This window comes from Anopheles coluzzii, chromosome 2, assembly GCF_943734685.1.
Source record: "Anopheles coluzzii chromosome 2, AcolN3, whole genome shotgun sequence".
NCBI lineage: Eukaryota > Metazoa > Arthropoda > Insecta > Diptera > Culicidae > Anopheles > Anopheles coluzzii.
This window is the reverse complement of record NC_064670.1, coordinates 9,862,117-10,373,338: the sequence shown is the minus strand read 5'-3', so window position 1 is coordinate 10,373,338 and position 511,222 is coordinate 9,862,117. Positions and strand designations below refer to the sequence as shown.

The 511,222-nt window shown below is 48.7% G+C and overlaps 32 protein-coding genes across 115 annotated transcripts; 15 read left to right on the top strand and 17 right to left on the bottom strand.

Moving 5' to 3' along the window:
• The first annotated feature begins 40,981 nt into the window (after positions 1 to 40,981).
• Positions 40,982 to 43,221, top strand: LOC120948013 (60S ribosomal protein L13). Its single transcript, XM_040363963.2, has 3 exons — positions 40,982 to 41,105; positions 41,585 to 41,858; positions 42,512 to 43,221. The coding sequence occupies exons 2-3, from the start codon at positions 41,616 to 41,618 to the stop codon at positions 42,920 to 42,922; spliced, it is 654 nt and encodes a 217-aa protein (XP_040219897.1). The 5' UTR covers positions 40,982 to 41,105; positions 41,585 to 41,615; the 3' UTR covers positions 42,923 to 43,221.
• A 275-nt stretch (positions 43,222 to 43,496) lies between these two features.
• On the bottom strand, positions 43,497 to 46,722 carry LOC120948012 (glycylpeptide N-tetradecanoyltransferase). The gene is made up of 2 exons (XM_040363962.2): positions 45,066 to 46,722; positions 43,497 to 44,995 (listed from the first exon to the last, which is right to left on the bottom strand). The coding sequence occupies exons 1-2, from the start codon at positions 46,158 to 46,160 to the stop codon at positions 44,423 to 44,425; spliced, it is 1,668 nt and encodes a 555-aa protein (XP_040219896.1). The 5' UTR covers positions 46,161 to 46,722; the 3' UTR covers positions 43,497 to 44,422.
• A 300-nt stretch (positions 46,723 to 47,022) lies between these two features.
• Positions 47,023 to 48,812, top strand: LOC120953832 (NKAP family protein CG6066). Its single transcript, XM_040374127.2, has one exon. The coding sequence runs from the start codon at positions 47,101 to 47,103 to the stop codon at positions 48,772 to 48,774; it is 1,674 nt and encodes a 557-aa protein (XP_040230061.2). The 5' UTR covers positions 47,023 to 47,100; the 3' UTR covers positions 48,775 to 48,812.
• A 226-nt stretch (positions 48,813 to 49,038) lies between these two features.
• On the bottom strand, positions 49,039 to 54,660 carry LOC120953831 (transmembrane GTPase Marf). The gene is made up of 9 exons (XM_040374126.2): positions 54,223 to 54,660; positions 52,630 to 53,572; positions 52,251 to 52,543; positions 51,948 to 52,178; positions 51,770 to 51,877; positions 50,501 to 51,424; positions 50,264 to 50,410; positions 49,993 to 50,189; positions 49,039 to 49,916 (listed from the first exon to the last, which is right to left on the bottom strand). Exons 2-9 carry the CDS (start codon positions 52,847 to 52,849, stop codon positions 49,715 to 49,717), a joined length of 2,322 nt encoding a protein of 773 aa, XP_040230060.2. The 5' UTR covers positions 52,850 to 53,572; positions 54,223 to 54,660; the 3' UTR covers positions 49,039 to 49,714.
• A 130-nt stretch (positions 54,661 to 54,790) lies between these two features.
• Positions 54,791 to 55,975, top strand: LOC120953834 (tRNA-uridine aminocarboxypropyltransferase 2). The gene is made up of 2 exons (XM_040374131.2): positions 54,791 to 55,059; positions 55,131 to 55,975. Exons 1-2 carry the CDS (start codon positions 54,965 to 54,967, stop codon positions 55,831 to 55,833), a joined length of 798 nt encoding a protein of 265 aa, XP_040230065.1. The 5' UTR covers positions 54,791 to 54,964; the 3' UTR covers positions 55,834 to 55,975.
• A 1,313-nt stretch (positions 55,976 to 57,288) lies between these two features.
• LOC120953833 (synaptotagmin-11) lies at positions 57,289 to 65,811 on the bottom strand. 2 transcript variants are annotated; one of them, XM_040374128.2, is made up of 3 exons: positions 65,143 to 65,811; positions 59,540 to 60,260; positions 57,289 to 58,963 (listed from the first exon to the last, which is right to left on the bottom strand). In XM_040374128.2, the coding sequence occupies exons 1-3, from the start codon at positions 65,180 to 65,182 to the stop codon at positions 58,282 to 58,284; spliced, it is 1,443 nt and encodes a 480-aa protein (XP_040230062.2). In that variant the 5' UTR covers positions 65,183 to 65,811; the 3' UTR covers positions 57,289 to 58,281. The 2 variants fall into 2 exon arrangements, with proteins under 2 accessions (XP_040230062.2, XP_040230064.2); XM_040374130.2 differs by having other exon boundaries at positions 59,540 to 60,239.
• Positions 65,812 to 66,812: 1,001 nt separating this feature from the next.
• On the bottom strand, positions 66,813 to 73,084 carry LOC120953868 (tropomyosin-1). 2 transcript variants are annotated; one of them, XM_040374247.2, is made up of 5 exons: positions 72,950 to 73,084; positions 70,763 to 71,215; positions 70,478 to 70,697; positions 70,220 to 70,397; positions 66,813 to 67,793 (listed from the first exon to the last, which is right to left on the bottom strand). In XM_040374247.2, exons 2-5 carry the CDS (start codon positions 71,134 to 71,136, stop codon positions 67,711 to 67,713), a joined length of 855 nt encoding a protein of 284 aa, XP_040230181.1. In that variant the 5' UTR covers positions 71,137 to 71,215; positions 72,950 to 73,084; the 3' UTR covers positions 66,813 to 67,710. The 2 variants fall into 2 exon arrangements, with proteins under 2 accessions (XP_040230181.1, XP_049463678.1); XM_049607721.1 differs by lacking the exon at positions 66,813 to 67,793 and adding an exon at positions 69,332 to 69,449.
• A 2,332-nt stretch (positions 73,085 to 75,416) lies between these two features.
• LOC120953867 (modular serine protease-like) lies at positions 75,417 to 77,741 on the top strand. The gene is made up of 4 exons (XM_040374246.2): positions 75,417 to 75,503; positions 75,599 to 75,908; positions 75,985 to 76,532; positions 76,595 to 77,741. Exons 1-4 carry the CDS (start codon positions 75,428 to 75,430, stop codon positions 77,674 to 77,676), a joined length of 2,016 nt encoding a protein of 671 aa, XP_040230180.1. The 5' UTR covers positions 75,417 to 75,427; the 3' UTR covers positions 77,677 to 77,741.
• Positions 77,742 to 78,253: 512 nt separating this feature from the next.
• LOC120953866 (tropomyosin-2) lies at positions 78,254 to 122,682 on the bottom strand. Of its 33 annotated transcripts, none has more exons than XM_040374240.2 (9): positions 122,559 to 122,682; positions 117,867 to 118,193; positions 100,919 to 101,052; positions 100,394 to 100,511; positions 91,504 to 91,574; positions 91,142 to 91,217; positions 89,336 to 89,398; positions 86,314 to 86,383; positions 78,254 to 78,849 (listed from the first exon to the last, which is right to left on the bottom strand). In XM_040374240.2, exons 2-9 carry the CDS (start codon positions 118,104 to 118,106, stop codon positions 78,767 to 78,769), a joined length of 855 nt encoding a protein of 284 aa, XP_040230174.1. In that variant the 5' UTR covers positions 118,107 to 118,193; positions 122,559 to 122,682; the 3' UTR covers positions 78,254 to 78,766. The 33 variants fall into 33 exon arrangements, with proteins under 33 accessions (XP_040230174.1, XP_040230171.1, XP_040230157.2 ...); XM_040374237.2 differs by lacking the exons at positions 89,336 to 89,398; positions 91,504 to 91,574; positions 100,394 to 100,511 and adding exons at positions 90,328 to 90,390; positions 93,519 to 93,589; positions 99,197 to 99,314; XM_040374236.2 differs by lacking the exons at positions 78,254 to 78,849; positions 89,336 to 89,398 and adding exons at positions 79,781 to 80,929; positions 90,328 to 90,390.
• A 7,987-nt stretch (positions 122,683 to 130,669) lies between these two features.
• Positions 130,670 to 132,315, bottom strand: LOC120952543 (putative peptidyl-tRNA hydrolase PTRHD1). The gene is made up of 2 exons (XM_040371932.2): positions 131,758 to 132,315; positions 130,670 to 131,057 (listed from the first exon to the last, which is right to left on the bottom strand). The coding sequence occupies exons 1-2, from the start codon at positions 131,941 to 131,943 to the stop codon at positions 130,887 to 130,889; spliced, it is 357 nt and encodes a 118-aa protein (XP_040227866.2). The 5' UTR covers positions 131,944 to 132,315; the 3' UTR covers positions 130,670 to 130,886.
• A 527-nt stretch (positions 132,316 to 132,842) lies between these two features.
• Positions 132,843 to 134,647, bottom strand: LOC120948623 (mortality factor 4-like protein 1). Its single transcript, XM_040365180.2, has 3 exons — positions 134,459 to 134,647; positions 134,286 to 134,403; positions 132,843 to 134,220 (listed from the first exon to the last, which is right to left on the bottom strand). The coding sequence occupies exons 1-3, from the start codon at positions 134,484 to 134,486 to the stop codon at positions 133,086 to 133,088; spliced, it is 1,281 nt and encodes a 426-aa protein (XP_040221114.2). The 5' UTR covers positions 134,487 to 134,647; the 3' UTR covers positions 132,843 to 133,085.
• A 413-nt stretch (positions 134,648 to 135,060) lies between these two features.
• Positions 135,061 to 140,173, top strand: LOC120948622 (centrosome-associated zinc finger protein CP190). Of its 4 annotated transcripts, none has more exons than XM_040365176.2 (3): positions 135,061 to 135,222; positions 135,808 to 138,261; positions 138,347 to 140,173. In XM_040365176.2, exons 2-3 carry the CDS (start codon positions 135,858 to 135,860, stop codon positions 139,630 to 139,632), a joined length of 3,690 nt encoding a protein of 1,229 aa, XP_040221110.2. In that variant the 5' UTR covers positions 135,061 to 135,222; positions 135,808 to 135,857; the 3' UTR covers positions 139,633 to 140,173. The 4 variants fall into 4 exon arrangements, with proteins under 4 accessions (XP_040221110.2, XP_040221112.2, XP_040221113.2 ...); XM_040365178.2 differs by lacking the exon at positions 135,061 to 135,222 and adding an exon at positions 135,229 to 135,351; XM_040365179.2 differs by lacking the exon at positions 135,061 to 135,222 and adding an exon at positions 135,380 to 135,624.
• Positions 140,174 to 140,587: 414 nt separating this feature from the next.
• On the top strand, positions 140,588 to 142,252 carry LOC120952319 (aurora kinase C). The gene is made up of 2 exons (XM_040371595.2): positions 140,588 to 141,343; positions 141,432 to 142,252. The coding sequence occupies exons 1-2, from the start codon at positions 140,804 to 140,806 to the stop codon at positions 142,104 to 142,106; spliced, it is 1,215 nt and encodes a 404-aa protein (XP_040227529.1). The 5' UTR covers positions 140,588 to 140,803; the 3' UTR covers positions 142,107 to 142,252.
• A 27-nt stretch (positions 142,253 to 142,279) lies between these two features.
• LOC120952320 (uncharacterized) lies at positions 142,280 to 143,544 on the bottom strand. Its single transcript, XM_040371596.2, has 3 exons — positions 143,297 to 143,544; positions 142,855 to 143,215; positions 142,280 to 142,786 (listed from the first exon to the last, which is right to left on the bottom strand). Exons 2-3 carry the CDS (start codon positions 143,198 to 143,200, stop codon positions 142,374 to 142,376), a joined length of 759 nt encoding a protein of 252 aa, XP_040227530.2. The 5' UTR covers positions 143,201 to 143,215; positions 143,297 to 143,544; the 3' UTR covers positions 142,280 to 142,373.
• Positions 143,545 to 144,226: 682 nt separating this feature from the next.
• On the top strand, positions 144,227 to 147,014 carry LOC120953656 (ATPase family AAA domain-containing protein 3A homolog). Its single transcript, XM_040373793.2, has 3 exons — positions 144,227 to 144,618; positions 144,695 to 145,994; positions 146,068 to 147,014. Exons 1-3 carry the CDS (start codon positions 144,399 to 144,401, stop codon positions 146,339 to 146,341), a joined length of 1,794 nt encoding a protein of 597 aa, XP_040229727.1. The 5' UTR covers positions 144,227 to 144,398; the 3' UTR covers positions 146,342 to 147,014.
• A 109-nt stretch (positions 147,015 to 147,123) lies between these two features.
• Positions 147,124 to 165,869, bottom strand: LOC120953654 (neprilysin-2). Of its 7 annotated transcripts, none has more exons than XM_049607717.1 (8): positions 156,651 to 156,794; positions 152,651 to 153,815; positions 151,410 to 151,540; positions 150,412 to 150,549; positions 150,076 to 150,321; positions 149,787 to 150,001; positions 148,731 to 149,700; positions 147,124 to 148,647 (listed from the first exon to the last, which is right to left on the bottom strand). In XM_049607717.1, the coding sequence occupies exons 2-8, from the start codon at positions 152,737 to 152,739 to the stop codon at positions 148,058 to 148,060; spliced, it is 2,379 nt and encodes a 792-aa protein (XP_049463674.1). In that variant the 5' UTR covers positions 152,740 to 153,815; positions 156,651 to 156,794; the 3' UTR covers positions 147,124 to 148,057. The 7 variants fall into 7 exon arrangements, with proteins under 7 accessions (XP_049463674.1, XP_049463675.1, XP_049463676.1 ...); XM_049607718.1 differs by having other exon boundaries at positions 152,651 to 153,181; XM_049607719.1 differs by having other exon boundaries at positions 152,651 to 152,992.
• Positions 165,870 to 169,958: 4,089 nt separating this feature from the next.
• Positions 169,959 to 178,967, top strand: LOC120947326 (serine/threonine-protein kinase PAK 1). Its single transcript, XM_040362548.2, has one exon. The coding sequence runs from the start codon at positions 170,725 to 170,727 to the stop codon at positions 172,318 to 172,320; it is 1,596 nt and encodes a 531-aa protein (XP_040218482.1). The 5' UTR covers positions 169,959 to 170,724; the 3' UTR covers positions 172,321 to 178,967.
• On the bottom strand, positions 178,749 to 180,679 carry LOC120947327 (methionine synthase reductase-like). Its single transcript, XM_040362549.2, has 3 exons — positions 180,531 to 180,679; positions 180,066 to 180,464; positions 178,749 to 179,994 (listed from the first exon to the last, which is right to left on the bottom strand). The coding sequence occupies exons 1-3, from the start codon at positions 180,618 to 180,620 to the stop codon at positions 179,137 to 179,139; spliced, it is 1,347 nt and encodes a 448-aa protein (XP_040218483.2). The 5' UTR covers positions 180,621 to 180,679; the 3' UTR covers positions 178,749 to 179,136.
• Positions 180,680 to 180,933: 254 nt separating this feature from the next.
• On the top strand, positions 180,934 to 182,240 carry LOC120950665 (coiled-coil domain-containing protein 137). Its single transcript, XM_040368890.2, has 3 exons — positions 180,934 to 181,195; positions 181,269 to 181,866; positions 181,939 to 182,240. Exons 1-3 carry the CDS (start codon positions 181,101 to 181,103, stop codon positions 182,161 to 182,163), a joined length of 918 nt encoding a protein of 305 aa, XP_040224824.2. The 5' UTR covers positions 180,934 to 181,100; the 3' UTR covers positions 182,164 to 182,240.
• Positions 182,241 to 182,301: 61 nt separating this feature from the next.
• On the bottom strand, positions 182,302 to 184,381 carry LOC120950664 (methionine synthase reductase). The gene is made up of 3 exons (XM_040368889.2): positions 183,845 to 184,381; positions 183,625 to 183,765; positions 182,302 to 183,551 (listed from the first exon to the last, which is right to left on the bottom strand). The coding sequence occupies exons 1-3, from the start codon at positions 183,938 to 183,940 to the stop codon at positions 182,427 to 182,429; spliced, it is 1,362 nt and encodes a 453-aa protein (XP_040224823.1). The 5' UTR covers positions 183,941 to 184,381; the 3' UTR covers positions 182,302 to 182,426.
• Positions 184,382 to 190,376: 5,995 nt separating this feature from the next.
• Positions 190,377 to 196,907, top strand: LOC120947749 (uncharacterized). Its single transcript, XM_040363382.2, has 3 exons — positions 190,377 to 191,337; positions 194,876 to 194,970; positions 195,080 to 196,907. The coding sequence occupies exons 2-3, from the start codon at positions 194,913 to 194,915 to the stop codon at positions 196,039 to 196,041; spliced, it is 1,020 nt and encodes a 339-aa protein (XP_040219316.2). The 5' UTR covers positions 190,377 to 191,337; positions 194,876 to 194,912; the 3' UTR covers positions 196,042 to 196,907.
• A 1,231-nt stretch (positions 196,908 to 198,138) lies between these two features.
• Positions 198,139 to 329,508, bottom strand: LOC120947747 (trithorax group protein osa). Of its 13 annotated transcripts, none has more exons than XM_049607702.1 (19): positions 329,126 to 329,359; positions 327,087 to 328,447; positions 311,801 to 311,863; positions 308,844 to 311,205; positions 291,329 to 291,697; positions 288,909 to 289,088; positions 217,428 to 217,623; positions 214,651 to 216,453; positions 214,350 to 214,534; positions 212,252 to 212,305; positions 211,203 to 211,403; positions 210,770 to 210,986; positions 210,424 to 210,687; positions 209,808 to 209,930; positions 209,298 to 209,475; positions 208,650 to 209,067; positions 208,445 to 208,544; positions 208,131 to 208,363; positions 198,139 to 207,796 (listed from the first exon to the last, which is right to left on the bottom strand). In XM_049607702.1, exons 4-19 carry the CDS (start codon positions 310,191 to 310,193, stop codon positions 203,612 to 203,614), a joined length of 10,056 nt encoding a protein of 3,351 aa, XP_049463659.1. In that variant the 5' UTR covers positions 310,194 to 311,205; positions 311,801 to 311,863; positions 327,087 to 328,447; positions 329,126 to 329,359; the 3' UTR covers positions 198,139 to 203,611. The 13 variants fall into 13 exon arrangements, with proteins under 13 accessions (XP_049463659.1, XP_049463667.1, XP_049463666.1 ...); XM_049607710.1 differs by having other exon boundaries at positions 208,445 to 208,526; XM_049607709.1 differs by having other exon boundaries at positions 208,650 to 209,055.
• Positions 329,509 to 329,768: 260 nt separating this feature from the next.
• LOC120947746 (katanin p60 ATPase-containing subunit A-like 1) lies at positions 329,769 to 351,341 on the bottom strand. Of its 3 annotated transcripts, XM_040363370.2 has the most exons (4): positions 350,418 to 351,341; positions 335,453 to 335,542; positions 332,392 to 332,714; positions 329,769 to 332,312 (listed from the first exon to the last, which is right to left on the bottom strand). In XM_040363370.2, the coding sequence occupies exons 3-4, from the start codon at positions 332,572 to 332,574 to the stop codon at positions 330,774 to 330,776; spliced, it is 1,722 nt and encodes a 573-aa protein (XP_040219304.2). In that variant the 5' UTR covers positions 332,575 to 332,714; positions 335,453 to 335,542; positions 350,418 to 351,341; the 3' UTR covers positions 329,769 to 330,773. The 3 variants fall into 3 exon arrangements, with proteins under 3 accessions (XP_040219304.2, XP_040219305.2, XP_040219306.2); XM_040363371.2 differs by lacking the exon at positions 335,453 to 335,542; XM_040363372.2 differs by lacking the exons at positions 335,453 to 335,542; positions 350,418 to 351,341 and adding an exon at positions 335,300 to 335,421.
• Positions 351,342 to 352,084: 743 nt separating this feature from the next.
• On the top strand, positions 352,085 to 383,635 carry LOC120952893 (uncharacterized). Of its 4 annotated transcripts, none has more exons than XM_040372460.2 (8): positions 352,085 to 352,211; positions 354,481 to 354,876; positions 375,656 to 375,812; positions 375,904 to 378,722; positions 380,030 to 380,146; positions 380,232 to 380,397; positions 380,477 to 380,658; positions 380,741 to 383,635. In XM_040372460.2, the coding sequence occupies exons 4-8, from the start codon at positions 375,972 to 375,974 to the stop codon at positions 380,954 to 380,956; spliced, it is 3,432 nt and encodes a 1,143-aa protein (XP_040228394.2). In that variant the 5' UTR covers positions 352,085 to 352,211; positions 354,481 to 354,876; positions 375,656 to 375,812; positions 375,904 to 375,971; the 3' UTR covers positions 380,957 to 383,635. The 4 variants fall into 4 exon arrangements, with proteins under 4 accessions (XP_040228394.2, XP_040228393.2, XP_040228395.2 ...); XM_040372459.2 differs by having other exon boundaries at positions 352,086 to 352,211; positions 354,477 to 354,876; XM_040372461.2 differs by lacking the exons at positions 352,085 to 352,211; positions 354,481 to 354,876 and adding an exon at positions 364,386 to 365,928.
• A 1,219-nt stretch (positions 383,636 to 384,854) lies between these two features.
• LOC120952891 (uncharacterized) lies at positions 384,855 to 427,749 on the top strand. Of its 8 annotated transcripts, XM_049606408.1 has the most exons (11): positions 384,855 to 385,014; positions 387,582 to 387,770; positions 388,608 to 389,160; positions 400,345 to 400,432; positions 409,136 to 409,309; positions 413,062 to 417,626; positions 422,078 to 424,288; positions 424,546 to 424,893; positions 424,953 to 425,050; positions 426,485 to 426,864; positions 427,109 to 427,749. In XM_049606408.1, exons 2-11 carry the CDS (start codon positions 387,711 to 387,713, stop codon positions 427,374 to 427,376), a joined length of 8,745 nt encoding a protein of 2,914 aa, XP_049462365.1. In that variant the 5' UTR covers positions 384,855 to 385,014; positions 387,582 to 387,710; the 3' UTR covers positions 427,377 to 427,749. The 8 variants fall into 8 exon arrangements, 7 of the variants coding, with proteins under 7 accessions (XP_049462365.1, XP_040228388.2, XP_040228387.2 ...); XM_040372453.2 differs by lacking the exon at positions 384,855 to 385,014 and having other exon boundaries at positions 386,798 to 387,770; positions 422,435 to 424,288; XM_040372451.2 differs by lacking the exon at positions 384,855 to 385,014 and having other exon boundaries at positions 386,798 to 387,770.
• Positions 403,563 to 405,701, bottom strand: LOC125906647 (zinc finger protein 358-like). The gene has a single exon (XM_049606409.1). It carries the CDS (start codon positions 405,510 to 405,512, stop codon positions 403,779 to 403,781), a length of 1,734 nt encoding a protein of 577 aa, XP_049462366.1. The 5' UTR covers positions 405,513 to 405,701; the 3' UTR covers positions 403,563 to 403,778.
• LOC125906648 (zinc finger protein 134-like) lies at positions 405,868 to 407,782 on the bottom strand. The gene has a single exon (XM_049606410.1). The coding sequence runs from the start codon at positions 407,667 to 407,669 to the stop codon at positions 406,455 to 406,457; it is 1,215 nt and encodes a 404-aa protein (XP_049462367.1). The 5' UTR covers positions 407,670 to 407,782; the 3' UTR covers positions 405,868 to 406,454.
• Positions 427,750 to 429,017: 1,268 nt separating the features above from the next.
• Positions 429,018 to 446,815, bottom strand: LOC120952975 (E3 ubiquitin-protein ligase hyd). 6 transcript variants are annotated; one of them, XM_040372591.2, is made up of 18 exons: positions 446,705 to 446,815; positions 444,768 to 445,512; positions 443,368 to 444,174; positions 442,304 to 442,683; positions 441,033 to 442,218; positions 438,232 to 440,947; positions 437,668 to 438,157; positions 437,064 to 437,542; positions 436,803 to 436,995; positions 436,584 to 436,676; positions 434,526 to 435,745; positions 434,126 to 434,453; positions 433,872 to 434,056; positions 431,868 to 433,519; positions 431,547 to 431,753; positions 431,302 to 431,449; positions 430,988 to 431,218; positions 429,018 to 430,891 (listed from the first exon to the last, which is right to left on the bottom strand). In XM_040372591.2, exons 2-18 carry the CDS (start codon positions 444,827 to 444,829, stop codon positions 430,679 to 430,681), a joined length of 10,590 nt encoding a protein of 3,529 aa, XP_040228525.2. In that variant the 5' UTR covers positions 444,830 to 445,512; positions 446,705 to 446,815; the 3' UTR covers positions 429,018 to 430,678. The 6 variants fall into 6 exon arrangements, with proteins under 6 accessions (XP_040228525.2, XP_040228520.2, XP_040228523.2 ...); XM_040372586.2 differs by having other exon boundaries at positions 434,126 to 435,745; XM_040372589.2 differs by having other exon boundaries at positions 434,126 to 435,745; positions 436,584 to 436,673.
• Positions 446,816 to 447,973: 1,158 nt separating this feature from the next.
• Positions 447,974 to 469,278, top strand: LOC120949408 (uncharacterized). 4 transcript variants are annotated; one of them, XM_049605299.1, is made up of 6 exons: positions 447,974 to 448,137; positions 449,481 to 449,594; positions 456,946 to 457,139; positions 457,695 to 458,050; positions 465,355 to 465,624; positions 466,269 to 469,278. In XM_049605299.1, exons 4-6 carry the CDS (start codon positions 457,810 to 457,812, stop codon positions 466,355 to 466,357), a joined length of 600 nt encoding a protein of 199 aa, XP_049461256.1. In that variant the 5' UTR covers positions 447,974 to 448,137; positions 449,481 to 449,594; positions 456,946 to 457,139; positions 457,695 to 457,809; the 3' UTR covers positions 466,358 to 469,278. The 4 variants fall into 4 exon arrangements, with proteins under 4 accessions (XP_049461256.1, XP_040222600.2, XP_040222601.1 ...); XM_049605300.1 differs by lacking the exon at positions 447,974 to 448,137 and adding an exon at positions 448,145 to 449,413; XM_040366666.2 differs by lacking the exon at positions 449,481 to 449,594.
• Positions 469,279 to 470,767: 1,489 nt separating this feature from the next.
• LOC120948750 (protein Mpv17) lies at positions 470,768 to 472,603 on the top strand. The gene is made up of 2 exons (XM_040365445.2): positions 470,768 to 471,301; positions 471,392 to 472,603. The coding sequence occupies exons 1-2, from the start codon at positions 471,116 to 471,118 to the stop codon at positions 471,827 to 471,829; spliced, it is 624 nt and encodes a 207-aa protein (XP_040221379.2). The 5' UTR covers positions 470,768 to 471,115; the 3' UTR covers positions 471,830 to 472,603.
• A 5-nt stretch (positions 472,604 to 472,608) lies between these two features.
• LOC120948749 (ATP-binding cassette sub-family C member 4-like) lies at positions 472,609 to 478,446 on the bottom strand. Of its 3 annotated transcripts, none has more exons than XM_040365442.2 (8): positions 478,117 to 478,446; positions 477,172 to 477,486; positions 476,915 to 477,097; positions 476,452 to 476,834; positions 475,328 to 476,315; positions 475,046 to 475,256; positions 474,084 to 474,972; positions 472,609 to 473,996 (listed from the first exon to the last, which is right to left on the bottom strand). In XM_040365442.2, the coding sequence occupies exons 2-8, from the start codon at positions 477,354 to 477,356 to the stop codon at positions 472,756 to 472,758; spliced, it is 4,080 nt and encodes a 1,359-aa protein (XP_040221376.2). In that variant the 5' UTR covers positions 477,357 to 477,486; positions 478,117 to 478,446; the 3' UTR covers positions 472,609 to 472,755. The 3 variants fall into 3 exon arrangements, with proteins under 3 accessions (XP_040221376.2, XP_040221377.2, XP_040221378.2); XM_040365443.2 differs by having other exon boundaries at positions 478,150 to 478,446; XM_040365444.2 differs by lacking the exons at positions 477,172 to 477,486; positions 478,117 to 478,446 and having other exon boundaries at positions 476,452 to 476,829; positions 476,915 to 477,020.
• Positions 478,447 to 480,362: 1,916 nt separating this feature from the next.
• LOC120948437 (ATP-binding cassette sub-family C member 4-like) lies at positions 480,363 to 492,982 on the top strand. 7 transcript variants are annotated; one of them, XM_049607611.1, is made up of 8 exons: positions 480,672 to 481,352; positions 481,444 to 482,237; positions 483,273 to 483,803; positions 488,236 to 488,403; positions 488,483 to 490,528; positions 490,594 to 490,752; positions 490,837 to 492,117; positions 492,189 to 492,982. In XM_049607611.1, exons 3-8 carry the CDS (start codon positions 483,619 to 483,621, stop codon positions 492,463 to 492,465), a joined length of 4,116 nt encoding a protein of 1,371 aa, XP_049463568.1. In that variant the 5' UTR covers positions 480,672 to 481,352; positions 481,444 to 482,237; positions 483,273 to 483,618; the 3' UTR covers positions 492,466 to 492,982. The 7 variants fall into 7 exon arrangements, with proteins under 7 accessions (XP_040220685.2, XP_040220684.2, XP_040220687.2 ...); XM_040364751.2 differs by lacking the exons at positions 480,672 to 481,352; positions 481,444 to 482,237 and adding an exon at positions 480,363 to 480,462; XM_040364750.2 differs by lacking the exons at positions 480,672 to 481,352; positions 481,444 to 482,237 and adding an exon at positions 480,372 to 480,546.
• Positions 492,983 to 511,222: the final 18,240 nt, after the last annotated feature.

Genomic DNA, 511,222 nt, shown 5'->3' with positions numbered 1-511,222 from the left:
GAGCGGCCCCAGATGATTCTGAAGTGAGCGGTTTCGGGAACGGGTGACTGGTGAGAGCGCGTGAGCCGTGTCACGGAACGAGTTTTTCCAACCGTGAACGCCGGTGACTGGAAAGAGGTGACTGATTAAGCCGATAACGCCGTAGTGCGCGTTTGGTTCGAAGGTTTCGCTTTATTTTTAGAACCGGCATGAGCGCGTGAACGTGACACGGCCGTTCCCTTGCTAGACACCCGCATCTGTCGGTTTCGCTACTGTCACTGCAGACAGTGTGTGTGTCCTTTAATGCGCACGATGCTCACAGGTGAATGACATGCTCGCATTAGAGGAACAAAATAAATGTTAAGCCGTAATCTCTCTCAAACATTTTGAATGTAAACAAACCGATGAAAATAAGCATTTTATCCGTTCATGTATGCCTTAAACTCTCTGTTAAGTCCTTCTTATGCAATGAAGGTAGCATTATTTTGAGCCAATAGCTTTATCATAAATTGCCAAACGTTTGGCTTAACGTATCTTTAAACTAAACCAAACAAACTGAAGCCTTTGAGTTGCTTTAAAGCAACGATCGCTGGACTGGTCTTGTCTTGTTACTGTGCAATGCCTTAATCTCCGATTTAGACTGAAATAAACAAACACGGTAAAAAGAAGACCATGAACCTCCTGTTTTACCACCTGACGAGACCCGATCATCGATTGCAATCACGAGCAGCTATACTGCTATACTTTCAACAACTTATACAATAAATCATTTGCATACTCATTAAACGCCAACCATAGTGTCCCGTTTAATTCGCATTATTCGCCAACTGCTGCCAGCATCGCCCCACCGCTTTTATATCTTCCAGCACCGTGCTGTACGGGGGGGGGCACGTTTCGTGCGCGGTGAACAATTTCTCACCGACGACACCATAATTCCGTTCTTCGGGTTAGGAGGGTTAGAGGCGTCATAAATTCTCGATGCTGACGATTGCTAAACTTCATCGCTTGAAGCTTTTTTTTTATTTCGGTTTTTGTTACTTTACCACACCACGCTCATCATAGCCATAATCTTGCGCGCGCTGCATTGCATTCGTGGAAGGGCCTCATCTCAAGCAGCACCAAGTGAACCAAAAAAGGCTAACAAACCCCCCTAAGCCATTGCACACCGCAGCGTACTCGATCAAATGAGACTGCGCAGCACTTTTTTCGTTTTTTTGTTTGGTTAGTTTTGCGTTGCTATTTACAGGGCCCTGGGCAAGGGCAAAGACGAGCATGCAATAGAAAAAAGCACACAAAAGTTAAGGGAAAAAAAGTTACGAGTTTGGTGGAAAAACTCGACACCACCGCAAGCTTCTCCACCATACTCTCCGGATGCTCCACCGCAACATCATCGGCTGTGAGGATCGTGACATAATCTTAGCATAAATCATAGTGCACTATCATCTCCCGCGCTAGAGCTAGAAGTAGATGAAACTTTGTGCAACAACGACGACAAACCGTCGGGCACGGGAAAATGAGAAAACGACGACGACGACGACTTTTGCTAGTCGGCGATCTGGCGGCTTTGGTCCGTCCTCATCTCACCTCCAGCCACACAGCGCGATCGGGCGTATCGTCGGGCGAGAGCAAGAGAAGAAAAAAACTCCAACCAACCCAAACCAAAGGTTGAGTTGTGCGGTGGTGCGACCTCGCGTTAACTTCTTGGCAATTTCCATAATTATCCCGCCACGACGGAAGGGAGCGGCCATACCCGCTGCGGCTCGAATCATCACCATCGGGTCAGTGGGAAAAGCTGGTACTAGGGACGGTGGCGGAAAGGTGCATTACAAGGGAGGAAGCAATATGTGTGCCATTTGTGGTACAATTTTGGAGCAAAGTTTAGTGAAAAATGCACCGCAAATGCCACATTTTGTAGAGAAAAAAAGGGACTGTATTTTCAGCCCGCAGTTGGATATATTTTACGTTCGTTTTAACGTGAAATAAAAGTTTATATTTTGTTTTATTGTGAAAGAATACGTGTAAAAGTTATTCAGAAGGAAAAATGTGTTTATTTCGTTTCGATTGTCTTAAAAGCGACAATTTTGCTAGGCAAATTGCCTACATTTAGGCGACTTTTATGACATTTTTGGCGAATAAATTGCTTAAATATCGTCATTTTGCTTTAATCCTAACACAACAATCAGTGCAATTGCGCTACAAAACACTTCTACCCGCCGAAGGGTTAGACTGAAGCATCATCTTCTTCCAACCACCAACCAAACATGGCGTGATAAAGTGATGTGCAGATAAAAATTTAAATACGACACGTTGCATCATCGCACAAACGCACCGCAACCACGCCATCGAACGGTTGCTTAGGATGCGTGCACAGTGTGTGCTGCTAGCGGCCCGATGCAAGATGCAGTCAGCTGCATTGGCCCCTGGGAGGAAGACAGTGTGTGTCTTGTCGACACGTAAGCGCACCCACAAACTCTCCCCACCATATTTTTTTTTTTTGCTATTGTCACGCTATCGCTTTTGTGTGCGCGATTGTGCCGAGTTGTTGATCGTGCCGAGATGCTGCTGCAACGAAAAGCAACGCCACCAGCATCTCGCATGGCATCTCGCCTGGCGCATGCGGTACAGCCATTCCCACCAAAGCGTGAACGTGAAAAACTTTACCACGCAGCAGAACGCAAAAAAGTGGGCGAAAGTGGGGAAAAAAACACACAACGAGCACACTACGAACGCCCAAAGCTTTGCCAACATTTTAACGAGTTCGCGCACCGCACGGCGATGACATATTTTAATTTTCCACCAGCTCTTTTCATGCCTTCGAAACGCCACTAATCCGCACGCTGCCCCGAGAAACACGAGCTGAAAAGGGGGCGAGAGGGGGGGGGGAGAACCGAGCGGGCACAAAAGTTGAAAGTTTAACCATAAAACATATTTTATGCTTGTTTCTCAAACATTTGCCACTTTGCACTCGCGAGCCCTTTTTGCATTCAATTGCGCACCGCTGGTGCTGGTGGCTGGAAAATGAGTACCCCACTTCCACGTTCTCCTGTGCACTCCGTAGGGCAGGGCGACCGAGAAAATCGCGCCAAGCCAAAGTGCGATTGTCCACAAGTGCCGCGCACCAGTGACACAAACAACTTTATGCAACAGAGTCTCAATTGACGCCTCTCCCCCCCTCCCCCCCTCCCCCTCTTGTTTTGCTGTTGTTTGGGTAATGTTGTTGTTGTTTGCGACCAAAAACCACCAATGATTGTTTCGTCTGCTCTTTGATGTTTAAAGATTACTCCCGCTCCCGTTGCCGTGTGGAGCTCTAGGGGGACCGCATGCTTTTGGCGCTGACAGGGAAAAAATGCACGTGAAGTGCATTCACTTTCATCCATCTGTACGGCGCCAACACAACGCAGGGCGGTCTGTCAACAAAACCAACCGAGTGGGAGTGCATTTCCCGTAAAAGCGTGATCGATTTATTATTATGCTCTGTTGCAACACATGCACAATGTGTGTTGAGTTGGTAGGACGCTAGAAAAGAGGCACGGCTGTGGGGGACGATGTGTTCACACTTTGCCTTATTGCTGATGGCTTATGTGATGTGTGACGATCGGTTCTACCCTTACAACACTGTACTTTTGTCCACAAAGTGTTTAAAAGCAACAAATTGCAATCAATAATTGAGTTATTTAATGTATAATTTACCACACTTTTCACAATCATCGTCGAACAAACGATTAATTCCTATTAAGTGGTTCATCCCATTTTGGCGTTCTACTTGCGAGCGTTTCAACACATCGCAGACGTGCCAACAACATCCAATGCATCCCACATCCTCCTCAAATCAAGTGATAAATGTTCATTGTGCTTTATCACGCCATCTGTCTCCCCTTTCTGTCCATCTATCCTCCACACAAAAATAAAACTGTAACCGTTCTTTCCCCATTCGCTATCGTTTCCACTCAACCGACTCGACGGAACCGATGATGGAACGCACAACCCCAAAGATTGGGGCAAATATGTTGCAATGGGTCTGTGTTTGTGTGTGGTAATGGTTAGAATTTAAACAATTAAACCACGCTTTCCATTATGTGCCCACACTGCTTTCGCTTCATTTCCAATTGGTCCAGGCAACGACTACCGCCAATGAGCCTGCAACCGCCAGATATGGCTTTACCCGCTCGAAAGCGGACCTATCAACCGGCCAACCGGCCCTGGCCAGACATAATCAATGGTTTTGTATGGATGGCAATAATTACATTATGAAATTATGATGCGCATGAGATAGGCACGCTAGTTTTGCTGCATTTTGTAATGCACGCTGCAACAAATCAGCTATTTTGTGGCAAAAGCGTCAGGTCAGCCCAGCGCTGCACAGCGATATCAATCAAAAAAGGTTGGATGGTAGCCAGTCAGTCAACCGGTCAGTGGCGGGAAGCCAGTTTGGCCAGCGATTTCGTCGATGCCTGTATGATCCCATTCCGAAGCACTGCCACTGCCATGCACTGTTGCATCGCGGTTGGATTACATTTTATGTTTTAACGACCTTTCCGGTTTCCGGTAAATGCCGGTTATCTACCTTCCCTCATGTGTATCAAAACCCGCTCGATCCCAACCAATGGTTGGATGTAGATTCTTTATGTGCCGTTGATTATGTTGCGTCCGTGCAGGCCGGCAGTCAGACAGGGGGGCAGATGGAAAGCTTTAGAGGTGCTTTGGATGGATGTAAATTACCTACACCTACCCACCCAGCAGCAGCATCGCTAATCCATCCATTTGCTACCTACGAATAGAGGCATTGCACACATATTAAATTGATGCAATTGGGTACTAATGCAACATTTTCACCAACACCGAACCGGCTCGCTAACAAATTCAATTTAGTGTGGGATCAATTTGCAGCGTGCTGTATGGAAATTTACAGCACTTGTAATACATTCATCACATGCACACACATCGAGATTGCAATTGCTTGCAAGCCACAAACTATCAGCTCGTTATCAACGGCAAGCTTTGCAGTAGAATTGCTTCTCCGCTTTTCTTTTTTCACTGGCACCGCACGTTTGGTCACGCGCATTTCAATGTTAATTTGGCTCCGTTGGCTTCCTGCCGGCCGCCGCCGCCGTACGCAATCATGGGCAGTTAATTTTCCCGGCCGCACGCATGAAGCGCACGAGGCAAACGCATGTTTGTAATTGCCCCCAGTGCCACCGCGGAGTCGATGAGCGCGCTTTTCCCCACAGACCGCTCCACAGGAGCGCAGCGGCGGAGCCAAACAAACAAACAAGCAAGTCACAGCATCAAAATCCACCCCACAACGGTGCACAATTTAAGGCGTATCGGAACCAGCCTGAACCAATAACGCCAGTAATTACACCACGCCGGGTGAGCTGAAACGTAATGTTTACCCCATTTGCCGGGGTACAGTGTTGTACCGGTGAAAACGCAGGCGAAAGATCACAATTTGTCTCGCCTCGTGCAGGATCTTGCCGCTCGGTGGGAAAGTGAACGCACTAACCTACCAATAAACATGTGTATGGGCATGCAAGTGTAATGATTATTGATCCAAACTGTTCATTTATCAAACAGCTTCACCGAATCTGTGCTCAGGGCACATCACGTGGAAGGTGAAAGTTAAAAAGGTGATTAAAAGTTTGGTCGGTAGTTCCCAATTTTCCCTTTTTTCATTGCCCCCGAAAAACAAAACACGACATCGATTGGACTGTTTTTCTGAAAACAAAAGCACCCGTGACAGGCAATGGTTCCGACAGTGATTGTCACTGGAAGTAGTTTGCACAAATTGCAAACAACTCGTGTCGATTGAAAATTCTCATAAAACATGACGCTAAACAGTTGATACAACTAGCATGTTTCATCAAGTAATTTGTTGCTTCAAAATTGCTTTTACACTGTAATATCCTTTACATTTAAAACAAGCTCTTAATGCTTAAGCATAAGTCTAACTTTGAAAATATATGGAAGTACTCCTTTATTCGATCAAGTTTATCATTCAATTACTCCTATTCGATTTAATTTATCGCCTAGCTTACTTGTGGTTTAAAAAGTTTAGCAAAAATAGTCACTAGCAGCCATGCGAGAAGCACCTTCCTGCCCTTGACAAGCTATTTTGCCAAACATGACAAATTAGTCAGCATTATGTTCCTATCATGGCCACACGCCTATTATATATAGTGCGGATCAACACTATCAGACGAAATTTTCATTACGGTGCTTCACCGTCTAATTTATCATCCAACGCACACAAACTTTGATCACACCAGCAAAAAAACATGATCCAACATAGCATCTTTCCTCTTCATTATTGCTACATCATCATCCTCCAGTGTAGGGTGCAAAATCCCATCATCCCACCGCTAAACAACACGCTACATCCAACGAGTGTTGATTTTACGGGCAATGTGAGCCACATTTTAGTTCGTGGGATATCTTTTTCTGTGTTACGCGAAAGGTCAACCGTTTGAGCTTAGAAACGAGATGAAAGGAAAACACTACACCTTCAACAATGTAATCTGCGCCCAAAATTAAACGATACGACATTGTTCGCTCCCCCCGCTACCCAATGGCGGCGGTGCCTAAAGAAAGCTAATTTTATCAAAATCTACACCACAGCTCCTCACGCTCCGCGCAGCAGTGCGTCCTTCACAGTGACATTCGATGCGTGCTTCAATCGACATCCGATGCCTAAGCTCTGCCAAGCAGCAAGCATCTTCCTCACTGTTAGCCACGGTCGGCGCTTCGCATCTGTCATTATTCCAGCACCGCGAGACTCGCGACTGTCACACGTGTGCAAGGCTTGTGGCGGCGGCGTGTGGAAAATAGTGCATTCGAGTTTAATTAGTTTTCATCTTCCACGCCACGCAAGGCTTCCCCGAATGCGTGCCACGGCGATGCACGATGTGAAACTTTTACAGCCCAGCAGATTTTGGACGAGTCTTTTTTTGCCATGTATAATACAAAAAAAGGCTTCATACACACACATGGCTACTGCCACACACGCTCAAAGCTAGGGCGAATCGGAAACGAAGTTAATCCCCTTAGGAAGCGAATTTTTTGAACCACTCGGCACACTCGAGCACTCCATCGGAAGTAGTTTTGCGCTACGAGCAGCTATGGCATATTCAGCAGAGAACAGCCAAACGGTCGTTGAAGGACGCGTCAGAAGATAGAAAAAAAAGTACGCGTGAGAACCGTTGCGTACGAAGCGTTGCGGTTCTATACTCAAAGCCAACCGGATATGTATGCATCATGTGCTGTCGATGCTGATCTGGCAATTTGTCGGCCGGCAGACGGACGGAATGCCGGCGCGGACGTGCGAGATTTGTAGCAATCTTTATTAAATCTTTTATCTAGATTCCAAAATTCCGTTCAAGCGTTTTAGCTTGCCTCTCGGCTCGCTGGTCGTTTAGTCTGTGGTGCCTGTTTTTGTTTCAAACTCACCCAATTTACTTTCCAGTTTATTGGAGCGATTGAAAAATTTGCTGACAGACCGGTTCGGATTCGCGGTCCTAGTCCGTGCTGCTTCTTTGCCCCATTTCTATTACATGGTACCGCGTGCTGCAGCAGGGCCAGCAGAACCGTTTTGGATGGAAGTGGCTTAAAGTTAAGCCAAGAATCACTCGAATCACTACCGTACGGCCATCGTTTGTAGCTGAAAGCGGTCTTTTGCGCTCGCTTACCAAATGGTAGCCGATTAATTGGTCGGTTGTCTTCTCAATCTCTGCCAGCCGATAATTGGTTGTGCCTCGACTGCACACACACACACCCCGTCTCACCCGATCGGGACGAGCGAAAAGGACGCGTCTGCAGTAACGCTTCCGCTTTCTTTCACATCCGGAATCGTTGCTCCACCGTGTGCAGAGCCATGGGCAGTGGGATACCAGCCAGCAGCCAGGCGGTGAAAGATGTGTGCCAGTGTAAATCGAATACCTTACGCTGCCAGCCACCATCGGTAATTAGAGCTGTGCTTCTCCGTTTCCCATGTACCTTTTCAAAGAAGGTTTGGTCGATTGATTAAATGTGTTATCCCAGTTATCCGTCGTTCTTGGCCACTTCTTCACTCCAGTCCCTGCAGGTTACATCACAATGAGAAGTAGGGTTTTAGCTTTAAGCTCTTTTCTTTAAGCTACAAGCACAAACTGGTGTAAGCATACTGAAATGGAGCTTAGAGATGTGTAACGTAATCGTAGATAGTTGGCAAAGATTCGTAATTGTTCGTCACAGAATTACCAAGGTAGGAAATTGCCACCTTATGTCACATGAATTAGAGAACATTTGAAAAGCATTTTAGATAACATTAAAACCCTTTAAGATGTTTTCAAAATCAATTCATTCTATTCTGAATTAACAGTTATCTTAAAAACTCCACAAAAAACCTTCAAAAAGTATTCAAAAATAACAATTTAATAGAAAGAACAATTTCTCTCAAATAAAATTTTTCATCACATGATGATGTTTCTTGCGATCGAAGAAAGTTTCCTTCTTATCAAAACATGTTCAATTAGGAGCGGCACAAGCATTAACAAGGTTCCGGCCTTAAGTAAACAACATCGCAAAACTCCAACCACAACAGCAACAATAACAACGGCACTGGCCACAACTAAGTGCTTATTGTTACAGCGCAAACGCCGCATCTGGTGCAGCATTGCAAAACTTCAACAATCAACAATTTGCACAAAACGTTTATCTTAGCTTTCCTGCGTAAAGCCAATATCACTGCGGCTCGTTGCCGAAGCTCGGGTGGATAAGTTGCGCCCCAAGTCGCTGGTGGCTTGTGTACCGCCAGGTGTACTTACGGAGAGGCAGTTAGTTTTTGTTTTACTTTCACCGGCTGTGGCATAATTTTTGATAGCCACTGGCCAGGGCGCTATCCATCTCCCTGCCCGCGGGGCCATTGCGCTACCCAAGTGCCGATGGTGTACGTTTTATTGATACTAAAAGTAATAGAGAAACCGTGAAGGAAGTGAGTGAAATTCGCTCCAATAACGAATGGATGGCTTCTGCTAGCGGTATCTGGTGGCCGGCAGTTGTAGCTTTGTGTTGTGTTGGTGTAGTTGGTCCCACTTCCTGCAGGATAAACGTAGCAACCACTGACTCGCTGATCGTTACTGTTACTTTCTTAACGCCTATGTATTCAGCTTCACCACGAACAAGTTTCGTGCTGTTGTTGCTCATCTGCCGCATAATTCATCAACGCAGCGCCGGAATGCCCGGCCGAAGCAGCATTACCGGTGTGAAAAAGCATTACGGTACACGGCGAGGGAAATTAAATGAAGAACAACTACCAAACCCAGGGGTAGTGGGGTACTGTACAGCGTGGATGCTGTAAAATTCTTCGTTGCCCATTTCTACTGCTAATACAACCACTACTACCAAGTACCAAACCAACGGGGTGGTGCAGCGAGGAGTGGCGCCGGTGCCGGCACACGCGGTGCCGAACTTTTACTGCAGCGAAACTTCACCGACGAATACCAACGCTCGCAGGGTGCGTTTCTGTGTGCACTTCGAAACCACACCGATCCATCAGCGTGTTGTGCGCCCACCCGGCCAGTAGATGGAAGGAAGCTGGAGAGCAGCAGAGCTACACACAAAAAAAGAGCCAATAGCAAACGCCACGTTACATCAGGCAGGGCCGGTAAGGTAATTAAATTTAATATTTGAAACCATTATCTCAGCCGTCCATTTTAGCATAAAAACTGTATCATACCATTTTTGATGGCAGAAAAAGCGACAAGGCAAGGGGAAGGTTAGAAGTGCAGGTGCGAGGGTGTTGGACCTATTTCTACTTCTTCTTTTTCTTCCTAGCCCTGCCAGCTCTACCCTCGGCCTGAACCATCGGTTTTGCTCGCGCATGGCGTACTTTTCTTCCAACTCACGTTTGGGGAGCAGATTTTCCAACCCTCTTCCCCTCAGCCCGGTAGGAGAATGTTAGCGATTTAGACTTGAAGTTTTTGCTAGCTGGCTGGCCGTTTTTCTTTTCCCTTCGCTCTCTTATCGCTGTTGCGTTTTATCTTTCTTATTCAACTCGGTCGACCGCTTTTCTCTTCAGCACACTCGCTGCGGTGCAAAACGGTGCCCCATTTCGACCAGGGATTCGAGACGAGAGAGTTGAAAGTAAATCATCATAGCATCCACCATGCATGTTGCATCATCATCGCCTGCCTCGTATGCACCATTACGCGTTGGCGTACCTTTTCCGCTGCGCTGCGTGTCGGAAAAGTTGCGCCAAAGGGTTGAGGTGAGAAATTGAAAATAAATCAGAAAACCGTTTAAGAAACCATTTCTTGCGCGTCTGCAATACTCGACAGGAGAAACTGAAATTGCAAAATAGCGGTGTATCAAAGTGCCTTAGGAAGGCTAGACTTTGGATAAACTAAGAATATCAAAACCCCAAAAACTGCATAAGCGATAGTTGTTCTATTGTTTCATCCTCTGTATGTAAATTTATAATCTTTTAGTTGAGAAAGTGTATCAGCTCAAACAAGTAACTGGTAACCATATTTCAAAGCTCATTGTTCACCAGAACAGTGCTACATCCTCTTAGTGTTTGCACCTCACTAAAAGATGCTTTCAGAACTACTGCACTGTTTATTGATTTAGCACTTCAAAAGTCCATTTATAAGCTACCAAATTTCCACAGACACAGACGTACCTTCTTTCCGGAAGGGGAGGGGACAAGAAGAGGCCTGTGCCATCCTTTCTTCAAGTGGCATCCCTACGACTGTCGACAACGAAAACTTTACCGTCCAAACAACACGGACGCCGATCATGAAATCATCTATACGGGACATGCTAATGAAGTTCGAACTATCGAAGGCAAGATTCCACCCAGGCACCCAGGGGGTGATGCTGTGGCGCCAGTCCCGTCCCCTCCTGTGCACTGGACGGCAATCGCAATCGATACCCGCACCAGCCGTTATCTCCAAATATCTACACCCAGCAGGACCTATCCCCCAGCTCAACCGAGCTCAACACCTGAAACCGAGCGCTCGGTTGCTACCTATAGCTCGGTTGTGATTTCCCAACCCTAGACTCACTGATGCATGTCTGATTGAGTGGTATTTTGCATACTTTCGCATCAGCTAGCGATGGAGCGTAGGTGGGTAGAGCGTACCTTTCCCGATGTTTTGTGGATGCGGCTGCTGCAGTCGAATAAATGCATGGGATGGATGGGAAAATAGGACATAAACATCAACACAGTGCATCAACCATCATCACCACCAACACCGGCGCTCGGTCGTTTGCTCTGGTCCGTTCGGTATCGTCTCATGCAAAAGGACAGAGCAAGCCGTCTCCGTATCCTTTCATTATGTTGATGTTTGTCTCTGCGGTGCGCCTACAGTGTGCCGGAGCGTCGTTAGCAAATCGAGAAAGCATAACAATTCAATTCGATTCGGAAGAGGCTTTGCTGCAACGAACGACAAAAGCTCAAGGTACGAGCGCTCGGCAGAAACAATCACGAACTCGTACGAAATGTCGAATGCACTTAAGAAGAGGTGCGTTATCGTGCCCAATGCCCAATGTGCACGAATATGCAGCATGCATTCAAGAGCAGAAGACGATTAACGGGTCATAGGCACTCGGCAGATTAGATTGCATTCTAAATTCCTTCCTAGAACCGAACGGAAGTATCAGCCACTGGTCGTTCACACTAATCAGTGGCCGAGAAAGAAAGAGAGAGAGAGAGAGTGACTGATTGGATCGATTGATTCGGTCGAACTATGGGGATAATCCTCTGCAGAACCTCCCCTCTACCAGGCCGGGACGTGAGTGTTAACGATTAGCACGTGATATTTGTCTGCCGCAAACTCAAGTACGTGCATCGAGCTTTTTATTTCGAATTTTGCTCCTCTTCCTAGAAAGGCATGTTTCGTGCGGCTGCAAACCAGGACCAACTTTCCAACTGCACGCGACGCACTTGAAAGTGGAACCACCGGCCACCGCGAGCGCCACAGACGAGTGGAAAGAAAGCAGCCGTCCCCACCGGCACGCTCATCGGTCCCTCGGCTCGAGAGATGGGACGTCTCTCGTTTGTGGTTACGCATTTCATTTCATTTCATTTATTTTCATTTCATTTTTTTTTGCGCGTAATGCGGTCAATTGCATACTGTGGTCGGGTGCTGTAATTAAAATCGTTCCGCTTCCGTTGCACCCGCAAGTGGAAACCGCACAGCAATACTCCACTTTACGTTGCCATAAAGTTTGTTGGTTTTTTTTTGTGAAACAAGGTTTTTTTGTTTTGCTCAATTTGTGGTGATGACAATCAATTTAAAAACACACACACACACACAGTATTTAAAACTTATTTCCCATAGCCCACCGCCTGAGTAAGCGAAAGGCCATTTCATTTCCCCAAACAAGGCCCCCTGATGAGTTCTGGCGGGGAAGAATTATTAATTCCCCTTTCAATATCGAACCCAACGCCCACTGGAAAGTAGCCGCCTACCGGCAAAATGAGCACAGTTCATGCAGCCATTTATTTCAATGCGGCTCATCATTATTTTTCACTTCCACTTGCCGGGCACGTGTTTGACTTTTGCATCATTGAACATAATTTGTGCACCGCCCTCATCTGCTCTGGTGCAATACATAGTATCCTGGGGCACAGTTTTTTTTTGTTTCTTTCGCTATACTTTCATCCACCATTTTGTAAGAGAGCTTGTTCAATGTTTGTTTGTCAGTGTTCGTTGTGACCTTCACGGTACGATCGATCAAATATTAAAAGAACGGTTCCATAATTTACGCTCACCGGTAATTGCACAGCCCTCGGTCCCACCTAGCAGCAGCTGCAGCAGCGTGAGATTGACTGAGCCGCCGTGTGCCGTGTCTACACTGTATCCGGTAGCGGTTTTCATCCAGACCGAACAATCTCCTGCCCTACCAGGGTCGTTAGCAGTGGCCAATGCAGTTGCCGAAGAAAGCTGTGAAATTTCACGTACGACCGAGAAAGATTTAATGTGAACGGTTTCGGCAAATAGTGGATCGTTGTTAGCAGACCTTACCCGTGGTAAAAGGTGACTGTAACACTGCCTGGGAGATTATCACGGGGATGATTGAAGGAGAGCGAAATTGCTGCTGCGAGATGGCCAAAGAAGTTGCGTGGTTATTTAAACCTAATATTTGCTGAAAGTTAGTTTTAATATCAAAAATATTTTAAGTTGGCTTAAGCATGCATACTGTTAAGTAAATGGTAATGCTCTAACACTTCCGCAAGCTAAATATCATGTTTTAAAAACATTTATTTTTGAGCCGGTCTCGTAGTACAGTCGTCAACTCGTACGACTTAACAACATGCCCGTCATGGGTTCGATCCCCAAATAGACCGTGCCGCCATACGTAGGATTGACTATCCTGCTATGAGGGGAAATCAATTAGTCACTGAAAGCCAAAGCCCACTAGTGGTACAGGCAGGACTTGACCGACAACGGTTGTTGAGCCAAAGAAGAAGAAGAAAAAAAAACATTTATTTCAGTACCTTACTATGCCGGATGCGACCAAAAACATAAAGGGCAAAGAAGGGCTTTTTTAAATTAATTGAATCACAAAAACTCATGAAACGGAAAGTAAGGCACTTAATTTCAACTACACGCTCCACCCCATCCATCCATCCCACTTTAATTATCGCAAGCAATTAGCTCAAACTGCAGTTTCATCACTGTAAAGCAACAGTATAGATTCACTAAGATAAAACCAATCCCGACGACGGACTTGTACGACTAAACAAAAAATAAATGCCACCCCAACAAATAGAGCCATTAAATTTGATGAGTTCATCAAAAGTAAAACATAATTAATCATACAGCACCTTCGAGCGGTCGGTCGCTCCCAAACCCCCAAATGCCCCTGTTGCAGATGAGACAGCAATAACTGGCCGGAAATCAAGTACACAGGATCATGTTCGTGCTATCACTGCAGCCCAGATCTAATAGCGCAAGGGAAGAGAGGCTACCAATACCGGTAACCGCTCGCGGTGTAATGTTTTGCGCGCCCTCCCCTGTAAAGCGATCTTTCATCTTCAGCGCCCGGTGGTTCTGCTGTGCTGGCCAGCTGTCCAGCCCACAACAGCCGCACCAAACCCACTGTATCTCCGATCGCTCGGTGTTTCATCAGCATCCGATTAAACGCAAACCGGTGGGTGGGCAAAACGACCCCGCGAAACATTTTACCCCGGGCTGGCGTGTTCTGTGGGGCGTGTTCGTGCGTGATGTGAAGTGGCCTACATTTTCGGGGCTGATGGCTAATGCTATCGTGCCCTATCGCACCCACTGCCCTTCCAGTGCGTCCGGTTAGACGTTGCGAACGCCCGACAGCCTCGCCACTCTCACGATCGTACTGCTAACGTAGGGGATGCTTACTTAGTTTACTTCTCGCCTACCTTACCAATCGTAATGAGGTAACAATTGGTGGGGGGGGGAGTCCGGCGGGTTTCAAGTTCAGCTGCAGTGGAATTGTTGGTTACGCTTCGCACTGGCAAACGTTCATCTCTTCTCGCTCATCTCAGGCTCATTTGCACAAATTTGTAGACACTTCTTTCACACGCTACGTTGCTAGCCGCACACCAAACGCCGAGATGAGGGAAGGCGTTTGAGCATAATCATTGGTACACCCTCCCTTCTAAGGGGATCTTTGGGCTTCTTTTAGAGCCCTTTCTGTTGTTGCACTGGTACTCGTACCGTCTCGTACCATCTGTTGGTGTTGCCTCATCGCGATAACTATTTCGAGATTTCAATGAAATGCGCGTGCAGTGCCTTATGGGGATGGTGTAGTTTCTACCCTTATTTCTATTGCTGTTGGTACTTCATTTTGTTCCCCTGCCACAGCTGCTTCGTACAAATTGTGGGCAATGACCAATGAGTATCATCATCTAGATGTACCTTGAGTAAGCAATCGAACAAGACATTCAAAATGAATCGAGAATCTTGTCTCGTGTCTAACATGTTTAGTTTTGAAACTACACAAAAAGTTTCTTGAAGTTAGTTTTGACTTTAAAATATCTTATGAATTTTCTATATTCTAGAGATATTTCTATATTCTTTTAAATCTATTGCCTGCCTTACAGTGTTTTGCTTAAAAACTAACTAGTCCACCACACCATCTATTTTCCGCTCTATAATAATCGAAACCATCAACCCCATCACTATTTACAACCACGGCACTTTGTGGGGGATTACACGGTTCCTCCCCGAAATTGCATCCTCCATCACGCACGCCGCATCGAACGGGCGGACCTATTTCTCATGGCCCAAAACACGATTCACATCTGGACGGAAATTGCACACTTTCCTGCCCATTGCCCACAATTCACAGCCCCAGCTGGCGTGGAGCAAACCCCATTTTCGCGAACCTCAATCGAGTACATCTGAATCTTACCCTCAATCACTCGCGATGCCATATCGCACCAGTTCGTTTGCCGAAACTCCGTACATTGTACAATGCGCTACAATCAGCCGATCTCCAAACCGAATCCATAGCGGGCTAATAAAAAAAAGGAACGATCCAGCTTAGACCCTTCAAACGCGTGTGGTTGGCCCACATTTTTATCCCGCAAAGTGAACGAAACCTTATTTTAAAATTTCTATTCTCTATCCGCTCAGAGTTACTATTAGCAGTGAAAAACAGTAGCACGAAAGCAAAAATCATTTGTCAAACGAGGCCAACACTTTACGGGCTACATTTTAATTAAAGCCTCCACGTGTGGTATTATCGCTTACGGGGGAGACCGGATTAATAAGCCTAAGCCCTTATGCTTGTCGTTCCAATTTTCCGTTTCTTTTCAATGCACAATCGACCAGGGGCAGTTGGCGTTTTGCAAATCGTTTTTTGTTTCCTTCCCCACACAAACATTCGATTTACAACGTGACCAACCATTAACGATGTCCGATCATCGGTGGATTAGCATCGAACCACCCACCACCCCGTTGGAAAATGGTACTGGGTACTTAGGGTAGAGTGAGAGCAAGGCAACACTCGCGCTAAAGTGGCAAAAGTTTCGCAAAACATGCACACACACACACACACACACACACATAGTTCGTGTCCACCGAGCGCCGGTGTGCCGCGTGATTGATTTATCTCGTAATAATTGTTTCGCTCTATCTATCGGTACACCAGGCCGATATTAGCGCGTCGTCATCGTAACCGTCGTGACAAAACGAGGGGGAACCGAAAGTTCTCACACCTCTCACTTCCCGGTGTAGTGCCAGGGTGGGCATAGGGATGGATTTTGGACCGAAAGACAGCAACAACAGTAACAAACCATAAAATAAAAGCCTTGTTTGCTGTGAAGTAGATTAATGAAATTTGTCCATCAAAAGGCTTCGCCCAGCTGACCTGTTCCAGTCCCCCCAAGGGGCCCCACGGGTTCGAATTGGTTCGGATACGCTTACAGGTCAATAATGGGCTTTGTTGCGCTTTGTGGAGCGTTTTGACGGCGCCTGACAAAAGTGCCTGACGACCGTAGCGTACCGCGCACCACAAGAGAGAGAATAAAGACACGAAAAAACAACCACACCAAGGACAAAAAAACGCGGAAAGAGTTGTGATTTATGGAACTCGGCGCATAATGACACCTTTCCCGCTCGCGAAGGTTTTTGGCGCACGCGCGCGCGCTCGCCTTTCCAGCATGGAAATAAATGGATTTGCCCGAGCCAGCGGTTGGGTGGTTGGGTGGCAACGACGTTGCAAATGATAATTTCATGCCTGTTAGCTGCTTGCTCGCGCAAGCTGCGCCGGGCGCCCTCCAGGGATATGGAAGGCCGGCTTAGAAAGTGCACGACGTGGTGCGCTGGCGCATTAGGGCTGGTTTTGCTATTTAAATAAGTGCAGAAGAAGCAAAAAACGACTGCTAGAAACACACAGCGCCATTGATCGTAATCGAAATCCGGAAGCCTAATGCAAACATTCATTTTTCTTTTGAATCACACCGTTTATTAGCGGGCACGGGACAAGATTGTCGGTGTGTTTTTTTTTGCCTCTCCATCCTCATCTGTGTATTAATTTAGCTTCAACGGCAGCTTACTAGCATGTGGAAGGGGCATGTTTCAAGGCAGTTGAAGCTTTTGCATGCTGCTTCCGATTGCATAAGCAAGACGACTTAAAAGGCATACAAATGAACGCTTATTCTGCTTATAAATCCAGCATCTAATCAATCGATTAATCAATCCTAGAAACAATGATGCATAAAGCCATTTTTAACCTACATACCACCGCAAATTGATTTTAAAATCATTAAACACTTCATCTTCACCTGCTGCCGGTCCTAGCTGCTAAGCAAACAATATAATCAGCAGCGCAAGGCCTCCCACAAATCACCCAATTGAACCCAATCTTCCACTTTAATCCTTCACGTAATGGGTTCTACCCCTCCGCAATCAACTCATTAAATTACGATCCAAGAAGCACCACATCGCTCATTATCGCTAGCTCTAGCAGGTCTAAGTTCTATTGAAACGCAACACAAACTACACGCAATTGACACACTGGCGAGAAAGATTAGCCGTTTCGGGTCTAATTAAATTTCAAACGCAATTCCTCGTCGCACCCAGTAGCCAGCGTTACCTAACAACTGTTAGAAGTTCCATTCCATTTAAAACACTTGACTGGGGAGAGTAGGAGTTAGCAACTTTTCCCATTTCCTCTCTATTGCTCTGGCACTTCTAGCCGCTTGAAATCGATCCCGAGCTCATTAATCGTCATCAAACGACCGTTTTTGGGGTAAGGGAATAGGGCGGCTTTGAAGAGCATCGATTGATGTCAATTACTACGTGCAGCGGGAATAGCGATTTGGCTTTTAGGATTGCCATATCATCGATTGCCAACAAGAGCCAACAGTTTGCATAACACTTACAGAGCCCAATCGATTGAATAGCACACCGCTACATTGCTTAATCATTGCAAACTTTAATGGTTCGAATTTGAATTGTGCTGTGAGTATGCTCCTGTAAAAGTTGTTGCACCTTGCAGTGGAGGCGAAAGAACTCCGTTGGAGCCAAAGCCTCTCAAAACTATATCAACACCTTGCAATCGTGTGGTCGTGGCGGGTCAACAGCAGCAATGCAATCATATTGTTTTGATTCTCATGTTCGAACCGAATGAACGTCTCCCAGCTGTAGCGGCACTGTTACAGCTCAGCCACAACTCAAGCACCAAAACACCTCTTGGACCCGATCTGGGAGTATTTAACGCCGTACTGCTCGACTGTTAATTAGAAGCTCCTTGCACGCAAAGGCACAGGTGGCGCACTATGGGGCGCATCGCTGCAAAGTACTCACAAAAGCAAACTATCAATCCATCAGCTTTCCTTCTCGATTGTGGTTTAGCTTTCGCTTTTTTTATTGTTTCGGTTTCATCTAACGAAAACATTTGTTTTTATTTTTCCACTACCCTCGCGCGGCCCATCCATCTCCGTCCGTCGTATTGCATAACCAGCGCGTGAGCGCGTGGTAAACTGATTATGTTTGTAGTCTCTACCACACACCCAAACCGTACTAACTGCACCCACAGCCAGACAGACAGAGAGACGCAGCTCTTGGTGGTGCTTTTGTGTATACTTTCCTTTGGTAATGGTAGTAGCAGTCGGTGCCGGACAACATGATGGATGTTAGGGAGGAAGTGATAGATTTACGGCAATGATTGCAGATGCAGCTTACAGTGCTATGAGAGCGTTCCCCTACGGTCGGTGTTAGTTACAGGCATTGTTTGTTTGGCTAAAGTTTTCTATCCGCGAAATTCACAAACGCAAATAGTAGTAGAGAAGTAGACAGCAAACTGGCTCAGAACTCCAAATGCAGCAACGGTTAAGAATTGTTTGAATTATTCGCGTGTTTAGCTGTTATTTAGGCATGGTGAGGCATTCTATGCAATGATATTGGATTAACACACTCAACATCGGGTTTGATAAGGCCGTATCCCAATACATAAATTTCCAACAGAATGGAATGTTGGAATTCCTTTATTTACACAATTGTGTGGCTCTTTGTTGGCAATGCTCTTTACAATAATTTAGAATATTCATTTAAATATTTACTATTCAAAATGCATTTCTATGCTCAAATTCAAACGAGTTTTATCACACACCCATTTATTGTCTATTATTCATTTTAATGGAGAAATTCCTAATACAAATCGCTTCAATCAAACAATAAACGGTGAAAGCCCACCGGGGGTACACCCCACCCTATCGCGCGCTGCCTTATCCAGCAGACGTCTCGTGAATCGTATCGTTCAACATTAATGTAGCCACGCCAATGACAACATACACACACACACACGCATATACAAGATGGACAACCCAATCGCAAGATACATTTCCATCAGCAGCCACAATCGATGCATCTGTGGGGAACGGCTTTCCAACCATAATCGTCCCTTCATCCACCATAAACCGATCCCGCACGACGCACCCGACCGGTCCCAGTCTGCGCGCCGCATGTCCGGCTGCTTCTTGCATCATAAATCCATTCATTTATAATTGTCCCTTTTGTTCGGGAGGGGTGCGCGTGGGCTTGTATCACTTAAGTGAATGATTCCCTCAATCAGACACCGACCACACAAACAGGGCAACACAACGCCCGCAACCTGCTGGACGAGAGATGGATTGTCCTATTCCCCCGTGTCCATTTTACACGAATTCCTTTACAAATGACAATTTTGATCCCACAGCCTCAGCACAGGGAGGACGGGTGTAGTGCGCGCAAGCCTCCAAAGGGCACTTTACTGTTAATTAATTCGCACCCGGGCCCTCCCCCTCGAGTAGAACAAAGGCGCACAGTGGAATGGATGCGTTTCAGTGCGCATCGAGACAGTTGATTTCAATTTGGATGCTGTTGTTTAGCAAAACTTCAACTAGCCACTCGTTGGGGGAGCTGGGGGACTTCCACGCGAATCAATCGGGTTTAGTTACTCTACTGCGAATCACCTCAGCTCAATTGCTGCAACTATTCAATCAAGCGTCTGCTTCATCAAATAGCCTTGGCACCCGGGAGTATAGAGAGTTGTGCTACCGAGAACGGGTGCATTGTACACTTCCCCATTCACCCAGCTCACGCATTAACCGCGTTCGAACCTTGTGCAGACTGGGGCACGTATAATTCAATTGCCCAAAATCACTCACCCCACTGCTTGGAGGGGGAGCGACAATTGTAGGCAGCAGCAAAGGCAGCATTTTTCGCTCCACAGCCAGGAGCGGAACCGGCAGCTGTGTAGTGCTTGTGCCGCGAAATTGTGCGTGTGAATTATGCGCATGAAAATTACGCCCCTACGTGCGTACCATTTGCATACGTGATTGTACGCATCGTTTTCAAATTTGATTGCAGACAACAGAATGATTATGGCTGGCTTGTTAATATGTGTGGTGTTGTGAGAGTCATTGCCATTAATGCACTAAATCGTCGGGTCAGTTTCGTATAGTTTACAGCTACTTAGCATCAACTTGTATTGGTAAAGTAAAAATTACTTAAGAAAAGCGTAAAAAAGCCTTGAGATTTCATGTTCCACTTTGCAGCTGTCGATGATGAACTGAAACATTTCGTTTTCTAATTACAAATCAATTAAGATTTATCAGGTCAATAAAAATACACTCTTACGGAAATCCGCGTCCCAATCACGGACGATACGCCGCCTTCCATTGGACATGTCCATAAGCAAAGCATAGCGGAAAAAGAAGTGCCCAAGACTGAACATGGTGCTATTTTTATGTGTTTTTTTCTTTATGCGGAAGCTTGAATTACGAATACGAATCTGTCCACTGCCCTTCCGTTCCGTTTCCACGAACAAACTCAATCGTACAAGAGCAAACCGGGATCGTCCTGGACCTCCTACACGACCGGAACCGTTTGAGTTAGAACGTAACTCGTGAGGGTAAAACAAAAAAACCGCCAACGCATAAACCGTTCAACGACGACAACTAACGGTTCCCCCCTTTACGACTAACCGGGAGCTAAGAATGCTTCACATCCGCTGCCCGATCCGCGACAGCTCTACTGCACAAGAACAGCGACCGTGCTCAATGTTTGTAACGAAACGTGGCAAACAAAAAATGAATCCTTTTTTTTACGTGAAAAATGTTTCCGATTTCGCTTTCGCTTGCTCGATTCGTCCTCTCCCCGTGCTCCACACATTACAAACCGTGGGGTCGCACGTGGTCGCTTTTGCGGAAATGCCCATTCGTGCTCTGTGCAAATGCATCCAAGTGACCCGTTTCCTTTTTTGTTTTTTTTTTTTTTTTGCAGTTCATCTTTTTTACCATCTCGCGATCAGCTGCATTGACACATACGGTCGCTTGCCGCATGAACGGTTTTTGACTTCCGGGTTTTGGGCGAAAAACTTTAACCATTAGTGCACGGAGCAACGGGCGCAATCACGCCCCGCCACAGGCACAGAATGTTACGTGGAACAATGGGAGAATCGATCGAAAAACAACCCGTAGAAATGAGCTATTAAATAGTGTTAAAGTTTTGGCAAAATTAAACATAAATATGTATCGTATGCATTGCTGCATTGTTTCCCAAATCTCAATCCAACAAATCCCTAGAAAAAAACTTAAGTACAATTTACAGCTGCTTAAACTAAAGGCCCTACAAACTCCACTGTGCGATAAAGCAAGCATAAAAAAGGAACTGCTCCCATTGAAAATCGGAAGCAATTGCCGGGAGCCTTTTTTGTGTTCCCGCCACTACATCCATCTATCTTTGCCATGTCCGTTTTTTCTCTCTTTCTTTCTTTCCATAACACTTTACCATGACTGCACCTGTTCTAAATACCTTTCGATGACCCCAACACCACCCGCCAGTGCAAAAACTTTTAATCCACTGTTGCAGTATCCGATTCCGATTCCTTCTCGAATTCCGGCAGGCAACCGGTACACCACGCGGACGCAAAAGTGAAAGATGGGAATGGTGCGAGGAGTGGAAAAGTTTTCAAGTTGTCGCTTGATTTATTCAAATCGACTTTTGCACAATCTTTGACCGTTGCTTTTGATTGTGGTTTAGTCTTGCGCGGTGCACAAGTGCTGGATTTTTTTATCGATCCATATCTGTTGAAGTATTTAGCAGAGATGAATATCTACGCTGCTTGTAAAACAAATTCTATGACAATAGGGTTATCTCAACGTCATAGCAGTGAACAAAAATGTTCAAACTGAAAAAAACACTACAAAATAATTACACTTCCAGCTCTCTGTAAAAGAGGGCAGACAATGTACAACAAAGACTAGTGAAAAGGCTGTATGATTTTAATTATTCATCCTGCAGCAAACAAGAACAAAGTGCAAATAATACATCCTGCACGCTTCACCAATTATCCATGCCATCGATAAGAGCATGAAACCATACGAAAGCGAAACACCGAACCTACCCCTCCATCCAAACGCTGTCCAGATTTGGGCAGCCACACTGACGACCTGAAAAGATCTCATCCATTGCGCTAAATTCAGATGTGCATATAAAAAAATAGAAGCTGCCAAAAGTGATGAGATTATTGAATCTGCCACCTCCACAAAAACGTCTGCACCCACGTCTCCAGCCTGTTGTCCCTTCGTGCGGTGGAAATCGCATGCTGTAACTTCTTTATCCTCACGGTCACTTCCTACCGTTGCCAATTCCAACGCCGTACAGCAATCGTAAAAAAATCGGTAAAAAATCAAATAACGAATGATCACATAATCCCTCTGTCCAGGCACAATTTAGTACCGGTGGTCCTCACCCTCTCTCTCTCTCTCCTATCTCCCATTGTCCGCAGCAGTTCGATTGATAGACAAATAAATCCTTATCCACCCTAGCGAAACCCACCGATTCGGACAGTGAATCGAAAGAGCAAAACATTATTCTTATTTCAGCTCGCCACATCGTTTCACTGGTATCGGTTTGATGGCCATTTTGCACCAAAGTTTGTCCGGCTTTGGTTGTCCGACCACGGTTGTCGTACACCATCGAACTCGCTGTGCTCTGCTCCGGAGTGCCCTCGTCCTTGATGATCTTGTTTGTCAGCCGGAAAGAAATCATAAACCGACCTCCTCCCCGTCCAGTAGTAAAAGCTCAACGAAAGCCACATAATCAGAGAAACCGGGCGCAAACGATTTGTGTGATTTATTTTCAATTGTTTCTACCCAATGTTGCCCAGCGCCGGAGCACCAACCAACCAAAGGACCGGGTGATTTTTGCGTTGTTACTCGAGTGGAAAAATTCCAAACCGTAGCATTGGAGCAGCCCTATGTGCTCCCCCGGATCTCGGAAAGTTGACAAACGTTAACGAACTGAACCGCATTGACCCGTACGCCACAGATTCGTCTTCTGCATGTTCCAGTAGCACCGGCCAGAGACGGATCGGCCACTTAACCGGCCACCGAGCAGTATAACGATGATCGAAGAAATAGAGCATGTGTGTGTGTGAGCAAGTGAGGAGGAGCCTGCATCTGCCAACGGGAACGAGATGCGGGACCAATCTCGTCCGACACCAGATGACAAATTCTGTCCGGCTTCTAATGAGATTACCAACCGTGTGAGGGAAGGGTTTCTTCCAATTTTTGGAACACAGCTTTTTTCCTCTCTCTCTTACACTCACACACACATATCCTGTACGAATTATACCAAAGGGACACTGTTCCGTCGAAGAGCTCCTCGTATTGTAAGGAGAGTTATCCTTCCAGTAGGGGGCGAGTGAGGCAACCGAGATCAAAAATGGGAAACACCGACAACGAATGTCAATTTTAATTTAATTCAAATACTATCCTACTGGTACGGCAAATAAGGTCCAATGTTTTTGGAACGCCACATGCTCTCGACACACGCATCGGCCACCCCAAGCCAGACTATCAAACGGCCGGTCGTCGGTGTGACACAAGTGTTTATAATCGTCTCTTTCCCTTCATCGTTCTCAAGAGACGATGGCCTCTGGGTCTCTAATGCGGGACTAATTAATTAATCCTTTTGACTGGGTTTCGCTTCACCGCAGCAGCACAAACGGGCATGGGGGAGGGTTTTGTGAATGCTTAAACACTTCTCCGGATAAGAAGCTCTGTGCCGTGATGTGCAAAATGCTGCAAATGTTGTTTCCCCGGTCTAGGTCAAGAATAGGCAGAGAGGACAGGCCGTGGAGAGTTGCCAGAAAATAGTGGAATCAAATTCTATTTCGTCGAAATCATGGAAAGTCATTCCACTCGAATCACTAGCGTGTCGTTTGTAAGAAAACAGTTCTCCTCAGTCCCCGGGTTTCATCCAACATTCCCTCGTACGAGCTATACAGTTGGCGAAGACCATGAAGTGAAAACGGATTTGATCGTTCTGACTCTCCGCCCGAATCGGTATTGTCTGTCTGTCACTCACTCTCTCTCTCTCTCTCTCTCTCTCTCTCTCTCTCTCTCTCTCTCTCTCTATCTCTTTCTCCATTGACGTGTAATCTCACTCCACTCCCGGACGCTAGATGGCCAACTTTGGGATTCATGCCACCGCTCCACTTTGCTTGCTTGCTGCTGCTCCTCTGACGCAATCATTCCATTACGGTACGTCGGTACGTCGAAATGTCATCGGTTAGGTAGGAAAAGAAGAGCGATGCTTTCTCTCGGTACTTGTCGTTTGTCGGGCAGGGGGGAGGTGAAACGGAACAACGGCACGAATCATACACGCTCGAAGGACGCCCGTATGGACGCGTATCGATATCGTGTCATCGTAGCAGAAATGGTAAAAAGTTCTAGCGCTGCTCGCCGAATGTATGGAACCAAAGGCTTTCACCTTTCCTCTGAGACGAATGCTGTGACGGATGAGGGGATTCTTTTCCCCACATTTCCAGCCCTGCTTGACTAAAGAACGTAACGGAACGTGACAGAAGCATCCTCCTTACTTGACAGCTGATTTTTGCTGGTACGATCAAAACCTTACAGAGCATCGTATCGATTACAGCCCCGACAGAGGATGACATCAAAATACGTTTGCTGGGAAAGTTTGGCAAGATACTTTTCCCGCTTTTTTTTTGCTGATTTATCTTCACTTGTCAACTCTGCCTGTATGCGTACCCCGTGTGTGTGTAGAAATGGAATATTGCTTGATCGACAAATGTTTGATATAGCTGGTGTAGTTTTGCTAACCAAGGCTACGCAACTTTGGTCCCAACTCCAATTTAGTCCAATTTCAATTGATTTCATTTCATTTCATTTGATCTTCCCGTTCAACTCCTTCCACGTGCTTGATACATTTTTTTGCACTCAAATATATGTTTCCATCCCGACGTTATGCGGCTCATATCACAACTTATCAATCAACGTAATATATGCTGATGTAGTCGTGCTACAACTGTGAAACGAATCGTTACGCCAGCGACAAGTCGGCATCAACAACAAACAAAAAAAAACCGGGAAAAGAGTGCCACCTCATCAACCCACCTCTAAGGACACGTCAATCATTTGCCGATGCCAATCCCTTCGCAACCATTTGCAATGAATTATGTCACAGCTGACTGAGCTTGATGTCGCTGTTCTGCATTAACCTTTCCTCCAGGATGGCTGGGAATTGCGATGAGAGTGGCGCACATATGCGAGCAGGCCACCGGCAGGTGGGAGATGAGGTCGGCATTACCACAAAAGTCAAGCCACCCCGACGTCATGTTTTGCCGTTTTCCGGTATGACTTCAATCACGATAATGTCAAAACTTCCACTCGAAAGCTCATCCAGTGGCAACGGCTGGCAGCAGCAGTCTTGTGCCTTTTGTCGATGAAGACATCCGACAAACCGTAATCAATACCCCTGGTGTATCTTGTGCTCCCCAAGGGTCATCACGTGCAGTCACCGAGGGCGTACCGAGCGGCAGTATCGATCGGGCAAGGCGCACGGCTCGTTGGTATGTAGCAAAATCGAAGATCCATCTCGCTGGTTACGTGCCTAAGTTGTTCCATTTCCATGCCGCAAGATGCAACCCGAGAGGAAAGTCCTCAAGCGGGGGACACCGGGTACGGCAGGTCGATATTTGCTATTCCGTTTCTCTGCTAGTGCTTGGGAAGACTGAAATGAAGTGCACTTTACGTGTGTATGTGTGTGTGTGTGTGTGTGTGTGTGTGTGTGTGTGTGTGTGTGTGTGTGTGTGTGTGTGTGTGTGTGTGTGTGTGTGTGTGTGTGTGTGTGTGTGTGTGTGTGTGTGTGTGTGTGTGTGTGTGTGTGTGTGTGTGTGTGTGTGTGTGTGTGTGTGTGTGTGTGTGTGTGTGTGTGTGTGTGTGTGTGTGTGTGTGTGTGTGGCTCTATCTGATTGCAACGGATGGCAACAAAACGATTAGCTTCCTGTCCTCCAGTATCACCGACAGGAATAGTTCCAGTTGACCTCGAAACCTCTAACTCTAACTCTCTCTTTCTCTCTTTCCCGGAACAGGCCCCTACACATCCGAGAACTCGATCCATGCTCATCCATGAGCGAACCGATGCATGCCGGGCATCAAAAGCATGGTCGATTTCATTCTAATTTACGGCTACTTTGAGGTTATAAGCCACATGGGTCTGCCTGAAGTGTGCTCGGGGTGTCTTCACCTTTCTGATCGGCGGTTTTGCTCCAGAGCAGCAGTGTTGGTCGTACACTAGCACAACAGCAACGGGGACCCACGAGGGTAACCACATTCTTCTTTCCATCCTCGGTATCTTCGGGCACTGGGTGGTGCTTAATATGGGTGCAGTATGGCACAACATTGACACTGTGTGTGTGTATGTGTGTTCTAGTAGTGCCTGTGGCATTGAAAACCACAAACTAGGCTGAAGGGAAACATTGGTGAAAATTAATTTGCAAAAGATTGTAATTGATAGCTTAACGATTGGGCAAAGGCCTGGCAAAGGCTAAAAGACGACATTTTCCACCCAAAGAGCAAAGTATAAAGCCATCAAGTCAAACTGTGGCCAGACAAATAGTTTAAACATATTGATCAAATATAGCAACAACACTTATTTCTATTACTTTTAGTAGTTCTAAACGATTTCCTATCAGCAATCCTAGCGTAAACGATTATTGCAATCATGCACACCATTGTCAACATAATTTTCCACCATACTAAGCGAGTTAAATCCTTTCTGCTTGCACATCTGCACCCCGTAGCGCGATCTTAACGGTCCATTGAAGTAATTAAAAACAGCAACATTAGCCAATTAATGTGCCCATCGCTAACGCGGTACCCAAAATTAACTCGATTTATGTGTTCCACCAGCATTTTCCGGCGCTTTGGCACCTTCCCCTCCACCACGCACACACAGTTTAGCCGTAAATTTTCACAACCCTTCCACAGATGTAATCTCGTGATGTGCAAAAAAACAAAAAACAAACAAACCACTCATTCTGCACTTTAAGCTCAACCGATCCAGCTCCATTGATGGGCCGTTGCAGGGCCGCCCGAGGGTTTACACAAATCGTAAAACAGCACCAAACAACATTAGCACCAAAAACATTTTACACCGGATAATAACGATCCGAATGATCAGACTGTGAAAATGTTTTCCCCTTCGCTCCCGAGGCGGGCGGAGTTGGACGGACGGACGGCGGTGGGCTTTAACCAAACGCAGCCATTGCTTATCATCATAAATTAAAATCTAATTGCATCTAATTAATTTGATGTGTTCAGTGAACCATTCCGAACGGTCCGATAGGGTGTGCTGTGTGTTTTTTTGTTTACCTCCCCCGCGCACACTGGTTTGTTTTTTAATTAAACGTTTAAACAACATGTAGGATGACACGAATGAACTACGCAGCGGTACTCTAAATTAAATCACAACCCACAGTACAAAACCCACCACAACGATTAAAGGGAAAAAGCGGAAAGTCGCGGCACACCAACGGGTAGCAGTTTTAGTTTTCAAACATTACACGCCCCATCGAGCGGTGGTTGGAATTAATCGGCGGCACTAAACTCCAGCTAGCCTTACCCTTACAATTACCCGCCTCTATGGCGCCCCTTCATCGATAGACATTGATCCACTACAAGCCGCTGCTCACTCAAAACTAGCTGAAAATCGGTTCAAATCACTCGCACAATAGGTTCATAGTTTTTTTTTTGCGAAATCAGATTCATTTGGCCGTAGCTTTTGGTTTGCGGCCGAAATGGTAAAGCACCGGGGTTTAATGCACCGTTAAAATGGTACCTTTTTCACCCCCAGGATTCGGGCAGCTCGGTAGGGGCGATAATTCCGGATCGCGCCCGGTTCCAGTTGCTGGCCGTTGGGGGTTTAAATTAAGCGTTAACCGTTGAGTCATTTGTTTCGTGTACGCGTGTATTGTTTTACGATTTGCAAACGGCTAAAACGGTGCTACGAAAGGTAGGAAAGGTACGAAGAAAGACCATTTTGTGAGGGATTAATAGGATGATAAAACTTACCATGAAACATCACGAGTAGTAATATTTAGAAATTGTAGATAAACAGGATTTCAGTTACAGGCTTGTTCAAGCTACTCAATGTTCTTGATAACCTAAATGATATTGTATGTTTTTGTCGAATATACTAGAAAATAAAATTAAAGATCTCCTTGCTTTATCGCTTGCAGCATTTGAACTACTTTTACGATACCTTCTTTATCGTATTTGCATGCTAAAATCGCTCGCAACAATCAATTAGCCACTGTATACATTAATGCATCACTGATGCCCAAAGATCGCAGACAAAATGTGCTATGTATTGTTTTTTTTTTGTTCCTTTAACAACATGCTAATGACACCCGCTAAACATCGACACGTGATCAGCTCAATAATGCACGCGAGAACATTAACATTAACCGCTACCGCCATTAACATTCCCCCAAGCCATTCCAGCCTTCATCGCATCGCAGCCCCATGGGACACTTTCAGGAGCTATCGCTGACCACAGCGAGCCACCCTCAGCCGAAACCACTCCGACTCCAGACGGCGGTGTGTGTGTGTGCGTTTGTGTGCTTGTGATTTGCATACCGAATGCAAATGTCGCCAAACCTAGGCGGCACTGCAGCCAACGTAAGGCGCCCGGTCAACACTCGGACTAACTCGCACACTCAGCGGCAACTAATGGCTGACAGACTCATTACCCTCTGGCCGTTTTATGAACCGAAGCCCGTAAGTACACCACCGGTACAATTCAATTACAGCGTCGAAACCGAGACGCTATCCCATGCCGTGCTCCACTCCCATCTTGACGCGTTTGCCACGTCCTGCGGGCAGTGGGACTCCACACTCCAAGCGCTATAATTTTCATTATACCATCCGACCGACCGATTGCACAACGAAGATGAGCCACCAATGTCTCCGGTGTTTCGGTTCTGCACACCTAGCGCAAGACTAGGCGAAGACGCTCGCACACGGCGCAACACGCTGACCATCGTCACTCTTGCAGTGCCCGAAACGGCCCCCTTCCGATGGCATTCCGATTGCGCGAGGCGTTCCCAATTTGATAATAGACGATGGCTGCAGCAACAAAACGTGCACATTAAGTGCATCACTGCATCTGGCCATTCCGCCTGTGCTTTGATCGGCGCTTTTCCATCGGCCATCTATTTATGTATCTCGCTTACGGTCGGCTGAAGCGGTACAACAGCGATTGCTGTAATGCTGTATCCTGCCGATTGCTGCCCGTTCGAAGTACCGCGACCGAGAGTTGAGAATTGGCAGTAGAAAACCGAAACAAAGCTATTGCAAAATCGCAAAACGCCAGGCTGTAGAGAATGAAGCTAAATAAACGACTATGCGCGCGACGGTAGAGATCGTGAATCTGTGCATCCGTCTTGTCCTAGCAGTCAGTTTTGCCAAATCTGACGTAACATCGGAACACTGAGTCGCCCGTTTCGCTCGTTTGCTTTAATTAATTATGCAGACGGCTTCGCTTGTTCGCTTTTCGTTTCTTTTTCCTCCCTCCCCCATTACTTAGGACGCACAGATACACTCGTTAATCTGCCGATAGTTGGGCGGAACGGGGATAGGAAATTCCATTTCCACCGGTAAACGACGAACCCTGCCCCGGTGCAGGTAGAGGACGAGACCGAACGACGAAATCGATCGAACGACCCGGCGGCGCTGCATTTCGTGCAGTGAATATTTTATCAGCAAATCCATGAAAACGCAAACTGTTCATTATGACTTACTGCTTCTTCTTTTTCTTCTTTTTGTGTGCCCTTCTTTCGTACTCTCTCTCTCTCTCGTACCATCGATTCTCGGTGGAATTTTACGCGATCGAAACGAAGGGTTCAATCATACAATCACGTTTGATTGCCCCCCAGGGAGGGGGGAGGGGGGCAGGGGAGTTAGAAAGCACGGGTACTAATGCTAGGGAAGAAGTGAAGAGGGATGGGTACGATTAAAATTTCATCACCAAGCACGGCTTGCCGTACACTGTCTATGCTCCTATAATCTCCAGTTACATCTGATGGACGCGATGAGACATTTCGAAAAGCGGTATGATTTATTTTTTAACTCGTTAGAATATTTTCAACTTTTTTTGCCTCCCTCGGGAGTGAGCTCGGAACTCGGAAATGGACAGTTACAGCTTCATGTAATTGTAGCATCGGTTTAATAATAGTCTCATTTTATGTACGTTTTACGCCACATGAATGTCCAGAAAGTAAGGTTTCTGTTAATGCATGCTTCAATTGAGCATTTAATTATATTTTGTATGCGATTATAACTACTTTCCTAATATCTGCTGCCAATGTTACAAGAGCTATTCACTACCATAGCTATCGGGACGGTTCACGGCTAGAGGTTAACATTTTCCAATTATCTAGTTTGCAACACTTCAATAATAATTACAGACAATCATGACCCTTCTCTCAATACGGGGAAAACCCCACAAAGTTTGCCAATTTTCATTCGAAATTCGTAGCAATTAAAATTCAAAATGCCAATTCCATTGTGGTTGCATAGCATTGCCATTGCACCGCAACATTCCATCCAGCATCGGTCCGCAGCATCTCATGCAAAAAACAGCGCCAATCAAATCATTCCGTCCTCGGATCCCCAGACAACTGCACGCAACACACCGTTGGTATGGTGACCCCTTCGGATGCTTTGGGTGCACACTCGACAAACAAATTAAAATACATTTCATATTGTGCATCTGTTTTTCTTTATCGCTTTTGTTTGCTAAATTAATTTAGTACCAACTTAGCCTGCCAGTCAAGCTCGTGATGTGTAATTTACACGCTGAACGATTCGGTATCGATAAACTTTGGGCGTGCAATTATTGGTTTCGTGCATCTGTCCAGAAATATTGTTACTCGTCCAATGGGAACACGTTTATTTACACCACATCAAACACACCGGTTCGGATGGTTGAAAAGTTTGAGCTTTGCATAAAAGTAAACAGAAAGCAAATATTTCTCTCGCGCCCATTTTTCTCCGTCATTCCGTTGCGTTTGGTGGATGCAGCTTTGGTGGTGCAGGAGGAGAAGGGGGGGGGCAATTGAATTGCCAATTGCATACCGCAAATGCGCATCGAATCGATCGGCCACACGCATGGCCAACCATTCCCGCAGCCCGCATCGATTGCCGATGTCGTTCGATGGGCAAACAAAGTCACAATAAAACCGATCCGATCCGATGTCAATACTGTCAGTGGGCTAACACATTTGTCCCAATCTCCGTGGGTGTGCCCCCCAAGGTGGGGCGAAGGATGCGGGAACAACATAAAATAGCTAAATAAACAATCACTTCCGGGAGGTTTGGTTTGAGCGATGTGCAGATAGTGGCTGAGCACACGCGCAAAAAAAATGTATGCGGAAAATGTGCATTTTTCCAGCCGGACCGAAATGCCGCAAACAGTGGCAGCACCCGGGTTGGGAGCGGGATCTGGACCACCACACATAGATAACTGATTTGCGTGTGTTTGTTTGTTGTTGATTGGCAGGAATGGAGGCCGATATCTCGGTTGATGGATGAGACGATAGTTTTAAAATGTTATGCTCTCCACAACTATCTTTCCTGTGGCATTTGCACCATTCAACCTGCTCGGCTGTTCAGTGCGTAAATAAAGGGCATAACCAGCTGAACAAATAATGAGTTTGTACGTTGTTCCTATTGTATTTTTATGAACTTTTTCAATCCCCCACGGAATGGGTTCCGTGTCGATGTTTAATGCCGATGTCACTCAATTAGCTTAAAAACATGGCACGAAACGAAACGGATCGTTAACTCCTTTTTTGCCACTAAATGGCGAGGATTATTCCAAACGATGCTTTTCGGTGTTCTGCTATTATGTACGAATTTTGTCATTTTTGCCCTTAATTGGGGTACGGAAATACAACAAAAGCTTCCTTTAAATTTCATACTTCACAAAAGAAAACCTTGAAAGTTGTGAGAAAAATAGACATCTGCGAAGCGACTGTAATGTCCTGTTGACAAACGGATCTATTGTTATATTATAAAGAATACGAAAATGTGGCCCCTCCGCTCGACGACCAAAGTTTGATTATCCCTGTCGACCTTCTCTGTTTTTATTGCTCCTCGCCAGTGACTTCTTTTATTCTGCTTGAACCGACAGAGCTACCATTTACGAAACATCCAGCAACGAAAGTTTAGACGGAAATTGTCGTTGACATAATGGACCACCAAATCATGTCGCTCCATTCATGCTCTATCCTTTGAAAACTGTGGCTAAAAATACAGCTTCAAAACGGCTTCAGAAAAATTATTGTTTCACGAACAAAACGGGAGATTACAGTTGAAAAGGAAGGTTAAGATTTCCACTACCGTCACAAATATTCCTAGTTGGGGTTTTTGCTGGTACGATAGATTGGAAGGACACGCGATACAGAATGAATTGAAATGTTGCCAAAGACAGTTTGATTGATAGCATCTATCTCTATTTTTCATTATTTTAAGCATAGTATTTAAAAAAAATGATAAGAAGTTGCTTGTGTACCCTACCATTCTCGTCCATTCTAAATAAAAACCCTCTTTGCCACTACAATTAGGCATGCACGATGCAAAAAGCTTTTCGAAAGCATGTTCAAAGCCCTCACCACTTGTAGGAAGCGTCACGGAAAGAAGTAAACCATAAATTCCATACACACTGTGTCATCCGATACGTAGGCGCTTCCAGCAGAACTGACAATCCCGTCATCGTTGCTTCCTTCATGCTTGTCTTTCCTCCCCCCCAAGAGACGGCAATAGTGTACGCGTACCCTTTGCCCCTTACGGCATTGGCATATATGAGGCTTTAACGTAATAGCAATGTTAGTAATAACCATCGACATCGGCACCATATCTCGAGAGCAGACGACACAATGCTTCGCCCCTGGTACTGCTGCTGCTGCCAGACATGGGTACATTTACGGTGGAAAATTGCATCCACTTCCACCTCTAGCACGTGCGATGCATTCGCTGCAAGTGGTCGCCTTTCAGCCCACTTTTTCCGCAGCGATTTCAGCTACCAGCAATGAAATTCAATCAAACCGTCTCGTCGTGGCAATCAGAACGAATGTCCCCATACAGTACACCGTATGTAATTGGATCCTTACAATGTGCACTCGCAAGAAGTTGCATTACTACGGCAGATTGAAGCCTAATTGAACTGATCGGAAGAAAAATGCTCGCTGCACGTAGTGTGCGAAAAGCAATTGAATGCAATGACAGTGAAATAGCATCGTTACGGGATACTTTGCTTACTGACCTATCAATGACAACGTGATGTGTACGGTTGGTTACATCTCCGAGAAGCTGTATTCTTTGCTGTCTCCCTGGTTTCGCAGCCGTTGGGGTGAAAAGCTTGTTGAATGCTAACAAATCTATTTGTGGCCTCTTAAGCCGGGCTTATTGCAGTACGGATTGCATATCCACAGGCGTTCTCATTTCTTTGTATTTGCTTCGTGTTTCCACGATTGCAGAGGTTAGTAATAGCAGTTGAAAAAATAACTAAATATCAGAGTTGTGTTTGTCAATAGCAGCTTGTTTGTCTATTGGTGTCATAAATTTTAATCGATCATCGATCCAACTAGCAGACCTGCTCATCTACCAGAAATATAGACCCCTTGCGAAATGCATCACAAAAATACATCTAACGAACAAAAAAACGAAACCCACACTTACATCATTTCTCGCCTCTAGCCCGGTCTAACGAACCTCAGAGCCGATGGCGTCGCCTATAAATCTCCATTCTATCCACCAAAAGTGGTCGTAGTGGGGTGATTTTTCCTCCGAAACGTACAACAACCATCGCAAACAAGAAGCGCAGTCTCGCTCGGGGCATAGCTTCCGGGCAAAGGATGCTTATGGAGCATCGGGTATGGTTGGGCCCGACGACTCCGCGCACCTATCAACCGACCCGTCCGAAAGTTATGCCCGCTGGTCCTAATATTTATCATGATCGTGCACGTTGCTTGTCCGCGGGAAAATCGCAACCAAAACACATACACACGCTCTTAAGAAGAAGAGAAAAGCGTTCGTGGCTCGTGTGCCGGGGCGTGATTTGTGCGATAAAGCTTTTCCGTAGCCGAGTGCGCGCGCGCTCGATGCAACAACGTCGCCCGGTGAAGATAAATTTAATCGCTAATGAAGATGAATAGTGAGATACGGTACACGATTACCGTCGATTATGGGTGAACCGATACGCCGCCCGCGTATTCGACAGGATCGCCAGCGCTAGGCGGGAGAAAATTCAACGATGCTCGCTTAGAGGTGCCTATCGGTTGAAGCATGCCCGTCGGCAAACAACGTCGAGTATTACCAAACAATCCCCAACTCTGCTGGCGTTTCATTCAAGAGCGCGGTGCACATAGTAGTGTAGCATCTCCGTATAACCAGCCAAACCATGCTGCGCCAGCTCGTAAAGCACATGTTAAAATGTGGGCCATAAACAGGTGTAGTAAACTGTCATCGCTTTCCCAGCTTTGCGATGCAACAACGGGTTACAAAAAGTTAATGTTTCGTTTCGATACTCATGTTACGAAAGAGCTATATACTGCAGTTTTTGATCAACCGATGAGCAGAATTGCAAGTTATAAATTTGCAAAATAAAACAAAAATTGTTGTATCGCCTGCATATGGCAAGCCAAAACGCCTGATACTGTTGCAACTTTAATATCAGCAAAAGCAACAATAGCATTTTCCAGCTCCAGCCAGCTCCTCTCAGCATTCCGCACACAAAAAGACCTCCATCACGGTATCCTGTGCAATATTTATCTTCATCGAGGTCAGGATTACATCAGCCCAAGTCGTCGGGAGCTGCAATCCATCTCCTGGTTCGATGATCGATGATGGACCGCATTCTACCTCGCCATTAAGCTATGTGTTTTGGTGCAGAAGAGTTGCACAAATTATGCAATGGGATGCAACGACGGGCACACGACGTCTGGACGATCGTTAGTCATTGTTCGGAGCGAGTGGTAAGGATCGGATGCGATGCAAGCTCAGCGTTACGCAGTCATGCGTTATCATGCATCATGTGGTGGAAAGTGCACACGGAAACTGCAGCAGCCACCGCAAAAAGGTGTGAAATGAAGCCACTGATTAACACGTGCTTTCGAACACCGGCGAATGGATATTTTTCGAAATGTCAACGCTTAGGTATCGTCATACAGGTCACTATTACACCGCGAAAAGCAATTATCGAACACGTTGTGATGCAAAGGAAATGTGATTATGTGTGCCAGAAACATGATTTACTGCTATCTGAGATAAATGTTTACGTGTAGAAGTAATAACTCTGTCAAATATCTCTTTTTATAGCAAACATAAAAAAAATATTATTTTGGACAAACTGTAAAATTTGTTTCGTTTCCAAACTTTCATTTGTATCCAACCACTAACTACTAGCCCTTCGTCAGTTTAATGATACCACTAATAAGGGTGGTACTCCTACAGACTGCCTACTGGAAGTACCGCATGACGTCGCGTCGAAAGTGGTAGAAATTCGATCAGCTCTGATTAACTGGTACGCTTGTTGATGGGTTGGATTGAGGTTTGAAAATGATTCCTAACGCAGTAATCATCAAACAGCTCTCGCACGTGATACCACTGGAGCAAAACTTGAGTGAAAACTGATCCACAATGAGCTTTTGAAAATAAACTATTTTTAACGCACGAACTGTACGCGTAAATTGTCTACCCCTACCATTGAAATAGATTTTCACACCTTACGCTTTAAAACCATTCCTAAACCGCGTAAACCATCGACTACACATCATTAAAATAACTATTTAAACGGTTAAGGATATTCTGTCGTCATTACTCCTCAGATTCATCAACCGTGTTCAATGGAAAGGTTACTTGCTTACGTATGTACTGTCTTACACTTGCACCAGGCATGGTACAACGATGGTTGAACGATGGTTTGATTATCAGTCTTCCGTTGGCCAACCAGTAAACACTGGTGACATTTTACCATTTTTACATTTTTACACTGGCGTGCCAGCGATGACACCCGTCCTATCCGATTCCTGTCTGCATGCGAAGCAGGAAGTAACACACACAGAGAAAAAGGTTAATTCTATGCTCTTTTGCAGCCACAAGCCCTTTTGCCTCGCGAATGGAACATGCTGCGAACACGAGTGATAGGTGAAGCAAAAAAGAAGCAAATGCTTTTTCCATTTCACGCAATCGTTTTACCATCGTTCCTACCAAACGGTACGAAAAGGGTCCGCTGTACCTTGGCTTTACAACTAGCAGTACCGGCACCGTGAACGCGACGGGAGACACCAAAGCAATGAGAAAAGCACCATAAGAAGGTGTTCAAGGTTTGAAAACACCACTTACCGACAGAACGTAAGTAGGTCCTTATTCCAACAAAACGCGCCTCATGTTCATGCCGGTGACGAATGGCGGCTCGTAGAATTCATTTGACATTTGCTGTGCTTAGAGTCCTTCCCGCCAAGCCGACATTTTCAAAATTTAGATCATAAATTGTGAAACACTAAAATAGATTTGTTCCAGCTCATATATCAGTTAACTGTTCACGGTCAAATTCGAACGGCATCAGATGGACTTCGTTTTCTCACTCCCCCCGGACCAAAACAAACCTTCACCCGATTTCTAAATGCCAGACGTTTATTAGAATGAATCATTTAGTGCCGAAACGGACCAACGTACCATTTAGTAAACAAATACCTCTTAATAACCCTCAAGAGGTGCGTCATTGGGGGAGCGCAAGCAGCAAAACGTCCCAATGCATAAACAGCCGCTCAATTGCGCTCATCGTTGTGATGCTAAATAATCGACCGCAGCGCCACACAGCGATTCCTCAATTAAATCGTCCAAGCTGCATAGCTCTGTGTTCGGTGAGTGTTAATCGAACAGAGTTGTATCTTACGAAAGCGCGATGCTCTTCACTCGCTGTTGCTCGTTACCATCCATTTGCATGCAATAATAATGCCATAAAAATCAATATCCTCGCACTGGTCGACCGAAAGACAAAGTTTACCAGCACCCCGACTGCTAGGACGTCTAATAAAAGTACTTATAGTCGGCCCCACACGGCACCATCATCTATCGCCAGAACCGTTCAGCATTGCATCAAATGTTCCGCACGCGGCCAGACCCTTCACTAATTGGGGCCGTTTGCGCTGTTTGTGCAGGTTTAGCGAGCAACTGTGTACCGGGCAAGTCGTTGTATTTGACGAATGTATGGATGTGCTGCACACTTCATTACAAAATCGATGATTTTATCACACCGGTTACTGTGATGGTAATTGAACAAATCATCACATGTGGGGATCGACAAACGAATGAAAGTGTGATACGATTTTGTAACCACTGCTTTTTCGGGGTAAGATCTTTGCCAAAGATGCCCTACATTCGATGTTCGGGGCACTCACAGGGGCACTGCTGGACGCAGCAGAGATCGCACTCGCCCGGCTGAAGTGCTCCTCAAGATGACCAAAGCAATGCCCAATTCAAAGGGATTGTTCACCTCAACCTGCATTGGCACAATTGGGACACTGTTTGGGCAAGATCTTTGCGAGAAGTGGTACTTGAAGGTAAGCTGCAGACGAAGCATGAACTCTCAAAATAATGCCATTTATGTCTGCTGAGGGTAATTACTAACAGGAATCGTATGGGCTTTGAATTTGAATGATATTTAGAGTTATAACTGAATAGAGATTGTGTTCCTAATCTAAATGGTTAAAACTCTTCCAACGTTACTGGTGCATAGAAAACCTTCCTCTCACTAAACAAACAACGTTACTTGGCTTTTGTTCGTGACACTTGATTGGAGGAATTAAACAGTAATCTCAATTCCTTCCCCATACGCTTCCCGGGATGCCACATGCACTCGTTCTTCCTGAGTGCGCTGATCCTTTGCTACCTCTCACAGCGGTCGCTCCCGAAACGCCGCGCTCCATCGGAACAGCTGCGCTTGCAAGGCACCGCCAGCAAAACAACGATTGGATAATTTTCCCATGTCAATTACGTTCTTAATTTAATTGCGCGTCTACTGCACACGCAAAACTGTACAACGCGTTCCGCTGCACCGGCGGCACTGCTGCAAGCTATGCAACGGGCACGCAAGGGCCTCGGTCGGCAAAGGCGGGGTACATCTCGCTCCTCCAAAAGAATCACAGGCGTAAACGTAAACGTCCTGGGAGGTGCTGTCGTTGAAGTAACAACGGATGTCGGATAAGCTGGTGCGCGGCCCGGTACCCCAATGCCACACGCCGGATTGCACCGTCAGTAGTGGCACGTATCGGCAGCACAACCAGCTGTTTGCCGCTGGCGTTTGCTCAGATGACAACGCTTTCACGGCTTTCTTCGCCGTTTCGCCAGAGCGTGTGTGTCGTCGTATCGTACACCGGGAGCGATGTACAGATTCTGATGACTGGCTGACATTGGCTGGGTGGGTTAGGCAAACAGTGCCTCCAGCAGCGTGGCGTTCCGGATCACGCGACTAATTGGTGCGCCAGAACAAATGCACGCCATGCACTGTGTCTGCTGCAGTGCCGATAGGGAAGACAAGGAAAGGCTAGAAAAGGTTCCCATCCAGTGCAGTGTTATCTTTTCGTAAATCCTGTTCAACGGAGTCATCAGATTCCTCCAAATTCGTAATCAAGCCGCCCACATCGTTGGGATGATTATCGTAAAATTCTTAATACATCATATTGTTTTCTTCTCTCTTGCCCTAATACATCATTTATAAGCGTTCTCAATCAATTACGTACATTGTTACCGGTGTATGTTTAAACTTTCCTTCAAACGCACCATACTGCAATTTTAATTCCATCACCATGTACAGCTGATTGCATACTGTCAGGCGTTATTCTCTCGCGTAAACGTATAATGCGCAAATCGCTTCTTTCCGGCACGGTGTAGCGAATGCAGCTTGTTTTACGCTAAATTAAGTACCATCCAGCCAGTTTCAAACATTGTCCTTTGTGTTCCGTCATTCCTTCCCCGACAATCAACCCAAAAATCTCTTATCGTACGCTAGATTTACGCCCTGTAGCAGCTCACAGTATAATGGTGCCGCCTGTAGCTCAGCCCACCCCGTCCGCCTCACCGTGGCGTGCGGGAGAAATGCAAGTAATTGACTTTCATAACCCCTTCACAATGCTGTCGCCGGGAAAAGAAACGTACCCATCACAGCGCCGGCAACGGATGATACAGTTTAAGGATTTGCCCCCGCTGGCACGGGTAGGTAGGAGGAAACGCGCCGAATGCCCTGTTCCCCCTGAAGGAACGGACAACTTCCTGTTAAAACGAGCAGCACATTACGGGACGAAGTTCTACCCAGAAGTTGCCCCGTTAGTGTGAGGGTTTCGTGCTGAAGGCAAGTTCGGTCGTCATACTGCCAAGCTTACCGCACAAATCCTTACGCGAGAGCCGTAACGCAAGTGCCGGAATGATTAGGAGCGTATACGTACCTTCCCGGTGATCCGTGTCCTGTCCTAGCGGGTTCCTGAATTCAACTCTGCCATCCACAAAGTATCATCCTGTTGAATATTCATCCTCCTTCTGGACAGTTCTGGTTGATGAGCAATGAAAATTATTCATTTGCCTTGTTTACAGGCGCAAAGGAGTGCTCGATCCCAATGGTTTGAATGCACATGCTTTGCAACCGTTGGTGGCGGTGTGGGCCGAAACGTGCTCGAACCGTTGCTCATATCACGATTAGCGGGAGCCGTACAAGAATGTAACACTTTGAAACTCGTGTGTATATGTGAGGCCAAAGTTTGTTCAGACTAAAATGGGAATATTTTGGAATATTTTAAAACTTTAGCCTCAGCAACATAATTCATTCAAAAGGGCCCTGAAGGCTGTACTCACAACGTTTCAATTAATACATTTAGTAAATACATTACTCTTTTCGTAAATAGATTCATCGTTTCGATCTTCCTCTGCTTATTTTTCACATAAACCTTGGACTACCTTGGCCAATTACTGTGACTGATTGAAATATTCACATCATATATTGATAGTAATGCATTTTATATAAGGTTTGGTCCAAATAATTTTTCAAATGTATATTAAAGAATACGTTCGAATTCAAATGCACCACGAGCTATGCCTCTGTCTGGAGAACCGAAACCACAATCTATGACAAACACGTGTCAAACCGTTGAGCAGTCGTATATATCCATTTACACACAGGGCACTAATTTGGTAAAATAAATTAAGAGTTACTTTGGTTGATGGATCTAATAGCACCGACATATTTCACATCCCGCACCAACTTGACTGCAGACCATGTCAATTTCAATTTTAATGCCTCTAAATTAAATGGGTTCATTTAATAATAAACAAATTATACATACTAAAATAAGAACAAAAACCGTATGAAAAGAATAACATGAGTTATCAATTGGAACGAATCCACAAAAAAATCCCTTTTTTATTTTGTTTGTCTCACGAATCCACTGGTGCGGGTCAACTGCCAATTTAAATTACAAAACGCATTCAAAAACGCACACTCCCGATTCATTATTTTTCGCGCAAAATGATTGATGAGAATGTGTTTTTCGTTTCAAAAGCCATTAAAACAATTCAAACATTTAAAACATTCGTTCAACTTGCATTAAATTATTAAATCAAACAATTTTTCCAATATTTTTCAGCGCCAATAAACGCACTGTTTGCCTTCGCTCGTGCTGGCAGCACTGCTGTCACCCGTGCTTAAACGGAAGTACGAGAGCTGTCACGCGCCGTCACCAATTGTCAGAGAAAACAACTTTACCTCTCTCTTTTCCGGCCTTTATGGTGTTTGTCTGAACACATTTTTGTTGAGGTGCGAAGAATTTTATCAAATTTTACCGTAAAATCAACGCTGTTGTGTACTTTCGGTGGCTTAATCTGTGTTCGCTAGATTGCTCTGTCGAAATAGATGCTGTGCGCGTTGCTTCGTGGTTGGGAAAATGTGTAAAATTTGATATATGTAAACCGTGGCGCGACCGTTCCTATTGCCAGCGGCGCGTACCTTGCCGAATTCGTGGCGAGTGCGCTCAAATGATCTACGGTTCAGTGTGTTCAAGCTTACCCGACATAAATTACTGTTCTTTTAAATGTAATATAGCTTTGGAGAAGAAAGTTTCGATTGTAAATTGTAGTTTCTGTAATGTTTTGCACGGGGTGCGACTCTTGGCCCCAACAACGTAGCAATCGTGTGTGCATCCATTTTGACATACGCCATCCGATGCCAGCCAGCAGTGAATGTATCGCCTATGTTCGGTATCTCTTTTAACCATGTGTGTTTCACCTCCATTGCAGGCACACGGCAGACAACAAATAACCCGTCAAGATGGTGAAGGGTAATCATATGATTTCGAATGGCCACTTCCATAAGTACTGGCAGCGGCACATTCGCACCTGGTTCAACCAGCCGGCCCGCAAGTACCGCAGGAGGCAGAACCGCATCAAGAAGGCGAAGGCCGTCTTCCCCCGTCCGGCCAAGGGTCCGATCCGCCCGATCGTGCACTGCCCGTCGCAACGCTACAACACCAAGATCCGTGCGGGTCGTGGATTCACTCTCGCCGAGCTGAAGGTAAGGAAGGAGCGGAGTGTTGTGCATGCCGTAGCAGCCCTAGGTTACTTTTTGTTGTGTCTTTCAAGCCGATTCTGGCTGTATTTGGCACAAGCTAACCGTCGGGGCAAGATCGACCATAACTCGGGGGAGTGCTTGATCGGATGGTATGTGCCGGATAATGTGGGCATACTATTTAGGCAAAAGGACTCACAGTGAAAACACGCAAACCAATATGAAGCAAAACTTAAAGAAAATTAATTCCGACCAAGCTGCCCTAGGTTACTTACGATTGTGTCTTTCAAGCCGATTCTGGCTGTATTTGGCGCAAGCTAACCGTTGGGGCAAGAGCGACCATAACTCGGGGGAGTGCTTGATCGGATGGTATGTGCCGGATAAAGTGGGCATACTATTTAGGCAAAAGGACTCACAGTGCAAATGTAAATCAATCGTGAAACCAAACACATATGCCTCTATTGCCGCCTAGTAGAAATCTTCTTCCCATTCAATGGAAGGGATTTCGGCGGACAACGGAGGCTAGAGTACCACAAGCGACAAAACACAGATCGCTTTCAATCGCTGCTGTGAAGCACCACCGGGCCCATGTTACCCGCCATGTAAAAGTTCATCCATTGATTCTAACTTCAACTTTACCCCTTCCTTCTTGCTTGCAGGGTGCCGGTCTGACGAAGAAGTTCGCGCAAACGATCGGCATTGCGGTCGATCCGCGCCGTCAGAACAAATCGGTCGAGAGCCGCCAGGAGAACGTGCAGCGCCTGAAGGAGTACCGCAGCAAGCTGATCCTGTTCCCGATCCACCGCAACAAGAAGCCGCGCAAGGGCGAGGCCACCGCGGACGAGTGCAAGCTGGCCAAGCAGATGAAGCGCACGGTCATGCCGATCCGCAACACGCGCCCGAAGGTGACGCTGGAACCGATCACGGAAGCGCAGAAGAAGTTCAACGCGTTCCAGGCCCTGCGTCAGGCGCGTCTGAACGCGCGCTTCTTCGGCGCTCGCGCAAAGAAGGCGAAGGATGCGGCGGAGAACGAAAACAACCAGCCGGGCGCAGGAAAGGGCAAGAAGTAGAGAAAAACACTGGATGTGAGATGAGATGGGTGGAGCGTGCATCTGTTTTCCTTCCTCTAGCCTAGCTCTATTTCGTTTCTGCTCCCGCTCCGTCAACCGTCAAAATCATCATCTTGCTGTACTGTGCCGCCTGTGCACGCGTTTGGATCGTGTGCGCAGTTGCGCTGTGCTGTACAACGGGCGCGACACAGTTGTAACAACACACACTTCGGAGCGGAAAGGAGTGAAATCAAATAATAAAAAAAAACTATTCCCCTTACTCGCTGATGAGTGAATTTATTGCCGAGAAGGAGCAAACACATGGTGCGTTGTCGTGTACTTATTGAAGAATGGATAATGATGACAGTAGAGTCGTGTTAAATATCACAACCATGACCAATGTGTGCTGTTTTTGTACAGGCAACAATGAACTACGTTACTCTCAGTTTAGGAAATAGATAGTAACTCACTTGTAATGTGACTTGCTGGATGTAATAATCCAGCTTCGTGGCATTTCCTGTCCAAAAGAGGCCGATTCTTAGTATTTTCTATTTTCTTTCTCATTCACCTAGCAGCAAACGTACACTGGTCCATGTTTCTATGACAGAAAATGCTTTACCGTTCACTTTATTGACTGGATAATTCGTGAAATAACGAAAACACACATGCATTACGTTCTTCCGGGAGCCTTCCGGTGTGTGTGTATACCACTTCACCTTCACACTGTACAATCTGCATTCGTAATGCCTACTGCGTTAAAAATGAAGAAAAAAAATGAAAATTACAAACACTTTTGAACCTGCTACCGTCGCTGCGGTAACAGCGAAGGAAGCAATGGTAAAAAAAACTTAAGATAAAAAACGGAACATCTCTTCTGGGGGTTGTTTCCATTCCCTGCCGACACCAAGTAGAGTAGCGGATATGTCCTTTCCACCTCAACGTGTACGTATTATTATTGCATAGTGTTTGAAAAGAGGCAGCGTGCATACGTTGCTAAAGAAATATACGTAACCGAGCAATGGTAAAGCAAATTGCGGGTTCCCTGATTTGTTTTTTCGTCATGCTGTTTCGTTGACTGTTTGATTCAGCAAAGCGTTAGCAAAGGACTCGTACAGTCCGAACAAAACGCTACGATTATTCCACTGCCAAATGAGAACGCATTGTTTGGTGGACACCCCAGTTGGGAAAGAAATGGAGGCTGACAAAAGACGTAGCTTTACGGTGATGCATGCTGACAACAAAGGGATACACATCATTCAAAACGCCACAGCTTACTAACTCCACTACCACCACCACCAACACCACCACTACCGCAGCCCTACTACTATTCCCCCAATAATCCGGTAAGCGCTCGGGTGAAAAAAACAAAACGCTTCGAATGCTTTGGTTGCTCCATCGTACCAATCGGGGGTCCATTTTCGCAAATCATACAGCATACGGGAAAGTAAAGAAAAGAGAGAAAAGGTTCAACCTTTTCCACGCCTTCCCATTCCCCCAACCACGCCGCCCCTTTTCGGTCCCTTACAGCAGTATCAAACCGACGTCCTCCGGCTGCATGCTCGGGCAGCGCCAGTTGTACAAATAGTACTGCAAATTGCCGTCGCCGATGCCGAACTTGAGCGGCACCAGGAACTGCTTGTTGTCCATCAGGTCGAGCGCGTTAAACACGTCGAAGCCGAGGTTTTTGGCCGATATGAGCGCATCGTTCATGAGATCGAGCCAGGGCGTGCGGGTCGACACGTTGTAGAAGCTGTACGCGGCCTTCACGTACTTGTGCACCGCGTGATGCATCACGGTCGATGGCAGCGTGTAGTAGCTGACCATGTCCGTGATCGTGCCCGGTTTGGCCGGATCCTCCACCACGAAGCAGTCGATGATGCCGTTCTGGGGCAGGAACCAGTGGCGCATCTCCGCCTCGTCGAACACGGGGGTAAGGTTGAAGCGCTGCAGGTACGATTCGAGCAGCTTGTGTACCGCCTTTAGGTCCGTTTCCAACAGCTTCCGGAAGCCGGGCGTTTTCGGTTGATCCGGCAGTTTGTACAGCTTGATCGTTCGTTGCATCGTCATGTTGCGGGACAGGTAGGAGAATTTTACCTAAAACCAAACAAAAATGGGTCATTTGGGCCGTTTTGCTACTATACCGCATAATGCCTCTATACTGTACCTCGATCAGCTTCTTCGGATTCAACGAACGGTGCCAGTAGCGGCAGGAGGAGACGGGCTTCGGCAGCACCACGCCCGCCGTGTAGACGGCCTGGAAGATGCCGGTCAGATTGACGCGCCGCGTTATCTCCCGGATCAGCACCGGCGCTAACCGCTTCGAGCGCAGCTTCTTGTGCACGCACAGGAAGTTGATCTCCACCATGCGCTGCTCCTTCCGGTGCACATTCAGCGTGCCGGGGATGGCCGATATGAACCCAACGAGCCGGCCCGACTTGACCACCCGCACGCCGCAGTGCCACTCGCGCTTCCAGCCGGGCGGCTGCAGGGCCCACTGCAGAAACTCGGGCTGATAGTCGAACCGGAACATGGCGTCATCGTCCTCGACGTAGTTCTCGTTCAGCAGCGTGTACAGCTCCTTCAGCTGCAGCGGATCGTTCAGATTCATCGTGTCCCAGGTGAAGCCGTCCGGCAGCGCGTACGGTTCCGCCCGGATCTCGCTGATCGGTTTGTCCTCCTCGATCGGTTCGTTCGCCAGGATCTTCTCGTCCATGCGCGGCACCGGCTGCGTCGACCAGAACTTGTACGATTTGTGCAGCGCCTCTTCCGACGTTTTGGCCGGCTTCAGGGACCGCGTGCTCACCTTTAGACGCTCCAGCACCTCCCGCACGTTCATCAGCATATCGACCGCGTCCGGGTTCGAGGTGAACGGGCCACCCCCGTCACCTCCGTCACCATCGCCGCCTTCGGCAACCATTTCCGCATGCCCCGCCGCCTCCCCATTGACCTGTGGTGGTGGTGGTGGTTCCGCTGCACCCGCTCCAGACGAGGAAGCCACCGGACTCGGCTCAGCCGCGTTCGCTTTGTTCTTATTCTTTTTCTTGCTCTTCGACTTCCCACTGCCTGGTGGTGCCTGGTGTTCTTCCGTGCAGCCACCCGCCGACACCTCACCATTCGTCACAGGCACTGGTTTCTCTTCCTTGGCCGGTCCTTTTTGGTGTTTCTTTTTGCCGGTTTTGCTCACCTCACCACTTCCAGTGGCAGTGGTAGCAGCTGGTGCCGTTTCGCTGGCCAGCGCTTTACCAGTTTCATCACTCATCGCTGGTTTGGGGTCACCGCTGTTTTTCGTAGCAATAAAGATTCGTTGCCTTACGTTGCCGCAGCACGTTCTGCACTGCTCGAGCTCTTGCAATCACGCTAATGAAAACTTCCTGCACCGTACCGTTTGTCTAGCTTCTGCTGCCACTGGCCTGCTGTCTATACTTTCCCTGCAAGCCTTTGCTATCACGCGATCGATATCCGTACGGAACGGCTTCGAACAACCACCACCTCCTATCCGCGCTCCTTCTACTCCCTCCGGGATGACGATGATGATGATGACACAAGCCCTTCTGTTCGTGGTACGCACACATGCAACCCCGGACACTTTGCAACACAACCCGCTGACCCTCAAGGTAACAGCCGTTTTCCACTTGAGGTTGGCAGCGCGACGGTCGTGATTTGCTTCGAGGGCGCTGGGTGAAACTGAGGAAAATCGTTTCTGCTTCCGACCACACTTGACCGTACTCGAGCGATTACGACGGACGGCACACGACCGGGGAGCGCTTGTGCAAAAAATAGGCAGTCAAGTGTGTGCGTGACACAGGGCGAGCAGTGTTCGATTTTTTCCAACAAAAACACACACGCATTGTCAGGCCCGTTTGACACTCGGTCGTTAAAAAAAAAAGCTGTAAATAAATGTAATTAAAGGAAGTGAAAGGATTAATTTCACCTTTCATTATATTCCTTAAATTTTACTCAATTACATGATGTTGTTTTTATTATTATTATACCATAAATACATTAAATTCGTGTTGTCATCCACGCGACAATTTAAATACAGATGGAAATATACAATCAACCTCACCTGTCAATCGAAACTGTCAACAAATCGGCAACGGGTGGAAAATTGTTAAAAAAAATACCGAATGGAAACAAACACCACCCAAGGCGCGCGTCTCGTATTCACATTAGAAAAGTATTGATCAAGTTGTATAGATATGAAATCGAGAAGCCGCTCCCGCAGCCGCAGTAAGCGTGATAAGAAAAGAAGCAACCGAAAATCAAGCTCCCGTTCCAGCTCGACTTCCAGCAGCGACAGTAGCGCAAGCCCTACTAGCGACAGCCGTAGCAGCAGTGCCAGCAGCGACGCAAGGGACAGGCCTAGCAAAAGCCACAATGATCGCAGAAGAAGCGAGGACAAATCGTCCAGCAGAAGGCGATCACGATCGCCGAAGCGGACAGAAGACGTACCCAAAGTGCGCCGGGATGAAGCCTCGCTAAGAGAGCGCCATACCGACCGGAGGCGACAATCGAAAAGTCCCGACCAGAGGCAGCGCAAACGGAATGATTCGCGTTCGCCGCGAAGGCAACGCGAAGAAGACTATTATCGCAAACGCCGTTCACAGAGCCCTGCCCGGGAGGGTAGGAGGGCTCCATCGCGAGATAGCAGAAGAGAGGAGAAGAGCCGCCACGAGGAGGATTCACGTCGGCCGAAACCATCGAGGGAGGAAAATCGGCGTCATCGGTCCCGTACACCCCGGGACAGAAGGGATCGTTCCGGGGAACGGACGAGGCGTCCGGATGAACGAAGGAATGAAAACGATGATCGTGCTGGCAATGTGCGCCATCGGTCGCGTAGTCCTCGTGCGCGGCGAGCCTACTCCCGGACCGATCGCAGAGAACGCCCGGACGATGACGGTCAGCGCAGCGAATACGGTGGCAATCGTGGGCCACCGAACCGCTGGATGCACGACATGTACGAGTCGCACGATTCGGACCGCAACGTCGATAGAAGCTTCCGCCGGCCAAACCGTGACCCGGTCGATAACGATTTCATGGAATCGCGCCGGCTGCAGCGCGAGATAATTGGTACCGAGGGAGTGCCGGAGGCGTGGGGCGATTCACCGCCCGAAGGCAACAGCACGGACGAGGAGCTGCAACCTGCCAAGGGGGGCACCACGAAGCACAAGAAATCGAAAGCTAAGGGCAAGAAAAAATCCTCCAAACATCGGTCGAAAAAGGACAAGAAAAAGAAGAAATCGTCCAAAAAGTCCAAAAAGTCGTCCAAGAGCTCAAAGAAGAAGAAGAAACAGAAAGCGAAGAAAGCAAAGGTCGAATCGTCCTCCTCGTCGTCCGATCCTTCTTCCTCCTCCTCGGACTCGTCTTCATCGTCCGGCGAGGAGGACGAGGAGGTTTGGGTGGAAAAATCGGAAGCTACGGCCCGGGCGGCCGGCAAGGGTACTGGTTCTGGCGCACAGACGGCCGGCAGCTCGCAGGCCCGCTCCGCCGAGGAGGACGGGGACAATGTGGTCGGGCCGGTAAAGACGAGCGGCAACCTGAGCCAGAAAGACTTCGGACGCGCACTGCTGCCGGGCGAAGGTGCGGCCATGGCAGCGTACGTCACGGAGGGCAAACGTATCCCGCGCCGTGGTGAAATCGGTCTAACGTCGGACGAAATCGCAAACTTCGAGCAGGTCGGGTACGTGATGAGCGGCAGCCGGCACCGCCGCATGGAGGCCGTCCGTATACGTAAGGAAAATCAGATCTACTCGGCGGACGAAAAGCGAGCGCTGGCCATGTTCAGCAAGGAGGAGCGGCAGAAGCGGGAAAATAAAATCCTCACCCAGTTCAAGGAGATGATCAGCGCCAAGCTGTCGGAGAACAAAAAATGAACTGCCCCGAACTGAGAAGCATTGAAATAAACTCACTTAATTGTACAAAACAAAGACTTTCTGTGTTTTTTTTCTTCTTTTCTGTTGCTTGTCCAATTTATTTTGTAAAAAGTATCCTATCGATGCTATGCACGCGTCAACGGTCTATTTATAGCAGCAAACGTGTGATCACGTGCCGCATTGGTAGCTACGCTCGTCCGCTCTTCCGGTGTACCGCCACCGCGTCGCAAACTACATTTATTCACGTGAACACGGAGAGAACGATTCGATTTAGTTGTGTTATTTTTACATATCAAACAACGGGTTTGAAGAGTATAGATATTTGCTACTAATTCACAGTACATTAAATAGTATCATACAGCACGGGTGAAGTAGCGATGCTCTACCTGCTCCTTTCGCGTCTAGCGCACCACCTGTAACGCACCCCGTTGCGCAGCCATTGCGCCATCATCCTGCGAGCGCATCCCCTCACTAAAAGCGTTGCGTCGTTTCGCCTTGCTTCGTTCATTTGCCTATTGCCTACTATAGAAACAAACATTAAATATGCTGCACTCCTGCCGGAGGTGCTGTTAACAGAGGATATTGAGGACATTGCTTTGGGTTAGTACGATTACAGCCGAACCATTATTGCCCCTTTCTATGGCGCAAAAAGGAACGCACGTGTGCTACGGAACAATAGCTGCTCAACAACTAGGACTTGCTTTACAATGCTTCCAACGTTTCTGTGCTCGATTTTCCCAACCGAGATGAAAAAATGAAAAAAAAAAATCACATTCGTTTTGTTTTGTTTTGTGGGGAGCTTTTTTCTCCCCCTTCCTGAATCCATAAAAAATAGAACCAATACGGGTACGGGAAACATTTGTATCTAAACGGCAATTACACTGTTGCCCATCCACCGGCGCAAGGAGCTCAAGAAATAGGGGATAGTCAACGATTCTATCTAATTCGCCTTGATGTAGTTGCTGTCGAAGATTTCCAGCTCGTTCATGATGTAGTTCGCCTTGTTTTTCAGCAGCTTGATCTGTTTCTGGTTGGTTTCGATCACCCCGAGCGAGCTCTCGATCTGCTTCAGTTCCTCGTTCATCTCCGTGCTGGCCGTGTCCACCACCCGGCACAATCGTGCGAAAGTGCTGGACAGTTCCCTGAATAGAACATTAAAATAGAGAGCAATTTTAAAATAGGCAATAGATGAAGCAATGAATTTCGAGCGCTACTTACTGCTGCACCTGGTGACTGCAGTTGGCCGAGGTCAAATCAACGATCAGCTTCAGCTTGCGCGTTGCATGATCTACGTACTGGTTCTTGAAGTTGCGCTCCTTTGCCGTGTTCGTCCAGGACAATCGTTCGTACAGATACACGCTGCCGTATATTACACCGGCGCCGACTATCACACGCCAGCCGATGGTTTTCAACATCTTTAGGGGGAAAAATAAGCATGTAGTTTATGTTTCGGAACGTTAAATAATATAAAACACTACTAGAGACTTACCAATCCAGCCACCACCAGACCGAGTGTTCCCTGCGATCCTATCGAAGCGATGGCCACCTTCGAAATCACCGACAGTTGTTCGTTCGTGATCAGCTCGTTCTCCGGCATAAGACACATCGGTGAGGTTGGAGAAAGAACCTGTGACATCTAACGATGGGAGGGAGGGAAGAAGAAATTACCTTTCATTAACATGTTCTGTACAAGGCGGCCATTGTCCCCTCCATCAACTAAACTCACATTCATGTTGCTGTTCTGGCGATGGTGCGTGATCGCTTTCCGATTGCTGGCTCGGATCTTCCCATTGAACCGTGCGATCAGTGCCCGAATGCCCCACGAGAACCGGAACTCCAGGTCCTCCTGGAAATCGGCGCACAGATTCTGACAGTTGAGCGTGTACAGCATCTCGAACGGTTGCGTGCGCACGACCACCTGATGCTGCTGGGCGCTCATCTTCTCCGACGGTAGCAGCGCCGTCATGCGGCTCGTCATTTCGCGCTGCGCCGTCTCCACGTTCATCGCCAGCGCCGTGCTGAGCCGGGCGCGCAGGTTCGACCCCAGCCCGTTCTCCACGTGCGCATTGATTTCCTTCTTGTACACGTTCAGCACGAGCGGATCCGTGTGGAACGGCAGATTGAACTCGTCCACCAGCACGTTCAGTCGCCAGATTTCTTCGTTCAGCGCTTTCGCCACCTTCTGCTCGACCTCCTCGACCATCGTGTGGATCTTCATCTTCATCTCGCGCGTCACCTGCATCAGCGACGTCTCCGTGCTGGCGATCCGGTCCGTCAGGCGCTTCCTTTGCTCGAGCTTCTGGTTGCGCAGCACGTTCGCCCGCTCATAGATGCTGTCGAGCATCATGCGCATATCGCTCGCAATGTTTTTGCCGCGCGAGCTGTGCTGCTCGAACTTGGTCCGCACCGCACTCTTGGAAATGCATTCCTCGAACTTACGCTCAAAGTCCTGGAACTCGAAGTAGCGGTTCTGGAAGCCGTCGGCCAGCGCGCCCGCTATCGCTGGGAGGCCTTCCTGCTCCTTTAGCCGTGCCTGCAGCGTTTCGCGTGCCGAAACGAAGAACACACGCTCCTCCGCTTCCTTCGGTGTGGCGACCTTCAGTTCCTTCACCAGGAAATCTATGCACCGCTCCTGGTGTTGAGCTTTCACCTGAAGGAAGACATGAGCGCTCGGTCAGCGTTTGCAATTACTTTTGGGTATGCTTCTTCTAACACATGTAGTGGTGCAAAAAATATATAATTGTAGGTACGGGGAAACAGAAAGTTAACACACGCACAACACGCACACAGGGACAGAAAAGAATGAAAAGCGTGCATGGTCAACGCGTTCGTTTAAGAAGCGATAACAGTAACCGTGCATCGAAACGCATTTCATTACCTTTTCCAGCTCCTTCTTTAAATGTGTGTAGATGGGTTAGAAGAAAAATAAACGCACCGTGGAAGCAATGAGCGATGGAGCACATGGGTCAGATAGTCCCGCGTAACAAACACTTACCGATTCTTGAAACTCGGGCTCGGACGCTGACGCATCCCAGCGGTTGTTCAGCACAAAAATGTTCGGCTTCGATAGACGGGTGGACACTTCGTGAAAGAATGATTTTTCCTACAGATATAAAAATAGTTTTGAATTAATGTTTTGTACAATTGCCTCACGCGCACCGCAAAAACCCTACCGCCAGCGTCATGGTAGATTCGGCGTTTAGCACCAGCACGAACACGTCCGCATTCAGGCAATGGTTGTCGATCCAGTCGTCCAAGTTCGGCGACACGTCCACACCGGGCGAGTCGACAAACACGACGTCATCGCGCAGCAGGCTGCACCGTTCGCGCGGCCAGAATATTCGCACCAGCGAGCTTTCGCACAGCTTCTCCTGGCACAGTGCGTTGGCCAGCTGTTTCACGGACTGCAATTTGCACAAATAATAACCTTTTCAACCGCCGGACGATGATGGGGACCCATGCACCGGAATACTTACGGTCACGTTGAGCTTTTCATCGCTTCCCTCCTTCACCAGGTACGCTTCGTGACCATCGATGCCTTCCACCTGGCAGAAGCAGTTGGTCGTGTGGCCGATGCCGCTGGGAAGAATTTTATCGCGCAGCATCGCATTGATCACGGAGCTTTTGCCGTTCGAGGTGCGGCCGAAAAATGCCACCTTCATGTTATCGCGCGCCAGCACCTCCCGGATGCCTCGCACCTTAAGCACATAGCTTTTGAACTGTTCCGCTTCCGCCTTGTCGACGATCTCGGACGAGGCGGGTAGTTCAGCTGCGAGAAGGGAAGCGTAGAAGAAAAAAAAATATGGCAATTAAACTAAAACACGTCCCCCACATACCCTCGCTTTTCGCTCTCACCTTCGATGAAACCGGTCGTTTCGACGACATAATCATTGATCTCGACGAAAATATCGTTGATCTTCTTTTTCGCCCGCACGAAAATCTGTAGCGGCGACACGTCGGTCGCATTGTTGTGCAGCGTGCGGGCGTTCGGATCGATCAGGGCGGCCGTATCGTACATCGAGGCGTTTCCGTTGCCGGTCACCATCGACAGTGTGCGGTTCAGGTAGGTTGCCATGGGGTGGCACAAATCGGTACGCAAATTGGCGGGATTGGCAGTCCGAACGAAACGAAACGAGGGAGAGCGATCACGACACGTGACAATTGGGTACGGCTTTTAACGGGCAACAATTTTGCTAAATAAATACGTCTCCAATACGAATCAATTGCGCTTTAGTTTGCGCTTTGGTGATTTTTGTCACAATCTCTGATACCGATGCCGTTGTGCTACACACACACACACGCACAGACAAATACAAAAACCGTGTATATTTCTAATTCCCGCCTTCCGGTGGACCGCTTATCCTCTGCGCGAGTGTGTCAAGCGGTTCGATTGTGGCGCTAGGTTGAGGAAAAGGAAAAAGCGACAACAGGTTCGAAAGAATCAATCCTTCCTTTCCTTGCTTTCCACGTCCACCACACTTCGCAGCACAAGCAGGGAACGTATGAATGAACGGAGAGGGGTTGGTAGACGGATTCCAACCGAACGGAAATGATAGCCTACTGAGCACCGGTGTGTATGTGTTTTGTGGAAACTAAAGCCGGGAAAACAGCCGCATTCAAAGCCACTTTTGACGGCACAACACAAAAGGAGCCTTTGGAAGGAATCGCGGTAATGGGTGGGGGTTGTTTGTGACGTTCTTCACAGTGTGTGCACTCAACCTTATCTACACGTTCACACGGGAGGAACCACGTCTTGCTCTATCTCACGCTCGCTAACACTCTGGCATTAAGCAACGAACTGAAAATAAAAAGAGAAACCGAAAAAAACAGAACATAAGAAAAGGATCCGTACTGGGAAGTTTAAAGCACAGTCGCTGGGCATGGCGGGATATGGTGCACGGTCGTCGGTCGTAGAACTACTGTTGGCATACACACACACACACAAATTGGAAAAAAGAGGAGGAGGGAAATGCAAAACAATCGATAAAGAGCAACGGATAAAGCGGGGAAACGGATGAATGAAAATGCAGCCAGTAAAGATCGGACAAAAAGCACATAACGGTCAAGGTAAGCCAGGAGGCAAGCTAGTACGACGTAGGCATTGGGGGATGGCCCACGGCAGGCGTAACAAGATGATCTTTTTCGGGAACGATACATCGTAATTGCGCTCTCGCCGAACAGTTCTTTCCAAATAACTGTATGGCTCACTGAGTGTGTGTGGGTGGGTCGGATAATTAGCGGAAAGGCGTGAAGAATAACAGAACGCAAGCGGGACGCAAAAGGTAAAAGAAGAGCACGGTTTGTTTTTTTTCGTTTGTGGTTCGTTCCACCCGTGGTGCTGGGAGCTGATAAAGCACACGGCCCAATGAATGAAGGTGAGTGGTGCGCCGTTGTGTTTTCCCCGTGCCCCCTCCATCCCTCCTGTACCGTTCCGCTCCGGATACGAACCTGCTTTGATTCGGTCATACTACGACGGAAAGAGCAAGCGGCGCCCCAATTTGCTGCTGCTGCGGATGACGATGATGTTTCCTCACCGATGATGACGGAATGTCCTGGCAGGCTGCGTTTTTCTCTGCGCTAGAGCATGCTAGAAAACGCACACGGCGCACTTTTCGCTACCGTTCGGTGATGATTGTGTGCTGCCACTTGCCCGTCGCACCGAGGTCACACACAACGGGGGGAATGGCCGTTTCTTTACCCACAAAACTCACAAACAGCACAATGCACCACGGCAAAGGGGGACGATTCGCTGGGCAAATTGTTTGCTCCGATTGCTGCGTTTGTGAAATCGCGTGATGTAACTCGCCTTTTGAGCTGTCGGGGATAACGACGACGACAAAACGTCGCTGCAGAAGCACGAACACACACCGCACCGTTCTTCCAGTGCGTTCGCTGCTGTCAATTCACGGCGCTCGGACACACACACACACTCACGCACACACACTGACAGGCGCGAACTGTCAGGCGTGAGGGGGGTTTTTTCTGACACATGGCGGTTTTGTTTACATCTCTTCACGGGAACCGTGTGCGGCTGGTACTGGTACGGAGTGCGATTATCAATGGAACACACACCGTATCTGGCAACCTGTGATAAGTTTGTTTAGTGCGGACAAATTCCATTTAGTTCGGAAGCATTCAGTGATAAGTAGGGGAATTGTTTTGTAGCAAACAAAAGTGTAATCGAAGCGAAATGGCTGACGTTATGCTGGAGCTATCGGCCTGGGAAGATTTGGCCAACATTCCGGCAGACCCGCCTAGGATGAGGCCGCTGTGCAGCAAATGTTGGTAAGTTTGCAACAAATGGTTTGCTAAATGGATTGCTTAATGGATTGACTTCCACCGTTCGCCGCTTCCAGCCGGCCCGTGCAAGTGTGCTGGTGTGCCGCTTTACCCCCCGAGCCGCTGAATCCTGCCGGGCGCATCGTACTGCTGCAACATCCGGCCGAAGAGAAGCGATCGCTACGCACCGCCCCGATGCTGTCCGTTGGGCTCGCCCCCGGCAAGTGTCTCATTTACAAGGGCAAAAGGTTCCCCAATACCCGGCACGATGCGGAGCTGGAGGCGATCCTGGCCGACAAACGGTCGCTGCTGCTCTATCCCAGCGCCAGCTCGGTCCCGATCGAGCAAATCGATCCGGCGGGTGGGCCGTACAATTTGATCCTGCTCGATGGCACGTGGCCACAGGCGAAAGCTATCTACCACTGCTCGACCGCTCTGCATGGAATGCGCCAGGTGAAGCTGGTATCGTCCGGCACGAGTAGCTACATCATCCGCACCCAGCCGACCGAAGGCTGTCTCAGCACGCTGGAAACGGCTATCCAGGCGCTCAGCGCGCTCGAACGCGACGACCGATACCGGGAGCAGCTGCTCCAGCCGCTGCACGTGCTCTGCCAGTACCAGCTCGCCAACGGGGCAGTCACGCACCAGTCGAAAGAGTTCCTGATCCGCCACAACCAGTACCCGAAGCTGATCGGGCGGCGGTTGAATCGGTTGCTGAAGCACGCGGACAACTTTAAGGACGACCCATCGGACGGGACGGAACGGAAGCACTCGACGTAGAAATAGGGACAGAACTCTTTACCGCGGTAAATCCAGCATCAGAACACGATGATTTTACTTTTTTTTAAATCATTTTATTATACCACTTTGTATTGTACTGATTTCGTAACATAAAATAGAGCATAGCTTTATTATGTGTATATATACATTCACACAGAGCAGAACTATTGATGACCCATCTTTGTAATGTATGGTTTTGGGCGCCGTTGGGCGCTATGCAAACGCCGTTCTATCGCGCGCGTGCGCACGCCTTGCAGCATCTTAAATATTCAAATTCAAATTTAACAATGTTTGTTTTTGGTTGCTGTTGTTTGCTTTCTCGCATGTTAATATAATAGTGTCCCAATCTCTTAAGCTACTAAAACAACGCACTGAAGCAAACTGATCATACAGCTCCTGCGCGATACCGTCGAATTGTACGTACAATCGTCCATAGGGGTAGCTTCCGTTGGGCCTGCTTTTGAATCGTCGCTCGCTAGCAAACGGCCAGCAAACACCCACTTACATCTTTGGACTGTAAACTGAAATCACTGTTACCTTAAATTGAGACTCATCATTGCCACAAATATCTGCACCATCGCGCTGGGGCCACATTCTTGCGCATGCAATTTCGTTCCTCGCAGCCGGAACAGCCTTACAGCCAGTTCCAGAAAAGCTACAGCCATAAAATAATCACTAACGCACTACGATATTCACAGCATATTCTACGTTGTTTGATTTGCGCTTGCCAAAGGGGTTTTATTATATTGGATCAAAGAAATGGAATGTTTAAAGTCTATGCTTAAACAAAACAAAAACGACAAAGAAATTATCTCTAGGAGTCGGTTGAACCAAAATTCCAAAATATTTACAACGGCACCAGAGTACCGTTACGGGGCCTTAGCAGAACATGAACTGGAGGAGGGTTTAACATACTTGTTTTGTCTGCTCAGCTTTGTGGTAACTAACGTGAAGGTACTACCGACTATGTAAAAACAAAGAACAAATCACTGAAGCATTACTCTATGGCATAAGGAACACAACCAGGACCCGTCCAACGGATGGTTCCTGTGTAAGTACTAAAAAAAGGTTCTAATTACTGGCGGTTACTAACATCTACACTTACTTAGACCATCGTTTATCATCAAATCCCCGTTCCTATGGGCCCTATCCTTTCCCCTTTCTCGTATCATAATACATACATAAGCGCGGTTTCATCAACCATTTCCACCGCTCCAGCAACCCCCCCACACACACACACACATACACATCCCACTAACGCTAATGGTGTCCTTACTTGGGCTCTTTCATAAAGAACCATTCGTTCTCATAACCTGCTACGCCTAGGACCTAAGACAGGATGGGATCAGCGTAGAGTCTACCACTAAATATTGACCAATAGCCGGGCAGCATACGCCTCTATGGGGCAGCTTTATAGGGGCTTGTTTCTGTTTCTTTTTTTTTTCGCATATTTGCTTGCTTATGTTTGCCTGTTGTTACTGTCTATCATCATCTACGCGTAGCGAGTAAATATATGTTGAGTGGGTGTGTTTGGGTAGTTTCCAAAATGTTATGCCTATTTAGTAGTAGCATGGCTTTCTCTCCCCCGTTCTCTCGCTCTTTGCTTCACAACACTACGGCACCAAGTGCGAGAACTACACAGAAGCACACGTGAACGTAGTAGCAACGGGTGCAAGTGATGATGCATCGGTGGACGCAATCGGTGTGCATTGGATTCGATCAATGTTATGTCTCTCGTGTCTAATTTTGCTAACCCCCTTTTTTCTCGGCAGAAGCGAGGAGAGTGATCGGTTCGGAAAAGTGGGTGCAAATTCAACTTCTAGTTCAGTTGTACTCAGCAAGATCTCAGCAAGACCATGGGAATAGCGATTCCTGTACTTTAGATGTATGCCCTCAGCATGGATATACGTGCATCGTCATCGGATATAGAGGGTATCAGTTGGCTTGTATATATGTATATCGATAAATCTCTGTCCCGTTATATCCATCTCCATTTCTAAGCTCCTTCCTAGTGATAAAAATTGATGGTGGTGGTGGTGGTGGTGTGATGTGGATGCACTAGAAAACCCCCACGCAGAAAGCCTGGCGCTACAAACTACAGATGCACAGATAGTGGGCTTCATAACTATTGTAGGGGTGTAGATTCGTTACCAGATGAAATGTGTTAATTTGACGTGATTCATATGTTTGCCGCAACAAACGTGCCTGGCCTATGATGAGTTCTTGTGAATAAGGGCATAGCGTGATGCTTCTACACATTGTCTATCGTCTGCTCAAGAATGCTCAGTTCATTTCAGGGGTCACATTTAGTCATTGGGGGGGGAGAAAAGAGAGGGCCTGGTCAAAGTCATATAACAAGGTGGATCGAAGAGTGTTTTACGGAAACAAGATGACTGTTTGCGGTAACTTTCCGCTGCCTTTTGCATGCTCATAGCGCCCGCTGGCCACCTATTCCCGCAGCTTGTGCCAATCGGCAATCTGGCGGCGCGGTGAGTTGCACACCTCCTTCCAGTGGTTCAGAGCGGAACCGTTGCTGCGCGGTCCGCCCAGCTCGAGGCGCCCGATCACCTCGTTCTTGGTGACCCGGTCCCAGTCCAGCAGCATCAGCTCAAGCGAAACACCGTCCAGCGTGGCGCCGCCGGCCCCCTCGGTCGTCGGTATGTCGAACGCGAAGCTTTCGTTAAACACCGGGCTGAGCGTGCGCTTCTTCACGTGCGTCTTCTTCTTCGCGATGCGCTGCCCATTGTACAGCAGGTAGATCTTGACGTACGGGTCGGCCAGCCCGGTCACATCCATGCGCGGCAGGTTGCGTGCCTTCAGCAGTACGACGGTCAGCCGGGCGGCGGCCGGCTGCCAGCAGAGCGAAATCAGCAGCTCGCCACGGCCCTGCGCCCGGATCTTCAGACTGCGCGGTTGAATCTCGCGGCTCAGCGCTACCTGCTGGTTCTCGATCTGCTGCAGGTCGATACCGGACAGCGGGCAGACAACCTCACCAATAACGTCGTCCCGGCTGTAGCGATCGAAGCTCAGCACCACGAAGTGCAGCGACATGCCGGCCAGCTCGCTCAGCGTCAGTCCGTAGAAGGTAAAGTCCTCATCATACACCGGGTTGCGCGTGTTGCGTAGCACTCTGGGGAGGGGGGAGGTGAAATGGAGAAGAAAAACACACAGAGATAAGTGATAAGTTAGTGGGAAAACCCATTCCGACGATTACACCACCGCATCGGGCTGTTCCCATTTTCCCCATTTTACTGCTGCACAGAAGAGCCTCCGGCTGCAGATTATGGGTTTATTTTTGGAAAACATCTGCGCTTCCAACCAGCCAACCAACCAACCAGGAGAGTTGGAAGAAGGAGAAACGGAAAAGGAACGCTAAATGGATTACTTTTCAATTCCCGGCTCGGTTTCTGGGAAGGAAGGGAGAAAGCAAACTTTCTTCACATCTATATTTATCGTCCTCCGCAGGCGAAAAATGGTGGCGCAAGTTTTATTGCCACACGTGGTTTAGGGGACAACACTCGGCATGTCGACATTCAAACCAACTTCTATTGCCCAGCTCGAGATGACCTTCAGTATTGATTGTCTGTGGCCGCTTTTGTCCTTATCTCTTATAGAGCACATCTTCAAAGGTGTGTCATCATCCGGGGGAAACTCTCTCCAGCCACATTCTAAGCGTCAGCTTTGACAGCAGTGCTTTGCTACCTACCGAGTTTTCACCTTGTGCTGCTTGTCGGGCAGCAGCTGCAGCTTCACGTACGGATCGGTGGCCGTCTGCTTGCCGTTGGCGCTCCCGTTGCACAGCATCGTGCCGCCCCCGATCGTGCTCAGTTCGGCCGCCGCCGTACCGTGGTTCTTGCCGGGCAGACCGCGGCACCGCACCACCGACACGACCAGCGCGCTCCGGTCGGCCAGAAAGCGTAGCTTGAACACGATCGTACCGAGCTTGCCGTGCTCGGTGCCGTCCCCGTTCTCGCACGCGCTCGGATCGCCCAGCTCCGACACGTCCGGTGATTTCGGTTCCAGCTGCGCATTCTTCGGTATCAGCTCGTTCTCCTCGGTGTACTTGGTCGGTGGCACGATGCTGGTGGTGGTGGTGGTTGTGGCCAGCGTGGTCGTCGTCGTTGCTGCGGTCGTTCCGCCGGCGGCCGTCGTCTGGTCGGTCGGTGACTGGGCGGGCAGGTGGCCCGGCAGCGGCTTGATGCTGGTCGGCGACGGTGATTTCTTCAGATACTGGGGCGGCTGGCCGCTCGGCGAGCGGACCGCTTTCGGTGGCCGCGGTGGCTGGAACGGCAGCGAGGACGCCTCGTGGCCCGCCTTCTTGTGCTGGCGGCGGAAGCGCCGGGCACAGAAGCAGGCCGTCACGGCCAGTATGGCGGCTGCGGTGAGCCCGAGCACGGCTGGCACCACTGAAATGAGCACAACGTAATCTGGAATGAACGGCAACGTGCGATAAAGAGTAGATAGAGAGTGGGTGCTGTGCCGCGGTGGCACGACGGGTACCGGAAGGGGTTGGAATCGAGTGTGCAATAGAGGAAGGCCTGCCAAAGGTCACACTCAGGCTCGGGAATCCTTAGACGGCCATTCCAGATCGGGGCCGATTCGCGGGCCATAAAATTCGGTGCGAAAACATCCCCCCAAAGCATCGTAAACGTTCGTCAGAGCCAATCCATTGGTGTATCGGGGGGCCAATTGGCAGGTTCATTGTTTGATTCTGGGAAGCCCGCGTTTACTTCCAGACTGGCTTTCGGGGAAGGAAGGCAGCATTACAAGATCCCCCCGAAATGATGTGCCGCGAGCAGCCCATAAAGAAACCATTTACCGGGCAGAAGACGGTGGAGGGACTACTAAGTGACGATAAGTGGTGCGTCAAATTGAAAGCAACAGAATCCGCGGAATAGGCCCCCCGAGTAGGGGCGGGTTGATGGCATCGGGTTTTCCTGCGTCATATTTCAATGCGTACGTTGCTACGCGTTGCGAACCCTCGTAAAGCCGTAATGTGTGGCACCATTTCGCGAGGATGGTTTTCCCTTACTAACTAACAACAAATACAACTACAACAGTGTTGTGGATTGGAGTGTTTATTAAATTGAAATTATGATAAATTTACGCAAACGATTGGGCTTTAACAGCTAATTTCAGCTAAAAGTCATGAGCTTTTTCTCGCAGCATTAAAGCAAGGAGGTCTTACCACTTACTCAGCGCCCACCTGGTTTGCTAATTTTAAGCAGGAAAAAGCTCCCGGCTCGCGCCACCTTACGCAACGGATCATCTCATCCTGAGCTGTCCCGGGTGTGCTAATTTCGTTGGAAAGTCATTTTCCTTATCGGTTTTAGCCGACCGAGCAGGGTGGTTTAGATAAGTAGCAGCCATGCCAGTGGTGGTAAGTAATCCCGCAACTGGTCGATGCTGTAATATAACCATGTAATGGACAAGTACTTCCAGACCAAATTGCGTTGAACGAACGTACGCGGAGCGTGTGGTGGTCGTTATTAGAAAATGATACATAATTCCAACGTCTCCGACTGTGTGAAGGTGTTCTGTTAATTGCCAAAACAATTTTAATTGCAAATGTTGCCTTATCGTAACCCTCCAATCTAGACTTGTACGAGTTTTTTTTTTTTTCGTGTTTTCTATTTTACTCCCAGTGTGCTCAATGGTAATGGAAAAGCAATCGTTCATTTCATTCTTTCGAAGTAGAAAACGAAATAAAGTCGAAAACATACACATAGAACTGAAAGGTTTGTTTCTTCATTGCAATATGCTTTGGCGTTTTACGACTTTGGCGACCTTCTCTGCGCTTATCCCTGCGCTTTCTAGCCCAGCCGTGGTTGGGACTTGGGACGGGGCCGACCCACCAGTGAGCTCAGCAAAAATTCAACCAACTCACCTCCAACTCCAACTGGGAGCAATATAAAGGCATTCTACCGCGAGAAGCAGCAGCAGCAGTAGCAAAAACGAAAACGGCTTCCAGCGGCTCAAACGAACCAAGAAGCACAGCTTGCGTCCAATGTAACACGTGCTACGATCATCCAAGCTCCTCCGAGGAGCTGGCTCACACATTTTAGTGGCTCCCAAATGATATGGGGGTCGCCTTCTTTCTCTCTATGTCCCCGGCGCGATGCGTAAACGGTCGGCAACGGTCCTTAACTTTCACCAATCGATTGTTTATAAAATATTCAAAAAACATCTAGCATTTGGGTTTTCCACGCACCACCCAGGGATGCACCACAAGGGAGCGTAAACTGCGTATCCGGTGTGGAGTTGGGATAGCAATACAAGCGGTTGGATAGCTTATTTAACCTTTGTAGGACGTAACCAACGAAAAGCCAATGTTAATGTTAAAAGCCAACATAAATTGGACCCAATGTTGTATTTGGTGTGGTGCTAGAAAGCAAAAACACTTCTTGTAAATACTCTACTTCAGCTCCGAGTGAATGAAAACACATTCTACTGAAAATAGAATCAAATCCGAGCATTAAGACCCATCGCTGTCCTCCCTATGAAACACTCATTCAGCACAAGATTAGTCTGCAGATTTTGTAAGCTTATCTCCATTGCCATTGCCTTCGTGAAACGTACTTCAAAGAAGGATTTCATTTCAAATTATGAATTCATTCGCGTAGTGAAAGCTATTTCGGTGCGTTCTGTTTGTTCCCAAATACGAGCGCTCGTTCATGCAAATCCACTTTAATTGGATTATTGATGGGCTTGGGGACGATGGTGCGAGGCCGCTTTCCTTTTCGCCACAAACAAATCACCGATAAGGAAGGCACTAGCGATTGGTTAACAAGGTACATTATTTCGTTGTTTCGTGCTGGTGCTTTGTGAAGCTTTCTCAAGTGTTGAGAATCGACTTGACCACCGATCAGTTACAGAAAAGTGGCAGCATTTTTCAATTCCAAACGACTGCTGGATAATCCATTACGTCGCTTTAAGCAAACTCCTGTTAATCACTTCGGTAATAGCTGCAGCCAGTACCAGTTCCCTCGAAGTGGATGTTCGAGAAGCGGCAAGAGCTTGCCGATTCTTGCTGCCAGCCTTTCAAGAGCTTTGCGCTAATGGCGCACTTTAGGTCCATTTTCGTTCGGGCGGGTAATGATGGCCGAAACCATCAACGAACGCGTTGCCCTTTTTCGTCAGTGCAGTGGTGGGCTATGTTTGGACGTCAGACGTGTTGGTGGTCAACGGCTCTCGGGGGAGCGAATGAAGCAAACGACGGAAAAATAGACGCAAGCAGTTGGCACACAATATTACACGTTCGTGCACGGCACGAATAACTCTGTGGCGCTCAGGTGCGCCAACTTCCGACATCTTCATTGGAACTGCCTGCCTCATTGCAGAGATGCACACCCATCATCCGTGTCTCTTGAGATGTCCGCATTCGAAACGGCATTTGCTTATCTTTTTTGTTTTTGTTTTTTTCTCTCCCCTTTCGATAATGCTGGTTGGAAATTTCTACACGCCGTCGAGTGTAAGTGACAGGCGGACATGCAATGCAACGTGTCTTACAACCATTCCCCCAACAAGACGGTGCCCGCATTGTGTGCGTCCTTTCAGCATCCTCCTCCTCCTCCTCCTCCACGGGCTCGGGCGGCTCCCATGCTGCTGCCTTCGGAGCACTCGGAGAGGGCTTTGTCATCGAAGTTCAAGGAAAGGCCTCCATGGCCGGCGCGTGTCGAGAATCGGGTTTGCGGGTGCACACCACAGCCAAGGACGCAATGCAATGCTTTATACGAGCACAGCGGGTATGCTTACGGTTTTGCTGGCGGGAGTTATACGACCTCCCGGTCGCCCGGCAAGCTGGCAGGCAGGCAGGACTGCATTTTGCTGCGTCAAGTAATACCGAGACGCCAGCAGTGCCAATCGATAGGAACAGCTTCCTGAGTAAGACGCTTCCCCATGAGGATGAGTGGGAGAAGCTGTGATAGGGGAAAGAAAATAAGCTGACTGTTTTTTTGTCTTTGTTTGATATCTTCCCCTTATCGGGAGTGGATTCTGTCCAACACGGGTATGATTATTCCGCGTCCTGCATTCCGTACGTGACTTGCAGCCGGAATGTGTTTTATGAGAGTACCTGTGCTAGTTGACACTTTCGTGGTATTAGCTGGTAGCTCTTGCGCGGCGAAAACTATGACTGTTTCATGGTGAATCAAGGGCCAGGGCCAGCGAAAGGCAATACATTCAATCAATCCAGAGGGAAGAACGTAGATTAGATTACAGCACTATGGTGATGGTTGGTGTATTTCTGATAGTGTAGCGATTGAAGCTTCGAAACCATAAGCTTAAGTTATACACTTTTGGCTCAGACTACTAGATGCAATCTCCATAAATCTTAGACCATAAAGCTTTGGAGAAGTAAACGGCAACTGAAAACTCCTGTGGAATTGAGCAGCTAAGCGGGGATCTGATGGTAATATATTCTAAATTATAATCCTGTTATGTTGTGGTTGTGGCTGTCGTGCGGACATCCACTAAATACCTCGACATCATTGTACGAGGTAAACCTTGAACAGGTGCCAGAAGCCTTAATCTACAATCAATGGCAAAACGAAATCCAGAGTATCCTCAATGAGCAATGCAGCCTCTTGCCCAGCAAATGGAAATCTAATGATCCCAACTAATGCATCTACTAGGTCCACCGTCTCTTCAATCATGTTCCAGCGCCAGCTGTGGACTGCTTAATCGATATGTGTTTTTTTCTTGTTTTCTGATACTAATTTCTGGAACCAAATCAAAATCGTTCTCCCACTCTCCCACAGCAGAGCCGTCGTGTGGGACGCGTACGCTCTGTACGCTTCCCGGGATGACTCACGGGGTCAGGTGAATCAGGTGTTGCCAGCCAAGCGGGCACCGAGAAAATTGGTACCGCCGGACATCACGCAACTGCGGGCGACCGACTGTCGGGTGCATTGGCACCACCGCCAGTGATATGATCGGAAAGTGCAATGTTTGCACTCCTCACCGCCCTTCCACCCTCTTCTCGAGCTCCCCGATTGCGATTGTTAATGTCAGCTCATGGGAATGCCCGATGTTTGTACGATGTGCCATACACATCAAAGCAAGCATGTTTGCGTTTGTGTGCATGTATTGGTTCACCTTCAGTATGAGCCTGTTTGCAGAGACTCGTCTGCAGCTCCAGCTTTTTCCACACCAAATTCCTTCCATATATACATCCATATTTATATCTCCTGCATAGAACTCTACCTCCCCCACAGCCCCTCCTCACGCTGCTCGAACACACTCATTCCAACCACCTCGTTCCCGTCCGCGTGGGCAGAATGCCCTAGAATTGAAGTAGCCCTATATTACCAGTTTCCAGCGTGTTCATGTCCGGGCCGTGGTCGCCCATCTTGTTGATGATTCCGGACTCCACCGTTGTGCCGACGTGAGACAGGATTCAGACAGGAATACAAACTCCACCCACACAACCACACGGAGACACTTCACTGAACTTACAGGCAGAGATTACACAATTTGCTTAAAAATCCAGCCAGCAGTGGGATCTCTTCCGGGCACACACTGAAGCACACAAAAACACCCTCCAACGCACAAACACACTCACACGCGGACACGGAGGAAATAAATGCACGCGCGCGCCTACACACTCGCTTGAAAGGAGTTGTCCTACGAAGTGTTTTTTTAGCAAACGTCGACACTAACGTCCCACCTCGGTACCGAGTTTTGTTACACCTTCAAACTAGTGAACGAATAATGCTTGTGGCACCCAGTATTCAATGCGTAGCATTGTTGAATCCTTTTTGAAAGCACTGAACACTGATCAGAACGCAGCACCAGCACCAGCAGTCTGGGCAACAATTGGGATACTTGGGATGCGATGCGCTTGTACGGAACTCCGAACAATATGACCGCAATGTCGCACTTATGCTGAAGGTGTGAGCACCAACGTCAGGCAAATCGATAAAGCAAGCGGAACTGAAATGAGGCGCATGCGCTCTACACCGTTTTCACCATTCCGGTGGAAAACAAAACAATGGCCGGAGCTTTTAAGCTCTCCGGTTGCTGCTTGGTGTCGTCGTCGCCTACTAATTGCTTCAGTTTTGCGACTCCTACGCGGCTTTCGGAGCAACTGCTGATGCTGAGAGATGAGATGAACGATGCTGAGATGTGTAGAGATGAACGAGAGGAACAAAACATGAGAAAGAGAGAGAGAGTGAGAGAAAGAGAACCAGTTTGGAGCAATATACCCAAACGAAATGGAAAATATTCTGAAAAATAGGTCTGAACTTTTCTGGAAGTCTTCCAACTGTCACAATAGAAACTTGAAACGTCAGAGCAACACCTATCGCACACCTATACACTCAAAAAAAGAATGAAGTGCAAAGCTAATTTAGTTTAGCAAAAGTTTTTGTACTTTTTTTAAATTAGTTAAAAATTAATTAAAATTTGTATCATTTTATGCAAGCAAACAAAAATATTTGAAAATGCTCCAACACGTGCTAACGTGTCTGACCGTTCAAACTACCATGCGCTTCCATCGTTTAACGGGTTTTTTAAAGCGATCTCATGGAGTTGGACGCTCGATGTATTTGTTTCCTTTAATTATCCTTCTGAATTTCTCTTGTCCAAAGATTATCTTGTTCTCTCGGTTTCACCTTGAAACAACTTCACAAACTTTTCTTGGTAGTTAGATCCTTCGGGCTGTTGCGTCCAGCAAACACGTGACAACTCCGAGTTTCTGTTACAAAAAGTTTGCAATACAACGCGTAGTGACGTTAATGAACAATATAGTTGTACGGATTCTCAAACCCAACCAACGCTAACACATTTGTATGGCACGTCATACATCAAGAGCAGAATAAGAGCTCTCTTTTGTTCTGTCGTTAGGACTCATACTTACCGGGCCACGTGTTAAGAAGTCTCGTGTTTTATAGAATTTAAAAAGTCACACCTTTAGACAATCATCAATTACTATCCACAACTTCAACCATTTCTGGACAAAAGTAATGCACGTTTCTGGATGTTTTACTTAAAATTATTTACCGTCCTCGTAGTTTTATTCAAAAGATATAAATAATACATTTATCAAGAGAAAGTAGACGTTGGAAGATACGCATGCTTCACACATTGGTTGATGTTGTTTTACGACCTCGGATCTAAGACAGAGTGGATTAATGTATGTGTATGTGTGTGTATTTGTGTTTGTTTGTTGTACAAGATGGTCACCTCTGTTCACTGCCAACTGATTGGTTTGTTTGTGTGTGTGTTTGGTGCCAAACTTGCCTACAGGCCTAATGGACAAACCGCAAAACCACTCACGACCACCACCACCACTACTACCTGTGCGCTCCGACGCAAGGATGTATAGAAGCTTCCAAAAACAACGCTGGCGACTAGCAACAATGACAACAACATCATCAACAACAACAACAACATGATCTTTTGTAACCTTGCTTCTGGGATGGTCTCTTTTTGGGGTCTTTAGGAGGGGCTTCTCTTGCTCTCTGTTCTCTATAAATATGGTGCCTTGCTGGTGTTTCTGTTTTTTCTCTGTGGGCACCCGCCCCCCTCTGTACCATCTGGGACGGTGATGTTAGATGATCGCATTAAGTTAGATGTTCTAATGCACTCTTTCTCTCTCTCTCTCGCACTCGCTCGTTCCTTACATTCGCGGTGTAAATTTACTCTTTTGCTGCCTGACTGTCCTAAGCTAAGCTCGGTTCTCGTTTGCTTCGATCGCGAAAGTTCGTTCAAAAATGCCTTCCGATAGGTAAAGTAACAGAGTGTTAACAAGTGCAGGTGCTGTACGGTACGGGCACGGTAACGGTATACAGTCCAGGGTACCGGCGTTATACCATACCGATCGTAACACTCCGATCTTTTCCCCTCGAATTAGCCGGCCATAGATGGAAGCCGACCTTAGTAGCCGGCCAACTCGGCGAACGTGGAGTCCATCTCGTCGGCCAGGGACTTGTATCGGTCCTTGTTGACGCCCAGCTCATCTGTGAAGAAGTGAAGAAAAGGTCTGTTAGCACCACATCGCACAAGGAATGCAACCGTCTGCCAAATGGACATAACTTGAACGCCACAAAAAAAAACGAATGGACACTTTAAATACACAGACACCGATCGTCGCGGGAGCCTCTCTCTCTCTCTGGCCTGCACGGGAAGGGCTTGCGAACGATCTTGCGTCCCAGGACACGTAGTATAACACATTGCCCGATTGTCGCGTACGGACGATATTCGGTGTGGTCGATGGTGATTTGTCGCACGAAGGTCAAACGTATGAGTCAAACAATGGGGACAGCAGAACCAGTGAATGTGTTTACGTACATATGATAGTAAACTCGTTAGTACACCGAACAACACAAGCCAGTTCCAAAAAAAAAACAGGATGCAAACGGTAAGCGCATGTATGGTTAGAAAGCGGCGGTCTATGCACGCAATGCAGATCGAGGCGCATTTTGGATGGAATGGGGATCTAAAGCTATCCTGTCGGAAGGGTTTTTACCTCCCCCTGATGACCGGGGGAACTCGAGGCTCGATCAACATAAATGGATATTCGGGATTTGGTATGTAGTTTATGTGTACAACGAACGCACGCACGTACAGGTGAAACGGGATGGTAACGGACGTTTACAACACAACGTAACACAGAGTGGAATGCTTTGCTGAATGCTGAACAGTTACGGCCACAAAGAGAAGTCGCGTGTGTGAGTGTGTTTGTGTATGTGTGAGCTAGGTGGAAGATGTTCCGGGCGAACGGAAGATGACGATCAGAACATTGTATTGTGTGGATGTGCTTTTATGTTCTTTTTTTTTGCAAAGATGTGAAATGGAAACACATGTACACATGAACGAAACACCGAACGGAACCGGAAACGGACGAGCACATTTGAGGTGATCAATATATGTATATAGGTACAAATATGACGGACGTGCGGACTGGACAATGCAGACAATGCAGAAGATGTACAACGTCACAGCCGACACACACACACAGCCGGTGGATTGTAATGGATCAATCAACAAAAACAAAAGTGGTGAGTGTTTGTGGCGGTGAAAACAAAACTTTCAGAAAAAAAAACCAAATCGAAACGCATAGCAGAATCGTGTATGTAACGTGCGTTACACATAAATACCTAAAGGGTCGGATCGGATAGCATCGCACTACTATCACCGCGCACCAACGTGAAACGTGATGCGGGGAGTTTTTTGTTTCTGCGTGATCGTGGATCGTAGTATAGGTCGGGCACCGTTTAGGCACCGAACGACCACTTCAAAACGGCGACGCAGTAGCAGATGTAGCAGAAGGCACAGTCGAAGGATATCTTGTCGCTAGTGCGCGAACAGAGAGCTTTCGCGTTTCGTTAGCTGGACTTGGCTAGAGGAAGGAAGGCGGGAGGATGCAGGAGAGCTGTGAAGGAGAGAAGTGTGCGAGGGGAAAGCGAGCAGCAGTGGTACAGAAATGGGAGGAGTGGGGGAAGGAAGTTGGTAGGGTGTGGAAGGGTTTTGAGGCAAGCTGGTACGGGCAGGCAGTGACGCCCAACGTTAAGACGGAAGTTAGCGTGCAGTTTAGTATCCGGTAAGTTCGGCGAAGGTCGAATCCAGATCGTCGCAGATCGCCTTGTACTTCTCCTTTTCGTTCATCAGTTTGTCTGCAAGAGATTACAGAAAGGTAAGTTTGTTAGGATTTGCGTGGTTGTTCCCGAGGTCGTTTGCTGTTCCGGAAATGGTGGGCTGGACGGATGGTGGGCTGGACGGATGGTGGACTGACGTGGTGGAATGGTGGAGACACGGTTTTTGGGAAGTTTGATCATCACATCCCGGTGTCGGACGATCGTGCGCCGCAGAGATATGTTGATCTTCGCTCAGGTCGAGGAGTTGGAGATGGTGTGATTGGATTTCAATAGATCCAGCTAGCTCGGACCCCGCTATGGGGACAGACCAAGCTAACGGCTTCGGGGTTTATGTTTTATGTTTGTTTTTTGTTTTTTGGTTTATGGCAAACAGCAAAAGCACCCTTGGCGGCTATTTACAGCTCAGGTTATTCAAGTAAGCAAACAGCGAAGAGAGAAATAGAATAGTGTGTGTGTATGTGTGTGTGGTGTTGTCTGCGTTGTCTGTCTGTCTGGCATCTAACAGCTACTGTTACTGTAAAGCCTACGTAACAACATGTGTCAGTGTGATGGTACGTGTGCATCTGTTTGTGTTATCTCTGTGTATTATCAGTGACGCAGTACTCTTCGCCTCGAGGAACAACTATTAGACTACCCGTTGCCTATCCGTATAACACGTTTAGTGTGAGCACCAGAAGGTACGACGACGACGACGACCAACGCGATCGTACACGCGCAGATTGTATGGTTCGGGTATGGCTGTTGGTGGTGTATTAGATACAGGGGGTCGCGCAAGCTCTCGCACGTACCTTCTAGTCTGTCGACCTCCTTCTGGAGCTTCTTGACGTTCTTCTCCGCGTTCTCGGCGCGGGTCTCCGCCTCCTTCAGCTTGATCGTCAGGCTCTTCAGCTGGCGCTTGAACTCCTCCACTCTCTGGTTGGCCTTGTCTTCCGACACCTCCAGAGACTTCAGGGAGTTACCGACGACCTGTGGGAAGGGAACGGAAAGATACGAAGATTGATGTTACACTCAATGGCTTGTCCGGTTGCTTCGCTCCGCCTGCGTACCTTCAACTCCTCCTCCAGCTCCATGATCTTGGCCTCGCCGGACTTGACACGGTCCTCAGCCACTTCCAGCTCGTCTTCAACGAAGGCCAGCTTGCGGGACACCTCGTCGGACTTGGTATCGGCGTCTTCAGCGAGCATACGCGCCTCCTTCAGCTGGTTGGACAGCTGATCCATACGCTCCTCATCCTGCTGGGAACGGTTCTCCAACACTTTGCACATACTGCGAAGAGGCCCCGCGCACGTTAGTTAGCTGACCGCTGTCATCCCCAATTGCCCTGTGCTTACCGGTTGTTCTCATCAGCCGACTGGGTAGCCTCCAGCAGCTTGGACAGCGCGGCGGACGAACGTTCCTCAGACTTTTCCAGATCCTCCTCAACCTGCTGGACCTTGCGGGTCAGGGCGGCCACGTTCGCCTCGGTCGAGGTGAGCAGCTTGTCCTTCTCCTCGCTGTCCTTGGTGGCCTGCTCCAAGCTAGCCTTGAACTTCTCATGGTCCTGGGTGACCTGCTCCAGACGCTTGGTCAGGTCGGCGACCTCCTCCATGATCTTGTCGGCGCGCAGGTTCGCCTCCTTCGCCTGGTTCTCGCAGGTGTCGGCTTTGTCCTGCGCGTTATCCTTCTCGATCTTCATCGCCTGCATTTTCTTCTTGATCGCGTCCATTTTGGATGGTTTGTTTTAGCTAACCGCGGGCCACAGAAAATGAAATAGGAACAGGAGCTTTCCTTTTTGCAGGTGCTAGCTGTCGAAGTGAACAAATTGGCAAACGAACAGTTAGGAGATACAATGTTTCTTGCGGCTGAGTTCTGGAACGCAAGATGTAAAGTTGTAGGTCCTAACGTCTTGATCTACTTCTTAGCTACTGTTCGTCTCCATCAACTATATTGTTAATTAAACCTGCTCGTAATTGCCAAGGATTTTTCGCGCTTAACACTAAAACCTTGTAAAGTGAGCAAAAATACAGTTGCAATACATTGGCACCCAATTTTGCATGCCACAGTACCAGTAGAGCACATCAAGAGACGTACAAAATAGCAGGCCTATTGCTTGAAATCCATTGGCAATTCCTAATAATAGAACATTCGACTCTAGGCCTTCCAGCCATCCTACATTCGCATCCGTCCCTACGCCACGCACTACCCAACATTCCATACTCAACGCAACGCATTCCACGCCATTCCTCTGCTCCCACCCCGAGAAACCTGCTCTAGGCCACTGTTTATTTCAAGAAATTTTCATAAATGAGTAGGCCGCGGCGAACAATTGCCCTCGCTGCGTAACGGTATGGTGGTAGCCCCCAAATCCTTACCAAAACCGTGCAAGGAAGGTTGCAGCACAGTGGCGACAGCAGTAGGCGCGAGTGCGAGAGATCACGCATACGCATCAGGCGGCCTGCGCATCAGCGTTCGTGCGCGCATCTGTTCTAGTAAAAATAGCTCCCCGGCAGGAGTTAGTATATACCGTGGCAAACGGCTGAGGCTGAGGGGATGAGGCAGCCGCCCGACGGACCTTATAAGCTGAAGTGTAGCTGAATCGTGCGGCTGCCGGTACGGTATGCGCAAAATACGGACATGCGCAAAGCGCCCAACAGAAACGGCAGCCCTGCAGTACAAGCTCAGTGCAGAGAGTTGGCAAATTTTTGCCTCCGGTTATTAGACGGCATTGAATGATACGTGGATACATTGTCAATGTTCGATTACTCTTAGCAAAAGATGGTGGCACAAAACAGAGTTTTTCCGCTGCACAGCTAACCAGTAACAGGCGGTTACTCAATCATACCCAAACCCCAATGGAGACTATTTTTAGACGCGGGGGGCTGTTTTTTTTTACCCAATACACCCGCGATGAAATCAAATGTTTTTTCTTCCTCTTCCTCTTCTTCTTATTCTTCTTCTTGTTGTTGTGTGCCGTGCGCGAGATTTAGGCTAAATGGTTAATTATAACCGTTGCGTGTGAAAAAAACTGCTGCCGTTCCGCAGTAGCAGCGATTGGTCGGTCTGGCGCTATTTCGGGCCCACCGATCACCGACACACTATCTGACTGACCGGGGGCGCTTACACGGACACCTGTACGCGCACGAAATAGTTCACTGCTGATGCTGCCCTGGTAGAGGCCGTCACGTTAAGGAATGTCTCGTTTTTTTTTAATTGTTGTTGTAATTTTGCTTCATTTTTTTATCTAACCAAACACGTTTTTAATGGTTTAGGAAGGAGTTTTGCCGATGACTGCTAAATGGTTCCTACTACCAATTACTGTAACCGTACTAAGGATGCACTTTGGGCTGCACTTTTTCATACTATTCAATTTGGTATCACTGTAAAGCTTCATTTCCAAAACAAAAAAAAAACAAAAGATTATACACTTTTTCACCCTAATTGTAATACAAAACGTAAGGACTATCCTTCGCTGGCAAATCAAAACTTCCTTTCAAGCAAAAAAAAAAAAAAGTAGGAACAACAAAAACAACAAAACCAACCTGAGCGCTTTCACTCAAATCCTCGCAAGACTAAAAACACGATAGCACTGAGTAGCGCAATACGAGGAAAACTCCGATTGACCCTTACGCCGAGCGACGCACACAGCCGTGCGACCAGTCCCGGACGGTGCACGAAATGGCCTCGCGCACACACACACACACTCGCCATAGGAAAAGCGGGGAAAAGCGTGCGTGAAGCACGATCCCGCCGAGTCGGCTTTAGTTCACGGTGACGTCACGTTTTTGGCGCTTTTCCCCGCATTTTTGTTTCCCCGATGTGCTGGTGCGCGTGGGACGCACATTTTCCCCTTTGCGCAAATCTAGTGCGCGTGCAGTTCGCACGCGCATCCGCACCACGATCGGTTCTCTGAGATGTGTGTATGTGTGTTTGCAGGGGTGGCAACCACGAACCACGAACCACGACGGTTAGAAAAGGAGAAGCATTTTTCCTTTTTAGCGCAGCAATCGTAGTAGCCAGCAGCCACGACATGCCCCATGAACGAATTTTCTTACTGCGGCTGGTTGGTGTTTCCTTCGTGTGTGTGTGTGTGTGTGTGTGTGTGTGTGTGTGTGTGTGCTTTTTTTCTTTCTTTTCGTGCTGCTTTTTGCTACACTCTCGCGGTGCGCATCGATTCTAAATTTGAATCACCCGACACTGCGCGTTTTGAGTATTTTTTGCTTTCATTTCGTACAAAACGATTTTTCAACCCAATTTTTCAACAACTAACCAGTGCCTGGTAGAGAGACAGTGGTTCTTTTTCGTGCCTCACATCGCACAGGGCGTAAAAATCAACCGACAAAACAACAAACACCACCAAACACCTCTGGGTTCGCCTTCGTACGCCAAAAATATCCGAAGGAATATTAAATTTTCATCATCGGTTGGTGTCTTTTTTTTTGCTTCTCTCGCATTGCTTCGGCATAGAAAAGATGGTCAGTAAATTGACCTAAAAATTTAGATCACACGGCTGAACGCAATTCTGTTCTTAGAAGGCAAGGCAACCGAATAGCTGTACGCGCCGGCTGCATATTTACTCTTTTTCTGTATTATTTTTAAAAAGAAAAAAAGGTCACTAAGTTAGTCATACTTGCTTGTGATTTGGTGTGGTTTTGTTGTTGTTATTTTTTGCTTAATTCCCTCTTTATTGTAAACGTACAACAATGCTATTGCATTGTTGTTTAGTTTTTCATTCTTTAATCCAACGAGTTGTGTGTTTTATCATTTATTATTAGTTATTATTCATTTATTACTGTTTATAGGCAATCATATATGTATGTATAAACAATACTTGAAACAATTACAAATTCGAAAGAATCTAGGCTGTGCATTTCTCGTTTAATTTTCCGTTTTATTTACTTATTGATTGTAAATGATGCTTCAGCTATATTATACGATTCTTGAGCTTGTATTTTATTTCTTTCTTATTACTGTGTATTATTAAAGAGTTTTCTATACAACATGTTGTAGATTCTACTCTATATTTAAGCTTTTTGTTTTGAAAAACCGCATAAAATTTGTTATTTTTAATTTCTTGAGTTACTTATTGAATGAATTGGTTTTAAAAACAGAGATGAGCTGAACTTAGAAATGATCTAATTAAATTAAACTCATTGCTTTTTTATATAAATACACACAATACCTAGTGTGCACTAATACTTCCTGATTTCCTATTCTTTTTTCTTCTTCTTTTTCGTTTCGTTTTCGAGCTGAAAAAATGTGTTGTTTAAAGGTCTGAAAATCCTTCTGCTACCCTTATCATTTGTTCATCACTGAAGGTTTCTTCTGCCATGTTTATCTCTACGCGTCGGATTTTCGCTGGTAGAAAAAAAAACACACACACACTAAAATTAATATAAATACCATCCCCGAAATATCTTGCCAGCTCAGCCTTATTTTTAGCCTGACGCGCAAAAACAAAAAAAACCCTCAACCAAAACTACCCGCCTAATAAACTAATAAGTTTCTCCCTTTCGGCTGTTAGGCGTTTACATAGTGCGTACACTCGTCATGAATCAATTCATGCGTTCGTCATACTTACTACCCGTACAACCCGATGCGCCGTACGCACCAGAGCCTGCGCGTGTTCATTTAGCCGCTTCCCAATCCGCCTAGCCATTGACCTATGGCTCAGAACAATGTGATTCCGATTCGTCGTCGTCGTCGACTGCTCATCCGCGATTAGGGCGAAAAACAAAACCAACAGCAAAAGCAACAAAAACCTAAAAAACAGGTTCTCACGAAACACGCATACCACGGCACCGCGGTCGAAGCGATAGGCATCATACGCTATAGGCACTGCTGCGTCTAAAGCACACGCGATGATCAGAGACTGTGTAACCTTGGTTACGACCGGGCTGCTGCTGTGCGAATTGTTCCCCCTGTGCGAAATGTAACCAAACAACAGCAAAGCACCTTTCGCACAAAAACAAAACAAATTTCTACTACTCATTTTGGAACCGAAAACTTCGTCCAAACAAATGATTCGCAAACGAAAGTGGCCACTGTGTGCAGTGCTTTGTGTGGCTGTGGTACTACTTGCCGCGGGCGCAAACGGTGAGTGTAGCAAGCAAACGCATCCCCACTGTGCTGGGGATTCCCGGGTTCAACTCATTCTAACCTCCCCCCCCGAACGAATGCCCCTCAAGCAGCAGCGTCATCGTACAGGCGCGATCGTCGAAAAGTGTGCAACTACTACGAGTGGAAGTGTGCGAGCGGCCAGTGCATCGAGTCGCACCAGCAGTGCGATGGCGTGATCGACTGCAAGGACGGATCGGACGAAACGTCCGCCAGCTGTGCGTTCATCCGGTGCCCCAGCTACGCCTTCCGCTGCCAGTACGGGGCGTGCGTGGACGGCAATGCCCTGTGCAATGGGGTGCGGGAGTGTGCCGACCACTCGGACGAGCATGCCCACTGTCCGGGCAACAGTGGCACCATACTGGCGGCCCACGGGAACTGCTCGTAAGTGTGACTGGGTGCCAAAGTGCGAAATCTTCCCGCAAACTAACACTCCGAATGCCACTCCTTCTCTCTCCAGCAATACCGAGTTTTCCTGCCGCTCGAGCGAATGCATCCCGGCGGATCAGGTGTGCGACGGGCAGGAGGACTGCCCGGACGGGACGGACGAAACGCAGCCGCTCTGCAGCCTCGTGTTCTGTCCCTCGTTTTCGTTCCGCTGCAGCTACGGGGCGTGCATCGGCGGCTACTCCAAGTGTGACGGTGTGGTCGACTGTCGCGACGGGTCGGACGAGGATGAGCTGCTGTGTGGGCGACCGTTCCCCTCGACAACGCCACGCCCCGTGACGACGGCGCCGACTTCCTCGACGACGACCACATCGACCACAACGGTGGCGCCGGTGGTGAAGGTGACAGGACCGCCGGGATCGTGCGTCGTGCCAAGCGCTCCCCCGAATGGACGGTTCGTGCTGGACGAAACGGCCCAAACTGTGCCGATACTGGCGGGAGAGTTTATCGAAAACTACAACTCGGTGCATGTGGTGTGCGGGGACAAGTACACGCTGAAGGGTGCGGCCACCATCGTCTGTCTCGATGGCGAGTGGCTGGAACCGTTCCCGGTGTGCGAGAGTGAGTAGGCGTGCTTTGGAACTTCTTCTTCACTATCTAATCGTGCAATCCTTCGATTCCAGAATACTGTTCCGAAATTCCCATCAACGGCATCACGATCGAACCGTTCTGCGAGTACCAGCGGCGCCAGATCACCTGCAAGCGGCCCCTGCCGCCGACGACGCGCGTCCGGATCGGGTGCCGCGTCGGCTACCAGAAACCGCTCGAGCCCGTCAACGAAACGCTCAGCTGCGTGGACGGCTCGTGGGACGGTCCGGTGTTTCGCTGCGAGCCGGTCTGCGGCACACCGACGCCCGACGCGGAAGCGTACATCATCGGCGGCCGGAACGTGTCCATCGCCGAGGTGCCGTGGCATATGGCGATCTACAAAAACCTGCACGACGACACGCTGGACGATCTGCGGTCGCCCGACTGGCAGTACGTGTGCGGCGGCTCCATCCTGACCGAGCGGCTGGTCGTGACCGCCGCCCACTGCTTCTGGGCCACGGAAGGGTTCTTCGACAAGCGCTTCTTCCGGCTGGCGGCGGGCAAGTATCGGCGCGACATTGCCGCCATCGAGGCGCTCCCGGCGCAGTACTTCCACATCCACGAGATACTGACGCAGCCCCAGTACCAGGACTTTTCCGGCTACTACAATCTCGACATTGCGATCGTGGTGCTGAACGGGTTCATCTCCTTCCGCACCTACATCCGGCCGATCTGTCTCGAGCGGAATCTGCGCACGGAGAGCGAGAAGCGCATCCGGCCGGCCAGCGTTGGGCGGGTGGCCGGTTGGGGGTTTACCACGTCCACCGGGAACCTGAGCAGCGTGCTGAAGGTGATCGACATCGCGACGGTGGACTACGTGACGTGCAGGGAGTTTTCGCCCGTCGCTTACCGGCCCTTTCTGACGGGGGATAAGTTCTGTGCCGGCAGTCCCCGGACCGGGACGAGCGTGTGCCAGGGCGATAGTGGCGGGGGGTTTGCGCTGGGTAAGGAGGAGCCGGGTGGGGGCGATACGGTGTACTACCTGTACGGGCTGGTCAGCTCGGCGCCGCGGGCAGCGGACGGTGGGTGCGACAACAACAAGTACGTCGCGTTTACCGAGGTGCAAAACTACATTCCAATGATACTGGACGCGGAAAGTCGGTATCCCGTGATATAATGGGGAGAGTGGGGGGGAGAAAGGGAGAGAAAGTGATTAAAACCGCCCCCAAGGAGAAAAACTCATTTCGTTGGCGTTCGATCTTTATTTTTGTTTTGTTCTTCCTGGTCGTGAGCGACACATACATGTGAGGAGATTTAATTATACTTTTCTTCTTGTTTTTTTTTTGCTTTTTTGTTTGAGAATCGAGAGCGAGCAAAAACCGTTTTCATTTCGTTTCACCTACCACTTGCTTCACCACGGTGGGTATCACCTTTCTTGTCTTTTTTTATATATTGCGTTGCCAAATAAACGGCACCGCTTAATGCTTCCGCTCCTTCACAATGCACCTACTAACGAGCAAATCACAAAAGCTTGAGAAAAAATTAATCACCTAACATTTTGCCATTTTCTTATGAGTTAGATGTTCTTTTAAATTGTTCATCAAGCGCGCACGCAATACCTAGACACTCATAGAAAAGCATTTGATTTTTGCTGGACCACATTAAACGCTGCCCCATCCGTGGATTGTACGGTTTTTTGTTGTTGTGATTTATGTTTCCCGTTTTAGTGAAAAGAAATCATTTACACTTCTATCTCTCTCTCTCTCTCTCTCAAACACACACACACAAGCACACGCAAATAAATGCAACCTGGAATGATTTGTCTTTGTAACACGGATTGCTCGTCGGCAAGAAAAGAAAAACAGCAAAGACTGCAAATGGATTGAAACGTGTGCGCAAAATCAATACAACACGATCGCCCGCCACGATCGCAGCGCTAACGTAACATGAGGCATATTGTTTTACTTCCTTGGAAAACGTCGCGTTATATAATAAAGCGGAAAGTTTGTAATAATAGTTACAATATTCGTCCCTCCTCTTCCCCTCACTTGCTTTGCCATGCAATAAATATACCACAGCGTTTTTGGAATTGTTTTTTTTTTTGCTTCTAACCGGACACTGGCTAATAATAATGATCGTACTGGACACTACGAGGCGATGATGCGAATGAACTTTGTAGCTAGCAGATGACGGCGCAATCGGGAATGATTATGTTGAGGGAATGGTTAGCGAACAGCTTCTTCTTCTTCCAGGCAGTGCGTGTTTGGTTAGTATCCGGATAGGTCCGCAAACGTTAGGTCCAGTTCGGCAGCGATTGCTTTGTACTTTGATTTCTCTTTGTTCAGATCGTCTGCAAGTAGAGAAGTTGAAAGATCGGAACGAAATAGTGTGTGTATGTTAGTAAAGGTTAGTCGGGAGTTAATTGCTCAAAATGCGCAAATGTTTGAGTGAAGTCGAACAAAACACGATCCGCAAAGCGCCAACCGTCAGTGCGCATCAATTTGAATGTGCTATACGATTTGCATACTAACAGGCGTTTACTGTGGAATCGTTTTAGAGTCTTCGTTTTAGAACTTTGTGTTTCCTTTCGAATGTTAAAACGCGTAATTGATGACGATAACGAAATAGTTGATTCTAACACATAACATTCTGTCATACAGTATCATTAACAAATTACAAATTTCAGGCTTGATTCATCGGTATTGGCAAACTAATCTCTGGCGCCTGAAGTTATACAATGGTTTGTGCATTTTTTAAACATTATTTTATGTGACATTTTGTGTTACGACACTTAAACTATTTAACGGATATTGTACCATTGTACATTTAGGGCCGAAAATGATAACTACAGAAGAGAAAAATTATGCAACCAATAGAGAAAAATAATATTTCCTAAGTAATTGTAACCTATCTAAATGCAGTTTTCTTTCTAAGTATTAGAAACTACCTTATAAAGTACATACTTACAAAACAGAAAATTCCTAAAAAAAATGATCAACCAAAATAATAACAAAACAAAGAGAGAAACACAAAACACAGGTATCGTACACATAATAATCATATATTTTTATCAATAGATACATTCTAAACAAATAAACATCGCTGCCCAATTTTTTTATAAAATAAGAAGTGAAACAAAACCAAAAAAGAGAAGCAAAATTGCATGATTTTGTTTACTGCGAAGAGAAAGAAAAAAATAACAATCAGCTACCAACCAACAAGGCAAACCAAACAAACATACAGAAATGAAACAAACAGAAAAAAAACTCAAAACACGTGCCTTCCTCCAATCGAGTCATACCGTTTGTCGTAGCAGCTCTTTTCGTATAAGTACTCTTAGCTCTTTATTTTATTGGATTTCTCTCAGCGGTTTTACCTTTTTCTTTTCATTTTTTTTACAATAAAACATATCATAATACATCGAAATAAAGAAGATGTTCTTTGTGTGTAGGTGTGGAGGGTGTGGGTGAGATGATGTTGATTTTCTTCACCGTGTTTGTTTAGCATTGGCTATTATTTGAAAACTGTGTTGTTCTTCTTTTTATTCTCTTTATCGGGACGAAAACGGTGTTCCATTGCATTCCCGAATCGATCAATCTGCCACGCTGGCACCTACCGCACACCAAACCGGCAGCCACTAACGCTTCCGAATTGCTTAAATGTTGGATGATTTACTTTCTCGCATTTGGGTCTGTCTGTTCACAAACACAAACGGAAACGGCGATGATAACAAACGGTGGCGAATATATTGTACTCTTCACCTCCAGCGAAGCGGCATCCATCGCATCCTCATCGACCGGGAAAACACCGGAAACGGTAGAACACACGCGCCGTTCGCTTCTCTCTCTTTCTCTCTCACACACTCTTTCTTGTAATCGGAAACAGGGCACATACAACAGCAAAGAATGATCGTAGCACGTGCAAGGCAAGCAAAACACCACCATCGCTCCACGCACTGGTCGCGTGGGGCGGCGTGCGGAGTGTTTTCCAGTTTATCGGTCATCGTTCTCTCGCCCCTTATTCTCAGCAAATCATCCGGCAGCAGCAATAGCAGCTTCTGGTGGTGGTGGTGGTAGTGGTGTGGTGGTAGTAGCTGATCGAGGTTTCAAGAATCCAGCGAACGATTCCTTCCTCTGCTCTTCTTCTTCTGCTCGTTTCACGCTGGTCGCGGTTGATGTTAGTTCCCGCACCATCGTCGGTGGCTTCATCCCTTCTCCGCGGCAACCACCATCAGCCAGCCGGTGGTAATGGCGATGATGACGATGGGGACACGCCGACGGTACAGCCGTCGGTGGAAGCCGCGGCACAGGAAGGGAGGAAGCTTTACATCGGGACGGGGACGGCTTATTCCTTGAGGATGAGCTCGACGAAGGCGGTGTCGAGATCGTCTCCAATTTCCCTGTACTTCTCCTTCTCCATGACGAGTTCGTCTGCAGGAGCGGAGTGTTGTTCGGCCAAGGTTGATCGGATAGTAGTGACAGGATGGGACGATGTGAGGTTGTGATAGTAGTGACACAAACACACACAGATACACGTCGACGAAAGAAACAGAAATCGGAAATTCGGAACATAAGAATCAATGGTATCAAATGGATCTAGTTAGCAGCGGCGATGATCGTGTCGGGTGGGAGCCATCCCAATGTATGTGTTGTTGCTATGTTACCTAGCCTAGTGGCAAGCGAGACAGCTTTCACACACACACACACTCATTGGCGCTTTGGGGTGTTATCAGCAAGAGCGGTTACAGTGGCGGCAAAAAAGAGAGCTTTTCAAACACGCGCATCCGATTCCAATCGGACCGTGGTTCGTTCAGTATCCCAATCGGCCTGTTGTGGGGTCTTTTGCTCCCTATCCGGTGGTCAGTGTGCGATAGTTGGATACAGCTTTTTTTTTAATCGGTTTATTGTTACTGGATTATAATAAAAAAAATCTCGCGCATGTATTGTGCTTTCAAAAGAAAAGTAGCAAAAACAACAACAGCAAAAGATACAGAGGACAGGTTTTGTAGCGGGCGGACACACAAACACAAGCGCAAGGAGCGTACGGGTATTTTGGCATGGGGTGGGAGTTTAGCAAAAGCAGGAAGTGGTACCGGAAGAGCCAACTCAACAGCGGGCCGGGAGTGGGGGGAAAGGGTTATCGGGCAGTCTTCTTCTTTACGAGGCTGGTGCTTCCGGTGCCGGTTCTGCCGCTGGGGGAGCCGCTTCCTCTGCTGGTGCCGCTGCTGCTTCCGGTGCTGGGGCAGCCGCCTCTCCTTCCGCCGCTGGAGCAGCCGGCGCCTCTCCTTCCGCTGCCGGGGCTGCTGCTTCCGCCGGTGGGGCGGCCGCATCCGCACCACCCTCGGCCGGTGCCTCCGCTGGGGCCGCTGCTTCCGGTGCGGGAGCCGCCTCAGCCGGTGCCACCTCCTTGGCCGGGGACGACTTTGGCGTCGTGCCGGTGGACGAGCGGACGTACGGCACCTCGGCCGCCTCCGGTGGGAAGTGCTTGCGCAGCTCGAACGGACTCGGCGTGCGGGCCTTGGTCGGGCCGGCCGGGGCGCCCTCGCCGCCCGCTGCCGCAGCCTCACCCTCGCCGCCGGCAGCGGCAGCCGCTTCCTCCTTCGGTGCTGGCGGTGGTGGTGGTGGCGTCGGCAGCTTCGGCGGTGGTGGCGGCGTCTTCGGCTTCGGGCGGCGCTCCGTCCAGATCGGGTCGATGCCGGGGATGAGATCGACGAACGCAAAGTCCAGATCGTCGCCGATTTCGGCGTACCGGAGCTTCTCGACGATCAGCTCGTCTGCGCACACGCACGATGTTGTTGGCAGACGGTTGGTTTGATGCGTGCGTAAGCGTAAAGGAGAGTTTTCGGGGGGGTGGAGGGAAGAAATAGCACGATAGGTGGGCCACACGACCACACAAACACGTGGCGCGGCAGTGGCAGAAGAAGTGGATGGAGACGCCCAGTTTTTTATCGTTTTTTTAAATAAAGCAAAATAAGAAAATAAAAGCAAACACAACGTAAGCGAAAGTGCACAACAAAACATTCAAGAAAAGCGACAACAAATACAAATAATACAATCAAATTTAAAAAAACGCACACACACACACACAAACTCGGCAAAACAAATAGCGGGTGGGTTTGTTTTCTCGATTTACGATAAAATAATATATTATAAACACTCAAATACAATAAAGGGTTCTCTCGATTTTTTTGTTTTGTTTCTCCCACACATTGGACACACCTGCGGCGTTCCACTCGTGTGTATGTGTGTGAATGTGAATGTGGTGTTTGATTGTATATATGTGTGTTTGGGGTGTGTGTTGTGTCTTTATTCTGCAGATGTGTAACTCGGTGTTCGTTTGCCTCGAGCGACGATCGGCGTGTGTATGTGTATTTAGACGAGGAGTTCAGTTGATTTTATGCTCCCGCGGGAAGTTCGTCTTACAATCAACAACAATCGATCGAAAAAATAATACATTCACAAACACACACACATACACATTCACATCTCTTCCTGTGTTCCGTAAGCTTATGATCTAAACTAGCATTGAAGTATAAGAAAATTGAAACTCCTAAAGGCACGTTTTAACGGTCTTTTGCTGTGGCATTGCGCACATTCCTGGAATATTGTCTCTGCCGGAGACGGGGGCGGCAATTTCGTCATGCTCCTGGTCACACAACCCCCACTTTTCACGCTAACTAGCGATCAATTTTGCTCTCTAAAACAGGAAACCTAACATCCTAACATCGCGCTCGCGCCGCTTGTGGCTTGTTTCATCGTTTCGTTCGCGAGTGTTCATAATAAAAGTGTTGTTTGTTTGTGCCTTAGTTGCGCCTTAATTCATCTCTTCTGTCCTTTTCTATCCCCGGTAGGATGGTCCATTGGCAGCGCTTTGGACGATCGCTACCGGCGAGACCACCACCACCACTGGCGGACGCACTCCAAACATGCAAAACGCGAAGAACGTCGACGACTTCCCTTGCTGGGACGCGACGGTTTAACTCTAGTGTGTATTTCCGCGAGATCTTTCCGCTTTCGTGCGCGCACGTTGGTCGTTGGTGGCTCAAACGGTACTGTTAGGGTTTGATGGTTCGTATAAGCTAGAATAACATTACAAACAAGACGCGGTTAAGGGTGAATGAAATCAACCAACGTTGATGAACGTTGCCTGTTGTTGCTTGCTCGTTAATACACACACAACACGCACACACACACACTGTACGATGGTGCGGATGTGGGAATTACAAAAAAAATGAACAAACTTCTGCCCGTGTATCCGTTTGCGTCTTTCACACCAATTCGACGTTAAAAGACACCACACGATGATGAGAGTCAACTTCCTTTCATACGGATGATATACGGTTACGTGAAAGGTGAACCAAACGAAAGACTAAATTCTTCGCCGGAAGTGAATAAAACCCAAACTAAAAACGGGATACACTCCTTGCAATGTCGGAGTGTACATAAAACGCTACCTTTTCTTAAACGGTTTCGGCTAAGTTTCCTCCCCCCGTTCGTTTAAGCGTACGACACCACACAATCATGTTTCAAAACGGTGCTATTTCTTCAAAAAAAAAAAAGGTTTCAAAACACTTACTTTATTCCGGAATGCACTTAAACCGTTGGAATGTTTTCATCGATCTCGCTTCGTGCAATTTAAAAGAAGAAAGCAGCACGCTACTAAAAAAAATGCATCAAGTTCCATACTACTTCAATCAACACCGTGGGGGGGGGGGGGATGGTTTTCGAACCGGAAAACTTTTCTATGACGAGACGGTTTTAAATACGATCGCGAGTTTATGCTATCTAATATTTAAAAAAAAAATGGGGGATTCTCTATTGCTCCTATCATTGTATTGACGTACGCTGTGGCACAGAGTATGTGTTTGTGTGTGTATGTCTGCTGTAACCGCGTATATGCGTCGAACCATTTAGCTAAAATGCAACAAAAACAAAACTTAAAACAAGATATCGGGGAATGAATGATAAGTGGGGGAAGTACACGCGAACCCACACGCACGTGGACGTGACGGCGTTCTACAAAAACTGCCCTTTCTGACACAACCCGATTGCCAATATTCTATAAACAGATTGAAATTGATGCTTCTTTTTTTGTACAATTGCATTGGACACCTTTTCAAATGTATGTACGTGTTTGTGTTTGTTTGAATTAAACGATTGCCTATTTTTATACCGCTTTCAACCTATTTCCTACACTTGTTGCACTTTTTGATTCCAAACCAATGATTTGTATGTTTTCCGTTATTGTGCTTCTACTATTACTGCTACTACTACTAGCATTTAGCATTCCTAATTCCTTCCTGTTTCAATCTCCGCCATCAGCCGATCGGCTTCAATCTCTACCAATGAATTGCGCGGTAGCGTGGGGTGCCACACAAATGCGATGTGTTCTTGTGGAAGGTGGTGATAAAATTGATTCGTGCCGTGCCGTGCGTGTGGTTTGCTTATGTTTTTGTTGTTGTTGCGTTTTTCGATTCCTGTGTGATGGTGAACATTGGCAGACACACATCGATATGCACAACACGCATTGCATTTTTCCGACGTGCCAAATACATAGTTGTTGATCCCCCAAGAGTACGGTTTTCCGGTTTAGCGATCATCGGTAAATATCCCGACACTCTCTTCGCTCACTATCGCTCACACTATTTCTCTCTATCTCTCTGTCTTTTCTGCTTTCTTCAAATAATTATGCTCACTGCTCCAAACGCCTTACGTCGCCTTCGATTCAAACTACCTTTCCTCTCTCTCTCTCTCTCTTTCTTTCTGTTTCTCCAGGCAGCGCACAACCACTACTAGCCGCATTTGCCAGTGTGCAAGAAGGCCAGAGCCGCCTCTGATGCGCCTCTGATCTACATGTTCTGTATGTCGTGCAGGGTCGCTTCCATCTCCTCCTGAAGCATTTTGTTCTTGGCACGCTCGACCGTCAAATCGTCTGTGTGAGCGCGCGTGCACGTTGCGGTTGCACGAGCAGGTTGGGGAATTTATACGTGTTGTGGTTGTTGTTGGTGGCGGTTGTGTTGATCAATGTCGGGAGCATGTTGAACAGGAGAGTTAGGCGCAACCACACGCACACGTAATGCCGGCGGTGGACGCAATTAATTGATTTTGGCAGGTGAGCGCGCCGGGCCGGCCAGGGGCGCAAAACAACATACAGCAGGCACAACAATCGGGTAGCGGCATTATCGATTAGCAAAGGCATATATTTGGTTTGAGGCGCGCACACGCATCGCATTCAAAAAACGGGGTTAAACAAAAATGAACCAAAAAAGAAATGGAAAACGAAGAAAGAAAAAACACATCAAATTAAGTAAACAATAAAATAAATAGGAGGATTAATTAGGGGTAGGGTGTAGTTTGCTTGTGTGATGAAAGTCTGGATTTCACACTAAAGTAAAGAAAAGATGATTAAGCTAAGTAAACGTTTTAATTTGCAAAATTTGTAATTGAAGCTTCTTAATTGGAGGATCTTAACACAAGAATGTTTTTCAAGTCCTGTTATTTTTCAGTGCTTCCGATCCTAGATTATAGGAATAATTACACACTGTCACACACACATTTTACTAGCTGTTATTATTAAAAATTATTTAAAAAAAAATAAAAATACAACAACTTCAAGCAGTGTTTAGCTATAAAAAAACATCACATCAAAAACGATATTATATTATACATAATTGCAATTAGTGTACTTGATGCTGTGATCGTATGGATTTCAACAGACCCGATCGAGCTTTATGAGTATTGACAATTTCTTTTTTTTCTCTTTTCGATGACTTCAATGAAAGCATTAACCACATTGGACACACGGACAAACTTACCTTCGAGTCTGTCGACCTCCTTCTGCAGCTTCTGAACGGAACGTTCAGCGAATTCAGCGCGGGCCTCAGCCTACACATACACGGCGACAAAGGCAGGCAGCAGACGCATCCATTCGTGGTTGTCGAGCAACAACATCGTTGTAAAATTGAAGAGAAAAGAAGTGATATATTAATATTTTTACAATCGCAACACGTTTTCAAAAACATCGCGAGAAAAAGCTGAAGGTGGTCTGTTCTGTAACGAGAAACTTTGATCACAATTCAACTTTTTCCCCTACATGTCTACAAATAAGCAGATAGAAAAACAACAACTATTCTAATATTGGCATGCATTTAAGATCTAAAATTCCTGTTCTGTTTCTTGGATTTGGAATTCGGTTGATTATAAAAGAACTTCTTTTTTTCTTGGGGTACGTTGCTAGCATTAGTAATAGAGCATACAGAGGGACGAGAGTCATTAATATAGCCCTAGCTGCGCGCTCAAATATTGGCAGAAGCTTATATGGTAGCTTTTGGGGGGAAGGTTACAATGTCATTGGTTATTTTGGTGTGGAACAGAGGAAGGCGGCCAAAAATCCGAAGGCGTTGGGAAAAGCGGCTCCCATAAAAGCTGGATATAACAGAACACAATAACACGCACACACACACACGGGTTCGTTCGTAACACGGGTTTACACGGGTTTGAGTGTTAGGTAAACGGAAGAAAACCACCCCCTTACCTCACCGGTGCGCGCTTACACTTTTGGTTTTGGTCGTTATGTTGTTGGACGTTAGAGCCTAGTAGAAGTTGCAACCTTTTCCGCCAAAAACCCTGACCTGACTCGAATATCAAACTTACAACACACACACACCCTAACCTAAAATACCAACACATCCTGTTGATGCCTTCCTGCAACCTCTCTTAAGCTATGCCGTGTTTCGGCTGGTTAATAGAGACAAGTTGTTGCAATGCGATTACACTCTACAGTACACCTTGACTTTAAGGGGGAGCGAAAAGAAGACTGGATTAAGGGAAAAGCGAACCCCAACTACCCAAGATTGAATGAGGAAGCGGATCGATGAATTTTCTAGCGGGTCCACGAAGATCCGGATATCACACCACCTGATGAGAGCGCCGATTTTAGAGTAAGCATTCGCGAGGAGGCAAGTGAGACGAGACAGTCAACTCTTAAGGGGAAATGAAGAGAAGCGAACCTAGTCCGTGTAAAGCGATTGTCACCACCGTTGTAATAGAGATCGCGCAATGAAGAGAGAGAGAGAGAGAGAGACAATGGGTCCGTTGGGGACACACGAACCGGGAACAGGGGAAACAAAAACTTACGTTGGTTAGCTTATCATTCAGCTGATGGATCTTATCCTCAACGGAATCACGAGATGCCATTGCCTATCAATAGCGCGCGAACATCACAATCGAATGGAGTTGGAATGAAAAATGGAATAATTAAATGAAGGAGCGAACGGGATAGCTAGCCCAGAAGGTGAGGGTTTCTTTTTCTGGTGTTGGTCGAATATTTCCCGGTCGTTGGTCAGTGTCGGTCACTGCTTTATCTCGGTCCTTCCGGAACCGGATAAAGCGCATCCAAATGCTGTGGAGTTTGCTGAAGACACCTAAAACCCGCTGCCCAACAACAGATTCCGTATCTTCCTCTCACTCGTTCTCTTCGGAACAACATCATAATCAGCGGACTTCGGGTGGTCTTTGGAATAGGGGGAGAAAAACGGACACAGGGGAAGATGGAGACACGCACAAAGGGTGACACGTGGGACAAACATGGATGCGCGCGCACACACACACACACATATACGCACATATACATGTCACTGCGAAAGCATTTGGAGCATTGGTGTAAATAGAGCAGGGCTTTTTGGCTTCCTCCTAGAAGCAGCAGCAGCAGGTTAGGCATATTTAACCTTTCTCGCTGTTGATAAAAAAGAACAACCTTTTTTTGGTATATGCAACACAGCATATGTTCTAGGTGTATGTGTGTATGTTTGTTTGATAGGTGTATTTCTGTGTGTGTGTGTGTGTGTGGCAGGAAACATGTGTTTTTGAGAAAAGTGTAAAACATCCCTACTGTTTGTGTCAGTAAAATGAAAACACAAAAAAAATGCAACACATGCAGAACACACACGGCCCGACCCTGAGGAGCCAGCAACACAGCAACGCGTTATCTGGAGCATGTTTGGAAAGGGTGCGAAGGGCGCCACATTCTACCACCACATAGGCAAAGGAGGACATACAGAAACGGGGGAAACGATTGGACTGATTTTAATACGAGACAGATACAGAAGCGCGCCAGAAGGTTGTTCGTGTAGAGGGAAAAAATAGCAGAGGTCAGTCCTTTCCAAGTTCTGAAGGAAACAGATGCATCATCAGCATCACAATTACTCAACACACACACACACTCTGTACACACAAAATGTAAATGTAGCAAGTTGTGATGGTTTTCAAGACTCGTGGCACCCACCCGTATCAGGACGAAGGACAAAACACAGCAACGGCGACATAAACACAGTGGATAGGGGAGGAAGTTGCACAGGACGGACAAGGACACACACACATGGACGGACGAACAGCAGACAGCAGGAGTGGAACATTTCATCATCGAGCAAGTACCTCCAGCAGCGAGAAAGGTGTAAGTAAATGGGGTAGAGAGCGGGGGAATAGCGAAGAACTAGGGATGGGCACAGTACGGGGATGAGATATCCGTGCAGAGACAAAACAAAACTACGCCACTAAATGCTAGAGGTTCGCTGAAATGAGCAGAGCTACGTATGGGCATCTAACAACTGTGGGAGAGCTACAGAGAGGCCTGACACGAGGACACAAAATTAACCCTAACGGATTGGTACATTGTTTTGCAGAAGTAATGCTTAGTGCCAAATGCTAAAATGTAGAGTTTGTGGTACACAAGCGGGATGTGCCCGCGAGTTTCCACCGCTCTATCTCTCTCTCTCTAGAGAAAAAGAGAACGCTACACCTACTGCAAGAGAGAAAAAAAAGTCGTTTCATATCCTGTACCTCCTTGAGACGCTGATCCAACACTCTCACTTGGCCACCGTACGATTCCTCTCGTTGCGTTGCCTAAACACGGTCGTCCGTACGCAGCACCAGCAGCAACAGTGGCAGCACAACACCGGTCGATTGTCGATGATGATGATGATGGTGTGTTGGACACATTGTTGATGATGTCCCCATATTCCACACGCCCGCAGCACAACACACACGCGGTCAGTAAGTACATTTAAACAGGGCAGGCAGGCAGGCACGCACGAACGCACGGACGCACGAGGATCGCGTATTGCGCGTAATGGCGTGCGCACGTGTGTCCGTGATCAATCGATTATGTTCGATTTTTGTACATCGATTTTAGAATTGTTTGTTGATGCAGGGTTGCACAGGCAAGGTTGTTAATCGTTTTGTTTTGTTGTTTGTTTATTTTTGAGGGACAGGTTAGTAGTAGTAGGTTGGTCGGTTGTTTCCGAAACAGATGAGCACACGTCGAAGTGAGCAGCCAAAAGAAAACACAATGGATGAAAGTAATAAAAAGAGTTTTGATTAGAAAAACTGCTACACGAGAAACTGTAACTGTAAAATAGGTAATTTTGAATGTTGAAGAAGAAATTTAGAGTGTTCGGCTTTAAAATTCGCCTGTTAAAAGGGGCGGGACGGCAATGTCAACACGCCACAGTCAGCGTAACATCGTAAGAGAGAAGGGTGTTGTGAATGAAGGGGTAAGGGGGTAAAGTTAAACAAAATAAAATTGCAAACACACAAACCAAACGTTTCGGGGCATTTCGCTGTCTAGAATATAAAAGGAGGTTAAATGTCCATATTGTTGTCCGTAACTTCGTAGTCAACATATGCGGAAGGGAAAGAAAAACAGTAAAAACAAAAAAATCGAAAGCAAAAACACAACAAACACAACATCCACAACAACACACGCACGCGTTGCACAGAGCAAAAAAAAATACGAATAAACTATAGAACGGCGCTAAACAAATGGGCTGTACCTCCTTTAGACGGGTGGTGAGGGTCTTGATCTGGTTCTTGTACTCCTCCTCGCGTTGGTTAGCCTACGCATACCGAGGGAAAGTACACACAACCATCATTTTACCGACGCATCATCCCGGGGATCACACAGTTGGGGATATTATAGTGCAATTGACGAAGAGATTGGACGACGATACAACAAAGTCGATCGGCACATGTATTTTATGATATTTTTTTTTACAAAATATAGCAAATCCATAACAAAGGGGAAGCAGTCAAGATGTGGCACGGAGCAACAGAAGAAGTGGAGCAATGGTTGTAAAGAAATAAAAAATAAATTCCATTTAGACGGGGTGGTCTCAGCACCACAGGTGCGGCGGCAACAATTGCAGTGAAAATTGGGTCGCGCGGTGCAATTTTTGTGTCCGTCTTCAGTCAGTTTTGGGGTCCAGGAAAGGGAGTTTGTTTGGGGTATGGATATAGTCCCAATAGTACGTCAGTTGGTCTGGCGCAGGTTCGTTCGGGGTTTGACGATAAAGAATTCTGAACAAACTTGATCGTTGATGATCCACGTACAAATAGTTCAGTTTCATATGTAGGTATGGACAACCTTGATGAGAAATCTAAAAGCCGTGCTTCATACAAGATCATCAAACTCTTTATCATCAAACAACCACAACGAGGCACGTAGTATTAGGTCATGTCCAGCCGTCCAGTGTATGAAGGATCTCGCTCCAGATGGTAAACCATCCATCGAGAGTCCTTTTGTTTTCTATCCTGCCCTGAACCTGTCTCCGGTCGGCGGTTCAGGCCGGTGTTTGGGAACGGTCTTACCTTTTCTTCCGAGACTTCCAGCGACTTCAGGTTGTTACCGACCACGCGCAGCTCCTCCTCAAGCTCGACGATCTTGCTGCATGTTCGTACAGTTGTTCCGGGTGCGCACGTTCAAAAAGGGCAATACATGAGGGAATAATGAAAAGAAATAATTTTAGTACCGAGTTTTCGCTTTTTCCATCTTGTAATTGCTTTGCATGCTAGTTTTGTGTTAAGTTAAGCTTTAGTAAACACAGCACACTTTACAACAATGTCTTGTATGCAGGTTTTTTTTGTTTTGTTTTGTTTTTTGTTACACTACCCAGTACGAATCTCGGTACATGGGAGGGATATTGGGAATGCATCTTGTGTCCTATACAAACCTTTCGTTCATCTCGACCTTCTCCTCCGAGCGCTCGAGGTCCTGTTCCATGAGCACCAGTTTTCTGGCCACCTGATCCAGTTCAGCCACCAGTGCGTCGGGTGTCGGGAAAGCATCGCCAAGGGTTAGCACCGCCGTGGGCATTGTTATCGCAAGCACAAATCAACACACACACACAAGCGCACAGAGTCAATAATAAATGGTTGGATGATGAGGACCACAAGCACAGAGGTTTGTCGTGGTTTGGCGTTGTGATTGCCGTCCGTCCCGAAAATGGTTCCGAAGATGATTGGTTCGATTCATTGCCAAGAGCAGCCGAAATCGTCGTTTAAGACCCAGCAGGATTGGTTGTAGAGATGGTGTCCGGTGGCATCATCGAGTTTTTCGTGTTCGGTTTTTTGCGGCAGCATCGGAATGTGTGTGCGGGTTAGGTCGGTCGTAAGTCGCAGCATACATACAAAACGCACACGCGCAACGCATCCCCCCAAAAACGTGATCATCCACCGAGATCAGTGCGTTGTTGAGCAATTTGCAAACATACATACATTCACACATCCACACACAGAAATGCGCACAGAAAAACAAGCAAAATGCACACGCAAATCGATCAATCGTGTGTGAGTGATGCGGCGCAGTCAGTTTGGTAGCAGCCAGGGTAGGTAAAAGTAGACAAGAAAAAGGTGTTGAGGTTAGTACATCGGTATCGATAGGGTCAGGGGTATTCTCATCGCCCCTAGTATCCTCGCGCACCAAACACAAACGGCATGAAGGTGTGAGCGGCGTAACAATGCCACTGGCTTTGCGTCAAAGCAAAAGCAGACTACGCGACCGTAACCCGTGAAGGACACTGCGTGCTCAATACACACGTGAAGGATACGCATATCCACCTCCCCCCACCCGAGCCATTGATACGCAGTGATCCATTCGAGTTAAAGCGCGCGCTCTCTTTCCTTGGTACGATCGCAAACACTACAATGCATTGGAAACGCTTCACCTTCACACTGGTGATCGCGAGAAGGGGATGATAATACATGCTTTATATAACGATTACTTATTGCTAGATGAGAGATATGATGGTATCAAAAGGGTGTACATGAAGGAGAGGATACAATTAATGATTGTTGTGGGAGATTGGATAAATTCAAACAAAAACAAAAAAAAGTTAAAATTAAACAGCATCTTGTCTCAGGCGCAACGCATTGGACGCATCTGGAAGTCGGTGTTGCTTTGCGCCGAAACTAACAAGCCAAATAACACAACAAAATAAACACACAAAACAATAAAAAACAATAACGAAATAAAGCAACAAACCACGTTCAAAGGTATATTATACTCAGCGAGCAACACAACAGTTTACCTCCCAAAACTTCGGTGGCGGACTTGATTGAACATACAATTTAAGGGAAAATTTCCAGTAAGTGCACGAATATAGACATCGTCGGAGGGGGGAAAAAAGGCAGTAAGAAGTAAGAAGATGACCCAGTGCAGAGTGTAGTCCACCGGATCCGGTCAGCTTTCCAAAGGGGCAACCAATTAACAGCCTCCCACCTTTCACTCGGACAATAAACGTGATTTACTCGGCCAATCTCTCCTCCTCGAGAGGAGTTGTGGGTGCCAAGCCACGAACGGAGCTCTAATTTTGTAATCCACCCATAAAGCAGAGGGTGGAAGACCACCGCGAGCGATTTAGAGAGAGAGAGAGTGAGCGACGTAAACTGCTCCCTCCAAACAAACGATCATCGGAACCGATCCGCGAGTCGGTCCAGGCCGGACAGACGGGGACAGACGAGTTGGAAGGAAAGGGCACTTTTCACCACTGTAGAACCCGAAAATACAAACACAAACACACACACACACATTTCCTACCTTTGGGCTGTGTCGTAAACGGAGCAGAGGAAATGGAAGAACACCCGCTGCAGCAATAGCAGTAATGTGTTAATAACGCAAATAGCAATGCACTCGAGAGAGCAAACACACACACACACATAACACGAGGAAATGGGGCAAAGTACGTACGCTTCACCGGCTTCGGCGCGCTCTTCAGCACGCTCAAGATCCGCCTCAACCATGGCCAATTTACGGGCGACCTACACACACAGACGGAGACCCGGAAACGTAGACCCGCCGCCGCCGTCACCACCGTCGATCGAACGAGAAGATGATGCACAGAGGTGTGTGAGGGGGAGGCGGACGCAGCCGTCGTAGAACACAACAGCATAGTTTGGGGGGGGAGGAAAAGTAAGAGGTCTTAGTAAATTGTCATACTTTTTTGTTTCGTTTCGATTAACTCGAGCAGCGTTTTCATGCAATGTCATGCAACGGACACCCACACATTGTCCACCCGAGCGTCAGCAAAACACAACACACGAGGAGGGGGGGGGGGGAGAAGAGCAACTCGGGCGGATGTTGCAGGTTGTGTTAGTTGGGAAGAAGGCAACACACTTTCGGGTTAGAAATTGAAAACAGCCGCACGGTGTCGCCGGCTGAAACAAGGGACACGGGCATGCATCCTGCGCACGTGTAGCGCACCCATGTAAAATATAACTTTTTTGTCTTATTTTGACTATAACAAAAATCTCTCTTTTGCCGTAAAACGACGAATGAAATGCTATTAGAAAATGCCATTGCTCATCTTTTATCTCCGTTTTTGGGGCCCTTCCTAGAATGTGAATTCTGATTGTACAGCATTTTGTTCACCTTCACTCCATTTACATTCACATTCCAATGTCCTTTTCTAGGCTAGACGTTTGAAGAAACCTTTCATCGATTCAAACGCATTGCTCATAATGATAGTTGGCATTTTTACTCTTTAGTATTACACGAATTAATAATATTGTTATTATTCTGTACCATGATACGATGTGAAGTATTTTTTTATATTTATTTAATATTATTATGGCTTCGGCTGGATGTGGAGTAATTTTACTGATAATAGGATCCTTGCTATCAATTTCTTTTGGTAAAAATACTAATACACTGTTGTGTGCTAATTTCAATATTTCAATTAATATTCCACAATATGGGCTATGGACCGTGCATCACAACCAGGTGGACACGACAAACGGAACCAATTATTCGTTTCATATGCAAACTTATCAATCAATAATATTAATCCACTTAAACAGCCCGACCCAATCGCATTAAACTGGCCTGGCAAAGTTGTATTACGTAAACCTAAGCCCGTCGTGGGTTCAAGTCCCGTATGGGCTGAAGCACTTTTACGCAATTCTGACTGTCTTGCTGTGGCTAAACCAATTATGTCACTGCTACCAAATCCATTAGCAGCTATCGCAGGTTTATACCGGCTAAGGCGCTTGCACCAACTAAGAATGAAGTCACCATTATTCAATGTATAAACACGAATCTAATCACACGGCAGCAGCAAAAGCTGATGCAATAATTGAAAATCTAGCAAGATGTAGATTCACAGTAAAACAATACTAAAATTATACGAAAAGTCCATATGCCCGTTCAAATGGCCTATAACATAAAAGCCATAAAGGCCATAAATAAATAACTGTCATCTCAAATGAACAAAAATGTTTGTTCCTCACACTAACCAGGACCAAGGGCCAAACCTTAGAGGTCACAAGACACACAGACAAACTGGGTACTGCTTTAGCATTTTTTTCTAGCAAAAATTTGTAATTTACGGGTTTTTCGAGTCAATTTCCAATGTCAACAATATGTTGCATTGCTTGCGAGACATGTTTTCCAACAGATGTCAAATGTTGTATTTGCATCACAGCCATTTTTCAGTTCTTTCACATGATTTTCAACACATCACAAGCTGGACTGATTTTGACAGTGCTTTGTTATGTGTTGAAAATCAAGTGGAAGAATTGAAATTTCATTGTAATGCAAATGTACATGAGTTTCCAAGTCACTTTCCAACGTAAACATTGTTTTTCACCGCGTGCAAAAAGATATTCCACATCATGCTGATGTTTCATTTTTTCATCATAATAATTTTTAATTTCTTCAGCATGATTTTCAAAACAGCATGAATATAAGATCGATATGGAATAGCATTTCGTACGCGATGAAAAAGAATGTTTAAATTCCAAAGAGACTTGGAAAACCCTGGAACATGTGACAGCTGTTGAAAAACATCTTGCATGCAATGAAGAATGCTGTGCACATTGCAAATTGGCTTGGGAAACCCTGTAATGCAGTATTTATCTTTGATTTACTCACAACGAATTGCAAATAATTGAATATTATAACTCTTTGGCAAGATGTACCATAAATGAAGCGAGATGGAAGGACTGATATTTAAAGAATGATGTCATGGATGAGCCAAATCGGATTGGATCACATTGAGCAAAGGCTAACTAAGGAAAATAAATAGAAACACTGGGGAACTAGTTGAATCAAACTACCCAAAATATTGAGACCGACAGTTTGAGTGCCTCAGAAACCCCCATTAAACTCAAATAGAATTTACATAGATATGTTTTATCATTTGATCATGATCGCAATTCGAATTCGATAGAAATACCAAAGCTAGCTTTCGGACGGTAGGATCATTGGAATATATTGAACATGGAATGAAGGTAACGGTTGCTTGGCTATACTTTACATTTGTCAGAAATAACCATATATAATAAACACAGTATACACGAATGCTTTTATTATTGCTTTTCCATAAACAGACGGGACACACACACATGGGGATTGTACGCACGATTGCACAATACTTTCGATTTTGTATGCTACACACACACACGCAGTCGATAACACACAACGCATCGCTTCTTCGTCTCCGATATGATGGTTTTTAAAAATATTATATATTTCTTGAGTGTGTATGTAGAATTGCGTTTATATATTTTCATACAGCGCGCGTCATCAACATTAATGAATAGTGTTTGTTCCTTTATTAAGCTGCACTTTGACTTTCGGGGCTTTGCCTTTTTTTATCGCCCTCTCTCTTATCCGCGATTCGATTCGCACGACACACGCGATTGGTTACTTTTAGTAATAATATAATGAGTGTTAATGTTCTCTAGCTATTTCTTTTCTGCTTTAACCAATAACATCAATTGCTTCCTATAAATAAAGGATTCGTTTGTCGCGATCGAGCGCGATTTTATTCCGACGACTTCCGATTCCGATCAATTGCATTCGAAACAGTTCCTCTTTTGCTAGACACATTGTAGACTAAAAAGAGACTTTTCGTCGCTTGGTAATCATTTGCTGATGTTCAGTATTGCTTTCATTGCCGTACAAATCTAATCATTTTCCTTTGTTGAAATTAATAATATTGAGTGTTCTCATTATTTGTCGCATAATTGACGGACGGAACGCGATCGTTTAAAAAAAAAACCAACAAACAAACAGAACTTGTGAACAAATTTTAACGCATGACAATCTTTCTTCTTTATCTCGGTAAGCTGAGCGATATATATTGATCAAATTGAAAGGCACTACTACTACCCACACGTGTGTTAGATACGCTGCGAATATACGTTTTTTTTTATTATTGCATTTCTGTTATGAGTATGCGTTGCGTTCCTTTGAAAAAGTGTTGAAGTCCAAAAGGAAAATAAAAACAAAAATAAGCTAGAACAAATTTATATGGGTGTGTATGGATGCTTCGATATAAATGTGCTGTGTCCTGTGCTACTGAAACTGAATGCACAACAACCTCAACTCACTAGGCAAAAAGCCGAGCTGATTTCTGACCGACTTTTGCTGCATTGCTACAGTTCTCTCGTTCTCTCGCTAGTCACGTTTGCGTTAGTCCTACCGAAAGCACCGCTGATTTGTTTGAACAAGTTGGCATTATTATCAAGCCACAACAATCATTCAGGAAGGCACACGTTTTCTTCTTTTCAACGCTTCGTTTATATCGCCTTGCCGCCGGCCCGGTGGCCCCCTGGTTCTACCCCTTCGTTCACGCACCGTGCCGGATGGATGATGAGCAACAACATTTACTAAAAGGCTAGGCATTGCAATCGTGGTTTTGTTTACCGAGAGAGACTCCCTCCCCTTTGTTCTCCCCCTGGTGATGGTGGTGGTGCTGGTGTGTACAGCACACTTTTCCACCCGTTGTAACAAGGTGTCAAAACCGGTGCGCGCGCGAGGGGTGAAAATTCACAACCATCTCCAACGCGGCACCGTCGGACACGCAACTCCTCCCCTCTTCTAGGTCACCTTTTCTCCAACACCGAGTGAATTCATAACTACACTGCACACGGACATTAATGTTAGTTAGCATACAAAGGCAAGCGGGTCGACGAGAATCATCACCATCATTTTGAGTTTTAACGGGATTTTAGCTTTGTCTTGTTTTGTTGCTTTATGCTTTCTTTTTCTTTTTCTTGGGCAAACGCAATGACCACCATCCCCCCATTGAAACATTCCGACACCCGGGGGGTCGTCGTGTCCAGCTACTAAAGTAAGCTACCTTTATCTACGGTACACAATCACTTTCTTAGCGCTTCCATCATCATCGAGGAAAATGGTTTTTATTTAAATGGAAAAAATAACTCACAATGCGAAAAATGTTTTCTCCCAAAGAGTGGCGACGAACCACCATCATTGTTAGCCGGACAGTTCACATTGTTGCGTGAGCGAAAACCGCACCACTTTACAAAAGAAACATAATAAATGGGACTTGGTCGTTAAAGTTCTACTCTTTCTTTTCACATTCATCAATTTTGGCAAGATGTAGGCCGACGGAGAGCTTTGGAGACTCTGTCCTCGAAATTCGATACATAATTTGTTTGTTGGAAGACTCTTGATAAGAGAAACAAATGATAAGGGTGGCAAGAACAGAGGTTCTGGATAAAATTTTAATTCTAGCTATTATTTTCGGGTGATCAATTTAGGCGCTGCCGGACGTTAGTGTTGCATCGGTATTTACCAGCTCGTACATGTGTGCCTACGTGACATACATGTTTCGTCATTCTTTTTTTTAATTTCTCGTTTGTGATGTATTTAGAACGATTTAATAAAACACACTCTCGCACACTCCTGTACGAGCCCCTGGATACGTGATGATGATTCTCGACATTCGCTACCAGCACTCTCTAGCACCGAGGAGAGAACTGGTTCGCCGGAGACAAGTGCAAGATGTTATGACTCATGGGCCGAGAAAAGTATAGTTTAATGTAAAAACGAAAACAAGATCTTGATAGTTTTTGTTGTTGTTGTTCTTGTCCTCTCTCCAGCGTAACCAGCTCCAAGTGTGGCTACAGCAATGTGTTAGTAGTGTAGTAATACCCCCATGCTTCACCATCATGCCCCTTATCGACTCTATCCTTCATATCCTTTTTTTTATTTCCTTTCGCTGCCAGTTCTGGACCCTTTGACCGTTCATTCTCCCCTCTCCCTTTCCAATGCACAATGTGGTTCGGTTCGGTTTCGTTTTTCCTCACATTTTTTTTGTGCCACACTCAATCCACATACAATCATACAAGCACATACTCGCACACACACACACACAGTCTATCGTGGAGAACGAAGTGTCCCTTCCAGTTGGGTTCTTGTTCCCTTTTTCTCGAAGGAGCTCGTTCCACGGATGTTTTTGCCTCGCTCCTATCTTTCTTCCCCGCTGTTACAAGCATTTCACAAATCATTCCCCCCCCCCTTTCCCCAAACATGCACCAGTACACACACACACCCACACATATCAACCAAAAAAAACCCTAGCCTAGTTTTAGTCAAGTGATGTCTAGCGTATGCACCTCATCGTATTTCTTATCGGCCTCCTCAGCCATGAAGCGGGCCTCCTTCAGCTGGTTCTCAAGGGCGTCCATGCGCTCCTCATCGGCCAGGGCACGGTTCTCAAGAACCTTGCGAGCACTGCACGCGTTTCCGATACGAGTTTATGTGTGGATTTTTTTGTTTTGTTTCGTTTTTGTCATGGTGCGCCCATACATCCATACATGTGCCAAATTATTATCGTTTTTTTTTTTTAAATACATATCATTATATCACAGCAGAACGTATTAACAGTAAATTACAGGTTTTCGGATGGTGCGGGAGCGTTTTTTTCGTTTACATTTTTATAATAATTTTTAAACATAATCGACGATCGTTGACGGGGCATTTTTTTTGGGGGAGATAGGGTGGCGGTCGGTGAGTTTTCGTTGGCGGCGGGGGCACGTTATTTTGTCGGAGAGGCACACGAGTGAACGAGAGCAATATGCCAATATTTTGTTTTTAGGTTTAAAATTAAATTCAACAAACACAATTTGTTGGAATAAATAAACGAAAGCAGAAGAAAGAAAGAAAGAAAAGAAAAGAACCATTATAAGTAAAGCGAGGATCACGTTTTCTTGCGGACGCGGATCAACCGGCCAAGGGCTACCACAGAAGAATAGGCGCGCGCGTGAGAGTAACACATTGCGCGTGCGCAAATGAGACACGTTTTTTTCACCCCAAAGATACGCAATTAAGGAGAGAGGATGACTACTGCGCCTTCGCTCATCCTTTGTTCGGCTGCACCGAATGCAGCCGTAGGAGGAAACTAAAGAAGGAGAAGGACAACGTCGAGGAATGGCCCTAACTAGTTGATGACCACAGTGGCCACAAGGAATAATACACAGGTACGAAATATGCGAATTGAACATTGATTTAGAAAAACCAACCCAGCAATAGACATCAACGCAAAAGAAGAAACGAACAAAAACAAACAACCCAACGAGCGAACATCGTCCACCAAGGACGAGCAGAATACCAATGAACTAAAAAGGATTACTACAGCGTAATCCCTCCATACATTCGTAAGATCCTGAAGAAACCTGAATTCATAAATGAAGGAAACTTGGGTAGGAGGAAAAAGGGAGGAATGTTCGAATGGAGTGCGGGAATGATAATGATATGATACCATCGAAGGATGTCTACGGAGGGGATGGTGGGGTGAGTGCGATGTTGTGTACCTCTTCGTATTTTTTGTCTGCTTCCTCTGCTATTAGCTTGGCCTGGGCTAGCTGTGCCTCCAGTATGCCTACTCTATCGTCTTCCATGTTTGTACGATTTTCAAGCGCTTTCCGGATCCTGAAAAATGGGGTAGCGGTAGGGAAGGGATTGAAGGTGCAAATGAATGAGCAACGCTTGAACATGTCTCGAACAAACGATCTACGGGGAATATGCTGCACCTGTCTTCCACATGGGTGGCAAGGACACAAAAGGAAAGTTTGGGTGAAAGGGAAAAAGGAGGAAGGTCCTCAAACAGGTGAGATCCCCCCTCATCCCATGGAAATTCCCTTTTCCTTGTTTCGCGTTATCCTTCTCATTGCTTTTTTTTTCGCGCGTCTCGCCATTTTGTCCCTCCCCCCTCTTGGTTTCGTTGGCCTTTTGTGGTTTCCCGCGTGTACCAGAGAGTGGCGCGCCTTTGCTACCCCCTTTCGCTGGATATCGCTCTCCACTCGTCGTCCGCCACGCACAGAACCCAACCCACTTACCGTTCGCTCTCGTCGGCAGCGGCCGAAGCCTCTGACAGCTTAGCGGTGGCGGACGCCAAACGTTCTTCCGAACGTTCGAGATCCTCCTCCAGCAGCTGAATGCGACGGTTCAGAGCGGCGACTTCCGATTCGGCCTGCAAGGAAAGGGAGAAGAAAGAAGAGCACTCATTAGTATTTGTTTTAAGAGGGGTTTTTTTGTTTCAAAAGAAGAAAACAATGCTTATTTAGCTATCCGCAATCTCAGTTAAAAATGCCGTGAGTTAAGAACGTGATATTTGTTTCTATAATAACCTCAAATTTGAATATTCCAGTGTGCCTTGCATGTATCCTGTGTTTAACCGGAACTTGGACACGCAACATTTCACACAAAAACAAAAAACCCCATACTGCTAGGTGAAAGTACACCGCTCTCCCCCCAGGTCACAAAGTTGGATACATCCCCTTCCTCCCACCCCACAACCCTCAAATGACCTCTCTTCCATGTGTGGCAAGGCCGTGGCTTATTTTTATTTACATCGTTTCTCCATTTCTGGCTCCACTTTGCAACCAAATAAGGCAATGCCGCGCGCGCGTGCGAGAGAATCAACTGAAGGAAGAAGCCATGACAACAGGGGGGGGGGGGGGGTGAAGCGATGGGTTCCGTGTGGAGAGGGTACTTGTGGCCAGTACGATGTAGCCGATGAAAGGAGCATGATGTCATCGTCTTGCGTTTGGTTGGATAAAAAAAAAATACTGAACATACTTTTTAGACAGCATCCGTTCGCCAGCAGCCTTAATAAGCAACACGGCTGCGCTTGGCTGGCTCAGCACCTTTCAACAAGCAAATGTGTGAAAATTATTTAAATTCAGTGACACATTTATTTTTGGTGTCAGCCACCAGTATATGAATAATGAGTTCGCTTCACAAACACTTTGAAAAAAGCAGTTATCGAGATATCAGAGAGGCACACCGCATTACAAAGATAAGACACGTCTCGGGTGGAGTAATACTCGTGGCAGTAAGCATGCCATCATTAGCTCATATGCCCTCCATGTGATAAAATTGCATGTCTGTGTGTGTGTGTGTCACACAACCAAAGAACGTGACACATCAAATGAAGCTAGACACCGCGCTACATAATACAAAACAATTAAAAAAAACTGCACGGGTTTTTGCATGCAATGATGGCGCTCCCACCCACTCCACCGTACAAAAGCGCGGCTAAAACAGCATAATAATCACCAAGGGCCCTCTCAATGGCCATGCCATGCTGTGCTGCCCGCTGCGCTGGACACTCTGTAACAGATGAGTCAAGTTGGTTATAGAATTGGAAACAATTCCGAGCCAGGCCAGGTGTGCAGGAGGCAAACGAGATATCTGCCACCTCTAATGGGCACTGTTTCTTGCTTCTCCTTCACCAACTCTCTGTGCCCCGCTCGTTGGATGCATAATTCAATAGGCCAGCGAAAACTGCGCGAATAGCAACTGGACTCCTGGCAATGCTAGCGGAGGGGAGCAGATTTGTTTGTGCCTTTGTGCCCGTAACCCTGAAGAGAGCGACAAAAACCAACCGAGAAGCACACGCGCTGACATCATCATCCATCGCTCGGAACCGGCATTAACTGTCCTCCCCACCGACGAATTCCTTCCCCCCTTTGGTCGCTCGTGGCTGTGCTCCCCGGGACCTGCTGGATAGTACACATGTGTGCGGCATCGATTGGCAAAACCACACAGTTATGCTCAAGGTCAGCGTCGGTATAGGATCCCCTCCACGCGAGATTTCGACTCCACTGGTCTCCTTACGGAGCCAACTAAAGGGGGTTTGAAATAGAGGAAGAACGCTCGCAAGACACTTGTGACAAAAATGCCTCAGAATAAACGCACCAAACCGTGCTTTTAACTCCCGAGACCCTTCTTTTTATGCTGCCAACCCCTTTTGCAGTTCAAGCCCAACCGGCACGCACGCTGGTCAGCAAGTGTAGCGCAAAGCGCATTGTCACGCAAACAGGGCGTTGGTCGCGGCAAACGTGTGTACCACCGCTGGCACACATCTCCTCCATCCACGGTCCAGCCCATTCCACTGTGTGCCACTGTGGCACCACACCCTCCTCGCACCATGCTGTGCACGTCATTGGTCATTCGCGGGAGCGGGAGAGAGGGGAATTGGTATGCAGCACCCGAATCCACAGTCATAAACGGGATGAGCCCCGGGTTTGATGGGGCGCGATCAACAGTTCCGGTTGCATATTATGCTTTTCTCCTTCCTCCCCATTTTCGCCATTTTTTTTTTATTGATTCGACTTCCTCTCGATGACTCCCTCCCCCCCTTGAAGAGGCATGCAGCAAAGGGGTTTGTGGCTTTTCTTTCTTTGGGGTCCCAACAAACACACACACACACATAGAGCCATCGTCGTGTTTGTCTGCTTGCCGGTATCGCCAATTTACGCATACCAGTTCACAAGATGGGGTGAGACGATGGGCGTTTGTTGGTTAGGCCCACCCCGCCGGTCTTCCATGCAGGTGAGAGAGCGCAACACCGGCCCGCGGTAGAAAGAAGCAGTTCCTCATGACCCGCGTGTGTGTGTGTGTTGCAATAATACACAACGGGGTGAGCTCCTCACTGCAGTGGTGTTGGTGGTGGTGGTGGTCGTACAGTAGTTGCCGGGAGGTTATGTATATGCTGCTACATACCACCCCGGTTCGACGGTTTCGTGACTCAAGGGATGCGTCATTCGCCGTTGCCACCCTCCTTCTTGAGGGGGTGCCACAACACGTACACACACACACAGACGCAAACGTCTTTGCGATCGGTTGATTTATAAGGGTGGCGAATTCCACACCGGCAAAAATAAGGGAAAAAGAGATGATCTTGGGGATGGGGGGAGGCAATAAAGCGATCAACTCCATATTTAAGAGTCTGCAGAGGGACAATGGTTGGTCCGAGAAAGTGCGGGATCAATTCTCGATTGATGGGAGAGGGTGTGGTGCTGTGGATATTTCTCATGCAGTTTTCTTCCTCGGAAAGAAAGAGAAAGCACATTTTGGTACGAGTATTTAGGCAATAAACGATCATTTTAGTTAATGTTGTACTTCCGTTTTTTTTTCAAATGGTTACGAAAGTAGACATCATAACTATTGACGTAGCACTCATTTTCGCCTAGTTTTTCCTTTTCTCCTGTACTTTGGTGCTCACGTGGCAATGGGGTTCAGAATTGGGAACGATAAAGTGGCGCCAAAAATGCAGAAAAAAGTGAACCATTTCTCATACCTCAATCTTTTTGAATCATAATGCATTTGATCGGCAATTTTAGAATAACAAAACGTACGATATCATGATGAGCATGTTTGTGCGGGATGATGTAGATAGAATGCGCTGTTGCATATAATAGTTCGCTTCAACATTCCTAATACGCAATCGCGTATTAATTAACGGACCAGAGCAGTTAGGGTGAAATGATCATAAAAAACATAGCACAGAGAACGTTGAAAGATATGCGCGAAGAGTGAGGAAAAGAGAAAGAGCACTTCTGGCAAACCCATACCCTTCCCTCACGCACACACAAACAAAGGCAAAACATGATACGCATACTGACGCAAACATTCAATTATGCACTGTCTGTCCTTCTCGCTTTGTATGTCACTCTCTTTTGGTTTGATAAATTTGCTGCAATGATTTTGATAGCTGACTTACAAAAAAAGTTCGCTTAAGCGCAAGTTGGCACAGAAAATTAATGTTTTTAAATTGTTTTTTCGTGTGTGTTCCCTATTCTCCCTTTCGAAAGGAATGTGAAACCGAGCCCAACCAAACGCCAGATCTCGCGGCCCTTATTGGCGTGCTTCTGTGTGTATTAATGTCACCGGATGGTGTTGGCGGCGCAGCATGCGTTCGCTCGCTCTCGCACTATTTCTGTCTCTCTCTTGCTGGTTGCTTCCAGTGTCTGTTGTTCGTTCTAGCTGGAGTCTCTGAGCAGAGCAGGAGTCTTCTTCGCTTTCCAATCAATTTACGACCGGCTTGTGACCGCGCACGCACACAGAGATGCTATGGTGCAAGGTGGTTGTTTCTATGTTGTTTTCTTATTAATAGAAACAAACGATAGAATGAACCAATCAACCACCAACCTATGAGCCACCTCACAACAACAAGTGCCCATTCTTGAGCCTCCTACCCGTCTCCTTTGCCCTTTTTTCGGGTGCAACACACAATCCTGTTTGCGCGGCGTAGTGTGCGCGCGTCTGTCCGTCCACACACTACGCACACTTTACTGGGAGAAAACTTACTTCCTCGCGCCGCATCACTTCGTTCTGGAGCTTTTTGTGGAACTCCTCGCACTCATCCTTGTACTTCTCCATCTCCTCCTTCGTCTGGCGCATCTTCTTCTTCAGCACGTCGAGCAGATTGCCGGATTGCTGTTGCACGTTCGCCGCCATTGTTTTGTGCTGGTTGTTGGTGGTTATTTCTAGTATTTTCCGAGGTGTCGTCGTCGTTCACAATTGCAACACACACACGCTTTTTTACGCGCTTTTTTCTTCTTCTACTACTACTTCGCTTATCTTCCGGCGAGACGAGAGAAGAAGCGGGGGTGGGTGGGTGTGTGATAAGATGCAATCACCCTGCTGACACACACACACACACGCTATTCACACAAACACACACGTGCGCGCACTCACACACACACACTGCCGAAATAATACACGAATGTGACGGAGAATACACCTGCCTGCCTCTCTGCTTGTACTGCCTTGACGCCTTTGCTCTGCTTGCTACGCACTCTGTGGATTTAAGGTCGTAACGACGACGTTTGGATAAAATATTTTGCTTTCTTTGCTTGGCTTCGCACAACACCTCTTCTCTCGCTCTCTCTCTCTCTCTCTCTCTCTCTCTCTCTCTCTCTCTCTCACGCTGCGCGCGATAAAACAACGGGGGAATGGTGATGATGACGATGATTAGGGATAGAGCGCGGTACACACTTTTGCGCACACACACACACACGCTTGGTCTCACTGAATCACACACACACGCACACACACACAATCGTACTGTCGTGCGCACGGGGCGAATATTAGCAGATGATGGGGAAGAAAAAGCTTGCCTTCTAAAACCCGCAAGTGAAAGGGCAACAATCAGCGGAACTATTTGCCTGTGTGTGCTTAGTTACAATTTGACAAATACAAAAGAAAAATATTTTTGCTATATTTGCGCACTGTAGAGGAGGGAAAAAAGACGAGTTTGAAGCTACCTATTGCACACACTTCGAAAACACACACACATCCCGAATACCACTCTGAAATGTGTGTGTATGTGTGTTTTCAACGACACATCATGCAAAGAAGTTTACAGGGTTGGTTTCCGACACGATTGCAGTCGTTTTCCATCTAAACAATCTATTCTCCCCCTCCCCCACTCCCCTCTGTGTGAAATGCGACAAATTTTCCTTCTAATCTGTACTGATTCCCTACAAAAATCTACCAAAATCTCAACAGTTTCAATGATGACTAAAAGGGTGCCCCCGTAAGGTTCGATGTCAATTGTGTGTGTTGCTTATTCGCTCGCACGCTCCATCGCATACAATTCCCTAATATTCCCGCAGAAGCGATACACGCACACAGGCACACGCGCGCGCACAGACTACTCCCGCCGCAGAACACACACACACACATGTACGGGTTGCCACACCAACACACGCACGCACGCACATGACACGCTAGGAAAGATTTTTCATATCAATTTCCATTCTTTCCAATTGCAAAATGCCATCCGTTTTCCACAGTAGCGCAAAACACACACACACACACATGTATTTTCTTTTTCTTCCTTTATCGAGCGACAGGATCAAGGAGCCGCCTGTCCCCTTCCCCCTTGCTGTGTCACTTTATTCCAGACCAACTTGCACACCACCACTTTGCAGGGTTTCTACACACACACACACACACGAGCGCAACAAACGCCCAGAGAGCCCAGTGGACAGAGACAGGCAGGAAGAAGATTGCTCTTAGCGAAAGCGAAAGAAGAACAGTCCCACGCACCCAGCGCCAATTTGGGGGACTTTGCGGGCGTGAACAATTTCAATCGATTTCAACAGTTTTCTGTCTTGATCAGGCACTTTGGGCGCGCGGCGCTTGAGTGTTCGAGCGATAGCGGTGCACAAGAGACAAGCAAGCAAAAAAACTAGCTGTGCCTGCAATCGTGACGCGACACTAGCGCGAGAGCAGCAGCAGCACACCAAAACGTTACTCACTTCGATCGAAACCACTACTGAACTGAGTGGACTATGGGCTCTCGCACACCGCTGGAGCAGCCGCTGGAAAGGCTGCAAAGTAACGGCTGCACCAATACACAAACACGCAAATCCCCTCTCCCTGTCAGCGTGCACTGCGTGCGCTGGAACGAGCACGAAGCATATACGCTTCCAGTCAACGGGTCTCGCCCTCTCTCTCTCTCTCTCTCTCTCTCTCTCTCTCGGTCGCTCGGGTCTTTGCCGTTTGACGCGCTTACACCGACCGGGACCGGAAGAAGTACGCGGGGATGCATGCAGCCCCCGCCGGATGCAGGGCGTTTTGGCCCCAATGAGTGCCCCAAGATGGAGCAAGGCAAACGGATGCCACTTTTATGGCAAACTCCCCCTCCACACCTGCCCTCTCTCTCTCTCTGGTGGACGGTTGACCCAGGTGTCCTTAAAAGGACAATATGCCGTCGCCACCACCACCGCCGCCACTGGCCACACCGTGTGGCACCCTCCTCCCCCAAAAGGCGCACCATCGCCAGGCGGTGCCTTGACCTACAGGGCCTGTGTGCTGCTTTGCCGCGATTTGGGTACAGATTTTGGGCGACATGTCTTCAGACAGAATAAAGCAAAGAGAGAGAGAGAGACAGAGAGATCGATAGAGTAAGTGAGACAAACGAGGAATGTGTATCTGTGTGTGTGTGTGTTGTGTGTGTGTGTGTGTTGTGTGAGTGTGACATCACAGTTTGCTTTCATTACGCGTGAACTGGAAATGTCAAAACACACACACACATACACTTTCGCTCTCCCTCACTTTGTTGCGTATTTGCGTCTCTTCCAGTGGAATTTCGCCGAGGCTGTGCCTCTTTCTCTGCCCTTCGTGAGTGGTCAAACGGTCGGAGGAGCCGCTCGAGCCCACAAAACGATCCTGGAAGCGTTGTGTGCGTTCGAGAGCGACGGTCACAAGATGATTTTAAACTAACAAACCAAAACGCCCGTTGAGATCAATAGGAAACAATGGTGATAACAAAGCAATTGCAGGGTAAAATAATAGAACCTATTGCAACTGTGGGTTCATTCCAAGGCATTCAACAGGTTCAACCCTCTTTAAAACCCGAATGGGGGAGGGGGAGTAGTGTGCTTTCCGAACCTTATTCAATAGCAAAATTCAAAATCGAACATTGAACGCTCTTTCACGACACACAACAACAAAAATCGGTTCTGCCTGCTTTTAATTGTTACGATATGAATTTTGGGTGTAACGGCCAGCACACACACAGGCACCAGATCCTGCCTCGTGAAATCAAACAACCATGAACTCATACAGCCAATTCCGGTCACACAGAACGAACTACACACACACACACACACACACAACAGCGCGCGACGATTCACTGGACCGGAACACGCACCGTTCGAAAAAGACGAAAAAAAACACCCACAGCCATTGTAGGGAGGGAGGGTTGTTCTGCTTTTGTAGCGCCCTTCCCATCCGACCTTCGCTTGGAGCAGCCTGCGCGCAGATGACCCGTTGCAAATCGCCCCATGCAATGCAATGCATGTCATGCCTCCTCCTTTTATGCTACCATCCCCCGTGAAGCATAATGTTTGATCGCCACTGTGGGGCAGTGGCTGTATCGATCACTTCCAAACGGGAGGGGAACCGGGACTGTCCGTGCATGCCCAACCCAACGGAGCAGCAACGAGTAGAATAGAACGGAAGCGGAACCACCCCGTTTTTTTTTTAATTTATTTCGGTGGCGGACAGGTGCTGCCCTTACACACATTCCAGCGATGTCATTGTGTTGTTGCCAAAAGAATGGGGGGGGGGGGGGGGATGGAGCGCGCACAGAAGGTCTCGAGTATGGTGTGGTCCCAAAAAGACTCGACCCGACTCGCGCGCTTCCGAATTGCATTGTTGCGCAAGCCCTTCGCGCAATGTGTGCAAGGGTTGGGTGTGCGCATGATACTTCTGTGTTTGGTAGTTTTATTCTAGTAATCTAGTGGAACGATTTTATGCCCCAAGACTAGCACTGAAATCGGAGTCATCGGAGAAATACCACAACTTTGCATTGCTATTAGGGGGAGGAGGGAAAACAAACCACTAACAGCACCCTTCACAGCATGTGATTTGCGTGTGTCATTGAGAGATGCTCCGATCTATCGCTTTTCGCTTTCCTCAATTCACAGATCGACTTACACACCTCGGCGGGTGACCTCGACGACAGAGAGCTCGATGAGTTGGAGAGCACGTCGCCTCACACAGTAGGTACACAGGCGGTCACGTTTCGATACTTCAATTCAAGCTAATATATGTGGAGCAGCCACCTTCCCATTCGTTTGCCTCCTCCCAGTGACACATTCCTGGAGCAGGAACGGCCATAAAAAACACACACACAAAGTCGATCACAATCGATCGGTGGGGTAGGGGAGGGGAGTCTACGGGGGAAGATTCGTGTATCGAACCGATCGAATTACCGATTCACCGTGCGTTTCTCCCGTGGTTGCGCACTGCGCGAAACGACGGGATCGATCATTGACGCAAACCGACACCTACCGTTGGTGCGCCTCACCACTGCGCACTGGCATGCCTGATCATCAGCCGCAGCAGCAGCACCGTGTCGCCAAATACCATGAATAGGCACACGCACTGATTGGAAAAGGCAAAAGGTTTTTGATATAACAACCATCACCGCTGATTGGTTCTTCCTCATCAGCAGGTTAGTTCCTTCCCCGGAAGCTTTGCTTCCGCGACGCGTTGGAGGTGACAACGGTACCTCCGGTTTAGATATCGGCAGCGCTCGCAAAGGGAAACAGCAAGTCGGCGCACCAGTTGTGATGGTTCAGCGCAGACTGCATTAATCCAACACCGCACGCCAAGGCCGATACGCCATGGAGCGCAAATGAACTGGCCTACGAAACGGCTCCGGCGACCTATTGCTACCGGCAGAGTCATCCGGCAGAGGGGTGGGACAAAAGCAAGGATTAGGAAATCGTATCGAAAGCTGTTTCGAACTCCATTGGCCGGCTTGCGCCGTTGCATTGTCAACGCACGGAAATGAGGCGCGTTAGCGGGAAGATTTCACCTGTTTTAAGGACCTCACGAAACCAGATGTTCAATTGCGTGCCAAGCAGCCAGACCTCCAGAGCCTCAAACATCCTCGCCAATGTAATGGATGGCTTGCTCTGTCTCTCTGGCTTGGGGAAGGGGTTTGGTGGGAACGGTTGGGTAATGCCGCATAGCCCCAGAAGGGCAAACGAAGCCCAGAACCAACCGGGACGGAACGGGTTCTGCCTTGAAAGCGGGGTCGTCCACACGGAGGGTCGGTACAGTGAGGTACCACCACCGGGCAAACACACCATACAACACACGTCGTCCCAAGTTCCCAGGCATGCCACACACCGCTTACAACCGCGCACATCGCGCACGCTTCTCGGAGGGCCATTGGTGAATGGTGCCGGCGCGACACAGCATTGCACACAGCCAGACACACACACTACTACGGGCTGGTTGGGCCGTAAAGGAAAACGTAAAGATCAGTTCCTTAAATGGACAAAATCGCTCGCGGACTACAACCCCGCGGACGCTGAGGCAGCATGTCAGCAGCAGCAGCAGCAGTCGAACGTGTACCACACTACCACGGTCAGCTCCAAACGATGACTATGTTTGTCTTACCCTCCTTACCCTCCCCTCCTTCGCAGCATTGATCCGCGAGCGAGCGAGGGTATATCATAAAATCCAATGCCATCGTGCGCTCGACTTTCCGAAAACAAAGTATAATGAAAAGCAGTCGCGGCAAAGGCGCCAGCCCCGGACACGTAATCGATCCTTTTGGCCCTGTGCGCCGCCTCCCCATCTGTAGCCTTTTTCTTCTTTTCTAACTTCCAGCCTGCGGACTGTGTCGTTCGCCGTTCGCATGATTTGCCTGTCCACGTCCACGTGTATGAGTGTGTGCAGCAGCAATTACTTATTTTTCATGCAATCGCGGTAGCGGCAGCACGGCGAAGAGGCAGCAAGCAATTCGGCACACGCAAATGTAGGACACGATGTCTGCACCATCAACAAGAGAAGCTTCAAGGGTTTACCGAGAGAGAGAAAAAACAACAACAACAACCGAAACGTCAAACGGCACCAGCTTCGTCGACCGACCGCACGATGGCGCCACACGTGTGCGCACGGTGGAGCGTAATTTTTAAACGCATCGGCGAGCGATCGTTCGTGCGCCGTTGCGGCGACGACGGAGGAAAGACAGCGTGTTGTGGTCAGTTTTGTGTGGTAGCATGGAACAAGCATAGAACATGAGCATCGCTCCAAAACCAACCCAGTGTTTGTTTGCTGGAACGTATGTGTGTTATCGATTTTCAAATGTGAATTTACTCCCCCCAATAAAAAGAGGGCAAGCCAAGCGACACCGAACCCCCCATGGTGGGGTGGGGGGACAGATAGAAATCAGTGAAATGATTCAGAATTTTGCTACCAATAAACTAACAGTTTGTTGGTCTTTTCGTTCGCCCCCACCGCCCTCAAAAGCGTTGCGCATCGCTGGCAAGGGGCGTTCTCTTGCGCCCCCACCCGTACACTCGCACACGCACTGACAATAGCAGCAACAACAACAACAAAACGCTAAGCTGACCACTGACCGTCGTGGTACAATAGCGCCCGAGAGTCGAAGCAAAAAGGCGACGGGCGCAACCTTAATGAAATGTATAAATATTTACACGGTCTCGTTACTTTCGCGAAGCAATCAAAAACCAGTGTGCGCAAGCAAAGAGCTCCAGCGCCCCCTGCGGGCGTCCAAAGCTTCCGAAAATCTATTACGCTAAACGCAAGTGCGCAAGATGGTAGGGGGTAAGGTTGGTGGTAAATAAATCACGAAGAAGGTTGCTTCTTTCTCGCTGGGAGCCAGCTGATTTCGGCCACAATCTCGCGATGGCAGCTCTATCGAACATATTTAATTGCTGCGTGAAACCCTACACTGATAAACCTTTAGTCGATCTCGGCGTAACAGTATCGATCGATGGAAATTTGTTTGGCTTTGGCCGAATTTCGGCGCTCGATAATTTATCATAATTTGGATAATCTACATCGGTAGACAGCCCAACCGCACCTCCAGGCTCCGGTGCTATTTTTACAGCGCTGGAAGGAAAGGAAAAGGCGTAGGAAAGACGCATAGCTGCAGGCAGGGTTTGCCACACCGGAGCACCGAAATGGAGCGCATTTTGGAATGCATTTATACTTATGAGATAAGAAAACAAGACTAAACGAAGTACTCTTTTTAGCAGAGTGTTCCAAGAATGATGACACACAGTCGCGTCTAGAGCGCTGATAACACCCACCCCTTTATCTGTGCGGCCCTTTATCAATGAAAAATGCTGTGCGGTTGTTACCACGAATCAACCAATCGTGGGGAGCATATTTCATCTTTTATGGCAAACGGTTTATCGCAAATGGATGAGAAGAAATGCAACCCCTGCAATCGTAGAGTCAAATCTCAGTCCAGTTTTATCAAACAATCAGTAAAACTCAAACTCCCTGCTTCGCGTTGCATTGCTCGCTTTCCCCCTCCTTCCGTGCCGCAACAGCAACAACACTGTTAGTATAATAAACAAAAGGAAGTAGTAACATTCGCTACAATCATGAGGGTCGGTTAATGTAGATATAGATGCCCCACCCCTGCCATCGCTTCCTAAAGCCAAATTATTCCCGCAATCCACCTTCTTTTTGGCCGGGGTGGCCACAGTGGTGGGTGAAATCGAACTCCAACCAAAAAAAAAAAACGTAGCGAAAAGCGAGCTACGAGAACAACGAAGGAAGGAAAAAAACGGCTACGAAAATTGCCCCCTTACACCGAGGTTAGCAGCCGGCACCACCACGCATCGCCCACCTGTGCCGCCCGTGCGCCGTGCGTCTTGTGACCATGCCGGTGAGAAAGCGTGAGAAGGAAAGAGAAACAAGCAGACAAAGAAGAGGCAAGAGGCCAAAAACGTACGTGTGGCACGTAGCGCGGCGCGTAATCGCAATGGAAAACGCGGATTGCACCTCTCGGTCGGGGAACCGTTGGAGCTCCTCGCGGGGGGTGGGGTGGTTACACTTTTACGATCCCCAAAGGCAGCAGTATACACACACACCGACGGCCCAACACGTTTCTTTGTCGCTTAGGCGCTGAAAAATCTATCCTCACCAGCACCAACCCCTTCACCTGCGTATGGTGGCGCACCAGGGCGAAGGGGGAGGTGCAGCTAAGACCGTTCACGTTTGCTGCGCATCCGCGCACACGGTGTGTCTCGATCGAGGGTGGGTAAAAATGGTTTTGCGCCACGGTTTTTCTTTCGCGACGCGTCTGTCAGAATTCAGCTTAGCTGGGCAGGCAGCCGCAAGGCCATAGTCGCAAATGATGATATCATCGCCGTGCGCCATACCCGTACGCAATGAACAATTTAGCTCGTTCGCGCACACACATATCGTTCTAATCTCAGTGTACACACGGGAGTGTCCATAGACAGTGTGCGGTCTTTGCAGCACAGCATGATGCGTCATGAAGAAAAAGGTTTGATGGAAAATTTCATCCAACGCAATTGGTAGAAAGCGCAAGCGCCAAACCAAACGAAAACGGCACACACGATTCTACCCCCCCCCCCCCCCCCCCCCCCCATGGGGGGTCATGGAAAATTCAGCATTTTCGAAAAACCGGCCGCTCCCTTGTGCTCGTGCGGGAGTGCTAAAAATAGCTGCCTAGAAACCTGCGCACACATCGTACAGAAGAATCTTGGCCTGCCTGCCTGCCTGCTTGCTCGGAACATCCACCACCCCCGGGGAATGGCCATACTGCGGCGCTCTGACATCTTACATCGCTCCGTGCGCAACCTCGCACGCGCTTGTTTTCGTCAGGGAGAGCGAAACCTTACGGGCTAAAATATACCAAAGAAACACCGGGTGCCGGACCCGGGCTGTTTTGGGGCAGCGGGGGGTTGTGTTTTAAAACGTAGACAAATACAGGAAGGCATATTTACCCGCTTTAGCTGCGTTTTCATGATGTTGTGCAGCTCGTTCCGTATGATGTTGAACTTCATCATCGTGTCGGAGCTAAAGATGGACCGCCCGAACGCCAGCCCCGGATAGTCGGCGCAGCGCTTCTGCCTTCGGTGTTCCCGCTCCGCGATGACCTCGGTCCGCTCGCTCGTACACCGCAGCTTCGCCCATTCCGCCACGTCCGGATCGTTCTCGTCGTTCGGCTGCTGCTCCTTGTAGTCACCCGCCAGCCCGCCACCGTACTCGGCAGCCCCCAGCAGCCCCCCGATCACCGCATCCAGGTCGCCGCACGACGCGCCATCCCCCGATGCCCGCTGCTCTAACGCTGCCGCCGCCGCTGCCGCCGCCGCTGCCGATGATTTCGATTTTTTCCGCTTCCCTCCGTCCGCTCCGGTGCCGCCGCTGCTGCTGCTGATCTTCGATGAGGATTTCTTGCCGGTGGACGATGACTTCTTCTTGCCGCTGGCCGGTGGTGCTCCGCCGGCATCGTCCGACTGTGGGCTGCGCTTGCTGCGCTTCAGCTTCTTGCTGATCTGCTGCACCAGCTCCTTCCCGCTGGTAATCTGGTCCAGCTTCAGCTCTATGCTCTCCTCGTCGTCCGGCTCGGTCGTCCGGGACGGTGGCCCTGCTGGCAGGGCGGGTCGCCCGTCCGCATCGCCGGCCGCCTCGTCAAAGAGTATCACATGTTTTGGACTAACGCTGCTACGGTTGCTGCTGCTGCTGATGCTGCGATTGTTGTTCAGTCGGTCCTGTTCCGGTTCCGGGGTGTTTTCCTTGCTCGGTTCACCGCTCCACCGTGCCGCCCCGAGGGCTGTGATGCTGCTGTTCTCGATGTTACTATTTACAATGTCAGCTGTTGCTATTGCTGCTGTTGTTGTTGTTGGTGTTGTTGCTATTGCTTCTGTTCCAATATCGTACTCATCCAACAGCTCTGCATCGTTATCATCGGACCGAGTGGCAAACGACGTTGTCTTCTCGGTGGCCAGAGGGTTGTTGTTGTTGCTGCCATCATTGGCCGTCACTGCTCTGTCACCACTACCACCACCACCACCACCCGAAATCGACACGTTCAGGGACGATGCGGAAGATGAGAGTGACGACGAGGACAGCGAGTTGCTGCCACCGTCGAAGGCACCGCGCAGGGCCGCTATCACGTCCTCGGCCGGAACGGTCGACTGCCGCGTACCGCCGAAGCGGGGATGATGCTGGTGGCCCCGCTTGCGTCCACCCGCGCCATGGCCCGGGCCGGAGTTATTTTCGCACATAATACTTGCACCAACAACACTACCACCACCGTCGCCGTCGCCAGCTGCACCATTCACGACGTCTTGTTTATTTGCTGCCACAAATATGTCCGCCGGCCGACCAGCGCGATCCCATAGTGCTGCGTCAAACGTGCTGTCAACGAGTTTCAAAATGGAAGTTCGAAAGCCGTTGGGTGGCCGTTTTTTCGCGTTCGAAAGCGCATCCACCAGCTCATCGTCTCGGGTGCGGCTTTCAAGACGCAGCCGCGCCTCGGCATGCTTCGGCAATCTTCGTACAATTTCACCGCTTCTTCGCCGTCGCCGTGCTCCTGCTGCCCGCCCACCGCCGGCGGTTCCGCGTGTTCGGCGCGACTGCCGGTCCTTCTTCGGTTTGCCGCTGCCGCCGCCGGTGCGCAACTGTTTCGGGCGGCTGCAACAGTCCGGTGTCCGTTTCCGATTGCCGTACGAGATTATTCCGGCCATACTGGTACGATGCCGGTAGGTGTGCGAACCATAAATCCAGGGACCGGCCGGTTCCAAAGGCACACACACGCCCAACGACAGGGTGGTCGGTCTTTCTCCGGTCGACCGGGGCGCGCGTTTTCTGCTGCCGGCGTGTATGCGGTGCGCGGTACAACTATCTTGTGAATGGATCCCGATGCGCTTTCTTTCGCCTAACCCCACGCTGCTGCCCCAAAACCGCCCCGAGCGGATAGTAGTCATCGCTGCGACCCATTCTTAGTCTTCTTGGTAGTACGCTTCTTCCTGCTACCACACGACCGGCAACACACGGCAACACATTCCACAATGTTCTCTCCCCCGCCTACCCCCGGGAGAGTGAAAGAGTGAGTTGAAGACAACAGAAAAAAAGTACCAATTCATTCAAATATTTGCACCGGATCCGAGGATGTGACTCGCCGGTCGGAATGCGTTTGGCCCGCAAACGTTGCTGCTTCTCGTCTATTCGCCTGGCGATGGTACCGGCAATGGGACGACGATTGATAAAATTAGAGAATGATCGGCATCTGTGACGATAATGTCCACCGGTCGCCGGTCCTAAGCACGGGCGGGGCCAGTCTTTTCCACCCAAACCGTTTTGGGTTGGCAACCGCGTGGCAACCGACGCGCGACGAGATGCGCGCTCCTGGCGATGCCGCGCGCGCATGAGCGAACTGCGCGCACGGCGACCTCGTCTGCGCACGTGCAAATGCGCGCCGCACATCGCTTCGCTCCTCCTGCTTCTCTGCCGCATTATTGTGCGGCAAACAGCGGCTGTTACGAATTCATCTTCCCCAATCCCCCACGAGCTTGCGGGGATACGCATTCCGAGGGTTCGGTTTTCTTTCTTCAATCTGACCCTCCGCCGCACGTTGCAGTAAAAATAGACCAGTTCGACAGCGCCATATTTCCCGGTCAATTTGGGCTTCCGGCGCGCTACACACGATGAGCTCACACGATTGTGCAAAATTTCAACCCGCGGTGGTCATGAAATTAAACACTCATTTTTCATCTCCCGTCCTTGTCCGGTGGCCATACGTGATTTATGAACGAAAAAAAGGACTGAGGAGGTGCTTTCGATTAATTATGGTCCCGACAGCCGAGAGTCAGAACGTTACGCAACTGGTTAATCGGTTCGTATCAGTGTCACCGCGGGTGCAGTGTGTTGCATGAAAAATGCATCGAGAAAGGTTATTTTTAGAGCCGTCAAGCTTCCCAGACTTCCCACGACTCAGCGTCAGCACACGAATTGATGGCAACAGACACGAAAGACGATTAAAATGCGTTACGTGTGTTTCAAAATTAATCATCACCAGCTTGTACAGCCAACTTTATTATCTACTTCATTACCATGTGTGTACGAGTGTGTGTCTTCATTTTTGCTCTATTTTCTTGCTATTAGTTCCCCTGACATTCGCGCACTTACAAGCTATTGAGTTTCATAGATATCCTTCCCTTGTTTTTCGTGATGATTTTACTTCAGTTTTTCCTTGAACAGAAAAGAAGCAAAAACATACTCTCCCCAAATGAGATCATCATGGGGAAAAAAGCAATACGCTAGACACAAACTGTGTGCTGCGTAAAAAAGCCAAAAATAGCTCTACACTACGCGCGTACATTGCTCGCGCGCTTGGAATGCGCTGCGCGCTGTGCAACACACCGCTGCTTCTAATCACCAGGGAGGGTGGATGGGTGTGATTGTTTCTCAGGTGTTTTCTGTGTCTGGGGCGTAAAGAAAGGGCATCACATTACGCTGCCACTTTGGCACAGTTTGAATATAGTAGATTTAGGTCAACCCCAAAACATCGGTTTGCAATGGACATCCTGAGTGACCTAGAAACGGTGATTAGCGTGAAGGACAATGAGTACCCTTTACTCTTCCTGTATAGACTGAGATTGCGGATTGATCGTTTTCTATCGCATTTTTGTAAATATATAAAATAAAGTTTAATAAAAAATGCCACGCGGTACTTACGTTCTGCAGAGCCTTCTCCTTCTCCTCCAGCTTGGTGTTGACCTGCATCAGCGTCTCCTGGGTCACATCGAGATCGTTCTCGATCGCCTGGATCTTCTTCTGGAGCTGGCGGGCCTCCTCCTCGGCCTTCTCGGCGCGCAGGTTGGCATCGCGGGCCTGCTGCTCGCAGAGAAGGGCCCGATCCAGGGCATTGTCCTTCTCCAGCTTCATCGCCTGCATCTTCTTCTTGATCGCATCCATTTTGGGTTTTGTTTTTGCACGGTCACTTCACAAGCACTACGAAAAGAACACTACACACACACAGATACCGAATCGCACACGCGTAGCCTGCAATGGGGAAAAAGGGAGGGGGAGTTAGAAAGTTAGTACAACTCGACATCATTGCAACTACAGATGCATCCCATTTTCAACCAGCCCTAAAAATTCGTCCCTCAAAGTGCTGCGTTTTTGGGCCTAACTTCCGACGGAACCGGCGCATCATCGTAACAGATGGTCGACACTGGGAGTCTATTTTTTTCTTCTGTCCTCTTTGCAGCCTCAAACCCGCCATTGACATTGTGTAAATACGTTCATACGCGTCCAATAAGCGCCCCGTACCTGCAGCCCGAGAGCATAATCATCGCGATCGCGGGAGCTCAAACCGCAGCCGACACACGCAAATGCCCGCGCTTTGGTGGTGAAGGAGGGATTGGGATCATGGGGTAAGTATATGTGGCCGCACTGTGGTCGCAAAACGGTGCACCACAGCGGTGGTACAACTTGACACCATACACACGCGTGGCCTTCCGTTTGCCTTTTACAGAAGAAAATCAGACAAACGTGAATTTCAATTTAATCGCGTTATTATATCGAAAGCGCGAATGTGGTCAGTCATCAGGTGTGTGTGTGTGTGTGTGTATGTGTGAGTATGGCAAGTTTTGAGGGATCCCCTCCGCCGGTTCACGTAACGTTTAAAGGCCCACCCCTAGTCGATGGATTACTCAGACGGTTCAAAGAGCAACATATTTTGCCAACAAAAGGGGGGAAAGCTTATGGGGAGCTTTTGGTTTTGGCACTGGACGGCTCATAAAGTGTCGCAAACGAAACGACCGACCTAATTGGACGTTTGCCAACAGGGTGATATTTCTATTTTAACTCCGGTTAATATGCGACGATGCTCAGCGGACTTTAACTAGCGACAGATTGATGCCGATATTGTCCACTTTCTAGCTGAGAAGAGATTTTCTCCTCCAGCAAGGTACTGGATGATAGGTCAAAGTAAACGATACACATTATGTATGTTTTTCGAAGAACTGGTATCTACTAGTTAACGCCATTCCGTCCTGCGTTGGGACCAGCAGTGTGCTTACTTATAAGGAATAGGACCACATTCCCTACCCGTTTGGAATGTCTGCTGAAAAACAGCTGCCACACCAGCTGGATATACAATTTATTGTCTTGTACCATGTTCCGAAGCATCAATCTACACCACACACGACATCCAAAATCGGGTCTATCGGCTTGATGCACACAACCATTTGAACTCCATCGAATCCAGGGTCGAGCCGATGCTTATCTTACCACTGCGAACAGGTTTGACAATGCATATGAACCTCTCCTTGGTCGTGGTAGTGGAGCTCAATTTGATTGCACTCAGAAATGGAGAAAAGATCCTCCACTTCAAATCAACGCGCGAGTGTGCTCTATGAGTAAGATGTCGACCCGCCCGGCAGGGTGTGCAAAAAACCTGTCCCTACCTGTTGAGTTGATGCACACAACAGAAGAACGGTGGCAAGATAACACTCAGGAGACCTTGTGCGCCCGTGTGTGTGTGTGTCTGTTTGAGAAGGTCCCCATGATCACCTTAGGTCCCGCTTCTAGGTGAATGTCAACGGCATCGGATCGGTAAACCACAGCCGGCGTAATTGCGGCGTAAGATTTCACCCCACGTGGGGCTACTGTGAGGGTGAAATTTGAACATCTTGACACACATCTTCCACTCTTCTACTGCGTGTGTTTGCGTGTGGATGCACTGGAGAAGCTCGTTTCGCAGTCGCAAAGAAAGTGAAAGCAGTCGGGGAATGTAATGGTGGCGAAAAAAATAAAAATGTCTCCATTTGCAACTCCACAGTCCACAGTGACCTACCCTGTCCTACAGCGCAAAGAGAGGAACCTGTTTCCCTGATCACTTCCCTCCCCACTTCTCTCTTGGTAGAGGAGGGGGGAGAGGAGAAGGTACAAAAATGTTGGCCCAAATCCCCAACAACCACCACACCACAGCGGTGCAAAAAGGTTCGCCAAGGCCGTCCGGTGGTTCCCTTTGGGTATCCGGTTCGGCGGGATGTTAATTATTTAATCGTCTGTCGTTTCGAAGACGATAAGTGCATGTGCATGTTCCCACACACACACACATATATATGTCTGCCTGTATGTACAGTTGACGGCGCTCGTTGCAAGACGTTGAATCATCCGTCACGGCCAGAGGAGTGATAAGAATGCTTCGCTGTAGCGCGGCCCTGTTTGCGGTGGAATTTCAGCAGCAACCCCGAGCTCGGGACGGCTTCAGCAGAACGGCACGCACACCTGTCGCCGGTTTTGCTTGGAAGAGGGTTTTCCCGCAAGTAATGCGAAGAGGCGAGCAGGAATTGTCCAGACGCCCTTCAGCCAACCCGTGTGCATGATTGCAGGGAGAAGCCGTTGCACAAGATGTAGGCCATGATGGATAAAAAAACAGGTGATTGAGGGAACAAAGTTCAGCTTTGGTCATCAAACACAAAGCAGCAGAGGTTTACAAATCAATGGAGCAAACCCTTGAAGTTGCTTCTTTTATATGATATTGTACAAAAAAGAGCTAAATATTGTGCAGAATAAAGAACTGCCACTGCCATCATGTGTTGATCCGATCATGTTCGAGGCAGGAACCATTCATTCAGGCCCACCATCCAGGCAGGGTTTAAAAATAAGTCCACCGAGCTACAGATCGGAGTTTTCAAATCGTGCATAAACACACAACCACACACACACACACACACAGACGCATCTCGGCCATCGGGATCCCACAACATCGGGATCCGACCATTCGCCTGGGTTGCGATCGCCATAAACGTCGTGATCGGAGCGGACGCGTCCGAAAATAACGCAAAACCGCGCATCGCGCGCCGATGCTTTCGGGCCGTGCGCAGCTGCCTAGCGCAGTTGCCGTCCCCGCGAGAGGAAGAAGCATCATGCGCACAGCCCCGAAAATTCGTCCCCCACACACCCCAGTGCAGTCCTGTACACCCCTGCCGGTCCACAGGATCTGGTGCGCACGATCAGGCCTCCTGGTGCGCAAACGGACGAACTCGAACTCGGTGTTTCTAAAAATACCCAGCACACAGCTCCCGCACTACCCACGCGATCGGCGTTTTGCAGGACACATGTAAGGGTGGGGAGAGGCGGGGGGGGGAGGGCAATGGTGTGGCAGACATAGGGTGGAAGCTGGCAAACGCACCATTCCGCAAAGGTACGTGCGTGCGCGTGTGCCGCAACAAGAACGCAACACGAAAACCCCGAACGCTTCTTCTTCCCACTGGGGTTTTGTGCATTCCGGCAGAAGTTTTAAAAATATCACACAACGCGCGAAAGCTCAAGTGCGCGCGCGCACAGGGTTCGCTTCTTCTACCGCCACTTTGCCAACACATTACACAATCCGAGCCGTGGTCCGCGAACACGTAAAGGGGCTGACACATCGAGGCTGACCGTCGTATCGTCCGGTGGGTTTTCGCCGGATCGCCATCCTGCTTTGCGTCCGCACAACCTCACATGCACATGTGTACGCGACATTCCCTAACCCGATGACGCAGACGGGGAATAGGCTCGCAGTTCAGTTCGCTTTGGCACATTCCAACGCGGGTGGGGGTGGGTGGGTTTGGGGTGGGACGATGAGGAGTTCCAGTTTCGATCAGCTGTGGCTACACCTTTGTTTTTGCTAAAGTCTGCGTTTGAATTGTCACTAACGCCGCTGCTAGAACCGAGCGTTGCAGAGAGGATGCATCCGATGCACTTTGCCACACGCATACAGGGACGGTTAACTTCTCCCCCTCCTGTCTCTCACACACACACGCACACACACACAGTCGCAGATGATAAGTTGACGACCCCACAAACACTCTCGCTCTCTCACGTGGGGCCCTCCGCATGGGGCTGGACTGTTCGGGCCGGAGGCTGTTCTGTTCTGGAGAAGGTGACTCACACACAAACACTCGCACACGCACAGACTAAAGCCGTCCCAGTTCACCGTGACACCAGCTGACTTTGCCACCCAACTACCACCGGCTTAATCATTGTGGCTAAGCACTTTGCGTTGGCATTTAGATGCGATTTTAACATTCCTCCCGGGGCTGGAGAGCGTCCGTTGGTGTGGCTCTTTTTTTGGAACTATCCTACCGCCCGCTGGAGCCATTGTCTCGGGCCTCAAACATCCCTACCTTCACACCGAACTTACAAACTATCTCTTAGGCAGGTCGCAACAGCCAACCAATCAGTGCCAACCAATCAACCAGCAGTGCGACGAAAATCACCGACTCCACCAAAACCTTTCGAACAAAGCCACCAAAAAGCACCGTAAACGTTACCCACAAACCGCAGCAAACCGTTACCACCGGAAAAACCGATACTGCTCCCTGCTGCACAAGACAAGACAAAACAAAAACCCCGGAGGAGGACCTTACTTACACTTGAATCCGCGAGTTAAACAGTTTAAAGGCGAACTGAAAAACGTCGAAAAACCGTCCCCGATAGTGGCGCACGGTTGCGCACCCCGGCCCGGGCTTGGAGCCCGCACACCGGCGTACCGTGTGTGCGTACGCGCACCAACACAGCCGCACGGGCGCACTTCGGGCGCACGATCGTGCGCACGAAACGGCATCGTGCGCTTGTTGGCAGCCGCGGTCGGTGGTCAGGGTCCTTCCCGCAATAGCATTACCGTGTTGCCGACCGTGTTCCTACCAATGCAGCGACGAGGGGATGGGGAGAAGGAAGGGGATGCACGGAGCATCGGAGATGGACACCGCATATTCCCAGTGCGTGTATGCGTGTGCAATAAACGTGTAAAGTAAGGGCGCGTTCGGGTTCCGCACGCGCGATCGCTACTTGCTGGGGGAGGGAGGGGTACGCAAATCGTACCGCGAATGCGCAAAAGGTGAATTTGGTCCTCCCCACCACCGGAAGATGCATCCCTACTCTTGCGCATTTGTATGGTGGCCGGTTGGGCCGGTTGGTCCCCACCATCGTACGTTCGGTGGAAAGCTTCCACCACCACGGTGCCCGTTCGTGGTCTGGCGCTGTTTTGTTTGTTTTCTGGTTTGTTTGCTGCCGCCGTTTTTCACCCATTTTCCGACCCACTGGTCCCTACAGTGTGCGTGCGCGGTTCTCTATATTTAGAACGCGATGTGTGTGTGTGTGCGTGTGTTTCGGTACGGCTCGAGGAGGATCAGTTAGCTGTGTGTTTGGCTCCCGTTGCCTCACGATCGGTAGCGTGACGTCACGAATTTTGGGCAACCACCGAATTCGTACACCAAAACTGCTTTCTTTTGGGGGGTTATTGGGGGAGTGGTGGAGGAGGAAGGAAGGATGAAATTTAATTTCAATGAATCACACCGTCAACATCGACCTGTTGAGCTGCCGCTGTGGGTTCGACTTTCGACCTGCTCAGGATGAATCTTCATAAGGCTGAATGCGCTTAAAATGTTGCAATATGTACATTAATATTCCATTCAATGGTTTAAGTGAAAATACTCACTTCAGTTTCAGCTTAGTTTAGCCCAATTGTTTAATAGTGTCTGCTAGAGAAACTCATATTGTCAACTACAATGGCCGATCGATTTGGTTGGTTGGAACAATTTGTTATCGCAAATTAGTTGGAAAGAGCTACACCAATCATTTTCAATCCATTACTTACTTACTTATCTGGCGCTATAACCGCTTTGCGGTCTTGGCCTGCCTCAGGAGTGTCCGAAACCGCTCACGGTCTCGCGCCTTCGTCTGCCAGTCCGTTCGATTATTGCATTAATCCATTATTCCATTAATCCATTATTGCATTGAAATTGTAAGAAAGCTAAGTCTAAACTAAGTCTGTAGAGTTTCTCTTGATTCTTTGGCATATTTTCACGATTTTGGGGCCGTTTCCTGATAATTTTTAACACGTCGGACGATTCATTAACTGTCTTCCAAATATGTTTGAATCTGTTTGTTTTTTTTCTATTTTTAGATTGGTATCTGATTTGTTTTGTTCAACATTAACTTCAGACATACTGGGAAAATGCCGAAACAGCGGGGTGCTGTTTATACCGGTACCTTTTATCCAGAAATGACAGTTAAATACAAAACTGATGTTGCGTGCTGAGGAGGATATTTGAAACCCGTTATCAGAGCACATTCTTTGGCACAACAACCGTTGTCGGTCAAGGCCTGTCTAAACCACTAGTGGACTTGGCTTTCAGTGACTTACTGATTATCAATAGCAGGACAGGCAGTCCTACGTACGGTCCATTTGCGGCTTGAACCCGTGTTGAGCATGTTGTTAAGTTGTTGGTGTTGACGACTGTACCACGAGATCGGCTCCATCAGAGCACATTGTCATAATAAAAAATGCTACAATTCATGGAAAATTTCAAATATTATCATTTCAAAAAATTTTAGGTTAATAAAATTGGATAGATTTAATACATAAATTTTAAAAAATACTTCAATAACTTGTGATAAAACATATACTTTGACTCATTATCCGTAATATTCGAGTATCCGGGCGAGGTCGAGTCCTGATGAACCTCGGATGAACGGCGTTCCACTGTAATTGGTGGCACTAATTCAAAAACATTTGCTAAATAGAGTAATAAATTTGAGGAATGGAATTTCAAATAAAAAAAGGAAAAAAAAATTGAGAGAAAAATTCGTTAATATCGGACAAAAGTCTAAAATCCTTGAACACCCCTATAGAGGGTGTAGTAACTATATGCAACTAAACGGTTCATTTATATAGACGTGAAATATTCATTGCAAATGACAATTTAAACGCCTAAAGTTGCTGAAACTCCATCCAAAAGCTTATGATTCCCGTACTTTCGAACCGTCTTTACCAAAATGAGGCAAACCAGACAAAATGTTTTTTAAATGCGAATTCATGTTACTGGTGTAAAACAAAAACAAAACACAAATCGCACCCCAACGTCAGTCAGCTGTCGCATTAGCGGGGAGAGAAGACAGAGCACTACCGCCAAAGAAAGAAGAAAAAAAACCACAACAGTGGCCGGCGCCAACCAATTCATGCGAACACATTACAAGATGCAATGTAATGCAATGCCAAGCACAGCACACCTTATCGTCCCAGCCAACCAGCCACCCAGCCAGCCAGCCAGATGGGTTGGTGCGGAAGGGTAAGGTACGGTTTCACGTAGTACGACCGATCGTTTCGTCGACGCCAGTGTCTGGGAGGCGAACGGTACCAGTCAGTGTCATACACCACCATTCACGCTCCAACTGGCGGTCGTACAGAATCTCCACCGCCACAGCAAGTTCAGGCGTGACCATATTAGGCAAAAAAGCAGCTTAAAAACGTTCTATTTCGTATGGGCTGGAGCTGGTTGGCTGGCTGGCTGGCCAGCAGAAGGTGGTAGAGAGGTGCCTTCCGTTCCTGACTCATTTATTGCTTTTAATTACATTACGCTGAGTAAGAGTGGCGGAGCCGGTCGAGGTGAGGCACATCCGTCACCCGCAGAAGGACATCCTTGCATCATCGGATGGCCCTTAAGGTCGGGCGGCACTGGTTCGCATAGCCCGTTTCAGGGCGAGAGGAACAGATGGCTGAGAGCAATAAATTGCCCCACTTGCGGTTGCCATTTTTTGCTTTGTCTTGTTCCCAACACCTGGCGTAAATCTGTCGCAAAAGGCTAGCAGAGGTGCATTGGATCCCTTAAGTTAGTGCAAAACAGTAACAGCGTATGGAACGGAGTAGAATGAATGTGTTATCACAACTCGTTAAACCCTTGCTAGAAAGCATGAATATGGCGCGATCGTATGGCCGCCAACCTGCAACAAGAGTCCCAAGCCGCTGGGTGTTAATCGAGCATCTCACCTCCAACCGTGCATGATCATCACCTCCGATGGGTGTTATTGCGAGTGGCCGGAATTCTGCGTGCCATTAATTACCGCAATTAATCAATTATTCAACATGCAGCAGCAGCAGCAGGTTCGGCCACCGACATTAGCGCCTGCATCGTGCTGCACCGCTGCAAATGGTAGGTTGTCGGATCACGCTGGTTACCGCAGTGCCTATTGCCTTTTGGGTGCCATGCAATTTTGATGACTAAATTCAACCGTACAGGGCGCGATTTAGTAAGAGATTTCTCACCGAGCCGGCTGGTAGTTGTTGCTGTCACATTGGGCTATGTCATATCGTCGTTTCTCGTTTAGCCAAAAGTAATACCATCCAGGGGCGGTTCAAGCCTAGAATGGACCGTCCCCCCGCAGCAAGGATTGACTATCCGGCTGCGTGGTAATGTATAAAGTCTCGAAAGCCTGTATAGGCCGGCATGTTCGCGTAGGACGTTACGCCAAATAGAAGAAGAAGAAGAAGAAGAAGAAGAAGAAGAAGAAGAAGAAGAAGAAGAAGAAGAAGAAGAAGAAGAAGAAGAAGAAGAAAAAGAAGAAGAAGAAGACCATCCAACAGATCATTCCTGCATCCTGCAACCAAAAGAGTGCTGGGCCAACCGGCTGCCAAAAATAACGAAACAATCGCCTGTAAAGCTGTACTTTGCATATGAACCATTTTTCTCATTGTCCCTAACCCTGTGGCTTTAAAAAGAAAGGGCGGATTAAACGAGCTTGAAATAGCACTGCTTCTCGCCCTACACCCCGGAACGATCTTTCATCATTCGCGCGCGCACATACACGCGCTGTGTGTGCATCAATGAATCGCGAACCTTGCATATTGCATCGCGTGAATGCGACTGTTCGGTAGATTTTAGAATACTCTCGGACACACCGACATTGGCCGAGCTGGTGCAGCCAGTGAGAATTCTATTCTTACGCTGGCGCATGTTCACGATGCTTTGGTAGATTTCGTTATTCTAAAAACAACTCCTTCTTGTATATGTCACAATAATTTTACATTGTTTATTGAAAATAATTGAATTTTGAAGATGACCTTATTAGCTATATATTAGAATATAGGCATGAAAATTTAATTGTGGCAACAGTAACATTCTAGCCAAAAATGCAGTAGAATTTATTAAAAGCTTTGTACATTGAAATGAATACATCATAAGCTCCTCTGTAAGTACGGGCCCAGTCTATTTTAATCATAAAGTCCCGTAGGGCGTGATCGGGAGCGTACAAATAATTTTAAGAAGAAGATCGGGTGCATCAATTTTGCCTTTAATAAAATTTCCTACAAAAACTGCTTGTGCTAACTCTCTTCGCCTTTCGAAGGACTGCAGACTAGTCATGGGAAAATACCATTTTTTTTGAGGAGTCGGATCGATCCGACTCCAGCTCCCATCGGAGTCGTACTTGGAGTTACTCCGAACTGTTTTGGAGCCGGAGGGTGAGGGGTTTGAGAGTATAACGCACTCATCAAGAATTGTCTGAATGTTAATGGACAGTCATTTTGGGAATTTGCAATTGAAATGCCATCCTAAACTACTCACCCGGACTCTAACGAACTCGTTCGGACTCATCCAGACTCATCCATACTGCTCCAGACTGATCCGGAGCCGAACACGGTGATAATCTGGAGTCGGATTCATATTTTGCGCACCGGAGTCGAATTTGATCTACGACTCCACTCCGGATTACCCATCACTACTGCAGACCCAGAAGAAGTCGTCTAGTCTCATATGTCGGAGGCTGGTTGTTGGAGATGTTCCATCTTAAGAATCGTATAGCTGCATTCTTGTGAACTTTTTGTCAATACGCTCAATACTTGTGGACCAGTTTTTAGTGTGCGGAGATCATGTTACAACATTGAATTCAAGCATGAAACAGACTAAGGAGACGAACAGTTGTTTTAAACAGAAAGGAACATTCAAATCAGATGTCAGACGATTAATAAAACCAAGCTGCCGATATGCTTTGTCGATGACGTAAGACTACTTATTGATGGAAGGAAATTGACGAGTCTAGAATGGTACCTAGGTCCTTAATTTCTATGTTACGTGAGAGTGCATAAGAGTCAAGATTACCGCCTCTCAGAATAGCGTCCTTTCTGACGAGTGAAACTAATCACGCGAGTTCGCAGAGCACCAATTACTAAACTTGTGTAGGCTGAACTGGAGTATCCTGGAGGGCTGAGCTGGAGTGACTCCTATTTCTATCGCATGCTGATCGCTTTGTTAAGTTAACGCGACATTTGTCTAGCATGGAAATAGGTTAAGTTCAAAGGACATATTCTTAGAAAAATATCCCTCATAAGCACGATCAACGCGACTAGCGTTGAATATTAAAATACATCCAATGTTTAATCGATGACAATTGAGCAAACCTCATTGAAAACGGTGCACACCGCTGTCGTTACAATTTTGTAAACACTTCACACCTTCTGCACCTTCTTCTCCAACGATCCGATCGCAACCCCACCACCAAGCCAGCAGCAGCTCCACGCGATGAATCATTCGGCAGAAATTTAAATGCAAACTACCTTTTACGATGCTACAGAGTGTGTGCTGCACAGAGTGTGCTGCTCCCCCCCTGTACCGTAAAAGGAAATAGAGGCCTCGGAGCCTGATGGAATCGCACCAACCCCATCTCGAGCCATTACAGTTCGGGTGTTGCTGCTGCCAATTGTGCCACTGCGGTGCCATGGTGGTGGCACTTTTGTGCGTCCATAATTTCATCAGATCCCCCCACCCCGCCCTTTCAACCCATCCCCCCAACATACAGGCTCTACTCGTGACCGGGTGACGGATTCTCGCGTCGATATAGTGCTTCGCCAAACTGGAGCCACCTCACGGCCACACGGGGCAAACGAGATGCCTCTCGTCCACCTAGAGCATCCAGAGAGGGAGAAAAACCCCCCAGGGGTGGAAACAAGTACACACACGCACGAGGAAGCCCCCTGACCAGCCAAAAGGGAGAAAAGGAGCAACGCGTGTGTGAGAACGCGAGACGCAAGGACGACCGCATGTGCGCGTATTGTCGATGTCCATAAAGAACGAGTTGGGGGTTTTTATTTTTGTTCGTGTGTTCGAAGCTCAAACTGGTGGTTATTAATTTTCGCTCCACTCAAGCTCTGGTCCCCCTCCAGGCCGCCTCCCGCCTTCCTATCCACTGCCACTGTGCGCCGTTGAAAAACGCAGTGGCTATCGCGTACGAATCGCTGGGCAGAGCGGCCACTTTCCACGCTTATGGAAGATGCTTTTTCGATGCCGAGGTCCGTTCAATTATTACAACCGTATAGGGGAGGGGCACCCCGGCGAGGAAGGAAGGGAAGAAAGAAGGGGGGCAGGTCACTCAGGTGCTCCGGAGACCTCAGAAAGGTCGTTGTGGGCTGATTATGTCATCCGAGTGCGTATAGCAAGGACCATTTGTGTGGACATATGGGAGAAGAAGAAAAAAAATTGAAAACCAACCACCACAGCAGGGGGGCTGAACATATTTGCTCGACTTATGGGCACGTACCAGGCGCGTACACCATATTCAACCGATAGTGACATGATGATTATTAGCTAGCTGATTGGTCGCGGGAAGTTTGTCGGCCGTGTAGCTAACTTCATTTATGATCACTCCATCCCCCCCTTCCTCACTAATCGTATGAAAGCGGCAAAGCCCTTTTCTAGACGATCGAACCAGAGTGTGATCGATGTGTGACAAACTGAAGGTCCTTCGGACAAGTTTTGACTTTTGGGGCAGCCTGATGTGAGAAATAAATCCAATTACCAGCCCTTAAAGTGAATGCGATAATTTCCTTTTCGATGTATCGTGCAAATTGGGCAAGGTCTGCCGGATCATGAAAGAAACATGAAACATAATTCATACGCTTGATTGCAACGGCTGGGGCTTATAGCGGCTTGCACGATTGGGTCGGTGTTCAGATTTGTGTGCGCTATTTTGCAAGCTGCAATCAAATTAAGATAAACTTCTTTTTTCTTCTGCAAAATTAAGCGATGAGCAGAAACAGTTCAACACGGATTTTCAATTATATAACTTTGTCCGCCCGATCCCAATATCGTCCACCATGGCATATCGGCGCATGGGGTGGGTGATCATCTTGCGACCATAAAATCAACAAATAGCCGTAAAAATACCGACCATCCTACGCTTCTCGCGCATCAATTGTAAACAACCACCGCGCCAAACCACGGCCACGGGTATTATGTACGGCCATGTTCAGCTGCTCGACAGGCAAGTTGTACGGGTTTTCCATTCATCGTACAAAGACAAAGGTACGGAACATGAAAATCCGTTGCTGTTGTGTCAGTTTGTGGCGGTTTGTAGTTTTCGAAGCAGAAGCAGCAGTAAGCACTGCTCCCATTTATCCCGCAAGCGACACGAGCACACATTCTAAAACCCACCCACGGTACCAGGTTCGGTTCCATAAATAAAACTATCTCTCTTCGGTGCCCACCAGTGCAAAAGTAGGTCGAAGAGAGACAGAGGGAAATTTGGAAAATTGTCCGAACGCTCGTGCATTAAGCCGTGTGGTTAGCCAGTCTTCTGCAACGCAAATGGATGCACGTCTCTTCACCCCTCCGTACCCTCTCCCGGGCTAATGTTTGCTGTAATAAATTTGTCCACCCCCTCGGCATGATGTCATCATGAGCTGGCAGAGAAAAGTTGGTGCGAACCACAAATCTTGGATCCGATTTTGTTGACTTCTTATTCGATCCTTTGCTCATCCGTTTCGATTTTTGTGGCGATGGTTCAGGGATGATAGCGTACAGGGCACTGCCAAGGACTTGAAGGTGTCACCTGCCATCACACCAGCAAACCGTTCGATGGTGCAAATGGTGTAACACAAACAACCATAGTACAACATACCGTCTATTTCCTCCGCACTGCAGACCCTTACTAGCTAAGCAGTTTAAATTTCTTCATGTACTTTTGAACCTCCTCCTTGGGGTACGGTTTTAGCGCAATGCAGGTTGGTAGATTTTCGGGCTGCTCAACCCACACCTTATGCTTCACGTCGTTCTGCTGCAACACTTCGCCCAGGCTGACGAGTTTGCCCGCGTCCGGTGCCTGAAATGGAAAGCAAATGGAAACTGTTGATAAAGCAAAGGTGGAAAGTGCATGAGCAGCATTTAGGAGCATTTCTTTTGAAATCCATCCTCCCACAACGGACGATCCGAGACGCGGGGTGTACACTTCTCGTCCATTAAATTCATCGCTGCAAGTGTGTACACAACACGCCGCTGCTGACCGGCCTAGTGCTCTAGCGGTGGCATTCGTATCGCGATTTCCCAAAATAACCCCTTTTACATCGGGAGACGGCGAACGATGGCTATTGGCTAGTGGTAGCGTTCTTTGCTTCACTTCTCAACAGCCGGCCAACTTCAGGACGCATATTTTGTGTAGGTGTTAGAAATTCTCGTTCCGAAATCCGAAAATAGCTTTCACACGCTCAAATCTTGCACGCGCGTTTACGCCACAACCAATGCCGTTGTACGCCAGAGTGTAAGAAGTATTGAGCGTGTGTCCATTTGATGTGTAATCCGGTGAACTTTTCCCAGGAAGTTGCGAGCCTTTGCGAATGCTGCGTTTGCGTTCAGTATCGTTCAATATTATTATTGAATCAAAATAGCGTATCGCATCGCATATCAGCATCGCAATCATTCGGAGGGTATAAATTGAAACACATTTATAATATGTTTTTAAAAAATGATCGAAAATAATGAGTTTTCGGAGTATTTACCATACAGAGTGCTGCCAAATTGCTTACCTCGAGCACTACTTTATGCATATTGTCCAGGTCCTTAAAGTACTCTACCGTGTCCGGATCGGAAGCGTACAAGTGCCCGACGGCTGCAACGGCATGACAACACTGAGCAATGAGAGCGCCTTTTGGCCAGCTTTTTGCAATTTCTCCATTTACGATAACGTACTGCACTAGCTTGGCAGCGCACATTGTTCGCCAAAAAAAATGGTATAAAATCGAACAAATTGTTAATACACGTGCGAAGAAAAACAATAACCAGCCGGCAGTTTGATTTGTTTATGTTTGCCTTGCACAAAAAAACAGCTCCCACACAAGGTACCAAAGTGGGTATATGGACTAGGTGGGCTTATAGGTTTGGCGGGAAGGCCATATTGGACGAACGAATGACAGGAGGGGATTCGATTGTGATACGTAGTTTTTCACCCACACTACGACACATCAACCAAAACAGCCATTGGAATTCTCACGCATACATCAACAAATGATCGAATCCCCTCCTGTCATTTCGTTTTCATTTTTCTACAGCACGGCTGTCAAATTGTTCGGGATAAGCCCACCTGTATAATAAACCCACTTTGCAAGGTACATAGATCGATTGAAAGGTGTGCTGGGAGAAGTTTGACATTTCGAATAGGAAAAAAGCGCATTCAAACAAACCGTTGAACCGAGTTTTGTGTTTCCAAAACTATTTCACGTAATTTTGGTCAATTCAGTGCAGTAGCTCTTGCAATTAACCAAATGACTCATTTTTGGATATAAACATCATTGTGCTGTTGTTTATTGCCAATCTTTGATTTCACGAAATATTGTGGTTTAGCTTGGCTCTTTCATGAATACTTGTGCAAGTGCAAAGAGCGTCCGATCAGTGCGTCACGTTTTTATGCAGTTTAACATTTTGTTCAAATTGCCATTCGACCACTCGAGATGGTCAGTTCGTTCTTACTGAAAACTCATAACAAAAATGAAAGATCCCAACAAATAATTTAAAGAAAGCAACTCCAGCACTGCCAATACAGTGTCGTGTCGCTGCAGAGTGCCACGAAATTGCAAATGGAATTGTATACGTTGAGGAAATAGATTCAAGAAATAACTAACTCATTTTTTTTTTTTTTTTGAAAAATATAGTCCATTTGTTATTGTAATTCAGTTTCGAGTAATACCATCTGCCTTGTAAAGCGCTGTGTTACGCCATAAGATCCCTTACAAGGCCTTCCGATGATACTCGGGGCTAGTGTTCCATTATATATAGTCCATAGTCCATTTGTTATTGTAATTCAGTTTCGAGTAATACCATCTGCCTTGTAAAGCGCTGCGTTACGCCACAAGACCCCTTACAAGGCCTTCCGATGATACTCGGGGCTAGTGTTCACGTAGTGCTGCATGTTGAAAAGAGTGCTACTGTTTTTGACCAAATACTTTAAAAAGTCCTGCACATGGCCCAGCGAAGTTTGTATCGACTTTTCGTCTAACGATGTAAATGCCAGCATCGGTCCCAGCTTCACGAACAGCCGTAGCAGATGAACGGAGCCGTAAATTTTTGCCATCGGCACACCCGGATGGGCCTGTATCATTTCCGCGTACTGTGGCCGCTCGAATTTGTACAGCAGCTGGGAGCCGAGCATCACGTTAAAATACTCCACTATCCCATTGCCGATGTCGGCCACGGCCGTTTCCTTGGTAGCGGTCGTTACCTTGCTCTGCTTCTTGTACTGTACGTAGTTGTCCACTATCTCCTGCACCGTCACCTTAGCCGGCAGCTCGAGCAGCTTGTTCTGGCGCGAAATTGCGTCCCAGTCGTCCACCAGCCACACCTTCAGCTCGTCCGGAATTTTGATTTTCACCTCCACCTTCGATATGAACTGATCCTCCGACTCGACGTTCGACGAGTTTGTGTCGCTTCGGCCGCGTTTCTTCGCCTTCGAGCTGCCGGGCTCGCTGGACGATTCGTCTTTCGGTTTTTCCACCGCCTCCTTGCTTTCGGAAGATTTCACATCCTTGCCAGCGGCGGTGGATGTGGCGGCAGGTGGCTTATCCGTTGCGGCAGGTACGGCCGTCGAGGACGAGGTGGACGAGGAGCTGGAGCTGGGCGATGAAGAAACACTCGCACTGGTAGCCGATGTCTTCAGGGACGATCGATTTCGTCCTGTAGAGGAGGCGGGCGTCGTCGTGCTACCACCGGTAGAGGTAGTGCCCATCGGTGTTGTAGCTCCTGCAACGGGTGTGGTGGTGACGGACTGTACCGCTGTGTCTTTCTCTTTCGTCACTTCCTTCGACGGTGTGGATGCTCGCGAATCGCTGTCCTTGCCCTGGGTGCCGGTACCACCCTGTGCGTCCGACTTTTTACCCTTCGTGCTGCTCTTTTTGTTCTTTACCAGAGGGGAATGTAAGCGGTGGACTTCCTGCTGCCGCTGGCGGTTCGCTTCGTTGTACTTTAGGACGCGGCTCTCTGGAACCCACTCATCCCAGCTGCGTAACAGAATGCGTGTTAATAACCAATTCCACAAACACACACGATTGCAGCCAATACATACTTTTTGTTCCAGCCGGCATAGTGCACAAGGTATTTTACCTGCTTTTCCTTCATCATCGCACAACGCAGAAGCTTTGCTTCGTACAGCAGCGGGCCATGAAAGCAGAGTACCTTTTCACCTACAGAAGAAACAAACATTATGTGCCGGCTTAGCGGGGCCATTTATTCGCTTACCCTCTGTGAACTTAAACTTTGGGGGCATTTTCCCGTCGTCGTGTGCGCTTTTCTTCTCCAGTTGTGTGGATTTCGTTGAATTGTTTACACCGGAGTAAATTTCCAACAGCGGCAGCGCTCCCTCTCGGCTTGGGCTACTGCAAAAGCTGCAGTCCGAACTGTCACCGGCTCCGATCTAATTTGCTTTCGGTCACTCAAGCCGGCTTGAGCACGGGATCGAACGGGGATTTCCCCCGAGGAACGTACTAAAACGTCGTGAACCCTGCCTCAAGCCATTCCAGTTTTTTTGTCGCATTGTGAATTTTTGCTACCGCTCGGGATATCTAATATTGGTTTTCACTGTTTGCAGGTAAACTCATAGCATTACCGACACTCTTTTAATTATGAAATTTACACCAAAGCTCACCTCAAAACGAGCGAGTAAAGGACGGGTAGAGAAAATGAGCGAGATGCAGCTATTTTCGAACGTCAAAAACCCTCGCGCTGCAGGGCGATCAAATGCCGATTTCACCTTGGAAGCATTTGAAATGCCATGTTCAAACGGCATCCACCGAGGGCGTTCGGCGAAAATGAAAAAAAGCTCAACGCCGGTGAAAGCTTTCAGCGTCAAGCAGCGTCAGGCCGCCATATTGGTTTGCAGTAAATTTCGTCGGTTTTTGAAGGCAACTTTTGTGCGAGTTCTCGAAACAAAGCACAGTTTCGGTTTGGTGAAGTGCTGGCAGAACGGTGAAAAGCAGTTAAAAAGGACGCGCAGCGAACACAGTGTGCGTATCAATTAACGTATTTGGCGGAAGTGTAGCGATTAGTTTTAAAACCCCGTACGCATTTTTCCCGTACCCGTATCCCATTGATTGGTTGGCGTTGTTGGCATACATGGTGTTTGTGCGTGTGTGGTAGGTTGGTTTGTTGCGTGTGTCCATAGCAGGGCGCTACGCGGGTGGTGAAATTCTTTCTCGAACACCCTTTGGTCATCCGTTTTAAACCTGTTTTTTTCTCAACCGAATTTCACCCGATCACTACGCTACGGGATGGCGTTTCGGGGGAAGTGCACATGATGCGCACGGCGCACTATTTATGCTAATCATGCAGTGAAGTCCCGAAACAAATGCTCCCAATACGCTGTGACAGCGCTACGAGGCAAATATAGTTTGTTGATGTGCTGGAGGGTAAGGGGTGGGGGTGGTATGCTGCAAACGTAAACAAAACCTTTACGTGTTCGATATGTTGGCGGACCTTTAATCTGCACCAAACCATTAGCCGGATGATCACAATTCGCGTACAGCTGTTCGCAGTGGGGAATGGAAAGCGAACGCATTTTATGACCCTTTTTTATTTCCCTTTATTTTTAGTTGTGTGTGACTGATGTTACTGAACCCGCCGCGACGCTTGTAAAGTACAGATGAGCAAAATGACGAGATACGCGGAGGCCAAATCGGTGAAGGTGGACAACTGGGGCGTGTTCTTCCTGCAGAAGCTGCAAAACTTTTTCAACAAAACCGACCACTGCGACCTGACGCTCCAGTTCAACGACAACTCCCAGCTGAAGGTGCACCGGTTAGTGCTGTCCGCCTGCACCGACTACTTTAACCATCTCGAGAACGTGTGCGAGATGTACGACGACGTGCTGATCATGCCGATGGATCTGCAGGCGGACGTCATCGTCCCGATCGTGAACTTCATGTACACGGGCACGCTCGAGTTCCAGTACAACATGTACGACCGGCTGCTGAAAACGGCCACCGACATGAACATGACCGTGCTGCTGAAGCTGCTCGAGGCGCACCGCCAAACGTCGTCGCGCATCGTGAAGCAACCGGTGCTGCTCAATAAGCAGGCGCCACGGCCCCAGCGCGGTGGGCCCGTCTACCAGGGTAATCACGGTCAGCAGCGCGGCGGTCTGCCTGTTCAGCGGGGACCACCGTCCGGGCTGCCGGCAGTCGGTTCGAGACCACGGCTACCCTTGGCAAGGCAGCCGGTTCATTCGTATGGTGGCAAATCGATGGCGCACGCTGCTGCCGGTCCGAAAGACGCCAAGCCGGGCCCTTCGCGCTTCGACGACGGGGAAATGGGCGACGGGTTTGAGGGTTCGTTCGACGGAATTACGTACGAAACGAAACCCCTACTGACGGCGGACCAGGTGAAGAAGGAGGAGGAAACATCTCCGTTCGAGAAGCTGCGCAAAGGGTACACGAACGCGAACGTAGTGAAGCGACCGTCGAGCGGTTCGCTCACTTCCCCCCCGGCCAAGAAGCCCAACCTGGAGGAGGTGAAGGAGTTCACCGAGGCAGCCCGCATGCGCAGCCAGCTGACGACCGATGACGACGATTCGCCCGACTACGTGGACGACGATACGCACTTCAACGATGACGACGATGAGGATTACCAGCCGCCGGCCTCGGTTAAGGCGGCGCTGGCCAAGTCCGCCAACCAGCAGGGCGCCACCACGACCAAGCAGATCGTCATCAAGCAGGAATCGAAATCACCCGGCCAGGGCTCGAACGTGCTGAAGCAGATCACGGTGAAGGACGACTCGGGCAACGTGGACCACGCGAAGATCATATCGGAGGTGCTGAAAAAGTATCCCCATCTGGTGAAGAAGAACAAAAACATCAAGCTGAAGATCATGCAGAAACCTTCGCCGAACGCGGGCAACAACACGACGTCGGGCGCATCGTCCTCCAGCTCGGCCGCGCCCAAGATGGATATCCGTACGGCAACGCCGCTCAAGCAGGACCAATCGATGGTACGCCGGGCGACGGCAAACATCCGCAGCGATATGGCGAAAGGAGGATCATCCACCACCTCCCAGTCCTCCTCTTCCTCCACTGCCGCCACCAGCGGTAAACCTTCCGGCGGCGGTACGACCAAAACGATTGACGCCAAAACGATGCACGCACTGATAGCGAAGGGGGCGGAAAACACGACCGGACCGTGGCTGTGCCTGCGCTGCGGCATCAATGGGCGCCCGATCAGCATACCCAGCTACAAAGCGTTCTACAACCATCTGATCCACAAGCACAAGGAGCGCATCGATGTGCGGATCTGCGAGCACTGCGGGTTCAAGGCGCAGCAGCGCAACCCGCACCTGCTCTACCACTGGCACACGGTGCACAACATCAAGCCGGCGCTTCGGTTCCCGCGCTGCGGCGAGTGCGACCACGTCGCGATGACGGCGGACGATCTGGCGAAGCACGAGGAGGAGGTGCACGCGACCAGCGGCGGCGGCGACCTGCAGCAGTGCATCTACTGCAACAAGGTGTTCGCGAAGGAGATGGAACTGTACGACCACATGAAGGAGCAGCACAAGCAGCGGGCCATCGCGGACGGTGTGCTGGAGTTTACCGACGACGAGGACTACCAGACGGAGGAGGAGCTCACCTCGCCCCAGACCAAGACGTACGGGTCGGCGGCCGGCGATGGCAAGATCAAAATACTGTCCAACATCACGCTGCCCCCGGCGAAGGGCACGTACGGGGGGGCGGAGGGAAAGAGCGGCGCCGGTGGCTCGGCGCGCCCGATCACGCTCGAACCGTCGTCCGAGGCGGAAGCGCTCAGCAATGTGGCGTCCGGCATCGCCACCAGCCTTACGCTCGTCGGCGACAATGGGGTCGTGCTCGACGATCCGAACTACCAGAACCAGTACATCGAGGCGGAGCTGGCCAGCGTGCACGGGGAGCATGCGTCCGGTGGGGCGGCCGGCGATGGTATGCCGAAGCTGGTCACTGCCGATGGTACCGAGCTGCTGCTGACGCAGTCCCAGAAGGATGAAATCATCTCCCAGCTACAGAGCACTGGCGGATCAGGTAAGTGCGACCGGCGTGTGTGTTTATTGTGGCTGTGTGGCGGCGCGTATTGCAACTAATCTTCTCCTCCTGGTGTGCTTGACAGGCAACGACGTGGTGATGGTGTTGAATGAGGACAACTTTTCCGTCGGCTCCACGATACAGCTGGGCGAGGGCGTGCAGATCGTTGATACGGTCATGTACAGCCAGCAGGCGGCGGACGCCGGTTCCGAGCACAACGATAGCCAAAAGTCGGACGCGAAGGCGGCGGATGTGACCGCATCGGAGGATGAAAACTCGCAAGCCTCCGTTTCGCTGTCGGAAGACAAGCCGGTCGTCGACAAGGAGGTGTCGCTTGAGGAGGGTGACGATAGTCAAGCGTCCCGCCGGACGGACGCATCCGACAAGCCGGACGAGGTCGACGACGACGGCAACACGATGGACGACGACGTGGACATGTCCGGGGAGGTGACGTCCGAAACGAACGAAACGTTGCAGCAAGCGGTGAAGGACCAGCTGATGGAGATGGACGATGATGAGCTGCCGGACGCGGACACGTCGGCCGACGCTGCCGTGAAGGACGACGATCTGGACGATTCGGAAGACCGGCAGCAGTCGGACAAGTTGAAGCTGATCTCCGAGCTGGAGGGCGATTGGTCGGAGGATACTGCCGAGGAGCAACAACCGCCACCACCGGTGGCCGATGAGCCGGTGGAAAAGCCAGCCAAAAGGGAAAAGGCGACCGAGAAGAAATCCGTGGCTGCCGCCCCATTGGCTGGTAAATCGAGCGCCGCAGCAAAGCCGGAACCAGCCAAGAAAGCATCGTCGGAAACGGGTAAAAGCAAGGAAAAGGAATCGCTGGCCGATGCAGCACCAGACACGCAACAGAAAAAGGCCGTCGAGACGGAGAAGCTGTCCGGCAAGGAAATCGACAAGCTGCTGGACGATTGGAACAACGAGGCCAAACTGGACGAGCTTTCGAACGAGGCGGGAGATCTTGAGAAAGAGATCGAAAAGGTGACGACCGGTGGTAGTAGTGTTGCTGAGGCGGTGGCGGTCGAACCAACCGATGAAGAGGAACCAGACACCACAGCAAAACCCATCAAAACAGAATCAGAGCCGGAAGAGGAACAGGAGGAGAAGGGCGATGACGCATCGAAGGATGCTGCCAAGCAAAAGGAGAAGGTGACCAAATCGGACGACGAAAGGGAAACCGTATCGCCGAAGGGTAAGAAAAATGGCACAGCGACCGCTGCCAGCGAAAAGGTTGAAGCAACCAGTGAGCCGGGAGATGACGATGCCGGTGACGAAGACGATAAGGACAAATCGGCCTCCAAGTCGAAGGAAGTGAGTTCACTTTTAGGAGAATGGGATGAGGATGATGATCTGTAAAGGGGGGAGGAGTAAGTGGCGGTATCATTTAATTTAAATCGGATTTCCTTTCTACCTTTGTGGGGAACGGCGTACTGTGAGGTTCAGCCCGGATTCTAGGAAACAATTCTCCCTAGCAGGAATCAACAGTCTGCTATTAGAAAGTCTTTTTTTATTATTCTAGATTGATAACTGTATCACGTCAATAATTTTATTTCATTATTATTGATTGCGGGCATAATGTCAGCGAGCAAAAAACACAACCCCACTAATCAGAGATTGTACCTTTTCATGCATGCTCGTTTTAAAACTAATTACATTTTTATGTCTTTTAAGCAATGTGTTTAACTTGGCATATATAGTAATGACATTTGCGTAGAAAAAAAGAAACACGAGGCGCTTCACTGCGGAAGTTTAAAGGCGTATTTTAGCGTAATGAGTTAGTTTACTAGCTATACTAATGATAGAGGGTAATGGTTTGAGTATCAATATAAGTTAAATTCAAAATGTTTATGTGCGTAACTGCAAGAGATGCAATAAATACAACTATTTGTACTGTACACGTAATGTTAGTAATGCAAACCGTAATGTAATAGAATATTACCTATGCCGAGCTATTGCTTTTGTCATTTGGCTGAGAAATAATTAGGGGCCATTAACAGTTCTGGGCGCTTCTTTCATTTATTGCTTCGCACTCGTCGAACCCACAAAGGGCATGGCAAAAGGTTATGAACCTTACGTAAGGGCGAAAGGGCTTTTTTCAACCGTTTGGCGAAAGCTTTCTACCTTCGAATCCTGTTCGAAAAGGGCTTGGTCTAAAAAGTGTGTCGACATTTTTTTTTTGCTCAAGGTGCACACACCCGCGCGGTGTACGGGTCTATTGATCTCGGTACCGCCAAAATACATTTTAGATCACATTCCGAGCGCTCTAAAATTCCGCTCATGCTGCGAGCTGTCAGAATGAGCCGTTAAAAATTAAAGTTCCCACAGAGCACGAAGAACAACAGTTTGCATTGCACTTCTTCTTTTCGGTGTCGTATAAAAAGAAAGAGAAACGCTCCCGTCGGCATTCAGACGTTTATTGCGAGGGGTTATTTCATATTGTATCTAGTCTTTAGCGGTTTTTGCGCGCTTAATCCTTTTCCCAACCCCCTGTTGCGTATTTGTTTTTGCTGGCACAGTTTGCTCAAACATGGCGTGCAACAAAGAAAACCGTAAACTACTGAACGGACCGTCATCGGTAGCCGCGAGCACAGGCATTCCTTCCCATTCAGGGACGTTGCTGGTCAAAAAGGGTGCCGGTGTTGGAGGTCCAGCCGCAAACACGGCCGCAGGAAGGAGCAACAATGCTGCGAAGATGGTCGGGAAGGTAGCGGAAGGGGGAGGACAGCATATGGGAGGGTTCAAAGCACCTCAGCTGCCGGCACCTGTGGTGCGGCCAGCGGCCAGTAGCAGTAAACCAGTGCCCGAAAAGCAAATCACTCCAAAGACTGAGTCCGAACCGATGGATACGACGCCGGCCGATGATAGGCCGGATGCGGCAGAGCAGAAGCAAAGCGGCACGGACGGTAACCAACAGGCGCAACAGGCAAAACCGGCCAAAAAGGTGTGGACACTCAGCAATTTCGATATCGGCCGTCCGCTGGGTAGGGGCAAGTTTGGCAATGTCTATCTGGCCCGCGAAAAGGAAACCAAGTTCGTGATCGCGCTGAAGGTGTTGTTCAAAAAGCAGGTTGGTATCGCGCCCCGAGGCACGCTAAAACTGTTCCGTTGATGCTAAAAGCTCTCTTCTGTTTCTCTCTCTCTCCCCCATTGCTTAGGTGCACGCCCAGGGGATCGAGCATCAGGTGCGGAGAGAAATCGAAATACAGTCCCATCTGCGCCATCCGAACATACTGCGCATGTACGGCTACTTTCACGACGAATCGCGCATCTATCTCATCCTGGAGTATGCACCGGGCGGTACCCTGTTCAAGGAGCAGCAGCAGCAGCCGGGCAAACGGTTCCCCGAGAAACGGTGCGCCATCTACGTGTACTCGCTCGTGTCGGCGCTGATCTATCTGCACGAGCGCAATGTGATACATCGGGACATAAAGCCGGAAAACTTGCTGCTGGGGCATGGTGGTGAGTTGAAGATAGCCGATTTCGGTTGGTCCGTACACGAGCCCACGTCCTCCCGTACGACGCTGTGCGGTACGCTCGACTATCTGTCGCCCGAGATGGTGCAAGGTCAGCCGCACACCAAAACCGTTGATCTGTGGAGCTTGGGCGTGCTGGCGTACGAGCTGCTGTGCGGAAAGGCCCCGTTCCTGGCCACCACGTACGAGGAAACGTACCGTAAGATTATGAAGGTGCAGTACACGGTGCCGCCGGACGTGACGAAGGCGGCGTCTCATCTGATCTCGCGACTGCTCGTCAAAGATCCGGCCAGCCGTATGCCGCTGGAAAATGTGGCCATCCATCCGTGGATTCAGCTGCACGTGGACAAAAAGTGAGGGGGAGACTGCTGCTGTCGAGTGCCATTAATCGCTACGTTCGCCTTAAGTATTTTTGTAACATGCCTTTACCTTTTAGTCTTATAAATCTTTTAATTTTTCTTGTTAGCTGTAGTGGTGGTTTTAAATGGTTGTAATATAAGCAAAGAATATGAAAAAAAATGCAAAAAACGTTGTACAGTATAGATTAAAACTTGAAATTTCTTTATAAAATAAGTATTCCATAAACGTTCCTTAAGACACCTATGACTAGACTTCGCTTCCCGACTAGTTGCCCGGTGCCAGCTTCGCTAAGAACACTTGAAACTTGTCATTACACTCTTCCAGCATTTGTCGGCTCATGGCGAGGAATTTCTGGTCCGACTCCTCCTGGGCTTTGCTGTACAGACCGAACTGATAATCGATTAGCTTTTTCTGATTCCGAAACACTTCTTCCTCCGTTGCCGTCTTGTAGGGGTGAAGAAATGCTTTCGGCAGTTCGCCCTGACGCCTTCTACTGCGCTTCAATCGTTTCGGGACAGGTTGCGCTGTTTGCGGCTGGGGCGATGATTCGACAATAGTTTCCTCAACGACTTCCTCACTCGCAATCGGTGGATCTATTTCACATTCCACCTGCTCGATGGGTTCCATCTCCGTTTCGAGGAGAACCTCCTCTGCCTCCGTGGTTGAGCTACGTTCAACTGCAGGGAAGAGACAAATGTTGAGTAATGTCGTTCTGCAATTCATAACAACGATGCTGCTGCTGCACCTTTAGAAATGACGAGCTCGCACAGCTTCGTTGTCTGACTGGCGGCAGGTGGCTTTCCTTTCATCAGTACGTCTATTTCGTCGTAGTACGGGAATGGGTTAGTATCGACCAACGTGGGATCCTTCTGCAGGTCCACGTACTGTCGCTTCAGATTTTTCCAACGGTACTCTATCTGCTTTGGATCCTTGGTGCTGTAGCCCCGGTGCACCATCTCTTCATATACCAAGCGGAAGGCTTTGTCCTTTCGGAACGGTCGGCCGTTCATCGCTTTCAGGCTTTCCTGGCGGAGCATTATGTTCAGCATCTCGAGCGTCTCGTCGTAACTCCACATATTGCGCTTCGTCATCTTTGCTCGCTGATACTGTGAATTATTCAAACGGCCGTTAGTGATCTGCTAACGTGCGTCAGGCAGAACGACACCGCCAGAATTAAATAAAAATACCTGCGTTCAATCCAAATCCAGCCAAGGTGTGGAACGATGCACTTTTTCAACTCCGCTTGGATGTGTTTTGTTTTGCTTTCCCGACGCGCCCCCGTACAACATGGCGAGGGTTTTTGACGTTCGAATATCGCTGCATCTCGCTCATTTTCGCTACCTATCCTTTACTTGCCTACAGTGCTCGTTTCGAAGTGAGCTTTTGTGTCCCCTCTCGCACTTCACTTCGAACGCTTCGTTTACCTCTTTCCATATGCCTTTCGTTATGTTGGTGGCAATTTACGCGCCTCATCTACCGAGGAGTGTATGTTTTCACTCGTCGTGACATGTCATCTCTTTCGCGCATTTGGACGTGTGAAAAAAACATAAACAAACTTGGCGTTTAACTGCAGCCAACGCCGGATCAGCTGATGCAATAACGGAGCATGTATCAGTGAGACGGTAAATACACACATGAAATGTAGGATCCCGTGGGGATCAATGAGGGGGAGGAGGAGAAATGGTGGAGTATATTTATTTTTTGGTCTTTTAATGTTGTCCACCAACACAATCGCAGACCAGCGCGACCTTTCTAGCGGCCATCTTGTACACTCAAAACCCCTCACAACACCTTTCAAAAACATTCGCAAATGTTGCGTTGGCGAGCTCGTGTAAACCGGTTTTTGCCAGGCGGGCCGCGATGGCTCCGTTTACTTCGCAGGATTGAAGTCGAGTTCTAGGAAGCCACTATCAATTCGTTTCGATTGTATTGCAAGAACAACATAGTTTCTCGAAAATAACTTGTGATAAAAGCATTTCAAATCATTTTCTATTTTATTGGCCATTTGATGCATTATGTTTTTGCAATAAAAACACTGAAATAAATTTAAATTTGGCATTGGCCACCGTTGACAGCAGCAAGCTGACAGCTCCATTTGACAGATTCAAAGCAGGAGATAAAAAAAAAATATCGAACCGGAGCGAGGAGCACATTTTCCTGAGCACGGTTACAGAACGTTGCTAACCGAATTGTCTGCATCTCGTACAGTTGTTATCGTGCAGGCACAAAACCCCCCGAACGCATTACGTGTGCAGTGATAAACAGTGCAAGTCCAAACGTTCTGTCGCAATGTCGTGGTTGTTCGGGTATAAAAGTCAAGCTCCTCCGCAGGGCGGTGATGGTGGACCGGAACCGCCGGGACCGCCACCGTCGTCGGCCGGCAGCGCCGGTCAGATGGCGGGCGATGCCAATTTGACCAAGGCCGAACGGAAAGCCATGGAAGCGTATCGGTTCGATTCGTCGGCCCTGGAACGGGCGGCCGAAGCTGCACGCACCCTGGAGCGTTCGAGTAAGTACACCTTAATGTTGCGTAATCCTAATGCCAACACCCCCCACTTTATGCTGATGTTCCGTATCACCCGCAGAGCACGCCCGGGAAGCGCTGGAGCTGTCGAAAATGCAGGAAAACACTCGCCAGCAGGAGTATCTGGCAAAGGTGAAGGAGTACGAGGCTCACATAGAAGCGTCCAAGGTGGAGCATAAGCGCGTGGACCATGAGGAGCGTCGAAAGACGCTGGCAGAGGAAACCAAGCAACAGCAGCAACGCGCCCAGTACCAGGACCAGCTCGCTCGCAAACGGTACGAGGAGCAGCTGGCCCAGCAGCAGCGGGTGCAGGAGGAAAATCTACGCAAACAGGAGGAAAGCGTTGCGAAACAGGAGGCAATGCGCCGCAAGACCATCGAGCACGAGATGGAGCTGCGGGAGAAAAACAAGATGAAGCTGCTCGAGGCGGAACTGCGTGCTAAAGCGAAGGTGGATCGGGAAAACCGTGACCTAACGCTGGAGCAAATCCGCCTGAAGGCGGAAGAGAACCGCATCACCGTGATGGAGGGCATTAAGACGGCCGGGTCCGTCCTGGGGCAGGGTGCCACCGCACTGCTGACCGATTGGAACAAGGTGGTCACGACGGTCGGCGGCCTGTCGCTGCTCGCACTCGGCGTGTACACGGCCAAGGGGGCAACGGGCGTAACGGCACGGTATGTCGAGGCGCGGATAGGTAAACCGTCGCTGGTCAATGAAACGTCACGCTTTTCGCTGCTGGAGGCACTGAAACATCCCATCGAGACGGTGAAACGAATGAAGCACAAACCGACCGAAGCCCTGCAGGGCGTTGTCCTGCAGCCCAAGCTGGAGGAGCGGCTGCGAGACATTGCCATCGCGACGAAAAACACCAAAAACAACAAGGGCCTGTACCGGAACATTCTTATGCACGGTCCGCCCGGAACCGGTAAGACGATGTTCGCCAAGCGGCTCGCCACCCACTCCGGCATGGATTACGCCATCATGACGGGCGGCGACGTAGGACCGATGGGACGGGACGCGGTGACGGCCATCCACAAGGTGTTCGATTGGGCCAACACTAGCCGGCGCGGTTTGCTGCTGTTCATCGACGAGGCCGACGCTTTCCTGCGCAAACGATCGTCCGAACAGATCTCGGAAGACATGCGGTCCGCGCTGAACGCGTTCCTCTATCGTACCGGCGAGCAAAACCCGCGCTTCATGCTGGTACTGGCGTCCAACACGCCCGAACAGTTCGACTACGCCATCAACGATCGGTTGGATGAGATGGTAGAGTTTACCCTGCCCGGACTGGAAGAGCGGGAGCGTTTGGTACGTCTGTACTTTGACAAGTTCGTGCTACAACCAGCCGCGGAAGGCAAGAAGTAAGTGCCTGTTGTTGTATGATGATTCCAGCGCATAATCCAGCCACTGACCGTTTTTCTTTTTCTCTTCCAGACGCTTCAAGGTGGAACAGTGGGACTACAGTGCGGTGTGCAGCAAAATGGCTAAAATGTGCGAAGGCATGTCGGGTCGTGAAATCTCGAAGCTGGGCGTATCCTGGCAGGCGGCCTGCTACGCCTCGGAGGAAGGCGTCCTCACCGAGCAGATGGTGCTGGATCGGTGCGAAGCCGCCGTCCGGCAACATCGGCAGAAGATGGCCTGGCTTTCGGAGCAGGAAAAGCTCGACCACAAATCCATCACCGGTGGTAAAGGGTTTCTGACGCAGTAAAACGTTACCGGCGCGCTTACCGGAGTAAGTAGAAAGTTAACGATAATCGGTGGATGGATGGATTGGGCCCGGAACATCGGTTCGATTCCATTGCTTACCAATCTAGCATCGGCTCATTAAATGCCCTATCACTGCCAATGAGCTGACGGACGGGGATTGTGAAAGTGGGTGGAATCCAGCGGTTGATCGGTTGGGACGCACCACCAATGGGGCATATATTCCGTACTTTGTGCCATCCATCCATTCTGTGGGGGTTTTCGTTCGAGTGTAGGAGATTTATATTAAACTTCCTATGAACGAGCCCGCACTTTAATCCACTCAGACGCACCAGTTCGACAGGATGCATTTTGCCAAGAAGGGGCCGCTTTTACTGCACCTGCACGTCCGGTGGTTAGGAGCTGTCCGGCAAAACAAAGCAGCTACCCTTCTTGTGCGACTCCGAATGTGTTCGATAGTTCGTTAGTGATAAGACAAATGTTTTCCTTCCTCCCCTCTCACCCTTTTTCTGTGCGGTTGCCAGCTGGTAATGTGTTACAAACTGCCGTAAAATTGCAATTGTTATCTGTTACGGAGCTATAGTTATCCTTTTCTATTTTGTTCTTTCCTTTGGTTTACGAGAAGCTATGTTAACAAACATAAAACATGTATAAAATGGGGACGAGTTAATGATAAATTGTGTGTGTGTGTGTGCAATCGTTTTATCGCGAAAGAAAGGCAAATAATGTTCTCCGTTCGGTGTTTCTTAAACTTAAACTTTCCAGCCCCATATCACACAGCCGACGTATTGTTGTACAAAAACATTTGTTTATTTGTATTTATGACACAGTAATATCATAAAGCAATATTTGTATGTTGATAAAATGAAAGAACCCACGGTTCACTCTGCATGAGAATCTTTCTTAATAGTTTTGTATATCATCTACTTAAAAATAGCAAAGAGAAGAAACGTTTAAGGACTCGATCGCAGGGATGCCGGTATCCATCCCAATCCCACCCTCCCCCCGCAAGCAAACAACCTGCCGCCCGGATGATTTTGACCAAACAAAAAAAAAAAAAAAATACGCTTACTGATAACAATACCTGTTGTTCGATTTGTTTTGTCGTCCCCTATTTGCGACATAGAATGTGGCGAATTCAAAGGGAGGAGAATTTAAATTAATTTGTAACGATTCCGCGCTACACGGCGCTCACCGGGGCCCGTGTGCATGCATGATTTTTGCTTTGCTTGCCGCCATTTACACCTACGTATGTAAACTCGATGTAAACCCCACCGTCTATGAATAATGTTAAGCTCATCTGGGCCCAAACCCTTGCTAAAAACGGTCGTAGATAGTGTTCTTCTCTTGCAACAACAAAAAAAATAGAAGAGATTGTAGGTATATGTAATAGAAAGCCCGACGTGAGACGCCCCGAAACAATTGGGATGTGTCACTGTTGCGGGTTTTGTTTTCCTTCTTCTTCTGTAAGTCGCATTCGTTCACCTAAGAACGTGTGTTCGTGTGCTGTTGCTGCTGCTGCAGGAGTTAGTGCAAAACAGCGGACTAAATAAATTAAGTAACGAATCCGAGTAAGGTGGTGCGTGTTTGTTGTCCACACTGTTGTCCGCGGCTGCTGTTGCTCGGGTTCCTTTTGCACCACGTGGAACCGGCCCGTATCGAACGCTGTCGTCGTGACCGGTCCCATTTTGCCATGAGCGTTTGTCGTTGCGTTTGCTCTCTACCACACCTCGCACTTGTGCTCCGGATTCATCGGCGAGCCGACCGGGCAGTTAAAGTCCTTCGCAAACTCGTGCATGTTGCTCATCGGGCCGAGCACGCGGAACTGGCCGGGCGAGTGGACGCCCGTAGTAATGCGCATCTTCATCGTCTCCGGACGGTAGACCGAGCACCAGGTTTGGGCGGCCGACAGCCAGAACATCTGCTCGGGGCTTAGGTTCAGCCCGGGCAGGCGCTGTTCCGGGCCATTCTTTTCGGTCCACCTGCGGTACGCGTAGTACGCCTCCTTGATGCCCCCGTTGTCGGCAATGTTTTCGCCCTGCGTGTTGATACCGTTCAGGTTGAGCTTCACGTTCGGCTCGGTGTAGTTGCCGTACTGTTCGATGATGCAGCGAGCCTTCTCGAGGTAGGCCGTCTTGGTGTCCGACTGCCACCAGTCGACGAGATTGCCGTTCTTGTCGAACTGGCGGCCCTGGTCGTCGAAGCCGTGCGTGATCTCGTGCCCGATGACGAACCCAATCGCACCGTAGTTCATGTACTTCGGGCGATCGTACGAGAAGAACTGGCCCTGCAGAATACCGGCCGGGAACTCTGTACAAAAAAATGAGAGAGTGGGAGATTACGATTAGTGGCCCGGTTCGGTGGGTCCTTTTTACTCTTGTCCCACTACTTACGAATGCTGTTCTCGATCGACGAGTAGAAAGCGTTCACGATCGCCGGTCTGGAGTGGGTGATCCAGTCGGTTTTGTTGACCGCAATGCGCAGCTTCTTGAACGCTTTCGTCGTGCCGAACTTGTTCATGTACAGGATCGTGTTCAGATAGGTGCTGTCCGGCTGGAACTCAAGATCCTTGTAGTACTCGGCAATCTTCGCATCGTCCATCAGCTCGTCCGGATACCCGATGTGGGTGGCCATGGTGGAAACCTTCTCCAGCGCCGACACACGCGTCACCTCATCCATCCAGTCGACCTTCTTCAGAATGTCCACAAACACGCTCTTGATGTCGTTGACCATATCCAGCGCGGCACGCTTCGAGTCCTCGCGGAAGTACTTGCGAATGTACAGCGCACCGACCGAAATTGGCAAGCTGCCGGAGGTGATATCCACACACTCCTTCCACCGCGGTTCCTGCTCCTGCTTGCCGCTCAATGCAGTGCTGTACTGCAGCTGCCGTTTGCGCAGCTTCTCCGTCAGGAAGAAGGACGAAAAGCCACTGATGCGCCACATGACGTAGTTAGCCATCACGCGCTTCGGTGTGTTCTGGAGTAGCGGACCGAGCTGCTCCATGAACGTCGGCACACTCACAATGATTACCTCCTCCTCACCGATAACGATGCCCGTATCCTTCAGGATAGCGTTAAAGTACTCCAACCAATCGGTGTACGGATAGCGCTGCTGGAACTCCTTCACCGTCATCGGGTTGTAGAGGGCGGTAGCGTTACGACGCTTTTCGTTTGGCAGCGAAATGTTCGCCAGCGCCATCTCGAAGTTGAGCGAATCGAGCAGCTCCCGCTTGGCACGTTCCTCATCTGCGCCCAGGAGGACGGCCATGTCGACCATGTAGTTGTAGTAGGCGGAAACGATCGGGTTTTCCATGCCCTTTACCAGATACTCACGGCTAATGCCCAGGGAAGCTTGATCAGTCTGTAGGGGAAGGAAACGGCACAAACAAACGGAGACATTTAGAATCACTGAAATCGCTTGTGCTCGTGTCAGCTGTTCAACCGTACATCAATAATGCGACGAGTGGAGTTCTTCAGATCACTGCCGATGGAGAAATCGAAGAAGTAGTCCGTACTGTAGCCATTGTTGCGGAAATCTTTCACCGACTTCACCCACGACCAGGATGAGTCCAGATCCCAGCTGTCGCCCTTCAGCACGGGCCATCCGCCGAGCACTTCGTGAATGTCCAGCAGTGGCTTGATGCCCTTCTCCTCGATGCGGGCTGTGGAAGGCGATCAACATCAACAGTTAGTTGGCCAAGCAGTTTGCCAATGTTGTTCCAATAGTCTCACTCACTCTTGTTCATGCACAGCTTGTACAGGTTCTTGGCCAGCTTGAACGGTGTCGCTTCACTGTCGGAGATCTCCTCGCTGACCAGCGAACGGAGCTGCTGCTGCAGCCGATCGCCAATCACGGAGAACGTGTTCACCGACACCTTCTCGTCCGGGATGACCGTCTCCTTGACGAACTTGCCGCAGGCATAGTTGTAGAAATCGTCGCACGGCTCCACCTCCTGGTCCATCTGCTCCAGCGCCTTGGAAGCTGCGTGGGAAGGAAGCAAGGAAGGGGGAGCAGTGTACTAATGAGCACCACGCGCACGGGAGCTCGTGAACCTCGTGCTACTATACTAACCAGAATGGATGCATCCTGGTGTGAGGCAGATGTTTTCCGCACTCTTTCCGGAGTCTACCACCGTGTTGGGGTGTTTGTTGAGCGCTTTGCCACGTCTACCGGCGGTCAAGGGCTGAGCTGACGATGAGCTACTTTCACCTGCGCACGAGAGAGAATAAGTAAATGTAATGGTTTTATATTTATTTCGAACAAACGATCACATCACTATTTGTTGGTACAGAGGAAACACTCTCTTCATCTCTCTCTCTCGATGCCCCGATGGTTTGTTTGCATACTATTTGCGACTGTTAAATGAACTTTTCGCCGGAAGTGCTAATGAGTGAGCGCCATACACGCACACAGGCGGCGCTCCCGGTGTACGATCACCAGCGCAAACAGCCATAACTTTGGGTGTGCAGTGGTGTTGCGGGTGTTGCTGTGGACAATCAACCCGTAAACGCAAACGGTTTATGTGCGAACGAAACGATTAACCTCAAAACCTTAAAAAGGCCGCTGATGTGTCGCGGTATTGCTTTTGGCGCGCTGTTTCGGGAGTTGTGAATTGTGAAGATCCTTTGTGTACGGGTGCCAAAAAAAACCCCCCGTTAGCGTGACAATGTGCTTATTTATTTTGCTGGAGAGAGGACATATTGTAGTTCATTCTGAGTCATATTTTGAATCTTGTGGAATGCTGCGTAACGGTAAGGTCAGTTGAAGATCGGAACAAATTTCACCTGATTGCATATAATAATTTGTAACAAAGTAACCAAGTCAGAGAGAGAGAGTTGATCTAAATCAGAATTTTTAAAGCCTTTTAAATGAAGCTCATAAAAAGTTAACTCGTGCACTAAAATATTTAACTGCCTCCTTGGTTAAGCACCAACGATCACCGCAAATAGTAAGTTGTAAAAAAAGCTGTAATAGTTTGAAGTTAATGTTGAGAAGCAGCAACACCACCCCCTATTCTTCATTTAACGATCATTTGTGATGAGCCATTGGCGTGATGTAGTGGTACTTACTCTGTATTCTGTCCGTCAGCACTACGGTGAGGAGCGAAATGATTAACGCCACCACGGCTACTCCGCACACGACGCTGATAAGCGTAAGTACCTTCTCCAGGGCAGTGCGGCGACGCCACCAGCTCGGATTTCTGGGGAAAAAGCAAGAGACGAGCGTAAGCAACATGGCTGCGACAAGCGGGACACGGGAGCGTTTACTGCCCGCAGCTGTTCTTCTGGGGTGTCTTATCGCGTCCGCCGGACGCCTAAAATACCGTCCGTCCGTCGGCGTCGCTGCTGGCAATTTGAATGGGAAGCGTAATTATGATACACCGGGCTGACCTTTGCTGATGTACTTACTACTTTGCACTACACATTACCCACCACACGACCACCGTTGTTTTGTGCCCGATCCGAGCTGAGATGGAGAAATGTGCGTGAGTGTGTGTGTGTGTTAGTTGCCCTTAGGAATGCCCAAGAGGTCGCGACAAAATGGAAAGTCTTCCGCATGTCCTCCACGCTTGTTTGGTTTGGTGGTGGAGGCCGGCACGCAGTCAGCATGCTTGGCAAGAATTTATGTTTCCCGTTTTACTACTGGCCACATTGCTCGCCAGTAAAAATAGTTCCATCCTCACATCACATCACTTGCAAACAAAACACACACCACAACACCAGTGTCGGTTGTTTTTCGCTCTCTCTCTCCCACCTTCAACGGGAAGGTCAAACGCGTTTTGGAGATTGCGATTCTTTCGGCCCAGGGCCCCCAGCCGCCTGTTGGCCGGCTGGCGGAAAAAGTGTCAGCTCTTTTGCGTGCCTGTTGGTGGTGTCGTCGTGGTGCCCGTAATTTGTTTGACAACTCGGAAAAATAAACATTTTTGCCTCCACCCATCCCCGGGTGCGAATTGTTGTCGCCCCATTGCGTACATCGCCCTTGCCCCATTTAGCGGGGTACTTCTCAGTGTCACACAGTGGGGAGAATGGTGGCCCGCCTGTAGACGACCGAAACACCCGAAAGTCGTGTGTGGTTGGGAAGAGCAAATTTACTATCCATTCTTAATTTGTGTAGGCCGATTGTCGTCGTTCCAACCCCCCATTCCAGCACCTGTTGTGATAGGGGTAACGCTACCTACTTCCCTAAGAAATCCCCCCATGAATCGTGGTTTTGTTTTGTTTTTCTTTCAGAACAAATGAGATATGTGTGTGTGCGAAGAAGGGAGGAAGAAAGTGCGTCTTCCACCCTAGGGAGAGCGTCTGTCACTTACTTGCCGCTGAACCGTTCGTACACGATCGGGACATCGTCGGAGTCGAAAATAGAGTTGCGCGCACGGCGCAGTTCCTCGAGGACCATCATGAGCTAATGAGAGCTGCTGCTGCTGCTGCTGCTGCTGCTATTTGTTTGCAATTTTGCTGGCGAACGGCTGACCAGCACGCAACCATGTGCCGGTGCTGCTTTTTTTTGGTATATCTGCTCCTAATCTTCCTACACTCCCGTGTGTTTGTGGGGCTGGTGGCCCACACAAAGCAAGAAACACGATACAATTAGATGATATAATGGCGAATGTTTCGAACATTGGGTCCAAAACACGAAACTCTTCTTGCTGCGGCTGTTTGGTCAGGATAAATAGATTTTTCGATAGCGAGCCAAACGTTTCGCGTGTGCTCTTCTCTCGGCAGAACCGGCCGATATCGCTCGCCCAAGGTGGAGGAAAAAGGTTTTACAAAACAACGAAACACGTAGCAAAACGGTAAGAATGCCCCCATTCAACGGCGCCCGGGAACTGGTTTTCGGTGTGCTGGGTGGTAGAAAATAACATAAAATACGTAAAACCTCATCCCCACACACACACACACACACACCTAGCAGGCCACAACTAGCCACGGGAATAACGGTCCTCCCGGAAGGTTCATGCACAGAACGAACAAGCGTGGAAGAAGCTGCTGACCCCGAAAGGCCCAACCGCAGACGGAACGTTCTTGTGTGTGCCTGGCTGTGAGGCGCGCGCGCTGGTGGTGCTGCTGCTTTGTGGCTTTCTTTGTGGTCTGACGGTTTACGAAAATCCCCAAAATTCGCTCAATGTCATTTGGCAGGCAGGCGAACCTTTCTCCTTTCTCGTTTCATTATTGCCTGATTGCATTTCTTGCACGTTTGACAGCAAAAGTGTGTTAGTTTGGGGCTTTTTAGTTTCGGAAAAAACGGCCAAGAATGACCCAGGCAATCTCACCGTGGGATGTCAGAATCCGTTATGTTGATGAGTGTGTGGTGGGGTGGCGCATGATGACGGGGGGGAGGGGAAAAGGTACTGGTGATCATAAACGACAGCCCGATCGTCCAAAATGGTCGATCGTACGACGGGTCACCGTTACGCTGGTATAGTATAGTAGGCGTACGTATTTATCGGACCCAGCCGGGCACCAATTTTGGATTCCCTATCAAAGATGTCATTAAAAGAAAAAAAAGATCGTTTGCAAGTTCTTTAGGCTACAATTTACTTTTAATTACTACAAAATCGTTTGACGGAAGCAAACCAAATAATTGCCCTCCCGTAGAAGGCGGAGTGGGGGAATAGCTCCTGGAAGGGAGCAGTATTGCGCAAATCCCCATGCGCCATGCGCTGATTGAACGTATAAACAAATCGCTTTAAAATAGCCCTTTTCCATTCCCGATCGCCATGCGACTCGAAGCTGCTCGGATATGTACTATACAAAAGCTGTTCGCTGTGGTTGACGCGAGTTCGTCGCATATACACTCGTTCAAGTGGAGGGCGCGCAGGAACTCGTGCCACGATCGACAGCAGCACACTAAACCGCTGCTGCTGGTGTTGCCTGTTGCTTTGTTGCGCATGTACGTTGGGGAAATCATTAGCTCTCTCTCCAGTGTGTGTGTGTGTTTACACTATCGGGAAGAAGGGGGGCAGGGGTGTACAATTTGCTTAACGATCGTTCATGCGTTAGTACTTGCAATGGGTCAAAAACAGAAAGAAACACAAGCAAATAGGAAGCAAAAAATGGCATCAAAGTTGACAATAGGTTAAAAGAGGTAACAATCGTAACAATTTGAACGTCCAGAATGGATTCTACCACTAACATGTGCTTCTTTTTTGTTCGTTCATCAGTTATTACATTAAACTAATAAAAGATCAGCGTGCGATTGTGTAGTATTCAGGTCATTGCTTCTGGCTACGATTAGGCGTAATTTCGTGATTCCGGTTCTTGCGGTGCTGTCCACCGTGAAGCACACTTAGCCCACGATTCAGGTTATTCAACCGACAAATGGTTCCATTTTTTTAAAGCCATCCAGAGCATGCCAACATTGCCCAGTCGACTACAAAGCCGCATGTGAATCATTAATTTTTTTAGATTACACAAAACAGTAGAAAAAAAAAAAGAATCATATTCCCCATGAAGCAACGTGCTTCCTCCACCCGGATTTATGCAATATTTTAATCACCGCACGAACCGCTTTCGATGCGATGCGATTATACTGTGGACTCGCACAGGTGCGGAGTGCGCGACCGACCAAACGCAGCGCGTCGTCCTCTCCCCCGGTTTGGCTGGACTCGGGCGATCATATCTATTCGACTGGTTCCGCAAATGGTTACGCAAGCAACGCTGCGCATACCTATCCCTTTCCCCTTTTCTGGTGAAAACTAATATTCGACCCCTCTCCCACATATATGATATGATGGTGACCGTCGACGAATGTTCGCGCCTTCGCGCTGTTGTGCGTACGATCACACACACACACACACGCATGGAAAATGGTTCGATTTCCGAGCGGAAAGCAACATGCAAAACTATTACGGCGGCCACCTGTAACGGACGAGGTGGACACACGAGTCGGGGAGGGAAAGTTTCCTATTGCCTAGCAGTGCAATGAGGGTCCACTTTCCCGTGCGTGTGTGTGTCCCGGTGTCCGTTTTGACGGATATTAACACGCGCTTCAAGGAAGTGTGTACCCTAACGATCACGTCAGTGCCACTCTCTGGACACCTGCCATACTTCAGCAAAAGGACGTATTTTATCTCCACCACGGTGCGGCGGTTTGGTACCGACAGCCGAGACACGATAGCCAACATCACATTACGTCAAGGGGGTCAACCATTTGCCATCGCTTCCACCTGCTTCCACACCGACCGTGTGTGTGTTTGTGTGACGCATGCAATGGCTCGCTCTCTGGTGCTGCCTGCTGCCGTCTAATGTTTAGTTTCCGATCAAACTGCTTCCGCCATTGTGTGTGCGCCTACGTATGTATGCCTATGTGTTTGTTGGCCGTGCAACGACAGATTGAAGGAAGAACGCCTCCCTCCCCCCCCCCCCCCCATGTGAAGCATTTTTACGATTATTGATAATTATTATTATGTTGTGCTCTCTGCCCGGCTCAATGACGGGGACGGCTCAAAGCGGCACAAAACCCTTGACCGGGAGACCGCCTTTTGGTGTTTGTGTCTGTGTCTTGGGAGTGAAAATCGCACCAGGGACGGCTGCCCCCCCCCCCCCCGTTCGCATTCGCTTCTTTGTAACCGGTCGAGATTTATTGTCGTTTGTAAATGCACTTTGCTAATTGAATGTGTTTTGCCTCGTTTGCCTCGTGTTTGGCTGTTGCCCTTTTCCAGCCGCGGCAGCTCTGGCAGCGGACTTTGCGATGGATTGTGTTGCTGCCAAGAGTCTTCCAAGACGCACCAGCCTGTCACGGTGGCCAAGCAACGGTCAAGCTAAACGGTCACCCATTAGGAAGGTTGCAACCCGTGACGTCTTCACAGCCCCTTTTGCTGCGTGAGTGTGAACACGGTCGCTACGTTGGCTGCAGGGGGTAGCTTTTGCCCTTGCGCCGCCTATAGGCCGCGGTACACGCTGGTAAAGGTTGTCACGCAGCACGGGCACACGTTGGACGTTAAGGTTATCGGTTGCAATTTGTACCGTTTGGTACAGTCGCGGACGTGCAGACCGCGGAACTTTGACGCTGTGTTGCCAACGTTGTTGCCCCATGCCGTCGCCGGTCCGACCGCGAATCGACCTTTGATGATTGAGCCAATGATTTATACAATAGAGAGCAACCAGGTTCACTTTCCCCAAGCACGAGGGGAGGGGGGGGGGGTGGGAGGAGACCCCGAGGCACGAATCGATGAGTTTGCAATGCAAACAGCGTACAACGTCGGTGGCCCCAAGGGATGACCGTGACAGTACTACTGCAACGAATATCGCTATATTGACCGAAACGTGGGTGCGCCAAACGGGGAGGGGAACAAATAGCTAAATTCTCACTTCAGCAGTCTCACACACACACACACAGAACTAATTGACTAATATCGCGCGGACACTTTGGACTTCAAGCTTCTTTGACGTCGACCGAACGTTCCGACCCTCGGGGACTACACTGCTGGTGGCGCATCAGATTTCGTACTGCAAAGATAGATGCACAACCCGAGCAAGGCTTTCAACACTTCCCTTCTCCTTCACTCGTGTGTGTGTGTGTGTGTGTGTTTGGCTAACTAACGTAGGTACGTACTCGAACCAGCGCGGGGCTCACACACAACACTGCCCTTAGAGATAGATAAGAACCACTCTGAGGGGGGGGGGGGGGAGGGCGGTTGGCCGTGCTCTAACGTTCAACTCCGACAAGATCTATTCCTTTGTAATGGCTTGCCGTCCTCGTGGTTCGTTGCCCATGCCCATTACCTGCGCGATCTGCGTCACACATGGCAGCAGTGCAACGTATCGGGCAGCTGTTAAAGCAAAGCAAAAGTGGATTTAAGCGTGAACCACATTTCCTTGAACTTGATGCGTCTTGATCGAGAGACCGTACCCGGAGTTGACAACTTATCACTGGCGGTGCATCGGAAAAAGGGCACCGAGCGGGGGGGGGGGGGGGGGGGGGGGGGGGGTGGGCACCGATATGGCTGGGCGGCTTACATGTGTGCACAAGATGCGGCTAGAGTTACAATCGTTTACTTAGTATAAACGCGACAATTAGGATGTTGTCGCGGCATTGCCCTGTGCCGAGGCGCGCTATCACGTTTCCCATGTACCGGGGAACCGATGCATTGCGTCAACTGGAACGCATCGGCAAGTCGGTACGAATGGAGTCGTTTTTTTACATGGATACACAACTGCTTAAGCATTCCGGGCATTGATAGCATTGAACAGTATCGGTCTGCCGTACACTGATTGATCATCTTGATGCAGAGCATTGAATCTTCCGAACGATGAGCTAATCAAACCTCGCACTTCCTCGACCGCAAACAGCGATAAAAAACAGTCAAGAGGAGGAGTACGTGCGCACAGCACCTTAAGGACGATGTGGCACCCGATTGCTGCAGACGTCTGGCGTATATTGTGTGTCCGTGGGCTCCTGCTAGCGTAACTAATTTCTCACAACGAAAACAGCAAAACAAAAACCCTACAAAGAGCCAGAACCTAATCCAAAACGTGCGGCGAGCTAATAGCGGGAACCTTTATTACCTCACACGGCTCCCGGGATAATCCCACTTTTTCGTGGGTCGCGTGGACTTCAAGAAAGCGACCTACGTAGCTTATAGCCTTGAAAGTTTACCTCCATAAGTCTGCGCGAACGTCTTCATGCATGTCTCGCCTCCGTTTTAATCCTCCGAGGGAATATTATTCTTTCCTCGCTAAATGCGTCCTACGCGGTGCAACAGGTTGGTTGGGGCAGCCTGCTCAAGGCATCAAGGGTGCAATGTGCACCCCTTTGCAAGTAACACCTTTGCCCGCACTCGGGTTTGTGATCATCCACCACGACCCCCGAAGGTGTCTGCAGCAGAGCTGCGTAAAGCTGATAAACAATTACTGCCGGGTAGTTAAAACGGCCTGTCGTTTGTGCCCTGTCCGTGCTAGAGGTTAAATAGAATTATGAAACAGCTTATACTGGCCCGCCGGACGAGGGAAGGGAGGCCTTGGAACAAGGCGGCGTGCGAGAGTCGCATCAAAAATGCAAACCCGAAGGATACTCAACAGCCCATGTGGACGGTTGGCTGCCGCATACCGCTCCGTCCTTGCCCGGTTGGCCCCGTTTGCTTCGTTTCCCACTTCTGCAAACCTTCGGGGGGTTCGGCGGTTTATTATGCATTCCAGAGAGGACACACCACCACGCTGTAGGTGGTGTATTGTGTTTGGGCCGTACGTCCCTCGAGTGTGTCTCGCGCTCTTTCCTGCGTTTTGAGGTAAGCGCAGAGCGACTCATCGCGTGAACGCACCTCGGGCGGCAGAGCGCTAGGGAGCCGACCCTGCTGGTGTCAGGCCATTTGGCCTGGGAGTGGTTCACCTCACCCGGCGAGGTGGCGCTTGTTAATGGATTTGTTTGTATCGTACACCTTTTTAACGATCCTAATCCATGCCGATCCGATCCGACGTTGCGTGCGCGTACAGTGCGGTGCTTCTTCTACCATCCCCGGTCCTGTGTTGTCCCGGTGGAATGTGCCGTAGCAGAGACGCAAGGAATTCGCTCAAGTGGTGGAGTTCGTGTTGTTGTGCATGATAGGGATTTGATCTTGCATTGTGATTCGGGGCTGTTTTTGCTGGCTGGTGCATGGTTTGACAAAGGGCCACAGCGACCCACATTATGGGCCGGCGTCATGCAAGTGCTCCCTTTTCGCGAGTCGTCGCCCCCCCCCTCCCAATGCTGGGTGTGCAATTTACAACCCCTGGAATGCATTCCTCGCCGGGAGTAGTGAGCTCTTGTCACGCATACGCAGTTTGGGTGGGTAATGGCGTTGCTCCAGCGGTGAGTTTTTTGGAGGAGCTGTGCGAAAGAAACTTCGATCCGGAAAATTCAACCAAACCCAGGAACCCAGGATGCTTTTAGGAGCTACTTTCTCTTATCGTGCTATCGCTTCGTTTTGGGTTGGGTGGGTGTTAACCATTCAAACAGCAAACAGGGAAGAATGGCTTTTGCGCCACTCCTTGCTGGATTGAAGTAAGACATTAACAAAGAAACAGGGTGTAACTGTTGTGTTTTGGTGAGCGAACGCGAAATAGATAATGTAACTATAGAAGAAGAAAAAAAGACCTCAGACCTCAGAAAATCTAGGTCGTAGCTGAGTGAGTTTTAGCAAAATCTATTTGCTACTTGCGACGCCACCGTTAGTCAGGGGCGGCGCTTTGTTTGCCCACACTGGGAACAGGTTTTTCCCCTCCCCTTCTGACGCATCATTCCTCACTGTTTAAAAATCTTATTTTAACAGCCGCGTGCGGGGATGAGCTAGACGTACTTTAAACACATGCAATTCCATCGCTCTTTCTCGCATTCTACCCACCCTGAGTCACTTCCCTTCGACGCTTAGCGTTACACTGACGCTTAGCTGGCAGTGTTTGCTTCACATCAATTCCACACCTTTTTTTTTGTGTGCGCCGTGGGAGCATTTCTTTTTTCCTTGCCAGTTTGCTTCGGAATAGATTAATCATTTCCTCAATCAATCATCGAAAGGACCTACTTGTTACACACGCTCGTTCGGCGTTTTGCTGGCGGTGTTCCGCTTCCGGCACCAGTGACACATTCGAAGATGAAGTCTTTCCGTTGGGACGCTGCGACATGGTGTACCAACGGCCACGAACGGCCAATTGACCAGATGCCAAACCCCCAGCAGAAGGGGTTTGGTAAATGGGGCTACCGGTTGGGTCTTTGGACCAACTTTTGCCAGCTTGTGAGCGGGAGAGTGCGAGCGCGCATCTAACCAATACTTAAATTCAATATTTATTATTTCCGCCATCCATCATCATCCGCGGGGCAAGCGGTTGGTGGAAAAAGGTGAACGTTCCCGGATTGGAACAGGACAAAAAGGGGGGGGGGGGGTGCGAGAGAGGGAAATGGGAAATGTCGCAGCATCCGCTTCCGGAACGGAATGTACCGCAGCTGACGAGAGATGTGTCTCCGAAATCTGCCCCGTCAGTTGAAAGGGGGTGGCCTGTGTTTTGGGTTGGTTGTTGCTGCTGCTTCTTGCTGTCGAAGAGTCCCCTTCCAATCGTTAGATTTTTCGCAGCAAAACAGACACACACACACAGCAGCAGCAGCAACCAGAGCTTTAACCTTCAACGTTGGGGGGGCAACGGATAAAAGCGGGTAATTCTATTCAGAAATGAAGTTTTACCTCAATCCATCCGTAGCATAAACAGTGTTTCGCAACTCATCCCCCCATCTACCGCAAGTCGCGAATCGCAGTCGGTGTGCAAAAACAAAAAAAAACGAAACAAAACAAAAAGGCCTAACGATTTCTAACGATCAATCTTGAAGCGAATCGTCGGACGGTCGGCACGCTTATTAAAAGTGTTGCTCTCCTGCTCCGTTTTGCTGCGTTTCGGTTGGCGGGGGACAGAGCGATGATTCAAAACCTTCAAAAATCTTCAGCTCCTCCAGCAAGCGAGAGAGAGAGCGAGGGAAGACACACACTCACACACAATGGAGCGAATATATGATCACATCAAGTTGCTTAATTGTCGTTCGACTTACGGTCGGCTAAAGATCTAATGCGGCACGCCGCCGCTTGCAAGCGCCAAATGGTCGGCGAAAATGGGATTTGAAATTGTTGCTCCATCATGACCGCCAAACTGTTGCGATTCTATTAAAACGCCGTGATCTCTCCTCTTCTCTCTCTCGCTCAGCTCGAAGATGGTTTGGGTTTTAACGCTGGCAGGTACGGTGCATCGCGTTGGCACAGGTTCCGACACAACATCGCCCGGTCGAAGGTTTTGTTGGCGTGCAATTGATGATATGGTAATGATTAAGTGAGAAGAAAGACTGATACCACTAGCGGGTGATCATGCTGATCATGACCGTAGAGGGTTGTTACGTGTTCGAGTTTGTGCACCAAGCAGTCGTACTTCCGCGCTCGGATGTGTCGCTTGGAAGAAGTGTAGTAACCACCACCAGCATGAGAATGGTAGTTCAATGTACGATAAACAGTAGTAACGGGTGGCCTGGCCGGGAGAGAAAGGTGTCGACGTGCTTGGGGTGATGATGGGGGCAGTAATGTGGCGTGAAGGCGTGCCATGCTTTTCTCACCACATTTCTACTGTAGCGTTTCCCCTTAAACTGTAATAGTACATCAACCCTTTCGGGAAACTTCACACTCACACACACACACGCCCCATTCAATTGGCCTGTTCCGGTGCAAGGAATTGTTGGCATTTTTGCGCTTTGGGAAAACGTGTGCCATTGTAAGCCCACGCGAAGTCATCAACCAACTCCGAATGCATTCGTAATTCCAGCGTAGTTTCACCGTGACATGATTTAATACACTAAATAGCGTCGTAGTGTAACAACAACTGCAACTGCATATCGCATCTTTGTTTTGTTTTTCCCTCCGAAACCAACACAGATGTTTCCCCTTCAAGAGCACAACGCCATCAAACGTTTGTCTCTTAGGGGGACCGCGCCTCGTCTAAACTGTTTGATGAGTCCATTTCCCATGACTTCAATTTTGACTGCCAACAATGCCGGCGGGAAGGAAAGAAAGACTGCCGCCGATGCTTCCTTTTGGCACCTCTCCGTAAAGGTTACCGCCGATTCGATTGATAATAATATGGATGGAGATGTTTGCATCCCGTTCACGCGGTCGGTTTTGGGGGCCTCCATGCAGGCGTGAGAGTTGCATAATCACCAAAATGGTTGGTTAATTCCTTTGTTGAGCTTTTCATTTTTAAATAATGAAATCAAGAGTTGGGAATTCAAACCCGGACCACACACACACACACGCACACAGGTCAGAAGGTTTTGGTTTTGTGAAAGCGATCGTGAGAAGTTTAATTTGGAAAGCTGGACACGTTTTCGTCCGTCCCTCCTCAATGGAAGGTCAATTTTGACTACTTCTCAGTCAAAGCCTTAGTCTTAGGACTTAGGGAAAGCCGTAGTCACTGTTTTTGGTTGCTTCACCAGAAAGCCAATTTTGATTAATTTTGTACAAACGGTGCACATAACGAGTGTGTGTGAGTGTGCTGCAAATTATGCTTTCAGTCGATCACTTGTAGCTCACAGCTCGGGGAAACCCTCGAAGCATAGAAACCGGTCTTTACCTACACGCACCACATTGCACATTTTCCACCCTTCGTTCGTTCATCTCGCACTTTGAATTAGAAGACGTTGGCAATCTAACTTTGTTGTGGACGCATGTGTTCCTGTTTTGGTGTGGTCGATCATAAAAGCATGGATCGTTCAAAACACGCTGCCAACAGTTCAGTCTTCCGTTTGAAGATCACAGTCTGGTGTGTACTGGAGATGGCTGCAGAGTGAAACTGGTTCATCACACTTTGCCCTTATAGGTCCGCACATGGCGAGCTGTTGCGCGACAAGTGTTTGAAGCCGGTCGTTGCCGCGAGCGCACTATGAAAACAGGCGCTGTAGACGGTGGTTGTGCCGTCACTTCGTTTGAGAAATGATTAGCGCATAGACGCATGGATGGGACGACGGGTAGCAGAGTTCAGAATAATATTATCACGCGTGATTTATGTAGATTGCTTGCACAAATAGAATGCCTCGTGAGGCCCCGCAGCGGGGATATACTACAAAAAATGAATACAAACCTTTACTTTTCTGTTTGGATCAAAACGTTACACTCACACACAAAGATGAGCAGAGATAAACGCTTATAAAAAGCACTGGCTCCGATGTTGAACAGAATAGCTTCTTGGGTAGTTGAGATAAGTTGAGTGGTATCTGTACACCCTTGTAAAGCAGTGTTTGCGAAACGATGCTGCTGTGTCTAGCAAACCAGTTCAGCTGAAGGGGACAGTTCGGTCATTGCGGGACGATGACTCATGGCAGTGTGATCATTCCTTGAATCTAATTAAAACCAACGTCTCTGACGTTGTTGTTTGTTGCTTAAAGTTTGCAAAAATAAGTTCCCTTGTGTACCAATCCTAGCGACTCTATCACTCCGCACCATCTGAGGTGTCATGGAAATGCCAAAAAAGAAGATAGATTTGTGATCATCTCTCCCCTTTAACACCTGGGGATCGGCTGTTAGGATGATCGTGGCCAGATTGCAGTCCTCCAAACCAACGCACAGCTGCCTGCTTTACACAACAAAAGCTCTTCACGGCGGACGAAAAGGCTGGACCCGGCATGGTAGGCCGCCCCGAGCGGCCGGTTAGGCTCAATTTTGAGATGTTCCATGTTTTGTTGTGTTCCCTTCCTTCAAAGGTTAAAAAACCGGTTGCTTGAGGGCGGCCCAACCGACCGCGCCGTATGACCGCGCAGAGGGCATACCACTGACCAAAATGGAATGAAAATACCACCCGTAGCACCTTGGTTTTGTGTTGTTTTGTGTTGGGCGAAAAGTGTGAGAAAAGACTGCGGTGATTTACAAAACCCGATCTTCTCCCCCAAGCCCGCAAGCTATTGCCTCATCGAATTTCGATTCCAATTTCTCCTGGCCTTCGCATACCCTTGTGGTCCTCTCGAGCGCGGTTCGGGGGATGAGTTTCGCGTACAGTTCTAATCAAAATCCTGTCAGCCAGCTTCTCAGCTGCTTCTGCTGCTAATGCTTCGATGTGCGTTTTACAACACACGAGAGGGAATAGACGGGAGGTGTGAAAATATAACGAAACTCTTTCCCTTTGTTTCGGTTTGCGGTTGATCGATCATCGAAATGTGCAAAAGTAAGCAGAAAATGCTTCAAAATGGACAGGGTACATCACACATTGTTGATTTCTATTTGATGACACCTGGTAAAAAAGCCTTCTTTTTTCACCCTCGCTTTTCACGCCAATAAATGGCCGGAACCATTTCTCCAGCTTCCAGCCCCAAAAAGTGGCATGGAGGTGGCAACGAGCCCACCGGAACTACCTGCCAGAGCACTCTGAGCCGGCGACATTCGAACCACAAACCACATGGTGAAATAAAATCGTGTCACTGCTACTACGAACGGCACGAACGAACCAGTGAAAGCTTTTCCTCCGCTTTTTACTCTCTACCCCCCGTTCGGCGGCGGCGGTGGCGGCTTGGATGTTTCATAATAACCCCGACCCTCCCCCCCCCCCCCCCCATCCGATACATCATCACCGTGGAGCCGTAATTTGCACCGAATTGCAAAGGTGTGTGTGCCCCCCCGCCGATCCCTGCTGTCGATCGTGTGTCTGTTTGATTTGTACACTTTTATCATTCCACTCACATGTCTTCAGAAGCCCCCCGGCGCGAAGCGCTTGGAGGGAAAGGAAAAAGGGAAGGTACCGAAAAGGTGTTTGTTGCCACCGGTGGCATTACTTTCACTGCCGACGGTTAAACCGCGTTTCGGAAGTTGAGCACCACCACGATGGGCGTCTGTTCCGGGCGGAACACCCCCGTCAAAACTATCGCTTCCGCCGGACTGTTGCAATGCTTATGCTCTGGCGTCGTGTGTGTGTGTGTGTGTGTTTGCTTTGGTGCAGTTTGTGATTGTTATGCGCGCTTGGGTGACTTGGGTGAATTTTTTTTTTTTGTGGGCAGGAAATTGCAAAAGAATGCACAAACATAACGCTGCTTTTAAGCCTTATGTGTTGAGGGGGGAAGACGTTTGGATAACCCATTAAAGAATACCGGCCAGTGGCCGGTTTGCATTCGATTAGCATACTTTAGACGCGCTGCACTCTCTTTCTAGGGCGACTAAGCACACACACACAGACACGTGCATACACGGACACCTGTGTGGGGACACCTTTCCGCGGTGCATAATCAGCGATCAGCGAAAGACAATTTTTTGAAGCGAACAATGACGAAAGACTCCCCGAAGAACTGGTGGCTGCTATTGGCTAGAGCGGAGGGAAGTTGTTAAAAATATGTTCTACTAAGGGGGGGGGCTACCTACTTGATAACCGTCTGCATCGTGGTGCTGGTCATTTGGGCTCTGGGATGTGGTGTGTTTGCTTCTGTCCGTCTTAGCTACGGTTCCACCGATCGGCACACGATCCTCTTACGACACACACACACACACTTGTTCGTCAACACTAGCGGTCGATCGCACCACTGTGCCCACTAGGCGCTGCTCTTTATATAGCCGGAAGTGGCCACGTTTTGCACCACCTGAACACGCCTGATAATGTCACCAGCACCGTTTTCCCCGCGGGAGATCTTTAGCCGCCCCTTTTATCACACTCCTTATGGCACGCAGCGCTGTTGGAGGTTGTCCCTCGGCAGGTGGCTCAACAGATTAGCCGTTCGGTGTCAATGCTATGCGCTGTGCCAAACCGGCCCTCCAAACCGACGCCGACCAACGAAAAGCTCTCACTCTCGCAGCGGTTCGGGGCTCGTGAATTTCTCGGCGGTACGCACACGCAACGCTATATGACCGGGCAGCACCACTTGCACGCGGTAAGAATATGAAAATAAAATCAAATAAATAAAGTCTCACATGCACATAGACACACAAATGCGCACACGCAACACAGTGAAAGAAGCAGACGGCCGTGTCTGCTGCTGCACAAACGGGGCCACGGAAGGTACGAAAGCACGACCGGTTCGCGAGGTCGCACTGCTACGGAGGAACTAAAACGGTTCGTTGGCCAGTGGCGTGCATTTATAGCATCGCGTGGAGTTCGCGCTGTGCCACCCCGCTCACCCCCGGGCGTGTACATCCCACCGCCATGCTCTCTTCTGTTTCTCTCTCTCTCTCTCTCTCTCCCACACACACACCTTTGGGGACCGCTTAGGGATGGCCCCAGTCGCGGTGCGTTTTTGTTTTGTTTGGGGTGGTTTTGCTCTCTCCGTGCTGGTGCTGGTTTTGGTTGCTTGATGTACCTTTCTCTCTCTCTTTCGCTCTCTTTCTCTCTGGATGCTCTCTCTGGAAGATTGTTAACTCTCGCTGATAGCGTGTGCGTTCGGGAATGGAGTCTGTACATGATCATGATCCCGCGCCGTCGTTGCGAAGATGATCTTCAAAGCTCTTTTGAACGATCAGCATAGTTAGAGAGACGGATACGAATCCTTTTCCTGTGGTTTGTTCAGATGATTGTGCGTTGTAAGATCGCAGCAATTGGAATGTGGAAATGTTGTAAGCTAGACATAACATTAAGAATTCTCTAAGAATTATAACAAAAACAGAGCAACGAAACGAGAATAAAGAAATGAAAAGAAAGGCCACCACTTGCTGGTAGATAGCGGCGTACCAACAAGTTGACCGTTTTATTTGCTGGACCGATCTGGTTCGATCTAGACTCGTCGACCAGTTCGTCCTGTCAGCGATCAGTCCCATTAGCGGTGGAACGAGTTTTCGCGCTGTACCAGAAGTGGGTTTGTTTGTTTTTTTTTTGCATCTCTCCCATCTGCATATATTGTTCGATAAATTATTGTTTCATGATCAGCTGATAATTTCGCTAACGGAATTATAGAGAATCCCCGTTAGCCTTTCTCCCACCGGCGTGTCTGGCTGTGTGCGAAAGGACAATCTGCGACAATCTGTGTGTGTGTGTGTATGTGTATGTGGGACGTGTCGTCGGGTGGTTGCGGAATAGTTCGCGGGATAATTTCCCCCCCCCCCCCCCCCGGCCAACCGGTCACCAGGGTTCTTGGGAGCGTAATTATCAATGAAATAATTGGTGCACCGGCATCGTGCACCACTAATAGCTGCGAGTGCGGTCGCCTCGCTGCTAATGAGTAACTGTTGACCTATTCGGGAACTGGAAATGGTTCTGCTGGACCTTTTGCCGGTAGCGATACCCCGTACCCATCAGCGTCCACCACCGCTGAGTGACCGATCAGACGCGCTAAACTGTTTGCTATTGTTTATTAGCGAATGATTAATTAGGTGTGTGCGCGTGTGTTTGGTTGTTCGTTGTTGGCGAAGGATGTGCAAAGGGTGTGAGGTATTTTAAACATCTTTCGTTAAATTGTATGATTGAAGGTAATTGATGTGATATTTACGCATTCGCGCCATAGTACACTGCGGTCCCGATATCGTTGAACGATGTAAGTTATGTAACTGCGTTTGCAATATTTGAATAAAGCTTCTTAATTCTTTAGACATATTTGTATGCCTTTGAAGAAGTGTACCTAAATGTTTGATAATAAAAAAACAACTAAAAATAAAAACAGAAATTTACCTCGTAATGGATGATTTGCTTATAACAGCAGCGTATACCAGTTTTAGTAGAACAGAGCAGGTCATACACAAGCATTGTATGCAAGTTTTCAACATCGTGGACGGTGCGGTATACAATGTGCGTGAAGGAATATGGGAAACCGGCAGCTATTAGAAAATCCAGATATTTTTCAATTTTTACCACCAATGTTTAGCTGCACGTTTATCAAAGAGAACATATGCATCTATAGGCTATTGTACGAGCTGTAATGTATTAATTTTATGATAATAAAATAATATTGTACGTTTATTTATTTGTTTAATTAATAATTACGGCCCGGCCGTATTGTCGACAAATGTCGAATTGTATCTCCGAAGAAGTTTCTTCCAGCGGTACAGCCTTATCCCGGGATTAATCGGTAATTAGCTGTCCTTGACGATTCTCAGTGTTGTGAGTTGTTGGAGCTTCCTACAGTCGTAGAGTATGGTAGTCTTCGTTCGTCGTTCTTGTTCTGCTGTTGCTGTTGCCTTTTGCTGCTTCTTTTTGCAGAGAAAGTCCGTCCGATCGTCTGGAATCCCAACGTCGTTCGAGGGAAGGTCTTCTACATCAAGTTTATTTGTACGTGTCATACGACGAACATTTAGATACGTGAGCAAAATTTTTTAGTGTAATGCAAAAATCCTTGACCGTGCTGGTATGTTCATTTACAAGAATTGGTCTCTCATAGAGTTCACTCCTTTAATTTCCGATGATACCGTTTTGACCAGGCATCCATGCTAAAGAGATCCCGAACGCCTTGTAGAAGATCCCAACATATTCTACGTTTCTTGAAATTAAATTTCTAATTTAATCCTTTTTATCATTTATATTGATCACGTTATCATTAGAATACAATGTCAGAATATTTAATGTCATAGCATTGATATTTATTAGTGAATGATAGCCATTCACGAAAAAAGTGACCCCTTGCTCACGTGTGCACTATTGCTGCACCAACGGTATTTCGGCCAACGATTCAAATACTGAGCAACTGAGCAACGCGCATGACAGGTGCTGTCAAAGCTCCACCGTGTGGCGAGCAGTGTGGCCAGATTATTTTGGCGGTTTTCGGTAGGCGCATCAAAATTTTATCGGTAGTTTTCGGTAGGTTAAAACTCGAAACTCGCTCGAAAGGTCAATAACCGTCGCAAAACGTCAAAAACGACCGTCGCCAGCGCCTCGAAATCGTTGCGAGTTTCGCTCGCTGGCGACGTCGGTTTGCAGTATTTGTGACGTCGGTTTTGACGTTTTGCGACGGTTTTGCGACGGTGGCCGCCAAAAAGCTCGCCTGACCTGCGGACCAGTGTGGCCAGATTATATTGGCAGATTGCGGCGGGAGCACTGTTGAGAACGCAACCATTTAAATTCAATCAATTATTTTAACGATCAATTTCTTTTTACCCTACTAGCATAGAGAATGAAAAAGTGTGCATCTTTTATAAATAATGTGTGAGGTTTGAAGTAAGATTGTGTGAAGCTATGAATTGAAATGTGCGTTTAATTTGCAATAAAAGTGATAAAATATTTATAAACCCAGTTTGATGTGTTAAGGTTTTTCTTTTGATTCGGGTGCACCAAGTCCGTGTAAAGGGAAGCGCACAGCGCGCTAATAAAGAAACGAGCGGGAGGGGGTTTCAGTCCAGCGCTGCGCAACTCGCTGGAATCAAGTGGGGTACCAATTCAGCGCAGCGCAAGCCGAAAGAAATGGAAAGGAAGGGGTATAAGGAAAATACAATGAAACAACGCGGGCGAGCGTTCTTTTCAGTGAGAGCGCCTCGTACATTTTAAAGGCAAGCTATAGAGCGCATTCTTTTCGTGGTAGCGCTCCATCCGCCATTTTCAATTTTTAGCCCAAAACAACGGACTTCGGATCCGATCTTGGGCCGGACCCCCACCGTGTGTTTCTACTTACCCCTCGCCTGAAAATTTCATTCTCTTTGTCTGTCGGGTAAGCTTTAACCGCCGACAGCGAGATTCAAATTCAAATTTAAATGATTTTCTTTGACGAGCAATTCTCGGAATCCACGCAACTGACATTTTCTACTTATTATGAACATTACATTTTAACGGATAAAAATAAAAAGTGCCAGGCAAACAAACGTGCATTAGCGCGATAAGAAACAAATGAGGTTAGCAATCCTTGAAACAGCATCCCAAGCGCCACAGATTAAGCTTAAACGACTGAAAAATCAAATATCTGTAATTTTCGGTAGGATAAATGGAAAATCGGTAGTTTTAGAGCGGTCATCTGTGAATCGGTAGGAATCAAGGATAATGTATTTAGAAGGTTGATTTTTATCGCTTTTGCTGGGCGACATTGTGGGGGACATCTGTCACTTTCTGCATACAAATTTCATTACCCCGCACCAGCCCTCCCCGATTTTTATACCGGAGCCCCCGGAAGAGAAATGTCAAGTCGAGAAATGTCATTTTGCTCTGAACAACTTCACCTTGTCATTTATAACACCTTGGTAGGAATACAGATAAATCGGTATTTCTGGTCACTCTGGTAGCGAGGAGCCAGCACACGCACACACGTGCACTCGCGCTCAGTTGAAGTGTGTAGGGCTGTGCCAAAGTGTCGACGATTCGTCATAGCGCTCGGAGCATTATTTCCAACTTCCTCGCCTGGCTCTGGTCGAAGAGAAAGGCTCATCATCATGAGATAAAACATAAATCCGTGTGCCGTGTGCCGTGTGTGTGTGTATTTTGCTGCGCTGGAATGGTTCATTGCGTTGAAAGCGTTTAAACGACGGCGCCCTAGCATTGCCACTGGAAAGAACGGTACTGTGTGTGTGCGTGTGCTGTGTGTGGCTGTTTGTGTTCGTTCGTGTGTTTGTGCGTGAATCCCCGTGGAAAAAATAAAATTTCCAGCACAACCCCGAAAGATAAGCAAAGCCCCCGTCGTCGTGGTGAGACAGTTTTTCTTTCTGTGGCGTGCGAATGGTTTTGTCCCTGGAGTGGAGCGTTTCAGTGTAGTGCGAGTGCGTGCGTGTGTGTGTGCACAGAGAGTGTTATTTTCCCCATTTTTCTACTTCCACTTAGCGTGAGACACAACACAAAAGAAGGAAAGCTTTATGTGTCTATCATAGCTGCCGCCCCAGTGAAGGTGCTCCACTCTCGGTGTGATTCTATTGTGTTTTCGTAGCTCATTGTGCACTGGAAGCTCGGGTTCGTTACCAGCGCCATTACCACCGTGTCACCGTCGTTAGGGAGGGCCCCCGCCGTCGTCGTCCCTGTTCGTCCGTTTTCTTTCTAAACCTCTGCCAGCGCTCGCCCCGAGACACACACTCGCAAGATGATTAAAAACATTTTCGGCAGCAGACGGGCGAAGGAGTCCGAGCGGAACAAGATCTCCGAGATCGGGCTGCCGACGAACGTGGTGCACGGGATGCACGTCAGCAAAAATCAGCTGACCGGCCATCTGGAGGGCTTGCCGAAACCATGGATCCGCATGATGGACGCGATGATCACGCACGACGAGCAGAGCAAAAATCCGGAGGCAGCCTACCAGGCGGTAAAGTTTTACAGCTACTCGATCAAAAAGAAGGACGCGTCGGAACCGTTCAAGCCGTTCATCACGGAAGATGCGATCCACGAGGAAACGGAATCGATCGACCAGTTTCTCGACCAGAAGAGCACGCACAAAAGCGAAGACTCGCTGGCCGGCAGCAGCGAGGAGAGTGAAGCCGTCCCGCAGGTGCCCCCGCCCCCACTGCCCAAGAAAAGTATGACCCTGCCGCCGAAACCGCAGCTGAAACCAAAGCCCAAGAACTACACCAGCAAGGTGTACAAAGGCATGGACAATCTGCATCTGATCGACCCGGGCAGCAACAGCGACACGATGATCATTCACAACGTGCCCCACCTGACGCACCAAAGTTCCTACGCGATCTGCACGAACGTGAACAACAACAACAGCCTCGACCAGGAGCCGGAGCTGGCCGATGCCGATTTGATACTGCGACCGAAGGAGAAGCTCGCCCGCCAGCCCAAGAGCGACGAGCAGGTCTATCACGAGCTGAAGAAGATCTGCAACCTGAACGATCCGCTCGAGCGGTACGAGAAGACGGTCGAGGTGGGCAAGGGTGCGTCCGGGGTGGTGTTCATTGCGCTGGATCGCAACACCGGCGCCAAGGTGGCGATCAAAACGATCGACATGAAGAACCAATCGTCCAAGGAGTCGATCCTGAACGAGATCAACGTGCTGAAGGACTTCAATCACAAGAATCTGGTCAACTTCCTCGAGGCGTACTACCTGGAGGACGTCGACCAGCTGTGGGTCATACTCGAGTACATGGACGGCGGTCCGCTGACGGACGTGGTCACTGAGACGGTGATGAAGGATCGCCAGATAGCGGCGGTCTGCCGGGAGGTGCTGCTGGCCGTCAGCTTCCTGCACGCGAAGGGCATCATCCATCGCGACATCAAGTCGGACAACGTGCTGCTCGGCATGGACGGTTCGGTGAAGGTGACCGATTTCGGCTTCTGCGCCAACATCGAGGGCGACGAGAAGCGGCAAACGATGGTCGGCACACCGTACTGGATGGCGCCGGAGGTGGTGACGCGCAAGCAGTACGGCAAGAAGGTGGACATCTGGTCGCTCGGCATCATGGCGATCGAGATGATCGAGGGCCAGCCGCCGTACCTGAATCAGGCGCCGCTGCGTGCGCTCTACCTGATCGCGGCGAACGGCCGGCCGGACATCAAGAGCTGGGACAAGCTGTCGGACAATCTGAAGGACTTCCTGGACCGCTGCCTGCAGGTGGAGGTCGACATGCGCGCCTCGGCGGACGAGCTGCTGCGGCATCCCTTCCTGCAGGACTGCATGGAGCTGCGCACGCTAACGCCGCTAATTAAGGCCGCCCGAAGGTTGCTGAAGCGGGACAACTAAAGGAAGCGAGCGCCAAGCACGCACACAACGTGCCCGCGTGCCTGTGCGCTGGTTGCAGGTAACAGGAGGAGAAGGATGGGTTGGGTTAGAAAAAACCGGAGAGGGGGGAACCAAGCAAGTCAAAAGTAGGAACCGTTTTGCCGTATGTGGCTGTGAGATTTAGTGCCTTTTTTAACCCCGCTCTTGTGAGCGAAGCGAGGGAAAGACGAAGACGAACGAATGATTGGGAAACCGGAAAGCAGAACCAGCAAATGGGGGGAGGGGAAGGGGAACGATATTGGTGCAAAATTTGGTTTTGGGGGTGTTTGATAAAGCAGACAGAAGAAGGGGCGGGAGCGGGGGAGTATGAGGAGTAAAAACGAACACCCCGCGGCTCAGGGTTGCGCCATAGCCGCGCGCGACCAACAAAATCACACCCCACATAGTCAACGAGCTTAAAGATAAGGAAAAAGTAGAGCTTACACACTCTAGCAATGCGCTGAATCGAGCGCTAGATCGAAGGGGGAACATCGATAGCTGGCAGTGTCAGCGAGGTAGAGAGGCAGGCACTGGAGGATGGCGATAAGCACAAACTGCCGTCGAACGTTAGCGAGGGCTCAGCAAGGGGCTCGGGCACTGTGCAACATGGTTGGCGGCAGCATTCGATTCGTGTATTAGCTCACTGGCGGCGACACAGAACAATCAATCATACAACACGCATGACCCTTGCAACCACGCAGTGCATCTAGGGTGAAGGAAGCAGCATTATTCTAGGCGAGAACTATAAGTACTAAGGGGCGCAACACAGGATCATTCTCCATTACATTCCACTATTCCGGGCGAAGAAAGTAAATTCCTTTCCATCGCGTTTTTTGTTCGGTCGTTTGGTGTAAGAGAACTTAAACACTCCAGCTTCATTTAAAGGGAACGTTCACTGCCACTTGATAGTTTGTAGTAAGATCGTAAATGTGCATTACACAGCATAGAATGACGTATTTGTGCGCTTTTTGTAGCGGGCCAAGTGGAACAATCCCGCTTTAATAATGGGATGGCATTTTATGTTGCCTTTTGCGTTCGTGCTCATGAAAGGAAATTATGAAAGGCAGCGACCAAAAGCGAGCCAGCGAGACAGCAAAAGAACATCGCTGTGTCCTTGTCATACTGTTCGCGTTTGAGCGGGAAGGGGGAAGCGGTCCGACAGAACGATAATAATGTCGCTTGCGATTAGCCGGAACCGACGGGCTGCTCAAGTCCGTGCCAGTGGGCCGCCGTCGCCGTCGAGGCAAGCAAATGAAATAAACCTTCGTTGTGTCTGGTGCGGGGAAACGCAGCAAACCCATCGCCAGCCCTTCTTGTTCCGTTCCGTTCCGTAACCCCTGGCGGCGAATGTGTCATTGTGGAAGTCTCTCGTACCCTCGTACCAGCTCGTGCGCTCGACGGCCTCGGCAATGATGACGATGGCGAGACGGACTGACTGGTGTTGTGCGGTGGTAGCAGTAGACTCTTCCAGCGGTGTCGATGTCGTCTTCCTGCGCGACCGCGCAAACCCGTATTGGCGTTGAACTCGACTCGGAGTCACCGAGCAGCGAACCATCTCAAGCGCGCAGCCTGATACGCGTGCGATGATGCTGATGGTATGCATTGATGATGTTGGTGGTGGTTGCGTGCATCATTCATCACTGCTTTGTTGCGTGCAGCAGAACGAGACAGCACGTGCACGTAGACGGCGCTCGCTTGAACGTGCACAGAAAGTGCATTCGATCGTCAGTTGCAAGTGCGCTTTGGGCATCGTGTAGTGTAAGCGAGAGGGCAAACCGGGTGCAGTTAGTGCTCTCTGGTGCTGTTGTTTTCTCTGCAGAGTACCAGGGCCCAGAGAAGAGTGTGTGTGGCTGGAATTATTCTATTAAAATTTACATCTCATTGAAGAAAATCACGTTTGGGTAGTGCGGCACGGTGCAGGGTTTGGAGATTTTTGCAGTGAGCATTCCCCCCCCTCCCCTTTGGGTATTGCCTTTGTCGTGGCGGGGCGCCGGTGCTGTACGAAGCGTTCTTGCCTTGTCCCATTAACACTACGATGCGATTTTGTCGCCAAGAGAAGCTAACAGCTAAGAGCTCTGTCGTTTTAGCAGAGTAAACTTGTGTCTTGTGTTGTGTACGCGCCGTGAAGGCAAAACAAACCTCCTAAATCCGGATGAAGATGGCACGGTTTAGCCTTTTGCGCTACCGTTCATCGCACCCGTGCGGACGTCCTAAACGATCGTATCGTTGCAGACTCGGCTGCAAACGACGACGTATCGTGTCGCCAGCTGGATTGAAATTCTTCCCAAAAACACACACACACAAGAGCAACGCATCCGCAACGAGCATAATGTGCTACTACCCGCTGCCGCCTGGACGGGCAGACATACGACGACATGCCTTATGCCCCTGGGTAGACATACATGTGATGAAGAAAACCCGGCGAACCGAAGCAACAAAAAAAGAGGGAATTTTTATGCTCGTTTTATGTGCGTTATAAAAATAATTTGCCCCTTCACATAAGTGTTGATATAAATGGACATTTTCCCTTCGGAGCTACTTACTGCTTCGCTTGTTTTCTCGCAAGCTGTAGTAGAATAGGCGAATGTGCAGATGGAACCTTTTTTACGTATTGGATTTAATATTTGAAACATTTAAATCTCAAGAAACCACCGGCTCCTGCATGAGAGTGAGAGTGTCGTGACCGTTTGGAAAAGGTAAGAATAAACCTTCCCGGTTATACCTATGACTCATCATTAGCGTTTCATCTAAAATACCACCATTAAAACCCACCAACTTTCTTCAACATACCCGCGCAACAGCGCCGTGTCCACTCAGGGAAGGTGGCGAGAGGGGGTTTGGACAACCGGCAGGGCCGCCTCGAGACGACGCTTAGCATGGTTTTTAGCTGTGGTTGTATTTGTGGATGATTCATCCGCCGAAAGTCCAGCCCTACTATCGAGTTTGTAACACGAACGGTACACATGGGCGTGTGCGATGTCGTCTACCTCAACCCTCTCAAATGAATTAAATCCACAACACTATTCAGATCCCCCCCCCCCCCCACACCCTCGGTAGCAGCAACAACACGCTGATAAAGATGTGCACAATCACGGGTGGAAAGGTTGAAGGTGAGAAATTCAATCTTGCCGTGAGGAGGGGGGTTTTGAGCGATCGGTTTCCCCATCTTCTCGCGTTCTTAGAATAGCGCATGTGTTGGTGCTAGTGCTGTAAAGAAATGTAAATACAATGTACCGGGGATGCAATGCCTACCAATGTTCAATTTATGAGTGAGGGTGCCCGCGTTTGAATATCGTTTGAACAAGTGGAGGTTAACTGCGGTGGTGGGCCTTGACCGAGAGAACAATCACCGTGCCACTGTTAGGAAAGGAAAAGAAGATCATCTTCTGGCTTATTGCTTTTATTTGTGTAGAAGTTTTTTTTTTTCTTCTGGTGAATAAACTGTTCCCTTTTGGGGCCTTTGTTTAGCTTTAAACAAACAAAATTGCGCGCACACTCTATCGTCACCGGCCTAACCGGTCCGATGATGGCAGGTGAAGAGCGATTCTTCTTTTTACACCGTTTGCTAGTACAACACAATTCCATGGCATGCTGATTACATGGTGCGCTTTGAAAAAAAAACGGTGCTTTAATGTTTCACGCCTCGCGGCAGCGATAATCACAGCGATCGGTGTACGCCAAGCTGACACCACGTGCTGCGGGGAGGAAGCTACTGTAGCTGTGGTGGAGAGTGTGTAAGCACTCGATGTCTATCGAAATGGACGGTTACGGCACCGTATGGCCCTGATGATGATGATGGTGATGGTAGTACCCGACCCATTTCCGTCTCACGAAACCCTCAAAAAGCTGGCGAGAATCTTTAAGGCCGGGCTACATTGATCGTACTCGCAAGCGTAATTTCGATTTTCACTAGCGCATCTGGCGGCGGCTGACCGAAGCATTTTGATAAACAATGTGGAGCCGCTCCAGAAAATATGTTATTTTTCTATGTTTTTTACTTTAACTGGACTGGAAAAGCTTTGTAATTGATAGACAAACATATTGTGCAAGTATTTCAGCCGTTTTCGCATAAAAAAACGGTGTAAAAACTAATTAATTTTGAGATCCAACACGACCATTCCCCCGACGACCAAAAAAAGCTTCCACCAGCCGCCGCCAGATGCGCTAGTGAAAATCGAAATTACGCTTGCGAGTACGATCAATGTAGCCCGGCCTTTACGGTCGTAGTGTACCCCCGCGTATCTTGGTGATGAGATAAATTAATTTGACCTTATGCTGCTACCTCCACCTCAATGTGTTGGGTTTCCAGTACTCCCTGAAACACCAACAAAGCTCTCCAATCGTACTATTGTAATATCGTACCCGGTTGTGTTTCTTTAGGGAGGTCGTCGTGCGGGATGAAGGAAGTGTCAACCGGGTGTGTAAATCGGGCAGGATGAATTCACACTTCCGGCTTGGCTGAAGTGTTGATCACGCTCGCACGAATAATGCGTTTGTCATTCCTAGGGGGGGGGGGGGGGGGGGGGGGGTTGTACACACTATGCAAGACCCCGTACAGCAAGACCCTCAGCAGTAGGATGGATGGGTAATACATGTATTGGCATTTTTCTTCAATTTCGTAAAACCACCTCCCTCAACCTGACCAAGCGCGCACCGTGTGACCGATTTGTGCGATGCCATTTATCAACCGTTATCAGATAACACAAGTATGCATGCCCCACTCCCCCCTCACAGAGCACAACAGGTTACATACAGTTGCAGCGCATCCCTTCAGGGAGGGAGTGTCTTTTGACAGTGTGTGGGGCGAAGTGCTAACAAATGAACTCTCCATTTCCTTTCGGAAGCACTGCGAGAGGTGTGAGCTACACCTTCCCGCGTATCACAGCAGAGAGAATCACGTTACGTTACGGACACTTCCGGTTGCTTCTTATCAATATGGACGGACATGAATTCGCACTCTTAGGAAAGCGATCTGTTGGGCGGTGGTGTGGACGGTGTTTTAATCTGATGCACTGGTGCATCCTGTGGCAAGACTCTCTTAGTAGAAGGTGGTAGACCCGTGATGCACGAACCATGCGTAGCCTTAATCAATGAAACACAATAATGTTTTAATATTGCCGAAGGGCAGCCATCATTTGGGCTGGCAGTGTGTGAGGTGCTCAAGCAAGGCTTGAGTACATTCCCCACAGTCAGCGCGCGCAAGTTGATTGCCTTGAACAGTATTTGTGGACGCTGCTGCGGCGGGTGTTGGACCACTTGCAGGGAAGGGGGTTTCCCGATCGTGCACACTCACACTCACACCAGCTTGTAAAGCCACACGAGGAAGCCGAAAAACTCCCAACGCCGCAACAATACACCACGCAACACCATATGTAGCACATGTTTCGCATAAACGCCATCGAAAACCCTCCAGAGAGAACTAACATGAATCGAATTGCTAACGTCTTCCGCGTGCCACCTCCCCCCAAAGTGCCTAGCCACCGCCCGCGTTACATATTAGGCCCTGATAGAGACGTTACGTGCTTTGGCCCCCCGTACGACACAAGAAAAGCAGCCAGCACCACCCTTCACGCAACTGATACTTGACACTGTACTGAAACACATGAACTTCTTGCGTCTCTTTTGAATTGTAAAAACTGAGGAGCGTCTGCATCTGCAACATCGTCCATGTACAGTGTAACACTATCCCAGGCCATATTTAGGGTTTGACGATCGGAGAATTACCGTCCAGCAGATTGTAGTAGGGGCGGTCCATTTGTTTTGAGTATGCATTGAGAAGGTCGGTCGGTCAGCAGCCGCCAGAAGGTGGAAAACATTTGGGAAAAGAAGTATTGTTTAGGGGTGCGTGTTTGAATTACTATTACTACATTTTGTACATAGAAGAGGGCCGGAGAGGTATTGATTTCCATTTAATCGAAATGCATCCATCGTGGGCAACAAATCGGCAGCATGCGTTTCTGTTGCTGTTTTACTAGTGTAAATAAGTACATAGGCCCCCTGGCAAACAAACCATCACAATCAATCCAGCCCGACCGATAACGTAAGGGTACTCTACCTAGGGCACTTACAGCGAGAAAGCTTGCTTCTTTTTTTTAATTCGTATCTGATGGACAAACATTCGCACCAATGCGGTAAATGCTTTTGAATGCTATTTGTTTTTTTTTAATATAAAAAGCGCATGTATTTTTATACGTATTACAAGGTTAAGGAAAGTGTGTGTGTGAGTGTAACCAGGTAGGGAGAAGGAGCCACATTACATTACCAAGCGCGCACGTAGCGTCGTGCTGCCAAGCACCACTGCATATGTATCAAGCATTTAGTAGGAATGATGCAGTGATGATCTTTGGGGGACATTGAATTACAACATTCTTTTGCAGCATTAGTCGGTGTAAATGAAAGTGCGAAACGAATGACGACGGTGTGATAGGATATTATTCGGTATTAGCTATGGATGTTTTTGAAGTATTTTCCTTCTTTCATTTTTTTTTTCAACGAACGTAACAACCGCAACCATGCACAACCATTCACACACGTAAATAGCATTCGATACTGGACATTTTTGTAGTACTTTTTTGGCAATATTGTTAAACGTTTTATGTATAGAATATAGTTTGTGATAGGATGATGTAGCACGGTTTTTTGTTATTACACAGTGTAAAACCATCCGAAAATCCGAATCGCAAGAAGTAGATGTATGTATCACACTGCTGGTAAGTTGATCTTTTAATTTCACTTTTCATAAAATAAAGCTCCAGTTGGAGCTTGAATTTGTTGGCCATTACGCTTTAAGCTATCCCTTCACAGCCAAACATCTTCGCGATATTTACCCTCCTTCTTTAGCCTACCAATCAATGTCTTGATCGCATCCCTGTCCTCTGCTCCCGGTGCTTCGGCAAGGATGTCGATCACGGTTTCCGTTATCTGCGGCAAAAGAACCTTCGAATCGCCGCACACGTACAGCGTCGCGTGTGGATTGTGGATGTTTTCAACAATTTTCGTACCATTTTCCTTCATCTGACTTTGCACATACTTATGCCGTGCGTTGGGATCGCGGGAAAAAGCTTCGTAGCACGCGTCCAACGCGCCCGTTTCCAGATACTCTTCAACTTCAGCCTTGCAGAGGTAGCCACGGTCTCGATAGCGAAATCCCACGATCAATTCGGCTCGACCAAGCGTTTCGCCTTGGGCGAGGGCGTCTGCACGCAGCTGAAGGAAGGACAGATACGGTGACATTCCCGTGCCGGTCCCTACCATTATAATGTTTCGCTTTAGATCGCGCTGCTCGTAGACAAAGGCACTGCTCTGGCGGAAGTAGAAGTGTACCGTCGCTCCTTTACCTAACGCTCTTAGGTGCGAGGTGGTAATGCCGGGATTTTCTGCATGGTGCGAGAAGATAAATCGTACCGTTGTTGGGGTGGCCCCCTCGCGGTAAGCATTGGCTATCGAGTAGGGTCGTGGCATGAGCCTTGGAAGATGCTCTATTAGCAATGCGACCGTTGGACGACAGGACGGTACTAGTTGAAGCAGTGAGATGATTCCTTTTCCCTTCTGAACGGTCTGCTCGTATGCAGCGTTTCCCTCTTTGGAGCATAAAATTTCCAGAAAGCGGCGATCGTTGTCGTCGGTAGTGAATGGTGTTAGCGAACGAATCAGAAGCTGCAATGCGATTTCCAATAGTTTTAATGGTTCGTTGAAGTTTAAGGTATTTGCGGCACTACTGCACTTACCTTCTTGGGAACTGCATGCAGATCCAAACACTCCTTTATCAGCCGTCGGTAACTGACTACAGCAGGCACAAACGCCGGAACCTTGGCAGCTTTTTTAGTTGTCTTTTTGTCGATACCTACTTTCCAAACGACATCACCTTTGGACAGCAGATTCAACCGGGCAAGCAGGAACTCGACGTCGGCATCCGTGTTGTAGGATAAAATTCCTATCGTGTCACCCGGCCAATGTCGATGGCCTGTGTCAGGCGGATAGCTTAATGTTAAATCGTGCACAGTTTTCACATCTTCACCTTCAACAATGGTCGTGAGATTAGAAACACAAGCTTCCAGAACATTGCTCGCTCCAAAGGGTTGAGTCACATTCGCCTGCAGGTGAGCTACCGGCAGTGGGGCATGGTCCTGTGAAACAGATGGAACAGATTGAATAAGGTGCTGGAAATATTTACGGCAAGAGCGAATATTTACTGTATTTTCTTCCAGGACGATGTAACTGGATGGTAGAGCGGGTAGCGTTAACTTTTTTCCTTCAAATTCTAGCAAAACTTCCGTAGACATGGTGCAAGTTTGGAATGGTCGGGCCGATTCACGGCTAGAAAACGTAAACAAAACAAAACCACGTTGCCTGTCAAACCATGACCAGTGTTGCCAGTATGTACCGATTATCCGTTTGCATTACAACACTTTGTGATGTTTTTTTGCGGAAAACTCTTTGAAATAAACCTAATGGTATCTAAAAACTTGTACTTAAATCAACTCATAGGGTTTGATAATGTTCCTTACATCGATGAAAATTCGTCCAATATGGAAATTTGAAAAGAGAAGTGTTGCCAGCACGCGTTATGCGATGCTGGCAAACTGTCAAAGATGGCAGTCCTCGCTCGCATGCGGTGCAATGTTGTTGGTAAACTGCTTTCGCGAGAAGAGCCAACAAGTGGACTCGTTTGCTTGATAAAACTGTTCCAAACAGTTAAAAACTCAATTTGAAGCCAATTACCTCGATTCGTACAGACAAAGCTCCAATATATCTGCTGCAGAATGGGACGATTCGGGCCAACGCATCGTAAAATCCCAGTTCCAAAGCGGCATGGTGTTCGCGATCCGCTTAAACGGCTCGCTGAGAAGGAAGCTTCGTAAGTAAACAACAACGCATTTTGTTAATAAACGATAAATTTACATAGATTTCATTTCCATCCCACTTGGCAGCATCAAAGATAAGATAAACAATCCACCGAAGGAGCACGATGTGCAAGAAGTGTCGAACCGTTTCAAGCGATTCATGGCCATGGCCAATGAAGCCAGCCAGCCAAATCAAAAGACCAGCCGTTCCAAGCAAAAGTCAAAACTACGCATAGGCAGCACGGTAATCGAAAAGCGTCCCCAGGAATCGGAGGAGGAGTTCCTGAACCGTGTCGGAAGGGTGCAGGAGGACCGCGAGGTAGAGGCCCGGATTGGTACCAAATTTGGCGTGGAGGTGGAACACGATGACAAATCCGGTGCAATTCGTGTAGTTAAACGGAAGGGCATCGAGGTGGATGGTATGTTGCAAAAAATAAGCGATGAAAGCTCGGGCAAGACTAGCGCGAAGAAAAGTAAGGCGGCAGATGCTGCCAAAACGCGCAAAGCGCAGTTAGCGGAACAGAAGGCACTGAAGAAGCAGAAAGCGCTAGAACGACGGCGAGAGGAGGAAGATCTGCTGCTGAAAGAGTTCCAGTACGAACGGGTGCCGTTCGGCGAGGTAGTCAAGGAACCGCCATCACTGCACACGCTACCCCGGCGAGCCACCAGGGAAGGTGCACCACGGGTAGGTTGAGCCTTATTCACACGGCAAAATCGGTATCGTTTGAAATGATCGTTGTTTCTCGTGCCTTTTCAGCCTGGAAGCAAAAGTCTGCTGCTTAGCTCATTGCTTGGACAAAAGCAAGCGGAGGAAGAGGAGCCGGTGCTGAAGAAATCGTCCAAAAAGAAGGAAAAAGAAACGAAAGTAGATCTCAAAGGAAAGCGCAAGAAGCTACCGATCGCGGCGAGAATGAAGATTGAACGGGAGCAGCAAAATGTCATAGAAATGTACCGGCAGTTGAAGAAGAAAGTGAAGCAATAAAAAAAGGGGTACGCCTGAAGCCGACGCTTTCCGACGGTTTTGCTATGCTCAGGTATGTTACTTACTTTGGTATCACATCCAATTCGAATTAACATTTTAAGCGGCAATGGGTAAATGGTTTTGGCAAACAACCCAACATTCACCTAGTGTCTGTCCGAAATCGTTTATTACAAACTAATCAGCGGTTGTCAGTTATAAATATGGGATTTTCTGTTTTTATACATGCAATGACTTTTCTACACACGGGCGTGAACCTATCCGTATCAGTATCGTATCATCGAGTAGTACAGATACTTGCCCGTCTTTCGATACTCCGCCAGCAGATCGGCCGCTTCCGATTTCGGCATCGACTTCACCTTGCTCATGCACGTCACTATCGTGTCCTGAATGCGGGGCAACATGGTGCGCCCCTCCCCGCAGAGGTACAGCTTGGTGGCGTCGTCAAGCAGCAGCTCGACCAGCTCCTCCTTCCTATCCTCGATAATGTCCTGCACGTACTTGTACTGGCTGTCCTCGTCCCGGGACGACGCCACATGCAATCGATCCAACACGCCGGCCTGCATGAAGCCCTTCAGCTCGTGCTCGTACAGATAGTTGCGGTCCTGGTACCGGCAGCTGGTCAGCAACCAGGCCGAACCCATTTTCGTCTTGCGGGTGGAACCACCCTTCGCCTGCTTGCGATACTCCAGGAAGCCAATGTACGGCGTAACGCCTGTCCCGGGTCCGATCATGATAATGTTCCGCTCGAGATCCTCCTCGCGATAGTTAAAGACGGGCTTCAGCTGCCGCAGATACATGTACAGATACTTGTCCCACTTGCCCGGATGCAGCAGCTTGCTCTCGAGCATGTGCGTCGTAATACCAACTTGCCCATCGTTCAGCATTGCAAACGCGATGCGAATGTGGTTCTCCCGTCCGTAGCTCGCTATCGAGTACGGGCGTGCCTGGAGCCGTGGCAGATGTTCAATCAGCATCGCTAGCGGAGGTCTACACGTGGCGACGTACTTGAGCACGTGCAGGAAGTTCATTTCGTTCTTCAGAATCAGCTCATTGTACAGGTTAGAACCCTCCTTCGAGGCTAGGATTTCGAGCAAGCGTTTTTCACACTCGTCCGCCGTACAACTGGCCATGGCCTGAAGCAACCCCTTGCGCGGCGTAATTCGAATATCCAAGCACTCCGACAGGAGGCGCCGCGGCGTGACGTACTTCGGCACGTAGTGGGGTAGCTCGGGGTTTTTCTTCTTGACCGGTTTCGCCAGCTTCACTTCGTACGTTTGGTCGGCCGATTCGAGCAGATGCAGCCGGTCCAGCACGTAGTCCACTTCGCTGGCCAGGTTGTAGGTGAGGATGCCGATTGCATCACCGGGGAAATATTCCTCTTCCATATTCTGCAAAAACACAAAAATATTCAGACATTTGTTAGAGCGTGTTTTCGATTGACCAAGCACATGTTCAGCTCACCGGTGGAAGCTTTATTGCGACCTCATACACTGTCTTAACGTCGTCCCCTTCGGCCAGGACGCGGTAGTGAAGAATGCTTGTTTTGTACACATTGCTCGACCCGAACGGTTGCCGTGTGGTGCTCTGCAGATGATCCGAAGGCTGCAGACAGACAAAAGCAAACACGGAATGATTAGGAAAAAAGGGGTCCGTTACCGTATTTCCTATTGCAAGCTCTTACCACTTGTCCGCTTTCGGTTGGATTTGCTTCGATGAAGGATGCAGGGAGTTTGGGGAGCGTCAGGGGTGTCGCTTTGAACTGCTCCAGAACATTCATGTTCGTGCAGTTTGTGTTGATGGCGGATTGGACTGGAGAATTGGTGATTCTTTCTATTCGAGTCGAGATCGGTCGCTCTCTGCGTATTAGTTTATCGTAGCTATATGTTCGTTCACTTGCGCGGTGTAAATATCAATTGCAGTGGGTTTCATCGGGAAAAAATACACTTTTTTACACTTTCTTCACTGTAAACCGCCTATGCATAACCAAATCACACTACGTATACGTCCATCTGTGTCTGGAATTTGAGTTCGGCGTAGTTAAAAACATTCGTTACACAAAAGAATTTAGAGGTATATGCGTCAAAACACAAATACCATAAAGTCAAATACGTTTTTAATTATTGTAAACTTGGAATTAATTATCAATGCTCGGCCAGGCGAAATACGACAGTGGCGGACGCGTTGTTACGGCAGCTTTTTTTGTAAATAAAATCAGCGAGTGTTGTGTTAACCTTGGCCAAGGTGTACAGAAGGCTGAACGTCAACGTGACAGCGCATTGCAGGGGGTAGGAATTGAATTGAAATGTATCATTCTTACCCCTGCAAATAATTTTGATCTGCATTTTAAAATTGCTGTTGCTGGTGGGAAACGAAAAAAATAATCAAAATACCGGATTTGCTCAAATTTACGCGAGAATTTTAGCAGTGGAATTAAGTGTCTAGATGGTAAATTTGAAAAATGTAACTTTGTTCCTTTTTTAGGGTTCCCGTATTGTTATTTTGAGCACAGTCACCAACCAAATATTTGAAAGTTTCGAGAAATAAATAGTTCCAGTATGTTATCTTTTTCAATCATATTTTTATCATTAAATTGCTGATAAATGTCGACTGGTAGAATTAGCCATTTTGCTTCTGCAACGTTATTTACTAGGTAAACCATTTCATTCGATTTCGGCAGTAGCATTGAGAATTATTACGCTAAAGGTAGTAAATGTGCCCAAACCGTTTGGTGTCAAGCATTAGGCGTTATGCGAAATTAGGGGCGAATAAATAATAAAACTACAGTCTTCTGTACAGTTTATTATCAAAAAAGGCGCTTATCATCATCCAAAACCGCCGAACGTCAGTCATAACACTCTGTTTACAATCATTACTGCCACTTTTTAATCTAATGAAGGATAATTGAATTATGTTAACAATACTAATGGCATCCAATGGCTGGAAGCTCCTCGCGGAACTTCATTGCGAACGCGCATCTCCCCTTGTCCGTTATGCACGGCGAGGAGAATAAAAAGAAAATTACGCAAAATTTTATCAAATCAATCAATCAAGCTTCGATTGCACCTCATTCCGGCTGATTGGGCCGCGCCGGATGCTGCTGTTTTGGTCGGCGGAGGAGCTATGTTTTGTATCTTTTCCTTTCAAGCGTTATACACTCAGTCACACATGATCTTGCTCGTTCGATCTCTACCAACATTTCATCCATAATCCACGTTCGATCCGAAGCATAACTCACACACACATGCACACACACGTGAAAAGTGAAAATGAAACCATTTGCCAATTATCTAATTGATCGCCGAAGATGGATTGGATGATTGTTTGTCTCCTCCTGTTTTTTTTTATTATTGTACGATACAATCTCCAAACTTATCCAACCGCAGCATCCATGTGTCGGACAGAGCTTCATGTATATGGAAAATTGTATTAAAATGACCCACCGACAAGTGAAATAGAAAGGTATCGAAAGGGTGCGAAAGAAAAACCGTAACCGAGAGTTATCTACACATCCAAGGGATGGCAGGGGGGATGTTGCGCTCGGTTTGAGTTGCGCATTTAAGCGATAAGGGCTGGCAAACATCTTCAAACATCCGAATTACCGATGCCACCGCGCCACCGTGTATGATCGGATGATACGATACGAAGGGAAGGATGGCATAGCGGGTGTCTTTGTGTTCGAGACTACTACTACTACTCCTGACGTAACGGAACAGGGTAGCTACTGAGGCTCAGTAATGGTCAACGTCAGCGGTCCAACGCCCTCGGTCCGATGGTTAGATGCAGATTCATTCGAAAGGGCTCACACGCGCCACAGGTCAACCGGGAAAACTTTCAACCAATGTTCCGTGTCGATCCATCCGAGATATGATGTATTGATCTTTCCAATTAACTGATGATTTTGGACTCTAGGCTGTACGTTGATGTGTACTTGTTGGTGCAATCGCCCTGAACGAGAAGATCCTGGACGAGATCTGAAAGATCTTAATCCTTTTATTTATGGTTTAAATTCCCATAACTAAGAAAGCTTCAGATAGAGGATCAATTCCAAATTTCCTTCCCAGTTTAAACATACCGGTATCTTCCACTGATACATCCAACCCTGAATGTGTGCTATTCCAGAGCGAAATAAATTACTGAGTATGTGCTACGCACTGCTAAACCCATTTGGTGCTACTACTTCCCATTTGGTTGTGCAATCAAGCTGTTGGCCGTCGTCGTTCGCGGCTAGATGTGTGTTATTTTCGTACCACACCAAGAACCAACCCACGCATTAGACGCACCGAAAGGCAGCGGCAAAATAATTGCATCAAATAAATAACCCGGCGAAACACGCACCGAATAAGTGAAGTGAAGTTTTTGGCATAATTTGGCCAGCGGCAGGAAATGTCTATGCATCTATGCTGCTGAGGAAGTAATGGACCGTGGCTTACAATGTGATGGGGTCTGGAATTATTCTTTGCCCCCCTTCAATTCAACCTTCAGCATAGTGGAGGTTTTTCTTGGATGGTTAATTTAATTAATGTTACACCCTTATTTAACACAACGCCACAACGCGCGTGAGCTTATAAAACGTGTAGAGAGCGTATTTAAAAGCAATCACTTTCATTTTCCACCATAAGCTGTGTTGTTTACACCGCGTTATGATTGGAACCATACAATGCATTTATTATCGGTGTATGTTTATCTAAAAAAAGACATGTGTATCTTTGAGGTTCGTGATACAAGCCAGAGAGTTGGCAATTCAATTTTGCGAAACCGTTTGGTTGTGCGATGCGCGATCATTATCGTCCCCTTCTTACCTGGGGCTGGATGACGTAGTGCGAAAATGTGAATCAAAAATCGAAAATTTTGAATTGTTTTGATGAGTGAAAACACACTCACATAAGTCTTTTAGTGAGCCTTTTAGAGTAAGTAATGAATAATTTATACGTTATCGTTTAATGTGACTTTCTTCACCAGAAATGTTCAAGGCCATCAGAGCCTCAAAGTGGAACAGGGTGGGCAATTAATATAAGAAATTTATACTGGCTCTAGTGGCTTCTTTGGCACTGCAAGCGTATTTGTTAGCCGATTCTTCTGTTTGGCGTAACTTCTCCTACTTATTCAGTGCCAACCAGTCGGAAGGACTGACTATTCTATGGACGGTCCATTCTACATTCTACGTCTACGGATTGACTACGGGTGGACGGTGCATTCTAGGTTGTTAAACCCATGATTGCAATTAGATTACCAAGTTCTTTTTATTCGGACGCTCTTTGCGCTATGTGTCACTTAGTTTCCCTACATCAGGATAGAGAAGGCAGTCCAGTAAATGTAAGGATCGTCTTATCCTTTTCCATGAAACTCTTCTTCTTCTTCTATTTGGAGTAACGTCCTACGCGGCCTATACAAGCTTTCGAGACTTAATTCATTACCACGTAGCCGGATAGTCAATCCTTGCTACGGGGGGACGGTCCAACTATTGAAACTATTCCATGAAACTATTACATCAGAAACCAAGTCCATGATCTTATATGCTGTGTCTTGATCTTTACTTGTTGCATTAGCCAGAGCCATAATCTGTTAGTATCTCAGCGATTTAGATGATCGTATCCCTTAATCCATCCAGGAAAGAAATCAGCTAAATTTGCTGTCTTGATGCTAGACGAATGTAATTCGGCACGTACTTTTGATCGCATCGTTGATCAACATAAATAAATAGCCATTTTTGCTAGTTACTTCTTGCCGCCATGCATCACATTGCAATTTCGCTTCCAGATTTGCAAGTAACTCCGAGTCGCTGCTGTGAAATAGTAGCAACGATTGCTCCAATTTCATTCCTATATCATAAGAATTGGGTCAGCAACGAAAGAGAACGTGATACAATTTCCTGATCCAAGATCACTATCATACTCTCGGGTGTACGTGATAAGATCCCCAAGGGAGATCCAACCAACCGCCAGAGCGGTGCGACGGATACACCGATAGTCTCCAATACGGTCTCTCTATTAACGCCGTGGTGGCGTTGAAGTAAGCATAATTGCAATGCTGCGCCGTGATCATAACAATCGAACAGCTCCTAAGTATGCCAGAAAGTACACAACATTTTGGGCAAATGTTACGAAACGCCTCTCCGCCCCATCATCATCATTATCATCAGCATCCCCGGCAGAGTAATCATTAATCAAGTGCTACTTCCCCTGAGATAAGCATTTATCGCGCGCGTATTATTGCACTACACCCTGCCGGGGGTAATGTGTTGTTTGCTTCCTCCCTTTATGTCCGAATGGTGTGCACCGGTTTGAAGTATGGACAGTGGAACTGTTCAAATGGGTGGCGCTTACGAGGCCCCGTACGGTGTAACGAACGCTTAAGAGATTTAGGGAATTAGGAATCGAATTGAAGTCAATCACACGCGCCACACACACACTATCAGTGTGGAACGTCCGTACATGTTTTCATGCACCAGTAGTGAACGGTGACCAGCCGGACGGCGGCACCGTTAGCGGCTCTGGCGCGACAATGCGCGCCGTGCGGATGCGCCACACGCCGCGGATTGCGCAATAGGATAAGCAGCAGCAACAGCAGCAGCAGCAGCCCTCATGTAATCATGTGCATCCCTTTGGCGCTAGTTTTCCGGCTGGACGGGGAAACGTTTGTTTGGTTGGTTGGTTGGTTTCTTTTTGTAGCTGCTGCTGTTGCTGTTGTTTGGTTTTCGCTTTTTTCGCACCTCGTTTGGTTGGGCACTCCGTTTGCGGGAGCTTTGCCGATAAGATTAGCAAAGCTACGACCATCCCGACCATAATGTCCGAGCGTTATTTTCTTATGATTGAAGATGCCGGAACCGTTTGCTTTTTCTCTCTTTTGTGGCTGGGGCAGAAGTACGTGGTAGAGTAGTCGTCTTACGAGGGCTTCAGTGTGTGTGTGTGTGTGTGTGTGCAAAATTTAACGATCAAACGAAACCGGGCGTTTGTTTGGAAATGGGGCTTCCTTTCGGGATGAATTTCACGCGTTTTTAAGAGGAAACGAATTTAAGTTATCTTATCGAGAGGATGCAGTGCCGTGCGTATGGGTGCAGTCGAAACAATCGAACCAACCCTTCTGCACGTACACAGCTAGATCGCGATCGCGATCGCGTGAAGCAAAACAAACAAAACGTACGGTGCTCGTGGACCCTCGAAGTCTACGCCCGGGAGCTTCAAACCAACCCCGGCAACGAATGCACAAAACAATCGAAAACAACAAAAAACAAAAACAAAAACCCCCTTTTTTCGCGGTTTTATGACGCCTTTCTTTGGTCTGCGGAAATGGTTCAGGATGGGGTGGGCACCCGCGGACTAAGGAAGTTCAAGTTTTGCCGGGCGCACACTTACCCGGTCAAATTTTGAATCGCAATGTGCGCTCGCCGATCTTTGTCGCAGTCCGGAACGGCTTAAAAGTCGGGATGCTCCGCTCTTCTGACACTTTGTTTTTTTTCTTTCTTGGGCTTTCTTGGTCAAATTGTGGTTTGTGTGTGTGTACTTGAAGAACTGTGATCGCACACTAGGCGATCATTTGCATGCGTTCGGCACGGTGAGGATCGTGTGGGACATATAGCCAACTCCTGGGGGATTTGAAGAAATAGCTTTTATGGTATATACATTTGAGGATGAGAATAAGTTAGGAGTATGAAACCTGAATGATTAATTCAATCTAAGAAATCGAATGATTGCTTAAAACACTCCAAAATGATCTCAATGTTCGCCCAACTATGAGCACAACCAAACCAAAGGCAACTTGATTAAGATCACCTAGAGAAGTACATAATCCAGTCTTGGCCATTTTCATACAATTCAACATGATTTTAAGTTAAATAATTCAGCGCAGTTCAGTTTCAACTATGAACATAAACTGGAATGCCTATCAGTCGTCCGTACTTAAATAGCATTGATTTGTTGGGCCTGTAAACATGTTGTTGAGAGGTATGCTCTTGAGTGTTAAGGACATTCTGGACGATTCGTGAAGATATCGTGACTGTGATAAATCCATCCTCTATGAAGGGAGTAATCCTCAGATTTCATTGGAATCTGCAGTTACGATGTAAGGATATTTGCCTGAGAAAAGCTGGATCGTTTCGTTTAGTAATTCGACGGACGATAATTGCATCAATTTAGCATCGGCAAAGGAGCACTTCAGCAGGGATTATATTCTCGTATGAAAATCATTTTTTTAGCAATAATTATGCACCCCAAACACTTCCACTTCCACGACCACCCAACCCCCCATAGTGCTGCTGGACGGTGGTGGAGTCATCGCTTTCGTTTTTTTCGGCAGCACGTGCCGCTCGGTGTGTGCCGAAGTGGTCACCCCACCCGGCCGGTGAAAGGAACTGAACGAACGAGCAAACCAACGAACGGGAAAAACTATCAACCAGACGAGGAGAGGAGAGGGGGTGAGGTTGCAAACTGTACTGGTTGGTGCGTGTGTTTGTGCGGGGAAAAGCCGAAGCAAAGCGAGAAGCAACCGGCAAGCATTGTGTAGTAGTTGCCAGCAGTGTGCCATTTCATTTCATCTCCCGTTTTTCACATCCAATCCAATGCGTAGTAAGCCTTGCGGAACCTTAGTAGAGAGAGAGAGGTGGTGGTGGTGGTGGAAAACGATCGAAGCAAAACAAAACCCGATGAGCGAAACCGGGCGAAGACAGCGGCGCACAGCTTGCTGTGGTTTGGTTTGGTTTTTTGTCTCGTCCTACTGCTGCTGCCGTTTTTTTTTTATCTTTTTCGCACGTCCAAGACGAACCGAAACGGGAGGAAGGCTTGTGCCGTTGGTTTGTGGGTGCATCTATAAAAATGCGCCCGATCGAAGTCGGAAGGCAGCATTAGCGATTTGTCGGTTCGATTGATAGGACGGTGGTGTGGTCTAGTACATCTCTCGGGTTGGTGCGTTTGCAGTTCGTTTGCAGTTTGCAGCTCGATGCCATTCGGTGCAGTTTGGTTGTTTCTGTAACGCGTGTTTTGTTTGCAATTCGCTCACTATATTACCGCTGTGCAGTTCGCTCGTTGCTCATAATTAACGCCGGAAGTGGTGCTACTACTACTACTGTGGGGTGGTTTGTGATTGATACAGATACCGAGAAAAGTGAACCAACGCGATTTGTTGTGCTGTTGTGTTTCGGTGCTGTTTGAACAACGTTTTCCTGGAGTAATTACATTTGTGGTATGTAGAGTTTAGTGTAAATCATGTTTTCGATTAATAGTTGGAACGTAGGGACGTTTCCTGTTGTAAAATAATGTTTAAAATGAAATATAACTTCCCCTGTTGCGTTGGAGGCAATTTTACGTCTTATTAGAAAATTCTAGTTTTAGCTGTTACTCGATGAAATAAGTTTATTTAAAGTGCTTTATGGTAATATTTTATTTGTATTCAAATTTTAAGTATTGGAATCATTCAACCGACATTAGATCATGCAAAAAGCTCATTTACGACTAAAGTAAAATTCTTTTTATTTAATTGCTAACTTTATCCATTTTGTTGGTATAATAAAACAATCAACTAAATTGCAATACATTGAAAACCGTTTGTTAGGGAAGAAGTAATTGTTTACAAATGGCAAATTTGTAACCCAAAATGCATTGCCACAAAGCAACGATCCATAATGCCGCAATTAGTTCTTCCATTTTGGCTGTATTGCGTGTGTGTTAAATCAACTTAATTGAGCACATTTTAAGTATTCAATTAAAAAAACGCTTCCTTCTTCCTCGTTCACAATAGATTTGAAGAAAAAAAATATATCATTTCTCAGTAACAGCTGTGTGTTAGCATGATCAGCTTTCATGCGATCGTTCCGGCTCTTTCCGGCTGTTTCGCACCACCCAAAAGGTGCGTTTTGTAACATAGTAATAACGGACCATTTTAGGGAAGGTGAATCATCATACATCGATCATCGGGTTGATCAGCATTACTGGATCCTCTTCCCCCCGATGGAGATCGGTAGCGATCGGTGATCGGCGGGGAGTGTTGTTGTGTAACCGTTTCGCTGCAAACCAACTAAACTCTCTTTCTGTTTCTCCTTCCCCACCTTGCATCTATTTTTTGCTTGTTGTTGTACCACCGGAACATGCATCATCAATCGCCAAAAAACAAAACACTGGCCGGCTTTTCACCGGTCACTAACGCTTTTCAACGCATTTCATGGCACGTCATAAATATCGGAATCGGTAGCAAAGCAAAACCAAAAAAAAAAAAAACTCATCGCAAAACGCAAGCCTGAGGAACTGAATTGGCACACACAAAAAAACCTTTGCCATTTGCGCTAAGGTAGTTAGTGGGGAAACGGCCGGAATTTGGCGCCCACACCGGTGACTTCCGACCGCTTTCCGGGGGTGCCGAAAAAAAAAACAAAATTAAGTGAAGGAGGCCTGTGCAATGTACACAGGTGAAAGTGCGAAAGTCCATTACACTCCGGACACTTGTTCCGGTGGCTCCTCTTCATAGGGACTTAACAATCATCTCTAACAACGGCCATGCACTGATTGGCATGAGCTGTTTGCTAGGTTTTTTGCCTTTAAAAGATGGTTTTGAAAGGTTCGTCGTTTGTTCGTTTTTAAATGATAAACAATGTATTGTACTTGTTTCATGGCACTTTACAGGGTTTTTCCTGGAGTTCTCATAGCTGTGGGACACTTTATTGACTCTTTCTTACGTGAAATTAACTTAATGTAATGGGAATTGGACTCTATTGCATCCTTGTTGGACAAATCCAATAGCAATTTCCAATGCCCTTGTCCAAAAAGGGTACCATAGAGACCAATTTCATCATATGAAGGTACAATTCCTATACGAAAGATTCAAGCAAGTGTCCCACAACTATGAGCACCCCTGGGAAACCCTGTAATGCGTTTAAAAAAGCTAAAACGTGCAATTCAAACGATCATTCGACAAGCGTATTAGTCAGTCGTTTTAAAATCACCGGAAAGGTGTGTTGTAAGGCAAGCAAAAACCGCCTCATACCAACTAACTGACGTCAAACTGTAACGCCTAATTTCTCCCGCTTTAGCACCTTGTTGTACCTTGCTTCGTGATGCTGGCCTTTTTTTATTGTTTTATTTCGCAAAGATTTCCATTTTCATGTCCCCCACTCCGTCCTACCGAATTGTCCGGATTGTCCAGGGCTACCCCATTTTTGGGCCGTCTGGACGCTGGTGGTAGATCAATCAAAGCTAATCGAACCAGTTCCACCCGATCGCCATATAGCGTCCGTGTCGATCGATAATAATGATATAATGTGTATTGTAACAATACTGTTATTTTTTTGTTTTTTGTTGCTTCTTTCGTCTTTTGATGTTTTATTACACTTTTCATTATGCAACCCTGGCCAAAAGTGGGCCCAAGATTAGAGCGCAGTTTTGGTGGTGTGGCGAGGTTTTGGGTGCAGTACTACACACGATCGGTGTTTAATTGATTCGATTTCACGGCCCACTAAGATCGATTATGCGGACGATTTAGTAGTAAAGCGGTTGGGCCGTAGGGTTTATTATGGCTGTAGGGAATAGTGAAGAGAGCCGCTTCGGAACGCGCTTCTTCAGTGGTTTATTCCACTTGTTTTTGTAGGCATTTGTCTCTTTGTGAGGACAAATAATAGCCAAAACAGCAAACAATATGCTTTCCACCACGCGGGAAAGTGTACACCGATAGACACGTTACAGGGGGAGCTTTCGATCTTTACCTAGCCACGTTGGGCACGTGTGATAAGTAACGGTAGAGCTTTAGTTTTTGCAATTACGGGTGAAAATCAGATTTATTGTTGCTCTGTTTCTCTCTCTCTCTCTCTCTCTTTCTCTCTCTCTCTTTCTCTCTCTCTCTCTCTCTCTCTCTCTCTCTCTCTCTCTCTCTTCTGTTTCAACACTAGTTGAGGCTTGGAATTGATCGTATGGTTTAAGCGTGTTTGTGCAATGAAGGGCTTAAATGTACTACAATGATCGTTCAAATTACTTTTAAAGGCAGTGTCTTTATTTACCATTTTTGTGTCATTTTTTGAATTATTAAAAAATGATTTAATTTAGAGCCGATTTTTGGACAAAATGTGTCAGTGGTAAAGGCAAAGATTACAAGGTTTTTCCAATAATTCTCATAGCTGTGAGGCACTTTGTTGGCTCCTTCTTACTTGAAATGAACATAATCTAATGCGAATTGGACTCTATAGCACCCTTGCTTGACAATTCCAGTAGGAAACCAAATTCCATGGAATGAAGTTCTCTTCCTGTAAGAAAAAGTCAAGGAAGTGTCCCACGACCATGAGAACCTTTGTAATCGTAGAAATTCAATTTAAATTGGTTTATCTTTCTGCAATTATTAATTTAGTAGCTTTAATTCATTTATTTCCTCAAAGTTTAAGCCAACATTCGGCACGGTGACACGGTGGACTGTCCGTGAAAACAAATACTGGTGTAATCATATTCATGCTTACAAAAAAAAAACCCATCAATCAATCATGATCTTACTCATGTAGTTGTAGCTATTAAATCATTCGCAAAATCGTGCCATAATTCCTTGCCTCTCCTTGTAAAATCCCCATCCCTCTTTCTCCACAAATCGTACACGAAAAAGCAAAAGTAACACCATTGCGCAACTTTCCGGACATGCATAAACGAACAGACACACACACACACGCGTACACGAACCACATTTTCGCCACCTTTGCCCGCCACCACCGTCGAGTAACGAGTTCCGTTTTCGGTTTGCATTTCACTTGCAGCTTCCGCAGAGACCGTAGCGTCGCGACTCCTAACGCCATGAAGTCCGTTAACGTCGCCCTCGCCGTTGGATTGGTGGTTTGCCTGATTGCTATCGGTATGGTATAGAGAATTCCGTGTGCATACACACACAAACAAAATCACATTTGCATTTACTTAATTTCCGCCACGTTTTTGTTTTTCTCTCTCCTCCTCGCCGCGGGTAGATGGCATCACGGCCCGTTCGACCGTCGACCGCAAGAAGGACTACGACTACGAGTACGAATCGGGCCTCTCGGGTGGCGGTGGCGGCGGCAGCAGCAGCAGCGGTAGCCACCTGTACGGTGGCAGCAGCTACTCACCGAAATCGGGCTACAGTGCCGGCAGTGGGCTCCGCTCGATCGCCCAGGGTTCCGCCGATCAGGCCAACTCGGCCGTCGCTAACCAGCATGCCGCAGCCAAGCAGGCTGCGTACGTGGCGCAGAACACGCTCGCCCAGGCGGCTTCCCAGGCGGCCGCCACGGCCCAGGCCGCCCTCGCCGGGAAGCACGTGCTGCTGCAGGGGCTGGAGCAGCAAAGCCTCGAGGCGCACCAGGCGCTCGATGCCGAGATCCAGCAGCTGCAGCAAGCGAAACGATCGGCCAAGGCGGCCCAGCACGCAGCCCAGCAGGCGCTCAACCACGTGCAGGTGCTCCAGTCCGCCCTGAACAATGCGCAGGTGGCGGCGGAACACGCACAGCAGAGCGCTAGCGAGGCGGCGGCCGAGCTCGCCTCCCAAACGCAGATGGTCGGTACGGCCAAGCAGCGCGTCGAGGCGCTGGAGGAGCAGCTGAATGCGGCCCGCGTCGACTTTGAGGCAACGCAGGAGGCGGCCCACAAGGCGGCCGCGTCGGCCCAGGAAGCGCAGAACAATGCGGCGGAAGCGGCAGCCCACGCCGCCATCCCGCTCGTGCACGTGGCCCAGTCGATCGATCACGGCAGCAGCCACACGCTGCAGGCCAAGATCGGTAAGGCCGGCCCGAGCACGAAATCGTTTGGCAAGCAGCACCAGCAGCAGCACCAGCAGCAGCAACACGAGCTTGCGTCGTCGGAGGATGAGATTAACAGTGGGGAGATTGAGGTGGCGGCCAACCACAACTATGGCGACTTTCAACCGTCCCAGCAGACGTTCAACTTTGCCGGATACTGAGCATGATCTTCCTGTCGCGCTCCTCCACATGCCCCCGTCACCCATGCCCGCCGCCAACCTCGTACAGCAAAGATCTATGTTTTAATAGAGCCCAACAGCAGCAGCAGAAGAAGAATAAGAAGAAGAGACGAAACATACACACAGCATAGGACAACACAAGGAGGGGAAAGAATGCGTACGACGTGTATTACGAAGAAGTAGCAGCAGTGTCCAAGATCAGTGTCAATGTGCGAGCGCCCGCGCGCAATCCAGCTGAAAGTGAAATCACATTCGAAGAGGGTGGGGGGGGGGGGACAACAACCGGAAACGGATGCCGTAATCCCGGAAGGTTTGAGCTTTCACGGTCTCTTACTCGTTCGCACTGTCCTCGTGATCGTGTGTGCTGGCCCAAAAGCCGGTTTGGTAAGTTTTTCCCGCCTCTTCACTCTCGATCGTTGCTGCTGCTGCTATCGATATTGTCCACAAGGCTGCGCAAGCTTCCCGGTGGACAATGCGGACACTCCCGGACAGAAGATGCGATCGCAAATTTTGTATTTATTTATGTAACTATATCTATAGCGGATCCGAGAGAGATAGAAAGAGAGAGAGAGAGAGAGAGAGAGAAAGGCGCCGTTGCAGAGACGCGTAACAGAATTAGTAGATTGTATATTGGTTGTGTTTTTTCTTCTTCTCTCCCTTCATTCCAATTTCCATTTCGTTCGCACTGTTATCATCATTACCATTCATTATTACTACTACTACTTCTACTACTACTACTACTACTACTACTTTTGTTGATATTGTTTTGTGTTTCCTGTTTTCTCTAAAAACTAAGATGATTGTGAAACGATTTAGTGAAATAAATGAATGAGCTAAGTAAGCAACAACTCAAATTCGGCTTGAAACGATCGTTTTTGAATTACGGACCCTTCGCCATTTTGTCCTGCCACCATGAGGCATTTTGCTCCACCAATCGCACGAAGGAAGTGCTATCAATTGCTTAACCTCTCCAATGCAACCACCGTGTGAAAGAAAGAGAAAACACTAAACATGGCTTCCTTAGATACTAATGAATGTCCGCCATGTTCCCTTTTTGGCACGGGCGCCATTGCGGTAGGTAGTTTCATATTCAACCAATCAGCGAACGTGCGAGAGTGAGTGAGAGAGAGAAAACGATGGTAGAGCAAAATGGGAGGTTACTACTAGCCGGGTACCTCCTTATCGGGATGTTCTCCTGGTATTACTTTTGGGGGTTTTCCAGCGCGTTTCAGCGCGAGAGGATCGCTTTCACCCACACACACACACATACACACACATGAGAGAATGAGTATCCTCCTATTGCTGATGCGCTCCTGTTACTTCAACAGCACTACAGCGGGTAAATTTCGGATTCCGATCGTGCGAGAAAGAGAGCACACAAACACATACACTAAAATGGCTTAGTGTATCCTCCTTTTGCGGATGCTCTCCTGTTACTTCAACAGCATTGCAGCTGGTAAATTTCGGGATCCGATCGTGCGAGAAAGAGAGCGCACACACACATACACAACTAAAATGGCTACTTCCCGCCAAATGTGTCCTCCTCGTGCGGCTGCTCTCCTGTTACGTTAAAACGGACAGCTCCTCCCGTCTGTCGCTTTCTGCCCGAAAGAGAGAGAGAGAGAGAGAGAGAGAGAGAGAGAGAGAGAGAGAGAGAGAAAATACGTTTTCGGTGCAGCTGTACCCGTGTACTGGAGATTGTTCCTCTTCGCTGTCTGCTCTCCTGGTTGAACGTAGCGAGCCACTCTGTGGTACTCTACAGGGTGGTTTTGCCGCGTCGACGGTGTCACCATAGCAACGAGTAGAGGAACCAAACGGCGTGACATGCTTTCTCTCTCTCTCTCTCCTTGCTAGTCTCAAGGATGCTTGATGATTTCGGATACGAGCGAAACAAAAACAAACAAAAAGAAAACACAGCAAATGTTTAAGTTTTTCATTTTTTCTCAATTTTTATTTTAATTAAAAAAACTAAGTGTATTTATACTTTTATGTATCAATAATAGTAATTACAAATATTTTCTCCTTTTCTTTTCCGTAATATACTTTGTTTTTTCTTCTTCTTCCTTTTTCTTCCTTTCATTCGCTGACCCACACACACACACAACAGTTCTCTTCTTCACGCATTGCGCCCTGCATGTATAGTGTGTGTGTGTATTAATATGCATGCATGTGTGTGTGTGTGTGCATCTTTAATAATTCCTTCTTTATCCAGTGTCGCACTCAACACGCTTGTTTTTGCCAGTTCTTCTTCTTCTTCGCGGGAATCACGGATATCTGTGTATGTGTGTGTGTGTGTGTGTGTATGTATGTGGGCATCTGCCAGTTTACTGCTGTTGTTTTTTTTTTGCTGTATTTTTTATTAGTTATATACTTGTGTCCTGCGGATGGAGAAAAGATTTTCCTCTTTGCTCTTCTCCACACACTACGCTTGACAGTGCACCCAACCCTCCCACCCTTCTACTACAAGCATTTCCCTTCTTCGGTTGTTATCAATTGTGTGTGTGTGTGTGTGTTTTTGCTTGTTTTCTACATACATATAAGGGGCAAACATCCACAATTCCCGGGGCGCTTTATCAATTTTCCCGCTTTGTTTCTGCTGCTTCTGCTGCTGCTGTTGCTACTTCTTCTTCTAGTGCACCGCGCGTATACTATTATACACATATTAGAGGACTTGTTAGGCGTAAAATTATTACAGCTGTTTTTCCCCCTCCCTCCTTTTCCCACCTTAACCATATCTGGGTGTGCTTGCTGCTGCTGCTGCTGCTGACACACACATCCATTCATTCTCGCCTGCCAGTTTTGGTGGCATTCGTTCATTCATTTCGTCCCATTCATTCGTCTGTTTTCACTCATCTCACCTTCCTACTATTTATCGTCCTTCTTCTTGCACGTGGAGTCGCCCACGCTCTATGTTATCGATTTTTGTTTCCCTATTCTTTTGCGCTTCACGGACACACACGCGCAGTCACACATTTTCTCTATTGTTCCTACAATTTGCAAAGGGGAACTTTTCTACATTTTCCTCCATTGTTTTTTTTTGTTTGCTCTTTCTTTCCTAGTTGTCGGTTCTACAATCATCACCAATCAAAGCGAAAGTACTACTAACACTACCACTTCCCTCTCCCTCCTCTTCCTTTTTAGTGTTTCTCTCTATGTGTGTGTGTGTGTGCGATTGTATGTTTTTTCTCCACTTTTGTTTGCTTCTGTTTTTCACTAGAATACTACTAAACCCACCCAAGTCCACAAGAGTACGCGTGTTTTTGTTTGTTTGTTTGTTTGTTTGTTGTGTGTGCACGTACTGTGTTTTCCTACTTTTATCTCTACTACACTTTGCTTTACCTATATAATAATAATAGTTATACACCGCTTGTCTGTATGTGCTTTTGTTTGTTTGTTGTTGTTGTTGTAGGATCTCTGCTTTGATCCTTCTTTTTGTAATAAATATTTGCAACTTATGTTTCTCTCTCGCTGTCTCTCTCTCTCTCTCTCTCAAACGCTCCCCCGCGTGTGCCCACAGATTCACATACGCTCCGAAATTCACTCCAATGCACAACACACCAACACACACACACACACACACACACACATCCGCCCTGTGTGTGTGCGTGCTGCTCTCCTATGCATGCGCCTAAAGGGATTACATTTTTAAAAGACACAAAGCGATTTTAACTTCATTTAGTGCACACCACACTCTTTCCGCGTGGTTTTTTTGTGTGTGTTTTCATTACAACTTATTTGTGTACAGCTTTGTTTTCTTTTGTTTTTGTTTTTTTTTGCATCCTGTTTTTTGTGTCTCCAATACCAATCGTACGTACAACACTTGCACGTTCGTTTCATATTTCCCCCCTCCCGCTATAACTAACCTACAAGGGTAATTAAATTATCGTTCTTAAACTAATCATCTTAGCACAAGCACTCACTTTACTATTTCACATATACAAACACGACGATCCGATACGATCATGCGCCCTCAACACACAAGACATAGAGCATACGGGCACAGAGACAGGCAGGCAGGGGGTGGAGGAGAATTGTCCAAATAAATCTGCAAAAACCACTCCATACTATCCGTCAAGCGCATGTTGATGACAAACCCACCCCACCCACCACGTGGTTCTTCTTCTACTACATCACCCATTTTGCAGTTTTAATAAAGCTTCCTGTGCGTGTGCGCGTGCGCGTGTGTGTGTTTATCGAATGTGTGTCCTGCTTCTTGAATCCTTCTCGCTTCTCGGCCCGTTACTTCCCTAGAGTTCGATGCTTCAACACACAACTTCTTTTAGCGTTTCTTGGTTTTCCTCGTTATGAAGCAAATATTGTTTTTATCCTCACAAATCTAGCACACAACAACAACAAACAGCACATTTGCTTTACGAGTGATTAACGCAACGTAAGCGAACATTTACAGTACAGACAGACAGCGCCGACCCCGACCAAGCACAATAGCAATGAAAGGAAAGTAAACCATAGTGTCTGTGTGTGTGTGTGTGTGTACACATACATACACCACAATGCACGTGCATACACACCACAGCGACGGGGACAACTTCTCCTCCTCATTTCCGGTTTTAAAAAGGGGGGTTCTAACAAAATCACAGTGAGTGTGTGTGTGTGGTAAAAAAAAGCATGATCGTTGCTACTCAGCCTTCTGTACAGAGCACAAACCGCACGCCACAGAATGACCAACGAATAATGTTAAACATTGCAGAGATTCTTTTCCATACAAACGGGCTTAAACAGGAGTGGAGCCGGGGCTGATCATCATAAGCACCACCACCCACGAGACACGATCTCTATTGGAGTATCACATCCTGCTCCAAGACGACAGCCGAACGCGCAAGAACGCACTGTTTTGGAGGGAGGATTTGCTCACACCAACGCTCCTCTCATCGCCGAAAGCCCACCACAAGCGATCGGAAACAGAGAGCGAGAGAGAAAGAGAGAGCCAGGGTGTGTTGTGTGCCTGTTATCCCTGTCCCCACCTCCTTACACACAGCACGGGAATGTTGCGTTGCGTGTCTTTTCGCCTACTCTATACTCACTCTCTACTACCTGCTATTACTTTGCTAGAGTACACTACCCTACCTTTACTACTACTACTACTAGTGCACTACAGTGCCTTTAATCATCAAAAGCTCAACGATGCGCTGTCCTGCTTTTTATTCCTGGTTTTCCCTCTTGCACGCGCGCACACACACGCTCATACCTAAATAATGCTTTTACTGCTTATTATCCATATATGTACATCATACACACGGCACGCACCTATCCCGTTCTTAAGCGTTATACACAATTACTAATTACTTTACTATACAATATCTCATCGGGCGCAATACAGAGCACACGCACACATACACACACGCACGCACGCACACACAATCGTGTTGTTGTGTTGTTGTTTTCCTACACTTTCCCCGCATTTTGTTGTAAAACTGGATCAACTATGTAGTACTACACTGCGCTGCGTTGTAACACATTTCGATTAATCTATGCTGCCCCAATTCGCTCCTGTTCTCGGACCTTCTACACATCCCAACACACATACACGTCACATTTACGCTATCTTCTGCTTATTTGTTAGCTTAACTATTTACACAAAATCCCTTCTTTTGTTTGTCATAGCAAAGGGAGGAGCGCCTTTGGAAGAGTTCCTTCTTTCCCACACTCTCTCTCTCTCTCTCGTATAATTGGGGCGCGCATGGGAGACAACAAGATGCACACAGACACACACACACACACACCATGCGCACTGTCTGTTTTTTTTTGCTTTGTAAGTGAGAGTATATTTTGCTTACATTTTCTTCTATTTTCACTATATAATTTCAGCAGCAGCGGGGAGTGTTTTTTCAATAAAGAAAGAGCTCACATCATGCTCTACACGCACACACACACACCACTTCTACTCGTCCTTTCCATTTACATTTACAGGTATCTAACTCGATTGTTAAAGAGTCAAGATACTGCTGACTGCTGCTACTGCTGACTTCTGTACAAACTAAAAACCCTGCATTCGGTGTAGACTTTACGCACGACGTGTGTTTGTGTAATTGTTGTAGCGTAATACTTTCTCCCGCTCTCTCTCCCTCTCTCTCTTAGCAAGCACAAAGTAATTGTGTTCTATTCTTTCTCCCATTTGTGGGGTTCTATTGTTGTACCGCACTTTTCAGCTAGCGGTAAAAATGGGCATTAAAACCAAAGAAGACCTAAAATGGGAACGCAACATTCGTCCTGATCTGATCTGATCGTCGACGATCTTCGAAACAATCGTTATTTCTTCCTATACAAGCTACGCGCTGTTACGGCTGCTGCTGCTGCTGCAGCTGTATTTGTCATGTGTTTTAAAAGTTGTTGCTATACACCTCACTGCTCTTGCCACTGCTGCTGCATTAATCCATTCGACCCTTTCGTTTATTTTGACTGTACAATGCATAATAAAAAAAACCGGTATTTCAGAGAGAGAGAAATATAAGAAAAAACACACACACAGTTTGATCTAAAGGCAATGTAACACGCACGCAATAATCGTATCTAAAAGACAGATTTTGCACATTGCACGAAAGAAACACAACGAAAGCGTGTTAGTTGTCCACTTGTGGACAAATACAGAACACAACACCAACACCAATACCAACAAATGCACTCGGGGGGGTTGGCATACATACACAGGCAAGTTCCACCAGTGTCCTTCGCGAGAAGGCCCCGCGCGGGGTGTTTCGTTAAATTCACCACAAAATGCAGTCCAAATTACTTGTTTGTTAATTTACATTGCTCGTACACACTCGCTCGCGTGTTCTCGAATGTGTATCGAGCTGTGGTGCGTGTGTGCGTTTGTGTGTGTGTGTGTGTGTGTGTGTGTCCGGGCGAGTGTTACAGTGCCTAATAGTTGGATACTGTGTTGTGTTGTGGCTGTTTTAAAATCTAACTCCCCTCCTGCCCACCGCCCCCCCTACACCTGCATTTTACAACTGTAGCTACCAATGAAAGTATCCCCCTGCTACCGACCCCGTTTAACCTGCGCCCCCAGGTGTGTGTGTGTTTTGTATTAATTCTGCTCTTCCATTTTCCTCTTTCACTTTCCTCTCTACACACGCGATTTCAGTTTGTTTTTCTTCCTTTTGTTGTTGTTGTTGTATGTGTTTGTTTCGTTTTCATGTTTTCATGTTCTCTAATACAGCCGCCGCCTCTACTATTATGCTACCCGCAAATTTTAAACCTTTTTCTGTACGAGTTTTTATGTGTTTTGCTTGTGTTTTGCTCATATCCAATGATTCTTCCCTTCATACATCGCCACGCGTGCGTGTGTGTGTGTTCCATTTCATTTTGCTAAATATATATTCCTATAAATATATATATTCATATATGTGTTTGTGTGTGTGTTTGTTTGTGTAACTATAAATAACTTTTTGTGTCAGTGTGTGTGTGTATATATATAAACTTCGATATACATGACGATAACAGCCGTACGTGTACCACCGTTAACCGTCCACATGCATTACAGCTTCTGCTGGTGTAGCACTACTATCGAGCTTCAGTAAGATACATTCCGCTTCCACTACGACGAGGCGGTTATCGGATGTTGCGAAGACGGAGCCACACTGGCGGCAGGGGAGGTTGCTGCTGCTGCTGCTGTAACGGCTGACGGACTCGTGGGAACGGTATTACCACTACTACTACTACTGCTGCTGCTGCTGCTGCTGTTACTACTGCTACTGTTACTGCAGTTACTGTTGGAGGTGTTGTTTGTGGCTGCTGAACCCGTGCTAGGGTTTACCACCTCCGTACCGATGCCTGCGGGCGACGAAGTGCCCATGTTTGCCATCGATGATGCACCATGTTCGGCAGGCGTGGTCGGCGACGATGCACCGGATTCCTCGTAGCTCGGTCCGGCTGGGGAGGAGGCATTGGCGGAGGCAGCTTTACTGTCAGCGCTTTCGTTAGCGGCAATGGTGGCCGAAGGCGTCGACGGCGTAGCAAACTCGTCCGATGCCGCCTGACCATTCGTTGCAGCTGTCACCGCATTACTGGCGGCGCCGTTCGGCGTGGACGCGCTGCTGTTGCTTGCATGCGTCGCACTCGGAGAGGAAGGACCGCCGGCAATGCTGCCACCGTTCGTGGACATGCTGGAGGCAGATAGCAGAGCCTTTGCATCCGTCGCTCCACCTTTCGCTTCCATCACGGACGAAGCGGTGGAGTTTGCAGCCGATGCTGCTGCTGCTGCTCCAGTAGAAGACGAGTTGCTGGCGGTGAATGCTTTGCCGCCCGATTCGATCTCCATCGTCGTGAGCGGACCCGTCCCCCGGGAGCACTGGTACAGCACGCGGGAAATGATGAGTGCCACCTGCTGGTCCAGTATGTGGCTCATCACCAGCCCCAGCAGCCGTTGCTCCTGCTGCATGAACAGCGGCCGGTTGTCCGGATGCTTCGCTAGGTGGAGCAGCGTACCGGCAGCCCTCCGCAGCATGTCCAGGCTGGTGCCCATCGAGTCCGGGTTGTCGCGCAGGAAGTTGATGCCGTGCTGGTTGGCAACGCCCAGCGCCGACTGTTCCGCCTGCTCGATGAACGCCACGAGATAGGACACGCACGGTGACTGTAGCGCCACCGTTCGTGCCATCGAGCTGTCCGCCGCCGCCAGATAGTGCAGCAGGTTCACCGAAAACTCGCGCAGCACCTGGTCCTCGTTCTTGCACAGGTGGCGCGTCAGCACCGAGCACAGCTTTTCCAGCCGCGAGAAGGGCGGCGTCGCGATGACCAGATCCACGTTCGCATCCGTCACGCACAGCTTGCAGAGGGCTTCGAGGGCGAGCCGCTGGGGCGACAGGGCCGCATTCGGACCGAGCGTCGGGAACGGATCCTGCCCGTGGGCCGATGGGCACACCGCCCAGTGCAGCAGCCCGTCCAGAATCGGGCGCGAGATCGGTTCGTCGAAGCGCGACAGGTCGAGCTGGCCGGAGATGTTGGCCGTCGCCACCAGCATGTTCTCCCGGATCTGCACCAAAAAGTCCCACCACCATTCGTGCTCGCCCTGCAGGCTGCTGCACGAGTCGGAGAAGTCGGCATCCTCCTCGCGGTCGTAGTTGCGCGTCTTCTTCGTGCGCAGCGGGTGCTCGTGGTTGAGCAGCAGCAGCTTGCCCAGTATCGCCAGAAAGCGGGACGATTTCGAGAACTCCGTCTCGTTGTTCGGCAGGAAGGTGAGATTGCGCAGGATGTTCGATATGGCGACGCAGCGCCGCGCAAGCGCATCCTGACCCTCGGTCACCAGGTACAGGCTCGCCTCGTCCCGCGTGTAGCACTCGTCCTCGTAATCGCTCATCCGGCGCCGCTTCAGCACACGCGCCGGATCACGTACCGTTTCCGCAATGTCGAACGCTTTCGTCGCTACCTCCGCCGACGTCGTGGTCGCACTGTCCTCCTCCTTCTGCTGCTCCCCTGCTGCTGCTGCCTCTTCATCGACATCCATCTTTTCTTCGGAGGATTTTAAAGCAGCTGACGGGGACGGTGGCGGCTGATTTGCTTCCACCTTCGGCAGCTTCTTCTGTTCGGGGTCGGGCGTGGTCGACGTTCGAGACTCGCTGCCGTCCCGGTGATCCTTCGCTCCCGCTTCCTGCGGCCCGTTCGACAGCGTCGAGGACTTTTCCAGCTCCATGTCGATCTCCCGACAGTCCGCATCCATCGGCGACGGGGCCGGTGCGGTGCCGCCCTTTGTGCCGGCGGCAGTCGTTTTGTCGCCCGTCTCGCTCGCTTCCTTCTCCTCTGCTGCCTTCTCTTTCTTCACTATACAGTTCTTAACTACTTTGTCCACCAGGCCGCTATCACTCTTCTCCTTCGCTTGCCCCTCCTCCTCCTCGCCACTCTCGCCATTCATCAGCCGGGCGATGTGGTGATCTTTGCGCGTGCGTAACGTCGGCGTAGCGGCCGGCGACAGATGCGGGTCCTCTTTCCTTCGCTTCGGCGGCGAGAGCAGCTCCTCCTCTTCCTCCACCTCCATCGACGTGGGCGGCGCTTCGTCGGACGTGTTTTTCACCGTCGCTGTCGTAGCCGCAGCGGCGGCACTATTCTCGACCGCGGCGTTCTCCTGCTGCGGCTCTTCGCGCTCGTTTTTACTTGTACACTTTACACTGTTGTTGTTGTTGTTGTTATTGCTGCTGCAATTGTTATTATTGTTGGCCGCCGCTATCCGCTTGCCGTTCCGACCACCGTTCGCCTTGGCGGCCTCGGCGTACTTGGCGCTGGTTTTGATGTACTTCGCAAATGGAATGTTCACAAACTCGGCCCGGAACGTATCCATGATGTAGTCGTGCGGGTCCGGATCGGTGTGGCCGGCCGTCCACGGGTCGCCCCCGACCTCGGTGTCGCGCTGGTACTGGTAGTCGGACGCCCGGTCCCAGTCGCGCCGGTGGTCGAGCACAAACACGTCGTCCTCCGCCGGATGGATCTTCACCGGGCGGCCCTTGCGCGACGTCATCGTGTAGTTCGTGGTCGACGTCAGTATCAGGGTGCGCTCCTCCGGGTTCGGTGGGTTCTTGACCGCGCCCAGGTCGAGCTCCACGCTCGAGTCGCACCGTTTGATGTTGCGTCGCGCATAGCACTGGGCGCTTCTTCGCCTGTCTATCGTCGCGCCGGTGCCGTTGCTGGCCGCTTTACTATCACCACCATCGCGCGTTCCGTTATGGTGCAACGACGCATCACCCCCCTCTGGTAAACCATTCTCGAGCTTCTCCTTCTTAATCATGGTGGTGGTGGTGGTCGTCGTCATCGTCGTTGTCATCATCGGTGACGCTGGCTCTAGCTTGATGGTCGTTTCGGTAGTGGTAGTGGTTACGGCGATCGACGACGATCTATTCCTACCCGTCGCCTCTTCCTCCCTTTGCGCCTCCTCGCCTTCCTCATCGATATCTCGCATCTGGTCGAGCAGAGCGGCCCGATCGGAGCCCTCCACGCTGAACCGATTGGTTGTGCCCTCCCGCTTGCCACTCTCGAACATGTCGCACAAGCTCTTCTGGAAGTGATCGAGCAGCAGATTCAGCAGCCCCGGCAGATGCGCTAGGCCAAAGTAAGCCACGGAGGAGTCATCGAACAGCAGGATGTTCAGCACGTCCAGTGCCCAGGTACTCTCCACCAGCAGCCCCGACCGAAGGGCCATGAATATCCGCCACGCATCGGTCTGCCCGATGTCCAGCTTCGTGATGCGCTTTCTCCGGTACAGTACGGGCGTGGTCGCCTCCACACTGTCCGACGGGAACACGATGTCCCGCTTCTGCTGGACACCGCCGCTGCCGGCGGGCGGGAAGTTCGGACCGGCCTGTTGCACCTGGCCACCGCCGCCCTGCACCGTTGGCTGCGTTTTGACGGCAACCGCGGGCGAAGCGTTCGGGACTGGCGTTGCTCCTGGCGTGCCGGCGGCACTGCCAACACTGCCAGCCACGGAAGGAACACCGCTACCGGGCACTACTACGCCGCCGCCGGGGGAGGGAACGACGGGCGGACCGCCACTGACGGGCACGACCGGTCCACCGGCGGCTCCTGGCGCCGCTCCTGGCGGACCACCGACAACGCCCGGCGGTTGCGGAGGTGTGTTGATGCTAGCCGGTGGCATTCCCGGCATCGTGCCGGGCGGCGCCGGAACACCCGGACCACCGGCCCCTGCCATCGGAGGGTACGGTTTGCCACCGCGCATTGGTGGCCGGATCGGTGAGTTCTGTGACGTCGGTGGCATCTGGTTCCAGGGCTGCTGCTGTCCCTGAAGACAAACAAAAAATGCGGTTAAATCAATTGTCGAAATATAGGGTTTTCCAGGTGCTCTCATAGCTTTGGGACACTTTATTCACTCTTTCTTGCGAGAAAAGAACTTAATGTAATGGGAATTGGACTCGATAGCACCCTTGTTGGACAAATCCAATAGGAATTTTCAGGAAGCCTGCCACATAGGATGCCATAGATTCCAATTACCATCACATCAAGTTCAATTCCTAACAAGAAAGAGTCTAGGAAGTGTCCCACAATTATGAGAACCCCTTGAAAATTCTGTAACGAGTAACTTCAGGTAAACAATCAAGTTAAATCAAGCTACACACCTGCTGATGCGTCGGATATGGTGGCTGTTGCTGGCTGGGAGGGTAACGATTCACATCCGCGGTCGCTCCCCACTGACCGGGAGCACCGGGCGGACCACCGGGCGGGACACCAGCACCGGGCGGACCGGGCGGACCGCTCGGCCGGGGACCATTGTGCGCCCACTGCTGCTGGGGGCTCTGCGGAGGATACTGACCACGGTATTGTCCACCAGGACCTGCCTGCCATCCACCTGCTGTAGAGAATAGTGCAAAAAAAGCAAAACCCCAGTTATTCATCCGCTATGTTGCGTTGATTGGACGACGATGATACTTACGATACATCTGAGGCCGCTGCTGGTAGGGAGGATAGGGCTGTTGGCTCTTTTCGAAATCCGGATGGCGCCGGGGCTGGTTGGGCTGTGGGTAGGGAAGAGCCTTAAAAACATATTCACGCGATAAATATCAGAGCGAACAACGGAACAAAACAGCGGGAAGCGGAATGTGATAAGCGGAAAACTATGAAAATCGGGCAATAGGTACCTGTTCCTGCTGCTGTCGGTAGTAGTCGGCGGCCGACTGTGGCACGCCTGGCTGACCGACCGGTGCCGGATAGCCTCCGCCCGGTGCACCCGGCTGGCCCTGGGCGCCCGGTTGCTGCTGCGGAGGCGGCGCTTGCTGCGGTTGCTGCTGCTGCTGCTGTTGCTGCTGCTGTTGAGATGGTGGTCCTCCTCCCGGCGGCACCTGCCCTTGGGCGGCACCACCCGTTTGGCCCGGAATCGGAGGCGTACCAGCGGGCGGAACGCCGGGGGCCGCACTGACCACTGGCTGCTGCTGCGGCGGGTACGCTCGTTGCTGCGGTGGCGGCGGGTAGGGTGAGCTGCCGTAGCCCCGGTACGGATCGGCTGCCGATGGCGGTCCGGGGGCCGCCGACGATGGTGGTGTGCCTCTGTAGAGAGATCTGTCATTAGGTTAAACGCATTTGTTTTTATTCATTTGCTTTGAAAACTTTCACGTAGACACACACGACACGACGATTACGAACATTGAGGGTTGTGTTAGCACACGAGAGGGGAGGTTCCTTATCGCAGCACATCTGCGATACGGTATTCCTTACTACTAAGGGTGAGGTGGTTACGACGGATAGACAAAGTTACACAAACACGTTAATAAAAGGTCAATATTCCTTACCCTTCTCCGGCTTCCGGTGGTGCGTACGGTGGGTACAGCGGCCGATTCGTTGGAGGATACTGTCCCTGCTGGCCGGGCGGCGGTGGATACTGGCCGGGCGGTGTGCCCGCCCCCGGTCCGTACTGATCTGGGGCACCGTACTGCCCGTAACCACCCGGCTGTCCCTGGTAAGGAGCACCTACGGGTATGCGATTAAGCAAAAAGCAAAAGTCAATAAACGTACATTGAGAGACGCGCTACGAGTAACCAAAATCCTAATGAATGAGTTTGGTGCACACCAAACACCCAAACTGTTAAGGTTGTGAGGCTTATTTTACATTACATATTACGCACTAGATTGTTTTTTTTACAAAACACATTGTTTATGTTAGTATTGCTTTTCGCGGGAAGGACACACGAATGATGAAGGGAAGTTGTAAGGATAGGGGGGGTGGTATAGTTAGTGAGGGTAAGAGGGTGCAATGGAAAATTGGGCAAAGAACGTCCGATGCAAAGAATGTGTGCCATTACCTTGGGGACGTGAAACCGGTGGATAGGGAGCGCCCTGCTGATACGGGGGACGCTGTGGACCCACGGGATCATCAAAGGGATTGCTCACGCTAATGTTATCGCCAGAGGCAGGCGGTGCTGAACCTATACGATGTTAGAAAGAGGATAAACAGAGAGAGAGAGAGAGAGACGCAATGATGGGAGAGGAACAGAGATGAATAACACGCATGTACATGAACCGGAACCGGAACGTTACACAATTACAACACACACACACAAACAAGATGCCGTATCTATTTGGAGGTGGCGAGGAAGAACAGATTTTTGACGGGACAGGGAGATATGAGTGAGAAAAATACCTATATACATATACAACTGGGTGGTGAATGGAATAATATGGTGCTACTTATACACTTTATGTACAAAGAAATACGAGAAAATGGGCTCTTCGCTTTCTATTAACTGTAATTCCTTTCCAAAAGGTTCCAAAGTCTTTGTGAACACGTGTGCAACTAACAAGTGCACGTTAACCTTCACCTTATGAATGTCTGTACCTAAACTAATATATGTCCACGCCCTTCCAAATAAACACACATGTATGGATTCTAATGACCGGCTGAGAACTAAAAACACCTACCTAGATGAGGAGACTGGGTGCCACTTTGCTGCGAGGGTGGCCTCTGCTGCGGCTGTGGCGGCTGTTGCTGTCCCGGGCCCGCTGGGGCACCGGGCGTCGGTGGACCACCCGGTGGGCCACCGGCAGCACCCTGCTGCTGCTGCTGCTGCACATAGTCCGGCGTGGAGCCGGGCGGATAGCCACTGCCCGGGTACGGTCCGTAGCCATCCATCGAGGCACTACTGCTGCCGGGCGCTGGGAACGAATCTTGCGAATTCGATGATCCTAAAAAAAAGGAATGCACAGAGCGGATGTGGCGCATTAGTTGACGCAAGCAACCCAAACACAGCATTATCATCGTACTTACCCGGCGATGGAACGGAGGTCGTTTTGGCAGACTTTTTCTTCGAACCGGCTTCGACCTGCGCAATGATCGGGCCCGGATCGATACCGCCACGGTCGAACTTGCACTCAAACGGCAGCAGATTCTTGGTGTAGTGCTTGCGCAGCGTGTAGGCGGCACTGCTGCTCGCCCCAATCCCGAGCATGCCGGCGATGTCCTTCCACGTTTTGCTCTTGGTAACCTTCAGTGATTTGGGCGGCAAAAAAGGTGGCGCGAGGGAGGGTGAGGGTGAAGGAGAAAGGTGGGAAAGAGAAAAGAAAAGAAAAAAAACACGCAGACGCCCGCGTTGTACGCTCAACCATTCTCGAGTAAGCTTCTGATGCCTCAACGGTTAGAGTGGGAGGGTAGGGTTAGCTTGTTGGGGGATCGGACAGGTCAGGACAGCTTAGCAACTCACCTTACACACCTCAACAAACCCGCCGCGCTCCTGCACGTACACGTACAGCTTGTACAGATCCAACGGTGTCTTCGAGATCGTCGGGCAGGCCGTGATCGGGGTCCTTCGCTCGTCCATGTACGCCAGCAGCTTGTCCAGAAACACGCGCCGGTCCGGCTTGTCGTCCATCTCGTACAGCTTGTTCAAGCTGTCCGATTTCTGCTGAATTTATGGATGGAAGGGTGGATATATGCAAAAAAAAGACGAATGTTGAAAAATTAGCCAACGTGTTTGGACATTCGAAAGGGCAAACTATAGTGGAATTAAAAGCAAAGAAAAACCGTAAACACCTGGTGCTATGAAAAATGAAAAATAAAAATAAAATAATCAACCAACTCATGAACCGCGAAAGTAGGAGAAAACCATCGTCAATTAGTATGAGGTTAAAATATAATTTAAATTGAGATTAGGTAGGTTAGGTAGAAGTCAGATGAGCGATTTAAATAAATAAATTAGCCAAACAGGAAAGGATAAATAAAACAAATCAACCCCAAAACCAAACGATTGTTGCAGCGACTTGGCTGCCCGTATTTTTCAACGCGATTGAACGGTATTTTTTTCTGAGAAGAACCCCGGACCAGATTGGATTTAGTGGTTGTCGCTTTTCGTTAAGCTTGTGCAGGAATCCAATATTTAATAAAAACCGAATAAAACAAATAAATGGAAAATGGTAATTCATTTCGCAACCGACATGCCAAACAATTGAAATGTTGGTTAATTGGTTAGTGTTTCCCTGCGCGCTTGCTGTATATGTATTGGACATTGGCGTAATTGTTATAAATGAAAATGTAACAATATTAGATCAGATGCTAACACTATCACCGTGCACATTCAAACCCAAAAAGGGAATGCAAAATAAAAATCGTAAGTAAAAAATTAAACAACAAGCAGCACATGTTGTTGTTGTTGTTCGTGCATTCATGCAATAATAGTAAAAACAAAAAGAAAAACAAAACCAATATAAAACGAATTCGGTATCGGTTGCAAGGAAAACAGGAAACGATATTAACCTTAGTGGATCTAAAAGGTGTCTCCGGCGTCGGAGGAACGTGACTGTTAAATACCTGCGAATTAGAAGGATAAAAGAAAACGATCGTACGAGTTCAGTAAGTGCTGCCAAAAGGAGTAACAATTGGTAACAATTGGTGTGTGCGGGGAGAGGCATTTGCTTTTGATTTGCTTTTGTTTTTGGTTGATGAACAACTCATCGAAAGAAACAGTTTGTCGGATTGGTTCGTAGTTTTACATTCCAATTGCACACGGATTGCAGTAATAATAGTAGCAGCGGGAATGGACACGGGGTGGAGGGAGGTTTTGTTGTGACGAAAGGGCACTATTAGCAACTACAAATCCAATAGATAGTTCATCCGTGGTGTACGTATTGAGTGGAGGGGTGTGGTGTTTGATGATGTAGTTGTTTTCTGAACTAAACCATAACAAAGCATAGCACGCAGCATAATCAACTCAGCAGATAAACGGCAGCAGGAGCAGCTACAGGCAGACGGGCAGCACAACACAACGCAACACAAATGAAATTGGAGAAAACGCAAAAACAACAAAAAGGGAACAATGTGGTTGAATTTACAGACAAAGCAAATATCACCACACGCACACACACGTACATACAAACAATAGAATCAAATAATCACTCGAAAGAATACGCTACAAGTAATACGCAAAACACAATTGTACTAAAAACAGAAGAAAATAACGAATAATGCGCGCCATAAAACGTTTATGGGAAAACAGAAGGAATACTATAAAACCTGATAGTGTAGCCTGTGTGTGTTAAGTGTTTTATGGTTGGATGTACTATAAAAATGGTAGGTAGGTGTAGTAGCGTTCTTCAACTCACAGCGTGTAGTAGAACGCTTCTACACATGATGTGCTAAAAGGAATGAATTAGAGATACACTTTTTTTCCTACTAGTAAACTCTAATCCATCGTCACACAGTACGGAACCGCGCAATATGCCGAAACGGAGAGGGGGATAATTTTGATTTCGACCTCTTCATAGGGGAAGTGGTGTTTTTTGGGGGGAGTAGTGGAGGTAATAGTACAGAGAGTTGGTTCTATGGTTAAAAGTGGCGCAAAAAAGAAAACCGATTGTACATCTACGTTTCTACTACGACTGGCTACGTTCGACGGACGACGCATCAGCATCGCCGGCGCCGTGCTCGGCACGAGGACGTGTGAACGCGACGGCGACGTATAGGAGGAGTAGGAGTACCAGTACGCAACAAGGGCCGCCGCAGCCGCGGCAGTAGCGGCCGCAGCCGACGACGACGACGACGACGACGTTGAAGTAGCAGAAGATGCCGTAGAAAGCGACGACGTGACCGACGACGACTCTTCTCGGCGCGGTGACGGCAGCACTGGAGTGAGTGGCGGAGCAGCACCAGCACCACCAGCAGCAGTCCCAGCACAGTCGGACTGCACTGTTGAGGAATGATCAAGTAGCTGTCTTGATGCGGGGGATGCTGGATAGGACAGAGGAGATCGATTCGACGCACCAACCGATCGCTGGGGAAAGGGTTGCTGTCGATAGAACATCCGATGGTAAGGATACGAGGGCAGTTGTTGATGACTGGACGGGTCGGACTGTTGGAAAGGGTTGCTATAAAGCGAGGGAAAGCTCCGCCGGTGCGGTGGTGAGTCGAGTCTACTGTGCCCAGGCCGCTGCATAAGCGCAGTAGACAAGCTTCCTACCGGACCGCACAGCTCAGTTAAGGTCGGCGTGGAGGAGGTGTGGGAAGTGAAGTTCGCCAAAAGAGCGCCCTCGATCGACTGATGGTGCTGATGCTGCTGCTGATGCTGCTCGTTCCGTGGAGAGTGCCGAGACGACGGGAGAAATAGCGCTTGCGAGCTGCTGAACGCATTCAGACAACCGTCGACCACGTCGCTGTTGCTACTTTCGCTGCGGCAGAAGTCCTGCTGCTGTTGCTGTAGTGGATGATGTTGCTGTAGCCGTTGCTGCTGTTGATAACTGTTGTTGCAGTTGTTGCTGCGGATGCTTGCGTGGCTGGCGGTGCTGCTGACGGTGGTGATGTTGACAGCAGTGGTGCTGGTGGTGGCGGTGACGATTTCGCCATGCGTTACTATACTCACTGGACTAGCTGGCGTCCGCGGCCAGGACGTGGGGGACGAGTTGAGCTCAAAGTCTTCGTGTGCGTTGTGCGGTCCGGGCGACGCATTCGACGACGACGGCGTGTTGGTGTTCGTCAGATGGCTTTGGTTGTAGTGGTCGTTTTTCCGCGATTTCGGCGTCGAGCACGTGGGATCTTCTCCGGAAGCTGCAAGAGGTGGGGTGGGGTGTGCGAGAAATAGAGAAGGAATGGTCAGCTGCCGCCATTTGTGGTGACTGGTGGTGGTGGTGGTGCGATTTTTGTCCCGGAGGAGCGATACTTGCCTACTGAGGTATTGGATAAGGTGCTCTGCTGACTGGCTTCGTCGAGTGGAGCGCCATCAGGTCCCGTCGTAACGAGTGAGGTAACTGGATGATGATGATGGGGATGATGGTGATGGTGTGGACCTCCACCCGCTCCTCCTCCTGCTCCCGGCCCGCCTGCCGCATTGCCAATACCGTTGTCCTGGCCCGCTCCCGCCAGCAGCCCGTGGTGTGGTGGCTGCGGCGGCACATCGGCACCGGGATGGTGGCCCGGATGCTGGTGGGGCGGCGGCGGTGGCCCATGCGGATGATGGTGGGGTGAGTGGGGAGGCTGCTGCTGCGATTGTTGCGACTGCTGCTGCTGCCCGGGGTGCTGGGGCTGCGACGGAGGCTGCTGCTGCTGCTGTTGCCCGTGCGGCGAAGGCGGATGCCCGCCGTCCTGCTGCGACGGGTGCTGCGGATGTCCGAGGGCGCCACTGCCGCCCGCACCGGACGGTGACTGGTTCGGTGGTGTGCCGGCCGGTGGCGGCGGACCCATGCTGCTCGCGTTCGGTGGCGGCGGCAGCCCCATCGGGGGGCCCATGTGGTGTGGCGGACCCATCGGTGGATGCATTCCGGGCCCGTTGCCGTACCCTTGGCCGGGCGGTGGCGTCGGGCTGGGCGCTCCACTGTACGCGCCCTTGTGCTGAAGGTGCTGCTTCAGGTAGTTGAGCGGCTGGGGCGAACCGCTCTGGGGCGGCGGCTGCTGGGACTGGCCGCCCGGATGGTGCGGGGACTGATGATGCGCCTGATGGTGCGGCTGATGATGTGGTGGCGGTGGCTGATGGTGTTGGGAGTGTTGCTGCTGCTGCTGCTGGGGCGACTGCGGATGTACGCCGCCAGCTCCCGGCGGACCGGGCGGCATTCCCTTGACTTGCCGCGGTCCGCCGGCACCGCCGGGCGTCGGTGGCCCGCCCTGGCCCTGTTGCGATTGCTGTACATGATTATTTACATGGCCCGCGCCGGCTCCACCCGGGCCGCCGGCCTGCTGCGTGTGCGGTGGTCCCCAGGGGCTTGGCGGCTGGTGCGGATACTGGTGCGGAGGGTACTGCGAGTGGGGCGGTGGCGGTGGTCCCCCGGCACCCACGTGGTTCGGCATCCGGTGCTGTCCCGGATAGCCGCCGGGCGGCGGCGGGTGTGGCGGTTGCGGACCCCCGCTGCCGGGCGGACCCTGGGCCGACTGGGTGCCGGGCGGTGGCGGCGGCCCCGGCACCGGTGGCGACGGGCCGTACGCTCCCGGGTATTGCGGACGCGGCGAGTAACTCGCGGGCGAGTGTGGTGAATACTGCTGCGACTGCGGAGGTGGCTGCTGGTGCGGGGGTGGCGGGTAAGGTGACATCTGCTGGCCGGGCCCACCCGGCGGCATGCCTCCTGGGCCACCCGGGCCCATCTTGTACGGGCCACCGTGCATGTGCGGTGGATGGGGCGGTTGCGCCGGGTAGCCTTGGGCGGCCATCGCGGAGGCCGCTGCTGCCGACCCTCCGGCGGCACCTGCCTGCGACGACGGCGGTAACGCTGGGCCGCCCGCGGGAGCGGACGACACTGGCGGAAGTTGTTGCTGCTGTTGCTGGGCGGAAGCCGACGGGGGACGATTAGGCGAGGCTACACGGGCGTGGTGTTCCGGTGTTCCTGGCGGTGGTCCTTGCGTCTGCTGCTGCTGCTGCTGACCGTGCACGAGATTGCTGTTGCTGCCGCCGTGCTGATGGTTCGGTCCTTGCTGTTGCTGGTTTGGCGCTTGCGAGTGACTGCTGGATGGACGAGGAGGCATCGAAATACTTTGTTGGCCTAGAGCGGGACAAAGAAGAGAACAACAAAAAGTCGTTAGAGGAAAGGAAACAAACAATTGTAACTGACATTATGGGTATTGTGCTCTCTCGCTCACACACACTCAACGTATTACAGGGTTTTCCATGGGGTTCTCATAGTTGTGGTACACTTCCTTGACTCTTTCCTATTGGAAATTAACTTCATATGTTGGAAATGGATCTCTATGGCGCCCTTTTTAAACAGGCTCCTAGGAATTTACTATTGGATTTGTCCAACAAGGATGCTATAGAGTCCTATTCCCGTTACATTAAGTTCTTTTCACGTAATAAAGAGTCAATGAAGTGTACCACAGCTATGAGAACTCCTGGAAAAACCCTATAAATAAATGGAACTACTTCATTTCTGAACCAATGATTTTAAAAATGGACAGAGATTCTTTTGAGATTTTCACGTAAATACTAAACTCCTATATCACTCATTATTGGTTGTAATAATCTGCAACGGTCTTTAGCATGTTGCATTAACGCAGGATAATATAAAATAAAATAAAACAAAATTCTCAAATATTTTAACTGCCGTTAAATGCGTTCAAAACAAAAGATAACACATATTAGTCACGAGTCACGGATCACAATGCATTCTTATCACCACACGCAACAGATTGCGACACAATGTGAACTGATTTCACTCACACACACATTTTATCGATGCACGTAATATTACTGATTAGGTGTATTTTAACTTAAAAGCAGAATAAAAAAAAAAGAATCCCACACACACAGCTAATCTATTAATTTCCTATTTTTTCTTCAATTCTTTGCGTCGTAGCACTAGACAAGATAAAATACTTTGTACCGTCGGAGCGAGCGAGTTCCACCAATGTGTGTCATCGATCGCACACCACCGCCGTAAGCAACAAGTGCGTTTTCTTAGATACCATCTCCCCTTCTCTTCCTTCAGCCCCCCTCCCCTCCCCCCTCCACACAACTTACCTACTGCCGGTGACATGGAACGCGACCCGCTACCAGAACCGGTTGGCGACGGCGTTGGCCTCATGCCCTGAGACGACGACGAAGAGGAGGAGTTCGGTGTGCCGGGTGCACCGTGGATGCCCGTTGGTCCTGCAGAATTGCCGGGCCCGCCACTACCTCCCGTCGTGCTGTCATTACTGTTTTGACCCGTCGAATCCTGTGTAACAAAATTAAAAAGAATGAAAAAAAAAATGATTAGTGTATTTTAGATATAATTAGCATCGCATTGCGAAGCCACGGAGCTTTCCCTAAATAGCTAAAAAAGTATTTCCCATAGTGTAGTAATTGTTAGTAGCTAATGTTCACATACAAACAAACCGCCGCCGGTAAACCAGCACGATCCGGTTGCATTGTACCGCCGGGAGGGCGGTGGCCACCGACGGGCGGTCGAAGCAGCAGCTGCTGCTGCTGCTGTCGCCAACGGTAACATTGGCCCAGTCCGGGTAAAGCCGGCCATTGTCAATCCGGAATAGGACGCAGCCGCCGCCGGCGAGGCTGAAACCATCATCGCAAGACGCCACCATTCATCGTACGACGGTGACAAGGAGAAGGAAGCTGATGATGATGTGGAGGACGTTGATGATGATGGCGATGATGGAGGCGCAGAACAGTATGGAGGTCGGTAGTTCATAGTGTCCCCAAAACAATCACAACCAATCCGTGTGGTAGTAGAGTATGGCAATCCTACTATTCTCCCTCCTCTCAACCACACACTACTCTGACAACCAAAAGGGTCCACAACTTTACTAGCAACGCACACAGATGTTCTTCTTCAGATAGCTTCACGACCAAAAACCAAAAAGCACGATAAAAACACAGCACAAGAAACTTTTCTATTTTGTGGTCCTCTCCCTGTGCTCCACTCTGACACTGAATGTAGAGAGAACGGTTGATGTCGTTTTTCCTTTACATTCTCACCACCACCACCTGCACCACAACACTCCAGCGGGAAGAAGAATTTATCCAAATTTGTTGCTTTGTTTGTATGAAGTTTGGTTGGCTTTTTATTCCCCCCTTCACTGCTGCTTTCCAGAAGGACTTTTGCTGGGCCCTCTGTCCTGGTCTTTGGCGGGGAGCAGGGTGTCCTTACGTTTTCCAGACTTCCCTTTTCACAACACGGCCGAGCCTTTTCTGGTCTGTTGCATCAGCTGAAGGAAAGCACAGCAAAACGAAAGCCAGGGCCGCGCGCGAACGCGGTGCCGTATGTGATCGAATTTTTCGCACAAATTCTTCCACCAGCCCCATTTAATCGCCCAAATGTGACTGATTTAATAGCCTTCCGGTGTGCTGGGGCAGCCAGCCTGGCTAGTGAAGCGGTCCGGTGGTGTTGGTGCGCATTATTGCTCCACACGCAGTACTACCACACACACACACACACACTATTGCGCACCACCACTACACACGGCGGCTGGGAGAGCTGTGTGTATTTTGTGTCGGCTGGGACCATCCAGGGATGCAGCAGCAGCAGTAGAATAACACGCGCCACACGCACTTTGGTGGTGAGTTGCAGCATTCCCTTTCCCACATCCAGCTGGGTGGGTGGCTGGACCGCCATCTCCCCCACCCCGCAATGCTGGGGTTTTATTTTGGGAGAGGAAAAAGGATCAAAGAGAAGGAAAAAAAAGACAAATGCTGCCCAGAAATATGCACACCAATAACAGCATGATCAGTGAAAATGCATGATGCTCACATTCTAGTCACCCGTCCTGGAAAACTGACACCCCCCCCCCTCTTCCTTTCGATTATGTTTTCCACCAGCACAATAAGAGAAACACAACGCGCAGTTGACGACCATGGAGGGTCGGCAAAATGAAGCTCGCAAGGTGAGCAATTTAGCAACTATTTTCAAAAACTATTGTTCGTCTTACATGCACAGTACAAAGAGAGGCAGACAATAATTCATAAGAGAGGTGATGTTGTAGAATTTGTCTACAACAACTTGTTAAACAATATCCTTCCCACTTTACGGTATACTTTACGTTTTATACGTTTGATTTGTTTCACAATATCATCAATAATCATCAAGTCAAATGTGTTCTCTCTATCTCTAAACCATTCCTTCTCTCTTGCTCTCTCTCTCTCTCTTTTTACTGTTCGTCAATCAATTTTATTTTAATTTTCCCTATTTTCCCCTTTTTTTTGGGAACTTTGCAGATTGCACGTGCGCAAAAAGGCGAAAAAAGGACACAGGACGCGAACCCGAAACGCTTGTAAACCACCGAATCCCCACATCCACACAAGTGCACATTACACAAGCATAGAGGTGGGGTGGGGGGTCCGAAACGCCAACCGACCCAACAACAACGCACATCTCGCCCCATTCCCACCAAAAAAAAAAAAAAAAGGATAAGCATTTGGGGGAGTGATAATAAAAAGTGCACACTTTACAAAATATACGCTGCGGTGTGGTGGTGGTGGTGGTGTGGCTGTGATAGTACATTTCAAATGACCACGGAAGCATTGCATATGTGTGTGTGTGTGCATGATGGAGTTTGTATACTGCGCATATGTGTGCGTGTGTGTGGAGGAGATGGGTGTGAATAAAAGAAACACTAAAAATAAATAAATGAATAAATGCGCACCAATCCGAAACCCAGCGCCCCCCCCCCCCCCTCAGCCCCACCACCCCCCCTCCAAAAGCCTCAACGCGATGGTGGATGCTGGCACCAAAACGCGTTGTAGGTTGCAGGAGGTAGCGGTATGGCAGAGTAGGGGGAGAGATTGCATCGCATTCAATTAGCCCAGGACACGCGGCAGACGGCATTGGGTTGGTGGTGGTGGTGCTGGTATGCAATTGTGGAAATGAAATTAGAGTGATGCAGCAGCAGCAACAGCAGCAGCAGTGGCTTTTGGCCACACAATCGAGTTTAATATGTGTCCTGCCGGGACCTACCCACACACACTACAACGCCACCACACACCACACAACTACTACACGCACAAGAGAGCTCCAGAGAGAGCGCCCCGCTGTGGGGGGTTGTTGCACAAAATATCAGATGAAAAGTTTCATGTTTTTTTCGTCCTTTTAACTGTGTGTGTGTGTGTGTATGTGTGATGTTTTAATATCCTCCACCACACAACCAACCACACCACCCCACCCCCCTCCCCTCCCCCCTGCGTTGGGGTTGGTTGTTTTTGCCAGATACATACACCATTGTATGTATATATTCTTTAGCAGCCCGGGAAATTGTACACCTTTCCCAGGGATGACCGACCAGACAACTGAGTGATGAAATAAAATTTCTCTATCACCCTCAGCAGCAGCAGCAAAACGTTCTTTCTCTGGCCACTGGCGGGCAAGTGCAGCAAAAGCCAAGTGCAGGGAAAAGCTCCATAAAGCATAATTACAGCCGTCTCGAGAAAAAAAAAACACAATCTTTTCCACTGTTTGTGGTGGATGATTTCGTTCTCAACCTGTTCCACCAACGTTTCAAATTGGAAGAGATAAAAAAAAACATTAAAACGATGCTTCAACAAATGCAGATAATTAAAAAAAAAATAGCTCAAAATGTATTGAAAAGGACTTTACTCGAATTCGAATTCGAAGGGCAACTATAATAGTAATGTGATAAAGTTCTGTCCCCAGCGATCAGTTGGTACAGAGCATGCGAAAAACCTCGCAACCAATAATCGATGACATGGTCAGCACACGCACAAAATAGAACGAAAACTGCATGTATTTAACACATGCACCACACATAGTCGATGTGGTGAGGAGAAGGAGAGATGATGATCCATGTCCCTATGTATGGTGCCCGTCCACCACCAAACAACACACTGGCGCGGCCTCTGTTCGTGTGCCTGAGAGCACCAACCAAAACCAACAAACAGGGAACGGTCGTAGGGGGAGAACACGGAAGCGACGCAGTAGTGTGGTGGGCGGCCGACAGGAACGGAAATATAATTTATTTTTTAATTTTTATCAATTTCCAACGCATATAATTTTCAATATAATTATGCACACAGCATTCGCATTCACCATCGGGGCTTCGGAAAATCACATCCCGCTACCCCGCTACCCAGCGCCGCTATTCGGATGCACTTACCCCCAGTGTTGTGCAACGGTGCGTCGAAATCCTCAACGCACACACACACACACCAGAAGCTGCAGAGTTATGTTGGTGACTCATTTAAGGATTAAAAATGCGATTTTGCTGGATGGCGACGACACTCCATGCCGAACCAGATACAGTTGCTTACATATTCGCTGTAAAGCGAGCAACAATAGTTTAAAATTAACAGGCTAGAGAGTCGCAGCAGCAAACTTCACACTAATCGTAAAACGGCAAATATGCAACAAAAAATAGGGAACACCGAGGACGATGAAGCAAGAATTGGTGACGGGTTTTCCACAGCACAGCAAGCATTCAAGCATATTGCGGACACAACACTATTGTCGGCTAGGGACACCAGGAAGAGACGCGTTGGTTGTTTCACCCGCGGGCATAATGATGACCAGCAGAGTGCGCGCTGCTGTTGGATGATGATTTTAGGGCAGATTCTACTCTCTCTCTCTCTTTCTCTTTCTCTCTCGCTATCTCAGATAAAATATGCCAGAGCTGAACAAACAGAAAAAAAGGAAACGGTGGGTTTGTGCGCGGTTTTCGTGCTAGATTATTGATTGATTTATGAGGTTTGGCTGCAATGGTGTGGTCGCGCGATGCTGACGGAGAAAAAAGCGGAATTTGGTTGTAGATATATTTTACTCACATATAAAAAAAACCCAAGCGAGATAACAAAATAAGCGAGCAAATTCGATCGACAACAGATGCACGAAATGTCCCTTAAATGATGCACACACGTACAATTTGGTACCGTCGTTGGAAGTCGCCTTGCAATGTAAATTATATGGGGTTAAAACTATTTTTATCCAGTTCCTTTGCCACATCAATAATACTTTCCCAGCCAGCATCACCCCACGAGAAAACCGGCAAAATCCTTTAAATGATTCGCAGTAAAGCTTAGCACATGTTTACGAATCGATCAAGACCATACGATCGAACAGCACCACACACTTCCATTAACAGACAACAGAGACATATACGGAAGGGAGAAGGTGAGTTGTGTAATCGAATTCCAGGCAAATAAAACTCATACTTCAACAGAGCGCGATAGAAAACTATGCTTTACTTGATAAACGAAGCAAAAAGGATTGGGTAAAGGGAGCCGGTAAGGTACCACTCGTCCTTTCCGCTCCCCATTGCAATCTCACTGATTGAACCCTCTCACTGCTCTGACTTTCTTACGGACATTTTTCATTTTTAATTTCATATAAATCCTTCCAAGGAATGGAGTGATGGTTCGGCGCACCGGATAGAACCATCCAACAGCTCCATTTGGAGTGGGAGAAACGGCATGTCAATTTATTTGCCCACCCTCACACTCGTACGGTCTCTGATGCTGGGCGCTTCTGTGCCGTCTGATAGGGCCGCTTTTCTTTGCCAAAGCAATATCCTTGCCCAGCGATGGGTAGGGGAAGGAAAAGTGTTGGAGCTACATTTCACCATCAGTCCCCCCCCTTTTACACTTTATACCTTCTTCCCGTTCGTCCGGACATCATCTCCTTAATTATACCCGGCATATCGAATGGAGCGCCGGGCGCAAAAAGGGAAAACAACGAACCGTACCCATACAACAGCAGCCAGCAGCATGGCAAAGCACAATCTATCTTTCTTGGAAAACTCGTCCCTGGGACTGGGAACAACATCGACATCGAGGACACGATGTGCGCGGCAAGGATCTTTCACGCGCACACAACAATATCGATCAGTGTTGATACCTTGGCCAGTGTTGTTTCGCCCTGCACCCGAGAGCACGTCCCCGGGGCTAACCCTCTCTCTCTCTCTCATTCGCATTGTGGCGCTGCCACAATCTGCCACTGATTGGGAAGTTCATTGGAGGACTTGAGGTACGTGGGGTTGTGTGTCCAGTGTGGCGTTGTTTGACTTTGGCAAGAAAGAGTGTTGTGTAAACTCGAACCGCAAATCAAACGACGGAGCGGCTATTAAACATTGAAGAAAGGGACCCGTCGAAAATGCAATGTGAAGAAAATAGGGAACTTGTGCACTTGTATTCTTGCTTCAACGAAGATGACTTCTGAATGAATTTGCCATGACGTCAAGCAATGGTATGCAAAAACTAATATTTACACAGCTGCATAAGTTCTGATAATAGCATCATATCATAACAATAGCAAATAATTTACATGTTATTCGTGATATCGAGGGGAATTCGAGAAAAAAATTCTTTACAAAAATCCTCAAACCACGTTTTCACTCTTCCCGATAGTGCCCCTGGCAGTCGTATATGATTCATGGGGCCAGCCGTTCTAGGGCAGTAGAGGAGAATTCATTGATAACTTTACTGCTGAGCTTCACTGAACTGCATGGTTTCTGCATCCAGTCATCGACCTGGCGGAGTCGAATGAAAAAGAACAACAACCCCCCAGCACAAAAAAACGACACAAAACTAAACCGTACCTCCTACTTGCAGATGCACACACCGAACCGATGCATTCCTGCATGCACCCAACTGCATCATCACACACAGCCCCAGCCTCGTGTGGTGTTTGAACATATGGCTCTCGCTCCTCGGCTATACCACCTAGCCCACAAGCCGACAGCAACTAAACCCTTGCCGCGTACCACACACACACACACACACACACACACACACACACACACACACACACAACAGACAAGACCGACCCCCGTCCTCCTTGCTGCTCTTTCAAGGTCACACAGCGCACACAAGGCACGCGCGCGCGCCTTCAGTGGGTCGCGCCGATGAACCACCCCACCAATCGCCGGGGGAAGCCACCGGAGTGCTGCGCGGCGTTTGTTGAAGGTTGAGAGGTTTTATTATTCCGTTTTTCTTCTGCGTTGCCCTTTTTTTTATGCTGCTGTTATGTCAGTTTATTTTTCTTCCTCTTCTGCCGCGACCCAAACCTTCGGCGGAATTCCGTTATCGGGGGGACGCGTGAGCGCATACAAACACATAGAAGATGATGATATTTTCGCCGGCCGTGGGTACACCATCGTAAATGCATCTCTCCACCCGATTTCTCACTCCCTGCTCTCGTACCACCTTCCAGCCCCCCACACACAGGGGCCGCCACCCGATCTCCACACTCTGTAGATTAAGGTCATCGTTCGCTCGATGCTCTCAATATGTAGAGCAGAGCGAGTGCGCGCATAGGAGAAGCACCGGAGGGCAGCACCACCGGCACACATAAGGAACACACGGTGGGGATTACAATAATTGCATAATAGAGGGCATCGAACGACGGATGGACTTTATGGATGGAGCGAGCTGCGGTGCCATGTTGCGCTGTTCCGTTTCCTGAAAGGGAAGTGGGGTAAGTGGGGCCACCCGCGCCGGGTGGCGATGGTTTTCATTTGAGTGTACGCGTACGTACTTTCCACTGTGGACCACTCGATGTGTCACCGTATCTCATTTCTTGAAACGCGCACGCTGATGATGTTCATCGCATTCCGTGTACAAACAGAAAAAAAACACGCTGCTTTTGCGCGGAACCCGAACCGAAGTGGATGTTGAGGGATGCAATCCTGCCCTCCTTCTCCAACACCTCCTTCTCCTCCGGCCACTTTCAAACGGCCACACCAAAGCAAACGACACGATAATTGAAGTGACGTCAATTAATGTCACCAAACGTTGTCTAGAGTGAACTGCTCGTCCTCCAGTTCGCTTATCATCTCCCGCGTGTCCCGCCCGGAACCGTACGGCGGTGTTGGGATGGGGATGAGAATACTAACAACGCGGGGCCGTCGTCGTTAGAGACGCTCTGGGTGCGCGCACATGCAATAAAATTCGCAACTCTACACACACGACGAGGGTGAGGGGTTTGGACGAGCAAAGCCGCCGGACGGTTCTCTCCACCACATCAACCCTCATCATCATCATCATCATCATGATCGGGGCAACGTTATGGTCGTGCCGTGGTCGTATCCCGCTACACTAACAATGCAGCAACATTGTGCGGTTATGGTCAAACATAAACCAAACCCTCACACTTTGTACATTTGCCATCACCACCACCACCACACAACCACTTGGAGCGGCCATTCTACCAATTGCAAAAGTAACATTAGTCGGATGGAGTGGAGCTGACGGTGAATAGTAACAACCACAACAGCACACAGGAGAGACCGTGTCCACAGCACACGGGAGGGTACCGCGCTTGTCATAAACGCATTAAATTGCAACGAAAGTCATCATCGTCATCGGCGTCATCGTCCCGCCGTCGCTGGGCCAGGCAGCAGCAGCAGCGGAACATACAGCGCGCGTGTGTTGGGCAAAAGAAACCGGCGCCCGTATTAACCTTGGCACGGTCGGCCGTGTTGTTGTTGGGTGTCTCCTTCTCTACTCTTCCCTCCTTCTCTGTGTCGCACAAAAGAGACAGGGGGGGGGCCCGCGTGTACATCGTTAAACTAACGAACCGACGAGTTGAGTCAACTGGGCACATCGATGGTAAACTTTGTATGTTTATTTTGCCCCCTTTTTTCCCGCGAGAGTTTTTCGTCGTTCTACACCCGCCACCTGGGAGGGGTCTATCCTCTTACTCACATCGGGCTTCCTCTTTCGTTACAATGTGTGTGTGTGTGTGTGCGTGTCTGTATTGCTGCTGATCAAACGTACAAATTTCAACAATCAAAAGCTGAACTTTATTCCACCCCCAAAGAGAGCGTCGTGTGTCCTGTCGCCCAACTCCGTTTATTGGGGGGTTACGGTTCTACGCTAAGTGTACGTTTGACGATTGACGTCTTGAGGTACCGGCTTTTAGCCGCATCAATCAATGCGGAGAGTTTCTTGCGATTGCTTCGGTAAAAAGGGACACACACAAAACGATACTGTTCGGCGATGGGATGTTAGGAGAAAAGCCGCATCAAAAAGCCGGCGATGAAACTGGCGCCACATTAGCCTTTTTTATCACATACACGTTAATCAACGCAACCCTCTTCTTTTCAAACCTATATCCGCTCGCTAGCGCGATCGTGTCTAGACACTTTTGCTCTGACAATGCTTCTAACATTGCCCCAAAGATTGGTAGAATTCGTAATGGCATTGGCTTAGGTTTTTAAAAGGCACAATAGAGCACATCTAAAGATCGATAAGCCATCTCAACAAAAAAAATTGAGAAATCACAAAGCAAGAATTTTTCGACCAAACAACAATACAGCCAGCAAAAGAGAGACCTGTGTTTGAAGACGTCGTCAATTGAATTACACCACTAACCCGATTTTCTCATTTCCTAACTCGAACGCATTTTTTGCACCAACCAACTGGCGGTTGGGATAGTTGGGTGGTTTGCTGAGCTGCTGAAGTCAGTGAACCATAACGAAAAACAGTACGAGCCGGGGCGCTGTATCAACAGAGACCGGACCGAGAACCGAACGGGAACAAGAGCTGACGAAAGAGTGTGGAACGCCCAATGCATCCAACTCAACTGGCTGCGAAATCTCAAACAGCACACGGGATGACTTACAAAAGCGCTAAACTCTGTGAGCTTCCCCAGTGCTGTCCCAAAGCGCGCTGGCTGGAAATGGAAAAGACAGATAAACAGATGCGAAAAAGGCTTCCAGAGGGCTTCCTTTGTGGATGTTCCTAGCCGTGTATGGCCGTCTCTAGTAGTGTTTGATATCCCCCTCTTTCTCTGTCTCTACGCCAAAGAGCTATAAATGAGGATTGCGAGGTTCCCGCCACCGTCTTCTTGGGTGTGTGGGAAGGACCGACTAATCTAATGGCAAAGAGGACGACAGACGGGCCATCCCCGTATCACAACGGCAGCGAAATTATTCCAGTGACTCATTCCGTTCCGTCGTCTGCTGCTCTATTCCAAATTGCCATCAAACACAATTGCCCGAGCAACGGCCGCCTCCGCCGTGGTCTCGTGGTCTTGGGTCTCTGTGAAGATAGAATCTGGGAAAGCTATGCTCGCTAACAGAATAAATAATAGCTCGACACCAAAGGGAGAACCCATGCCGGCTGGGTGGATGGATGGATGGGGTTTGTGCTATAGCGCTCGCTAGCTTTAGCAGTTCAGCTTTTCCCAAAGGGTCGTCGCTTCAACGCGGCACCAACGCAACAGCCAAGGGCAAAGCCAACCCATTCCGTCCCCGCGTGGTTTGGGAGGGTGAGTGCTCCGTATAATCTTGTGTGTCGTCCTCCTCTGCTAAATTGCTGGCCGCCGCGCTATTCTCTCGCTCTCTAGGCACACTCGCTCGCTCGACCGCGTGCGTGTCTCTATATCCCCGATTTCTGCGATTATATTTCTTCCCAGAAATGGTATACTACTGTACTGGGCCAACCAAAACGCGCCTCTTTCCTTTCCCCCATGCACAGGCAGTCTCACACAAAGAACCCTGCTTAAAAACTCAGTGGCTCTGTTCCATTCTCGAGTAGAAGTCGCCCCAAACTTCTCTGGCAGGCGGTGGAGAGTGGTAGTATAAGCCGGCGGTGGTGATGCCCATGGTGTACAAAAACTCCTCAGAAAGTCGGAACCGGAGACGGGGCAATGTCGACAAACGGATGGACGGAGTATCACGACGAAGACGGCGAGAACCTCACAAAACACCGTCGGGCGGCAGAAGGCATATACAGGGACTCGACGGGAATGTGCTCACATAACCATCTTATCCGCTGCTGCCGCACTCGATCTCTCTTTCTCTCGCTTGCCACCACAGCGGTGTGTCTCCATACATCATCATTCCAAAGAAACACACGATTGAGTGAGTTCAGGTCTCTTGCGGTGAATGTCGTCGTCGTCGTTGCTGTCGACGTAGCTCTCCACTTCCCATCACCCAGCGCGCAGCGCACCAGAATACGATGACAAACGCACGCAAGAGAGAGAGAATAGGACGCGAGGACGACGACGAGGGTACTCCCCTCTCCTTGCTGCCAGGCCCCACTGGGTGCCCTGGTGCTTGTTGTTCGCCTAACGACGTACATCCCTCCCCCCTTATCACCCCTGCTCGAAGCCCCTAACCTTTCCCAGCGCCACCAACAAGCACCACGCTATTGGCACAGAGCTCTCAGGGCCACACCACACAGCGCAGCGACGTGTTCAAGCTCTCGTCGTAGTCGGGCCGGTATCAGCTCCGGCACAGAGAGCACACCGACAGCATCGAAAATCCATCCTCACGGCAACGGCACGGCACATCGAAATAAAGCGTTGTGCTGTTGCTGCTTTTGCTGTTGCCTCTGCTGCGGTGTGCTGTCGGGTGGTGATGGTGGTGGTCGGAGCCGCCGTGTGCGCCATCATGCCATATCAGCGTAGCCAAAAGCCGGGACGACGACGGACGACATAGCACACTGCTGGTGCTGCGCTGCTGCTGCTGCTGCGAGGAGTGTAGTAAAGTGTGTTTTCGACCCGGACCCGACCGACCGGAGCGAGCGCGCGATACGCCTCCTGTGTGCTGCTCTGTGTGTGCCGCGTGCTTTGGTGCGGCTTTAGGTCGTCCGTCCCGTCACACCGAGCAGTGCACACCGAGCGCACCGGCACACTCGGCAACGGTTCGTTTGCTTCGATGGTCAAAATTTGTCCGACGCGGGCAGAGTTGGTTTATTAGGCGTGCACAAGAAAACGCACAACAGAAGGGAATGTGTTGCATTCGGTTTAATGTGAAAAGCGTTCAATAATTTACAACTAACAGTAATTTCTGTCAGACAGTTGTAAAACATTGCAGTTTGAAATGCTAAATTGTTCAACTCACTAAATTATTTTATACAGCGACATTCATCAAGACTATATCGCAAAAAAACATGCCAGTCAGCAACTGAACGCATCACTCGAAAGAAACAACATGTATAACCCATAACAACACAATTTTGACCGAAACGTGCGCGCACCATATTCCACCGTGCCTCGACGGTCGGTGTGTTGCTGTGCATCCCAAATGCCCGGACGACGCTTTCGGTGCGCGCACTGTGCTGTTTGTGCTCTGTGTGGCACGGCCATCCATTCGTACACCCGTCCCGGGGTGTCGATGTTCGTTCTCGATGTGTTTTTTTCCCCCTTGATATCCCGGGGTATATACCAGTTCGAGTTAGTCAAGTCAAACGACACAGGGTCGAGCGATAGGGAGAGAGAGAGAGAAAGCGATGTGAGAGGGTACACACAACGAAGGGGAGCCAGAGCAGCGCAGCTGTGGTCGGAGCTGCTGCTGCTGCTGCTGCTGTTGCTCTACTGCTGCTCTACTGCTGCTCGGTGCTGACGCTGTGCTTGTGCTGTTATAGCACCAGACACACACACACACACACACACACACACAGCACGAGAGTGCTAAAACGCGCCATGTCCGTATCACGTCGTTGCGGTGGTTCATTCGAGCAGAGCAGCCCAAGCTCTTACCAGCAATAACAACGCAGAGGCAGGCGCGGCGGGCGGACAGGCGCATCAGCAGCGCACAAAAGCATTAACTCGGTAGAGAAGAATCTTCATCACCCCCTTGTCCCGCGCTACACAAACCGTTTCCCTATCTACATTGGGTCCACACAAACAGCAAAAAACGGGGACGATGGCACACACAAGCTATTCGCATTTGCCCATTCCGGCCGTACCATCACATTTCTCATACCCTCCCCCCCCTACACCCTCTACTCCTTCACCACCAGAGGCAGCGCACTCTCGACCACGTTTTCTCTGTATAGAGGAGAGTGTTGTGGCGCGCACATGCTTCGCTGACGATGTTCGGCGATGCGCTGCTGATGTCGCATCGCACAACTGTGACAGCACACACAACTGACACAAAAATTTTAACGCACTCTCTCTCTGACACTGGGGGTCCCCGAGCTAACCCACCAGCAGCACCACACATCGCCCGGATCCGAAGGAGGGAAAAAAGCACACACGCAACAAAATAAACGTAGAACCACACACCGGCACCACCACACCTCATGGAATAAAAATAACGAGAGGGCCAACTTTATTTTCATATCGGCCCCGGCGGCGGCACACACAGCTCGCAGCGAAGGCAGGGCGGCGCGCCCCGTAATTTTTGCTGAGAATGGTGCATGCACCATCAATAATACGCACCCCCAAGGAAGGGCGAGGGGGAAGATATGGGTTGGAAAAGCAGAAAACCCACAATAAATTGCGCGATCTTGCAAGAGCAACGCCAGAGCCAGAAATCTTTTCACAGTGTTTTCGGACGGTGTGTTCTTCGATTCCAGCAGATATTCGATTTTATCCTCTGCCATGAGTTTGAAATGACAACAAAGCAGATAAGCGGTTGCTGCTAGAGCACTTAGCAGATCGCATACGATTGGCCAAACACGCCACCACTCACCTGTCGTGATGTCACCGAGCGAAAAAAGCACACAAAGCTATTAACGCAAGCACGAAGGAAATGCAAAGAGGCGACGGAAATTCATTTAGCACGTGTGTGGTGGGGTGGGTGCGTCGTGGAGGGTTAATTTCGATCAAAAAATGATAACGAACCACACCAAAACCGTTGATTGTTGCTGCTAAAAACCGGTAATTGGATTGCAGTAGAGCAAATTGGCGAAGAATTCATTAGAAAGGTGGAATTACTGCCCAATTTTTGTGTTTTATTTCTTCGGTACGAGTACGAGAAATCATTCGTTCATTCATACAAAAGATTCGTTCCTTATAAAATGCACACCCATACATACAAACGATTCATTGCTCATTCGTGATATGCAGTACCTTTCACTCTCGCAGCAAGTGCCATTTCCCGCTCGCGTTATCTGAGGGGTTGAAAAGACTTCCTCCGCTATATCGCACTGGCGAACGGGCGAACCGGGAAAGGCAAAACATATTCCCGCCAAAAAACGTTCCCAACAATTGACCCAGGCTTTACGTTACCTACGACGCCGGTTCACGTGCCTTTTCAGTGGTATTGGGATTGGTTGGAAACGAGAAAACGGCCGAGAATTAAAAAGTGGAACAAGCATTTGTACGAATAGGAGGCGATGGAAAAAAGAAGATTCTCACTCTACACGGGGCGGCGACACATGTGTGTATGTGTGATGTTTTGCAGCCGAAAGAGTTGTGTGGGATTGAGCGGCGGCGACGTCGGCAACACTCGAAAGAGCATAATAAAATAAACAACCAAAGGCTGTCCAGCTTCCACCTGTACCACCCGACGTCCTGCACTACACAGCAGCGCCTGATGGAGAACCTGATACATAGACGAGGCCTAAACAGCTACAGTGCAGCAACAAAAGCGTATCAGATGATGATGAGATGGGGAGAAGGTATCAAAGAAACAATGATTTGCTTCCCCCAAAAAAGTAATTCCTTCCCGCCGGTGGAGACGACGCGCCAAAGTCACGCGCATTGGCTATAATGTATAGGGGAAAGCGGGGCAAAATGGGCATGTTAAGCAGTTTACTGAATATTCCATTGAATATGCCACAAAACACAATTATTCATGCATTATTGTATGCCTCCACTATTTATCTATGGATTAAAATTGCCACATAGAATGAAAACAACTTAAAATCATGAAAACAGTGTAAAATAAAAGTTGATGTTTTACGAGAAGCTATTTTGACACGCGGGGTAAAATGGGCATAGCCCTGGGGCAAAATGGGCATATGTAAACAAACTGTGAAACGTCAAAACACTGGGGTAAAATGGGCCACAACAACTGCGCTTAGGTAATGGTCTATGCTTTTGCGCACCGTTTCGTGAATTGTATTTTCGTTCTATCTTTTGTTTTGCTGGTCAGGAAAGCCCTTAAAATTCTTCCAAAAATATGTTATCAAAATTAAAACAGTTTTTACACGTTTAAATCTACAAAATCGATTCTTTTGAAGCTGTGTCTGTTATCGTTATTGAGGCGACAAATATAACACCATAGCCTCACCAAACGCCATTTGTCAAAAGTATCTGCCCATTTTGCCCCAAGCGTAACTGCCCATTTTGCCCCACGTGAAGCATTTTTGTATTTTATGTTATATTAGTAAAAATACGCATTCGATCGCCTTGCTTTCTTCAGACAAATTGTATAGAAATATCATATCTTTAATAATATATAATGTAAAACTTCAACGCATCCCTGTGACACTGGGTTAAGCTTATTTTCGAAGTGACAAAAATTACATCAATATGCTACTAAACCTTATTTTGCACTTTTCTTGGTTATTTTTTGTGTTAGCGTTATGAAACTTACATGGTGTTCATAAAACACTCTAATGAATACATTTTGAGCATTGGAAAGTAGCTTTGTAGTCAAATAATGCTTAAATAGAGGGTGCCCATTTTGCCCCACATGCCCATTTTGCCCCGCTTTCCCCTAACAGTCTACAGAGCCGCACGCGGCACGCGCCCACAATCCGTTCGCATGTCAAGGGCAATACGCTGTAGGAGCTATATTTTCAAGGGCTACTTTTGCCGATTACAAACACACGCACACACGAATATGAAAACGCTCCAGAACCCAGGAAACCGGTCCCCTCCCGGCTTGTCAAAATCCAAAATCACTCTCACACACACACTCGGGGGCGGCAAGGTATACATTTTCCCGCTCAATTCAAAACACACATTCTCCATCCTTTCAAAAGCCCTCCGCCTTGCCCTCTTTCTAACGACCCCCCCCCCCCCCCCCCCCCCCGTAACTTGGCTTCCCTTTTCTTTGCCGCAAGTGCGACGGAGGAACACACACACACACACGGCCACGTGGTGGTGGGCCGGTTCATGTTTTGGCTTTGGTGCGCCGGCGATAATAACGATGCTAGAAACGAACGATGCGGAGAGTAGCATTATTGTGACTACTTGCATCGAGTCATCATGCACGCAGACTGAAACATACACACACACACACACAGAGACACGGTGGTGCCAACATTTCACGTGCGTTGCTGCTGTATTGCTAAGGCATAGATGAGAGTCGCTGTATCTTTCATATCACTCTCAACAGAGTTGAAAAGCGTGACCAAAGGCCGGAGTTGTAAAAGCACGAGGTTTTGTAAAGGTACTCCCCTTGGTGGCGAGCATAACCGTACAAATATGAAAGGGGGGGGGGGAGAGTTGGTTGTTTACGGCGAGCGAATCTCCTCTTCCGACGAAACGATATCGTCTGTCGTCTGTCGATCTGCGCCTGTGGTATGGCGCGAAACTAACGCCGCGCGCGTACCGGACAAATCAGCCGCCCAACCTTAACAGCGACGATGGCGACAGGTTGGTTGGTGGTTGCGTGAAGGTACTTTTATTCACGTTTGTTACCAAGTAAAAGGAAAAGCGTTCCGGGTAGAAAGTGAAACGCTCTTGGGAAATGAGGCAAGAGAGCAATGGTTCATGTTCGCCTTTGTGTATGATATATGTTCAAGGTTCGTTAAACAGTGCATGTTAAGGCAAACGTGGCACACCAGCATTGTTTACGGGTATGAGCGCATCAAACCACAATGACTGATGGGAAAGATACACATACACACACACTACGACGCTCATTTGCTCACACCGTCTAAACGTAAAACATGTGCGAGCCCCCCCTCTTCGTCGTTGCATTCAATTGCGATAAAAAAACAAAACAAAGCCAACAATAGCAACACACACACACACCGACACACATACACTGTGCTGTAATCATGTTGAGAAAGGTTAAGAGCAGCCAGAAGAATAAAAACAAACCCCCAACGCGCGCAAGAGACCGCCAACCATCCCCCTTTCCAAACACCGCGCGGTTCCGTTCACATCCAAAAGTAAGGCAGCGCAAGCACGTGAAAAAGGGATCAGCGCGTAAGCGTGGAGAACGGAGAGCGTGGGAACAGACAGAGGGTGGGGGGAAGGGTCATGGTGCTGTCGGTTCGGTTGGGGTGAGGGGGTTGTGCACACCAGCGGCTGCCAAGCAAAACCCCGGCCCGAACGATCGACCGACCAAAACACACCACACACAACCGGCATTTTAACGTCGCCGCGTCGTCCCATATCTCTGCCCGTATGTATGCGTGTACGTGTGTGCGCTGATGAGATGGGAGTCGGTCTTCAATAATAACAGGCAATAGCAATATCAACAGCAGCAGCAGCACGGTCGAGTTGCAAGCAAAAAAGCCGTCGTCACGGAGGAAATATAAACAAAACGCTTTACACACACACACACACGCACATAGCCCTTTGAGCGCGCCAATATCGCTGAAGGGGATTTCAGTACGCAGATAGATGCCCAGCCCGTCGTCGGTTAGTAGCCGGCGGCTCCACACAATCCATCCGTACTGCGCTCTCACGGCCACGTGGGCAATCAGTACACTCGCAATCTGGCAGGGAATTGGTGATGTCTAACTATATCGACCGTACGAACGACACATCTCGCCAAACAACCGTCAGTGGTCAATGGGTAGAGCCTGTAAATGGTCCACACCTAAGGCGTATCACGCTATTCTGTGGAGATATCATTGGACACCACCATCCATCATCATTATTGGAATTGGAGTCTATAGAAACCTCGTGTATTATAGCTTATGAAGCCTCAAATAGACCAAGCCGCATCAGTAGTGCTTTTGCAGCGCTACGCAAAGCTGTTCAGCATTTTACTGAAGTTCATTTTGAATCATTTCTTGCCTTAAGTAGGACTTTTTTTTCATTTTCACAGCACAGAAAACGTGACACAAACCTTATCTAAACAAACCCCAATTCCCAGAACCTCGGAGACTATTGCCGTATCTTTCCAAACGACCAGCAGCTAAGCAACCATCGTTTTCTTGGTAAAATCAAAGGATCAAACAGACATTCACTATAGAACCATCTTTTTCCAGGAGTCTTCTACAGTAAAAATAGGTTAGAAACACCACCAAACACCACATGCGCTAAACTAAAAGCCTTCTCCCTTAAAGGACGTGAATAGCTACAGCACAGCCCTTTTTTGCCCTACTTGCACACATCAATAAACTTCCAACAACTTCTATTCCGCCAGATTACGGAACGCTAAAGCATCATGTATAGGTTGATTTTAATCATTCATCAGTGCAAGCTGCTATTGCCAGCACTTGCCGGTGGTGGTGGTAGTACTAAGGGACAGCACGGCAGAAATGTAAGCAATTAAAACAACGCAGAAACATGTCTTCGCACACGCATGTACGCACCAACCGACACAAGACGACGTAGCACACACACACACGCGTACGGTAGCGCGCACAATTTATGCTTAGAGCATTTGGCCCATTTAGAAATTCCTTGCAATGGTGCGATAATCTGCTTCTTCAACCAAGGCGTAGAGTGAAGCAGGACAACCCCCCCCCCCCCCTCCACACCCAAGATAGTAGTGGAGGTAGCGCACGCAGCAAGAGGGGGAAAATTATACTCGTCGTCCTGGCCGGTTTTGCCATGCGCTTTTTCACTTTGCTAGGAGCTGCGGCAAACAACACAGGAAGTTTCGGAAGGCGTGAGACATATCCCGGGAATGGGGAACGAACGGTAATAGCACCGGCACTGGCAGCAGACAGACACACATGGCAAGTAGGCAAAAGGCTACAGCTGAACACAGTCCCCAGAGCTCATGGGGCATGGAGACGTGCTGCAAAAACTTCTACCCCTGGATGGGGCTCCAAACCAACACAGACACACACACGCTTGCCAGGAAAAAGCAAGGAAAATGCCAACAACCACAATAATCTACTACAGAGAGAGAGAGAAAGAGGGCACAGCACAAGACGACGGCGAGAGTTGCCGGCTGTGGTGCAATAAAACGGAAAACCCGACAAAAAGAACGGTTTTCCTGTGTAGGCGGCAGAGGGGACGCACAAATACAGCACACAGTGGAACGGAAAAGTCGTCCTTCTTCATGGGGAAAACGAAGCCACAATCATATCACACAGAGCCGACGAGGACGACGACGCCGTTTTGCACAGTGTAGCATCTCATCCGTAGCAAGTGTAGCAGAGAGGTGGCTGGTGCGCGTACGTTAGGGACGAAGTGCGAGGACGAAATGTGCCTACATTCTACGTTTTTCGATCCAGCGGATCCCACAGCTGCACCAAGTCGTCGTGGCAAGAACATTGGGAATAGGTTACCTTTTCCGAGGACATAAATTGGGAATAGGTTACACTCAGTATGTACAGCATTTGGCGTATTTGAAGAAGATTTCACAAACTTCTTATTGAAACGTAAATCCTATTTTTCCACACACACACAAAAACTAAGCAAATCTTAAAACATACATGATGTCTAGATGATGTCTATGTTAAAAGCATTATATTCAAGTATATCTCTATCCTAAGATAGTGCAAAAAAAACCCAAAATATATCTTCTGGTAGTAGTCTTCAAGGCATAACACGAACAACACACAACCCACTGTGCCGGAGCCATCGGGAGCACCAGACAGACACACACGCAGAGCACTTACTCGCACAGTGTGTTTCTTTCATTCCGAGAGCACACACATCGAGCAGAAAAAGCAGCAACATCAGCCCATTTGCAAAAAAGGGGCCTGGTGTATTATGGGCGCCGTCGCCAAGCAAGTGCAAACCCAAAGGAACTCAACCGTTTCATGGGTCGTTGGTAAAAGCGGAACGTATGCAAGTGGGAGAGGTTTGCGAAAGACTCTTCCTTTACCGTGGTGATGGTGCTCTGGATTCAGGCCCAAAGAAGGAGCATAGTAGGAGTTTTCCTGCTTGGAGACACCGGGGGTCGGACGTCACCATCCGGGAGTTGCTTTGATTCGGAAGCGCTCTACCAACTCCTTCTTGGACACGTTATGCGTCCATTTTGCGTTAGTGGTCTCGGGCACAGTGCACAGCGTTGAAGCAGTGACACAACATTGAGAACTCACCATGGCAGGATCTAACACATACATCCTAGGTCCTTAATCGAGTGCCTTAAGAGACCAAATGGCGCAAGAAAACCCTCACTTGCTGATGTCTTGTCCGTGATGCAACTCTATATCAGGTTTTGATTGGCTTTAAAACACATTATTAGGAGATGAATTCCACTTAATATTCCTCACTACAGTCGGTTGAGTCGTTCGCCAAACTCAAATCAAATATAGCAAAACGTTTGAGGGGCGCTTCACAGAACAAGCAGCACCATACCAATAAAGCGAGACTGAAGAATCATAGCATATCACACGGACATCAGCAGCGGTTGCTAAAAAAAACAAAACAAAACAACAACCCACCAAAAAAAACAAACAAACCAGACATTGATCTGATGGCACAGTTATTCTCACACGACGACAGCGGAATATAAAGCAATGCACACATAAAACATCCACGACCTACGGCAAGCTAGCTGCAATCCGCCGACTCGGGTAGACGACGACGACGACGACGAGGTGATGGTGGTTGGAAACACCCCTCCTTGAGGGAGGAGATCAGTGCTTGGGGAAAGGGAAGATGAGGATAGCAGAAACAGATGGTAATAGTACGTGGCGAAGTGTATGTGTATGTGAATGCGCGGGAAACCCCAAACAAACCACCCTCTCAAACCATCACCACTCAAACCATCACCATCCGTCCGCACGTCCACCCGCTCTCGGGGTATAGAGAGAACGAATTCATCCACCGTCGTCGTTATCGGTCTCTTCTCGGCGTTCTACGCAATTCCTACAAACTGGACGAACGCACCACCCCACCAGTGCACGCAGAGATGGATGCCTCCGCTCACACCTACGTTTTCAAAACCTTTCGAAAACGGTCCCTTCTACTGCTCTCTCCCTGCTGCGCCGCTCTGCTCTGTCCATCTATCCGGCAGTCTATGAGTGGCTTTGCTTTAAATGAATGAACATTTTCCCAAACAAACTGCTCGGGTGGGGGAGGCGCGAGCGCCGGTATGTTTCGCAATAGCCGGTGTGCCATTTGCTGAGGGGATAGAGTATGTTGAATCAAGCGATATCGAGAACTTTTGACATTTCTGTTTTGTATTGGTAAGGTTAAAGCGTAAAATGGACAAGTGCAGATGTAGACAGTTTTTCGTTGATGGTTGATGTTCAGAACTGTGTTCAGAAATGGCACATTGCGCATCATCGTGCTCTAACTACACTTTGTTCCCATTTTTTCCCCCCAGTTTTCACGAGTGTGTTACTATCGTATTAATCACAAGGCATCGATTAGCTATCCCTAATCTGCTGCGTCGATTTTTACGGACACTTACTACACTCCGAAGCTCGTCCGAACCAATCTGCGAGAGGAAGAAGCCGGTGTCACGTACCTGCAATGAAAGGAGAAGAGCAAAAGTATCCATTAGTTAATGTGTTACCACCCGTGAGGATTTTGATTCAATGGTGATTCGGCATTCGAATCGAGAGGAGTTGAGTGAGTATCGTTGTACACTATTCATTCATTCACCATTTATGTTCCGAGCAGCGCAAACCCTCTCTCCCAAAATACCCCTAGACGACGGCGACGGCGACGATGACCTTGCGGAACCGTTTGAACATTTCGCCGCCCCGGTCGTGCTCTCTCGGCTCGGTCGCCAAAACAACACACAGCCGACACAAAACACACACACACACACATCCGCTGCTAAAGGTCGTTGCCGGCGCGCCGGGTGCTGTATAGATATATATGTGCGAGGTGTACGATTGAGTTACGCGTAATGCTTCCATCTATTGCCCATTTGGGCAGGGAAAAACAAGCAAGCATCATCAGCTGGAGAGTAGTAGACCGTCGCTTCCGTAGTGAAAGTGTGACAGAGTCTAGACCACGGAGCTATAGGTGGGGGGGGGGGGAGAGCTCCCACAGCCAACCCAAAGGGATGCGCACAGCAGAGTCAGTAGGAGATCGTTTCGTTCGAACGTTCAAATTGTATCACACGCACACGTACATTGAGGAGGATGCACTTACGACACAGCACAGAGGCACCGTCGTAGAGAAGCGGCACGCACGCTCGTTCGGTGTTTATTTTTGGCTAGCTGCATAGCGGCACCGTACACCTCGGCAGGTCTGTGTGTGCATTTCCATGCTCCATTCATGCGAGCGCACGTACGGAACACGTCGTCGTCCTCCGAAACTACGCACCAAATTGGGTTTATCGTTAATGTGGGAAATGCGGTACCGTGTGCGGAAGAGCATACAGCACAGGTACGCCCGGCCGCTACTCCGAAAACTCTATATCTTTCTAACTATTCAATATAGAGCTTTCCCTACAACCACACTATACAGGCATTCATTCTCAGCCACGTGGATCAAATGTGTGTGTGTGTGGGTGCGATAGGCTCGTTGCGACAGTAAGTCCGGGTGTGCGTGAACATGGGATAAAGGTGGCGAAGAGCAACTGGCACCGTACACGTCTGGCACAATAATAATGCCACCGTTGCTATTCATCATGCCTTTTTCGGTCGCTCGTTGCAAAACCAGCTTAACATTCCGACTCCAGGAGTGCTTGCGGTGTCCCCTCCGTTATCAAGCAAACGCCGGGAACATGGAAAGAGATAGCAATCATCGGTCTTCCGTTAGAGGAGTGAATGCTGGACAACAAGGTATGCGCACCTACGACCTTGGAATACATTTTAGGTCAGTTGGCCTAATCGAAAGAGAAAATAGCCGGTGGCATTAACGACGGCTTCTGATGAAAACTCCCAAGCAAAGGATGCGTCCGGGAGGTTTCCTTTTTTTTACCACCAAATGCTTCGGAAGCAGCGCACCGCCATCACACCAACACAGCTGATCGTATCGTACACTGAAGTGGCTGAAGAGGAGAGTACCCCCCACAATCCTACAGCTCTTTGTCGACGTAACATTGCGCCGTTACACACCTAATTCCCGTGTTTCCCTAACGCGGCTCTAGCACCAATACTACACCACCCAACACCACACCGAACAACGGTTCGCTACCATTGCTACCATTGCGACCATCCCCCCCCCCCCCCCCCCCCCCCCCCCTTAGGACCGACCGGTGTGTACCAACCTCCAAAAACCGCGCTTAGTGCGCGGCGCCTGTGATTTGCACGCCGCCGTAGCACGTGCTCTGCTTCCCGGTCTGTCCAGTCACGAGAAAAGATAGGTCGTCGTCGTCGTTTCGGTTTAATGAATGAATCATGTTACAACAACACCGGTGTACTGCCGTGTAGGGGACACACGCTGTCGTATAAGCTTCCCCCCCCCCTCCCTCTCTCGTGCCGTTTGTTATTATTCTGCTACTGCCGCCGGGTGCCGGTGGGGTGTGACCTCTTATTGGCCGCCTCCGATCGGACGCGGAAGAACAGCAATGGATCAAAAAGGGGGGACAAAAAAGCTACCGATGGGTGACAGAGAAAATAAGTAACAACAACAACAACAAAAATGGCAACAAAAACACACACCATTCTTTTCTCTTCCCTTTCCGGGCAACAGCAGCGCCGACCACCGCGCTTGGCGCCTGCTGTCTCATTACATCACCCGAACACAAAACCCAAACACACACACATATCAGAGCGGGGGGATTGGTGTGAATGGGGTAAATGGACCTCCCCTCTCCCCTCGCTTTCCCATGCTTTGCCGTTCATTGCCGGCTGCTGCTCTGATGTGTGTACGTGGGGTACACCCTGTTTTTGCGCTACTGTCGTCTTGCGTCGTCCACCTTCTCTCCCTCTCTCAACCCACCACAAACACACACATACGTATCATCACAGCTGATCATCTAACTAACGATCCACTCCTTCTCGCTGCACCCCGGTTGTGCCCCGGTGGTCGGTGGTTCAACTACAGTCCGCCGCCAACGGTTGAGGGTCGTCGCTGCGAATGAGAATTGCCCCCCCCCCCCCCCCATGTGATAAAATAAACACACAGAAGCTGCTTCAGTCTTCTCTTCCTTATCGCTACTGTCTATCTTATCGTGGCACAGTGCCGCACACCTATCAAGCACAGCGCTAGCGGCCAAACAGAGGGAACACACAAAGAGGGAATTCGGTGGACTGGGGGAAATGTGCTTGAAATCGAACAAAATGTTTAAAATATTCCAATTCGACGGTCGGACTTTATAGCCGTGCAATTACGACCGCCGAAAGGTAATAAACTGAAGGCCGGGCATCCCCCCACCCACGGCGACATGACGACAAGTGCAGGAAGCGCGGCAGGCACAGGCGCGGTTATCGGAATGAGTAAAGCCGTGAGCTGTGACGCGACACTGCCACATCACCGGCAAGTCTAGCAGCAGCAGCAGCAGCCCATTGAACGCTAATCGTCGTCCCATTTGTGTCTGCAGTCAAACCACTCCCCCCGTTATCCACCCCGCGCAAACCAACCTGTACCGCATGGGCGGACACGAGATGACACACAATAATAAACCTTCCCTGAGCACAGCGTGGCAAATAGGGCGAGATTGGGGGGGAAGAGGGTGTGTGTTTCGCTGACGCCGTCTTGCACATCGTGTAGGGGGATTGAGCGCCAGTGGGTGGTGGGTGGTGGGATGGGAAGTAGGTTTGGGGTTGGGTGTATCAGATGTAAACAAACCGTCGGTTGCTCTTTTTTTATACGTTCGAGCGAAATTCCACCCATGGAGGGGAATTACAGTTGCTGGTATTGGTGTTGGCTATGCTCAACAGCTGGATACAGAGACGGAGTAAGGTCTACTTTTAATGCCTTTTGGGGTTTAAATATAGTTTGACAGAATATAAAAGATTTAAATCGTCCTATCGGAGTATGACCAATACTGATACCTTTCCCTTTTATGGTCCCATTTCCACATGATGGTCAAGAGGAAGAAAGCGATAGTACGAACGATTCTCCTTTCCCAACAAAATGTATTCTTTTTTTCTCGCCCCAAAACTGATACTGAACTGCACGAAAACGTCAGTTTGTCTCCAACAACCGGCCAAAGTGCACACAAAAAACAGCAGAGCTGTATGCGTGCGCAGGAGACCAGACGAAATGCAAACTTTACTCCCCCAGTACCACCAACACATAGCTCTGTGGTGCACAACGCAAGCCTCTCAAAATTCTAGCAAAAAAGGATATTGCGTGTCATGGACAGACAGTCACAGGAAAGAAGATAAACGAATAAAAAAAAGCTTTCGAAAAAGAAAAAAACATTTCCAAAAAATCGTACTACCACTACTTTCCCTACTGTGCAAAGAGGTGTGGGAATGATATTTGGTGGCGAACGGGGGTTCCAAAATTTTCCTTTCCACCCTGTATGTGTGTGTGTGTGTTTGTGCCTGGGTGGTGGTGAGTTTTCACTTTTTCGGGCGATTTTTTGTTGATCCTGTTTTCCTGCTGGAGCCCCGGACGCGGACGCGTCCTTTCACTTTCTGTGTGTTGATTTCCTTTTCGGCGTTCTTGTGTGTGTGTGTGGCGGAGTGGTGGTGGAGGAGGAGGGAGTAGTGTGCTCCTCTTGCATACACCAATCGCGCCCCGCTTGATGAAACTTTTCACGGTGGGGGGTCAATCTTTTTGTGTCCTTTTTTCTTGCGCCCAACTTTTACCTTCCTGTGATATGGTGGTGGTGGTGGTGATGATGGTGCATTCGAGAACCGGCAAAATGTGGGACTACACCACTTTTTCCGAGTGAAGAGAGAAAACAAGGAAAACAAAAAAGAGGAACCACAACAAAGTGCGGCCTCCTTTCTCTCTTTGCCCGCCACGGACCCACACAACTGCCACGCGGTAAGCATTCATCTCAACGCGAGTCTGCATAAACAAAGTGCAGGGAAACAATGCAGGAATCGTGTCGGAAAACGTGAGACAGCTTCGAACGTCCTTGACCTACACATACACACACACACACTCTTAGAGTGGAATGGAAGAATTTTGGGAAAACAGTTATAGAGTGAATCAATGCGTGTGATTGCAATTCGCCTGTGCGAGAATATAAACAAACCCCATACCAACATACACACAGGCACAGACACCCTTAAGCAGACGTGTTTTGTAGGTTTTGTATCACGATTTTTTTTAATGGCCAGTTAAAACCAGTCAGGCAATTAATGTCCATTTTTCTAGACTACGTAATTCATGGTACAACTGGAAAATAGTAAATAAAAAAATATGTTCGAACCACACTCGCCCTCCTCCTAATGTTGTGTAAAAAACACAAACCTAACCCCTTTTGCTAAAGACAGATACGAGACGAGACGAGCGAGCGAGCGCGTGAAGCGAACGTAAAACATCGCCCCCCGAGCAACACATCATCAATCCTTCCACCCAAAACCCCACCCTACCCCCACCGGACCGCATCTGAATCGGATTTCCGCTTCAGCGAAAAATCATGAATGAAATCTTTGTATACGGTTGTTTTTTTTTCTTTCCACCTTTTTTTGTTGCTCCTTCTTTTCTCAACACTGTGTGCCTGTGTATGTGTGTGTGTCCCTTGGCAGCGCACCATGATTCGCTCTGTGTGCGTCGCTATTATTACATTGCACACCACGCGGTTACACACGTTTAGAGCGATACCTCTTCTTTCAATGGAAATGGAAATGTGTCGAGGAGCAAATTCCGTTCCTTTTCGCCAACCCCAACCAACGTCACATTTCCTCTCTCTCTCTCTCTCTCTTGTTCTTGTGTCCGTACGGTGACTTTTTTCATCTGCTTTACGGCAATCGATGGTAGCGTGGTTGAGCAGCGTGTGTTTAGCTGGCCCTTTGCTTAGACAGCGCTCCTCTTGCTAGCAACGATCGTGTGCCCGTCAAAAAAGCTCCTTTCTTTGCATAATCTTCACCACTACACATCCACCCCCAACACAGGCCCAACACAGAGGGCCAGCTGATGGTAAAAAAGGGCCCCCGCAAGCAAAATCGGCCAACATAATGCGCGCGCGCGCTGGATTTGCATAAACGTCGTATCCGTTTCGATTACGTTAAGGGCAAAAATACACTCTCCTGCCAGTGCTAAGTAGTGGCGGACCAAAAAGCCGGCAAAAAAAGCATTGTACAAACACACACACACACACACGCGCGAACACAACACTCCGGGATAAGGGATTCGATGGGCGGAGAGGAATAACCCTTTCTGTGTTTTCGTTTCCTGTCTTATCTGCTCCAGCAGCCGACAAAACATTCACCCGCCCTTCGCCCATCAACCGGCAGGTATGACCTTCAGGCATTCACCACCACCCACCACCCACCACAAAAGCGTGTAGCAGGAATGTGTGCCGAAGTGCACGTGGTGTATGATTTTGCTTCCACAAACGTCAATGCCCCCTGCTGCCCAAAGAGGATTGCCCACCCACGGCGTCCCATACTCCCTCCTCTCTGTGCTTAGATGCTTAGTCGCGAGACTTACTTTGGCAAGTTTTTTTTTTCTTTTTTTCCGGTGAACACGCTTTGTTTTTGTTTCCTTTTCCACTACCCGTTGGTTACAGTGGACACAATTTTAAACGTTAAATCAAATTTGCTTTACTTTGCAGCTTCTTATTTTATACACAACAGTGCGCACTCACAACACGGTTTAAACTGCACCGTTGCGCCCGATTTCGAGTGTGTTTTTCACGAAGTTTTCACTTTTGTTCACGATATACACACTTCCTTTTCTTTGCTTTGTTAGTTTTCTTCCAATTTTTTCGTTTATTGCAGCTTTTGAAAGACTTTTAAATGCACCACACACAAACTACGTTCGATGCGCGTACAAGGAACGTTCACTTACTTTCCGAAAATTATAGTTTTCTTTTTACGAGCCATTTTTTTTCTTTCCTTTGTAAGTTATGCCTAATGACAAACAATTATTTAAAACATTTAAATATACAACAACAATTCAACTGCAAACGTTTAACATTGTAGTCAATTTTCACGATCTATTATGAATAGCTCTACTTTTGCATATGAGTAGCAAGGGCAATAAAGATTTAGAGCTTTTTCATGAAAAAAAAAACAGGGTTACCCTACAATCTTCTTTTACTCCAACAACGGAGCAACATGAGAACGGCCTGAAAATCCCCTACCGTCGATCCGCCAAAACCGGAAACAACATCCGTTTACGAAAATTCATGAGAGAAAAAAAGTCAGCATTTTCTACTACACTTCAAAAACCGACTCTTTCGTCTCAGAAAGAAGAGGGAGAGAAAACGTAAAATAAGTACGTAAAGTGTAATAAATTATAGAAACATTTAACATGAAACATTGCACAGATTATTGAACCTGTTTTCTGTTCATTCTGTTCTTCCGGACCAGCTAACTTTTCCTTTTCCGATGCCATTCCGTACACCAACGGTGCCCGGAGTTGATCACTAAAGTTTGGAGCGTGTGTTTTGAAATGAAAGCAGTGTCATACTGTGCACATAGGCCAAGCAGCAAAAAAAAACGCACAATCTTGCACGTGGCAGCAGCTCGCAGATTTGACACACACATAGCTCTCGCCCGTGAGACCTTAAAAGTGGCACTGGCCCGTGGGGAAATCAGCGCATAGTGAGACAATCAATCAACGAGCGCTGGGCGCGGATGGGTGGTGGTGAGCATAACATTTGCGATTGCCGCTAACGCTCTGCCCGCTTGTTATGCGCCAAAATCTCACAATTGCACACGCACTTATCCACACTCCTGGACACAGACCCATTCACACATGCAATGTGAGAATACGGTTATACTCGCACGAGGCACAGCAATATTGTTTTACTTCTTTTAAGCGATTGACGTGAAGTGAGCTTCTTGTTTTTGCTCCTTCTGTTTTTTTCACTATATAGTTATCAATTCGTCCCTATACTTGCGCACACCCCCACTAAAAAGAGACACAGAACAAGGCACACACACAGAGGAGCGGATGCTGCTGAACGCGGTGAGAGCGATGAGATGAGATGAGTCGATTTGCTTGGTTGGTTGGTTGTGTTGTTTTTCGTAAATCGCCGCCGCTCCTCACATCTTCATCAACCGCTATACACACGTCACACGACACACCACGGCACTCTCCTCCTCCACTCTTCACACTTCACTATCACGAGTGCGGCGAGTTGCTTGAGCCGCTTACGCTGCTTGCCTTCCCACCCCTTTGCTGCTCATTTGCACACACAAACACACTCTCTCTCAGGAGGGAACGCGCGCGCGCTCGTGCTTTTCTTTTGATAACGATTTTGTGATTAAAACCCCCCGTACCACAACCAACCAGTTGGTCCACCCCACTCTTGACTGCTTCACTACGCGGGGGCTAGAGGTGGTGTTGTTGCACACACAATCGATTGGTTCACTGTTTCCTAAATCAGCAAAATACACACACACACATAGACGACCGTAAACCCAAAAAGGGTTTTCCTCTCTCACCTTCCAACACACCACCACGCGCACCGGGGGGTGGGATCCGGCGGGGTGTGAGTTAAATTAAGCACACACACACACGCACGCACACTCTGACACACGGTACACAACACTTGGTTGGTGGGCGCTATTCTTGCTGGCTGAGCCGTTTCTTGGGCGCGTTTTTTTTTACTTTACTTTTGCTCGAACTGTTCACGCAAGAATGTTTATACAGTTTGCCCTTAGAGGGTGGGAGTTTGCTTGCACTTTTGTGGTTGCACTGGGTTCCTTGCACTCAATCTGCTACTAACGTCGGCAGCAGATCCACACCACACACGGTACACGGGACCGTTTTACGAACAAAATACGGGCACACACAACGCGGCCACACTGCGAGAAGCGAACCACCGTACGGAAAAACGGCACCCGACTGTTCGCTGCTCCGTCGGCGGCAACTTGGCCAAGCAGCAGCAGCAGCAGCAGAGCCGCCATCCATACACAGACTCGCACACACAGCCGCGCGCGTACCACGACGAAACGTGCGAGAGCGAGCGGCCGAAGCGCCGTGAGCGCGAGCGAGACAAAGCAAGCACAGCCCTAAGCGCTCTACACACACTGGCAAAAGCAGGCGAACGAGAAGGCGAATACAGCAGCACACCGCCGCACACACCACTTTTGCTGCTGCTGCTTGCCGTCGTACCCTGTGTGTGAGTGTGTGTAGAAATACGGCTGGTGATGGTGGTAGTGATGGTGGCGGAAAAGAGCACAGCTACCCATACACATGCAAGCGCCCGTTCGTGTGTGTGTGTGTATGTGTGCGTACGTTGAATACTGTGTGCGATTTTGTGCTGATAGCGCGCGCAGCAGCCAAGAAAGGTACTGACACACACACCACAGCAACACTTCCATGGCTGGAAGAAAATCGAAGCACACTATAAAAGACTGAGGGGGTGAGAAGGCCGCCACCCCTAAAGATTGCAAGAAAAGGGCCGTCGCGCGCACACACAATGTTGCAGAACTACCAACACACACACACACACACTCAAAACCACCCTACACACGTACACACAAACGCGCGCGCGGTTGTGTACGCTGTCGTTCCTCTTGTGCTACTTTGCTAAGAGGCCCACGCACACACACACACATACATACGAAAAACGTGACAATGCAACCCGGCGGCTCCCCGTCGTCCGTCGTAGAGAAAGCGATCGAAGCGAACGAACACATAACCTAAAAATGCTTTACCAACTGCTGCTGCTGCTGCTTGCCCACCACCACCAACAACCCCGGCCTGCTATTTCTTTCCACTGCCGTACAGCACCAGCACTACCACTACACACACTGCTGCTGTTCGCTTTGTGCCGGTGTGTTTGTGAGATGATCGTGAGCGTGAGATAGCACGGGCGTGAGGCTGAGGCGGTGTGAGTGTGCGTTACGTTCCAGTTTCAAAGGTTACAGCCCCTCAGAAGCTCACCAAGGTGAGAAACACAATCCCGACGGACGGTGCGTGTGTGCTGCTCACTTTCACAAATCGATTTTGGTGCTTTTTTTGTTGTTTTTGTTTTCTAATGACCGTTTTGACCGTTTTTTTTTTATAATCGTACGACGGATGCGCCAGTGGTTCCGTAGAATAGTTTGTCTACTCCTTGTGCAATGGAAACTGCCCATCGGGTGTGCCAACGAATTGCTGTTGCAATTAGGGCCGCATACAGCCGCAAAATACTCACCAACACATATTTGTACCGAATGTGTTTCGTTATTATTACATACACGCCTAAGCAAAATAACTAAAAAAGGCAAGCATAATGCAACGGAAGGGAGCAGTTTTGTTTCATAATTTTAAGTCTCCCCCCCCCCTAACTCACTCTTCCCTTTTTTGCATGAAATGACAAACGACCCATCTCGGAGTAAACATGTGTGGATTATGATATGATGGTAGAAGACGGTACATGAAACTGTTTTAAAGGCATTTAAAATGACTAAAACACGAAGGAAAGTAGTGATGGCTCTGCTATCACAAGTGGAAGCGTAATCGTAACTCACCACCGGATTCACGCATTCCTCTCTCATATCTCGCTTCACGACGCGAGGAGCGGCAACGACGACCAAAGGCGCCTTATTTCACGCATTCAATACCGGTCGGGCGGCCGCTTAAAAATGTTGTTTTACTTACTCCCACCCACCCGTTGCTTCTTCTCCGGCGCGCTCGCACACACACACAGAACAAACAACTAATAAATAAACCCCGCTGGTCTCATCGCCTCCCCATATCCCCCCTTTCTACCAGAGCACAACACACCTTTTCGGCGGCGCTTCTATTCCCATTTCCCATCCATTGCACAAACGTGTGCACCACCCCACAACAAGATGTGATGTCCACAAAGCCGGCAACAAAAAAAGATTGAAGCGGTAACGGGGTAGTGGGTGGTGAATGGGTGGTTCGCGGCACGGGAAAAAGATAAACAAGTAAACGTGCGGCACGGCCACCCATACACACACACACACACATTGGTACGGCGCGCGTGAATCGAGACTAGCACAAATCGATCGTTCGTTCCGTCCAGAACCTCCCTCTCTAGTCGAACCACCCTCTCCCCCCCCCCCCCCCCACGAAAACGACTGAACAAAAAGTGAGAATTTTCTATTTTCATGAGCGCCGGCGGTAAGGAGCCAATCACTCACACAAACAAACGATTGGCGAACGTCATTGGAAGCCAACCTAGATTGACGTACGGCGCGAGAGAGATCCCTTTTCTTCCCCTTTACCCCTTACCGGATTACGGGGCGCCGGCAGTGACATTCGAGACATCACTCACTGTCAAAACCGGGTCCTGCTGTTCCTGCGTGTGTTTTTTTTTTGTGTACGCAAAGGGACAGAGGACAGCACAGTTCCATTTTGTGTTCCAGTGTACTCTGCGCGGCCCTTCCGCGGATCAACTAAAAAGGAGAGAGCATGTGCTAGAGGGGGCGCGCGGCCATGCAAGGGACAGATAAATCACGCACAACAACCAATAGGGACTCTTAAGGGGGGGTTGGTGAGGCGACTGATAATAATTTTACACTCGTCTGCAGAGTGGGAGAGAGGATGAAAAACAGGGGTGAAATATGCGTGTCCTATTTTGATGCTTTGCGTCAACCATTCAGGCATCTTTGGAGTGTCGGCGCACGACAACAAGGATTCGTCCCTTCATCGAGGGAAATTAATCATACATTGGGCCATGCCTGGGTCTGTGTGTATTGGGAACATCTTTCATCAGAGCATGCGACGTACACACACACATCCACAATTGAATTTGGTGCTTGTTTTCATCAAACTATCAACCGCTCGCGTACTGGAGAGACTGGAAGCACAAGTAAATTGAATTGTCCGATAATGGTAAGAATAGAAAATTGAAAGGGTTTGGGTGCACCATTGAAAAATTCTAAACATTTCCCCCCCCCAGGACAATAAAGGGGCCCTTTTCCGTTTGAAATTCGTAGGCTGAAATTTCAGCCTGTCAGCTGTTTGCATTGTATAGCAGTTTTCGAGCAGCTATCTAAGTGAGTATAATATACAGGTGGGCTTATCCCAAGGTGTATGAATTTAGAAGGCTGATTTTTATCGCTTCTGCTTCTGAATGAAGATTGTAAGAGTGTTTTGAGTATTCGTCAAGCCTCCAGAAAGCTCGTTGGAGCAAAAGTTTTCACTCGTTCTGTCAAAAAGTGATGTTCAAAATTGGTTATGAACAAAATGCTATGAGACCACCTGGACTACATACACTTTGATTCCAGATTCCACCACCTGATCTCTTTAATGCACCTTGGGATAAATGTAAACAAACCTGTGTTTTCGAGCAGGTACTCGAATCTAATTCTAGCTTTGAGGCTAGAATAATCTAGACTGAAAATCGCAGGCTAGTTTTTTGTGTGGTTTTGTATGGATTGTTTACATGATTTCAGCCTCCAACTGTCAAACTCCATACAAAAAAAAACTAACTAGAATCGTGAAGGCCCCCAAAATCGGCTCTTACAAAGTGTGCAACAAACATCATTGCAGTTAGCAACAAATGTAGACGAAAAATAAAATGCAAAGCAGCACTCATTTCTAGTGGGTGTAATGTGTGTGGAAAAGGCAACCTGATTCACTTTCATTCATAAAAAAAATAAATAAATACGAAACAAACGGACCACCCCCAACGATCATAATCTCGAGACGGAAAAAAAGAAACGAAGAGTGCATGTGACCTTCTCGAGGAAGTGGGTGGGCAGTGGAGCAGGAGGATGAACTCATAAAAGCAAGAATAACACGACCAGCACCGGAATCATTGCCTGAAAAATCAGACAGGAACAAACTCCAACCTCCCATATCTCAACTCCCATCCCATCCTAACTCCCGCCAACAATAAAATGCCGGCAAAATAAGCAAAACAACTCAGGGAAGCGTAGAAAGCGGCACAAAAGCGTTGAATGCGCGGTCTTTTGCTGATGGCCCTCCGCGACACCAGAACGCGCCAAGCGCCCCGCGCGCAATCGGTGAACAATAACAGAGCGTGGACATCCATGGCTGTGTGTATGTGTGTGTGTGTTGAGAAGGAGATCACTTTTGCGCGATAGTAAACAAAAACAGAGATTACCTTCGCTGCCCCCACCCCGGCACGTCTAAAATAAGAAAGAAAGAAGGTATGAACGAACAGACAAAAGGAAGGGCTTGCAGAGGGGCAGCAGACAAGAAAAAAAGGGAGAAGAAAATACAAACGCGCGCGTGCTACAACATGCAACACAACACAGCAGCAAAAAATGCCGGTTGTGCACATTACCGGGCACCATCCAAGACAGACGCTCACAGCGGACACACAAACGTACACAACGACGACAGCAGCGCCGGCGGTAGGGGGCGCCGCCTGGCGATAACAAAACAGGAGACGAATAAAGAAACAGCATGAGAAAGTGCCCACACAGAACCGCGGGGAGGAGGAGAAGGAGGCATAAAATATCAATGAGTAATGAAAGCTGCAACACACACAAGTGCGAAAAAGAAACATTTAAAAAACACACAATAGCCAACAATTCATAACAGTTCATGAATCACAATCACATACACCACCCCCGCTGTGTCTTGCCCCCCCCCCCACACAGAGCCACCGAGTTTGGATGAAAATGGATTTTTTTAGATAAAAAAAGGTCAAAAAGAGCAACGAAAAAAGGGAAATTCTCCAAGCCGCACGGCACCAGCGGTGGTGTGGGCAGAACCATCGACCCGTTCTTCTTCTCCTGCTTGAACACAGTTGTTGTACGCGTGTGTGTGTGTGTGTATGTGTGTGTGAAAAAAAGGCCACCAAAGGCAAGTGCAACCCCTTGCCCTCCCTTCAACCCCCAACCTGTGGCGGCGGGATGGGCTAGCCAGACGAGTCTGTCCCAATTGCACCACCACCACCACCACCATCATCCCTCCCCTTTCCCTTGACGCTTTAGTGACGGCGCGCGTAATAAAATTGGCAAGTTGAGAGTTTCCAACAAGTGGATTTCCTCCCCATTCTAGACCGCCGGCACAGATAGTCCCTCCTGCTGCTTCCTGCTCCTCTCTTCGCCTCCTTAGCAAACACATCACCTCCCCCGTACAGAGCCGACACGGTTTTGCCTCATAAACATACACTCCACTCCACCCACTGCCACCCACTCACCAAAACACACACACACACACAGTCAAGCATTGGAGACACCCAACAGAGATCGAAGCAACGACGCGTACCGGCTCTTCGTTCGTTTGACGATTGTGTGTATAGAGGAGCGGGAAAGATTCCAGGACGACGACCCAACCTCCTCCGGGCTCCTTGCGGTGTACACTGGTGGAGAGAGCAGGATGTGACAATGATGATATTGATGATGGTGGGCTTTATTTTATGCTTTTGGTGTCTTTCTCTCCAAACTGACACACACAGCGACACACGCACAGAAAGCAAATGCACAATATTTCCACTAACCGACGGCACACACAAAAGCTCATCGCAGTGTGGGGGCACAAAAGCCGCAGCAGGAAGGTGAATGCGCCCTGATATGCAAGTGACCCATCGACCGACAGACCGAACGACCGACCGTTTGAACCTGCGTACACGTGCGTGCGTGCGTGTGTTTGTACCTCGGCGGCAGTATTGCCCTCGTTTTGGCGGTCTTACTTGACACGCACAAAAAGAACCATTTGTTGTATGGGCCACTGTTTTGCTTCTTCTTTATCTTGTTCTTTCCTCCTGTGGTTGGTCAGCTTTTCCTACATCACCGCGGGTGATTGTTACGCAACGAGTGCATGATAGAACATGCAAAAGTAACCGTTCATCCCGTGCAGTGATGTGCTCTCCGGAGCACACCCAAGCCTCCGATCTGTCTCTGGCTATTGTTAGTCCGCTTCCGACTCCAGCAAAATGGGAACCAATAGTGCCGCCCGGAGTAGGGGTTGTCTGGAGTTGTCCGGAGTTGTCCGGAGAGGTCCAGAGTCGTCCGGAATCGTCCGGAGTTCATAGTCATTCGGAGTCATCCGGAGTCGTCGGAGTCGTCTGGAGTCGTCCGGAGTCGTCCGCAGTCGTCCATAGTCGTCCAGAGTCGTCTGGAGACGTCTGGAGTCGTCCGGAGTAGACCGAAGCCGGAGTAGCAGTCGCATTTGTTACTTCCTTGAACTTGGTACAAGTCGGAGTCGTAACGACTCTGGGCGATTCCAAACGACTCTAGATGAGTCCAAACAACTCCAGGCGGCTCCAGACGACTCCAAACAACTCCACACGACTACGGACGACTACGGACGACTCCAGGTGATTCCGTATAATAATGGACAGACCTATCTTCCAGAGTAAGTTCCAAAATTATTGCAGTTCTATCGGAATTTACTCCAGATTTTGCTAACTTTACCCATCACTAATCCCGTGTGCCAGATCTCTTCGTTCCGGTGGCACACTCGGGAGGACCCTGAAGTCCTATTGTCTGGCACACAGGGTGGCAGGCCTCGGAGGAGAATCGAGTGCAGATGATTTCGGCAGAGCAATTCTATAGAAAGCCGACCAAAGAAATCAACACAACGCTGCACCGACTGCGGTGTGTTTCGTCTTAAAAGGACACCAAAGGAGAAGTTGAGAGATAGAGAAGGATCACACATAAATTAAAGCTCTGGTGAAACGGGCTTGCATTTAAAAGGACTGTCTGCTGAACTCCGTGCTTCACGGTGTGTGTATGTGTTTCAAATTCCGAATACACACTGCTCCAATTAGGAAACAACGTCACAACCGAAGCTGTTTTAGTCCCAATAAATTGGAATAGAGTGCTAGTCCTGTTGTATTTATGTGTCGTCCAGAAATAAATCCACGGAACGGCAAAACATTATCCTCAAAACTTCAAACCTCATAGGCCTGATACTGCTGCTAAATATATCCGTGGTCCTACTACACATCACTTCAATACCACGTGCTCGATGCTGCCGGGCTCGCTGAAATCTATCCATCATTCAAATTAAACTCCCAAAAAAACCCCTGCTCCAGTATGTGTCAAGCTGGAACAGCTGTCCAGAGCAATGGGATCGATACAAACTGGCAGCGTTAAACAGAATGCTAATAAAAAAAAACACAGAAAGATGGAACGCATTCAAGCAGAAGAGATAAGGGAAGGTGGTGGTGTCGTCCCGAATCACTGCGGAAAGTCGAGAACCAGCAAAAAACACACACACGCACAAAACTCAGTGTACATCCGCACACAACCAAGCACAGATGGCTATAAAGAGGGCATCGGCAAACCCAAAACAAACGGAAGGAAGAGCGGACACCATAAAACAGCTGACAGAGTGATGTGCAGGCAGAAAAGGAGGAAGAAACAACACAACCGACGACCGCCCGCCCCGACCACCACCGTCCACCACAACACAAGCACACACACACACACACCGGGAAACCGATTTAACTCCCCCTACATGCGTGCCAAGCCTCCCCCCAAAAAAAGGAACAAGCAAGAATTTTTGCCAGCACAAAACAGCGTCGTCGTACAGCATCACCACGCAAGCACTTGTTCCTTGCACTCTTTCCTATGTGTGTGTGTGATGATGTTTTTTTTTTCTTCTTTTTCTCAACTCATATACACCCCCTTCTGCAAGTTGCACCGCAACGGAATGCGTGCACCTGGCGTCTATAAACTCCCCCCCCCCCTCGAGAGAGGGAGAGAGAAATTCACTTTCATTTGGGCAGTGGGCCGAGTCGGAAAAAAGTTTGTGAAGTAATCGATGGGCCGCCGCCAAAAGAAGTGTGATGCAACCAGCTTGACGCTTTAAAAAAAAGGAACATTAATAGAGCGCAAGCTGAGCTGCGAGCATTACTGTTTTAATCGCTGTTATTGAGATTTTGAAGAGCAAACAGTTAATTTCTCTGCCAGCCTTTAGTGTATCTGTTCTGTACAAATTTAGGGTAATTTAGGGTAATAAAACGCTTAAACTTTGAGGTTTGCGGCAGGTTTGAGCTTTAGAGCACTCTAATTAGTTGTATTTTGTCATGGGGATTGCATACATTAAGGCTGTCCCATCGCATCATTTAGGCGTACTTCTACGTACACGCTCGAAGTTGACATTCAAATGATTCACTTTGAAGTTCATTTTCTCATCCTCAATCCAGTTTGAATGGAAGCAATGTCTAAAGACCCTCCCTTTGAACAGTGACTACACAGAGCAGTGACACAGTGGAACAAAAGTGACTACAAAATATCCAACCAGCCAGCCATATTCAATCTATTTTGAAATCGGAATAGAATATCGCTCTATATCTGAGTATGTTTTCCCATTCCGTTCCAGTAGTCAGTCGTCTGGACAACAGCGCAACTTCAATTAATACTTCACTCAATTTTCCCGTTTCAAAAGATAAAAAAAAAAAACGAGAAAACAAAAGTGAATGTAGCAAACAAGGACACAACACACACCCTTGGGTCCATCTTCCGATACATGCACATAATCCTCACCACACGGCAGACAGTTCTCCCAGCCCTGCCAGCAAAGAGTTTCTGCTCCCATGGTCAATTAATTACGTAATGCCTTCGCCACACAACAGCAGTTACCATTCCTTCGGCCCCCATTTTCCTCCTCATCGGTTGGGCACTCGCGCGCGCGAGTTCCATCAAATTAAGTGGAAACGCCGGCGGAACGGGATGGATTCCCGTCTGCCGCTTTAGCGCCCTTTGCCTGCGTCTCAACACAACCAAGCGATTGTATGCAGTGATTAGGACCTGCGGCGATGTTGCTGCAACGTGCAGTGGGCTTTGGTTCGTCTCGCAGGTGTACGACGACGCGTACGGGGTGTGGTGGCGGGCTTTTCTGCTTAAGCGCTAAAATCAGCTGACGGGAAGCAACACCCCCCACCGATACATTTGGTGATGGTAGCGCGGCGGCCAAACGGTATAATTGGGTGGACAGGACACAAAGGGCAGACAGAAACGGGGGAAGGGCTTATGCTCTGCTAGCGCAGATAGCGATACCCAGCAGTAAAAGCGAATTGCGCGATCCATTTTTAATTTACTTCTTATGCACTTTACCCCCCAACCACAATACACATCTTTTCTCCCTTGGACGGAATGTTTTATGATTTTCCTTTTTCTCCTTTAATTTCATTACAATATCCCCCCCCCCCAACCCAACGGGCTCGTTTCGTTCCGGCCACGGCGTCGTCGGCGGAGCGAGCTGTAACTCACAACCCCCTGAAGGAAAAGGTAATTTCGTGTGCAACAACAAGAAACACTCTCACACACACTCGCATGCGCCCACCGGCGGCTATCACCGTTGCACAATCAGCCCTTATCCCTTTTCCTTTCTGCCCTGCTTGCGTTCTCTTCCCACATCCAACACCAACAACACGGAGGACTAAAAGGGGTTTTTTTTACACAGCCCTTCAATCAATCCCTCTGTGGTCCTGTGGGTCGGAGATCCTACCATTCCCTCTTTCACAACGAACGGCACACCCGAGAAATATACCCTTCTGCTGCCTACTTCCAGCGTTGGTGCGAGCGAGACGCAGCGTGCACAGAGCACAATCGAAACTCCATTTCCTGCTGTAAATGAGAACTGGCACGGCACGAACGGGGGTTCGAAAAGCCTTCTGTCTCAAAGGGCGATTGATTGCGAAGCCAGCCGCACAACAGAAAGAGGTCCCGGTGGTATGGCGATGGAAGGATGAAACAACGCGCGCACTCACACACACACACACACACATACCACATGAAACAGGAAACCGAACACAGAGGTACAGCAGGGAAAGGGAAAAGAGAGGAAAGCGTTACATCCTTTCCTGTGCTACACCAACCAACAAAAAAAACAAAACAAGCACACCGAGACACAGTTCCAAACGCGGTCGGGTGAACGAGAGAGAGAGAGGCGAGCCCTGCACACTCTTCGTTTGTGTAATCTGCTGCGCACCCCCGGGAGAAGGAGCAGGGAACAAGCATCATCATCGATCGGTGAGGTTTTATTTATCTTTCACTACCATCTCGCTCTCTCCACTCACCACAGCACACACACACGCAACAGTATACAACTGAATCAGCAAAAGCAGCGCGCCTATGTGTAGCGTTGTGTTAGTGTACCAGCCGTTCATGTGTGTGTGTGTGCGTGCGTTGCTGCTGCTGGCGTATTAATATTTCACTGCACAACAGCGCCGTGGCTGTGTGTGAGAGCGAGCGAGCGAGCGAGAGAGCACGATATTCGATCCCTAACGCTTAACCGGCCATTTGCTTCCATTCCACGTACAACAACGCGCGCTGATATGCCTTCTTTTTTCTTCCTTTTGCTTCACCCCACTAGGGGTGGTCTCGTGTAATCCCGTCTCCACCACACCGACCGAAACCGAACACCGCATTCGAGCAGTGTGTGTGTGTGAGAGAGAGAGAGAGAGAGAGAGAGGGAACGCCGTTCGAGCAGTTGCGCTCCGTTGTGTGTTTGTGGAAGCGAAAGAGAGAAAGAGCTACTACGCTCTATATAAACTGTGCTAAATGTGCTGCTGCAGGAAAATTAATGCCACTCCGATACGAACGAGACAGAGAGAAAGGGAAAGAGAGAGAGTAAGAGGGAGAGCGAATGTGCGAGTGAGCGACAAAGAGCTCACTTGGACGGGAAAACTGTAATACATAGAGCGACGATAGCGTTTCATGGCCCAGCTCTCTCGAGGCCCCTTTCTTCATCCTCACCACCACCACCACCACCGAAAGGATGTTCTGTGTGAGCAGCCGTGAATATGGCGAGTTGATGTTAAAATTATACCCACCAGGCAGGCAAGGCAACAAACTCGAAACGCGCTAAGCGGGTGCCTTTTCTGTACCACATAACGAGAGAGAGAGAGAGAGAGAGAGAGAGAGAGAGAGAGAGAGAGAGAAAATGAGAAGGTTCAGAAAAGCAACGACGGAAGAGCGGACAGCAAATCCATTTCAATATTTTTCATTGCACACCTTCTTCTTGTGTGCCCCCGTCGAACAGGCGGCGATTGCCACTGTACCCAACTGACAAAACCAAACGCTTCTCGAATCTGGTGGAAAAAGGATGTGGGAGTACCAAAGATGGCACACCGCCGAAAAGAGACGGGAAGTGCAAACAAGCAATCGAATTGAACATCCAACGACCTGGTATATCTGGCGTACTGTTATACACTAATCGTATAATAGTGGAAGACGACGAAGTAGGAAAGCAGCCTGTCATACACACAGACATTCTGCCTTCTCTGTGTCATAGGTGTGTGTATGCGGTTTGACTATTCTGTATGCCGAGTAGAATTAGTAAATCTTTTAGCATCATGGGGGGATGAGTTTTTTTCACCTTCCGAGAAAAACGCACCGTTCGCAAGGGAACTGAAATTAGATTGTATCCCATCATCCAACACGGAGGAAAGAAGAGAGGCTCGCGAGATTGCTGGCAACCCCAAGCGCAAACTTTGTAGAATGTTTCGTACTTGCAGAGGCAGCGCGAAACACGAACGAACGAAGCCGTCCTGTGCGATATTGGAACCGGAAGAAAGGTTTGACGTTTAACGGGCAGTGGTGGTTGTGATGCCGTTTGCCTTCGCTTGTCTGACAGATTCAAGGCGCGCGCCAGCAGGTCCTTTAGGTGGAAAGAATTATTCCCCAGAGAAGGGGAGAAAAGGACGGTGAAGTTCCCTTTTACTGTAAAAACAAGGGAAATGAAAAGTCGGTCGTCTGACGTAGATGACGTAGATTTATGTCTTTTCCGTCACTGCACACACCGCGTCATGAAAGAGCGGTTGTTCTAGTGGTTCAAGACGTGCTCAGTGAAATCTTGAATATGTCTCTTCCCGTAGAGTAGTACAATGTATTCTTGGCTCGCAGGAAGGTTTTAACAGATCAATTAATCATAACTGGGGTATAAAAGTTGAGCAGGAGATGACAGAGGAGTTGACGGTGATTACAATCAAAAACAAAGATATCATCTTTAGGAATTAATACATACATTATTGCCCATATTGATTCGAATGTTGTGCTGAGAGTAAACGTTCCAGTATTTTGTATCAAAGCTCCAGAGGCCGCTCCGATATCTATGACTATGAGGAATGCGATTTGCTAAGAGTAGTTTAAATCCCATCAGTACGCTCTTTTACTTCCTAAACACCGACGACGACCTACTTTCATGTTCAAATTTAATCCTTTATCCTCTTGCAGTGAACATCTATCGCTCAAAGCGAAACAGAAAAAATAAATCAAGTCCCCAAAAGTGTAGCATGCGTGTCGGGAACCGAAAAAACCAAAACAACAACAACATACCACCAACGGCACATATAACCAAACCATAACAATAATAAAGGACCTGCCGACACTAGACGACTGTGATCTCCAAACACACTGAACATCGCATCACACACACACACACACAGGTCACACAGCAGACCCGCACCAGACATGGCAGAGACCGACACACACACACACAGCCGGACGACGACCTTGGAGAGGTGGCCCATAATGCATTATTCTAAAACCGAAAGTGCGTACGGCATTGAACCCCCCCCAGCGAGGACGCTAGGGTAAGAGTGCGAGAGCTAGAGAGACGAAGAAAGAGCGCTGCCGTGGCGATAGATGGACGAGGTGCGTGCGGCGAGATAGGACAACCGTGCAGGGTGTATAAAAGGTGCACCACACATACACACACCACACCACACTAAACCCGAACACTCCCGGAACACCAACAAAACACAGCTGTTGAACGGTTTGCCGCGTCGTCCGTCGTCGTCATGAATTCCCGCCAATGAAAAATGTAGGTCTTCCTCTTTCTCCAACCAAAAACCGCTGCAGTAGACGCAGGAAATGAAAGGGAGGGGGGGGGGGGTTCTCGCAAAAGGGGGCAACAGCAGCAGCAGGTTCGGTTGAGTAGACAGCCCGCAGACGAGAGATAACCAAGGGCATACACATCGCAAACGGCAGACACGGGGGTGCGGATGGGGCGGCGTGGGATGGATCGGGATGATGATGGCACGATGGAGGTGGGAGATAAAGGCCTCCACCCTCCAAAACCCCCTCGTGACTGTGTCAGCGAGAGCATATCCTCCTCCTCGTTCTCCTCCTCGTTCTCGCATTTGCTTCTTGCCTACTAATCCACGGCACGACCCAATGGGGCTTTCCGCTCCCCAATCCCATCCCAGCCGGTGCTATAGTTAGTCGATGGCTAAACAAAACAGTCTCCCCCGCGGGCCGTCACCACCCTCTGCTCGCTCTCTTTCTCACGATAACGGCAGCGGCAGCAGCCAGTCAGCCAGCAGTACCGGCAACGATGCGAACACGCGCCGCCGTGTGAGGAAAGATGACGACGTAGGCGAGGGAGGCTAGGCTAGCAGTAGTCTCTGATGCCTTTTTCCGTTTCCTAAACACAGTGCTGTGACGCGACAGACCCACCACACCATACGCATGGATCTGCAGCAAACGTAGCAATGCCCTCCTCCTTCGGTCCGCAACCACAGCGCACGCAGCAAGAACTTCGCTTTTTGTGCAATGACCGATGGAGAATCACTTACTACCTACTCCGGGGGGGGGGGGGGGGCTTGTGCTACTCCACCGTGCCGAAAAAGGGCACTTGGAAAGGGGAAGGGTTTATTCCCTGGGCTCGATTCTGTATCGATATACTTTAAACGCATTCACACGGCCGTTGAGACGCGCAAAGCCTGCTCTCTCTGCGTGTAACTCGGGGACATTATTGTTTAGGTGTCGTTTCGAAATGGACACAAAAATGGAAGAGTTGGCGTTTATCGGATCGGTGTTTGTTTGCTGCGTTTTGTCCGGAGAGAATCCATGGTACGAGCGCCCCTGCTAGAGCCGAAGGTTTGTGTGTTTGCACAATCTTCACTTCATTTGTTCTAATACTCACGGTACTAACTACCTCGGACACGCTACAACTTCTCGGGTGCGTTTAGGATGGACAACAGCACTTACCTAGGGAAATGGAAAGAGAAAAACAGGGGGAAACAGGTGATTAGAAGTTGATATTTTCTAGTGACACAATATTAATCAGCAAAAAAACGCGCTTATGAGTTATGGTACACCTTCGACTCCTACAAGAGGATTTTGACTAAAAAAAAATGCAACCAAATCATCATCATCACCACCACGTGCGTGACCGACGACGTTCGTTAGCCCCATTTAGGACACCGGCTCGCGCCTATCATCTCTCGCGCGCGCCAAAACAACCTCTGCAACTGAACGGGGGCCGCCGGTCAGAAGAACGCGCCAAACGACAACACGATGAATGAATGAATGAATGAAAATGCATCCGGAAACGGTGCACCACCCGGACCCACCCGCAAGTTCAAATCACCGGTGTGGAGGGCAAAAGGAAGGGGCCATAATGGTGGTGGCTAGGCTCGGTTTGTTTTGTATCGAACGGGAGGTGAGATGAATGGCGCGCGCGCGTGTGTGTGTGTGTGTTTCTACAATGTGTTCGCGTGGCCATCGTCACACTATCCTTTCAACGTGCCTTCCGAATAATGCCACCACCACACCACCCCTGAAGCAGTGTGTATCTTGGCGCTGTGTGTGTACACACCCGATGGGAGAAGAGAACCTCCTACGGGGTACTGCCGTCCAAATTGTGGTGCCAATCGCTGTGCGCGGAGGATGGCACGTACACACCAAAGTACCTACACCAACACACATACAAACACACGAGAGAGAGAACATTCGTTTATCATCGCCCATACCACACCACTAGGCGCAACTACTCCATCCCAAAGCGGACCATCTTTGCAAACCAACGGCAGCAGGAGCAGCAATGCGTTTGCAGACACATGTGCCCCCCCCCCCCCCCCCCTCCCATTGATAGTACCTCCGGGGGTACAGCATTAGAGCTTATCGGTTGGTATGCTGCAAATTCCAGGAATTCTACAAACGCACCAACTCAAACGCCGTGGCGAATGAAACAGCCAGGCCGTGTGTCCGACCGGGTCCGTCGCCGGCGAATCGATCGGCGACAAAAGCGGGGTAAGCAAGGCAAGCGGAAAGGGGAAATTCACTTTCCAGACTGCACGCCGGTGGTTCCCCGGTGTTCGGGTTTTGTTGTTTGCCAGCGTCAGCTGACTGTACACGCGCACAGCCGATACGCTACAGCGTGTGTTGTGATGCAGAGTGTGTAGCACCGGTTTTAGGGTTACTCCTCTTCGATTAATTGGTTGCAAAGGGAATCAGTTGCGGAATCGTGTGCAATTATCGAAGCAAGGTTCTTTGCCTCCAAAAAAAAACACACACACATACAACGGTACTTTTACTTCAAGACGGCTCATCACTTGCAAGCTGTGCGCGCAAATTCCCAGGCAAGCAAACTGCAGTCGCCGATCGTGTGCAACATACAGCAGTCCACACAAGTACAGCAGCAGCGCAACAACCTTACACACGCCCGAGAGGCTCACCTGTCACCTGTCGTCATGTCACGCGGCTACGCATACGGCAGCCCCCGCCGCGGGGGTTTGGCGTTGTGTTTACGATTTCGAATGAGCATTATTTACATTTGCGCGTTCGTCTCGCGTTTATTCGTGTGGTGTACGCGAGCAGAAGCGGCAGCGCAACGCGGCACATCCGTCACCTGGGGTTGTCTTGCGCGCATATTTAAATACAGTCCCCGTACAGGAAGGAGAGCAGAGGGGGCAGTACAGCACGAAGAAAACCACATGTTGACCGGCATTCTTGCCTGTGCTGCGTGCATCACATCACACCGGTACCGGTACATTCCACCATTATTTTGTCGATATAAAAACGCGCGAGTCGTTGTCGAGAAAACGAAGGGGGAATGTAAAGAGCGCAATCCCACATCTCTTCTTTTCCTTCTACACACTGCTGCTGCTGTGCAGGGTGTGGAACGGACGGGTGTGGTTGTTACGCGTTTCAGCATAAACTCGAAAGGAAGCGGCAACAAACAAAAACAATCCGAGTTTACACTGATGGGGCGGGCGGAGAGAAGCCCGAAAGAGCGGCTGAAGCGTTTTTGATATCTTTGCCGGTGGTGGGGGGGGGGGGATGGAACCATTTTTCCCGCGCAAAAATCGCGCAAACGTAACGCTACAAGGCGGTTTGGTGTGTTGTGCGCTCTGTGTTGAGTTTTAATTGATTGCAGCAAAAGTTGGCAAAGCGCTCAGTTCAGCGATGGATTAAGCTTCGTTTCAACGTTTTGTCAATATTTTAATCGTTTTAAGCTTCTGCACAAATGAACCGGGTTTGTTTCAATTTCCGCGGTCAGAACGAAATGTAAAATCAATCAAAACGGCTCCCGTTTTGTTGTACAAACCGGCGTGATGATTGAGGAGGTATACACACAACAGAATATCCCGGAAGCAACAGTGCAGTGCAGTAAGTTGAAAAATAAAAGAACAAAACAAGTGAAAAGTCATAAAAATCGAAGTAAGATTAATGAGAATCTCCTCTTCCTCACAATTCCCGCCCTTTCTCGGACTCCGGAGATCCGAACATACGCCGCGACTGCTGCGCAGCGGCAACGCGCGCGGCCCCAATATTTGTTTAATCGCGCGACCCTAAAATGCAGACACACACACACACATTCGATTAAAAACCAGCAAGAGCAATGCGCTTTGCGCGCGGGACCGAAATGGCAACAATGTGTGACAGGGCTCTGCTGTTCGCAAAACTGCCCCCCCCCCTCCCCTGTCATCGACAGCGCCCGTGTACCCACCCCTGCAAGGGATAAGACATTAAATTGCAAACACACTCTGCTTTTGTTGCCGCACCCCAAGCCGGCGGCCCAGCGGACAAGCAAAGCAAGCAGCACAACAGAACGCGACGCAGAGGTCGCGCCATTTCCAGGGATCGACAAAATACGACCAGACCACCACCGCATTGGATTGGGGTTTAGATATGATAAAAAAGAAATCAACCCCGCGCACCCAACCGACAATCGTGCGCACACACAGACACGCACGCACAACCGAAGCGAAACGATGACTGATGAGGCCGTCGGGGCCCGCGATGACGATGATGATTGGATGAGTCAAATATAAAATCTAACCGATTCCCGGCGCGCAAAACACGCTCCCCCCCCCACACACAAAGATAAAGAGTGAAAGAGATAGAGCAAGAGAGAGCATGCAATGGTAGGAGAAGGGGGGGGGGCATGGATTGAAAAATTAAAGACAGATCGACCACGTGCGTATGAGAAAAAGGGGTTGGAAAGTTCGTTAGTGCGAATGACGACGAACGAACGAAGCGAAAATAATAATAAAAAAGAACGGCAGCCGTAGCACAAATCATTCCCTTCCCCCCCCCCCCCCCCCAGCTGCTTTCCCACAATACCCCCTCCTACACACTGGCACACAGCACGGTTATAGGGTAGCCGGCACACAGCAAAAGAATGAGAGAGAGAGTGAGAGACCATTGCAGGCGGGTTGGCTGGTGTGTGAGATAATGAAACCGGGGAACTTTGACAGACGCGCACACCACCTTCCCCCTTCCCTCGCAACATTCTCTCCGGCCCCACCGACACACGAACGATCCACACCCCATCGCCACCGGTCGGTTCAATTTGAGCCCCATGCGAAACAGCATGCACACACAGCACACATCGCACGCTATAAAATTAAGGCCCACCGCACACCCAGGAGAGTGGCACCCCGGTGGAGATGGGGTGAAGAGAGATGAACGGCTTTGGCTTTTAGCTCAATCGAAAATAACACACCAAAGCGCATGGGGCGAGTGCGAGAGCGAGAGCCGAGCAAAAGGAATGTTTTTCGAATCGAAACGAACGACGGCGGCAGCGGCCACGACGACGATGAGAGCGAGACGCCCTTTCTCGCTCGAACGCACACACACAATTCGCCCCCTGAATAGTCGCCTGAATAGCGCGCGCGCTCGCTTGATGATTTCATCTCTAGCCATTACAATCGGCACTACGGTTTATTGTTTGCTCCCTCTCTCTATCTCTTTCTCTCTCTTTCGCACGCTTCCCTGAACTGAACGTGATCCTTTTTTCCATGAAATACACTCTCGATCCCGTCGGCAATACGGATGCGAAGGAGGAGCGGGATAGGGAACAGGGGGATAGCCGGTAATAGCATGCGCAAGAGGATGTACGGTGTATAGCGGGGGGAGGAGCAGCAAGGGAAGGGAACGATATAGAGAGCCATGCTGCAGCAGGCGGGCCAAAGTATGTTTGTGCTTCGTTTCGCTTAAGCTGAAGAATCGAACCGGCGCGCTCTCAACCCTCCGCCGCCGTGGCGCGCGTATGCATGCATGCGGGACCCTGTGTGTGGGGAGGATATACACCTTGGGTTTTTGGCTCTCTACGACTGCGGCCCTCGGTGTGACTGTTTTGTTGCTGCTGCTGCTGATGATGATGATGAGAGCACACAACACCGCAGAAGAGCTCACGTCATAGCAGCAGGCAGGCACAGGCAGGCAGGCAGGCATGGCTAAATCGTTTGACTGTGCACACCGAACACAGCACACCGAGCGCACCGAGCGAGCACCCCAGCCAAGGCACACCGACGGCAAGAGACAGTGGGAGAGAAGCACTTTTCGCACTGGTCATAAAAGCGGTATGTGTTGTAAAAAGCACACGTACGGTATATCTCTGCGATAAAATGGTCACGTTTATTTTACGCTTATTTCGACCCATCTCGTCAGGGTGTATTGTTTTTACCATGAATATTAGTCACAGTCTCGTCATATTTCACGCATTTATTGCCTCTTCAAGCGGATTGTTTCTCTCAAACGATTTGCTCGAATTTGCAAATACGAATTGCCTATATAAATTGTCGATACGTAACTGGTCTCCTTTGCAGTTTAAAGGAGACTAGAGGCCCGATTATTAAACACAAATTGTAAAGACAAGTTGTCAAAATCGGAAGATTTGTATTATGACATCCGTTTGTGTTGTGTGTTGGAAAAATAAAATTTGACGAAACACAAACTCACAAGCACACTGCCAAGATATGTATTATGAAACACAAACGGAAATCCAAAATTGTCAAACTGCTTTCCGTCAGCTTTTTGTCACGGAAAGGCGCCAATTGTTGGCGCTCAGATTGTTTGACCGACACAACACAGCAACAGAGTTGTTACTGTTGCTTTCACGGCAAAATATAAGTATTTTATTTCAGAAATTATCAAATTTTAACATTTTAACCAAAAATATGTGTACTGCCATATCCATACAAATGGCAATATGCTGGAGATACTGGTAACGTGCTGCTGTTTTGGGTTAAGAAGCTGCTGTTATTTCCTTCCTCTGTTGTTGTTCGATGGTAGTCGAAAGATGAAGGGCTCACGCACCCGGTTTGCGTTCAACAGCAAAGGATTCCAGCAACTTCTTCAGTGAGTGACTGCTTCAACAACCAAAAGCATAGGCACATGTAACTATCACATCTAATACTGCATACACTTTTAGGAATAACAAAGACTCGGAGGGCTCGATCTCCGACAGAATGTCAAGGAAAATTTCCTTCGACACAAGCATTTTTTTTCTTAAACCTGAAATTAACAACCACGAAATGAAACATGTATAACACGGTTTGCACAAATGATCCGCATGCTTAACTCACGCTTGGTTAGAAAGCTGTAACGGGTCGAAAACACTTCGAAGCAGTCGGCGCTGTTTTACCAGATCTACCGTTGTTTCTACTTCACTGCTACTATCGTCACTTACGAAGTGGGAGAAAATCATTTCGAAGTTTTAAACAAGGATTGTTAGCTTGATAAACGATCGTGTCTTAAATAAACTTGTTTACGTTTTTTTATTTCGATTTTGAACATTTTGACGTATCGACAAAGGCTTTGACACAGCTTTAACGAAAGAAAAAAATTAACGAAACTTGTGTATCACAAGAACGGTTTCAAAATGCATGTCTATTTTCGGTTTGTCTTGACGCACTTGTCTTGTGTCATTTCCGTTTGTGTTTAATAATCAGGCCTTAGATTTTCAACACTTATTGTCTTGGATATTCCAAACACAAAACAAGCATCAACTCTGCGTCAAGATGACTCGGTTACGCCAGATTGTAAACCAAAGATCACGCTACATTCCGTACCCTCCACATTGCACAAAAAATAGATTCAGGCAATAGTCTTGAAATGTGAAAGAGTTTCGTTTAAACTACTTCTTGTAATGAACGTCCATACCAAAAAGCGTTTCAATTTTGAACATCATTTCGACTTTGCATTTCAAACACCAGTCAAACATTTATTAGATAAATCAAACATAGAAAAAAGTGTTCCAAATAGGATGTAGCATGTTGCATGTCCCCTAAGGAGAGCGTGTTCAAGAACACAAAATTGAAGCACATTTTCCACACACGCTCGTTCGGCCGAATACTGCACCATATTTTGTCCAGCAAAATCGCACCACACGCATCCCAGTGTGCCGTTGCCCAGTGTCAGTGCTGCTGCTGCTGCTGCTGCTGGGCCGGTGCGGTGCCCTGGGCTCTGTTTTGGTGCGCGCTCTACCGCTGTGTTGTTGCCGCTTGTCCGCCGTGTAGTTTGTGTGCCCCTTTTTGTTGTTGATTCCGAGAGTGTGTGTGCCGCCCCGTGTCCGCTAGCTGGGTTGGCTCTTTCGCATCTCTCGCTTTGCGCTTCACTTCTCTTCCCGGCCCAGAGGGGTTGCGCGCTCGAGCACAGTGTGTGTGTGCGTGTGTGTGTGTGTATGTGGGTATAGAGTGGTGGACCGGGTCTCCGGGTCCGTGACCATCATCTCATATCATCTCATCAGAGCCGCACCGCGCGCGCAACGGAACCGACCCGGGTTTGTCGTGTCCGTGTGTCCATCCGTTCGAGTTTTGAAGCCGCTCGTTCATTGCCGAGCGCGTTTTTGCTGCTGCGACACCATTCCCCTCCTCTTCCTGCGCTCGTCAATGCTCGTTACCCTTCGCACACAATCGCTCTCTCTCTCTGTCAGTCGCTCGCCTTACGCTGCCTTTGTTGAACTGTCACAGGGGAGTTTGCGCGAGCGAGCGAGAGAGAGAGAGAAAGAGAGAGAGAGAGGGAGAAAGCAATTTGCGCCGAGAGTAACGAATGGGTAGGAATGGATAAAGCAAGACGGACACCAAAGCATGTGCCCTAAGCAGCAGCAGTGGCAATGTGGAATGTGCTGACTTTGTTCGCATCTTTTATTATTCGCTCCCTCTCTCTCTCTCTTAATTTCCCTTATCCAACACACACGCAAAAACAAAACTCGTCCGGCAGATTCGAGCGTGTTGTCCTGACCCTAGAGCACGAGGCCAACCAAAAAAAAAAGAGCGGTCCAAGCAACGCAGGGAACTGAACAGCAAAACACGCCATCATCATCCCACCCCAACAACACCACCAAACGGACATGGGTTATTCTCGGGGTTCTGTGCGGTCTGGGGCCACATACGCCGAATGAAAAACTCCGACACTAATCCACGGTTTTACCATTCCGTATACCGGGCAGGCGCTCAAGACAGCGTATGGGGAGGAGGGTGTAAGGGAGGGATGGAAATGAGGCAGACAAAAAGCGCCATCAAGACGCGCGCGAGATGGATGAAATATTTCTTCGTTTCGCGTTTTTGCTCGCTCAAAAACTAGTCGCGGAAGAAAGAACGCGCGCGGAATATATGTTTTTACTGCCCCGCACACAAACAGCAGCAGCTCCGCGTAGAATCTCATCGGAAGCGACCTCGGGGTTCCCGCTTTTTGCCGTTCTAGTGTGAAGCTGCTGCTGCTGCACAACAATGTCTCTTGGTACAATGTCTGCCCTCTCTTCCCGTGGATGTGCAGCACACAAAAAGAAGAGCAAAATGTGAGTTAGCGTTGGTTTCCGCTGGTGTGTCTCCGTTGGCGGCGGAAAAACGGAGAATTTGACGGCCGGAAAACACAACCGTCGCCTTTTCTTTTTCGGAATTTCCAAGTCCGGTGGGACGAGTTGTGTTGTGCTTCTTTTTTTTATGTGACTTCCGCTAATGGGTGTGCCACACACATGAAAACCTGCCTATAGAGCAGCTCCACAGTGCATCGTGCCGAGAATCGGGGGTTTCAAAAACGTGCTTCAAAAGTGTTTATTTCTTGATAATTAAAAAAAAAAGATGCGTCTCTTTGACTATTTAGAAAAAAATATGTGTTTTTTTTTTGCTGACAACACGTCATATCTTGTACACCACACCATGCACATTTCTTGGGCGGTGCATCGATTCTCAGTCGTAGGAACTTCCGAGCGGCAAACATCCACACATCCAAAGCGCCACACGCCGCGCGGGAGCGAGGCAGCAGCAGCAGGGCAGGTTGTTTTGAACGCAACAAGGAATACAAAAATAGACAAGATTTTCCCACATCCCGCACGGCAAGGGTAAAAGGCAACCAGAAAAATGAACGAATAAACACACATCCAACTCACCACACCAAAGCAACGCGCGGCGTAGACGGTGTCCTCCCCTTTTTTCCTCCCTCTCCCAATTGCATCATCAGTTCCGGAGGGAAGGGGGGGGGGGGGGTCTTTCGCTGCTGGAGGAGCAGAGCATTGGAAAACATCAAAAACCTCAAAATGTGTCCCGGTAAATGCTGACCATAAATTTGTCATACTCGTTGCGCGCTTTTCGGCATCAAAACACGATGGCAAACAGAGGGGAAAGCGAGGCAGCCGTAGCAATTGAATGATAGTGCAGGCAACCACCACCACCATCACACCACGTGGGCGCTTCCACGTGCAATGGGAGAAAGAAAATTAATCACCACCGCCGGCATGGCATGAAAAACGTTCACCGGGGGGTGAAGCGAAATGGAATAGACAACAGCCAGCACACAAAAAAAAAAAAAAACCGGTAAAGGTAAGGGATGAAACGAAACAAAACGACAGCAAAAAAAAAAAACACCCCACGATAGCATACCCACCCACCCACCACAGAAGCAATTAGTTTCGGAGCAACGCTGCCGGTGTGAAGAGAAAGACAGCTAGTGCGAATCGCTCAATAGATGAAGGCATTACAATGTACAGTAAAGCACTTCAGAGAAAACTGCCACTGTTTTGCGAGTAAATGTGAACTGTGAAGTGAACTTCAAACGATGGAAATAGCACTCTATGTCACCCTGATTGGAAAATCTCCTTGGAACTTCCTATTGGATTTGTCCAAGCAGACTGCTATAGAGTCCAGTTCCCATTACATTAGGTTCATACATGAAAGAAAGAGTTAAGACAGTGTCCCACATCTTTGAGAGCTCCTGGAAAACCCTGTAAAATGCTTCGGAAAAGCTAATGCTCTAAGCTTAACGTTTCCACAAAAATAGCGAAGCAAGAGAGTAGAATCGGACTTTACTTACACGTTTAGAACTATTTTTGACAAGTGCACGGAAACACCCAAAACGTGGACCAACAATTGTACGGATATGAGGAAGAAAACCTACTGTCAAAGCATCAAATGCGGTCCATATAAAAAAAACCAAGAACAAACGACACACGAATTGACGGAGATAGAGGCTCAATTAACTTTGCGCCAGCATTAAGTCAAAAGTCCATCCCGTAGCGGTGTAGCGCGGTTTCCCACTTGATAATTGATGGCATTTCGAGAAGGACCGCGCCGCAAACGGGAGAAAACCCGAAGGAAAGAAAATAAAGGCTAGCCGAACGGAAGCAAAGTGTGGAGAGGGAAGAAAAACAGCGAACAGTGGTGTACACCACAACTTGCATACACACATTAGCGAAGAAAGTGGAAATGATTTGTCATGTCTCTTCTTTTCCCGCATTTGGAAAGAGTTTCTGCTACGATACGGTAGCAAGCAGTGCAAAGCAAAACAGATTGGTTTCCTCCCCCCATCGCGTGGTTGTCGCGGATCGACGACCACGACCGTGTCAAAATACACTCAATGCGAGGAGTGAAGCAATAAGTCCACCAATCAAGTTGTGAAATGGATGCAGAAAGCATTAGGACACGTTGCAAACATATTCCCGCAACCCAGCCCGATAGTAAAGTGGTGGCAATGAAAATGCTGCCTGCCTAATGAAAACATACTTTTCCAATGTTGCAAAAACAGAAAGAAAAATCTAACATCCGAATTGTGCTCGAACCGTTTGGGGCTAAATGTTCTCTCGTCGGTATCATATCAATAAAAGAAAAGCATCGTACAGCGGAATGAGGGAGTGCAGGTTTTTAATCTGCATCGCGCCCACCAATAAACAGATAAACTTTATTGCCTTCCCCGTTCTGCTTTTCTACCATCTCTTTATCCGTTTCTCGACATTCATTCCTTTTTATTTTCTCCGACGGGAAGGTGGAGAGAACGAAGCGAAAAAGAATCAGATAAAGGTGCAATCAACCCATCCTCACCACCAGAGAAGAAGTAGCGACCGAAACGAGCTGCAAATTCTTTCCGGGGCATGCAGATTTTAGCACAAAACAAGACACGTTCGGTACACGTTTGTAGTAAAAATCGCCGAATCGATTTCTGTTTGTTTTATTACTTAGCAATCAGCGCAAGCAACGTTTTAAAGATAATTATTTTTTTTAAATGAAATATTACGTGGCCTGGCGTGTAGGAAACTTTTTTGTTGTAAATTTCAAAATCTTATTTATTTTATTTAAAACATTTGCTACCAAAATCTACCACTAAAGGGGGGTGAGAGCCCAAAAATTATGCACTTTGTTGGTTCGTTCAGCTGTTTGTGCTCACTCAGTTTCACAACATAGCGCAACCATGCATACAAAAAAAGCTTCCCGCAACACACACACACATCGCCGTTTCGCGCTTTTGGTATTCCGGTTCGTGGCGTTTTGTGTCTTTTGCGGTCTCCTCTCTCCCTCTCCTATCCTTCTCCTTCGCTGTTCTGCTGGCTTTTTATTTTATCATGAGTAATGGAAATTCAAAATGTATCTTTTTTTTGTTGGTGGTTGTTGGCCACCCCTTTTAAGGTATATCAAAAACCAAAACATTCCGAGGAAACATTGGCGTGGAGTGGAGAGTTTGCAATGCTCGCGATGAAACAACAACATAGTTTTTATTTTGTTTGCAATGCAACAGCATAGTGTGTATGTGTGTGAGTGAGTGTGGGTGTGTGGGTGATGTGTACACCACAATCGTTTGCTTCTTTTGCTGTACTTTTTACTTCAACGCTCAGCTGCTGTCCGTCACTCACAGGCCGGCATGAGTAATGGGAAATGTAGAGAAATAACAGACACATCACCTTGCATTTGCAATGAAGCAAGGCTTCAGAGCAGCTTCAGTAGCTTGCCAAGCATAGCGAACGGGGTTCAATGATAGACACACAAACACACACACACACACACACACACACACACACACACACACACACACACACACACACACACACACACACACACACACACACACACACACACACACACACACACACACACACACACACACACACACACACACACACACACACACACACACACACACACACACACACACACACACACACACACACACACACACACACACACACACACACACACACACACACACACACACACACACACACACACACACACACACACACACACACACACACACACACACACACACACACACACACACACACACACACACACACACACACACACACACACACACACACACACACACACACACACACACACACACACACACACTGATGCTGCAAAACTGCTGAAAATGAGGCGAGAATTGAGCAAAATTGAGCTACACTTTTAAGCTGCACGTCATTTATCTCAAGCAAGCACCTTCAATTAGGCATCGGGGCATAGCAAAAGGTAGATTGTGCACCAGGCATCATTTAACCCTGCCGCTAACAGAGTAAATCGAATGAATTATAGTGATGGAACTACACTATCACTTTGAAAAATGGCCCTTCATCTTCGACTTTTAAGATAGGAGGGGCGCGCGCGCGCGCAGCCAAAATAGCGCCTAAAAAAGTGTGTGCCACGGGGAAAAAAAGCTTGCCAGCCACCGGCAGTGCTAAAAAATAAATAATTCATTTGATAAAACGAAAAAAAAAACAAGCGAAACACCAACTCCATCATTTCAAGTGTCACACGTGAACGCAACGGCGCAACAGCAAACACCCGGGGGATGAAAAACGGGGACACCACGTGCTGTATTCGTGGAAATTTAAATGGAATTTTAATGGAATTAAACCAAATTATGTAGCTGGTTGACCGTTAGTGAGTTGTATGTAGCATTAAAAATTGAATTTGCCTTCCTAAAAATGTATATTTGTATATTTACATAATATAAGCGGACACCGTCAACAGAAAAACACATAAATTATACTTGATTTAAAATAAGTTTTAAGTAACGTTGGTGCGTCTGCATCTCAGAGCAATTAAACAACAATCAAAACATCAAAACTTTCACTTTCTTCGCCGACGCCCGGATAGAGCTAAAAACATAAACTGATCCATACACAAAAGCTTCAAGAAGCATGAACGCGTTCTGCACGTTGTTTTAGACAAAGCAAATCGCTCCATCTCGTTGACTTTTAAGCGGCTTATTGAGTGAGAGCCTTATGGTGAGCCTCACACAGAATCCAGCTCTTGTTTTTTTTTCTCCCCCGAGCATAAAGCGTGCACAATTAGCTTTCGCGTAATGCATCTCTCCCTCACCAGCTCCAGCGCTCCACCACCATCACCTCTGATTAAGCTTGATTTAACTGTGAAGTTGTTGTTTTTTTTTTTGTTCAATATTTCAATCAAAAATCAATCATTGCGTGCGTTTGTGCTGCAGCGCGGTGCCCGGAGCCCGGATGGCCGAGCCGAGGATGGATGGATTGAGTCGAGTCGAGAGCCCCATCATAAACTGAATTCGTAATTAAATCCCATTCAGCTGGACATTGCAAACTCTGCACTCCCTTCCTGCTCGCCTTTGACGCGCGCTTGACTGACACACGCATCAATACCCACCCAACGTTGGGGGGAGGAGGCGAGAGGCTCAGTTGCATTATCTCATATCGCCACATCATATTAATAATTAGCGGAGCATAATCCAATACACTGAACGGTCTGCGGCGGTGCTGGGCATCGACGCCGGACACAGTCCCCCCGTGTGCGCGGGCATATGAATATGTAAGTTTAAAATTATTATTTGCAACTTGCCGAGAGTGCAGGCACACAAACAAAATACAAATTTTAGTCGGACAAAACATACAAACTAAGCGACAGTGGCCCAATGTGAACTGATTAATACAACTTGGTACCTTCATTGACATCAAAAAGACATCGCGAGAGCAAACACAAGATTTGTGTAAATTTGAGTTCCGCAAGGGATCCGGCTCCCTTTCCTTTAAACCTTTCCCGAATAATGTAAATCCCTTTTGTGAACGATTTTGGTACACTTTGCATCGATCAAGCGCGCTCGTATAGCACACAGGAGATACACAAAGTGACTGACTCCTTCTTCTTCTTCCTCATTATCTTCCCCCCGCCAAACCAATAAGCATTATTCATAATTTCCAATAAAAGTAATTAATTAACGCACAGCCCCCCGTTTTGAGGCTTCTGTTACCGCTTTTTTTATTATATCCCTTTTTGACAGCGTTCATTCAAACGAAAAGGGCTCTGTTTCCCAACAGGGTAGAGCAAAAAAAAAAAAAAATTTGTGCATGTCACCACCCCCCCCCCCCCCCTTCCTTTTGCAGCATGGAGGGAAGGCGGCATGCGCTGTGTGCAGGATATATAATTATTTTTCGTTATTAAAACGAAGCCAGTCCAGGGGGAGCTGCATTGGCGTTGGCATATTTAATGCATGTTTGGGGGGTGGTGGTGTTTGGCCAGTATTATGCGTTTAAATAATATACAAACAGAAAAAAATCGCACTATTTACTGCGTACAAATATTGCACCTGTGCCAACAGTGTGTGTGAGGTTGGTTTTTTGATAGCAAAGACTAACACATTCGCGGTTCGTTGTTTCGTCGTTTGGTGGTTTAATTTTAGCGCCAGAGCTTTTTTTTAGCCAATACAAAAATAGGTACATTCGTATTGATGTGTTTATCTAGCTCGAAACGAAAAGAATCGTTGGAAAGATTTGCAGCTGACGCCTTTTTTTGTTTACAGTTGTTTTTGCTTCTTCGCCCCAGCTGGATAGTTTTGGCAAGCAAGGGTCGTCGGCACTTCCTTTTTGGCTTGCGTTTGTGGTTGAGTTTAGCTAATAACAAACCAAACTCTATGCTACTACAATGCAATTCAATAGTTATTCCACGTTACAATCATTCCAACTGATGACAGATCATCGCTAGATCTCCATATCTCCAGGTGCGCTAGTGGACAGAGCCTTTGCTGCCAGCTCCGTATTGACCTAAACCTTTTCCTTGGCTTGGAAGGGAAGTCGCAACAGTCTACTACGGGGATTCCACAATGATTCATCATTTAGTCAGACACACACAAAAAAACAGCAACAAAAACAAACCACGATGTGCTCGGGTGGCATGATGAAGCTACAACAGTGGGAAAATGTGTGTGTACGTGTTGGTGTGTCTTCTGATAAACGGTTTACAAAAGGTGACAGTGGATGCATAAGAAAAGGCAAAAAAAAGAGCAAAAGTGAAAGAAGCGGTGATAGGAAGCAACACTCAGTGCCCCGTCGCCGCAACACGTCATAAGAAAAGCCCAGTGTAAGAAAAGAAAAACAAGCAAACGAAGCAACAGCACACAGCGCAGGCAAACCTCTGCTCGAAACCAAATCAAAACAAACTTCTCCTCTTACCCCTTCCCCTCTCTCCCAACCGCTCCTGATTGCTTTTCTTCCCCGTGAGTCCCTGCCGCACAGGCACATCCCCGGCAAAGCCGGGCGAGAGTGCGCGAGCGAGGGGCGGACGAGGAGGTCGTTTGATGTTTCCACCGCGTTTTTTTGTCTTCTTCTTTCCTTTCGTTTTCGTTTTCCTTTTACCCGTTGTACTGCTGCTGCTGTTGCTTCTTTGCGGGGATGTGGAGGTTCGCTTTCCTCTCCTTCCGCGCGCCTTGCTCGAGTCTCTTTCTGCTCCACATTGCGGCGGGAGGGAGGGTGGTATGCCATACCGTCTAGCGCGCGAACGACCTTGACGGGTGGTGGCAGTCGGGAGTGACGGTGCCCCCGCTTACCCACAATCAGGCGTGCGCCCCGCCGCCTCATCCACCACACGCGAGACAGCCAATTTGGCCCACAAACGCGCCAGAACCTGATTCACTTCTTGCTGCGGCGCACACACACACACCCGATAGCGCACACAATCCCACCCACCACCCCAATCGACCCAATTCTACACACCCGTGCTCCGCGCCACCGGCCGTTCTCCTTTCTCCACTAAGCGCGCACGAGACATCTAACCCCACCACCACCACCATCACCGCCTCCACACGGTACCGTCGGAGATCGTTGACCGAGAGTCGATAGTAGTAAGCAGCTTCCCACCATTTGCCTTGGCCTTCATTCTTCATCATCATACGTCCTACCTACCTCCCTCTTCATCAGCCTGATCTAACCTCTCTTTTCGTCACTCTTTGCCCCACTTGTGTCTTGGCAGCCCTTTTCACTAGCCGTAAATTTTTATAGACCATCCGTCGGGCTGGGCGACGCGATCCCTTCCTCCACACACACACACACCAGTGACCTTTTTTACTCGTCTCTTCCCACTTGCTCGCCAGCACTTCACACTGTTGACGTTGAGCGTGAATTGTACCGCACTGCGAGAGGACACACAAACACGCACACACACACTTTCCTTTTTCCGGGGTAAGCATCATGCCCGTGTCCCATGCCCGGCCCCCTCATAACGCAGCAAAGAAAGGCCGCCCCTCAAGGACGCGAAATGATGTGACATAATCGGTGGTTTCACTCGGGTTATGGGGGACAGGGGAACAGACCTCCCGACCTACAACAAACCTTTAGCGCTGATGGAGGGTAGGGGAGTGGGGAGTCTAGGGTTCAAGTGTCCGCACTTGCACTTGTTGCAAATTCCTCACGTTCCACTTCTCCCACCTATCGACGAGGGTTTACGGTTAACGGTGGACGATGACGTCACACCATTTGGTAACTGTCAACCGGTTGCAGCGGTCGTTTTCTGTCGCGTGTTGCGCCACTTGTTCTATGGTGTGCAAGTTGTTTCGAGGGGGAGGGAAGGTTCATGGTACAATACTTCAGTGTCCTGTGAGTAGTGTTGGGCAAAGTTGGCAAACATCTGGAGTCGACTCTGATCCTACACCGAAAATTACGAAACCCGACTCCGGAAGGCAAGTCCGCCCAGCATTATCTGAAATCGCCTGGAGTCGTCTGGAGTCGTCTGGAGTCGTCTGAAGTCGTCTCCAGTCGTCTGGAATCGTCTGGAGTCGTCTGTAGTCATCTGGAGTCGTCTGGAGTCGTCTGGAGTCGTCTGGAGTCGTCTGGAGTCGTCTTGAGTCGTCTGGAGTCGTCTGGAGTCGTCTGGAGTCGTCTGGAGTCGTCTGGAGTCGTCTGGAGTCGTCTGGAGTCATCTGGAGTCGTCTAGAGCGGTCCAGAGTCGTTTGGACACCGACTCTCGCTAACTCCAGACGACTCCTGGCAGCCCCGGAGAACTCAGGGCAACTCCAGACAACTCCGGAGCACTCAAAGCAACTCCGGACAACTCCGGACAACTCCGGACAACTCCGGAAAACTCCGGACAACTCCGTACGACTCCGGACAACTCCGGACAACTCCAGACAACTCCGGACAACTCCAGACAACTACGGACAACTCCGGACAACTCTGGACAACTCTGGACAACTTCGGACAACTCCGGACAACTCCGGACGACTCCGGACGACTCTGAACAACTCCGGATGACTTCAACTCCGACTCCGGGCCGAACTAGTGGTTCTCATTTTGCCGGTGTCGGAATCGAACTAACAATACTCGGAGTCGGACGACGGAGTCGTGGGTGTGCTCAAGAGAGCACATTACTACCGGTGAGATTTCCGGTTCTATGCTCCACGCCAGTAGCTCTCCTGATAATACAACCACTTCTAGACCCATTGATTCTACTCGACTATGTCAAACGAGTTCATTGGCCGCTAAAACCTACACTCACGACTCACATTCGGGGATGGGGTCTCGCTGTCGTCACCTACTCGCGTTGCTGCGGGGTGTGTGAATTTACGCACCTTTCGACCACCCATTTGCATGCGAATTAACAGTGCAAATTAAGCTACGGTTTCACGATTGCAGAAAGAAAGAGAAGCCTTGAATGTTCCATCTAGGGCAAACGGCGACAACAAAAACATAATACACAGCGTATGTGGGGCCTGTGTTTAGATGTGAGTGAGAACGTGAATAGTGATTACAAGTTCACTCTTCTCCACTCAAATGGTGACTTCAAACGAGCTCTCGTTGAGTAGCTTACACTGTGTATCGTCGTTCAGCAAATCTACCAGACGCAATCGATTAGAAAGTGGAACACCAACGTACACCAACAACAACAGGAACAGTGTGTTTTTGTTGTTGTTTTTTTTCTCTCTCTTTTTTTTTACTCTCGATTCAAACCCGAAACAAGATGCGAGTCGCGTTCAAGGCGGGGTGTGAGTTGTGTCTTTAGCAAAAGCAAACTAATTTATGAGCCTCACCATAACGCACACACACATACACAGTGACTAACGCACGTCATTGGCTGTAAGTAGCACCGTTTGCCGGGCATGTCTGTTCCCCCTTTACATACTCCCCGCGGGCTCGCGTACTTTCCCGGGCCCGGCGGCCCCCGGTCGGCATTTGTTGGAGCGCGATTTGTTTTATAATAGCTTACCCCGCACTACTCCGAACGTCCCCCTCCTAACACACACTGCGTCTTCTTACCCCACCCTATTGCAGTTGCCCCCGAAAAAAATAGAATTGGAAAAAGGCGGCTGGCAGGAGAACGGAGACGGGGGGAAAGAGCTCTCGTACCGCTTCGCTCCGTGGTTGATTGTTTGTTTGTTTTGAACAGCTGAGCAGAGTCTCGAGAGCTGTGTGTGTGTGTGTGTATGTGTCTGTGATGATACGCGACGAAGGTCAATGCACTGGGCGATGTGTGTTGTTGCGGGCGATCGGGACAGGAAGGCAGCGCTACTAAGGGGCCGGCCAGGCAGCAGGGAATTCCCGACGGTCGACAGTATCTCTCGCTCTGTGTGTATGCTTGCTCACCGCACCTCAGATATGATTTGAACTAGAGGTTGCATCGATGACGCAGCCAAATTCGTACACCGCTCGGCCCTTCCTAGGAGGCAGACTCGCGCGCGCGCCAGACCTTCGAGGAATGTCGCCCTCCCCCCTATCGCGCTCCACACGTCGAAAGGAGACACACTTTTTCGCTGCTGTTTTTGCCGCTGTTGTTGTTGTGTGTACATCACCCAATCTGCTGATATCAACAAACCGGACGACGCTGCGAGACGGGTGAGAGCTTGAGCGGCAGAGACAGAGGAACGTTGGGTATCTTCTCAATGAAGGTGTGTCTAGAGCAGCAGCCGCCGCCGCCGCCGCAACCTTCGCATCCTCATCGCCACTGCTTCCGAGAATCAACAATCTCGTGTGTACAGTGCGGAGGTGAGGAAGAAGGGAAAGGTATTAACTGGGCCACCACACGCCATTCACCAGCATGCGGTAGACGCAGCATTGGGGAAGACCACGGGGAGAGTTGTAGCGTCGTCGTCGTCGTTGTGCACTCCCCCCCTCACTTCAGTGCGATTCAACACAACCGTCACACATGCCGACACGAGCACCAGAGTTCCACCAGTTGCACACAGGGTCGCACTGAACGCCATGAATGAATTTAGACGCCGTCGAACCACTCACACCAACACACACACACGGTCTGGGTCTTTTTGAATCGCCACCATTTGAAACGTCCTTGACATTCATCAATCAATCGTGAAGCCGTGAAGCCGACCTACTGCTGCTGCTACACACTATCGACGGAGGAAAGCAAGCTGACACACCATAGGGAGAGAGAGAGAGAGCGAGCGCGTCGCGGTATAGTTTTGGCCCATTTCGTAGTACACCGGACGGGATGCCCCAGTATCGAACATCATATACAACCACCGTGGGGAAACATGTGCGCCCACAGAGCGGTGGGATAAAATTAAACCCCCACACAACCATTCTTCTGCTGCTTCCTCGTGCAAACGTGCGCAAACAAATCACTTCCGAAAGCAGTCCGTCGTCGTCGTCGAAAAGTTGGTCCGTCGTCCGGCCGACCGTCAGTCAGATCACAGGACGGTGATTTCACACAGGACGGAAGCCTTCCCAAACCGACCGTCGGACCCGGTGTGTGTAGGCGCCAGGAGTTCATTTCGTACTATCCTCGACCTCCAGCAACAACATGTGCGTGTGTGTGTGCGTGCATGGTGGCGTATGTTTGCCAAAGAGTCCTGCCATGTGCCTACAACACACTTGTCCATCTTCTCATTCATTGCTCTTTCTGTGCACTGCTGCTGCTGCTGCTGCGCCTGCTGAAAAGGCGCTTGCAATGCCTCCATCGCTAGGCCCCACACAACAGCAACACACGCGGCATTAACCGGATATGGTAACGACAACAAACGGACGCGCGTGCTGGCTGCTTGCTAGAGCTACTATCACTACACTACTCCACACAGCTGGCTTTTTGGTGGTTGGTTGGTGGCTGTGGGGACCGATGAAACGGGAACATCGGTCCTTCCTAAACCACCAGGACACTGCCTGCTGCGCGCTTGGGAGTGAGTAGCGAGTGGGCCCCGCAGGGCATTGAAAGGGACTGTGGGTGATGCAGAGCGCTTTCGAATTCACTACGGTACACTGGCTGATTGTGTGTGTGTGTGTGTGTGTGTGTGTGTGTACAGGTTTGTTGCTAAAATCAGCTGATTCTGAAGCCTTTTGCGGGCGAGCGGATTCTGACCTAACCGAGGGAATGGAATTTTCCTATGAATGTCTGGTCCATGCCATGAGCCTGAAGGTTTGGGTATAACATATGCTTCATCATCATCATCATCATCATCATTCTCTAGGCCTTCATTATCATTCTTGTATACACTACAAGAACCTATTGGAATTCCCAAAGAAACTAAGTCAACAGTGCTTGTACAGGCTTACCGCAAATCGTTCTTTTGATACATCGCAAAGCATCGTATGCCATTTTGTGCCGTATTTACGTACCTGTAAAGAAAAGAACAAAACATTATAAGAATGTGGACCAAATGAATAACAAACTTGAAGTAGTAGTTTCAATAAGTGATAGTCGATTTGAATTGAAATCGTTTCAAGACAAAACTGTCTTACGCAAAGTAATTTAAAATCAGATACATTGGTGATGATGCGATTCGGTAGTCTGGGAACATTGACGACCCACTCATTCCAGAGAAGACATCCAGAAGTCTCAGGGTAATAGAGTATAGCGCAGTAGAACATAACAGGAATACTTATACTCCAACGGCGTTTGAGTCTACCGAGTCTATAGCAAGACTAGATACATTGGTGATGATGAGATTCGGTAGTCTGGGAACATTGACGACCTACTCATTCCAGAGAAGAAATCCAAAAGCCTCAGGGTACTATATAGCGCAGTAGAACCTAACAGGAATTCTTCTACTCCAACGGCGTTGGAGTCTACCGAGTCTATAGCAAGACCAGATACATTGGTGATGATGAGATTCGACAGTCTGGGAATATTGACGACCTACTCATTCCAGAGAAGAAATCCAAAAGTCTCAGGGTACTATATAGCGCAGTAGAACCTAACAGGAATTCTTCTACTCCAACGGCGTTGGAGTCTACCGAGTCTATAGCAAGACCAGATACATTGGTGATGATGAGATTCGGTAGTCTGGGAACATTGACGACCCACTCATTCCAGAGAAGACATCCAGAAGTCTCAGGGTACTAAGGTATAGCGCAGTAGAACCTAACAGGAATTCTTCTTCTCCAACGGCGTTGGAGTCTACCGAGTCCATGGCAAGACCAGATACATTGGTGATGATGAGATTCGGTAGTCTGGGAACATTGACGACTCACTCATTTCAGAGAAGAAATACAAAAGTCTCAGGGTACTAGGGTATAGCGCAGTAGAACCTAACAGGATTCGATGAAATGTTTGTCAGATGCTCGCTACTGATAAGGTGGCTCCGTAAGAGCATTAAATGCATCAGCACATTTTGAATTAACGTTCAAACCCTTTTTGCCAGCTGCAATGAGTGTGATTCTAGCGACAAGATTACCATCCGCTACAGGTGAAACATCATACATGAAAGACTTCAAAGTCATTGAAGCAGCGTGCTGTACGAGAGCGTCATAAAACTTAAATCAAAATGTGACATGTTCTGCCGTATCATTACGCTCCAGCAGTTAAGGGGAAAACACCCCAAAACGTCATCTTTCCTTTATACGACGCAACTAAAAGTGCTATCCGTTGTGTGTTACCCCCGATGGCAAAAACAGAGCTGACACAACCCGCAGCAGCTGAGCAGGAGAAAACACAGTTTTCCATGGCCAGCACCACCACCCACACTCTCAAAACTCACTCAACAGGAATGAAGGTAATGGCGGTGTGTGGTAAGTTTGCCACACTTTCGATTTCTTTACAACCAACGATCGGTTTCGGTCGGCGCGGGGGAAGAACACGAACTAAGAGCGGAATGAAATTGGAGCAAAGTTAAACCCCTTCCTCCCCCCCCCCCCATTTCCGTCCACTTTCCACAAGAGGAGCACCAGGGAACGGCAAAAAAGGTTCTCCACGGATCGGTTGGTCGTTCGTTATGTTTATTTAACTGTTACGGCCGCCGTGCTACGACGAGGGAACAAACGACAACAGCACGACGAAAGGAGCTCTCCCCCGCGTTCCCGGGGCACGATAAAAATCAAAAGCCATTCGAAAAAGCCAACAACTTTTGAGGACGGCCAATAAGGGAGGGGCGAAAGCAGAACCGGGAGCATTATAATGTGTAATGCCACCGAAACGAGCGTCGGAAGCGCACCGGCTACATGTTGACGTTCATTTTCCTTTACGATATGGCGGCGAAGGACATTAAGCCCAAAACCCCCTGGCGGTGGCGGCGGCGGCGGCTGGTGCAAGTCCTTCCGAGAGGTAAAACCGGGTAAAGGGGTTTTATGGTAAAATAAATGGATTAAATTGAAAGACTGGAACCGACTGGCTGTTGGCAGGGGTGTAAGGCGATTTGGTGGAGCATTTTCAGTGCAAAGCATATCCACCACACATAGCATCATCAGGTGCGTGTTCCGTGACCGGACAATCATGGGACCCATTTTTTGTTGTGTACCGAGAGCCGACGAGGAGAGCAAGTGTTCCACCAACACCGTTCGTGCTGCTTTTGTTTTTTGATAAATCGATTCGATTTCGTAAGGATAGCCCCCAGCAACCCACGGGGCGAAGGAAGCTTGTCTCTCGCGTACATCATTCGGTATGCGCGTTTGTTTGTTGTTGTTATTTTTTCTTCTTCTTTTGCATTACCTTACGCAACCGACGGGCGAAGCGTATCGATTTTCCTACGCCACAGCTCTACCTCCTTTTCTCACGCGCGCACACACTCACAGCTGTCGCCGGCCTCATTTTATGGCTTTGTGAACGATGAAAGCTACCCATAGGAACGCTAGAGGGTTTCCTTCTTCCTCCACACTCCATTTTGGCAAGCACAATAGCCGAGAACGGTGTTTCTACACACACAAGCACTCTCCTTCTCTCCGTAGTTTCACTTTCACTGTTTCGTGAATAATTTCAGCAGTAAAAGATGGAAAGAAGGCACACCCCAATTCCACCGTACGTCCTTCTATCGGCGTCCCACAGCAGACGACTAACCCGAGAAACAAAGAAGGCTCGCTCACACCGCAAGCGCCCGCGTCCGGGTGAAAGAGATGCAGGAGCAAAATGAAGTAAAAACGCCGGCCAACCGCGAATGGAGACGCCCGGTACTGGGTGTGCGTTGGGTGCATATAAGGGGTGTTGCGTTTTTATAATGCCCCGTCTGCCCGCCATTGTTTGCCAACCAAGAACACAGTAGGAGCAACTCAACCTACTCCTATTCCTCCTCCTCCTTCTTCCTATGTAGCGCAAGAAAATGGAGGAACCGCGCTGAAGCAAGATTACGTGATGGCACAAGCGCCAATTTCCCTTGATAACCGAGACAATTCTACGTAATATCAATCACCCCCCCCCCCTTCATTCCTCTCCTTCCCTACCAGCATCATGATTGCCTCCTCTGCGCCCATCGCCACAAAAACCCACCCACACATATCCAGCACCGATCCAAAAGCGATCGATTGGGTACGGTGTACAACAGGACGACGACGACGACAACGACGACGGTGGCACAAAACCTGCTGGATCGAAAGAAATTAAGAAACGCTTTCGTTCGACGCACGACGTCTTTGCCCTGGGGTATCGCCCAATCCCCCCCAGCCCATATCCTCTCCCTTGTCCCATTCCACCCGTTTCAGCGTCGTTTTCTTATCGAATCGATTTTTCTTTCCCAACACAGCTCCAAATTCCAATTTCCACGACACAGAGGAGCGTGTGAGTGAGAGGAAAAGTGCGCAAGCGAAACAAAGCGAGAGCGAGAGAACAGGAGCGAGTGAGACGCTGCTCTGCAGCACTCGCAAGAAGTTACGAAATTCTCTCCATTTCTTGTGCCATTTCAACGAGGGCTGCGCGCGCGCGCGCGAAAGGGAAGGGAATAGTTTTATGTACTGATTTTATTCTCGTATGTACTCCGCGCCGCCTCCTGTCGTACACAGGGCCACCAACGACCACCCCAATCCGTTTCACTCTCGCTATGTAACGCTGGCAACAGAGCCTTCTGCGACGGCAGTACTGCTTCTGGCGGAACCTTTTGTGTGGCGCACGATGATACACAGAAAGAGCTTCGAGGGACGTATACACGGAGGAAAAGGGATGCCTGGGTGGGAGACGTTGGAGACCACGGGCAGCTGGGACGATATTACACTGCCCCTGCAGAGACAGCTAAATTGGATGGCTTACCAGAGATGTTTTTTTTTGTTTTTTCGGTCGTGTGGTGTTTTGTCTGCCGGCCGGTTGTATTTTTCCTTTCTTTAGGGTTTTATGCTCCATCGAGTGTTTCAGAGCATTGCAAATATTTCTACAGTAATATGCCCTGTAGTATGTTCATTAATATACTTTTTGTTTCGATTAATCCAACTACTTGGCACTTTGATTTTCAACAAGCTGCTAGTAACGGCAATCTACAGCTTCATTCATGCATCATTCATTCAGTTCGTAACACTGGCCGTATCTGCAACGTCCCTGGCGGTGTAGGTACTTCATCCGAAGTTATCCGAATTTTCCCAACAAGATCAAATGAAGGTTCAAGGTGTTCTGGATGGAAATAGACAGAGTTGCGCCAATTTGCGTTCGATTTTGTTCAGCAATGAAGTGCAACAAAATGAATCAAAACCGTACCAATAACAACCAAAACCAGTGAGTTATTTGCACGGTTTTCGTAGCCAATTAAATAATCTTAAGGTGATTTTGAATATTGTTCAACTATAAATATCCATTGGACGGCCAACTGAAAGTATGATGCCTTTATGAACAAAATCGCAACTAAACATTTGCTTTCCGCAATACTAACGAACGTTTATATTACCCTGGTACGTTTCTTTGAAGGTTTTTTCTCGTAAAAAATGCTTCTTTGGTGTTCATTGTTGTTGAAATTAAATTGTTTGACGATTCCTTTTTATTGATTTTGTACTACAGTGGAGCGCCGTTTATACGGGTACCTTTTATCCGGCTATCCATTTATTTGTGCTGTTGAGAAATGACAGTCCAATACAAAGGTGACATTGCGTTCTGAGGAGGATATTTGGAAGAAACGGTTATCCGAGCACATTGTCATAACAAGAACACAATAATTCATGGAAAATTTCAAATAATCTCATTGGAAACAGATAAAATTAATAAAAATTTGCTAATTTGTATCAAAACATAAGATACATTTCATAAAAAAATCAAAAATTTGGGATTAAATATATTATTTGACTCGTTATCCGTGTTATTCGCATATCCGGGCGAGATCAAGTCCCGATGAGCCCGGATAAACGGCGGTCCACTATAATTTAATAGTCCATTATTAATTTTGAAGGTATCGGGATAAATTATTGGAAAATAAATTCAAATTAATACATACAAAAGTCTAATCTCCATACAGCTACTCACATCTACTTAGGGGTTTCATTTGTATAGATACGATTGAAAGGAGTTCAGATAGGCGCATCAGTATTTCAGTTGGACGTCAAATGTTTACTTACAGTTGACCAGAGTTGAAAAGCACCTTAACAGTGTTTATTTAGGCTCGAAAACGGCGTATTAACCATAGCAGGATAGTCTGTCCTACGTATTGGGGCACGGTCCATTCAGGGCTTGAACCCATGACGAGCGTGTTGTTAAATCATGCCAGTTAACAGCTGTATCATTAAAGACCGACCCGGCGAGTTAACCATAGGTACTAATACAAAATGACCATGTGCAGGCTTTTTCCATTCGAAAATGTCACCATGCTGAAGACATCTCTACACTCTCTGACAGTAAAAAATCAACCCTATGGACGTCCTGGAACTCGACAACTGTTTGACTGGAGCTATTCGTTTCAATCAATACGCAACGCTTGAACTGTAGCCATTAGGCTGTTAAGCTACTATGCTAGACAACTGGATTTGTAAAAGAACCACCCAGAAATGGGCTCAAATGACCTTTCACCGATACCGTATAGCTCGATCGGGCTTGAGAAGGTGCCAAAGTAGTAAGTTTGCTTAAACCTGCCCTCCAATAACAGTACATGATGCGCGATACTCAACCGTTAACCGTTAACACAGCACAGTACAGCATTGACGAAAAGATGCACTTCGATTTCCCGCACAGCAAACCAGCGCACATTCAAACACCGACGGCAAGCGGCGGGGCAACGAAAAGCACACGATACACAAACACTGGACGACAAAGATAAAAAAGATGTAAATAAAAAAAAGGGCCATCGTCGTGAGGCGTTATGCGATGTATACACACACACACACACAGACACACTCACACACACACGCTGAACGAGTACCCTCCTTTCTGGATGGAGAAACCCCTCGTTGGGTAGGGAGGGATGGTGGGTGGCTGTATGGAAACGCACGAATTCACACGATAAAACACACTGCAGCAGAAGGAGACGATAAACGCGGGAAGAGAAAGAGGGGGGAGGGGGCAAGGTCGAATGGACTTGTTGCCCGCCGAGACTCGTTGTCGTCGAGGGCGCGTCAGTAGGTCGCGGCAAGCTTGTCAGGGCGAGGGAGGCCCGGTGCAGCTGCGGAAAACACAAACATACACACACACACACACACACACACACACACACACACACAGAGCGTAGGGTAAGATGATGGAGCGGCCGCGGCCGCACACTGCCTTGGATGGATGAATGATGGGGCGGAGGTGAATGAACGACCAAACCGACCGACAGACGAACGAACGAAACCGCCCGAAACCGACCCTTTCCCGCTGTCGACCCACCACCGCTTGCTCGTCCCGGTACAACAATCAAGTGGCAAGCGGGCTGCTGGCGGTGGGATGGGTGATAAAGGCCGACGGAGGGGAGGGGGGGACCGGTGAATCACCATCTTTTCTCCCCCTTCGGAACCGCACACCCAGACACACAGATACAAACACACAATTCCATCTGTTGCTTCGCTGTGAACAAAAAAAAAACAGGCACACGCAAACACACAAACACACACACACACAGAGAGCAGTGAAGAAAATGCAAAAAAAAAACACACACAAGCGGGAAAGAAAACGCGACGAGCAAAAGTGGCATTCGAATTCCGTCCGTCCGTCGGTGCAGCCATTTTCTTCCTTTTTTCCGACCCTTTTCACAGCCGATCAGCTGCACACACACACACACACAGAGACCGACACAGAAATAACGGTCCAAAACCGGCGGTCTAGCGGAACTAGCGACAGGAAGCACAACACAACAACGACGCGAAAGAGCTTCCTCCACCTCCCAGTACCGCGTGTGTCTGTGGCGCGCACATTGGCTACTGCTGCTGCTGGGGCACACGGGCGCACTGGAAGGGGCACGAAAGGTTTTGGCGGTTTGGTTGTGTGCTTGCGCTTCAATCCCGAGGTACACGCGGGCCTGCACATAGTGCCGCTGCCAACAACAAGGACAACAACAGCAACAACACCAACCAACTTGACGACACATTCATCGCGTTTGATGGAAACACGGCAGCCCAGGCAACAACACTCCATCGACACACCGACACACACCGACACATACACGATGCGGTACGCGTCTATCATCAACCCTCCGCGCGGTCCCGCCGTGTCCGGAGGCCGATCACCGCCACTCTCGCGGTCGGGTCGGGTCGATGGCTACGACGGGATGGTGGAAGGCGCAAGCTGTCTCAAACCAAAACAAACCCTGGCGGAAGCAAATTTGCCTGTTTTATCTGGTTCTGTTCTTAGCACAAGTGCGTGTGTTTCTCTCTCTCTGTGTGTCTGTGTGTGTGTGTTGGGATTTATTTTAGTGGGTTTCTTTCGTTTTTTTTCATTCTTGCTCCCCAATCCCGCCGTCGTTGAACGGTATGCAGAGCAATCGACGCGACCCGGTCGGCTGCAATATATATCTGGGCCACTGTCAAGGACGGCGGGAGTGTTTTTTTTTGTTCCTTCTTCTTTCTGCTTCTCCACTTCTCGCACGATAGCATAAGTGTGCCGCCGCCGTCGTCCGCGCCGGTGAATGTTCTGAAAGCTTGCCCCAGCTGGGTGGTGGAGTAAGCTACAGAAGCCGCCGCCGATTCTCGTGAAGCATTAAAGAGAGAGAGAGAGAGAGTTGCGATACGGTGGTAGCAGTGTTGCGTGTTTGCAAACTCGATGCTCCACAATCATATCGAGAACGGAATCTGGGGCTCTAACATGACATGGAATATTCTTCTACCTTTGTGGAAAATCTCTCTCTTAACATTGTATGACAAGTAGACCGAGTCCCTTGACTACCAAAATCAGACGTGCAAAGGCGTGTACTACTACTAACACTAACCTGATGTGGTGAGGGAGCCGGCTGCGGTGGCTGCGGTGACGGACTGGGGCCGCCACCGTGCTGCTGCTGTTGCTGCTGCTGCCCAGGACTCTGCGGTGGTCCGTGTGGTGAGGGAGGCATGTGGCCCGGACCCGGTCCCGGGCTAGCTGCTGGCGATGGCCACGACCTGACCGGTTCATACTGTGGGGAAAAGGAGGCAAACAAACAGATAGAGATACATCAATACTCAAAGTGAAATTGTGAGCATTTTCGCGAGCTGCTGATACATATACATGAGACGATCGACCAACGGGGTTCGCGGCGAATAATGGCCGCAATAGGCTTGAGACGATAAAAGTAATCATGAGGTCCGATAGAGGTTGATGGTCACACGTTTTGCTTAAAATAAAGGCATTTAACGGACGCTCTAAAACTCCGGTTCCTGACTGCATTTTGGACTGTTTGGTGACTACTGGACCAGCGCGCGATAACTCATTTGAACCATGAAGACTTGTTCCAATATATCTCTGGTACTAATATTGCATTTCCAGGCCACGTGGACAAGTTCCATTGAAAATGTGGCCACTGATTATCATATTGTCCGAGTGTACTAAGTCGTTTTGGCCAGTCAGTTTGGTTTCGGCGGGTTTGGTGTTTTGGACAGCTAACATTGCTCGGTGTAGTCTCCCGCTCGACTAGCCTTGAAACATGTGGATTTTAACTACAATTCCTCGGAACTCTGACTCATAGTCCTTAAACCATGCAAAGAATAAATATTCCCAGCATATTTTCCTGAAATAGCTCAAATTTCTTCACTGAGCCCTAATATCATGGCACCATGGTGTTACCGTTACACGAGATTTTGCTGCTGCATCTTAGTAGACTGTGTTCTGCTATACCAGAAGCCGACAGAATGACCTCAACGTGTTAAATCTGTCATTAGAGCCTGTTGAAGCTTTTGAAATGAAACTTCCTGAATTATTTGATGCTCCTTGCCAGATTTGGCCAATTTTTGGCGGATAGTATTATTGAAACAAAGCATTCTCATAACAACTCTCTCTTTCAAGCCATAAAATGACCAGTTATGATGAACTGCAATATGACCCACCGACAAAATGTGACCCTGATCACTGCACTGATGCACTGATCATCATAGTGTTTTCCCCTGAACAATGTGTCCTTACAATGTCCTCACAATGAAATACATTTAATTCATTGTTTTAACATGTTTTACCATCTAAATAATTGGGGAATTGAATTTCCTATCTTTTGATGCATGGTAAGCCATATTCCGATGAATATTCAATGAAATATAGTAGAAACCACCAGAAACTGAACGCTCAATTTCACTGTAACACGGGCTTAAGCGTCAATATTCCGAGCAATTAGAGCAAATCTCTGTGTCAGACAATGACAGCCGTCCGCCGACGAGGCACAAAATAGATGACAGATCATATTGAGCTAAAATTATTGACTTATTTATATCGCTACTCGGTACAGAGCCACAATCCACTGGACTGGATCAATAATTCCAGTAAAAGACAATTATTTTTTCTGATGAAAAGCGTCATGTATTGATAGAACATCAAAGGATTCTAGTTTAAAAACAAAAATCAAACAAACTGGACGCATTGCTTAATGATGATGGTGCATAAAATCAAACGAGAAGGATGGATCAATGTTCATATTTTTATATTTTCATAGAAAAGTATCGTCAATTGAATTCCATCGTACGCTGGATAATAAACACGAACATCAATTAACACCATGGTACAGTGAAACAGTTAATTAGTGTTGGAAGAGAAACGTTCATAAATGCTCCGGGGCTAATAGGCTGAAACGGGCCCGCGTTCAGTGATTAGTCTTCCTTTATTGAGTGTAAAATAACGCACATGTGGCTTCGGGAGTCGGGACTCCATGCTCCAAACGAACTGCTGCTAATAATCCTTCCTGATTCCAACAGTATCCCCTCTTTGGCTTGGTGCGATTAAACGAGAGACACCACAATGTACCACTGGCACAACACATCATTTCGGCAACGTGACGTGGGCAAGCGCGTAACGATCCCATAATCAGAGCCGCCGCACAAACGGAACCTCTCACGACAACAGGTCGGAAATATACGCAGGCCGAAACAAGCATTGGGATGTTGTTGTGGAGGTTCATACAAGCCCCAGCTGACGGTTAGAAGGATACTTTAACCGAGGCCGAGGCCTGTGCACGAAGCGGTAAAAAAGACGACGTGTTGGCGAGCAGGAGACGCATCAGATTAGTCCTGCGAATTGGGAAGCCCGCCAAACCAGCTGTTTCGCCATGAAGCTCCATCTTTCTCGCCGGGGTGTTATTTGTGTGTGTGTTTATCTTCCATCGGAATCGAAACAGGAACTGCCGGCGTCTATTGCCGATTCATAGCCCGATGTGAGGTGATTGTTGCTGCTTACCTGATGCGGAGGGTACGGGGTGCGATGGTTCGGTGCGTTGGGACCGCCGGGCGTCGGGTAGCGCTGCGGCTGGTAGGGCGTGTACTGCGCGTTGGCGGGCGGTCCCTGGGAGGTGGGCGGATGGTGCTGTGGTGACTGGCCGGGCGCTCCGCCCGCGGGCCCGCCAGGGCCACCCGCCGGCGGTGGTCCCTGGCCGGGCGGGCCGCCGGCCCCGGTGCCGGGCTGGCCAGCGCCGGCTGCCTGCGGGGGCCCGGGCGGCTGCTGCGATCCCTGGCCGGCGGCGGGTGGCTGCGGCGGTGGGTAGCCGCCGCCGGGCGCTTGGCCCGGTGGCCCCGGCGGATATGGTGACTGTCCTCGTCCGGTATTACCCTGCGCCAATACGAGTCGAAAATGGTGAAAGAGAGAGATAGAGAGAGAGTTAGTTACACGTCTGCGACATTCTAATCAATTCCGAGATTCAACCAAATCCCACCAAAAACTCTCACTTATGATTTAACAGTTTCGAATGACCATTTCTGCACGAAACGTCAACTGGCCGATTGGCAAGAGTTTTCAAAAGTCGTAATTAACCACTCTCGTCGAGTAGCGTGTTGTACCTAATCCTTCCCATCAAACATTACTAGTATCATCACTACTGTGTGTCCCGTAAATGTACGCTGAGAGACAGACAGAGAGAGAAAAAGAGAGTCGTGATACCAATCAGTGTATTGGCATAAATTCCCAAACGCAACATGGTAAACATGACGAGCACACCAGCACTTAGGCAGGACGACCCATCACATCCCAGAGGGATTGCACGCTTATCATACCACCGCTACTAGGGCCAGGCCAGTCGTGGCACAGCACATCATCGTGCGCAAAAGATGCAGCAGCAACTCCCCCAGCATTTCCTACCCGGAGTTCCCCGCGTGTAATCGACGTGGCGGCCGGCAAACGACGTTAAACAACCGCCAGTCCTGTGCACGGTGTTGCGATTGGCGAGTAAGTGTGCTAGTAATGGTAGAATCATCATCAGCATCATCACTCTCTATTGCAATCATGTCGCTGCTGTTCGGGCACGACAGACACGGCTCTCGTCTGTGTGTGTCGCGTGTCCTGTGACGTGCATATGACGCACGCATATTGTACCGAGCGAGAGTATAAGGTTGGAGGAGTTTTCCATTTTTGATTTTGCACCAGGTTGCCCCAACGAGGAGGATATGTTGCGATGGGGAGGGAGTTGATGTGATACGCTTCCGTGAACCGTTTAACGACACATTTCGTCACGCTAGAGAGCCGTTGGAGCAAGAAGTTGGAGCATGGTAGTGTGCTACGCACGTGCCAGACCAGCCTTCAGTGTGGAGCGCCGGGGCGGCTCAAAATAAACGAACGAAGTTTTTATGAACTTTCGGGTGGTTTTTAAGTGGAGGTTATACAAAGTAGTGCACAGTGTGTACCGGGAGATCATGGGTACGTCATACATTATTGCAGGACATTGTGAGGTAGCATTATGTTTCGTATCGTACAGAGGCAATCAACAGTATAGCTCCCAACTGCAGATAGCATGGTTAAGGAATTAAATTCTTTGCAACATCCATTTCACTAATAATTGGACGTTAGATGTAATTCCCCAAAACATTACTCATTTGGTATATATTATCTAGTTGTTGTTTTTGTACCTAAAATCTTAAAATATATTTGTCCTTTGTACCGAACTGTAATTCCAGCCAAAGTTCTCGAAAACAAACATACAGTAACCTCAAAAACTTGTAATAAAAAAATTAACTCAGGTACGAGGAGGTAGAAACAACTGTGGACAAATGCTCCACAACTTCTGCGGCTATTACTGAATGGATTATAATATCAAAAACAATGTAGTACCGTATTGTAATAGAAGAATAATGAAGTCTCTTGCTGTCATAGGGTAATGTCTATGTATTACCAGAGAGTGCATTAATCGTATTACCGTCCCCTCTGCCTGCTCCGGTCGCATTTAAATCAAACCCCCGTCCAGAGTTAGCTTTCTGTTGGTACCATTCATTACTTGCAGCAAACCTTCCGGAATGTTGCCCATCAAAATCTGCACTGAGCGCGCAACCGCTCAGATAAATGCTACACATACATCGTTTCTACTGCCTCACTGGCTCATCGTCAACCAGTAGAGATCAGTTTGTTGGTGCTGAAGCAGGACAAGAACACAAATAGTCACAAATATCCAGTAAACAAACAGACGAACGGCACAAGCCTATCATTGGGGAGCCGCGGCACAATCTGGCTGGGCTGCCGGTGGCAATGCAAAACAAAAATCAGGTTAGCATCGATACATCCCGTCTAAATAATACCGGACCGAGAAGTTGACGGGGGCATATGTAAGGACAGCCGGATGGATGGTGTGGATGTATTTGCAACAAAGGCTCCCGGAGCATTTCTATCATCCAAAACCAAGCGGAGGTGGTAGGGAGAGTCGTGGCCAAACCCCGAATGCCGACCAAATTCGCACATTGCCGGGGCCGGGCCATTGTTTCCATTAGTAAGTGGCAAAGCAATTGCAAAATTGTGTTCCCGTGTCCCCTTCCTTCATCGTTCTCCTGCCATACACTTTTTGCCCGGTTAGGGAGGATCCGACGTCCCCACCGGGGCATGCACGCGGCCACACTAATCCCAAACACTTTTCTAGTTCGAGTGTGTGTGTGTCTACCAGCAGCAAATATTCTTTGCCCTGCTCGTTCAATGGCACCAGAGTATAGTGAGAGCAAATATGAAAAGTACAAAAAAAACACACACACACACCATGACGACTGAAACGCTTGGAAAAGCGTCAACGAAATGGAGGCGCCCGATGGTAACATTTTGTGCCTGCAGCAAGCTCCGCCCACCAGCAGGCGGACACAGCAGCAGCAGTAGCAGCAGCGCACAACACAACTACTCCCCGGCACAAATGGCACACACAAAATGGCTGATCAAGCTTAACAGCAGCCTGACGAGCTCCGGCGTTTCCGTGCTGATGCTCGAGTTTGCGCTGGCGTGGGTGGAGATTACGGCAGCCAAGGGAGGGAGAGAGAGCGAGCGAGCGAGCGAGCGGGAGCCACACAATTCCATCGCACACACAGTCCCACCAGCAGTTTCGCAGCAGCAGCAGTACGATGCGATTGGACGTTCGCACAAAGCCAGTAAAAGCGGGCGGAGGAGGCAAAATATCGATTTTCCTTTGCGTAGCAGCAAACTGATTGTTTGTACATGTATGTGTGAGCGAGAGAGAGAGGGAGACAGTGAGAAGGATACTGTTACAGTATAGCCGTGTTTGCCCGTTGCCTCTGTAGTGGTGAGAGCAACATTTACACTCGTCCTAGTCAAGCGCGGCAAGGATGTGGCAACTGTCAGTTCCACTGTCAGTTTGCTGGCTAGTAACGGGGAGCAGCAGCAGCAGCAGCAGCAGCACGCAGGCAGATTAATGAGCAGCAACATTTGTCACTGTTTCCAGCGGGGGGCAACGAGGATTTATCTCTGCTCTTTCTTTTGATGCTGAACAACAAAGCGCAGCAATGTACCACCCACAGCAGGCTCTACTAGCGAATTATGTTCATGATTTTTGCTGGTTATGTGCTACAGCACAGCCCCATCGAAATTTGCGCTATTTCTGTTGACGCGCAAAACATTAATGAAAAGTATTTAAAAAGGCAGACCACCACCTCAAGCATTCGATTCGCTTGAGTGTAAACGGAAAGGCCGGTACCTGTCACGCGCAGGATTTAGCAGGCACACTTTGGAGCTGTCAACTATTGCCCACCGTCGCACCGTCTCGCTCTGCATACACCAAGAGCAATAATGTCAGGCGACTGCAGCTCGCCCGACACACCCGCGAAGCAGCATGCACGAGAGAAGAGAGATTGCTGGCAAATGGCAAAAGGAGCGCTAAAGCGGTACTAGATTGTAATTTGATAGCAGTGGTGGTGGTGGGTGCTTTTGTTTGGCTCGCTTTTTTTAATTCTACATGACCCAATCTAACGCTGGAGCTCATGCTGGCGACGACGGCACTAATGCAAACAGTGAAAGACAAACGTCGTAATGTGTAACACTTCGTAACACTTGGTAACGCTGTTAAATGAGGGTCATTTACCGAAACAGAAGGTCAATATTCGAACTGCATTGAAACTGTACCGCATTTGCAGGAACATTGAAAAGACGTAGATATATCGGCGAGCGATTTTTTGCTTTATTATTTTCAAAAAAACAAAGCCAAACGATTTGACCGAATCGATGGAGGCGCATGGTGTTTACAGGAAAAGCGCGTTGTATATGGAAATAACAACACCAACAAAAAACAAAAAATGCATACACACAGATAAAAGATCCAACCTGCCACGTGAAATTTCAGCATCCCCCTTCAACCCCCTTCCACCGTTCCAGGTTTCCACCGACCGGTTGGGGACTTTTGTTTTCTACCCAATTCCTACGCTTCAGCATCAACCTCCCATTCATTGCGCTTTACACGATGATAGGTAGTATGCGGTACCCCTTGCTGCCCACGTTCTCTCTCTCTCTCTTTCGTTTTTCGCTTTACGGAGAATTGTGCGTCGGGAGATATAAATGTCAAAACAGCAGGGACGACGATTTTGACGAGGGGGAGCCAGCCGGGCGAAGCGAGCGGGTTTGAAGAAGGAAAAACAGAAAATTGTTTGGCAGGCACACGGCTGCAGGAAAAACCGAAGGGACATCACTCACTCTAGTGACTGTGCCGCCGCCGCACGGGCTGCCATCCTGCCGCTTTCCTGCAACACACACACACACACCCGAAAAGTAGTGCCCGCCCCACAAGAGCCGAGAAAATGGGTGGAAAAACAGAGAAACAAACACACATACACATACACATAAATCCACCCACTTAGCGGGGAGCGGTGGGCAGAGGGGCTCAATGGTGGCTAGAAGCGGTGTGTGTGTGTGCCCAACAACAAAAAGCGAACTCGGTGTGGCTGCTGCGGTTCACTTCTCCCCCCCGCGTTCGCTATATTGTGGAGCGACGGGGCTTGTGGGATTGGATGGAAAATGATAGACCGGTGTGCAAGAGACACAATCTGTGTGTGTGTGAGAGAGAGCGAGAGAGCCAGTCAGCAATGCAAGAAGCAGGGCAGGAACAATAATGCTGGCGCGCGTGTCCCACGTGCCGGAATCGTTATCCGTTTTATTCCGAATGTGCCACACAGCACGATGTTCGGGCAGCAGCCGAGCATTTCCACCGCATGTGTCCGGGCACGGTGGGCGAAAATATGTTGGCGCCATTCTGGTCAAAATTTGCTAGAAGCTTATGTTTTGAACAGTTTGGAAGGGTTTTGTTTGTTTGGAAGTGCTTTAGAATTTTAGTTCATTTTAAAGATAAAATAATATATTTCATAATTTAAAAACACTGTAGGAATACTATTCCTTTGCTACTGTTGTATAAAATATAGGTTATGTAAGTATTATTAATATAAAAAAGGATTTAAACTTTAATGAAAAACACATCTGCTCCTTGATTATGACAAACGTTATTTGCAGCTATCCCAAGGCCAACATCATAATATCAAAATTAAAACAAAAAGCAAAATAAGTTGACCATTTGCCCCAACACGACCAGGCCGAGTGTTCCGGGACGATTTTGTCATCCGCGCTGAAGCACACCAGGCGCAACAAAAAAGCCGTAGCGCTCCAGCCAGAGCGCGCCACAAGCGAGCGAATGAATGCCAGCAGCTACGGTGTCGGGCCACCAAAACCGGGACACCCGGCCCAAGCACACCGACAGAGCGCACACAGTTTTCCCGGTGCCATTGGGTTTTGCTGCTGCTGCTGACGAGGCCAGCCAGGACATCTCGCGCACACACACAAACACGGGCGCATAAGGCAAAACACAGTTCGGTGCACACTCCTTGGCTGGCGGCGGCTCCAGGACTTCTGCTTTCTTACTCTCACACACTCTGTCTTATCCATCGTATCCATCCTCCCTCCCTACCGACGGTAGTGGTTTTGTGCCGGTTTTCCACGGAACGTTTGGAAATTGCGCACCTCCCGCACTGGTCCCCCACCACGTTCACTCTACTGTTGTTTGCCAGAGCCACAACACTTTGCTGAGCTGGTAGTATTTTATGCTCGGCTCGCAATCATGCACCACCACCACCAACCGCCCCCGCCGATGCTCACTGAATCCTGCTGCTAGCCGGCACATCCGGCAGAACCGGCGGAAGGGGGCGGCTTGGTGTGCTCGGGGGGTTCGCACAGTAACTCGCAAAATCCATGCCACTAACTACTGGAGGTGCGCGCTATCAGGCGGAAAACTGGGAACTGGGAAAGCCAGCAGAGATAGGGCCACTCCCGGACACGGGATCTACGGGTGAGGCGCTGGAGAAGGGGGGGAGGGGGGGGTGCCGGTTTTAGCGACACTGTCGGCTGGAAGCAGTGTGCACCAAGCACAGGCGGGCAATTTCAGACACACGTACATATTTGTGGCGCAGAGAGTTAGGCAGAAGGCCGCTAGGTACAACCGCTTGGATCGCAAGATCTTTGAAAAGGATAGGACAAAAATCCAGACACTCCCCCATCCCCACCAAGTACACGGAAGCCTTGGTTCCGTTTACCAAGCAGAGCGGCGAGAACCTTCAAGCCGAGCAGGAGTAAAGGCCTCGACCGGCGCAGTTACTGTGTGGATAGCCTCGCGTTCGTTTCCATTTTGTTTCCATTTCCAGCTCCATCCGGTCGGTGGGACGCGCGTTCCAGAAACTGTCGCAAGAAAAACTTTCCATCCACTATTACTGTTGTTTTGCCAGTCAAGGGTCTACACTGCGTGCCTGTGGACTGCAGGATGTGGGTGTTACCGTGCGAGTAAAAAAACAACCCCGTCTCTACGCCTTCCTACCTCAGAGCGAATAAATGAACCCCTAAGGACTGCTACTAGGACCTACAGAAGGAAGATGGCACACAACAACTGCACACATACACACGGAACAGAGCTGCTCGTAGCTCGTATATTATGGGTGTGTGTGTGTGGGATGGTTTATGACGATGCATCTGTTCGTGACGATTTAGAGGACACGGCAGGGCAGCGATGAGATCGTTACTTCTTTGCAGCTCATGGGGAGGGGAGTGAAGGAGCAAAGAAGACACTCAAGCAAAACAGTTCAGCTGACAGTTTGTTTTTGGAGCTGGGAAGGCAGGACTGGCAGGACTGAACGGTTCAAGCCCAGAAAACAACCCGAAATGTAAATGAGTGAGTGTAAAGATGTACGTCCCTACTTGCTCGGTATGTCTGGCGAAGTAGTAATGTACTCTCTGACTCCGGAGCAGTTGTCCTCGAGCGAAATGTCAGCCCCTGGATTCTGAAATTAAGTTGTCACCGTCAGCAATCAAATCTCTGTAACTCATCGTCCGATTGTTTCAATCTATAAGGAAATATTCTTCATGAAATGTTCGACCACATCCGGAATTTCTAGAACATCTCTTAGTATTCTCCAGCAAGTATTCTTCAACAAATCTCCCACTACATCCGGAATGTCTAGAAGATCTCGTAGTATTCTCCAGCAAGTATTCTTCAAGAAATCTCCCACTACATCCGGAATTTCTAGAAGATCTCGTAGTATTCTCCAGCAAGTATTCTTCAAGAAATCTCCCACTACATCCAGAATTTCTAGAAGATCTCGTAGTATTCTCCAGCAAGTATTCTTCAAGAAATTTCCCACCGCAACCGGAATTTCTAGAAGATCTCGCCCTACCGAAGAATCACTGTACTACATCATCTGGGTCATAATACGGGATTTACAAAAGTTCATATTTTTCCAAAAACTTTTTGACAGACGGCGCGTTGACATACATGACTGACTGGGAAGGACGAGTGACAAGATCCTGTACATGGAAGTCTATTTCATGGATGTACACGATCAGGAGTTATTGGAATTGGAATTCCAATTATCAGCGCTCTAATGAGATAAACTTTCTTCGCTCAAATAACCCCGCGCTCGCATGCTCGCCACCAGCAAATGCAATTCAACGAGCCACCACCGCCACCAACACTAGCGAAAGAGCAACTCGAGGACTTGCAAGAATTAAGCTGCAAAAGTCACGCCTGATTGCCATAAACGCGCGTCCAAACTGCACCCAGGGAGGGTTGATGAACAGTTGACTGCGTTCACCGGCAACCCACACACGGTGCGACTTGCTAGGACGATGACACGTTCACAACGGAACCCAGTCGCCACTGAGGGAGCAGCACTAAACGGTGCGGTGTGTGCCGACAGCAAAACAGAAGAAAAAAAGAAAAAGGAAGTTCGCAAACGGACGTATCAGTTTATGCTACTAGCCCCGGAAGTTATGAGTTTCCGACACTACGTAGTAAAAAAGCCGGGGGTGGTGTGGTAAAAGGATGGAACGGCTCTCGGCACAGAGAGCACACACACACACAGCACGCGTACCTACACGTTGGCGCGCAAAAGAGGAGTTCAATTTTCAAACCGGCTAGACCGACCCAGACGCAAAACAGACGGTCGCGCGCGGGTGTGTCGGGCTATACAAAATCGTTCGAGCATCCGACCCCATTTTGCCGACTCATTCTACCGCGGCCGGTTGAGAGAGAGAGCGTTCGTCCTAAATGAAGTAGTGTACGAACGTCCCACTCCCCGCGGCTCGATGAATGCTTCCGCACGTTAGACACAAAAAGTAGTAAAATGGTAAAATGTTTAGCGGCAACGTGTGTACATGGGTGTGCTGCTGTTGTCTGGGACCTGGATAGGTCGTGGTTGAACGTGTTGGAAACATAATACAGCGACGGATCAGGGATCGGGCAGGGTGGTGGTGGGCGCAGGCGAGTTTAAAATGAGGTGCCGGGATACAAAGTTTACGATGGTTGCACCAATCACCATGAGAGGATGGTAAAAAAAAACCCTCAGAAAGGACAATGTGTTTTCTCGTCCATGATAGTTGTGCTCTGTTTCTGCGCCGCGTGCTTTTATTTTATCGTCCAATTACGGCGGGACTTGATTGTTCGGCCGCTACAATGGGATGTTTTACGTTTTCCAGCGAAAGGGACACTGTCCAACGTCGATTGTTTACTGTCATAAAACTAAAAACATTTATTAGTTTTGAATTTCTGAGTATTGCTTCCAATTTGACGTGTGCAAACCAAACAAATATATGTTTCAAGCGCAGCTGTGCATAGTTTGAAATTCGAATATGCATATCAGACTTCTATTTGGACTGCTTTTCATACGCCCCAATTACTACAACATCGGTTGTTCTTATATATAAGAATACAATGGAGAATAGATCAGAACCATCTGAAAGACTCAAATAATGCAGATTCTGAACAAGCTCTTCTAAGGATTGAAGAGAAGAAGAGCTAAGAATAAGAGCCTAATTCTTCCAGCACAAAGAATCGCAATGTTTGAAAATTCATTGAAAGATCTTAAATCAACAAGGCGCCTTAAACTACTGGAATATCGCACTGATAGGAGAACATCGAATAGTATTGCCACTGTTTCCGATATTTCCAGATTTGGTTTACTTATTTACAATGGATAACATGATCTGAAATAGTCATGGCCTATGTCCAATCATATGGGGAGCTAAAAGCTAGAATGATATTACAGTACACGACTTCATAGCACCGACTGACAACAATAAATAGCATAGTCCAAACCATGAGGATCTATTTGTGAACCTTTCAACTCAGCGGTTTGTTACCCCAGAATCAAGCAACATTCTATATAGTACACAAATTCGAGGGAAAAAATGTCCTCTCTTCTTTGATGTATCGGACTTCATCCATGAAGAATAGTACATAACTTCATTGTCCAGGTCAGTAACGCAGAGCAATTGTGGTGTGGAATAGACGGCAAAAAGGTATTGGAAACAGGACATATCTCATCACCCTCCAGACATTGAGACGGTACCTGGATAGGGTAGACAAATTTATGTTCAGCTTCATGGTTCTTTTCTTCCCACACACTTCCAAATGCTTATTCGTCAAAGTCAGGAGGAAAAGTAGCATGTGTACGGCAAGTCCTATGCACCTTTCCTTCTTAGTTTGTACGAGCCTTTGCATATCACGCAGTAAGTCCTGGTCCTTATTTCTTCGAATCAATATGCTTGCAAACACGCTTCGTTTCAAATTGCATCGAAGATTGTGTTTCCATGAACAAGCGCGACTAGAAGGAGTATGAGTAATCGATACTGATGGGTCGAAATCTCTTGAAGGTTAATATAATAATACGTCCAGCAGACGTTGAACATATCTGAAAGCAAAGCGAAGCGCTGATAAAAATATCTCGAGATCACAACAAAATTAGAATACATTTCGAGCTTTGTGTTGCTATTTTTATGATCGGATATTACATCTTTCACGATTCTTGAATGATTTCAGAAGCTACGCAAGGATGTTCGCATTAGGCTGCTAAATCCAGTGTTATTGAGCCATCGAATCCTTCCCAGAATTGCCTAACTGAAATACCCCGGAAAAGCGCAATGAACTCTCAATCTTGTACATCTTCTGTTACCTCCCCCGGGTCCTCCCCTCCCATCTGAAGCAAATGAGGACTTCGTCTTCAGTGTCGTCCTATTAATTTTGCTAATTAATTTTTGATTGGTATTTTTCCCACCACCCACTGGAACCAGCGTTCAGAAAGAAAGAGAGAGAGAGACAGAGATGGATCGATCTAATGGAGAGATGGTGGTGTGTGTGAGGCAAATGCACGGGACGGGTCTTTGAAAAGGAAAAATCAAGTACATACTTCCAATACAAACGGAGGCAAGTGAGCATCCACTATTATACATGGCATTGGAAGAGAAAGAGCATGGTATGTGGCTGTGGCAGTGTTGGTGCAATTGCGATCTCCTTGAGAGTGTAGGCTAGCGGGACCCAAGCCTACGGCCACCACCCATACACAGACACACCACACCACATCGTCATCGTGTACATCTCCCTGCTTTGCCCGTGCTGCTCAGTTGTACCAGTGCAATCTCGTATGCCTGCACCGACCAACTGGACCAACATGCAATCGGTCGGGCGGGGTGTGTGCATCCATGCATGATTACGGACTGGACTTGCCCATTAAGAAGTGCGAACACATACACACCCACACACAGACGGCACATTCGTGCATACACATCTAGGTGCAATGAGAAGGCTATCGATCGACTATTCAGAGCCATTTTCAATCACGGCAAGGATCGGCGAAGAAGAAAGAAGCTGGTTCGGAGGCGGTAGGGGGCACGCGTGCTAGATATACTTGTGCTTTGCGCATGCATTTTCGCCTGCAGCAAAAGACAAATGTCCTCGCTTTCGCCTTGCACGTTCTAAGATGGCTGACTGTGAATGCTGAAAGGGATGCGTTCGACCGAAGGAATGTTGGGAAGAACATACAACTATCGTTGAATTCTCTAATTCGAATAATGATTAATAGAAAGCTTTAGCGTGGCACAGAAACGACCTGCCCATTCTGTTAGATTAAATGAATTTGAAACAAATAGGCATCAAAAGCGTTTGACCACATAAAGGCCCAATTTGCATGTGAAAAATGTGCGTGCATTCGTGTGTGCGTGGTCTCTCTTACCTGATTAGTTTTGCAGCAAAATGCGGCGCGTAGCAGGAGGAGGGGGAATAGAACAGAGAAGAGAAGAAGAAAAGAACATGGTATTAGTTGATGCTGCACGATTGGCACAGAAAACAAACCCCCTTTTTTGTTTGACTATTAAGACTTTTCCAAGGTGTGACGAAACAACAAGAGAGCGCTTAGCTTCGATTCTAGCCAATACATCACCAGCTCGATGCTTTTAATGGTAAATCAGTGCGTGCAAGCAAATAGAAGGACAGGATGCTCTCTCGCTCTGGCGCACAGGGAGATGGGCCAAACTAATATTGCCCTTATTTGTTCTCTCTCCTTTCTTCTTTTCTCTTCTTCGCTGCTAACTTCTCTTCTCTCACGGTACTTTCTTCTTCTTATTCTTATTCTTATTCTTATTCTTCTTCTTCTTCTTCTTCTTCTTTTTTAGATTTTAGCGCGGGGATTGGGGAATGATGATTACACAGATAAGCAAAGGAACAAGGGCAGTAAACACCTATGCTGGTTCACTGTGGCGGGGGGTGGTGCAAAGCAAGTGTGGCGCGGCAGGCACGGTACAACCACCCTTAACACACATAAACACACACACTTATAGGGGGAAGTGCACAAAACGACCGGAACTGAAAATTGGAAGAAGAAAAAAATAGAACTTGCTAACAACACCGGGGGCGGGCTACACACACACACACACACGAAGCGCGCAAACTTTCCAAAGCACACGCTCGGCGCACAACGGTAGTGATGGCGAGGGTGAGAGTAATACTACGATTAAATGCACCCAGTGTGTGTGTGTGTGTGTGTGGTGGTGCAATGGCAATGCAAATGTTGGGGGCCACACCAAAATTTGCGCACACCTCTTGTAGGCTTCACTGTCGGCGGAAAACTGAGCGTACCGTCGAAACGTCTCCAGCTTCCGACCCGTGCCGAAACACACGACAGCGGGCGATAAACCCGGCGAGACGGTGGTTGGGTTGGTTGGGTGGGACGGTTGGGTGACCGCTGCTTGCACACACCGCAGAGCAGCAATTGAACAAGGGACACACACACACACACACGAAGCCGGTGGAGAAGGAGGAGAAGCAGTAGTAGTAGGCAGCAAGAAAAGCGCGACGGAAATGCCGAAATGGACAACAATACACTGCTGTGCTCGACGAAGCAGTGTGTGTGTGTGTGTATGCACTTTTCACCTTCCCACCCACCGTATATGTCCCGTGCTTCGAGGAGCTGGCGGCGAAAGTAGCAAGGATCTACACACCTGGCCCTCCCCCCATCCCGTTCCTTCGATACCTTCGCAAGCTGCAGCGCAGGAGCATCGGTCATCATTATTAGCTCTGTGTGTGCGAGGACCGACGCGTACGCTAAAAGTGCATTTGAGTAGGATGCAGCAGCAGCAGCAGCTTCACGCATAAACGCATCCAGCACAACACATCCCCGCCATCAGGAGCTAGAACCCCGGATGAGAAATTGCTTTGCACACACACGAACGCGCGTGTAAATTTCAAGAGAGTTTGTGGAAAATTTGTAATAAAGTTTGCCAGCAGTCCTTCTCCTGCCGCAGAGGAGCAGTTGGACGATGGTGTGTAAAGCAGATATCAGTGGGGGAGCGAACACCTCCAAACCAGAGCCGCTTTTGGACCGGAAAACCCAATACCAACAAGCAAAAGGGAAAAAGGGAGGTTTATGTCTGGTAAAGTGTGTTGGAAACGTTTGAAATTTCAAGTCCAGTTTGATGCACAAGATAATCTAATCCGACCCGAAAAGATGGCAAGATAAATGTTGTATAATTGATTACTCGGCCATCGCCAGCAGAGTCTATGATAGCCGATGGTGCGGTAAAATTTGCATGTTCAGCGATTGCTCTAACGACGGCCAGCCCCATCGGATGCCCAAAGTTATCACGAGTCGCCCCCCCCCCCCCCCACAGTTCGGCCGAAGTACATGGCGATGGTTAAACCTCCGTTCGATCGATCGATATTGTTTGCATACGCCTAAACCGAGCGAGCGATGAGCACTTGATGGGAGGGGGGGGGGGGGGGGGTGAGTAAGGCAATACAAATATATAACACACCTGTCATCACGTTCCGTGTGTGTCTGTGTGTGTCTGTGTGTGTCTGTGTGTGTGTGTGTGTGTGTGTGTGTGTATGTGTGTGTGTGTGTATGTGTGTGTGTAAGTGTGTGTGTGTGTGTGTATGTGTGTGTGCGTGTGTGTGTGTGTGTGTGTGTGTGTGTGTGTGTGTGTGTGTGTGTGTGTGTGTGTGTGTGTGCGCGTGTATGTGTGTGCGCGCGTGTATGTGTGTGTATGTGTGCGTGTGTGTGTGTGTGTGCGCGTGTATGTGTGTGTGTGTATGTGTGTGTGCGCGCGTGTATGTGTGTGTGTGTGTGTGTGTGTGTGTGTGTGTGTGTGTGTGTGTGTGTGTGTGTGTGTGTGTGTGTGTGTGTGTGTGTGTGTGTGTGTGTGCGCGCGCGTGTGTGTGTGTGTGTGTGTGTGTGTGTGTATGTGTGTGTGTGTATGTGTGTGTGTGCGTGTGTGTGTGTGTGTGTGTGTGTGTGTGTGTGTGTGTGTGTGTGTGTGTGTGTGTGTGTGTGTGTGTGTGTGTGTGTGTGTGTGTGTGTGTGTGTGTGTGTGTGTGTGTGTTTGCTGTGCTATAACACCTCACTTGGTTCTGATGATGGCGAAGAGGAACGACTCCTAACACAAACCCAAACCATTTTAGTCCTGAATGCAAATTGTGCCTCCGATTTTCTGCTTTATAACATTACATTACATCCGACGTTTTAAAATTATCTGACAAATGTTAAAATCATGCTAAGACTGATTGCACCTTTGAATGTTTTTTTGTCCTGTTCTTTTCAGCAGTAACACAATCAACCTTGCGAATCTAAGGACCGCACTCCTTCGAAGCAGCGTTGTTATTTATTCCGGTGCCATCCTTCCCTGACCTACAACAATACACACATACACATACAAATAGAGAGCGAGAGCAAAAGCAAGTGGGATATAAACCACAGCGAGGATGGAAGGGAGAAATAATAAAAAAAAACACACACACACACACACACACAACCGGGCCGCTAAAACGTCAGAGCCAACGAAAGGGTAAGGTAAGGAGAGGGCCCGCCAGAATAAAGCGAGCGCATTAGCAGCCGCACGAAGAAGAATGGGCAGAAGCTTGAACCCTCGTGTTTTCACAGGAGCATACCCATACCCCGTCGACTCGCCGGTCGGCCGTTTCCGAGAATGCACGGAAGGAAGGGTCAGAGGGGGGGGGGGCAGAGCACGTATCGTTCACACCAGAGTCCAGTCCGTAGCTTTCTTGCTTTTCTTCGGTCGGAAAATGGATGCCATAGTTTGCATCCAGAGTACCCGTGCGTCCACTATCAACATTTTCCCCAAAAAACAAAACAGACGTTCATCGACATTTCTATGGGGGGTGGTGGTGAGGTGGTATGTGATGGACTCGTCTGCTTTTTGGTTCTCACGCCCCCGTTCCCCGTTCCTTCTCGCCTGTCTGAATAAACAAACGCACACATCGTGCGCATCGCTACTACTCATCTCATTTGACGGTATTAGGTTGAATGGTTGTACGTTCTTCCCGTAGTTGAAACAGACATTTAAAAATCATGAAGGCGTTTAATGATGCTGTGTGCACGGTATCAACATAATTTGAAAGGCAGCAGAATAAAAAAAAACCAGCGTAGCTAGTTCGGTTTCAAATTTACACACCCAGCCCGGGGATTAACCAAAACAAATAAATCATTAGAACATCGAACACTGTCAACCCGGTACACACACACTGCTGTGTGCAAAAGTCACGTGCGATGATGGCACCGTACCCAGCAGCTGACTGGGGCGCGTAATTCATTTACCCATTAACGGTGCCCCCTCCCTCCTGTTACCTGCTTTACAAATGGTCATCGCTGGGAACGGGAACTAGTGACGTCACAAAATGAAACAAACAAAAAAAAGGTGTCTCATATCAACCCTTATCGGGGCGGGGCGGGGCTAGACACACAGCTGCGACATTTAAATCATGCGTCATCGACGGTTTTGCAGCAGGCACGACGGACAACCACTACCCACCACCATCGTCATCTCCTGAGCAACGACCACCCCCACCCAAACGGTGTGGGGGTAATGCAGTTATTTATAAAACCCCATTTTGCACGAACCTTTCCCCGTTAATCGAGAGAGAGAGGGGGGGGGGGGGGGGTGCGAGCATCTTCTTGGACCTAAATCGTGTCTCGTGTTGTGTTGGTTGTTAGTCCGCTCCGCACGAGGAACGTCTTAGTGTCACACACTTACACCGGGGCGGGGAGTTCGGGTTGAGATTTGACGACGACGACGACGACACATCAGCACAACCACACAGCACACCAACGAACCGGAGGAGGTGAACTATTTTTGGCAATTCTTTTTCAAAAAAACTGTGCACACAAAAACACAACAACGTCGCGCCGTAACGCCGTGAGACGGGAGGAGCGAGCAGCAGATAAGTGTGAAGATCTGGTTCGATTTTGAGACACAATGTGTGTGTGTGTGTGTGTTACCCCTCCACAACCAGAAGATAAAACACTGCTGCACCACTCAGCACGAACACAGGACGCACCACCACACTGGAATCCAATCAAATGCCGGGAATGTTTCTCTTCCCACACTTTTTAGCACTGATTTACCACTCCATATGGCCGGTAAGTGTTTGCGCAGAGTTTCAAATACACTGTTCCACACCAGAGAGTTGGGCATTACTTTCAGATCTCATGCGCTACCGTACCGTCTCCCGCTTAGCTTTCCATATTTGGCAAATATAATAGCGTTCCACGCATTTACTGGCAAAACTCACGCACGTCGGATTGGAACTCCCACATTATGCCATATCTTCTAGTGCTCCATGATGTGCCCGCTTCTGAAACTCCACAGTAAACTCTCTCACACTGGGAATCTCTCTAACTTCCGATAACTTCACTTGTTGCAACATTTTCCCCACACATCAGCAAACCCTCCAATTCCCATATATGACCCTCCCCTTTCGGGGAGTTTTGTTCTCTAATCTGCATTTGAGTTCAAGTTTTTCAACAGCAACTGTCAGATATTCGTGTACAACGTAAATGTTCAATACTGTCTTTTCGATCTCCTTCAAGCAAGTAAGATCTTTTCAAAACAAGATCCTTCAACTGCAGACAGGAGGGCGTTTACGTTAAATCTTTGTAAGGTCATTCGTTCTTACCAACCATAACAAACATAATCAAGGTATGAATATGAATCTTCAGTGATGAGTGATTCGAATCTCGAATCGACTCTTCAAAGATTCATGGATCTCCAAGGATTCACATATCTCCAAGGTTTCACATATCTCTAAGGTTTCACATATCTCCAAGATTTCACATATCTCCAAGGATTCATGAATCCCGAAAGATTCATTAAAATTCATATATCTCCAGAGATTCAAAAATCTTTGGAGATTTATGATTTTCAAAACATTGTATTTGCGCGATCCCACTTAACAACAGGTCCGTCGTGGGTTCAAGCCTCGCATGGATCGTCTCCCCATAGCGAAACAAGCTATACGGCTGTGTGGTACTTGCAAAGAAGTCTCGAAAGCCTTGGCTGGCATGACCACGTAGGTTGCTACGACAAGGAGAAGAATGATAAGAAGCACAAGCTCTAAGAATCTTTGGAGATGTATGAGTCCCTAGAGTTTGATAAATCCTTAGAGATTCGTTAATCTATTGAGATATACGGATTCTTCGAGATTCATGAATTTTTCGAGATTCGTGAATCTTTGGAGAATCGTGAATATTTGCAACCGAGAATCGGATTCATTGAATCATTTCAAAAATTCGTTCAGATTCATGAATCTGAATCAGATTTATCCAACACTAGTCATCACGTATCCCAAGTGTGATTTGTTCATGGATTCAACTACAACTAGAAGTTTCAGGAAGTTCTGGTAAACACTTACCGGTGGCGGCGGCCGATACGGCTGCGAGTGCGGACTGTAGGGTCGGGGTGGCGGCGCCCAGCCCTGCTGCTGATGTCCCCCGTGGTACGGGTGCATACCGGGCTGGCCCTGGCCCGGCGGTCCACCGCCCGGCGGACCCGGCGGCTGACCCGGACCGGGCGGCTGCTGGCCCTGGGGCGAGCCGGCCGACGGATCGTACCCGCCGGGCGGATAGCGATGGTGCGGCGCCCCCGGATGGCCCGGTGGCGGCGGCGGGTGCGACTGGAGCAGCGAGTTGAGCGTCGGCGTCGGGCCGCCGGCGGCTGCCGGTCCACCGGGCGGCTGGCCGGCGGCTGCCGCTCCACCGCCTGGCGGTGGCTGGCCGGCACCGCCGCCCGCACCAGCTGCCGTCGGCTGCTGAGACATGTAGCGACCGTGCCGCCCATGCATCGGACTGCCGGTGGCGGCTGCTGCTGCGGCGGCGGCTGCAGTTGCGGCGGCCGCCGCGGCCGCCGGCTTCCCGCCCGGATGCTGCTGTGGCGAGGGGGGCGGCGGCGTACCGGACCCGCCCGGCCCTGCACTGCCGGGCGCTCCTCCGCCACCCCCGGACGAGGCGGCGGCGGCTGCTGCGGCTGCAGCGGCGGCCGCCGCCGCACTCATACGGTGCGCATGGTGATAGTGCGCGTACGGGTCCGGGGCGCCGGCGCCCGGGGGCGGCGGCGGCGGCCCCTGCACGTTCGGATCGTGCGGATGGTGCGGATGGTGGTGGTGGTAGCGGGGCGCGTACTGCTGCTGATGCTGCATGGGCGGCGGCGGCGGCTGCCCGTACCCGTGATGCTGCATCTGATGATGGTGGTGGCCCATGGGCGGCGGCGGCGGCCCACCGTGCCCGTGGTGGGGCGGTGGCGGCGGTCCGTCATCCTTGCCGCCACCGGATGCACCCCCGCCACCGTTCGGGGCATCGCCCGCACCGGGATGGTGATGGTCGTACGGGTGGTGGGGCGGAGGTGGCGGCCCATGCCCCGGCGGTGGTGGCGGCTGCTGATGCTCCCCACCGGCCGCCCCCGGCGGTCCGCCCGGATGGTGGTGCGGGTGGTGGTGCGGATGGGGCGGCATGTGCAGCGGATGGGGAGGCCCGTGCGGATGATGCGGCGGCGGCGGCCCCTGCTGGTGGTGATGTGGATGCGGCGGCCCGTGCGGATGATGCGAGGGCGGCTGATGGTGCTGCTGCTGCTGCTGCGGCGTTGTGACCGGTCCGGCCGCCGACGACGTGGTCGTGGTGGTCGTGCCGGAGGCAGCCGCCGTCGACGATGCGCCTCCCGCTCCGCCGGCCGAACCTGCCGCTGAATTTTTGTTCTTCGGATCGCCCATCTCTGCTGGCGGCTGTGATCCTCCTCTCCCCTTCTGTGGGCGCTTCGGGGCCGTAGGAATTCCCTTCTCTAGCCGGCGGCTGGCGCTCGGCTCCTTAGTATTTGTTTTGTTATGTTGTTCTCGGGGCGGGGTGAGTTTGTATTTGAGTTTCCGGTGAAACGACGCGGCAACACCCACTTAGCGGTGGTGCTGCTGCTGCTGCTGTTCGGCGGCCGCTACTGTTCTGCTCGCACGGCGCGAGTTCGATTCCAACATATTGCGATCGGGGCGGGGAAGGGGAGCGGCGAGACGTACTTTTCGCCTGTTTCCCCTCCTCCTGCGTACACTACACTGCCCGCCGCCTTAGGCTCTTCAAGAACGTTTTTTCTCACTTGCAAACAACAATGGTGACGACGACTGTGCGCGACACAATATTCATGACAATCGTACACACAGAGACGGATCCGGTACTACTACTGCTACACACACTCACGCACGATTACACTAAACTCTGACACACATACACACGCGAACACGCGTGCACACACGCCACAGCGACGCATAAATGCACATATACACTAAGCGCATTCAACTCACGAGAGAAGATTTGGTGCGCGCGCGCACACACACACACACTTGGCGGGAGAAACAATTTTCCAGTAATACTTAACCTTTTCTTTCTCTTTTTTCTTTAATTGATCACTTTTTCCCACACAAACACACACACGCTACTACATCGATTATGCGACTTTTTCACTTACATTCTCCTCTCTACACTTGCACATATTTCGATACACTTACACTTTCACGCGACAATTACTGCTTCTTCTTCTTCTACTTTTTCTTCTAATGCTGCCTCTACTGTAGCACACACGACGTACAAACACACGCGGCGGCGTCGAGCATTATCACACACACGCACGCGAATTATAGACGCACACACACAAACGCGCACGCGCGCAAACACGGATTAGAGACCACACTTTTGCTTACGAGGAGCATCCATTGCTCGGATGCATTTTTTTTTGCTTGCCTGCAAATGATACACAACAAACTTTGATTAGAAACACACACTCACGCATACAAAGGCGCTTTCCCAAACGTCACGGACACACCCCGGTGCTGAGCGTTTATAGCGTTAGATAGTATCATTTTCAACGTCTTCCGCCACTTAGTGACCATCATTACACCCCCCGGTACACAATTTGCCCCCCCTTGTGCACAACCACAATAATCCATCAAACAGGTGGCGGTTTAAACCTTCAAACAAACAAACAAAAATGCTTAAAACCGCAACCCGAAGTACAGGGACAAACGCTTCCAAAAAGAAGAAAATAGCACACACACACACACATATGATCACACACTTGTTTGCTATGAATGGTGAGCTGTTGTAAAGATAAGGGGTGGGAAAACAAGCCCGAGCAGCAGAACATAACAAAAACAACAATCCGAATAATGCACTTGTGTTTGAACCGGCATCACATTCACTGTCACTGGTACACGACCGCGCACACACACACAAACACAACACCGCTGGATTGAGATTGTTTTGATTGATTTCTTTTTGTTTTTCCGTGTAATGTGTAATGTATTATGTGCATCTGCGACAGTCAGTGTGGCACAACCTTGCGACAGTCAGGCGGCAGGTGGTGGTGTGTCTGCGGAGGGTTGTTTCAGCGAAAAAGGTTCTGTAAAGAAAAAAGAGAAACATAACAAGAAGAGAGTTAGTTTGGGTAGACAAATGTGTGTTGCATTGTACACTTCGCAGGGTAAATAAAGTAAAACGAGCATTGTGCGTTAGGAGTACAATTTTAATCATTTTTCGTGAACAAATAGACATATCTTTAATGCACACTTTTTACACAAATACAATTATATCTCTATATTCTCGGGTAAACCAAAGAATTATAATTGAAGAGTAACCGAATGCGACAAAAAACTAAAAAAGACGTTTAAAAACTGATACCTCAATCGTGTCCCCGATATCCACGGTAGTTCTTCGCTATTATTTTACTTTGAAGGAGAATTTTTGAAAGTGCATTCACTAAAACCACTGTTACCCCCCCCCCCCCCATCCCCCACCCCTCCTATCTCCAAACATTTTGTACACTAACTAGCAACGTTTAGCGGCTGAAGTAATAGTATTGTATAGTGATGGGAAAAATGAAGATTTCGTCGGAATCGATTCCGGCTAGCTCCGAAGTTTTCTGGAATCGATTCCGGATAGTAGGTCCGGAATCAGTTTCCGGAATCGATTCCGAAATCGGCTCCAGAATTGGTTAGAGATTCGGCTCCGGAATAGGTTGAGGAATCGGCTCGGGAATCGGAATTGGCTCCAGAATCGGAATCGTCTCCGGAATCGGAATCGTCTCCGGAATCGGAATCAGCTCCGGAATCAGATTTGGCTCTGGAATCGGATTTGGCTTCGGAATCAGAATCAGCTCCGGAATTGGCTCCGGAATCAAAATCGGGTTCGACATCGGAATTGACTCCGAAATCAGAATTGGCTTCGAAACGGAGTCGGTTTCGGCATCTTCATAGGAATAGGCGTTTGGGTCCAATGATGCTATGTGTTGATAGCGGCAAAGAATAAAAATTTACTTGTAAATGATCTATTCACATGGAGATTCCCGGACTTATTTCGCTTCCCACACTTTTTATTTCAATTCAAACTAACCCATTTCAGGATTCAAGCCTGATTTCATTACCGGAGCAAATTGCGATTCCCAGGTCGATTCCGATTCCGGAGACAATTCTGATTCCGGAGCCGATCCCGGAACCGATTCCGGATTCGACTCCGGAATCGGCTCCGGATTCAACTCTGGAGTCGGCTCCGGAACCGACTCCGGAATCGGCTCCGGAATCGACTCCGGAATCGGAATCGATTCCAGCATCGGAATCGGCTCCAGCATCGGAATCGATTCCAGCATCGGAATCGATTCCAGCATCGGAATCGATTCCAGCATCGGAATCGATTCCAGCATCGGAATCGGCTCCGGAATCGGAATCGATTCCAGCTCCGGAATCGGTTCCGGAATTGATTCCGAACACGGAATCGGAATCGGATAGGTTCGATTCCGAGCTCCCACCACTAGTATGGTAGACAAAAACATCCGAAAGTATAACTTGCACTTTGTTGTATGCTCATGTTCTTAAACACTTTAGTGCAAGGCCGCTCTTTTACGCGGTTTTACACACATGACAGACCACCAATTGAGGGGAAGATTTTTGGTTGTAAATAATTGCTCTTTTTAAATTGAAACAATTTTATCTTCTTAATGCTTACTTGCCGTTCAACGTTTGATGAGCTTGGTACACACACACACACATGTCTTAATTGCGATAGTTGAAATAAAGGTTATTTCCGCCGTGTGCACGTGTAAGCACACGAGCGCAAAGTGTCCACCACAAAAAGCCGGGTCGTCGTCGGAGAGGACGAGAAGCAAAGGCGAAATACCGACAACAAAACGCACTGAACGCAGTTTGGGCAAGCCGGCCGGCTGGCTGGCTGGCTGGTAAGTAATCGGAGCTTCAAAACCACCAGCAAACACCATCAACTCTTGCAACGTAGAAAGAGAACGAACGAGAGAAAGAGATAGAGAGGAAGAGCGAAGAAACAAAACGCTAGAAAGCGCATCGCAAGAAATGATTGTAAAAATGCGCCAAAACGTGGCCAAAAGCGGAACCCACCACCACCACCACCTATGGTCGATCGGGCAGGCAGGAAAGGAGAAACCGCGAACCGGAGCATATAAATTGAAACGCGCTTTCGAAAAGCAAACAGGACGGACGGACGGAAGACCTGGCAAGAGGGGATTGGTTTCTTTTGCTGCCCTTTGTGAATTCCAGCGGGTTTTGTTGTTGTTGTTTCGAACCAAAGTGGCCAACAAGTATTCGTACAGCATTTACGCGCGATGCCAAGGAGTGGTTTTGGTTTTTGGGACCGTTGCTGCAGCATGCCGGCATGCTTCGAGATACACAAAACCATCCGGATAAGGAACAGTACCAACAGCAACAACACACACACACACACTCATTATCTTCACCCCGTTTGCCGTGTGTGTGTGTGTGTGTGTGTGTTTGGCGTCTTCAAAACTCGAGCCGGCGGCCCTTCCCCAACAAAACTGCCAAAAATGTTGGGAAGTACGCACAACGAAAAGCAGCAGCAGGCAATAACAGAGAGACACTCTAACGCCAAAGCCAAAGCAGGCAGAGCACTCGCGCGGGAACCGCAAACACACAGCACACCACAGAGGTCGGTCCGTGGTGGGTTCTCTTCGCGCCTGTCATCATCTCATTTGCTTTGCTTCACGTTTGAATAATTTTGCGCAGCAGATGTGCACCACATATATCCTTCTCGCCGTGTGCTTGCTGGAGAATGGGAATGATTTTCATATTTTGCTCATTTTTTGGACCACTTCAAAAAGTTGACTTTGTTCCACTCGGCTGGCCCTGTACCGTGTGTACCTTCACCATCGCACAGCATCGTCGCCACTGCATCATCATCATCATCAACCACCACTACACCATTCTTCTTTCAAGCATGGCCAAAACCGTGACAGAACGCGCTCTCCGGTACGAGCGATGATGATGGTCAGCTTCTTCAAGACAACGGCACTCGCCGCCTTCTTCCTTCTTTTTTGCGAGCGACCGAGCGAGCGCGCGACTCGCCGGTTTGGGTTTTTTGTGTTTTGTTGCTGGCCCAAGCCAAGCGCGCTCCCTCTTGTGTAGCCCTCTGTAGTTTGTAGCCAGTTCCACCATGATGCCGGTGCTGCTGCTGCTGACGTGAAATGCGAAACGCGAAACCACGATACCGAAGAACAGGAATAGAAGAATAATAATAAAAAAAGCCAGCCAGAGCTCGCAAGAAAAGAGCACTTAACCATTTTGCCTCAGCAGCGTGTTGTGTTGTGCCTTCTTGGTGGTGTGTCTCTTGGAAGATAAACGACGCGATTGCACTCTGCCGCTGGTTGGACGGTTCGAGGTTGGACCGCAAGCTCGAAACAACAATCAGCCAAACCTGCGCCCAAACTATTCCCTCCCTCTCCTTGCAGGCCAGGTTTGGGAGGAAACGTTGGCAAATGGTGTCTCTTTTCTGTTTTCGCTGTGCAAAAGAACGGCCCGCTGCTGCTGCTGCTGGTGCCGGCTGGAACCAACCACATCCTGATGAATCGTCGGAGCTCTGGCTCCCCGCTCTTGCTGCCAAAACGGTGGTCGCAAACGGTGAGCACGGAAGGACAAAAACAAATTTTGCCAGCACAACATAAATGATGGAAAGCTTCACAATAGTAGGCTGACACAGGAGGCATTTATTTAAACACAAAAAAAAAGTGAAAATAAATATTTGGCTATAGCATCCGTCTTAATTTTAAATAGTTCTGTTCGTCCATAGAAGAACTGACTATCATACTAATGTTGGGTAAATCAGATTCAGATTCTTGAATCCGAATGAATCTTTGGTATGATTCATTGAATCTGAATCTTGGTTGGAAAGATTCATGAATCTCAAAGATGCACGAATATCAAGAATTCACGAAACTCGAAAGATTCATGAATCTCAAGGAATTCATACATCTCTAAAAATCATCTAGGTCAAGTTTTTTACTAACCTTCTTCTTGTCGTAACAACCTATGTATCATGCCAGCTTATACAAGCTTTCGAGACTTTTTGGAATGTACCACGGAGCCGGATAGTTTGTTTTGCTATGGGGAGATTTTGGAAATCATACATCTCTGGAGATTAATGAATCCTTAGAGATATATGGATATTAAAGGATTTATGAATCTTTGATGATTCCTGAGACTTTGAAGATTCGTGAATCTTTCCAGATTCATGAATCTTTGAAGACTCGCGAATCTTTTAAGTTACTGAGCTCCAAGCCCATCAGAGGTACAGGCAGTCCTTGACCGCCAACTCAATGCCTAAGCTAATGGTCTTTAAGGCTTTCATTCGTGTAGGCTAGAATTGAAGATACACGCAGAATGATAACTCTCAGACATTTGTGTCGACTTGGTGCAGTAAAATGGACCAAGTTGCTAAAAGTAAAATGGACCAAATGGCTACAGTTGCCGTTGCAGTTATCATGGCCATAATAACTGAAAACAAAAAGCTGGATGCAGCGCTTAATTGGATACCTCAATAAAGCCTGAACCTTCACCGCAGAGGAGAGAGTTAAGGCATAAGGCCTGCCTTGGAGCACAAGAATCTATATCAATTTTACATCTTCTTTGCTTGAAATCTTGCAATCTGCTTCATCTCAATATCTCATTTTGTTACTGTGACAGAATAACGTTATGAAGGATTCTTGAAAGCTTGAAGTTCGGAAAATATGTCCGTCCATCTGTGCTGAACCGACCCACCGTGCCATCGCCTGCTGTCGCAACCGTTGCCCCAAGTGTGGTGGTATTTATTTTCTTGTCTCGTTTGGCGTTCTGTCAAGCGCGCGAAGCGAAGAAAAATATGTATCCGCGACCCGAGCGTCACCCACCCGACTCGAGAGTTCGGCCAGCTAGAAATGATCGAACGGAGAGAGATATAGACATAAAGAAAGAGAGAGAAAGAGAGAGAGAGAGAGAAAGAGAGAGAGAGAGAGAGAGAGAAAGAGAGAGAGAGAGAGAAAGAGAGAAAGAGAGCGCGAGAACGGGATTTCCGTTTCTTGCGGTTCCATCCATCCATCCTATCCACAGGGCCAACAACTCCACCACAAGCAAACGGTCCGGTTGAAGAGCCCCCCACGAAAGGAGGAAAGGGAGAAAGAAAGAAAAAAAGAACGCAACCGCAGAAGAACACCAACATAATGCATATAGAAACTGAACGCGCTACAAAAACAGCACAGCGTGCGAAGGGTGTGTAAAAGGCCAACAATAACAAGAAACGAGAGAGAGAAAAAACCCAACACAAAATGAAACAGGAACCCCACACAACACAGCATCGATGTGCTTTCTCGATCGAAACACAACACCGACGGCACGAAACTGTTGAGGGGAGCTGGGCCCGGTTAACAACTCGCGCAACTTAATGGACCTTCGTCTCGCTCTCTGGCTTTGCCTCTCATGCCAACACTCTCTGCAGAACGAGGAGCTTTAGCAACGACGCCACAGCAAGAAACCGACAACAACCAACCCAATCGAACAACAACTACCGGCCACAACCACCAGAGCAATCTCAGGCTATATTTTTCACCCATTCTTTGCGGTTCTCTTCGGACCTGACTGAGTGCTAAAGGGGTACACACCACTACACCACACTACGTACCAATAATCCCCAACCCAAATGAGCGTTTTCTGTACTTCTTGCTGTGTGTTCTTGGGCAGACCTCGCCAGGCAGCCCACATGCGGTACACCAGCTCTGCTCGATGAAAGAGGCATGAAGAACACCACTTTGCCATCATCTTTGAACGTTCTCAAACCGTTCGGGTGCGAGTGGAGTAGGGAGTGGGCTTAGCCTTCGGTTTCCATCATCACCACGCGGGCAAAACAGAGCTGGGATAATGAAGATGAAGCGCAGAGGTGTAGAGGCCAACAGAACCATCCAACCAGCGCTCCATACACAAAAGCCAACACACATCGAAAGATCCGATCTGATCCGACCCGAGGCCCCAAAGAGGCCTGCGAATGCTGGGCCCAAAACGGGAGATGAAATAAATAAATGGGAAAAGGAAATGAACAGAGGGAGAGAGAGAGAGAGGCACAGAGAAAAAAAGGAGTCATCCGGGGCTCCCAACAGCCCCAAAAGGGACAAACACAACACATGGACTCAGGCGCACACACACGCATACACAAGGGGACTCTATAGCCATTCTTCTCCCGGTTTACCACAATCTTTCCCAACACGAGAAACATTCTTCAAGAACGAGATCGCGCTCCAAACGCGACCCCTGGCGGGTAAACGCTAAAGCAAGGGAACAACAATAAAAAATTGTATGAAAAAATGCCCCTTCTTTGGGGCTGGCCTGCTGTAGTACGTATGGGGCCACCACTTCGGTTGAAGATCGCATCCATCTTCAACGGAGAGGTAAAAAATAAGAGGTAACTCCCCTCCCCCTACCTTCCATCCTCAGGGGAGGGGGAATCTTAATCTGTGCTGAGTTGACCGAACGTGCGCGCCAAGAAAAGGCCAAGATGTTGCATCTTCTCGTCTCAAGCAGGAGATCGCTCGAGTACGATAGTGTGTGAGTCTGCTCTCTCTCTGTGTCTCGAATTCCCTTCCTAGCGCTCGGTCAACTTCAGGAAGAGAACGAGCAACTCCGCACAGCATCATGTGAACGCATTTCAATTTTTCTTGCAAGCCCAACGGCCAGGCCAGGATATCGGACGGCGAGGGGAGTCCCAATTGAGAACTCGAAAACAAATATTAATCCTCGCCACGAATATATCTGGCACCGTTGCGAGCGAGATAGCCGCGTTGGGCCGTGGCCTTTAAAGCGGAGCCTTCCTCCAATGACGATAATTTAACGGCTTGACATTTTACGATACTGCGGGCAGCAGGCCTTTTTTTGTGAAGTCTCCGTGACGTTGCTGTGCGCTCTACATCTCTGCATCCAGGGACCAGAGCGTGCTGGAGGGAGGTCGTCTGAATGGGGTGTTCGTTGTTCGTTGAGGTCTTGATTTCATAGGCAAGATATTTCACAGAGATTTCCTTAATCCAGATACATCTGCAGATATTCAGAGTTTTCCAATTCTTGGTGAGTGCAATTGTTGTGCGCTTAATTACTGACATAAGTTCCAATATTAACGAGGTGTTTGTCAACTCCAACACGTCCAACTCCGAAAATCCATTGAATACTCTAGAGTTCCGCTTGATCTTGAACTTGCACCGTGAGAGAGGCTCCTCTTCAAAGCGACTCTCCGATGTAATTATGCAATAAAAATGACGTTCCCACCAGCGCCCCAGCACCGGTAATAACAACACAGTTTACGTTAATGACGTGCCAGCGAACCTCATTATCAAGCGACGACCACTGGGACGCGACCACAGAAAGGAGGCGCAGAACAACAGCCCGCACAACCAACTCTCGGGCTTCACCACTTGGCACTTTGATGCGGTTGTCCCCCAAATGTGTAACCGACTGACTTGATAACTTGTCCTTTCCACGAAGCCCTGTTCTTCCAGAGCGAGTCACCACACACAACAGCGCGAGCCTTACGTCACGACCAAGCACTCTTCTCTGCCGAAAGGGAGAAGAAATAAAAAAAAGCGACTTTAACGGTTCCGGCGAAATGGAGAAGAAGTAAACGCGCGGCAACGGACTTTGCAACTTCGCAAGCAGCAGAGCAGAGAGGATTGCAAAAAAGCGCCTTAAGCCGCCAAACACTCAAACTGCCTTGTGGAAGCAGCAGCGGGCATTTTTGCGGCGCTCGGGGTTCGTGGCGCAAAAGCAAAGACACAGCCCGGACATCTTTTTATGATCGCGATGACGGATGACAGCAAGAGCAGCAGCAGCAAAAAAACAAAACTGCACACAGAGCACCGCACCGACACATTCGTGCACGGACAAAGTGGTAAAGTGCAGCCGGCGAATGAATGGTGGTGGTGCCTGCCTGCCCTGTCCTGCATATGGCTGTGCTCCTTTGCATGGTCTGAAACAATTTGCAAAATCATAAATCCACGGTCCACGGGAAGGTGCGAAAATGCTCGCCTTTTGTCCTACTCCTTCTCCTTCTCAGATTATTAATTTTCGATAATTTACCACACCTTCGCAAAACCGGCGCCGCCGCCGACAGAAGAGCGCCCGCGGCAGGATGTTTTAATCATCCGGGAAGGGCGGTTTTAATGTCCTGAAGACGACGTAGTCACAGTCGAAAAGAAGCAGCAAAAAGGTATGCACTTTGAGCAGTGTTTAAGGCACACGTACTCCATTCTCGATTTTGCTACTGTGCCAGTGGGTGTAAGTTCAAATTCTACTCGCTAGTGGAAGAGAGATGCAGGCTGTGAGCAAGATAAAAGACGTTAAATGCGGCCCAACATTACGGTTCCTGATTGCTGGAACCTCAAGCATTGAAGGAGAGAGTAGGTAGAGTAGAGTGGTGGCAACACAAGGCACATTAAGTCAGACCTCCCAATAAAGCCCGGTTTGATTTATGGAGCTCAAACCGCCCCCTTGGGCGACGCTTCAACGGAACTCCCGCCGAGCCGAGTGGCAACGCGTGGCCTTTAAAATGTATCAATTAGGGGCAAAGGCTGCAATGGGGAAGACGAACCAAACGGTAAAAGTTGGCATAAAACTGCGTGCGGATGCATCGGCTGATCAGCTGATTTTCGCCGTTCGCTTTAAACACGGCAAACACCGGGACGTTACAAGAACTGCCTCCGCGTGGGGACGATAGGTTACGCAATTCCTATATACCTGGAACCAGAAGGACGCTCCACAGAAACGTAGGCTTGCGGATACGGAGACGTTCCGAGAAGTGCTGGGCGAAATGTTTTAATTCAACGAAAAAGATAAAATCGATGTAATTCTGTAGCATTCTGATGTAGCATACGAATTGTGCGCCATTAAAGGTACATTGAGGCCTTCTTCATCATGCACGCATCTTGGCAAATACAGCGTGCTGCCGCAGAGCGACCATTTACAACCTACAATGCTCACAATTAGGTAGTTTAATGAATCGTAATCTAAATTTCCTGCTCCATGTACCACTACTCTTAACCTTCTTTCAAAAATAATCAAATTTACTGTTTTGTTACTTGAAGCAACAAAAAAAAAAAACCTGTCCTAATTTGCCAATTCCTAGGCACGAACCAAAAAACCTCCCGTAGGCCGCGCGCTGGTCTAGGGTATTAAAAAATTACCCGTGAAAAATGGCTAATTGCTAGTCACGTCGAATTTTCCTACCCATGCCCTCCACCATTATCCCCCGCCGGAGCCGATTGTGTCCCACCACCACCACTGCCCAAAGTCTCGCTCGTTCGCTCCAATTCCCGCCTCCCCAAACGTTTTAAACATTTATCCCTCGCACCGAACGGTGGCAAAGAATGGGAGCCACGAATAAGAGAGATAGAGAGCCTCGCACAAAATAATGCCCGACGAGAATCTGAACAGGCCGGCCGGCCGGGCAGGAGCAACCACCACGTTCGTTTATCCAATCGTTTGCCTCTTCTGCCACATCCTGGAACTTGCGCTCCGTGTGTCGAAGCGGAGCGGTGGCATCTTGGGGGTGAGAGGAGGGTGGAGACCTCCACGTCCATTTAATCAAGGTGCAGCAGCAGCTCGGGCAGCACAATTTGAAATATTGCCACCGCAGCGCGCGTACAAGCGAGGGGAAATGGGTTGGGGATGTTTCTTGCTCTGCGCGCGCCCTTCCTTCCACAGCTGGGATGATGATGCTGCTGCTGGAAGGTGTACTCGAGCTTCAGAGCTCGAAAGCTGACTTCGCGCGCTTTGACCTTCTGCAGCGAGTTCTGAAGCGAAAGAGAGACCGGGCGCGCGCAAACACACCGCACGATTGAAATCGCGCGCTTTCCTCCTTCTTCACGCGGCCGGACACTGACGGACCGACATACCGCCCGGGCGTCTTTGGAGGGCGCTGTTGCTGCAGGCCCCAGAAATAACCTTCCCAAAAGGGGAGTGAAACTAAAAGCAAAACAAAAAAAAGAGATTACAATCACTCGCAATCTACGGAACGAACGCAAACGCTCGCTAGCAGATGCAGCAGAAGGAGCAGCAGCAGCGGCGGTGGTGGCGGCTGGTAAGCTCGTTCATTCCAGGGATTTCTTGTTCTTGTCGGTGGAGCTACCAGCAGCAGCAGCAGCAGCCCACAGAGCGCGCGAAGATTGCTCTCCAATGCATCGAGGTGCGCGCCAAACCCGATTCGACCGGCGCGCGATCAGCTAAATTGACTATCCTTTCTCAGTTTCGTTACACCGTGCCCCACCATCACCGCTGTGATTGTGTATCCTGCCGGGTGGGACACGACACCGTATCCTTGGATGCATATTTAGTTACACAGCCAGTCCGCTTGTCCGCTGCTTGAAATGCTTGAAACTACTGGCAAAGCAGAAGAGAGAGAAAGAGAAAGATTGGCGAAACGTACGTGGCGCGCGCGTTACATTCCTTAATCACGGGCGGGCGGCGCTTCTCCATACAAGGCGCGCTCGAGATGGGTATTGAAGAACCTTTTTTCACTACACTTCCACCCAACCCTCCCCAACCCGCGGATCGGGAATATCCCCTTATCCGAAAGTCGTCTGGAGCGTAAAGGGTAACCATGTGCAAGATTGATTATCGATCGTAAACGCAACGAACGAACTGCTATACCAGAGCAGCCAGCAGTCGTCTCTTGCTCATTCTCTCTCTCTCTCTCCCTATCTCTGTGTATTACACTTTAGATTTCGCAATATGATCCCTTGCACTTTTCCCATTTCGAAACGGTATCCGACCCCCCTCCCGACCCGAGGTCGAGTAAACCTGAGGGACGGACTCGGCAAGCAGCCCCAAACACAACGTACCAGCGCGCTCGAGCGAGAGAGGTGGGAGAATTGGATGAGTTGAAATTGATTTTCAAATACACGCGCGCGAGATTGATGCGCAAGGAAAAGGGTGGTCTTGGGGATACGGAAAAGCGCCCGCTTTATTAATTTGCTGCGAAAAACGGCGCGCTACTGATGACGCTCGGTTGTCTGCTCGGTAGCGTGTGGAGCAATTTGGAGCAATGCAGCTTTTGTAACATCTTTGTAACGCACCCAGCTCCAAAGCCAATCAGAGTGTTTGCAATTTTTAAAGATAATTATATAACAATACACTTCAATGTTGTTTTAAAGTGCTAAATGCTTTGGAAAACATTGACAACATTTAAGCAAGCGCAAACACACTGCATGGCACACACACAGCATCATCTCGGTTTGCTCGCCCCCAAAAATCATCGAATCTCAAAATACGCTGCCATGCTGGACGCCGTCGGAGCGGAGCGCGCGGGTGTAGGAGAGTAGGAGGAGGTGGTGGTGTTGATAATGTGTATTCTCGCTCGCTCCGGACGACTCTTCTACAAAAACCGGGACCTACCTCACACTGCCGACGCGACGCTTCCACAACGCTTTGGCTGCACGAATCCGAACGGGAAATCAAAGAAGCAGACAAAGTCCACGTGGCGTCCGTTGGGTAAAGAAGAAGCTGAGGGATAAAACCCGCACCCGGAAAGTCGAACCCTTTGCCGGTGGTGGCGGCCCTCGTCCAAGATACACATTATTCCCTTTTTCGTTCTCTCTCTCTCTCTCTCTCTCTCTCACATACAATATGCATTGTATAATATCCCCCGAGTAGTGGCCGTTGTTTTCATCTTTAGCTGTGAGATGATTTGGGTTGTTTTTTTTGTTTTGTTTGTTGTTTCTTCGGTTCGGGCTTGCCCTTCTTTTGTTTTGCATTCGTCCCAATTAAGTCTTGAAGGAGGGAGAGGGGAGCTGGTTTTATGTTGATGCGGCCATGATTACCGGTGATTGTGCAAGGACATTGTCGTTTGCGCTATTTACGGCTGTGCTGCAAATGAGAAGATGTTTCTTAACCGCAATATTCTTTTCCATAACATTTCGTTAGTAACACTCATGGGTTCAAGTTCTCTGGAAAACACTTCGGCATAAACATGATGGCCCCCCATAACTACACACCTTTATCGTCCTTTAAACGCTGCCCAAACACACAAACCCATACCTGCTGTGTCTCTACAAAATAATGAACTTCATGCCGGCCGGGTAGCACCAGCAGCAAAAGCAGAGAACATTATTACCGGCAGTTCCCAACCAAAGTCTGTTGATGGTGGTCTGTTTGACGTTGCTTGCCGGCTTTTTTGCTTTTGCTTGCTTGTGGTGTTGTGTGCCCCACATGTCACCACATTCCTCGTTCCTTAAGGACAACCGCACACGCTGAAACAGGGCGCACACACGTATCGTAACGCGAATGGCACAAAAAAAGCCCCTTCGCCCCCCACCACCACCACCACCACCACCCCACGGGGTAAACATCAAAGGCGGCAACCAAAAAGGGCTCGCATGGTGTAAAGCATGCAGCGAGAAGCGTAAGCGAGCGAAAGAACCAACGAAAAGAAAAAGAAGAAGGAAAAAAATGCCAAGAATACCAAGAAAGCGTCTCGACATTTTCCCTTTCGTTGTGCCGTGGGTGACGTTAAGCTCGCGACTTCGGGAAGGGGAGAGGGGGGCGGGGGGGGGGATGTGTTAAGGCTACACAATGTTGAATGGAGTCCAAAGGGAGGGCGGCCCGCTCATTCACTACCACCCTTTTTTTTTTGTTCTGGAGCGTCCCCCAGCCATGGTTTTCCCGTGGCTTGACGGGTACAGCACACGGGACAAAGCTTCCTTTCCCCCCATTTGTGAACAACACTTTTCACTTTCTTTTGCATCCAATCATATAAAACCGTAGATGTGCGGGGACGAAGTCGCAAAACACAGCGAACCGTCCTCAATGACACACATTCTAATGGTCACCAAACACTGGACGCACCAATTTCGCCGCCACGACGACGACGACAATGGAGAAACAGCCGCCACACCACCAATCCCCGCAAAAACCATATCACACAAGCTCTTTATCGATGGAAACATCAACAGCGCAACATACAGAGTTGTTGTGTGTTTGTGTGTGTTTCAAGTGTAGGGCTCGGCGGTCTCGGAGTACGGACACACCGGTAAGCAATCGCGTTATAAACAATCGCGTCCCTGTCCACCCACCACCACCCATCACGCCTGGGAGGGGAGAACATGACAGACGTCGTCCAAACGATACGCTACCTTTTGCTGGGTGTGTGTGTGTGTGTGTGTTTCGAAAAGAGGTTTATTAGTCCGAACTACCGGTCGGTTCGCAGAGATGAACTGAACGTCAAACTCCGCCACAACACAGCAGCGATAGCAACGAATATGCATGTTGCCTTTGTGTGCGTGTGTGTGTGTGTGTGTGTGTGTGTGTGTTTGGGGTTGTTTGATAAGGTACGACGACGACGACGACGACGACGGGTGTCATATGTCAATTGTTGTTATTTATTGCACGCGAAAGCAGGGGTTCGAAGCCGGTTATCGCCAACGATCGCCAACCAGCCGTCCCCCCACCAACGGAATTGCAAATGCAACATACCACCCTCTCTCTCTCTCTCTTTCTCATTCTCTCTTTAGATGTGTTGTGAAATGTACGGATATTTCATATCCCTTTCCCCGCCCAGCATTCTCATCCATCAAATAATACGCAACAGGAACGCGTTCTTATCCGATTGACGAGGGTGGGGGTTTTGACGTGCGAACGAGCGGCCGCCCCCCGCTCGAAGAATGGCGGGAAAAAAGTGCTTCCGATGCTGGGATGGGTATGCACTACATCCCTTAACCACACCACAAGCCCCCATATCTCTCATCGTCAAAACAAAGTGCCAATGCACCGTGTGTACAGAGCGGCGCTGTGCACGTACACGTACAAGTGTGGTTTTGTAAACAACGGCGAAGAACACGCCTGTCGTGTTTCTATTCTACGGAGGCTGCAAAATAATTAAACAGAGAAGATTAAGATAGATTTGTTCCCAAAACAACAGCACACCTCAAATGCTGTGTATTCACAACCTGCATATTAATAGGAATAAAACCAAAATTGGTTAAACGAAATTGCAATGAAACGAGCCCTCCAGTCACGCATTCAGCTGCTTCTGCTGAGTCCAAAATGTGCCTTCGTTACGAAAAGGAAGTAAACATTAAAGACAACACACCAGCAGTGCTGCCGCCGCCGCCACCACCTGCAATCAATTTTACTCCATTAATAGCCCGCTATAAATAAACCTCGATGCGAAACCGGTTCCATTATGCACTCTTACCCGGCCACCAAACCCGAACCGAACCGAATCGGGCCAACACACAGGAAGGCTGATTGAGGGATTTACTATGACACACCATCGTTTGATTTTGCAGATTGCATAATTACACGCTCCACAGTTTAATCCGCAGCAATGTTTTGGTTATGCACTCGTATGCTGGAAAAAGTTGTTTTTTTTTTTCTTTTTACTGGTTGCATGCAGTCGTTAATCTTACTTTGAGGCTGGTAGTTTGAATTGATTTTAAATATAACTTATTAATTGTATACACACATTCGCTCTCTCTCTCTATCTATCTCTTTCTGCAACATTGAATAGAAACCTCCAGCAGAACGAGTATTTTACAATGGCGTGGAGAAATGACGAACATTTGTGCTTGAAAAAACAAAACAAGACAGCTTAATTGCAATTTTGGCGCCATCGCCACTTAATGCAATACATTATAAATTTATGAAATATAAGGTTTAGTGTTAACCAAAACCATAACATAAATCATCGCGGCCATGGCAGCCAAGAGATTTGGGCAGAGTAGGCGGCGGGGCTCGCAACTGTGCACCGTGCTCACTACTACTGGTCCAGCTCAATGCTTGGATGGGTGTGAGCCAACCATGCTCATCCGGTTGGAAATGGGATGCATTTTTAGGTGAAAAGTTACAGAGTATTTTAACCAATTTTCAAGATCTGCTTCCAAGTTAGCAGAAATGCCGTATTCTGTAGACCTTCGCGTAATTCAAAAGGTTGCACACATTGGTTCGTCCCATAACCATTGTGGTTCATATGCTCACTTCTCATCCTTCTTGCTCTATTACATCGCTCTGCCACTACCGCTGCAGTTAAGTAATAATATCATGCTACCAATTTTCATTCTAAAGTGGTCACATCGAAAGCTCGAAAAAATTAATGCAAAACAAACGAAATTGATGCTCATTTGGTGTCGCGGTGCTCATGTTTTGCTGCACATCCAAGCCAGGCCCTGAACTGCACACCATCGCACGGCAACGGCATCGATGGCAACCAAGAACAACGAACTGGATGGTTGCACCTCGGAGGCCGAACAATGTGGTGGTAAATGAACTTAATAACGAATTAAACACATAAAAATTTGTTCCACTAACCTCTGCACAGTAAAACACAGGGCGCACGACGCGACGGGGGAGAACCTCTCTTCTAGTCGCACCATTTGCTGGACACGGATATGGTGATGGATGCTGTCGATATGGCAACGGAAGGTTCGAATTGCAGCGGGCTCGTCAGGCTGGGAAGAAGGCACGATCCGTTTGACGTGTTGTGGCCCTCTGCCGACCTGCTGGGAGACCCTGTTGGCGGAATTCGCTTCGATTTCGATTCCCCCCGGCTCAGTGCAGATAAGATCCGAGCAGTCCGCGGCTGGCACATCCGGCATTCTAGTGCGTGTGGAAAGTACACCTCAAGACCCCAACGGAAGTGAAATGGAACGATGGGGTAGCATTTCCCACGACGTCAATGGGGCGACATCCACAGCAGCAGCACCACCACCACCACTCTGCTCTGTAAGCCGGTTTCGGTTTCCTTTCGATGCAAGCATTTGTGTGTGTATGTGTGCATGTGTGTTTTTGTGTGTGTGCGTACCCTGTCTACCCCGCACCAAATCGTTCCTCGTCATTAACAGCTTCCCGGCTTGATTATTCTTGATTGCTTTCTTGCTTGCTTGCGTTCACCTTTCTGTTGCGGGTCCACGTTCTTTGCGCTTTTCCGACTTAGCATTCGAAGGGAAATTGTTTGAGTTTGCAGAAACACACCACTTTGCACTGAAACGCACCTTCTCTACACGACTCGGCACACATTGGTCACGTTTTACTCTCTCTCTCTCTCTCTCTCTCTCTCTCTCTCTCTCTCTCTCTCTCACACACACACACAAACACACTCACAGTACTTTTTGGGGGCCGGAAATGGGGACTGGCCTCACAAAAACTGGCCACACGGCACAAAGATGACCCGAGAACCCTAAAAAAAATCCCCCCCTAACCGAACGAACGGTACACCACACTACAAAATCTAGGAAAAATGTCGCAGCCTGCCGTGATCTGTACGGAAATATATCTCCGGTGCGCGTGTGCCCCAAGACGAAGCAGGCCGCACAGCACCACCAGGCGCTTACACACACACACACATACACACATGTACCGGGGAGTAGAGGAGAGCGAGGGGCGGCGGCCAGCATTTAATGTCCGTGGTACACAACACGATCACAAAAAAACGGCCACTTTTCTCCGGTTTACGCCATTACCGTGTGGACCGTGTCGTGGCCACACCGTGGTCTCTGTCACTCCCCCCCCCCGCAGGCAGGTGTGTCCGTCTTGGCTTCCGTACCGCGGTTTAAACTAACGCTCTACCAATGCGCCCTTGTGCTCCTGCACCGTGCAGGGAAAACCGAGCGTCTTTCTCTCTTTGTTGGGAATAATACTTGGATGTTTTTTTCCGATTCCGACCGTACAAGCTGCAACGAGAGGTGGGGAAACGTTTGTGAACAGATTAGGCTTTTGCTCTTTCTTTTCTTTTTTTTTGTTTTTTTTCACTCCACATTTACACTGGCCGCTGCGCTCGACTATGGCTGACGCACTTTCACGATGCAGAAGCACAGTATCATCGCCGCTTGGCTACATCACCATCATCATCATCATGATCATCATCATCATCTCCATATTGCCGTACGTACGACGACCGCGACTAAAGCGATGATGATGATGACGACGACGGCAACGACGATGATGGTGATGATGATGATGGGTGCACAAAAAAGGTTCCGAGGGTGTTTCGTACTGTTTCCGCTTAGTGTGCTGCTGCTGCTGGTCACACGGATGCTGCTGCTGCTGACGCCGTCATGCCAATTTTTGCAGAATTTCCTTCCACTGCACGGCACCGTACGGGCAAGGCGAAAAGCATTTTGTTCGGGCACACAACGCCGCCATCGACGGACACAGCATACACACACACACATACACGCACGCACGCACGCACACAAACACGTCGAGGTAAAAGGTGTCTACTCGGTTGCCCTCAGCAGCAGCAGCAGTAGCACCAGCTTAGAGAGGAGGAGGATAATCGATCCAAGCCGACGACGACGACGACGGAAAGATTCCGTCCCGTTTTCTTTTTTCGGGGATGTTTTACTTACATTGAAAACCCTCCGGGGATGCTAAAACTAACAGCGAATCGATGCACGCGATGGTTACGCCGATCCGGGACCGTCTTTTGCGGCCCGTCCACGTACGGAAAGCGGTCCAAATTTGCCCGAAACGACCGAAAGGAAATCTCCGCGTTCGCGTTTTTCGCTTGGTCTGCGCTTCTCTCTGGCTGCTTGGTTGCTTGTGCTTCGATTTGAACAATTTTCGGAACGTACACACGCACACACTCACCGCTGGTGACGCTGTCCGTATACCTTTCTGCCGACGCGTACGCACGCACACACACACGCACACACCGATACGTCCAGCGCGCGTACTGTTCTGCTGCGTTCTGTCGCACCTTCAGCGGTGCGCTATGCATCGATCTCGCTCCCGCACACCACCTCACGCACACTAATAAAGGCCCGTGTACGGTCCGTTTTCGAAACTGCTCGAACGGTTGCTCGAAAATGACGGATCGGGATGATTTTGGGCCCCTTTTCGAGCACATTTCTGACACATCCTGCAGCGCTGTGGCGCATAGCTTTCCTACCCCCCCGCCGCACCGATTATGATGTGACAGGGGGTAGGAATGCTCTCGACTGGACCGTTTTACTTTTGGCACGGCAAATTTTGCGATGAAAAAAGCAATAATGAAACATGCGCGTTTTTATTTTGTCATTTTCTATAAAATGTTACTCAAATGTGTTTATTACATCTTATCGCTCCTAATCGCTAGGTATTATGATTCGTTTAATTGTAGTAGTAAAATTAAAAATAAAAGAAAACAGAAAGTAAACGCTTGCTATAACGCCACTCAGCAGTTCTTGCCCCCTCCATCGCTAACAGGGCGGCTTTCTCCTTCATCAATTCAGTAGTAGTAATAATAGTTCTTGTGTGATTTTGTTGTTCGTTTCCCTGCTAGAATCCCTCCTGACCCTCTTCAGAATTTTTGCGACGCTCCTTTGAAGCATAAATGATGTTAAAACAGCCCCGCGTACACGGATGACAACAGGCACAACCAGTCAAGGCGTTTGGATCACATCAGCACAACGTAAAGCACGTGTGTACATAACAATTAAAAAAAAAGAAGAAGCATGTGAGCGAAAATCAACTCCCCTTGACTCTCTCTTCGCCAGCTTTGCAAGCACTTTCTTCTTTAGTAACTCGTGCTGTTGTTGATATGACGATGCGTTGAAGCGTTTAGTAGCCGGAAGGGCACTATTGTGATATAGCGCCCGAGATATAAGGGTTTTGCGCAGCCTGGCTGTGTTATAAACCAAACCCCAACAAAATGTGATGCAATTCGAGAAGCTAATCTTCCGATTTGCGCCACCGAAGTGGGACAAGTTTAGCGCAAATAGTCGCACAAAAATCCTTTGCTCTTTAAGGTCCCATATGTTTCGATCCCAAGTGATACGCTCGCTCTCTCTCACCTTCGCCCCTCTCATTCTCACTATACAAAGATCACAAATCACGCTGAACTGCCTTAGTACAGCCCTGCCTACCACCCACCCAGTCATCCTCATCATCAGTCATTTAAAAAACGATACACAGCTTTATCCTCGGGTTGATCGTCGTGGTCCCGGTTAAAGCGTACCACACCCAGGCGGAACTGCTGCTGCTGCTACTGTTTGCCGACCGCACCGCGACGTTCCATCACGACGAGCCAAACTCCTTCATCCACTGCTGGTACTTCGCGAGATCGTCTTTGGATACGCTCTTGTTGCACTTGGAAATGGCCTCTTTGAAGTCCTGCTTCGATACCGGCAGATCCAGCTCCTCCTTCGCCAGCTGGCGGATCTGCTCGGGCCGCAGGCCGGCGATCTTGCGCCGCATCGACATCATCGACGCGTCCCGGCACACGTTCGTGATGTCCGCGCCCGAGTACCCGTCCAGCCGGTCGGCAATGTCGCGCATGTCCACCGACTCGTCCACCTTCACCTCGCGCAGATTGATCTTGAGCAGCGCCTCGCGGCCCTCGCTGTTCGGCAGCGGGATGTAGATGCGCTTCTCGAGCCGGCGCCGCAGCGCCTCGTCGATGTCCCACGGGAAGTTGGTGGCGGCCAGCACCATCACGATCTTGGTCGCCTCGTCGTTGCTGACGCCGTCCATCTGCACCAGCAGCTCGGACTTGACGCGGCGCGACGCCTCGTGCTCCGATTCCGAGCCGCGCCGCGAGCAGAGCGAATCGATCTCGTCGATGAAGATCGTGCTCGGCGCGTAGAACCGGGCCATCTCGAACAGCAACCGGACCAGCTTCTCCGACTCGCCCCGATACTTGGACGTGAGCGTCGAGGAGGACACGTTGAAGAACGTGGTGCCGCACTCGGTCGCGACCGCCTTGGCAAGCATCGTTTTGCCCGTGCCGGGCGGGCCCACCATCAGCACGCCCTTCCACGGCCTCCGGATGCCCTTGAAGTAGTCGGGCATCCACATCGGCAGGACGACCGCCTCCTCCAGCAGCCGCTTCGCCTCGTGCAGGTCGGCGATGTCGTCCCAGTGGATGTTCGGATTCTTCTGCAGTATGTCGCGCTCGAGCATGTCCACCAGGTCGACGTCCGCGTGGCTGGCCGGTTCGAACTTGCGCTCCACCTCCTCGGGCGTATCGCCCCCGTTGTTGCCCTCCTCGTCGTCGCCGAGCTTCTCCTTGTCGCCCTTCTCGCCATTGCCGTTCGCGGCATCGCTAGCGCCCGGTGCTGTCGAGCCGCGCTGACCCGCCGCCTTCGTGCGGGGCAGTGTGCCGGTGCGGGACGCACCATTCATCCCGGACGTTCCGCCGGCCCGTGCCGTCTGGCTGATTGTCTTGCGCCCGCCCACGGTCGAGGTGGAGGCTGACTTTGTGGCCGCATTGCGCCGGTTCACCTCCGACTTGCGGTTCAGCGCTGTGCTGGAGCGTGACTGGTTGCGGGGCGCTACCGCCCGCCGATGGTCCGGCGGGGGCATATCGGGGGCCGGGGCCCACACGTCCGGATCAATCGGTCCTCCTCCGCCTCCGCCCCGGCCACCGGATGCCGGCGGCATCCAGATGTCCGGATCGGCCCGGAACCAGGCGGCCGGATCTTTGCTGGCCGTTTCGTGCAGGGGCGTGCGGATGCGGGCCTGCAGCGGTGCGTTCTGCAGATCCATCGTAATCTCGGTAAGCGTCTTCTGGATCAGCTTCATTTGATTGTACTCTTTGTTAATTTCTTGCTGTATCTGGAAAATTGGAAAAGGGGAAAACGTGCGGTTAGGCCTCGGTGTAAGGTGCTCGCGCTCTGCTGCTGCCACTGCTTACCATCAGCCATTTGCCCTTCTGCAGTGGCTCGCTGAGACCGACCAGCAGCTTGCGGAGCATCTGCAGCACACCCTCGTAGTAGATGCCGGCCGAATCGTAGTTCCCCATCACGGCCATCTCGCGGGCCAGCTTCGTGTTTTCGCATATTTCCGCTGTCGATAGACCGGCCATAACGATGGTCATTCCTCCTGCCGTTTGGGGGGTGGCGTGACGGCGCGTCGGTAGCGGCGACACACGAGCAACCAGTTCCGTGTTAAGCTCTCTTTCTCTCTATTATCCGTTTAACAAACACCGTCAACAGATTGAATTACTCCTGCCACAGCCTGGAATGAAGGAAATCAAATTTAACATTAATATTATTCTTGATGCAAACGCACTTCGGGAGCGATCAGATGATCGATCACACAATGAAAAGATGTTTCTTCCAGTGCTGCAAAATGTCAATGTTAATGTCATAAAAAAAATCTGACTGAAACAAAAACTATGTCAGCGTCACGTACTCAATTGTGAGAATCAGATGAGATACTCAAAACGATTGGTGTGACCAATACATGCTTCGTGACAATTTTTGGTCAATCACTATGTCATGACTTTTTTATACTATGATCAGTTCTGCAAAATGTCACTGACATAGTCATAGACAAATTCCGGCTGAAACAAAACAATGTCAGCGTCACGAGTTCTACTGTGATGATCAGAGGTGAGACTCAAACAGTTGTTGCGACCATCACTTGCTTGGTGACTTGGTTGCGACATTTTCAGTCGGTGATCATCCCGATAGTCATGGGAGATATGCGGTGCGTGCGAATGGTTCCAAGAAACAAAAAAGAGCATGGTTTCTCGTTCTATTTGATCCGACAGACCATCAAACCAGAAAGAGCAAGAACGTATACTTATTTCATACTGCCCTGCTGCACCACACGCCAAGTATATTCCAAGAATGTCGTGATTATCACCGACAGAAAATGTCGTGACCAAGTGAGTGATCAAGCGTTGGGTGTTAAACAAAATGTCATCAAGCATGTGATTGGTCTACCGATTGTTTGAGTCTTACCTCTGATCATCTCAGTCGTGTGTGCTGTGAGCTGATTTGAGCTTCGTTTCAGTCATGAGTGCTGGTGACTGAAACAGTGGCCCGCAAAAAACCAATTCAACTGTAATATAATTATATATTTTAAGTTAAAGAAATCCCTGAAATAACACACCAATCAATCGTTGTTCCATTTCGACTTCCCAAACACAGCTTGCTTCAGGCCAACTTCACTCCCCCCTAATCAAATGTGTCGTGTAAGGTAACACCAACCTTAACCACCTCTCCCTCAAGGGAGAAAAAAGCGAACCAAAGAGAAACAATGAACAAAAAACAAAAATGAGAGCTCATTAAAGAGTTCCCACATTTCAATCACCTTCAAAAACAATAACCCCAATATGACCGGCAGGCGGGCGCAGCGGCGGGGGAGCGGAGACGTCATTTTTGGTGGTTCTCGTTTAAACCTTTACTCCCTCTTCGTCGCAAGCAATACGCCAGGCAGGGGATGCACAAGACAGGAACGAAACGATCCTTCCATTCTACGAGCCTGGTCGCATCGTGGACCGTGCCCCTCAGCGTCTTAAAGACCTGGCCATAATTCCACACCCCGTGCAAGGCGTGTGTGTGTGTGTCTTCTAGTGACACAATCGTCAATTATAAGCTAATTAGGGTACACGGCATGTTACAGAGCCTTCGCAAACCAAACGGGGGTGACCGATAAGCACACCCCGCACAAGTGTGCTGCCGTTACACACGTTTGACCGGTGAGTGGCAAAAAGTGGAGAAAATCACAGCCCCAATGAAGAGGAAGAACAGGAAGCAAAACCATTTGCAGTCAGTGCGCGTGCTGTCTGGGAACAACATGCAGGTCGGAACGTTCCTGCTGCCATGGGACCGACCGCCGTTGTAGGTTGAATTTGCCATTCAGAATGGTTCCCTGTAATACATGGGCGGAAAAGGCGGACACCAGTCAGTCAGACGCTCTCTGTACAAGCAAAGTTGGGGGGCGCAAGTTTACAGCCCGTACCTTTTGAAGGTGTAACTACTTTCTTTGCACCCCTCTAGCCACACCCAAGTGTGTCTAAGAAGTTCGGTGATGAATGAAACAATTTAAAGCGAAAAAAACAAACCCCAGAACAGTGCAACCGTCGCTACACACCGTTGAAAGGGTTTTAAAAATAACCATTCTTTGCCAGGGCTTCACAAATATGCTAAGCCCGGTGAAGGGGGGCTTGAATTGCAACGGGCAGACTGGCAACTGCATCACACCAGCCCAGTCGAGGCTCTCCACACCCCCCAAAATCCCATGGCTCGGTGATGCAGCATTTGCATTTTTATCGGTCGGGTGAAAGGAAAATGGCGTGTCGGGAAGAAATTCATCTTCACGATCAGCACAGCACCACCACCATCACCACCGGCACACCAGTCGTTTTGCGAAAGTTTTCGTTCCCCCCATTTTCTTCTCGTGCCTATTCTCGATCGTCACCGTAGTTGTCGTGGTCGTCGTCACTAGAGCATCAGAGTTTTCACTCCTTGGTTACTTCAGGGTAAGAGAAGCTCGCTTATCATCTTCAGCAGCCCACACAGCAGTAGCATTCAAAAACTGAACGAAATGAAGGCCCACGGCAATGGGAAGAATACCGGCAACAACCGTGCAAAGACCACCATCATCATGTATCGCAAATCATCATGTATCGCCACCGCGTCCCTAATGGTGTGATAAAAAGGGCTGAATTAATCACGCATTGCTTTCGTTCATGGGAAGGATGGAAATGCAGGCGAGTTGTCCTCTCTCTCTTTTTAAGTCTGCAGTTATTCACATAGGTACACCCATCACCATCACGAGGTGCGCACAAAAAGCACATTATCGGAACTGACCTACAAACTGTAACAGTGAGGACGATGGCGACCCGCACAACGCTTGAGCTAGTGTTGGAAATTGTTTTCAACGATTTTGCTTTGAATTTTGCGAAACTAACGCAAAGACATCAGGGTTGTCAAACATCCAGTGTGAGACAACGTCGGTCGTACCTATGACGCTAGAGACGCTCGATCGATCGTAATCCTGTGTTCAGCACACCGCTTCCAGTTGTCTTTTCCCAGCACAAGATCACTTCACCCCTAAAAAGAGAAGAAAAGCGTTCAGAAAACACAAAGCATTACATATAGAAAGTGCAACCGGTGGTGATTGTACTGGTTTATAAAAGGAAACAACAAACAAACACAATAGGCATATAAAATATGAAACATAATTAGTTTGTCATCCTTTTTCACTCTTGTTCGCCTGCTGTTCGGTCTCTCTCTCCCTCTCTCTCTGTTTGTATCGCACACGCTCGGTGGAACGATGCCGCTTTCCGTGCACACTTGATTCTATTTTGAATCGAGCAAGATGATTTGGCTTGTTGCATCTTTCCACAAATCCACAGAGTCACTGCGGGGAGGAATAGAGTCAGATTGAAGCCTTTGCTGCAACACAATGCAATTGTGCTGGCTGCTCGTGTTGCCCTTTTTCTCAACTGCTGCACACAAATCAGAACGACCAGATGAGCGCCACGAAACGAGGCATTCACACCTTGACCGTTTCCCTTGCTGATTTTCCCGACTTTCTGTTTGCAGCACGTGGTCCGTACAACAAGAAGTCCGTATTAGTGATGGGAAACATTAAGTGTTCGGCGAAATCGATTCCAGATAGTAGGTTCGGAAAAGAAATTCCGCATCGACTCCAGAATTGGTTCCGCAATCATAATCGGCTCCGGAATAGGCTCCGGAATCGGAAATAGATTCCGAAACAAGAATCGGCTTCAGAATCGGAGTCAGATTCGGTATCTCCAAAGAATCCAAATTTCGCTTCTGAAACATGTTATTACAAGAACTGATTCTCATTCCTGAGCAAATTCCAATTCTGGAGTCAATTCTGGTTCCGTTTCCGGAGCAAATTACGATTCCGGAGCCGATTCCGGTTATTGATGGGTAAAGTTGGCAAAAAACCGGAGTCGATTGCTAGTCGTTCGGAATCATCTGAAGCCGCCCGGAGTCACTCGGAGTTGGAATTATCCGGAGTCGCCCGGAGTCGGAATCGTCCTCTGTCGGAGTCGTCAAGAGTCGGCCGGAGGCGGTCTGCGAAACAAACGCCTATATACGAAGTGCAAAAACACAACGAAATGCCTGATCACAAGCACCTTGCACTGGACAGCACCAATTGACTCCGATCGATTCCGATCGGCTCTGATCGACTGTGAACGCCTCCGTATGGCTCCGACTTCGGTCGACTCCAATTCCGGAAGACTTCGGACGACTCCGGGAGACTTCGATACTGAAAGACTTCAGGTAACTTCGACCGACTCCGGAGAACTCCGACACCGGACGACACCGGACGACTCCGGACGACTCCGGATGACTCCAGATGACTCAGGACCACTCCGACTTCGGGCGAAACTAGTGGTTCCGATTATGCCAGAGTCGGTATCGGTCTAACAATATGCGGAGTTAGATCGGAGTCGTGGGTGCGCTCCAGAAAGCACATCACTAATTCTGATTCCGGAGCTGATTCTGATTCCAGAGCCGATTTCGATTCCAGAATCAGAATCGGTTCCGAAGACAACTCCAGAATCGGCTCCGGAATTGATTCCGAACACGGAATCGGAATCGGGTAGCTCCGAATCCGAGCATCCACCACTAGTCCCGGTATAGCTATCGCTTTAATCACCGCAACGATTGCTACCGTTTAGCGCAACGATGCCGTCGTCTTCTTCGTTTTTGCGCTGCAAGGAAAGCACCACCAAAATAAAACGTTCCGAAAACGGTAAGAAGCATATGCATTCAACTCCAACCATTGTACACACATGCGCGCGTGTCGGTACAGAGTCATGTGTTTTTTTGCTGCGTCGTGCCCGATTTAGAGCAGGTTTTCCATAATACACACGCACGCGACGCGGTTTTGTTGTTTGTGTCGCGCTTCGTCATCGGTTTTATATAGGATAGATGGGGAGGGAAATTCGTGTGACTCATACGCACAGGAATGCCCCCCAATCCTGCGGCACGGTGCGTCCCGCGAATACCGGTCGCACCGGTGGAGGACAGCATTACAACACAGCCAACGGAAGGATATATTGATCAAACGAAAACGCAAAGAGAGCGAGAAGAGGAAAATCTGGCCGCACAAAACCTGTACCGAGAGTGAAACACAACATAAAACGCACCATTTGGTGCACGAGTACAAGGCAAAGCAAACGTTCACGCCTTAGAACACGAGGGCAGTATAATTTAAATATAAAATTGCACCGATTTGCCCACCGAAACCTACGGCGATCGCGAAATTCCCAGTTTTGCTTGCCTACGGGGCTAAACACAACGAAATGCTTAGGCGGGAGGTAATCATATTGTAGATGGAAGCGAGATGCAATACTGCACGCAAACCCCACGGGGGGGGGGAGCAGTTGGGCAAAGGCTTACACCAGTCATCGATCACCACACTTCACATAAGATCGTGCTGCATTTGAGGTAAGAACGCACAGAGAACGAACTTAAAATGAACCAGCAAACCCTGCCAGCCCTTTGAATCGTGCACTGCACAGCACGGGGAATTGTGGGGGAGGAAAAGCCCACCAAACAATGGTTGGAAGGGGGTCGTTGGTTGATCGAAACGTAAAACAATATCCCTCCACCTATTTCCTAACGCCATCCCGAGCGCGAGTTGGCCAATGAGAAGAGTGACTTGACGGATGGACGACAACGACGAACCTCCAGGGGGGCTTGACTGGTTGCCACAGTGAAAATACACCATTATTATCCTACTGTCCGGCGGCCTAAAGCAAAACACAATCTCCGATCCGGTACCCCGATCTCAGGTCGTTTGAAGCGGTTTAGCCCAGATGCCAGGTCGTTTCGGTGTGATGGAAATTCGTCTTTCGCGTGGCATCATCTTCCGTTCGCGTTCGCGGGGTTTGGTTGTGTTTGGCTTTGTTTGGTGTGGCCATTTAAAACGAAGAACGAAGAAAGATGTACATAGAGACCAGGGCACAGCACAGCATCACACACAGGCAAACAATAGAGACCGAATAGCATCTTGATGTTGGAACATGTTGGGTAATTTTGAATAAAAGATACATGCGCTAGAAAATAGAGGGAGGAAAGGTGTGTTTAGCTAAAATAGAGACGGTTCACCGATAGACTGATGGGCAAAACAAAAAGCCCTTAAGAGGTTGTATAACATTCTAATGCGAGAAAGATCCCATTTCTATTGCACTCTACCACAACAAAAGCGGTAGATTTTTCTTACTTATGCGCTTGTGAAACGGGCACAAGCAAGCGCACACGTGTTTCAACATCACGCAACTCCTTGACCTTCCCGCAACAACGAAAGAGCAGTTAGTGCCATCAACCTCATCACTTCAGCATCGCTCTTTCCGGTTGAAACGCTTTCTCAATAGCTACTGCTGCTTGGTCGGTTGTGGTACAACCAAGCACTCCGCGAGCGGCCATAAATCAATCCGTCCACAAACGCCGCGCACACAACACAAATCAGCTGTCTCCAAAACCGACCGATCCGACGTCAATTTGTCTCCAAGTCCGATCCAGTGGATGAACGCGTAAAATAGAAAGAGAGAGACACACATCTGCGCAATGATCTTCTGCGGAGAGCGTACAGCCTTCATAGAGGAAGAGGCTGGCAAAGCGTGAGCAATGAACTTCCGTAATTGGCGAGTGTTGCGCCGTTGCGAGCCGTTGCACGTTCGTGGATGACCGGCTGATGGGTGGTAATATCGCGCGTATTGATTTACCCTGAACTTGACCCGACGGATCTCCGGGACTATGGATACAAAACCTACAACGAAGCAGAAGAAAAGACGCATCCATTCAGTGGGTCCATTTGGTGTCAGTAAACGCGTTTTCAATTACTCCCGCAGCATTTAACCCTTTGGATAGTGGTGGTTTTAGATGTATAAGAATCAGATGAAGATGAAAACTATCTTCTTGGTATGGATGTTCACAGTTTGGAGCCAAGTCCAATCCCCAACATACATCAGAATGAATTTACCTCAAACCTCCTTTGGTCCATCATCATCCATGCCAATGGACATGCAAGGGTTAACCGATGAAACACAACGGACTCGATCAACCACCAGCAATGAGTCCTACGCGCTAGTGTAATATACGTAAACGCGCTTCCACCATCGACAGAGTACACACGGGAAAGGATGAAGAAGGCCACTGTGGCACAATGTTTCCTATGCAAATGTACGCCGCCGCCACCTCCGTCGCCGTTACAACCTTGTGTCCCAACGCACAAGGAGGGTTGTTTTCGCGACGCCCCATACCACAACCGGAAACCTTGGCGGTTTGTACAACATTGTAGCCGTCAGCACCACCACCACACTGACTGACGGCGTACTGTCGAGATGCAAGTTCACGTTCACAAGAGTTCACTGTTCGGAGCAGGGGGGGTTCGTATGATGAACAACACCCTACACAGCTTGAAGCAAAAAGGCTTACTTTTTACACCACAAGAGAGCTCCCAAACACTCACGAAAAAGTGTCCGGCGGTTGAAAAAAACGCGCTTTCCGGAGATTTCGAGACGTACGATCGCTTCTTGATCGCGCCGTACTACTACCTCAGTGATCTTAACGCTTCTTGTGCAAATTGTTTTATTTTTTCCATTGTCCAAGGTCCACTCAAAAGAGCAAAAATGCCTCGCGCAGAAGCCTTTCCCCCCAGTTTCAGTGTCTCGTGTAGCGCAAAAGAAGGCTAATGGACGTAGAACCACTCCCCGCAGCAGACGCTACCACAGCAGTGCCAACCAGTGACGGACTGTGCAGTGTGTGTGTGTGTGTGTGTGTGTGTGTGTGTGTGTGTGTGTGTGTGTGTGTGTGTGTGTGTGTGTGTGTGTGTGTGTGTGTGTGTGTGTGTGTGTGTGTGTGTGTGTGTGTGTGTGTGTGTGTGTGTGTGTGTGTGTGTGTGTGTGTGTGTGTCTGTGTGTGTGTGTGTGTGTGTGTGTGTGCCCCCAAACAGGTCTTCTTCTCCTGTGTGTCTCTGTTTGTTTGGTTGATGGCCACCACTGGATCTCTGTCCCGTCCAGAGGTGTAGTGTTTACGGTTAATTTCTCGCAAATACTCGTCATTCGATTTAAGCGACCGTAATTACACTCCGAAGAAGTCCGGACCGAACCGGGGAGTCAACCGTGTGACTGATTGCCCTTTCTACCGGTCGCCGCCACCGGCCGCCAGCCAAACGGTGAGGGAAAATAGAGGGACACAATCGAACAAAACCAAAACAAAAAACCAAACAAACGCACACATCTTGCTGTGTGCGTTTTGCTGGAGAAAGGGTTTTAAGCAACGGAGTGAAGAAAACTACGGGGTAGTGTAGGGAGGCAGTAGTGCTCCTCCAAAACATGATGATGTGCAGGGGAGAAGGGAAGGTACAGCCGACAACTATTCGAGTGTAACCATTCTCTGTGCTAACGGAGTTTCTCTGCGCCCAACCCGTTTGGAGATGTCGTTTACCCCCTCTTAAGGCAGACGCAAAGGGAAAAGTAAGAGATCATTGCGACTGGATTGGGCGGGACGGAAGCATTTATAGAACAGTTGTTTTTGTACCTTCAAACCATACATGCTTCAGTGCATAAAAAAAGTAAAGAAGCAATATTCTCAAGTTTGCATCTTGTTTTGGGAAGAGTATGTGAAAAAAAGAAGACTCTCAAAACAAAGCTGCTCATCGGAACAGGAGTCCGTCGAAACCGCCCGATCCGGGAGGGACTTGTTGGAAGAGCAAATATTAGCAGATGATCATCGTCAAACAACAGAACAGCAGTGAGTGTAAATAACACTATGGATGACGGAATAACTGTTATTAGAATGTTAAATCCACGATCAACTTGTAGAAGAGATGCAATAGAGCTTGTAGAATTTGTCTCCACCATGAGGGGTTCATGAAATCGAGATGTCTGCCCGAGTGTTTAGGGATGGATATAGCTCTGATTCAGATTCATGCCACTGAGATTAATATTCATTCATTATTTTTAAAGGTTCATTCAATGTTTAAGATTCATGAATCTCCAAATCTTCAAAAACTCGATTCTCTGAAGACTTTAGAGATTAGATTCGAGATTCAAATCATTCATCGCTGAAGTTTCATATAAATGAATCTCAACGAATGATACATGAAGCACAACACTCGTCTTGTTGGTCTGCTCACGATGAAATACGTCACCGTGACATAGGCCTGTCAATAATTATTCTCCAAGATGCTCCGATCCTGACTGCAGCTTCCAAATCCAATTTCTGACAGGTCCTGTGTGTCCTTACTAGATCCTGTCAACGAACTCGTTATGCTCGAGCCAAACTGAAGATCACTGACGAACACCTTCTTGGTGGGGCTTTACTCCGACACACTCATAACATGACCCAGACATCGTATCCTCCCAGCCTTTGCCACCATCAGGATATCCGGCTCATCGTACACAGCACAGCAAGCCCGTGGTTCATCCTTCACCTCCACAAACCATGCTCTAACACCCCGCCAAATTCGTGCGAGAGATATCTCCACTCTACGTGCGACTTCGAATTCTTCTATGCTTCAACAGTTGGTGCCGATAGACCATAGTTTCTGGCTCCTGTTGCCAGTAAATCGAAGGATTTTAGGAGAGGGACCTTTAGGGCAGCTGCAAACCCTCCAAGATATGCTCTCTACAAAAGCATGCACTCTGGTAGGTACAAATGTACGTCCCAGATAGTGACGATCTCTGGGAGGAAGAACCTTAAGGAACTCCCCGCACATATCAAGTCCAGTTGTCTCTTTACGAGACATGTCCATTCCAAGTCACAGATGCCATTCGAACGACTCGACTGAGCTATTTATGCACCAGTAAATTGTCAGCGTCCGATTAGAAAGTAGGCGAGTAAGTTCGCAAGATCACCTACAGCACCTACTAAATGATCGCTGAAGTCTCCACTGGGAGATTGTACTTGGAGTAAAGGTTCATCCACAACGATACATCGACTAAATATGTCAAACACACGCTTACATATAGTTGAAGAATCAAATCACTCAACAAAAATGTAGCAGTGGAATGACTCCCTAATACCATCCTATGACGCATTATTCACTGCAGCAGTAGAATCTAAATAGCTCTTCCTCTGTGTCTTTCTTCGACGATGGGGCCGGTGGAGTCCGCTCCTTAAAAAGAATCTTGTTTTCTTTGGAAATTTGCATCGAACCGCTAACATCTCGCGCTTACCCGGCCCTGAACCCTGAAACACCGACCGATCGCGCGGTCCGAAAATACACACATCCGTGGATCGATCAGCCACTGTTGTGCCTTGAGACGACGACGACGATGATGCTGCTGCTGCCGAGGCACGTGAAGGTCGTTCGAGCGAATTTGCGTACCGATTCCAAAGAAGGAACCGTACCCGTACCCAAACCTTCCGGATAGTTTCCGGACACAGACGGTGACTGTTTTGCCTATACACACACACTACGGCTACCACATTCCTACAGCAAATAGTGCAATGTGCCACACTCTTCGGTTTCCAACCGTGTTAGGCATTTGGCCAAAAAAATAATAGAGTCCAAACAGAAATAAAAGAGCAAAAAAAAAAACGGTTCCGGAACTATTTCCGGCCTGTTGCGCGTTTCTCTCATCGATGAGGAGGGAAAATGCCAACGAAAGAAGAAAAAAAAACCCTCACCCGACCGATCGATCGATTAGTCAGTTTAAAGTAGAGCAAAAGAGTAACGAGCGCGTTGTTTGTGCGTGGAGGAAGGTACGTGTGTTTGTGTGTGTGTGTGATTTTTTGCTGCTGCTGCTTAAAAATAGTAACGAAATCATCAGGAAGAAAGTACCATTCCACAAGTGCCCTGCATTTCGCCCGCTTATTGTTGTTGCGTACGGCATCTCTCTCTCCTGTTAGGTCTTTTTTTGTTTGTTTGCTGCGCGTTGCATTATTTTTAAATTGTTTCAAACGTTGGCGACCGCGTTGCAAGCAAACTGTTGCATGCGTGCGGTATTTCGCTGTGCTCAGCGACAGTGAGGTGTTGTACTAGGATTTTTTAAAGTTAGTTTTTCATTGCACTATATTCAGCCAGTCTCGCCTTTTCGTACATGACGGTACAGAGAAAAACTATTCGCACTTGCATGACACAATTGCAGGCCGCGTGTGCAAGCGGGAACGGAAATAGCAGTTAGCGAAGAGCGATAGAAGAAAGTGTGTGGCAGATACGCGTGAAAACCGGCGTTTAAAATTAAATCGTTTGCCTAAAAACCAGCAAACCACACCGGGGGACAAGCGTTTAGGAATAATCTTTACCCCCTCTTGTGAGTAGGTTAAACCGGGCAAATGTGTGTGTGTGTGGGTAAGAAAGCCCAAAGAGAAAAGGTGGAGACGGGGTATGGGTGCTGCGTGGCTTCAGGTTAGCTTAGAAGCGGAAGTGGAAAGCGCCCTGAAGCGCACTGCAACTGACGACCTTCGAAAGCAGGGAATGGAGAGGCGTCCGATGGTAGGGTGGCAGCTTTGGCACAGATTAAGCGGATCATGCCTGACTGTTTAGCTGTGGCTGCCCGTGCTAGCTACGGATAGCCGTCACAGTGCATGGGCGGTGGAGCGCTGGATCGCTGACTCTTTGCTGCGTGTTGGAGTGCTCGTTTGCCTCACTCTCTCTCTCTCTCTCTCTCTCACTCTTTCTCTGTGTGACACATATTTTCTTTTGTTTTTGGTTTGGCATTGTTTACGGTGTAGCGTTAGATGTGCTCCATTACACTACAAGCTCTAGTATATTAGTAACAATTAATTGAAATGATGTTGCGCTTCAGACGAGGTAGAATACCTTTTTTGGGAGTGAAAATTGAATTTTGGAGCATTATGCATTATGGGTTGAAAAATACATAAAATAAACAAAGCTGCTTTAAATTCTAACCATGACACACAAACATTAACATTACCAGCGTGTAATTAAATGTCTATTTTATCACCATCAAGCAGCAAAGCAATAACTTCTCGATACGGATCGTTCAGCCAATTGATTGGCGGAGGATTGGAAAAAGGCATTAAAGCAATCCCACTTCCGATATCTAATCAAACCAGAACATGCTGCAGAGCACGGAACCACCGCCCACGGCCTGAACTGAACTGAAAGGCCGTTCATCTCTTGAGAAATGCTTGGAATTCTAGCGATCCGTGTCCCGTGATTGACCCGAGTCACTCACTCACGCTTCACATACACCGCGCAGGCACGATCGATCCGGTCGGGCTGACGTCACCGTGTTGAGTCGCGGACCCATTCAAAAATCACAACCAACGCCCTACACACACACAATGCGCCAACACAGTCACAGTTTGCGCCCTACGCCAACGCAAATCTCTTGGAGCACACAAAACACACATCAACAACGGCAACAAAATCAAACAGCAATCGAAGAGCATTTAAACGACCCGGCAAAGACAGGAGCAGGAGAAGAAAAACGTTTCGCTCAAACGGCAGACGGGTGGCTGGGGCAAGATATGAAATCCGCGCCACCACTGCGATCGACGACCACACGTTGGACCTTGGCGGTGTTGGATGATCGAGTTTTTTTCTCTCTTTTCTGCGTCTCGCGCCACTCTCGTTTGTGTGTCTCGTTTGCTTTAGAGCTCGTGCGTGCGTGGGTTGTCGCATGTGACGACGGTGACGATCGGAACGGTCCCCCCGAAATGGGGATCATTGCCGGTCCGGCGTCAAAACGGTGATCGGTAACCGACGCACGGATTTCGAAACTCCTCCTCCTCCTCCTCGCCTTCTCCGTGATCGTTAGAACGAATGATCAAAGTCACGCTCTCTTACGTACTGGAGGTAGCAATGATTTACGATAAGCATTCACCCATCACTTCAGATTACTATTATCGATCACCTCTTCTCTTCCACGGTGTAAACAACCCCCGTTTTCTCGGGACCAAACCCGTTTCCCTTGACGGTGGTGGTGCACAATGTGAGAAAACAGCCCTTGCCACAGAGCATTGCAAAAGGTCACACATATGACGACGACGAATGGCATTATGCATAATGCAGTTTCTCATTTGCCGCGCAACGGTTGCTTTGCCGCATTTAGAGGGGTGTATGGTTGCTTCTTCCATCTCTCGTTCAAACCCACCAGCAGCGCCCCAGCAGGCGCACGTAGTTGAGTAGCTTAGTGATGTGCTGTATGGAGCGCACCCACGACTCCGATCCGACTCCGACTATTGTTAGTCCGATTCCGACTCCGGCAAAATGGAACCATTAGATCCGCCCGGAGTCGGAGTCGTCCGGAGTCGTCCGGAGTCGCCAGGAGTTGTTCGGAGTCGTTCGGAGTCGTTCGGAGTCGTCCAGAGTAGTCCGGAGTTGTTCAGATTCGGAGTTGGTCAGAGTCAACAGGAGCCGTGTGGTTTAATGTGCTTGTGATCAGACATTTCCTGTCGTTGTGTTTTTTTTTGTCTTTCACTTTGCGCGTGCACTTCCTATACAAGCCGACCTCGGTCGACTTCAGATGACTTCGGATGACTCCGTCTACAGCCGATTCTGGATGACTCCAGACGACTCCAAACGGTTCCGAACGACTCCGAACGACTTCGGACGACTCCAGACGACTCCAACTCCGGGTGATTCCGAACGACTCTGACTCCGAACGACTCCTGGCAACTCCGGATGACTCCGGATGACTCCGGACGACTCCGAAGGACTCCGGACGACTCCAGACGACTCCAACTCTGGGTGATTCCGAACGACTCCTGGCGACTCCGAACGACTCCTGGCGACTCCGGATGACTCCGGATGACTCCGGACGACTTCAGGTGACTTAAGACGACTCCGACTCTGAGCGACTCCGGACGATTCCGGACGACTCCGGACGACTCCGGGCCATTTCGAACGATTCCGGCTGACTCCGGACGACTCCAGGTGACTTAAGACGACTCCGACTCTGAGCGACTCCGGGCGATTCCGGACGACTCCGGACGACTCCGGGCCATTTCGGACGATTCCGAACGACTCCGGATATGGCAGCTTGAACCTACCTTCCGGAGTCGATTCCGAATTTATCGAATCCCAGGTGATTGGCAATCGTTTGGGACGATTCTTTGTAACGGAATACAGTGAAATCTCTGGAAGATGTAGTCTCTTCAAGAGGGTAATTTTGACTGGTCCCATCATGTTCCATACATTTTAGGTCTCTTTAAGATGAATGCCTCCATAAGGCGAATGTTCTCTAAGCTGCATGTACGATATGGCAGCCTTAATTTTCTAAGATGAGCTTTTGGATGACAATTGACAAAAATATCGGTCAAAGGATGTCAGCAAGGTTTTCTTGCATGATTTCTTGGTTACTTTTGTATTCCATTTTTGGTTCTTTGGGGTATTTTTCTCATCTTCATAATAGATTATGATGTTTACTACATAACAGAGAAAACATTTAAATTTCTATCTCAACCTTCCGTACATTATCTCTCACGTGTCAGTCCCCTTTTTAGCTCTTGTTGCATAAAGTAAAAACAACCACCACCGACACGACTGATCAACAATCTCAAACGTGTAAATCTCAAGCAACGCAACACCAACCATCGAGTCTCCACGGGCGCTTTCCGTTTTTTTTTGTTGTGTGTGTCTTAGCCCAAAAAGCCGCGCCGTGCGCGTAGGAAGCCGGAAATTAACACCCTGCGCGTCGACGAGTGGGATCCTCTCCCAGAGACCGTCGCTGATAGTGCCCGCGGCGCACGATCATTACTTTCGATTTCTGGAGTTCTCTTGTAAGGGGTTGCTGTGTCCGCGCATCGGTCGCAGTACAGTGCTTGCAAATCTCGAAAGAAAGTGATTTCTTCTGGGATTGGGGGGGGGGGGGGGGGGGGGGGGGTAGTGTATCAAATAAGGCGAAAGGTTATACTCCTCCTCCTCGGCACGCGGTAGCGTGTTTGGTAGCGCTAAAATGGCAGATCAAATTGCTGCTCCATTTTCGGTGCATTCGAGCGCACCACCACCCGTTTGTTGTAAACTGTGTTACACGGGCACAGATATCAGGAATCGATACGCCGCCGACGCACGGTCTTCATGATCGTCTTTCCGTTTTGGTCCGAGGAGTTACGATTTGCGAAAGTTTGCCATTTCCTTCACCCGTCTCTGTCGCTTCCCTCACAGCCTTACGCTTAAAGCCTGATACACGAAATGCTCTCCAGAGGGGTGGTAGTATAAGTATTAATTACAAATTAGCCAGTTCGTCTCTTGTGCGTGATCGTGATTTTGTGCTACACCGTCCCATTGCCCTGACTAACAGCGGCGAGAAAGCATTCATGGGGTAAAAGTACTCTCTTGCTGATCACGGGTAGAAGAAGCAGTTGAAAGGTTTGCAAAACCCCACCTGAACTCACACGTGGCCCCATTTTACTCCCCAGCTCAGCACCTCCTCCCCCCGGGTGGAGCGTTTTGAGTAAACAAAGGTGAAGAGAAATAATTACGCGCTCTATCAGCAAGTATTTGTTTTAGGGGGCAGGGCTGCTTCTGGGACGATCTCTTATCGGTGTGTGACGGGTATGGTAGGCACTCAAACTCATCTCTACTAGCACAGTGCCTTAGTTTGATGAGCCAGTACAGCAAAAACAGTACTATCGGCCACCGTCTGGCGCCAGCGTGAAGAGTGACTAATGAAACTATTTGCGCTTGTCGTCTTGGTACACCTACCGCTTCTATTCCAGAACGTTAACGCTGTTTCGTAAATGATATTAATAGCGGTGTTGTATGTTATGCTTTACACCTTTTAATGAGTAGTAGTCGTGTACATAATCTGACAACTATCCAACACACTAATTAGAACTGTTTAACATGATTAATGCAATCATTCGATTAAATTCTATAAAACCGTTATCTTCTGCAACCAATCTTCATGAGCAAATCTCACCCAAAGGTAATACTTCCCGGAACAGAACCGAGGATCAAAAAATGTCTCTTTTTTCTGTGCTTTAGTGTACATATTTTCACCAACAAATCGATGAACTAGCACGAAACCACCACCACCATGAATCATGTTTTGTTTGACGTAATATAACAAAACGTCTAAACCGAAAAAGGCAACAAAAATATAAATCTACCGAGTCATTGCGTGTCTTGTTGGTCGTACCACCCCCTCCCCTTTTGATGGGGCAGTAGATTAGACTTTATCAAAATGGTAGCTATTACGATAATACTTTGCCCGAAAACTATCCGTCATTATGGAGGGGTTTTAGGCAGGCGCCTTATGAAGCAAGAAAACGAACCCCACACACACACACACACAAAACTAAACTCCCACAAAGAACTGGAGCGCGCTTGATCGATACCGATCCCCCCCCTCCGTCGTCTTTCTGCTTTTTCTTCCACTTCCAGTCACGCCCTTGTAGTGTCTTTTCCATCAAACAATAAAGCCCCAAAACGTGGCAAGACATTGCACGGCCCAACCAAATTTAAGGGCAACCTCTAATTCGACCAGCCGGCTTCGGTAAGTGTGTGTATGCTCGGTACTTCCTCAGCGATGGGAAAGAGGCTTGAGTGGGTGGTTAGCTGCCCCTTTTATTGCTTCGCTTTAATAACTGCCGGACTGCAAAACTTCCACTGTCGACGGGTGCACTTTGGGCCGGAAATATATGCCAAAAAGGGGGGGGGGGGGGGGGGGGTTTGAAGGCAGCAAAAATGCGCTCCCCAAACGGCATCGTGGTACACCTTTTCTTGGTGGCTTCTACTCTATCTGTTGTGCATCTGAAGTGAAGCTGACGACCACACTTTCGAGATGGGATGGGGAAGCTTTGTGTCTTGGCCTGGGTTTGGTACAATCGACCTCTTTCACACCGGAACTGGAGAACCCGCCCCTTCCCATTTGAATTGTATCGCTTCGGAACGGTGTTCCCAATGAGTGCGTCATTTTCTCACCACCACCACCACCACCCATTCGATTGGTGACGGGAGAGTGTGACCTTATGGAACGGTGTGGCTCGGAATGGCCTTGCGGTGGAGTGGCGGTGGGAACTTTAAGCGAGTGCGATTCCAACGCCCACCTAAGCCCGAACAAAAAAAAACACTGAAACAAAAACAACGAATTATCTCCCTTTTACGCTTCTAATCTGGAGTTTTTACAAGAAACCTAGGGCGAGGGAGCTGTGCGGTGGTTGAGGTACTACAAGCGGCATTTTGCTACAGGTGACAACAGGTTTGTTGGCCTTTCTTGGTACGACGATGACGACAACGACGACGAGCTGTGCTGACGCGCTGTGGCCGAACTGGTTGACCTCGAGGCACACAGTCCGGGCGGTTGTGCGGCATAGAACGTACGTCGTTGTGTGGCTCCCTTGTGCTGGCGTGATTGCTTGGGCAAACAAACGCAACCCGGGGGGTGGGAGGGCCTACAGCACACTCTTGTGGGTCATAAAATGTCTCGAAAGACTCGTGACAGGTGTATGCAATCTATACGCAACAATATCAATTAAATCAACATGTTAGTCGGCAAACGGTGTGGCCTAACAACATGCTCGTCGTGGGTTCAAATCTCGTTTGGTGGCAGGTGAAGCAGGTCCACGCACCATCAGATAGGTAAAACAGTAGGCGGCCATGACCGACTACCGTCGTGACGCCAAATACAGGAAGAAATATGAAATTATGCTGAATATTGGTAATCCAAGTCAGCATCATCTGGTGCCTTCTGTTTTGGTTTCGCTTTCTACCGTGCCTCCCACCAGGGGAAGGTGTGCATAATTCCCGCCGGATTGGGGGAGGAAGGCCCACCCCTAGCAGGGTGGGTGGGGGATGGTTCGCGGGGAATACAAGCAGCTGATAACAACATTGGGCTGGCATTTGACGTTTGCACTAGGATCGAGCGAGAGCGGAGCGGCACGAGAGAAGGATGCCAGCTGATAAAGAAACGCCTCCATTTATACGCCACAACTACCACCATTCACCATCACCACCACACCACCACACCAACACTACCGGTTGAAGGCAATGGCAGTGCGATCCACCCACACAGTAACCAACCTGCGTTGGAAGTCGTCTTTTGATGGTCGTCGGATGATTCGTTCTCGGTTGTAGCTTTTCCAGCCGTTCAGCGATGACCAGCTCATTTTCCGCCGCTGCTCTCCTCCAGTAGCCGTCGAGCTTTCGTCATCGTCTTTTCTTCCCAGCCTACTACAGCTGCTTATTGTTGCTGCGTTGTTGCTGCTTTACAAAAAAAAAACCGCAATACGAAAAACACACGCGCACGTACACAACACACACACAGACGGACGGATGGACACACATGCACAGAGTATAATAGCGCGATTCTACACTTCGGGTAGGGAATATTCTTTTGCAAGCGCCGCACGCGCTCCACTTCTTTCCTGCTCTCGGCGCTCGTTCCCTGCGCTACCGTTTGCGGGTAAAGGTGAATAACACACACCGTTGCTCTTGGTGGTTTGCTTGCTCGCTTGCTTCTCGCCTGCCCGCTTGTCAGACAACGCGAACGCTTCTGGGGGCCTCCTGGCGACGAATTCAGAACAAAACCAAACACACACACGCACACAGAACACTACAAGCAACACACCGAAGTGGATTCTCTGTTTATGGCAAAAAACACACAAATGTTTCGAAACGCGACACACACAGGCACGGGGTAATGAGTTATGCACACAGTAGTGCGGTTGAGAAGAGTGTTTTGTTGCTTTCACGGCACAACAACCACCGTGTTCTTCATAGTGCACAACACGGCACACGGATGGCACCTTCTTTCACCGCTGGGACCGCTGTTGATCTTTTCACACGGCTAGCGACCAGCTTCGATCGTCTCCGATCACCGTGCACGCAATGCAAAGCCTTTTTCTCACGTACTCCGCTCTCTTCGCAACAGCTCTTGACACAAACACACACGAGCCCCGAGACACCGCCGATGAGACGTCGCCCGCGTGTACTCGATCGGCACGGGTACGTACATGGTGCGGACTGTCAACCAGTGGTCCCACGAAAGATGAAGCCAAGCGGACAGTATCTAACCGCGAGTGGTGAAAGAATATTTTATTGATGCCATCCGAAAATGCGAAAATGCGTTAAATTCGGAATGTAATAAGTAAAAATGTTGGTGGATCAATTCAACATATTGCACAAATATTAAAGCAATATTCAATATGGCAAACACAACAAAACATATGACCACACCTCTTGTATATACACGCAACGGCGCTTGTCACATGCGAATGTCAAGTAAAGGAACGTTAATTTAAAATTTGGGAAGGTTCAAAACTGATTTAAAATATATCCTTCTTTTTAAACAGCCTACAAAAATATGTCAAAGTGGGTTTAAAACCATTTAAATGGAAAACCGAGAACGATTCACATAAATAAACGGTCATTTTTCATTTGCTTCAAACGATGTGTCGCGGCGGGCGGCTAAAATAGTAAGGCGGCTGTTTATTATTCGGCGGCCAAAATATTCGTTAGTAAAGTTGTTTATTCCTTTTTTTACTTCGTTCGAACGGTTCATTCAGTAAACGTGTAACGTTTCTGCATACTACCTATTGCAAAAATACCAAGCAAACAAGCGAAATTACAATAAATTTCATCAAACAACAAAAGCATCTTTTCGAAACCACAACACCAACAGAACCGTTTCAACCGGTTCCGTTTGACAGCTGACTGAGCTGAGGGCACGCACACACCTTCAGCGCACCGTGTAAAACGCAAGGGGCGAAGAAAAGCGTTCGGTCTGCTCGGGAAAAACACTGTGCGATACAGGCAGCGCTCGTGCTCATCGTGCTAGATTTGGTGGTAGCCGTTTTCCAGCGTTCATTTCTTCAAGTAGGTGATTTTGTGTGATTGAAAAACTGCTGTAAAAGTGTTTCGGTGCGTTGAGGAGTTAAATTGAAAGCTTTGTTCGGTGGTGGCCTCGGTGTTAAATTTACGTTGGAAGACTTGTCTGCCAAGAATGGACCTCCCCCCCCCCCACCCATACCTGTTCAAAAAGCATTTGCTGGCTGGATTGTTCGTCGGTCAAACGGAATAGCGCGCAAGGAGGACTGTTAAAAGGGACCAGTAAAACCATCGTCAATCGCTTGCTTTTCCCTAAAGTTTACCCGAAACCTTGAGCGCGCTCGTGTTTGATCAAACAACGTGCTTTGCCTTTTCCACTTGGGCAAACGTACATTGAAGGAAGAGGGGGGGAAACAAATACGAAAGAAGGTCATTCTGGAACCGTGAAAAACGAGTACCGTGTCTGGTGTGTCCGTTGGTGTTAGTGAGCGAGTCCTTGTAGTCCTGTCAAGCGCGAGCAAACCCACCGGGGGAATATCCTTGGTGTAGTGAGAAACCAATTTTGACCGCAGTGTTGCTAAAGAAACCGACCAAAACCAGAAAAGGTCCCATTTGCGGAACCGATACCGTTGCCCACTGCGAACAAAGCAACTCTCAGTTTCAGTTATACCCATATGCAAAGCAGGCAGTGCACGCGTCGACCACCAGCTGAAGAGTGCTAGTGGAGGGGGGGAGGGAAGGGAAGCGATATCGTAGAGCGTTTGAAAGCGGCGAAAGAGATAGCGTGTGAGAGAGATATACATAGAGAAACAGATGACGAGAGAACGAGAGCAAGTGGATGAAACTGGTTAGTTTTTGTATGTGCCGCTGGTGGTTTTTTTGTGTTTATGTGTATGTGTGTGCTATCATCTAACGAATAATTAACCGTGACAATTAACCACCCCACGGAGGGTGCGAGTCATACATACGATCAAGACGTACGGAAGAAGGGCCTGCCCAGGGGCTTGCTTTTGTTGTACGATTGCTGCTTCTTGCTTCTTGTTCATGTTTTTGGCTGGTGAAGCTCTTCGCTCGTGCATTTGTATCGCATCCAACGAGCACGTTACGGAGGACCGCGCTGCAGAAAACGCGCACCGCATTGCGTGACATTACACGGCGTACGCATACCAGTGTGTAAGGCTCACGGTACGGTACGCGTGTAAGTTTGCTATTGTAGTAGCTTGCTTGCCATGTGTGTGTGTGTGTGCTGGTTGCTATAGCCAAGCTAGTGCACGATTACAGAGCTGCGGGCAAGCACGTAGGTCAGGGTTGCTCAGCGTGTTTTCATTTCGTGTATTACTGCCACTTCCTACGGGTTTTAAAAAGGTGTTTTCTTCTAAATTGCAGCTTTTTTCAGCATAAAACACTCTCGTAGATTGAATGTACAAATTTGAGTCGTTACTGTAGCTTTTCATAGATCTTGTGCGATTCTATTCACTCCATACAAGAACGTTTGTCAAGCAATTGAGCAACCCTGACCGGTTTCACCTGGCACAGCTGACGGGGAGTGGACCCGAGAGCAGTTCAGTAGCGTGTAGTTTGGCGATAGAGAGATATGGAATGGGAAATTAGATGAAGCTGTTTACTTGCCAATGAAGCCATTGAGAGGGTTGACAAAAAAACGGCACGGAATCCGTATTTGGGATTGTCGTATTCGCTCTCGTTCATTTTTCGTCTCTCCACCGTTCTCCAACTACGCTCTCTATCTCTCTGTGTGTGTCTCTTTCTCTCAGTCAGCTAGGGAGCTTTCGTAGATTAGAGGGCTTCTAGGTCACATATACTTTCAAGATCAATCTAGCCGAATTTAATATTTTTTAAATGTTTTTTTTTGTGGCACACATACAGTAGGTGACGATTTCGCAACCGACCCGGTGCAATTGGTAACCATAGTTACAGGATTATTACATCACGCAGTGGCGGGTTGTGGTGCATGTCAAAAATAGTGCACAACTCGCCAACATTGGAGAGAACTGTTCACGTTTTCTCTCGCGCGCTCTCTTTCTCGTGCTCTCGCTCTCTCTCTCTCTCTCTCTCTCTCTCCAAAGATAGCGCAGCCACCCACCACCCACGAGCACTGACTGTTCGGGGTATGTCGCGTGGTTTTGCAGCCACCCGCAAGCAGTTGAAGATTCACCTTGCGCTTTGTTTGTTCACTGTTCAGGCGCTCGCCTTCCGAAGGGTGGCCGCCAAACACACACACAAACACAGCACCATCACCGCTGGACGTCGATTGCAATTGATTGCGAATGTGTTTTTTCTTTCATTCCTCGCTAGAAAGTTCTTAAAGTGCCAGCGAAAGTGTTTGTGTCCGTGGTCAAAAGTGAGTGAGTGATTGTTGGCCCGACGCCGACTACCCCCCTCATCAGCATCCATCGTGAAGCAGGAAGCTGCCAGTCAGCTCTAGCTCTGTGCTCTGTGTTAGCCTTTTTCGCTGAAGCATCTCCCGGTGGCCAGTTCCATCGGAGGCATCTTCCAAACACATACGAATTCTTCTCGGACCACAAAGCCTGCAATTGGCAAGGCGGCATCTTTTGTCGCGGTTAACTCAACCCCCCTCAACTTACCCACGGATTTCGGTAGGTTCTTCAGGCGTCGCCAACTTCCAACACCAGTCAAGGATGTGCCAGTTCAGAGTTTTCTAGCATCGTTCTACCAGCGAAAGGAGTAAGTTTGTGTAAGTATGATTGGCCCGATTTTAGATGCTTCTGTTTCACTTTTGCTACTTTCAAGCTCGAAAGACCTCAAACCTCGATGTAGTAGCATTGCATGGAAGTAAGGAACGCGTTGTAGGTGTAGTTGTTTATGCCCGGATGTATGCTGCTCGCTGACATTTGTGGCCTGTGTACTTTCCCACAAGTACGCCGTGTGTAGCCCACCTTCACTCGACGTTAGAAGGCATCCATTTCTAGAATGTACCTACCAGAGCACTTTGTTTCTGGCTCAGCAGATAAGAGAAATAACAGGTTCCTCAGCTCGTCTCTCTCTCTCTGCCAGCTGGTTGTACTGTATTGCCGTTCCCATTGCAACGGCCAACCCGCGAGAATGACTCCCGCGGTTTAAACGCCTCCCTCCTCAACTCCCACACTGGTCTGGACACCTTGCATAATCCAGCGCCCTGTGCGCTGAACCCCACAAAACGGGTTCCGTTGTTACGAGTTTCCAGCTAGCAAGTTCTAGCCGTCGTACCGACGTCTCGCAGCACACCACGGTGCAGTAACGCCATCCGTGCAACAACGAAACCAGTTGCAAAACAATCCTGCCCTCCCGCCGCACATCACAGAGGTACACGACCTTGCCAGCGTTCAAGCACTGGAGCGTAAATCGATAGCTCATGGATTTCGGCTTCGTGGGGGGAAGGGCGTTCTGTCTTGAGCGAAAGAAGCCCGCTAGGCGTGGAGGAGGGGGGACGCAAAGATATACCGCAAGACATTGCCGAGTGGAGGCCATCGGACGCGGCCGGGGTGTACCACACACGCGGAATTGGACGAACTTGACGAACTTCCTTATCGTTGGTGCGCGGAGTCCAATCGCGTTCGTGCGCGCCGGGGTCGGGGAAGCGCACAAGACGCAGAGTCGGCACAACAACACTGGGTTTCGCTGCAAGCCGCCTTTTCGAATGGTACTACAAAGTCGGGGCTGCACACGTACGTGAGCGTTGTGTTGTGGCTTTGTTTTCGCAGTGCTCCAATTGGATGTGAATGCAGTTGTGTTTGCACTTTCCGTCTACGTTCTACGTTGGTCTGTAAATGCCTGTGAGTCATGCCCGGTTTGCCCGTTGCCGCGTGAGGGGTGGGCAAAGGAATAGGGGTGGCGGATTGGGCGCATTGTTTAAACACCCTCCAAACACACAATTCTGAATGTCCTGGTGTCCTCCTCCTGGACTGACTGGACGACGGTCCTACTGACAACGGGATATGGGTGCTGTTTTACTCCTGTACTCGTAGATGCATTGAACCGAAGGGTACTGTTGCACGAATCGACGGTCTTCCCCGTACCGGCCAGCAAGGCATTTATCACATCTATTATCTTGAAATATTGTTGTTTTCTTGCTATTATCGCTGTAAAAAAGAAACAGTTTTTATGCAATTCAATTACACTTTGCTGCAATGCGGCCTTAAAAATCTTGCTTTTAATTTGAGACACAATTAGGTAAGCATTTTAATTCAAATGCTTACGGTATGATAAAACACTGGTATTCTCACGTTGATAACTACTTCTACAATAGATTCCGGAGCTATTTTAATGCTTCTGGATAAGATTTACCCTCTAGCCGGATAGTCAATCGTTGCTTATGGTGACGGTCCATACGACGCTTGAACAAAGAACGGGCATGTTGTTAAGTGGTCCGAGTTGACGATAATACTGTGGGACCCCCTAATGCCAAAAAAGAGGAAAACTACGGAACTGGATAGTTTCATGACTGAGACAGATGCAGATACTATTTTTAGTCCCGAATTTAAAAGGGAGTAGTATCAGGATCTGAAATGGATTCAGGACCGATAACAAATCTTCATCAGATCATAGACCAGTATGGGTTTGGGATCAGTTCCAGTACCAGTATGGGTTCAGTGTAAGTTATGGTGTGGGTTCGGGAACAATTCCAGGGCCGGTACGGCTTTTGGAGCAGTTCTAGGACCGGTGTAGAGTCAAGATCAATTCCAAGATAGATGCCGGTTTAGGATCGGGATCAATTTCACGACCGGTATGATGTCAGAATCAGTTAAAAGAACAAAAAGGGGACTAATTATAATGCCTGTATGGGATTGGAGTCATTTCCAGCATCAGTATGAGATCTGCAAAATTCCAGTATCGACATGCGTTCGTGATCGGTCCCAAGATCGATATGGATTCTGAATCAGCTTATCCTAATGTGCTCTTTTAAAAGTCACCAGGAATTGGCCTTGTTTTTTTTCAAAAATCCTTACCCCAAATTAACTAGTTCAACAAAAAAAAAAAAAAAAAAAAAAAACAATTGAATGTCCGGAGTTTGAAGCTGTCCAAAATTTGAATTAAAACGATACCTTATAGAGCCTTTGGGTCTTTTGGCCTCATTCGCCTCTTTAAATCGATAATTAAATCTTATCTTAATACCTAACACTCATCTTTGCAATCCACTTCCAGTTTCCAGTTACCTTATCCCGTGTTATTCTCGGTGAACTTAATATTACGAGTTGTTTTAATGCCTGTCGTTAAGCCTCGTGAAAGTTCTCTACAATGTAATGTAGTATCAACAGTAGCATCAGCTCTTCAAACTTACTGTATAGCGATACAAAAAAAGAAAAACTAGTGAAACATCCCACAAACACGTGAGGATGTCATTTTCAGCTGTCACTCCCATCACTCAAATCTATCTATCGTGGAAGGTCAGCTGTCGATCGATGGTGCATGCAGCGGTGTAGAGATTTTGCACGGTCGATAAACTACAGCATATGCAGAGTGTTTGCTGTTTGTTTTACCAAAAAAAAAGTCCCATCCATCCATCAATTTTGAGCAGTTTTTGCTCAGAACAGTTTGCTGCAGCTGACGTACGGTGCATTTTACAGCGCATCCGGCGAAAAACGTGCCTGCAAGATGTACACTGTGTTATCACTGTGATGCACTTTTTCTGTCTGCTTCAATTTTAAGCATGACCACAACTGTCCGGTTCATCCACACCGAAGAAACGAAAAAAAAACCCCGCAAACAATGTGTCATGGCAGACGAAATACACACGAGCCATGTCTGTGCGCAAAAAATCACGTACAATCTGCAGTGCAGCGTCAGTCGGTCGGTCAGACGACGGGCGGAAGAATTCAACGTGCTTATTTATCTTTGCTCTCACTTTTTCTCTCTCTCTCTCTCTCTCTCTCTCTCTGCCTATCACGAGCCCGTCACGCTCGATTACAATCCCTGGAAACTGTACGACAAGCAAAACAGAGGGTAAAACAGAGGCAAAGAAAGAGAAAAAACTGATATCTTACTATGTCAACAGTACAAACAACCAAACACTGACCAACAACGAATCTCCCCACAAGCGGCGGTTGTTGTTTTTAGGTGAGATGTTCACCAAAAAAAAGAAGGAAGGATGCTGCAAAAAAGCAACAACGCTAAACTGCTGCAGTTCTCTGTTGTTAGCAACATGCTGTTGCACAAGAGCTCGACAATGAAGAGTGCGCCACCATGTGTTGGCATAGGTCCAAAATGTTTTGTGGAAAGCGCAGCCTCGCCTAGTCCCCACAGAAGGGATCCGATGGGCCGTTTGGTGGCCTTGTTTCAACCTACCCAAATCAAGGGGACTGGATGATAGGTTAAAATCTCCAAAACCACAACCCTTTGCAGCAGGGTTGATCCAAATCGTATGACCTTGAGCGACGAACGCGTTTGCTGGTGGCTGCGTGATGATGCTGTGCGAAAGATTATGCAGCAGGCAATTTATATTCCTGAACATTTTCAACCGCTCTTTATGCTGCGGTGGATTTTATAATTATTTTGTTGGTTAAAAAGGTGAACCCGATAAGAGCTTGAATGAATCACACCTGTTTTACGTTGGCTTTTTATAATGGCAAAAGTGTCAGACATTCGACATTCCCTCATTCGCTCGTGTCACGTACGAGAAACGATTTATCAGCACAAAATGAGAGCATTCATATTACAAATCCTCCTTCTCACACGCACTCGCATGAGGCTTTTGTGGATGTGTAAAAGCTAAAAAATAAAATGATAAAATAAATTACCACACCATTCCGCGCCATTAATTGTAATGTATCTTTTTCGACAAGCATTTTGGAGCCTGTTTGGAGGGGTAGAGGAACGTAATTATGTACGGCTCGTAGCATCAAAGCACCAACCAGCTCAGAGCGCACGCCACGCCGTGTAGCTGTGTAAGATTTATCTGTGGCAAGTGCTGACGACGTTTGTTTCGTGTGTTCTCGCGGGGCCTCTAATGAGCGATAAGCGGTTTTTTAAACGAAGATAAACGGATTAATTTGAGGAGAAAAAATGATAAAAAATCCCCTTTTTGTGTGGCCCATTACAAGCAAATCAAACGCGTGTTTGCGAGACTAACGAAGCGGATGGATAGATTTGTAATGCAAATAAAAGCGCTGTTGCGCTCACCAGCACATTAGCATTATCTTGCAAAGTATTGCAGAGAAAACTTGGGCCGAAAATGTCGGCAGCCGGAGTAGCAGTTGTTCCGCTTTCCGCGCGCTATGCTGCGACTAACTGAGCACAAAAAGGCATTGTTTGCTTCGCAATGTGGTTGTGATGTCATTACCATTTTAACATGCACCCGGCGAATCTGCTGTTCCACCATTTCGCTGTGCCTCTCAGAACAGGACAACATAAGAGTGACAAGCCGCGGGATTGTCCTACTGGGCGCGCACATCCTTTGTTTTGCTCGCAAAACGAGCCAACGGCCAGTAATCAGCGTAGCAACATCTACTGCGTACACGGACGTCATGAGCAATCGAAGCAAGCTTCCACCATGCTTTTGCGATGTTTCCTGGTGCTCTGGTGGTAAGGTGTAAACATTATCACCCATGGCCATGGCCACCGCTTAGCCGGATGCGGAAAATGGGGGGATGCCTTTTTATGTGCAAAGCACCACCAGTACAAGCTGGAGGAGCACTGCGGGAGGTATGCTACAAATGAGTAAATATAATTGTTCGTGATACTTCTGGTGCAAAGTGGTGATTGTGCAGTATCGTCCGTATGGATGGTAGCTGGAGCGGGGTGAAATGTTTCCGCTGAAAAGCACATTATATAGGGAGGACGAATTATCGCGAATCGGTTCTTGCTGATGTACCACCGTTTCATTATGTTTGGGATGGGAAAACATTTACACCGAAACGACCCACTGGCAGCACTAAAAGCGAATGATTCCTGGGCATGCACGTTTGCACGCTTTGGGGATCATTTTACTTTTGGAAGGTTTGGCCAGAAAAATAAAGAGTCACTGTTGTTATCCACTGCTCTTTGAAGTTGTGTGCAAATGTAATTTCACTTCATTCGGTTCTATTCGTTCATGTGAAAACACAACAGGCATCATAACGCTTTGGACTGGGGAGTAAAATCATGTTAACGTTTGATGGAACTCTTCATCACAGTTTCAGCCGAATTATGTCGCAAAATAAGTCTCGAATGAGGTTCGCAAGAACGTCTCTCCACACACATGCCTACTTGTTTTGCTACTTGCTATTTTTAATGCAAGCGGAAATCCAAATGTTGAAGAATTTGGCATAGCAGAAAAGGTCTTGGGATTGAGTTACCAAGGACTCTTGCGGCATGGGTTGACAAACCTGACTCGATTACTAATTAAGTTATGCTTATTTTGGGTTGGTAGAAATCGATCACGCTGGGCTTCGCAGGTGGGCATTTGGAGATGATGGGCATCGATACCTCAATAAATTGATCATTAATCTGTGACGTATAGAGACGTTCTAAAACAGGTAGCTATATATAAACAATAATTATACATATTTCCTCTTCACAGTTTGTGTGTTGTAATGTATCCTGTACCGAACAAACTGCTCTCTAGATTAATTAATGAAATGAAAACAAACAGCCGCTTCAGATGGACATACACAAACAGACATTCGCGTTTGTTACATTCCCTGTCCCTGGATCCCTTGGTGGTCGGTGGCAAGTGTGGGGCCGCCCATTACCATCTGGCCGTTTGTGTCACACATAATACTCTGCAAATAGTGTGTGACCACGCGTTCGCGTGGTGGATAATGAAATGCCAAAAGCAGCACACACACACACGCGCGCCTTATGCTCACTTCGTTAACGTTACGAACAGCTTTTGCGTGTATTGATTTTTATTTACCTCTTCCCGTGGGTTTCGCCTCACCTCGTTGAGCATAATGGTATGTTTGCGCACTAACGGGCGACTTGGTGCGTATGGACACATTTTTTGGCGGGTAGTTAGTCCACTTTCCACCTTTGCCCCACTCGTGTTGGACATCTCTTCATTTTCTTTTTGCAGAAATGTCCCTATACACAACTGTGCTGTGGCTATGGTTGACTTATTGGCTTTAATTTATGACACAGCGACCACACGGGGGGGGGGGGGGGGGGGGGGGGGTGCTATTCTCCACAACGAAACGGAGCATAAATTTTGGTCTACTTGGGTCAATCAAACGGACTTTTTTTTGTCTGTCTTCCAACATAGCTCCGTCTGGTCAGCGTTCTCTGTGGCTGTGTGCGTTGAATTATATGTAATTTTGGGTTCGATTTTGTTTATTTCGATCGTACCACGATGACGAAAACGATGCCTCCATGGTAGCATGTGTGTGGCTTCCCAGGCCGTTTTGACCTTGCACGGACCTATAAGTCAAAACTCTGACAATAATAATTGATTTTTGCTTGCCGATGTTTTGCACGCGTGGCAGGTTGACTTGTATGTAAGCGTTATTGGCATAATTCTTCAAAGCGATTATGTGCCTTTTGAAAAGCCGATTACTCTCCCTGCGCCTTCACCGCGTGTTTGTCGTGTGTTTGTCCATCCACGTCCGCCGCCTATTAGTCTCGATCGCTTTCACTCACTCGCCTCGCGCCGGAGGCTTTGCGGACAAAAGGCCATTTTCGCGGACCATCAATCTTACTCGCCTGCCGTGATTCCGGCGACCATTCTTCGCGTACACCACCGTGGCGAAACCGAGCTTTACGAATCGATCGTTCCTTGCCCCCGGTTTTTCTGTGTTTGTATCTATTTAAATCGTCCTGGGGTTTTTTTTTTATTTCGCACCGATGTGTACTACTGTGCGAGCTCTCTTGGACAGGCTGGCGTCGGCTCTACTGCGAGAAAATCGTCCTGACAGCGGTGTGGCGCCACCGATGAAAGTGTTTATCGATGTCCTAGACGTTGGCTCCTTCGTCGTCGTCGTTGTCGTTGTCGTTACGACGGTGGTTTATGTTGGTGTGTGTGTGCGTTGACGTTTAATGAACCGCAATCGAGCGTGCAGGGCGTAACGTAAAGATCACATAAGCACACGATGCCCATGGACAAAAGTATTATGTAGTTGTAGTAAAAAGCGGAAAACATTGATTTTATGTAATCACTGTTGGAAGAGCATACATGATGGCCACTCTTCAAAGTTTTAAATTTTGGTTTATCAACTTCTATAATACTCAAATATTGTGTACTGGTTTGTTAATGGTCTTAAACTGTACTTCAAAATAATACAGTATTATAGTAATCATGGTTGTTAGAAATTCCTTTTCGCATATAATTCATCCTCGGCTGGTTGTGTAATCATGAATCCAGGTTGATTGCTTACGGATGGCACGGAAGCACCAAGCAAGTGGTATCCAACAAACTCTAGTTGGACATTCCAAGAACTCATATTCATTACGAGGCAATCATTACGTAGAGTGCAAAACAGGAAGGATTCTTTTGAACTGTTTTGCACTGATTGCTTTTGATGTGTCCTCGTGGCCCATGGCCCAGTAACAGTGTAGTCTAGTGACACACGTGTTCTGAACCGGATTTTGCTGTTAGCTCTGTAAGGTTTGATAGAAACGGTCGGTTTCATAAGTGACTTGATATATCGAGACTTTTTTTGGAATGTGCAAAATTAGTAAATTCTTCATAAGATATGCTTAACAAAAATAATTATCAAATAATTGATCGCTGGTGTACACTTCTGAAGCAATTTTTTAAACAAAGCAAATTAACTGAAGCAAACTACATGAAGTTTTCGCATCACTACACTCCAAAATCATCCGATTTCATTGCCACTGATTGATTTTTTTTAGCGGCAAAGAACAAAACTTCATTAAAGTCATCTATTTTCGTGTGCCGTGCCAGGCGACTCCATCGCCTCGGACGGGGATTCTCAGCATTCGACGGTAAAACGGACGAGCGCACACACACAAACACCCGCCAATTGCACGTGCCGGCTAGGGTTAAGGGTAAGGATGTTTCGTGTTTGCTTTTGTTCCGACGGTTCCGCCCGTCAAGCGATCATTTGTCTCCGTCTCGGGTGCCCTCCTCTACCTCCCTCTCCCGCCCCTTGGCGGAAGTATGCGCGCTCCGATGGAGGCGCATGATGGGTTTCACGAACGATGCAAGGGTTCAAGGTTTTTTGTGGGCTAGTTGGGGCCGGGGTTTTGATTTTTGCTTCCCCTTCCTCATTTCTTAGACACCTTTAACGGGCTACGTTTTCTAAACCCTTCCCACCACTCCCTTCATCGCTCCCGGCTCACTATACCGTGTAGTGTGTGGAACACGTGTTTGGAAGGACAAAACATAGGTTTTGTGAAACAAGCGCGTGTGTTCACAGGCCGAAGTCGAAGGAAAGGAAAGCTCGTGCCAAGTAGGCACATCCTGTGTCTGTGTGTGTGTGTGTATGGGTGTATTGCTCAGAATGCATGTTTATGGGGTATTATAAATACATTAAGCCACCCAACAGTGGTTGACGGGGAACGTACCGGAACGCGGGGCTGGAATTGCTTCAGCACGGCTGCACGTGTATCAATCGATGGGAAGGGATGGAAATACATTTGCCGTGCTTTGCTGAGCACTGTTATGCAATAAATTGAGGATAAATCTATAAATCGTTTTTCATTCTATTTCGTCATAAATTGTAGGATGAATGGGGTTGAAGCTAAAATGAACTATCTTAAGCCTGCAATAAGTTACTCGTGCGTTAGGGATGAGCTCCATGAATGGTGAAAATTTACAGCAGCGATCAAAACTGCTTTAGAAGAAGCATTCCCATACAGTAGGAAATTATTATATTAACCATTAATTCTTAGAGTAATGATCCATTTTCACGCTATGGCTGTTTGCTTAAAAGTAACTCATTTATATAATTTTTATATAGTATCTTATTTACCTAGTTTTAGAAGACTAAGACGGAACATGCAGAAAATATTATAATTTAAAATTATTTTCAAAAACACTAACCACAACTAGTACCGCTAAACTGGTAAAACCCGATCGAATGCGTGTTCCATGCATTGGAAATAACGTTTAGAGCAATCACTCTCCATTCGCCGTCCGTAGCACTGCACGATGACGATCGTGGATGATCCTCTTGATCGGTTCATTCGCTCACCGCCTCACTTGATCGCACATTCATTTGGATGCACACGATCATATGATCACTCTCCGGTGAGTGCTGTTCATCCGTCGCTCACGGTCGCTCGCGGTTCACCGCGCAAAGCAACCACACTTGCCAGCCCCAAAGAGTATACAAATCCGTTCCGTTCCGAACCGTTGGAGCAGTTCAGCTTCCGGCTTCGAAGCTTCCACAAGCTCCGCCACAGCGCTTAAGCGCGCTCATCCGGCGTACCACCCGAAAAGTCCACAAAACAAACAACCCTTTGTGCGCCGGCTCTCTGCAAACAATGAAACGCGAGAAACTAGTGCGCGCGCAAACTGCAAGCTGTGACCGCACGTGAAAACCCTTCCCCTTTCAGCGCTCGACGGCTGAAGATTTATCTGTTGTCGGGTGGGGGGGCGCTTTGTTGCCGATCGACCGTCGTGTTGCTCTTCTTCCGTGCCAGTGTGTATGTAGTTGGCAGTTCCGCGCCAAATCGTGGTGGTGCAGGTGGGCCAGCAGCCCGAGTGAATAACATTTCGGAACGGCGTGGTTTGTTGTTGTTTATAATTACCCAATCGAAGGGCGCGCGAGCGTTCCGCGGTGTGCTGCAGTCGGTCATCATCAGCTGTGGCAGAAGCAGGGTCGGTTCGCGTTCACACGGTGACACCCCAAACCAGCAGCGTTTATTTGGGGGAAGGTGTTTGGCCTTTTGAGACGCTGGTGTGTGTGGTCGTTTTGTTGCGTTTTGTTTTTTTTTTTTCGCTTTGTTCTATTTGTGGCCGCGTGTGCGAAAAACAAGAAGGGTGCGATATTTTTAACACAACCAAAACAAACCACCTTTCGCAGCACGCACGCGCGTCCTCACATGCAGTGTGTCGCTGAACGGTCGTCGTCACTGTTCGTGACCTTTGCAGCAGAAGACGCTGCTGTTCTCTCGCTAATGGTTGCAAATTTTTGGTTGTTGTGATCCCGCCCCCGGTTGGTCGTCGACGATCGGAACAGTTCCCATCCCCCTTGAGTGCACGTTGGGGGATAGTGGGGTTTTCGGCTAGGTGCATCTGCACCTGTCAGGCGCGTGGAATAGTTGTCGCGGTCGCTGGAGACGCTGTTGCGCTTGGCTCATCTAACTTTCACCGTCCAGGCGCGTCCAAGATAACGATAGTTGATAACGCCTCAACCCAGAGGTGCCCGACGCGCGCTTAACAAGCAGCGAAAACGTCAGCTAGTGTGAGCCCACAGGCTTGAAGATAGTGTGTTTGTGTGTGTGCGGTACGTAACGCGGGACGGCGTAATCGGAGAGGTTAACTGTCATCTCCCGAGTCAAACGTCATTCAACAGCCGGCTTCTGGAAGTGTCCGTCGAAGGCATCGCTATCAGTGTAGCCTGATCTAAGCATGGGAAGCTAACCAATCGTCTGTTTCGTCCCCGGTACTGATCCGTGTTGTGTGCTGCGATCGCGTGGTGTGTATAGAGTGTGGTTTTGAAAATCTGCATTCTCCTTCCTCGCGTGGTTTCGGTGTGGTGTCTGGCGTGTTTTTTGGCGCGCCTGTATCTTAAGCTGTGTCTGTGAAAACCACCCTAGTGTCTAGTGTCGATGATTCGAAGCTGCCGTGGTCACTAGTTGCTGGTAACATTCTGTGCCTGTGCGATCTGTGTGATCCTTTAAGGTGGCAGCAATGGTGCAGCTAATCATGGTAAAGTACGCATTATGCTTTCAGAGGTAGTTAGAACGATAGATTTAAGGTTACTCCAAATCAAATTGAATTAAATCGACCTTACGATGTATAAATGCGCCGTACGATAAGTGAAATAATATTGCTGTGCAACTGCTGGCGCGACAAAAGGGCCTGTGTTTGATAAACCAAACAGTGTAAATTAGGTTGAACCATTTGCTCCTGTTGCTAGAACGGGCCTGTGTGCTGCTGCTGCTGCCTGCTGTTTGCTTTGCAATCCATCGTAATAAAGACGAATTCAGTCAGGTCGTCTGTCAGAGTCAGTGAAAATGCTCTCCCCGCCTGCCCCTGGGTGCACCAAAGCTAATTGTTGGGCAAATACAAATAAATAAATATTCTACTGGCATGGCTCTGTCCGTGGTGGTGGTGTTGGTGATTAGCTATTGCAACACAAGAGGCACAAAGACTAGCCGAGGCACGGGTCTCGCTTTATGTGTACCGCCCTAGCCAATTGATGTCATCAAAATCTTGCCTAAATATTCGACACTCATAATTATAGAAAAGAATGTGTTTCTTCATCAAAAGGGAAGCGCAATTTCAACCTTTATGTATGCCGAACAGGGGGCACACGGGAGATTCTGACAAAATCAGACCACCAAACGCCAATGGATATTGTTACCCGCGGTTAAAGCAAATCCATTATTCATCAAGCTCCTCATGCGGAGCTGTCGCACGTTAGCACACGTTGTGTTTTCGGCGACCGTTGCATAATTAAGACACCAATCAGGGGTGGGGGTTGTAATGCAATGTGACCCTCACCGTGGTCGCTACATGACTATCGGTCAAGCTGGATTTAATTCTGTGGAAGGAAATAAGATATTTGTGGTGCTGAATTCAAAGACAAGCCGTTGAATCACAGTATTCTTTTTCTGTTTAGAGTCATTGGTGTTTAGTTTCATGCTTTACTTCGCACAAAACCTGCCTTTAAGGTGGTTACAACTGTGTGTCGCTGATAGGTGCCACTTTCGATCGATGATGAATGATTATCACTGTGGCAGGGCTGTTACGAGGCAAAGTGTGGGATTCCCTAAACCTTGAAGTCTTCATCTCCTTTTAGTCGCCGTCCGCGTTTTCCGTTTTTAATTTGACAAGCGAGAAAACTGATTTTTCCCCCATCTAATTACACTTTAATTCTCTGTACCCGTTGCAAAAGGCAATCCCGTAGGATGATGAAACATCAGCTATCTGCGTGGCGTGCAAAAAACAGGCGCTAGAGAAGAGAGGAGTAGTGTGCTCGTTAGAGCGAAAGCTGACCTACATTTTGCCAGCTGACCTCCTCTCTCGTTTGATGCTTCGGTTATTATGATTCGGAAGACTTTTGTTGCTACAGTAAAGCTACAGTACCGTTGGTACTGTAGAAGGACATCAGCGTCTGTGACACATGCCTGCCGGCAGTGAGGAATGGGTCGTCGGGTAGCTTCCCGGGGAGGGTAATTTATCATGCTGTGGAATGGAATGGAAGTGTGCAATTGGAAGCATTTGGAGGAGAATCCCGTATTGACGTATTTTCGTAGAAGGATGCAAATAGTTAAAGCTTACTTAACTGAAGCGACATCTTTGTTCCAAAACAAAAACGTCATGGAATGATAAAAAATTGGTGTTAGTGTTTGTATCAAAAGAAGGTTGTCTCTTCATTTTAAACCCGATTTCGTTATACACTCGACCAAACATTGCCTTTTTCTTCCTCTCTCTTTCTCTCTCTACCCCCAGCATCCAACGGCCTCGTTATGGTAGCTGTTTACTTTCAAGCGCATTCTTTGCCACTTTGCCATCATTCTAATGTTTATACTCCAAAATACGTCGCCATTGCGTCTCGGACTCTGCAGCCCTATAGAGCCTTTGAGTTGCTTTGTATGAAGCAGCGTTTCCGGTCTGGCAATGCGTTCTGCTGTTGTGCACACTATGGATGCTCTGAAGTGCTGCAAGTGTTTGTGTCTCTGTCTGTGTGTGTGCATCAATATCAACCAACAATGTACGGCCAAATGCGGCGTAATGCTTCAATGCAATGTTTATGTTCCAAAACTGTAAGGTTTTATTGAGAACGGCGAAACGCGCTGCGACACAAGCGACGTTTATTATCTTTATGAAGAGCAATGGTACATTTTAAGATCAAACATCCGGTACATGAAAGGATATACAGTTTAACCACTTTGTGAGGCGAAATCTGAAAAGTTTTTCAACGAGTTACTTCACAGCGCCCAAACAAAGGCCCTTGCAGCATGAATAAACTACAACTACCGTGACGCGGTAGTGTAGTGGGTTGGGGTGGTGAAATATGTTGTTTCCCCATGCCTTTACCAAACTCATACGGGAATATCGGGCAATCGTAAATCTAAAATTCCGCTACCACCACCTGCTCGAACACCGTTGCCCATTTTGCAAAAGGTCGGGGAAGAAATATGGCTGAGATAGTGTAATTGCTTGAAAGCAACACATTCCACAAACTCCTCTCCCCCGGATGCTGTCGGTGCAAGAGAAACGAACAGCCCAAAAGGCGTACCTGTCTGTGTAGCACTTTTCGCGAACTAATCTCGTGAAATTCTTGTCCGAAGCCAAAACCAACCGTGAAAGTCAATCGGAAGAAAGCGCCATCTTTTGCCCACGGGTGTTTCCATACCACGCCCGAAAGTGCATCAAGTGCAAGCCACGCAAGTGCTCGCGTAAATAATTCATGCAGTTATGCTTCCACCAAGCTGCACTTTTCACCACCGAATTGGCCCGATCAACATTCTGTAGATTCAGCTGGGCGGGAGATACTTTCGGGGTTTCGGCTAGGCGCCACTCCCCGCCCCGCCAGAGTGTGCGAGACTGTAAGCTGCTCATTTTGCATAATTTAAATTTGAAAACATTCTCACTTGGGTTCAGGACATGGGGTGGGGCAGGTGCACACTTCTCCCTAGCAATCTGTCCACGTCTGACTAGGGTTCTGCTGCACCGTTGCTGCACCGTGGTTCGCTATTGAAAGATGCAACCGGAAGCATCTTTCCGTTTCGCCGATCTAGGACAATGGGCTTATCCATATCGCACAGCTTCTTACTATTTGGCAGTGGTGTGTAGCAGTATAAAGCAGCACCGCCTGCATCACCGATGCATTCTATGCAGGTGAGCAAATCGGGCGCTACCGGGGGCATCGTGTGGGATTGGGATATTGTTCTGTAGTAAAATTAGAAATGCACAAAAGCACAAAAAATGTTGAACCAACTACCCTCATAATGGCAGCACCCACACCTCTGCTGCTAAACGAGCAGAGAACCTCCGGAATTGGAGTATGGGTATGTGGGTGTGTGGATGTCCTTGCTGAGATTTCAGCCCCGGACGGTTCGACAAGGCTCCAGAATTGCCTGAAGGGGCCCTCTCTATTTTTAGTCATTTGGCTTCCCATTGCCATTCCGCAAAAGCACACCATTAGCACATGCCCCATGTGTCATGCCCGGTGTTCCTTCCCGGTTGGCCCCGCTCCGGGAACACACTGTCGGTGTCGTGCCGTTACGGTGCCTCCGAACGAGCGAGGGGATAATGCTTTTGTCCCGAGTCCCGAGACCCACTTGCTCTCAGTAATGAAGGGAAAACTTTTGCGCAAATCCAATTCCGTTCCCATCATGTTCGCTCTTGGCCACAGGGAGAGACGTATTGCTCTGGTGCTGGTTTAATGATGTTTGATCGTTTGAGCAGAGGTGTGTGGTAGGGCTCGGTACGGTCGGTGCAGAATCGATTGTGCAAGCAAGAAGCATGGATTGAGAGCTTTTCTGTGTGTGTGTTGTTTTTCGTTTGATAACACCGAACACAGGAAAGATGTCTAAGACTTTGACACACACACACACACACACGCGTGTTGGGTGGTTCAATTCGATCAAGAAACTCCCGGCGTTCTCGATTGTGTTTTAGATTCGCATTCGCCCAGAGGCAATAAAAAGGGATTGTTTCGGTTCGGGCTCTCGCTTCTCGTTTATGGGATGGTTGCCAACAGGGCACCACTATTTATACACGCCATCTACCAATTACTAGTGTTAGCGGGAATGGATTCGAAGAAAATGGGAAAAGTCTCGAAGCATACCACCACCACCGATTGATGCGGATTGATTTTTAGGTAGCCTGTTCGATGACTTGGTGTAATATCCGTATCGGAAACGCATTGTGGTTGATTGACTACGTCTGTAAGCTGTGCTATCGGGAGACAAGAAAGATTTGGAAGCTTTGTTTTTTGTTGCTGTTTGGCTTTGATCGATTGCCGCACACATTCGGTGGTAACAACAATCTTATCTGGGCGTGTGATGTGTCCCACTTTTGAATGCAAATTGGCTTAAATAAGTCCACTAATTAAACCAATTTGTTACTAAGTACGTTGAATGGGCATTACCAGAATGCTCTTTGTGTCTCTTTCGGCTATTTTCCTCAAACAACAAGATCCGATCGAATAACTTCAATGGAGATTGTGTTTCTTTTGTAATTCTAAGGTAATCCAAGGTTCGGATCTGGGCTACCGCCGTTTTAGTAATTTAAAGGGTATTTGTATTGGTTGGGATTATTGGATACAACACTCATTTATGGGTTTAATTGTTTGCCTTCGAATAACCATTCTGCTTCTTCTTCTTCTTCTTCTTCTTCTTCTTCTTCTTCTTCTTCTTCTTCTTCTTCTTCTTCTTCTTCTTCTTCTTCTTCTTCTTCTTCTTCTTCTTCTTCTTCTTCTTCTTCTTCTTCTTCTTCTTCTTCTTCTTCTTCTTCTTCTTCTTCTTCTTCTTCTTCTTCTTCTTCTTCTTCTTCTTCTTCTTCTTCTTCTTCTTCTTCTTCTTCTTCTTCTTCTTCTTCTTCTTCTTCTTCTTCTTCTTCTTCTTCTTCTTCTTCTTCTTCTTTTTTGGCACAACAACAACAAGAGGCGTGCCTGTAGCAGTAGCAGGATAGTCAGTCTTACCTACGAGGACACGGTCCATTTGGGGTTTTAACCGATGACGGGCATGTTGTTAATAGGGCATAGCCTCACAATAATAGCGGGTCTTTTGGCCAAGACCATTCAAGACAATAAAAACCTTCCTTTTCAATTTCTTCCTGTGACCAAGCGGTGTGTGTGTGTGTATAGATTGACTGCAATTGGTGTCAAAAATGCATCGTTGAAGGCGTTTCAATGCAATCGTTAAACAAACGAGTGATGGTGGTGGTTTGTGCTGTAAGGGAGCGCACTGATCCTCATCCATGGGTCAACGGCGTGTAATCCATGCCAGCGTGAGTGCCGCGTGTTCTACGATCAACCGATGATTGGGAGCTTGCCTACAGACGGTTGACAAACAGAGAAGCAACAGAGAGCATCATCAGATGTTGCTGACATTATCATTACACTGTTCTCTCTGTGTCACGTTGGCCCGTGCTCATGGGCATGGTCGGAAAATACCGAAAAAAACAGATTGAGAAGGTTAAACATTCGTAAACACACAATGTTATTGCGGGTCGTCAAACGCAACCAAACTTAACCGCAACGTATTAGTCAATACAGCTTTACAGGCCTCATCAGGTCTCCATAAAATGCATTCCCATAAAGGCACTGTCGTCTGCCTTTCGCACCAGGAACCACTATTGCATGCGCACTAAAACCGGTCACTAAGCAAATTATCGTTTAGCGGCAAACACTAATCAGTATGTAATCAGTGTGCATTATTCCAACCATCATCGCTTGTCGCAATTTCGTCGTTCTCCATTTGACAGACAAATACAACTATCACCCAGTGTGTCACCTTCGCTCGGAAACGCTCCGCGAACACTTCAGGGGTCCGGCGGGGAATGCAATATTGCGTCAGATGAATTATGCAGACTGAACGGCTGTTGCGCAGTGTGTGCCACGCCATTCTGACCATTTCCACCGGTATGGTGAAATTTCTTTTAAAAAACAAATCATACGATCATTGTTTGAGTGCCTCCCCTCCTCGCCCGCACCCTTGCCAACGAATGCGTCCTCGTTTCTATTGACGATCCGGGGGTGGTACGCAAGGCGAAATTCAAACAAGCACACGAAAGCGAGATTTCCAACAGTGCGAAACGGTTGCCGTTTGGCCGACGTGAACCGGTGGCCGTACATGTAATGTGGGCACGTTTTGTGCGAGGGAAGTATTTTTAAAATTTATCATCTGCCGGCTCATCAACGATGCTCACGTTTGGGAAGAATTGTGTTTACACAACGCGGGCGCGGTGTTGGGATGAAAACGAAAACGCCAAACTGCACTTGTTTGTAGATCCTTTAGATCCGCCCTGTGTGTGTTTGTGTGTGTGTGTTTGCAGTCGGATGATCCGTAAGCAGGGGTTTGCATTTGGTTTGTTGTGTTTATGTACCTTGCTTCTCTCTCTCTCTCACTCTGTACCATTTGCCTTTAGCCCAGTTCGTCTTGCTGCATCGTTGGATGACATTTTCTACCGCAAAATCAACGGACGAAGACCCATCCCACCTCCCCCTGGCTGGGGATGAAAATAGGCTCACGGAGGGGCAAGTTCAAGGGCGATGGATTTGGTGTTGGTGTTGAAACAGAATGTTGCGGAGCGTGTGCGGCGCAACATTGTAATTTTGTTGAGCGCTGCATAACACTGCCAATTTTCGAAAGACACCTTTTGGAATATGAAGCACGTGCCACTTTTGCACCATGGTTGCTTCATTGCGTTGCAGTGTTGAGTAGGTGATACTCTCGCGCGAATTTTTGATAGCAAGGTAAACCAAGGGGACGTTATTATTAAAGGAGGTTTGATTAACTTGACTGCCCAGAAATCAATGCCGGAAGAATGCAGCATATCAATCCTATCTGCGCGCTTCCAACCAAGCAATGAACAGCTGGCCTACTCCAAACTCCTCTAGCGCGCCGGCACAATGCTTATCTCGCCGCACCATTTGCGCCTGCCAACGATCGCGCGAACCTTCGCGTGCTTCTTGTTTCGTCCATGGGCAGGTTGGTACAAATGGGGAGGAGCACATGGAGCACATGGAGCACATGGAGCAACAACCGTTCCGACAGGCACACTGATTAAAAGCCCTATCAGAAGGCGGCATTTGTCGTAAGCGGCGAAAGACGAATTGGAACAAATCCCAAATCGTCCAGCGGGATTTGCAGAAAGAAGAGGTGTGCTACAAAAGCCGCCCAACGCAATCGCGAACGGAAAGAAAGCGCCAGTCGCCACCAAATTCGCATGTGTAACTATCACCACCAGCAGGACCAGCGTCCATGACCCAAGCGAACTGGACGATTAGAGGTAACGACAAGCCGCGCGGGATGACGTTTGGACGCCGGTTTCGCCATGTTTCGTGATAATCCTCAGTGACCACACGTGAATCGATGAAAACGGGGTGGCAAAAGGCTGGCGAAAGGTCATCGACACCGACCTATGGAGAATAATCGGTGTGGAAAGAAAGGGGCAATGGGAATCAAATTCAAGCGTGTTCTATCAAGGTCGCACCTCCAAAAATACTTCAAGACTCTTGAAGTCTCTGGAAATGGCAAACTGAAAGGATGGAAGGATTGATGTAATGCATTTTCATAACATGTTTCAAACATCAAGCATTAATTGTCCAGCATTATTATAATCAAACCTCTGGTCAATCAATAAAAGCCGAGCAAAAGTATCTAGAACGTATGCGCACTAAAGCAGTACGCCGATAAACATCTGTGATAGTGATAGTGCTAAAGGGAGCGCGCGTTACACTAACAGTTGTATAGTGCCGTTTTTACTATCAGCGACTCTGGTGCCACAACCCCCCACCACCAGCTTCCATTTCATTCGGCCGTTTGATAGCCGTTTGACCGACTATTGGTGTCAGCAGGGCTAACGGCTTTGTTACTATGGGGCATACTTCCTCCTTCAGAAGATAAGAACGGTTTCGACAGTTGGCATTAGAGCCGGGCACTGCTGGTGGACAGCAGCACAGCACAGGTTGGCAAAAATGATTGAAATGACTTTCAACCCCAGCGACTAGTTGTGTCGTGTCGTGTGTGTGTGCATAATGTGTCATAAATTGGGGGACAGAGAAACAAAAAGCCCTCAATTATGATATCTTATCTTGCTCGGGTCACAAATAATGCAATGTCTTCAATCAATCGATTGGGCACGTTTTTTTTTGCTGACAGTATGCAGATTCGGGCAGAAGTAGCTGTCGATGATAAGAGGTAATGTTAGGTACTGAGGCAATTTGCCTGCTCTTATCATCCTGTTGAGAGTTGGGGAGAGCTTAGCGTCAAGTTTAGGGCATTTTCGGAAGATTTTCACTCGGAAGCTGACACGAACCCTCGGCCCCTTTGCTGGCTTGACTGGCTGACCTAGAAACAGTACCACCAGTGGCGTGGTACGCATGGCATGGGTGTGAATGGGACCAACGTGGCGTTCTTTACCCTTGCCCGGTGCGACGTGGCAAGTTAATCACGCCCAGCAAACAGCAAAGTGTGCAACGCTTGGTTCTCGTACTTGGTACTTCTAATTCAATCACGGCGTCACACGCCAAAGAAGCATTCTGTTCGCACTGTCGGAAGCAGCAGCTTTTGTGTTTCAATCTCGCTCAATATTGGTGGTACACCAATCGGGTGTGTTGTTGCTTCTTGGCTGCTTCCGCCAATTCAACCACCAGGCTTGGCAATGGTCCATAGCACGCCCGCTGCCTACCGAACACGTACCACGCTTCCTAAGGCATACCACTGCCGAAAGGTCCTTTCAGGGTGGGAATGACTATGCCATAGCACCGCCAGTGCCTGACATTCGGGGGCCAATTGCTACGCTGCGCTGTGCAAAATTTATAGTGCGATAGGAGGTGTAATGCGTCACGGTGTCCCCCGTGCTCGAGCTGATGTTCCTTCTTAATGATGGGTAATTGTAAGGGTCCACTTTGGAGGAAACGAATCGTCCGTTTTTGTCACTGCCATCGGACACACCACGACAGCGGACAGCGACAATCGTTGGCTTCAACTTCACTCTCTCGCTGCCCGTAATGAATGGGGCCTCGCGTGAAGTGTGCGCCTGGAAGTGGAATGGTGGAACGATGTGTTCACTGCCTTTTTCTCGCTCTCTCACTGGTCCAGGTACTGCGTGTGGTTTGGACCGTTTTGATGGACATTGGAATGGAGTTCCAATTTGTCGAAGGAATAATGAATTCTAATAGGATTGTGTCAGATACCGCACACTAACCTTGCACAGGGACCGACGTGCGAGAGAAGGTGTGCAAAGCTGGCATAACAATTTGGTCGAACAATTCATGTAGCAGCATCATCCATCTTTTAAACTGCAGGCGCCCCGTGGCCTTATCCTGCTACCTGCCAAGGGTGGGTCGTAGCAAATTGAGCGCAATTAAATAATTGATTGGTCGCTGATCTAGTCAATGGCAAGCTGCCGCGTCCGTCTCTGCTCAAAGACTGAGATGAGCGTACTTGGGTGTGTTTGTCTGCGGTCGCGTATGTCTTAATTGCTATTGAGAAACGGTTGTTTCTGTATCAATCGCCCCACCTGCCGGTGGTGGAGGAGATGCTTGTCTAACGTTTCGTTGTCGATCGCTCGGAAGCGGGTACCGATCTCTCGCGTACGTATTTCAATTTGATCCAATTGTCGGGACAGTAATGGTTTAATTAGTGTATTCGTTAAACCGTGCCGGGCGTGCTGCTTCTTATGCAATCCATCACATCGGACTAAAATGTGTGTTTTTTTTTTTGTTCTTGCTCTAACCTTCTTCTCCGTACAGATTCATCACATCGCACCGTACAGTATACGGATAAAACCGCATGGACGCCTTTTCCACGAAACGTAGGCAACGTTACGCAACTGGCGGTGACTTTCACTCACCCACCCCATATTCTAAACAAGCGCAGCGAAGGAGAAATATTTTTTCCGAACAAGAGGTAAGCTGCTGGGTCCACTTTTGCAAACATCCCCGATGTTAACGAACCACTCGTGCTCACCCTTTTTTTGTCATTCATTTCTCATCCGCAGGTGTTCCGCATGCTCGCCCCCCAACTGGATCCATTAGCGAGGCGCCACGATCGCCATAATCGGGAAGAATGGATATTATCAGAGCGCCTGGAAATATTAATATTAATGGTAGCGACGGCGGCAGCAGCAGTCTGGAGCCGCTGTTACGCAGCCCCCACGGGGCCAAATCGAAGGACAATAATGGTGGGGCCGGTCTGCGGCAGCACAACTTCCCCGACGAGCAGCAGCAGCAGCAGCAGCATCGGCAACCGGCCGGTGCCCGCAATGGCCTAAAGGGGACGCCCGGCGGTCCGGTGGCCTCGGTTGGGACAGCGGTCCAGCAGCAGCGCGCCACTCCAGCCCCGCCGCCCCAGTGCCCGTCGACCGATTCGGGCAACAGTTCCTGTGTGAGCAGCGGCAGCAGCAACGGTGCCGGCGGCAGCAGTGTTAGTGGTGGTGGTGGTGGTGGTAGTTGCAGCAGTGCTAGTGGTGCTTCCGGTGGTAGTGTAGTGGACGAACCAGAAACTAAAAAACCGCACCGATCGTCACGTTCGCCGTCCGCGTCATCGCTCAAGAATTGCAACGTTTACGTAAACAGAACGTACGATGACGAGGGTGCCAGTGCAGTGCGACGTGCTGCGGCCGGTTCGGCCGTTTCGATTTCGATCGACGAAGGAATTGACGCTAGTGGGCCGGCCGGTGAGGCACCGCTTGCCAGTGAGGGGCTGGGCGGCGGGGGGGAGCAGGAAGAGGAAGAGATCAAACCACTGCTGGAGGTGGCGCACGAGCGCCGCAAGACGAAGAGCATCGTGAAGAGCCCCTCGGAGCATCAGAGCATTGCTGGGGAGCGGCCGGTGCGCCAGCTGAGCCTGCAGTTCTCCCAGCCGGAGTCCGTCATCGTGGCCGACCGTCCGGTGCATCATGTGCAGTTCCGGGGCGGCAGCAAGTACGCGAGTGTGGCTGGGGGTGGTGCAGCGGGTAATGGAGCTTCGCCCGGGCTCGGTACGGGTGATGTCGAGCCGCACTGTTCCAGCCCGGTGGGCAGCATCCTGTCCCACGGTTCGGCCACGTCGTCCTCCTCGTCCGGTTCGTCGTCGTCGTCGTCGTCGAACGAGAACAGCTCGCTGGGAGCGTACGCGGAAGCCCGCCCCCCGGACGGTGGCTGGGGCTGGGTGGTGTGCTTTGCCGCGTTCATGGTGAACCTGATCGCGGACGGTGTGACGTTCAGCTTCGGCGTGATGTACATCGAGCTGCTGGCGTACTTCGGCGAGGGCAAGGGCAAGACGGCCTGGGTGGGTTCGCTGTTTATGGCGATGCCGCTGCTGTGCGGGCCGGTCGCCTCGTTCCTGACCGATCGGTACGGCTGCCGGAAGGTGACGATCATCGGTTCGATCCTCGCCTCGATCGGCTTCGCGCTGTCCGCGTACGCAACGTCGATCGAGATGCTGTACCTGACGTTCGGCATACTGTCCGGCTTCGGGCTGAGCCTGTGCTACGTGGCCGCGGTAGTGATCGTTGCGTACTACTTCGACAAGAAGCGTTCGTTCGCGACGGGGCTGTCGGTATGCGGTAGTGGCATCGGCACGTTTGTGTTCGCGTCGCTCACGCAGATCCTGCTGGACGAGTACGGGTGGCGCGGTACGACCCTCATCCTTGCCGGCGTCTTCCTGAACATGTGCCTGTGCGGACTGCTGATGCGCGATCTCGAGTGGACGACGCACAAGTCGAAGCAGAAGCGGCGCAAACAGCAGCAGCAGCAGCAGCAAGCCGATTCGGTGAGCAACAGTACGAACACGGCCGGTGGCAACACGAGCGTGCTGATGGGTAACGGTGGCATCATCGATGGCGTGCCGGCGGCAGGGTTGGACGATGCAGCGAACGACCATCTGTACGATTTGGACGATCCGCGGCTGTTCAGCTCGCTGATCACGCTTCCGACGTACCTGCAGAACGGTAACGGCCAGGACAAGCTCACGCTGGAGGTGCTGGCGATGCTGAGCAAGCAGCACAACATGCACGACCACCACGTGCTGCAGAACCTGCCGGTGGCGCGCATGGCCAGCTCGCACAGCTTCAGCCAGCCGCTTCAGTCGCCCCAGAGCGGCGAAAACTTGGCGGATGCGAAGGAGCAGGATGGAGTCGCCCCGGCCGTGGTGGCAAACGATGGCGAGCAGTCGCTGGAAGCGAAGGATAACGGCAAGCAGCAGCAGCAGCAGCAGCAGCAAGGACTAGAGAGCGATGGCACCGGGACCACCGTGGTGCAACCGTCGCGTCACCGAGCAGCCGGCGGGCAGCGGTCCGGTGCAAGGGGACGGCACGGGGAGGTGGCCGGCGGCGGCACCAGCTCGTACGAGCCGAGTACCGCGCTGCCGCCGCCCGTGTTTCTGCGGCGGGTGCACAGCCACAGCACGCGCGGTACGGCCGCCGGCCCGCACACGGCGGGGCCGGCACCGGCCGCCACCGCATCCTACCTGAAGGATCTGCGGATGCACCGCCACTCGCTGACCTACCGTGGTGCTATGCTGAACATTCAGCGCTACCGGCTGCGGGCCTCCTCCTGCCCGGACATCTACCGCAACTCGATGACGACGATCGCGAAGGAGAAGTCGGCCTGGTACGCGGGCGTGGAGGAGTTCCGAACACTGCTGGTCAGTATTCTGGACTTCTCCTACTTCTCCGACGTGCACTACCTGCTGTTTGCCGTCTCGAACTTCCTGCTCTACACGTTCTACGACGTGCCGTACGTGTACCTCGGCGACAACGCGACGCAGATGGGCTTTTCCCACACGCAGTCCTCGATGCTGATCGCCATCATCGGCATACTGAACATGGTGGGCGAGGTAAGCGTTTGCTATCCCTGGGGACATGTTTGCTCACACCGGGGCACACGGCTGTTCGTTGCTTGTTGGCATGGCTGGCTTAGTAGAGGTTTTTTTCGTTAATAGTTTGTAGGGAAGAATCTACAGGTTTATATTTAGGGGTAACTGTGTTACGTTTGTTTACTGTGTAGTGCCTTTAGCGATCATACTCATCGTTGATCTGCATGACCCTACTTCATATGAAGTAGTAAACGGTGTAGCATCTCGTTACTAAATTAGTTTTTATCTTTATTTGCATGATTCATGTGTCCGTGTTAGAAAACCGTTCCATTAGCGAGAGTATTTGGAGACTGCATGTACTTTTACTTAGCCTTACAGGGTTTTCCAGGAGTTTTCATAGCCGTGGGACACTTTATTGACTCCTTCTTACGTGAAATAACTTAATGTAATGGGAATTGGACTCTATAGCACCGTTGTTTGACAAATCCAATGGGAATTTCTAAGGAGCTTGTCCAAAAAGGGTGCCATAGAGTCCAATTGCCATCATATGAAGTTCACTTCCCATAAGAAAGAGTCAAGGAAGTGTCTCAAAACTATGAGAACCCCTGCAAACCCCTGTATATGTTCAGTAACCTTCACTGCTCTTCGTATTGTAGCTTCCATCAAATGCTTTATTCGTCTGCAAGACACGCTCGCTGGCACGTTTTGGGCAGTTCGGCAGCATGCACTGCTTCTCGCTCGTTCAATAATCTCACCGGACCGACCGTCCTGTACAGGCGGCCAATGTGTGGCCCTTCCGACACAGCTCTCCTAATGCATCCTGTGCGTTCTCCGTACGGTTATTGGTTTACTACTTAAAGGATCCTTATCTTTTTCTAGAAACAATCAGAAGACATTAGCACCAAACATTACCAAACACGTACCAAGTACAAATTGAACCGCTCGATTCCATCGCAAGAAGGATTCACATTGGAAAATGTCCTAACCTCTCCCCTTCAACCACAACTCACCAATACCGAGTCTCCCTACTGCACCGTTTGAACAGTGTGGTTTGATCTATATATCAGTGTCTATCTATCTCTAGTACCTCGTAAACATGCGTGCGTATCTATATGTGTGTTTGTGCCAGTGTGTGTGTGTGTATTGGACTACAGAAGGGAACTAAAAAATAGAGCATTATAGTAGAATAGATGGATCCTTAATGTCTGGACTATGATATAAACATTTTATTTCAATTTCTTCCTCACTGGGGACACTTCTTCGCCTGATTGCTGTAATCCGTGTGCCTAAACGCTCCCCGTTTCCAACTCCTGAACAACTCCTGGCAGGTGGTGCTCGGATGGATGGGTGATCGGAAGTCGGTCAATGCTAACTACACCTACGCCATCTGTATGGCACTGTGCGGCCTGGTGACGGCTCTCGTACCACTGTTCAAAGATTACACGGTAAGCTTAGCTCCTCAGTGTGACCATCCTTGGCAGACTTGGGTGTACTCAACCCGTCCCGTCCGTTTCGTTTCACTTTTCTCAGAGCCTTTCCGTGTTGGCTGGTGGATTTGGACTGTTTATAGCAGCAAACTATTCGCTGACCAGTATTATTCTGGTGGAACTCATCACGCTGGAACGTTTCACCAACGCGTACGGGTTGCTGCTGCTGGTGCAGGGCGTTGCCAATCTCGTCGGTCCGCCACTGGCAGGTACATATCGGATCGTTGGATGGGTGTTTCATGCAAATATTAAAAAAAAACTAATGTTATCTTCCCCCCCTACTTTCAGGCTGGATATCCGATCTGACCGATTCGTACGATCTGGCATTCTATCTGGCCGGCTTTTTCATAGTCATCTCCGGTGCGCTGCTGCTAGTGCTGCCCACAATACTGAAGGTGCGCAAGATCGTGGACAAACGGCGGCGCAGCTCGGCCCTTGCCAATGGCGATAGCGTCAAGCTCAACAAGAAGGTGATTTGGACTGGACGAACAAAGCCCAGAGAGGAAAGTGTTTCATTGCAAGCTATCTTTTATGCTCCCATTCAATCAACAGGTATCGTCGGCAAGCTATCAGCAGCAAAACAACAATGTCGCCACGAAACCCGTCGCACTCGATCTGAAAACCACGTTCGTGAGCAATGGCAAGCGCATCGTGACGGGAGTCGACGCCAAGAATGGTTCCACCCCGAACGGGATGGGCACGGGCGGCGGGCACGTGTTTGGGCTCAACGGCTACAAGCTGCCGATCGAAGAGGGGGCCACGGTTTAGGGCGTTGGTGGATGGATGGTACACACTGTGCCCGGCTGTACTCCCGTTGTAATCGGTTTCTTCCATAACATTGTGAACGTATGAGGGCTCGCAGAAAGCGTTGCTGCGTCGCGTAAGGGCGTAGAAAATGCGCACCAATTTGGTATGGACCGTGGACAATTGGTAAAACGTTAAGAACCATCGTAACCGTAATATTTGGAAACACACACACATATACTTGAGTAGGAGTTTGGTCTCTTTATTATTCTGTTTTGTACCTTGTCGGTAGGATAAATTTTGAATGTACTATTTGCGTTTCGTTCTTGTTATTCGCGCGCGACACAGCCCCGCCCGTACATAGCCACCCGCAAGACTGGTGGATGAATATATACCTCAGACTTTATTCACTTACTGTAATAGCAAGCAAGCAAAACTCATTAAACACAACAACAAGAAGAAGAAGAAAAAATTGAATCACCAGTAACTGAGTAAATCGAGTTGACACGGAGACAAATTGCTTCCACTAAGTTGGCCCCCTTTTATGGAACGTTTATTTTTGAAGATTTTTTTTAAATGTATCGTTTTATTTCCTTTGTATTCATCTAATAGTGATTGAGCTGGAGAAAAGGGAAGCAAAACAAGAGCCTTTCCTGTACCAGTACATATGTAACACATTTGAAGTTAATAGACACGCTATTTATAAAAACTATAATCGATATTACACCATAGGCAAACTCTGTACCATGTTACTGAACTTTGGAGACGATATAACGATAGTGAAGCTGATGAGCGCATTTGGCTAGATTGCGTTCGATTTGATGAAACCCAATATTTCCTCAGGCTCGCTCCCCACTTTTTGGCTCCGTTTGTACGAGGACCGTCACATCGGCCCACGGTGTATATCCGGGGTTAGGAAAAAACAAAGGAATGACAAGCAACATTTGCTTTACCGTGGAAAGTTGAAGACCAACATTACCAAACTTTAGCACCCTTTTTCTCTCCTCGCAAATCCCCGCCGCTTTTTGCAGCCATACACGGTTGGCGTACAGTTTTTAGGCCGTTTCGATAAAGCGCAGATGCTTGGAAAGCTTTCCAAACAATTTTTCTCCCATTATTCTACACGACATAGAGCAATCTTCTAATAGTAATAGGACGTACGTCTGTTTGAAATGGTAAATAGTGCGGCCACCCGTTTTGCCACACGTGCATGGTGTGGTGGTGTTTGAATTGTATTGTTTGTTGCAACGGTTGAACGCCATTGCATATGTTTACACAACAACATATTGACAATTTTTGCGGAACGGCTGATTACGCGAAACTATAATGATACGTAATGCAGGTGGAGATACAATTGAAGCGGAGGCGCAAACACTAGGTAGAGAGAAAGGGATAGAGAAAGTGAGAGGGGAAAGATAAATAATATATAAATATATTCATCAGCTGTGATCACCTAGTATATATTAACAAATACTAAACTAAAGCTAGTAAAGCGATGCTAATTAGACACCTAGATCGTAGTAGAGAATTGAAAGACACATTTAAGTACACACCTACACTATACGGAGGCGAAGGACGATAGAGGAAAGGCTAGGATAGGGTAAAAGTTATTGGTAAGGAACGGTGGAAGCGTTTTGTCAGCAAGAGTCAGCCGACGACGAACAACGATTTGGTGGTGAAGGGCAGCATGTTTGTGATTTAATTTGAAATAGACATTAATTGATTTTTTTTCTTCAAGCACGTGTTGGCCACGGACGGAAGGGAACATGAAAAATGGGACGAGAAAACAAAAAATCTAATTCTAATTAGACACTACTACTGCACACGGGAAAAGCTGATAGGAATAAGAACGATTAATAGGTATCAAAACAAAAGGAAAGGGAAAAAACACACAAGAAAGTGAAGATTTCTTTACTACAAACACAGACACACACATAAAATCAAATGGGAACAAACTCAACCACGATGAGGCTATGCTGATGCAAATGAAGGAAAGGAGGTGATCGACTAAATCAGGTGATGAACACGTTTCTGCCAAATAGGAGGAAAGATGGTAAATGAAAGTCCAAATTAGACTTCAACAGATGAATGCTATATATTTTGTAATTTCAATTATTATATCCTTCGAAGATAGAGTCCTGTGTGTCAACCGCTCACTGGAGAGAGAGAGAGAGATGTGTATGTGTGTGTGAAAAAAAAAGAAAATGAACAAGCAGTAAACGAATTCGAAAAAAAAAACAAATAATTTTATGCATTGCTTCTGCTAATTTCTATGCACTGCAACTCTATGCCAACCAACTGATTATCTACAGTTTACTATATTCTTTTTAGAGCATTCAAAATTTGGGCCAGATAAAACAGAAGGGAAAAGAAATGGGAGAATCGTGGTGAAAGTAGCATAGACGGAAGCAAAATGCCCGCGAATTGACGGCTAAAACCGGCAATCGACACACACACACACGCAAATAGACACGGTAGACGGATAGGGCTCGAGAATCGGTGGATGCAAGATAATAATTACACGCAATGGAAATCCATGTAAGAGACACGTTACTACTACTACTACTACTACTATAGAGCATCTTCTAGTAAGTTTGAATTGAGATATAACATTTCGGGGGAGTACTGAAGGTAATAGAAGAAAAAAGTCACTGTTTAGAACCAAACCAATCACACAATAAAACAACTCATGCACGAACACAAGAGCGTGGCACGTTAGTTTACTCTTCAAATTTTGGGTGGCGGACAGCGCTCTATTTCAGCGGGTCGCCACAAAAGGTAGAAAAGCAAACGGTGCAACAAAATGGAACACTTCTTTTCCAACAATATAATAATGATAACCCTACAAAGAGGAAACAAAATGAAAAGCGCCTGTCAACAAAACAGCAAACCTTAATGCTGCCCGCGTGCATTAAGAGTGAGCGGGGTTGTTTGCTCGCTGTTAGGCGCAAGTTAAGCAGTAAGATATAGCAAGAAACAAATTATAACGTGGAAAGCAGCGTGGAAAACAAATCTTCAAAATAAAAAAAAAATAAAACATTTAAACAGCCCGTTTGAATCGAATTTTGCAAGAGGATTTTAGACAAGGTTGTATGCCATGCCATGTGCCGCGTAAACCGCGTAAAGAAAATCCGAACCCAACTCATCAAGGTAGGCTATTTCTATCTCGAACGCACGGAGCTTACGTTTCAATTACACATTCCGCCATCATTAATATAGATTGAACTCACATATTTACGGTGCCACGGATCTCGTCGCTTAAAATGAAGGTCAATTTAATTCCCGACATTTGAACTGTTCGCCTGAAAATCGCTCCCACATCGGACACTGCAGACGGAAACGAACGGTTTCGGTAAGAATCACGGAATCATGCTTTGAAACTGCCATTAAAACATGCACACACTTGTACACTCGTAGGCCCGCCGGTAGGTGGCTACCACTGCTGGCTGGCAGGTGGCTTATACCCTCATACGATGTCTCGCCGCACAACTGGGTCATATGCCAAAGTGGCAAGGGGAGCAACCAAAACAACCAGAACGAACGAAACTCGTCCCCTCCATGTACCGATTGAGTTATTGCAACGGTTCATCGGGTACGTTTCCCACCCCCGTACGAGATGTGCCGAAATGCAGGTAAAGGTTTCCCCGACGATGATCCGCCCGGTTTGATCGCGCAAGGACCCACCGCACCCTACAAAACAACGGGGCAGAAGAAAAAGGACCCACAACAACGCAACCCAACGAGGGAACCGCAACGTTGGTATATGTTGCCCCGGGCAGCAGCACCCTTTGTCGGCTGCCCTTTTATTCCACCTGCCCGGTCCTGCCCGGAAACCCTCCCGTAAGGTATGTTTCACGCTTGCTTTTTTTTCTCTTCCAATACACTTGCGTACCGCGCGGAAGTTGCTCCCACCCAAACATCGATGGGGGAGGAGATCGAAAGAGATAGCGAAAGGTTGCGAGCACGTGTGTGTGTGTGTGTGTGTGCAGTTCGCGCTTTAGGAATGGGGAAGTGTGTCTCGGTTTAGTCGCGCGCTGTACGTCCGCCGGATCGGTAGCCGGATTTGTTCCGTCGGTGTTCGGGTCTGTCGAAGTGTTTCGAAGCAGCAGTAGCAGCAGTAGATCGCAGCAGCAGTAGTGATTGCTTGCTAAAGTCATGGCCTCCTCCTGCCCTAGTCGGCCGAAGGTTGTTAGGTGTTTGTTTTTGTACTGGATGTGCTCGTGAAAATGGTTTGATGAAAGGCGTTTGGTGTTCGTTTTTAGTGATTTAAAACACGTTTGTCTAGTGGCTTAAAGATGAGCGCTGCAAAGTTAACATCGTTGCTTTTCCCCTTTGCTTGCTACGCTGTTGGAGGGCGAAGGGCCCAGTCAACCAGTCAACCTGCCAGACGACGAACAGGCACCACGCTGTACGCTCAGCGGGGGAAGGAAAAAAAACACGGAATTTGTTCCATTTTTGTCTTCTCTTTGCCTTCTGTGGTGCCTATAAATAGTTGTCGATGCGATCTCGTGCGGAACTCGTGCCCGTGAGGAAGAGCTCTTTATGGGGAAGTTTCGAAACCGGCCGTTTTCGGTGCGTGCTCACGTAAATTTCGGTGTGGTGTGTGTGACACGATTAGAAGCGCTAGAACCGATTCTTACCAACAGCTTTATGCTGGTGACTTATGAGCCCTCGACGGACACGCCTTTACGCAGTACACAGTGGCGGTTACCAGGGAACGCAAGGCAGCGCAAAAATTCCAGCGGACTGTCGTCTCTCCGTCCAGGACCTGCTAGCCCAAGCGTGCATTAGCACAGTGGATCGTGCTGAAGCGAAAATGTTTAATCAATCAAAGCACCATAGCACCTAGCATCTAACTCCCTCTTTGGGAGACTTACTGCACACTATTTGTTCGCATTCTTCGCGCCCGTTTGGTGCGGGCGTCTTGGAAACCAATGTGCGCGCGCGGTACCACCCCGTCGCCGGTTTTTTGTTTCCTGTTTTCGGCTGGCCGGGGATTGCTTCTGCATTCCTGCCATTGCAGGAACGGTCCTATGCTCTTACTGCTTCGACATTTAAACGGTAGTGGAGCTGCTGCTGTTGTTGTGGCGCCTTGCCAGCAAAGGAATCCGTTGTCCTTGGTAACGCATTAAAGTTGTTTGCCCGTCAGGCAACAACTCAGTCCCTTTGACGCTTTTTGAAGCGCATAACGCAATACAAGAATCCGGGAAGAATCGGGCCGCCAAAGACCGTGCCATCTACGCGTAGCGTAATGGTAGATTAATCGTTTCCAGATAACGCGTTAACAACTCGACTATGTATCGGCTAAGCATCACATTACGACAAATTGTTGCTAGCAGTAGGACCGTTGGTTGTTGTTGTGTGGGTGCTGGCGCGCTTGCTTAGATTGTACCGCGCAGTCCCGTGAAATTGGTATCGGTTCCGATCGGCTCGGCTAACAAACAATCTGAAAAGGGCGAAAGACGACCATGGTGATGATCTACTTTTTACTAATGACATCCCTCCCCCTCCCCTCCCACAAATCGGGAATCGGGAAGGCAAGGCAGCAGTTCTCTGCTTTCAAAAGCTCTAAGAAAACAGGAGTGAGAATGGATTCGTTAGAAAGTACCATTAACTTTACTACGTTGTTGTTTCGGTGCTCATAGAAACGTTGCACTACGCGTCAATGGCGGCAAGTGTGTTTAGTGTTTGTGTGGGGAGGGTTTTCCTTTAAGCTTAGAGTGAGGAAAGGGTTTGTTAAAATTGTTTAACCCAGATTTGGAAGTTTTTTTTTCTTCTATGCCCAGGTCGGTTGTTGTGCGATGGTATCGGTTATCGTGCAGTTGAACGTGGTAAATAAAGCGGAGTAATTTGTTCAAATTTGTTGGGTTTTCTACCAAAAAAAACTCAATTATATCTTGTTTTAGTCCGATTCAGTTCTGCTGTATTGAATTGATATAAACAAATTTATTTCCTCACAGTGCGGAAAAGAGGGGGAACCCAATTGCATTGAATGCATTCAATTTAGGGGTGGCCTTCGTTCGTTCTCCGTCGCGCGGCTTCGGTAAACGCCGACCGGAAGGTAATGGTCGAATTGATCGTGTCCGGAAGTAGCGCACTAAATGAGCAGGACCGCAAGCAATAGGGCGAGAGTGGCAGCACGAGATAGCGCGATTAGTTGAGCTTTGTCAGAATGTTTGTTTCTGTTGCCATTTGACGAGGGGGGCCATGTCTGGCTGGATGTTGTTTTGGGGACCCTTGCTTTTTTGTAGTAGAAACCCCTCTTTGCTCATTAGCCCTTTGCACGGAGGGCAACCGCTGCCACTGCTCTGACATTGACTGAAGTGCAAGTTGTTGATCATCCCGGTTTCCCCGGACAGGTTGCGAAATAACCGTACCGAGGCCAGTGTTGAAGAATAGTGAAAATAGTGAACAAGTAGTGGAAGTATAAATTGCAAAATGTAAATAAATGGAATTTGGAAAGCGAATAATGCTATCGTGATTGTGTTGTTAAGTGATATGAAGATATGAAAATGTACAAAAAAGTGTGATAATCACAATGATCGCGGTGCAAATTCAGTCGACTGGTTCGGAAGAAAGATTAGTGCAATTATACAATAATTCAGCCAGTTAAATTGTGTAAATTCAACTTCAGTTCATCTATTTGTAGTGTAAAAAGGGAAAAAAATCCCCAACGTCGAAGATAAATTACTTGAGAAAATCAATGTCTAGCATGCATAACTGCTAAGAGTATCCGAAAAGAGTGTACGTATGTGTACGTTTGTAAAAAGCAAACAACATGAACAGTAACGGCAACGAGGGAAAAGCAACGACAGCATCTGTCTACCGTCTACTGCAGGTAACTCCATCTTCACGCCCCTGCTCGTAGACAATAATATTTGTATCTAAATCAAAATCAGTGAGCCAATCACTCAATTTGCTGCCCAATCGATCCGCATTACATGATCAGACCGTTTTGCGGTAGTAAATAAATACCGCTCAGGTTCCGAACAGATATCGTCAAATCGTCCATTCATCCAAACAAGGAAACAGCCTCACCCATCAGCAGCAGCAGCAGCAGCAAGAAAGCGATCGATCTCTGTATAAAAGTAGAACATTAGCCAGCCGGCCCTGCCCGGTTACGGCCGGCTGAGCCGTATCTACTCGATCGTCAATTAAGATCCACTTATATGATGTTGTCTGGCTGCGCAATGCTCTTCGCAACAGTAGACCGCAGCATGCGTAAGCAAGAGCGGGGTAGTCACCTCCAGTGCCAGTGACCGGCAATGACGCGTGACCGATTTGTGCAGAAATTCCCGTCGACCCTCTCTGCGTTTTACCACTGCATCCTGATGCACCCTTTAGCAACCTCTCCGTTTTTGTACCATATGTTTTGCACTCTTGTTTTAGAAACCCTTGGATCGTGAGATTAATTACATTCCGCAGGGTGCCCTTTTGCTTTTCGTTGTCGGTGCAGATTGTTTGAGATGTTTACCTAAAAAGGTACAAGCAGCTTGTTTGCTGGACCGCAACAGTTTGATTTGATTTTAGGGTTTTTGGGGCCCAAAAAACGATCATCATATTTAAGAGAACTGTCTCATATGTTTTAGAAGAGAAGCCTTTTTCTAAAGTCATGGTCTTATACATTTTATGCATTATATGTTTTAACCCTTTTTCTCGTTACCCTTACTTGCAGAATCCCGCACCGATATGCATGTTTTACTTTGCCCATCCATTCGGCATCACTTCCCCTGCCAGTGGTGCGAAGCTGGCCCAAATTCGGGCCAGTGCTACGCAAGGATGCAAACCAAACGGACCATCGGCCGAACACGGCACCGCTGCCACCATCAACGCCCCAAACGGGGAGCTAAAGCAGCAGCGTAAATCGAATGGAAAAGTAACGTCGAACCCGGGTGCCCGGCATCCATCGAAATCGCACCGGAAAATCAATGGTCTTCAGGGCAGTGATGGTGCGGTGGATGGTGGTGGTACGAAGGCGAACCATACGTCACACCGGGAAGCACCACCAAAAAAGCACCACAGAAAGCACCGGACCCATCGAAGGATTAGTAATTTCGAAAAGTTTCTGCTCGAAATCCAACACGCCCACACGTGCGGCCGTGGCTCGTCGAAGGTGCGAAGGATCGACCGGGAAGATCGGCTAACACCGCTGGTACCGTGGCCGAGCACCATCTGGAATCGGGAGTTTCTGCTCCCAACGCTACTGCAAGCCTTGGCCCAGCAGCACGGTAAGTCCCAAATTTGCACACTTTTTTTTTGGCGAGTCTACACATTGTGGAGCCGAAAATGTGGAATGGTTTATGGTACAGTTTTTCGCCCTCCCTCACTCCCTCCCTCTCTCTCTCTCTCTCTCTATCGGTTTTTTCCGGTAATTGCATTCCATTATAACCCATCCAAACAACCAGCAGCGATGAATCAGCTCGACTCCGGATCGGGACACTCATTCCGGCTAGACACTGCATGCGAGAGGGCAAAGGTGTGCCGGTTCGTACGGCGGCAAATGCCACACTGTGTTTGTGTGTGTGTGTGCGGGGCATGTGTGAAAAAAATGTAAACAAAACAGCTGATGGAAAACGTGTTGCTAGATTTTCCGCTCTCGGCCGTTTTCCGGTACACGAACGGGTTGGCTCTCTTGAGTGTTTTCCCGCCGGAGTGCATCCGGCCGGCACTCACTCTCCCTGTCGAGGCAAAGACGGCGAATGATGAGTGCCGAAGGGGTGCTTCTACTTTTGACAGGGTAGTGTATTGCTGTTAGAACGGTAGAATAACATACTTTTTGGGGAATGTGGTAAGAGATGCATGGAGAAAAAAACTCTATAGGCCAAACATGCTAAAAATAGGGTTTTATAATTTTTATTATTGGAAAAAAACACTCAAAAATAGTACAAATGAGTGTTTTAAACAGGCTTTTGCAAAATAAAATTCATGTTTAAAATTTTATTGCAGTGGAAATAGCTTTAAATCATTACTTTGAGTTGTAATTTTTAAGCTGGATTCTGTTTAAAAAATGAATCATTTGTCATTGAAATTATTTCCAAACTGATGATTGTCTTTTTTACAAACACTATCTACTGACTGTCTAGTGTTGCAAAAGCTTAGCAAGCCTGTATTTTCTACACAGCAACGCAACGAAGCTTATAATCCCTATCGCTGCGTGCGCTCCTAACCATGCGTTCGATGAGTGTCATCGGCTACTATGGTAGTAGTAGCATCTCGATCGATCCACCAACCGCTGAGTGAGTGCTGGTCGCTCGAGCTCACAAATCGGTTCCAAACATTCGCATAGCCCAGCTTGGTCCGTTCGCAGCTAAACCGTCGACATTGAGTCTGTTGACGGCTGCCGACGGAGCATGTAGAAGTCGTTCGCTCGAAAGTCGGAGTTGGTGTTCGACCCATACCGGGCCCAAACCCAAGCCACTGAACCGGGGCCGGTTGCAGCGAGCAAATCAAGAGAGACACAATCGAAGGTAAAACCGCGGTTACGATTGTTGTTAGTAGCTGACATCGCGCGTCAAGTTTGAAAGACAAATCGGTCCCGACCGTAGATCGCGTATCGCGCTGACGGTGCGTTTTTCTTTGTGCAGCCAATACTACAATACTTTGCCGGCAAAAGTGCAACGACGGTGTTCGCGAGTGTACCAGTAGAGAAGACACCTTCGCACGCGTGCTGGTCAGTGACGGTGACCCCGCGAGGTCACCACTTGGTAGGGGATGGCCGGTTTGTCGTGTCTGCGGTGTCGTGTGCTTGCAAGGTGAAAGTGAGATGCGTGCAACGGTTTTTTTTTTAATTTGTTTGTTTTGATGGGTGGTTGCTTCTTTCAAGGGGGCTACGGTTCATCAAGTGCTAGTGCAGAGTTTTCGAGAATCGAACAGTGAAACAAGCGACGGTTTTTAACGCACCCAACCCCCGAGTTTATTATTCTATTCACAAAAGGAAAACAACCGCATCGATATGATGGATAGTGGTGGAGTGTTATCGCAGGTGGTGTAATTTGAATAATTATAAAACATTAAACTACCTGCAAGCCGCACCGATTTGCAGGCTCGTAGTGTACACACTCCGAACACCGCACAATGGTAGTGTACAGCTCTACGCAACAGGCGTATGTTGTTGTTAGCGATTTGAACAGGCGAGCAACTCGAAGCAAGCGTCCCGGCTGCGTCAAGAACTGGCAACACTTTTCCTCGGGCAATTAAGCAGAAACACAGACGACCGGCTCCGGCCATAGCCACAGTACGGCCCGGTGCATTTTGTTAAGGTAGGTTCTCTAGTCCGCTTTGAGAACTGTTTAAAGGGAAAAGGGGAGGCGCTGGAAATGAAAAATTTGCTACCCATTTTTCCTACCATCCCATTGCACCTCTCCCAGTTTTCCAAACATTTCCGCTTCCGAGTTTTTCCAAGAAATTACATGCAAACAAAACCAACCCGAGCTGTGCACTGGTGTGTCCTTTATCTGGGGAATACGAATCCAGGCAAACAGGGAAAAGCTTGTTTGGACTCTGCTTTGCTTACACCCTGCTTGCCTGGCACCATCTGGCGGGCTGTGTGAATGGGAAAGCCAATTTTCTCATGCAGGAAGTACTTCTTCTTGGGAATGAGTGTCCCTACTTGTTGCGGGCCTGAGAATGAGAACGTCTGAAAACATGTTTGCGTAGTGTTGAAAGATCGCAAAAACGGGAATGAGAATTGAAAAATTCTAGCTACGACTTGCATACTTTTAGGCGCATTCGTTAATAATACTTGTTGAGCGTTTCATAAAATGCAGTTTGCAAAGCTTGTATTTTTCTATTGAATCTCTTAAAATGACTCAATATTGGTGAAAAATAATTCGCTCTGCGTACGTTTTGCCGAGCCCTCCGTTAAACCGTGTGCCATATTCTATTACACATGTTATACACGGGAAACACGAATCAATTTGCTTCCTCATCCTCATCACTATCAGTCCATGCCAGTAAATTACGTTCTCACTCGTGTACAATCGATCACTTTTCCTTGAGCGCATATTACCCATTAGGTAGAACAAATTGACCGACAACCACTCGGTACAGCCACAGTACTTTCGTGCCAAGTTCCCGTTCCGACCCATCATCAAGCCGCCAGGACACTGTAGCAGCTATCAATGGTGATGTAGCTCGTTCGACTATCGATTACAAGACTTGTGTGAATGTTTGAGCAGGAAGACGTAAAAATAAAACCGCTTGATTACGACGGGACGTTGCTTCTGCCGTAGCCAATAGTTCGTTGTATCAGCGTATCCGTTTCTAAAGCAAGAGCACCACCTCTTCTCGCGCCACAACCGAACCGTCCAGTTTAGTTACACCGAGCCAATCCTGAAGTCCTGAAGCGCTTTGGCGGAGCAAAAGGAGCACAAAACAGCTGGATCCGTTCCCTTCGCTTCTAGTTCATAATTTATCGTCTCAAAGTTCGTTGAATTCAATTCACACAAAGCGAAGGCGGGTTTCGTTCGCGTGTTCACATAAAACTTTCAAACGTGAAGAAAACTTTGAAACCTTAACAACAGTATGTGCTCTTGAAAAGGGCCCGGATCGTATGTATGCTGCCTAGCGGGAGGTTAAATGAACAGTCCAGGAGGTGTGTGAGTGGAGCTGTTGGACTCCAAAAACAGCTTGTACTTCAGTTTTCTGTCTGTAAGACTGAAAGCAAAGGCCCTTTTTAATAGTTGATGTGCTTGAGGCGAGAGAGAGATAGAACGTTGTTGCTGTATACTTTTTGGCCATTTTGTTGCATTTTTGGCAAGAAGATCCAAAGAGCAATCGCCTAACACCACCAACAAGTGTCAGGCAATAGTATGAAAAGCAGTGTTGAAGATGTTATCAAAAGGTGGGTGACTTTAAGTGTAAGCAAATTGATTATGTTTGACCTCTGAGGTGTAGAATATGAAGAGGAAATATTTTGCATTCGATTCTAATGAGCCTTCTCTCATTCTACCTGCTAATAATATCCCTCACTGTAAGAGCTGAGCTCTCTTCAACGAACCAAGTAGTGTCACTCATTAAAACATAACGTAAAATATTTCCCAGAACCATGACATATGCTAGAACCGAAGCGCTAGACGGAATAAAACAGACAGAAAACAAACACAACATTCCGCACAGACATACATTTACGACATGTCCTTCTCTCCATGCTTCATGCATCCGCCAAAAACGAAAGACATAACGAGCGTAGCCGTGCTAAAGAATGAGTCACCCGAGCTGAAGTCATGTGCTGTAGGGCGACGGCGAAGAATCCACAATTCGTCTCCACAAAGAACGGCTCCCGGTCCCATTGCATGATTTCCCAATTTCCCATGTGGCCCCAGAATATCCGATCAACTGCTTGCTCGGTCGCTTATTAGTGGAGCAATTTGAGCGTCGTACGAACGACAGATCGAGAGATGGAGCGAGAGGTTCTAAAAACTCTGGGAATCATTACTGGAGACAGCACCGTAACCATAGACCATAGGGTCTAGGGAATCCAACAGCTCCCGGAGTCTGGTACATCGTTGGGTACATCGTTCCGTGCGTTAACATAAACTATTTTTGGCTCTAAAGGAAGCTATGGGACGGTATGGAACTGCAGAAGGGAACGGAGCATAATATTAAAAATAAATACAATTTGATTCATAGTGACTCTGGATGGGGGAAAATGGCCAGAATATAAAAAAAAATGCAAACACATGATGTCTACCATCTGTCGCGGGTAACCTCATTGACATTCAGCAACGTACATATATGTCACAACCTATCCATCCGTATGCTCTGTGCTGGATACACTCTCGCGCGATATAGTATGCTATTCTCCTACGCCAAACCACTTTAACCAAGGTACCGAACCGAAACGTTGTCTAATATGATTTACAATGATGCATATCTCGTGTTGGAATAATGTTACCGCCACAGTCGCATTTGAAGCTGTCAATGAAGATTACCTTTATTACCTTTGTTGAGAGTAGGTCAGTGTCAACTCCTGGTTCTAGGAAGTTTAGAATTAGATTCGTTTCGTACTTCAATTTTTCCAAACTGCTTTTGAATGAATGGTGCTTGGTTATGCCATTTCTTCTGAAGCTCACGCTCACGCTATCCCACACTCTTTTTGGATTAAGTGACAACGTGTTGCTTATCTACAGGGAAGCGTCACGTAGCGCTCGTCTAGGAAGCACTTGTGCCAGTTCCTCACGGATGGGAATGAATTGCGCTGGATGGTGCTTTCTTTTTTATCGGTCGTTCGTTCTTAATATTTGCTCCAATAAATCTCTTGTACATTTTTTCAGGTTTTTTTTTTTGTTGTATGTTGTATCCACACTGTGCTCTATATTTTCCTGCCGCAATATGCACCAACCACAGCGAGAAGCACTTTCTCGTACTCCTGCGTGCGCGATCCTGTGACATGTGGGGCGTGTAGATAATCTTGCTTGCGTTTTTATCGTCATTCACTCAACGTATAATAAACCTCTACATTGAGCGAGTACATTTGCCTTCCCAAGTGTCGGTTATAGCATCGTTCCAGCGCCTCATTCCTGCTGCATTCCCGTGGTGCAGTGTTTGCCCACGTTTCTGCTTGCACTCTTCCTACTTGCACACGGATTATGCCCATCGATCCGGTGCATGTGTAGGTACACACACCCCTCATGGATTGTTAGAATGCACCCGCGCTGTTCCCTTGCTGCAGTGGTTGCGGTTTGCCTTTAGAGGGGTTTATTTTTTATAGAGATTGTTCTGCTCCTCCACAGCTCCAATGGCCTCTTGTCTTCGTCTATTTGCAGCAATTGTGTTACGATCGATTGAAGGGATAAACGGTTGGGAAAGGTCATGGTCACGGATGGATGGGAGAGATCCCCCGCAGGACGATATGGAGTGTAAAATGTGGTGGCCAAGCATAAAGGGTGACAGCTGTGAACATTTTGCTGATGCACTGTACCAATGGGAAGGTAGGACGAGAGCTTTCTGCGATGATATGACGGTTTAGAGCTTAATTGATTCTTGCGAGCCTTTTCGGCTCGGAATGGAAAATCTAGCAGAATTCAGTTGCAAAAAAAAACGTTTACAAATAGTCGTTATTGTGATGTTCGATAAATAAGAGTTAATTTTAGCTCATAATTCCACTTTATTCAGCAACTTGGCAAACAAAACCTTTATTTAATTTGGCCTCATTAACTTCACGTTCGAAGTAGTCTCCTAGTGTGTTTTAATTTGTAATTTAAATTATGGTAGATTAAACAAGGCGATTTCATTACCACCGTGGACACTCAAGTGGACGGTTTTAATAGAATAATTGCCATCATTTGATTGCAACTTTTAAAACGATTGCAACCCCTCTACGGATCCACAGCAACGTTGCATTTTGCATGAAGGAATGTGTTTTACATGCAAGTGCATTTTTTGCTCCTCCTACTCTTGTATCACGCTTATCAAAACAAATCGTTACCATTCTTCGTTCGACGGCCATAAAACGCGCCGCAAAGCATGACCCCTACAACACTTAATTATGTCAACAAAACTGTGACGAACAGAGCGGAGCAGTGATAAGATGAATCGTAAAGAGCCTGTCTCACAATCCATCACCGACCGTCTCTGGCAGCATCGAAAGGATAGGACAAGCAAAACAAAAATCGTGTTTAATGGAGGGGAGCCTGTAACAACAGACCCGCAGGTCGAGAAGCCCTAGCGCGTCAGGAGGGGCTGAGTGATTGAGCATCGGTCGGCTTCGGTCAGCACACATTTATCGATGAGACGTGACCTCGTCGGTTCGGGAAAGTGAGAAAATGAGCGGTAGCGGTTGTTTTGGCGAACTTTTCTTTCATTTTCTTTGGGGGTGTCATTTTTACTTGCTTGCGCTTTAATGGGCTACAAAGTGTTTTCATTTTTTGCATGCTTTTTTGTTGTCTACCGTTGATGAGGAGCATGTTAATCTCCAATCGGAAGGAACTGGGAATTGATGCGTGAGAGAGAGAAGATGCGACAAGAGCGTTCGAAGATTGTTGATGGCGTTTTGTAGCGATGGTGCGGGAAGATGAGTGTTACGATGACAAAGATTCTTGTTGATGTTGATATATTAACATTTTTCCAAGAAGAAGTGCTTGGCAACATTAGAAGCACGACATTACTTGAATACTTGAATGTAGACTTCGAGTAAACACTACTGAAGAGTTCCTACAGAGCACATTTTTTGCTTAAAAAGAGTTGTTACTACAGTGGTAGTACTCAAAACTGCTGAGGCTATAAAGATGTCAGCAAATTAATGTCAAACAGCTAGGCTAAAAGCTTCCGCCTAAAATTAATGTACATTTTAAAATGTAATAATTATGTTTATTGCGCAAACACGTGTCTCCATCATCAACACCCAACCGAAAACGAGGTTATGAATGCTTACCGATTGCTGCTTACGGTCGGTCCCTTTTCCACCTGTACTGTACTGAAGGGTTTATGTATTTGTGCCCCAACCAAAGCACTACTGTTCGCCTGAATGGAGCAATTAATTTCGGACACTCCAACGAAACCTAAAAACCGGCAAACCGCACCAAACAAACAGAAAACCACTCCGAACCACGTGCTAACTCGGCAGGGAAATGGGGCTACCGCTGCCGAGTCGCACTGTGCGCGCTCACTTACCAAACGAACTGCGCCTTATGCCTTACGCCTTATGCCGCCCTAAACGGATCCAATCCCACACGCCTTTCTTATCGAAAAGTGTGACAGTTGGCCACTGGCCAGAGGGAAAACTTTCCGAGACTACTTACGCGTGTGAGTTAGCCTAGCTTTAGCCGGTGCTTTTTTCCACCGTTTTTTTGGCTTCAATCTGGGTCAATAGCCGGTATGGGTCAATAGCTTTTCCACTTTCCACCGGTGTGTGCTGATTGGGAGAGAAGGGTGGAACATTCTGTCCCGACTTCGACACCGGCAACGATCGATCAGCACCCGCACCCGAGTCGGAAACAGCGAATCACAACAACGCATTAGTACACATTACGACTGTTCCTTTTGGGATTTGGCCCGTTTGGCCGTTGGTGCAGGACATTTAACCCATACCATCCACACCGTGTGCCGTAAGACGGTGGCAGAGTTCTATCGTGGTGCGCGGATCTAGTTCAGACGCGAGTTTAATTGCTCCTTTACCCGACCTGGCCCCGACCGGCCCGGCCCGAAACCTAACCTCATTCACTTTCGTTAACCCCTTTTTTCCTACTTGGGTGTGTACTTAACAACACTAGCCGGCTAGGTGGTTGGCTTAGCGGATGGTTTTTGGGATGTACATTTAAGGAGCGATGCTGGTAGGACGGTTTTTGGCACGCCACACGACGACGATGGGAGGGAGTAGATGGTAATTGCAGATCAGCATGCCCATCAGGAGAGTTGGACAGTTGTCAGGACATGAAATTCTCTAATCTGATGGCTAGATAGATAATTCGCGTGCTATCTTTCCCTCTCTCTCTCTCTCTCTCTCTCTCTCTCTCTCTCTCTTTCTAATGTTAAGGTTGGTCCTCAAGTTTCAAAACATCTCTCCCCCAAACCACCAACGTGGGCGGGGGAGACTCTCTCCTCAATTAGGGCACAACTTTCTTTGTTAGCATTGGGAGGTGTGCTAACGATGTAAATTTTGGTCCATACTTTGTGGAACTTAACTGTCCTGCCCAGCATTTTCTGCCTCAAAAAGAAGAAAAAAAACGGCAAGCGAAGAACACAGCAGAACACTTACAAGCTCTTGAGGACGTGCCCACGGACAATGGTGTGGGGCATGCCCCTTGCTTCAAAGCATGCCGTGCCTGTACAGGTGGTCGAAACGAAAGAAAAAGAGACCCTCCTAACTAAGCGGCACAACTCAAACAATGTTTATTGTTTTAGTGCCAATACTCGACCGAGAGCGTAGGCAAATATTGCGCTAGGGAAAGAAAAACTCAGCAGCAGCAGCAGCAGCAGCATCCCCTTGATACACAAGGGCCCGGCCCAGAAGCGCAAACCAACGCGTGCAAACCAACCCAAAAACCAATAAACAGTGTAACTTGAGCGCTCAGAAGCCCATCTCACCCGACTCCCTGAGATTGGGAAGAAACCTAAGCTTTTACTAACCTTCGCAATGACCTTTCGGTACCTGCCGTATTCCTGTTACTGGGACTTCATCATATTACACATCGGCGCACGGGAGTTGCAGCGGAAAAGTAACTTTCTCGCCGCAGAGGACTCGGCACTTTCCAACGTTTCAACATTTCGATATCGAGCCCTGCGAGATACAAGGATGCGAAATGTGAATGCAAAAGAAAGGAAAGTCAACATTTCCTGGCAGAAAACACAATCGGTCTACTGGTTTCGGTAGGTTCTGGATTCTCACTTGAGTTGATTCAATTGATGATGCTTTCAAGTTCGAACATACCGTCACAGTATACCCGCCGGAGGCCTACCTCAACGGTAACACGGGGATGTGGTTGGTATTGTAAAAGTAATCACCAAAGAAAGTGCTACCGTTTGGAGACCGGTTCCAAACAAAGTCGGAACAACATCTTATCTTGACGAATGCCTTTGTAACTTGTTCACAAACATAAGGAAGGATAGTTATTTGCTTTCAAAAGCCATCTAAAATCGATCACATCCTGTACTTTGTTAGTGTGCTGAAAGTGTACCTTTATAGAGGGCTTTTGAATGATTAAGTGCGATCGAAAATGGTGCTCCTGCGCACAATTTCTTTATCAGAATATGTGATGGTAATGTGGTCGATAATTCACTTCTTTCACTCACATAATGATGAACATCATTTTGACAAACGCTTTACAAAAACGGGCATTTTTTAACGTTATCAATTTCTATGTTTTTTTGCGCCTTTTATAAAGGATATGATGGGCGCATGTTCTTCTGTCATTGAACTCTATTTGATTGTAGTCTACAGTCTAGACAGAGCGAAAAATAATAATATCTTCACCCAAGCACCACCGATCAAGAGTGGAACAAAGCCCTCGCGGACACGATGAGTATCGTCTTCCTGGATCCAACTACCCTGATCCCATACTACACTAATTGACACATTTGCCATCTTCGTGGTAGTCTTCCCGTGTCAAGGCCCAGCAAGACTCCCACGGCGGCTTGTAACGCAAATATATATTTTTCATACAAACAACCACCTTCTAAACCATTTACTCTCTCAGCTTGTATCTGCCGAGCTCACGTACTTCACTTTCATATCGACCACTAGAGATTTAGTCTGAGTGGTGTGTCTTGCTGTGGTGGCGCTTCGTCGATTGCTACCGTCACACGTGGGGGGCCGGGGGGTGTATCGATCTGCTGCGGTAATGCCCGTTCGATGCTCAAGGTCATTCGAAATCGTCGTCACGCCGTTCTGATCACCCAACATGATGCTTTTACATTCTTCTTCTACCCCATCTCCTACGTGGCCAGGTTGGCGAACGGTTTGGAAAAGGACGATTGAAATGGTACGCACCCCCAAACATCCAAACAAACCAACCAACCCCATGCCTAACACACCTTCCGTCACAAACGTCGTTTCTGTTGTCTGAAATAAAACCGTCCGTTTCAAAGCTCAACGGTAGGAGGAGTAACCAATATGCATTATTTATTTACTGCACCAAATCCAACCAACCCTCTGTGTCCAATATCATCGGGCCTTGGGTGATGAAATGTAGCTCAATCTGATGGTGTTTTTAACACACATTTAATTCATTTACTCGTTTTCACTTTTGTGAAGGGGAAACCGCTTCAGATAGGGAGCTTGTTTTGGTTGCGAATGCGGGGAGCTGTTGAAATGGTCTCGCGTTCCGTTGATATAAGCGCCATCAGGCAGAGATAAGATCTACGATTCAACGAGTGTTTTATGGCGGTTTCTGGTAAGGCAATAAGTATTAAACAATAAATGACAGGTTAGCATGAGCGTGCATGTTAGTTTGACGTTAGTTCAAGTATTTCTATGGTTGTCTATTGCATTGAGAAGGATTTAAATAATTGAAACATTAATACATCAATATTTTGTTATCAAGGATGCTTCTCGCATACCCTCGATAGCATTTAATTGTTTGCTAGAGCTGATATTAGAAAATGAAAAATGACTGTGCAGTGGAGCTCATCCAAACCCGCTTAATTACACACAAACCACACCGAGTACCGCATTATCAAATAATAAAACAGCAAACAACGAACGCATTACCAATGGACTGTTGATTTTGAAGCACCAACACTTAGCTGGCCTTACTACTGTGTGGGGAAGGGGGGACAGCGTGAAACAATCGAAACACGATCGTGAACCATATCTTGGTCAATCGACACGTACGCACGTACGCCCGTGGAACGACGATGTTGTCGGTGGTGGTCAAAAGCAACACGTAGCAATGATGTATGATAATTGTGTGTTTTCGGATTTGATTGATTTAATTGCTTATTATTTTCTCTTTTTTTTACACTCTTTTCCGCAGGACGCAAAATTCCGGACATCGAGCAGATACTACGCACAGTACGGTCCGCGTGGAATACACCGAACTCGCAACGATCACACTTGCAAAGGTAATAATGGAACATATTTTAATCGGTTGATAAACGGAATGATTATTCAATGATGCTGCTGTATGGTGGATACTCGAAACTGACCTATAAAGTTTTGAGCTTTGAGTGGATCTTGTTTTCGTGGGACCTGTTTAACCTGTTTCATCTGCAGGCGCTGAGTAGAATGGTTGAATTGACTGCGTTCTTTTCTCTCCATTTTTGTGCGTCCTCCTTCAGCACGTGGGACCAATTAAATTATAATCCACACACCCAGAGTAGTTCGCATTTTACCTACAAATATACAAAACTGGGAATTATTTCTACTTCTTTCACTGTGCACCCTCAGTCGCAGGAAGTAAGGTGGTAGCTTACTGTAGAACCTAACCTCTTCCGGTGAAACCGTGGTGCTGCCACAAAACTTGAAAACGCCTTCAAAAATACAAACACCACGTCCTCTATGACGAAAAAAGGGAGTTAACACGCGTGAATAATTAAAGGCACCTCCGTTTTGGCAGTAAGTTCCGGCGAAGGGTTTTGATGCAAAGCTAGAATAAAAAGGTACGGAGCAGAAAACGGAAACTACCCTCGGTCGTAGTAGTAGTAGTAGCAGTAAATATAATAGTAAAAATATAAACAGCTCCACAATTATTAACCGAGGAAATGGGCGTAAACATCCGCCGCTCGGCGTTTCGAAAATGTTCACTCCTGGCGTCAGATTTTTCACGCTTGGAACGGGTTTGGAAACATTGAATGAAAAGCTTATTAGCAACCCGAGTTTATGGTCGAAGTATGTTAGGTCTTGTTCATTGGCCTCCACAAATGTGTTGTTCGATACTGCCAAAAATAACTCCATTTTAAAACGTATCGTAGCTTTACAACTTACATATTAAGGGCCAAACTGATCCTCCAATAAATCCTCCAAGGATCGGCTACTAATTTGCATCTTGAAATTCGTTTCATAAAACCAAGCTCAACAAGTGCCGTGTTCCCTACTGGGCAGCAGATAATCGCCAAAACCCCCACAGCGCCGATTTTCTGCTCCCTTCTGGATCCCGTTCATAATGACCCCCTCGTTCAATCCGTTCTGATTCTGCACGAGTGCTCCCTTGATTGAATTTAGGATCAACTGTTTACGACACCTCGGAGGCTTGCGGAGTGGTTTTGCCGAGCAACCCAAACCCTCATTAAAAGCGTGCGTTAGCCAGCAGTGATCCAACAAGAACGATAACCCCCGAAAAGCATCACCCCAACAATTCAAACGGATTCAGACGGACATTGCCACTTTGCCGAAATGGGGCTGCACATTAATAATGCAAGTACATAATATTCTTGCACCAACCGGCAAGGGCCGCCGGGAGCACGAGGGCAGAAGGCGCGTGCTGGGAGAACCTGTCCCGCGCGGCCGTAGTCGTCGACGGGGGAATGTGTTTTTGGTGAATTGCTATATTCCCAACACCTGACAAACATCAGCAGACGAAGTTGGTTCGTGATTTTCACAGCATTTCCAGTCAGCCCACGGTGTGCGCAAGGAATGTGTTTCATCTCATGGGTAATCAGGTTGAGTGTGGAAGCGATTTGATGGAATCATGATTTGGCTTTCGTGGAGAAAACACAAACAAACCGTTCTTAGTAGAAGACCATCAAGCATACGGCACTTTCCCAGATCTATTAGCTGCTAATGATGCTCTGGAGGTAGTTGTTAGCGTTGCCTGAATTGCAGTACAGAACTCGAACGCTGCTATTTGAATTATTATTTAAATCAGTTTTAATGTGTAAAACAGCATTTTGCTAAATTTTTCTTTCAAATCCCAAACACACGCACAGTCACTTTTCGACGCACCCGTCATTAGTACACTGAGTAGCGTGGCGCCATCTATGAAACGGTAGCGCAGACTTTCAGACCCCAGCCCAGACCTCCTACTCGCATCGAAGCAGAAAGGGAAAGTGACACCTAAAAAGTTCATGAACTTCTTCCTTATGTACCTGAATAATGTATTAACCACCTATGTGCTGCCCATCTGGTCCCCCTTGGCGGTAAGTCCCCGATGGTCAGTGTAGGTCTCCCTTTACCCTTAACCGTTGCGTGAGGAGGAGGCAACCTGTGAAGCTCGTCTCGAACCTTTGCGTGTTTGAGAGCACACTGGTGCGCATTAGTATTCTCGTCGGTTGGCTTGGCATTATGGGCGGCTTTTCTCACTGCGTATTATGCTATTTTAAAATAGCGTCGTTACATATGTTTGGCCACAGTAAAAGGATAAGGAACGACCTACAAAGGGAAATGTTTACGAACACTGTATTGCGGTTCCGTATTGTGACTTGCGTTTGTTAGAGCAAATGTATGTTTTTCGTATGTTTTCACACAAAAAGAAATTCACACAAAAATTAAATTATCGTTGGCTGATCGATGTAACCAATTCTGACAACCATAGACAAAAGGAAACCATCCAACCGACACCGATATGATGCCATTTTCCTCTCAAGGGAATAGGCAAGCGTCTTCCGGCTTTGGGCTGTGTCAGAAGGAATAGAATACTATAAAACAAATACACACACACACTCAATCGTGCAGGTATGATACATAAATAATGACGAACATGTTCTAACCTATCTAGCTTCTTGTAAGTTGTCAAAAATTGTTAAAACTTTGGCTGGCTTCAAGGTGTGTTTATTTAGAAGGTGAATTATTAGCGCGTTCACCGGGCGCCATCATTGAGTATTGTTATGTCAAATCGCATACAATTTTCTATACCCCCCTCCAGCCCTTCCCGATTTTAATACCGGAGCACCCAGTATTGTTATGTCAAGTCGTGAAATGTCAATTTGCTCTGAAGCACTTCACCTCCTAATATCCATACACCTTGGGCTGGCTTGGGATTCCCCGGAATGACAAATGGACAACGTTGCGTGACAACGAACCTGCTTTAATCTTCTCATTTGGTTACAGAGCCACTAATGGAGGTTATCTATCTTTTTTTTATTATTACATCTACTTCTGCTGTAACAGAGTGTATAGATGGCCCAAAAAGTTGTTTGTTTGCTACAATACTTTACGATGATACATGCGCAAGAAAAAAAAGTAACAGTTGTGTTTGTTCTGTACCGGTCGTTTTTTATTTTAAACAACTTTATTTGCAATATAATTTTTGATTTCGATTGTCATTTAAGCTAAATTACAATTACATTCCTTACTTGCTTATGATACAATCACATATTTTTGTACGTCGCGGACTGCCGCCCCCTTGTCACAATGTTACAAACATACGTGTGTTTACAATTATCGTTCAATAAATTAATCAATCACTGTGCTCTAACAGTCGTCATCGTCGTCATCGTCGTCCTTATAAATATAAATCACGCCCCACTACTTTCACGCCACTATCCTCTGTTCCGTATCGATAAACTGCAGCGCCAGTTCGACCACTGGCGTCGATATCGCGGAATCCAGCACCGTGTTGGTCACCGGCGGCAACTCCATACCGCTGACCGGTACGCCGGACCGTGACCCTTTCGATTTCCGCTCCTTGCGCTGAATTTTCCGCTCGTGCGAGCACTCGTGGCTGTGGCAGTGGTCCTTGCGGGCGAACGTTTTCAAACAGTACCGGCAGGCGTGCGGTGCGGTGCCCGTGTGCTGAAACCCGTGCCGGCGCAGATCGTTCTTGTGGAAGAACGCTTTCGGGCAGTGCTGGCACCGGTACGGCTTGTCCGTGGTCGTGTGCCGCTCGAGATGATCGTCCAGCGCAGTCTGGGCGCTGAAGCACTTGCCACAGGTGAGGCAGCGGAACGGCTTCTCGCCCGAATGGTGCCACTTGGTGTGCTGCGTGAGGCCGCACTGCCGCGCGAACGTACGCCTGCACTCGGGGCACGCGAACTGGTCGCCGTAGTTGTTGCTGTTTCGCGTAGATTTCTTCCCCGCCGTCGGTGTGTCGGTCGGTTTGGCCGACGGTGCTCGTTTTGCTTTCACCACTGGCAGCGGCTGGGGCGAAGGGCAGGCTGTCGGTGGTAGTGGTTGGGACTGATGTGCCATCACAACTCCGTCCGTCGGCGGCCGATCACTCTCCGGCGGTGGTGAGCGGGATGTTTCGGACATGAGCTCCGTCTTGATGCTGCTCCCGCCGGCCATCGAGGAGGGCGATGGGCTGATGTAGGCCGGCGGAATGTACTCCTGCTTTATCGCTAGCGAATGGGCATGGCCGAGCAGCGGGTAGCCCATCGGTGACATCATCGGCTGCATGACGGACGATTCCGAGCTCCATGCTTCATACTTTTGCGGTGCCAGCGTGGATTCCATTGCCGGGGAGAGTGCGGCGGCCGAAAACGCCGGCGTCCCACTCTCCTCGTACCCTATGGAGGACACACTATACGGCTGGTAATGATCGCTACCACTGTACAGGGTGGACAGCGCAGGATCCGTGTGGCCGGAAAAGCTCATCGTCGGTGGTGGCGGAACATGATCGCCGCTCATGTACTGCAAACCACCACCGCCACCACTGTACAGTTTGCCGCTGTAGCTGGACTCTTCTGCCGGGTGCGATTGTACCGGTGGGGAGGGGTACAGGCTCGGCTGTGGCATGGGCGATCCACCATCGGTTGCGGACGTACGCCCGTTCGGCGTGTAATAACCATTCGGCACGTACCGTGATCCGTTCGTTGGGATCTTCCTCGACGGTTGGTGCTCTTGCTTCAATTGTTGCTGCTGCTGGTGCTGCTGGGACTGTTGAATATGTGGATAGCACTTGGCCCCATAGTTCACCGTCTGATGATGCTGATGATGGTGATGATGGTGGTAAGCAGGATGATGATACGATACCGCAAAGGGCGGATACGCATGCTCGCTGGAGTTGGTCTCGACCGCTTCGCTCGATGAGTTGAGCGGGGAGATGCGATGCATTCCACTGCCGATCATCGGTTGGTAGTAATCCTTTTGCTGCGATGCCACAGTGCCACAACCATGTGGAACGCTTTCCAGCTCCGCTGCCAGCGGTGTTATCCAATCGGAACTGGGCAAACCGCCGTACTCGCTGCCGTAGCCAAAGGGAATCCCGTTCCACGAAACACCCAACGGATCGCCTGCCGGCAGTAGTTCGGCCGTGTTTGCTTGCATTTTGTGTGTGTGTGCACGTCGGCGGCGACGTTGAGATTGAGGCTCACGGATACTGCTTGCTTGCTTGACGCACAGAATTATCCTTCCACGCTACCGCAGGACAATAGTTAGACTGTTACGTGATTTATCTCCGTGCGTTGCTTTTATACAGCACCACGAGGATGATCCTGAAAATACAGGAAAAGAGAGAGAGAGAAATAGATAATGAAAGCGAGAGTGTTGCAGAATATTCCTTTTCTGTTCCAAATGTCCATTTCGGGGGCGTGAATTTTTTTTTTTTGCCCTTTTGCAGACAGGTACGATCATGCTACCTGGTATGCTGTTTATGCTGGACTTGTAGCACCACTACATACTGTACCTGTTCGTTTTAGAGAGTACTGTTTTCTAAGCGGGGACAGTATCTGTACTAGCTTTTTTACCTACTCTAGACGCAGCAGAGGTGTCTTTTCTTCGATTGTTTTAGGGGAAAATAAGGGCTTAGGTAAAAAACATCGTCCAGCATCAACACGCTAAGGACGAAACAAGAGCAGCCTAGTAACAGATTAGAACAACCACCAACAACCATAAAGAAATAAACAATTCACAATTATCATTTAATTTCACACCATAAAAAAATAATTTTGTTTTATCTGAATAGAGCATTTGCTTAGCTTTACGACGTTTGTGTTAACATTTTCGCACCACAAAAAAGGGGATCCTCTACAAGTGGCTGTCACAAGGATCATTAATGGATGATAATCATCACGCATTGCTGTTACATCGAAATCACGTTTTCATGTCAACCAGTGGCATTACGTCAAAATTATATTTTCTATGTTTTTTTTTTGTTCTCTCCTCCCCCAAAAAAGAATAACCGTTTCTAGGAATCTTGTTAAAATATCGTAATCTTCCTAAAAGCACATTTTGTGATCGATTCAGCAGGAATCCACCGTGTTTCCCCCGTTACACTAATAACTCTCCAAGGATAGCTCCCCCCTGTCCCTTGGTGCAGTCGACCAACAAATCCCGCTGTTGTAGCTCCTCCTTCATCTCCTCCGACTGGCCCCACGCTCGCTTGTATCGCTTGTTGCGGTGCGTTTGCTCGTGCGCCTGCAAGTGATCGCGCCGGGTGAACCCTTTCCGGCAGATCGCGCAAAGGTACGGCAGCGCGCCCGTGTGACGGTACTGATGGCGCCGCAGATCCATCGGATGGCAGAACTGCTTCGGACAGTGCTCACATTTGTGCGGTTTGTTCTGCCGCACGTGCTGCAGGGCGTGCTGGCCGAGCAGCTCCAGGTGCGTGAACCGCTTGCCGCACTTGTCGCACCGGAACGGCCTTTCGACCGAGTGGCGCACCTTGTTGTGCTGGTTGAGACCGATCCGTCGGGCGAAGCGCTTGTTGCACAGCTCACAGTGCCATTCGGCTGGTTGGTTGTTGGAGTTGGCCGGCTTAAGTATGCCTGGCTGGGGACGAACATTGCGTTCTTCGCTTGCTGTTGTACCGAGCAGGGTTTGCAACAGTATTGTATCGTCCGAACAGTCGGGACGTGATGCTGTGCGCTTGCTGTGTGGATGTTGTAACATCGTCACTGTAAGTGTTGCCTTCTGGTCGATCGGAACGGATTGTACCACTGCTCCGTTATAGGCGGCTGCATGCAACGGCTCGTCCTGCATTTGGTGGTATGTTCTTTTCGTTGTATTGTTATTGCAATCATACGAGGGCAACGGATTGTAATATGGAGCAGTGTCCGATTGCATTGAAGATGGGACTGTCGGTCCCGATATTTGTGATGAGATCTGCGCTGGAACGAACGACGACGACGACGACGACGACAACGATGACGACGTCGATGATGTGGGTGATGATAGTGATGATGACGGCGATGCTATTGGCATGTAGAACCCGAACGGTCGGTACAGCTGTTCCTGCGGTTGTTCTGTGCCCGACTCATTCCACAGCCCGTTGCCCTGGTAAGGTGAAGCTCCACCGGGGTAGACGACGGAGAACGGGAAGGCATTGTTCCAGTCCAAGGAATTGGCCCCGAAGAGGTACGGATATGAGCTGTAGCCAGGCGCTACAGCTGCAGTTTCCGCTCCCTTCCAGTAGTTGGATGGTGCCGTCGGTTCGACGTGCAGCGTGTTAACGATCCATTGATAATCCTTCCCGTACGTGTCCATCGGCGAACAATATTTGCCAAGGAAGGGTTCACTTTGCAGTAATTTCAGATGCACTAAGCAATTGTGTACTTTTTATTTCTCGCATCAACACAGCGCGCTAGCGATGTTTCTTTTCGGTGGCTGTCATCGTTTACAGTGTTGCCAGCGCAACCCGCTTGATAATCCGTTCGACGATCGTTCGATTCGCGGTTAATCCGGGTAGACTTGTTCATTCGTGTTAGTTTCCAAAATAGAGATTTCCCATTATACCTAAACAAAAGTAAACAAAAACAGATTGTTCGCTGATTAACTCCCGGTGCTGTGCAGCAGGCGTCCTGTTGGAATGTCCTAAAACGCCGCAGTGAATTTCGCATAACACGCGGAACTTCCGCCTCAAAATGAAGTACACAACGGCGAAAAAAGTAACATTGACCTCCGTCGTTCCGGGAGCCACATTCCGGAATGGGAAAAGATGCCCTCCCAAGTCCAAGGCTCTGCGCTGGTTTCTGTCTGGCATTACTGGGATGTGGAAATCGTTCGCTACGCGCGGCCCGAGCGTAGGTTTGTAAATGTTTTGCCCCCGTGGCATGTGTGTGTGTTTGTGCCGTTGCTGCGAATGGTGTTTAATTTTAGAGTCGCTTCTGCTTCGAACGATTTTCCAAAGAAATGCAGCATGCGACGGAGCCGCTGGCGGTCGGGAATGTCCCCATCCCTGAGACTTAGTGATGGGTAAAGTCGACTCCGATTCGACTCCGATAATTTTGGAATCATCTGCGGAAGGTAGGTCCACCTAGGATTATCCGGAATCATTCGAAGTCGTTTGGAGTCGTCCGCAGTCGCTAGGAGTCGTCCGGAGACGTTAGGAGTCGTCCTGAGTCGTGTGGAGTCGGAGTCATCCGGAGTCGTTCGGAGTCGTTAGGAGTCGAAGTCGTCCGGAGTCGACCGGATTCGGCTTTGGAAACGTACAGCGAACGGCTCCTGTTGACTCCGAACGACTGTGATTACGGTCGACTCTGATCGTCTCTGGACGACTCCGAACAACACCGGACGACTCCGGATGTTTTCGAACGACTCCGGACGACTCCAAACGACTCCGAGCGACTCCGGGCGGAACTAGTGATTCGGATTTTGACGGAGTCCGAATCGGACCAACAATAGCAGAAGTCGGATCGGAGTAATGGGTGCGCTCCGAAAAGCACATCACTATCCCGATACCCTGCATTCACCAACAACATCCGGTATCGTCTCCCGAAAAACGAAGTATGCAGAATGTGCAGCGGCTAAAAATAGTGCTCAATGTCACCAAACGGTTTTGTTTTTGTGTTTGTTGCTGCTGCCGGTGCTGCTAAGAATTGCGTGCGGAGAATTTCAAAATCCACTGCACGGTACATCACGTAATTTGCTTGCTAACATTTCCTACCAAAGTCGTCCGTCCTACCCCAGAGTTATTCATTCTTTCCCCTTCTCCGTTTCATCCCTCGTTACAGCCAGGACAGCCGGGAGTCATCCGCCTCGAACTGGGACCTATCGAGCTTGTGCGATAGCTGTTGCCTCAACACTGGCCACCGCAGGATGGGCGCGGGAACATACGCGAATGCGGCCAGTCCCGGACCGGGACTGCTGCGGCGGCGCTATTCGGTGCCCGAAATCATAATGCGCAAGTAAGTTCACGCGAATCACATTTCCGCACGGGGCTCTCTTACTCTCTCTCTCTCTCTCTTTATTCAAAGTCGTTGCACCCGCGTAATTAACTTTCCGGTTGACGCCAAAGTTCGTTACCCCTTTTGGCTTTTGGCAAATAAACATTGACCCCCGAAGGAACGGTGCAACACAAAGCGCCCAACCGCACTGTGGGGGTTAATGGCATCGGAAGGTACGCCCTAATTGTACCAACAACAACAAAATGGACCTCATATGTTTCGTAATGGGCTTTTTTTTTTGTTAAATCCAACCAAATTGATAAGCCACCAAGTAATCGCAACGTCGTGAACGAAAATACCACTTGTCACGAGGTCAACCGTGTTGTCGAGATCGTCGCTAGTGGCCACAGGAACAATCCTGTTCTGTGTTAATCCTTACATGCATGGTGCAGCAGCATTACCACCGGGTGGGTGGAGACCCTATATGAACCCACATTTCCCACATCTTTGCGAACGATACACAGGGTGTGACAGGGGCAAAAGGTGGGCGTTATTTGGTATTATTAACAAAAACCTCCTGCTAACAAAGCAATAATTGTGTGACCCTGCACGCGGAAGGGTACCATTTCGATGGCCGTTGCAACCGGAGAAAGAGGGGGGTGGTACTGTTTTCATCCTCCAAAACAATGCTGTGCGTAGCTGACTGTTCTGTACCTTGGCTGTGCGCTTGCCTGTTCGGTCACCGGTCAGCGCATACTTTTCGGGCGGGTAGCGAAGTTTGCGATCTGGCCATCAACCATCAACGCAGGACAGTGCAAAAAAAAACCGTTGCATAGCAACTCGCCGTCTGGCTGGCTCGTCGTCACAGAGCCACTCTATGGTGGCTCCATTCAGGATTATTGTTGTTCGAAATTTTTGGCAAAGGAGGAGGTGTATGTTGGTTACTGGCTTTTTTTGTTGAAAGCTGCCTGGGTACACAACATCAGCCGTAAGTGGTATTCAGAATTCAGCATCGCTCAATGGTATAGAATTTGTGGCCGGTGGAAAAGGGATCAAAAGTTAGAGAAAAATGGTCGTTTCCGTCTGCCATTAGGAGGGGGAGGATATTATTCTTTTACTTTTTACGAAGGTCAAAAAAGTAGCTTGGACCGCAAGAAATCATGTGAGATCGTATTGTATGGACATCCTTTGTTTGTTGCCCATGGAAACCTCAACCTCTAGTTTGGGTTGGTTTTAATGGGGTAACCAGGCAAGGATTGGGACAAAACCATGCAGGTTAGCAACTGGTGAGTGTCAATCGTGTCCCATCGAAAACCGTTTCGCAGTGAATTGATTTCGTTTCTTTATATTTTATTTTGCAGGACGGAAAAGGGTTTGCAATGAGTAAAATCTGTCTATTTTACGTGTCGGAATCTGCACAGCAAAAAAAAAAAATCAACCCCACGTACCAAAACAACACACAAACTCTCTCCAACGTGAGGAGACGGTATCCTCTTCCGTTGGTCGAACCGTGGCGTCTGCAAAACGCGATATGTGTGAGAATCGGCTCCCGAAGAGCTTCCACAACCGATGCCCCACCATCGCCCAACGGGTTTGCTACTCCAATTTGGCATAGCCCCACAATCACAGAACTCTACCAAAGGATATTACTTTGGCTGACGTCACGGCCGCCTGCCGCCTGGGTGGGCACGCGCGAGACTCGGAAAATCGATAGCCCCGTGCCACCCAGACAACAAACCCAAGTCCTAACCAAGCGCGCGGTGCCATGCATCGCTGGCCACGCATCTATTGCCGGTGTGAAAAATAACACCCTCCCGCAGCACCCCTTCCTGCAGCGCGCTCTCCATGCTGCACGTCCTGTGAACGGGCGGGAACGTTTGAGTTTGATTTGATTACAATCCAATCGTCGTTGCGCAACAACACGCCGCCGAACGTGCAGGACGAAATAAAAAAAAAGCGAAAAGAGTTGTGATGACCTTCGTCCAACCCCGAAACCGTCCACAACACTCCCTGAAGGTGAAGTTTTGCAACTGACCGAATGGGGGTCGTCCTACGTTCAGGGTGTTTTTCTTTTACACTCTCTCATTCCCTCACTCTCTCGCTCTGTTCGAGGATCGTTATGAGTCGTAACTCGTGGCTTCCCCTGTTTGATTCATTCGCCATCAAGCGGTGAACACAATCAACCACCCCCCCCCCCTCCCCCCTGGTCACACGTGAATGTGAATTCGCTGACCCTCTCACTTGGCTATCGGGGGTGGTCGGTCGGGTCCTTTGTAATATCGACAGGTGAATCAATTATTGATGTTATGCGGGCCATCATTTGTTTAGCTTGTTCGATGAAGTTTGCGGCTTTCGCGCCTTCTTTTTTTTGTGCTCCCCTTCCCCGTTTGTACCAACCTCAAATGCTAATGTCCTCCATGGACTGCGCTCATGATCCTGTTCGGAAAGTTTCAAGGCCAACAGGAGTCAATTACCGATGGGCGAGTTGGATGGATGGTTGGACCGAGCATAAATCGTTAAATATTCATTCGAGTTGTGAGTAGGTTCCATGGGCGCATTTCTTGCTGGGTATTGTTTTCCCGCAAACATGAATGTTGAGCAATTCGTGTTGAAAGTACTTTCGGCAACGCGTTGGCAGCATTAATTGCCCGTTGGAAACTATTTTGGGCGTCATTTTGAATTATGAATTTTATTCCTGCGAATCCGCTTTCTCCTGCTTGCTCTGTGCATCTCTGTGTAGGGTCTCTGTAAAGCGTCGAGTACTACATCATCTCCAATCGAGCGCTCGGATTGAAATTATATTGTGTAACGTAATTGCGATGTAAGGGTACGTGGGTAAAAATAAACACCGATTCCGTGTGTACATGATGAACTGCTGCCTTGGCTGCTAGACATCTATTACACTGCTTCTCGATGCTCCCTGTATCCTTCCAAGAAAAGCTGCTTTTGCACAAGCAACCGCACAAACACACACGGTACGTACGCTGGTTCGATCGAACCAACCGGCCAACTTTTCGAGGGCAACTAGCAAGAACTTTTCCCTTGGCCAACCGTACACAAGCAAAACCAGCCGTGGTGTCGGGGGGTAATTATGCCACCGGTCCTAACTGGTCCTAACCGCCACTGCTCGACCAAGTGAGGTCTTTGCCACTACTCGCTGCGTATGTGAGTGTGTGTGTGCGCGGGAGGAGGACTACTTCACTGCTGTAGCTCCGGAGAGACCTTTAGCCTAATTTTGGCACTGAAGCATAATCAAACCCCTTCCTCTCGGTCCCCGTGGCTCAAAACAACGGTGACCCAACTCCAGCGCTTTTGAAATGGTCGAACGTCGGAAGGTTAGCCATTTATACCTTTTTTCACCTTTTCTTTGTGGCTTTTAATTGCTACGAGGAAGGGAAAAGGAGCAGCAGGAGGGTTAGGTTCTGTATCGATCCAACGCACACACCACCAGGCGGCCCCGCCAGTCAGATTTTGCGCCGTGCGGAATGGAGCGGCGGGGCTGTGATGTTGTTTCCTCTGCTTCAAAGTTTCTAAACATTTGCTTAAACATGCAGGAAATGCGTTTGCGTGTGTGTGTCTTTTTATGCGTTTCATGTAAAGCTATTTTGTTATCATTTTCCACTCAAAACCATTGTCCTTGCGATGGGAATCATTGACCGTTTCGTCAGTTGTTTGTTTCTATTTCAGGAATAATTTAACTATTTTTTTGTTATTACTTATATCCTCTCGCCTTCTCTCTTTTCTTTCGTCTTCCCGCCTACCATCGCCCTTAGACACACGCTGGCACAGCAGAAAACGGACGATGAGCCGCTGTGGCTGCACCACGACAGCAACCACAATGTGATTGAGGTGGTGGTTAACAAGCAGGTGGCTCCGTCGTCTGCCCGGGGGCTGCTCCTGAACGGACGGCTGAGTGGGCCGCGGACACCGCCGCACCGGAAGTCCTTCGGGCTGCGACACCACCGGGAACACCAGCACGGCTCGCTGACCGGGCGTAGCAGCAGCGTGGAGAGTGGTGGTGGTGGTGTAGGTACACACGATTGGCTGGCGGCGGCCGGGACGACGGGCATGCTGACGGCAACCGGGTCCGATCCGAATCTGGCCGCGCTGAAGCACCGCAACCTGGGCGGACGCTGCAGCAGCCCGCTGTGCAATGGGGGCGTTGGGCTGGGCCGCGCGATGGCCAACGGAACCGGAGGTAGTTTGCGATCAATCCACAATAATTCTCTCAGTTGCAGCAGCTCTAGCAGCGTCAACGGGGTGCCCCTTGCCAATGGCGGTGTTGTTGTCGGTGGTGGAGTTGGTGTTGGTGGTTGTGGTCATCAGCAGCAGCAGCAGCAGCAGCAGCAGCAGCAGCACTATCCGGTCGTTCCCTCCTACCGGGACGGCGACTACTCCATGCGCAAGACGACACTGCTGCGGCGCATGTGGAGCCGCGAGCTGCGGCGGTACGAGCGGTCCGGTAGCTGGTCGCCCCCGTTGCGCCGGGCACCGCGCCGCATCTACAGCGTGGAAAGCATCGTCGCCTCGGTCGAAGGCCGGGCGTCGCGTGCGGACGATGCCGAGAGCGTGGCGAGCCGCCGGCCGGGCAGCAGCAGCGACGGTAGTGGTCGTTGCGCTACCACGGCAACGACGATGACGGCCGGCACGACCGACACGACGACGACGACGACCGGTACGACCTCGTGCCGGGAGTGCGCCAAGCTCGAGGCTCAGTACAGCGGTGACTTCGGTACGGGCAGGAAGTTGCTCTCGCGCGCGCGTTCCCGCGATATCGAGTGCTGCTCTTCGGGTGACGTTTCCGACGGTGGCCCGGAGTGCCCTGTCCCCGTGTCTAACGCAGCGCCCACCGAACCGGTCGATGACCGGCGGCAGCAGCCGCGCCGACGACGACGCATGTGTTCCTCGCAGACGGCCGACCTTGGCGAATCGGAGCCGATCATACTGGCAGCCGCTGGTGGTGCAGTGTCGGCCACCACAACAGTTCACAACGGTCCGCACGGCGACCAACAGCAGCACGGTGCCACCGGGGAGGAGGAGGAGGACGAGGACGAGTACGCTTCGCACAGCAGTTCCGTGTCGTCGATAGCGTCCCAGTCGTACCGTGTGCCGTCCGCGAGCCGCCGTCCGGACCACGAGCTGAGCGAGTTCCTGCAGCAGGAACGGTTGGCCGCGGCCGATGGCGATGGGGCTGATCGTGCGGCTGGCCGGGAAGTTGCTGCTGTCCGCGCTGGTAGTGCTGGTGCTGGCGATCATCCTCGAGAACGTGCTCCGGCTGCTGATGGCACTGCAGGAACAGCAACTGCAGCAGCAGCAGGAGCAGCAAACGCAACCGAACCAGCCGAAAGAGGAGTAAGTGAGCAGCAAGATAACGCTCTTAGTGCCGCCACCCTTTCGGAAGACTCCAGTGAATCGAGTGACGAAGAGGGCGACGGTAGTGATACCGGTGGCGCAGGGGACAATCGAACGCCGCACGCCGGCGGCAGTGGTGTGGACGAGGCGGAGCAGACCCGGCTGGACGAGTACATCTCCGGGCTGCTGCTGGACAATCTGAACAATATAGCCGACGCGAAGGAGCTGGTGCTGGCGACGGACGCGCGCGACGGTGAAACCATTCTCGGCGTGTACAGCGAGCGCCGGGCGCAGCTAGCCGAACACGGCAAACCGACCGAGGCGGATCGGCAGAACAATAACAACCAGACGGTGGCGAACGGCGGCGTGCCGGAACACGCCGGCGGCGGTACGATGAAGCAGAAGCTGACGGAAAAGTATATCGGCGATGGGGGCGGTGTGGTGTGCAATTCGCCTCCGCAACCGGACAAACGGAAACCGTCGCCCAAACCCGGCGACGAGGACGGTGCCGAGTGTGATAAAGAAAATGAGGAAGATGTCGCGAATAACAATGGCAATGGTAAGGGCAATAGCAATAACAATGCCACCGGCGAGCAGCGCAATCACCGGCGACAGAAGCAGCGGTCGAAGGGCGGGTTCTTTCTACGCTCCGGCAGCAGATCGCCCCGGCCAGCGGCCGAACCGGCCCTCGGCGGTGGGGCGGCCGAGATTGACCTGAACGGCAAGTACTACTTCCCGGCGTACGGGCTGGAGACGGATCCGTCCGACAACACGGACATTGCGTCGGAACCGGAGGGGCTGGTGCTCGGCAAGATCGGCACCGGCTCGACGTACGATCGTGGTTCGGCCGTAGTGCCACGCTTTTCCGCCATGCCGCGGACGGAATCGATGGAAGTGCAACCCTCGTCGACCAATTCGGCCGAGGACGATGTCGACGGTGCTGTACGGGGTGGCAGACGGAAAGTGCGGGCGGATGACGATGATGAGGACGACGATGAGGACGATGAGGTGGACGATTCGGACGCCAGCAGCCTGGTGGACAGTTTGGATGGATTCGGCCCGCCGCAGATGGTGGAAATGGTGCCGCCGCGAAGCCGCAAACCACGGCCACCGGTGAAGGCAGCGGGCGGCGGCGAGGTGGGCGAATCGACCACCAGCTCGACCGACCGGTCGCCGCGCCACGAGAAGGGCGAAGCGTTCTTCGTGCCGATCCATGCCGAGCGGGCGGCCGCCTTCAAGCTCGACGAGCGGGTCGTGGTGGCCGACACGATGCCGCTGCGCATCAAGGAGCGGCTGAACAACCGGCGCCGGCTGATGAAGTGGAAGCAGGAGCAGGAGAATCTCAAGAAGCAGCGCAAGATGATGCGGCTGATCGAGCAGAAGCGGTTCTACGGCGAGCCGGCGATACAGGTGATCAGCACGATCGATAAGGCGATCAGCCGCAAGGAGTTCATCCCGCCTGGCGCCCGGAAGAGCGTGTTCGGTGGGGCCGGCGTGACCACGCCGATCGTGCGCGACACCTCCACCCCGTCCGGGCCGACCCCGTTCCGGGCGATGAAGCCGAAGAAGCGGGCGGGTGGACCGGCCGCCACCGGGAGCACCGGGTCGGCGCTGCGCTCCGAGCTGGGCATGCTCGAGTCGTACAAGATCGATGGCAAGGGCAACATGCAGATACAGACGGCGGCGACGGCGTCGTCAGCCGGGGGCCGGAAGGGTGCGGTGGCACCAGCCGCCGCTAAGGGTGCGTGGGGCATGGGTACGGAGAGGCGGCAGGCTAGCAAGACGCCCCTTGCACCAACGACGGCGACGACGATGACGGCGACAGCATCGACAACGGTGGGCGGCGGCGGCAGCTCAGCCCGCACGAGCACGGGCGTCCGGACGGGGGGCAGCACGGGCAAGGCGAGCGGGGGCCGTCGCCGGCAGCAGGTGCTGAAGGACGTGCAGCAGATGACGCTGTACCCGCAGGCGGACCTTACGCCCGACATCGAGGGTGGCCCTAGGCGCGTGTACCAGAAGACGGAAATCCAGGAGGGCGACAAGCACATCGAAATCCTCGAGATAGTGGAGTGTGCGGACAGTGCGCCCCGGAACCGGCACGGTGGTGGTGGCAGTCGACCAGCCCGTGTGCACAGTGCCGGACGGCGGGGTAGGGGCGACTCGGGCAACCGCAACCGATCGCGCATTCCCGTGCCGATCTACCGCTTCGGGCAGTACCGGCGCAGCACACAGTCGCGTGATGGCAGCCCCTTGTCCACGGGCAGCAATCCCAAGGTGGACCGCATGATTGCGGACCTCCTGCTCGAGGCACTCACCAACCCGGAGGAGGTGGGCGTGAAGCTAGTCCGGACGCCCGACGCACTGCGGGACGCATCGAGAGCTTCGAGCAAAGCGCGCCCGTCCGGTGCCTCGGCGTCCAAAAAGTCGTCCTCCTCCTCTTCTACAACTGGCCACAGTGCTAACGGCGGAAACAACAACTTGCTAACACCGCGCCGCACCGCCAGCGGCCGCTACACGCAAAAGTTCGAAGTCATCCCGGAGGAACGATCGAGCGTGTCGATCGAATCGTCCACGGAGGAACTCTCGACCGGCGGCAGCAACCGCAAGAAGGGTCCGCATCCTTCGCCGCGTCGCGTCAGCTTCGACGAAAACCATCAGATCTTGAACCGGGACGAGCTGGAGGGGCCAACGCTCGTGGTGCCGCCGGTCCCGTCGCCCAAGCGCTCCAAGTCGCCGGCGAAAAGCCCAACCCGACGGCAACAACCAACGGCGGCAGCAGCAGCAGCGAGTCCGGCGAAGAAGCAAGGCACCGCCACGGTGCTGACCAACACGACCACCAACACCACCGCAACAGCAACCACGACCACCACCAGCCGGGGCAAGGCGGCCATCCAGAGTGACGTGATCGAGGAGAAGGGATGGATCGGGTTCAGTACCCAGCACGAGGACATGGCCACACCGATCCACAACGGACCGGACGATGAAGGTATTTATCGAACCGAGGTGTCCCTTTCCTCGCGGGTGTATATGCCTGTGAGGTGTACCTAAAGCAACTCACTTCCTCAACTGTGTGTGTGTGCATGTGCATGAAGCTGTTTGTTTGTTTGTTTGTTTGTTTGTTGTAGCTTTCTCTTCGAACTCACATGCACATACAACACCCTTTTGCACGATACGCGTTGTATGTCCTTTCAAATGTGAGCCTGGTGCAGATTTTAAATTTTGTTTACCTATTTTTATTTTGCTTATTCCGTTATTAAGGGGATCACAAGCTTGTCGAAAGGCATTTAAGATCGAATTGTATCTAACTTCTGGTTGTAACTCAACTATTACTGTACTAGTGATGGGAAAACGGAATCGGAATCGGCTTCGAAATCAGAATCGGCTTCGAAATCGTAGTCAGTTTCGGCATCTCCATAAGAATAGGCTTTTGGGTCCAATGATGCTACGTATTGATAGCCTCAAAGAATCCAAATTTGCTTGTAAACTGTCCATTCTCATGGAGTTTCGCCGGTCTAATTTCGCTTCTGAAGCTTCTTATTTCAATTCAAGAACTGATTCTCATTCGGGAGTTAATTCCAATTCTGGAGTAAATTCTATTTCCATTCCCGAAGCAAATTGCGATTTTCCAGGTCGTTTCCGATTCCGGAGCTTTTTTCTGATTCCGGGATTGATTCTGGATTCGAAGTCTACCCCGGAATTGGAATCGGTTCCAGCATCGGAATCGGCTCCGGAATCGATTACCGCATCGGAATCGGCACCGGAATTGATTCCAAATACACGGAATCGGAATCGAGCAGGAATCCGATTCGGAACTCCCACCACGAATGGGTACGCACATGCGACTAGAGGGCATCATTAATGGCAGTGATATTTGCAAGATTATTACACCTTCACCCTAGAGTGGTAGGTTATTTTAACAAAGATGAATGAGTTCCATGCCCCTCGAAATCCAACGAATTCAAGAGGGGGTGGGGGGGGGGGGGTTGGAGTTATAATGAAGCAAATTATCGTCTCCATTTTCGTGGAGAAAAGCGACACTAATCTACGATAATACTACGCAGCGAAAGCAGCGAGGATAGCAGCGCGGGGTTAATGTGTAACCCACTTTCTGTGCCGCAACATTTCAACATTTTGTCGCACATTGGTTCGATTTTTTTTTTGACAAATACATATACACATAGAGTTACTTTGTGTCCTTCGCGTCCGAAGCTTAAAATTGGGCGGATTGAGATTTGTTTTCGTTCGCACGCAAACGTTCCATTTGTATCGCGCACAGCACGAGCTTGTCCAGCATTGACCGGAATAGGTGGTACTGGCAGCGTTCAAAGCGTTTCCCCCCTGCCAAAACCGTAGCCGTTTTTTTGTCGTAAAAGAACGTAACCTGCTAAAAGCAATTCACCTACGAATTTCGTCTTGGTAAACTAACAAAGTTGTAGCTAAAGAAAGAAGCTACCGAATAATTGCATTTCGTATTGTTCTTTCCTGAAGTTCTGGTACACGTTCTTGCGCTTTGCGGTAAGATTTCATTGGGTGGAATGGTAGATATCGCCACGTTACATGCGTTTTCCATTCCTTCGTACGCTGCTTGGTGTTGGTTTGTGTCCCAGCATAATTGGGCCACTTGATATCCACAAACCTTGGAAATCCTTGACACAAAATGAGCTTCTCAAAGCGTAGAGCAGAATAGAAAGAGTCGGCGGACGTACGAATCCGACGTAGTTTGATTTGCCTTTTACTCTAAGAGACACACACACACACACTCACTGACTGAGTCTAATCCAGCAACCAGACGACGACTGCGGTCGTACGGCCAGTTCACCGGTCAATTCCCTATTCGTCCCACCGCGAAACGGAAACGGCGATTCGGTGGGGTTTAGCTAGAAACGCTCTGTAGCTCTAAAAACTTACCCTACCACACTGAGAAGTGCTTAGTTGGTTGGTTGGAGGGGTCGTTTGTTGAGTCGTACTTCACCACACAGGTCCGCAAGTTTGGAGCAAAATGTTCTTGGGTAGAAAATCAATGCTAGGGTATGGAGTCAACAGCAACAGCAAACAGAAAATAGGAGACTAATACACTAAAGAAACCATGCACCCCATACGTTTTGTGTTGGTAAGAAACCCCGTTCTCTCATCAGTAAGGACCTCTTCATCGATACATACGCTTATCGAGCCCTTGAGCCTTCTTCCAAGGTCCTTTAGTGCTCAGGAAAAAGAAAAGAGCTTAAGAGTTTTATTTCCATCTCAAAACTTACCAATTCTTCTTCCTTTGGCCTTCTAGAACGTGGGTCAGGTTGTACGGTTTTTTTGTGGAAATACTCAACTGATTTGACTGCCAATTAAAGCGTCGCGTTAGCTCTATTTGTTCAGTTGAGAAAGCTTCTGGACTATGTCCTTCTGGGTATTAGAGTTTCTGTGGACCCCTTCGCAGTACGAACTAATACGATATCTTAGTCTGCAGTAGTAATATCCGGTAGTGTCGTCGCGTTGACCAATTAATTATTCCTGCCTTTTGTAGCAGACGCATTGAGGCTGTCCTTCAACCCCATCAGAACCCGTCAAACTGATTTCCTGTGTTGGTCAAACGTCTCAAAAGTCTTTGTAGGACGAGATAGGTAGTACGCTTCCATGTTAATGACATGCTCAGCAGCTGGAACAAGAGATCGAGGCCATCCCAACGATGACCGGGGTATTTTTGATATCCAAATCTCTTTTTAAACCTCTGCTTAAGAGGGATTATTACATTCCCGAGAGCATCGCTGTGTTGATGATATATTGCATGTTGATACTGGTATTAGTGGTGCTATGTCACTGTGTGCGAGATACAGTTGCAGCCGTGGCAGCCGTTTGTGATCCCCTGAGAAGACGGACGGATTATTTAATTAAATTATTTCCCTTTTTGTCTCCCCGCTCCAACCATTCCGTTCGTGATGTTTATGTTTATTTTCTTTTGTTTTTTAATATAATTTTCTCCCCATTTCACTCCCTTCCCCCCCCCCCCTCATTTTATCCATTCCTCTGCCCGCCCGCAGGACTAACTAGCTACCTTGCACGCATCGCTCAGTACGCCGGCATGCTGCTCTTTCGTTTCTGCTACATTGTAAACGAACTGCTGATCGTGTAGCATGTGAGCGCGAGGAGGAGGAGGGGCAGCAAGTGTAAGCAGATTATTAACCAACCGAAGGGCCATCCAGGTCCCGCAACATTTGCCTCGCACTCGCACAACTACTCTTTTTATCAGCTCTAATCCCACGTGTGAGCACACGGAGGAGGCAGGCTCGAGAGGAGAGGATGAAATTGGAATTGGAACTGTGATTGCGTACCTTATCTCCACTGATGGCTGCTGCTGCTGGTCATCACACTTGTGTGTGTGTTTTTAGCGCAATTAATTGCACTTCCGGTTTCGAAGCTTGCTTCCACCCATCCTCTTCCACCTCCTATATCGCAAATGTAAGCCGTAGGTTAGCACTACTACTACTACCACTACTACTACTACTGCAGTGTTTATGTTTTTTTTACTGGTTTTGCATTTCATTTTCCCCCTTTTTTGTTTTTTTTGTGACCTTTCTTTTGCAGGATTAGTTTGCCGTAGAACGTAGTTGTGGATGAGTTGTTGTTGGCCCTGTTCGCTCTAGAGCATGCGTGTGTGTGTGTATATGTAGAACATAGTGTGCTTTGCTAGCGATTGAGCAATGAATGAGACATGCTCACGTTGTAAATTAGTGGTTAGAAGAGTAGGCCTTTGCTGGTCCGTCGGCAAAGGAACTAGTTTTAGTGATAAACATAACGAGACGCAATGAGACATGTTCGTTGCGAGAATAAACCATGTACAAAAAGCCCTGTTAGCGCTCACAGCATCGTAGAACCACTGTGTCATTTCATTACTACTAAAACCCTCCAACACGGTATGGCAGATCGAAATCGGAATTTAAGTTTTATTGCGTGATTTGTTGTAAAATTGAAGTTAAATTGTCACTGGAAGAATATTATCGCATTCTTGTCACTTTAAGTAAGATTAAAGCATCAAATGAGCCTAATTTACAAGGTTTCGTACAACTTACTGATTGGTTCCCGTAATGTTTGGGTTCTTCTCACGATTTATTCACATAGTTCCCAAAGATTTTTGGATCATTCCTACGATTTATTGGAATTGTCCAAATAATTCCACAAAAATGATCCAAAAATTATGGCCCAAACGCCCAATAAATTGTGGGAACGATCCAAACATATTCGGGAAACATCCAAAATACCTTGGAAAACCTTGTAAACCACAAAAGCCCAATAAACGATTCGATCAGTCGTACGCCGTGCCCCCTCCGTGCTCCAATACTGGATACACAGGTTCCCTACAGGCACCAACGAAAAAAAGCGACTGTGTACATACACACCACACCACCCCTTCACTCGTGTGTCCTCCCCTTCCGTCCGTGTGCATTTCAGACACCACAAGGCTCAGCATCGTGCCCCGTGGCGCACTAGAGCAAACACCTCAATCCCGTAGCCCACCACCACCACCACCACCACCGCACGTCGGTAGAAGCGTAGTCAGGACGATCACCATCGGCAACTGTGTGCCGGACGCGATCGAACACCATCTGCACCATCACCGGGACGCGCGAACACCCGAACCCCCCAAGCACGCCGTTTCTAATGCCTCCACCCCCGGTGATGGTATCGGTGCGCTCGGTGCTGACGCTGCTAATGCTGGTCCCGGTCGTGACGTGGCAACGGATGACGGCATTACCACCGTTGACATTCACCGCGGCACCGCCTGTTGTCCCGACCTTTCCTCGACAGCCGAGTCGTTCGCAACGGACAGTCTCAACACGAAGCTGACGCCCCTGTCGGGACCATCCTTCCCGTCGCTGCCCACCTCGGCGGCAGTGCGATGCTGCGAGACGATCGTCGAAAGCCGACACCGTGGTGTGCCGGAGCATGCTGGCGAGCCAGCAGGGACGGAGATGGGCGATATCGTCACGCACCATCATCATCACGCTCATCATCATCATCCGCTCGAAGGGCGGCTACCGGTGGCGGCACCGCCCGGGCCCTTCCAGCACCAGATAAGGGAGGAAAACGCTTGGCAGGTGTTCCAGACGGGCGACTGCAAGGTGATCCAGTCGAAGATCGAGTACTACGAAACGTCCATCCACCGGACGCCACTGACCGCCGATCTGTTCGCTGCCGAATCGACCGCCCTCTGTCCCCACACGGCGGGCCCGCTCTCGACGGCGGACTCGCTGGAAGGCTCGTGGCACCATCATCGGCAGCGTACCGCAAGCTTCGGCCCGGGCTCGGCAGACACTGCTGCCCCGCCCAAAACGGCCGACACAACGTGCTCCTCCTGCTGCTTCTGCAATCCCGAGCTGCACAATCACACCACCGGCGTAAAGCCGGCTGCCGACGGATGTTTCTACTGTCGCGCAAAGCTAGGACAATCGCCTACCCGTAGCTTCCCGGCGCCACCCACGCCTCCCAACATTCAGACCTCGCCGGTGCCTCCCTCTCCCCAGACGCCGATTGCGGAGCTTACGCCGACGCCCTCCCTGCACGAGATCGCTGTCCCGGTGCGCAAGAGCTCACTGGCCGGCCGGCCACAGCCGGGTCGGGATGGTGGTAAGCCGACCGACGGGAAAGCTGTCGCGGAGCCAAAACAGTCGGCCCGGAAAGGAGACGTTCCGGCCGTTAAAACCAAACAGACGAAAGTGCCGGCGGAAACGGTACCGGAAAGGTCCGGTAAACTGCGCTCCACTGCAAAATCTGCCTCCATCTCAACGACCACGACCACCACCACCGCCACCACTGTGTCCGCGGTGAGCAGGAGCGAGGAGGGACCGCAGAAACCCTTGCCACCGATACCGGGTGCTACAACGACGCCGAAGATGGCACGCAAAAAAGTGACCGAAGCACCGGCGGCGGCTGCTGGCGGTGTGCTGAACCGGCCCAAGTACACGAACCATCTGACCCGGGCCAGCACCGTCGTCCAGTCGGTGCAGAAGGAGGTAAAGAATGAGCTGCGGCCATTGCCAATCCGCGTGCTGCCCAAGACCGCCAAAGAGGTAAGCAATCGGAAGGAGAAGGAGCGACAGATCGGGCTGAGTCTACCGAAAGACTACGACCGCGATAGCGTCCGGGCGCCCCAGATCGCGGTGGCGATGGAGGAGGACGAGTCGGTGGCGGCGGTCGTTGGTTCGGCCGATACGCACGGTTACGATAATGAAACGAGCAGCTCCTCCGACACGTCCGATGGCGATTCGTCCATCGACAGCAGCCCGAACGTGAGTCCGTTCAAGCGACCGAACCTGCAGCAGCAGCAGCAGCAGCAGCAGCAACAATCCTTAGAAACGGTCCAACCGCCAACGGCGGCCACCCGATGGAAGACAAACAGTGAGCGAAACCTGTCGCAGCTTGCAATACAGAAGCTGGTCAGCGCTAGCCGGTGGGGCAGCAAGTGGCGAAAGGGAGCTGCCAGAGGTTCGCACCAGCAGCTGGCGGTGGAGGACGACGATGAGCCCATGCCTTCGATGGGCAGTTGCAGCGAGCTGAGCCCGCTCAAGACCGGTACGAGTAATGGGGGACCGGTTGGTTCTACGGCCGGCACGACGACGTCCAACATCATTAGTGGCATCACGCAGACAAGCTCCAACCAAGGTACACCAAGGCTCAAAACCTTCCCACTACTACTACTACTACTACTACCCTCCTTCTTCTACTTCCTCCAACGAGCATATTTAGGCAAACCGACCGGCAGTATCAGCGTATCCTCTGTTCTTCGTGAAGTCCACCAGCTTGCTGCGTTCGCCTTTTTTCACTAATTAAATGTTGCTATCTGTTCATATTAAGCTGTGCTACACCGACATGGTACTAACGACTGCCTTTCTTCTCATTCGCTCTCCACCCACTTCTAGGCTGGACCGTAACGGTGGCTGGCAACTACAATCCCGAGATGGCACCGGACGTCGAGATGCGGCTCAGCTTCCCGAAGGGTGCTGCTACCGGTGCTGCCAGTGGCGGCAAGTCGGCATTAACGAGCTCCAGCGGTGGAAGCTACAGCAATGCGAACGGTGTGGGCCGGCAGATACGGCAGGCACAACAGTACGCGGACGATCATCATCATCAGCTCGACGGTGGCGGGTATCTCGGTACTGCCGCCGGCAGCAGAAGCACCTCGCGAGCTGGCACATTGCCACCGGCCTCATCGCAGACACCGAGCTCCTTAAATCCCAGAAGGAATCTTACACGCTCCGATGGAACAGGTACGGACGGCGTAACGTTTGAGAGTAACTCTTATTAAGGAGGCCTTATCTCTTTGCAGGTGCTGGCACGGGCACGGGCAGCAAGGATTATCGTCTTCCAAATGTTGGCCCAGCGCACAACATTCTGGCAAGACCGACGGCGAGGAAAGCGATCAAGGTACCACCACCAGAACGCACCACAGCGAACGTGACAGTGGGCCCTGCACCGGTGGTGGCAGCGGTACCACAGGCGCGCAAAATGCAGCAAATTCCCCACCACCAACAACGCAGTCGCCATCTTTCGGCCACTTAGTGTGTGTGTGTGTATTTGTGTGTCGTATCGGAAGTAGTGTATCTTTCCTGTTGCCTCCCGTGGAGACGACACTCTTTTCCACATTTCCGGGAACAACCTCAAGATATAGACATAGATAGCTGTTGTTAGCGTGTACCACGTTGTACGTCCCGTATGTACCGATAGCACGTGGCCGTATTGTGCTTTGAAGATTCCTTGCTCCTCCTCTCACACTGTGCTCCACAAGGTTCGATCTAGTGACCGGTCCAGTGAGCACGTGTTGAGCTTTTCCGTTGGTTTCTTTTGTAGTAGAATCACACACACACACGCACGCGACAAGGAAATGCGGCTTCTTGCTGCTTAGAGGCTCCGCTGATGGTTAGGTAAAGAAAAATTGGCCAATTTCCGTCCTTCTTACTAACAGTTGTGTCCTTCCAACTCTGTGTAATAATGTAATGTTTAGTTCTAATCTTCGCTTCGCATTGTTTGTAAGCGTCTGGCTTCTGTGAATGTTTCATGCTTACGGTGCGTTACACACCGTGGTCCTGTGATTTATGTGTATGTGTCTTGTTTGTGTTCCGTTGTGAATAGCTGCGAGCCTGATTCCAAGCCATTTTTTTATTGCGTCGCTAAACTACGCGACTGTAGTCTCTCTCTCTTTCATCACTCATAGATGCTCATTCATTTGGTATGTGGTGTGTGTGTCATGTTCTCTTTACCATTCCATTCCATTTAGCATTCTATGCCGATCGTTGTGTTGATTTGTTGTTTGAAGCCATCTTCTATGTATGATCACCCGAAAACAGTAGTCGTATCGTATTCATGTTGTGTCGTTCGTCTCCATATTGTTGTTATGTAGAATGTCTAAATGTGATATTACCACTGCGCGAAATAATTTCTATCTCAAGGATCGTTCATCATAGAGAAGGGGGGGGGGGGGGGGGGGGAGTTCGACACATCAATGCACTTCCGCTTCATGTAGGCTCATCTTCCGTGAATCTGTAGCACTATCGTTGGTGTACTGCTTTTCGAGGATCCATATTTCGTCGTCATATATTTGTTAGCTTCCTTTACTGCGTCGTGTTGTGAATGCATCTCCACACTAACACATACACACACACACATACAAATATCATCCCGAAGATACTTTGCTCATGTGTCATTTATCTCTTTTACTGTCTTCATCTCCTCGTGCCGTAATTACTACACTGCCACCGCTCGAGGCTACTTTTGTGCGCCTCATCCTTCCCTGTATCTGATTTGATCTCCTTCCCGTTGTCATTCCATACAAACAATTCGCCCGCTTGCGCCCTCACACAGACGGTGGAATGTAGTGTCGTGGCATCGGCAACCCGCACCATCGCTAACAGCTACCATCAGCTGTCCCATCAGCATCAGATGGCCGCCAACAGTAATGGTCCGCAGCAACAGCAGCAGCAGCAGCATCACGCGGCGCGGGCTCCACCGATGGCAGCGGTGCGTGGCGCTGGCGGTCGGTCCCGTCCCGCCAACCAGCAGCCGCTTCCACAGCCTTCCACACAAGTACTCCATCCCGCATTGCAAAATGGGAGCGGTGGAAAGTTCCTCTCATCCTCCTCCCCTTCACTAGTGTCCCAGCAACAGCAACAGCAGCAACATCCATCGCAGCGCTATCACCACAATACCGAACCACCATCATCATACCATCTAGAAGACTACGGGTAATTGCTCCTCACAAAACACGAAGAAGAACAACATCGCATCATCTGCTCTGCCAAAATTATTCCCCTTTTCCACGCTATACACTAGAACCGGTTTGGCAAATCCTTACTTAACGCACGCACACGCACGACTCGTTTTCGGCCATTCTATGCAGAGGCACCACTACTACCAATACTAGCCGGGTTTCTGTTCGCCCCGTTTTGCTTATGAAGTGTGTTTGTGTTCGTTTCTTCTTCCACACAGTAACGGTTACTATGGACAACAGCAGCAGCAGCAACCACATCCGCGCAGGATGTCACTCGATAGTCAGCAGTACCAGCACCACCACCAGCAGCAGCAGCAACACACACAGCACCATCCAGCGGGGTCGCTAATGGCAACCGATTGCCTGTCCGTGATGGGGAATGCGATCGCACCGGAGATCAAACCGCGAGTGCCGACCATGAGCGAGAAGGATCTCACCCGCCGGCACCACGTGTGCTACACCCGCACCCAGCCTTACTTCTCCTAGGGGAAGGGGGGGCACAATAAAAGCCGAAACAGCGTCGTAGTGTGCGCTGCCTTGTAGAGAGGGTACCGATTCACACAGTCGACGACGGCGATGACAATTCTCAGGTCAGAGATGTAAGCACCGATATGGTAGAGACAGTGCAGTGACAGAACGAAGCTCACGCACACACTAGCCAGTGTGTCGAAGATATGGTTTAGTCGGCAATACTTATTTTCGATTAAAACCCGATCAAAACAATCCTTTAACCTACGAGAGCAGCTCCCTTCTATCTCTCTCTCTCGCTCTCATCACCCTCGTGTAAACGTGTAAGAAAAATGTTAGTGCATTTTAGTGAATAAATCTTAACTTTAGAGAGTAATTCTTATCAACAGAAGCTAGGCTGTGTGCTGCATCTTTTGATGTCCGAACGAAAAACGCGATTTAAATTTCTTTCACCGCTCTTCCTGGGGCTAACGCAACATACACAAAAAAACACACAAATGTTGTGTGCACACACGATTGTATATATATTCCATAAAATTGATAATTTTCATATAGCCGTCTCAAGCCCACCGATTAGCTATCGAAATGTGTGTGTGGCGATGGCAAAACTTGTGCCAAGAATCCATCGCTTACTTAGTAACTCGCTCCTGTTGCACGGCGAAGGAGAGGCCCGTCCCGTCTTCCGTCGTTGATGAATAGAGCACGGGGATCTTTCAGGGCTGGACCATCACTCCGTTAGCTTTATTACTACTACTACTACCCTGACAGTTAACGCAAACACATATCACCCCTCCCCCCCTTTTGCACAGCTTATTTGATGCATTGCGTTGCGAAATGCATGTTAGAAAAAATAGGCATAATGTAACTAAAACCCCAAAACTACCGCACAGGTCTAATGGCAGATGACGATCCGTGTACAGAAGCGGGCAGGTGTTTCGTAAAAATGTGTCAATGCAGGGTTTTCCAGGAGTGCTCGTAGCTGTGGGACACTTTATTGACTCTTTCTTACCGGAAATGAGCCAAACGTAGTGGGAATAGGACTCTACAGCACCCTTGTGGGACAAATCCAATAGGAATTTCCAAGAATCTTGCCACATGGGAAGCCATAGAATCCAATTTCCATCATATTAAAGATCACTTCCCTTAAGCAATACGGCCTTTTTGGACCGTTACTCCTTAATAAAATAAAAAGATCACTTCCCGTAAAAAAAAGTCAAGGAAGTGTCCCACAACTATGAGAACCCCTGGGGAAAACCCTGTAACATACCTTTTTGCTGCTTAAAAGCAAATACAATTCTGTTCTGTTTCTATTTCGGAATTTGTCGCGAAAAAACGTCCTTTCTTCTTCTTCTACACGATGCACACACACAAAACTGTTGATTGGCTGTGTCTACTACGATCATACTTAAACCCGGGCGCGCTTGCTTTGCTATCTACAGGTAGGGGGGACACGTACGTTTCAGTTCAGGACCCCCATCTCTCTCCCTTCCAGTGGTTACTACTATTATATCACGCGTACACGAGAAGAGAGACGAGCGTACTGCTGCTGCTGGCGCTTACAACACCACCATCACCACCATCACTTACTTTTTGATGCTTTGCATATTGTCGTCCACTGTGAAGTTCGAAATACAACACACGCCTTTCCGTACCATCGAATAGATTCAACCTATTATTTATTGCGATTTCTCGTTCATCTTGTGCTCGGGTATAGTGCTTCTGCCAACCAGCCGCACGATGACACACTATCCCCCTCCCCTCCCTCCCTTTCTCCAACCTTCCTTCCTTTTACACACACGCGAGCGCTGTTGTCTATATTATATACGATTATAAATATAGGGTCTATATTCAAAGATAGCGAATTTGTTATAATATTTGCATGCTTTTGTTTGTTTGTTTGTGTCTGTGTGTTGCCGAGGGAACGCGTACGCACACTACTGCACTGTACTGGTTCCCTCAATTGGATAGGCATTATATCATCCCTAATCCTCCTTTGCATCTTCACGCGCGCGCTCTCTCCCTGCACGTCTCTCCTGCTGCTAATGGTTGTATCTTAGCTGTGGGTATCCTAACTACTTCCCTGTCTCCCGCTGCTCTGTCCGATCCCTCTCGATGTCACAATTCACTTGTTTGGGAGTAGATGGATGAAATAAAGTACACAACACGCCACACCTTCGTTGCCGTTCTCCGCTTGTGTCACGACGAATTGAGAGGCAAAGGTACACCAAGAAAGGGCTTTTAAGCGTAAGAACACTCCACACTTCCTCTACCAGTTCCACCAAACAAGTCGTTCTGCTCGCGTGTGCTGCAGACCACTCTGTCGTATGACCAATTCCAATATTAAATTCATTCAATCACGTACTGGCCGCCGCCCTCCGCTTACACCTAAAACCGACGTTTGCGTAACGATGAAAACAGCACAAATGGGGGGAAATCATAACCGTGGTGGTGTGTTTGCGTGGCGGCTACTGTGGACTTTGTGTGTGTGTGTGTGTTTTTTTCCCCAAGCCATTCTCATTGGACAAAAACTCCACACACACACACCACTCTCTCTGTGTTATGCTAGTATCACCCTAAATAATACGCAAAAAAATTAAGCCTACTTTGTCCTAAATTTTGTTTTGCGTTTCCAAAGGTTTCTTTGTTGGTGGTGGTAGTTTGCCGCCGGGAGCCTTTATATACCTGGATGAGCAATCGTTGTGTTTTCTCTCTCCCCTTTCATATTGTCCTTACAACTACTGCCTGCTGCTGCTGTTGCTGCTGTTGCTGCTATTACATACTACTACACACTACTGCTACCACTACTACTACCACTACATTTGCAGATGTAACTTTCCGAAAAGAATAACACAAAATAAACGGAAAACAATTCTAAACCGATAAGCAAACTTGTTTGTGTGTATATCAGAAAAATAAGGAAACTAGCACACTAGTTAATAACCACCGAAAGAACTACCGGGCACAAGGTGCCGTCCCCGTTCTGCCAATCATCATTACGCCCGGGGGCCCGCTCCCCTCCCTCCGAGAGCTTAACCGGTTCCAAGAAAGAGAAAGAGAGAGAGTGTGTGTGTGTTCAAAGGCATCATGCATGCATCATAAATGTAAGGAAACGCGCTTTCTTCCACTTTTGCTTTAACTATGATGATAGTGTGTGTGTGTGTATGTGTACTACTTTTTTGTCAGCGTATTTTTTGCATCTCGCTCTCTCGCGCACTTCACGACCAAGGATTTGCTTGTTTTTTCCTGCCTGTCTACACCTCTCATTGTTGTTACTTACATGCTCCCCCCCTACTATCTTCTACTAATCGACACGCTTCTTCTTACACGAATCCAAAGTTCTTTGTCTTGATCGCTAGCAGGAGCTTGTGCCGCAGGACCGCTTTGCTGGAGTAGAGCGGTATATACAGCCGGGAGATGCAGGTGTTGGCCGTCGGCAGGTGCGAATCGTCCGCCGGGCGGATGGTCACCGATGGCATCGGCTGGAATCCTTCCTCCGAGGCGGGCAGCGCCGGTGAACCGGTCCAGAAATACACCTATACACGGAAAGGGGGGGGGGGGATGAAATAATGTTACATTATTTTGGGACATTAAAACCGCACTCCAACGCAACAGGTAAACAGGCAACGTACCAAATCCTGCCGCTCCAGATTGCTCATCTTTTCGACCACGTTCCAGAGCCAGCGCTTGAATTTGGTGAGCTTCTCGCTCGGCTCGTTCGATTCGTCGTTGAACGCGGTGTAGGAGATGAGGGTCGCCACGTGTATGTCGCCGACACCGTTCAGCAGCAGTCGCAAATCTTCGGCAGTCAGCTGATCGAGCGCAGTATCGGGCAGCACGTCAAACACGCCGGAACGAATAGCCTGCAAACGACGAAGGAGACCCCAAATGGAGTTATAGTCATATTGGCAACCTTTGATAGGATGGGGGCAAAACGGGCACTTACTTCCAATGCCTTTTCTTGCGTCTTTATCATCCGATACTCCGCGTACTTGCGCACATAGTCGTACACGTTGTTTTCGTTCACCTGAATATCGCGTCCGCCTGGTACCAGTTCGACCGTTCCGGAACCTTCCTCCACCATGAGGTCAATCCTGTATGTTGTATGGGGGGAGAGGGGAGGAAAATGGTACGTTGTAAAGCACAGGATAATCACCGTACACAAGCGCAGCAGCGAACAAACACACTTACACAAAGTTGATTTCAAGGCTCTGCAGTATGCTGATGCCTGTTTTGGTTTGCGAATCTTTGATCAGCTGGCGCAACGACTCGTACACCACCGGATCGAAGAAGGCCAGATCGTGGAAGCGGATCTGCCGGCCGAGAATGAACTTCAGTACGTGCCGTTGCAGGAACAGCGGAAATAGTTCGTTCTGCAGCAAGCACAGCCCAATCAATCTGTGCCGTAAAACGGAAGAAGGGAAGAAAGGATGTTAATGGCATGCCATATAAAAACACGGTGACCAAAGGAGCAAAAAAAAAAAAAAAAAAAAAAAACAGCACAACACCCACCTGCCCACATTGCGGAACGCATTCATCCGTTCGCTGGAAGGATAGCCCTGCCGGGGACTGTAGAAGCCGCGCTTGCCGGGCGTGTAGAACAGCGGCGCGTCCATCTGGCAATCCTCCAGCAGCAACACCGGGGTACACTTTTTCGCAAGCGCCGGCGTGCTGCTGCCGCCGCCTTGTCCTGCCATGCTGCCGTAGCCTCCGCCACTGCCGCTGCTGTTGCTACCGGTAACGCCAACACCACTGCCCGCTACACCACCTTGATCACCCGTGGTGCCGGCGGCACCGGAAGTGCCGGATGATCCACTGGCGCTACTGCCGCTGCCCGCCAGCGAAACGGACCCACCGAGCGAGGACGAAACTCCTTGCGCTGCTGCTCCGCCAGTGCCTGCTGCCGCCGCCGCCGCCGCCGCCGACGATGCCGACTGACCGCTGGCGCCACCGTTGGAAAGGTTGTCCATTTCCAGCCGCTGGCGCTGCACGATTATCTCGACCGCCTCCCCGATGCGCTGGCGCAGATTCTCGTCCGAGGCGAGCAGATGCAGCACCTGCGTTGGTGGCAGCTCCAGCAGCATGCCCGTAATCTTGGCCGCATTGTTCGGATGCTGCTGTTGTACCTTTGGATAGAGCCGCTCGCCCAGCTGCTGCTGCTGGACCGAAAAGATGTCGCCCACGTTCAGCAGGGTGGGAGGGCTGGCACCCCCACCACCACCGCTGCCAGCTCCCGATGAACCGCCGCCACCGGCCGCACCCTGTTCATTGCCCGGCCGGAACGGGCGGGCGTCGTAGTTGAGCGTTTTGCGAGATTCACGGTTCGGGCGCCACAGCGGCTGCTTGCTGGAAAGGCCACGGCGCGAGCTGCTGCTTCCACCGGCGCCACTTCCCTGCTGTATGCTGCTACTGCCACCGACCACTCCACCCCCAACGCCTGCACCGGCGTTTGAGGAGCCAGCACTGCCGCCGGCACCACCACCGCCACCACTGCCACGGTGCCGCAGCATGCTGTTGAACGGGCCGGCCCCGTACTTGCTCGGCGTTTGGGCCGCATCGAGCGGGGGCAGCTTTTCGTTCGCGAGCAGCGCCTCGGCGATGGCGGTGTAGAAGCTGCGCGCCACGCCGGAACCCTCGCCCGGCTCGTCCTTGAACGTTACCTTCACCCGGTTAAACACGAGCGGCTGCTGGACGCGCCGGTTGTTGTACAGCCCGTTCAGCTCCTTGAACGTCTGCGTCAGCAGGGCCGCCCGGTTGCGCTCCATCTTCAGCAGCGTCAGGTCCTTCTGCGTGGTGCAGCGCAGCTTCTCCATGTAGCGCCGAAATTTGGTCTCCTTCACGGGGAACCCGTTCAGCTCGTAGATGACGCTGCCCGGCTCAACGCCGACGTCCTCGAGGAAGACGCGCGCAAACAGTATCAGCGACAGGCGCCACCGGCCCAGCAGTATGTCGGACAGGATCGAGGAGGACATGGCGGACGAGCCGCGCAGATAGATGCCGCGCGGCGGCATCTCCGGCTGCAGTGCGGCCGGCAACACGTTCGGCGTCGTTTCCACCGTCACGTGGGCGGATATCTCCTGTATATCCATCGCTTCGGCCGATTGTATCAGGTCGACCGAGTTGCTGCTGCTGCCGCTACCACCGATAGTGCCCGCGGCAAACACCTGTGGAGGAAAGGGAGGGGGAGGAATGGAGAAAAAGATGTTAGCAAAAAGAACTGTAATCGCTGTAAGGGCATCGGCACATTGCACACGTGCCTATTCAATGCTGTTGGACAGAGTGGAATTTCGGGAATTGGAATGTACGCTCCGTATCTGTCCTCTAGGTAAACAAACTCTTACCCACTAAAGGTCATCAGAAAGCGTGGCGAGATGCAAAGCAAACGCCACCATCTATGAGCAATAGGTGAAAGGAAAGCCACAACTTCGCACAAGCTTCCTTCGTTATCTGTGAGTGCTCAAAACTGTTGCTGTAAAAGCATCCCCCCCACACCTAATAATGCCCTAATTGACTTACCGTGGATGATGGTCCCGCTCGCACAATAACGCTTTTACCGGGGGACGTTCCAGCAGGTGCATTGCCGATCGTTACCAGCGGATTGGCGAACGAAACAGACGGTCCCGAGGAGGAGGAAGACGCAGCAACCGCTACGATTTGCTGCTCGCCAGGCATCGCTACATCCGCAGCGCCGGATCCTTGTCCTGTGTGGCAAACGAACGATTCCATTTTAATATCGAGCATTATCGGTGGGAGAGTATGACACTCCTTACCTAGAACAACCGAGGACCCATCCAGTGATGCCGATCCGCCAGCGGCCGTCGTTGCCACCTTTCTACGCGTGACTATTATTGGGGGCCGAATCGCAGACGCGGATTCTTGCTGCTGCTGCTGCTGCTGCTGAGGGGTCTGCTGCTGCTGATGCTGCTCGCTTCCCTGCTGCTGCTGCTGCTGTAGCGACATCGACAGTGCGGCAGTTGCTTCGTCGCCGCCACCGCCCGCATCGCTGCCGCCGTCGTCCAGCTTCTGGCGCTTGGCCGTCGACGTCGACGAGTGCTGGCGCGAATCCTCCGAATCCGACTCCGACAGCTCATCGTGATCCTGATCCGTATCGACATCGATTTTAATCGACGATTGCGACAAGTCCTGCGGCTCATCCGAGCTGATACTCACTTCATCGACGTCGGACTCTTCGCTGTACTTGTTGTTGCTCTTCAGATAGAACAGCCGGCTCTTTTTGTAGTAGACCTCGGAGAAGGAGGCGGCGGAGGACGAGGCGGCGGCACTACTACCGCCCGCCCCGGAGCTGCTGCTGCCGCCGCTTGGTGGGGGCGGCGGTGGAGGCGGCTTCGGTGAATGGGTTTCACCGCCGCCGCTTTTCGCTGCTGCTGCTGCACCACTGTTCGCTCCGGCCGCCACTCCACCGATGCCACTGGCGTCCATTTCCTGCTGCTTGTTGGAAGATCCATTGCCAACCGTCGCCGATCCGCTCGCAGCAGCTTGGAAGATTCCTACGGGAAGAGAAATTTCTACCCTTACACGAGAGTCCGTGTTCGGTGGTGAGGAGGATTGTGTGATGCCACCGCTTATGAACGCTACGCTGCTTTCCTGCCCGGTTGTTGATGGCTGGTTCTGCTGCTGCTGCTGCTGCTGCTGCTGCGCGTCGGAGTACAGTGATTCCGTTGGATCGATCACGATTCCTGTGGCTGCCGCCGTTGCCGCTGCAGCACCACTACCGCTGCTGCTGCTGCTCATTTCATGCCGAATCGAGGACGACAGGCTCAACCGAACGGGGGGCAGCTCCAGGTTGGTCGCAGAACAAGCACCCCCCTCCGACGAGCAAGCGGTGTTCGGATTCGGCGTGCCACTGCCGCCAGGTGCCAGCGTAATCGGCCACTTGGGCATGCCGAACAGATCCTCGCGCTTGGCGGTCGGCTGCAGCCGGTGCGGCTGGTCCGCTAAAGGCAGTGCTTCGGTAAGCGGCGTGTTGAACGGATCCGGTGCCGGGCAGCCGAGACAGAGCGTTGAATCCGACCGCTGGAAGAAGGAGTGCCGGCGGCCGAGCGACGGGCGGCTCAGCACGTCCTCGTCGACCGAGTCGCTGTCCATCACGATCGAGTTGGTAATGTCCTCTTCCGCCTCTTCGTTCTCGTTCTCGTCCTGATCGTCCCACACGTTCGAGCCGGTGGTGGTGCGGTCCAGGTCGCAGTCGTTAGTGGCGCGCATGTAGAACAGAATTGCATCGAGCACGTACGCCACGTGCCGCAGGGCGGTCACGTCCAGCACGGGAAGGGAGTCGCGATGCTCCGAGTTGTGCGCCCGCATCAGCGAAAGGCAGTAGGTGAGGAAGTCGCGTCGGCTAGCTTCCGAATCTGCCGTCATCGAGGAACCACCTGTGGGAAGGAGACGGGAAGAAGCGCACAGGGTAAGAAATGAGTTAACAAAAACGCTTTCGTGTGCAGGGTGTACCACCACACACCGGCAACAGGAGAGATGTGTTTTGAATTGTAGTAATTATAGTAAATAATACTTTTTAAAACAAGAGGAGCCAAACTAAGTCAGTAGCGAGTAATATTATTGGCAGTGTCCTAACAGAGTTTTTTACAGGGCTTTCGAAGTCAGTTTCTAATGTAAACATTGTTATTCATCGCATCCACAAGATGTTTTACAACAGCTGTCAAAATTGTTTCAAAATGAAATCTCAGTTTCAACACATGATTTTCAACAAACCACAAAGAACTGTCAAACTCAATCCAGCTTGAGTCCTGTTGAAAATCATGCTGAAGAAATTAAAAATTATTACAATGAAAATGAAATGTCAGATCGATGTGGATTAACGTCTTGGCACGCGGCAAATAACAATGTTTACATTCGAAACTGACTTGGAAAACTCTGTAACATCTTTACAGGGTTTTCGGAGGCAGTTTCTAATGTAAACATTGTTTTTCACCGCATCCAAGATGATTTTCAACAACTGTCAAATAGTTTATTTAGTTCAAAATGAAATTTCGATGTTAACACATGATTTTCAACACATCACAAAGAACTGTCATACACTTGAGCTCGCGCTGTCCAGCTTGTGTCGTGTTGAAAATCATGCTGAAGAAATTGAAAATTATTGTGATGAAAATGAAATGTCAGATCGATGTGGATTAACGTCTTGCACGCGGCGAATAACAATGTTTACATTCGAAAGTGACTTGGAAAACCCTGTAATGCACAACAACGTACCTTCTCGCGCGCTGCGATCATTATCGGCAAATCCTAGGCTGCGCGCTGTGGTCGCTGTGCCCAACGTGCTAATTGTGGCTCTGCTTCTGCCTGCTGGAAATAATGAAAGTAACGATTGGTAAACATTACTTTAACCTGTCCCTGTGGCTAAAATATTTTTAAATTCTTCTTTTCTAAACATTTGACGAACATATATTATGAACGACAATATCTACTTACCGGTGACACCGATCAGAGCGGAAGGAGCTGCATCACTAGTGCTCGACGAGGTCGGAATGTTGAGCGGATGCAGCGGATGCGAGGGGTCGGTGGAATCAGTCAACGACGCACCGAAGCGCAACTGTGCCTCGGTTGCTTCCATCACGGTCAGTATCCACTCCCACGTCAGCTTCAACCGCTTCTCAACATACATCTGGGCAAAAATATCGCGTTAATTTCATCTAATTTTCGCAAACACAATTAAACAATACAATCCCTTACCTGTAGCTGCACCGCGTCCTGGTGAGTCACGTCCAGTACGGACGCCGAGCCGGTAATGCTGGTCGGCAGCATGCCGATCAGGTCGGAAATTTGGCGCAGTATGATGCCGAACGCACGGGCCAGGGCGCTGGCCGTCGTGGTCATGGTGGGCGATTCCTGCTGCTGCGCGGTCGTGACAGCCGCCGTCGACCGGCGCAGCGAGCTCGGATCGATGAACACCATGTTGGAGCTGCCGGTGGTCAGGCGCACCCGCTCCGGGGCAGTCGTTTCGCGGCTCCGTATGGCCCACTGCATCGACTGTGGGGCGAGATTGTTGCGCTGGTTGCCGCCCGGCGTTTGGCGCCGCTCGAGCTGATCGTCGTTCAGGTTGAAGTCCACCGTCGACTGGTCGTCGCTTTCGCCGTCCTCCGAACCTTCGTCGTCCGGCTGGGTCGAGTCGCCGGAATCGTCTTCGTTGTCGAACAGCAGTGAGTTAAGCCCTGCAAGTTGTGGAACCATTTAAACACCAACCAAACCACAATCTCCCCCTCCCCTGCCAGCGCATGTCCCCGGGGAAAGCGTCAGCAGCAAGCAGAGCTAAGCAAGTAAACTACTAAATCTTCACCTGTATCCGAGCCGGCGGTCGCGCCGGTTTGAACGCTCCGCTGCGCGTCCTGCGTGCTCTGGTTGTCGTCCGAATCGGAATCGGTTTCCGGCTCGTGGAAGTTGAACTCGTTGTCGCTCTCGCCCTGCGCGTTTTCCTCGCTTCGCAGCAGATCCTGCGACTCATCCTCGGCATTCATCGAGGCGGCACTCGCGACCGGGCGCAGCGAGGACGAGCGCCTTGGCGGCGGTTGCTCCCGCTCGGCCATGTCTTCCTGCTCGGACGTTTCCCCATCGTCCTGCACCAGTGCGTCCGCATCGTTATTATCCTCGATGTCGCCCAGCCGAATGTTGATGCGCGAAATGAACCCGGACGACGAGCGTTCGCTATCGAGCGGATCGACGCCCAGGTGCACACTGGCGGTCGTGCTGGCAATTTGTGCAATTCCACCCGCATTGGCGCGATTTGTTGGCGGTGCCAACGGTTCCACCGAGAACAGCTCGTCGGTGCTCTGGAAAGAAAGCAAGGTAACGGTTTTATTACGAAACACATGCTGGGGGCATTTGTTGGTGGGCATTCACTTACGTCGATATTGTTAGAGGACAGATTGAACGGCGCAATGGGCTTCACCACACCGAGCCGCACCGGCGTTATGAGCGCGTCCGCTATCTCTACCAGCTCCTCGATGGCAAACTTGAACAGCGCCGTAAACACGCGCCGGTACGCCTGCAGATGCTTGGTCTGGGTGGTCGAATTGCGTTGCTTCTCCGGGTTCTGGAACCGCTCGATGCTGAAGATGACGTACACGCGCGCCACCGACCGCACGAACCGGCGTGCCACCTTCTGGGCCTCCTCGGCCCGCCCCGGGATGGACTCGTTCTGCAGCTCGTGCACCAGCGTCATCAGCAGCTTCTCCAGCGGATCGCTGCTGCACCGCACGATCAGGCTGTGCGTGAACTTGTCCAGCAGCGAGGTGCCGCTCTGCGACTGCAGATACACCTGCTGGTTGTCGTCGTCGTAGAACGGTTGCTGGTTCGCGTTCGGTACGATCGGTTTCTCGTTCTCCGCGCCCGTCATGATCATTGCCCGCACCGCCGGCCAGTCGTTGAGCAGCCGATCCAGCGCTTTGCGGGCGAACCGCGGCGGCTCCAGATTGTGCTCCGGCATTTCGTTGTCCGGCTCGAGGTTGGGCGTTTTGCGCGCATTGCCCGACGAGGTCGAGCGGACGCGCGACGTCGCCCGGTACTGGCGCTGCTCCACCATCTGCCGGCCGACGGTCTGGATGAGAAACAGCAGGATCGACTCGCCGCGCGAATTGAACCGCGTCACCAGATCCGTCTCGGTCGCCATCTTGCACAGCAGATCGTGCCGCTTCGCCTGGTTGCCCGCGATCAGCGCCTTGCACTTGCACTTTTCCCAGCAGTCGCAGTACGCGGTCGGCGACGTTCGCTTCAGCTTGCAGTCGTGACCCTTGTGGCACACCTTGGCGCACTCGGTGCAGCAGCAGAGCGACCCGGTCAGGCCGCAGGTGCGACACTCGAAGATGTCCTGATTGATGTGGTCCGCACCGGTCCAGGTGAACGAGCACGTATCGTTGCAGCACAGTATCCCGAGCGGCGACTGGTCCGGCGAGGAGCCGGGCGGGAATATCATCGAGTCGCGCACCGCATCGTCGCCGTTGGCGATCTTCTGCACCGCCTTGAACACGGTCAGGCCCGCCTGGTACGCCCGGCACGTTACCGCCAGCATGAACGGCGTCTGGCCCTGGGCATCCTTCGCGCTGAGCAGGGCGCGCAGGTGCGGCTGCAGCACCGGGCTCTCGCACAGCAGCTGCAGCACGAGCTGCGCATTCTGGCGCCGCTCGTTCGCGTCCGACACGTACGCTTCCGGTATGGCGGCTAGCGATTTCTGCGCGGTGTAGAGTGCGGCCGCCTGCTGGCTGCCACCAGCGGCTCCACCTGCCTGCTGCTGCTGCTGCTGGCTACCCATAGCGTTGTTCAGCCCGCCGAGACTGTCCTCGTCTCCGCTGGCAGGGTCGTACTCCGGCGGCCAGTAAACGACCGGCATCGAGTTTCCACCGATCACCGGCTGCTGATCGTCGCCACTGCCAGCCGCTACGGGCACGGCCAACCCCCCACCTTGCACGTTGTTCGACACGATCGCACCGGCGCCGCCACCACCACCACCACTGGCGCTGCTTTCCAGCTCCCGGTTGCTGACGTTGCGACGCATAATTTCCCTGATGCTAACTGGCCGATTGCCAATCATCGTGTTGGTTATAACGTTGATCGACTCCAGCCCGCTGTTGTTGCCTCCGGCCGCGGAGCCTCCACCGTTCGACGATCCCCCGCCGCCGTTGCCGTTCGAGCCGCTGGCGGCAAACTCGGGCTCCCGGTTCGACGTCGGCGAGCACATGCTGATGCAGGCGTGGATAATGTTCCGATTGCCGTCCGTGTGCTCGGCCAGTATCGCAGCGAGCGTGCCACGCATCTGGTCCGGCCCGTCGGCCGCAATGTGCGCGAGCAGCTGCCGGACGCCCTCGATGTCGCAGCGCAGTATCTTCGCCATGAGCAGCTGCTGCTCCGGTGCGAGCACCACCAGCGCCACCTGCGACTTCAGATTGACGCCCACGGAGGGCAGCGTGAGCGAGGCGGCCGCAATGCACTTGATCGGCGGCAGGTCCAGCCAGCTCGGGTCCCGTATCGCGTCCATGCAATCCTTCGCCATCGGGTAGATCGTGTTGTTGCCGTCGCGCAGCAGCAGCACGCTGTCCGAGCTGTCGCCGGCACAGGTCAGCGACACGTCCTGCATCGAGGCGCCGAGAAACGAGCCAATGTCCGTGGGGAACGCACTGTCCTGCTCCTGCCGGCCCGTGTTCAGGTTGAACAGCGAGTAGTGCAGCCGGTTGTTGGCCGTCTTCATGATGCCGTGGATGCCCTTCGGATCGACCGCGATCGTAAGCAGCTGGGAGGTGCCGCCGCCGCCGCCGGCTGCCGCATCGCTGCCGCCGCTCGACGCGGCGGCGCTCGGATTGAGCACGATGCGGCGCGGTATCTTCTGAAAGCAGTCCGGGACGCGCGGCGTCGCGGCCGATTTGATCACCTGCAGGTCGTCCTTGCGCAGCAGGCGACAGTCCTGCCACGCCTCGATGTCGTCAAACTTGTCCTTGCTGTTGCTGCCGCTGCTGCTGCTGGTCGACGCGCCGGGCGGGGGCGGAAACTTTACCGCCGCATAGTCACCGTCCACCTTCAGCACGCGGCCAATCGGAACGGAGCGTACGTCTTCGACGAAAATGACGTCCCTAAAAGCGAGGAAGCGAAAACAGGAACGTGTTAATTACCACCGCCGCAACCACCCACTCCTCCCCTCTCCCCCTTCGCACTTACTTCAGCAACCATTGCTCTTCGTCCTTCTTCGGATCGGGCTCTTCCTTCAGCGTCATGCGCTTGGGACGTTTGTGGGAATTGGTGACGCTGCCGGTGTCGCTGCACGTGCTAGAAGCCGGCGACGGTGGCGGCGGCATGTCGATCCGATCGGCCGACTCCTTGTTGTTGCCGGCCCCCTGTTTCGAGGACGAAACGCCCGCGGACCCGGAGGAGCTACCACTCGCCCCACCAGCACCACCTCCACCCTTGGAGTCCTTTTCGAACAGTCCACCTAATCCTCCGGCCACACCGGCGGACGCATTCTGCGATCCAGTTCCACCCGCATTCGAACCGGAGCCCAACGAGCCGGCAATGCCACAGCTGCCCGGCGTGGAGCTTGAACCGAGCCCACCGCCACCACCACCACCACCGCCGGAACCACTGCCCGTGCTTCCGCCCTGCGTGCTGGCGGCGAGCTGCTGCGATAGCGTCGACATCGAGAGCAGCTTGAACCGGCACACCTTGGTCAAATCCCAGGCCGCGTTCATCAGCTGGCCCACCTTCGGCACACCGTTCGAGATGGTGAACCCGATCGCACCGTGCTGGTACATCGGGCAGCTTTTCATGCACACCTGCGCGCCCACGGTCACCTCCGGCACGTTCACGCTCGGCCGGATCGGCTTCTTCGCCTTCGCCTGGTACTTGTCCCACAGGCGCTTGCGCTGGCCGAAGGGCAGCACGCCCCACCAGAACAGCTCGCCGCTCTCGGTGCGCGCCACCGTGTACAGGGTGCAGGTGTGCAGCGACACTATTCGGTCGAGCGCGAACTCGGGATAGTTGGTGGCCACGTGCTCCAGCTTGTTGCCCGCGTACCCGAGCAGCTCGTCCATCCAGGTCGCGATGCGGCCGCTCTCGGTCGCCACCGAGCACCGGATCAGGGTGGCCGATATGTGCGTCACCTTTTCGTACAGCAAGTTCAGCGGTATCGTCTTCGGATGGTGCACGCTCGCGGCATCACTGCTGCGGTACGGTTCGGCATCGGCCCACCGCCACTGGTGCAGCTCGCCCCGCGCCGTCACGCCGATAAACTCGGAGTACAGGGAAGCAATCTCGGTGAAGCGCACCGGGTGCTCCTTCTCCGGCCACGGTTCCATCTCATCCGACACCCACAGCGGGTAGCCGGACGAGTAGTCCTTCTTTTTGGAATCTGAAACAACAACAAACAAACTCTGCGTGAGCAAATTTTCCAACTCGCTGGGGTAAAATCAACACATAATGCACATTGGACTTACCACCCGCTTCCTTTTCCCACACGTCCTCTCTTCCGCCCTGGAACCAACGGCGCGGTCCAAAGTACTGCCGGTCGCGCCAGCGGCCAAAGCCTTCCCGCTCGGCACTGCTCAGCCCGGAGCCGCCGGACACGCCCGAGGGTCCACCGCCGGCGCCGCCACCGCCGGACGAACCGGACTGGCCACCGCCCGCAATGACGGCCGACGAACCGGCTCCACTGCCCGGCCCGGACTGGGTACCGCCGCCCGAGCGACTGCCGGACGGGGTGCCGTCGTTGCTGTTACCGGCCGAGCCGGCCGCTCCGCCCGATCCACCACTGCCGCCGGCGGACGATGAATTGTTTTGATTGCGTTCACTACGGGCACGGCTGTATAACATCAAACTAGTTTCAGCGAACGAAACAATCGTGACGAAAAATGTACATACATGTTAGAGTCGTGAATCCAAACGGGCCGAAATAGATTAACATTGTTTTTTTTTTTTGGTTTCCAAAATGTACAGTCAAAAAATACTCTTCCAAAAGCGGTCATATACAAATGGGCCAGCTACTGATCGAAAGCTTAATTGGTTAAGATTGAAATGTCTACGAAATCTACCATTGCTAGGTTAAATTCATCCTAAATTCAATTCCATATAAGGGATTCTTCTTTAGTGAATAGCGTCATGGTTTTTTTTGTAATAAAAAAAATAATAGAAATCAATTTCTGAACAAATCAATAATTGTATAATGAAAAATACAAGGATCTTAAATTGCTGACAGCAATTCAAATTTCAGAAAAGAAACGTTGCTCTTTATACACTAACTAGAAATCTTTTTATCTGATATTCCATATACTCCACCAATCATTATCAACCCATTTACTCCTATATCAATCGCTTTCAGGAATGTACATCAACTCCGCCCGAACCTAAGAGCATCCTTTTGATTGTACAGATGCGTATTTTAGATCGTGTGTTCTACCACCCATACGCTATCCACCTACAACCGCAAATCAAACACTACGGAACTACGGTACGGTAAACAGAGGAAAGGTGACATTCCCACCGCACGTCGCACAGCACTTACTTTCGAATGTTGGAGAATCCAAACACATCGTCGGTGAACATCGCTTCCGCGTCGATGATGACGCTGTTATCCGGATGGAAGCCACCGTCCAGCAGGGAGATCAAATCCTCGGCCACATAGTTATCGCTGCCCTCCTCCGTGTCGTCGCCGCCCTCGTCGTCGCGCGAGAGCAGATTGTTCACCGCCAGATTCACGTCCAGATTGGTGCGCTGCAGCTCGCGGATGATCAGATTGCGGCTCTTGCCCTGCAGCACCACCTGCGCCTGAGCGACCAGCTCCTCCGGCACGAACGGTGCCGGCACGGACACGATCGACCGGCTGCCGGACGATCCGCCACCCATGATGACGCCGGTGCTGCGCGAGCCGGACGCTTGCGAGCCACTGCCGGCCCGCACCGAGCTGCTCGTGCGCATGATGCGCGCGCGCGACCGGCACTGCCGCGAGGTAGGCGTGCTTTTGGAGTTGTTGTTTGACTGATTGGACGATTGGTTGCCGCCGCCACCGCCGCTACCACCACCACCGGCACCTCCGCCGCCGCCTCCTCCACCTCCTCCTCCGCCGCCACCTCCACCACCACCTCCGCCGCCGCCGCCGCCGGCTCCGCCGGCCTTCGAGGCGTCCTGCTTGCTGAGATCCAACCGCTCGGGTATGATGGAAAAGGCCACTCGGAAGGCGCGCCCATCCTCGAGCAGGATGCCGAGGTGTGCCGGCCCGATGACGATCTGCTTCACTGGGACCTTCAGCGACTGCAGCCCGGGTAGCGTCTGTACGCCATATTTGTTGATTTTATCGGCCACGTCTCGTATTCTAAAACGGAGGCAAGCAAATAGGACGAAGACACTATTAATAAGATGCCGGCTTTGGTGTTACAGTAAGATCGAACTAGTTGGATAATGGTCTGTTTTGAAAACCGTAATGGTGGAAAATGTAACCATTCTGTCCGCGCCCCACGATGACGCCACGATCGGTACATGGGGATGATGGGAAACGAAAAGCATGCTGGACGATGTCGTCGGTCCAAAACCCCCGTGTGCTAGACAGAGATGAAACGATCCTACCAATCGCACTCGAGGCGGCGCTGTCGTGCACATCTGACAGCTCCCGATACCTTTTCCAACACCCATTCATACCACAACAACATAACAACAAAAAACTAACTATTTATGAAAGCACATCGAATACATATTATGCTTTTTATGCAACACATCACACACTGGCCAGGAGCAGCCAGAACCGCAAAAAAAACCTGTACCCACCTGTACACCACACACAATGGCGGACATGAGCAGACTTGGCACTGTTCTCGCTCGCCCTTATGGTGGGGGTTGGGGGGTCTTTATGCTACTGAAACTTGCGCCTAACCTAAGTTTCGGCAAATAGGATGCGAAACGAATATTCACCTGTCGTTTAGTTGATCCTCTGTGCCTGGCAGCGGATGGACGACGAAGTGTAGCGTCGACATCTTGGTCCAGCGCCCGGCGGCCGTTCGTTCGGCCCGTCTATGGCTACTCAAATCGCTGTCACAACTGCGCTTGCTGCTGCTGCTCACTGCCGCTTGCTGGGTGGTGTTCTCATTTACGAGAGTGAGCGGAGGGAAGGACACGATGACAAATCGTCGTCGATTTTAAAGCGCCGCACCGTGGCCGTTTGATTGCTTCATCGGCGGTCCCCCCTTGTCCGCAGGGTGGAGTGCAACGGGACACAGCACGCGCTCGCGAGACACAAGCTGTGTGACAACTGCACACCGATTTGAACCAACTAGAATGGCTGTGCTACACAGCTACACGGGCACACACACACACACACACTACGCGGCAACAAATGCTTCGCTGTTCTTCTCCACACCGGGGGCACACACACTGTACAAACGCACTACTAACGCGAAACACGCCGATTTCACACACTGCTGGACTACCTTTTCTCTGTTTAGAATTGCTTGCTTGCTTGCGGTGCTGCTACTGCTGCTGCTGCGGCTGCTGCTAGTGCTCTTCTTCCTCCCAACACACAGTTGGCACTGGCTGCATATGTCAGTGACACACGAAGAAGAGCATGCAATAACACGCACACACACACACACGCAGACACACGAGCACACACACTCGCCGTCCCACTGACGTCCTGTGTGCTGCGCTTCACACTCACACACTAGAAAACAAAAATTACATTATTATTTCGTTTTTTTTGTTGTAATATTATAACGTATCTCGGCCCTCGCATTCGATCCTCCGCTAATGCTACGACCACACACGCACACATGCACACACGCGCGTAACGAACGCACACACTCGCGCGCGCACACACATACACGGCTCGTGAGTCGACGACCACCGAAAAAGAACCGTTTTCTTTCCAACGTTTTCCTACTCCTATCGCCGTGGCAGTCTCCGGTGCGGCTATATCAAAGCCCCGACGGGTAAGGGGACACTTTCTTCCTCTTTTTAGCCTACTCTCCTAACTAATGCTCACTCCCCCTGGACTTGGCGCACGTTGATGGAACTACTTTTTTAATGGGAAAAATATGGATGTGTATTAAAATGGATGGATGGTAAAGTGAGATTTTTTCTGGAGAACGCACACACACACACGCGGTCAACACGGTTCGCGTGTGGACGGTGTTCCGTCGAAGCCAATCCGTCTGGCTTGGAGCGAGGTGTGTGACTTTGCAATTCCGTGGAAACGAGATAAAGCCGTTCCGCTGCTCTCCCCCGCCGCGAACGTAACCGCGTGCATAGAAAATAACCTAAAACCGGGAGCGCCGTTTACCCAAACAGCGGCGAAGTTACACCCGTGAGCCGCCGAATGAATGCTTTTTTCCGAGAAAACGTTCACCACACCGCCATCATCAATTGGTTAGCCATCACCGTCAGGATGGCAGCGCGTGCGGATACATCATCACACCACCACCACTACTAATATTGCTGTGTCTCGCGTTGCTTTGCCAGAACACTGCCGTGGTGCTTTTTCAGTGGTTCCGGTACCCCCTTAACGACTCTGCAAACCCACCCTTCGCCCCCAGGGCAATGGGCCTCTTTCCCCCCCCCCCCCCCCCCGTACAACGTCCCTTTACTGAAATATATCGCTCTCCCTGCAGAGGATCGCTTTTACTCGAAAGCACACGGTATCTGCCCTGTCCGGTGTCTCTACACACCTTCTTACACCCTGCCTCTCCCTACATCCTACACCCTACCCTTCTGACCTGTTCTCACCCACCAGCTCGCTAGGAAGCAAATCCGCAGGTTTGCCCTATTTTCGTGGCCAAATTTCAATGCGCCGTGATGCGTTCCACAGACTGTGACTGTTTGATCGCTAGTTGAACTTATTTTAGCTACGTTTTCACCTTTTTTCCTCGCTTTCTAACTCAGTTCTTGCGAACAGAACCCGTGCACGATGTGTGAATTTTGGTAGTGATGACGGGACGAATGATGATGGGAACGCGTAGCTCCGAACGCATGCTCCGAGCACAAGCTCGTTCCGATCCGACGCTAAAGCTGAGCTTACACGAAGCATCGTTGGCTCAACTGAGATTAAAAAAAAATTTTGGTGTTTGAAAAAAATCTGTTATTTTTAAAAGCGTTGATTAAAATCTGATCTGAAAATCTGGTAAAAATTGATTAAAACCGAGTAAAGATGTACCTTTTTTGTGTCTCATTACAAACTACGATACAATTTAGGGATTATACAATGTTGCGGTTTGATTTTCCCTTGAGGCGATACAATCAGTTGGCGTCCACTCGGTGGACGTCGGTTTTGTCTATCAGCATTTCACATGATTTTGCAATCATGATTGTTGTATGACCTCATTTGGTTGGAATATGATAGTGTGCCAGCAGTATGATAGTTGGGTTGTTTGACGGACTACGAATGTGAAGAATATAAATGGCAGAGACGAATTTTGTTCGGCAAAATTTGTGATGAAAGCTGAATTTCTTTGCAAGGATTGTCACACGAAGCGTATACTTTGGCGTAAACTGGATTTCAGCCTTATACCAACGTCACACGAAGCGCAGACTCAAAAAGTTTAGGCTTGATTTGTAAGGGAGATCGTAGACTTCCCGTCAAACGATTATAGGGTTGTATGGCTTAAATCCAGTCTACGCCAGAGTCTACGCTTCGTGTGAGGTAGGTATAATACCGGTGGCAACGCTTTTTCGCATGCGATTTTATCTGAAAATCTGTCAGAATTGTATATGGGATGTGACAGATAACGTCGGACATGTGATTTTGTCGTACGACGGAATAAAAAAAATGATTTCGTCGGACACTGCATCCGATTTTATCTGTCAAACTAATTGTGTGATGTTTTGTAGGAACAACATCTACTTAATTGTTCATAATCGTTAAACTATAAAAATCATCAAAATAATCGTAACATGAATCAAAAAAGCGTTCGACAACACGTGCGATAAAATCGCATTCGACGGAGCACCGACACGACCTTAAACATGTTTTCGTTGCAATGAAAATTTGCATATTGTTTTCGCAAACGCGATTATCGCGTCGTCGCGTAGAAACGCTGTATGAAAGAACAGGTCCCCTTCTGTCAACTGCTCCTCCGTCAATGGGCACCCGAATGGCCGAGCCTGCGAACCGGAGCGAAGAAAAGCCAAAACTTCACCAGCCGATCGCTCTTCATTCGCTGTCAAACGCTGCAACTGAACAACACGGCTGCGGACCGAGCGAACGAGCGAATCGGCAAAAAACCGTGCAACTGTGGTCGATTGTTTTGTGTCCGTCACAATTGCCGTAATCGCGCTGTGCTTAGTGGCCTAGGTAGGTTTGGCGTGTTCGAGCTCTCGCGTAATCCCAACCCACCCCACGACGTATGTGTGACGTACACGGCTTCCTAAGCTGCATGGGTGCATATGTGTGGTTTCGTTTCGTTCATCGCTGACGCGCGCGCCGAGATAATCTTACCCAGGCGATCCCGGACGGTTATCTCGCAGGTCCCACAGGGTGGCGTGTGTTAGTGTGTCGCTCTAATCGCTGCGCTTTACCTCCCGGACGGTTTGCGACGTCACGGTTTTGCCTTGCCCTTGCCCTGCGGTTTCCTGCCGTTCCTTGCACTGCGGTTCCCTCTGCCGAGAGTGATTGCGCTTCGTGGCCTTCGTGTGGTGTGAACGTTGAATTAGTTCTTTTATTCCCCTGCACATTACATTAGTGTCCCGGTCCTTTCTGAGTGCAGAATAGTTTTCGAAGTGTTTGTGATTTTTTTTCATTCCCCCTTCCGGACATATTTTGCACAACGTCCTTCGCGCTTCGTACGACCAATTGCTAGCGAAGGAAACGGGGGTGAGCGGTAACAAATTGATACGTGCGTGCGAAGTGCGTAGTTTGTCTGCGGTTTTCACCGACCATTCACTCGAGCGTACCCACACACACACACACACACATACACACAGTTTGAAGCACAAATACACAGCATCCACTCCCACCGGTGTGTGCTTTTCGCGAAGTAAATTGCCCAGCAGCAGCAGCAGCTGCGCTACACCTGCCTTGCTACACTACCCGCAAACCCGGAAGGGGTTATGTAGCCACCCCTCCCCCACGCAGTGTCTGAGTGTGTGCGTGCCCGAGAGTGATTCAGTGTTTCGTTTTCCCCATTTTCGTCCGTGTGCACCGTCTTTTTTGTCGTGTTTTTTCCGAGGCCCACTTGTTTTTCGTATGAAAAGTGTGCAGTGTCGTGCGGTGAAGAAGCAGTGGCAACCAAACCATATCGCTTTGCTGTGTTACAATTTCCTTTCCTCTTTTTCTCTTTCTCTCTCTCTCTTTCTCTCTCTTTTTCTCTCTATCTCACACACACACACTCTATTCGGGGCCCGCTGGCAGGTTCGCAGTGCTGCAGTGTTTTCTAGTGTGGTACCGTAGTGTTGTTGGCGGTGAATCGCGGCAGCAGGCAAAGACATCCTCCCCTGGTTCATGGCCAACTAGATCTCGGTAGTTGGCCGTGTTGCTTTGCGGATTACCTTTACCTTGCCCGTTCCCGATCGAAGTGTGTGCCCTTTCGGGACGATGCGTGACAGTGTTTGCTGTGTGTGTGTGCACCATTGTAAGCCTGTGTTTTCCCTCTCTCACTCTCTATCTCTCACTCTCTTCCTCTCTCTCTGTTCACCTAGACCGGATTGAAGCTGGTTGAACCATTTCCCGTAGCAGAAAAGTGTAAAAATTGCAGAAAAAAAAACTTGTAATCGCTGCACAGTATGGTGGTGATAGGGGGAAAGAAATAAGAGGTAAGTTTAGCTTTCTACATTAAGTTACATTTTTTTGTACACCATGTCGTGGAGTTGGCAAAACAGTGGATCAGTCCTTCTTTCCAATCCGACGTGTCTTGCCTCTATGTCCCTGTGCCATTGTGGTGATGGGTTAAAGTTGGCAACAATCTGGAGTCGACTCCGAAAATTTCTGAACCTACCTCGGAAGGTAGGTCCCGCATTATCCGGAGCCATTTGGAAGCCTCTGGTGCCGTCCGCAACCGCTCGGAGTCGTCCGGAGTCGTCTGGAGTCGTCTGACGTCATCCGGAATCATCCGAAGTCGTTCTGTTGCTGGCCCGAAACGGCCAGTGCAATTGTCAAACAGGCATTTCATCTCCAACGCCGACACCTGCTGACTCCGGTCGATAAAATACTAGATAACAACGAATTGCAAAGGCCATCTTTGGCCGACTCCGGACGACTCCGGACGACTCCAGGTCGACTCCCGAAGACTCCGGACGACTCCCGAGTAGATTGGGTAAATCTGATTCAGTTTCATGTATCTGAATGAATCTTTGAAATGATGCAATTAATCTGAATCTCTGTTGAAAAGATTCACGAATCTCGAAAGATTAATGAATTTCAGAACATTCATATATCTCGAAAGATTTACGAATCTCTAGGGATTCATGAATCCCTGGAGATTCGTAAATCTGAATGGATACACGAATCTTGGAAGATTGATGAATCTTACAAGATTCATGAATGCTTGGTGAGAGAGAATCATGAATCTTTGGTGATTCGATTCTAGATTCAAATCATTCATCTCCGAAGATTTAGCTGAATGAATCGCAACGAAGGATGCATAAAACCTAAACACTACTCCCGAGGACTCCGGGCAGAACCAGTGGTTCCAGTTTAGCCGGAGTCGGAAGTCAGACTAACAATAGCTGGAATCGGATCGTAGTGGTAGGTGCGCTCCAGAGAGCACACCACTATTGTGAACCTAGTGCTCTCGGCCGTTGAACTGTAAACAAACTTGCTTGCTTCAATCCTTGAGCCCTTGATTCCGGGTTCTATGTGCTTTGGACCTTCGACTGGTTGGAGCAGCACTTCTACTGCCCGGTGCGGAACGGCAGCAAGGATTTATGCCGATTTCACATACAGACAAACTGTGTGTGTGTGTGTGTGTTCTTGTTGCTGCAATGTCAAATCGTGTCCGAACCGCTTTAAGACGACGATGGTTAGAAATTCCGCCCCAATTTTATCTCCAAAGTCGTACCCAGTGTCACATAATTTCTGTTCAAAAACTTCTATGATTTGTAAGGAAAAACTTTTATCAGTAAAAAAAAAACCCATTTTCTTACCAAATTTCAATGCAAAATGTAAGAAAAAAGTTTAACGAAATTAAACGGCCACATTGCAGCAAAAAAGGACGCTTCTCGTCCCTCCTTCGTGCCTCTTTCCCAACCACAACCAACCCCCGCGGGGGGCACGTGAATGGAAAACAAAATAGTACCATTAAACCTACTTTACATAATGAATGTCAATTGTTTGTGCGTTTGACCGTTCGCGCAGGCGTTTGGTGCGGTGAGGGAGGGCGGGGCGGTGTGTTTAGTCAGCCGGTGTTTCGTTTTATAGCCTTGGCCACAAACCATGTCGGTGTCGGGGTGAGGTGTGGATATGGTGTACGGTTGGTGATGTGTTGGTAAGGAGAATGAAAGTTGGGGAGCCCCGGAACAATTATTTTTCGCTGTTCGCCCGACCAACCAGACCACCCATCTGTTTCTGCTGCAAAGATTGCGGGGTAGGTTGGCGGGATGGCGATGTGGTTTTGCAAATTGACGTAGGAGGACTGGCGCAATATACCGAGAAATGTACGCCAGACGGATGGGGACTGGCTTTGGCTTTCTCTCATCTTGACGTCGTTCGATTAAAAAAAAAGAAAGACTCTCTTTGCACACCACAGTACAGCATAAAGACGTCAAAGGCTTGTGGGCGTGTGTGTATGTGTCTATGTGGCTTGGAAGAGGAATTTTAGTACAAATAGTCACATGTCAGCACTTCACGGAATGTGTTGAATTTGTGCTTAAAATTGCAAGAAAAAACAGTCCACCAACCATCAATTGAATCTACACACCTACACGATTTCTTCATAGGAAAAAGATAACTGTCTTGCAACGAGCATAGCGGGTTTAAGGCTATGCAAAGCTCCGCGTTAGCCGGAAATTTTTGAATGAGATATTAATATATATTTCAAAGATTATAAATCCAATATGCTCTACGCTATTTCGTCTAATTTCGCTCTTAGAAGTGTTTTGCCTTTTATTCCTCTTTAAAGCCATGCCTAAAGAGTGCATTATTACCATGAGATGACCATGACAAATGCCCGTACCGCTAACTCCTCATTCCCTATACTCCGTTTTCTCTTTCTAGGCCACATGGCCCATTGACCTTTTAAGCAGCAATCAAAAACGAAAAAAGAAACGTAAAAAGTATACTCCATTTTCACTTGATATTGATATATTGATGTGTCTTGTTGTGATTTTCTCTGTATTCAATTCGATTCATTTGCAAAAAAAAAAAATTATCGGAAAAAAACCATATCTCCAACGTGCTCCAATAACCCAATCAAAGGGGCTATCACCCCCCGGGCCCTCTGGTGGAGTAGGGACGAAAATCATTCCTTATCACTGGCTGGTTGTGTTTGCGTTTACCGGTATTAGCCGGCGCGCCGGCTGTTGTGTGGGGTATCATTTCCGACAGCTCAAATTGCGAACAGCAGCAGCCAGCCGGTCGGTCGGTCGGTCGGGTTGGTTGGTCGGTTGCTAACGCCCCCCCAACTACCGCCCGTGTCACTAAGTTCTCAATCCCTTTTGCGCTTCTTCCGTTCACCGTTTTTCTGATGGTTGTTCCCCCGTACCAATTATGCAATCAATTAATTAGTCCAATCAAGAACGAAGGCGGCGGCGTACACAACACCCCACCACCACCACCCACAATTTGGTGGCCCCCGCTGTGTGGCGTCTGCGTGTGTCTGCGCACCGATTGATTGGTCTGTGGTTCTGCTGGTAGCGGGCGGGGGGGGGGGGGGAGTGGGGCGAAAGAAGACGAGGAGATTCTTGCGTGCGGAGATCGTTTTTCATCGAGACACACGCCAGTCACGGGCACGGCGTTGTCACTGTTGGAAAGAAGATCGATTCGCCTGATTCGGTGCCCCGGTCTCGGGTTGGCGGCAATCAGGCACAACATCCTACGGCATTTACTTAAGGTGTCCAACAGCGAAAGCGAACGATGGAGTGAGTCTCAGTTTTAATCCTTCAATGATAGAAATAAGTTTCAGTGAGTTAGTATGCAAGTAGCATCGTGTTGCGAGCCAATGTTTTCATTGTTACTAGCTTTACGAGGGGGTTTCGAGTAGTGATGGGTAAAGTTGGCAAAAATTCGGAGTTGACTCCGATCCGACTCCGATTAATTCGGAATCGACTTCGGAAGGTAGGTCCGCCCTGCATCATCCGGAGTCGTTCGGAATCGTTCGGAGTCGTCCGGAGTCGTCCGGAGTCGTCGGAGTCATTCGTAGTCGGAGTCGTTCGGAGTCGGAGTCGTCCGGAGTCTTTCGGAGTCGTTTGGAGTCGGAGTCGCCCGGAGTCGTCTGGAGTCGTACGGAGTCGTCGGTAGTCGTTCGGAGTCGGAGTCCGATTCCGGTCGACTCCGAATGACTCCGGACGACTTCGAACGATTCCAAACGACTCCGACTCCGAACGATTCCGAACGACTCCGACTCCGAACGATTCCTGACGACTCCGACTCCGAACGACTCCGAACAACTCCAGACGACTCCTAACGACTCTGGACGACTTCTAACGACTCCGGACGACTCCGGACAACTCCGACTCCGAACGACTCCGACGACTCCGGACGACTCCGGACGACTCCGACTCCTTGCAGATCTAGTGGTTCCATTTTGCCGGAGTCGGAATCGGACTAACAATAGTTGGAATCGGATCGGAGCACTTTACAGCACTTCGTGACGTATTGCTCGACATCGCGTGTACGGTGGTAAACCATGCTGTGTCTATGGATGGATAAGTGGCTAAGTAAAATCGCTCACGGCAAGTTTTTCAACAGCTGTGGAATGAATGATTTCTTTCAGCATTTTATTGGTTATCAGTTCTTCCACATGATTTTCAACATGCCACAGTCTAGATCGACTTTGACAGCCTTTACGTGCGATAGGGCAATGTTTGGGTTTGCGAAAAACACTGTAAGTTGACTTTTGATGCAAAAATTAGGTAAATTTGGTCGTCACCTTTCCAAATGGATCATTTTACCTGTGTTCAAATATCGCGCTATTAAACACAATCCAGATTCATGCCGATAATCATGTGGAAGAACTGATAAAGTATTGTGACGTAAATACAATTTGTATCATCTGTGGAAAAACATCTCGCAAATGGTAAATAAGCAAGAAGACACCTTAAGTCCTCTGGAATTATTAAATCTACTGCGTTCTGTTCTTTCCTACAAGTTGTAATACGTGTAATAAAAAAAGAATACATCACTGCAAATTAGTGCATAAAGCAAACCAGAGAAAAACTTCCCTCGATTTTTCTAACCCAATCGATGCCACAAAGAGTGTTTTATCACTGAGTGGTGAGGTCTTTCCCGCACTGCAATGTAACAGAAGGTCGTCACCAATGAATCGATCGAATCTTGTATAGTGGTGGTGTTGGTAGTGGTGGAGGTGACCCATTAATATAAATCGCTGTTTTGCTGTCTGGTCTGCCATGCTTTCTTCCCGTCGTTCCCGTTTGGGTTCCGTGTTCCGATAGAGAGATAGAGAGGGTGGATTGCTTCGCCTTACCCGTCGCGGCTCAGCACGGATCGTGGTCGGGGAGCTTAGAACTCAAACTTTAATTTAATGTCACCCCTTACCGTGCGTGCCACCCGAGTATCCCGCATCAGCGCAAAAGCGTCGCCGTCCTCTCCCTGGATAAATGGGGATGGATACCCGGTGTATCCGTGTTTCATCCAGCCGTACGGTTACCATGCAACTTTACGCTTTAGCAGCAGCAGCACCACGATCACCCGCCGCCGCCCCGTAGCACGCAACTATCTCTCTTTACACAAACAAATCGTGCCCGCGTGTTGGGAAGTTTCGAAGGTCATCGACGACGCCGTGGTAAAAGACGCGCTTGAGCGAGGAGAAAGAGAGTTAGGGGGACTAGTTGTCAGCGTGTCCTAGCCAAGGGGATGCCAAGTTAGGTGCCCACAGTTTGCACGGTGTAACCTGAAACACTCCTCCCTTCCATTCGAACGCCCTAGGGAAGCGAAGACTCTTCCGGCTTCGGGCGGCAGGCAGGGTTCCAGTTACTGGGGTTTCACGCAGAAAACAGACACCGGAACGGGACGAGGCTTATATGTTGTAGTGGTGGGAGGTTGAGGGAGGTTTTTCGGTGAGATAATTAGACGTCGTGAAACGTACGAAAGAGGGGGCAATAGGATCAGGATGCTTTCACACGTTAGAAATGGGCTGTCAGAAATTGGCAGACAGCAGTTTGGTGCCTACTGGCTATTGTCTAGCTAGCGTACATCAGGGAGCAGAGCGTAGTTGCGCTGTTGTATAGTGTATAACCATACGCACCCTGGCAAAGAAGGAGAGTCGTGTCTAGGTGAAAAATATGTGCAACATTTCCACAACCCATCATCGTCGAACGTCCGACTCCGGAACCGTTTTTTTTGCGTGACGCTTTGGAGCATTGGAATTTTATGGAGCACATATTTTTTTTCTTTTTTGTGCTGATTTTATTGTAGCACAAACTTCTGCAAACGCTGCACAGCGTGTGCCCCTGTTGCCCTTCGAGCCTGTAGTAATCCATTATCGATGTATCACTTGTGCTGTGCTGTTAAATTAATTGAAACTTCACTCCAATTAGAGCAGCCAGAGCCAGAGCCTGCGTCAGCCTTTCGTGTGTCCGCAAGCGCTTTACTAGCGCAATCTAATCATTATCCGCGGGACGGATAAAAGTGCTTGCTGCTCCGCGGGCGAAACAAATTTTCCGGATGAAAGCCATTCTTGCAGCTTTGCAGGGAAATCAAATCATCCGTTCGCTTTTAACCATTCCCGATAAACTGACCAGCGCTAATTGGCCTAAGGATATTGGGATCTATGTGTGTATATTGGAATTCCAGCTGTATCTTTGTCGGAGTCAATAGATGTTTTGCAGCTGTTGTTGGCCTGATTGTAATTAAGGTAATGCAGTTCAGAAATAGAGCATGAAGATTTTTTAATCATAAATACAAGCCTTTGATAAATTTGGAGCATACACTGCTATTCTGCATCCTTGTAGTCAGCGGTAGAACACTTTTTAGTCATCGAAATTGACCGAATGGTATACTCAGACTTATTCCTACACGCGGGTTATACATTGTCACCCTTTTTCCATACATCCATTATCCAATAAGCAGTTCAGAGAGAGAGATTAAGGCCGGTCTCGTGGTACGCTCGTCAACTTTTACGACTTTGCAGCATACCCATCATGAGTTCAAGGCCCCGACTATCTCCTATGGGTGATCAATAAGTCACTAAAAACTAAGCTCATTAGTGGCACAGGTACAGGTAGGGCTTTACCAGCAACGGTTGTGGTGCCAAAGATGAAAATGAAGAGTTCAGATTGATGATGGAATAACTTCCGTGGTGAAACCCTGTCGTAACTATTACAGAAATATTCGGTGTGGTAGCCGTCTTTGAGTCTCCCATTAGTCACAAAGTCGAAACGGTGAATTAGGCAAAACCACACACACACACACTTGCTACACTTGGTTTTGACGGGCTTGGAACCGGAAATCATGCATCCCCATAAATGTCTGATCCTTGCCCAGCTAGAACGTTGGGGTGGATGTGTATAAGAATAGCTCCCAACCTCACGATTTTCCCACCACAACCGGATAAAGTGACCCAGTTTGTTGCTGTCACACGGGTGTTTGTGTTATTGTCGCCTAGCATTATTACCATTACCTCCATCAGGACAACCATCAGGCGGCTGCCCGCGCTTAGTCGTTGATCTGTGTGCTACACACGACACAGCACGGGCGGCAAATGGTCTACGGTAGGCATCTAAGCCTAGACACAGTTGACTGGAGCTGTCCGTTCTCGGTACTGTTTCACCATCGGTTTGTGCTTACCTTTCTGTGTGTATTTATACCCACACACACACACACACACACACACACAAACAACCGTTTAGGGCAATCATCTTGTACAAGTCGAGAAATGATCTCTTCTCGCACACACTGTATTTGCCGCCGTGTCGTAATGCTTGTCTAGCAGCTTCCTGTTTCTCACCACTTACAATCTCGTATCCTCTTTCTCTTCTACGCGCCCTCTAGTTGAATTCCCGGGCCCGGCCTGATGTGTTGCCTCTGTTGGCTTTCGTCCTTCTCAACGTGCAGACTCCGTCAGTGTGGCCGTAGCAGCAGCAGTAGCGTATGAGCGTACCGAAATAGAGCCTATTTTTGGAACACGGGGGCCGCTGGAAGCAACACGTTAACCTGTCGACATTGGATCCGGTCGAATTGTGAAGGTAAGCTTCAAGGCACGAGCCATTGCCGACACATAACTCTGTCCGGTGAAATCATAAACACGTTGCACCATTGTACATATAGGTTAGGGTGAGAGAGGTGGCAATCATTCGTCGTCCTGCTTGATATTGTTTTGTTTTGCTTTTTTGACCATTTAGAAATCTTTTACTGTACATACTCCCATCAAACTTTGTTATTTTGCTGTTGTCTTTTCTTGTTTTGTTTTTACTGTGTTATTTTTGTAAATACTTTCATTGACTTTTGGGACTTTTGTTTAACTGTTGCTAGGTTAATGATTAGTTCTATTTGTTTCCAACTGTTTCTGTTTCATCGTTCTACCCGTATAATAATTATTTTCTAATTCTTTTCCTTATCTTTCTTTTCTTTTCTTTTCTTTTCTTTATCTTCCTTTTCTTTTCTATTTTATTTCTTTGGCAAATGGGAATGGCTATACTCCGTCTAATAATGAAAAAAAAAACGATGAAAATGAAAACAATTTACTTGTATCTGATTTGTTTTTTATGTGTCTGTTTGTGTAAATATTGTTTACCTCAAAGTTTTGAACGGTGTTAATCGTTAAAGAAAGCCGGTGAAAACACAGTACCGCGGTCCGACGAAAGCGGTTTTTAGGCAGGCTTTGGTTGTGTTGTCTTGCACTTCGGTTCGCCAACTATGAAATCGACCGGTGTGCAACGAGTTACAGCGAGTGATCACCCTATGCCGCAGCAAGGCGTGCGTAGTCATAGCTGGAGAGGTTCCGCCTCCATCAACGACCGGATAGCTATGGACAAATATCAGGAGCGGCGGCCATTATCTCTACGCAAGACGCGCAGCCAACGTCTGCTGGACCAACCAGCGCTTCATTCTGTCGCCAAAACTGCCAAACTGATGCCACGGTTTACGCGCATTCAAGGTACTGCTGCCTCCCCTGCTGTCGTGGCAGATAGATAGATGAGCATAACATTTACCCAGCCTGTTCGCTGGACGGACGCCAACATAGCGATTTCTTTCCTTTATCCCTTATCATAATGAATTGGTTGTATGTTGTTATATACTAATCATCAACGCACTTGGATGTGTGTGTGTGTGTAACTTTGTCTAAGTTTTAGACTGTAGTGTTCTCATACTTACTAACCATAGCATAGCTCTTTACTAGCAGCTGCTGGTGCGGCATACGCACATCATCAAAGTCACTTTTACCTCTCCCTTCCCGCCATATAAATCAATTACCTCAATCAAAAGTGCAATATACCAGTACAGTCCTTTCACGATTCAATCAACCTACTGAAGGTCGTTGGTGCCAGCGATCCCTTCTTCATGTTTAAATCACGCCTGACTGCATATTAAAGCGACAGTGTCTTCATCTCGCCATCACTACAACGGCTCCATCCATTGTTCGGTGGCAAAATCCTACGGCTGTATCATACACTTCGCTCGCGCTTTTGGTCGCGCCATACAATAAGTCTTCCGCACCCGACGGACACACCTCATGCTTATCCCCAAAACCCCCCCATGTGTCATGTGCACATGGACATGGTCATAAAATGCAACCGAGCCTGGTTGTGCGCTGGCGTTGTGATAAGTCTTCGGCCATAAACGTTGTGCCCTGGTGTGTCGTTGCGTTGGCATAAATGTGTTTTTTTTTTCTTTTTTTTCAGTTCGCCGTTCTGCTCATATCCTGCTCCGCTGTCAGGGGTGCTGCTGCAAGTAGTTTACAGGGTTTTCCAGAAGTTCTTATTGCTGTGGGACACTTTATTAACTTTTTCTTACGTGAAATGAACGTAATGTAATGGGAATTGGACTCTATAGCCATTGTTGGACTAATCTAATAGGAATTTCAAAAAAGGCTGTCCAAAAAGCGTGCCAAAGTCCAATTTCCAGCATATGAAGTTCACTTCCAATAAGATAAAGTCCAGGAACTTTCCCACAAGTATGAGAACCCCTGGAAAACCCTGTATGGTTGCGAACGATCAAACTGGATGTACTATCAAGTATGGAAGGCACAGGGGGATATAGACGCGCGCTTTCCCTCTGCCTTTTCCCTTTTCCCAGGCCTTGTATCACGGTCTCGCGTGTCCTTTAACCCGCGTGCCATTAAAAGCTCACTAACAGCAAGCCAAGGCGCCCCATAGCCCCCATAGTGGGTTTAGTTTAGTGGCGCCTACTAAATGTGTTCACACTTGGGCAACAGCAGCAACACACAGACTTGGCTCGCTTGATGGACAATTAATTACATACGCGAACTCCTTCGCCCGACCGACTGGCTGGCCGTTTGCGTTGTGTTTCGGGAAATGATAAAAGTGTTAACTGCTTACCACTGCCGCCCACTCTCTTCCGTGCATGTGTGGCTTGGGGGCCAAAATGTGAGAAGCTTTTAATAGAGTATTATCTTGTTTTTTTAATTGTTATTCTTATTCTTTCATTATATTGTTTGAGCACGCCCCGCGGAACGATGCATCCCAGCGTGGTAATTAGATAATAATTTAAGTGATAAGCGCAGCCCGCTGATCTTCCGACCGCTCCCGGGCGGCGGGGACAGACTTCCTCGCAGGCACAGAGCTTTAACGTTCTTGATGAGACATGTGCGCTGCACTCGAGCGCGGGTCGTACGGGAAGAGCAAAGTCGCGAACTTTCCAGCAAATTCCATCCACTGCAGCCCTTTTTCATTCGCTTCGATTCGGTTGCAATAAGCGCTTTTTGCTTCCTCCGTAGTTATCGTTTGGACGCAAAAAATGAGAGCTTTCAAGAGCTTTTCCGTGCACAGTTTTGCGCGTGTTTCTCGTCCCGAACCCGCGAGATGATGATAACATTTTCTTCCCACGAATTGTTTGGCCAAGGCACGACGACGGCGGACCCTCTTTTGGTCCACTTCATAACTCTCACTCCGTGGGCAAAAAAAAAACAAAAATCGCCGCTACTGCTGTGGACGAAAATGTGCACTTACTTACTCTCTTGCTTTTCCGCCAATTTGTGCGCGCCTTCGCCTTGGAGCAAATAGCAAATGGATGAAGGGACGCAGGTTTTTTTTCGATTAAACACACACAATGTGTTAGTGGGTACATACCGCCGAAGGAGTAGCATGTTTCTTTCAGTAAATTGTTGTTTCGTTTTTTTTATATATTTTTATTTTGAAGGGCAAAGACTTGGGATGGATCTAAGAACAGTTGAAAAGAGTTTTGTGTGTGTTTTTTTTGGTTTGGGCGCTCCTTGGACGTTTCTCTCTACTTCTTTGCCCCGCCCTGTGTGTCAGCTTTGTTGAGTTGATGGGTTTGCAGTTGATCCCTGAGAGCCTTGTTGTTGTTGTTGTTGTTGTTGTGAGCCTTGTAAAAAGGGGATTGATGGGAAAAGGGATGGCTGTAAAAGTTCCGAAACCTTCTTATCTGCTCACATCTCCCGTCCGGTACGGCTGGCGCGCGGTGGCTAATCGATCGAGTCAAAAGTTGTCCTCCACACTACATTATTCAACTGCTGCTTTGCGCTTTCATGTGCACTGGCCAGCAGCCGGAGCCTCCGTGAAGGGGCGTTCTTCGGGGGAAAGTTTCCGGCACAAAACAGGGGACGGAGTCGCCTCTCGTCGTCCCTTATTTTTTGCGTTGCGGACTATTAGCCTGCTAAAAATTGTCAAAACATCTCAATGGCTTTCCTCGAAGCAACCGTTCGATGGGAAAGTTAGCGCCGTTGGGCATCTTCGGATCTTCTGTGTAGTATTGGACGTCCATTCTTTGCTGCTTAACACTGGAGTTCATTTAGAATGTTTTAATGCTTCACTTGACACTTTAAATCTCTTTTGCATCACACCCACACACACACAGTCACAGGTGGCAAAATTTGGCATTTTATCAGAGCATTTGGGCAATTGTGTGAACAATGTGTGTTGAGTATTGCCGCATTTGGTGTTTGCGCGGGTAATTTGATATTTGAAGGAGTCGGACCACACACACACACACACCCGGCAAACGAAGTAATCAGAAAATAAAACCCCTTGTGTGTGTGCGTTGTGTAGCTTCTTATCGGCGAACACTACCGGCATCGGTTGTCGCAGAAACTGTTCTCGCACGCGATAACGCGCGATTTTTTTCTTCTTCTGTCACCTCCATATCTCAAACGCGTCACCTTTTTTTATCGTTGTGTTGTTGCGCTCTGATAGATCCCCCTTCCCCCCCCCCCCCCCCCCTTCCTCATCCCATTAGAGGCACAAGTGGCATGGTGTGTGACGTCAATGCAGGGCGTAATAGAGGGAGGCATTTTCATTCCCGCCAATGCTCTTTTGTTTGCTCTTGGCTTTTATCGTGCGTCTTGTGCCTGCGTGTGTGTGTGTGTGTTTGGTGCGATAGTTGCTGCTGGGAAGGCGCGCGTGTACTTCTTACCCGAGGAGGAGAGAAATAGGGGCAGAAGAAGCTCTTTGTGCATTGAAAAATGCAGTCCTGGCCGAGTTTTTCCTGTGCCGGTGAAGCGTTAAACATGCAATCTTAGAACATATAGGACCGGTAAATGGGATTAAGATGTATATGTACATTACCTCCTTTCATTGCATTGCCTAACCGGGTACTGCAAGAGATCCTAGACTAATCCATTCAAATCTCTGAAATAAGAAACGTTGGACCAGCATATCTTGCTCTTTCCACCGCAATGACTCTCGTTGCGTAAGATTCTACTAATCGATAACACCATTGGGCAAGGCACTAATGGATGACTTGCCAATATATAGTGCAATCATTCATCGTAAAAGGGATGCATGAATTCGTCCGATTTAAAGGTGTATTTTTTCTTCAGTGAAGCTTCACACATTAAAACCTTCCATGTGTAATTTATAACTATGACACGCGGTTTCGGTACTACAAGGTGTTTTGATATACAAGGTAGATTACAGGGTTTTTTTCAGGAGTTCTCATAGCTGTGGGACACTTTATTGAGTCCTTCTTACGTGAAATGAACTTAATGTAATGCGAATTGGACTCTATAGCACTTTTGTTGGACAAATCCAACTGGAATTTATAAGGCGCTTGTCCAAAAAGTGTGCCATAGAGTCCAATTTTTATCATATGTAGTTTTCTTCCCATAAGATAGAGTCAAGAAAGTGTCCCACAACTATGAGAATCCCTGAAAACCCTGTTAGGAGATCAGGTGGTGGAATACGGAGCAATTTGACAATTCGTCACTTGACATAATGGTCCCCGGTACATGTTGATGGATTCTATCTACAATTTTTTGTTAATTAAGCATATTTTTCAACTTATTCTAGGCTTTGAGGATTCTTATTTAACATTCAAAGATAGATTGAACGCAGGTACTGCAGCAAACAATAATAAAAACGAGTGTTTTTGTGTGAATGTATTGTCAAATTTACTATGTTTGCGACATATTGAAGGATAAGAGTTAGGAAATCTTCCATATTACTTCTTTACTCATTGTTTCCCAATTATCTCCGAGACGTATAGACGATTAAAGTGAACTTGGTACGCTTACCTACTTACCTACATACAAAAAAGGACTTAAGAACTAAGAAATCTGTTCTATTTGCTATGTTTCATGTGCGGAAGCTAATGGTTCGCGGTTTTAAAATGACGTAAGGTCCCTCGAATATGGTGACCCTCGAATGGCGCTTTTCCACCACCTGAACTCTGCAATGCACCTTGGTTTTATGCCCGCTGAAGTGTACGCCAAAGTGGTGGAGCTGGGGCTGGACGCGTTTGACATCACGCATACCACCCTATCAGCCTAGTATCTGTCTGGCCTTGTGTCTCTCTGTGTTGTGTAGCCCATTAGTTGGTGAGTTAGATGAAGTGTGTGTGTGTGTGTGTGTGTGTGTGTGTGTGTGGAGAGGTGCACACAGGACTCGTTATCCTTTTTATGGTACGGCTCGGTATGCATTATGACAGGGGGCCGCGTGACCGCCGACCGTCATTACCGAGAAGTGGCACTTGGTGTAACACACTGCGTACGGGTAACGATGCGGGCTGGAACTAGGCTAGTCTCCAAGGGTGGTTTTAGTGAAACAGGTATGTTGAATTTTGTGCCATGATGAAGTCACACATCACACGAGCTTCACAAACACACTAATGCTACCGATTTCTTCATTAGTGTATGTACCTTTCTTGGACGAATAGCAACACAACAAACTCGCTCGATTCCCACCGAGATTAATGATGGAATCAATCGGATGATGATGATGACGATCGTTTCGGCAAAGTTTCGTGAAACGACAGGCCACGCAGAACGGGTGGCACGCGTGATGGCAATCGATTGCTTTGTTAACACCAATCGGGGCAGGAAAGACGCAAGTCCGAAAATTCACACGGTGCTTAGTCGTGTGTCATCGCTGTCGGTCTCTTTTACCCGACCGTTACCAGCTCAAACCAAACCCGGCGAACCAAGCAGCTGAACAACAATGCGTCTTAATCATGGAGCCATGGTAGCAATGATACACGTCATGGCGCAGCATCGCTGTAATCCGATTCCCTATTGTAGAATCTGATCCTAAAGGACTGAAGCTAAAGGACACTATTGCCAGGACAATGATGCTCTTCAGCGTGGTGCAGTAGAGATGGGAATATATTCACCCTTTTGTAGTTTGAATTAGAGTAAAAGGCGAGGCTCTAAAGAATTGAATTTTTAGCTAACGAACTAAATACTAACTACAAGACCCGTAACATAATGCCCTAAACAAATCTTTTTCAGTACTCCTTTCCGATTGTACTCATTCCTTCTTCTTGCCGACTAGCGATTCACTCGTCCTCATTCTCATTCACACACTGTCCCGACTAATGATTCACTCTTTGCGGATTCAACTCACCTACTCTCCAATGCGATCATAAAGATATTCTTTTAGGATGCAATGTCCAAACAACTAACATTCTGGCTCAACTAATCAACACACTCTTTGGAGATTTAACTTACTGGATCGTTTAGAGTTTGATTCTTTTCGGATTGATTTCACAAGAAAATGAATCATAAAAATAGAGTAAATAGAGTAAAATATTCACATAAACTCGATGTGCTGAGTTGAACCTAAATATTCACTTGCCAGATTCAACTTACTTAGTGTACACTAGAGAATACTCACTAGTTTCAGTAATATAGATCAGAGAAGTTAGAATCTCCAACCCACTTTGTTAAGGTTCATACAAAATAGTGCACTACTCAAATCATTTTACTACTCATTTGCGAATCGTCTTACCTTAACTCACTCCAATCAATTTACTCACTATTTTGGGATTGTACTCGCTCCATTAGTGCGAATAAAACTCCAACAAAAAATGAGCCATAAAAATAGCGTTAATAATGAAGAGGTTCATATAAGTTGTTCGGTGCTGAGATGAATCTATACATTCACACAGCGTACACCTACTCACTTCTAACTCAGTGTGCACATCTCTAGGCGTGTTGATTATTAGCCACTCATCAGTTGTTGTAGCATTTGTATCATTTGTAACATTTTTATGCTTTATGTGGCCTTTTTTGTTCTGGGATCATTGTTTCTCGTCCCCTGTAGCAATTACTCCAAACAAGTGCGCTCGTTCGTAGTACAAGTGCGTGTACAACAGAAGCGCAGCATGTGGCCCCCCTAGCACTCTCGCTCTCTATGGCCAATGCTCTATTGTTGTATCCGTTTAATGGATCCCTGCGGCAAAAACAAAGAGTACCACCCGCCATCCCTTTTGTGTTTCAATACATCCCAAGCACCTTATACGTGCTTTCAGTCAGCTCTTTGCTTAATATCGCTTAATAAATAGCTTAGTTAATCCTGTTTCAGTTGAAGGCGCGCGAAAGATGTTCCTCCGTTACTGTGTCGCCTTAAAAATACACCCATCGCGCCCAACACATTGTCTTCTTGCGGCACGTTTCACCCCCTTTTGCGTACGCCACGTTTCATTCTCTGCAGCTCAACCCAACCAACGCCAATCGTTTCGCAAACACGATAATGAAAGCTGAACGCTCCTGAACTAATACGGTTAAACGGAGTAGAAAGCCCACGGATCAAACGCCGGCCGTGCAATGCTGCGTTTGATTAATTCCATTAGCGCGCTTCCTTCCCACCTTTTATCGGGTTTGGGCGACGGTTGATTGCAGACGCTTCCCCCTGGCAATGGGACATTCTTCAGTTTGTTCTTATCGCTCGTTCCTTTTCTTCTTCTTCTTCTTTTCTTGTGCATTCTTTCGCTGCCGCTTCCCTGGATGCTGGACGGAACCTGGTCGCGCGCGTGTTGGCATCACAGTGTTAAGCATCATCAAATTAGCGACCATGGATAAGCTGCGCGAATCGGGCGCAGCGGATGATCCAACCACTCAGCAACGGTTGGCCACGGACGGCCAGGGTGGAACTGCGGCGGCGGCCGGCGGCGAAGGAACGTCCGACGAGTACCATCATCAGTTTTACAACACCGGCCGGATAGGACGGCGGAACGCGCTGCCAGACATACTGGGGACGCACTGTACCACGACCACGGCCGATCTGTCCTCGCAACTCGGTTCCCTCTCTACCTCGGGTAAGTGTGTGTGTGTGTGTGTGAATCTTGTTCGGTCGCTTGTCCGGGAGAAGAGCAGGAGCCGATAAAGCGAGTCCTTAAGCACGAACAATGGTTTGATGGGCGACGAAAACGAGCTTCTCATGTGGTCCACGCAATCGAAGCGTTCTCTTCGGTGAAGCTTCTCATTGCACTGTTGTGCATACGGCTAGTTAGGATGGTGGTTAGGTGGTTATTGAAGGCTTTCAATTGTTTCGTGAAACTATCCTTTATGTCGTTGATTGGGAATGGGGTTTATGTTCCTTTCGAACAGCGTGACACGTGTTGAATGCGCTAGCAAGCCATATTAATAGCAGCTGTAACCTGTTATTGATCAAATTACTGTTAAATTAAATCAAAGTAAATGCTTTTTTCTGTAATAAGATAAAACAAAGTACATTTCACAAGCGCGTATACACCGCTGAACAGTACAAACGGCGGCACACTGCCTGAGTGACGTGTACACACCTAGCGAATGCATCCAGCAGAGCGAAGCCGTTGAACATCGTTTGATTTAATTAGTGTATAATTGGGCCACGGGGCAGGCAAACACGTTCGAGCCGTATGATTCGATTCACTATTAACACTCTCTCCAATTTTGCTCCCATCTTCCCCGATACACACAGACTGTGCCGGTAAGGCGTCCGACGGGAGCAGTAGTTGCATAGCAGCCGGAAACAATGGTCAACCGCCACCGACGACAACCGCTACGTAAAGCCAGCCCACCTGCTGTTGCTGCTTGCTTGCGCCTGAGCTTGCCCGAGAGGAATGATGATGGGGTGTGGGGTTCCCGCGCTCTCCCAGTCTATGTCGCTGCACTATGTTTGGGCAGACAAAACAAAGGAAAATCCTGCCCACAACAGTGTGTGTGAGTGTCAGTGTTGTGGAAAACGTTCTGTGTGTCGTCTTCGATACCGAAGTCAAAGTGTGGACCGTAGTGGCGTTTCCAACAGACCGACCAACACACCCGGAAACAGGAGATGGATGCGCGTGGATGGTGTGAAAGGCGCGGAGAAGTGTGAAAGAGTGGGTTTCTGTTTAGGTAATTTATTTATTTCCCTCTCAGCCTGAAAAACTCGATTGCAGATCGTTCCCGCAATTGGAAGTCGGTCGAAGAGCGTAGGCTTAGTAAAAAAAAACACACACAAACACGGAAAAGCGCAAGGCAAGAAGAAACCCGACCCCAAAGAGCCAAAGATAGTGGGATGCGCTTCGAAACGGTGGTGGAAAGTGGAAGCAAAAAGGGCGGATAAGCGGAGAACATTTTTAAGTAAGATGCTAGTTAGATGCTTTCGTATGCGAATGTGGCTCAGTTTTGTTTTTTGGTAGTTAGGACAATGAACGTAACGAAGGTATGGCAGCACACCTGTCGATGCGAGTACAGCTTTTTTAAGGTATCCCATGAATCCAGGAGCCCATCCCATGAATGGTGAATGATGTCGTTGGGCCGAAACGATAAGTTATTAGTCGCCGATCTCGCACCAGTAGTAGTGTTGCGCTACAACTCTCTAGCTGTAACGCTCGTTTGTCAATGCTGTGGATTGCATATTGCAACAATGCAACAGTGTTTTGCAGCAGGGTGGAATGATACTGCTGCTATTCTGTGTAATCTACCAGTGTTTGAGGCCAGCGTTTTTATTCTAACAAACGGGCAATGTTAATTACCAAAACTTTAGTGATTTCGCTGACTTCAGATGCATTTTTAAACATCTCTCGAAAGGTTGGTTCGAAGTTCCTTCATGGTGTCGATTGTGTTGCGTTGCCCTTCAGGTATTATCGTAAGGTGGGGGCGGTTCACGATCATCGTCCTTCGAACTTTGTTTGCGATCGTTCCCATGTACTGTAGGTATGGAGAGGTATGGTGTTTAGCAGTCCAGTCACTGGTTGATACTACCAAGAGATCTTTGAAGTGAATTATCACTAGCTTTAGTAAACTACGTTTCGCACACACGTATTACAGGGAGTTGATCCTTTTTAAATGGTATCGCTATAATTTATAAGATCCGATAAAGATAACTTCGTTTAGCTTCTAGCACCACCTGACAATGACAGCTCCTTGCAGCCTAGCAGCGAACTGCAGGGTTATAGATAGGTTGAAAACCCGTGAATCATCTACAAAGGCTCTTAGCACGCGTAAGGCGCCACAGAAGTAATATGTCCTATCCCATGTATGACTTATTCCTTCCCACGCACGCCACTCCCGCCCATCGCACATGTCTTTAAACGATTTGTTCCTTACACCTGCTCTCACTAGGGTAAACAACGAATTTTTGCTCCTTTTCTGTTCATGTCCAAAGATAGATTTTCACACGTTGCTTTTTCCACCTTGTCTGGGGAGAAACGCGTGGAAATGGGGGATGCGTGTAGTAATGTGGTAATCTTACGAATTATGTCCATGTGATAAATTAGACGAACCAAGGATGAAAAGGAATACAATAAGGAGAGCAAATCAATGGCAATTTACTTCGTGCAGACGTGTTGCGAATTAGTTTCTACTGTTGTGTGTAACTTTGCTGCGTTTTGTTGTGCAAATGCTCTCTTTCGCTCTGTAAAGCTGCTGCCAGTTTTCCATGACTATCTTTTTGTTTTATTTTTGTTTGTTTTTTGGTTGTTGTACTGAACGTTCGGGTTGTTTTACTTTAATCGTGCACAATGTTTTAGTTTTGCAGTATGAATGGACGGGACCCAGGAGTATTCAAACGCTTTTTTGAATGTTACAAAACACCACGAATCTTACCAAGGTACGCTAAAGCGATTTAAAACAGAAGCTTTTAAAATGAACATCACGTTAACATATGAGCAACAATAGGGAGGAAGTTCGAGGAGACTCCTTAGCAGTGGAGCTGAAGTATGAGAGGCAGAAGAGGGCAGAGTGATAGAGGGGGAGAAGTGGATGATAATAAAAGCATGATAAAGGGGAGAAGAGAACGCCCCCCCCCCATCTAGATGTGTCAATTGTCGAAATACAAAAATAATATAAGTTCAGTGCAAAAAAAAAACAAATCCTCCCCGTTGACGTTGGTAATGCAATTTAAAGGATGAAAAAGCCTTTAAGTGGCAACTGGTAACAGTGACTTTGCATTCGGAGCCCCCAATAACAGAAATGAAATTTACAAAACCAAGAGTTTATACAACTAAAATTAGGCACACTGTGAACATTAGAAATCGGAGAGCGGAGCGGAGGAAAAATTGGAAGTACAGAGACGAACGGGGGAAAAATAGTGAAACTGGAGTGTGGAATTATTTTTCTAATGTTTTGATGAATTAATCACTAGTCTCAGTACCGGTGATGATGTGTGTTGTGTTCTTTTTTTGTAGTCGCATATTTGTAAGCTTGCCTAGGAACGCAAGGGAAACAATTAACACAATTTCGAAGAATCCTTTTTGTATACACATTCACGTAAAGTCACGCGTTTCAACCGACGCTAGAAAGTTGCATACCACAACAAAAACGAGAAAAACAAATAAAAAAGCTCAACCCCCCCCCCCCCCCCCCTTTGACACCATACCGATCACACATAGCATTAGCAGCAAAATGTATAGGTTTTAAGAATTGTATTTATGCTAAACCGGTATATAATATATACACATACACATTACAATGAATGAATGAATAAATGAATGATGGCGCAAAAATTGAGCCAGTTTGCAGTTTTTCTATTGATCGATTTAACGCAACAAAAACGTATGTAAATTTAAAAATCAAGATGTTCAGAGCAACGTTTCGTCAACATCATTATTTTAACCCTTTTAATTACTGATCTTACTTCGCACCAAGCTCACAATAGCAACAACTCGATTAATTCACGGTCGACATATTTTTACGACACGTTTGGAATAACTCCCGTACATGGAACCAACCCTGCACAATAGTGATGGGAAAAATGAAGTTTTGGTCGGAATCGAATCTGGCTAGCTCCGAAAATTTGTTTAATCGATTCCGGATAATAGGTTCGGAATCAGTTCCCGGTCTCGGAATCGGAATTAGTTCCGTAATCGAAATCCTCTCCGTAATTGGAATCAGAATCGCCTCCTAAATCAGAATCAGCTCTGGAATTGGAATCGGCTCCGGAGTCTTCATGATACAGCTTTTTCCAAGGTAGTTTCGAATGTAAACATTGTAATTCACCACATTCAAAATGTTGTACCACATCGATCTTAATTAATTTCTACAGCATGATTTTCAACAGGACTCATGCTGAATCGAATTTGACAGTTCTTTGTTATGTGTTGAAAATCATGTGTTGGAACTGACATTGCATTTTGAACAAATAAACCATTTGACAACTGTTGAAAAACATCTGGGATGCGATGAATAACAGTGTTTACAATCGAAACTGGCTTGGAAAACCCTACAATGGATCGTTTTCGAGTACGATTGTGGTTTTTTTGCGGCTTGCAGGGTTTTCCAAGTCATTTTCGAATGTAAACATTGTTTTCCATCGCGTGCAAGAAGTTATTCCACATCACTCTATCATTCCATTTTCATCATCATAATTTTTAAGCTCTTCAGCATAATTTTCAACACTTCACCTATCAACGGATGATGAGATCTGGCTTCAAACCTCGGTTAAAAAACGATGTCAGCAGCCCGTTGATGTTTTGAAAATCATACTGAGGAAATTAAAAATTGTTTTGATGGAAACCGCGGTGATTAATAATATTTACATTCGGAACTGACTTGTAAAACCCTGCTTTAAATAGGGGTCTTAATGCTTCCAGGATGCTTTGTCAGCTAGATGAAAAAGCATTCATCGTTTCATTGCAGCATACATTGAATGATTGAATGGTCGTGTTGAGTGCAATCCTCTGGATGCATTTTTGGTTATTTTTACAACGTTGGTAAAATTAAATCGAGCTCCATAGCAATTGCGTTAAAAATCAAAGGAGCCAAACCGTATGGCCAGACAGGGTGAAATGAACTATTTGTGGGAATATGGAGATTCCGGAGCTGATTTCGATTCCGGAACCGATTCTGATTCCAATTGTGTAATCGAAATTAGAATCGATTCCGTGCGACGCAATCGGAATCGGGTAGTTCCGATTCCAAGCTCCCATCACTACTGCACCATCTTTGACGTTGCTGCCTCTGTTCGCCAGGGTTGTCTAATCGCGACCAGCTCCAAACCAGCTGTCAGCTGCGGATTGACAGAGCCGAACGAAAACATAAACACGGTGCAAAATTAACACAGCCCATACCGGCCGAAAAAGCGATAACGTGCAACGTGCGCCTTCCCGTCGCGTCGGGAGGAACGGAACGGAGGAAGTGCATACACAGCAGGGAAAGTAAAACTATCGATCCACTGTTTCCCGTGCGGTGCAGCTGCGCGACCTCAGTACACAAACCGTCACAGCTTCGATAAGATTGGCGGCGTGCGAAGAAGTTGTGTTCTCGTTTCGTGCTTACTTCGTCGGCAACTCGTCGGTTCGGTGATCCGTTTCGTGGTTCCTTTTGATTACACCCAGCAGCAGCATGTCGCTTTCCACCCTGTACAAACGGGCCCTCGTGCGCTATCCCGTGCTGGTGCAGTCCGTCCAATCGGGGCTACTGATGGGGGCGGGCGACGTGATTGCGCAAGGATTCATCGAGCGAAAGGATTGGCAGTCGTTCGACGGTATGCGTGCCTTCAAGTTCTTCGGCATCGGATTTTGTGTCGGTGTAAGTATGCGTTGCGTTTTGCGATACTAACCTGGGTGGCAAAAAGGTCGCTAAGAATCCGTTCGCCCCCCCCCCCCCCCTTTTTTGTAGGGTCCGGGACTGCGGAAATGGTACGGCGTGCTGGACCGGCACATTGGCACCAAGGGTGGCAGCAAGGCGGTCACGACACTGAAGAAGGTTGCCCTCGACCAGATCGTCTTTGCGCCCATCTTTCTCGGCACACTGATCGGCACGATCGGGCTGCTGCAGGGGCACAATCTGGCCGAGATCCGGCACAAGCTGCGCCACGAGTACGGCGACATACTGCTGACGAACTACTACATCTGGCCGTGGGTGCAGCTGGCCAACTTCTATCTCGTCCCGCTCAACTACCAGGTGCTGCTGGTGCAGTCGGTCGCGGTGTTCTGGAACACGTACCTGTCCTGGAAGACGAACCTGGGCGAAGGCGGACCGGGTAAGCCCGGCACGGTGAAATCGATCGCCCACGAGCCACTGCCGGCCGCCGGGGAGGAAAGTGTGGTATCGTAAGCACGTTGTCGTTGAGGGCGCGTGTGGCCGGATTTGTGTGACATCGGAGAACCGGCTCAAAATTGTGATAATAATAATTTGGGTTTCTGCCCGATTTAATCAGAGTCAGCCGGTAGTTGCTGCAGTGCGGGAACCGTACCCAATTACGGTACGGTGAGACAGGAAGCAACATTGTTGACTAATGTGGCATAACAAGAAGGAAGAGGAAGAGATAGACAATTTTGCAAAGCTTCTTGCTGCAAGAGCTTCTACTAGAATGCAGAAACAGTTGTAATGGTTGTTAAAACGGTAGCTCACACCGTATCTTTGGTAAGGCATGGGAAGTGCAGAAGAAGTATAAATTGCCATATTACTAGCGTTTGCTATCCATCACGCAAAAGGGTAGGCGTGTTAATTCTCTAGATAAAAGACAAAAAAACATTGAGTAAAGGTGTAGGGGGTTTGATTTGGTTTAAAAATCCTGGACTAGCAAACTAAGAAGTGTGTATGAAGGGTATAGTTCAAGCAGCAAAGAGGACACTTCATAGCGAACGTACCGATTTTATCCACGCGATGCCATTATAATGTAACAATTATATATGCTTCCCCATTTCCACACTTCTGTAACATCGCAATGACACCAAACTGATACAGGTTATTTGAATATGATTTAAATAGCTTTAGCGAATAGTAATGCAGCAAGCAAGTTAATCAAAAAGTTCCTTTTTTGTCGTTTGAAATTCGTCCAAATCGTTGTCGAATGGTTCAACAATAAACAGGTCTTTCACATCCACAGCAACTGTCGTTTAGAACGGTTCATTATTTTTATTGCTACTTTCGCTTTGCTAGTACAATCCTATCTACTTTGTTACTTTCGCTAACTTTCGCTAGCTTTTTCTTAAGTACGTTCACTACACTTTTTTGCAACTTTAACAACGTATGCCGCATCACTGCTTCATTATTCCCCCCGCTGCGCCCTGCTCGAGATTGTGCACCATCTTCATGAGACTGTCCGCCTCGTCCCGCCCAGTGGCCAGCACGATGCTGCGGAACGCACCATCCTCCCTTGCCAGCAGCTCGGCCGGCCGCCCAAACTCGACCGCCGTACCGTCGCTCATCACCAGCACCCGGTCGTAGTCCATGATCGTGTTGAGCCGGTGCGCGATCGTCAGCACCGTGCACTGGGCGAACTGCTCCCGGATCGTGCGCTGTATCAGCCGGTCCGTATCGGGGTCCACGTTGGCGGTCGCCTCGTCCAGCACCAGTATCCGATTGCCGCGCAGGATCGCACGCGCCAGACAGAGCAGCTGCCGCTGGCCGACGCTAAAGTTTTGCCCGCCCGCCGCCACGTACGCCTGCAGTCCCAGCCCGGCCGACGATTCGCTCGCCAGCTCGCGCAGCTCCACCAGCTCGAGCGCCCGCCACAGCGCCGCGTCCGGGTAGCTCTCGAACGGATCGAGATTGCGGCGCAACGTGCCGGAGAACAGGACCGGATCCTGCGGTATGATGGAGATGTGCGAGCGGAGCTGCTCCAGCGGGACGTGCGCCGTGTCGGTGCCATCGATCAGTATGTCACCCTCGACCAACGCCATCCGGAACAGGGCGGCAATGAGGGAGGACTTGCCCGCGCCCGTCCTGCCCACGATGCCCACCTTTTCCTGGGCGGCAACCGCAAAGCTAAGCCGGTGCAGCACGGCCACATCGTGCTCGGCATAGCGGAAGCTAACGTTTCGGAACTCGATCCGCCCGTGCTGCGGCCAATCGGCTGGCACCGGAACGACCGGCAGCGGGGCTACGGTTTGGGACCGTTCGGCCGGCAGCTCCCGGTACTCGAGCAGCCGCTCGACCGCGATCAGATGGTTAAACATTTCCGCGCTCTGCCGGATGCCGAACTGGAGCTGGCTGCCGATGCTACCGATCTGCGTGATGGCGAGGCCGACGCGCGCACCGACCGCATCCTCATCCAGCATCAGGTAGCTGAACGTGACGATCGCGAGAAACAGAAAGAAGATGCTGTCGAGAAAGAGGCCAAACGCGATGCGCCCCGAGTGAAACATAAAGTACGCGCCGGTGTTCACGTTCTGGTGCGTGTCGAACTCGCGGATGAGTAGCTCCTGCACGCCGTAGGCCCGTATCGTCGGCAGCCCGGTCAGGGTGGCCGCAATGTGCGTGAAGATGGGCGATCTGGCTGAGAAGAAATGAAAGCGAATAGTGCCACAAACGATTACAAACAGATTTGATGCTACTTGGGTGTCGGAGGCGATGTGCTACTTACTTATTCCCTCGAGCCGGCGCGTGTTTTGTGACGTGCGCAGGTACACTCGGCGCGCAAACAGTAGCACCACGAACAGCAGCATGATCGGTACCATGAAGAACGGTTGCACAAACACCACCACCAGCATGGCGCCGGCAAACATGAGCAGTGTTTGCGTGGCGTCCAGTATCGACTTGGGCAGCATGTCGTCCATCGCGCCCATATCCTTGGAGAAGCGGTTCAGGATGCGGCCGGACGCGTTCGTCTCGAAGAAGCGCATCCGGGCGCCGATGAACCCCGAAAACACGGCATCGTGGATGGACTGTGAGGCACGGGCGCACGCCTTGTAAAACCCAAAGGCACGCAGTATGGCCACGAAAAAGATGGTGCCCACCAGTGTGGCATGCACGAGAACGCACATATCTCTGCTGAGTTGGTGGCTGGTGGGATCGCCGGTCTGCTGCTGCTCGGTTTGATTGCGATCGGGCGCAATGGGTCGCCCTGAGCCGGCAGTTTCCTCCAGCCCGGTCCAGTAGGACAGCCACCAGTCGGCCACGCTCACGATCAGCTGCGTGATGGCGAACAGGAGCACCAGTCCGACAAAGATCAGCCAGCTGCCGGCACTGGACGCGTACTGCAGAAACACCGAGCCCGGGACGGTTCCTTGCGAGGACGCTTCGAACTTGTTCTTGGCCGCTTCCTGCTCGTCCCCGTCGCCGGCATTGAACTCCTCGAGCGTTACACTGTCCACCGTCACGGTGGACGCGGTGGAGGTGTGTGAAATCGTGCGATTGCTAGCGGGATGCGTGGACGCGTCCCCGTCCATGCATTCGGACGACGGCTCCAGATGTTCCAGCTCGATGCCACGCTGCTGCAGCTCCTGCGGTGTGCCTTGCGCCTCTACCCGTCCCTGTCAATGCCAAACGGTCAATCATTAGCATGTTTAAACGCACGAAAAAAAAACCCTTACCACCCAACAGTACCTCCTTCATGACAACGACCCAGTCCGCCTGCTTCAGAAAGTGAACCTGATGCGTCACCAGTATGCGCGTTGCGTTCGGGTTGCGCCGCTTCAGGAAGCCCCCGTTGCCGATGCACAGCTCGAACAGGTGTTTGGCGACGTGCGCATCCACCGCACTGAGCGGGTCGTCCAGCAGATACACGTCCGCCTGCCGGTAGACGGCCCGGGCCAAGCTGCCAAAGGGAAAAAGGGACGTCTGTTTAATGCAACACTCTAAGCGGCTTTCCACTCTTTCCACGCTTACCAGATGCGTGCCTTCTGGCCACCGGACAGCGAAACGCCTCGCTCGCCAATCACGGTCATATCACCCGCCGGCAGATGGGCCAGATCCGGCTGCAGGGCGCAAACCTTCAGCACCTGCCGATAGCGGTACTGGTCGAGCTGTTCACCGAACAGAACGTTCTGCCGCAAACTGCCGGTAAACAGCCATGGTTCCTGACTGGCGTAAGCGATCGAGCAGCCGCGGGCCAGCTGCAAACGGCCACTCTCGACCGGTAGCTCCCGCAGCAGCACCTGCAGCACGGAGCTCTTGCCCGAACCGACCGGCCCGACGATGCCGATCAAGCTGCCCCGCCTAAACTGAACGCTCAGCTCGGACAGGGTCGCCGGCGGCACGACCTTCACCCGCTCGCTGTCCACCTCACCCGGCAGGGTCCAGCGGGCGGTCAGCGCACGCAGCTGGATGGCCACCCCGTCCGGCAGCGGCCCGTCCGTTGGTTCGTTCAGCAAACGGCGCGCCTCACTCACGGTGCCATTTTCCTTCTCCTTTCCAGTGGCTTGGTTCGCTTGTGCAGGCGCCTGCACCTCATCGTACTCGAGAAAGCGCTGCAGCCGCCGGGTCGCCACCAGCCCTTCCCCCAGCTCGGCAATGCCCCGGCCGAACAGGCCCGCCATCGTGTAGGACACGTTGGACAGGTAGCTGGCGGCGACGAACACCTTCGCCGCGGTAATGTCCTCGTCGAGCGCTATGAACGCCAGCATCACGCCCAGTATGGCGGCCCGGGTGGTGAACAGCTGGAAGGACATGTACAGTGCCCGCAGGTAGCCGCTCTTCAGCACCTCCCGCATCTCGTTGCGCCGTGCCTGGGAGATGAGCTTCGCGAACGGTCGCTCCCAGGCGTACAGCTTGATGACGGCGATGCCGGCAATGATTTCGTCCATCAGCCGGATGCGCTCGTCCGTCTTGAGTGCGGTGCGCAAACGGTACCGTGACGTCAGCGTGCCAGTGTATGCTGCAAAGCGGGAGGGAGCAGATGGTAAGGTAACTCAGCAATTATATTAACGTAAAAGCTTAATGTTTGAATGACGATTTTTCCTGTGAATCCGGGTTTTAAGGTAAAACTGCTCCCCTTCGCGCTCCCAACTCACACTGTATCGGCGTAATGATGACGATCGCCACCAGCCCGGCCACACCGGACCAACCGATCTCGTACCAGAGCAGCACGGAGGCGAGCAGCATCACCAGCGGGGACGTCCACATGAAGCAGACCAGGTAGGACGCGATATCGAACCGGTTCACATCGTTCGACATCAGGTTCACCATCTTCCCGGGCGAGGTGTCGCCGAGCGCGTTGCGCGCCAGCCGCAGCGACTTCCGGTACACCACGCTGCAGACAGCAATCTTCGCCTTCACCCCGGTCAGCACCGAGATGATGCCGTACTGGTTGTCGCACAGGACGATGATGGCCCGCACCGCCACCATGCAACAGGCGTAGTACAGTGCGTCCTCGCGCGTCACGTTCGATCCTTCGCTGGACGAAAGCAACCGAAAAAAGGAGCAAAATGAGCCGATGGCCGATGAGTGGTTGAGGCGGGCCTTAGCACTACTCACCGGAAGTAGAGCAGCATTCGGCCGAGAAAAATCGGCTGCAGCAGGCGCAGCACAACCTCGGCAAAGAACGCCAGCACGGACAGGGTGACCCATTCCTTCCACAGCGTCCGGAAGATGGCCCTTACTAGGGAGGGGCTGTGGGATGGCGTGTGGCGCTGCTGCTCGAGCTGCCGGTGCCACTGTCTGGGGGATAAAAAAGGGGGAAAAAGCTTTAAATTTCAACCCGCGAAACACACACACCCGATCCGCTGCGTTACCGTTCCAAACGATTGCCCAACCGATCGGCACGATCCTCCTCCAGCGGTGTGTACAGATCGCTGATATCAAACGTTTGATTGTAGCCCTTCCGGAACATGTCCACCGTCCACCAGAAGGTTAGCACTGAGAGGAAGTTTGCCTTCTGGCGAGGATTCGGGCTAAGCCGAACGCGCGTCGCTTCCATTTGCCTTGAGCGGTGGGCTTCCTGGACACTAATGTGATAAGCGGGCGCTCACTTAAGCTGCGGGGGAATACACTTCACTTTACGCCCTTCACTTCAGTCGGGCGAGGAATGGGCGGGAGGGGGGATGGCACTTTAATTAAAATAAATAAAAGCGTTAGTCGGTGGGCAAATACAACCACCGGCACACGGTGGTACCGCGTTTGTCGCACGCGCTAGGCCGTTGTGTTTGATTTATATAAAAAAAAATGGTCTTATCAATGTCGGCGGCGGATGTCCAGCCGGAACACGTTCCAGCAGGTTTGGGCAGCACTTGGCCGGCCGGTTCAACATGCTTTTGTTTGTCTTTCAGATCTTTAAGAGCAAGGGCGCCCAGAGTGGTCTCTCTTTCATTGCGTTCGCTCGGGGGAACGTTTGACACGATGCATTTGCTAACACAAGATTGTTGCGTTGCGATTGTTTCTAATTCGTTTGCATCAATCGTGGGGGGCGATAAAGAAAATAAAAAGGAAAGAGAAAGAACCCCGCAACTAGTAGCGCGTTTTTTGTGTTTTTGGCTGAACGCCACCACCAACAACACTGTCGCCCTTGCTAGTATCCCCCACTCTCACATATTCACAAACACACGCGCGCGTGCACACACATACAAACACACGCAGTGGTATGCAAGTTTGTTGTTTGGTTCTCTTTTTACTCCCCTCACACAGCAAGCCGAAAATCAGCTGTTTTACTTGACAACCCTTCCCCCCCCCCCCCACCTCACCTCCCGGTTCGTTGCCGGCTGTTTATGACGTACGGTGAAAGATGGGGGGACGGATGCAAAGATCCCCCACTGATAACACGGTACACGATGGGCGGTCCGCTGTGGTGAAGGATCGCGCGACGACTGCTGCTGCCGCTGTTTAATTCGCAATCGCTCGCAGTTATTATTCAATGGGGCGCTAAGGGTGAGAGTGTGTGCGCCCGAGAATATAGCGCAATTAGCGCTGAAACACTACCACCACCACCACCACCTTGTGTGTGCACGTGTGTTGAATGGTAACGTAGCAACGGTGAGGATGTGTGTGTGTGTGTGTGTGTGTATGTAGTAGGCACGTGCGAAGGAATTTGTTTGTAAAACGGTGGAATTATAGATTCGTTCGGTAATTAAATATTCTGTTGAGCTAATTGTTCAGTTTATTAGTGCAAATCGGTGCAAAACTATCGTTATTGAAACGGTAGGTATGAAATTTTAACCAACGAAACAGAGCTCGTTTACCTACTGTTCGACATCTCTTTTGCAGTGGCGCAACTGGACAGGGCTGCACAACACACAGACGGTGGTGACACGATTGCGCGATGGAATTTGTATGTAACAAATATTTTTTAACAGTAGCTTTTTTACCAATATTGACTACAATTTAACTAACAAGTCTCTTCAGCATCATACATTTGTGAACCAAAAACCAAAGAGAATGGAATGTAGGTGAGCTTGTAAAGAGGTTTTGGTCGCTATCAAGGTTGTCAAATTTGACACTATATAACTGGGATTGTTTACTTTTACTTACACCGTAGCATCAGCGGAGGAAGATTTTTCACTTATAATTGTAATAAGGGCCGGTCTGGTGGTACAGTCATCAACTCGTACGACTTAACAACATGCCCGTCATAGGTTCAAGCCCCGAATGGACCGTGCCTCCATACGTAGGACTAACTATCCTGCTGTGGTAAAAATAAATTACTGAAAGCCAAGCTCACTTCACTAGTGGCTACAGGCAGGCCTTGACCGACAGCGGTTGTTGTGCCAAAGAAGAAGAAGAAGAAGAATTGTAATTACATCTTGTAATTGTATAAATAGAGCACACGAATCTCTCTCTCTCTCTCTCTCTCTCTCTCTCTCTCTCTCTCTCTCTCTCTCTCTCTCTCTCTCTCTCTAGCACAACTATATCGCACAACCCAAGTGCCACAACTCCACTAAACGACTACTCAACGGGTTCTAAACGGCTCATGCTCTCAACCAAAAAGGTATCTAAACAGACTTCGTTTAGCAGACGGTAAACGGCTGTGGCATTCTAAAAATAGCAAAAAAAAAACTGGTGGCGCCATCTATTGGTGAGATGAAAGCGCCACACAGTGGAGCTTTCTTCGCTTTCAGAGCTTTCTCCTTCTCTCTGTACGGTTGTATGGTTTCATATTGAAGTTATGTATCGCTACAACTAGAACGGCTATACGATTGTTTAAATACTGTACTCCAATATGAACCATCAGAACTAAAGCGAGTGAAATTTAAGTAATGGCCTATGGTGTTTTGAATCTCGCATATATGACCACACTATCAGCTTTACAGATTTTTGCTCGGAAAGTTAGAAGGCTATATAGGCCATGATTAGATGGTACTTGTCGAAACACATTGCAAGAAAAGGACAGGATACAGGGATTATCAATCCAATCGAGCATCGTCAAAGCGTTATCAGTCACCGTAAATACTTTTTCGGGCCACATAAACCCTCAATTGGGCACTGTCACTTCTATTCGGGCCTTGTGAAGTTTGAATCGAGCATAGTGCAGAATGAATGCGACCTACTCTTGAAAGAGTCAAATCGGTAGCTTCGGTGTGTTGGATCCATTAATTTGTTTTAAAATACGTAGTTTGCATGTTGTTTAACTTAGTTTGTATATTTTTTTAGAATGTCAACCTAAGTTAATCACCAAAACTGTTACATTATTTAAAAAATATATAACCAAATTTTTGTTTACTAAATTTACATATATTTGTGTTTTGCCAGAATTTTGAGCTCAGATGAAATCACCCCTTCATAGAAGTAGTGTAGTGTAGTAGAAAATGTAAAAAAAAAACTATCCAGATGACTCATTCACAACCCGTTTTTTATTTTTCTAAATTTTTCACTCACTTTGGAGAAAAATAAATTTTTCCCTATTTTTTCCATCGTAACCGGGTTGTACACCCCTGTGCCGGCTGTCTCGTGCCAAACTCTCAACGGGACAACGACGGCACAGCCGCGAGCGTCGAATCTTTCCCAATTCATTCATTCGTGTTTCTCCCAAGACGCGGAGCGGTCGCATCCGGCTGGGTCTCCTCTCGTTTTTCTCGCGCTCGCTCCCGCACACGGTACAGTGGCTAACGGTACTTGAGGGTAGCGCGCGCGAAACACCGCACATACACGCACCGCTGCGACGTGATTTGCTTTGTGTGGTATGTTGTGGTGTGCTGTGGTGTTGTGGTGTTGTGGAACGTTTTATTCTATTTTGCACTGATATTTCGCGACATGAAGCAATGAGTACGCGGTGGGTTGAATTATCTTCGACCGGCTTCCCACCCGGTACATCGCATCCGCGCAACCACGGCTCGCTTTACCGTGCCGTGTGCGAAACTACGTGTGGCTGTGTGCGTGCGTGCGTGCGTGTGTGTGTTATGCGCACGCAATTTTTTGTTTGACACTGTCAAGACGAATTATACAACTCCATCCGCGTGCGGCGAGCGGTTCTTGGCGGGGACGCGTTGAAGAACCTTTGCACGCCACAGGTGTTTGCGTTGCTGCAGATCACGTCCTGCCAAAGTGCACCAGCTGCACTTTTGGCATCTGCTGCAACCATGTGCTTGTGCGTGCGTGTGTGTGTCGGTAATCGTAGTAGTAGTAGTGGTGGGCAGCAATTACATCAGCATTACCAACCAGCAGCGACGGTGCGGTGCGAGAGAGCTGGCCGGACTATTTTGACAGATAGCATTTGTTTGTTTACATTCGCATTCGCACTGGCCGGCTGTGATTATGTGACGGCGAAAAGGAAGAAATGTGCAAAAGATTACACTTTTTAATTTGTGTCCCACGGTCTGTCTGTGTGTGTGTGCTAATTTTTTATTGTTTGCATTGTTATTAACTGGCGTGATGGGTGACGACAAAGGGTGACTTTCAGTTTGCGGCCGCCGATGGTTCTACTATTTTTAACCCACCCGATTTCACCAGTTGAATCAGGGATAAAGAGAGAGAGAGGGCGACAGAAGTCAGTATCGTTTGTAGAGAGTTAGATGTGTGTGTATGTGTCAGTTACAGAATCCGTTTTCATCATTTTTTTATTATTATTTTGGTTTCAGAAGGCAAAAACAACGAAACACACATCCCTTCATGCTTCCGATGCTTGAGCAAGAGATACCACGGAAGGGGCGCTGGTACGGAATGATAGTTTTCCCATGCCCTTCACCGGATTTTGCTTATCGGACCTTGTAAAATGCTGGCGATTGGGTTTGCCGGGAAGACGTTGTTCCGGCTGAACACCATGCTCTTTTTTTTGCTAGCCCACATGAACACTTATCAGCGTCTGTGAGCACTCTGGTTCCATCTCTGTCCCGGTCCCGGCAAGAGACAAGTGATGCTGTATTATTTGATCATTTGCTTATCGCGTCACGATGGTATTAAATTTCCCGACACGTTTTGTTTTTTGTTGCTTTGCTCGTACTAATGTGCTGCGAGGGAAAAAATAGACACTCACACATAATAATCATCCCCTTTTCGGTCAGCATGCAGTAGAAACGTAGGCGCGGGAGCCTTCTAACGAGATAAGCAGGTACGGTGGTACGGTGGAGCCTGATGAACTGTAACGTGCAGTAGTTACACGGGAAGGGGAGGATAAATTACAACCTACCGATGCATACAAACCCCTGCACACGCAACACGTTTGTGCAACGTCATGTTTTGGCCGGAGCGCAGGAAGAATGGGTCTCGGGAAGTGATCAAATATTTGCGTCATGTGTACCGTGTTGAGCCTGCTTGTTGACACAGTGATAGGGGCCCGATAGTGATAGCCCGGTCACAGAGGAAAGTCACAGTGTGCCGCTCCAGCAGTGTGTGTCCACCAGCAGTAGGCGAGAGAGAGCTATCTGTGGAAAGAGTAATTACATCAAATGGATGTATTTGATTCATTGGCAGTGTCGCTTTTTCTTTTTATTTGAAATGTTCTGTGTACTTTTACATCTTATCAGCGCGGGGAAACCTTTGACGCGAGCAAAACACCGGAACCGTTGAAGGACAGTTTTGGGACGCTCTTTACAGTACTGTGTGTGTGTGTGTGTGTGTGTGTGTGTGTGTTTTTTTTTTGCAACAAAAACACTTCCCACCTTTATTTTTGCACTGTTTCACTGTACAAGATTGAATATTCAAGTGCAAACAATGTAATTGCCATTCATACGCGTGCCGAGGGTGCTTATCTCGCAATATGCAACGCAATGTCCTTCGGCCGTGGATAAGCTCACGCTCACGTGGAGAGCGCAGTGAGGCGACCAGTACGGCGTACAATCAAGCGACGGGCAGCAAAGTAGGCAGAGCGAAAATGACACAGCACGGAGATTTAAACAGACGGTTAAAAGATGACGTTTGATAATGATCCAGCAGTTTGCCCCGCGGGCCGACCGTATGCAGCGCCGGGTGACGTGGTTTTTAATGGCCCTTTCCTCATATGCAAAGACAACCGGAGGTTTTTACACGCCTCTACACCAAACCGGAAAAGGAATGTACTGGCTTCTTGCAAAACCTCCGCCATCAATATCTTAAACGGAACATACACACTTAAACAGCATTGTTTACGAGGCAGCTAAGAAGCACCTCCGATAAGGCAGACGGGGGCTCCCAGACGACGCAAGACGAGGCGCGTACGACGTTGGTGTTTTAGTTTGAAATGATTTAAACATCACACGCCACGCTACCACCTGGCTCAATTGCATTCCGGTATTGGGAGCGTTCGGTGAGGCTGCTGCCCTTGAGATAGTGCCACCGGCCTGTCACCCGATATGGATGGTATCAGCATTTTCCCGCGATAATGTTGCTATCAACTCTGTTGATGGGGCGCCCCGTGTCGTGTGACTTATTTTTAGGATCCCCAGTGATAGGGCTTTATATTTAATACACATTTTGATTTTTACGATTGCAGCCCCAAAACACGGCGCTCTCCAAGCAGCAAGGCGCCGCCCGGGTATCAGTGCCGCAGTGATCATTGCTGGGTGTAGTATTTTATTGCCATCGTTGTGTGTCTCTGTGTGTCTCGTACGTGTGTGCGTGTGTGTGCTTAATTTTAGTGTGACTGCTCTTACCGGTTAATGTGTGTGCCAAACGATCGTAGTCAGTGTGCCGTGCCCGACCGTGCTATGAAGCTGTTTGGAAAACGTTCAATTACGCGGAAAAATTCTTAACGTTTGTGCAAACCAACAAAAAAGAGAAGAAGAAGAAGAAGAAGAAAATAGTACAAGTGAAAGTGTGAAAAGCCCGCCAATACCAGGATGGAAGCGATCACAAGAAAGCTGCCCCCGAACCCGCGACAAAATGCTAGCATCCTGTCCGCGCTGACCTTCTGGTGGACGATCGATCTGTTCCGGAAAGGGTACAGCAAGGTGCTGGAGCTGCAGGATCTGTTTCGCCCGCTAGATGTCGATCGGTCCGACGTGCTCGGCGATCGGTTGGAAAAGTGAGTACTCTGGTGTTCGTATTTATTTCGTTTTCCCCCAGGATGATCTAATGTGTCAGGGTTCATTTTGGGTTTATAGTTGTAGAATTGATCACATTTAAAGAATGATCGTAGCTCATGATCATCTAAGGTTCGTCCTAAAATCATGAAAATAGGAGACAAAAACTAAAAACTAAATGGCATCATGAAAACCACTCATTCAGCTAGATATTACTTAGATCATATTGGCTTCAGTTCAATTCAAATTCAGCTGTAGTGAGTCTATCCAGATTGATCCATCAGAATACATCCAATCATCAGTATTTTAGCCTGCTGAACTGTTGTTAGACATACCTTGCCATAGCTCTTGGTCTGTGCAAACTTCTGAGTGCAAAAATAATAATCAAACTCTCAAACTGTCCATGGCACAATGTCCATACAATCGCCCTGCTCGATCTTCCGCCGTAATTCCAGTGTAGAGGAGTGTAGAGGATCATACCAACACACATCGCCAATGGGTGATCATGATGTGGACGAGCGGCGAGAGGTCGGCGCTACCGACGCATTAACGTTAACCAACGTGAGTCAGCAGGTTCCATTACGATTGCAGGCACGTGAAGATCGCTAGATGATGGGATGAGAATGCTGATTATACATCACACAGAGACGCGAGCCCTTGAACATCCAATCATCAGAATGGTGATGGTTTGTGGCGATCGTATTCTAACCAACCAACGCTCATTCTCGCCATGTGCGTTTTGTGGAAGTTGGCAGTATTGGTCGCGTTGGTTGAATAGAGTTGTTTTATTGGTTTTTTCTTCTAAATTTGGTACTCATGTGAGCGCCCGGTCAGTTAACAGCGCTCTTTGTCGTTGGAAATGAGTTTGGATCTCGTTAAGAATCGATTTGATCACTCAGCTCCATTGTTTAGTATGCCTAATGTAATGTAATTATAGTTAAGCACCTGACGGCAAATGCTCCATTTTCAACCCGTTTTGCATAGCTTATAGCACCAAGCGACATCTGCCCACAACGTTATCTTGTTTGGAAGATCATTAAATTGCATCAGTACAATGCTGAAGAGAGCCCGCCTGCCCACCATTCTGGATTGTTGTTGACGCGCGACCGTCATATTTAAACGGGGAACTTCAGCTCTTACGCCACTGCTCTTTCCCCTTATTCTTCCGAACCCAGGACCCAGGTCGGCCCATTTGCTACACTTTTCGTTTTGTCGAGCGCCATGGTATAGCATGATGATACAAATTGAACTTTATTAGAAGTAATTGACCGGCGTCACGCGTACCACTTTATTGGTTTCGATGGACGCGTAAATGTGGAGAGTGGAGAGTAGAGCGCTGAGGCCCCAAGGTGTCCAAGGGGTTTGTCTGCGAAATTGATATGCGTTCCCTGGTCGTCACTCGTTTGTTTAGGTCGTTGCGTATTGGTGGCGTATAGCGCGTGGCCACACGCTTGCAAAAGCAAGGGGTATCGATTAATAAGCGAGGCAGCCGTTTTTATACCAATGTATGTGTGCTGATCACACTAATGGAATTTGGGGAGACTTCTACATGAATGACAGAAAGAGTACATAGAGTGTAGATCATTTGGTAGAACATGTGAATATGTGTTTTGGTGTTCATTTCCTCTCATCCCGGGTTGTTGGAAGATCTGATCGATCCAGTAGTACAGCGTGCAATATGTGACGTCATGACAGGCTTTAATTCTAAGCATTCGAAAACAGATGTTTGATTACTTCCAAGAAATTATTCCTTTTGTGCTATTAATGGGATCTCTGTTCTTGTTTGAGAGAACAATTAGAAGGATGTTTGAGCGTCGTGACTTGCTCATTTAGCAACATTTGATTTGATTCAATCTCCTATGGGCCTAGGTCAGGGCCTAGTAATTGTAGCGTATCATCCACTACGACCTATTCCAACCAAAAAGAGGCTCCACATTGGTGATACTGATTGATTGAATTTATTTCGTCTGCTCACACAAGAACCAAGACTTCTGTGCATGTTTCCTCGGTTCTTGTTTGCGTTCCACTCTCACACAACTGATCAATCCAAATGTTCAAAACAAAATCTGGCCCAGAGCAACAAATCACACCTCTCTTCCCCGGGCGCACGTTAACTAACGAACCTTAAATTTAATTGCGTTACCACCCTACCCCGTTCTCATTCACCTACTCGCACCTTCCCCAATGTTGGCTCAGGTTAAACAAATAATTTAAACTTCTAGTTACTGCTGCTTCCCGCCAGTGTCTAACCACTGGCGCACAAGTGTGTGTGTGCGTGTGGGAGACCCAAACCCGAACCCGTCCAGGGCTGGGATGGTTTGTTTGGCGCTTCAATATTGACTATTTGTGCGGTGCCTCTCCGCCTTGATAAAGCCTCCGCCGCAAGATGCTGCTGCTGCGGTTTCTGCGGTTTCTTCTTACACACGATCGTGCACCCAACTGAATATGGAACGGGGAGGGGATGTACGCGCGTGTGTGTGTGTGTGTGTTTGGTGTGAGTAGCGTACTCGATGCCATGTTGCTGGTGGTGGAGTTTGAAAACTGCCGCATCATTGTTGCGTTGCCCTTCCTCGGGGGCACTGGCCTAGCCCACTACCCATTTGATGCTGGCACAGTGGTGGTGATCGGTCTTCTTTTTCTTTTTGTTCTCCGTGGGATCGCTCGGCTGTCCCGGCTGGAATCACGACCTGGAAACGATGTCATAATTTGCGTGTCACTTCATGCCTGCTCGTCATCGTGTTACGCATCGGTGTGCGATAAGGTGTACACACCCGCACGTCACTGTTATTGCACAATAATGGTACAACTATTTCACAATGCTTGACATGCAACGTTGTGTGGCATGTATTGTTCGGACTCTATTGTTTGTGCAAATTCTAGATAGGTAGATTATGGTTTAACCCAATAGTTCGGCAAAGTCTGGCCCACGTGATCGTTTTACTGGGATATTCTTAGAACAAGAGTGGAAACATGGTAAGAACATAATTGTGCATTGTGCTTACAGGGCTTTACAAGTCACTTTAGAATGTGCACATCATTATTCACCGCCTCCGAGATGTTTTTCAACAGCTGTCAAATGGTTTATTTGCTTCAAAATGAAATTTCAGTGGTAACACATGATTTTCAACACATCACAAAGAACTGTCAAACTCAATCCAGCTTGAGACGTGTTGAAAATCATACTGAACAAATTAAAAATTATGACAGTTAAGTGACAGTTCACAGTTTGTACATAATTTTGACAACAGGCTTTAGAAGAAGAAGAACAAGAAGAAGAAGAAGAATGGCTTTTAAGTTTTTTTTTGTTTTCGTGAAGATTATCCTAGGATTGATTTCAGGATTTTTTGTTTCAAATTACTGTGAATTTATGTTTCTGGTTGAAATAATCCATGAGAAATTACCTCCGACGACTCCGAAGACTCCGACGACTCCGACGACTCCAGACGTCTCCGGACGACTCCGGACGACTCCGACTCGGAACGACTCCGAACGACTCCGAACGACACCGGAAGACTCCGGATGACTATGGACGACTCCGGAAGGCTCCGGACGACTCCGGGCGACTCTGACTCCAGGCGGATCTAGTTGTTTTATTTTCCCGGAGTCGGAATCGGACTAACAATAGATGGAGTCGGATCGGAGTCGTGGGTGCGCTCCAGAGAGCATATCACTAGACTGAACAACATGCCCGCTATGGGATCAAACCCCGAATGGACCGTGCCCCCATACGTAGGACTTACTATCCTCCCGGTCTGGTTGATTGCTTGCAAAAAGCCATAGAAAATGTTTTGTATTTGTGTCCATAGGCTAAATGATAAAAGCTTCACAAAACCAACTATAACATTGTATGCAAATGACAGAGTAACGGATTGGCAATTAAAGAAACATTCAATAAAAAGGCTAACAAAAATTGAAATCAGATTCGCTTGAATTCGCTGTAGCCAGAAAATAGTAAAAATTGTGCCTGAAAACTTTCCCCGAAGGTTAATAAATTTCTTGAATTCTGCCCATTGGTTGAAAAGTTTGCCGACCCCTGGTTTAAGCAATCGAGCATCATCTTTACTCTTTCCGATTCCCTGATCAAAATGAAACCGACAGCCGTCAATTATTTACGGTTGACCGGGTTTGGTGAAACCGCTCATTACAATGACCCTTCTTCCTGTTACTTCGAACACGTTGGTTATGCATCGTTGGTCGCTTTAAACGATGTTATTGTGTGAAGATGAAATGCCGCAATGAAAAGCTCAATTAATGTGGTCGCCATCGCTTGCGTGAACAACGTCCACTGCAAAGAGTTTCCATAGAAATAGCTGAGAAAGAAATTCTACACGCTAAAGCTTAGTAGCAGTGTTCTGTCGAGCTGATTGCATACCTTACCCATCATCTTTCAAATGTCGCCTAAATGTCTGCAATTTTTTACTTTTTCCTTTGTAGAAAATGGTTCGAACAGCAGGCCGGCCCTGGCCGACCGTCGCTGGTGAAAGCGATTTTCAAGACGTTCTGGCGCGAGTACGGTGTGCTAGGGTTCATCACCATTATCAACGACATCGTGATCCGGCTGGCACAGCCCATCTTTCTCGGCTGGCTGCTGATGTACTTCCGGTGAGTGTGCATGTTCTCTCTTCCTCCCCTGAAAGGAAACCATGTTATTGATTCCCCTTTTTTCCCCCCGCGATTGCAGGAAGGACACGGAGGTAACGCGCGAAAGCGCATTCCTGTACGCCGGTGCGATCGTGCTGCTGAACGCGCTGAGCGTGATCACGATCAATCAGTACGTGCTGGGCAGCTTCCAGAACGGTATGAAGGTGCGGATTGCGGTGTGCAGCGTGATCTACCGCAAAGCGCTTCGGCTGTCCCGCACGGCCCTGGGCGATACGGCGCCGGGGAAGGTGGTGAACCTGCTGTCGAACGACGTGAACCGGTTCGACATCGTGTCCGTCTTTCTGCACTCGATGTGGTCGGCACCGCTGCTCGCCATCATCATCGGGGTGCTGCTGTACCTCGAGATCGGCGTCGCCGGGCTGATCGGCATGATCGTGATCTTCATCGTGACGCCGATCCAATCGTACACGGGCAAGCTGACGAGCCGGTTCCGGCTGCAGACGGCGCTCCGGACGGACGAGCGCATCCGGCTGATGGACGAAATCATCTCCGGCATCCAGGTGATCAAGATGTACGCCTGGGAGCGACCGTTCGCGAAGCTGATCCGGCACGCGCGCCAGATGGAGCTGAAGATCGTGCGCAAAAGTGCGTACGTGCGCGGCCTGTACATGACGTTTCTGCTGTTCACCACCCGGACCGCGCTGTTCTGCACGATGATGGCGATGGCGCTGCTCGGGGACGAGCTGACGGCGGCCCGCGTCTTCGTGGTCGCGACGTACTTCCACATCCTGGCGAACACGATGTCGGCGATGTTCGTGCGCGGCATTGCGGAGATTGCGGAGGCGATGGTGGCGATGCGCCGGCTGGAGCGCTTCCTCGAGTTTGAGGAGCGCGAAACGGAGGCGCTGCCGGACGGCAAGTCCCGCCTGCTGGCCGAGTTCGGGCTGAACGGCGACGCGACCGAGAAGCAGCGGCTGATCGAATCGGAAACGCAGCTCCCGCCCACGATTGCCGTCTCGCTGAAGGGTGTTACCGCGCGGTGGGGTGCCGTCCGCCGGCAGGAAGACTTTCCGCGCAAGGCGGGTGCCAAGCAAGCGAACGGCAAGCTACAGCAGGACGGGCAGGGAGCGCCGGACGAACTGCCACCGGTAACGCTGTCCAACCTGAACATTGACTTCCGCAAGGGACTGCTGATCGGTGTGATCGGGCCGGTCGGTTCGGGCAAATCGTCCCTGCTGCAGGCGATCCTGCGCGAGCTGCCGCTGGAGTCGGGCAGCGTGGTAGCGCAGGGCCGGTTCGCGTACGTCAGCCAGGAGCCGTGGGTGTTTTCCGGCACGGTGCGGCAGAACATTCTGTTCGGGCAGCCGATGGAGAAGGAGCGCTACGAGGCGGTCGTGCGGGCCTGTGCGCTGGTGACGGACTTTGAGCAGCTGCCCGACGGCGACCGGACGATGATTGGCGAGCGGGGGGCGGCCCTGTCCGGTGGGCAAAAGGCGCGCATCAGCTTGGCCCGGGCGGTGTACCGGCGGGCGGACGTGTACCTGCTGGACGATCCGCTCAGCGCGGTGGACGCGCACGTCGGGCGCCATCTGTTCGATCTGTGTCTGGGGCCGCAGGGACGGCTCGGGACGCTGCGGGCGACGCGCATCCTCGTCACGCACCAGGTGCACTTCCTCAAGGAGGCGGACTGGGTGGTGGTGCTGAACGAGGGCCGGGTGCAGGCGCAGGGCACGCCGCACGATCTGGTGCAGAGTGGGATCGACTTTGTGGAGCTGGTCGAACGGAAGGAGGTTGAGGGCAGCGAGCTGGAGGGTGGTGGTGGTGGTGATGGGGATGGTTCGGTTGGAGGGGGCGATCGGCGAAGCCGGCGGGATTCGCGTGCTTCCGCCCGTTCGGGTGGTTCGTCCGTGCATGCCGATGTAAGCGATGAGGAGGAGCGTGACCTGGCGGCCGACGCACCGGTCCAGAGCAACATGGAGGGGACGTCCCGGGGGAAGGTGCAGGGTTCGCTGCTGCTGAGCTATCTGGGCAGCGGGGCAAACGGGCTGATAATGTGCGGACTGTTGGCACTGTTTCTAGCGACGCAGCTCGCGGCGAGTGGGGCCGACTATTGGGTTGCCTTCTGGTAAGTGGTCAGAAACGACGAGAAACGGCGCTCACTATTTACTAACGGACATTTCATCGGCACAGGACTTCACAGGAAGAGCAGCGACTGTTCCGAGCGGCACACAACTTGTCCGCCGGCCCGGAAGCGGCCACCGACGAGCTGCCGCCACTGCTCAGCACGGAAACCTGCATGGCCATCCATGGTGCGCTGGTGGGCAGCATCTTTCTCATTGCCATCACCAGGTGAGGGGAACTGTTTGGACGAATATGACGAGGGGAACCCAAAGCAATGCTACATCGCCGCTCTTGCCACCCCTTTTCTTTCAGATCGATCAGCTTCTATCAGACCTCCGTGCGGGCGTCGCAAAACCTGCACGATGCCATGTTTGCCGGCTGCGTGTCCACCACGATGCGCTTCTACGACACGAACCCGTCCGGTCGCATCCTGAACCGCTTCTCCAAGGACATGGGCTCGGTGGACGAGCTGCTGCCGAAAGCGATGCTCGACGCGTCGCAAATCATTCTCAGCCTGTGCGGTACGCTGGTCGTGACGGTGCTCGTCAACCCACTGTTTCTCGTACCGCTAGCCCTGCTCGGCGTCGTGTTCTGGTTCGTGCGCCGGATCTATCTGAAAACGTCGAAAAACATCAAGCGGCTGGAGGGCATTACGCGCTCGCCCGTCTTCTCGCACCTGTCGGCGTCGCTGGCCGGGCTGCCGACGATACGGGCGTTCGGTGCGCAGGGCGAGCTGATCCGCGAGTTCGACGCCCATCAGGACATACACACGGCCTCGTTCTACATGTTCATCACCGCCAGCACGGCGTTCGGCTTTGCGCTCGATCTGCTCTGTCTGATCTTTGTGTTTATCGTGGTGTTTAGCTTCCTGCTGGTCGAGCAGGACACGTTCGGCGATCGGGTGGGGCTGGCGATCACGCAAGCGATGGCCCTGACCGGCATGATGCAGTGGGGCATCCGGCAGAGTGCCGAGGTCGCTAACTTTATGATGTCGGTCGAGCGGCTGCTGGAGTACCGGGATCTAGCACCCGAGCGGCAGCCGGAGCGTCCGCGCGCACTGAACGCGGGCTGGCCCGCGGAGGGTCGGATCGAGTTCCGCAGCGTCACGTACCGGTACTTCGAGGGAGCGCAGGCCGTACTGCGCGATCTGTCGTTTGAGATACGGCCGCGCGAAAAGGTCGGCATCGTGGGGCGCACCGGGGCGGGTAAATCGTCCCTGATTGGGGCGCTGTTCCGGCTGGCACAGGTCGAGGGCGAGATACGGCTGGACGGGATCGATACGGCGGACATCACGCTCGAGCAGCTCCGCTCGAAGGTGTCGATCATACCGCAGGATCCGGTCCTGTTTTCGGGCACGCTGCGCCGCAATCTCGACCCGTTCGAGGACTACCCGGACGCGGAGCTGTGGGGTGCGCTGGAGCAGGTGGAGCTGAAGGAGCTGGCCAACACGCCGGCCGGGCTGCAGATGGCGGTGGCGGCCGGTGGTTCCAACTTTAGCGTCGGCCAGCGGCAGCTGATCTGTCTCGCGCGTGCCATTCTGCGCAACAACCGCATCCTGGTGCTGGACGAAGCGACCGCCAATGTTGATCCAAAGTAAGTGTGTGTGTGTGTGAAAGGGGTGTACAACAGAATATTAAAACCGTGTATTTCGTTTATCGTTGCAGCACGGATCGGTTAATACAGGAAACGATACGGCACAAGTTTGCCGACTGTACCGTGCTGACGATCGCCCACCGGCTCAACACGATCATGGACTCGGACCGGGTGCTAGTGATGGATGCGGGCCAGGCCGTCGAGCTCGGTACGCCGCACGAGCTGCTGCAGCTGCCGATCAGCATCTTCCGCGACATGGTGCTCGCGACCGGGCCGGCCGAATCGGAACGGCTGCAGCAGATCGCACTGCACAAGCACGAACAGCAACAGCTGGCTGCGTCTGACTAATTCTGTGCATTCTGTGTGTATAGGAATAGGAGTTAAAAAGTGTCCTTATTAGTGGGTGAAGCGCGTGCGTGTGCTACGTGAATCTCTCGTGCGTACGATGCGTGTACGCGGGCGGACGTTTGAGCGCGTAAGGATACACCAACTGCCGACTGCTGTCACTACCACCACCCTTCGTTACAACCAGTGCGTGTGTGTGCGTGTGTCCAGTGTGTGATAGGTGTCGTTTAGCGTACCGGAAATGTCGAAAATGGCGAGTACAATTATCGAATGTAGTGGCGCAGGAAGGAAGGACGCGTGCCAAAAGGCGGCTACATTTGCTTCCGGTTGTTTTTTTAACCAAGCCCCGTACAATGTTACCCATATTATTAGGTAGACGAAAGTGTAGGATACAAAAGCCGAACAAACGTAGTTATATGCCTTACGAGTTATGTACTAGATATGCATACCGTTGTTTTAATTGTATAACTCTACCGTAGCGTGGTAATAGGAACGATAAAACAGTTGAAAAATGTTACAATTTTGTGTGTTTTATTGCATTGTTCTGTAACTGAAAGAAAATCCGGTGCTAAATGACGCGGTTCCTTGCAGCCAATTCCCGCATGCAATCGACGGCACACAGGAGCCTAACGGCCCATTTGAATTTGCTGCATGTGCGCCGGCAGCGCTCGCTTCTTCTACTGTCAGCGTACAGTAAAAACGCGCCTAACAGCGACCAGGAGCGCATACGCACCAGTGCAGCGGCGGAAGGTAGCAGCTGTGATCGAGCGAACCGGTTTGCTGTGTGCCCTTCTACGCCTGTGCGCCGTCGCGTGATGGTTGTGTTCGTGTGCTCCCCTTTCGAATGGGGCTGCAGGGTTAGAGCGCTCCATTTGGATTGTGTGTGCTAACTGAAATGTTATTTTCATAGTATATTTTCATGTTTTATGGACATTTATGACAGTGTAATTCTCACGTTACCAGTGCGATATAAACCAAATACATTTATAACGCAATGATTTCATTTTAATTACTCAAATTTAGTTATCATGCAACCGAAAGGGTAGCTAATTGACGATATGAAACACGCTCTACGAGCCCTGCTCACACAGCAAAAACAGTGCGCGGCAACGAGCGCGTATTGGGCGAATGCTCCGCCTGCTCTGCTCTCCTGTTACTATGACGCGAAAGAGCCACAAACGTGACGCTGCCGTATCGTGTCGCATCGCGGAACATGCGCGCGGTGTCATCATTTCTGCTCGCTTGCCGGGTCGCACACACGCTGTTGGCGAACGTGTGAGGGCGCTAATGTCGCTTGCTCGCTCGCTTGCTTGCACAGCGCGTGGAGCGGTTAGGCGGCGATCAATGAGTGTGGGTGTGGGAAGACGAAAAAAACTAATTTCATTTAGTGTGCGGTGTTTTTCGGAAATAATTTAATGTAATTATTCAATGAAGATTTGTTACTCCAGTTTAATAAAGCAGAATTTAAATTTCTTCTATTTTCTTTAGACTTATTTTGAACTCGACTGTGTTTGTATTAAATTATATTCGCGAAAAGATTTGATAAATCGCAAAGATTCATTCTATTTTCAATTGCAATATAATGGGAAAATGTGTCTTTAGACATACTCAACAAACATCTTAACAAAATAAAACATTTTTATAAATCACTGGAAGCGGTCGTATTACTTATGCAGATATTAATTAAACCCGCTCGTATCGAATATAATCTAATTTATATTATCGCTCGTCAATTGTTCATCTAAACGATTATTTATGATTGTTTACATTATTTTTTGAAATCCCTACCAATTGATATGCCCAAGCCACTGCCTCAGCTGCCAATGACTACAGTGCGGGTTGGGCAGCGAAACGTTACCATGGGGAAACACGCATCCGCCTGCTGTAACTGCTGCCCGCCTGGTAAGAAAACGCGACGGTTGTACAAAGTGTTGGAAATTTGCGAAACTCGACGCCGAAAACCGGTCCGAATAAACGGCGTGGCGCGGGCTTTTTAAAATTATAGCGCGACTCCGCCCGTCCGCCCGTCGGCCACATTGGAAGCGCCCGCGGGGGCCGGGGTCGCTTGTCGAACGGAAATCGAAATAGCTCGCTTTTGGAACGAATGTACCGCAACAGTAGCGGGGCAGCATGGGCCGGTGGAGGTAGCAGCTTGGATGGTGCTGCGCTTAGCCGTTGACGACTGCGCAAACGTCCAGCGCAGGCACCTGCTGCGCGTCATCCGCTGCTGGTAGTGGTGAAGCAAAAGATGAACGAAATGCGCACGGTTGCGGTGGCGGCCATCGTGAAAATTGCTTCTTCCCCGTGGTGCTGCGTGTTGTGATGGTGTTCCGCGATTGTGTCGGTCAGTGGATGTCAAGTCACACGGGAATGGAAGTGCGCACTGAAAATAGGATATGTTGAGGAGTTGTTGAAATTAAAAAAAATATTAACATTGTTTTAGGCTTTTATTAACTCAAAGCACGCAACGATAGTCACGAACGGGCACATACCTAGGGAAAGTACTCTACGTACTAGGACTTCTGGGCAAGAATAGCAACAATGATTTTACAATTTGAATATCCTATACGACGACCATACCAGCAGATGCAGTTGCCGACCACTGTACCAGTTGAGCAGCACATTGCGCCTAGTAGGTATACCGCTGCGCTGTGCTGCTCTCCTGGTACGACGCGTAATCTAGATTGCGCTTGCTCGTTTGCGTCCCGACACGCCAGGGCACGCGAAGCGTAGTCGCTAGTGTAATTTTATCTAGCGCCATGCAGCTGGCGCCATCTAGCGCCATGTAGCGGAAGTTAGTGTCAAGGGTAATTTATGGGGTAATTTGAAGCACGGTCTTCGTTTGCGTTCCCTAGCCGCAAAATGGAAGATTTCGGACGTCGTGTGGACGTCGTGTGGACGTCCACCCGACGTCCACACGACGTCCGGTTTAAGAGGTTACTCGACCAAGCGAACTTTTTTAGACGGGTTTTATGGCAAAAATTGTGGCGGATTTCCCAGGGTTGTTGTATCGAATAGCAGCCACAAAAAAATAAATTTTATGGATGGCAAGAAAAAAAATCTTGCCCTCCCCCTTACTCCTTCCTGGTCGGTAGTTGCGATCACACCAGCTGTTCATATGATAGTGGTGGGAGTGATATCGCTTATCTGCTGTCTTCTTTATCCGTTCTACCAGATCATACGCGTTTTCATTGACGTCCTTCCCCACCTCCTTCACTCTCCCAGCAGTTATTGGCGAATGCTTGACCTTGTGTGAGCGTGCTTGACTTGGGGTGATTGTTTTTTTCCTTCCCGTTTTTTTTGGCCGCTGATGTATTGCGCGTTGGCTAGAGCGCCGTCGTTCGAATCTGGATTTGATCAACGCGCAAGTTGTCGTGTGGATGGAATCGATTTACCGTTCGAGCTATTTTCCAGATCGATTGAATGCATGCTTCGTTCTGGTTTTATGTTATTTGTTAGTGCAGTTAGTTGCACTTGTGCAAAAAAAAAAAATTCAAACAAAAGATCATTCAATGCACTAGTCCGCTCATGTTAAACCAACCAATGCTTAGGTACAGTCAACGGAAGGTCAAATATTAAAATGAGGGATAACATTGAACACATATTGTCTTTCCATTATATTTTTCTTTAATAATGTACAACCCTTCAATCTTCTTCCACCTCTCCCTCCCTCCCTCCCTCCCTCCCACCGGATTGAAGGTTAGGATTTACCTACCATGGTGTACCCTTTTAATCCTAGTTACCGGGGACTACTGTTCGGAAGAGAAAAAGGAACGACTCCCCCGCCTCTCGCTCGATGCTGTAAGCGAGGAGCGACCCGCCCCGGCTTGGCTGACGCACGCATCGCTCGCGTTGCCTGGCTTGCTCCTTCTCTCGCCTGACGTAGGATGCGTAAGTGGCGTTTATCCTGCATGCATAGACGATAGCGCTGCGGCTGCGCTCGAGGATTGGCTGTGGCGACCGGCCCCCGGGAGCCTCAAATGCCGGTGATACAGCCGGTCCTTTCACGCGCAAAGCTGCTCCACGCGTCCCCGCATTTTATGGAAGGCTTGGCTGGATTTGGCTGCCCCTCGTTGTCGCACTACCCGAATACAACACAACAACATGACCGTCCTGCGTTCAAGCCCCGTTTGATCCTAGTGGCCCACGACTGCCTATCTCGCTATGGGTAAACCAATTAGTAACAGGTCACGTCAACTCGTACGACTTAGCAACATGCTCGCCATGAGTTCAAGCCTCGTATGGACCGTCTCTCGTAGCAACGGTTAACTATCCGGCATGACTGAGGCAGGCAGGCAGAAAAGCAATGGTTACTGTGTCAAATAAGAAAAAGATGAAGAAGCTTTGTACGATCCGCAGCTCATAAGATTGATGTGGACAATGTGGACAATACAGAAATAAGAACATCGATTTTCAAAAAATGCATGTTGATCCCTTCCTGTAGTCCTCCCCGTTCCTATATGCTCCATCCAGTTCGCTTCGCTCTCGTCCCCCATTGTTTAGAACCCATCGTCGCTTCGGAACAGTCAACGCTACTACATGCAATTCCCGCTATGATCTTCTCATCTCACCTCTTCGACTATTACCCTTCCTGCTCCCCCGATCCCTTTCACTTCCGCTAGCATAGTTTAGAATAACAAATGTAAACTGTATTTGCCGTAAGCCTTAAGGCAAACAATAGTAAGGTGCGGGTAGGGGTGGATTAACCAGTACACTAACTAAGCGGCCGCATTAGTGGAAAGGACCCCCCCCCTCGCTCACAAGTAAAATTGCTTCCCAATCCTTCTCTGGTTTAAAATTCCTCATACAACTTCTCGCTCGACATATCCGAATGGCTTACATTAGTGTGACCGCTTAGGGTCTCCACTTGTGTTGATCCGCCACTGGGTGCGTGTCGACCTACCGGGTCGGAACCATCCGTAAACGATCCCGATCATTTGGGTCGACTCGAACTCGATGCTCCCACGATTGTCGTCGTGGCTGTCGAACTACCTAGCGTTCCCGCTGACCACATACTAGCGCTCCGTGGAACCGCGTAGTCGATTGCAGCCCGTGGTCGATAAAACCCCAAAGCTCCCTGCCAACTCCCTACTTTCTTAGTTGTTCAAATGATCTTGCATCCCCCACGTGTCGTGGCCGAGCGCAGCAGCTCAATCCCACATCTTGCCGTACAAAATTTCTTCTTCTTTGACGTAACGAGTAATACTGTGGACCGGGCTGTAACGGCTTCTTTACCTTACTAAAACCACGTTATCGGATAGTCGGCTCTTGATCCCTGAAAAATGGTCCGAATGAGAATCGAACTCGTCTGGCCTCGTGGGAACTGATCTAATCACAGCATACGTTTAATGAGTCGGGGCGCATGTCGAAGCGAATAGCACAATTATGATAAAATGCATTCTGCCTTTTGGTTTAAAGGATGTACAATATGCGGCATTTAATTGTTGCTCGACCGCAGAAAAAGTTTACTAAAATGTGTCCCAAAGATACTGTGTTTGTGGTTGTGCTAGTCACAAAACGCTTTCCGTACTGTGTGGCACATCAACGTGCACGAATTTGTATAGCATTTGGTGTGCCAGAGCCATTTTTTCTATCAATTTCCCTTTAACTAACTAAAATATCGTGAGGAAGATGATCGTTCGCAGCCAATGCCATTGCTACACATGGGAAAAACAAGGAGAAAGAAAACTTCCTCATGGGTGAGAAAGAGCAGCAACAACCATACCGTTGAGCCGATAACATGGAGAGAATGCGACGGGACATCATCGTCTGTGAGCGAGAGTGAAACAAAAGACAAAACCATAATCTTCCCATCCATAATCAGCCACCATAATTTGTGTGTGTGTGTGTTCGCCCCATACAAATGGCATAATTTTTATTTTCGCTTGGTCGAAAATCGCGGCGAAAACCCGATTTTGCGGCTGGGGATTAATTCAAATTTGTTTTATTTTCCCCAAACCACTTCATTCATTCATGATGCCGGTCCCACTTTGTTAGCAGGGGCTAGTTTTCTTATTTGCACTGTTTCTAATTCATGTTGTCCCCGAGATACGGTATTAATGCGTTTCGAAAAGAAACCGCATATATCGAATTTCCGCGTCAGTCGATTGTTGTGGTATTCAGCCAGAAAGCGTGCCTGGTTATCTCAAACTCAAACAGCAATGTAGCTGACCGCCTGATTTAATCGTTCTGGATGGGCAAATTTATAGCAAATTATTTGTTAATATTTATCATTGTTATGTGATTATAAAAAAAACGCACCACTATTGATGAAAAATAAAAATAATTTCGACACAGAATCTACATATGGCAATCCGAATTCATTGTTTGAGCGATGGTAACTTCTATGTACCAAATGTAAAAGCACTATAAGGGATCCACGGGAATACGCTACTTGGTAACGCACGATACGAAAAATGTGCTGTAGACCTTGATTTACTGCGACTCATTGCAGTAAATACGTAAGCCAAAAAACAGATTATACAAAGGCAAAAGATAAATAAAAAAACGAATTCTTTGCAACTGATTCCTCGCATCGCTTACCATCATTTATCGGTCACCACAAATCCCAGTTCCCTTAAATCCCTTCCATGCAAGGCATTTTGTTTATCGATCACTCGTACTCGAAGCAATTTGGTGTTCGGAGAGTGGAACATGAAATTCAATCATTGCTTACGATTGTACCGGGAAACTTTATTACACTCATTTGCTAAATACATATGTGTTTATCAACGAATCAGTGCTTGGATTAATTGCAATTTTTGACCTCTCTTTATGGCCTGTTCGGATTGTATCGTTGTAACGTTGCGTTATTGCGTTTGAGCAGTGCAGTGAATGTTTGTCATAAAGCTGTGGTAATTAGTGACATTGCGAAGGTATCAATAAGTTTCAGACCACTGAAGCAAACAATTTGAAATTTATTCTATTTAATTGTTATTAAATATTTATTATTTAGATTTATTATGTTATTAACAATTTAATGTTGTTTAATTTATTCAAATGTTTAATTTATTTTCACATTTTATAGACCTGTCCTTTAGTGTACCGAAATGTTCTAGTGTCATACGAGTCTGCATTACGTGTAATTTTATGAACCCATAGTTTATAAGACATTAGTTGTAATTGTGTATGTAGGCCATGGAGGCTCGGTACCATAATAATTAATAAATACTAAATGCTACATAAAATGCAAGCGACGAAATTGAAGTGAAAGCAATATATTTATGCATTTATTTACAACATTACTTACGAGCCACAAATTTGATTAGCAACCGACAGTATGGTCTACATTGCGGTCACAAAACACCTTTTCTCAGTTGCACAAATGACACCTATTTTGATCCTCGTTGTACTTCGTTCCACAACCGACAGATGATGGTTGTATTCGGTGTATGGCGTCATCGAAGTATCGTCGAAAGTGCATTTTGTTCGGTACGGTTCGGGACAGTAAATTTTATTGTCCACTATCGCCAATTTGATCCTAGCCCGCCCGTCAACTGTATCCATTGCGATGGCGCACCGGTCATCGGTCGTAAATTTAACCATCCAATGCCCGACTTCCCTCACGCTCGAGCAATATTAAATTTGTAACATTTTATGAAAACTATGGTGGTGCCAACCGACATCACTTTTAGTTCCTTTTTCGAGGTGCCAATGCACGGCAAACTTCCGGCACTGGCTCCCGCATTTCATCGGCTGGCGTGTGTCGTTCAATAAAGTTAGACCGTGGACAGGTTTTAGTCGGATGAAAAACTGTGGTATCGTTAGACCTGGCGTGTTTTCATGGTGACAGTGGACACTTTCTTTATTGCATTACTTTGTATTATTGATTGAATTTACGCTTATAGAATATGCGGTAATGTGGGAACAGTAGGAGTATGTTGGTTTTAAATTGTTTTAATGCTTGAAAAGAGGTTTTGAAAACAAATATGTAGTTAAATTACAATTTCAAACCAAATTAAAGTTTATTCCTTGTTTGATAAGGTTTTTTCTTAAAACATATAGTACGATGATAAGCTATTTTAACCCCGTTTATATGCCTAGAGCAGATGTTTATGGTCTATTACATTTTACTTTGCGCAAGCTGAACCCGGAAGCTGACAATTGAGTATTTCCTTCGCTACTTTCCCGGCGGCTCTAAATAACTATACCAATCTGCAGCTAAATCATTTAGTTTACAGCTTTTGATGCATCTCTTCCGGTATATACCGCAACCTTATCAAACGTTAGAAATGCTTCGCCATCCATGTTGGGCACGAATGTTGAGAGTAAAATTAAATTTAGATCCCATCATTAGTTGCTCGTGGCAGCTTTGCCAGCCGGAACATCCGGATCGCCAGCAGGAAATGGCAGGAAATACTCTTCCACCGGTCCATTGGTGTACGGTTCACTCAAAATTGCTCGTTTAGATAATTAATCCTAAACTCGTGGTAACGTGCTTTAAAGGTCTGTTTTTCATTATCTGTGGCACTAAACCATTTTCCGGGCATGCCCACCAAGTCTCCTAGTCGATTATCAGTAAATTGGCGTTATTGTATTACTTATCAAGGCGATTAAACCATCTTGAATCTTTTCCAACTGGCGACGTGGTTCCATCCGCCGAGATTGTACGACGACTTGTGCTCTTGCACCAGAGCAAGCTTAATCTACGCTTTTTGAACGCGAACCAAACAGTAACTGTAACAGTAAAATGAAACGATTATTATACTGTTTGTACGCACGAGGAATTTTCAACGCCGTCACGGCTACTGTAAGGCGTCGTGTCGTTCAATATTCCTTTCATGGCCAACTTGTCACTACAGCGTGACAATGAAAGCTTAGATTGGGATGGCGTGATCTGAGCGAGATAATGTAAATTACAACGATATGTGCTAGTAGTCGCTATACATTGAATTTCATGCCCAAAGCTTCCTTATGCTTGTATGTTATTTTGTACAAAAATCTTCTAGAAAGTATGTTTGTTTTATCTGCAGGAAAAAGTTAGTGAAACAAGTTATTTTGCCATTTCAATGGTTTTCTTCAGTGATGTGTTCCTCCCTGTTAACAGCTTGCGCAACGATGGATCAGCATCGCCCACAGTGCTGTGTTCCCTTTTTCCGAGCCGAAACCAAACCCTCAAAAGGACATGGATACGTGTCCATTTCCTAGATAAACACTACAACTAATCGATTGTACATCGTCGGCAAACTTTATCCCCATCGGTCCTGGCCGTAAGAGTTGTCTTTAACGGTGCACATCCACCGTGGCGTACCATTATACCTTCCATCAACAGCTTTCTTCCGCCTTTCATCAACTTTATCCAACTTCTTTGCCGTCAAAACATAAAAACAAATAAAAAACCATCAACACGATATCTTTTGATCCGTTTTTCCTGCCACTTCACATGATGTTATCCCGACACAACGGACAGGGATGGAAGAAGACAAAACACACATACACAAACACTTAAACCCACGCACGGTTGTTTGTTGTGCTTGTGCATTGTCTACACCCCAGAAGAAATGTTTTCGCATGCAAGATATAGACTATTTTTAGTCCAACCGCCACCAGATTGTATATGGATGGTATATCGAAATGGTTATATGAGTGTGTGTTGTTTTGCACACACAATTTCGTTACGGTGACTTGCTGTTTACCTGGAATTTTCCCGCATTCCCGCACAACACTTGTCTCGAACCCTAGCCGGCCCGAGAAGGGGTTCGTTTCGCTTATCATAACGACAATAATCGAAATAAGCATCAAAAGTGGATTTCAAACACGATGGCGTGTTTTGTGGCGTGATGCTGAACCGCTAATGCAGAATCGTGTTTAGGAAAGCTTGCAGGCGTAAAGCTTTAACGCCTCACGTGATGGCATGAAAGCGTTTTACCATGAATTTGAGAAAATTTCCATCGTTTTCTTGATCTTTTCAGTACATTCAATAACTCGTAAGAAAGTGTATCTCTTTTAAATATATATTTGAATTTGGTAAAGCATGGCGTTTCCATGAAAAAGTTTTTTGAGAACTACGAGAAATGTATAATTCCCATCTCCTTATTAATTGCCTATATGTATATCTTTACGATCAATACTTCAAAACGCTACCATTGCCGAAATAATAGACGAATCACAACACCCTGATCCAAAAAATTTTTAACAACAATAAAAAAGTAACTGTAAAAAACAAACGCCTCCGCACCAGTTTGCATAAAACTCGTGCCAACTGCTTTACAAAACACGTATGGCGTACCATGCAACCCTTCAAATGATGAGCATGTTTCTTTCCCAGCTGTTTCTCAGTATTTCATACAATATATTGTGTCAATGCTCGTTCCGCCAGCACTTCGACATAGACATGATATAGACAACTCCTTCCCCTTTTTGCGGTGTGGTTTCCCTGTTTCGTGGAAAACGTGTTCGAACCACCACAGTCAACCTGTACTAAATTCAGTTTTCACACACCACCAGCAATGAGAATCGAGCAGCAATCGGTACATCCAACGGAACTTCCGCCGTCCTGAGCCATACCCACACACATTTACACTGCTTGCGGATTTTCTCTAACAGAAGACGAAAAGGAAATGTGTACGGACGTTTGAAAAGGGAAATACGCTTGCTTCAATTTTGTATCTTTCGATCGAACGTGTTGTCCATGTGTGTGTGTGTGTGCGTCCATCCATCGTCTCAGACACTTTCCACTATCGTGCCAAATTAGGTGGGCAAATGGTGTGGGCCGACGATTGCGGAGGTTTCATCTACGATCCAATCGATGGATTTAACTATTTGATTGGAAATTGATATGCACGGTGCTCCCGTCTTCCTCGTTCTTCGAATCTTTGCCGGCGAGTGTTGCCATCAAATCAAAGCTTCTGCTTTCGTGCGGCTGCTAACCTAGCAGCAGCAGCAGCACTGTGGAACGCCGATTCGATGTGTTAATTTGAGTGATAAGGGTACACGGGCAGGACAGTGCAAAGTCCCTGACCCGTAGCCATACTCGATGGTGGCTTCGCACGATTCGGATCGCATTTGGGTGGCCGGGCAAAAATCGCAGGGTCAAGGGACGTTTTCCGGCCGTCTACAATCAAGGGGCACGGTGAAATCGATATCATTAGGTGACCCTTTTTTCTTCCTGCAGCTGGCTCACAGACGGTAGTCGAAAAAATGAAGCACAACAATCATGCAATAGTTTTACGGACAGGTTTTCATCCTTCTTCATTACAAAATACTTCTCTAAACTTCATATTTTCCTCTATACTATATAGTTAAAAGCATATTTAAACCTAGACAGGGAATCCCAAACTAGAATCCCGTATGGCATGCTGATAAAATAAAATATTAAAAATAACTATCTGCTGCGCAAATATTCTACAATAATTTATCTTTCACGCATGATAACTACTCCCAAATCCCTTGATTTTTGCTTTTCAAACATCATCCAAAAGTGGCATCAACATCAACCCAAAGCAACTATATTGAGACCCAACGACATGAAGCGTCCTCAGCCAGCTAGTTGTCTGTGGCGTTATGATTATTTGATTTTTCCAATTTGCTTTCAATGTGCTGGCACTGCTGGCAGCAAACAGTCCGTTACCGTAACGCCAGTGATTGAACGCGCCAAGAAGCGGAGATTGTCTCCGGAAGATAAGTGACAACATAAACGCAAACAGCTGCAGGCAATTTACTCAACTGCCGACGCAACTAAAGGCGAAATACAACTGTGGTAATGTCAGATGGTGTCATCTACTTTACAGAACAGTAGAGCTTTAAGTGTATCCGCTTTTCCGTGCCAGCCGAAAGCTTCTTGGAATCATTCGTTTGCAGACCATTAAACCACCAGGGAAGCGCTCAAACGCTGTCGCTGGACATTTTGCTTGGACTTGGATGCTTCAGTGAGTAAGCGGCCTAATATTTACAATCGATACGGTCGCCCCGGGGCAAGTTGTACTTACAATCCATTCTTAAGAATAGTTACAAAGCAGTGCCAGGAACAAGGGAAGGCGAAGTCGACACTGAAGACAAATCCTGCAACGCAATGTATCATTGTCCCCTGGGCTTGCCATTTGGGAAGCAGTTTGGTACCGTAAGCTACTCCCACATCACTCGAAAAGGGGACTTCAAGAACGGCCAGGAACCGTACGGTCGGAATACGTGCTGGATTTTTGTGATAGCAGAAGAACGAACCTCGTGGTAAGTGATAGAGGTGTGTGATGTCAATGGGCGAGGATGGGACAATCGCAACATGGGCAGGGACGTTAGAACAGAATGTGAACTGGTGAAAGTCAGACAAAAAGTTTCAGACGAAGCATAGGATTTCGTTTTGTTCTTTACCACATGAATCCTTCTCGGGGTTAAAGAGTTTGATTCTCGTTTTTCGTTTTAAGACGCACAATATTTGCATAACAAATGGTGAAAAGTGCGACCTCACCACGAATTTCTTTCATTTTCTGTCTTTCTTTCTTCTCCGTGTCTGTTCTTATGAAAGCTTTATATATTTTTCGTTGTACTTTTCACACGTTTTTCTCTGTCTGCGCGTTATCGTTTTCCTTCAGTAAACATCGAGCCTGGTATACTTTAACACCAATTACAGTTCCGTGTGCCAGCTCCAGAGAATGTGTCCTAATGTCAGACGTTGTCCCAATGTTTGGTAGGTAAATATATTATCCCCCTTCGGAGGTAATGGAGGCTGCGGTGGCTTTAGGTCTGAAGGGCAGCATGGGTAGCAGCGCAGAAGCCGAGAGTTTGCTGCTAATTAAACAAATTAATTGTTGTTGTGTTGTTCTGTCAACGATCGTCCTCGTTGGCGTGATTGTGTCAACAGATTGCTTCACCCCATTGAGCCTTAATCAGTTTTCCTACCAAAACTGTGCTCGGCGGAACTCTCCAAGGCACACGGGGAGCAACTGTGGCAGTGGCGTGCGAAGGCCAACGCGTTTGGCAAACCGCGGAAGTAAGCAACCAGAGCGGTGGAGGCATTCAAAGCGAAACCTAATGGAATTATCCACTTGTACGCATCCTCAACACCTCTCCACTTCCTCTTCCTCTACAGTATGGCCTGTGCAGGTCTGGGCGTTATCATCCATTCAGTTCCGAAAGCCCTCACCTCCTTGGGTGAGAGTGTTTGCGTCTACACGTCTGTCATTTGCAGCCAGTTGCAATGATTATAGGGGGTTTTGTTTGCATTTGTTCGTGTCATTCTCGATTTCGTCGTTAGCGTTTCCTGCTGATAAGAGATTTAATTAAAACAAAACAAGGCAAAAAATGCAAAGCACACAATGGAAGTGAGAAAACAATCGTTTCTTCTTACACAAACACCAGCACAGCATGGTTTGTGGGAAAGAACAACTTTCACCTCTCCCATACACACATACAAACACGCAGGTATTGTTGTGCAGATAGTGATTTTGGCAGCTCTGGTTACACCTTACCACAGTATTCGAAGATATTGATGTTATGAGTGAATGGGTTGTGCCATAGATCCTCACGCGTTACTGTCATTGATTACTTTACTAAAGCTGTTGTACATTTTTCCATTGCCGTTTCTACATTATCGTATAAAGGCCGGGCTACATTGACCGTACTCTCTGGTGTAATTTTGATTTTCACTAGCGCTCCTGGCGGCGGCTGACCGAAGCATTTTGCCAAACAATTTGGAGCCGCTCCAGAAAATACGTTATTTTACCATGTTTTTTACTTTAACTGGACTGGAAAAGCTTTGTAATTGATAGATAAATATGTTGTGCAAGTATTACAGCAGTTTTCGCATCAAAAAACGGTGAAAAAACTAATTAACTTTGACATCCAACACGACCATTCCCCCGACGACCAAAAAAAGCTTCCACCAGCCGCCGCCAGATGCGCTAGTGAAAATCGAAATTACACTTGCGAGTACGATCAATGTAGCCCGGCCTTAAAGGCCGGGCTACATTGATCGTACTCCCAAGTGTAATTTCGATTTTCACTAGCGCATCTGGCGGCGGCTGGTGGAAGCTTTTTTTGGTCGTCGAGGGAATGGTCGTGCCGGATCTCAAATTTAAGTTGTTTTTCCATCGTTTTTTGCCATGAAAATGGATGCAATGCTTATAGGACATGTGCATCTACCTTTTACAAAACTTTCTTGTCCAAATTAGGTTAAAAACATGGAAAAATTACATATTTTCTGAAGCGGCTTCAAATTGTTTGGAAAAATGCTTCGGTCAGCCGCCGCCAGGTGCGCTAGTGAAAATCAAAATTACACCAGAGAGTACGATCAATGTAGCCCGGCCTTAAGGCCGGGCTACATTGATCGTACTCCGTAGTGTAATTTTGATTTTCACTAGCGCATCTGGTGGCGGCTGGTGGAAGCTTTTTTTGGTCATCAAGGTAATGGTCGTGCCGGATCTCAAATTTAAGTTGTTTTTTCACCGTTTTTCGATGCGAAAATGGCTGAAATACGTGAACACCATATTCATCTATCAATTGTATAGCTTTTCTAGTCCAGTTATAGTAAAAAACAAGGAAAAATAACATATTTTCTGAAGCGGCTTCAAGTTGTTTAGCAAAATGCTTCGGTCAGCCGCCGCCAGATGCGCTAGTGAAAATCAAAATTACGCTTACGAGTACGATCAATGTAGCCCGGCCTTTAAAGGCCGGGCTACATTGATCGTACTCGCAAGCGTAAAGGCCGGGCTACATTGATCGTACTCCGTAGTGTAATTTTTATTTTCACTAGCGCATCTGGTGACGACCAGCGCAAGCTAGATGTCGGTATAATTTATGTGTCAAAATTATTCATACTTGGTGTCTCATCAAGTTTCGAGCAGGCTACTTGTATGCCGTATGAAATGTTTATAAACGTCCATGAATTGCAACAAAATAGGCCGTTAATTGTTGTTGTTGGACAAATCGTCATTGATACAAAGCGCTGGGCAACATTTTTCCCCATCTTCCAACATCTATCCATCATTGGGTAAAATTATAGCCTCCTCGACCCAAAACGTTTTTTGACAGATAAATTATACCAGCATCTAGCTTCAACCCGCCGCCGCTAGATGGGGTACGCGTTCACAAAAATTACACTAAGGAGTACGATCAATGTAGCCCGGCCTTAATTTTGATTTTCACTAGCGCATCTGGCGGCGACTGGTGGAAGCTATTTTTGGTTATCCAGGGAATGGTCATGCCGGATCTCAAAATTAAGTAGTTTTTCCATCGTTTTCCATTGCAAAAATGAATGCAATGCGTGCAAAACATGTGTATCTACGTTTTACAAAACTTTTCTTCTTAGTTTTTAGTAAAAAAACATGGAAAAATAACGTATTTTCTGAAGCGGCTCCAAATTGTTTGGCAAAATGCTTCGGTCAGCCGCCGCCAGGTGCGCTAGTGAAAATCAAAATTACGCTTGCGAGTACGATCAATGTAGCCCGGCCTTAATGTTTTTCCCTAAAATAAGATACATTCTATGCACAGTGTGTCTTTACGCCAACTTAATCGTTCCAACGATGGCGTCCACATAGTTTGCCAGCACTGTTGTCTTTCCAGCACTGTTTCAAAATGTTGTGTACGAGGTCACAAATAACGCTGCCCGTGTGCTCAGTCACGCACGCACGTACCGTAAGGCGTTGGCCTTTTCCATGTCACTCTCTGTGAGAATGAAGGAACGTGAAACTTACTTTCGCACGCAAAAGTTTGGACGATTGTGAACACAGCACAACATTGCCGTCCCTTATCATGCGGGGCGATTGCGTTTGCAGTTGGAACAACAGTCAGCCTGGCTCTGAATGTAGGCGATTTTGATCCACGTGCAAACGAAGTAACTTTTGCGCAATGCTTGCTTTCGTGGAAAAAGAGATCTCTTGATTCAGCAGCAAAAAATACAGAAAAACAGTACAATTTGAAGGGAAGAAGATGGTGCCGCATGAAATTGTGCGAATAAATGTACAACGTTGAACAATTCGCTGAACAGTTAAAGTTACAGCGAAAGATTATCTACATTCAATTAAATGTGAGCAACGAGGAACGTAAGGAAAACAACGATTAAGTTTAGCCGGAATTTCTTAACGATTCACTGTTCTTCAAGGTGCTTTAACTTTAGCTGGAACAGTACTAAAATCGTTTGCTAACTGCAGCAGCTCTGATTGCTGACTCTCAACGTTAAAACACGTTTGGCCACATCAACAGCGGTATATTTCTTCACTACTTCTACTGTAATCGCAAGTCTTGTACAGTAAATTTCAAATTCACTCGGTGTAACAGATGGTTACAAGCATGAAGTAGCTGCAAACACCAGAGTCAGAGTGTTCAGCCCCGTAGTCGATCTACCTACCTTTGGTCTACCTTTGAAATTTACTTGTGTTATAAATATTGGGCGCTGCAAAGGAATTCTCCACCTGCAGCATTCTATGGTTTGATGCTGCATTCTACGAAAAAAGTTGTAAATTGGAATTTATGGCCCATTATGCTGGAGCAGGTTTGGTGCATCGTATGATATGAAATTTAATGTAGTAAAATGTTCAATACCGCCCATATGAATTAAAAAGCAAACAGGGTTTACTAGGAAATTAAAAAAAGGTTTAAATTTCCATACTTCTAGGAAAATGAAGCTTGATAATGAAAAATAGTCGTTTGTGATCCATTAATTGGTTAACTGGAATTTTCAACTTTTCGTAAGCTGCTTCCATAGCGGCACCTACATTTTTAACAAGTTTTAAACGCATTTTATTTCCATGACGAAACAAAGATTGTTTCTTTTTATCAAACTGTTGTGATGGTAAATTGCTTCAAAGATTATTTCCTCCGTCAAACGCTATCACTTTATTATCCCTGTGTCACTTTGTAATGTGTTTGAGTAAGTTACCACTAAAGCAGAACGCGATATTGACCGAAATCCATGAACCTTTTCTTACTCTTGGTCTGAGGAAAATCTTGCATGAAAATAATGCTTCCCTAGATCACTTGTCTGACCTGAGTTGGCTCGTCAAATGGTAAAAAGAGGGTACCAAATATACATAAACATGAGCAAACCCTCAATCTTTCTCTCCCATGGTTGGTAGTTTGTCTTGCACTGCTTGTAGCTTAGCTTAAGCTACGAGAGGAAGAAGAGAAAAAAACTGCCGGTTGCTGGCTTGAGGCGATAAATCATGCACCCCATAGCACGAGGTGGTAAAGTTCATAAATCACCTCCAAACGACGGAACCATGTTGGTGGAGATCCACACGCACACACATATGAACCAGTACACATACAATTATTTCTCCAGAACGCAGCAAGATATGAGCTCGAATGTTTACATCTTATTACGATCTACATCGTCTCCATTCGGTGGTGCAGTGGAGCATTCTGCGGTTTTGGTACATCGGTACACCGGTACAGATCGCTCCACAAAGCTTTGAGTTATTGGGTTGGTTTTGCGTTAGGTGAGTGTTTTGAAGTTTATCGTGTTTGTTTGCAACATTGAAATCACGGATTGATTGCTGTTTATTTATGATTATAAATAATAATTACCTGTTTTCTTGCTTTAAATGATAATAATTTATTCTCCCGTAAAAAACATGAAATCTCTGATGAAGTTTGTTATTGAATTTAGTAAATATATGAAAACAAACAACAAAATAATCAAATAAAATAAGATAAAATTCTACATCATTACTTGATCTACATTATGACGCATGAAATTACAACCAAAATCATATCTCAATTCTACCATTTTATCAATGTGTTTCCGCATCTATTTGAACAGAAGAATAGACAGTAAACAGTACAGTATCCTGTTATTGAATTTATCACAACAGTTTTCTCATCCACAAAGCATCCACACACGATACAGCACAGCCAAACTGTTATATCGTGCGTGTACACCCACAGATTAACCCCCGAAAATAGACCGGCGGCATGAACAATGTTTTCTCTACTGAGTCTCAAGATTTATCTCAACACTTTGACCCAGCCTAGGACAAAGATCTTCCAACACTTTGTGTTTGTGAACCGTTCTTGTGCCCCATAGCTAGAGAAGGTAGCTCGACTAAACGCAGCAAACCAAAACACTCCTCCGGAAGGTGTTGAGCCGGTGTACAAAACTACGCGCCCTCAGTTCTCGTTTGATATATTTGATCCGTTTTCGTATGTAACTTTGGTTTGACTTTTGCGTCCGGATGCTGAAATAAAGAAAGGAAATTGACCTTGACAAAAGTTTGCCCCCGTAGTTAGTTGGTGGAACGGGGTGCCCTGAAACATTCAGCACTCTGTGCATGGTGGGAGGAATGCGGTTATGCTCATAAATAATCACAGGTGAAGGGTGGGTGGCTGGATGCTAGTGGCAACGGATGTGGTTGTGAGAATTTCATTCTTTCAACTTCACGTACACTTTCCCGTTGGATGGTGCTATGAGATGTACCACGATAGCAACGCTGGCGCAAAACGTTTGTCTTGAGATGTGCGAGATGGAGGCGCCTGGTGAATGGTGTTGAATAATGGATAAAACTTGTGATATGCAAGTGCGGAAAAAATATGTATCGAGTGAGGAGAAGTTTACTGTACCAGATCAAAAGCTTGTCTAGTGTGAAAGTAGTTAGAAATCAATCAAATACTATGTGCTTCCACGTAACACTAGGTTGTGTAAGATGATAGTTGCAGTTGAGAACAGTACACAAACTGAATATTAACACGTAACATTCGCACTGATTGAGATGCATTGGTTATTTTGTATTAACTTGTTAATGATATGAAATGTAAAAAGGTTTTTTCAACAATGGACAGTTCCATCAAAAGATCTAATTAACGTTTCTCTGGAACACCCAACATAAAGCAC

Bases quoted from the DNA above. Each gene is read 5' to 3' on its own strand.
- LOC120948013 (XM_040363963.2), top strand. From the start codon at position 41,616: ATGGTGAAGGGTAATCATATGATTTCGAATGGCCACTTCCATAAGTAC. The intron at 41,859-42,511 runs GTAAGGAAGGAG...TCTTGCTTGCAG, and splicing joins TCACTCTCGCCGAGCTGAAG to GGTGCCGGTCTGACGAAGAA.
- LOC120948012 (XM_040363962.2), bottom strand. From the start codon at position 46,160: ATGAGTGATGAAACTGGTAAAGCGCTGGCCAGCGAAACGGCACCAGCT. The intron at 44,996-45,065 runs GTACAGTATAGA...GTTTGGTTTTAG, and splicing joins ATCCGAAGAAGCTGATCGAG to GTAAAATTCTCCTACCTGTC.
- LOC120953832 (XM_040374127.2), top strand. From the start codon at position 47,101: ATGAAATCGAGAAGCCGCTCCCGCAGCCGCAGTAAGCGTGATAAGAAA.
- LOC120953831 (XM_040374126.2), bottom strand. From the start codon at position 52,849: ATGGCAACCTACCTGAACCGCACACTGTCGATGGTGACCGGCAACGGA. The intron at 52,179-52,250 runs GTAAGTATTCCG...TGCAAATTGCAG, and splicing joins ATGAAAAGCTCAACGTGACC to TCCGTGAAACAGCTGGCCAA. The intron at 49,917-49,992 runs GTAAGTAGCGCT...TGTTCTATTCAG, and splicing joins TGCAGTCACCAGGTGCAGCA to GGAACTGTCCAGCACTTTCG.
- LOC120953834 (XM_040374131.2), top strand. From the start codon at position 54,965: ATGGCTGACGTTATGCTGGAGCTATCGGCCTGGGAAGATTTGGCCAAC. The intron at 55,060-55,130 runs GTAAGTTTGCAA...CGCCGCTTCCAG, and splicing joins CCGCTGTGCAGCAAATGTTG to CCGGCCCGTGCAAGTGTGCT.
- LOC120953833 (XM_040374128.2), bottom strand. From the start codon at position 65,182: ATGGGCGACCACGGCCCGGACATGAACACGCTGGAAACTG. The intron at 60,261-65,142 runs GTAATATAGGGC...CGTTCATTCCAG, and splicing joins CATGAACACGCTGGAAACTG to ATTACGTTGTGCTCATTTCA. The intron at 58,964-59,539 runs GTAGGTAGCAAA...CCCCCTCCCCAG, and splicing joins CAGCACAAGGTGAAAACTCG to AGTGCTACGCAACACGCGCA.
- LOC120953868 (XM_040374247.2), bottom strand. From the start codon at position 71,136: ATGGACGCGATCAAGAAGAAAATGCAGGCGATGAAGATCGAGAAGGAT. The intron at 70,698-70,762 runs GTAAGCACAGGG...GCCTCTTCGCAG, and splicing joins TCGGCTGATGAGAACAACCG to TATGTGCAAAGTGTTGGAGA. The intron at 70,398-70,477 runs GTACGCAGGCGG...CCCTTCCCACAG, and splicing joins AGCTGGAGGAGGAGTTGAAG to GTCGTCGGTAACTCCCTGAA.
- LOC120953867 (XM_040374246.2), top strand. From the start codon at position 75,428: ATGATTCGCAAACGAAAGTGGCCACTGTGTGCAGTGCTTTGTGTGGCT. The intron at 75,504-75,598 runs GTGAGTGTAGCA...CCCCTCAAGCAG, and splicing joins ACTTGCCGCGGGCGCAAACG to CAGCGTCATCGTACAGGCGC. The intron at 75,909-75,984 runs GTAAGTGTGACT...TTCTCTCTCCAG, and splicing joins GCGGCCCACGGGAACTGCTC to CAATACCGAGTTTTCCTGCC.
- LOC120953866 (XM_040374216.2), bottom strand. From the start codon at position 116,116: ATGACTACTATCCGCTCGGGGCGGTTTTGGGGCAGCAGCGTGGGGTTA. The intron at 100,512-100,918 runs GTAAGTGGGTTG...CCCATTTTTCAG, and splicing joins GCTGCCGACGAGAGCGAACG to GATCCGGAAAGCGCTTGAAA. The intron at 86,384-87,634 runs GTAAGTTTTTGT...GTGTATGTGTAG, and splicing joins TGAATGATAAGCTAACCAAC to GCTGAGGCCCGCGCTGAATT.
- LOC120952543 (XM_040371932.2), bottom strand. From the start codon at position 131,943: ATGTGCGCTGCCAAGCTAGTGCAGTACGTTATCGTAAATGGAGAAATT. The intron at 131,058-131,757 runs GTAAGCAATTTG...TTTCCATTTCAG, and splicing joins TGCATAAAGTAGTGCTCGAG to GCACCGGACGCGGGCAAACT.
- LOC120948623 (XM_040365180.2), bottom strand. From the start codon at position 134,486: ATGCCCCCAAAGTTTAAGTTCACAGAGG. The intron at 134,404-134,458 runs GTAAGCGAATAA...TTTCTTCTGTAG, and splicing joins AAAGTTTAAGTTCACAGAGG to GTGAAAAGGTACTCTGCTTT. The intron at 134,221-134,285 runs GTATGTATTGGC...TCTGTTACGCAG, and splicing joins TATGCCGGCTGGAACAAAAA to CTGGGATGAGTGGGTTCCAG.
- LOC120948622 (XM_040365176.2), top strand. From the start codon at position 135,858: ATGAGCAAAATGACGAGATACGCGGAGGCCAAATCGGTGAAGGTGGAC. The intron at 138,262-138,346 runs GTAAGTGCGACC...TGTGCTTGACAG, and splicing joins ACAGAGCACTGGCGGATCAG to GCAACGACGTGGTGATGGTG.
- LOC120952319 (XM_040371595.2), top strand. From the start codon at position 140,804: ATGGCGTGCAACAAAGAAAACCGTAAACTACTGAACGGACCGTCATCG. The intron at 141,344-141,431 runs GTTGGTATCGCG...CCCATTGCTTAG, and splicing joins AGGTGTTGTTCAAAAAGCAG to GTGCACGCCCAGGGGATCGA.
- LOC120952320 (XM_040371596.2), bottom strand. From the start codon at position 143,200: ATGACGAAGCGCAATATGTGGAGTTACGACGAGACGCTCGAGATGCTG. The intron at 142,787-142,854 runs GTGCAGCAGCAG...TCTTCCCTGCAG, and splicing joins CGAGCTCGTCATTTCTAAAG to TTGAACGTAGCTCAACCACG.
- LOC120953656 (XM_040373793.2), top strand. From the start codon at position 144,399: ATGTCGTGGTTGTTCGGGTATAAAAGTCAAGCTCCTCCGCAGGGCGGT. The intron at 144,619-144,694 runs GTAAGTACACCT...TATCACCCGCAG, and splicing joins ACGCACCCTGGAGCGTTCGA to AGCACGCCCGGGAAGCGCTG. The intron at 145,995-146,067 runs GTAAGTGCCTGT...TTTCTCTTCCAG, and splicing joins CCAGCCGCGGAAGGCAAGAA to ACGCTTCAAGGTGGAACAGT.
- LOC120953654 (XM_049607717.1), bottom strand. From the start codon at position 152,739: ATGATGGTCCTCGAGGAACTGCGCCGTGCGCGCAACTCTATTTTCGAC. The intron at 149,701-149,786 runs GTACGGTTGAAC...CTTCCCCTACAG, and splicing joins CCACTCGTCGCATTATTGAT to ACTGATCAAGCTTCCCTGGG. The intron at 148,648-148,730 runs GTAAGTAGTGGG...TTTTTTGTACAG, and splicing joins GTCGATCGAGAACAGCATTC to AGTTCCCGGCCGGTATTCTG.
- LOC120947326 (XM_040362548.2), top strand. From the start codon at position 170,725: ATGATTAAAAACATTTTCGGCAGCAGACGGGCGAAGGAGTCCGAGCGG.
- LOC120947327 (XM_040362549.2), bottom strand. From the start codon at position 180,620: ATGTCTACGGAAGTTTTGCTAGAATTTGAAGGAAAAAAGTTAACGCTA. The intron at 180,465-180,530 runs GTAAATATTCGC...TCTGTTTCACAG, and splicing joins TCGTCCTGGAAGAAAATACA to GACCATGCCCCACTGCCGGT. The intron at 179,995-180,065 runs GTAAGTGCAGTA...ATCGCATTGCAG, and splicing joins TGCATGCAGTTCCCAAGAAG to CTTCTGATTCGTTCGCTAAC.
- LOC120950665 (XM_040368890.2), top strand. From the start codon at position 181,101: ATGGGACGATTCGGGCCAACGCATCGTAAAATCCCAGTTCCAAAGCGG. The intron at 181,196-181,268 runs GTAAGTAAACAA...CCCACTTGGCAG, and splicing joins CTCGCTGAGAAGGAAGCTTC to CATCAAAGATAAGATAAACA. The intron at 181,867-181,938 runs GTAGGTTGAGCC...GTGCCTTTTCAG, and splicing joins CCAGGGAAGGTGCACCACGG to CCTGGAAGCAAAAGTCTGCT.
- LOC120950664 (XM_040368889.2), bottom strand. From the start codon at position 183,940: ATGAATGTTCTGGAGCAGTTCAAAGCGACACCCCTGACGCTCCCCAAA. The intron at 183,766-183,844 runs GTAAGAGCTTGC...GTCTGTCTGCAG, and splicing joins CAACCGAAAGCGGACAAGTG to CCTTCGGATCATCTGCAGAG. The intron at 183,552-183,624 runs GTGAGCTGAACA...GTGTTTTTGCAG, and splicing joins TCGCAATAAAGCTTCCACCG to AATATGGAAGAGGAATATTT.
- LOC120947749 (XM_040363382.2), top strand. From the start codon at position 194,913: ATGAAGTCCGTTAACGTCGCCCTCGCCGTTGGATTGGTGGTTTGCCTG. The intron at 194,971-195,079 runs GTATGGTATAGA...CGCCGCGGGTAG, and splicing joins GGTTTGCCTGATTGCTATCG to ATGGCATCACGGCCCGTTCG.
- LOC120947747 (XM_049607705.1), bottom strand. From the start codon at position 310,193: ATGGGCGATCCGAAGAACAAAAATTCAGCGGCAGGTTCGGCCGGCGGA. The intron at 209,476-209,807 runs GTAATGGCACAC...GCATACCCGTAG, and splicing joins ACCGGTTTCACGTCCCCAAG to GTGCTCCTTACCAGGGACAG. The intron at 208,545-208,649 runs GTACCTATTGCC...TATGTTTTTAAG, and splicing joins ACCGACAGCAGCAGGAACAG to GCTCTTCCCTACCCACAGCC.
- LOC120947746 (XM_040363370.2), bottom strand. From the start codon at position 332,574: ATGACCATCGTTATGGCCGGTCTATCGACAGCGGAAATATGCGAAAAC. The intron at 332,313-332,391 runs GTAAGCAGTGGC...CCAATTTTCCAG, and splicing joins AGAAGGGCAAATGGCTGATG to ATACAGCAAGAAATTAACAA.
- LOC120952893 (XM_040372460.2), top strand. From the start codon at position 375,972: ATGGATATTATCAGAGCGCCTGGAAATATTAATATTAATGGTAGCGAC. The intron at 378,723-380,029 runs GTAAGCGTTTGC...AACTCCTGGCAG, and splicing joins TACTGAACATGGTGGGCGAG to GTGGTGCTCGGATGGATGGG. The intron at 380,659-380,740 runs GTGATTTGGACT...TTCAATCAACAG, and splicing joins GCGTCAAGCTCAACAAGAAG to GTATCGTCGGCAAGCTATCA.
- LOC120952891 (XM_049606408.1), top strand. From the start codon at position 387,711: ATGAACAGTAACGGCAACGAGGGAAAAGCAACGACAGCATCTGTCTAC. The intron at 389,161-400,344 runs GTAAGTCCCAAA...TCTTTTCCGCAG, and splicing joins AGCCTTGGCCCAGCAGCACG to GACGCAAAATTCCGGACATC. The intron at 400,433-409,135 runs GTAATAATGGAA...CCCTCGTTACAG, and splicing joins CAACGATCACACTTGCAAAG to CCAGGACAGCCGGGAGTCAT.
- LOC125906647 (XM_049606409.1), bottom strand. From the start codon at position 405,512: ATGCAAGCAAACACGGCCGAACTACTGCCGGCAGGCGATCCGTTGGGT.
- LOC125906648 (XM_049606410.1), bottom strand. From the start codon at position 407,669: ATGGACACGTACGGGAAGGATTATCAATGGATCGTTAACACGCTGCAC.
- LOC120952975 (XM_040372586.2), bottom strand. From the start codon at position 444,829: ATGTCGACGCTACACTTCGTCGTCCATCCGCTGCCAGGCACAGAGGAT. The intron at 436,996-437,063 runs GTAAGGGATTGT...ATTTTTGCCCAG, and splicing joins AGGACGCGGTGCAGCTACAG to ATGTATGTTGAGAAGCGGTT. The intron at 433,520-433,871 runs GTAAGTCAATTA...TTTCCTCCACAG, and splicing joins GAGCGGGACCATCATCCACG to GTGTTTGCCGCGGGCACTAT.
- LOC120949408 (XM_040366666.2), top strand. From the start codon at position 457,810: ATGAAATCGACCGGTGTGCAACGAGTTACAGCGAGTGATCACCCTATG. The intron at 458,051-465,354 runs GTACTGCTGCCT...TTGGCATCACAG, and splicing joins ACGGTTTACGCGCATTCAAG to TGTTAAGCATCATCAAATTA. The intron at 465,625-466,268 runs GTAAGTGTGTGT...CGATACACACAG, and splicing joins CGGTTCCCTCTCTACCTCGG to ACTGTGCCGGTAAGGCGTCC.
- LOC120948750 (XM_040365445.2), top strand. From the start codon at position 471,116: ATGTCGCTTTCCACCCTGTACAAACGGGCCCTCGTGCGCTATCCCGTG. The intron at 471,302-471,391 runs GTAAGTATGCGT...CCTTTTTTGTAG, and splicing joins GCATCGGATTTTGTGTCGGT to GGTCCGGGACTGCGGAAATG.
- LOC120948749 (XM_040365442.2), bottom strand. From the start codon at position 477,356: ATGGAAGCGACGCGCGTTCGGCTTAGCCCGAATCCTCGCCAGAAGGCA. The intron at 474,973-475,045 runs GTACTGTTGGGT...TGGCATTGACAG, and splicing joins GGGTCGTTGTCATGAAGGAG to GGACGGGTAGAGGCGCAAGG. The intron at 473,997-474,083 runs GTAAGTAGCACA...ATTTCTTCTCAG, and splicing joins GCGCCGGCTCGAGGGAATAA to CCAGATCGCCCATCTTCACG.
- LOC120948437 (XM_040364751.2), top strand. From the start codon at position 483,619: ATGGAAGCGATCACAAGAAAGCTGCCCCCGAACCCGCGACAAAATGCT. The intron at 483,804-488,235 runs GTGAGTACTCTG...TTTCCTTTGTAG, and splicing joins CTCGGCGATCGGTTGGAAAA to AAAATGGTTCGAACAGCAGG. The intron at 490,529-490,593 runs GTAAGTGGTCAG...TCATCGGCACAG, and splicing joins GACTATTGGGTTGCCTTCTG to GACTTCACAGGAAGAGCAGC.